The following is a 576,716-nucleotide window of genomic DNA, read 5'->3' on the forward strand; positions in this document are numbered from 1 at the left end:
CGCAGGAAACATGACCATCCACAGTGTTTCTCCATCTGATGAAGGACTCTACAAATGTAACTGTGTTTCTGGAGCTGGAGGATCAGCAGACAGCTGGCTGACTGTCAGAGGTGAGGGGGGTTTCACTCAAGTTACATTTGTCTTCAGCTCTTCATACAAAAAACCAGCAATGCAATGTGACGAAAAAACGAAGAAGAAGAAATCCTGACGTTTCAAATTTAAAGTCCAGAGGAGAAAATGTGTGTGGTTGTTTTTTAAGTTGAGTCTAGTTTACTTTACAACTTTTATCTTTGAATGAGGAATATTTAAGTCTGTCATCAGTATTTTAGAAAAGTTTTACTGGTAACTGTGAAATAAAGTAACACTTTGACATACAGTCGTGAAAAAATTAGGACACCCTATGAAAGCCTGTGTGTTTTTGGACATATGGATATTTAATATCAATTCTAACAATACTGGGAGATTCAGGTAATATAACTAAACAATTAAAACTTAAGAAAAGATTTTTATAACTTTCTGTAAAATGTAATTTTAAAAAAATGCAATTTCTGGTGAGGAATAAATTAGGATACCCCCACATTTATTCCCACTTAAAATGGCTAAAATCACACACAGGTGTATCACATCAGGTGCACATGATTAGAACATCATTACTCAGCATTTTGAAGGAGGCTTGCCCTTTTAAACCTCAGACATTTAGTTTGGTGTGCTCCAGACTGCTGAAGTGACAGTGAACACCATGGTGAGATCAAAAGAGCTGTCTGAGGCCTCCAGAAAGAAGATTGTAGCAGCTTATGAGTCTGGTAAGGGATTCAAAAAGATCTCAAAAGAATATGAAATCAGCCATTCCACCGTCCGGAAAATAGTATACAAGTGGAGGACATTCAAAACAACTGCCACCATGCCCAGGTCTGGCCGTCCAAGCAAGTTCATCCCGAGAGCAGACCGCAAGATGCTAAAAGAAGTCTCCAAAAACCCTAAAGTATCATCACGGGACCTACAGCAGGCTCTTGCTACTGTTGATGTGAAAGTGCATGCCTCTACAATCAGAAAGAGACTGCACAGGTTTAACTTTCATGGGAGGTGTGCACGGAGGAAACCTTTGCTCTCTAAGAGAAACATGAAGGCCAGACTGAAGTTTGCCAGAGTGAACATAGACAAAGACCAGGACTTCTGGAATAATGTTCTTTGGACAGATGAGTCTAAAATTGAATTAGTTGGACATCAGAAGAGAGGACATGTTTGGAGATGGAGAGTCCTGGAATGGCCGAGTCAAAGCCCAGATCTTAATCCCATTGAGATGCTGTGGGGTGACTTGAAACGGGCTGTACATGTAAGAAACCCCTCAAACATCTCACAGCTGAAAGAATTCTGCATTGAGGAGTGGGGCAAACTCTCCTCAGACCGATGTCGGAGACTGGTAGACGGCTACAAGAAGCGTCTCACTGAAGTTATTTCAGCCAAAGGGGGTAACACTAGCTATTAGGGGGTAGGGTGTCCTAACTTTTTCCTCAGTTAGAATATGCATTTTTATTGATATCTTGTGTTTAATGAGTAAAACAAGGTTAACTTTTGTTGTTTACCTGCAATTAAATCACTTTCTTTCCCAGAGATAAAGAAAAACAAGATCAGACATCGATATGTGAACATTTGTTATTAAAGAACTGAATATTTAATGGGGTGTCCTATTTTTTTCACGACTGTAGATGTCTCATAAATAATACTGTACAGTGTAGTATTTCTACTTTTACTCAAGTCAAAGAATCTGAGTACTTCTTTCACCACTGCAGAAAATTTGAGAATGTTTCATAAAATGTAACTCTGTTTTTTAAGTCATGAATATTTACTGTTATAGAGAAATGTCCAAGTTTTCAGGGGATTTAAAGTCGAGTCCAAAAAGCTCCGACTGCTGACGAGCACCAGGAAGTCTCTCGGATTCAGTTTCTCTCTGCAGCGCCTCCTGCAGGCCGTGATCCTCCACCTCCTCTGCTGTCTGTCTCCGCTCTGCTGCGCCACCTGGTGGCTGGAGCTCCTTACCTGCTGTCCACCATCTTAATGGGACTCATTTACAGAGACAGAGCGAGAGGTGAGAACAGCTGCAACTACAACACAGATTGTTGAATTTACAACACATATATATGCATAATACAATATTTATGTACAGATTCATATTAATTTGGCAATTAGCGCCACCTCCTGACAATATTAGGAAACATTATCTAACGTCAGCCCTCCTGAATATTATTAAATATCATTAACAGTTTAGTTAGTTATTGATAAGCAAATACATGTAGCCGCTAACAGCAGGTAGCATTTAGCTATCTTGGACCAAACAGTGTCATGATCCTGGGGTTAGTTTCTATTCTGTTATCTCAGCCTGATCTCACAGAAATACATGAAATGACCATGACCTCTTAACACCGCATTCCGATTTCCATAACCTAATCCAAACGCCACTAATACATAAATAAATAAATAAATAATAAGAAAAAAAGTTGACTGTAGTATTAATGTGTGTGTCAGCTCATCAATCGTGTACATAGGATGTAAATTAATATGTTGTATACAGAGAGGTTTGTCGCAGTGTTGTTTATCAATCCGTGTTTAGACAAAACATTTAACATCCCTCCTGTATTTCTGTCACGCTGACATTTCGCTGAGTCCGATTTGAAATGTCCAAAATGTCGACTTTTCAGGAACAAAGTTTTGTTTTTGAGTTTTGAGGTCAGAGTGGATTTGATGTGTTTTTTTACAGAGGTGATAAACGGGAGTTTATTTTGTTAAAAAAAAAGAACCATGTTACTGAAATGTCACTTTGCTTAATCATATCACATAAAATGCTAAGCATTTTTAGCCGTTTGAGTGAAACTTACTGATGTTGAAAATGGCCAATATTACTGCCCTGAATAAATACTAAAGATAAATGAATCATATGGAACCGATAAGAGAAAAAGAAAAAGCATTTCTGTTACACACAATTCATATTAAAGGGACAGTTTGGATCTTTTGAAGTGAGGTGGAGGCCTTGTTGTATTTATTATCAAGTTTCCTATTTGTGTGTTGATGCTTATTCTTGATGTAAACAACCCCTATAGGTTCATTTTTTAATGTACCTTCCAGATTTGGATATGTATGTTTTTAGAGAATGCAAGTTAACCCTATGGGCCCTAGGCGTTTTTGGGGTATTTTTACTGCCTTTACTTTTGAGCTCATATCACAGTCATTATAAAGGCTACATACCCATACTATATCTTGTTTTGTTTTGTTTTTCCAGGACAAACTGGGCTAACCAGATATGCCATTATTTCATGTCCTTCTATGTGCCTGTATTTTATATTAATTTTTATATCATATGATATCATATATCATTTCATATTATATGAATTTGATATGTAAACATTCAGTGTTGCACAATGGATAACTCAGTTCTGTTTTCACATTTGCTCTGCAGTATGCACCTACACCACCACTGGACTGTTGTTTTAATTGAGAAAACACATTGTTACTATTATCATAACTGCTGCATCTTGGTCTATGATACAATACAACCCCAGGGATTTGTAGTGGACCAGTGGGGTCATCTGCATGCGACCATGTTTCTGTAAGACAGATACAATTTGTATCAATTAATCGATCATCAGCAATCAGATCTTTAATGTGCGCTTTCACACTTTGGATGTTGTGTAGAACCATTTTAAAAGACTGTTGTATTGGTGCAGAATCATGTTTCACTTCAATGAACTGTGGCATTTTGCGCCTTGAATTTTTTCAACACAATAAATTGCAGATTCTTTGAAATCTTGAATAATTAATCCTTCAATGGCCCGTACTCTGCTTAAAGCAACATAAGCTTGTCCAGGTGCAAATATCTTCTTTAGAGAAACAACTGCATTGTCCACTGTTAAACCTTGCATTTTATGCACAGTACAATTGTAGGCCAAACGAAGGGGAAATTGTCTTCTTTTGCTCCCATGGTTATTGACTTGATCTTCCTCTGGCATTATAGGTGTTGCGTTTTGTGGGATACAGGACATGCAAATTACTTTTGACCTTTGCTTTTGTCCAATTTTTGGGTTATCAAAAATAATATAAATCACTTCAGGAAAGCATTCATCAAGATGACAGTCAATGTAATCAACAGTTCCAAAGGCTCCATTTGTCAAACCATCTGACACGCAGATATTCTTAACCAATATGACACGAGCATCTATGCCCAAAGAAAGAGATTTCTTCAAACAGGTGTTCAATACATTTGAGTGGTGGTCTATTTTCTCTCCCAATCTTGCGGTTTTAGCATTTCTTTCAAAAACTTGAGCTTGAATCTCCATTATGTCATTACAGGTTTTACTAAGCATTTCTGCATTGAATCTGTCAACTTCTATTTGTTGCAAAAATATGGAGGGCATTTTTTTCTTCTCCTGTTTCACATCGTTTCAACATTTGGACATCAGTTTTCAGCAATGGTTCACCCTTTTTTTGCCTCCGTATTCTGTTCAGCAATTCAGCAAATGATGCATCTTTTTATCGGACAATTTCTTGAAGTTCAATCATCGTAAAATTATCTGCCCACAAGTCAACCAGATATGATGGAACATAAAGTGGACGGTTTCTGCAAGGAGGGAGGTGATAGAAATCACCTACAGCAATGATAGATACCTTTCCAAATGGTGAATATTCTCATGTTTGTTTTATTTGTCTGAGACGTCCATGAATGTAAGACAGAAGTGTATGGTCAACCATTGAAATTTCATCAATGATCAGTATTTTTACATTACGTAGTTTTGTTCTCAGTGTGTTGATTTGCTCTTCACCAAGTGGTTGATAAGGTAGCTTACTATGAGCATTGATACGAAATGTGTTGTGAATTGTTGTAGCTCCAATGTTATACGCTGCTACACCTGTTGGGGCTGTTAGAAGAACAGTAACATCATCTGGATTCTCTGTTGTCTGTTGCAAAATCCTTGAGCATTCATATTATATTGTTTTTACCAAATGACTTTTTCCAGTTCCTGCAGACCCTGTTATGAAAACATAGAATGGATCAGGATCATCACCATTCTCTTTAGCCACACACCACTGTCTTATTTGGTAGAAAGCTTTCTGTTGCAAGTCATTCAATGAGATTTAGTGCACCTTCTCTTGGCATCTCACATCTGCTCTTTTCAGTAACAACTGCCACATTAGAATTTGTCATTAGATCAGGAATCATCTCCAAATTTCTCTCTTCATCCAAGTCTTGTTTTTGGTTTTGTAGGATCTCTTGGCATTCCAAACGGTTGAGTTCAGATTCAGGACATATCTGTGCCCAGACATCTTCCAACTCCCCACATTTTTCAATCATCTCTTTAAGCTCATCAATTTTATCACATTCTTTTTCAAAGAGACATCTATTTTCATCAACTATAGACTGGACTGAATGATCATTCCCATTATGTTGTGTTCTTCCAAGTTTAAAGTAGTCTTCATATGACTCAAAAGGCAGTGGTTTCAGATCAGAATCACTTGGATGCGGTAAGAAAAGCTGTAATATACTTTGATAATACATTTCAGAGTCTTTCGTCTGAGACAGTCTCACGTATCTGACAACAGCAGGTTGAGTTGCAGTTCTTCTTCTAACATAGCCAAAGTCCCCCTTCAGTTCCACAATGTTTTCATCATTTTTCATCTGGCTCTGATTTACTTCAGACTTTGACAACACCCTGTATTCTGAGGCAAAGCTTGCAAGACACAGGTTTTCAAAGTTTAGAGTGTTTGGTCTATTTCGATATCTGTCTGACAAGCTGACCATCCACCGTTCTTTTTCATCAGTGGTTCCCTCTTGGGTCTGTTGTTGCAAAAGGTGGAGGGGTTTACTCATTTTCACAGGATTTTCTCCAGTTGGAATGAACCATACCTTCCGTGAGCATATTTTAAGCGGCATGCCAGTCAATCTACAGCTTCTTGAGCACACACTTCTCTGTTGTGGAGATAGACTGTACCGAGTTCTTTCAAGGCTTGTCTTGCATCATGGTTTTCTTGATTTCTTGCCTCCTTTTGGGTACGCTCCAGTAGCAATCCCATTTCTCTCTTAGCCTTTGAAATGTATGATATGATATATATGACACAAGAATAAGCATCTATCACATACTGAATATCCATGTTTGCATTCCAGGCCCGTAAGAGATTTTCGTTGTATTGATTTATCCACAGAGCATTCATCTCTCTTTTGAGAACAATACTGGTTTTATTGCTTAGTCTGGCATGAGCTTTTTCCAACTGTCCTTTAGATATTCCAATTTTTCAAAAAAAATCTTCTGTCATTAAAGGCTTCAATGTCATCTTCAAGCAATGAGAGTTTTAGCTTAGTCAATATAGCAATGGCTGCTTCTATTGACATTTCAGCTTTAGTCATATTTGAAGCATCCTTGGACTCCTTTTCATTGTCATTTGCTTTAGCATTTCTGCAGATAAATGTTCTGCAAGAGGGCTCATGTGGGGAAATTGAATCGACATGTTGTACCCTTTTTTCTGCATTTTTTTGAATGCCTTTTGCTGTGTTTTTGAACACTTGTGACTTTCTCTTCCAAGTCTGCACCATTTGATGGTCTTTTGCAAGTGATATATTGATCTACAAACTGAACAACATCCCTGTCTTCATCTTTGTCAATCTGTGGAGCATTTTGTAACCAAAACAGGCAATGAGCTCTGTGTTGAAACTCAATACGATAAAAGTAGTCTTTTATTTTACCAATTGGGTGAGCATCCGAAAGGATAAGTTTGTTTAAAAATGTTTGAAAACGATGATCAAACATTCTTGCTGCAGTTACTGGATTTCGTTTCAATAAATCATTCTTTTCCAACCAGTCCATTTCATTAATACTTTTGTTTATGCCTTCTTGTGTCATAATTGTCTCCAAGATTTCTGTCCATCTCATTTCAGCACATGAGAAAGAAGTGAACCAGGTTGGTAAACCTAGTTGTCTGAGCATCGCAAATATATTTTTTTGTGCAGATTGCCAGAAAGGGGGAGTACCACGGATAGGCTTTAAGAATTTGTAAACCTGATCAAATTTTAATATCTCTTGAAGAGATTTTCGATTTGTCAACATGCTTGCAGTGACATTCCTAATGCAGTTAGATGACCCTTTCCTCAAAGCAATTGAAACATTTGATAGAATTTGTTCAAGTTCAGAAATGCATTGAACATAGAATATATAATCTATATTTTGAGCGAACCTTCCATCAGCATTTAAGATTGTGTAATTCTTAGTGGTCTTTTGTCAGGGAAAGTTGGACCTCCTGTTGGATATAAAGATGGAAAACATTTAGCTTCATTGGACACGTCTTTTAACAAATGGACAGGATTCCTTCCTTCAGCTGGAGCAAGGCAAAACACGTCATCAAAATGATGATCCAAAATTTCTTGGCCAATATCAACAGGTTGTAAACATGTATCCAGAAAGATCCCTTGTTATTGCTCAGTGTAAGTCAAAGTCTCCTCAACTTCATCCACTCCACTGTCATTGTTTTGTATTCTTGAGTCTTCATTTTCATCCATATCAGTGTTTTATAATCCACCTTCAGTTGGCATGTCTTCCATTTCATCACATTCATCTTCCACTGATTCATTTTCCTCCAGAGGGTTCACCCATTGGTCATTCACATTTATAACTGCATACCATATGTTGTTTTTAATCAAATACTCCAAAGCCATTTTTACATGTTTTGTTCTAACAAACTGATATTGGTAATGTCCTTTGTATGATAATTTTCTTTGAGCTTGACTTTAATAATCAAATTGCTTTGTTCTTCTCTTGGTAGAATACTTGTGACATCATTGATGTTAGAAGACACACAAACGACAGGACCAAGAACCCCATTTTGTCCTGATTTAGGCAAAGGAACAAGTTTCATAAATGGGATATTCAACGCTACCAAGTGATCTTCAAGAGAATTCAAGCATTTTAACTCCACTGGAATCGGTTCTAGATGAAGACCATTTACAGCACTTCCTTCAGGCATTTTACCATTCTGTAGCTTTCCATGGCACGTACAACAAATCCACAATTTGCCTCTCTCCCAGCTGCAGAGGTTGCATTCGGCACTACATTCTTCATTTTGTTTATGCAAGTATGTAGTTGTGATACATTTGGTGGCTAATGCAGCAGTTTCACTGTTATTTCTATATGAACCCACTTTACACTGAACGACTTGGTTTCTGAACAACAATCTGTGACAAACACAATATATGTAACCAAGATTTTTAGCAACTGTATTATAGAAGTTTTTAATTGCATTAACAATATTCTTATCATTTTCAGCTTGTTTTAAATATTGTGATTTATGACTTGCAATCTTATATTCCTTGTGTTCAGGATTTGTGTTGTAAATTTCTCTATTTTTTTTTTTTTTTTTTTTTCAATTTTTTGTTTCCGGTAGTCAGGATCAGCATAACTTTCTCTACTTTTTTCAAGTTTCTGCTCCTGATGGCCAGGATTAGTTCTGTACTTTCTTCTCATTTTCTCAAGTTTCTCCCCATTATCAGGGTCCATTTCAGGTTTCCTTTTGAGTCTCTGGGATCTGGTGACTTGCCACAATCGTGTTTTGTGCTGAAAACCATCATTTTCTTCTTTGCAAATTCTGGCACAAATTACTGAATCATTTTTATGCTTTACACAAGTAACAACTTCATAATGATTTCTATTGCAGTGCTTCAAATATATTGCACCACAGTTGGAAGGCACATGACTAACATGCCGTTCACATGTGTACAAGTTCCACCAGTCCGCATTGTAAATCTAAATGTTGATACTGAATAAGTCAGCTGTGGCTAGTATCTCCAGTTCCGTAGCCCATGAGCCAACATTCTTCATGTGAGAAGATGCCAGATAATTATCCATTGAAGAATACTCATTTCGTAAATAAGGAGTAAATGTCAAGTGATTTTGCTTCAGATGACTCACAACTGCTTTTCTGATTTTATCATATTGATTTTCCTCTCCACAAATTGAGAAAGAGATGGCTCTTAAAAAGCAGTTTCCATCACCATTTATGGACTTGGTATCACATGGTTCACCCATGTAACTGAATGAGTTTCTGTCTTCAGAGACTATTAGATCTTTCATCTTCACTTTTGCATAGCTTTCTTCTCGCTGCTGTCTAGAGATAGGAAGGAATTGCAATTGAATGAGAGAATGGCTGTTTCCCAGTGTGCAAGGCTATCGTCCAAAAAACAAATGTGACATACCAATAGGAAAAGATGGGAGAGGTAAGGAAAACAGCAGTGAATCTGAATATAAAAAAGACAATATAAAAAGTGATGAAGTGTCTTTTTTTTTTTTCTTTTTTAAAAATTATTCAGATTCAGTGTTGGCACTGGAGGACCGGGATTGGGAAACACTGCATTAATACAACACAAATGTGTAAACCTGAATCCTCTCAGTTGAACTCTCAGCTGGGTCAGATTAAGAAGTGATTTCAGTTCTTCTTCTTCTTCTTCTTCAGTTTTATGGAGGGTGGCAATTAGTATTAAAGTACATTACTGCCACCTATGTTTGGACAAGCATTACACTGCCACAAAACAAAAAAAAATATATTTTTCTGTAGTAAATCGTTTTAATTGGCTCAGTTTCTTTCAAAAAATGGAAAAGACTTACTAACCCAATAGCACATAAATGTTTCAAATCCACTTGAAGCTTCCTGATTTCCCTCTTTAATTGTAATTCTCAAAAATATTTATTTAAAAAATAGTGGAAAAAAAATATGCTTCAATGAGTCTTCTATTTCACAGTATTCACATAATCCTGATGAATGTTTGCTTTTTAAAAAGCACAATAAAATTTGCAAATTCTAAGAATTTTGTCTTTATAACTGAATTTTTGGCAGCATTTTAAAGTTTGGCTTTCCATACATGGACAGCTGAAATCCTGCACCTGGCTGACTGGTGACTATATTCTCACTTTCTGATTAAGTCAGTGAGGTACTGGATGGTCCTTGGTGTCGGAGTGTGAGTTCAAGTCTCAGCTGATACAAAATGCACATTGTAATGTCAGCTTTCTTGTTGTCTTCCTATTCTTCCGCTTGCTGCACAAAACTGCCTGGCCCAAACCATGGCTGTAAAGCAGCTATGATGTTCCGTTTGATTTGATTGATTTGAAAAAAAAAAAAAAAACATGCATTGAATTTCAATTCTTCTTAAAATTCACTGTGAGTCAAAGATTGCTTTTGCACTTGGAACCCACACATTGCAAGTTGCATTTCATCAAGGTAAAGGTACTTTACTTGTCACACATACAGTTGTACAGTGAAATTAATCTCTGCATTTAACCCATCTATGAGGAGCAGTAGGCAGCACTGAGCAGAGCCACAGTACTGCCACCATGCTGCATTTCCATTTGTATATTAAACTCAAAATAGTAAAACATAAAATCAATTAAGTTTTACTGAATCATTCATTTAAAAGTCCCTTGTGTTGTATAACCTGAACAACCATTGCAGGACAGCTCACATTACATTGAACTCAAGAGGTCAATCCCAGTTCATGGAATCACATGGGCAATGCTGATGTCACACACTGGCTGTGTGGTGATCTGTCAGTCACCTAATTGCTGATAGTTTACACCTGGTTCAGACAGAGAAGTATTTAAAAGAGGTCTGGAGTTTTCCCCACTTATAAATCATGGAAGAGAACCCAAGAAAGAAGCCTAAAGCAGATCAAAGTGATGTTGCCACTGTAGAGGGATATATCAGTAAAGTGAGTGCAGCTAAGATATCCAAAAATGGAACGCATTACTTTAATGCAGTAACTCAGATTTCAAGTGAAAGATTTCACGACGTTGTTTCCTACAAGATGCAGGTCCATTCGCATTTTTTGAAGTTTACAGAAACAAGACAAGCCGTCAAACTCTTCAACATAAGAAAAGCATGCAGTAAGTATTTATAAAACAACTCAACTTTTTGCTTAATCATCTTTATCATAAAATACAGTTCTCCTATAATGATCAGCTGACAAATTGCTTTACTTTGGATATTTTCATGAACAGGTTACTGACAATACTCAGAGTATGATGTGATCTGCAAATTCAACACCACAATGGAACCTACCCATGTCACCTTTCATCCACGACAACAGAAGACTGAAGAAAGCAGCCTGGCACAAGCAAATCTGCTACCCTCTCATCATAAGGTAAATGTGTTTACTCACGAGCTCCTCTTTCTCCACTGTTTAATCTTTAACATTAATAACTTAAAAGTTTAAACATTAATATTATCTTATTTCATCAGATTGACTCAATCAGATGCAAGATCACATCAGTTGCTACCCAGAAATACACCGTCTCTGTCCATGGCAGTAATCAGGAGGTCACTACAGTGGTGGGGAATGACGGAACAGCTGCTATGAAAATCCAGGTGTGGAATGAACAGGCATGTGCATACAGGCACAGAAGTCATACATTATTACAAGCTTGTCAACAAGGCATTTTGCTGGAAAATGTCTACCTACAACAACTCCACACTCAACTTTTACAGAGTGCAAAGATATTACACTGCCTATCAACCATGAAGACATTGATGTGGATCAAAACATTAAAACACTTCTGAGGCAAGCTGTTGCTGTGGACATTAAATCTAAATTACATTGCATCATTTGTAAAAAGCACCAGAAAGGGAATTCCAATCCCATGGACAAATATCGCAGGGGTGCCGCCAGGGATTTTGGGCCCCATGAAAAGAATTTTTACTGGGCCCTATACACAGCCGGCCAGGATGCTATTTTACATAAAACTATGCATTTTGATGGTATTTTTGACTATCATTCCCATATTTGTGAAAAAAGAATAATCTCTTCCTCCACTTCCTCATTCCTCCCTGACAAACTTGAAGAGTATCCTGGACCTGGCTCTGTAGGGTGTATGTTATAGGGCTGACCCAAAAAATTCGAAGCTTTGAAGTTCGTTCGATGGCACAGGATTAGATTGTGAAAAAAAAAATTGAATATTCTGCCTTTTTTTTTCTACCGTTTTTTGGGGGGCCTTGAACGCAACACCATCTCCGAAAAGGAAATAGAAAGCCCAACGTGCAATGAATGGAGACCTATTATCCTGGTTGAACATGGACAACTAAATTCTTTCAACAATGTGACTCAAAATAATGATAAAATAGATTTTATTGATGTAAAATTATATGCTAATGGTGACATTTTCCATCAGTCCGCTGCGCTCTGAGTCTGGTGTCAATGCTGCTCTGAGTCGCGCATCTGTCTGCTTGTGCTGCAGTGCACGCCGAGGGTTTTAATTTTTAGTGTTAAATCAAAAGTTAAACACTACTTATTAGCAACCAGAAGTGTTTTTTCATTTGTGAATATTTTTATCTTAATTCTAGGGTTGCAAGAAACTACCTTTTCGCCATAATTTTTAAGTTATTAACTTTTTTGGACTTTTTTTCAGGTTAAGTGTTGTTTGCTTACACATCCCTAACTAACATGATCATCTTCTTCTGAATATTAACTTTGTCCCTGGTCTATAAGCTGCTTATAGACCAGGGACAAAGTTAATATTCCATAACTTTCCACCACATGAACCACTAACAAACCCACCTTGCTTTTTGAAATACTGGGTGACATACTGTCGACCCTTTGCTTCTTTCTCCTCTCTTAGCTTCCTTTCTTTCCGTTTGTGGCTACCTGATTTTTGAGGCATATTGCCATCTCCGCCTCCTTACCCGCTGTGACAAATTACCGGTGCACTGCAGCTGATCCAGTCAGACTGAACCTTTTTACTTAAATAGAGAGGGGGCATTAATGTTTCCAAAACAAATAAAGTTATTGTTACCAGTACATTGTAAATAAAATATATTTGTGATTATAAGTTAGTTAATAACTTAGTGTCATATTATTTTTTGTCAGTATTATAATTTTATTAGGGGCCTCTCTGGGCCCCTCTTAATCATGGGCCCCTTAAAATCCTTCTCCTTTTTCCCCCCTTTTCGGCGCCCCAGAGTGTTAAAGAAATGCTTTGAATGAACAGACATTGTCATCGTGGCGGGATTTGTGTCCAAGATGCTGATGAATACAGGCACGGAATTATTTTCAAGTGTCGAATGCCAGAATTGACAGAAATCTAAACTATGACCCAACCTTCTCTTTTCAGCAGGAAATACTTTCTTAGCTTGAAGATGCGGAAAAGAGAGGCTGGATTTCTGAATCAGAATTTACTTTTCTTTAAGCATCCAATACAGCCTGTAATATACACTTTACCCACGGTACATAAATCACTCACCAACCCTTCAGGCCATCCTATTGTGGCACAAACAAACTGGAGCTCTGCAGACAAGTTCTCCTCACTTATTCCATAATGACGGGCCATGGGCAGTATGCGTGTTCTGTCCAGAGAGATGTGTGTTTGGGACACAGGGCTGGCACACCTCTCAGTACATCATTTGTATCTGTTGAAAAGCGCCATTTCATCTCCATTAACAACCTGTCTATAACAGGATAGAAAGAGTGCGTTTTCAGGTCGTCCATGCCATCTACACATGCTCTTTCTAACGGGGCCTCTACAATAAAATCCTCCAGATGTGGAGCTGTTTGGGACGGTCTTCTCTCACGTGGTGGCGTCTGTGTTGCAATTCCTGTCTTTCCACACAGGCCTTCTGCTTGCTTTCGGATTTCTTTCCATGTGTCCTCTGCGCACTTTTCTGAGAGTGCAGTGATTACAGACTGGGCCAGATCATCTGCTGCTATGAGATCAAAATTGGGGGACTGCAGCTGATTCGACATGAATTTGGTTGTTGTGAAAACATCCTGGAACAGAATGAGATGCAAAACAAACTTCTCATCAGTGACTGCACTGATAGCTCTTGCCTTCATCCTCCGGTGCGGGTTTGGCTGACTGATGATGTCACACAGGGTAGCCCGGATTGCTGGGAGAGTTTTCTTAACTGCCCAGATTGCATGACACTGGCATGACATTTGACCTTTTGGAGATATATAAAAATCATCATTTTATCCTGTCGGACATTTGTGTGAAATTTTGTCATAATTATCTTGTGAATTTTTTTAGTTATGGCCAAAAATATGTTTTGTAAGGTCACAGTGACCTTTGACCTTTGACCAACTAATTCTAATTCATTAATTATTGAGTCCAAGTGGACGTTTGTGCCAAATTTGAGGGCATTCCCTTCAGGCATTCTTGAGATGTTACATTCACAAGGATGGGACTGACGGACACACGCTGGTACAGACAGACGTATGGAAGGACAAGCCAAAAACATAATGCCTCTGGCCGCGGCTATCGCCCATGAGGAGGCATCAAAACTGTAAAACAAGAAGAATATTTTAGCAGGGCTGAAGCCTTGTATATGCATTCAAGATAGGGATGCATGATATTGGATTTTTTTTGTCGATATCGGATGTGCCGATATGTAACAACTCATTTGACCGATAACCGATAGCGATCCACTCTTCAGCAGCTAATTTTAGTGATCATCAAGTCTTTTCTGTGGTGGAATTAACATCATATTATACATGCATGCTCTTATAGTGACGGCCCACCAGCAGATGGAGACATGAAATACAGTACTCTTCAACGTATGTGATATTCATTCATCGTGCAAAATAAAAAAGCATGTTGGCCGATTCAAATAGTTCATTTTAAAGCCAATATGGAGCAGTACTGATGATGTGCCCATATTATCATGCATCCCATCTGCACCATCCACCACTCTCTGTCCTGTGAACTTTCTCTTGTCTCTGTTACTTACGTTCCACACATGCTAAGACGTGGACCTTATTGGAGTGTATTAGGCTAATTCAACAATAATTACTTGGATCACATGATGGTGACGCTTCATTATTGCCAGCACACTAAACCAAAGAAGATAGAAAAACTGAAGAGTTTTGGACAAATACATACATGTACCATTAGACCTCCAACCAAAATGATGTTAAAAATGCAATTAGAAAATGCAAAACATGTAAAAACAGCTCCGAAAACTGTGCACACAGATGGTTCTAGTATCAATCTCTTTAGTAATCTCTGATGAACTGACTGTTATTGCTGAATACATGTAATATATAATGTATTCTTTACTTTTATTTAATGATGTCACATGACTTGTGCCGGCATCATGGGTATTTAAGATGGCGACTTCCTGTTCTTCGTCAGAATGTGGACATTGTGACAAGACATGAGACAAATAATAAAAGACATTTATGATAATTATAAGTATTGTTTGTTGAGGGTTTTTTTTAAACGGCCATTACTGGAAACGTGTCTATGGCAACAGTAAAACCTACGGACTACAAACAGCACACAGCAAACAGCTTGTCCGACTTCTCACAGGGAAACACATGGGATCAAAAACTGCTGCTTACAGTGAATAAACCTCACTGACGTTTTCTCCTCGTTACCCTATGAATCCAAAATATATTATCTAGATGTTCCAGGTCATAGTCAGTGTCATACGCAGCAGAGAATGGTGGCACAGTCCCTGTCAGTTTTTACTTCCTGTTTCAATGCTCCACCCCTCTCTCTCCAAATGATATCAAACATTTTTGTTTCTTCACAGACTGATGAGGAACAGCAGGCTGGATGGTGTCACTTATATCTGTTATTCAGTAGTCACATAGTTATAAAGATCCCTGTTGATGTAGTTCAGTTTATCAACCTGTTGAAAAACTCCATCTGAGATCCTGCTGCAGTTTAATGGCTCTGTGGCGCCATCTAGTGGAGCTAAATGCTAATAACAAGTCCTGTCCCTCCTACTTCCTGTAGCTACTGTAGCCTCCATGTTCAAAGGCCATCAGAGGCAGCGCACCAAATAATTAAACTGCATATGTTTGAATTGTAACTCTCATACTGAATTAATTTACCAAGGTTGTAGATAAAGGTGAGTTTGAGGCAACGTTAAAAATGCAGTTGCCTAAAAATGAATGATGATAGTTCCTAAACTTGACTTGTATGAATGCATTACTGAATATTTGAATGTTTGTTACAGGCTTACTGGCGCCAGAAAGCAGACTCCCCACACCTGAGAGTGCATGTGCTTCATAACTCCCCACCAGACCAGGACCAGGTGAGCAGTCAGGTGAGCAGTCAGGTGACCTGGCCTCTTAGGTATTTTAAGGTGTGTGTATTCTTTGTCTCAAGAGTTTGACACTTGAAACGTCACTTGATGTTATGAAATAGACCTATATGTTAATGGGAGCAGTGTGCAGACTCTTCACATGTTCTGCTTTTGTGCTTTTTTGGACATTGTGAGCACACATAGAAAAAAGGAACAAAGGATTTGCTCATGTTAAAGTAAAAACACCGTCCTCCAGACAGCTGCTGCCACGTGTGGCTACAAGTTTAGTGGTGTTCTTATCATAGTGAGGAATAATGTTCACTGACTACATTCATTTACTCTTTGATGATCAATTTGAGTTTGTCAGGCTCAGTTTGTTTGCTCATTCTATTACTTCAGTTCCATTCACATTGTGTTTTATTTTCTTACACAGCGTCCTGTGACACAGCCAGACCACAACAGACTTGAGTTTTAATCTTAAAGGTTCAGTGTTAAAGACTTAAATGCGTCTATAGCGGTGATGATTGCAGATTGCAACCAGCTGAAACTTTTCTCAGTTAGAATTCCTTCAGTGTTCATTGTTGATGAGGTTTTTACCGTGAGCCATATTATCCACAGAGGTCTCTTCCTCTCCAAAACAAACGGACCAGGTGATTTAAACCGGTAAAAACACTGAAACAAGACAAAAGCAAATACTGTAAACATCAGCATAGTGAGTCAGAACTACAGGGATCTTATGACAAACTACATCATGCTGTACAAATACATTCACACATATCTACATAGCTATATACACACCGGCCACTTGCCTTCAGAGCTGCCTTAATTCTTGGTGTCATAGACTCAACAAGGAGCTGGAAACATTCCCATGATGAGTCAAAGGGGGGGAGGTGCCAACAGAGAGGAACAACGAAAGTGAAAGTATAAAGTCAGTGGTGTGTTCAGACTCCATTTTAAACTGCACAGAGCAGTGAGAGGAAGACAGGTCGTGTGAGACACGGTGAGTGTTGATGTTTATTCATTGTTTAGTGTGTTCTAGGGGAGAGTAGGGTCGGTTGGGTCAGTGCCACATCTTCACAGCTTCATCATCACACTTGCTTTTACCACCACCATCATCTGACGCTGTTTTTACAACCAGGCTTTTCCTGTTAAACACGCAGCTACGGATCTGCGCGCTCCGGTGCTTCGGGCGCGCGCTTGTGTCAACTCTTTGAATGTGCGTCACAGTGAAAAGCTCTAGTTTATAGACACAGAGAGAAAAGGGGGACTCTGCCGAGGGGTTGTGGCGCAGTATTGTTGCAGAGTAAGATGTTGAGTGTACAGTCAGCTCTCCCTGCTCTTTGTTAGAGTGAGTTTTGGTTTCCGCCCTCAGATCAGATCAGTGCACGGACACTCCCTTTAGGCTCGTTGGAGATAAACTGCGCCTCGTCTGGAGAGTAGACGAGATCAGAGCTGCAGCAGGAGGCGGTGACAAAAAGCTGCGGTCAAGTCTGACAGTTTTCTGACAGTTTCCAGCAGCCTTCAGTCTGTACAGGAAGTCACAGAAACACTCACATCCTGTCAGATATGATGGTGATTTATTAAAATATAATCAGACTCATATATCAGTTTGTTCTCAGTCTCCAGTTGTTTTAATTCTGATAGATTGATTTATTAAAATGCTTTACAGGCGATCTGTAGTTTATGTTCATGGTTCAACCTCCATTTATATGAATTCTCCTGTAAATCAGCATCATATCAGTTTGACCTGTCCCCTCAACTACACAGGCTGAATAAACTGTGTCTGACTATAAGCTTCATATTTGATACAAGACAACAGCTTTCATTAAAGATCAGTCAGATATAGTCAGGGCTTCACATCTGTACACATGTTAGTTTAAGAATGACCACCAGTCTGTGTGATGTTAAATACTTCAATAATTCAAACACACTGTGTATGTGTGTTACAGTTCTCTCAGATTTGGGAAGATGGCTGATTTGGAGGCAGACGGGGACAGATCAGAGTCTCCAGTGTCCAGCTGTCAGCTGTCTTTGAAGAGTGACCGGTCCATGCGTAGTCCTCTACACTTCAGTAATGAACCTGGACCCTCAGACACAAAGTAAGAGACTGTTTCTACTGTAAACTGACCTGAAGACAAAACTGCTTTTCTTTTTTTTTATTTTCATTTTTCAAAGAACTCTAATTTTTGGGCAGGACTTTTGTTTCATAATTCCATTTATATATAAATATATAATATATATAATATATATATTTTATATTTTGTAATATATATAATATATATATTTTATATCCATTTCTGATATTCAAATGAATGGGGCGTGGTCAACTCAGAGTCAGACCAAAGACCAGACCAATTTGGTGATATACTGTTCAGACCACTGATGAAACAAGAATGAGCTAAGTAGAGCACCCTGTGGTCCCTCTGTCTCACTCCACACTGCTAAGAGACTAAGTTAACTGGGAGGAGAGCAGACGTCAGATCCAGAGACGGATCTTCAGTCAGCAGCCATAGCAACTCAAATTCAGACAAAATCTGAGAGGTTTTGAGACAACCACACCCCCATTGATTTGAATATAGAGTGAGAGATATAGAGTTTTAACATTCCTGGTTCCCTCATCTTGAAGTCAGTGGTGTTTTAATGGCGGTTTGTTTAGATGTCTGAAATAAGGTCTGTGGTTAACACAAGTTAAAGAGACATGGGTGACACTAAGGCCCAATCCCATTTCTACCCCTCAAATCTTCCACTTGGTATGGAGTGATCTCATTTGCGAGATAACCCTTGATGAGGGAAGAGAGAAATATTAAGGTAGAAATCTTTCCTGAAGAAATGAGACAACTTCATGCAAATTGGCGTGGCTGACGTGCAGGCACACGTCACGTGTAGTAGCGACGCAAGATACCGGTAGTTATTCAGGTTTGAAAATGCCGGCTCCAGCGCTTGTGTTGTGGCGTGTGCTATGTTTATTCTTCTCCATCTGATGAATCAACGGAGAAGAATTGCTGAAAACAGGAGGTGCCTACGACGTCTTCTAGTTCTGATTGATTTTGTTCGGATAAGTTGATTTGTTTAAATATTTTGATGCTGTGTTCAACCGATGAGTTTATGCTAGTCCAACCATCTGTTGTTTGTATAGCGTACATTCCAATTGTAAAGTAACAAATTGTAGTTTGCAAGGTGTTCTGGGAAATTTCATCTTCCACTTTGTTGAAAGTGTGGGTCGGGCTCCCTTGGAATCTAGCGCGGGTTTTAAGTGTTGGAAACCACTTCCACTACCTCAGTTCTGTTTTGGGACACCACTAGCGTGAATATATTCACCTAAACGTGAATATACACAACCAAGTGCAAGTGAGTATTTCTAGGGGAAGTGTGGGTATTGGAACAGGCCCTAACTTCCGTGTCCCCCATACAGATAAACGTCAACCCTTTGCCTTAAGGCTCAGCTCCCTCTTCATCACAACTGTCTGGCGCTGCACCTGCATCACTGCACACAGCACCAAAGTGCCTGTCCATCTCACGCTCCATTTTACCCTCATTGGTGAACAAGACTCAGAAACACTTGAACTCCTTCACTTTGGGCAGTAACTCTCTCGTATGGGCTGGAGGACTTGTTGTAATGTTTCCTCTGGTCTTTACAAGGACTAATAATATGTGTAAAACATTTGTTGTTTCCACAGACAGAGAGCAGAGTCTCCAGTAAACAGCTGTCTGTCTATGAAGAGTGACTGGTCCATGGTTAGTCCTCCATACTTCAGTAATGAACCTGGACCCTCAGACACAAAGTAAGAGCCTGTTGAAAAACATGAGGGAGCGTTTTGCCTTTTGAAAGTCGTCTCACAGTGGAGCACAACATTACTCAGGAGGTTTTCATGAAGCTCCACCATGAGATATTTGAACTGCCTGTGACTGAGTGTGTGAATAAAGCAAATAATCTTCAGCACAGTTTGCAGGACGAGATCTAAATAATGTTCATCTCCACAGAGGGAAGAAGAGGAGTCATGTTTCTGTGGAGGAGCAGCCGTCCTGCTGTAGTTTGTGTCAGGACGTCCTGAAGGATCCAGTCTCTACCAGCTGTGGACACTGGTTCTGCAGACAGTGCATCAGCTCATACTGGGACCAGTCTGCTTCATCAGGAGACTCCTCCTGTCCCCAGTGTGGAAAAAGATCCAGAACAAGAGCTGGACTGCAGACAGCCAGTCAGACCAGCACTGTACAAAGTAAGACTGTACATCTGTGTGCTGATGTCATCATGTCTGAAAACAGGATTCTTCTTGGTTTATTTGTGTTGTAAAGTGTAGACATGAAAGATTTTATAAAACTAATGTATAAAACCTTCATTTGTTTGTGTTGCTTGTTTTAATGTCGATCAACAATATAATCTTAAGATTTTATATTTATTTCTTTAGTCTCTCATGTTTCCTTCTCTTTCAGCAGACAGTGGTCTGCAGGAGGTTTTAGATGAACATAAGATCAGTGTGAGGAGGAGATGTGAACATGTGACTGAAGGAAGTGATGAAACAGGAAGTGAAACCCTCCTCAACAGGATCTACACTGAGCTCTACATCACAGAGAGACAGAGTGAAGAGGTTAATACCCAACATGAGGTGAAGCAGCTTGAGAGAGCTTCTAAGATGAAGACCCTCCATGAAACTCCAATCAAGTGTCACCACATCTTTAAAGCCTTACCTGAGCAACAGAAGCACATCAGAGTGGTTCTGACCAACGGCGTCGCTGGTGTTGGAAAAACCTTCACAGTGCAGAAGTTCACTCTGGACTGGGCCGAGGGTTTGGAAAACCAAGATGTCAGTGTGGTGATTCTGCTTTCGTTCAGGGAGCTGAACTTGATCAGAGATGAGAAGTTCAGTCTTCTCACTCTGCTCCGTGTTTTCCATCCAACATTACAGAAGGTCACAGCAGAGGAGCTCGCTGTCTGTAAAGTTCTGTTCATCTTTGACGGCCTGGATGAAAGCAGACTGTCTCTGGATTTCCACAACAATGAGGTTGTGACTGATGTCACACAGAAGTCATCAGTCAACGTGCTGTTGACAAACCTCATGGAGGGGAAGCTGCTTCCCTCGGCTCTGGTCTGGATAACTTCCCGACCTGCAGCAGCCAATCAGATCCCTCCTGCATGTGTTGACAGGGTAACAGAAGTACGAGGCTTCACTGACGCCCAGAAGGAGGAGTACTTCAGGAGGAGAGTCAGTGATGAAGAGCGGTCCAGCAGAATCATCTCACACATGAAGACATCCAGGAGCCTCCACATCATGTGTCTAATCCCAGTCTTCTGCTGGATCACTGCTACAGTTCTGGATCACATGTTGACTACAGAGCAGAGAGGAGAGCTGCCCAAGACCCTGACTGACCTGTACTCACACTTCCTGCTGGTTCAGACAAAGAGGAAGAAGAACAAGTATGATGAGGGACATGAGACCAGTCCACAGGAGCTGACGGAGGCTGACAGGGACGTTCTTCTGAAGCTGGGGAGGCTGGCGTTTGAACATCTGGAGAAAGGAAACATCATGTTCTACCAAGAAGACCTGGAGCGCTGTGGTCTTGATGTCACAGAGGCCTCGGTGTACTCAGGAGTTTGTACAGAGATCTTCAAAAGAGAGTCTGTGATCTTCCAGAAAACAGTCTACTGCTTCGTTCATCTGAGCGTTCAGGAGTTTCTGGCTGCAGTCTACCTGTTCCACTGTTTCACCAACAGGAACACAAAGGTACTGGAGGACTTCCTGGGGACAGACGAGGATAATTACAGATCCCTGGATGTCTTCTTACAGAGAGCCATGGAGGAATCCCTCCAAAGTAAAAATGGTCACTTGGATCTGTTTGTCCGCTTCCTTCATGGCCTCTCTCTGGAGTCCAACCAGAGACTGTTAGGAGGCCTTTTGGGTCGGATAGACAACAGTCCAGAAATCATCCAGAGAGCCATCAACAACCTGAAGAAGATGAACACGTACGATATCTCTCCTGATAGAAGCATCAACATCTTCCACTGTCTGCTGGAGATGAACGACCTCTCAGTACATCAGGAGATCCAAGAGTTCCTGAAGTCAGAGAACAGATCAAAGAAGAAACTCCCAGAGATCCACTGCTCAGCTCTGGCCTACATGCTGCAGATGTCAGAGGAGGTTCTGGATGAGTTGGACCTGAAGAAATACAAGACAACAGACGAGGGACGACTGAGACTGATTCCAGCTGTGAGGAACTGCAGAAAGGCTCGGTAAGTCCAGATGTGATTAACATCATAAATCATTGTAGATTAGTAGTTTAATTCTTCAAATATACACACTGTGAAATTCTTATTTTTCATAAAATGTTCAAATGATGTGTCTGTTGTATTTTGTCACAGATGTTCTTGAGCTGTTTCAAATGCTGTGAGTACAAAACATGTAAATGTTTCAGTTGGTTGTGTTTATAGCTGTTGAGTTCATCAACACAGTTCTTCTATTTATTTATAATCATTTAATATTTGACTGTTTTTCACCTTTGTGTGATGGAGGTGAACCTGATAAAACAAATGATGGACTTCAGAGGTTGTTGTTGAGGTTTAATCACAGCAGCATTTCATCACAGTATGGCAGTATTTGATGGTTCTGAGTGAAAGCAGTAAAGTTATTACTCCATAAGAAGGTTCTGTAAGGTGTTTTATAGAATCAGACATGCAGATAATACCTGAGTTTATTCACCACCATGCTTAAAAATTTAAAATTAGATCTGTATCATTTGCCAAAGGAGATTTCTGAAGTCCTAAAAACTGCTTTTATCCAGTTGTTGCAATCTCTTTTTTCATGCTTCGGCGCCGGCGACAGTCGTGGCCAGAGGCATCATGTTTTTGGGTTGTCAGTCTGTCCACGACATCTCAAGAACACCTTGAGAGAAATTCTTTACATTTGGCACAAACGTCCAGTTGGACTTAAAAATGAACTGATTAGATTTTGGTGGTCAAAGGTCAAGATCACTGTGACCTCACAGAATATGTTTTTGGCCATAACTCAAGAATTCATTCACTAATTATGACAAAACTTCACACTAATGTCTAACTAGGGATGTCACGATTATAGATTTTCTTGGTACAATTATTGTCAGAGAAATAATTACGGTTTTACGATAATCACGATTTTTATGCATTAATTAATTTCACACTATAAATGTGTAAAATCACATGAACACTCCTTATAGATCTTTAAGTTTCATTTATTTCCATGCCAAGGTAACAAAAATAATATAGCAACAAAGAAAAGTAACCAAAAAGTAGTGTGTGGACTCTACTTTCACTACATGCCTCTTTGTGGTCCAGCAGTCTAAGATTTTTCTAGGATGTGCGTGTCTTTTTGTTTTCTTTAAATTACAATTACACAAGTAAATTGAGAGCATATCTCATGCAGTGTTAATAATAAATGAAACGGACATAGTGCTGGAAGGACAGGTCCAACATTTACTCAACACAGATGGGAGGAAGCAAAAGGAGGTAATACTAATGCTAAATGTTCACTGACTGAGGACCTTGAGAAGACATTACGTATATCTTCCACATTGCACACTGACACTGAAACAGTCTGACGACTAAAAAAAGGATTTGAACTTGTAACAGTCGAATATATGAAATGTGCATTTAACATGGTGTATACTGTGTTGCCTAGCAGCAACGTCATCAAGCAGCGTCTGTTATGATTTGAGTCTGTTGAGCGCACCCAACGCTGGTCGGACGTATACTTATGTGCTCTTGCTTTTTCTTTTATCTCTCAACACAACAGTGATGGTTTTAAATACATGTGGTGACTATTTTGTTCATGTATGAAAATGTAGTAGCCGTACAACCGGGCTTGGTAAGCTTGGAGTGTTTTTAAGTTGATGTAAAAATAAACGACGAGCAGTTGTGAAATCCCGCACTCGTGTGGACGTGAGTTTCTGCCTGTCGTCTCACTCCAAAGAGCTACACGGACCCAAAACCATTACAACCTCATGCTGTGTGTGCACACAAACTGCAAAACTATCCATCAAGTTTTTGAGACATGCCTTAGCTTGTCACGTTGCATTGTAAGCCCAACTTGTATCATACCACTACGCCATTAATTGCAAATGACACGCTAACATATAATTTTTAATTCAATGTTACATTAGATAAATTGAGATTGGCGTATTTTAAGTTTCAGTTATTGTGCAGTTACCTTTACTTGCGCATGTAAAGCCGGGTGGTTGTCCCACAGGTGTTGTATCATGTTGCTCGTGTTTGATCCTTTGGCCGCGACTTTTTTGCGGCATGTTTTACAAACTGGAAAGCCGTCGTCAACAATGACCCCTTGGTCATTTTGCGATAGCCAAAATGATACCACACGGCTGACTTTATCCGTTTTTTTGGGGGGGAAAAGTCTTTTTCATCCATACTTCATCACTCGGAGACGCCGCTTGTGTAACTTTATTTTCGTTCCATACGAGTTGCGCTGACCTATTGTATATGGTTCCGCATCCCGGCATAATCTTTGGAGAGTGACGGTGTTGAGGAATCTTTACGAATAATTAACCGTGCCGTTTAAAATCGCTCTTAATAGTGAAATCAAGTAATCGTGACATCCCTATGTCTAACAGGATAAAATAATGAAGTGCTGATGTCACCTTCACTGTGACATCATCATGTTTTGTGGAAACATGTTTCTGGTCATTATTTAACGTCATATCTCAGGAACAGAAGGGGAGACATTTGGTCAGAGACTGAGTTGGTGACGGGTTGAAGATGTGTGTGAAGCGTCTGTGTTTTAGAATAAGTAGCTTCTTTGCAGCAACATCCATATTTGAATCATTGTCTGCTGTCATGGACACATGTGAGTCTGGACAGACATGGATGTAAACTGTAAGTGTAACTTGACTGGTGAAACATACGACCACGAGGCAGTAATTCTGGTCATGAATCAGCTTTTAATTAGTTTGAATTCTTTGTGTTCTTTTTTTATTCTTAACTATTTTCAGTCCATCAAAACAGGATATTTCAAACTGTTTTATCATCAGATCCATAAAGTAAATATAAAGTGGCTCTTTGACAGTAACAGATTTTGTAATATATGTGTCATGTCAGATTTTTAAAGTGTTATCTCTCAGAGACTGACTGTGAAGTCGTAGCCTCAGCTCTGAAGTCCAACCCCTCCCATCTGAGAGAGCTGGACCTGAGTCACAACTACCTGCAGAATTCAGCAGTGAAGCAGCTGTGTGCTGGACTGGAGAGTCCAAACTGTAGACTGGAGACTCTGAGGTCAGTTCACTTGCTTATGTAGGTGTTTGTTTGTTTGTTTTTGGATATATATAATATAAGTCCTTGACTGAGGTTATAAAGCTTTCAGTGTTTTCAGAAATGTTGTGTCTTTCCAAATGGCTGAACATGGTTCTGGTTATGAAAGGCAGAGAAATGATGATTTAGAACATTTAGACACCATCAAGTTTGAGATTTATCCAAACAGAATTTAAGATTCCTGAGGTTCTGAGGTTCAACTGGTGTCTGTGCAGCAGCCCAGAGTTTTCAAAGTGTCTGTGTGTTCACAAGTTTTGTATCTTTTAACTGAATCTCTGTGGTTTGAAGTTTAGTTTCTCTCCTGCGTTGCTGTTTGTACTTTCAGATATCTGCCTTATTTTACCGTTTCATGTTCACTGTCAGATGGATGAGATTTGTATAAAGTCACTGCAGATGCAAACCCAATATTTTCTGGGAACTGCCCATTGGTCCGACATCCCATTGTTCCGACCATATTAAACCCATTGTTCCGAAGTCCTGTTGTTTCAAAATCATCATGATGCCCTGTGGTTAAGGTCTGGTTAGGTTGAGGCACAAAAACCACTTGGTTAGGGTTAGGAAAAGATCATGGTGTGGGTTAAAATGAAAAAGAAAGTGGCAAACACATAAGCCGTGAGCCTGCTTTGCCTCAAGCCTTTCCCAACTGACCCAGAGCCGGTCGCGGCACACCATCAAGGCAGAAATACGCCCGTCGGGAGCCATTCAGCACCGCGGAGAGCTCCCCACACAACCCGGACCCCAGAGTTAATAACAGGAGGTTATGGTGTTTCATTCTCTCCTCTCTATGACACTTTTATCTCGACCAGTAGCCTACTTTTGTTGCGTTTGCTGATCCTCTATGGTACATAAATACAGTATAGCCTAGTATAATCACATATCGGAACAACGGGATGTCGGACCAATGACATGGACCCTACTTTCTGCTGTAGCTGCTTCACAATAAAAGCTAAACAAAGCTAAAATAAGAAAACAACGTGGGACTTTTATTGTGAAGACACATATTTTGTGTGACACTGAGTATGGACAGGAGGAATATTTACTGCCACCAATAACTCTTTTAATGTGCATGTGGCTGTTGAACAAACTTGAACAAATGTGTCCCTCTCCTTTTTATTCCATATACAAATACAGTATGAAGGTCATGTAAGAAATGAATAAATGAACAGTGTTTCAGTCCAACGTGTCTGATTTGATATTGATCCTCTAAATACAGACTTGACTGAGATCAGCAGCATGTTGTTAATCTGTGTTGATATGAATAGGTGAATGAATGTTGTGGCGACATTTGGATGATGTCTGTAGAAGGCTGACATCATGATGATCCACAATAACACAATGACAAAGTCACTCTACTCAGTTTAGGGCAAAGCTCATTGATCAGGACATAGTAATGTTGAGCTACACATTTAACACCTGAACACATCTGATTGTTTTATTAATGATTTTTATCTACATTTATTCTTCATTCAGGCTGTGGGACTGCAGTTTGTCAGAGATCAGCTGTGTTTCACTGGCCTCAGCTCTGAAGTCCAACCCCTCCCATCTGAGAGAGCTGGACCTGAGCTACAACAAGCTGCAGGATTCAGATGTGAAGCAGCTGTGTGATTTTCTGGAGAGTCCACACTGTAAACTGGAGACTCTGAGGTCAGACACCATTTTTTACTTCTGTGCTGAGATTATTATGATGTGAAAGTTGTGTTGGCACTAAACTGCAGACATCAGGCTGATATTATACTGATCCACAATGAAGTCTATTTGTCTTGTTCAGTGGTTTAATCCATTGACTGTGGCAGAGCAATGTGGAGCTAAAACCTTAAAAATAAACTCTGCAGGATCTTCCTTCAAAACAGTGTATAGACTCATACAGAAATAATCACTCTCAATCATCACTTATGAGCCACTCTCAGTGTGTGGTGGTGTATTTATCTGCAGAGACTCTGCCCTCTGCCTGTGTTTTCTTACTTTCTTCTTTTTTTCTGTGTTTGGGAAGTTCCTGGGCGTGTACTCTCACAGCGCTCAGGTGAGGTCAGGGCTTTATAAAAAGGTGGTGACCAGGTTCCAGACTGTTAGCAGAAGGAATCAAAGCGATACTATGGTGGAAAATGCCAATATAGTGAGACGAAATGCAAACAAGAATGAACCTGGGGTTGGCTTTTATTTTCACTTTCACTGGCAAGTATATTTACAAACTGTAACCAACAATCCTGCATAGCATACCTTTAATTTAAGTAGGAAACATGGCTTGAAAATTCACTCCAAACCTTTAAACCAGGCTTACTCACTTGGCAGCCTGCAGGATATATCTGGCCCAGAAGCAACCCTAGGAGTGGCCCAGGTAGGGATTGATACTGAGACCCAGTATTAAACAGCCTGGGGCAAAATTAATCAAGACCGTTGGATCAATAAGCTACTTCATTATCAGCTCTTTCATATTTTCCTTTTTTTCATTTCTTTTCATTAGATTTTTCAAATAAAGCACACACCTATATGAACAAACAAAACCAACCAACATAAACAACACCAAGACATAAACACAGACAAGACAGAAAAGTATAGAGGAGAAAATCCATGCAAAAACAAGAACATCCCAAAAGAACAAATGCTGCAGGTTATTACAACTAAGAATGAACAAGCTAATAAGTTTTGAAGAAAGAGATTGTACAGAAATGTGACATTGACATCAACAGATGGAGCAATCAGTTACTACCCTCTGGGAATAAGCAGGTCATAGTTTCTGGAGGAAAAATTTTATTGGTTCCCAAATCGCCAGAAAATGCCTGAATTATCAGAGTCAGAATCAGAATCAGCTTTATTGGCCAAGTACGTGTGTACATACAGGTAATTTGACTCCGGTAGACTTGCTCTCAAAGTACCAGAATTGACAAAAGTCCACAATTCTAGGGAAGATTATTCAGTTTCTCCAGAGGAAACACAGCTGATATCTGCAATAACCACATGCCAACCGTGGGGACCTGTGGAGCAGACCATCACAGCCAGATGCACTTTTTAGCAGAGTTTAAAAGAATTGTTAACAGATATTTAACATCCTTATCAAAGAAATTGTCTGAAATATGGTGCAACAAGTAGAATGAAGGAGTCACTGACAACCGTTTGACCGTAACCTCCTGAACTACAGAATGAACCCTTTCCAAAAAATTTAGAGACACTGACACGACCAGACCACGTGAAAAAATATACCTTTGTGTGTTGTACCTTTTAAAACAAAGGTTTGAGCTTTTGGCGAACATTTGGTAACAATTTACAATAAGGTACACAAAATGAGAGTAGTTACTGAGGAACGAATGAGGAACGAATGATGAACTATTTATTAGTTAATGGTCAGTTCTTCAGTAACTCATGATCAAATTTCAGAGGAGTAGTTACTGAGGAACTAATGAGGAATTAACTATTAGTAATGAGAGACTACTGATTATGTCACTTTACTTTAGGACAAAGGTTAACTAATGGACAGGTTATTGAGTAATGATTCTGTACTGATGAAGTAACTAGTTCACTAATTATTAAGTCGTGATTAACTCTATGAAATTTGATCAGGGGTTACTGAAGAACTGACCATTAACTAATACTTAGTTCATCATTAGTTCCTCAGTAATGAAGAGGCAAAAATCGGTGCCTGGAATTGGGCCTGGAGGCTCCCGACCTTGTCCTCAGCGTTGCTTCTCAGTTGTCCTCTGATGTCAATCTAGTACCTTGGGTTCATCTAATTAACACTCAAAGAAACACTGGAGACAGGCAGAGTCCGATGCAATCGAGTTTAATGTGTTCACAAGCCTCAACACATACAACTCATGAGTCAAGCCCCGGAGCTGGACTGAAAACTCGCTCTTAGTGCGCTCGCTTTTATGCTGGTGGAGACTGGGTAGAGTCTCCACCTCTTTTCATTAATCCTTCCCACTCAGATCCAAATCTATTGGTGGCAACCTTTTTTCCTTTTGTCCAATCATGAACAGGCCCGTTTTTAATGGTGTAATCACTTTCACTTTGGGCCTGGAATTTCCCAAATCTCCCACCCTTAGATCTGGATTTGCTTTCACTTTATTTTTAAAACACATGTGAATTTTAGGGACTTTCTTTATGCAGTCCCTAGTGCTCTTATGCAATGTGAACCTTTAAATGTGCATCAGGTAATACAAACATTTGAATGTGTGTGTGTTATCATTAAACAGAACATGATAGGTTATATGTGTGTTCTTCAGTGTGTGAATACAATGTGAGCTCATAACTTTGTATCATGAACACTTTGACATGTATAACAATGCTTTAACACATATAGATGCACCTCAATCCGTTTTATAGGAACTTATACATAAGACATGGTTATATGATGGTTATATGATTTTAGTCTCTTAATCAACTTATGCAGTATAACACTTTTACTTGATTAGGGATTAACTTTTACACTACAGTAACTACTCTAATTTTATGTACCTTAGTTCCTCAGTAACTACTCATTAGTTCATCATTCATTCCTCATTAGTTCCTCAGTAACTACTCTAATTTTGTGTAGCTTAGTTCCTCAGTAACTACTCATTTGTTTCTCATTAGTTCCTCAGTAACTACTCTAATTTTGTGTACCTTATTGTAAAGTGTTACGGAACATTTCCTGGAGGCGGACAGGTGTATAATAAATCCCATAAAACAAATTAAAATTTGTTCATGTATAGAAAAAGAAGTGCATTTCAGAAAGATCCTCTTTCAGATTTTAGTCCAATCAGCAGAGCTAAATGTTACCCCCAGGTCACGCTCACACAACAGCTTCAGGGAATCATACACAGATGAGTCAGAGTGAAACAACAGAGTATAAAACTTTGAAATTACACCCTTGGGAGACCTGGCTGAAACCAATATATCTTCTAACTCAGACAGTTTGAAACGAATCATATTTTTCCTTGAAAGAGACTCTGTAGAATAATGAATTTGGAGATACAATTTCAATGAATCAATTTTATTTAAAAAGCCCAATATCACAAATTACAATTTGCCTCAGAGGGCTTTACAGCATACGACATCCCTCTGTCCTTAGGACCCTCACAGCGGTTAAGGAAAAACTCCCCAAAAATGGTAGAAACCTCAGGAAGAGCAACTAAGGAGGGATCCCTCTTCCAGGACGGACAGACGTGCAATAGATGTCGTACAGAACAGATCAACATGATAAATAAACAGTAATCCGTATGACACATCATGAACATGATAAAGTCTTTGTGGGGAATATTAAAATCTTCTAATTTGCTCAATTTTATACAATTTAAGAGAATCCTAGATCAGCAGGCCCACAAAATTGAGTCAGCCATTGGACGACCACCCCGTCAAACCAATACTCCTGATCTGCACCAGGACATCAGGGTTAAACGTTTGGGGAGACTCAACAGAAATGACAGACGGGATAGCTAAGTGTTTTCTCACATCCTTCCACACCAGTAATGTGTTGTAAATGATTATGTTGTGATCAAGGGAATTTATTTGGTCTATATTATTGATAAAAGGTAGGGATTTAAGTCTTCTGGGATAACATGCTAGAGACTCAAGACTAAGCCATAAAGCTTCTTGCCTATACGTAAACCAGTCTGACATCATTTTGAGCTGAGCCGACCAATAGTATAATTGTAAGTTAGGTAGCGCTTAAATTTACCCTCATGATTCTTTAAATAAGTGATTTGTGTTTGGCTGCACAACATGAGTTGAAGTATTGAAGTAGCAGCACGTTGTCAATGATATTTATGAGAGCTGTTTTTCACTTTTTGTATTTTCCAGTCTTTAACCTGCATCCTGTTGGGATCAGCACAATAACACAATGACAAAGTGACTCTACTCAGTTTAGGGCAAAGCTCATTGATCAGGACATAGTAATGTTGAGCTACACATTTAACACCTGAACACATCTGATTGTATTATTAATGATTTTTATCTACATCATTTATTCTTCATTCAGACTGTGGAGCTGCAGTTTGTCAGAGATCAGCTGTGTTTCACTGGCCTCAGCTCTGAAGTCCAACCCCTCCCATCTGAGAGAGCTGGACCTGAGCTACAACAAGCTGCAGGATTCAGATGTGAAGCTGCTGTGTGATCTGAAGGAGAGTCCACACTGTAAACTGGAGACTCTGAGGTCAGTAGAGGGTTGGAGTGGGTCCATGCTGGTTTCAGCAGTATTATATTAAACACAGTTAGTATCAGAGCAAAGATCCAGTACTTCCTGTAAACCTCAGACCTTCTCAGTGGCTCAAAGAGGGGAATGGTGACAGTCTTCAGGAGAGGACAGAGAGACAGACAGAGAGAACAGTCAGCCAATCAGATCAGAGGGAAGCTTGTTGAGATCATGTGTTTAAGTTGATGTGAAGACGACTGTTGTTGTGTTCATGTCTACAGGAAGTGAAGATGGATTACAGCTGACAGCATCACAACATGTATAGAGACAGCTGTCCTCCTTCATCAAACTGTCACACCATCAAATCTGACCTTGATAACAGGGGACCTGTTATGCTTTCCTGTTTGTGTGTGTGTGTGTGTGTGCGTGTGTGTGTGTGTGTGTGTGTGTGTGTGAGTCTGTATGCTTGTGTGTGTCTGTGTATATACTCTATAATAGTGAGGTGATTCAAATAAATACACATTTTCCAGGCCTGGAAAAGTCATAGAATTAGCAAATCATTGAAAGTTTTGGAAAAGACAATAGTCCAAAACAATAACAATAATAAAACATTCCCACCACAGTCACAATCTTGACTCCTCCCCCTTTCAAACCCCATCTGTAAACACACCTTTTCAAGCTGCCATATTGGCTCTAATTTAATGGAGACACACATATGACGCATTTCTCAATACTCAAGTTCAGCAGTTCGGACTTGGCAAGTCCACGCGAGAGTCTGGACTTCCCAAGAACATGAGGACATGAGGACAAGAGTACAGTCATTTCTGCTTTTGGAACAGCAGCGAACTTGATGATGTCACCACCTCCGCTCGCCTTGGCTGTTGTACTGTGTTGTATACATGCATTTAGAATAAAACAATATAAACACAGCCCAGCCCTGCGTCTTTTCATTGTCATTGTAAGAAATTAATATGTATATGTTTTTAAGGTTTCAACATATATAACTGACACACAAAAACATATAAATAGCCAAGATATTTTCATAAAATGTCTCATAAAACCTTTTCCCTGCAGCTGGCTTCTGATCATGTGTAATCAAAAGCCAGCTGCAGGGGGAAAAGTTTGTGGAGTGTTGGTGGTTATTGTGATCGTGAGCATTGGCGAGTTGGAAATCAAAAATCAATAACTGACATGGATCGGAGAAGGCGTCTTGGTGCAGTTATTGCAGTAGGATTTCTGTACCTGCAGGCTGAAGAGGAGGCTGCCCAGCTGAGGAGGCAGATCCCAGAAAGACAGCGGAGACTGAGGCGGAGGATGAGACGTGTGATGCTTGAATGTCTCTATTGTTTGATATATTTGTCCAGTTGTGGACAAAGTACCCAGGAAAAGTAGTAATATCACAACAAAGAACAAAAACTCAGTCACAAGTCAAAGTGCTGCAAATCTGACTTGAGTAAAAGTATCTGGGTATTGTCAGCAAAATGTAGGCCTGCTTCAAATGAAAAGTTCAAAGTACTCATGATGCAGAGTGACCCAATTTCAAGTTATAATCATCATATACATGAATATATATTGAGTATTAATTGATCCTTTTACACATAGGCTACATGTAAGCAGCATTTAAATGTTGTCATGGTAGAACTAATTTTAACACCTGTCACTGGTTTACTAGTCTAATCTATAACAACACACATCAACTTGTAAATATGAAACTTACAACATATAAAACAAACTATCTGAAAAGTAACTATAGCTATCAAATAAATGTAGCTTGAGTAGAATGTACAGTATTTCCCTCTAAGTATAAAGTAGCACAAAATGGAAATACCCAAAGTACAAGTACATCAAATTTGTACTTAAGTACAGTAGCTACTTGAGTAAATATACTTTGTTACTGTCCATCACTGCATTTGTCTCATCATTATGCTTTGTGTCTACATTTTTATGGAGACTTGGTTCACCTAGAAAAAACAAAAGCAGTTTAACCACTACAGAGATATCAGCGACGAATTTAAAAGGACTACCCAAGAGAGGTTGCTCTCGGTGGGGCAGCCTGAGCGCTCATACACATGTTAATTATCTATGAGCGCTGACACCGCTGTCATCTAGCGGGACCTCACATTCAAGTGGGCTCTATATTAATACATCGACCACGGGTTTGAAGTTAAAACTACGCATGAAAACACTACGTTCCGTGACAAAACAACAGTCACATATCGGTAATTATGACTTACAATTGTGCGCCTTTCCCTCACTCACCACTTCCAATGATTGTTGCGAAATGCATGCTGGGATACCTGGCTGTCTTATGTCCACACAAGTCTGCTCCGACGCATCCCCGGTAAAAGGGGCGTGGCGAGAACACATCCAGTACTTGGGCTGTGACTGATGACGTGTCACAAGAACACAAGTCCGCACAAGAGCGCATATTGAGAAACGGCTCAAGTCTTGTTTGCTCCACCCGAGTGTTCCCCACCACACCCTTGTTGTCAGCCAATCCCCATTCCCCTCCTTCTGCCTGTGTCCACCTACTCCAGCTGTGTCTCGCTCTTGTGATTAGTTTTCTGTGTATATGTACCTGTGTGTTTCACTTTGTTCCTCGTCAGTTCGTCTGTGTTCATCCCCGTGTTCATGGTGTCGTTCCCTGCACCGTTTCCTGCTTCTGGTCTCTTGTGTTCTGTTTTGGGTTTCTTTCCTGAGCTCATCCCTGTGTTCATCATGTTATCCTGGTTGGTTTTCACTTTAGTTTTTGGTTCCTCTTTCTTTTGGACTTTTAATCACCCTTTTGTTTCTAGTTTCCTGTTTAACCCTTCAACCTGCCTGCTGCTCTGCATTTGGGTCCTTCCTGAGCTGATATATGACAACCAGGGGCTTGAGACAGAGCCATGATCTGTTTGGAGACCAATAACAGGTTAAACAAACGCACACATTTAGATATAAAACATCAGTCAGGATCACGTGAGGTGTGCTTTTAATCTGGATTTTTCAGTCAAAGCTGAAAGAGCAAAGATGTGATGGATTATAGTGTGACTCCAATAGAACTGACACCAAAGTCTGGCTCATCGTACGCTGTCACTGACATCATGACCTTTCCTTCTTTTATATTTTCCTTGCTTGGTGCATGTCTACAAACTGTATGATAGTCCTGCCACTGTGAGGTGAACAGAGAATGTTCCTTGATAAACCGGCTGGACCACAAATCTTTATTTTGAAAGACAAGCTGTGAGCCATGACTGCTCCCTGGGCGTGTGTGTGTGTGTCTCGAGGTGCCAAAAGGAGGAAAACCCGAAAGTCTAAAGTCAGTGTGTTCAGACTCCATTTTTAGGTCAACAGAGCAGTCAGAGGAATACAGGTCATCCGAGATACGGTGAGTGTTAATACTATAAAAATACTGATTACTGTCATTATTGATTAATCAGCTGATTTTTATTCTGATTCATTGTTTAGTCTGTTATAATGGAGAGGGGGGTCGGACAGTGCCGCCTATTTAGCAAGGTAGAAAGAAACTGTGTCATCCACCATGAGCTGAGGTGTTTAAATTTAGACCGTTTTTTTTTTTTTTTTCAATGTACATTTTTTCAGCCGGTGTCCCACCTGTCCCGGGCAGTCAGAATTTTTGGAAAAAGCACTCCTTGCTTTCACGTTTAGGTTGGGCTCTAAAAGACCTGATTGTTAGCAGACGCCTGTATCTGTTCAGAGATCAAATTATTTTCATCACTATTATTTTTATTTTGTGGTTATTCAGTGTCAATACAAAAGTGTCCCAACTGACCCCGCTCTCCCCTACTGTATGTCATAGAAATACCCAGCCAATATGTAATCATGTCCTATAAATAAGAAGTTACTGACTTCATCACACTGTGTATGTGTGTTACAGTTCTCTCAGATTTGAGAAGATGGATGATTTGGAGGCAGACAGGGACAGATCAGAGTCTCCAGTGTCCAGCTGTCAGCTGTCTTTGAAGAGTGACTGCAGTAAAGAGCTTCCTCTACTCTTCAGTATTGAACCTGGACCCTCAGACACAAAGTAAGAGCCTGTTGAAAAACATGAGGGAGCTTTATGCCTTTTGAAAGTCGTCTCACAGTGGAGCACAACATTACTCAGGAGGTTTTCATGAAGCTCCACCATGAGATATTTGAACTGCCTGTGACTGAGTGTGTGAATAAAGCAAATCATTTTCAGCACAGTTTGCAGGACGAGATCTAAATAATGTGTTCATCTCCACAGAGAGAAGAAGAGGAGTCATGTTTCTGTGGAGGAGCAGCCGTCCTGCTGTAGTTTGTGTCAGGACGTCCTGAAGGATCCAGTCTCTACCAGCTGTGGACACTGGTTCTGCAGACAGTGCATCAGCTCATACTGGGACCAGTCTGCTTCATCAGGAGACTCCTCCTATCCCCAGTGTGGAGACAGATCCAGAACAAGAGCTGGACTGCAGACAGCCAGTCAGACCAGCACTGTACAAAGTAAGACTGTACATCTGTCTGCTGATGTCATCATGTCTGAAAACAGGATTCTTCTTGGTTTATTTGTGTTGTAAAGTGTAGACATGAAAGATTTTATAAAACTAATGTATAAAACCTTCATTTTTTCATGTTACTTGTTTTAATGTCGATCAACAATATAATCTTAAGATTTTATATTTATTTCTTTAGTCTCTCATGTTTCCTTCTCTTTCAGCAGACAGTGGTCTGCAGGAGGTTTTAGATGAACATAAGGTCAGTGTGAGGAGGAGATGTGAACGTGTGACTGAAGGAAGTGATGAAACAGGAAGTGAAACCCTCCTCAACAGGATCTACACTGAGCTCTACATCACAGAGGGACAGAGTGAAGAGGTTAATACCCAACATGAGGTGAAGCAGCTTGAGAGAGCTTCTAAGATGAAGACCCTCCATGAAACTCCAATCAAGTGTCAGCACATCTTTAAAGCCTTACCTGACCAACAGAAACACATCAGAGTGGTTCTGACCAACGGCGTCGCTGGCGTTGGAAAAACCTTCACAGTGCAGAAGTTCACTCTGGACTGGGCCGAGGGTTTGGAAAACCAAGATGTCAGTGTGGTGATTCTGCTTTCGTTCAGGGAGCTGAACTTGATCAGAGATGAGAAGTTCAGTCTTCTCACTCTGCTCCGTGTTTTCCATCCAACATTACAGAAGGTCACAGCAGAGGAGCTCGCTGTCTGTAAAGTTCTGTTCATCTTTGACGGCCTGGATGAAAGCAGACTGGCTCTGGATTTCCACAACAATGAGGTTGTGACTGATGTCACACAGAAGTCATCAGTCAACGTGCTGTTGACAAACCTCATGGAGGGGAAGCTGCTTCCCTCGGCTCTGGTCTGGATAACTTCCCGACCTGCAGCAGCCAATCAGATCCCTCCTGCATGTGTTGACAGGGTAACAGAAGTACGAGGCTTCACTGACGCCCAGAAGGAGGAGTACTTCAGGAGGAGAGTCAGTGATGAAGAGCGGTCCAGCAGAATCATCTCACACATGAAGACATCCAGGAGCCTCCACATCATGTGTCTAATCCCAGTCTTCTGCTGGATCACTGCTACAGTTCTGGATCACATGTTGACTACAGAGCAGAGAGGAGAGCTGCCCAAGACCCTGACTGACCTGTACTCACACTTCCTGCTGGTTCAGACAAAGAGGAAGAAGAACAAGTATGATGAGGGACATGAGACCAGTCCACAGGAGCTGACAGAGGCTGACAGGGACGTTCTTCTGAAGCTGGGGAGGCTGGCGTTTGAACATCTGGAGAAAGGAAACATCATGTTCTACCAAGAAGACCTGGAGCAGTGTGGTCTTGATGTCACAGAGGCCTTGGTGTACTCAGGAGTTTGTACAGAGATCTTCAAAAGAGAGTCTGTGATCTTCCAGAAAACAGTCTACTGCTTCGTTCATCTGAGCGTTCAGGAGTTTCTGGCTGCAGTCTACCTGTTCCACTGTTTCACCAACAGGAACACAAAGGTACTGGAGGACTTCCTGGGGACAGACCAGGATAATTACAGATCCCTGGATGTCTTCTTACAGAAAGCCATGGAGAAATCCCTCCAAAGTGGTCAAAAAAATGGTCACCTGGATCTGTTTGTCCGCTTCCTTCATGGCCTCTCTCTGGAGTCCAACCAGAGACTGTTAGGAAGCCTTTTGGGTCGGACAGACAACAGTCCAGAAATCATCCAGAGAGCCATCAACAACCTGAAGGAGATGAACATGTATAATGTTTCTCCTGACAGAAGCATCAACATCTTCCACTGTCTGCTGGAGATGAACGACCTCTCAGTACATCAGGAGATCCAAGAGTTCCTGAAGTCAGAGAACAGATCAGAGAAGAAACTCTCAGAGATCCACTGCTCAGCTCTGGCCTACATGCTGCAGATGTCAGAGGAGGTTCTGGATGAGTTGGACGTGGACGAATACAACACAACAAGGGAGGGACGACGGAGACTGATTCCAGCTGTGAGGAACTGCAGAAAGGCTCGGTAAGTCCAGATGTGATTAACATATTAATAATTATAATAATAATAATAATACATTTTATTTATACAGCGCTTTTACAGCTCTCAAAGACGCTTTACATTTAAAACCAAAGAAAAGAAGTCCATACATGTAAGTGCAAAGACATAAACAGAAGACAAGGACAATATAAAACAACAAGGTGCAAAAGCATAGTGCAAAACAAAGAAAAGGAGGGCACATGAGGAACCGAGAACGAAAAGCTAATGTTAAAGGTTAAAGGCGGATTTGAAAAGGTGGGTTTTGAGGAGTGATTTGAAGGTGGATGGATTTGGACAGTCACGGATGTGTATAGGGAGGGTGTTCCAGAGGGAGGGGGCGGCTATGGAGAAGGCTCTGTCGCCCCAGGTTCTGTGCTTGGTCCTGTGTGGGAGTGAGAGGAGGTTTTTGTCAGATGATCGAAGGTTGCGGGAGGGAGTGTGGTGGTGGAGCATGTCCGTGAGGTAGGAGGGGGCCTGGCTGTGGAGGGCTTTGTGGGTGAAGAGGAGGATCTTGAAATTGATTCTGTACGGGACAGGGAGCCAGTGAAGGTTTTTGCAGGACAGGGGTTATATGTTCATGGGAGCTGGTGTGGGTGAGGAGGCGGGCAGCAGAGTTTTGGATGTAATGAAGTTTGTTGAGGACATTGGATGATGAGCTGTAGAGGATGCTGTTGCAGTAGTCCAGTCTTGAGGTGATGAAAGCATGGATGAGAGTTTCAGTGGCAGAGAAGGAGAGCAATGGGCAGAGACGGGCAATATTTCTAAGGTGAAAGAAGGCAGTTTGGGCGAGGCGGCTAATGTGATGTTCAAATGAGAGGTTATTGTCGAAGATGATACCAAGGTTGCGGATGAATGGGGAGGGAGAGAGGGTGGTGTTGTCAACATCATAAATCATTGTAGATTAGTGTAAAGACTGACGTACGCAGGGACTCAAAAGCAGACTCGTGCACAGTGGAATACACAAACTTGTCCTTTAATCTTGCCAAAGTCGGTACACAGGAGGTCAAACAGTGGAGGCAAAGGTACAGAGACGGCAGGCAAAAAGCAGGGTCAAAAAAGGGTAGCAACTGGTCAAAAAACACTGAAGACTCACAAGGAAAAAACGCTGGAACGCTGTCACAAAGGAACAAGACGAACTGGCACAGAGGGGAGAAAACAAGCAGACTAAATACTCTACAGGGAGGGGAGACAATGAGACACAGGTGCAACACATTAGGGGCGGGGCAGGTAATCACACAGGTGGGAAAACACGAGGGCAGGAAGTGAAGGACCTGAAATGAGACAACAGGTGAGTTTCAACATAAAACAACAAAGATAAATGTGAGAAACAAAAACTAACTTAACTAACAAGGCGAGGTGTGACAATTAGTAGTTTAATTCTTCAAATATACACACTGTGAAATTCTTATTATTCATAAAATGTTCAAATGATGTGTCTGTTGTATTTTGTCACAGATGTTCTTGAGCTGTTTCAAATGCTGTGAGTGCAAAACATGTAGATGTTTCAGTTGGTTGTGTTTATAACTGCTGAGTTCATCAACACAGTTCTTCTATTTATTTATGATCATTTAATATTTTACTGTTTTTCACCTGTGTGATGGAGGTGAACCTGATAAAACAAATGATGGACTTCAGAGGTTGTTGTTGAGGTTTAATCACAGCAGCATTTCATCACAGTATGGCAGTATTTGATGGTTCTGAGTGAAAGCAGTAAAGTTATTACTCCATAAGAAGGTTCTGTAAGGTGTTTTATAGAATCAGACATGCAGATGATACCTGAGTTTATTCACCACTATGCTTAAAAAATTAAAATAAGATCTGTATCATTTGCCAAAGGAGATTTCTGAAGTCCTAAAGTCTTTTCATGCCTTGGCACCGGCAACAGTCGTGATCAGACATGGATGTAAACTGTAAGTGTAACTTGACTGGTGAAGCATACGACCACGAGGCAGTAATTCTGGTCAAATCAGCTTTTAATTAGTTTGAATTCTTTGTGTTCTTTTTTTATTCTTAACTATTTTCAGTCCATCAAAACAGGATATTTCAAACTGTTTTATCATCAAATCCATAAAGTAAATATAAAGTGTCTCTTTGACAATAACAGATTTTGTAATATATGTGTCATGTCAGATTTACTTGGTGTAGACTCTCAGAGACTCACTGTGAAGTCGTGGCCTCAGCTCTGAAGTCCAACCCCTCCCATCTGAGAGAGCTGGACCTGAGTGGAAACAGGGACCTGCGGGATTCAGGAATGAAGCAGCTGTGTGCTGGACTGGAGAGTCCAAACTGTAGACTGGAGACTCTGAGGTCAGTTCACTTGCTTATGTAGGTGTTTGTTTGTTTGTTTTTGGATATATATAATATAAATCCTTGACTGAGGTTATAAAGCTTTCAGTGTTTTCAGAAATGTTGTGTCTTTCCAAATGGCTGAACAGTTGGTTATGAAAGGCAGAGAAATGAGGATTTAGAACATTTAGACACCATCAAGTTTGAGATTTATCCAAACAGAATTTAAGATTCCTGAGGTTCTGAGGTTTCTTTGTTTTCATGTTAATGTCACATAATCATTTGCAGTCACAGACCTTTAGACTGCAACAATAAGCAAATAAATAGTCTGCACTGGAAACATCTTGGACTTTAAGGACAGGTTGATATTCTTTCACACTCACACGCCCATTAGGACTGCACCATTAATGATCTGGATTCATACGTCTATGTGATCTCATTTCTAAATGACAAGCATTCACTGGCTCCTGTTTCCCTATGCATCCATGTGTTGACTGATGTGCTGTGGAACAATCCCAGTTGCTATCAAGTGTTTCCTCTATCAGTGGGATCCCCCACCCCCCTGAAAGAAAGCAAATATTTTATTGATGTTATTTACCTTGTTATGTGCACTGCTTTGATTTGAGCTCAGTGTGAGAGTCTTTACTGTGTTTTCCTGTCGCTGGGCTGCGTTTCTCTCCCTCCTCCTCGACCCACACAGGTGACGTTACTTGAGTTAACAGCCTCTGGTTACATCACTGTAAGTGGAATAAAATCTTCCAAACATGTCATTTATTATTGTAATCCATCTAAAAGCAAAGACAGACACATGTGGACTCCAAACTAGTGGAGCTGAAGCTGACAGGCTCCGCCCCCTCCAACAAGCGTGTGTTGAGGCTCAACTGGTGTGTGTGCAGCAGCCCAGAGTTTTCAAAGTGTCTGTGTGTTCACAAGTTTAGTATCTTTTAACTGAATCTCTGTGGTTTGAAGTGTAATTTCTCTCCTGCGTTGCTGTTTGTACTTTCAGATATCTGCCTTATTTTCTGATCTGTTGTTAATCTGTGTTGATATGAATAGGTGAATGAATGTTGTGGTGACATTTGGATGATGTCTGTAGAAGGCTGACATCATGATGATCCACAATAACACAAGTCACTCTACTCAGTTCAGGGCAAAGCTCATTGATCAGGACATAGTAATGTTGAGCTACACATTTAACACCTGAACATATCTGATTGTATTATTAATGATTTTTATCTACATCATTTATTATTCATTCAGACTGAGGAGCTGCAGTTTGTCAGAGATCAGCTGTGTTTCACTGGCCTCAGCTCTGAAGTCCAACCCCTCCCATCTGAGAGAGCTGGAGCTGAGTGACAACAAGCTGCAGGATTCAGGAGTGAAGCAGCTGTGTGATTTTCTGGAGAGTCCACACTGTAAACTGGAGACTCTGAGGTCAGACACCATTTTATACTCCTGTGCTGAGATTATTATGATGTGAAAGTTGTGTTGACACTAAACTGCAGACATCAGGCTGATATCATACTGATCCACAATGAAGTCTGTTTGTCTTGTTCAGTGGTTTAATCCATTGACTGTGGCAGAGCAATGTGGAGCTAAAACCTTAAAGATAAACTCTGCAGGATCTTCCTTCAAAACAGTGTATAGACTCATACAGAAATAATCCCTCTCAATCAATCAATCAATTTTATTTATGAAGCCCAATACCACAAATAACAATTTCCCTCAGAGGGCTTTACAGCATACAACATCCCTCTGTCCTTTGGACCCTCACAACAGATAATGAGAAACTCCCCCAAAAAATGGTAGAAACCTCAGGAAGAGCAACTGAGGAGGGATCCCTCTTCCAGGACAGACAGACGTGCAATAGATGTCGTACAGAACAGATCAAAATGATAAATGAACAGTAATCCGTATGACACAATGAGACATAAAGAGAGACAGAGACAGAGAGAGATGCAGGTCAGACAGTAATGATAATAGCTTACAACAACATTCATTTAAGTAATAATATTACAATAATAATTACAGCTATTGTGGTACAATATGTTGTAGGTATATATTAATATATAATAATATATGTATGTGACAGTAATCATATGTGTATAATGACAGTAAAAGTATGACTAATAATAACAGCAGCAGCAGGAGGCATCAGGCAGGACCACGACAGCAGCACAACCACACACGTAACACCATCCAGGCACCGCTGCGATACGAGGTAACCTGCAAGACAGTGGAGCACAAAGGCTCCGGAGGAGAAGCCGAGTTAGTGAGATGCGTAACAGGACATGAGTGTTAGCAAAGGAGGGACAGAGAGAGAGAGAGAGAGAGAGAGAGAGAGAGAGAGAGAGAGAGAGAGAGAGAAAGTGCTCGGTGATCAGCAGGCCCACAAAATTGAGTCAGCCATTGGACGACCACCCCGTCAAACCAATACTCCTGATCTGCACCAGGACATCAGGGTTAAACGTTAGGGGAGACTCAACAGAAATGACAGACGGATATCTAAGTGTTTTCTCACATCCTTCCACACCAATAATGTGTTGTAAATGATTATGTTGTGATCAAGAGAATTTATTTGGTCTATATTATTGATAAAAGGTAGGGATTTAAGTCTTCTGGGATAACATGCTAGAGACTCAAGACTAAGCCATAAAGCTTCTTGCCTATACGTAAACCAGTCTGACATCATTTTGAGCTGAGCTGACCAATAGTATAATTGTAAGTTAGGGAGAGAAAACCTCATAATTCCTTCGGTTTAGTAAGTTTGGGGAACTCAAAAGGATAGTGCACCCAAAAATGAAAATTCAGCCATTATCTACTCACCCATATGCTGAGGGAGGCTCAGGTGAAGTTTTACAGTCCTCACGTCCCTTGCGGAGATGGGGCTAGCAGCAAAACTCCACCTAATGGAGGCTGGGCGCCCCAGATTAAAACGTCCAAAAAACACATAATTGAAACCACAAAATATCTCCACATTGCTCGTGCGTAGTGATCCAAGTGTCCTGAAGCCCCGACATAAAAAGTTGTTTGGAAAAACGTCATTTAAACTCTGTTTTTAGCCTCATTGTAGCCTGTAGCTCTAACTGCTTCTGTGTACACCAAGCTCACGTGTGCACGCGAGACCAGCAAAAGCACGTGAACACACATGAAGGTGGTGTCCATGTCTTACGGTCTCGCGCAAGCGCACACACATGAGCGCGGTCTACAGAGAGGCAGTTAGAGCTACAGGCTACAATGAGGCTAAAAACAGAGTTCAAATGACGGTTTTCCAAACAACTTTTTATGTCGGGGCTTCAGGACACTTGGATCACTACGGACGAGCAGTGTGGAGATATTTTGTGGTTTCAATTACGTGTTTTTGGATGTTTGATTCTGGGGCGCCGTAAGCCTCCATTAGGTGAATTTTTTTTGCTAGCCCCATCTCCGCAAGACATGTGAGGACTCTAAGGCCCAATCCCAATTCCCATCTTAAACCTCAATCTTAATTTTCAAGCTCAACCCTCAATCTCACTAGCCTTTAAAAACCAAGTGTTAGGGCTATCTTGAGACTTAGAAATGGGACACCCCTTAAAGGCAGATACGTCTTCAGACTGTGGGGGGCAGCAATATGCCAAAGCTCCGTCCAGTCTGTCAATTCAAAAGAAGAAGAAGAAGAAGAAGAAGGTACATCAGTAGTCATAGAAGAAGAAGGTTACAGACGAACAATACGAATCATGCCGTCTGCAGCTGAGAAAAATGATATTTCGTAACGTTAACTGAACGACAGCTAACGTTATGGCTTGTGTGCACCGCGACGGCTAACGTTACTGACTTTCGATCGTTAGAAAAAAAATGTGTTTGTGTTTACGCTACATAGAGGTCTAAAATCCATAAAATGACATCGAACAAAGCTATTACAATGCTTATCATAATTTTTAAACTCGTATTTGCAAGGAAAATACTCACAGTTATAACTTCTTTTTACAGCTTTCCGCTGCCATCTTGCTTTGAATGAATCGTACAGACTCGGCTGATTTCGGCTGGGCTCGGCCGATGATGCGCAAGGGATTGATGGATAGCACTCACCGCCAAGTGTGGTGCTGGAAAATCTCAAAAGTAAGGGACATACAGCCCTTAATCTTCACCCTTAACTCAACACACTGAGAATCGGGACAGCACTAGCACTTTGCGGGAGCACGGATTTTTGAGATTGAGGGTTAAAATAGGAATTGGGATTGGGATTGGGCCTAAAACTTCACCAGAGCCTCCCTCGGCATATGGGTGAGTAGATAATGGCTGAATTTTCATTTTTGGGTGCACTGTCCCTTTAAACCTTTGGTGTTTGTTGTTCCAAACATAATGAGAAATATCAGAATTCAGTGACTTGAAAAACGCCGGCGTCAGATAACATGGAAGATTTTGGAATCAGTAGTTTAATCAGGGAAGGATGTTCATTTTCCTGACATTGATCCTTCAGAGGAACGATGAGGAACTAAAATGAAAGCTGACTGTATGTAGTCTGTTTAACTTAGTTTGTCACTTATCTTAAAATGTACCTGAGACAGCCTACCTGTGGACAGTGAGTGTCCTCAGTAGAGGTGGGACAGAGAGCAGGATGAATGACTGATACTGATGTCTGTTCTTCATGCTTATATAACATAACTCAGTGTTGTGATGTCAGGAGTAATATTTATTTTATTGACATGTTAGGTTTGTTTCCAGTGAGATATTATTGAGTTTATATAGTGACTTTGTTGTTGTAAACATGACTGTTGCTGCCATAGACTGTATAAAACTATATCCTGTGTATTTTCATAAACACTTGACCTTAAAGGTAAACGTCAGGAAGTGTGTGTGTGTGTGTGTGTGTGTGTGTGAGACTCTGTGTGTCTGTGTGTGTGTGTTATTAGTTACTGTTAATGTCACTTGTTATGCTTCTGTGCATTGACAGCTCTTCTTTATTCTGTTACTGCATTTTGTAATGCTCCTCTGTCAGATATATATACTGATGTACTATTTTTTTTTTTTTTAATTTCAAATGTGACACTAAAAACGTTGCTTCTTTTACTTAAGTAATTTGCACCTGTTTAAACATGTGTCATCACCAATAGCTAAAACAAAAAAGTTTCCAATAGGTTGCCTGCTGCTGAAAATGTCTGGCCCATCAACATTTTCTGGTTTAAAATCCGGCCCAGTTGAATTTGTAATTGAACAGCCCTGCTTTAAACACTTGATTTCAACTTAAATTGACCCTCATGATTCTTTAAATAAGTGATTTGTGTTTGGCTGCACAACATGAGTTAGTGATGATGGAGCCACTGGTGGAGCTGGCAGAGTTTAAGAGGTGAAGTCACTACATCTTTATTGAAGTAGCAGCACGTTGTCAATGATATTTATGAGAGCTGTTTTTCACTTTTTGTATTTTCCAGTCTTTAACCTGCATCCTGTTGGGATCAGCACAATAACACAATGACAAAGTCACTCTGCTCAGTTTAGGGCAAAGCTCATTGATCAGGACATAGTAATGTTGAGCTACACATTTAACACCTGAACACATCTGATTGTTTTATTAATGATTTTTATCTACATCATTTATTCTTCATTCAGAGTGGAGAAATGCAGTTTGTCAGAGATCAGCTGTGTTTCACTGGCCTCAGCTCTGAAGTCCAACCCCTCCCATCTGAGAGAGCTGGACCTGAGCTTCAACAACCTGCAGGATTCAGGAGTGAAGCAGCTGTGTGATTTTCTGGAGAGTCCACACTGTAAACTGGAGACTCTGAGGTCAGACACCATTTTTTACTCCTGTGCTGAGATTATTATGATATGAAAGTTGTGTTGACACTAAACTGCAGACATCAGGATGATATTATACTGATCCACAATGAAGTCTATTTGTCTTGTTCAGTGGTTTAATCCATTGACTGTGGCAGAGCAATGTGGAGCTAAAACCTTAAAGATAAACGCTGCAGGATCTTCCTTCAAAACAGTGTATAGACTCATACAGAAATAATCACTCTCAATCATCACTTGTGAGCTACTCTCAGTGTGTGGTATTATTCCGCAGAGACTCTGCCCTCTGTCTGTGTTTTCTTACTTTCTTCTTTTTTTCTGTGTTTGGGAAGTTTCTGGGTGTGTACCCCCACAGCGCTCAGGTGAGGTCAGGGCTTTATAAAAAGGTGGTGACCAGGTTCCAGACTGTAAGCAGCAGGAATCAAAGCGATACTACAGTGGAAAATGCCAATATAGTGAGACGAAATGCCAAACAAGAATGAATCTGGGGTTAGCTTTTACTTTCACTTTCACTGGCAAGTGTGTTTACAAACTGTAACCAACAATCATGCATAGTATAACTTTAATTTAAGTAGGAAACATGACTTGAAAATTCACTCCAAACCTTTAAACCAGGCTTACTCACTTGGCGGCCTGCAGGATATATCTGGCCCAGAAGCAACCCTAGGAGTGGCCCAGGTAGGGATTGATACTGAGACCCAGTATTAAACAGCCTGGGGCAAAATTAATCAAGACCGTAGGATCAATAAGCTCCTTCATTAACAGCTCTTTCATATTTTCCTTTTTTTCATTTCTTTTCATTAGATTTTTCAAATAAAGCACACACCTTTATGAACAAACAAAGCCAACCAACATAAACAACACCGAGACAAAAACACAGACAAGACAGAAAAGTATAGAGAAGAATATCCATGCAAAAAAAACACAGCAAAAGAACAAATTCTGCAGGTTATTACAACTAAGAATGAACAAGCTAATAAGTTTTGAAGAAAGAGATTGTACAGAAATGTGACAATGACATTAACAGATGGAGCAATCAGTTACTTCCCTCTGGGAATAAGCAGGTCATAGTTTCCGGAGGAAAAATTTTATTGGTTCCCAAATTGCCAGAACTTGTCCGAATTATCAGAATCAGAATCAGCTTTATTGGCCAAGTACGTGTGTACATACAGGTAATTTGACTCCGGTAGACTTGCTCTCGATTTGTGTTTGGCTGCACAACATGAGTTAGTGATGATGGAGCCACTGGTGGAGCTGGCAGAGTTTAAGAGGTGAAGTCACTACATCTTTATTGAAGTAGCAGCACGTTGTCAATGATATTTATGAGAGCTGTATTTCACTTTTTGTATTTTCCAGTCTTTAACCTGCATCCTGTTGGGATCAGCACAATAACACAATGACAAAGTCACTCTACTCAGTTTAGGGCAAAGCTCATTGATCAGGACATAGTAATGTTGAGCTACACATTTAACACCTGAACACATCTAATTGTATTATTAATGATTTTTATCTACATCATTTATTCTTCATTCAGACTGAAGAGCTGCAGTTTGTCAGAGATCAGCTGTGTTTCACTGGCCTCAGCTCTGAAGTCCAACCCCTCCCATCTGAGAGAGTTGGACCTGAGCTACAACAAGCTGCAGGATTCAGATGTGAAGCTGCTGTGTGATCTGAAGGAGAGTCCACACTGTAAACTGGAGACTCTGAGGTCAGTAGAGGGTTGGAGTGGGTCCATGCTGGTTTCAGCAGTATTATATTAAACACAGTTAGTATCAGAGCTAAGATCCAGTACTTCCTGTAAACCTCAGACCTTCTCAGTGGCTCAAAGAGGGGAATGGTGACAGTCTTCAGGAGAGGACAGAGAGACAGACAGACAGAACAGTCAGCCAATCAGATCAGAGAGAAGCTTGTTGAGATCATGTGTTTAAGTTGATGTGAAGACGACTGTTGTGTTCATGTCTACAGGAAGTGAAGCTGGATTACAGCTGACAGCATCACAACATGTATAGAGACAGCTGATGAAGGATGTTGGTATTTGTTCTTCATTCAGTCATTTGTTCTAACAGACTCAGTAAATCCATCATTAAAGTGAATCCCTCTGTTTGTGCAGCCATGATGCGTTCAGGACTCTCAGCAGTTTATTTACACTGTGTACTTGAGTGAAATCTGCAGAGTAAACAGACTTGATGCCCAAAGTCTCTGCAGGTCTGTGAGCTTCCAGCTCAGTGTGTTCACTCCAACACGTTAACATGAGAGCTGGAAGGAAGCCGACTACGCTACACAGCCGCTCCACTCTGCTCTGAACAGGAAGTCCCTACTGGTCTTTATACTGGATGTGCTGCATCACTGACTGACAGCTGGTTTATAACTTCTCTTGTCTTCTTCTCTCATCAGATGGAGGCTATGAGAGGATCAGCGGTGTCCTGATGATCCAGAGACGTTGAAGCAGCAGCATCAGTTTGTGTGTCTTTGTCTGTGTGTGTGTGTGTCTGTGTGTGTGTGTGTGTGTGTGTGTGTAGACTTTGTTATTGTGTGTTTTAAACACTGCTGTTGTAGTTACTTTCAGTCACCAGTAGATGGAGATAATTCTATGCCCCTTAAACATTAACTGACGTTTCAGTCCAAAAGGAGGAACTTCATATTGTTTGGCTTCATTCCACAAACACATTTTCCAGGCCTGGAAAAGTCATAAATTTCCACAAACACTTCTTCCAGGCATGGAATATCTTTGGAATTCCAAAACATATTTTCCAGGCCTGGAATAGCTTTTGAATTCCACAAACACATTTTCCAGTCCTGGAAAGGTCATGAACTTCCACAAATACATTTTTCCAGGCCTGGGAAAGTCATAAATATCCACAAACACATTTTCCAGTCCCAAAACTCATGGAATTCCACAAACACATGTTCCAGGCTGGAATACCTTTGGAATTCCACAAACACTCTTTCCAGTCCTGGAAAGGTCATGGAATTCCACAAACACTTTTTCCAGTCCTTGGAAAGTCATGGAATTCCATAAACACAATTTCCAAGCCTGGAATATATTTGGAATTCCTCAAACACTTTTTCCAGTACTGGAAAGGTCATGGAATTCCACAAACACATTTTCCAGACCTGGAATACCTTTGGAATTCCACAAACACAATTTCCAGGCCTGGAATACCTTTGGAATTCCACAAACACTTTTTCCCGCCCTGGAAAAGTCATGGAATTCCACAGACACAATTTCCAGGCCTGGAATAGCTTTTGAATTCCACAAACACATTTTCCAGTCCTGGAAAGGTCATGAACTTCCACAAATACATTTTTCCAGGCCTGGGAAAGTCATAAATATCCACAAACACATTTTCCAGGCCCAAAACTCATGGAATTCCACAAACACATTTTCCAGGCCTGAAAAGTCATGGTGTTAGTAAAAATCATTAAAAGTTTTGGAAAAGACATGGAATTTTTGTTTGTGTGTAATAAAATTGTTACCTTAATCTTCCATCTAATGTAATGTAATGACAGATTTATTTTAATACTAATAATAACAATAATAAAACATTCCCACCACAGTCACAATCTTGACTCCTCCCACTTTCAAACCCCGTCTGTAAACACACCTTTTCAAGCTGCCATATTGGCTCTAATTTAATGGAGACACACATATGGTGACCTGCACTGATGATGACTTCATGATGAAGAGTTTATAGCTCATTTTCATAATTACCATTTTTGTCTGGTCATTTTATTAACTTCTATTGTGTATTACAGAATTGTTTGATTTGATGATCTATGGACACATTGCTGCTTCTTGTTGTTTTTAACTGTGTCTTGTAAGGTGTCCTTGAGCTCTCTGAAAGGCGCCTATAAATAGAATGCATTAAAACTACCATCAAACTCCCTCACAGTTGATGGTAGTTACATCGAGCTAAGTGTGTCCAGTGTTGGTTGATTATTCGGCGGAGCAGGTTTAGCGTTAGCTTGGCCGTCAGCGGCTAACGCTATCTCTGGATGGTGGAGTGTGAGGTGAGCCCTCATGTTTGTAGTATTCCCACAGTATTTTATTCTCATATGACTCTGCTCGTAAATCACGTGTGTCATATCCAAGTTCTCCTGTCCTTCTGTGTTAAAAAATCCAAAATATGTCCAGACGTTTGATTTAAACACAGACGCCACGCTCCTTATTTCTGATGAACTTCCTGCCAAATGCTGCTGACTGAGACCACTGCTGATCTCACCGGGAAAACATCACCATCTAGTGGAGCGAACAAGCAACTGACTTTATTATTTTAGCACCAAAAGTTGTATTAAAATGTGTATTTGCAGAAATGAATGACGCATATAATAAAAGATGGATACTATGCTGTATCAGTTTTTCCCTACCCCTAATATAAAGTCTGGAGCTGCTTCACAGACCATGAATTTGGAAAGATGTTATAGATGAGAGTGAGAGCACCCAGAGGAATGTTCTGAGCACAGACCCAATCACAGTGTTTGTTTACAATAACTTCCAGGTAGAAAATGATGATGTCACAACAACAATCACTCCCGAGTAAATAACTGGAAATAGTTTACAACTGCAGAGATCTGTTTGCACGATGTCATGGTGATTCGGCCTGTGTGGGTACATTTTCTGTTCCAGATCTGAGAACACTACAACAGAATAAAGATCATTTGGGTCTAAAACAAAGGAAACAAATCAAATCAGGCTCCCAGTCATTGTCTATGGAGCAGCTCCAGACTTTATACTTGATGACATCACAAGTTTGAGATGTACTCCTCTGGTTTCAGGCTTTGAGAGAGAGTAGCTCATGTTCACAAACACTGACTGAACTTTCCAAGGCCATGGAAATGACATATTGGAATTCTTAATTTAGTCTGTGTTCCCCTTTAAGCTTAGGTTGGGGTTAAAACGCAGCGCTCTGAGTCCTGATAGGGGTTGGAAGAGCCCCATGAACATGACAATGATTTAAAGTATTGGATCAGATCTGAGGGTACTGAGCCACTGCACATGTGGGGCAACGGGAACTTTACATATTAACAGTGCTCCGTCCCCCAGGGTCTCTGGAGAAATAACCTGGTGACTGCCGCTGAGATTTATGAGATAAATACATCAATAAATAAATAAATGGATCATTAAGTTGGTTTAATTATAAATGGTCTTAACTGCGGTAAAACATCTTATAAGACTTGAATTGCAGAAACTGATATAATGATGCATGTGTGGGGTTAAAATAGGTTAAAAAACAAAGGGCAAGTGTTTAAGAATATAAACACAACAGGAGCACACAAAGGTAAGAGCTTGTTAAAAAGAGTAAGTGCTTAAAAGGTGTAAAAACTTAATTTAAAATGATCCAAAACACATGAGAGATGTTGGAGTTCAACATATGGGACACAAATTCCTATTACTGCACCTGCAGAAAACAAAGGGGACTATGTGAATAGAAAATCCTTTCACAGCATCAATGTCCAGGTATATGACCTACCATCTTAAAAAATATGTACATGAAAATGTATACATTACAATACAACTAACTCATGTCATTCTCTGCACTGTGAAGATCATATGTGATGCAGCCTTCATTATTACAAATGTAGAAGCCAAGTGGCCTGGCTCTGTACATGATTCCCGGATCTACCGGGAGTGTAGTCTGAGCAACAGATTTGCACGTGGTAAGGAAGCTAAAGCTTTGTACAAATGTTCTTTGCCTCCCTTTTCAATGCACTCAAATGTGTCCTCTATAATTACAGTTTGATGGCTACCTACTGGGGGATCGAGGCTATCTATGCCAGTCCTCTCTGTTGACCCCTTACCCTGACCCTGAGCCGGGGCCCCAACAACGTTTTAATGTGGCCCACTGCAGGACTACAGCCCGGGTTGAGATGACCATTGGCATACTCAAATCCTGGTTCCAGTGCCTGCGTAAGCTCAGGGTCACCCCAGAGAGGGCATGTGACATCATCGTGGCATGTGTTGTTCTCCATAACATTGCAACTATTAGAGGAGAGCAACACCCTGCCGTACAAATTAATGACCCTGAGGATGACCATCCCATCCACCCTGCAGATGTCCAGGATGGAAGGGCTGTAAGGGACCTAATTAGCAGAAATTACTTTTGATTAAAACAGTCAAATAAAGAGAAATTCACATGTGATTTGGTTCTTCTTTATTCCCTAAAAGTACAAAAGCAACAGTTAGGATTTGTAATATAGTTCCAACCATAAACATATTTCACATATTCACCTATTTCACCATGACAATGCACCCACCTCAACTGGCATTCCAGTAATAGAATTTCAAGGTCTGTTTTTCGAATCTGGCGATTCAGGTAGACCATTTCCTTTTCAGTTTTTGCTATAGTCCTCATGAGGTGCACTCTATACAACTCCTTTACTGGTAAATGGGAAACATATGGACGATATTTCTACATACAGATTTAACATGGTATTGACCGAAAATCTCAGTGTGTCAAGCTGTGCTGTGGAAGTTGATGGACCCTCCTCCTGGTGATGCCCAGCCATGTTCTGTTGAAGGACAAGAATGTGCTAGTTGTTTGTCCATTATCTATGCTCATCACTTCAGTGTACATGTCAAACCCCAAATTCCACTCAAGAATGTAAAGGAATGTGAATGGGTAGAGCACTGCCAGTAGCTATACATAATATTAAGACACACTTCAGTAGGCCTCTCTGGATCTCTCCCTGTGGCAGCAGACAGCGTTTCATCATCACCTTCATCCTCCTCCTCCTGTGATGCAGGAAAAGATACTGTTTCAGAATACTTTGAACTACCATCTGAGGCAAGATCTGAGTATGGAATACTTAGAGCTGCAGGGTGTTCAATTGTTTGAGTAGTCGGAGGCTGAACTAGGCAGATGACACCATCCACAACTGTTGGGTAGGTGGATATATATATATATATATATATATATATATATATATATATATATATATATTAAAAAGTAGACTATATATATTTATTTATTAGTTTTATTTTTTTAAAAGACACAAGTGTATGCTTGCATCTGATATAGGCACTTGTGTCCTGGGGGTGACAGGCTCAGATGAGCTTCCCCTGGGGATGCCTTCAGCCACCGGTCGACCACAGTTTTGGCTGAGGGCCATCTCCTCAGCCTCTGTCAGAGGTGGTGGAGGTGCCCTCCACCCGTTTTTTTGGGCCTCTGCCTTCTTTCTGTTGGCAGAGCAGAACTCAAATGTTAATTTTTTTTTTAAATTAGTATTTTATTGAGTGTTCGTGTACACATTGTCACATTTTAAATGACTTCAGTACGTATAAAATAAAAATGTGTAAACATTGTATCAAGTGTTAATCTACTAAGTGGGGTATTAAGTGAGAGGACGTGTTAAAACAACATTTTGTTAGGGGTTTAAATTACTATTTGAAGTAGCCACTGAATTAATATTTACTTTGTTTAATAGCCTAAGTCAATTAAAAAAAAAAAAAAATCAAAATCAAAGTGAGGTGCAATCATAGCCTACCAAAATATGTCTTACCTTTTTGAATGATGTTTTTATATTTAATTTTTAGCTGCTTCCAAGTCTGTTTTTCCCCTGTTGGATTGCACCTAAATGAAAATCAGATTTTATTCCTATTTATATTCATAACTATGCTATCTTACGGTTAAATTTTAAGTCAATGGAATGGTACATTCAAACTTATGCGTTGACTCGGGTAGCAATTTTCTACCATGCTGTTTCTCTGTCCTTCGCTGCTGCAGCGGTGTTACATTTACAGCGAAATATGTGGTCATATTCTCCATAGGCCTGCATTAGGACCTCCAACTCCATCGGGGTAAAATAACTAGATCTTTTTTTTCAGTTGTCATGGTTACTCGTGATATCGGGGCTCCATTAATGATGGCTTTTTATAGTGGTTGTGTGCGCGCGTAACTCGAGGTGAACATACTCAGAGTTGATTGAACTAACTCAGATCGGCTGTTCTGGAACCGGATACTCAGAGCTTCCCATCTCAGAGTAAGCCAACTTAGAGTTCAGGGATAGACTCAGAGTTTGTTGAACCTCCTTTCTGGAATACCGCTCAGGAGCGGCTGTTTATATACCACAATTCAAGATAGCAATAAAGGAAAGAACTTCAGATCATTTGTCAGTATATGCAGTGGAACTTATTACAATTCTGATAGCCCTGGAGTGGCTAGTAACAGCGAAGGAGAGGCATTGATTGCATGTGACAGTTGGGCAGCACTCACAAGCATCAAATCCTTGAAATCTTGCAGACAAGATATCATCTTCAGAATACATCATATAATATACAAACTGTGCAGTAAGGGTGTGACTGTATGCTTTATTTGGGTTCCTGCTCATGTAGGCGTTGAGGGAAATGAGGATGTTGACATGCTGGCCAAGCAAGCGATCAAATTTCAAACAATAAGCATGAATATGTCATTAAGTAAGGAGGAGGGGAAAGCAATCATTAAGAAACAAGCACAAAAGACATGCCAAGAATACTGGGACATAAATGAAACTGGAATTCACCTTTATAATATTCATAAACAGGTTGGAGTAGGAAGAAGGTTGGGCAGGAACCAAAAAGAAGAGGCAGTCATCACCCGTCTCAGGATAGGACACAGCACACTTCACAAAATAGGAAAACACGCAACTGGCACATGTAGCTACACACTGGAATGGTATAGAGTTTGTCCGACATGTACTGGTTGATTGCAGGGCCTACAAGGAAGAGAGGAACAAACTGAAAACAGCGCTACAGAAAGCAAAGCTAAGTTTCACTGTAGAGAACCTTCTGGGTGAAACACGAAAGATAACACACAACCATCTGATTAAGTACCTGAAGGAAACAGGGTTAATGGACAGGATTTAGGTTTTTTTGTTTGTTTGTTCATTTATTTATTTGGTTTTGTTTTACTAATCTACTGATCCACACTCCAGTCCGGTGGGGGGCGGTATTGCACCTTTAAGTTGGTTGCCAGCCGCAAATCAAATCAAAAGAAGAAGAAGAAGCAGAAGAGGAAGACAGGTTATCTGAGACACGATGAGTGTTGATGTTTATTGTTGTTCTAGGGGAGAGTAGGGTCGGTTGGGTCAGTGCCACATCTTCACAGCTTCATCATCACACTTGCTTTTACCACCACCATCATCTGACGCTGTTTTTACAACCAGGCTTTTCCTGTTAAACACGCAGCTACGGATCTGCGCGCTCCGGTGCTTCGGGCGCGCGCTTGTGTCAACTCTTTGAATGTGCGTCACAGTGAAAAGCTCTAGTTTATAGACACACAGAGAGAAAAGGGGGACTCTGCCGAGGGGTTGTGGCGCAGTTTTGTTGTAGAGTAAGATATTGAGTGTACAGTCAGCTCTCCCTGCTCTTTGTTAGAGTGAGTTTTGGTTTCCGCCCTCAGATCAGATCAGTGCACGGACACTCCCTAAACTTTAGGCTCGTTGGAGATGACCTGCGCCTCGCCTGGAGAGTTTCCAGCAGCCTTCAGTCTGGACAGGAAGTCACAGGAACACTCACATCCTGTCAGATATGATGGTGATTTATTAAAATATAATCAGACTCATATATCAGTTTGTTCTCAGTCTCCAGTTGTTTTAATTCTGATAGATTGATTTATTAAAATGCTTTACAGGCGATCTGTAGTTTATGTTCATGGTTCAACCTCCATTTATATGAATTCTCCTGTAAATCAGCATCATATCAGTTTGACCTGTCCCCTCAACTACACAGGCTGAATAAACTGTGTCTGAATATAAGCTTCATGTTTGATACAAGACAACAGCTTTCATTAAAGATCAGTCAGGTATAGTCAGGGCTTCACATCTGTACACATGTTAGTTTAAGAATCACCACATCCCACTGACCACACGTCTCTGTGTTGTTAAATACTTGACATTTAACTAAACTGTGCCTTTCACGTTTGGGTTGGGCTCTAAAAAACCTGATTGTTAGCAGACGCCTGTATCTGTTCAGAGATCAAATTATTTTCATCACTATTATTTTTATTTTGTGGTTATTCAGTGTCAATACAAAAGTGTCCCAACTGACCCCGCTCTCCCCTACTGTATGTCACAGAAATACCCAGCCAATATGTAATCATGTCCTATAAATAAGAAGTTACTGACTTCATCACACTGTGTATGTGTGTTACAGTTCTGTCAGATTTGGGAAGATGGATGATTTGGAGGCAGACGAGGACAGATCAGAGTCTCCAGTGTCCAGCTGTCAGCTGTCTTTGAAGAGTGACTGCAGTAAAGATTTTCCTGTAAACTTCAGTAATGAACCTGGACCCTCAGACACAAAGTAAGAGACTACACACACACAGTCTGGCACTGCACGCTGCACCAAACTGCCGATCCATCTCACGCTCAGTAACTCTCTCGTATGGGCTGGAGGACTTGTTGTAATGTTTCCTCTGGTCTTTACAAGGACTAATTATATGTGTCAAACATTTGTTGTTTCCACAGACAGAGAGCAGAGTCTCCAGTATCCAGCTGTCTGTCTATGAAGAGTGACTGGTCCATGGTTAGTCCTCCATACTTCAGTAATGAACCTGGACCCTCAGACACAAAGTAAGAGACTGTTGAAAAGCATGAGGGAGCGTTTTGCCTTTTGAAAGTCGTCTCACAGTGGAGCACAACATTACTCAGGAGGTTTTCATGAAGCTCCACCATGAGATATTTGAAGTGCCTGTGACTGAGTGTGTGAATAAAGCAAATAATTTTCAGCACAGTTTGCAGGACGAGATCTAAATAATGTTCATCTCCACAGAGGGAAGAAGAGGAGTCATGTTTCTGTGGAGGAGCAGCCGTCCTGCTGTAGTTTGTGTCAGGACGTCCTGAAGGATCCAGTCTCTACCAGCTGTGGACACTGGTTCTGCAGACAGTGCATCAGCTCATACTGGGACCAGTCTGCTTCATCAGGAGACTCCTCCTGTCCCCAGTGTGGAGACAGATCCAGAACAAGAGCTGGACTGCAGACAGCCAGTCAGACCAGCACTGTACAAAGTAAGACTGTACATCTGTCTGCTGATGTCATCATGTCTGAAAACAGGATTCGTCTTGGTTTATTTGTGTTGTAAAGTGTAGACATGAAAGATTTTATAAAACTAATGTATAAAACCTTCATTTGTTTGTGTTGCTTGTTTTAATGTCGATCAACAATATAATCTTAAGATTTTATATTTATTTCTTTAGACTCTCATGTTTCCTTCTCTTTCAGCAGACAGTGGTCTGCAGGAGGTTTTAGATGAACATAAGATCAGTGTGAGGAGGAGATGTGAACGTGTGACTGAAGGAAGTGATGAAACAGGAAGTGGAACCCTCCTCAACAGGATCTACACTGAGCTCTACATCACAGAGGGACAGAGTGAAAAGGTTAATACCCAACATGAGGTGAAGCAGCTTGAGAGAGCTTCTAAGATGAAGACCCTCCATGAAACTCCAATCAAGTGTCAGCACATCTTTAAAGCCTTACCTGACCAACAGAAACACATCAGAGTGGTTCTGACGAATGGCGTTGCTGGCGTTGGAAAAACCTTCACAGTGCAGAAGTTCACTCTGGACTGGGCCGAGGGTTTGGAAAACCAAGATGTCAGTGTGGTGATTCTGCTTTGGTTCAGGGAGCTGAACTTGATCAGAGATGAGAAGTTGAGTCTTCTCACTCTGCTCCGTGTTTTCCATCCAACATTACAGAAGGTCACAGCAGAGGAGCTCGCTGTCTGTAAAGTTCTGTTCATCTTTGACGGCCTGGATGAAAGCAGACTGGCTCTGGATTTCAAGACGAAGAAGGTTGTGACTGATGTCACGCAGAAGTCATCAGTCAACGTGCTGTTGACAAACCTCATGGAGGGGAAGCTGCTTCCCTCGGCTCTGGTCTGGATAACTTCTCGACCTGCAACAGCCAATCAGATCCCTCCTGCATGTGTTGACAGGGTAACAGAAGTACGAGGCTTCACTGACGCCCAGAAGGAGGAGTACTTCAGGAGGAGAGTCAGTGATGAAGAGCGGTCCAGCAGAATCATCTCACACATGAAGACATCCAGGAGCCTCCACATCATGTGTCTAATCCCAGTCTTCTGCTGGATCACTGCTACAGTTCTGGATCACATGTTGACTACAGAGCAGAGAGGAGAGCTGCCCAAGACCCTGACTGACCTGTACTCACACTTCCTGCTGGTTCAGACAAAGAGGAAGAAGAACAAGTATGATGAGGGACATGAGACCAGTCCACAGGAGCTGATGGAGGCTGACAGGGACGTTCTTCTGAAGCTGGGGAGGCTGGCGTTTGAACATCTGGAGAAAGGAAACATCATGTTCTACCAAGAAGACCTGGAGCGCTGTGGTCTTGATGTCACAGAGGCCTCGGTGTACTCAGGAGTTTGTACAGAGATCTTCAAAAGAGAGTCTGTGATCTTCCAGAAAACAGTCTACTGCTTCGTTCATCTGAGCGTTCAGGAGTTTCTGGCTGCAGTCTACCTGTTCCACTGTTTCACCAACAGGAACACAAAGGTACTGGAGGACTTCCTGGGGACAGACGAGGATAATTACAGATCCCTGGATGTCTTCTTACAGAGAGCCATGGAGGAATCCCTCCAAAGTAAAAATGGTCACTTGGATCTGTTTGTCCGCTTCCTTCATGGCCTCTCTCTGGAGTCCAACCAGAGACTGTTAGGAGGCCTTTTGGGTCGGATAGACAACAGTCCAGAAATCATCCAGAGAGCCATCAACAACCTGAAGAAGATGAACACGTACGATATCTCTCCTGATAGAAGCATCAACATCTTCCACTGTCTGCTGGAGATGAACGACCTCTCAGTACATCAGGAGATCCAAGAGTTCCTGAAGTCAGAGAACAGATCAAAGAAGAAACTCCCAGAGATCCACTGCTCAGCTCTGGCCTACATGCTGCAGATGTCAGAGGAGGTTCTGGATGAGTTGGACCTGAAGAAATACAAGACAACAGACGAGGGACGACTGAGACTGATTCCAGCTGTGAGGAACTGCAGAAAGGCTCGGTAAGTCCAGATGTGATTAACATCATAAATCATTGTAGATTAGTAGTTTAATTCTTCAAATATACACACTGTGAAATTCTTATTTTTCATAAAATGTTCAAATGATGTGTCTGTTGTATTTTGTCACAGATGTTCTTGAGCTGTTTCAAATGCTGTGAGTGCAAAACATGTAGATGTTTCAGTTGGTTGTGTTTATAGCTGTTGAGTTCATCAACACAGTTCTTCTATTTATTTATAATCATTTAATATTTGACTGTTTTTCACCTTTGTGTGATGGAGGTGAACCTGATAAAACAAATGATGGACTTCAGAGGTTGTTGTTGAGGTTTAATCACAGCAGCATTTCATCACAGTATGGCAGTATTTGATGGTTCTGAGTGAAAGCAGTAAAGTTATTACTCCATAAGAAGGTTCTGTAAGGTGTTTTATAGAATCAGACATGCAGATAATACCTGAGTTTATTCACCACCATGCTTAAAAATTTAAAATTAGATCTGTATCATTTGCCAAAGGAGATTTCTGAAGTCCTAAAAACTGCTTTTATCCAGTTGTTGCAATCTCTTTTTTCATGCCTCGGCGCCGGCGACAGTCGTGGCCAGAGGCATCATGTTTTTGGGTTGTCAGTCTGTCCACGACATCTCAAGAACACCTTGAGAGAAATTCTTTACATTTGGCACAAACGTCCAGTTGGACTTAAAAATGAACTGATTAGATTTTGGTGGTCAAAGGTCAAGATCACTGTGACCTCACAGAATATGTTTTTGGCCATAACTCAAGAATTCATTCACTAATTATGACAAAACTTCACACTAATGTCTAACTAGGGATGTCACGATTATAGATTTTCTTGGTACAATTATTGTCAGAGAAATAATTATGGTTTTACGATAATCACGATTTTTATGCATTAATTAATTTCACACTATAAATGTGTAAAATCACATGAACACTCCTTATAGATCTTTAAGTTTCATTTATTTCCATGCCAAGGTAACAAAAATAATATAGCAACAAAGAAAAGTAACCAAAAAGTAGTGTGTGGACTCTACTTTCACTACATGCCTCTTTGTGGTCCAGCAGTCTAAGATTTTTCTAGGATGTGCGTGTCTTTTTGTTTTCTTTAAATTACAATTACACAAGTAAATTGAGAGCATATCTCATGCAGTGTTAATAATAAATGAAACGGACATAGTGCTGGAAGGACAGGTCCAACATTTACTCAACACAGATGGGAGGAAGCAAAAGGAGGTAATACTAATGCTAAATGTTCACTGACTGAGGACCTTGAGAAGACATTACGTATATCTTCCACATTGCACACTGACACTGAAACAGTCTGACGACTAAAAAAAGGATTTGAACTTGTAACAGTCGAATATATGAAATGTGCATTTAACATGGTGTATACTGTGTTGCCTAGCAGCAACGTCATCAAGCAGCGTCTGTTATGATTTGAGTCTGTTGAGCGCACCCAACGCTGGTCGGACGTATACTTATGTGCTCTTGCTTTTTCTTTTATCTCTCAACACAACAGTGATGGTTTTAAATACATGTGGTGACTATTTTGTTCATGTATGAAAATGTAGTAGCCGTACAACCGGGCTTGGTAAGCTTGGAGTGTTTTTAAGTTGATGTAAAAATAAACGACGAGCAGTTGTGAAATCCCGCACTCGTGTGGACGTGAGTTTCTGCCTGTCGTCTCACTCCAAAGAGCTACACGGACCCAAAACCATTACAACCTCATGCTGTGTGTGCACACAAACTGCAAAACTATCCATCAAGTTTTTGAGACATGCCTTAGCTTGTCACGTTGCACTGTAAGCCCAACTTGTATCATACCACTACGCCATTAATTGCAAATGACACGCTAACATATAATTTTTAATTCAATGTTACATTAGATAAATTGAGATTGGCGTATTTTAAGTTTCAGTTATTGTGCAGTTACCTTTACTTGCGCATGTAAAGCCGGGTGGTTGTCCCACAGGTGTTGTATCATGTTGCTCGTGTTTGATCCTTTGGCCGCGACTTTTTTGCGGCATGTTTTACAAACTGGAAAGCCGTCGTCAACAATGACCCCTTGGTCATTTTGCGATAGCCAAAATGATACCACACGGCTGACTTTATCCGTTTTTTTGGGGGGGGAAAGTCTTTTTCATCCATACTTCATCACTCGGAGACGCCGCTTGTGTAACTTTATTTTCGTTCCATACGAGTTGCGCTGACCTATTGTATATGGTTCCGCATCCCGGCATAATCTTTGGAGAGTGACGGTGTTGAGGAATCTTTACGAATAATTAACCGTGCCGTTTAAAATCGCTCTTAATAGTGAAATCAAGTAATCGTGACATCCCTATGTCTAACAGGATAAAATAATGAAGTGCTGATGTCACCTTCACTGTGACATCATCATGTTTTGTGGAAACATGTTTCTGGTCATTATTTAACGTCATATCTCAGGAACAGAAGGGGAGACATTTGGTCAGAGACTGAGTTGGTGACACTGATCTTGAAACTGTGCTGATTGTATAGATCTTCTGTGCTGTCGGGTTGAAGATGTGTGTGAAGCGTCTGTGTTTTAGAATAAGTAGCTTCTTTGCAGCAACATCCATATTTGAATCATTGTCTGCTGTCATGGACACATGTGAGTCTGGACAGACATGGATGTAAACTGTAAGTGTAACTTGACTGGTGAAACATACGACCACGAGGCAGTAATTCTGGTCATGAATCAGCTTTTAATTAGTTTGAATTCTTTGTGTTCTTTTTTTATTCTTAACTATTTTCAGTCCATCAAAACAGGATATTTCAAACTGTTTTATCATCAGATCCATAAAGTAAATATAAAGTGGCTCTTTGACAGTAACAGATTTTGTAATATATGTGTCATGTCAGATTTTTAAAGTGTTATCTCTCAGAGACTGACTGTGAAGTCGTAGCCTCAGCTCTGAAGTCCAACCCCTCCCATCTGAGAGAGCTGGACCTGAGTCACAACTACCTGCAGAATTCAGCAGTGAAGCAGCTGTGTGCTGGACTGGAGAGTCCAAACTGTAGACTGGAGACTCTGAGGTCAGTTCACTTGCTTATGTAGGTGTTTGTTTGTTTGTTTTTGGATATATATAATATAAGTCCTTGACTGAGGTTATAAAGCTTTCAGTGTTTTCAGAAATGTTGTGTCTTTCCAAATGGCTGAACATGGTTCTGGTTATGAAAGGCAGAGAAATGATGATTTAGAACATTTAGACACCATCAAGTTTGAGATTTATCCAAACAGAATTTAAGATTCCTGAGGTTCTGAGGTTCAACTGGTGTCTGTGCAGCAGCCCAGAGTTTTCAAAGTGTCTGTGTGTTCACAAGTTTTGTATCTTTTAACTGAATCTCTGTGGTTTGAAGTTTAGTTTCTCTCCTGCGTTGCTGTTTGTACTTTCAGATATCTGCCTTATTTTACCGTTTCATGTTCACTGTCAGATGGATGAGATTTGTATAAAGTCACTGCAGATGCAAACCCAATATTTTCTGGGAACTGCCCATTGGTCCGACATCCCATTGTTCCGACCATATTAAACCCATTGTTCCGAAGTCCTGTTGTTTCAAAATCATCATGATGCCCTGTGGTTAAGGTCTGGTTAGGTTGAGGCACAAAAACCACTTGGTTAGGGTTAGGAAAAGATCATGGTGTGGGTTAAAATGAAAAAGAAAGTGGCAAACACATAAGCCGTGAGCCTGCTTTGCCTCAAGCCTTTCCCAACTGACCCAGAGCCGGTCGCGGCACACCATCAAGGCAGAAATACGCCCGTCGGGAGCCATTCAGCACCGCGGAGAGCTCCCCACACAACCCGGACCCCAGAGTTAATAACAGGAGGTTATGGTGTTTCATTCTCTCCTCTCTATGACACTTTTATCTCGACCAGTAGCCTACTTTTGTTGCGTTTGCTGATCCTCTATGGTACATAAATACAGTATAGCCTAGTATAATCACATATCGGAACAACGGGATGTCGGACCAATGACATGGACCCTACTTTCTGCTGTAGCTGCTTCACAATAAAAGCTAAACAAAGCTAAAATAAGAAAACAACGTGGGACTTTTATTGTGAAGACACATATTTTGTGTGACACTGAGTATGGACAGGAGGAATATTTACTGCCACCAATAACTCTTTTAATGTGCATGTGGCTGTTGAACAAACTTGAACAAATGTGTCCCTCTCCTTTTTATTCCATATACAAATACAGTATGAAGGTCATGTAAGAAATGAATAAATGAACAGTGTTTCAGTCCAACGTGTCTGATTTGATATTGATCCTCTAAATACAGACTTGACTGAGATCAGCAGCATGTTGTTAATCTGTGTTGATATGAATAGGTGAATGAATGTTGTGGCGACATTTGGATGATGTCTGTAGAAGGCTGACATCATGATGATCCACAATAACACAATGACAAAGTCACTCTACTCAGTTTAGGGCAAAGCTCATTGATCAGGACATAGTAATGTTGAGCTACACATTTAACACCTGAACACATCTGATTGTTTTATTAATGATTTTTATCTACATTTATTCTTCATTCAGGCTGTGGGACTGCAGTTTGTCAGAGATCAGCTGTGTTTCACTGGCCTCAGCTCTGAAGTCCAACCCCTCCCATCTGAGAGAGCTGGACCTGAGCTACAACAAGCTGCAGGATTCAGATGTGAAGCAGCTGTGTGATTTTCTGGAGAGTCCACACTGTAAACTGGAGACTCTGAGGTCAGACACCATTTTTTACTCCTGTGCTGAGATTATTATGATGTGAAAGTTGTGTTGACACTAAACTGCAGACATCAGGCTGATATTATACTGATCCACAATGAAGTCTATTTGTCTTGTTCAGTGGTTTAATCCATTGACTGTGGCAGAGCAATGTGGAGCTAAAACCTTAAAAATAAACTCTGCAGGATCTTCCTTCAAAACAGTGTATAGACTCATACAGAAATAATCACTCTCAATCATCACTTATGAGCCACTCTCAGTGTGTGGTGGTGTATTTATCTGCAGAGACTCTGCCCTCTGCCTGTGTTTTCTTACTTTCTTCTTTTTTTCTGTGTTTGGGAAGTTCCTGGGCGTGTACTCTCACAGCGCTCAGGTGAGGTCAGGGCTTTATAAAAAGGTGGTGACCAGGTTCCAGACTGTTAGCAGAAGGAATCAAAGCGATACTATGGTGGAAAATGCCAATATAGTGAGACGAAATGCAAACAAGAATGAACCTGGGGTTGGCTTTTATTTTCACTTTCACTGGCAAGTATATTTACAAACTGTAACCAACAATCCTGCATAGCATACCTTTAATTTAAGTAGGAAACATGGCTTGAAAATTCACTCCAAACCTTTAAACCAGGCTTACTCACTTGGCAGCCTGCAGGATATATCTGGCCCAGAAGCAACCCTAGGAGTGGCCCAGGTAGGGATTGATACTGAGACCCAGTATTAAACAGCCTGGGGCAAAATTAATCAAGACCGTTGGATCAATAAGCTACTTCATTATCAGCTCTTTCATATTTTCCTTTTTTTCATTTCTTTTCATTAGATTTTTCAAATAAAGCACACACCTATATGAACAAACAAAACCAACCAACATAAACAACACCAAGACATAAACACAGACAAGACAGAAAAGTATAGAGGAGAAAATCCATGCAAAAACAAGAACATCCCAAAAGAACAAATGCTGCAGGTTATTACAACTAAGAATGAACAAGCTAATAAGTTTTGAAGAAAGAGATTGTACAGAAATGTGACATTGACATCAACAGATGGAGCAATCAGTTACTACCCTCTGGGAATAAGCAGGTCATAGTTTCTGGAGGAAAAATTTTATTGGTTCCCAAATCGCCAGAAAATGCCTGAATTATCAGAGTCAGAATCAGAATCAGCTTTATTGGCCAAGTACGTATGTACATACAGGTAATTTGACTCCGGTAGACTTGCTCTCAAAGTACCAGAATTGACAAAAGTCCACAATTCTAGGGAAGATTATTCAGTTTCTCCAGAGGAAACACAGCTGATATCTGCAATAACCACATGCCAACCGTGGGGACCTGTGGAGCAGACCATCACAGCCAGATGCACTTTTTAGCAGAGTTTAAAAGAATTGTTAACAGATATTTAACATCCTTATCAAAGAAATTGTCTGAAATATGGTGCAACAAGTAGAATGAAGGAGTCACTGACAACCGTTTGACCGTAACCTCCTGAACTACAGAATGAACCCTTTCCAAAAAATTTAGAGACACTGACACGACCAGACCACGTGAAAAAATATACCTTTGTGTGTTGTACCTTTTAAAACAAAGGTTTGAGCTTTTGGCGAACATTTGGTAACACTTTACAATAAGGTACACAAAATGAGAGTAGTTACTGAGGAACGAATGAGGAACGAATGATGAACTATTTATTAGTTAATGGTCAGTTCTTCAGTAACTCATGATCAAATTTCAGAGGAGTAGTTACTGAGGAACTAATGAGGAATTAACTATTAGTAATGAGAGACTACTGATTATGTCACTTTACTTTAGGACAAAGGTTAACTAATGGACAGGTTATTGAGTAATGATTCTGTACTGATGAAGTAACTAGTTCACTAATTATTAAGTCGTGATTAACTCCTCTATGAAATTTGATCAGGGGTTACTGAAGAACTGACCATTAACTAATACTTAGTTCATCATTAGTTCCTCAGTAATGAAGAGGCAAAAATCGGTGCCTGGAATTGGGCCTGGAGGCTCCCGACCTTGTCCTCAGCGTTGCTTCTCAGTTGTCCTCTGATGTCAATCTAGTACCTTGGGTTCATCTAATTAACACTCAAAGAAACACTGGAGACAGGCAGAGTCCGATGCAGTCGAGTTTAATGTGTTCACAAGCCTCAACACATACAACTCATGAGTCAAGCCCCGGAGCTGGACTGAAAACTCGCTCTTAGTGCGCTCGCTTTTATGCTGGTGGAGACTGGGTAGAGTCTCCACCTCTTTTCATTAATCCTTCCCACTCAGATCCAAATCTATTGGTGGCAACCTTTTTTCCTTTTGTCCAATCATGAACAGGCCCGTTTTTAATGGTGTAATCACTTTCACTTTGGGCCTGGAATTTCCCAAATCTCCCACCCTTAGATCTGGATTTGCTTTCACTTTATTTTTAAAACACATGTGAATTTTAGGGACTTTCTTTATGCAGTCCCTAGTGCTCTTATGCAATGTGAACCTTTAAATGTGCATCAGGTAATACAAACATTTGAATGTGTGTGTGTTATCATTAAACAGAACATGATAGGTTATATGTGTGTTCTTCAGTGTGTGAATACAATGTGAGCTCATAACTTTGTATCATGAACACTTTGACATGTATAACAATGCTTTAACACATATAGATGCACCTCAATCCGTTTTATAGGAACTTATACATAAGACATGGTTATATGATGGTTATATGATTTTAGTCTCTTAATCAACTTATGCAGTATAACACTTTTACTTGATTAGGGATTAACTTTTACACTACAGTAACTACTCTAATTTTATGTACCTTAGTTCCTCAGTAACTACTCATTAGTTCATCATTCATTCCTCATTAGTTTCTCAGTAACTCCTCTTATTTTATGTACCTTAGTTCCTCAGTAACTACTCATTAGTTCATCATTCATTCCTCATTAGTTCCTCAGTAACTACTCTAATTTTGTGTAGCTTAGTTCCTCAGTAACTACTCATTTGTTTCTCATTAGTTCCTCAGTAACTACTCTAATTTTGTGTACCTTATTGTAAAGTGTTACGGAACATTTCCTGGAGGCGGACAGGTGTATAATAAATCCCATAAAACAAATTAAAATTTGTTCATGTATAGAAAAAGAAGTGCATTTCAGAAAGATCCTCTTTCAGATTTTAGTCCAATCAGCAGAGCTAAATGTTACCCCCAGGTCACGCTCACACAACAGCTTCAGGGAATCATACACAGATGAGTCAGAGTGAAACAACAGAGTATAAAACTTTGAAATTACACCCTTGGGAGACCTGGCTGAAACCAATATATCTTCTAACTCAGACAGTTTGAAACGAATCATATTTTTCCTTGAAAGAGACTCTGTAGAATAATGAATTTGGAGATACAATTTCAATGAATCAATTTTATTTAAAAAGCCCAATATCACAAATTACAATTTGCCTCAGAGGGCTTTACAGCATACGACATCCCTCTGTCCTTAGGACCCTCACAGCGGTTAAGGAAAAACTCCCCAAAAATGGTAGAAACCTCAGGAAGAGCAACTAAGGAGGGATCCCTCTTCCAGGACGGACAGACGTGCAATAGATGTCGTACAGAACAGATCAACATGATAAATAAACAGTAATCCGTATGACACATCATGAACATGATAAAGTCTTTGTGGGGAATATTAAAATCTTCTAATTTGCTCAATTTTATACAATTTAAGAGAATCCTAGATCAGCAGGCCCACAAAATTGAGTCAGCCATTGGACGACCACCCCGTCAAACCAATACTCCTGATCTGCACCAGGACATCAGGGTTAAACGTTTGGGGAGACTCAACAGAAATGACAGACGGGATAGCTAAGTGTTTTCTCACATCCTTCCACACCAGTAATGTGTTGTAAATGATTATGTTGTGATCAAGGGAATTTATTTGGTCTATATTATTGATAAAAGGTAGGGATTTAAGTCTTCTGGGATAACATGCTAGAGACTCAAGACTAAGCCATAAAGCTTCTTGCCTATACGTAAACCAGTCTGACATCATTTTGAGCTGAGCCGACCAATAGTATAATTGTAAGTTAGGTAGCGCTTAAATTTACCCTCATGATTCTTTAAATAAGTGATTTGTGTTTGGCTGCACAACATGAGTTGAAGTATTGAAGTAGCAGCACGTTGTCAATGATATTTATGAGAGCTGTTTTTCACTTTTTGTATTTTCCAGTCTTTAACCTGCATCCTGTTGGGATCAGCACAATAACACAATGACAAAGTGACTCTACTCAGTTTAGGGCAAAGCTCATTGATCAGGACATAGTAATGTTGAGCTACACATTTAACACCTGAACACATCTGATTGTATTATTAATGATTTTTATCTACATCATTTATTCTTCATTCAGACTGTGGAGCTGCAGTTTGTCAGAGATCAGCTGTGTTTCACTGGCCTCAGCTCTGAAGTCCAACCCCTCCCATCTGAGAGAGCTGGACCTGAGCTACAACAAGCTGCAGGATTCAGATGTGAAGCTGCTGTGTGATCTGAAGGAGAGTCCACACTGTAAACTGGAGACTCTGAGGTCAGTAGAGGGTTGGAGTGGGTCCATGCTGGTTTCAGCAGTATTATATTAAACACAGTTAGTATCAGAGCAAAGATCCAGTACTTCCTGTAAACCTCAGACCTTCTCAGTGGCTCAAAGAGGGGAATGGTGACAGTCTTCAGGAGAGGACAGAGAGACAGACAGAGAGAACAGTCAGCCAATCAGATCAGAGGGAAGCTTGTTGAGATCATGTGTTTAAGTTGATGTGAAGACGACTGTTGTTGTGTTCATGTCTACAGGAAGTGAAGATGGATTACAGCTGACAGCATCACAACATGTATAGAGACAGCTGTCCTCCTTCATCAAACTGTCACACCATCAAATCTGACCTTGATAACAGGGGACCTGTTATGCTTTCCTGTTTGTGTGTGTGTGTGTGTGTGCGTGTGTGTGTGTGTGTGTGTGTGTGTGTGAGTCTGTATGCTTGTGTGTGTCTGTGTATATACTCTATAATAGTGAGGTGATTCAAATAAATACACATTTTCCAGGCCTGGAAAAGTCATAGAATTAGCAAATCATTGAAAGTTTTGGAAAAGACAATAGTCCAAAACAATAACAATAATAAAACATTCCCACCACAGTCACAATCTTGACTCCTCCCCCTTTCAAACCCCATCTGTAAACACACCTTTTCAAGCTGCCATATTGGCTCTAATTTAATGGAGACACACATATGACGCATTTCTCAATACTCAAGTTCAGCAGTTCGGACTTGGCAAGTCCACGCGAGAGTCTGGACTTCCCAAGAACATGAGGACATGAGGACAAGAGTACAGTCATTTCTGCTTTTGGAACAGCAGCGAACTTGATGATGTCACCACCTCCGCTCGCCTTGGCTGTTGTACTGTGTTGTATACATGCATTTAGAATAAAACAATATAAACACAGCCCAGCCCTGCGTCTTTTCATTGTCATTGTAAGAAATTAATATGTATATGTTTTTAAGGTTTCAACATATATAACTGACACACAAAAACATATAAATAGCCAAGATATTTTCATAAAATGTCTCATAAAACCTTTTCCCTGCAGCTGGCTTCTGATCATGTGTAATCAAAAGCCAGCTGCAGGGGGAAAAGTTTGTGGAGTGTTGGTGGTTATTGTGATCGTGAGCATTGGCGAGTTGGAAATCAAAAATCAATAACTGACATGGATCGGAGAAGGCGTCTTGGTGCAGTTATTGCAGTAGGATTTCTGTACCTGCAGGCTGAAGAGGAGGCTGCCCAGCTGAGGAGGCAGATCCCAGAAAGACAGCGGAGACTGAGGCGGAGGATGAGACGTGTGATGCTTGAATGTCTCTATTGTTTGATATGTTTGTCCAGTTGTGGACAAAGTACCCAGGAAAAGTAGTAATATCACAACAAAGAACAAAAACTCAGTCACAAGTCAAAGTGCTGCAAATCTGACTTGAGTAAAAGTATCTGGGTATTGTCAGCAAAATGTAGGCCTGCTTCAAATGAAAAGTTCAAAGTACTCATGATGCAGAGTGACCCAATTTCAAGTGTTATAATCATCATATACATGAATATATATTGAGTATTAATTGATCCTTTTACACATAGGCTACATGTAAGCAGCATTTAAATGTTGTCATGGTAGAACTAATTTTAACACCTGTCACTGGTTTACTAGTCTAATCTATAACAACACACATCAACTTGTAAATATGAAACTTACAACATATAAAACAAACTATCTGAAAAGTAACTATAGCTATCAAATAAATGTAGCTTGAGTAGAATGTACAGTATTTCCCTCTAAGTATAAAGTAGCACAAAATGGAAATACCCAAAGTACAAGTACATCAAATTTGTACTTAAGTACAGTAGCTACTTGAGTAAATATACTTTGTTACTGTCCATCACTGCATTTGTCTCATCATTATGCTTTGTGTCTACATTTTTATGGAGACTTGGTTCACCTAGAAAAAACAAAAGCAGTTTAACCACTACAGAGATATCAGCGACGAATTTAAAAGGACTACCCAAGAGAGGTTGCTCTCGGTGGGGCAGCCTGAGCGCTCATACACATGTTAATTATCTATGAGCGCTGACACCGCTGTCATCTAGCGGGACCTCACATTCAAGTGGGCTCTATATTAATACATCGACCACGGGTTTGAAGTTTAAACTACGCATGAAAACACTACGTTCCGTGACAAAACAACAGTCACATATCGGTAATTATGACTTACAATTGTGCGCCTTTCCCTCACTCGCCACTTCCAATGATTGTTGCGAAATGCATGCTGGGATACCTGGCTGTCTTATGTCCACACAAGTCTGCTCCGACGCATCCCCGGTAAAAGGGGCGTGGCGAGAACACATCCAGTACTTGGGCTGTGACTGATGACGTGTCACAAGAACACAAGTCCGCACAAGAGCGCATATTGAGAAACGGCTCAAGTCTTGTTTGCTCCACCCGAGTGTTCCCCACCACACCCTTGTTGTCAGCCAATCCCCATTCCCCTCCTTCTGCCTGTGTCCACCTACTCCAGCTGTGTCTCGCTCTTGTGATTAGTTTTCTGTGTATATGTACCTGTGTGTTTCACTTTGTTCCTCGTCAGTTCGTCTGTGTTCATCCCCGTGTTCATGGTGTCGTTCCCTGCACCGTTTCCTGCTTCTGGTCTCTTGTGTTCTGTTTTGGGTTTCTTTCCTGAGTTCGTCCCTGTGTTCATCATGTTATCCTGGTTGGTTTTCACTTTAGTTTTTGGTTCCTCTTTCTTTTGGACTTTTAATCACCCTTTTGTTTCTAGTTTCCTGTTTAACCCTTCAACCTGCCTGCTGCTCTGCATTTGGGTCCTTCCTGAGCTGATATATGACAACCAGGGGCTTGAGACAGAGCCATGATCTGTTTGGAGACCAATAACAGGTTAAACAAACGCACACATTTAGATATAAAACATCAGTCAGGATCACGTGAGGTGTGCTTTTAATCTGGATTTTTCAGTCAAAGCTGAAAGAGCAAAGATGTGATGGATTATAGTGTGACTCCAATAGAACTGACACCAAAGTCTGGCTCATCGTACGCTGTCACTGACATCATGACCTTTCCTTCTTTTATATTTTCCTTGCTTGGTGCATGTCTACAAACTGTATGATAGTCCTGCCACTGTGAGGTGAACAGAGAATGTTCCTTGATAAACCGGCTGGACCACAAATCTTTATTTTGAAAGACAAGCTGTGAGCCATGACTGCTCCCTGGGCGTGTGTGTGTGTGTCTCGAGGTGCCAAAAGGAGGAAAACCCGAAAGTCTAAAGTCAGTGTGTTCAGACTCCATTTTTAGGTCAACAGAGCAGTCAGAGGAATACAGGTCATCCGAGATACGGTGAGTGTTAATACTATAAAAATACTGATTACTGTCATTATTGATTAATCAGCTGATTTTTATTCTGATTCATTGTTTAGTCTGTTATAATGGAGAGGGGGGTCGGACAGTGCCGCCTATTTAGCAAGGTAGAAAGAAACTGTGTCATCCACCATGAGCTGAGGTGTTTAAATTTAGACCTTTTTTTTTTTTTTTTCAATGTACATTTTTTCAGCCGGTGTCCCACCTGTCCCGGGCAGTCAGAATTTTTGGAAAAAGCACTCCTTGCTTTCACGTTTAGGTTGGGCTCTAAAAGACCTGATTGTTAGCAGACGCCTGTATCTGTTCAGAGATCAAATTATTTTCATCACTATTATTTTTATTTTGTGGTTATTCAGTGTCAATACAAAAGTGTCCCAACTGACCCCGCTCTCCCCTACTGTATGTCATAGAAATACCCAGCCAATATGTAATCATGTCCTATAAATAAGAAGTTACTGACTTCATCACACTGTGTATGTGTGTTACAGTTCTCTCAGATTTGAGAAGATGGATGATTTGGAGGCAGACGAGGACAGATCAGAGTCTCCAGTGTCCAGCTGTCAGCTGTCTTTGAAGAGTGACTGCAGTAAAGAGCTTCCTCTACTCTTCAGTATTGAACCTGGACCCTCAGACACAAAGTAAGAGCCTGTTGAAAAACATGAGGGAGCTTTATGCCTTTTGAAAGTCGTCTCACAGTGGAGCACAACATTACTCAGGAGGTTTTCATGAAGCTCCACCATGAGATATTTGAACTGCCTGTGACTGAGTGTGTGAATAAAGCAAATAATTTTCAGCACAGTTTGCAGGACGAGATCTAAATAATGTGTTCATCTCCACAGAGAGAAGAAGAGGAGTCATGTTTCTGTGGAGGAGCAGCCGTCCTGCTGTAGTTTGTGTCAGGACGTCCTGAAGGATCCAGTCTCTACCAGCTGTGGACACTGGTTCTGCAGACAGTGCATCAGCTCATACTGGGATCAGTCTGCTTCATCAGGAGACTCCTCCTGTCCCCAGTGTGGAGACAGATCCAGAACAAGAGCTGGACTGCAGACAGCCAGTCAGACCAGCACTGTACAAAGTAAGACTGTACATCTGTCTGCTGATGTCATCATGTCTGAAAACAGGATTCTTCTTGGTTTATTTGTGTTGTAAAGTGTAGATATGAAAGATTTTATAAAACTAATGTATAAAACCTTCATTTTTTCATGTTACTTGTTTTAATGTCGATCAACAATATAATCTTAAGATTTTATATTTATTTCTTTAGTCTCTCATGTTTCCTTCTCTTTCAGCAGACAGTGGTCTGCAGGAGGTTTTAGATGAACATAAGATCAGTGTGAGGAGGAGATGTGAACGTGTGACTGAAGGAAGTGATGAAACAGGAAGTGAAACCCTCCTCAACAGGATCTACACTGAGCTCTACATCACAGAGAGACAGAGTGAAGAGGTTAATACCCAACATGAGGTGAAGCAGCTTGAGAGAGCTTCTAAGATGAAGACCCTCCATGAAACTCCAATCAAGTGTCAGCACATCTTTAAAGCCTTACCTGACCAACAGAAACACATCAGAGTGGTTCTGACCAACGGCGTCGCTGGCGTTGGAAAAACCTTCACAGTGCAGAAGTTCACTCTGGACTGGGCCGAGGGTTTGGAAAACCAAGATGTCAGTGTGGTGATTCTGCTTTGGTTCAGGGAGCTGAACTTGATCAGAGATGAGAAGTTCAGTCTTCTCACTCTGCTCCGTGTTTTCCATCCAACATTACAGAAGGTCACAGCAGAGGAGCTCGCTGTCTGTAAAGTTCTGTTCATCTTTGACGGCCTGGATGAAAGCAGACTGGCTCTGGATTTCCACAACAATGAGGTTGTGACTGATGTCACACAGAAGTCATCAGTCAACGTGCTGTTGACAAACCTCATGGAGGGGAAGCTGCTTCCCTCGGCTCTGGTCTGGATAACTTCCCGACCTGCAGCAGCCAATCAGATCCCTCCTGCATGTGTTGACAGGGTAACAGAAGTACGAGGCTTCACTGACGCCCAGAAGGAGGAGTACTTCAGGAGGAGAGTCAGTGATGAAGAGCGGTCCAGCAGAATCATCTCACACATGAAGACATCCAGGAGCCTCCACATCATGTGTCTAATCCCAGTCTTCTGCTGGATCACTGCTACAGTTCTGGATCACATGTTGACTACAGAGCAGAGAGGAGAGCTGCCCAAGACCCTGACTGACCTGTACTCACACTTCCTGCTGGTTCAGACAAAGAGGAAGAAGAACAAGTATGATGAGGGACATGAGACCAGTCCACAGGAGCTGACGGAGGCTGACAGGGACGTTCTTCTGAAGCTGGGGAGGCTGGCGTTTGAACACCTGGAGAAAGGAGACATCATGTTCTACCAAGAAGACCTGGAGCGCTGTGGTCTTGATGTCACAGAGGCCTTGGTGTACTCAGGAGTTTGTACAGAGATCTTCAAAAGAGAGTCTGTGATCTTCCAGAAAACAGTCTACTGCTTCGTTCATCTGAGCGTTCAGGAGTTTCTGGCTGCAGTCTACCTGTTCCACTGTTTCACCAACAGGAACACAAAGGTACTGGAGGACTTCCTGGGGACAGACCAGGATAATTACAGATCCCTGGATGTCTTCTTACAGAGAGCCATGAAGAAATCCCTCCAAAGTAAAAATGGTTACCTGGATCTGTTTGTCCGCTTCCTTCATGGCCTCTCTCTGGAGTCCAACCAGAGACTGTTAGGAGGCCTTTTGGGTCGGACAGACAACAGTCCAGAAATCATCCAGAGAGCCATCAACAACCTCAAGGAGGTGAACATGTACTATATCTCTCCTGACAGAAGCATCAACATCTTCCACTGTCTGCTGGAGATGAACGACCTCTCAGTACATCAGGAGATCCAAGAGTTCCTGAAGTCAGAGAACAGATCAGAGAAGAAACTCTCAGAGATCCACTGCTCAGCTCTGGCCTACATGCTGCAGATGTCAGAGGAGGTTCTGGATGAGTTGGACGTGGACAAATACAACACAACACTGTGGGGACGACGGAGACTGATTCCAGCTGTGAGGAACTGCAGAAAGGCTCGGTAAGTCCAGATGTGATTAACATAATAAATCATTGTAGATTAGTAGCTTAATTCTTCAAATATACACACTGTGAAATTCTTGTTATTCATAAAATGTTCAAATGATGTGTCTGTTGTATTTTGCCACAGATGTTCTTGAGCTGTTACAAATTCTGTGAGTGCAAAACATGTAGATGTTTCAGTTGGTTGTGTTTATAGCTGTTGAGTTCATCAACACAGTTCTCTTTATTTATAATCATTTAATATTTTACTGTTTGTCACCTTTGTGTGATGGAGGTGAACCTGATAAAACAAATGATGGACTTCAGAGGTTGTTGTTGAGGTTTAATCACAGCAGCATTTCATCACAGTATGGCAGTATTTGATGGTTCTGAGTGAAAGCAGTAAAGTTATTACTCCATAAGAAGGTTCTGTAAGGTGTTTTATAGAATCAGACATGCAGATAATACCTGAGTTTATTCACCACTATGCTTAAAAATTTAAAATAAGATCTGTATCATTTGCCAAAGGAGATTTCCAACATCCAGTTGGACTTAAGAATGAACTGATAAGATTTTGGTGGTCAAAGGTCAAGATCACTGTGACCTCACAGAATATGTTTTTGGCCATAACTCAAGAATTCATTCACTAATTATGACAAAACTTCACACTAATGTCTAACAGGATAAAATAATGAAGTGATGAGATTTTATATCCAAAAGGTCAAAGGTCAACTTCACTGTGACATCATCATGTTTTGTGGAAACATGTTTCTGGTCATTATTTAATGTCATATCTCAGGAACAGAAGGGGAGACATTTGGTCAGAGACTGAGTTGGTGACACTGATCTTGAAACTGTGCTGATTGTATAGATCTTCTGTGCTGTCGGGTTGAAGATGTGTGTGAAGCGTCTGTGTTTTAGAATAAGTAGCTTCTTTGCAGCAACATCCATATTTGAATCATTGTCTACTGTCATGGACACATATGAGTCTGGACAGACATGGATGTAAACTGTAAGTGTAACTTGACTGGTGAAGCATACGACCACGAGGCAGTAATTCTGGTCATGAATCAGCTTTTAATTAGTTTGAATTCTTTGTGTTCTTTTTTTATTCTTAACTATTTTCAGTCCATCAAAACAGGATATTTCAAACTGTTTTATCATCAAATCCATAAAGTAAATATAAAGTGTCTCTTTGACAATAACAGATTTTGTAATATATGTGTCATGTCAGATTTACTTGGTGTGGACTCTCAGAGACTCACTGTGAAGTCGTGGCCTCAGCTCTGAAGTCCAACCCCTCCCATCTGAGAGAGCTGGACCTGAGCTACAACACCCTGCAGGATTCAGAAGTGAAGCAGCTGTGTGCTGGACTGGAGAGTCCAAACTGTAGACTGGAGACTCTGAGGTCAGTTCACTTGCTTATGTAGGTGTTTGTTTTTGGATATATATAATATAAATCCTTGACTGAGGTTATAAAGCTTTCAGTGTTTTCAGTCATCAATTTAAGATTCCTGAGGTTCTGAGGTTTCTTTGTTTTCATGTTAACGTCACATAATCATTTGAAGTCACAGACCTTTAGACTGCAACAATAAGCAAATAAATAGTCTGCACTGGAAACATCTTGGACTTTAAGGACAGGTTGATATTCTTTCACACTCACACGCCCATTAGGACTGCACCATTAATGATCTGGATTCATACGTCTATGTGATGTCATTTCTAAATGACAAGCATTGACTGGCTCCTGTTTCCCTATGCATCCATGTGTTGACTGATGTGCTGTGGAACAATCCCAGTTGCTATCAAGTGTTTCCTCTATCAGTGGGATCCCCCACCCCCCTGAAAGAAAGCAAATATTTTATTGATGTTATTGACCTTGTTTATGTGCACTGCTTTGATTTGAGCTCAGTGTGAGAGTCTTTACTGTGTTTTCCTGTCGCTGGGCTGCGTTTCTCTCCCTCCTCCTCGACCCACACAGGTGACGTTACTTGAGTTAACAGCCTCTGGTTACATCACTGTAAGTGGAATAAAATCTTCCAAACGTGTCATTTATTATTGTAATCCACCTAAAAGCAAAGACAGACACATGTGGACTCCAAACTAGTGGAGCTGAAGCTGACAGGCTCCGCCCCCTCCAACAAGCATGTGTTGAGGCTCAACTGGTGTGTGTGCAGCAGCCCAGAGTTTTCAAAGTGTCTGTGTGTTCACAAGTTTTTTATCTTTGAACTGAATCTCTGTGGTTTGAAGTTTAGTTTCTCTCCTGCGTTGCTGTTTGTACTTTCAGATATCTGCCTTATTTTACCGTTTCATGTTCGCTGTCAGACGGATAAGATTCGTATGAAGTCACTGCAGATGAAAACCCAATATTTTCTGCTTTGGCTGCTTCACAATAAAAGCTAAACAAAGCTAAAATAACAAAACAACATGGGACTTTTATTGTGAAGACACATATTTTGTGTGACATTTATGACTGTATGCTCAATGATCTCTCGTGGTCGATAGGAAACTGTGGTCTCATTTTGAAACGGAGCATCTACAGATTAATTCCATACAGGATATCTGATGATCCACTGAAGTTGGTCACAATACGAGATGATTTAGTCCTGTGTTGTTGTTGTTTTTTATCTCAGCCGCCATCTTGCCTGTAAGGAAGTCAGGAGGGACAACTCCAGCGGTCGCAGCTGAGCAGCATGTGTTGTTGTCTAGAGTCACAGCTGTAATGCAGTCGCCTGGCAGAGGTCTGCACTCTACTGAGTGCACTTTGTAGTTGATGTCTGTAATCATTCCTTCTGTCCATAATGTCTGTGAAGCAGTCCCTTTATAAGCTGACTCCAGTGTTACCAGATGGAGGACAAAATCCAGTCTTGTTCTGTGTCAAAGTTCAGTTTAAACTAATATGAGGCTTCAGACGTCTGAGTTACAGTCAGTATTTAGTGTTTGACAGTGTTTTTCTTGTTGAGCTGCAGAGGAGGAACAGTAACTCAAAGAGGGAGTTTGGTGCTAAACAGTCTGTAACTTTGGTCCACAGCCTCTTGATTTAGATAACTCAGACTGCTGAAGCTTCATATTAGTTTCATCTGAACTTATGAAGACATTTCTTACAGTGTAGCTGAGTTAAGAAGAGACCACTTCACACTCAGTATGGACAGGAGGAATATTTACTGCCACCAATAACTCTTTTAATGTGCATGTGGCTGTTGAACAAACTTGAACAAATGTGTCCCTCTCCTTTTTATTCCATATACAAATACAGCATGAAGGTCATGTAAGAAATGAATGAATGAACAGTGTTTTAGTCCAACGTGTCTGATTTGATATTGATCCTCTAAATACAGACTTGACTGAGATCAGCAGCATGTTGTTACTCTGTGTTGATATGAATAGGTGAATGAATGTTGTGGTGACATTTGGGTGATGTCTGTAGAAGGCTGACATCATGATGATCCACAATAACACAATGACAAAGTCACTCTACTCAGTTTAGGGCAAAGCTCATTGATCAGGACATAGTAATGCTGAGCTACACATTTAACACCTGAACACATCTGATTGTTTTATTAATGATTTTTATCTACATCATTTATTCTTTATTCAGACTGAGTCGCTGCAGGTTGTCAGAGATCAGCTGTGATTCACTGGCCTCAGCTCTGAAGTCCAACCCCTCCCATCTGAGAAAGCTGGACCTGATTGACAACAAGCTGCAGGATTCAGGAGTGAAGCAGCTGTGTGATTTTCTGAAGAGTCCACACTGTAAACTGGAGACTCTGAGGTCAGACACCATTTTTTACTCCTGTGCTGAGATTATTATGATGTGAAAGTTGTGTTGACACTAAACTGCAGACATCAGGCTGATATTATACTGATCCACAATGAAGTCTATTTGTCTTGTTCAGTGGTTTAATCCATTGACTGTGGCAGAGCAATGTGGAGCTAAAACCTTAAAGATAAACTCTGCAGGATCTTCCTTCAAAACAGTGTATAGACTCATACAGAAATAATCCCTCTCAATCAATCAATCAATCAATTTTGTTTATGAAGCCCAATATCCCAAATCACAATTTGCCTCCGAGGGCTTTACAGCATACGACATCCCTCTGTCCTTAGGACCCTCACAGCAGATAAGGAAAAACTCCCCCAAAAAATGATAGAAAGAGAAAGAATGATAGAGAGAGAGAGAGAGAGAGAGAGAGAGAGAAGCAGGCCCTCAAAGTCGAGTCAGCCATTGGACGACCACCCTGTCAAACCAATACTCCTGATCTGCATCAGGGTTAAACGTTAGGGGAGACTCAACAGAAATGACAGACGGGATATCTAAGTGTTTTCTCACATCCTTCCACACCAGTAATGTGTTGTAAATGATTATGTTGTGATCAAGGTTTAAGTCTTCTGGGGTAACATGCTAGAGACTCAAGACTAAGCCATAAAGCTTCTTACCTATACGTAAAGCAGTCTGACATCATTTTGAGCTGAGCCGACCAATAGTATAATTGTAAGTTAGGGAGAGATAAACTTCCTAATTCCTTCAGTTTAGTATGTTTGGAGAACCTAACCCTTATGTCAGCAAGGAGGTCCATGTCTTCAAATCCATCTTAATTTTTTGAGTTAATGGAGAGTAATTTGTCTCAAATAAGTTATTCAAATCAAGAGTGATGAAAACACCCAGATATCTGAGACCCTCATCCGTTATTTGACATTGTTGTCATCCGTTAGTTGACAACAAGTACGCTTGTTACTATAAATAAGTGCAATAAAACCTTCAGCAGTAAAAAGCCAGTGCTTTATCAATACACGTGTTCAGCATGTAGAAAGACATATTTCAATCTGCTCTGTCCCTCATTCACCGCCGCTATGGTTTACAATCATGGTTTACACAAGCACATCACACTAGTGGGACCAATAGCAAATAGTTAAACCAAACTAAAATGAAAGCTGTGTGTATGTAGTCTGTTTAACTTAGTTTGTCACTTATCTTAAAATGTACCTGAGACAGCCTACCTGTGGACTGAAAATGTCTGGCCCATCAACATTTTCTGGTTTAAAATCCGGCCCAGTTGAATTTGTAATTGAACAGCCCTGCTTTAAACACTTGATTTCAACTTAAATTTACCCTGATGATTCTTTAAATAAGTGATTTGTGTTTGGCTGCACAACATGAGTTAGTGATGATGGGGCCACTGGTGGAGCTGGCAGAGTTTAAGAGGTGAAGTCACTACATCTTTATTGAAGTAGCAGCACGTTGTCAATGATATTTATGAGAGCTGTTTTTCACTTTTTGTATTTTCCAGTCTTTAACCTGCATCCTGTTGGGATCAGCACAATAACACAATGACAAAGTCACTCTACTCAGTTTAGGGTAAAGCTCATTGATCAGGACATAGTAATGTTGAGCTACACATTTAACACCTGAACACATCTGATTGTATTCTTAATGATTTTTATCTACATCATTTATTCTTCATTCAGACTGTGGAGCTGCAGTTTGTCAGAGATCAGCTGTGTTTCACTGGCCTCAGCTCTGAAGTCCAACCTCTCCCACCTGAGAGAGCTGGACCTGAGCTACAACAAGCTGCAGGATTCAGATGTGAAGCTGCTGTGTGATCTGAAGGAGAGTCCACACTGTAAACTGGAGACTCTGAGGTCAGTAGAGGGTTGGAGTGGGTCCATGCTGGTTTCAGCAGCATTATATTAAACACAGTTAGTATCAGAGCAAAGATCCAGTACTTCCTGTAAACCTCAGACCTTCTCAGTGGCTCAAAGAGGGGAATGGTGACAGTCTTCAGGAGAGGACAGAGACACAGACAGAGAGAACAGTCAGCCAATCAGATCAGAGAGGAGCTTGTTGAGATCATGTGTTTAAGTTGACGTGAAGACGACTGTTGTTGTGTTCATGTCTACAGGAAGTGAAGCTGGATTACAGCTGACAGCATCACAACATGTATAGAGACAGCTGTCCTCCTTCATCAAACTCACACCATCAAATCTGACCTTGATAACAGGGGACCTGTTATGCTTTCCTGTTTCTGTGTGTGTGTGTGTGTGTGTGTGTGTGTGTGTGTGTGTGTGTGTGTGTTATATAGCCTATAGTGTTACAGTAAAGGATGTTGGTATTTGTTCTTCATTCTGTCATTTGTTCTAACAGACTCAGTAAATCCATCATTAAAGTGAATCCCTCTGTTTGTGCAGCCATGATGCGTTCAGGACTCTCAGCAGTTTATTTACACTGTGTACTTGAGTGAAATCTGCAGAGTAAACAGACTTGATGCCCAAAGTCTCTGCAGGTCTGTGAGCTTCCAGCTCAGTGTGTTCACTCCAACACGTTAACATGAGAGCTGGAAGCAAGCCGACTACGCTACACAGCCGCTCCACTCTGCTCTGAACAGGAAGTCCCTACTGGTCTTTATACTGGATGTGCTGCATCACTGACTGACAGCTGGTTTATAACTTCTCTTGTCTTCTTCTCTCATCAGCTGGAGGCTATGAGAGGATCAGCTGTGTCCTGATGATCCAGAGACATTGCTGCCTAATGCATGTATGTCTATTGAGGCAGGAGACTATTTATGATTAAAATCATCATTACTCGCTGAATTCTCAACCAATTTTCATGCGGTTTGGTTTGTTACAATCGTCAGACATGTAGTTATGATACTTGGTTAAATAAAAAATGCAGCTTTTTATACCAAAATATTTGATCTTATGTAGATAAAAGAACAGTAATAGTTCTACAACACATTTAAACTAAACTTTCCACATGTAATAAATATTCTCTTTTCTTACTAGATGTACAATGCCCACCATGATGTCATTTAATTATTCATTTTGACTATAAATGTTTAGTCACATTTAAGTCACACAATGTGCAAAAAATAGTCAGCAGGGTTGTGCCGAGCTGCAGTGTAGATTCTGATTAACAAATGTTGGTTTTGTTCAAGTGAAAATAAATGACTTAGAGCTGCATGTTTACACAAAATTTTGCTTTAATCTCATATGTATAACACCACAGTGCTCACAGGAGCCTGGACACAGAACTGTTAACATTATTAGGTCATATTTACAAAAATATAATACAGAGGGAGTCACTCCATCCCTTAAACGGACAGTCTGCCCAGTCCTGTCGAAGTCCTCAGGTCTGAAGTGACAGCTGCACATGACTGAGGAGTCACTTGGGACAAAGTCCTTTCTCCTCACTGCTGCTACCCATGCCCGTCTGCTATCTGTGTTTTTTGGGAAACTACACACAAAATAAGTGTGTCAGAAAAACACAGTTCCACATAATTTGTAGTTACAATTCAGGCCACAAGTTAACTACTAACGTTATACTGTGTTATGTCACGTTGGTGCCATTAGTTGACAATTTGGAATAACACATACACCGACATAGCTGTTTGACAAAGCATCATAATTTTATAAGTAATATTATATAAATGTTAACCTTTTTTCTTTAAGTTGTGTGACATAGCGTTAGCTTAATTTGGCATTAGGACCAGATCAGGACAGTTACTTTACTTGATTAGCTTAAAAGAAGGATCACTTTTTGAGATATATATCTCATTAAACATGTTCGTAACAGTAAAATATTGTAAAACAACTTCTTACCTGTGGAATGTTATTCCCTTCTGCTTGGTTTTAACACTTCTTTCGTTCGTACACCCAAATGCAGAGCAAATATGTGACATTTTTGCAGAGTCTGACACGGGTCTGAACGGTCAGAGCACCTAGGCAAGATGGCAGCGGTATTGACGCATCCCACAAGCCAGGGTGCGGCATCTATGTGTATATATCTATGAGCAGGACGATAGCGGAAACACAGAGGTTTTTGGAGTGATAAAACTTGTTAAAAATACTTGATATTGTGGTATACTGTTAAAAGGAGGAACTGTGCAAGCAGATAAAAGTCCGGTGAACCACTGAAGCGATGCTGGGAACATCTTGTGCTCGGTCCATTATTTTACTTTCTCGGTGAATTCTGTGACGCATTAGCAAATAGCTCCATGAATTAGCCTAGCCTCGTGGTGTTTCAACCACCGAGCGGGAGCATGAAGTCAATGTCCTGGTATTTTTCCAATGATAGAAGAGAAAAAACTGGAATATGTGTGTAAAATGAGTATGTGTGCATGTTATTTACATTGTATGTACAGAAAAAGACATAATTTAGCTGAGTTTCATGGGTTATGAAGCTACTGATTCTGTATATTACTGTGGTGTGGTGTGCATAGGTACGAGGTATCAGTACTGTGACAAGAAATTTATGTTGCATTTATGTTACATTATCTTACTTACCATAATCCAATCTAAGTGAGTATTTAATGATGAACTGTGAGTGGTTTTTATAATCATTTGCATATGAGTTCCTGACTGTTTATTACATCATTTTATGATTTTGTTTCACTATAAAACAGTGGAGTTACATTTCATATGTTAACATTGCAATGCAGCAGTTATCTTTTAATAAGTTAGCAGTGAAAAGTTGCATTATACATTGATATTGATAAAATTAAACTGTACAGTTAAAAGAAAACAGATTTAAATAAGCCCTGTCATGTTATACAGGCTGGGTTTTTTGGATACCCTGAGATTCTGGACCCTGGATGTGGAGTGATTCTCTCCCTGACGAGGGGGATGGCGAGCTACCCGTGTGAGCATCTGGATTGAGGAGGGCCTTCCCATGCTTCATCTTCTGTCCTGTCAGCGTGGTAGGGCTGTGGGCAAGGACTTTCAAGGACGATCAAAGTGAACTATTTTCTTATTTTTTGGGGGAAGAAATATTTTATTTTATTTAGGGTGCATCCAGTTAAAAGACATTTCAAAAGAGAACAAAACTGACTGCCGGCAGTATTTGTGAATTATTTATTGTTTTTTATGTGTATTCAATACAATGTTTTTGCTTAAATTTACCTGTGTGTTCCAGTTACTCCTTGTGGTGTCCAATCCCTTATTATTACTTCGCCCTGTGAACCTAAAAAATACTAGCCAGTGTGCACTTAACTGTCAGGTCGGTTACACATAGATGTAAGCTAGCTAGCAATAACGATAGCTTGCTACTGTTAGCTAACTAGTAGCTAAGTTACTTGTGTGACTGACGGAAGTAATTACAAAATAAGCCTACTCAGACTTATAATAACGTTAGCTTATAACTTAGGGCAGCATATAACAGACTTATAATAGCTTTTGAGAAATTTGAGCTTAACTCTTGGGTGAACATTGTCAAGCAGCGATCTCTGATACCCACGGTCAATTTGGCAACAGTGACACCACTGACGCTAGGTGGCGCCAAGCTAAATAAAACGAATCCTATCTGTTGCCTCTTTAAGTGGTTGTTAAAACTCATCTGACCTTTATGCATCATGTGCAAGATTGAATTCTAAGCTTCATTTGTAGAACTTTAAAAACAATTTAACAGGCTCCCAGTGTGAAGTCACCCTTCACAAGGTGCTACATGTTGCATTAGAAATGACAAAATGTCATCAAATTCAATCATGTAAATGAGACCAATGGAGGTGACTGACTTCATTAAGCAACTCTGTACTGCTATGAAGGCCACATTCTCCATCAGTCTCATTGCTTCCTACAGAAACCAGAGATGTGAATCACAAGCCAAGTTTCTATTAAAAAAATTACAAATTTTTAAGCACATTTCCAAAAAATCATCAAAAGAAAATGTGATTGAATGTTGAGTGAAACTAAACAATATGAAGTTCTTCCTTTTGGACTGAAACGTTAGTTAATGTTGAAAGAAAAACTACTTCAGGAGGTTGTTCCACATTATTAAGCAAGTCACAGGTTTCAAGCAATGTGGGGATAAAGAAAGATCTCTCTGCGGATGAAAAGCGTGAAATAGTGCAACGTCTTGCTAAAGGTATGAAAACATTGGATATTTCACAAAAAATGAAGAGAGATCATCGTTCTGTGAAAAGATTTGTGCGTGATTCAGAGTGCAGGCTGGTTCATTCAGATGAAGGCGTATCGAGGAAAGTTTCTGTCAGGCAAATGCGTCGAATTCGGAGAGCAGCCGTGAAAAAGCCACTGATGAGTAGCAAACAGGTTTTTGAAGCTGCTCGTGTCTCTGGAGTCTCAAGAACCTCACGATGCAGGATCCTCCAGAGGCTTGTGCACAGAGCTGTATTTCGGCCACCCTTAACCAGTGCCCACAAGGAGAAACGATTGCAGTGGGCTCAGAAATACATGAAGACTGACTTCAAAACAGTTTTATTCACTGATGAATGACGTGCTACGCGGGATGGTCCAGATGGATGGAGCTCTGCATGGTCGGTGCATGGCCGTCATGTCCCAACAAGGCTGTTTCGTCAGCAAGGAGGTGGTGGAGTGATGTTTTGGGCTGGAATAATGGGGAGTTGGTAGGTCCCTTTAGGGTGCCTGAAGGTGTCATATGTGGAGTTCCAAACTGACTATTTCCTGCCATGGTATAAAAAGAAGAGGGAGAGAAGGGAGAGAACATCATCATGTGGCCACCATCATCCCCTGACCTCAACCCTATTGAGAACCAGTGTAGCATCTTTAAGTGGAAGATCTATGACAGTGGGCGGCAGTTTACGTCAAAGCAGCACCTCTGGGAGGCAATTCTGGCATCCTCAAAGGAAATACAGGCACAAACTATACATATATACACTTACAAGTTCAATGGATGAGAGAGTTGTTAAGGTGATATCAAGGAAGGGCTCCAATGATAATATGCGACTTGATCTGTGAAGATGTTTTTGATTGAAATAACATTTGATTGAGAAAAACTATATCTGAATGCAAAAAAGATACAACAGATTTCCATGTTTAAGTCTTTGCAACTGCTGAGTGTTTTGAAACTGTTGTGAATAATTATTTGGATGTAGTTTATCAGGCCTTTCTTATTCCAATGACAGAAGATGGTGAGATAAAGGTGAAGGAAAGACTTTGCTGATACAAGCTTCTTTGGACCAAGAGAACTTTATTTAGCAAGCCAGTAACAGATCAAGCTTCTGCACTAGCCTGAGAGAGATTCAGCCGATAATAGAAACTCTGCCATTGTCCAGGCAAACTCCACGTTTTAAAGCCTGCAAGACATCCTCATTCATATTCATAATATTAGCTCATTTCTGACAGCATAATGAGATACAAAGCCATCCTCCGAACCAAAAGTGGTCATTCCTTTCTCCAGTTTCAGGAGGTTCTTTGTCCGTGCAAAACAGACTGATGTATATATTCCTTTAGTTTCTCCACGTAGCTTTCTGGACGTAAATTCTAAATGCATAAACACAAGACTGACAGTGGCGCCTTTCCAGTTGGGCTACTTCTTCTCAGCAAACCACCCGTGAATCTACACATCATGAAGCAGGAACCCCTCGAGATGTGGATGTGGATGACCCCTTGTATCTTGACAGACTCATGGATTCCTGTTTACATCTTAAAGCTGTAGACTCTACAGCACAGTCAGAATGATGGATTCATTCTTACATTCAAACAGCAGAGTCTGGGTGGACAGCAGCCACTAACATATTAAAAATAATCAGCATTAATGCACATCTGATGAGCAGTGTATTTTGAGTTATTTGACAGAAAAAAAATACTGTTGTTGTCATTGTTTAATAAAATCCAGATAAAATTGTGAATGTAATTGTTGAGGAATAAAAAAATTCTATTGACTGTCTATTGTGTTTTGAAAAAAAAGAAAGAATAAAAACATATGCATAATACTTTGGAACACAGTGTATTTCCATTATTGATAAATCTAAAAAAGAAATCTCAGCTGTTTAATAAAAAGAGCACTGAGCACAGTTTCTGAGAACTCAAGGTTAACTCATAGCCGCTGAAAAATAATTTTCTGTTCGATCAGCCAATCAGTAAAGAACTAACTGATCATTTCAGATATACTCAGCATAATTCTTAATGTATAATGAAGCTCAATTCTTAGATACAAACTGTGTTTGTTTAAATATGAGCTTGATCAGAATTAGAAATACTTAATTGATCCAGGGGGGACATTGTGGTTGATTACAGTTACTCTAGTGTAATGCTTAGAGAATTACACAAGTAGAAATTAGATGTAAAACTATAAAAATAGAAAATATATGCTATATGCTGCAATGCTAGCATGTAAAATGTTTTTTTTTAATGTATAATGACCTGAGTTAATTACAGAAGCGTATTGCATTCACTTGACAAATAAAAAAGCCCCGTTTTTCTGAGTGATTTTTTCTGTTTTTCGGAGTAATTTATTTATTTTTCTGTTTTTTGGAGTATTTTTTTCCCTGTTTTTCGTGGTAATTTCTTTCTGTTTTGGGGGGTATTTTTTTCTGTTTTTTTTTTTTTTTGTGGTAATTTTTTTCTGTTTTTTCATGGTATTTTTTTTTCCTGAACGAGGAGACGATATACTTCAAAATCTCGCGAGGAGCTCCCACCTGGCACCTGCAAGTGACTCCTGCTCATGGATGTATTTTGCATCTGTGCTCCTGCTCCTAGACCAGGGGTAGGCAACCTGCGGCTCTGGAGCCATATGCGGCTCTTTAGACCCTCTCCATTGGCTCCCTGTGGCTTTGACATAAGATTATATGGAAATTAATTCAGATTTTCATCCGTCATTATTTTAGGTCTTAAGTGATTATTGCTTTCTACAATTGTGAAAATGTGTAGCCTATACGTGAAATTTGAAGTTTCAGTGTTTTGTCAGCTAAAATGTGCATCATGTGCTACAGCCTGGTGCCTTTTCCTCTAAATTTTGCTGAACTTCAGTAGCTGTGGCTAGCCTGGAGTCTCTCAAGGCTAGCTATAGATTCCAAATCCAAAAAAGGAAAAGTCTTGGAGGAAAACAGAGGATGTAATAGTTTGTGGACAGATTAATTTGCTTTCACCACCAATGCTGCAGAGTTAAAGTACTAAATAATTATAACTAGTCGACTGCAGAGTAGCCACCTTGTAGTGAATCATATAAATGAATGCTCATTTAGACCTGTTTTTAATATTGATGGGCTAATTTAGATTTATTAGGCTGTTACCTGTATTCAAATATGTTTTGTGGATCCAGACAGATTTTTTTTTCTTTTTTGGCCAATAATGGCTCTTTTAATAGTAAAGGTTACTGACCCCTGTCCTAGACAATTCAAACTATGGGGTCAATAAGGGTAAGGCACGTAATTAGTTACACACAGGGTATGATAATCTAGCTATGTTTTCAATTGCATCCTTCTAGTGTAGGCCTATCGCTCAATGTAACAGGTTAGGTTGACAAACGTGTATGGGCATGATTTTACAACCTGTTACTAACCTAACCTGTTACATTGAGCATAATTAACTTATTAGGTGCCTTACCCTTATTGATCCCGTAGTTTGAATTGTCTAGGAGCAGGAGCACGGATGCAAAATACATCCATGAGCAGGAGTCAACATGGATGCAGGGGTCACTTGCAGGTGCCAGGTGGGAGCTTCTCGCGAGATTTTGAAGTATATCGTCTCTTCCTTCAGGAAAAAAAAAAATTACTGAGAAAAACAGAAAAAAAATTACTGAGAAAAACAGAAAATAAATAAATTACTCTGAAAAACAGAAAAAATTACTCAGAAAAACAGGGCTTTTTTATTTGTCAAGTGAATGCAATACGCTTCCGTAGTTTATCAAGTGTGTAAAAATGTAAAAATATGTGCCTTATGCTACAATACAATGTATAGACTACTGAGTAACGTTTGAAATATATGAATTTGTGCAACCGATTTGTTATTGTAGTACATTGATTTCCGGAATTGTAACTGGATGTAAAAAGCAATAAGTGCCCCGCGACCCAAAAACTAAGCACACGATTAGTTGAGTATTAATTCAAAAGTTTTATCGCTGAATCTGACGATGACAGATTGTAACCTCAAATTGTCTTCAACGGTCGGGCTTTTATTCTGAAGGCTCGGCACCAAAACCGGAAGTCCTAACGCTTTCAAGTAGAACTTCATCGGGGACTTCCTGCCTGCCAACAACCTGAGGACGAGTTTGAACGCATCAAAGATACGAGAAATACTCAACTAACGGAAGGTATGCAACAAAAAACGTCGCTATGAAATCACGTAGCGAAACACCGCGTGCGCACAGTCGCTGCTGTCGGTGTTTGTTCACCGGAAAACCGTGTTCGGTGTTTGTTTGTAACCGGGCCGGGCTGGAGGCTACCGTTGGTGCTAACGGTTGCTAGCAGCAGCAGCAGCACGCCAAACTGTTTTAGCCTCATGTAAGATCGTTAAACGAATGGTCACAGAGAGATAAATATATTTCCCTTTATATAAGCTCTGTTGTCTCCTGTAGGAATATTTGGGCTTCTGTATGCTGCTTTGAATCAGACCAACAAGGAAATAGTGCTGCTAACTTGACGCTGCCTTGCTACGTATGTGCTTGAACCATTCTTCTACTCACTTCTGGTCACGTGGTCAAGTTATGATTGGCGTGTTGGAGTTCCTTGGGTCCTGACACTTTTAGCTAACCACTGTAAATCACATTTCTTAAATGAGGGGACGTCCTTATTATCATTAAATGAATGCCAGTTATTTCTTTTACTCCTACTTTATATTACTATTACTGAAGTCTGCTGCTAAATTCAGCTTCATGTGTCACTCAGAACAGTTTTTAATAAATCAGAAGTTAAAAAAACATGTAAACAAGCGACAGATTCGCTGGGAAATGTCACATTTATTCACTTTACCTTAAGCTAGCTCAGGCTATGTTAAAGTTAACAATAGTTTAGTAGAGCAAGGCGAGCTAAGTGCTGGCGTGCTCGGTTGAAAAGAAAAAAAACAAACAATGCTTTGAGATCTCTGCCAGAGATGGCAGAGGTATGATCACATAATCCTGTTTGAGCTATAACAGGTGTGTCCCACATTTAATTTCTCAATTGCTCTTGGAAAGAAGAATACTGTCAACAAACTGTTAACATCGGAAATCGCCGGTTTTGGTTCAACGTCGAAAGTGTCACCCATAATTCACGCAAGGTATCATGGGGGCAAGGAATATCATGGATCAGTAAACATTTTCTGTTTTGTTTTTCTTGTGTGTGTTCATTTGGTTCATTCTGTGTCCCCTCTCCAAATTTGGAGGTTTTACAAGTCTCAAGGCAATGCAGGTGTAATTATTAATTAGTTAATTTTTGGTTCATTTATGGAGTTTGAGACTTGGGGTGGACAGTTGTTCAGTCAGTCCATTCACAGCTAATTAGGGCTGCAACAATTAGTCGACTAATCCATGACTAATCGACGATTAAAATCATCGGTGACTATTTTATTAGTCGACTATTCGATTTGAGTCATCTTTCATAGAAAAGTACTATAAAAGTACCCCAAAATACTCTTATTGCAGCTTCTTACGTTCAGATATTGGCAGCTTTACACAATCTACCATGATGGTGAACTAAAACCCTTTGGCGTGAGTACAAAACAAGACATTAGATGACATAATTTTGGGGTTTGGGAAAGACAGGCCGACATTTTTCAACATTTAAACACATTTTTCGATAAAATGATTAGTCGACTATTCGAAGAAATAATCGACAGATTAGTCGACAGTGAAAATCGTTAGTTGCAGCCCTACAGCTGATCAGATCAATGGATGAGAGGAGCAGCTGCTGCAGAAGCTACTGAAAGCAAACTTTTAGACCCAGCGCAATGAACGGTTAAGTTTCACTTTCACTGCACTTGGCGTCCTGCTTCTCTGTCCTAACCTAGCTTTCTCTGCGCTCCAAGAATGCAATGAATAACTAAATGGTATATATGTTCCAGTTGCATTGCTGATGAACCGTCCAGTTCCAAAAATAGAAAATGAATCTGTGGTGGCAGATGTTGTTATCAATGTGGGCCACTACAAATAAATGAATGTGTTGTAAATTGCAGATGTGTGATGTTACCTTTTACAATGTGCTTTGTCTGTTTGGTGGTGCCAATCTGAATTGTTTCCACCAGAGATTAGCATGGAAAGAAAATAAATGGGTTTGTCCCTGTTCTGTATGTTTCCTCATAACAGCCGTGACCTTGTTTTCTCTCTTTGCTTTGTTACCTTTACCCCTTCTGTTATTTCTTGCTAGTGAAGACCTGGAAGACGAAATGAATGTGTGCCTGCCAGCACCAAAGTGGCCAACTCAAGACGAGACCTTCCAGATGATGGATTTTACCCCTCTAAGAAGCTGAAGCCCAGTCCCATTCAGTAACCCCCTCTCTTTGTTTTTTTTAATTTTTCAGCTTTGCATTGCTATCGGAGCGTTGTGCCTCTTCTCCTACTCCAGGGCCCCTAACGAGCCCCCTACATGGAGGGCTCTCAGGGGGCTTGCTCCTGATTGGCCTGCAGGCTCCCACCTTGCAGCCAGCCCAACTGGAAGCCCAGCCAGTACTGACACACATAAACAACACTCGCTGTTGGCAACCAGGCCAACTTCACAGCCAAGGCCAACACACCTGCTCCCAACATACCCACAACACTCTCCATCCCAATTGCTTAAGCAATCAATCTCTTTAACTTTCAGAAGATCGCAAACACCATGTCCCATCCCCTGTATAACCCCTATGCCTCTGGGAATCAAAGTTCCACCCAGGGACAGTATGGACTCTCCACTACACAGGTAGAGAGGGACCCACTGAGGGCGTCTTCTAACCTTGGACCTGAGTCCAGCATCAGCTCTTCTGGAGCTTCTGCGACTCCCGCCAACTCTAGGGGGATGTTCCCATTGCTGCTGCCTCAGTCAATGAACTACAGGCCTGAACAAAGAAGAGCCACAATAGACGAGAACCTAGAGAGGTCTGTAGACATGCATATTAGCAGAGCCAGAGAGGAGGTGAGGCTTCTTGGCAAACCGATGCATCAGCCCATAGACCTGGGAGCTCGCTTTACCAGCAATGAAAGGAATGAGTTCCCCTCCTCAGGCACAGGGATGACCTCCTACCCAATGTCCTCAACCTCTTCCTCTCTAGGACGTAGACAGTCAGGCTTTGAAAGTGGCCGTAGCTCTTCGGAGTGGTCATCAAACTACAAAAAGCCCACTGCTGATGACCCCTCTGAATTTTATTCATCGTCTGCTTCATCTAACTATGCTGGTGGTGGTGATGGTAGGTTGAATGTCTTCAGTGAAAGGAAACATGATATGCAGTCCATTCCAGGGTTAGGTGATTTTGACTGTCCAGTGCCAGACAAACCTGCTGCGCCCACAGAGTCAAGTCGACCCAAGTACACCTCTGAATCAGCTTCGAACATCCTTCTGCACTTTGGACTTGGAAAAGAGGACTTGGAACATCTCATCTCCTTTCCTGAAGACCAGATCACTCCTGCTAACCTGCCGTTCATCTTGCGGCAAATCCGCATGGAGAAGGCAAAAAGAGCTACAACTGCAGTTCAGTCAAAACCTGAACCCCAACCCACCAGAAGTGTGAGTGGAACCGAAAGTCACAGTTTGAGTAGCTCTGGAGGGGCAGAGATGCATCACAAGGTAATGTTGTCAGCTTTTCCCCAACCAAGTAAAGTGATTGACTATGGACATACTGCCATGTATACAGTCGGGGCTGAGGATGAGATTGGAAGGACCAGTAGCAGCAGAGCTAACAGTGGTGGGAGTGGAAGTATGTTGCTGATGGACACTAACGATAGTAGCAGACACACTCGGGAAGCACTGCAAAAACATACATCAGAGGTCAAAAGCAGTGCCTTAGGTTCTTCGCGTGACCAGGCGAGTTCTGTTTCCAGTCTCAGCTCTTTATACAGTTCATTACTGAGCTCTGTGGCTCCACCAAGCAATGATCAGACCAAACAATTGCAGAGCCAACCAAACCAGACTTCCCAAACAATCCTCAGCTCTTTCTCCCTGCCAAAGAAAGACAAAGACATCAGAGTTCTCAAGTCTGAAGTCCCCAAACCCGCTCCCTTAAAAGAACCAGAGGCTGATCGTCAGTCAACATCGAAAACCCAACTATCCTCTATTCCGTTTCTTGTTGGGCATCCCAGCCAACCTGGCCTTGTGCTCTTTGACAGTAATAACAGCAAACGTACTAAGGATCAGAGTAAAACTCGAGGACAAGGGTCAGCAGTTGCTGAGCAGATCAAAAAGCAGCAGCCTCAGCAGCAGCCAGTGCAGCAGAAGGCAGTGCAGCAGATTCAGCAATCAAAGATACAGACACCGAAGCAGCCACTATCGCATACGGGGCAAGCTGTGTGGCCTCCAGTTATTTCTGCTGCAAAATCTGTTCCCCCTGCCTCTCACACCCCAAACATCACAAATGCCGTGCAACAACCGGTGTTTATTCCTGGTGGTCTTCATCCCATAGTCATTCCTCCAGCTCTGTCTCAGCCATTCATGAGCCTGATGAACCGTATTCCTCCAACGCAGCCACCTTCCAACAGGCAGCATCTGGCACAGGTGGTAGCCTCCAAGGTTCTGCCAACAGCGGCCATGATGCATGACTATGCAGCGACCACGCCGAGAATCTTTCCACATACCTGTTCTTTGTGTAACAGAGAATGTACTCATATGAAGGTGAGTGGAAGTCTGCACTCTGTCCTCTCTCCCTTGGGAAACTGTGGGTTGTTGTTTTTGAGTGTAAAATACCAGTTTTAAATTGTTACATTTTTACTTAGAGGGTAAGTACGGAAGAGAATGATTTTGAAAGAAGTGTAATGGTGATACATTAAAGCATATTTGAGAGGATTCATGTTAGATATTTCATGAATTTGAATAAGTAGGTAATTACTGTGAAATCCTAGTAAGAAACAGGGTTGGACTATAAACTTTGGGAGAGATTTTTCTAATGTTAACTGATTTGGATGTACTACAAAGTAAAAAGTTAAATGTAAAATTAACTCTAGAGCACCTCGCTAAGAGGCAACGCAACAAAATAGCTTACAGAATCATTGCATCAATTTGTCATCATCTCCACATAGCAATAAACATGGCTAATGCTAGTTGACATGAGACAACATTTACAACTTGCCCAACCGAAACAAATTCCTGAAGATCTCTCTCCATAATTCTCTAGTAGAGGGGTTAGATGGCCAAGGTGACTTAGGGGCCATACACATGTCGCGTCTTTTAACTGCCTGGAAAACGCGAGGTCGGGCACTGGTCGCTACTTTTGTGCCTTTTTTGAGCCAGCTTTTATGAGCGTGGCGGCAGGTAGGGCTAAACGATTTATCGTTTTCTGATCGAAACCGCGATTTCAGACAATGCGATTGTTATCGCAAAAGCTGCATTTTTTTTGCAGCGCTCCTGACTGACCCAGGATCTGTTGTGTCAACTGTTTTACACATACATGCCGTCCCCCTACCATCCTGTCGTCATGCCCTGTCACGCTAACCAATCAGTATTTGCCTGCTCCTCGTGCACGCCACACTCACCAATCAGCAGCAGCCATTGTCCAGGCGACGGCATACACACTCAGTAACTACAAACCAAAAGCAGAGTTAGGGGATTTAATTCCAAAGAAAAGCAGCACGTCGGTCTTATGGGAGTATTTCGGGTTTGAGACTGCACACATGCACCAGAAACAGGTACTGTGCAAAGCCTGTCAAGCAAAAGTTGCAAAATCCAGCGGCAACACAACCAACTTATACCAGCACTTGAAAAATCACCAGAGGCATTTACATGACCAAAAAGTCCGGTGAAAAGTCGAGTGAAAGTGATGCTCAAGCCCATTGAAGCAAACAGACTACAATTACAGCGTTGTTTGCTAGTGTAACTCTGTAAGAAAAGAACAGCCGAAGACACCGGAAGATAACGACTGTCATAACACACTACATTGCCAAAGACATGGTGTCTGTTAACACGGTCACCAGAGACGGATTTCAAAACCTCCTCCGCACACTAGACCGCTCCACTCCGCAATTCATCCTTGCATTAGAGTAAATACCAGTTAATGTTTCGATGGTATGATGTGATTTTCTGTCATGTATTAAATCTGTTACTATACATGGTGAATATTGCACTGAAGCTTGATTTGAAGAAATATCGCGAATCAAATCGAAATCGCAATATCTGCCAGAAAAATTGCAAATAGATCTTTTCCTAAAATTGTTAAGCCCTAGCGGCAGGTTGGGTCTAAGGTTGCAAAGCAACCTTAGGAGTCCTGGTATCATAGTCTATTTACCTCAAATCCTGAGTGCAGAGCTGATCATCTTCCAGGCACTGCTTATGTGTGTGGGCATATCGTCCATGAAAAGCTCTGACAGCCCCTGCACCAAAATGATCAACCTTTTCATGTGTACCACACACTGATATTTATGGAGGAAGGGAAAGATATCTGTCGGCTGTGATTGGTTGTTCCTTGTCCCGACATGCAGTGCATGCTGCTGCATTCTAAAAGTTTAAATCGGTTTATCTTGGGTTGCAGCCGTTGCGAAAAACAGGCACTCAGGAACACATCCATGCCACGACAGCACCGCTCTGGCGTTTGAGGGTGCTGGTCACATGGCTACACTGAAAACAATGAATTTGAGGGCGCCAAAACATGGCATGTATACAGCCTCATAGTTTGTTTCAACCTTGACTGACTCTGTTTACTGGCAGATCACAAACATGGATATAAGGTAGCCTGTACCAGCAACTTTTGCTGAAACTAATTTGACATTTCAGTGTCAACATGACTATTGTGTCGTTTAGACGCATGAAAATCAAAGTCATTGGTATGTAATGGTCATTGCTAGATTTACAGCAGAATTTGATACAAAACGATGAGATGCAGTTTGTAATTTGTATCTTATTCTTACTATTAGAGCTGTGAATAATGCATTTTGGTACTTTATGGCATTTCACATGTACTGTTAGGTATTCGTTTTATGACTATCATTATGGAACCAAGCTCCCTCTTTTAAAAAAGTGTTTTTGCGGCCCCAAAGGAACTCTGGTTACCACTATAAATATCATAAATCCAAAGTCACCACCATCATACTTCACCTACCACATAATCAGCAAGACTTTTCTTCATTGTTTTTCTTTGGGACACCACATTTCATATTTTGTCTCATTTAAAAAAAAAAAAAAAAATGGCATGCCAGCCTCCTCCTATCCCCAGTTTCCACACCTTCCTGCCTACTCCAGATGTCGCAGATGGCGTGTTTTTGTCCTGATCCATACCTGATGGTGACCTCTGCCAAGATGACCCTCAACAAACTATGGAAGCTTTCTGATACCACAGATGACTGAAGAACCAGAGACATCACATCAAGACCCCACAAAGAAATCTTTATTTTGGTTGTTTGTAACTGGCACTCCTGTATTTGTTATATTTCATGATTAAAAATTGTTGCCCTAAAACTTAAGTTGACAAAAGTCAGCTCTAAGTATAAAGGCAAGAGTGGCCAAATTTAGTAGCATTTTATTTTCATTTATCCGCTCATTATCTGTAACCACTTATCCTGTTAAGGGTTGCGGGGGGCTGGAACCTATCCCAGCTGACATAGGGAGAGAGGCGGGGTATGCCCTGGACAAGTCACCAGAGTATCACTAGACATATTATTACATTGCTCCTACAGGCAATTAAGAATCACCAATTAACTTAATTTACATATCTTTGGACTGGGAGGAAGATGAAGAACCCGGAGAAAACCCATGCTGATACGGGGAGAACATGCAGACATCCCAGAAAAGAGCCCCGGTCGGCAGGCGGGTTCAAATCTGGAACCCTCTTGCTGTGAGACTACAGTGCTAACTACTGCACCACTGTACCGCATGTTTAATGTCCTGAATAATTTTTGCCCATAAATGTTTTCACATTTATTAGGGACCTCGGCAAAAGGCAGAGACTTTATTGTTTCTTTTTACTACTTTTTGGCTTATATGGATTCCACGATTTAAACATTTCTCGTTGTTGGCAAGTGTGTCTGTCACTTGGGCTCAAGGCTAGATCTAAGGAACTGTTTCTTTAACGGTGCTATACTGTTGAATAAAAAATATCTGTTGTCAGATAATCACAGAAATGACAGTTGAGATATTGAAGCTGATAACAGTTGTAATGATAATGAGGCCTGTCTAAATGCTGTGTTTGTTGTTCTGACTACTAGCATTGGATCTCGCACCAGAACAGCAGCCCTCACCTTGAGAATTGCAAACTCCTCCGCACACGGTCAGTCTTTTTTCCTTTTCCCTTCTTCCCATAAAGACCTTGTTTATTTGAGTTATTTATTATTAATTGCTGCCTTTTGTCTGAACATTGTTGGGGAATACCCACCAGGGAAGTGGCAAAATACTGTGTAGGAAACACCGGACAGCAAAGGAGTTTGAAAACTTATTATAACCTCTTCCTCAGGATTGTTTGTCCCTCATGAACTTGTACTTCTGGTGTTACCTCGGCAGCATGGTGGCACTGCCTGTATAGCTTATTGCTAAAGGCCACTAAATGTACTACCTTAATGTCCTGCAGTAGTTAAAACATGTATCTTGAGGCCATATTTTTGGGGGGCTAATGGAACTTCTATCAGAGTTCATTATAGGTTTGTCAAGGTACCTCCTTTAACAGGTATATAAATACAGTCAGCTCTTACAAATCCTCTATACCCTTTGACGTTAGAGACATTATCCAAATACAGTTGCTGTAAGACTACCAGAAACCTTTGACTTTTGTACTCAAAAGATGCCTTTTTTTACTGATTAAATTGGTGTGTTTGAATCTGTTTTTGTTTTCTTTTGTTGTCACAGATACCCAGAGTGGGATGGTGAGATAACACACAAGCCCAGGTAAATTTCATTAACTGGGCAGACACTGCAAGATTTTATTGATGTCTTACGTTATGTCAACTCACACTACACGTTTTAACTGGTCATGCTGCATGACCACATCATGGAATGGCAAAGAACTACCAGGTTATGGACAGACAAGTCTAATGAAGATGGTTGTGTCCTCAATTTTGACAAAAGAAAGCGTGTTACTGAATGTTAAAATGTAAAAGCTGTCAAAATCTGCCAGTGTTCAAACTTATTGCCATCACACTCGTGCGTCTTTTCCACCAACATGGAACCGGTTCTAGAGCCTAATTTTGAACTGTTCAACGCATTTCGACCAAAAATAAGTTGGTTCAGAACCTAAAAAGTCGGTTCTCAGCTGGAACCAAAAATAGGTTTTTCTTTACCTGAAGTGCAAACTGTGAGGACATCACTGGGGGTGTCATATTCTACAGGTTGGAAAGACAGGATGGAGAAGACAGCAATGGAGAAGTAAAGTGAGAAATTGTCTGGAAGAAAAGTTAGCACTAGTGTCAAAAAATAGTTGGTCCGTCCATGCATGTTTTATAGTAAAAACCAATATCTGTAATGATAGAACAAACGTTTGCAGATAATCAGTGTAATACATGACATTGCCACTCTTGACCTCTGTTGTACATTGTGCAACACCCTCCATTGATGACATCCTTGATTACAATGGTTGCGCTCAAAACTGGTGGAATCGTGAGCTGGTTTGCTAGATAGCACCAAGGTTCCTGGAATCCTTAAGGGAACCAGTTCAAGAACCAGAGCAAATTTGGTGCAAAAGGAGTATCCGTTGTGAACCAGTACCTTGCTGATTTGGGTAAAATTACCTTTCCTCACATTAATTATACTTTTCTCATCCACTGCTTTCTTTAGTGCTGCAGTTAAAGATGACCAGAAAGCCAGACGTGGAAGTCGGTCCCGTTCCCGCTCAGCCAGCCCTCGTCGCCGTCATGGCTCAAAGGGTAGAAGGGAGAGAAGCAGTAGCCGATCATGTTCGCCACACAGCTCCAGATACACTCGCAGGTCTGTGACAAAAATAATGATAGGAACAATAACACAGATGAGATTCTCAACACTATTGTTTGAAATTACCAAATGTGTTCCTGCAGACATTTAAAACATCAGCATTTAAACATCAAAATTTGTCAGTCATCCCTAAAGAAATTGAGATTTGATGTGAAATGTTTAACTTTTTTTTAGATTATCATTAGATTTCACCTGTACTTTCACCAGGTCTCGATCTCGATCTCGTTCCAAGTGGTATGACCACCCTACTTCCTCCCGCTATCGGTCACATTCAAAGAGCCCCGAGAGGCGATCATCACCGAGGAGGAGAGACAGTAGACGATCACCACCAAGGCGAAGTGATCACAGAAGATCCCCAAGAAGGAGAAGGAGCGACGAGAGACGCTCCCCAAGAAGGAGTGATGAGAAACGATCTGCATCAAGGAGTAGTGATGAAAGACAATCTTCATCAAGTAGAAGTGCTCAGAGACGATCCTCCCGAAGGAAGAGTAACGAGAGACAATCGCCAGCAAGGAGCAGTGATGGGAAGCGATCGCCATCAAAGAGTAGTGATGAGAGACGATCCCCTCAGCAAAAGAAGTCGAGCAGTGCAGAGAGCCTGGCTAAGAAACTACTGGAAACACCAGGTTTGAGAAATTGCAAACATATCAAGGATTTAAACGAACCTGTGTCTATTAAAGTATCATGTACAAGTGAATGCCAACAATGCATTATTACTTGTGGTTTTATACATATAATATTTATTTTAGAAAGATTTTCATTTTTTAAAATATAAAACATTGATCTGAGAAGTACCTAACTATGGCTGTGAAGTAAGTGTAATGGAGTAAAACGTACAAATAGTAGTAATATTTTGATGCCTCCGCACCGCCAATAGCCATGGCTCGACATATTATGTTTTTGGGTTGTCCATCCATAGGTTTCTACATCCCATTCTTGCAAACGTGATATATCAAGAACGTCTTTAGGGAATTTTTTCAGATTTGGCACAAACGTCTACTTAGACTCAACAATGAACTGATTAGATTTTGGTGGTCAAAGGTCAAGGTCACTTTGACCTTGCATCTGTCTCATTCTCATGAACATGATGTCTCACAAACACTGAGAGAGAATTTCTTCAAATTTGGCACAAACGTCCACCTGGACTCAACAATGAAATGATTAGAAATTGGTGGTCAGAGGTCACTGTGACCTCACAAAACACCTTTTTGACCATAACTGAAGTAATTATGACAAAATTTCACAGAAATATCTAAAGGGATAAAATGATGAAGTGATGACTTTTTATATCCAAAAAGTCAACCATCAACTTCAGTGTGATATCATGCTGTTTTGCAAAAACATGTCTGGCCGTTATTCAACATAATATCTCAGGAACAGAAGGTGAGACATTTGGTCAGATACTGAATTGGTGACGCTCATCTTGGGTGTCCACCTTGAAACTGTGCTGATTGTATAGATCTTCTGTGCTCTGGTGGGGAAGATGTGTGTGAAGCATCCATGTTTTTACAAACAGGTATGTAAACTGTAAGTGCAATTTGAGTGGCTCATGGGAGGCATATAACCGGGAGGCAGTAATTCTACTCTTCTTTAAAATGTACTACAAGTCTTAATAGTACAGTGATGTGCGTTTGTGGGTTGCAAAACTGGTCCCTCAGAAAATTGTCCAGGGTCGGCAGGTCTGCAACTTTGTCTGACACTCTTTTTGTCTCTGTCCTTCTAGCTGTTCAGTCTCTGTCAGACCAGTCTGACCTGGAGTCTGTGGTTAAAACTCTGGCACCCGCCCTGCTGGCTGAGCTCGCCAAGATGAAATCTTCCTCATCCTCCTCCTCTACATCAAAGAAGGAGGTGACTACAAAGCCATCCAAAGCAAAGTCCAGCCTGCAGAGGAGTGAGGCAAGTTCTTCTACAAAGAATAAGGTCGGTGTGTTTGTGTAATATAACAGGTAAAATTGGCAGTAATCTGTCATCTGATAAACAGTTTCTTTCTACTGTGTCTTTGTCTCATTCTTTTGATCGAAACCTTATCCACACAACACTTTGATCAAAGACATTGACAGACAGTTATATTTTATCGCTACATACAAAGCAAAAAATGATGTCTGAAATGACAGATGACTAGATTGGACACTTAAATAACAGATGTTTTTCACTCTTTCTCACTATTTTAAAAGATGTTCATGATGACTAACACTCTTTTTGTTCTAAATGTGTCTTTTTTTCCTCTCTTTGCTCAGTCTGGTAAATCTTCACCCCCAACCATGGTCAAACTACAAGGAATTTATAGTTATATCTCTCATGGTGATGTGGTCGCTGCTGTGGAGCACTTTGGAAAAACCAAGTCAGTTGTACTGTTTCGGTCTAAACTGGAGGTATGTATAGAGGCAATGAATAAGTTTTCTCACGTTTCCTAACTTTAGCTGTGCACAAAAACTAATGTTCTTCTCTGTAAGTAAAGAAAACAAACTCCAGTCTTGGAAAGACCTCAGAGAGATGGTCCTTGTGCATGTAGTAATGCAGAGATGTGCTGTTGTGTGTGTGTGTGCACACATGTAGGCAATCGTGTGTTTCGAGAAAGAGGAAGACGCAAAGAAACTGAAGAGTTTAAAGAGCATTGAAGTGAAAGGAATGCCAATCAGTGTGGTCAGAGAACAGGTATAATACTTTTTGCCTTACTTTTTTTTTTGTCCCTGGCACATGAACATATTAACAGTTGTCTGCTTTAGTTTGATCACACTGTCAATTATTAAATTGATCTGACATAGCAAATCTTAATTTGTTTTACAGGAGACTGTTTCTAAGGAGCAAAAGAAGCCTCCTCAGAAGTAAGATATGTTTCGCACACTTTTTTTTAACAGTGGTGATGTTGTTTTTGTCAACATATTATGACAAATGTGTGGCTGCTGCCTAAATTTGTGTCTCAGTGGGCAAAATTGTGACTTTCTGAGAATTTACCTGATGGAAAATAATCTGCATATGTTAATGTGTGCACGGGATGGAATAAAAGCCACCCCAGATATTCAACCTGTGAAGGACAGCGCTATCTTTTCGTGAAAGCAAATAAAAACATTCAAACTGACCTTGATTTCCCATTTCTCCATTTTCTCCTGCTTGACCTGTTACTGTTTTTTTTTTTTCAGAGAACCTGCCTCATCCAGTGTCTCCATACCTCAAACCACTACAACGACAGAGAGTATGTTAAAATATGGCCTGTGGTGTTTCTTGAAAATGTTTAAAGGATAAGGCTGGCAGTATTCTATATGTTTGTTATTTCCAACAAATCCCATGAAAAGACCAAAACCAACTATGTGTTAGTCTGTTCCGCCATACTTTGACTACCTGAGCCTGTTTGATTAGTCTGGGCCCCAAGAACATTAGTTACAATGGCTACAAAAGCCAATGAATATACTCAGATTTGAATTCATGTAACACTGTGTTTGTATACGGTTATATTCAGCTCATCCATCTTGTCTGCAAGCTTATTATTAAAAAAACAACACGTTCAATCTCACAGAACCTTATTTTCAAGTAAAGAAATACCTCTATTAATCTTACACCTTACCTCTATAGTTTGCCTTGCCTGTTAGTTTTAGTTGAAAAGATATATCAAAAATTGTTTCAGGTTTCATTTGGGTCATGTAATAAAAGTTTACTTATTGGTGTCAATCTAGATCCAACAGATATATGTAAAGGAGGAAGGAGAAATGAAGGTCTTTCAAAATACTGATATTCTTCTAAATCAAATTTGATCTTTTGAAGATCCTGTGACGACAGTGAAGACACAAACGAATGCAGCATCAGCCACAGATGCCTCCAAACAAAATGTCATTACCCATCAGACTGTCGGGGAGATGTTAGAAATGCACTTGCAGCAATCCAATATACGTAAGAAATCCAAATACAATGTTTGCATGTGATCTTTGTTTTATCATCTTTATTTTATTTTTTGTAATTTTTCTTGGTTTCTCTTTCACAGAGTGCTTAAAGTGGAAAACCTGCTTCTCACCAAAGGTGGGTTTCCTCAAATCAAGTATGAAATACTGCAGTATTTTACACATGTATTTCTTCTCAATATATAAATCAAATTCGGAGATGGTTCTTGTTCTTTAAAGGTTCATATGTTTCGGTTTGGTTATGATCTAGTTATCCATTGGCAATGGCCTTCGAGGACAAAGTCTATACGAAATAGAACATTAGTTACGTACCGTAACTTTAGATTCTGTGAGTGTTGGTACAGCCCTCCAAGCTGGTTTCCTTTAACCAGGTAATGAAAATATGGATAGGACCCAAATATCCGGTTTGAGCCCAGTTTATACACATGGTAAAGGTGGGTCCTATGTTGAATGTGCTGGAGGTCTTCACAGGTCAAGTCGAACCATAGGACCCAAGACCCAACCTGGGGTCCATACGGGTTTGGATCCACTGTTTTTTATTTTGTCAATGTTATGTTACCACGGGTCCTCGGTCTGTTGATTATGTGTAATATCCAAGTCGATCCGAGAAGACCCACCATGATCAGACTGCGCTGATCATCATGGAAGTGCTGTGTGTGTGTATGTGTAGTGCAACAGCAACTGCAAGCAGATTGCAAAGCGCATCTGTGCCAACAAGCAGATGTTACTATTCAAAAGGGAAAACAATTGAAGTTATCCTTATTACACTAAATACAACAAAACTGCAAAGCTGATTCTAAATTAGACGCATTTGTCTTCCGTCAAGAGGACATAAAGTGGACTTTAAAGATTCACAGCCAGGCATGGTCAGTTGTTCTGACAACTTTGAGTGCTTTCAGAACTAGAGTTGTCTTGCTTTGGTCTGAATCGGGGACTAAATTTGTTACAAAGTTGAATAATTGCCTAGAGTTGGTTCGTGTTCTCACGGCAGCATTTACAAGCGGACCAGATAAAATGCCTTGCACGAGAAAGCTGCTCTTGATTGGTCAGAATGTCATTGTTCATTTTAGTCAAACCATACAGTTTGAAAACGAGGCGCGGCTCCAACTAGAAAACAATGTTTTGATGCATTGGATGTGCTGAATGTGCATATTAAGGCAGTACAGGAGGAGGTGCACATTAATAATCCTCCAGGACTGTAACATGCTCATGTTTAACCCAAACAATGTGTCATGTGACTGCAGTTGGTTCAGATCAAGGTCGAAACACGTTGTCACCACAAACGAGCCGCACCAGAGTTCGTTTGTAACCCGGCCGAGACCACCTCTTCAAGAAGGTCTTGGTCAGGTTGCGTTGGTGTGCACCTGAGTGTGATTGCTGTGTTCACACCTGCCCAAACGAACCGCACTTAGGGGGCAAACGAACTTGAGGTCAATTGAACTGAAGCAAACAGGGCAGGTGTGAAAGCACCCTTAAACTTAACATTAAACCATGAAATTGGTGCAGAACAAGTCAGTGTCTCCCGTGTCTGGCCAGGTTTGTCCTCAGTCTCTCTTTGGTCTGGGTCCCAGTTTTCAAATAATAGACAGGTCCAGTTTGCTTCTGGGGTAATACATCACCAGGTTTTTACAAGTTCAGGCACATATTTTTGGATCCTTGAAGACCTCTATTGAATAGGTTGGATTAAGTCTAATAAAAAAAAATATATATATATATATATATATATATATATATATATATATACACATATATTAACAAGATCCCATTGAACTCTGTGACAAAATACTACACTCCTCTGGATTAAATGCTGTTGTGCATTTCTCTTAATCTGTAATTGCAAACTACCCTTAACCAAAACTGCCCCTCAATATTCTCTTCTCTCTCCTTCTTACAGTTTATGTCACTTTCGCAGAAGGAGCATCGTCAGAAGCAGTTGCTCATAACCAACCTGCCGAGTTATAACAATGGCTGCTACACAGAGGAGGACATCGCCAAACTGCTCATGCCTTTGGGGTTTCAGTATACAGATAGCAACATCCATGTTGTTCCTCAGACGCGCATGGTAGGCAGCAGGCTATAAATCTGCATCAGCCTGGTTTATTGATTTGAGTTCAGCAACTTTTACATATTAACGCCTCAGCACCAGCGATAGCCGTAGCCGGAGGCATTGTGTTTTTGGCTAGTCCTTTCATTCCTCCCATTCCTGTAAACACGGTATCTCAAGAACACCTCAAGGGAAATTCTTTAAATTTGGCACAAAGATTCGGTTGGACTCAAGGATGAACTGATTAGATTTTGATGGTCAAGTTTCAAAGGTCAATGTCACTGTGACCTTGCATCCATCTAATTTTTCTGAACGCTGAAAAGTTTGGCACAAACATCGACTTAGGTTAAGTGATAAACGGATTAGCTTTTGGTGGTCATAGGTTAAAGGTCAAGGTCACTGTGACCTTGTCTGTCTCATTCTTGTTAACACCATATCTCAAGAATACCTTGAGGGAATTTCTTCAAATTTGATGCAAATGTTCATTTGGACTCAAACATGAACTAATAAGAATCTAGTGGACCAGCCATAACTCAAGAATTCATACATAATTATGACAACATTTCACACAAATGTCTAATAAAATAAAAGGATGAAGTGATGACCTTACATATTCAAAAGGTCAACAGTCAACTTCACTGTGACATCATAATATTTGGCATTAAACACTTCTCTGGCCATTATCAAATGTCATATCTCAGGAACAGAAGAGGAGACATTTGGTCAGATACTAATTTGGTGACACTGATCTTGGGTGTCCATCTTGAAGCCGTGCTGACTGTGTAGATCTTCTGTGCTGTTGGGGGGGAAGATGTGTAAAGCGTCCATGTTTTTACAAACATAGATGTAAACTGTAAGAGAAATATGACTTGCGCAGAGGCATACAAATGCGGAGCAGTAATTCTAGTTACTCGTTAGTTAGTGAAATCACACTTGCATTTTAACATCCTTCAGATCAGAGTTTGAGTTTTTTGCATACTTACTGCTATACATACACTATTAGTGCCCGTATGATGTGACGTTTTGTTGAAAAAGTGCTTGGAACAAGTAAATAAAAGAAGAAATACATGTTTGTCTCTGATTGTCATCTCAGGCCTTTGTCTTGATGCCGAACGTGGAGGATGTGCCCTATGTAATGAAAGCCTTCAGCAGGAACGGCATGAATTTTCAAAAGTCTAAACTCCAGTGCCACGCAGTAGCCAGCGGCATCACAATGATACCGGTAAGCTTGTACATAATACTGTTTTTATTGACTGATTGTTGGGAATGCACTGATTGGCTGAGGATTGGTATTGGCCGATATTCACCTTAAATTAATGAGCAGGTACAAGAAGAATACAATGACTGTTTGGCAGATGGGCTTTGTGATCTCTAAGGCCCCCAACAGTCAACCAAAAGCTAGTTGACCAGAAAGGTCATTAGTCTGGTGGATTTCATTGGTCGCTTAGTCAAGCGTGAAACAGTATTGGGAGCTGCATCTTGTCAAATAAATCAAAACCTATATGACCGGACCATGTGGGAGTTTAATTTGAAAGGGTAGACACAGGAAGTGTCCACGCTCAGCAGTCAGACAGGAGTCATGTTAATTTCCAGGGCTGGTACCTGCGGTTATTCCACAGGCTAGTTAATAACATGTCGGGCAGGAAATCCAAAGTGTGGGATCATTTTGAGAAGGTGAAGGACAAACCCAAGGTGATATGTAAACTCATCTTCATTGGTTGACTACAAACATGACGTATCATCTGAAACATGGAAGTAGCTACATGCCCATTAGCCCACAGCGTCATTAACAGGCGGCTCGCTCAGTGTGTGACGTGCACTTGTAGATAAAATATAGGCCTATATTAATGAAGATTCATTAGTACGGTTTTGTATTGCTCTGTAATGTAGCACAGTGTTAACAGTGTTACTGATACTATTCTTTCTCACACCTTCAACTCAAACCACCAAAATATATCATTTAATCATTACATTAATATCGTAAACATGTGGGTGACTAGTTGACTAATGGCCCTAAATGACGACTACTGGTGTCTCGTCGTGTGGGGACTATAAAAAAGGCATGGGACGGACAGAGATCTTCTCCACGATGCCTATGGGATGAAAGGACGTCATAAACACAGTGGTGTTGTATCAAAGGACGCGCCTTATTGTTTCTGTGATATTGCTACACTGTGAACAACAAATCTGTGTTAAAATCGTTAGAAGTTAGCGTTGGCTCTTAGCAGCTGGTGGCCAGAACTAACAGCTCACTGAGGTTGTATTGAATTACATTATGATGCGTTCAAGGTCTATTCAGTAAAATTAGCATTTGGCGAAGGTGAATTATAATGTTTTCATGATGTGTCCAGTGTAATCTTGTAAAATGTATTTTTTGACGTTCAAATGATATTTTCACAGCAATATAGAAAATAGATATTAGAGAAGGAAATGTGATGTTTTTGATGTATTTTGTATGTAGTACAAAGACTTTTGAAGCAGTTATTTAAAAAAAGATGAAGGTTTTTCGTGTGAAAATTTTACAGTGATATGTTTACAAAGACACTCTAAGGGTGCTTTCAAACCTGCCCTGTTTGGTTCAGTTCAATCAAACTCAAGTTTGTTTGCTCCCTAAGTGCGGTTCGTTTGAGCAGGTGTGAAACAGCAATCGCATTTGGGTGTACACCAAAACAACCGGACTGAGACCTTCTTGAAGAGGTCTGAAAGCACCCTTAGTATCAGGTATATTGGCTCTAGGTGAGTATGGTGTACTGTGGAGAAGTAAATTTGGTATTAACACTGCCTACTTTGATGTTTCTTTTTTAGCTTGGGTTTTACAAGTCACTGATGAAGCTGATGCATTTTGTAAGTAAAACACAAACACACACAGACACTGAATTCCTCTTGATTCATAAACTGCTTTTAAATCAATGACTGAATACTTCTCTCTCTACTTCCTCAAAATGTGGTGGTACTGGTTAGGACATTTAAAACCAGAGTCGGAGCAATAGCGATCTCCACGGCGTCAAGTCTCTGCCAATACATGTCCAACCAGTCATGAGCAGCATTTATCACAAGCACATCGACTGACACACACAGCTGCCAATCATAATGTTACACTCACTTTTTATACCATCAAATAACTAATTAAAACCAAACTAATAAGAAAAATCAAAACTTGAACAAGCATTAGTGTGATAATAACTACATAAAATGACAGAAGTAGTCATGGGGAAAAATTAATCTGATGTGTAATTTGAGTTTTTAGTTTGGCCAGTGTCCCATCTGCCAACACGAAGGGGGTGGGCTTTATGACCTATACTGCAGCCAGCCACTAGGGGGCAGTCAAGATGTTTTGGCTTCACGGACACTGAAGAGATTGAGACAGACTCTAAGAATTCAACAGAAGCAAAGTGCAGTTCAATTCACAGGAGATTTATTTGCACACAGCAGCACTGAAATAGACAGAGAAACTGTCTGTCTTTCCTTTAGCCTACCTTCTTATACGCTGCATTTACAGTCCCGGCAGTGATCTATCCCGTTACCTCATTACAGACAGACATATCTGATGTTCTCCTCACTAAAAGATGTACAGACAGTGATGTGCTCACATTCCTTATTAAGTTTAATGATCGGGTCAGTGTGACCTGACCGCACATTACTCATGACAGTATCCCATACTCCTCTTTTCCTTTAAAAGCTTTCCTCTGGACAGCTGCAGCTAACCACGATGCGCTCCTACGCCTACATTGGCTAGCTAACTGGGCAAAAGAGTATATCGTATATTTGGGACATGCTTATGTGAGGTACTGCAACAAAGTAATAAAGGTACATTTGTTCCCTGTGCAAAGTGTATATCCCGTCCCACTAGCTGGAAAACATTGATATGGTGATATTAATCTTCCTATGCAGTGCATGGGCTCTCTATGCATTTCACCACTACTTCAATTACAGTTCGCCTCAGTTCAGACTTCCACACAGTCAACCTTCAACAGTCTCCTTCCCACAGTAACACTTTAATATAGTCGTCACGTGACATGAACGACTGCAACTCCTCAAGCAAAGCAGATAGTCTGCTGCTGCATCTTTGATACACAGAGTGCCGTCCTTGCTGATAAGCTTCAAGACAACCTTGTTTACTTGATCTCCACACAGCTGCTTAATGAGAACACTGTGGCTATATACTAGAATATCAGGTCACTCAAGGTTAAGGCTGTATAACGCTGTATTTTCCAGTATAGCCTGCTTTTGTCTCAGTTCATCTTTATTTCGGCATGTGTCTAACCGAAATATATATTTAACGTGACAAAGGCTTAAAACTATCAACAGTGAGGATGTAGAGGAAACTCGATTTAAGATATTGTTTCGTCCTTTTATTGTCATGTATTGTAACAATGCAGAGCAGTTCTGTGTGTTCTCCTGTTAAAGTTTTTGTTTGGATGTTCACTTCCTGTTCTCGATGCAGCCTGTGCGTGATGATGGAACAAAAATAGTCTTCATCAAGAACATCTCCTGGAGTGAGACCAAGGGGCTCAGAGAAACTTTGACACAAATCATTTGTCAGCCTGTCAAGAACTACATGCCTCTCCTCAACAAGGTACAAACACACACATACAAACACTTTAGTAAACAACTTAAAAAAGACTTCTTGATTGTCTTACCTGTCATGTATGTGTGTGTTTGTGTGTCCCAGGTATTCATAGAATTTGAGTCAATTCGTGATGCTGATCGGTTTGGAGTCTGGTACAGTCTCCTGAAGGAAGCCCCTGGCCATGAAGTCCACAGGCTGAATACACTGAAGGAACTGAAAGACTGTGCATCACTACGTAAGTCTCTGTTCTAGGTTTTGTTTTTCAGTTTGATTGAATAATTTAATATTAAAAAAAGTAATTTGAGTTATTATCCCACCAACAGAAACTGGCGTTCCGCAGGGCAGCATTGGACCATTTTGGGTCACGATGAAAACTCAACCCTACCTGTTCCCTACTGGGTTTTCTTGGTTCATCATCCCAGGTAAGAGACACTTTCTTACATTATTTCTTTGAAGTGAATTATAGGGATGTCCCGATCTGATTCAGATCTCAAAGTTCAGGATCAGAGCCGATCAAGGCTTTTCTTTAACTGACTGGGATCGGCTTTAATGAGCTATATAGAGGTCGATCCGAACCTTTTGTTTTTTTTCGTCAGCTGTCACACAGCTGTTTTATTCACAAAGCTGTCATGCACAGCAACTTTCCACTGTTTTTTCTCCTCCACTCTGCTGAGCTGCCGTGTCTAAGAGCTGGGGCTGGGCGACGCCCACCGCGAAACACCACAGGTCATAAAAGAAAAGTCAGTATGAGACTGTTAAGTTGCGTTATTTACCGAAGTTTTGTATACTCATTTTAGCTCAGTGTGTATCTCTTGGCTTTGCTTCCAGCTATGAAGCAGAGTTTTACCGCCCTGCTCAGAGGAGCGGTGCAGAACAACAACCACACTTAACCGCGCGGCAGCAAGTGCAACAAAAGCCCCTCGAGCAAAAAGCTAGTAAGACTAATATATTAATGTACGGTAGCCTAAACTGCGCAAAGATGTTCGGTTGATGAAAATAAGAACTCAGCTGATCACTGTTCATTCAGGTGGCTCAGACAAAGGCTAACACTGCTCTCCTAAAGAAAAAAAACATTCCCTTGAGATGGCAATGTAGCTGATGTAGCTGTATTATCTTGGCCGGGGGTGTCCAAATGTTTTTGAATGGGGGCCAGATTAGATGAAGTGATAATACCTGGGGGCCAGCTGCTTCTTGCATCATATGGGTTATTAAGAAAAACACTTAAAATGAGACAAACTTAAGTGTTTCATCTTTAAGTGAAAAAGTATTGAGCTTTCCACCACTGCTGAAAATGGTGGCCCTTGCTCTTCACTTTACATTTCTTGTGTAGCCATGTCTGCTACCTAGCAGGAAATATCAGGTGTTAGGTAACTGTTGATTAGCTTGTTTGCTGTCAATGAAAACACATTAGTTCCACTTGCATAGTTCCTATTCAGTCCTGTCTAGAAACTGTATGCTAGTCCTGCCATCATGAGGTGAACCAGTAAAATGCAAAGTTGAGTTGGAGGTAGTTCATAGTAATCCCAGGGGCCAAAAACAATCACCTCAATGTTTTTAGTGATTTTAAGCCTGTGGCCCTGACTTCCCTTGTCATAAAGTAATTTGGAAAACTGATACAAAGAGAACTTGTAATCAAAATTGAGCATCTACTAGACCCACTATCGAATTTAGGCATAATCCCTCAACCTCTCTTAAAACCATCATCAAAGTTCAGGCGGTTGACCCTGTGGAAAATTACAATAATCGTTTATAACAAACTGAATTTTAATTGCCACACTGAGGTGTTGTGCAAAAAAGACCAGCAAAGTCTTTCTTGTCTCACAAAACTGTCTAAGTTTCACATTGACAAGTCTCTTATGATCCAATGTTACAGATTTTATATTGTGTCTGTCTTGACCTGCTCTTATCTGCTGGTTTGGGAATCTCAACATCAGGTCCAAAAATGCACCAAGTAGCATAGTGAAAACGAGTAACAAGTTCTTGGGGGTTCAACAGAGTACGTTATCTGTCCTGTTTCATAAATCGATAGGAAGGAAGACTAAAGCCATCCTGTCTGACAGCTCCCACCCCTTATTCTCCAAGTTTTAGTTTTTGCTTTCTGGCTCTGGGCTCAGGATGCCCAGTTAGGAGTAACAGATACAAGTGAGTTATGGTGACGACGACGGTGTTGTCGATATTGATATTGATGGTTGTTGTTGATGACCAGTATTGTTTCAGATCACTGTATTCATATTTTTATGTGTTGTCCGTTGTCTTTTTAAGTGTGTGTTTACTTGCTGTGCAACTAATTGCCCTCTGTGGACAAATAAAGATGAGGTTGAAAGTGATCAAGTCTGTTGAAACAATATCGTATTATTATAGAGTATATTCTGAAAGACAATCCGAAGGCCGTTCCAAATTGGAACTGGACTTTGGACATGATTTAGGCAAAAAGAAGTATCGGAGCGGCACTCGGTATCAGCAGATACTCAATATGAACTGACTCTGGTTGGGATCTGGGGCAAATAAACTTGACTGGGACATCCCTAGATTTACATTAAATTCAGTAGTTTATTACTGCCATGTTGATTTATTTTCAGTGCAGTAACCGTTTGCCTATGTTCATTTTTAACTCAAAGATTATCTGACAGTCAAAGGAGAGGGCGACATTGAGGTAAGCTTTTCTCACTTAAACTTTCCTATCATATATATTTTGTCAATAATTAAAGCTTATCAACTGTATAGTTTTAAAAACCTGGACCTTTATGGTTTGGATCCAGTAGCTCCTGAAAAATGAGTTGTGCCACATTGAGAAGACTTCACATTTTAGTATGTCAGATACATAATTAATCAACATTTAGGTAAATTAAGTATCGGATCAGACTTGTTATTGGCAGATTACCAATCTTAAGGAAAAAAAATGTTTAACATGGCTTTGCTAATTATAAGTAACTTAAGTTAGACTGAACTCCTTTTTGTTTTACTCAGAAATCATATTTTTATGCACATCTTCAACCTAGTTGACATTCATTCTTACAACATGTTCCGATAATGTGATGTTCTGTGTTTTTGCTCATCGGAATTCAGTGTGATCCAACTTCAAAATGTACGACCATGTTGAATCAGTGTCAACACATAAAGTAAAATTTAGAATTTATATGTGTCTTGTAGAGGGCCAGTGGTTGCTGCTCCATGTTCCCCACAATCATGTTGACTGGTTTGCCAGGATTTAACCGCTACAATCATAATGACGTGGCCAAGCTCGTCTGGCGGTATTTCCCCAAACAGAACCTACGTTCCTTGTTCTACAACGTGGTGGTCTTACCGCTGCAGAGGAGGGTAAGGAGTAGACACTGCAGACTGATAAAGGGACAAACATAATTGTAATTGCCATTTAATTAGTTCAACGGAGCTGTGTAGTTTGAATTAATTTGTTTTCCTTTCCTGTCTTTCCTCTCTTTACCTCCAGGCCTTTGTGTTTTTCGCTGATTGGACAACATGCTGTGATTTTGTCCGAGATCACATCACAAATCCAGTTTCTGTCGAAGGCTTCAAGCTCAGTGTTCATTTTGTCCTGGAACACATGAAACCCGAATCCAGTGAGGTACGGGAGCTGGGAAAAACACTGAAGTGCGCACTCTGTGCAGTAACACTGTCAGGATCAGGATTGGGTAGAAAAGTCAACTCTCAGAAGAAGAAAGGAATCAAGAGGAATTTTCCTTTGTTATATTATCAGTCTATTAATCTTTTATATTGTAAGTAATTATTTTGTTCTGAAGAAATTTCAGAAAGAAATAATAGCAGATGTACTAATGTTGTGAGTGGAGATCTCCACAGACAAGCCCGGAAATACAATCATGTAAGCAATAGAGGCCACATGGAGAAAATATGTTTTAAAATGTGTTTTGATGACATCTGTGACTTATAATCTTTTTGCAGGTGATGATGTACCAAACTCTGATGAAGCTGAGCAATGCTGTAAGTCATTAATCGCTTACGTAAATCTGTTGTCAAGAAAAAAGTAGCTCTTCATCTTTGGATCTCTGGTCCTTAAAACCAACTATTTCTTGCTGTTTAGGGAGCTCAAGAGCCAGAGTCTCTGGAGGAGCGGTTGCTGTGTGTGGAGATTTCTGAGACATCTCTGGACATCATCAAGATGGTCATTGAAGTTGTGGCCTCCATCGCAACCTTTGTCAGCTTTCTGCCACTCGCCAACAGGGTACAAGAACACAGACATTTCATGTTTTTATTACGCATCTGTAAGACAACACATTGAAGGGTTGAGAGGACCGCCATGTCAGGGTATCTACAGGACTTAAAAAAATCTATAAGTACTGAATTTAGTTTCACTTCTTTTTATATGCAGTTGCAGACTGTCATATTTATTTCCATCCATCCATTTTCCTCACCTTTGAGGGGACTGAGTTGCAGGGGCATCAGGTTAGCAAAGTATTCCAGACTCCCCCCCAGGTTTCTCCATCATGAATGCTGAAGTGCCCCAACACAACCAGAGTCCCAAGTCAGTGTCCTTTCCAGGACTACCCAGAAACTCCAAAAAGGCCCATTACTCCGAGCTTTTTAGTGCATAAGCACAACCAACTGTCAGAGACCTCCTCTTAGGGACTTGCGGTCACATACAGGACACCCTCTTGTTCCTCGTGGAGAACTCCAACAGAACTCATGACTATCTCCATTCCTGCCCAGTCCCTCTTACCCTGGGCAACTCCAGAAAAAGCGAGAGTCCAGGAGTTTGGTTCCAGAACCAGTGCAATGCATGGAGATGAACCCAGTTATATCTCGATGATACCACTCCACCTCCTGCACCAGTTCTGGTTCCCTCCCTGCCACAGAGTTGACGTTCCAGGAGCTATTGCCCCTAAGAAACCCAGCTCCCAGGGTCACAAGGACATGCATTCCACCATGTTAAAGTGGCGATTCTTGGAGAGGATCCCTCTTAGTCTTCCCATTCCCTGAGACCACTTTGCCTTGAGACCCAACTAGGAGCTATTGCCCCCAACAACCCAGCTCCCAAGGCCATGAGAGTATGCAAACCACTTCACCAATTCTTGACTCTGGGAGACCCTACCATTGCCCCCTACAACACAGCTCATAGGGTCACAGGGACATAAAAGCCCTCCACCATGTTAAGGTAGCAATTCTTCTTCCTCTCTATGTACAGTACAGGCCAAAAGTTTGGACACACCTTCTCATTCAATGCGTTTTCTTTATTTTCATGACTATTTACATTGTAGATTCTCACTGAAGGCATCAAAACTATGAATGAACACATGTGGAGTTATGTACTTAACAAAAAAAGGTGAAATAACTGAAAACATGTTTTATATTCTAGTTTCTTCAAAATAGCCACCCTTTGCTCTGATTACTGCTTTGCACACTCTTGGCATTCTCTCCATGAGCTTCAAGAGGTAGTCACCTGAAATGGTTTTCCAACAGTCTTGAAGGAGTTCCCAGAGGTGTTTAGCACTTGTTGGCCCCTTTGCCTTCACTCTGCGGTCCAGCTCACCCCAAACCATCTCGATTGGGTTCAGGTCCGGTGACTGTGGAGGCCAGGTCATCTGCCGCAGCACTCCATCACTCTCCTTCTTGGTCAAATAGCCCTTACACAGCCTGGAGGTGTGTTTGGGGTCATTGTCCTGTTGAAAAATAAATGATCGTCCAACTAAATGCAAACCGGATGGGATGGCATGTCGCTGCAGGATGCTGTGGTAGCCATGCTGGTTCAGTGTGCCTTCAATTTTGAATAAATCCCCAACAGTGTCACCAGCAAAACACCCCCACACCATCACACCTCCTCCTCCATGCTTCACAGTGGGAACCAGGCATGTGGAATCCATCCGTTCACCTTTTCTGCGTCTCACAAAGACACGGCGGTTGGAACCAAAGATCTCAAATTTGGACTCATCAGACCAAAGCACAGATTTCCACTGGTCTAATGTCCATTCCTTGTGTTTCTTGGCCCAAACAAATCTCTTCTGCTTGTTGCCTCTCCTTAGCAGTGGTTTCCTAGCAGCTATTTGACCATGAAGGCCTGATTGGCGCAGTCTCCTCTTAACAGTTGTTCTAGAGATGGGTCTGCTGCTAGAACTCTGTGTGGCATTCATCTGGTCTCTGATCTGAGCTGCTGTTAACTTGCCATTTCTGAGGCTGGTGACTCGGATGAACTTATCCTCAGAAGCAGAGGTGACTCTTGGTCTTCCTTTCCTGGGTTGGTCCTCATGTGTGCCAGTTTGGTTGTAGCGCTTGATGGTTTTTGCGACTCCACTTGGGGACACATTTAAAGTTTTTGCAATTTTCCGGACTGACTGACCTTCATTTCTTAAAGTAATGATGGCCACTCGTTTTTCTTTAGTTAGCTGATTGGTTCTTGCCATAATATGAATTTTAACAGTTGTCCAATAGGGCTGTCGGCTGTGTATTAACCTGACTTCTGCACAACACAACTGATGGTCCCAACCCCATTGATAAAGCAAGAAATTCCACTAATTAACCCTGATAAGGCACACCTGTGAAGTGGAAACCATTTCAGGTGACTACCTCTTGAAGCTCATGGAGAGAATGCCAAGAGTGTGCAAAGCAGTAATCAGAGCAAAGGGTGGCTATTTTGAAGAAACTAGAATATAAAACATGTTTTCAGTTATTTCACCTTTTTTTGTTAAGTACATAACTCCACATGTGTTCATTCATAGTTTTGATGCCTTCAGAGAGAATCTGCAATGTAAATAGTCATGAAAATAAAGAAAACGCATTGAATGAGAAGGTGTGTCCAAACTTTTGGCCTGTACTGTATAAACTAAAATTGAGACTTTTTGTGGAGTTTCAGCCAGCACCATCAGACTTGTAGCAAAACATTTTACCACTGCCATCCACGGTGGACAGGAAGCTCTTTGACTCATCAGCTGTGCCTGGATTTTCTGTCAGTTAGGGTTTGTTTGACCTTTGAGTACAACCATTTTGCTTGAATTTGTTGTAATTTCACATATAATTGATTCTTTTGGCTTGTCGCTGTTCTCTCTTTGTTGCTTTTGTCTTATCACCTCCTTTTTTTTGTTTTTCTCCTCTCTGTCTTTTCACACTTTGTCCACAACTGTCGTTCTGTTTCAGATATGCATTGAGATGGCAGACTCCAGCGGTGTCACTAAAGTGTTGGAGAAGTACAACACTTTCTCTGCAAAATCTTTTAAGAAGGGCGCAGCTTGGTATGATAATGTTCTTTCAAACATTTTAGGAGTATGAAATGGGTTCAGATTAGTTTATACTCATGACTGTGTTTCCCAACAGTCTTTATGTCTGTATGCCTTAATGTATTTTCATATTTCTGTCCACCATCCTCACACCTAAACTGACCAACTCCTTTCACTCTCCACAGGAGCAAAGTTCAACGTTTTGAGACGTGAGTATATCACTTTGTAATACATTCTTGTCAGGTTAAAAGAGAGACAAAACATGATGTAGTTGCCCAAAGCATGACAATGACCAATGTGATGACTATTATGATCCACTCGCCCCAACAGTGTGCAACGTTTTAAGTAATTGTACACTGAATAATTTGGGTTTTCGGACTGTTGGTTGGATAAAAAAGACAAATTTGACAATGTAAACAAGGACTCTGGGGAAATGTGATAGGCATTTTTCACTATTTTGTAACATTTTTACATCCAAACAATTACTAGATTTATTTTATTTATTATTTCTTTAGCAAAGTGCTATATCCTGCCATTTTGTGATAACAACCCTGCTTTTGTTTGAGACTGACAATCCTTTCATTTGTAATTTAAGTTTGAAGGGACTAGAACAACGCCTACAAGATGCTAGTGAGATCACAATAAACCATGACCCTATCAATGTCAAAGCCGAGCCCCCAGCTATGGAATGTGAAACCCAGCCTCCTACTTCTGAAAAATCGGATAATGGGTCACAACCTGCTCTGCAAACCAGTGGCCCTGCTGGATCCATCGTATCTGAGCCCATAATAACAGGACCAAGTGCTACCTCAGCAAGTGACGTAGCAATGAAGGAGGACAGTGAGAAACCAGTAACTGAGATCTCCGTGGACTCCACTGTTGGTCCTGAGGCAAATGAAGATGTAGAAAAAGTGGAAGTAAAGGTGGAAGAGGAGTCACCAACAACTTCAGTCTCTACTGCTGATGTGACCCCTACCCTTGCAGTCAGCAGTGGGGACGCAGTCTCAGCTGCTTCCAGTTCTACCCCATCAGCCACAGCAGTCATCTCTGAAGGAAACTTTGCACAACTTCCTGAAAATAAGATGGAAATTTTCCAGGTCCAGGACCACAGACTCACCCAGGAGAGCAGGTCCCAGAGTAAGGAGGAGGAGGTGAGGCCTGGCTTTAAATCTTTAAACTCAACATTTACATTTGATTTAAGCATATTTTGTCAGTGCCAAAATGTAGAGTCAAGCTTTGAGTTGCTATTTAAATATTTGTTAATTTGTAGAATAAATTACATAAAAAGAGACCAAACAGGAAAACACAACATTTCCCTGGGTCTATAAAGACTCTGTTGACTTTTCAGAGATTAACATTAGAAAAACAATGATTCTAAAGACTTTGATATGAGAGATTTTGAAATTGGCTGTAAACTTTTGAAAAGATGGTTGTGATTGTGCATGTCCATGCCATCACTCCATCCTGCTTTATAAATGTCGTCCCATTTCTTTAACATTTCTTTAGGGCCCCAGCAAAGGCAACAGAAGCCCTAGGACTGCAACAGCTGGAGAGACACCACAAAGAATGGTAAACAGCTGTTTTTTAATCCCACAAACCTCTGTGTCTTGTTTTGTGCCCTGTGTTAACCTTTTAGCCCTGATATGATTTTCTCAAAATGTATCTACCAAGTTCTACCAAGTCCTTTTCACCAGTCCTTGTTAATTAAACAGCCTTATTAAAAAATGAATGGGTCAACTAGGCATGTGCCGGTTACCGGTGTCACGGTTTACCACGGTAAAAGAATGTCACAGTGTCACTAACCGCCCATTTTCCGTTCTGATGGTAAAGGCTGATGGTGTAACCTATGTTTCATAAATGGGAACTTCAGGAACTCAAAACTCAGCAATAATTCTGTGCCATCATACCGTCAAAATCTTAAACCTGCACATGCCTAGGGTCAACTAGTCTCGCCACCAGACAATCAGAGATCTCCGCCTTCTGATAGTCTGGGGACACTCCTTTCTAAAGTGTGTTTAACACACCTGCGAAAACGGCCGGCAACAAAGCAACGCCTCTTGCATTTTTGAAAAGGACACGCCTTCTCGGAAATGTGTGTTCCTCCTTTTCTCGTCCGCAAGGAAACAAACACACAGAAAGCTTGAAAATGGATGCCGAGAGATTTAACTCCGTTTTATCAAACGTGTGCTCATCCGTGAAGAAAATATTTTTTCCAGCAGATGTCTTAGTTACAACATGATTGAGCTAACTGGAGTAGTTTCATGTCGTATCCGACAACGGGAAGCTTTTAACAGATGACATCCTGATGTTAGCTTTGCTGCTGCTGTTAGCTGTCCCTGTCAGCTGCAGCCACTGATGCTTTCTAGACATCGTGATTTCCCAAAACTGAATAAATACCACACAAAGCAACACAAAACTGCTTTGCTAGCTCAATCATGTTGTAACTAAGATATCCGCTGGAAAAGACTTTCCAAACATCGGATTAGTCTAAACGGTGATACAGTGATGTGAAAAAATGTTATATATATATATATATATATATATATATATATATATATATATATATAGGAAGAGGGAGGGAAGAGGGAGTCCAAACTCTGGCTCATCGACCACTGGCAAACAGATTTCAACAATATATATATATATATATATATATATATATATATATATATATATATATAGCTAAAAGCTCTGCTGGTTTTCTACCCGGAAGTATTTGTAAACAACAAGGCGATTCCCTCTAACGTTATAGTCCGGTCGGACGGATGAGTCATGGCCTTGTAAAAGATTGTTTGTTTCTTTTAGTTGGCGAGAATGTGTCGCCGCAAACGCGACAAACATCCACTGAACTTTGACGGCGTTTTCTGCGAGCACGGCTGAGCCATTTTGTACCGCTACACGTGTTTCTAGTGGGACTATGTTTACAAGCACAAGAGTTCAGCGAGCCACCGAAGAACCACCCTGCAGATTTACTATTGGTTCTGCAACGTAGGGAGTTTTTTTAAACTCTGAAATTGTATCCGCCCATCTAAACACAAAATCAGGGAGAGTCATCAGTCTTTAGTTAAGCAAAGCGTCAAAAGACTGACTTGTGAATCTAAGGGTGAACCATACATCTAAATGATTAATAAGCTAACTGATTCATAGTTTCAATCACTGATTCTTTTTTGTTCTCCGTCCAGGTTCAGGATGATGTTAAAGATGACATTGTTTCTTCAGACGCCTGTCCTTTCGCTGAGCAAAATTTCAACATGGATGACTTTGTCACTGTTGATAAAGTTGGCGATGACGAGGGAGACACAAGCCCTGAGCCTCATAGCTCCTCCTCATCCAAGGAGTCCTCCAGAACGGGAAGAGGGAGTCCAAACTCTGGCTCATCGACCACTGGCAAACAGATTTCAACAAGGTCTTCAAAAGACTGTAAGAGCTCAGCCTCCTCTTCATCCATTTCAACAAAAGGCTCAAGCTCTTCAAGCCCTGTGCCACCAATAAAGTCCAAAGACTCATCTGTGTCCACTAAATCCCCTACCAAACCCTTGGCCTCTACCAGTGTCAGTAAGGCCTCTTCTTCAGTGTCTACTGAAACCCCTTCTTCCCCTCCTCAGAAAATACAACTAAGCAAAACAAAACCTCCAGCCGAAGCATCTAATACTGCATCTTCCAGTTATCGTACCTGCTCATCCTCAGCTGCATGTGATACGGAAAAGATAACATCAGCAGCAAGTGCCAAGGCATCAGTGAAGACGCATCCTGAGCTGCTTGAAGAAAAAGTAAAAGACACAGAGAGTGTAGTAACAAAGTCTGACCACAAAGTGTCAGCAGAGAGCCTTGATGCAAAAACTGTTGAGTCAGAGACAAAAACAGAAACATCATCAGAGATGCATCCACCTTTACAGGGACATGGGGTAGAGTTGAGCCAAGCTCAAAGTCTGGAGATTGATTCTAATGCCATCCCAGCGAAAGACCAGCAGAAAAGCAAAGAGGAAGGGAAAGAGGAGAATAATAACAAACATACAGAGGTGGAGGAGGATAACGGTGAGAAATATCAAATCCTTGATTCACTTGATGATCAAACAGATCAACAGATGGATGATGTAGACCAAGAGGTCAACTCTGAAGCCCAGCCAACTGGACCTGAGGGAGGCCAGACTTTGCACAAGGAAAGCTTTCAGGACTTGGACAGTGTTGATGATGAAGGCAAAACCCGCTCACAGGAGTCCAGTGAAATGGACAGATCTTTCCATGTGTTAGACAGCACCACCGAAGACCAAGCAGCTACAGGTCAAGAGGATAGTCATCTGGTCCAAGATGATGGCTCTACAGTAAAACAGCTGTCTGAGGTAGATGCGATTTCAGCAGGTAACAAATCTGATAAAGATTCAGTTGATAAAGATCAAGATAATTTCCAAGTGTTAGATACAGGTAGTAAACAAGCTCCAAGGTATAAGGGGGATGGAAAGGAAAGAAATGAAGAGGAGGTCAAAGGCAAAATGCTTTCAGCAGAGTCCTGCAAAGCCTCCAAAGGTGTGGAAAATCCTGATAGCCGAATCCTAAATGAAGACCAGCCTCTTCAAGACTCTGACAACAAAGATACTTTTATAGACCTTGACAATGATGTAACTGAACAAGAAACCTTTGAGATACTGGATTCAATTGATGGTGAAACCGCAACAGAAGGTGACAACCAAAACCTTGAAACTCCCAGTGACCAGACATCTAAAGAAGACATGAGGCCCATGGAGGAAGAGGAGGACCCATATCAGGTACTTGATTCTGTTGAAGATCAGCCAATGACTATAGAGACAGAGTCAGAGCACCCTGCTAAAAAAGATGATAGTCTAGATGGACAATCAAAGAGAAGCAGCCCCACAACCACAGCATCCAAAATTGAAGACAAAGAGAAATCACCAAAGAAACAGGACAGGACAGTCAAAAAATATGACACACGGACAAGAGTGGACACCTCTGCAGGAGTTTCTGAAAAAGACAAAGAAATCAATGAGGAGATGATGTACCAGATAGTAGATTCTGTTGAAGATGAACCAGTTCAAGATGCTGCCACCACAGAAAGGTCTGGTAGAAGGAGGAGTGCACGAGGAAAGAAAGAGGATAAAATTGTATTGGTTCTCACAGAAGCGCCTGAAAAACCAGAGGAAGCTACATACAAGATTTTAGACTCCGTGGAGGAAGAAACTCCCAGTGATGAACCCACCGTCAAGAGAAGATCTACCAGAGGAAAAAGGGAAACAACAGCTAAGAAAGATGCTTTAAATGCGAAAACAAAAGAGGACACTCCAACAGGAAGGAGGCACACCCCTGCCAGAGAGCGAAACAGGGAAACACCAAAAAAAGAGGAGAAAATCTCTCCAAAGGAGAGCACACCATCAAAGAAGAGTGACAGTGTTGCGAGTGAGGTAAGTGAGGAGGATGTTACCTCTGAAGTATGTGACCCTGTGGAGGAAGAGATTGTTAACAATGATCGGCCCGCTACAAGAAGAAAAGGGAAAAGGGGAAGACCAAAGAAAGACGTTAAATCAACAAAAGAAGTCAGCGCAACTTTAAAGAAGGGTGACAGAGACGCATCTGATAAAGTGGCTGATGAAGAAGAGGCGACATATCAGATTCTTGATTCTGTGGAGGACGAGAGTGTTGATGATCAGCACCTCACAGAACAGTCAAGAGAGAGAGATTCTAAAAATGATGAACAGCAAACAAAGAAAAGTATCTCCCCTGCAGGATCACCCAAAAATGAGGACGAGGAGGAAGAGCCTGTGTATGAGATCATAGATTCCCTTGAAGACGATCAAGTTCAAGAAGAGCTGACTGCCACAGAGGACAAGACAAAAGATGAAACTCCTACAAAAGCAGAGGCATCAACTCTAAAAGAAGAAAGAACAACTTGTGGTACCACAGGGGTGGAAGCGTCTCAAAAAGTAGTCGTCAAGGAGGAGACTCTTTATCATGTAGTTGATGATGTAGAGAAAGCAAATGATGGTCGATCTGCTGCAGAAGGGCCTGCAACAGAAAATAGGCAAAGAACACACAATACAGAAATTAAGAAAGAGAGCAAATCAGCAGCTAAATCCCAGAGTGACACTGCCATACTTGAAGGGGTGATGAAGCAAAAATCGTCCAAGAGAGATGACACAGCAAGCACTCCGGTGAACCTGGAGGAAGTGAGCAAGGAGGAGGAGGATAACCTTGACACGGCTGAGGAGGAACAACCGAGGAAGCGTCAGGCCACCGCAAAAAAGAAGCAGTTCTCCAAAGAGCAGGAAACGAGCAGGACCAAGGACAGGGAGAGAGAGAAGAGGGAGAAAAGGGGTCAAAGCAGCAGCAGAGGAGGAGGAGGCGGGAGAGTGACAAGGAGGGCAAAGGAGAGGGAAAAAAATGAGACGGTGGAGGTAGACACAGAGGACCTGGTGACTCTGGATGAGGTGGGAGCAGATGAGGTTGGAGAGGAAAGAGTATCTGAGAGCCAAGAGTGGGATGGGGAGATCACAGAGGGAGAGCTGCAGGCACTCGTCACTTTGGATGAGTTCACAGAAGAAGAGGAGGATGGGAATGCCGAGGAAACCATGCAGGATGCCTGTCCACCCAGCCAGGAGGACGAATCAGTGGATTTACTAAACCCAGAGGTAAAGGTCAAGACTAAGACGCATGCAAGTTTAATTTTCTTCAATGGGGAAATTATGGTGAAGCACTGGAAAACGCACATTTAGAAAACACAAACAATAGCTTTATCTTCTGTCTGTTTTTAGACTATGGTGACTTTAGATGAAGCTGGCGATGATGATGAAGAGAAGGCGGATGAAGAGCAAACTGAGAAAATCTCAACATCTGCCAAACACAAACCTGATGATGACACAGGTATGTTATTCTGTCAATGTATACTTCAATTCATCAGCATGTCCCATAGACTGTATAAATAATGGATGTAGGTACTGTGACATCACCCTATGGTTTTTTCAGACTACCGTTTCCTTGAGTTCAGCATTTCAGAAGTTGCCGATATTTGGATACGAGGTTGGAGCAAGTGATGCACCGATCCGACTTTTTCAGTACCGATACCGATGCTGGGGCCTTACGTATCGGTCGATACCCGATACCGATCCGATATCATTGTTGATTTAGGCTACAAACCTTAACAAGATGAACACACTAAAGGCATCGGGTGTGACTACACCTTTCTTTCCTGAGACGAAATATAACAAGATTAAACAACTTAATGCAGTGAACTATTAAACAAATTAATGCAATGAACCATTTATTTGTTACAGAAGTAAACAACTGTGCAACAGCAGCAATAAAATACAAATGTTGCAGCTGAAACTGAATTGGGTGAACATAGGAACAGTAATCATACACACAGTAACCAAATATTAAAACAAATAGTAGTACACTAGAAAGGCAGCAAAGGAGAGGAAATCTTCCTTCCTGTGTCTGTCAGTTGGTTTAGTGATTTATTTCTGAGGTTTATCTATTAAAGCTGGATTCTGTTTGATATTTGCAGTTTGATTTTTTTCTATAAAAAGAGAACAGTTAACAAAAAAGGATGAGCTGCATCAGACCATAGTGTTATTTTTCTCTTACATCCTTTCCTGCATTCTGAGCGAAAAACTCATCTATCCCACTGTCCATCTTTGTGTTTCTTCTTTAAGCCAGCAGAGGGCAGCACAGTCCGCTGATGTGCAGGTCCCCCTCTGTATGATTCAGTAGGCTGTTTCAGTCCATTACACTGCCAGAGGGGGGGTTTACACATGAACACAAGACATTGCAAACTGCCATCGAGCTAGCTAGCGTGCTAAGGGTGAAATACCTCCATATAGCAGACCCTTTCACTTGCTTGCGGCACGCAACTCGCGGCGTACACGCGGCATGAGGCACGGAATTCACACGGTCACACGTGCCGTATGACGTAGCCCGTGTCACAAAGATATAAAGAGGAAGGATCGGTCTTACGGATCAGCTGCTTTTACAGATACCTGATCTAGCTATAATGTTGATATCACGGCTGATATCCAATCCTAATATCGGATCGGTGCATCCCTAGTAGGAACTGTGGAGGAGTGTTTTGGAGCCAGCCTCAAGTGGCCATTTGATGAACTGCAGTTTTTGGTACTTCCACCATGGCTTAATTTTTCAGCCTCCGAGGTTGCCGCTTGGCATGTCCTTCTGTGTAGAAAAAGGGTGTACGCACATTGTGAACCCGCCTTTGTCTTTACTTGACTTTAGATCAGGTTTTTGGGATATGGGATATGAATTGTTGTATGTCTCAACTTCTAAAACTCTATGAAAAATATTAAGAAATACATACATAATAGTAGAATAAATGCCATAAAAGTGTGTTGACACAGATCAAGACACAGGTTAAAGTGCAGCCACAATTTGGTAATAAAGACATTTTTAAAGCTACAGTAATTTTTAAAGCTACAGTAATGTTTTTTAAACTCCGCTTCGTTTCCGTTTCATTTGCCTGTAGCGTGCGTATGCGTAATGACGTGAGGCATTACGTGGTATCAGATTGGTCATAGGCTGTACTTGCCGATATCGCATTTTACGCAGTATCGGAGTCATTTCCGATACTAGTATCGGTACAATTCTATTTAAAACTTCTAACGGGAGTTAATGCTCTTTTTTTTTTTGGTTCAGTTTTAGAGGAAAGTATGAACTTTGTGACAGTAGATGAGGTGGGAGAGGTGGAAGAAGAGGAGGAAAAGGAAGTGTTAAAAACCAGGACACGAGGACGAGCCAAGAAGAGAACCAGACAGACCCCTGGTAAGACAAAAACACAGTATTGATATCTTTTATACAGTTCTGTTGTTACATGAAATCTAATCTCTGGAAAATGTAAAATTATATATAAATGGCAATTTTTGGCTTCACATTTTTCCAATGATGGAGTTCTAAAACATGAAATTTAGTTTCAGAGTCTTATTAGAAGTTTCCCTTTCATTTGTTTGCCCAACCAATTCATTGTCTTTTACCACAGTGAGAAAATCTACCAGAGGGAAAACAGTGGCTGCAAAAGACGAGAGAGAAGAAAATGAACCAGCTGGCACTGATGTACTGCCTCCCACTTCACTCGATGGCTCCTCGTCACTGGACAAAGATCCGTCTATGTTGTCAAGTGACAGCCAGCCTAAGATCCAGAAGATGGAGGTGAAGGAGGCATCAGGGAGCCCAGCAGACATCACTGAACACCCTGAAAACCAGACACTGGAGGGATGTGTGGAGGAAGGAGAGGAGAAGGAAAAGTGGAGCAGGGCAGACACTAAAGGTACAGAGAGCTGAAAGAATGATGTCCAAGGCCATTTCCATACTAACAGAAAAATGTCATTCCTCAGTCTAAGTGTACCATCTATAAAGTCCGTCTTTGAACTGGAACTAGTGAATTATTGGCATTTTTGCCAAATAACTTTGAGATATCAACCAAAATAAAACATTACAAAGTAGTATTAAAAAGGGTCTCCAGTGAAACGATATCTACATTCAATCCTTTTGGCACGGGGGGTCTCTGAACCTGGACCAATATCGACATTCCGCCGGATCAGCATATTTTCTGATTCTCGCCGGTGTCCCTCGTGTGGAACTCACATTCTTGCAGCAGCAGCTACAACCTGTATAGTCTGTGATGTGGTGATGTGTATATGAAGGTGTTGGCAGTTCAGCGTGAGGAGATACCACCGAAACATCCCAAAGTATGACTATAGAGTCCACCAGGAATGAGTCCTAAAACCTGGAAATGAGTTAGCATTTTACCACTCCTGGTTCCCTCGTCTCAAAGTCAATGGTTTTTTGGTTAGATGCCTGAAATGCGGTCAGTGGTTAACACAAGCTTAAGACTTTAACGTGGTGTTCTACGATATAAAATACATCTGTAGATACTAGGGGTGTGCCATATCATCTTGTTCATGATAATACCGGTATATTTTTTAGTACATGAAAAATTCATATCACGATGCTTGTGATATTTTGGCTTGTTGACATATGATGTCACATTGTTACCCATGGCAACAACAAGCATGGCTGAAAGCGAAATTATTACAGGCTGCGGTGGTTCCAAAAAGAGGAGCAGCTTCAGTAGTGTGGAATAAACTGTGGCGTCCTGAATGTTTTATGAACAGCCCCGGACTTCTCAGATTCTTATAGTGGTACTTTATACTACGTACCACTCCATTCACAGTATGGGTATCAAATGAAGTCTGTTGGCACTGGTATTGTCCTTTGTAAACAATGCCTAGCCTCAGTAGCGATTATCAAAACTGTTGCAGATTAATAATCACATTTCTGACAATTGAGAAAGTGATTAATTGTTTTGGCTCTACCTACTTCACAGTGTGCATCAAGAAGACATGACATGTCTGAGTTGAAATAAATTAAAAATGGTCTCTCTCTGTCTCTTCTTTAGTTGTGGGTAAAGGAAGGAGGAGGAAGGAGCCTGGCGGACCTGAAGCAAAGCGATCTCGTTCTCAGTCTCCGTCTGTCGCTGCTAACGTCAAACTGCCGCCATTCAAACCCAGCAATCCTCTTGGTGAGACACACACACACACACACACACACACACTTTATTTAAAAACTTAAGCAGGAAGAAGTTTTGTCACACTTTCCATCTGTGTCACTGTCTCCCTCTTCAGGTCAAGAGTTTGTGGTTCCCAGATTAGGGTACTTCTGTAATCTCTGCTCTGCTTTCTACCTGAGTGAGAGCACCGCCAAGGACCTCCACTGCAGCAGCCAGGAGCATTACGACAACCTGCAGGTTAGAGGAGTACAGAGACGTCATTATCTGTATCTGTATTCTGGAAGTGGGCGTGGTTTGTACTGGACGTCATGTTGATTAGAACACCTCAAGGAAATCTCTTCAAATTTGGTACAAACGTAGTTTCAATGATGAACTGATTAGAATCTGGTGCTCATAGACGAAAGGTTAAGGTCATTGTGACCTTGTCCGTTTCATTCTTGTGAACGCAATATCTCAAGAACACCTTGAGAGAATTTCTTAAAATTTGGCACAAACATCCACTTTCTCCCAACAATGAACTGAGTAGAATTTGGTGGTCTTAGGTCAAAGGTCAAGGTCACTCTGACCTTGTCTGTCTCATTCTTGTGAACGTGATATTTCAAGAATTCATTGAGGGAATTTTCTTCAAAGTTGGCACAAAGGTCTTTTAGACTCAGTGATTAAGTGTTTAGAATTTGGTGGTCATAGGTCAGAGGTCAAGGTCACTGTGACCTCGTTCTTTTGAACACAATATCTCAAGAACACCTTGAGAAAGTTTCTTCAAATTTTGCACAAAAGTCTACTCCAACGATTAACTGATTAAAATTTGGTGGTCATAGGTCAACGTTTAAGGTCATTGTGACCTTGTCTGTTTCAATCTTGTGAGCATGATATTTCAAGAATTCCTTGAGGGAATTTTCCTCAAAGTTGGCACAAAGGTTTACTTAGACTCAATGATTTACTGTTTAGAATTAGGTGGTCGTAGGTCAAAGGTCAAGGTCACTGTGACCTCGTCCATCTCGTTCTTTTGAACCTAATATCTAAAGAACCCCTTGACGAAGTTACTCAATAACATCCCTAAAGCAGGTACATAAACATGAATATAAAAGTAAACATGTTGAACACACTTACATTGTGTCCTTCCTTTTCTGTTTTCAGAAACATTACCAGAATCTTCAACAGAAACCGTCAAGAAGTTCTACGCAAAGTTCTCAAGGCTCCATTTCTGATTGATCCCGACTTAGCTACTGATTTTTGTTGTTTTTTTGTGTGTGAAATGTGAAAAATGACTGCTGAAGGATTTAGTTCAGAAATCAGTGTAAATAATAAGCTGCATTGGTTGTAACTCATTTCTGTCTGGTGCATTTTTCATGTAAATGTGCGAATCATCTACCATAACACTTCATAAATATTTTTACCATATGTTGTCCCATCGGGATTCAAACTCCCTCCAGCTCCTCAGCATTGGTGCCTTGCTCTGCGAACAGTTGCACAGAATCATTTGTGTAAAACGAGGAAAAACCAGAATCATGAGTCGAGCGACATCATGAAGTCAGTAATGTTACATATTTGTAGGAGTGGAACTTTAAAAGATGCTACATGACCTAAAAATATACTTCAGTATTTATAGTACCAATTCATATTTTATTTTGGTGATTTTTGCTTAAAATGTGGATGTAAATTTGGCTTGTGATCTATAGTTAAAATTTTTCGAGGAAGCAATGGGACAGATGGAGGATATGGTCTTAATGACGGCACATAGTTGCTTCTGGCACACAGTGATAAAATAAATTATCTTCTCCTGGTCTCATTTTGGTGATAAAGGTATAATCTTAGAACACATTTAAATCTGATAACATTTTGTCATTTCTAATACAACATGTAGCACCGTTTGAAGGGTCATCTGTTACTTTAGGAGCCTAATAACTTGTTTTTAAAGTTGTATATATGAAGCCTAGAATTTGATCTTGCACATGACATATAAAGGTCAGATAAGTGTGAACAACGACTTTACAACAACTTTATTTGCCAGGGATGCAGAAATTCCCTTCACAGTTAGATCGGATGAGGAACTGAACTACAGTTTATGTAAGATGAACATTAGAGGAAAAAAATATTATTATGTCTCTTGATGACAGTGTGAAGTCAGAGTCTGATTCTTTATAGTTTTGGAGAAGAGTTTTCTTGTGAATATGTCATTGTTAATATAAATACAAATCTTGAGGATTATGTTTTGTGGTGTTTTTGTTTTCCTGTTTTGAAACTGAATCTCTTTAAATCCTGACAAATGTCTGACCTCAGAGTTCACAGTTTCGGGTGCCCTCTCTTTAAAGAGTACAAATGAGCCAAAGCTAGATGTAGTCATTGTTTGTTAGTGTGTAGTGATGGAAACATAAAGACTGATTTTATTTACGAATTTGACGTTGGTGAAAGTATTACCATGACTTGTGGACAAGAAAATGTAACAATAACGAGGTAACAGTTAAAACATGACTGTCAAGAACCATATATTCTCATAAAGACAAACCTGCTCTTCAAATTAACACACAGCAAAATAATTCTGGTCCGCCGCTTCAAAATAAAAGTGCTCACAATACTTAAGTCATTAAGGGCTGCAGATACTGATTATATCCATTATTGATAAATCTGAGTCAAATCTCAGTTGTTCAAGAAAAAGTGCTGACCAGTGTCCGAGAACTCAAGGAATTATTAGCGCCCACTGGCACGAGACTCTGTGGCTCGTTTTTAGCGTTAGAAATTAAATGCAGCCGTTTGGCAACTTCTGAAAAGTTTTGCGCGTGATTTATTGTCGAAATGAGGTCTTGCTAGATTTAACGTTAAAAAGTGTTAAATCGACACACGTTCAGTGGCGTCTCTTCCTCAGCCTCACCTGGTGTCACCTCCTCTAGTGCTCCTGCTGTCTAATATAAATGCATTTATTTTATTATGTTTGGGGTTTTTTAATATCTGACATGAAATGTGAGCCAGTTTGAATAATTCTCACTGCTAGACACTTTATACAAAAAAAAAAATATATATATATATATATATATATATATATATATATTTTTATTTTTTTATTTTTTTTTTCAAAAATGAAAATTCAGCCATTACAGGCCCATTTCCACCGCAGGAACTTCGGGGTAATTTTATGGCTCAGCTCCTCCCGTAAGGGATAATGTATAGTGAGCCGGTGACTGTTGAAAAATAACTCTCGACAGGGGAATGGAAACCCGACGTGCAGCGGAAGGGAGTTATTTTTCAACTATCACTGGCTCAATATAGAGGAAATCGCTTTGTTGTTTATAAATACTTATGAGTAGAAAACCAGCAGAGTTTAGATATCTCACATTTTTCACGTCACTATATCACCGTTTAGACTAATGTGATGTTTGTAAAGTCTATAAACACAATGATTGAACAAACATTACTATTTCTGTGTGCACGTTTTGTAATTAATAACATGGTTATCGTAGATTAACTGGGCTAACCGTTAGCTGTTAGTCCCGTTAGCGGTGTCTGTAATAACTCAGTAACTCAAACGGTCTGTGAAAAAAATATTTTTTCCAGTGGATATCTTAGTTACAACATGATTGAGCTAGCAAAGCAGTTTTGTGTTGCTATGTGTGGTATTTATTCAGTTTTGGGAAATCACAATGTCTAGAAAGCATCAGTGGCTGCCGCTGACAGGGACAGTTAACAGCAGCATCAAAGCTAACATCAGGATGTCATCTGTTAAAAGCCTCCCGTTGTCGGATACGACATGAAACTACTCCAGTTAGCTCAATTATGTTGTAACTAAGACATCCGCTGGAAGAAATATTTTTTTCACGAACCGTGACCAGAGTTATTACAGACACCGCTAACGGCGTCCCTACACCCCCACGTCGCCCGGTCAAAATAGTCACATCCAGAGCCCAGTAACTTTACAGGAACCTTCCTCCTACTCCGCTCTCTCAGTGGAGACACGGCGGTTGAGAGGGCCGAGCGAGAGGACGTTGAACAACTGGTCTTGATACCTTATTTTGAGTTGGTGTATGCTTGGACATTGCTGGAGCTCCACATTCGAACTTAACGCCACATGTTGAAATACAAAGACTGTTCCTGGTTGTACGCACACTATGTGTTTTTGAAATTAAATAATCCCCTTAAATCATAATCCCCTTTTGGTCACTGAACATCCATCCAGTCATTTTCATCTGCTTCATCTGTTTATCCGGACGAAGGAGCAGCAGCTCTACTCCGAGCTCTCTCAGGATGTCCGAGCTCCTCACCCTATCTCTAAGGCTGAGCCCAGACACCCCACTGAGGAAACTCATTTCGGCCACTTGTATCCACGATGTCGTTCTTTCGGTCACTACCCAGAGCTCATGACCATAGGTGAGTTGGGACGTAGATGGACCAGTAAATCGAAAGCTTTGCCTTCCAGCTCAGCTCCCTCTTCATGAGGCACACCTGTGTAGCAATGATCCTGTTGAATCAGCATCTTGATATGCCACACCTGTCAGATGGATTATTTCAGTGTTCATATAACGTGTACCGTAGAGTGTGTGCCCCACCAGCTGGAATGGGCATGGCGCACATGTGACCTAATGTGATTATAGAAATCATAAAATGTTGCACTTTGGCAAATGTACAAATACAAATGTAGTACATTTAAAGACAGTGAAATGCTGCACCATTGCTCACTCAGAAATATGAACATATAATCCCCAATATTAGGCTATAGGAATTACGTTCCATCAGTGCGACCAGTGACATCAGTGATAGAGATCATTAGTCATTGATACTACGTGTCTAAAGCTTCATACCGATTTTTAAAATTTAAATAATTAGACCTACACATTATGTGCAATAAACCTTTGGGAGCTGCTCTAGCAGACGGACAGTCTGATCCTTGTGCACAGTGTTATAAAAAATAATAAATATAAAAAGGACAGAGGTTTGATTCTGAGCTGAGGGTGAATTCTCGCTGTGTAGTATTTGAATGTAAAGACAAAAACTGATGTCCAAAGAAATGATTGATGTGCATAAATTCAGTAACTTAAGACAGTCCTGAGTAACAAACTAATATCCAGCAGGATTTAGACTGTGACAGACGGTAAATCTCCGCTAATGAATGCGCTGCAATACAAGCTTTGACACGGACTGAATGAATGAGGAAATGAAACAGCATGTAAGAGGGAGGAGACAGAGAAAAACTTAGGGTTTATTGAAGAAAACCTGTCAGCGAGCAGGTTAGGTTCACAGAGTCTGTTACCATGGTGACTGACTCAGAGTTTCAGTTACCTCTCTTTCTGGAACGGATAACTCAGAGTTTCCCTCATCTCAGGGTTAACTTACTCTGAGTTTTCACATTTCTGGAATACCCCTCAGTTGTAGCAGGAAGTACCACAGAAGCAGTTTTGGGTATTTTGCCAGGTGCTTAAATGTCTGTTTGTCTGAAGATGGGAGTGGTTCAAGCAAGTGGGCCAGAAGTGGGGGGGTGGGGAGTTAGGAAGGGGCCATTGGACTCCTCACTTTTACCCCTGGCCCGGGCGTTTAGTTAGACAGTGCTGGCAGGGTGGGTGCACTTGGGCCCATCCATCCATCCATCCATCCAACCATCCAACCATCTACTGTCTGAACAGTTTATCCTGCTCAGGTATACAGATGACACGTTGTCATGCTTCGCTGTTTCACTGCCAAGAAAGATCCTGTTCAACAGGACTTTGACAAGAACTTCATGTCTCATTGTCTGCAGAGGGGGAGGTGGTGCCATTTGATCCACTGAACTGATAAACCTATAGAGATGGCTGTTGAGTGATAACACTGTAGACGGTCAGAGTGCTGCCCTGCTCTCGCCAACAAGGAAACAGGAAAAATCCCAGTTGAAAAATATTTTGACTCAACCAGTAACTGTGCCTCCCCACTGAGGAGTGTGACGGTGTTATTTTAAAATAACTTTGTGCTTCTAATGATTCTGTCGACATGTGGCTTTTTTATTTCGTTGTTTTGGATCTGTTCCCCAGTTCAGTCGAATTTCCAGGCGAGGAACTATGAATGTGTATCATAAGGATAACAGCCACAGCACTTATTCTTCATCCTGTATTTGCCCATGGTTCTCATTTGCAGCTGGCAGGAGCTTCACCTGGGCCACGGGGCTGAAAGGTCAAGTTCTGTCACTTACCTCCAGTGGTATGACGAACGTTTTAGTTATCAGGTTTTTAAGTATTTTGAAATTTATAGGAATGCAGATCAAACGAAAAAAAGGCAAATTCAAAGCTAACTCATCATCAGACAAAGCCAGTGGGTTGTGAGATTGCATTTCGGCCAATGCCTTCCACTTCTCCACGTGGACTGTTCACCTGCTGTTCTAACGTGATTGGTCGATACTACTTGGACTACAATCAGAAACCAGAACACGTCCAACACCCAAATCTTCACCTACCTACCCAACAGACTGCACGACATACGTTCATGGGGAAAGTAATGTTATTAAAAAGTGTTTTTCGGTGTTGGGCAGTAACATGTTACTGCGTAGTAACTGCCACACTAAAACAAATTTTTGAAAGGCCTTCTATCATGACCTGCCTGAGGCACACCTCCATCCATTCATTCTTAAGGCTCATTTATGCTCAACATTAAATACGGATCCGGATACGGACGGAGCCTTCTGTCTGTGCTCCGCGTTCATTTCGTCCGTATTTCTGCATGTTTCCATAAAGCTTACGGATACGGACCAAACGGAGCAGTACCACCGGGAACCGTGGGGGCAGTGTTGCTGTCACTACCCGATACGTAGCTCTAGTGAGACACGAAGAAGAAATAACAATTAAATTTCTTTCATCAGCAGTACTAGAGAAAAGAATTCTCCATCCTCCAGTCGCGATGTATTTAACGGCCTCACTGACCACCGCCTCCTACAACGCTGCCTCTGTTTTTGTCTTTTATGCAAGAGGTACATTATCAATATCTCCTCCACAGTCGCCATGTTTGTTTTTGAGTTTGTTGTTGTCATAAACTTTTGACGCTGGGCTGCCCCCTGGTGGATATATTGGTTAACACCCATGCCAACGTAAAGGGCGCATGGAAGTATGTGGGCAGAAACGGACGTATACATTTTCATACGTAAAGGGAGCATAAATGAGCCTTTAACCGCTTATCCGATGGCGGGTCGTAGGGGCAGTAGGGTGAGCAAAGCACCCCAGACGTCCCTCTGCCCAGTGATGTTTTCCAGCTCCTCCTGGGGGACCCCAAAGTGTTCCAGACGAGATATGTAATCCCTCCAGCGAGTCCTGGGTCTGCCCTGGGGCCTCCTCCCAGGAGGCGCCCAGGAGGATCCTGATCAGATGCCCGAACCACCTCAACTGACCCCTTTCGATGTGCAGCAGCAACGTCTTTACTCCGAGCTCCTTCCAAAAGTTCAAGCTCCTCCCCCTATCTCTAAGGCTGAGCCCAGACACCCTTCAGAGGAAACCCTTTCGGCCACTTGCCTCATTCTTTCAGTCACTACCCAGAGCTCATGACCATAGGTGACCATAGATTTTGAGATAAGGTCCATGGCATAGGTAGAAGAGTACAATTGGCTCATAATATAGACCCTTTTTGGGCCAATGTCACAATGACGTCAGTTTGTTAGCTGGAGGCAAAACACAACTCTCCACCACAGGGCTGTAGGCTACATAGGAGTCTTAAAATGCCGTTGTCTTGTGTTAATGGGAGCCAGAATAAAAGGATCAGGTATACAGTCCTCACATGAGCTCTCTCCAGAAGCATCACTCACATGCCTGTTTCCTTTTATTGAAGATCATTTTTACCCTCTGCATCATCTCAACCATGAAGATGCTGGCTGTGCCTCTGTTTGTCTGTGCCATGATGGCTCTGACCAGAGCTGCTGGTGAGTATTATAAAGAGATAATTTTGTGTATAAAAAACGAAGGGATTTTATTGACTTGTCTTGAGATTAACCAAGTCAGTATGTCATATATGACATGTCACACTTTTCAAATCTTACAGAAGTGAAGCCCAATCAGGATCCTGCAGGTCAGTGGGTCTTGTTTTTTTTAAGGCAAAAAAAAAGACTCCAAACTGTTTAAATGTCAAGTATCTATCTTACTAACTAGGCATTAAAGCAAATTAAGGTGTTTCCCAAAATGCCAAAGTAGGCTATACCCGTAAAGTAAACTCTAAACCTGTTAGTGTGAAGAGGCCAGAATAGAGATGATGTGGTAGTATGATATGATCTTTTCATTTTGAATTTTTTGAAAACCTTTGTATCAACTTGGTCTTGTTTTTGTTTTGTTTTTTGGCAACACCATAATCTAATCCTGTCAATCATGTTGTACACCATAATTCTCTTGGTTTGTTTTCAGCTGAGCGCCACGAGGTCAAGAGGTCGACATGTTGTCCCAGCGATTGGTCTGAGATCCATGGTCGTTGTTTCCGCTATGTTCCAACAGCCATGTCTTGGGCTAAAGCCGAGGTAATCTAAATGACTTTGATTCCATGTTAAGTTTGTTTTGTTTGTGCTGACGAGCACTCTTCATTTATTGGCATCTTCCTCTGACTTATCTCTACTGTAGAAAAACTGTCAGTCCATTGGTGGAAACCTTGCATCAGTACATAGCCTAAAGGAGTACCAGAAGATTCAGAGGCTGATAGTGGCCGCCGGTCATCACCATCAATTGTCATGGATTGGCGGCACTGATGCACCAGGGGTATTTTTATTCATTAGTACACAAGATCTGATTTGACATGCATTTGATTCAAACTGTTTTTACTGACGTCATATTGTCTCCAGGAGGGTGTTTGGCTGTGGAGTGATGGTTCAGAATTTACCTATCTGCACCGGTCTGATGGACAGCCCGACAATCTAGGCCGAAAACAGCACTGTATACAAATGAACTTTGGAGGTAAATCAAATCTAAAAAATATCTAGTGGGAGATTAAAGTTGTAATATTTAACTGGAGGTTACCATGGGGACAGCAGTAACATCCTATGAGGTCAGTAACAGGGCAGGCAATGTTTTACAAAAGCCAAAAGTATTTCTTCTTTCACGTCTTTCATGCAATGTCAATGTCAGGCAAGTTCTCCTCAGTGATGACACAGGATTCACATACTGTACTGTATTTATGCAAAATAACTGCTTTGGAAATTTAACAGCTGACTACTAGTAACCTATGTTCAGTATCAGAATGCAACGATATCCTTAATTACGGCCCAGCGACCAACTGTGATTGTGTCTTGAGTTTAGCTGGCAACAATAAAAACACACAGGTCAATTCAGTATGAAGCCAAATAAAGACGAACACTGACTCATCAATTTGTAGATCTAAGCTACTTTAGGGTGTTTTCACATATAGTAGTTTTTAAATAAACCAAACTCAGTCCTCTTAAAGTGCACCAAAAAATGGACCAACAGAGAAGGGACTCGGTTCTTTTTGTGTTCATATCATCAGTTCATTTGAAAGAGGACTCGGGTCTCTTTCTGGTCAACCTCAGCTCTGATGGGGTCTCGTCTCACCGCACTGTGGTTATGAAGCGCCTCACTTTCACATGAACTTTAAATTGGACAAAAACCTTAGTGTCTTTGTGCTGTAGACTGTTGCCGTTTGATGTATTCGACATTCCACACCTGCAAAGATGCAGTATCTTTCGTGGATCAAACTACTCCTCATCCTTCGTCCTTGCAAGCGTTACAGGCCGACGTGGTTTTGTCTTTTTTTTTTCAAGCGTCCCAGTGCAACGGCATGTGATCTAGAGGGCTAAATAGCAAAGCAAACATGGAGATCCTGTTCACAGTGCACAGGTGGTGTAAGTACAGTTCTGAGTTGATCCGCATTTGCAAATTTGATCGTGATTGATCTCAAGTTTCATCTTCAATAAATACAACAGTAAAAACACTGAATGACTGTTGCAGAAAAAAAATCCCAACCAATATAAGAATGAATGACGAATAAATTCAAAACTGTTTGTGGATATTTTAAAGATGATTATTTCATATATAAGTGGTGCAAATGATAAACTGAGACATAAATCCATATTTTTTTGGATCAATAGCATCATCCCCAGCAAGCATTTTTTGGTTTAAAAACGTCTAATAGCCGTCTACATGAAGACCTGACGTCTAGGCTAAATCACAGCTGAATTTGGGCTGTCAGTGAAAAGTTGGTAGACGTCTAACCATAGCCAAAGTGTAGACGTCATCAATTATATGGCTATGTATAGACCATGTCCAAAAAAAATATCATACCGCACGCCATCTGCAATGGCGAAAATTACATTTAATCATTTTCAAAATTAAATCGGCTAGATTTGGGTTACATGTAGCTAGACTAAATCGGCGCTAAATATAGCCAATACGTTTAAATCACGACTATTGCTTGCTGGGTCAAGTCAGTATTTCATTATTTGTATTATGAATGCTTAAAACAGTAACCATAATGCCGACAGTACAACAGACGGTGGCAGACACAGTGTGTGCTGAGGTTTGTGTACAGAACAAGAATAAACGCCCCTGTGCTTTTTGTATTTACAGCAAAAAAGCGCTGGGATGACCTCAACTGTTTGAATCGTCTCCCGTTTGTCTGTGCCAGGAAAATGTGATGATTCCTGGGCCCACACGGAGATATGAAGAGCCGGTAAAGAGGAGAAACACTCGCCTGTGTTTGTGGCATCAGTGTTATATAGAAACCTGAAGGCTTCATATCTCTATCTTCTGTTTTTCTATCGCTGTAATGCTACTTAAGGAATGAAGCGACAAGTGACATATAAAGGAGATGGATTGTCTCTGAGGCCTTGTGCCTTTAATAAGAGCAGACTGAATGTGATATGACATTGATGCTTTTAGCACCTTTTTTTTCTCCCGGAAAATTAACTGTTCTTTCTTGTCTGACGCAAAATTAAAAGGCTCAAGCCATGAAACCTGCTGGTCTGTGAGTCTGTGTTTAATCTACTCATTTGCCCAACACCCAGCGAGCTTTACCGGTCACAACAGCTGCCTGTCATTTTTTTCCCCAATGGTATCTTTATTGATTTTCAAACAGCAGAAAACAAAGACATGCACATACCCACATCCAGTACGTGTACATACTGTACGCACCTACAAACACGCAAAAGAAAAAGACACTAGGATAAAATCTCAGTACAACCGTAGAGTATTTAACCCACCCCCACCCCAAAAGTATGAATTTAAAAAAGATAAAATAAACAGATACAATAAAAATAAAGATAAATTATAAAAATAATATTTTCCCAAATTTCAGCACAGTAAGACAGACTCTCTTATAAAGAACAGCAGTAGATTTAGATAGTTTGCGTTTAATATGTTCCATATGTCACTTCCAACATAGTTTATGAGATATAATCACTCCCAAAAATTTTGTTTCATATGTTCCTTCAATTTCAAAACCATTTTAAGTTCAGTTTTATTTAGCCCTAACACAACGGAACACCATGATTTTTTTTTTCATTTAGTGATAACTTATTAACAGCAAACCATTTTTTCAATTTCAATCAGTCAATTCAATTTAAATTTTTTGATCAATTCCCTTGTCCTCTCCTGAACAAAAGAAAATTGTATCATCAGCAAATGTTACAAATTTCAACATATTAGATACCTTACAAATGTCATTTAAATAGTGTACAAATAACTTGGGTCCCAATACCGAACTTTGTGGAACACCACAGGTTACTCCTCTAAGATGTGATTCAGCATTATTGATTTTAGAAACTAATATCTGTTATTTAAATAACTTCTTAACCAAGGGTATGTGACACCTCTTACACCATAGCGTTCACACGTCTGAAGAAGGAGGGAATGATCAATTGTGTCAAAATGCTTTACGTAAAACAATAAATACACCTACAGTGTGCTGTTTTTTTATCTGCTGCTGTTGCTATATTTTCCACAAAGTCCATCACCGCAATGTAGATCGACTACTCCTAAACCCATATTGATGGTCATACAGTAACTCATATTGCTCAGCAAAGTTGTCCAGTCTGTTTACAAATCATTTTTTACAAGTATTTTAGAAAATTAGCGTAGCAGTGACAGAGGTCTGTAATTTGATACCATGTGCTGGTCACTGTTTATGTAGATTGGAACTACTTTGGCAATTTTCAATTGACAACAATTAACAAGAAAGAAAGAAAAAACTTTGATAGATTTGATCTTTGCATAGGTTCACTTCCAGCGAATCCCCGGTGCTTCCAACATGTGGGTTAGGTCTGTCCTCTCTAGATAACACATGAAGGGACCCCAGGTGTTGTGAAAGAGGGACTGATTACCCCTGATAGCATATGTGATTTTTTTTTCTTCCAAGGGCAGAGTTGTTTATAGTTCAGAAATCCATTTACCCACACTCGACGTACCGACTTTCTTCCACAAAAGAGCAATAACTCTTTTAGCCAGTAACAGGCCCAGCTGCCAGTAAATTTATCCTTTAAATATGTACATTTAAGTTAAGTAGAAATATTGATATTTATTTCAAATGTGAAAAAAAAGATATGATCATTCAAACAAGCAGACAGACAGAAAAAGTAATACTCACCAATAATGAAAATCATAATGTAAAAGCAAATACTATGATGTACACATCCGAAAAGGAGCAGGAGGAAATAAAGACCTAGACTGTCTCCATAAATCACTGAGTGAAATGAAACGGACAGCTTCCTTATACAGATAATTCCTTTGTCACACAGAAATAACCCATGTATATGTACGTATATGATATTAATAACCAATTATCCATGACTTACAAGTATAAACTATATATGTAGTTAGGTAGGTAGGTATATGTATATACGTAGACAGTAATCCCAACTGGTGAATGTCAAACCCCTTCTTCAACCTTCTGCCTCCTAAATATCATGTCTTTATCCTCCTGAGACCCTGTGTCCTCATATGATGACATCACATTGTGGGTTAACTTGACCTTATACTTCATTCTACTTAAAGGAGAGGTCTGGTATTTTGCACTCAGAGCCCCATTTCTGGGTTGCTTATGATGAAATAGAGTGGTTAAGACCAAAATTTGACGATTGCTCATTTTCGGAGAATTTGTCTTTCCCCTGCCTGGCTTAACACTGCTGCCTATGGCCATGTGTGAACCTGTCCTAAAACCACCCTAACGTTGGTTTTCAAAGCCATTAAACTCCCTGAGTAGTCAGTGGTGTTCGCTGATGTTCTGACATAAAAATCGTAGCAAACTGTGGGTCTATGGAGATGGTTTTGAAATCCTGTGAATAATCTTTTATACCAAATTTTTGTGAGTATTCAAGGGTGCAATGTAGGATCAATCAGACTCACAGACTGGCTTTTATTCGATGCTTGAGCCTTTTAATTGAGTATAAGACCAGAAAAACTCGACAGAATGAACTGTTAAAAGTGTACAATCTTTAAACAGTGTTATAGTGGTAGGAAGGAAGTATTGATTACTACATGCAAGAGGTTACAGATGATAAAAACACACAGATAAAAATCACATATCCATCCAGATCCTGTGGCTGTGATTGGCACTGCATGTTTCTATTTCATCCAAAGAGACATCATGGCTTCATGGCACAGACAAATGGCTTGGTGTAATGACAAGGCTGATCATCAAATTTCTTGAGATCTGTAAAAAGACAGAGGGAGTTATTTGGAGATAAACTTTCTACCTTCTCAGACAATCAGTGAACCATTTAAACGTGTTTCATGGGGCCAGGTACACATATCTATCTGAATTTTTAGAGAAAACAGCAACAACAACAGAACAGTGAATTTGTTGTAGAAATGTAATTCACTGAGTCAGTTTATGGACCACTTGGTTTTTAGAACTTGTCATTCTCGTTTATTGTACCTCATCATTGGGAAACCAAACTAAAAATCTTACCAGATCTGACCAACATCATCCCTTATATTGATGTTGATTAAAAATGTTAGACGTTGACATAGACATATTTGGAGTACACAGAATGTATCAACAGTAACTGAATAAACTTTATTAAGGTAAATTAGGTGAATTGTATGAGCTATACGGAAATTCTTTATTCTTCAGAGGTGTTTACTCGAGTCACAAATTTGATGACTTTAGACTCAAAATAAAAAAAAGAACTTGTATTTTAACACCAGTGACTTATGACTTCACTTGAGGCCCGTTTCCACCGCAGGAATTTAGGGGTAATTTTACGGGGCCGGGGCCGTTGGTGTGTGTCTCCACCACAGGAACCACCCCCGAAGGACAGAGTTCTGGAACTTTTACGGGGCTAAACAAGACTATTCAAGAGAAGGCTGAGACACGGGGTCAAACATGGGGGGATTGCACATGCGCAGTAAAATCTGGTCTGCATTTCCTGAAAGGCTCAGTAGATGACGTGAAACCGTGGAATAAGGGGGATGTGCATGCATGTCATTTTCACAGCTTATTACTGGACTGTCACTGGTGACCTGCGTTGTGGCTGAGAATGACAGAGATGCAATTCCAACAACTTCAGGCAGCCACTGTCCGAAAGTCCAAGCAGACCGCACTCCTTGATCGCCTGAGCGGATCCTGCGCTTTTTATCTAGCGCCCCTGCTGTCACCCTCCAGCATCGCAGCTTAAGTTACACTGCGCATGTGCAATCCCCCCATGTTTGACCCCGTGTCCCAGCCTTCTCTTGAATAGTCTTGGGGCTAAACAAGTCCCTGCCTCGGGGGAGGTACTCAGAATGGCCCCGAAAGACTCCTGGCTGGGGCTTGGGGATTACTTGGTGCTGGTTGGATATACTCAAGGCGGGATGTGATGACAACAGAAAGCAACTAAATAGCTGGCATTTTTTGGACGAGGGTTAGCTTGTTCATATAGCTTTCGCCGCCATGTTAAAAAAAACTCACTAAATGGCCCGTGGAAAAAAAAGTTTTTTCCAGCGAATATCTTAGTTACAACATGATTAAGCTAGCAAAGCAGTTTTGTGTTGCTATGTGTGGTATTTATTCAGTTTTGGCAAATCACGATGTCTAGAAAGCATCAGCTGACAGGGACAGCTAACAGCAGCATCAAAGCTAACATCAGGACGTCATCTGTTAAAAGCCTCCCGTTGTCGGATACGACATGAAACTACTCCAGTTAGCTCAATCATGTTGTAAGTAAGACATCCGCTGGAAAAAAAAAAAAATTCACGGGCCATTTAGTGAGTTATTACAGACACCACTAAGGGCTAACAGCTAACGGTGTCCCTACGTCGCCGCGGTAAATGGTCGCGCAACAATTACGTCACATCCAGAGCCCGTAACTTTACAGGAACCTTCCTCCTACTCCGCTCTCTCAATGGAGACACGGCGGTTGAGAGGGCTGAGCGAGAGGACGTTCCTGTAGTAGTTCCTGTCCCCCAAATAGTACCAGGAACTTCTTCAGTGGAAACGGGCCTTTGGACTTGAGCGCTCTGACTTGGTTCCCGTGAACCACTTTGTTTGAAACAATCCGATCCATCCAGTCAAATTGCAGGAGAGAACCATGACGGGCTTAAGTTACGTTACTGAGATCAGGTTGAAAAAATGATATCAAAGATAATTTCATTTAAAAAGTACATTGTGGTAAAAAAATAAAATAAAAAATGTATGTATGTAATATGTGTGCATCCAAAATTATAGACGGGGAGGCAACAACTTCCAACTTTGTGCGACATTTGAAGTTATACAAGGAACAATAAGCTGAAGCTAAAATTAGTGAGCTAATGCTAAGCTAATGTTAGCTTAACAGCAAAGTAACTTTTTTAAAAACCTGTTTAACAAATAAATACAAAAGCAATCATCAATATATTTTGACTCTGTTGTTAAGGTTGTATGACATTCCAACCTGGTTTCACTCCGGTGTCGTGAAAAACCAGCGCTTGGTCAGTGACTTCTGCCATCAGACAACGACGAAAAAAACATCCCTTCACGTCAGCATGATACGTGGTCGGTCGCTGTTATTATTTAACACTGTTCAGCGGCATCGGGGGAACTGTGGCAGGACAACAAGGAAAGTTAAGGCGGCGAAAGTTCAAGTAGGCTGGGTTACAACCACTGACATTCACCTGTGAGGCTGATGTTCGCTTCCGGTGTGATTGTAAAGCCACAGCCTGTTCTTTTTTCCAAAACTCAACCAAATGCATGTGTAGGCAAAACGTAACCACGTGCATTTGTTGTTGAAAGAAAAACATTCAATTCAATTCATGGTGTTATACTGATGTAGTGAGTTTATTTTGAAAGAGACTGTATGTAAACAGTATATTTCCTGTGAAAACTGAAGCGTACTTTGGAAACAGACAATGCATGTAACAGGTTGAAAATGACACGGCGCATGTCATATCTCGATATGGAAAGTCCACGACCAAACATTGATATGTTTACAGGTCAGAGTGAGAATGTGTTGACGTCGGTAAGGAGCGCATTTTGACTTGTTTAGGGTTCTAAACTCAAAGCTAAGGATTTTGGACTTGTCAGTCTTGACTTGGGATTTGAGTGCAAAGACTTGAGACTAACTTGTGACATGCAAAACAACGACTTCTACCTCTGCTTTTCATGTCAGTTTGATTTGATTTAAAGCAGCTGTGCGGAACTTTTTATCATTCATAAAACTGTCCCTAGTTCCTATCACCCCCCCTTGAAGATCTGCATATTTATTTGAACCCAACAGCGACAAAAAAGCCTTTCTCTATATGGATATTTAGCGTAGCCTCACTCGGGTCGGACACAGCGGAAGTCAGCAAACCAGAATACGGCCCCCAGAGGCGGAAGTAATTCTGCACGCCCACAGTGGCCCGCAGCCATTAAACCACAGAAGAAGAAGGAGCCGTGTTTTGAGAGAGTGTTCTTCGAGTGAGCGGTACGCAACGGGCATTGCTGAACACATAACAGTTTTACCAGATGTGTCTATAAGGACTTGGTTGTACTTTCGATGTCATGGCGGATAAAGAAGGAGCACCATCTAAAAGAAAAAGAACAGAAGGCGGCTAAACGGGACAGTGATGGGGCTCGAGCCAAAACGCGTGTAAACCTCGGTCAGGCATTCACCAAGTAGAGAGAGCTGAGAGAATTGAAAGGTTTTAAAACTGATCCAGAGTTGGCCCTTTTCCTAATTGACAGGTATGTAATTTTTGTTTTTATTTAGAGAATATAACACAACTTGTTAGACGTTGTTTCACTTCAATATATGACGACATGGAAGTTATAAGCAAGCTAAATGTAGCTGACGCTTTTGTCTAGTAACGTTACAACAAACGCCACAAAATTATCTGACTGTGACCATGAACACAAATATACAGCAGGCAGTTGTCCAGGGGCGTGTGCAGGGAGTGGCCTTAGGTGGCACGGGCCACCTCTGAAATCTGATTGGCCACCCCAGGTGCCACCCCAATATCTTAAAATTTGATGAGCTATATGCCCATTTAGAGGCAGGCCACCACGACGCTGATTGTGAACCGCACTTTTAAAGTTGCAGTCCCACCTTAAACCTGAGAGACAGTAATGCACTAAAGTAGTAACTTGCCTTCAAAAAAGAAAAACGGGACGGGAAGAAGAAGTTGTGATTGACAGGAGCAACCCGTGAAGCAACGCATGTCTCTGAAGCATCTCATCTCGGAGTTTACAGCGTTACCATGAACATTTGAGTAGCCTACATTTTTTGGTAACTACACTGTGTCTGTTGTTAAAAGCAGTAACAGCAATGAGCTAAAAAGTTCCTCCAGTCTTTTTTTTTTCTTTTATTGTAATTGGCACAAGTCTGTAATCATCTCATCTCATTAGCAAACACTGTTTGGGCTGTCAACGATGCGAAAGCTAACACTTAGCTATGTAAATCTGTACTGCGTAACATTGTTATGATAGACCTGAATAACGTCAATTACATTTCGTTTTCATTTGTGTATGCATAATTATCTATTGTACAATACATAGAGCGACATGCATTATGGGACTGTTACAGTATGAAAAGAAATCAGAAGAATATGCAGGATTTCTTCAAAAGAAAGAAACCAGGGCCAGAGCAGTCAGTCAGAGGATGAGAGCCAGCGTGTCATTAAAGATGTACAGCAGGAGCCTTCAGCTTCAGCTGTACAAATAGGTATGTAAAATCCTGATAGTTCCATATTTTTCTCATGTTTGAACTTATTATTTAATTTATGAACTCACTTGCCCTAATACCAGTGATATTGTGGTAATTTAGAAACTTGTCTATTATATGTGTTAAGGTGCAATAGTCTTAAATTCATTTAGGTTATCTGGATTGGCTAACATAACACTTAGTTTACTATTACATACTACTACATACTAAGGTATGTTACTTAGGAAAAGACTGAGTTTATTATCATTCTAATCACAGCGTATGTATTATAGAGTCGCATGTGGATGGTGAAGATGAAAGACCCTTAATGTGCATTATGTGCATTGATTTGGACTGGGATATTTCACTTACACTACAGTGGCTTATACCGTTGACAGTGTTATACAGTGACCATATGTGTGAATGTGCAATGTCTTCTTTTGTATGTATAGCGTATCTTGGAAGGTTGTCGGTTTTTTTTTTAGGTCTATGTTTTGTTGCAGTGTTAGTAATTGAAGTAGATATGGGTTGTGGAGACAAAAATGGTAAATTAATGCTATGCCAACACCTGTGTGTGTGGGTATGTGTTCGCGTTTGCACGTTCGTATGTGAGTGTATGTGTGTGCACAGGCGCTCCTGCTCACACTTCATGCCATTCCTGCAAAAGTCAGTGACCCACTGGGGCCATCCCTATCAAAAATGTCTGGACACGCCCCTGCAGTTGTCCTCAGTTTATAAGAAATTCAGAGCTACACCAGAACATTTATAAACAGGTCTTACTTTACTACTAACTTATGTGTAACTTTAGCTTGTTAGCATGTTTCCACTAATTACTTGGACTGACCTAACGTTAGTAGCGTTAGCTTTGCAAGCAAAGGCTACAGGTAACAGCTTTGCTGTGTTAGGATTAGATCAGAACAGAATCACAACAAAAACAGGAGAATTTACTGAGTAATTTTGCTGTTTCCACTAATTACTTGGACTGACCTGACGTCAGTAACATTAATCCTCTCGCTCTCCAAAACAAATACATGCGGTAATTGCTGGTTGCAGTTGAGATTTTACGAATGAAGCTGAATGCCGGCTGCAGTCGGAATTTTACAACACCAGGCTGTGGGTGTCATACCGCTTCGACCAAAGGGGCGCTATAATCAACGAAAACAAAAAGTTCCGCACAGCTGCTTTAATTAAATGGTACTTTTTTGATTTATGGTAGAATTACCTCACTCAACTGGATGGAATCTTTTTACATGTCATTAAAATACATAAACCTTAGTGCAGAAAAAAAAAAGCAATATATAAATTTACCTCCAGAGTTCATCACCAGACAGTGTGCGCTTGCATAGTTATCAGGCTGTCCTTTATCCCAGTAGTTGAACCTGAAAGGTTTACCATCACTCCAGAACCAGGTACCCTCCTAGAAGATGAGAGAACAATATAATACGACAGACAGTTTGGTTTAAACAGCCAGGAATGCACAGATTTTTAAACTGGTGAAACAAACACTCCACAAGTGCATGGCACAACACAGGAGAGCCAGCTCCTCAGGTCAAGACTCCATTTTTATATCGGCTTATTCGAGGCCAGGTTGTGGGGGCAACAGGCGAAGTAAACCACCCCAGACATCCCTCTTTCCAGCAATGCATTCCAACTCCTCCTGGGGGACCCCAAGGCATTCCCATTCTGTCCCGGGGCCTCCTACCAGTGGGACGTGCCCCTAACACCTCTAACAGGAGGTGTCCAGGAAGCATCCTGATCAGATGCCTGAACCACCTCAACTCACCCCTTTTGATTCAAAGGAGCAGCGGCTCTACTTCGAGCTCCCTCTGGATGTCCGAGCTCCTCACCCTATCTCTCTGGCTGAGCCCAGAGCAAACTTATTTCGACCACTTGTATCTGCGATCTCATTCTTTCAGTTACTACCTAGAGCTCACGACCATCAGTGAGGTTTGAGACATAGATGGACCAGTAAATATAAAGCTTCGCCTTCCAGCTCAGCTCCCTCTTCACCACAATTGTCCTGCCAGCGCTCGACAGTGCGAGCGTTTCACTCGCATTTACAACTAAAAATAGGTGCGAACTGTAAAAAATATTTAGGGGCACATGTGCGCATAAAAAAACAGCCTAAGCAGCCTATATTTTTGTCAACAAAAAAATATGATAATCTAACTGCAAATGTTGGAGGAACTCCAGCCGCCTTCCCTCTTCCCTGTGTGACACGGCTATGAGCGGTTTTCCAAGCCACTGTCGGCACAATGAATATAAGTCCCACTGTCAGCAGCGTGGAAATAAGTCAAAGTGTGGAGGAAGCGGCGGACCTCTGGGGAAGCCTGCTCCGTTCTCCCCACAGTTAGGGACCGTTCTCCACGGCCAGGCTGTCGGCTGGGTGGAAATAAGTCAAAGTGTAGAGATGAGGGACCGGGAAAAGCGGCGGACCTCCGGTGAAGCCTGCTCCGTTCTCCCGGCAGTTAGGGACCGTTCGCCACGGTACCGCTGCTGGGCAGGGTGGAAATAAAGCCCTTTCACACAGAGCGCGCAAAGCGCAGACCTCTGCCGAGCACCGACGAACCCATTCACTGTGTATGTGCTACCGCGGCGCAAGAGCGCACCGCTCTGCTGCCGAGCTGATGCCGCCACCAGCCTGCGCTCAAATTGAAAATTTTTTAATTTCACCGCATCGCGCTGTGGCGACACCTCGGCACGTCCAATAGCAGAGAAGAGCATGAAGTAGACCCGGAAGCGGTCACCATGGAGCTGTAGCTCCTGAACGAGCCTGTACTCCTCCAAATCCTGTCTTGCGCGCCTTGCTCTCCGCTTGCTCTGAGCCCTACCCCGCGGTGGGCGCCATGAAAATCGCGCTCTGTGTGAAAGAGGCTTAAGTCCTGCAGAGTTTCAGAGGACCTGGAGAATGTTTTAGGATAGTAATAACATTAAATAAGATAATCATATTGCAAAGATAATATATATAAGATAATAACATTAAAGACAAAATTAAATTGCAATACTTTTTCAAAACTTGATGATTTTACCTTTCTGTACATTTTGTATACAAATTCATTAAATAATTTTGCTTGTAAATGTCTATTTGCATCACGTTTATTACGGAAAACACATTATTTGATCAATTTACATTGTGCCCCTAAAGTTCTTTGCGCGCTCCTTACTTTTTCAACTTAAGAGCACATGTGCTCCTTGGGAAAAAAGTTGGCGTCAAGTCCTGCCTGCACTGTGCCTATGTCACTGCTGAAGCCGCACCAAACTGCTGGATTCAGCTGTCTATTTACATCTAAAGGAGAAGGGACAGTCCTTTGAGGACAGCAATGTTCATATCTTAAGCAGTTGGTTGGGATCGACGTTGGAACACGATTTCAACCCAAATGTACTGCACCGCCAGTGCTTAATTTGAGCCAGAATGTACTGGAACACATACCAGAATCTTTTCAGAAAAGGCCCTGGTGCGTTCCGGAACTAATTTCCATGGGTCCCATCTACAAATCACATACAGTATTGGCTGATGTCTGATTTTGGCTGTTGGCTGAGTTTTGCAGGGTATATTGGTGCGCCGGCCACCTGGCACTCAATATGCTGCTGGAGTGGTTTGTTTTCCAGACATGTGAGTATCTTTGAGCAGTGAAAGTTATTATTTATTTCTTTTTACTTGTCGGCAATGATTTGTTTTCCACAGAGCTCTACGTGCGAGCATTTTACTCGCATTTGCGACTAAAAATAGTTTTGTGTGAGCAAAATAAATCATTCAGGAGCACGCTGTGTGAGTACAGATTTCAACCAGCAGCAGAAACGAAAGGCGAATCCTGCCGGTTGTGGGTTGAACGGGGGTCACAGACAGGAATACGGCGGAGGCTCATAGTGCTCTGCAGCGCAAGATAACGGCTTACCGGTGACAGAGAAGTTCGACTCCAGGTCCAGTAATTTCCTCTTTCCTTGGCGTCATGACTGCCCAGTAGTACCTGGACAACCGAGCCGTGGCGGCACACAGGTATGTGACGTGTCAGAGGAGAAACGAGCCGCTCACATTTCTCTCTTTGTGTCAGGTAACGGTCCACAAACCTCACCGCACTGAAGGGACTGTTCTTTACTTGTCAGGGGAGGAGGGTGGCTGCTTGATTTTTATTTCATTTATTTATTTTATTTTGATCCCCCCTATGTTAATCACTTATTGATGCTGTTTTTGAAGTATGAATAAGTCAATAAGTAATTTATTCCATTGAAATATCATTGATGTATTATAGAAAAGTGATTTATCTTTTTATAAATGGCAAAAGGCACATCTGCCTCATTTTTGCTGTGGTATCATGATACTACTCAGAACCATGATACTTTCACTGGTATCATACTATGGGTCCCAATTTGGTACCGTGACAACACTAGATGTCACAACCATTCCATTCAGAGTTGCGCAGTGAAGTGGCTCGGGTGCCGCTTAAAAAAGTGTTCCCCCACTTTTGGAAGTAGGGGAACACTGCTCTCTCAGAGGCAAATTGTTCCCCTACTTCTAATTTTACAAATTAAGCACTGTGCACCGCTGAGTTTGTTTGTAACCAGGCCAAGACCACCTCTTCAAGAAGGTCTCAGCCCGGTTGTTTTGATGTGCATCTGAGTGTGATCGCTGTGTTCACACCTGCCCAAATGAACCGCATTTAGGGGGAAAATGAACCAAACAGGGCAGCACCCTTTGGATTACCATGACCTGGATGACTGAGAACCTTCACCAGAGCATCAGGGTTAAACACACATTTAGGTAATTACTTTAACATTCTGTATAAGACATAACATACCTGTGCTGCATCAGAGCCTCCAAGCCATGTTAGTGGATACGCATGAGCCTGCTGCAGTATCATACTCTGAATGGCGTGCTGCTCGTTGAAGCTGTGCACTGATGCAAGGTTTCCACCTAAGTTCTGACAATGTCTCTACACGAGGACAAAGAGAGTAGAATCACACAAATGAGACAGCACATATGAAATTATGCAAAGACACCAAATTAAAAGAATATGTAGATTACCAACATGTAAAGGCCAAAAACAGCAGAATTCAAACTCTACCTCAGCATTAGCCCAAGTCATGACAGTTGGAATGTAGCTGAAACAGCGACCATTGTAACCAGTCCAACCACTGGGACAAGATGTAGACCTCTTCATTATGGGGCTCTTCTCTGAGAACAAAAGTAGAGAAGAACTGAAAATGGGAAGGTTCACATATAACAGCTGAAAATTGTTTAAAAAAAAAAAAAAAAGAAGAAGCCACGATTCAACCAACCAGAATACTAAAATTTTAGCTTTAAAACTGAAACAATAAGTGACAGCCACTGAGGGTGCTTTCACACAGCAATCCCACTCAGGTGCGCACCAAAACAATCGGCTTCTTTGCCTCTTCCTGCACTGTGTTTTTTAGAGTATATTTTATTTTTATGTTGTATTTTATATTTTTCTGTGCAAAAATAAAAAACCTCAAACCTCAAAAAACCTCTAGGATACTTTGACATGCGGACTGGAGGAGCCAGGGACCGAACCACAGAATTTCTTATTTGTGGACAACCTGCTCCACCCTTACCTGCAAATCAAATTTATGGACTTTCAACTTTAATTCTTACTTTTTTCATTTCTTACTTGGCCATAAAAATTAAAATTGACTCCCGACTCGGTTCAGTGATAAAGAGAACAAGATGTATCGTTAACAATTCTTAACAGTCTTGCCACATATGTTAATACTCACCAGCAGCTCTGGTCAGAGCCATCATGGCACAGACAAACAGAGGCACAGCCGGCATCTTCATGGTTGAGATGATGCAGAGGGTAAAAATGATCTTCAATGAAAGGAAACAGACATGTGAGTGATGCTTCTGAAGAGAGCTCATGTGAGGACTGCATGAGTATAGAGTCCATTAGAAGATGCATAGATGATGATGAGAGACAACAGAGCAGAGGAAAAGAAGTGAAGAGATAAAGCAAACCTTGTGCAGGATTATCTTCTTTCTCCTCAGTGTCAGCCTGTAGCTTCAGTCTTCTGTGTGGAGCTGCTGAACAAGAGAAACAGCAGCTCTTATATACACTGAATTATCTGTTGTAAATAAACATCTAAACCTCCTCCACCCCGGTGCCAGGTGGGTTATAAAATTATAAAGTTATATCAACTATCAGTGACCATCTGTACAGACTTATTAGTTCAGTGGATCAAATGGCACCACTTCCCCCTCTGCAAGCAATGAGACGTGAAGTTCTTGTCAAAGTCCTGTTGAACAGGATCATTCTTGGCAGTGAAACAGCGAAGCATGACAACGTGTCACCTGCATACCTGAGCAGGATAAACTCTTCAGACAGTAGATGTATGGAAATGTATAAACACAGATATTAAATGATGATAACTAATGCCAAAGTGCAATGTTTTATGATTTCTATAATCACATTAGGTCACATGTGCGCCATGCCCATTCCAGCTGGTGGGGCACACACTCTACGGTACACGTTATATGAACACTAAAATAATCCATCTGACAGGTGTGGCAAATCAAGAGTGCTGATTAAACAGCATCATTGCTACACAGGTGTGCCTCATGAAGAGGGAGTTGGGCTGGAAGGCAAAGCTTTCGATTTACTGGTCCATCTACGTCCCAACTCACCTATGGTCATGAGCTCTGGGTAGTGACCAAAAGAATGAGATCGTGGATACAAGTGGCCAAAATCAGTTTCCTCCGTGAGCTCAGCCTCAGAGATAGGGTGAGGAGCTCAGACATCCGGAGGAAGCTCGGAGTAGAGCTGCTGCTCCTTTGCGTCGAAAGGGTTCAGTTGAGGTGGTTCAGCCATCTGATCTGGATGCCTCCTGGGCGCCTCCTGAAAGGAGTTCTGACCCTAGAAGAGGACACTCTGGGTGGATTATATATTTCATCTTGCCCTTGGAACGCCTTGGGGTCCTCCAGGAGGAGCTGGAAAGTGTTGCTGGGGAGAGGGACTGGACTGGTCTGGAATACTCTGCTCGGCCTGCTGCACCAATGACCTGGCTGTTGAAAAATGGATGGATGGAGGTGTGCCTCAGGCAGGTCACAATTAAAAGGCCATTCTTTTTTTTCTTTTTTTTTTTTTTCTTTACAAACCTGTCTGCATTGGTCTTCATAGCTTAGCGCCACAAAAGGGTGTAAGCTTTTTATGAAGATTGATGCACTGTTAATCTTGCAGTCAAGTATTTTATACCCATAATGCGTGGTTGTGACCGTCACCCACCCTCCCTGGAGACTAGCCTATCAGCCTTTATTGGAAAAACTTCCTAATATGAGTCAGAGAGGGCCGTGATACACCGTAGTGTGCCAAGGGGAAAGTAAGGGACAGACAGGCAGGCGGCGAGGCACCCCAAGGCCGCAGGAGCGCCCAGACCCCACGCTCAGGGAGCCGCAGAGGCTGCAGGACACCACGCAGGCCCTAGGACCCGGGCCGGCAATGGCCAGCACCCCCAGAGAGCCAGAGACACACCCCAGATGGGCGGGGCAGGAAGGCCCGCCGCCCAACGCAGACGACCCAAGACGCCCCTGGGGAGAGGACCAGCACCGCACCGGACGGGCCCGCACCAGGTGCCGGCCACCGGCGGGTGCCGGAGCGTACAGTAATGAGAGCCCACCCAGGCCCGGGCGGATGAAGCAGGCAAGGAGGCGGCAATCCGGGTCTGCTCCCTGGCCCTGCGATCCTCCACAGAGCCAGGGAGCAGACCCGGATTCAAGGGAGAGAGAGTGCACCTAACACATGCTTAAGGCCTTGAGTTCTGATGAACCGCTGTGGTGTATTGTGGTGAGAGAGATAGAGGGATTAGAGGTTACATCATTAACAGAAACACATTACATATTACACAACAGTCTTTCTTGAGTTGTAATATTTATATGTAGAGGTGGCATATGCTCACAGGCTGAGTGGCACTATACAGACACGTTTAGTGAGTGAGTAAATGGCGACCATTTTTCTGTAAAGTATGTTAATTGGTTTCTGTGGCCAGCAGATATTTTCTCCAAGGAAATATGTTCTGCAAGTAGATTCAGCCAATGGTTGATGTTGAGGGTCTGTTTATCTTTCCAGTTGACTACAAGAAGAGAGTTGCAGTGGCTGTTTGGGAGGTCAGTTGTCATCAGGTCACCAATTAAGCACAGGTTGGGAGATAATGGGATCCTGCAGTCCAAAATGGAGGAGAGTTTTTGAGTGACTGTTGACCAGAAGTGCTGGACGGGTGAACATAACCAGAGTGCATGAAAGTAGGTGTCTGCAGTGTTCTGAGTACACTGAGTGCATGTGTCAGATTGACTAAAGCCCATTCTATTCATCTTTTGTTGGGCGATGTGTGTCCTGTGGAGTACTTTAAATTGGATAAGTTGTATATTAGTGTGTCTTGTCATCTTAAATGTATTTTTGCATATCTGAGTCCAGAAGTCAGGGTCCGGTGGTACACCCAGCTCCTTTTCCCATTTTAAAATTGGTAAATGTATAGAACTGGTCACTGACAGTAATTAATAAATCTTAGAAAGGTTCTTTTTATTTCTCGGAGAAAGCTTTGTAATATGTTTGGCAAATTCTGGTGGCTGCAAAGTGCCCTGAGGCGCTGGGATTCTCTTCTTGATTGTTTTTATCAGTGGTAAATATTGTAGAAAATTTCCATTTCTTATTTCAAAAGTCTGAAATAAGTTTGTGTATATCATAAGTATATTATCTCAGAAAAGGTGATGGAGATGAGTTACTCCCTTCATCTCCCATGTGCTAAAATGGAGAGGTCTTTTGAGCAAGCAAGGTTCTGTTTGAGATTTTGTGATTTCTAGTGTTTTCCACCAGGCTGATAAGGTGGAAGCAATCATTGGGTTCTTAAAACAGTTATGACGTCTGAGTGTAGTGGTGATAAACGGGAGGTCAGAGAGTTTTATGTTGTTGCAGTCCGCCTGTTCTAGTTCGTGCCAGGAGTTGTAGTGTTCGTTAGGATATAACCATTTGGATAGGTATTGTAGCTGGTTAGCTAAATAGTAATGTGTGAAGTTAGGAGCGTCCAGTCCCCCTTCCAGTTTGTTTTTCTGAAGGGTGCTTAGGCTAATTTTTGCTGTTTTGTTCTTTGAGTAGAATTTTATAATTGCAGAATCTAATGACAGGAACCAGTTGGCTTTTCTTGAGAAGACCCGCCCTACTCTGCCTCTGATTGGCTACATTACACATCAGTCACGTGTCTCGCCCATAGACTGTATATATTTCATGGATTTGCTGTGGACAGTAGAGAAACAGACACAACAAGGACTGAGAGAAGAGATGAGAGACAGAGGACAGTATTAAGAGGGAAGAGAGGAGACAAGACGTGTTTATGTTCTAATGTCCCCAAAAAAAGAAAAGATTTCATTTCAGTCTGTTATTTTTATTGTTTATATGACTGTCTTTTATTTATTCTGGTTTTACTGAGTGAAAAAAATATATTTTGGAATTCTGCTTTTGAATTACTGACAGAGCCAGAGAGCTGACTGAAAGAGGCCGAGACAGAGAAATGCATCTGGCAATTAGCAATATCAAGTTCTCATAGCTTAGCTTGCGACATTTCTCTGGGGGTAACTTCACTGCTGGGGAGCGCGGGGCACAACCTAACGCGAGGTATTTTACGTGGTTGCACAGGGTCGATCTTTGTGCTTCTGTCCAGTCGATCACAATACCGCCAAAGAGTTAGCCGCAAATTCCCACAGAGATTGGATGTGTTTCGGCTGAGTTCAGTTCATCTCACAACCAATTGGCTATGTTAACTTTATATTAGCTTTTTTTAAAATTAATCTACATTCGTATAAATTCCAAAATACTTAAAAACCTGATAACTAAAACATTCGTCATACCACTGCAGGTAAGTGAGAGAACTTGACCTTTCAGCACCGAGGCCCAGGTGAAGCTGCTGCCAGGTGCAAATGAGAACCATGGGCAAATACAGGATGAAGAATAAGTGCCGTGGCTGTTATCCTTATGATACACATTCATAGTTCCTCGCCTGGAAATTCAACTGAACTGGGGAACAGATCCAAAACAATCAAATAAAAGAGCCACATGTCGACAGATATATACAGTCCCTGCATGGATCCTGAGAGGAACCAGTCGTCTGAGGAAGTTGGGAGAGTTCTCTTCCTCATGGTCATTACTCATGGCGTCCCCCAGGGGTCAGTGTTGGACCCAAATTAGTTTATCCTTTATATTATTGGCATATGAAAAGTATCCAGTGTTTTGAAACTGGTATTGTTTGCTGATGATACAAACAATTGAGAAACTAACACACACCCCTCAATATCAACTTTAATCAAATTTTAATGTGAACTAGGCTAAATATCAGTACTACCTCTTTGTATACAGCATGTGGTAGGACTGGCTGGGCCACGTTTAAAGGTCAGTCCACCTTAAGAGAGCCTGATTAGGTCTAAATGGGCTCCAGGTGTCGCTCATTCATGCTACTCTGTATACACACTGTGCACCTCCTCAGGCTGCACAGACACTCCTCCTTGTTCCTGTGGTGAGTTAAGTTGAAGTGTTCTTTCAAGCTGGTTTCTTTGCTTCTCTGATTTGTATGTTTTGGTGTCCTGCATGTGGTTTGTAAAATTTATGGATGTTTCAATGTTGTAGGCCAGAGTTTCACATGACGGCCAGCACACTCCCTGGGTTTGATGTCCCTCTTGAAAAGGTGAATGCCTGTTCCTGCCCTAAAGGAGAGCGGATTTAACCCTTTTCATGACTGTTAAGGTAAAACTCATGACACTGTCCTTTAACCTGTTTAATCCCAAATTTTTCCCAGACATAAAAGTGATAACCCTTTGAAATAATCAATCATTATCTTTTTAATTTCCACGGAAGAGTAGGTGAAAAAGTGTGTTTTATGGTCAGTGGGATAATGTGTTGTATCTGCATCATCAAAAGTCCCATATATCCCAGCTCACACTTCAATCTCTGTCACTGGCAGTTCCTAACATTGCCACCAGAGTGCTGAATCACATGCTAGAGTGACTACTTCACGTCAGAAACCCTTGTACATACTTATATCACCGCTTTGTCAGTGGCCTTTGACATTCACATGTGACGTGCATGTACAACCGGCAACCCGCCTCCACCCTAGCTCCTCCTTCTCATGCTGTGTCTGACTTATCAATGTCATTTCTGTTTGTCATTGATGCTGCTCTGTTCTGTTCTCGGGGGTTCTTTGCTGCTGCTCTCCCTGCTTTAGGCTTTCCATGTAGGCGCATGGAAGGGCAGGGAGGCCCCAAAACAGAGCCATACCATACAATAATAATAGGCTGTAGTTTGTGGTTCTGTGATTGATTGCAAGATAAATGACCAGAACATAAACACAGGAGTCACATCAAATAGAGACACACGGGGGAAAAACACTGTGAATTAAACAACACTGTTTTTCACAGCTGTAGGTTGGTCTCCTTGAGGCTTCTTCCATCAGCTCTGAAGTCATTTGAGAGGAAATTAAATTACACCGGCCTCTGTGGAGAGGAGCATTTATATCGATCGGTACTCTCTTATTGATATGACCGAAGATGTTGTTGTTCTGCAGGCAGTTTCATGTAGATCCAGCTTTTTCCATCCATTTGCTACAAACGCATCTAATGAAATGTTACGGTAATTGTTTATGAGGAGGGATAAAAATAAAGACGACTGAAATAGGAGCTTAAAGGTCCAGCGTGTAGGATTAGGGTTTTTTATTGACAAAAACAGAATATTATATTCATAACTTTGTTTTATATTATCTTATAATCACCTGGAACTAAGAATTATTGTGTCTTTGTTACCTTAGAATGAGCTGTTTATATCTACATACGGAGCGGGTCCTCTTCCACGGAGTCTGCCATGTTTCTACCGTAGCCTAGAATGGACAAACCAAACACTGGCTCTAGAATGGGCCAGTCACGTTTTTGCCTTTTCACCACCGCAGTTAGCAGCCCCTCCATGATGAGCCAAATAACATCGCAAAAACATACTACACCTACACACGTCACACAGGACAAGTTTCAGTTGGGTGTAATCCGCAACTTCACTGTTACACGCATCACCAGCCCATTCTCACACCAGGGTCACGAAATACTGGCGCTTTGTCAGTGATTGCAGCGTCAGACGCTGACAACAAAAGCCACCTGTCGCAGCAGTATGACAAGCCAAAGGATGGTGTCAGTTTGAGGTGCTGCCTGTAACAACATATGGAGCTGAAAGTCCCTATCCACCTTATTCCTGAGGGTGCTACTGTGGAAATGATTATGGGCGCAACTTCCGGTGAGATAGTGGAAGTAGCAGTAAGCTAGTTAGTCCCATAGACTGTCTGTGGTTAGTCCCAGTGGCTACTCTTGGTGGCTAACCACCAGCGCTGGTTCTTTTCCAAAGTAATTTTTCTTCAATTCAGCTTCATGTGTCACTCAGAACAGATTTTAATGAATCAGAAGTTAAAAAAAAACTGGCGGATTAGCTGGGAAACATCACATTTATTCTCTTTACATGGAGCTACAGTTAATACTGAATTATGTTAAACGTTTGCTGAATGTGTTAGTATCTCTTAATAAGTCATCAGAAATCAGAAGTCATCTTTAGAAGCAGCAGATGTTTACCTTAAGCTAGCTCGGGCCATGTTAAAGTTAACAGTATTTCAGTGGAGCAAGCTAACTGCTAGCGTGCTTGGTTGAAAAGAAAAAAACAATGCTTTGAGATGTCTGTCAGAGATGGCAGAGGTATGATTACATAATCCTGTTTGATCTATAACAGGTGGTGTGTGTTCCACATTGAGTACTGTCAACAAACTGTTACCATCCGAAATCACTGGGTTCAGTTCAGCGCTGGAAGTTGCACACATAATTCACGCAAGGTATCATGGGGGCTAGGAATAAGGTGGACGGATCCAACAAACCCCAGACTTTCACTTGGAAACCCGGTGTTCACTTCCGGTGTGAATGTAGAGCCAAACCGTGATGTTTTTTTCCAAACCTAACCATGTGCTTTTGTTGACGTCCCGGCGTTGGTTGCAGCTTCCTAAACCTCATCAACAGATGCAGGAGGATATCTAGCATCTAATATGTCCACGTGAAAGTCCACTGACAAAGCAACGATATGTGACGACTTGGGATGAGAACGTGTTATAATGGTCCCTCCGTAAATCTGCTTTACTCATGGTCCATTAAATGTAACATTTAAAAATTAAGATATGAATCAGGCACAAGAAGACACAATGAGGTCCACCTTTTTATTTTTATCTCCCCACCCACAGCGACTCCTGGAGTTAGCATACTTCCCGTCAGCACACACACACACACACACACACACACTCTCCCTAAATATGCAGATGACATAACTCCAGCCCAGTGGGTCAGACTATAAATAGTGGAGCGACAGAAACCCCCCATGTTTGTTCTTAGTCTGCCCCTGACACTGAACACGAACAACTCATCTGCACGTATCAGATGGTTTTATCATTGTCCTTTTTCGAATCAGTGTGAAAAAGTTCTGCAGTCAAGAAACTGGCTCAAACCTAAAAGTCAAATGAGTTTGACCTTTTAAATCCCTTTACTGCCTTTGCTCACTCTTGTTAAGGTTTCAGTGAGTCCAGTCAGTCCACAGAGTCAAACATTGAGTTGTAGATCGTTGTCGTTTGATTTTCTCTTACATCCAAACATAATTTCTCCAGAATTTAAATTCCTAACTGCTTGATAACCTTTTTATTCACACTATATTTAATGTGACCTGTCCATCATGTTAACATGATGATGATGTTATTCAAAGGGATAGTTCTGATTTTTTGAAGTGAGGTTGTACAGAGTACTTATCCATGGACAGGGCATTACCTACAGCTGATGACAGTTGGCACACCCCCAGTTTGGAGAAGCAGGCTGCAGTCCAACATGTTAGTTAAGCAATGTACTGCTGTGTTCATGGAGTCAGCAACAAACTCATTTTAGCCACTTAAAAAAAAGGTCCCACCTAAAATAATCAACATCCGTTAAAGTGTACGCTAAATTTAGAATATTCCTCCTGGGCTGAGGCATAGAATCCCTTAAAAGGTTTCCATAGTTAAGGAAAAATGTGAACTCATTTACCGCGTTAAAAGAGATTTTACGAACTTTGCTTATATATGTAATGATAATTGTTCTATCTGTGTGTGGGGTTCCTATGTATGTTTGTTTAATGTTTAAAATCAATAAACATATGTTTAAAAACAGAAAATTATTGTAGGAAGAAGCAATGAATATTAATTCAGTCAAATCTAAAGTGTAAAATCAAAAGCATATCCATCAGGTTGTTGCAGTCGCAGAACACTGCGGTGTGTTAGTTTTTTCATTTATCACCATAAATTCGGTCATGTTGCAGTTAAGATGGAGTCAGACGTACTTAAAGTGTTTTTTTGCCTTGCTTTGGTTGGCTAAGGTATTTTGTGCAACGGCCTAAAGATTCCTTAAGTATAAGACAAGGAGAAAATCATAAATACTTCAGGGAAGATTTTAAGGAATCTTTAAGGAGAGACTAAGGGGCCGTACACCTACTGTGTCTTTAACTGCCTGGAAAATGCAAGGTCAGGTGCTGGGCACTAATTTAGTGCCTTTTTTGTGCCAGCTTTCAAGAGCGCAGTGGCAGGATGCGTCTGAGGTTGCTAAGTAACCTTAACATGTACAGTATCATAACCTATTTACCTGAACTCCTGAGTGCAGAGCTGATCTTCCTCCAGGTGCTGTTTATAAGTGCGTAGGCCTATCGTCCATGGGACAGATGTAAAGATGACATCACTCTGGTGTTTGAGTGCGCCTGCCGCACATCCTCATTAAAAACAATGAATCTGAGGGTGCAAAGAACATGGCATGCATATGGCCCCTTAAGAGTATTAACTAGGACTTTAAGGATGTCTTAAGGTGTTTTGTGCATCCGGCACCTGGATCTTAAGTTATCAGAGACAAAAGGTGAGTGCAGATTAACAGGTGCTGAGCTAGCAGTCCTTGTCAGACATGCCAAACAGCATTGGAGAAACACTGATTTGTGTTCTCACTACTTGAAATCACGGGGTTTGTTTGTTTTGGAATAGAAGTGTTCTGAAGGAAGGATGTTGGCTGTAACAGCTGATTCTTAGGATGAACATTCGCCCTGGTACATTGGTCAGAACGTATTTAAAAGGACCTCAGTATTTGTTAACTGCACTTTTGTTTTCTTAAGATGAAGACACAGGGCGCTCATCCAAAAAAATAAGAAACTTTGACTAGATTTGTGAACCTGTGGTTCTGTAAACAGGAAATGAAAGCATAGTATGTAAGGGATATACTCCCAAGAAGTAAAACTCATTTTACAATAAACAAATAATACTTGGATTCACACCAATTAAAACTGTTTTACAAATTCAACAAAGGCTTAAGCTTTTACAAAGGTTGCCGTAATCAAACAGACGCACCAACGTGATATCTGAAATGTAATAGGCAGCAGTTCAGGCTGTGAGATAGCACCAAGGAATATTAAACAGTGAAGTAAATCAAATTCCCCTTGCTGCCATGTTATTCTGATTAAGCGCGCCCTCTAGTGGCGAAATCCACAGCACCTTGGCGCACATCTTTAGCGCCGCTACCGTACAAAACACACTCTAAATTGTCCCATTATCAATTAAACAGAGAAATGACAGGGAAACTAAAATACGCAGACACTTATATCACTTTAAGAAGATTGCAGGAGAAATTGGTTTGACAGTTAGCATTATCGACTGCTCCAAGACCACACAAATTAGCAAGAGCTAAAACTGAAACACAGCATACACATACTCCGATCAGCCAAAACATTAAACCAATGGTGAAGTGAATAACACTGATCATTTCATTACAATGCAATGTTCTGCTGGGAAACCTGCTGCTCAGTAATGGCGTGAGGAATGTGACAAAGGGCTCAAGGCATCGACCTTGACCCCAATCTGATCGAGCATCTGTGGGACAAACCGGTGCCCCAAAGGTCCTTTGTCTGGGCCTCGACAGGCCAGAGATAAGACCGATCTACAGTGGGGCTTCTGATCTGTTGAGGCATGGAGACAGGACCTCTGGAGGTGTCCTGCGTTGTCTGACACCAAGGTGTTGTCGATGGATCCTTTGAGTCCTGTGGAGTGTGAGGTAAGGTACCGGCATGCCCAATGGATGTTCAATCAGATTGGGATCTGGGGAATTTGGAGGCCAGGTTGATGCCTTGAGCTCTCAGTCACGTCCCCCAGGCCATTCCTGTGGATACTTCAGCTCCTCCTGAAACCTCCTGAACAATGAACACTGAAGGAATTCTAACCGGGAGTAGTTTCAGCTGGTTGCAATCTGCAGTCCTCACCACTAGATGCCACTAAATCCCCCTAAATCTTACACACTGTAAGTAAATGTACTCTGTTACACTCCACCGCTGGTTGCAGGGTCGTAGTGCCATGGCAACCAGGGTGTGGCCACGCCCTTATTTAGCTTGAAGAGCTGATGTATTTTCAAACATGTAACTTGTTCATTCATATTTCCCCTTTAAAACAACACTGTCCTCTTGTCTTGTATCACCGTCGTCTGTCTCGCCTGCTGCAGCAAATCTGCATCGACAAGCACATTTTCCCCAACACACTCTTGCCCTTTGTTAGTGTGTGTGTGTGTGTGTGTGTATTAGAGAGACAGAGCTCCCTACGTGTGTTGGTTTAAGTTGGCAGAGTTTGGATTGTTGATTGTGCGCAGGCATGTGTGACCCGAAAAATAAAGGCCACTGTGTGAAAACTGTGTGTGTGTGTGTGTGTGTGTGTGTGTGTGTGTGTGTGTGTGTTTTGCTGGCCCTTTAAACCAGTTGTGATTGAAGGGACAGTGTGTGTGTGTGTGTGTGTGTGTGTGTGTGTGTGTGTGTGTGTGCATGAGTCAGCTGGTGCACCATGCTTGCTCTGTGAGTGTGTGTGTGTGTGTGTGAGTGAGAGAGAGAGAGAGAGAGACAGAGAGAGACCAGGGGGGACAGCTGAGCGCTGCAGCTCTGCTCTCTGTCTCTATTCGTCCTATGTGTCTCTCGTCCACTCTTTCTCATTTTAAGGATATTTTTCGGATATACTGACGCCCATATATGGAGCTCGCTGTGTCTGGTGGTGGGATTTGACAGAGTTCTGCAGTGTGTGTGAGTGTGTGTGTGTGTGTGTGTGTGTGAGCCATGCTGCGTGTGTTCATTCTGTGTGCAGAGCGTCTGCAAACGCCGGACGACGACATCAGTGATGCCTACTGCACCGTCACCTATGAAGGTAGGGACAGTGTGTGTGTCTTTTTGTTTCTGTGTGTGTGTGTGTGTGTGTGTGTGTGTCTGTGAAAAGAAAGAGATTGTTTCAGAGGGGAGAAGAGATAAAGTCCATGTTCAAAGACTCGGATGGCACATTATTGATCTAAACCCTCAGCCCCACCTCCTCCGCTCTGTAACAGCTGAGGTTATTATTGGAAAGTCTCCACCGGCCGTCTGTCATGGCCTCCAGTCTGTTTTGGGGTGGGGCGGACAGACAGAAAGAGAAGGATAGAAGAAGAGGGAAGAGAGGTGGAGAGATGTGATGATGGAAACGAGTGGTGGAAGTACATTTACTCAATTACTGTTCTTAAGTACAAATTTGAGGTACTTAAGTATTTTCCTGTTGTTGTTTTTTTTTTGCACACAAAACCTACAACAATGTAAAACCAAACCCTGTCAACCAACAACTATTTCAATGTCAATAAAATATTTCATGGTTCCAGCTTCTCCAATGTAAATATTTGCTGCTTTTGATAATGTTAATAATTGTAATGTATCAGTAAAAGGTGTCACACGTTTCGCCCGTGTCTTCTTCAGGTTCGCTCAACAGAATCACATGACCACTCACAGGTGTGCTTTTGTGCGTTTTTTCACTTCCATTTCTAATGGCAGCCTCATATGCTCAGCAATTCTCAATTTGAGATGACGTTTTGAGGGAAATAATCATTGGTTGATAGTTCAAAATGAGCTCCACCTCAACCAACTAGACCAGTAAAATCCTGCCATCCATTGTCAGTTTCAGCAAACATCAGATATGGTGCAGTTGCATATTATTATGTAGTGAATACGCTGAGGTTTAGGCACCAAAATCACTTGGTTATGGTTTAGAAAAGAATATAAAGTTTTGGCTTGAAATACCCAGTTTTGGTAGCACAATCCCCGCTAGAAAAGCAGCCATGTCTTGGTTGAAAACAACCGCTTATTACGGCACAATCCTGGCAGGAAACAGCAATGTCTCCGTTAAAATCAGACCACTTTTCATGGCACAATTCTGGCAGAAAACACAGATGTGTTTGTAAAAAACCATCACTTTTTGTGGCACAATCCTGGCAGGAAACACAGCAATGAGTCACAAAAGCCCCGTTTCCACCTAGCAGTACGGTTCAGCTCAGTTTGGTACGCTTTTTTTCCATTTCCCCTTGAAAAGTTGTGGATGGTACCACTGGAACCGTTCCGTACCGTCCCCATGTTTGGTCCCCCTCTGTTGGGGTACCTAGCACACAGATGTGGTCCTAAAAGGTGGAGCTGTGAACACTGCAGTCTGATTGGTCAGTAGAGGACGGTCACTCTGCTCAGGGCTGAGTTGTGTCTGGTTTTGAGGCTCATGTAACCACTGTTCATACTGTGGAGAGTTTTATTAGTAAACTGTAACTATAAAATGAAAGGATGTTTTGCTGCCTCTCACAGCAGCTGGAGTCTGAGAACAAATAACTTCATTCACTGGGCCGACTGCCGGAGACTTTTAAGGTGGAACATTAACTTGTAATGTTACTCAATGCATGAGTTGATGACGTGAATCCATCAGCACACCTTAAATTTCACTGTGACAGCTTTGACCATCACTTTAGTTTGTATATGACACACACTTTTAGTAATGAGTGGATCTGCAAGAGTTTATATGTATTAATTTTGATCGTATTATGTGAACTGCATATATTCTAATCCTCACTCAGAGAAAAGAAAGCATCGTGGAGTGTTGTTCCTGTGGGCTACAGCAACACTAAACCCCTGAGCTTGCCTGAGAAGGACTAAATGCACAAAGCTGCTATTTTTAAATATCCCATGGAGAGAGACTCTCACTGCAGCCTGTTTTATTTTGTTCTCAAAATGTCGGTGTGCAGCCTCGTTCTGTGGACGATAAACGAGGTGCAGATTGAAGGAGGAAATACAGTGAGTGCTGGACGGAGCAGTGAGTGACAACAACCCCGCCCAAATTTAAGAGTACTGTTTGCAGTGGAAACGCTAGGGTCTAGGTACCATATCTTACTTTTGGTTACGAAGGTACCATACTGAAAGTGTTTGGTGAATACCGGACTAAACAAACAACCAGTTTAGTTGTTTGTTGGTCTTGAACAGTCATCTGCAGCTTTATAAACACTGATATGATATGTATAAAAAGTACAAATGTAACATATTCATGGTTTGTAGAAACGTACAGTGCCAACATCTTCCTCTGGCAACTGACCTAATAAATTTCAGCTTTTACATGAATGCATAAGCACTAATGCTCTAATGATATTACATATAATGGTACATAGGGACACTTTTATACTTTTAATACTTGAAGTATAGTTTCCTGATTTACACTTACATACTTTTACTGTAATACCGTTTACAACACAGAGCTTTTACTTGTAACAGAGTATCTTGACAGTGTAGTATTCGTGCTTTCACTTCAGTGAAGGATCTGAGTACTTTCTCCACCGCTGCCTAAAACAGGAGATGTCATGACAGAGAGGGCTGTTGTGTCAGTGTTATGAGGAGATGTGTGTGTCTCCAGTAAGGCATGGATGTGTTTATACTATAGTTACCGCTGTTCTTTCAGCACATGTTTATCCTCTGAGGCCTCTCTCTCATACTCCTGGTGTGTCAGTCGGGCCCTCACTGGTTCACTTGTGGCTTTGGTCCAGGTCTGACTGGACTTTAGCAGCTGGCGCAGCTGTTATATTACATTATGTATTAGTGTATTTAACTTTCTCGTTTTCTCTTGTTTTACTCTCTTTTGTAGTTTTTCAGTTAGACTACAAAAACAGACTGTGTTAGTAGTACAGTACAGTAGAGTACAACAGTAGAGTACAGCGTGTGTATGTGTGTGAGTGTGTGTGTGTGTGTGTGTGTGTGTGTGTAGACGAAACAGAGTTGAGTTTTCTAACCAACAGAAAGTGTGTCATGAACTCATGACACTTTGTTTTGCTGCACAAACGTTTCCCTGTGTAATGTGGGGCAGCGCCTGCAGTGTGTCTCCACACACACTTTTATGTGTTAGACCCGCATTAACACCAGGCATTTCCTCGCCCAGGGGCCGAAAACTTAGATTTTTTTTTTGTCAGATATGCAGTGTTGATTGTTGGGTAATATGTATGTTGATGTCTAATTTCAAGTCGCTATTTGTGTTGAGACAATACATGCACTGTGCACTGAGGCCCGTTGTAACTTTCTTACGCCACTGGGTCCGCCCAAAGCTGAAAATAAAATGTCCTCACTCTCAAAACTCAAATTGGTTCTCACAAAGATAGACGTATAAGTAAGTCCACTCAGAAATGAGTACTTTCTGTTGCCATGGTCTACTGTGGCATGATGTGCCTTTGCCAAGTAGGACATGCTCTTGGATCAACATCTCATATCGTATTCCTGGACCAACACAACCAATCACAGCCCTCTGACATCATCAATGTGCTGCTGTGCTTCCTTTTAAATTCCTTCTTCAGGGCTAAGATAGATTAATTGATGAGTAATCCTCACTGAACAAACACTGAACAAAGACCTTGTTAGCTACTGCAGGGTTAGCGAGTTAGCTTGCTAACAAGGTAGGTTAGGCTAACGAGTAAAGTTACTGATAGACTAGAATATTAGTGAGTTAGCTTGCTAACAAGGTAGGCTGTATGAACGAGTAAACTTGCTGATGGACTAGAATAGTAGCGAGTTAGCTTGCTAACAAGGTAGGCTATACTAATAAGTAAACTTGCTGATAGACTAGAATAGTAGTGAGTTAGCTTGCTAACAAGGTAGGCTGTATGAACGAGTAAACTTGCTGATAGACTAGAATAGTAGCGAGTTAGCTTGCTAACAAGGTAGGCTGTATGAACGAGTAAACTTGCTGATAGACTAGAATAGTAGCGAGTTAGCTTGCTAACAAGGTAGGCTGTATGAACGAGTAAACTTGCTGATAGACTAGAATAGTAGCGAGTTAGCTTGCTAACAAGGTTGGCTATGTTAATGAGTAAACTTGCTGATAGACTACAATAGTAGCGAGTTAGCTTGCTAACTAGGTAGGCTATACTAATGAGTAAACTTGCTGATAGACTACAATATTAACTCGCTAATATTGTAGGCTATACTAATGAGTAAACTTGCTGATAGACTACAATATTAGCGAGTTAGCTTGCTAACAAGGTAGGCTATACAAATGAATAAACTTGCTGATAGACTATATATTAGCAAGTTAGCTTGCTAACAAGGTAGGCTATGCTGACATGTAAACTTGCTGATTGACTAGAATATTAGCGAGTTAGCTTGCTAACAAGGTAGGCTATGCTGACAACTAAATTTGCTGATAGACTAGTAGCGAGTTAGCTTGCTAACAAGGTTGGCTATGTTAACGAGTAAACTTGCTGATAGACTAGAATAGTAGCGAGTTAGCTTGCTAACAAGGTTGGCTACATTAACGAGTAAACTTGCTGATAGACTAGAATAGTAGAAAGTTAGCTTGCTAACAAGGTTGGCTATGTTAACGAGTAAACTTGCTGATAGACTAGAATATTAGCGAGTTAGCTTGCTAACTAGGTAGGCTATACTAACGAATGAACTTGCTGATAGACTAGAATATTAGCAAGTTAGCTTGCTAACTAGGCAGGCTATGCTGACAAGTAAGCTTGCCATAGGCTACAATATTTTTTATTAGCATTAAGAGAAAAGGATAACGTCATTTTTCAGTTGCAAAGATCTATGAAGGACACATTTTCCCTCCTTTTTAATAAATTATTCAAAGCTATTTTTTTGCAAGGTTGCAGCACTCATGTTGCTCCATGTTGCTCCAGAACCATCATCATCATCTTTATCCTGCATAATTAGTTTGATCCAGGACCAACAACATCATGTTGAGCCTGGATAATTTGTTTATGTTTATGTTGATGGTGATCCTGAATAGAGTTGCTGATGTTGATCCAGGACCGTCACTGCTATGTTGATGTCGACATAATTATCCATAACTAGCGTGATGATGACGATGATGATGATGGATAAACCTAACCAAATCTATCCACAATCTACTTGGAAAAAAGGAGGGAAAATGTGTTAATAGCAGGAATTTGCAACTTTAAAAAATGCATTTATCCTTACTTTGTTAGTAAACAATATTTTAACCTATTGGAAAGCTTCCTTGTTATCATACTCTACCTAGTTATCAAAGCTAACTTGCTAATATTCTTGTCGATCGGCAAGTTTACTCATTAACATAGCCAAGCCAGTTAGCAAGCTAACTCGCTAACCCTGCAGTAGCTCACAAGGTTTTTGTTCAGTGTTACTGAGGAGTTTGTTTTAATTATATTGACGTTAATTTTTTGGGGCTCTGAAGAAGCACAAAGGAATTTTGAAAGAGGCACAGGAGCAGCACACTGATGATGTCAGAGGGCTGTGATTGGTTGATTGCAATAATGGTCCAGGAGAAAAGCCTCCATTGCTGCTGTTCAGTGGGACACGAATCTGTCTGTGATCCATCACATCACAGAGCAGCTGTATATTATCTGCAGGGTTGGTCAGCTTCTCCTCTCAGGCTGACATCTGATATTTAGTTTGTTTGAACCTGGCAGCTGAAAGCCAAATGCTTCCTCTGCTGCTCTGAAAACTGCTGCATCATTTCTTCCACTCAGAGTCTATAACATTTAAATGCTCGGAGGATCTGGAAGTATTAAAGATCTGTATCTCTCAAATCAGAAGAGCAAATATGGAGGACAGTATAACTGTTAACTCTTTCTTCGTTTTTTGTCTCTTAACATACAATAGATTGCTGCCTTCGCTCTGAGCCAAATACTGATCCTGAAATTGCTGCAGCATGTTAGTTGCAGTCGATTTTATTTCAATCAAAAGAGGCTCATTCTGAGAGAAAAGAATATTTACATGTGCACATACTGTAGGTATGAGAAATGTGAAAAGTCTTTGGTGATTAGACCTCATTGCGATGTCATCAGTTCCAGGAGGGTGGTGAAGCAACACATTCGTTTAGTCATGGACTTTCCACATCCAGGTACGACGTGCAAGGTACCCTGGGTGCATTGGTTGTTGACGTTCTGGAACGCCACGTTACATGCATTGTCTTCTTTCAAAATACACTTCTGTTTTCACCGGAAATTTACAGTTTATATACAGTCTCTTTTAAAATAAAAGCACTACATCAGTACAACACCACAAATTTTGTTTGTTTTCCTTCACTGACAAAAATACCTGGTTAGGTTTAGGAAAAAACAACAGGGTTTGGCTTTAGAATCTTACGGGGCATCGCTAAACTACAACTGCAACTGGCCGCATGTCATGCTGACATTAATGGACACCTTTTTTTCTTTGATTTCTGACACCACAGGTCACTGCCCAAGCGCTGGATTTCGACAACTTTGGCTCGGTAAAGTAGATAAGGGAACTCCCCCTATGGCGTCTAGACGCTGTAAACGGTGGTGATGAGATGAGATGGAGAGGGAGCTGAGGATGTGGATGTGAAGAAGAGTGGGCTTTTGATGAGCTGGTCCTGGGCTCTGGATGAGGTGACTGGAGGTGAATGGGGCAGGGTAGGGCGCGACGATTCTTCTTAAAATGACAGCTGACAGGAGCGGAGAGGAGACTTAAAATTGGCAGCAGCGACATGAATAGCTGAGGGAGATTGTGGCAAAGGTGCAAACCGGGAGAGACAGCTGATTGGTGGAAGCGGTGGGAGTGGGATAGAGAGGGAACTGTGAATGGATATAACATATAGAACAACTTCCTGATTGAACTTACACTGAGCTTCATTAAAAGTCCAGAGTTTTCACAATAGTAAACATTAGGGATGCCCGATAATATCAGCACGTCGTCGATATCAGCTGATATTGGCTTTAAAATGAACTATTAGAATCAGCCAATATACTGATAATATCGGTCCGGTATCGGCCAATATCTGCTTTATAATGAACTTTGAGAATCAGCCAACATACTCATAATATAGGTACGTTAACGGTATCAACCAATATTGGCTTTATAATGAGCTATTAGAATCAGCCAACATGCTGATAATATCGGCAACATATTCACAAAAAACCCACGATCATGCGTCAACACGTTCAACATGTTTTCATCAGGATCATGCAGTCAGTCTGGTTATCACTTCATGTGCTGCTGGCTGCATTATTACGTCACAGTGTCTGTACATACAGCAGAGATAATCAGTTATAACGCCTGAAGCTCAGACGAGACTGAGGATAAATCAATTATCTTCAAACACACACTGTCCAGACCTACTGAACTTTTATTTCAACTCCAGTCACCATCACAAGATTTCCAAAGATATGATCCTTACATGTCAGGCTGTATTATCACAGTGTATATGTGTGTGTGTGTATAATACGATGCGCGAGACGTCCTGAACTTTCCATTTGATGTAAGAGTACAACCATCAAAACAGACAGTGTTACATGTAAGGGACTTGAAAATAAACGCAACTTTTAAGCTATTTAAGGGGAAATTTAAGGGAGATAAGTGGAAAATGTGGGTTCAAATGATAGAAGAAGAGAAAAAGATGCAGATGCAAATCACATTGGTTAAAGCACATCAGGAAGAGCCAAAACTGCAGGATTTATTTTCTAAAGATAATGTTTATTGTTTGGAGGTTGGACTCACCGAGATTAGATCTTTTCCTCCCGTCTGTCTTTAGTTTCCTTTTGTTTTCCTTTGGATGTCTTGGTAAACCTGAGCATGTTGTGTGCAGTTTGCTGACGTTAAATTGACATTCACATTTTGCTAAATTAATCTTTTTCTTTCCCTTAACCTGACGCCTTCAACCCTTTGAATGCTTAGCATTTTTTTTTGTTTTGTTTTTTCAAAAACATGGGGCAAAGTTGCAATGAGCAAGAAATTTATAGATTTAGATTTTATTTTTTAAGATGGGGGGGGGGGGGGGGGCTATGGGAAAAACAATATAATTCTCATTATTATGATTTTCATTTATCATTTCTTTTTTCCTATTTCTTTAACCAATTTTCTTGTTTTGATCTCGACCAAAATCCATTTATTTACCACTTATTAATAGATTATAAACATTTATAACTGCCAAATTTTAACAATTTTCTTGTTTTTTTTATTTTCACTGATTTCTTTCTATTTTTCTTTCTATTTTTTGGGAGGGGGGCATCATTTCTTATTTTGTTGCTCATTGCCTTCTTTCCATGTCTCAGTCAGACTGTAAAATCAGCAAATTAGCTCTATAGAGACAGAGCGCAATGCTCCGAGTGTCAGGATCCCACAATTTCTTCCCTGTTGAAGCCTCACGTTTTTAAAAACCCAGAGCTTAGCTTGTGTTTTGTTTGTTTTTTTCCAAGACGAGCAAGGTAAGGTGAAGGGACACTGAGGTAGACCGGCAATATTAAGCTTATCAATATACCGTTGCCTCTCTGGTAGGCATAGCATGCTAAAATAATCCTTTGCCATCTTATTATTAGCTAATTATTAGCTAGCTATAGCTAATAATTTTAGCTAGCTAGCTAGCAATTCAGTTGTGGAGACTTGGAGGCGCGGCTGCGGAGGCAGAATGACAGCGAACGAGCGAAGAAGCCGAGGGGAAAGTGGGCCTTGTTTCCCTTTTAGGGGCGTGGCTTTCAGATTATGACATGTTGCGCTCGGTCTCTATAGTTAATTAGTTAATTTCTAAAAAGGCACCACTTTAAAAAGGGATCACAGGTTGTAACTAATAATCAAAATGCTTCATTGATCCATCATAAACCATTAATAACAATACATGATGCAAAGAATAGAGAATTATAAGATGTAAGAATAAGAGTATGAAATAGAAATATAGAAATAAAAATAGAATGTGCATCATGCTACAGTAGTTACCATTTATTAATAGATTATAAACATTTATAACTGCTTTACTATCATAAAGAGAGGATAAATACAGGCACAGGGGATTTTTCAAACCTGGCAACCCCAAATGTGTTTACATTAATGTCTTAGTTACAATTCATTAACCCTTTTTATAAAGCTGATGCTCTCACCGCACTGAATGGGACTGTGTGGTTGTGTGTGCCCTGATTTATGTCTGCAGGTGGCGCTCTCTCATTGTGCACATATCGTCAGTTAAGCATCTGTGGGCATTCTGACCTTTGCGTCCCCCCTACTGTCTGCTCATTTTGACTTTTTTATTTTGTATTTTTAATACTATGAAAATTAGAGTGTGTTCCCCAGAGACGATCAAAAATCCCTTAAACAGATTCAAATTTTTGAACATGCTTGGCCTTGAGGGTTTAATTTAGAGGAAGGAGAAGAAAATTCAGTTTCCTTGTACTAAAGAAAACTTTAGGATTTTCTTCTAGAATGACTAGGCAACCAGGCCTTTCACTGTGGCCAAGTCTTACCACAAATTAAGGCCTTTTCAAGCCCCTAATTTCCCCCACAGAAAACCCTGAGATTCCTTGAAAAGTCATTTTAATTTGATGTCCAAGTCTAGTGTGGGATGTTGCATCCCTGAGCCAACAAATCAGTTCACCCTTTAAATTTTGAAGCCAGTTGTAACACCATTTTAAAAACCACCATATTCATTTTTCCACAAGAATGGGGTTTTTCTTTTTGACGGGACTGGGTTTGACAGTTTACTGACCACACCGGATTAGAGTAAATCCAGTAAATGTCCAAACAGAGATGACGAGGATTAGAGGACAGAAAGAGGCGGAGGGCGGCAGGGAATGTACTGGCAAAGATGTGGGCAAGATAAGGAAACAAACCAGGAGACAAGAGAGGAAAAGAGAACAGGAAATGTTGAGATTTCCTCTGGATGTGAGGTGTGTGTGCTCGCTTGTTGCCCTCTTCTCCCTACGAGTGTGTTAGACAGAGTCAGAATGAGAAAGGAGCCGGCTTTGTGAAAACGCCTTGATACTTCAGGAAAACTTTTTTATTTAGTAGTTTGACAGATGCTGTGTGGCAAAGCATGAAAACAGTCTTTGGATAATACGTTTTTCACGTTGTTTTTGTGATGTTGGGACTTTCATTTCCCAAAAAACAAGGACTTAAGTTACTGATAATCTTTGGGATTTGATTTAACTTTGTTCATCTCAAGCAGTGGATATTTTTTAGGAGCGCAATCATTTTCTTTTTTCACACCTCTTCCTTTTTTTCCTCCATTTGCCACCAGTTGGTCTTTGGTTTGTTAGTTTTGTTGGTTATTATCATCATCAAAGCTCCCAGGGTCATGTAAGGAGCCGTTCCTCCGGCCCCGGATCCCTCTCATCACCTGTCGACAAGCCAAAGCAAATCCCTTCGTTAAGCCGCACAGGTTTCAGCCATGTTACGGTGCGTTCTTCAGCGAGCCAACAACCTGAGACACTCTGACCCTCTGGCTAGTGTCACATTCAGAGGTAAGAAGATCATTAGAGATTCAGGGGATCGGTAATGAATTGATAGCCTGCGCAGTCAACGCATTGTTGCAGAAAGAAATTAAACGTAGGACTCACTACAGCTGCTTGAGAATGTCTTCAGGGGCAAATCAAGTATTTCAAGGTTCTTAAAGGAACAGTGTGTAAGATTTAGGGGGATTTAGTGGAACCTGGTGATGAGGACTGCAGATTGCAACCTGCTGTTAGAATTCCTTCAGTGTTCACTGTTCAGGTTTTTACCAGGAGGCAAATTATCCGTCTCTTCCTCTCCAAAATAAACAAACCAGGTGTTTTAAACCACCAAAAACACTGAATAATGCAGTTCCACATTAAAATCTGTTTTTCTGATGCTGTTTGGCATGTCAGACATGGGCCGCTAACATAGCACCTGCCTATCTGTTGTCAACTTTTTTCTCTAATAACTTACGATCTAGATGTTCAGGAGGTTCAAACCAGCAGCTGAATTTTCCGCGGACGTCTCTTTGTCTCCAGAACAAACAGACAAGTTGATTCAAACCAGTAAACACACGGAATTAAGCAGTTTCATGTTAAAAATCTGTGTTTTTCTGATGCTGTTTGGCATGTCAGACATGGGCCGCTAACCTAGCACCTGCCAATCTGTAGTCAACTTTTTTCTCTGATAAGTTACGATCTAGATGTTCAGGAGGTTTAAACCAAGAGCAGAATTTTCCGCAGAGGTGTCTTAGTCTTCAAAACAAATGGACCAGGTGATTTAAACCAGTAAAAACACTGAATTAAGCAGTTCCACCTTTAAAAACAATCAGTGTTGCTGCTTATCATGGAGTGGTTTCTGAGTATGGTGGCTGACGCAAAAATGCAAATGGCCCTATCCAGAGCCAGTGTCTGGTTTGTTTGTTCTGGGCTACCGTAGAAACATGGTGGTGCATTTCTGTGACTTATATAAAAACTTGTGTGGTCCAGAGGATTACGTTGTATATATTTTGTCTGAAAAGAAAAGTGTGCTCAGCTAAGATCTGATGTTTTACCTTCGACTGTTGAAACTGGACAGTATATTAATCTAGAAGAAGAAAAGATCTCTCTGATGTGCCGTCCGAACGATACAGGAAATAAGTTCCACTTTCTGCTGTCCTTTTTATTACAAACTGTGCAATGTTTTGTTTGGTAAGATAAAAATGGATTTTGATGGTGTGACCATAGAAGATTGGATCTACCCAATTAGAAAGCCTGGGAGAAAAGAGAGACGGCTCTTTATCAAGATAATCTGTAAATATATTGGTAGTTTCTCGTGTGAGCAGTTCATTTGGGATGCTGTCTTTTTGTTTTGTTTATAAATTTGTGTTTCTTTTGTTTCATTTCATTTCCTTTTCTCCATGTTTTGTTTAGTTGTACATACAAGACCGGATGTTGGCTGTGGTATTACAGTGTCTTGTGATCCCATGTGGAACGGGCAAGAAAAGGAATGACACTAAAATAAAAATTCATTGTCTGAAGAAATGTAAAGTATCAGTGCAGTGCCCTTATGTACTGCACATTTTTCTAATTCTCAGTATCGTATAAAATTATTTTTAGACAGATTTGTGGAAACAGTATCCAAGTTTTGAGGCATCCAGGTGGGAGTTTCCCGTTGCAACAGCTGACTGAATATATGAGGGCTGGCACTTCTCGGAGACAAGCTGTAAACTTCTGATTGAAGCACACAACAACCATGATACAGAAACAGAAATACCTCATTGACTGCTGGATCGTGCTTCAACATCGCTGCCATATTGGGGAGCGCAAGACTTGCTTGTAAATAAATGCAAATAAACAGGGTAGCTAGATATAAAGGAGTATAACGTTTATATTTCTGAACTGTTTTCAGTTAGTCATTTTTATATTTATGGGTTTATGATCTACGTTCAGTATAAAAAATCGTAATAATTGATATTCATACTGGCCGTGTCATTGAGCCAGTTTGCTTTCTCTATCAAGTGGCCTTTTGCGATGCAAAAGACATGAATTACGTGGTGTGAATGAAGCGAAAAGTGCAATTTCGTGCCATACACTAATTCGCATGAGTGGAAAACGCTGAATTTCAATGACCAGTTCGCACTGTGATCGCCAATCAACATTGCAATCCTCCAGGGACGTATGATGCCGAGGACATACTGGTGGAATGGACCAGCGACCCACAAGTTGGGAAACACTGTGTAAGACTACATGAACTGAATGACTTGCAGCACGGAAAAATATTTAGCCTAGGCTCCTCATCTTACTATATAATGACGAAACGAGGGGCGCTATAGCAACCGATTGAAATGTCAAACTTTGAATGGGCATATCTCATGCCCCGTATGTCGTAGAGACATGAAACTTTGCACAGAGACGCCTCTCCTCATGAGGAACACATTTGCATCAAGAACCCATAACTTCCGGTTATATAGATTTTCCGCCATTTTGAATTTTTTGAAAAACACTTCAAATCGATCTCTTCCTAGGAAGTTTGAGCGATCTGCATGAAACTGGGTGAACATAATCTAGGGACCAATATCTAAAGTTCCCTCTTGGCAAAAGTTGGAAAAACTGAGCTTCTATAAGACTCCACAATCGCTTATTCTGACATAGTGACTGTGGGAACAGACAGAAATGTCGTCTTGTGTGAACTCAGCATAAAACACTCCTTTATTTAGCGCCCAGCAGTGATTAGCATAAATATCAACATTATAATTAACTAGACACCCCTTTTTTTTCTTTTTTTTTTTACATAAACTCTTGAACATTATAGTGCTTTTTATCCAGAAAAAACACAGCTCCCCAGATCACTTACATATGTTTACAGGCAAGTCTTCTCTCTCTCCAATATGGCAGCTATGTTAACGTATCACTGCAACACAGTCAATGCAGCGTCTACATACGTATATGTGTCTATAGCCACAACTCTATAGTTTTAAGATACATCTGTCCTTTATAACATTCAGCATTTGAGAAGGCCCATTATGTTGTTACATTTGTGTTTCACTTAGAAAAACCCAAGCTATGCTTACCAGCTAGTTAGCCTCCTTAAAAAGGCTTGAGCAGTTTAACAGGCGTGTCATTGCAGAAATAGAAGAATCTGGTTTAATGCGGCTGGGGATGCCAAATGACACAGGGTAAAGGTGACTTGGCTACCTGGACTGTTTTTCCATCAGGTTGTTGTTTGTACTTTCCATGAGTCAGTGTCTGCCTCCTCAATGAGGTGAGCTCTGCCGCTAACTTCCTGCCTTTGTCCCGACACTGTTTCCTGGTGCCATCACACACACATGCAGCGGAGCAAGATGTACTCAGGTCCTGAACTTAAGTAAAAGTAGAAATAACATGATCTAAAAATACTTTATTACAAGTACTAAATTCAAAGGCAAAGTGCAGAAACGGCACAAACAATAAAACTGGGATATGTCCCATTAAGTTTATAGGCTGTCCAGCCAAATACGTTGGAGGTAGATTAGTTGTAATAAATTCATGTATTAAATGTACATATATCTTATTTCTTTTTATGTATATATTGTGCTGTACACTGTAGCATAATACGCATATTTTTTTAAATAATATACTTAGCATAATGCAGATTTTTTTTTGTTTTTAAATATTTTATGTACCAGTATTAAACATTGTAGTATAATGCACATATTCATATATTTTTACATACTTTACATACTTAGCATATTGCAGTTTTTTTTTTAGATATTCTTAAATATTTTACATACCAGTCTTAGACACTGTAGTATAATGCACATATTTTTATATTTTTACACACTTTACATACTCAACATTACGTTGAGCAGATTTTTTTTAACATTATAAAATATTCTACATACCAATGTTAAACAATGTAATGTAATGTAATGTACATGTTTTTTTATATTTTTTCACTTTACATACTCAGCATAATGTATTTTTTTTAAACATTTTTAAATATTTTATGTACCAGCCTTAAACATCACTGTATAATGCACATATTTATATATCTTTACATACTCAACATACCTAGCATAATACAGAAATTTATTTTTAAAGATATTTTTAAATATTTGACAGACCCATCTTAAACCCTGTCGTATAATGCACACATTTTTTATATTTTTGCATATGTTTTATTCTTAGGATATTGCAGATTTTTTAAACATTTTTGAATATTTTACATACCAGTCTTAGACACTGTAGTATAATGCACATATTTTTATATCTTTACATACTTTGATACTGAACTTGTTTTGGGGCCACTGATACAAAATGACAGGAGACCAGGGGCCCGTTAAAAACCTCCTGAACAATGAACACTTAAGAAATTATTATCAGGAAAAGTTTTGGCTGGTTGCAATCGGCAATCCCCACCGCTAGATGCCACTAAATCCCACTTTATCCTTCACACAGTTCCTTTAACGCCCTTGTGGGGGTTTTCAGTTGGTAAAACCTGGCAACCCTGCTGTTAGCAGAGCAGCAGTAGCAGTGGCAGTTGTAGCGGCTAACTCGGGTTAGCTATCTTTTCCACCACAGCTGGAACAGGACAAACATTTATTGGATTATGATGAGGTTGTCAGAGTGGATTTTACCTTCAGAGGAGTAGGTAGGCTAAAATTGTCTGTTTTAATTCGTTAGCTGTTAGCTAACTAGCTAATTGCGGGCTAACTGTTCATCAAGCTGTCATTTACCCGTGACCGCATTTAGCCAGTATTTGGCTCGCTATCTTCCTTCTTGTTCTCTGGATATGTGCGTTTCAATACGAGTTCAGTCATAATTTTTATCAGGAAACTGTCGTGTTTATTCTTTTTGGTACTTTGTCGGTTGTGTGTGTGTGTGTGAGGGAGAGTGAAATGATCGGTGTACGTCACAGACTGGATCAGTCAAAGCAACAGGGGCGTAAATATAGACAGTGCAGGCAGTGCGGTTGCCCCTGGGGCCCCCATTATCTTTCAGAAAACATATTTCTGTAGCCGCCATATTTGTACCTCGAGATTATATTTCATGGTAATGGCTTGTCTGATAAAAAGAAGAATCTCTATAAGTAAAGTGTTGAATTAAAGCAGGCTGCAACATAAGTAGCTTTTGTCAAAGTACGTCATGTGACATACGTAGGTTAAAACAACTCGGCCTTGACTTTTGGTTGCCCATGTGACACAAACAAGCCATGTTTCCATCAGCCTGTTTAGATGTGCATCTAGAAGTATCGCATCAGAAGATTATGATGGAAACGCCAAAATTTGAATTAAAATCCCCTGATTCGCACAAACTAAAATACGCTCGCTTTAGCCGGGTTTTGGTTGATTTGAAAAAATGTTAATTCGCTGAACGGGGCATGAAACAATTATGTTCGAATTAAGTCTGACGTAGCGCACCTCTCTCCATTGTGATATCCACACTCCAGGTCGGGAAGGCGGTAATGCATTTAAAAGCTGGTTGCCAACCGCCAGAAAACGTAGAAGAAGAAGAAGAATGTGAGACTTGTTTTGTTTCCGGTTCTGCGGAAAACTTGCGTGAGTTCGTAGTTTTCACCAAAGTCTGTACATTTAATGGAAACACACAGGATTCGTATTTCTTTTAATGCGCATTTCCCAGTGATTCAAATCACTTTTGGATGGAAACATAGCTACAGTCTCCTGCGTTAAAGACCTGTGTTTGTTTGACCCATTGTCCCATGGATAAAGAGAACTGGATACAGTGTTTGAGGCGGAGTCCTGTTCATTTCTCACCACCTAACAATAATTGTGAAAATGAATGGTAATAAGCTGCTGTATATATGACCTATGGTGTCATGTTTTGGGAGGACAGTCTTAAATGTGAATAATTTAGTGCAACTATCTCCAAATTTTAATAGGTATAATACTTGAGTAAATGTACTTATAGTCCATAGTCTAATGGGACTCTCAAGTAGGGCTGCCCCTGACTGAGAATTTTCCTAGTTGACCAATAGTTGTCATTTAGGGCCATTAGTCGACTCGTCACTCGCATGTTTACGATATTAATGTAATGATTAAATGACATATTTTGGTGGTCTGAGTTGAAGGTGTGAGAAAGAATAGTATCAGTAACATTGTTAACACTGTGCTACATTACAGAGAAATACAAAACCGTACTAATGAACCTTCATTAATATAGGTCTATATTTTATCTACAAGTGCACGTCACACACTGAGCGAGCCGCCTGTTAATGACGCTGTGGGCTAATGGGCGTGTAGCTACTTCCATGTTTCAGATGATGCATCATGTTTGTAGTCGACCAATGAAGATGAGTTTACATCATTACACCTTGGGTTCGTCCTTCACCTTCTCAAAATGATCCCACACTTTGGATTTCCTGCCCGACATGTTATTAACTAGCCTGTGGAATAACCGCAGGTACCAGCCCTGGAAATTAGGGGACGTACACATGCTGCATCTATAATTGCCTGGAAACGTGAGGTCATGCTCCGGGCGCTAGCGTAGGCCTATTGTCTGTGAGACAGATGTACAACTCTGGGTAGCCCTGCGCTAACGTGATCGTCTTTTCTGTATTCATCAGATTGAATATTTACAGAAGAAGGGAACGATATCTGTCTGCTGTGACTGGTTTCTAACATGAATCCTGTCTGCTGCTAAGAGTGGTCGCTTCCTGTGTCTGTCCTTTCAAATTAAATTCCCACATGGTCCAGTCATATAGGTTTGATTTATTCTGACAAGGAGCAGCTCCTCCAGAGTTTCATGTTTTTTTTCCCCCCGCGACTAAGCGAGCAATGAAATCTTGCCGACTAATGACCTTTCTGGTCCACTAAAGTTTCGTCAGCCCTCACCACTGCACACATGCTAGAACTTTTATACTTGTGAGGACCAGGACGCACAAATTTAATTGACTTTAAACTGTCATGTAAATTGTATTTGAAATCAAACACCGCCTGCAGGGATTTAATGTTTAAGGTGGTCCAAAGATTACCATGAAATCTGGTTCATTTCTTATTGTTCCTGGCAGTATTGTTAGTCTAGTGGGAGGGTAATGAACTCTTAAGTGTTTCTGGGTAGCAACAACATAAGGAATTTGGAGCAGACAGAGAATGAGAGAGCGAGAGTGAGTTTCCTCCCCTCCAGAAAACAGATACCATGTCCATTTATAGAAACTACACATGGTTATAAAAAAAGGAAGCTTTGGGAGGAGAGAGGACAAAGGAGAAAGGCAGAGAGAGAAGGTGTGTGTTTGTGTTCCAGCTGAAATTTTGCGTAAATAAGTTTGTAAAATAATAAAGATTTTACTCAAGTTTCTATCAAAAGTCAAATACAGATCCTAAAGTTTCACTGGTAGTGAATCCTGGGTGAATTGAATACGCAGGGTGTGATTGACATTTGCTGCTGTTGAGTAAAATTTAGAATTTTTACTTGTATTTGGTACCAAAGTGCAAGGTTTTAGTACTTCTGTCATGGCTCCCGGTTCAAATCCGGGGTGGGGGATTTGAATCCTTCTATGTGGAGTTTGCATGTTCTCCCTGGGTTTTCTCCGGGTACTCTAGCTTCCTCCCACAGTCCACAGTTGGTGGCTCTAAATTGCCTGTAGGTGTGAATGTGAATGTGCCCTGCGATAGTCTGGCAACCTGTCCCGGGTGCACCTGCCTCATCGACAGCTGGCGTAGGCTCCAGCCCCCCCGCGACACCCAACGGGATAAACAGTTACGGAAAATGACTGAATGAAACTCCAGTTAACTTTAAAAGCACTTGTGTCTCATATTTTCAGCAGCAGATTCCTTCTTAGATGCAAAGCGCGATCTGGTTTTGCCTTATTGCAGTGGTTTATTTCAGGGAAGGGGCATCGGTTATATATAGATCGTTTGACATTGATGTCATGATTGTTATATTCTTACCTCACGTTTGTGGCCATGTGTCTGCAGGTGTAGGTCATGCAGCATGTGTGTATGTGATTAAATGTGAGAACATGTGCTTGTGTTTGTGTGCTGAGGGCAGGATTTCCGTCCAAAGTGTTGTTTTTGGAACAATAAGTGTTATTCTCTGTCAAAACCAGAAATAAAAACTGGCAACCCTGCTACTTCATCCCGGTCCTGTGCTAATTATAGCCTGAACACACATTCATACTCTGCAGTCTCCGATTAGTTCCTTACTAATGCGGTAAAAATAATGGTGAGCAGCCTGGCGCCAATGTAGACAAGCACGGCTTTCGTGGTCAGTGTAGCAGCTTCAGTTGATCATAATGGATGTACTCTCCTGTGGGCATGTAGCGGCAGATGTGTCGTGCTATGACCGTGTCCCAGTATTTTGGCAGTTAGAATGAGCCGTTTATATCTACACAGGGAGCGGGTCTCATCGATGGAGATCACCATGTTGCACCACCATGCTTCTACAGTAGCCCAGAATGGACAAACTAAACACTTGCTCTAGATGGGGCCATTCTGCAATAAATGCGTTGAAATAACACAAGTTGTTTTAACGTGAAACTGCTTTATTCAGTGTTTTTACTGGTTTAAATTACCAGGTTAATTTGTTTGGAGAGAAAAAGACCTCTGTGGATAAATACGAACAGTAGCCATGTTTCCATCAGCCTGTTTAGATGTGCATCTCGAAGTATCGCATCAGAAAATTATGATGGAAACGCCAAAATTCAAATTAAAATCCCCTGATTTGCACAAACTAAAATACGCTAGTTTTTGCCGGGTTTTGGTTGATTCGAAAAAATGTTGATTCGCAAAACAGGGGATGGAAACAGTTATGTTCGAATTAAGTCTAACGTAGCGCACCTCTCTCCATGGTGATATCGAGAAGGCGGTAATGCATCTACAAGCTGGTTGCCAACCGCCAGAAAACGAAGAATGCAAGACTTGTTTTGTTTCCAGTTCTGCGGAAAACTTGCGTGAGTTCGTAGTTTTCCCCAAAGTCTGTACATTTAATGGAAACACACAGGATTCGTATTTGTTTTAATGCGCATTTCCCAATGATTGGAATCACTTTTGGATGGAAACATAGCTAGTGAAAGAACTCTGGCCAAGAGAAGTTTCAGCTGATTACAATCTGCAATCCTCAAATATCCAGTCATGTTTGTAGAGACAAGAACATGTGGTTTTAACGATAGTTTGAGACATACAGCTGTGTTTGTAGTGACAAAAGTGTGTTTTTTAAATTGTGGTTTTGGATATTTCCAGCCGTGTTTGTAGTGACACAAGCAGATGTTTTTTAAGAAGTGTTCAAGACATTTTTAGCTGTGTATGTAGCAACAAAAGCGGTGTTTTTTAACTAGCATTCAGGACATTTCCAACCATGTTTGTTTGGGTAATTTCTGGCCATGTTTGTGGTGACAAAAGCAGGTGTTTTAACTAGCGTTTGGGATATTACCAGCTGTGTTTGCAGCAACAAAAGCAGGTGTTTTTTAACTAGCATTATGGACATTTCCTTCAGTGTTTATTTATTTGGGTATTTATCTGGCCATGTTTGTGGTGTTTTAAGAAGCGTTCCAGGCATTTCGAGGCTTGTTTATAGCGGCAAAAGCAGGTGTTTTTTCACGAGAGTTCAGGAAATTTCCAGCCTTGTTTATAGCGACAAGAAAAAGTGTTTTTTACTCAGCATTTGGGATATTATCAGCCATGTTTGCAGCATCAAAGCTGTGGTTTTTAACTAGCATTCTGGATCTTTCCAACTTTGTTTGTTTGGGTCATTTCTGATCATGTTTGTGGTGACAAAAGCAGGTGTTTTTAAGAAGCTTTCCAAACACTTCCAGCTGTGTTTACCAACAAAACGAGATGTTTTTTATGAGAGTTTGGGACAAAGCAAGTGTTCTTAACAAGCGTTGTCATGTTTGTGGGGACAAAAGAGTGTTTTTTACCGAGCATTTGGGACATAACCAACAAAAGACGGTGTTTTTTTCTAACTAACATTCTGGATCTTTCCAACTAATTGTTTGGGACATTTCTGGCGGACATTTGTCCTGTCTACTGGGTTGTATAAAAAGCCAAAAAAACTTTAAATATTTAAGGTTTTGACAACACACACACACACACACACACACACACACACACAGAGTCCATGTCTAAACTTAGCTTCCCAGTACGTATTTCACAGCACTGTGAGTCACAGCTTGGTCTATTATTGGCTCATGACAGAGACTGTGCCAAGCTGAACCAACCAGGAAGTTAATGCTGTGCCACTTCCTGTCTCTGAGATGGTGGCTCAGAGACACACACACACACACACACACACACACACACACGCACACAATTATAATGTACCCTCTTGACCCCTCAGTGGAAGGGTGGAGGTGTTCCTTAAGATATCTTCCAAGAACGGAGGTACACTTACGTAGGTGTTTGTGTGGGTGTATTTGTGTAAGAACATACTTGTAAATTGGTGTGCGTCTGTGTGTGTTGTCACATTGGGTGATGGCTGTGGGGAAAACAGGAAAGCAAACAACCATGGGTGTGTGTATGGAGAGAAAGAATTTGTGTGTGTGTGTGTGTGCACATTGAGAATAAGCATGGCCATCAACTGTGTTTCCAAATGTGGTGTTTTAGACAAAGTTTTCATTAATCAACACACGTATGGATCAGCGGAAGCAGTGCATCATTTTTGTGTACCGCTCATGGCTCACTAGATTCACATGGGTGTGTTTTTGTTTTTAAAGTAAATCTGAGTTAAGCTGATTCTTTCACTTGTGCAATGACAAAACCGCAATCACCCTCGGGGACGGTAAAAACACCCAGGGTCAATGGCTAAGACGCCACAGAGAAATGACAGAAAGTGTTGGTAAAAACACTCAAGAATGGTAGTCTAAGCACCATTTGGAAATGCCGCACTGTTGGCAAAAACACCTGGGATCGATGGCTCAAACGCCACAGAGAAACACCAGGAAGGGTCGGTTAAACCCTTGGAATGGCTGGCCCAAACACTGCTGGGAAACTGAAACTAACGGGCTGTTGAAGAAATGGGCTTTTGGTCCAATGGGACATTTTTCAAACTAATGGGGCTTTGGAAATTTGGGCGGTTTTGGGAGCTAATGACTGTTTCGTAATTCAGATACTAACACGCTCAGTTCAGATGGTAAAAATACTCAACTTTATACCTACTACACACCAGCGTGTTAGCGCCATGTGAGCATGTTGACAGTGGTAGAGTTGTTTATCTATTCCAGGCTTTATCCTGTGGTCATTCCCTGGAAATTAATGAGCAGCTTCTGACATCAGACAATAGTCATTGTCTCTGTGTCCTTTCATCTGGAAAGAACATCTCAATCTCTGTGTGTCTGCTCCTGTTCCTCTTTGTTGACAAAAACCAAATGGAAATGATGATAGTTGTCCCCAGTGTGGTTATTTACATCACATTCTTATTTGTGTGTGTGTGTGTGTGTGTGTGTGTGTGTGTGTGTGAGATAAGAGCTCTTAAGTAGCTAATGGTGAATCCTGATGGTTTATTACTCCGTCTTACATCTCATTTTCTGTCAGAGTGCCCAACAGACAGGAAATCAGAGCTCAGAACTCCATGTCACAGGAAACCATGGAAAGATAACAGACCCATACACACACACACACACACACACACACACACACACACACACACAAAAAACAGGTTAGCTCCCATATTAAGACACTTAGAGTTTGGTTGGATTAAATAAAATGCGTATGATCACCAGACAACTGTTAGCCTTAACTTAGTCTGAGTGGTCGGAAGTTCGCTGCATAGATCAGCCTCTCATTGGGCAGAACGAGCCACCCGCTGAAGTCCCGCCCTACCACCCCCGGTCGTTATAGTCGACAAACGTCCTTTACTAACTTTTGCGGTGTTTGATCTTGCAGGGATGTAGCCATTTTTCTGCCATGGTTCACGTACTGTAGGTGATATTTTTGTGGGCATGTTACACCAAGACATGTTTCCCCCCGGCAATATTTTTGCAAGCGCACCGTTGCTGTTGTACCACCAAGAACATCTGTGATTGGTTGAAAGAAATACAAGCAGCCGGGGCGTTTTTTTCTCCAATCTTAAAGTGAGAGTCGGCCCAGCCGGACCTTTCTTTTCTTGAGAAAGGTCTGGTGAGCGAGACTAGCCTTAACTGTGCTAGAACATCTCATTGGCATCTTAGCTAACAATGACATGTTCGGACTTGCTTGCAAACTTGCCAAAAAGATATGCAGCAAATAAAACGAGGCGTTAAGAGATAGTTACTGTAACTAACTCCCTGGCTCTTTAGCTGTCAAACAGTTTGCTGAGATTTAGTCAACTCAAAGTTTGACACTGGCTCAAGGCTAAACAATGTTTCTCCATTTTCTACAGGGTCTAAGAAGAAGACGAAGGTCATCAAGAACAACCCCAACCCTGTTTGGAACGAGGTACACCCTTTGCACAACCTCACATTCATTATGTGCTATTTGGACTAGTACAGCTAAGGTGTTGCCAGAACCCTCAGAGATCACTGAAGCCATGAAATATCCTCATCTTGTCAGCTTAAACTGTTGAATGGAAATTCTGGGAGCTAGAAATCTTTCCACAAACAGGAAGTGATGGATTTACAGCAGAATGCACACTAGAGAAGGCTGAGCTCACAAACAGTTAGGGGTGGGAATCTCCAGGCACCTCACGGTTCAATTTCGATACCGAGGGCAAATCTACATGATTTATTACTACTACTTGCTTAGTAGTCTTAAAGCACAGACAGACGATGATATGAGCAAATTAAAGTGGCCTTTGTCCAGGTCCTTTAGCCTTCAACCTTGCAGCCAAAATGCTTCCATATCTGAGCTTTTAAACCAGCCGGATAGTATGCATCTGCAGTTGCTAATCCATTGTGGGATATTTATGCCATAGTGTCCAGAAATTATGCAATTTTCATACTGTTGAATAATAACTAAGATGACTGCATTAATTGAAGCAACTTACAGTCTCCTGCCTGTATGAGAATAACAAAATGACGGGGAGGTGGAGTGCTCTGCCATGTTGCCAGCTTCTCCTCTGCACATTATCTCCGTGAGTGGGGTGTGTGCGGGGTTTTTGAGGTGGAACAGACTGAGCATGGACTCATTTTCTTCATCTGGTTTAAGCTGTTCAATACTGCAGTGTGTGTTGGTCAGCCGGCCTCGTTTACTGTTGCTCGCTGCTCTCCTCCGTTAACGTTAATCTCAGGATGATGGTGTAGAAAGTATTTACAATAAACTTCACATTTGCCTCGCGAATTTAATTATTCAGACATTAAATTGCTTAAAACCACTATGTTTTGCAAAGATGAATTACAAGTTAACAGTTGGATGCAAAACTTTTTTGAGTTAGCAAAATCACAGCTGCCATGTGTGGCCTTAAGACCCTTTCTGATGGCTTTGTCTCAGTTTGTTACCTGGAAAACACGTTTTATTTGTCACAGTGTCTCCTCATAAGATCCCATTTTTTTCATTTTTTTAATCGTCTTCTAACGTTGTCTCTCTGTCAGGGATTTGAATGGGACCTGAAGGGGATCCCTCTGGACTCTGGAGCAGAGCTGCACTGTGTCGTCAAAGACCATGAGAAGATGGGGCGAAACAGGTACTGACTGCTGTGTGTGTGTGTGTGTGTGTGTGTGTGTGTGTGTGTGAGTGTGTGCATCTGGCAAATCCCTCTCATAGCTGAGTGCAGGAATTTAGATAAGAACTGTATGATCGTGTGACTGTGATATGATGGTCAGATCGGACCAGGGCACAGACAGGGGTGTGGCTCACGGTCCAGACTTGTTTGTTTTATGAAAACACCCCGTCAGATGGTTATTTTTAGAGCGTTCCGCTTCATCAAGATGTCAAGCATGTTGGAGTTCCTTCGGGGGGTAGGGGGCAGGCATGAAAGAATCAGGTCATCCTCTCATTGTGGTCGTCGAGTATTTATTCACTCATATTTCCACCCATTCACCAGATGTTGTGTTGATTAATTTAGTGACCATTCATCCACTTCTCAGGGGACATTTGGACCACAGTGTGACCTCTTCGGTTTGGCTTGCTGTGCTAAAAGTTCAATTTTACTGCATGTTTGCAGCTCAAACATGAAATGTTGTACACATTGGTGCTATCTTGGTATTAACAGCCTCTTATGTCTCTACCAAAAATTCTTATGCACCCCATACAGAAATGTATGACATATATGTATACCAAGAGTGATGTTGTCATATTTGTTATCAATACGGCGATATATTATTATCACATACCTGCTTCCATTTGACATATGAAGATATAGGTTTATAACATATATGAAGTAAAATTTAAAAAAATTAGTAAGTTTACTTACATTAAAAATATCTATATGATGAGTTTTTAGGGACAACAGCAACATGTAACAAAGGTAACGTTACAAAATTTGGCTTCATTACAACTCACAAGGTTCACTGACAAAACAACTGTCATACTAAACACGTTTTCCAAACAAATACAACATGCTAACGTTATTAGCACAAGCCTATGGCATTTTACATTGTATGAATTAGCCTAGCAGCTAGCAGAGATTTCCTCTGCTCATATGAAGCCAGGATAAATCACACACAAGACTTAAAATGCTATTTTTGTGGAGGCTTTATTCACAATTTATTGTTTCATATCTGTGAAATTAAAGTAAATAAAAGCTTTGTTTCCACTGAGGGAAATGGTTTCAGCTTACAAAGCAGACAGGAGGTTTGTGTCGCTGTGACGTGTAATTACATGTCTGGGGAGGTGCGTGAGGCGACGTAGACGACGCAACAGTTGGCTTTCGTCGCCCCTAGTTCTTTGATGTCGGTTTGGTGTGTCCGCATCTTATGGGGTGAGGAGCTTGGACATCCGGAGGGAGCTCAGAGTAGAGCTGCTACTCCATCATGTTGAAAGGGGTCAGTTAACGTGGTTCGGGTATCTGATCAGGATGCCTCCTGGGCGCCTCCTGTTGGAGGTGTTCTAGGCAACTGGTAGCAGACCCAGAACACGCTGGAGGGATTACATATCTCATCTGGCCTTGGAACACCTTGGGGTCCCCAGGAGGAGCTGGAAAGCATTGTTGTGAAGAGGAACGTCTGGAGTACTTTGCTTGGCCTGCTGCCCCCGCAACCTCGCCCCAGATAAGCGGCTGAAAATGGATGGATGTATATATGCTATGCATGTTTTAATACAACTTTCCTAATGCATATGTTGCTCATTTGACCCAATAATTGTTGTAGAGAAATAAGTTTTTCTACGTCCATATGTCCAGACCCCAACATTAATAGTACTACTTAAATGTTGCTACATGGATACATTTTACTTAAGACAGAGTACTCAGGGTACTCACGTACCAAATATAATACTTTTGAAGACATTTTAAGTGTGTTTAAGTGTGCATGTGTGTGTGTTTAGGTTTCTTGGGGAAACCCGGCTGGCTCTCAGAGACGTGCTCAACTCTCCCAACTTGGCCGCCACCTTCACCGTCTCCCTGCTGGACACCAAAAGAAACAACACAGGGGTGAGCACATGCACACACACACACACACACACACACACACTCAGCACAGACAGATTAACTTATAGTCTCATTGTATCATGAAGGAATGACAAATTGTAAATCATTCGGAGTTTCCTGTCTGGATCTTAAAATAGAGCAAGACTTTCCTGAGTCGGAGCAGAATAACAACCAAACCCTTCTGCCTCTTTCTTTTTATCTTGGCTCTGATTAATATTGGAGATAGTTCTACTTCTATTGCAAAATAATTCATGCAGTCTCACTTGGAACTGTTTGGAGATTATCCAACCTGTTTCCACTGCAGTTTGTTTACCTTATTTTAGTATTTTGAGAAGAATAGAGATTCTTAATGAGTTGCCATGCAGATGTGAGTGATTCTGCATTGATCTAAATGCTTGTTAATAATGAGATGTTGACAGAATGAAAGAGACAGAACTCAACCACGAGAACAGTGAAGCACCCGGACAGCCTACAATGTGATATTGTTAGAATTAACGTGTAATTCATCTTCACAAAAGGCAGCAGTTATGAGCTTGTTTTAATTTAATGTCTAAATAGTTACAGTTGAGAGAATACTGTAAAGTATATTGTGTTTACTTTCTTCTGGTGTCACCCAGAGACAAACGTTAATGGAGCAGAGCAATGATCAGAAGTGACATAAGCAATGTGCCTAGTCCACTCAGCGCATTGGCTTTTCCTGGAGGCTGCTATCAACTGCTGGAGACATAACGTCATCAAACAGCAGTGCACTTTGCCTCCCCCTTATTTTCCTACTCCCGTACAGGCAGTACACATAAGCTGCTTTCAAATGAATTAATTAATAGAGCTAACTTTTTAAAATACAAAGGCTGCAGACATTTACTATTCAGTACCATGTAGGAATTTCAGACTATATTTAGTGAAATATTATAGTAATAGTACAGTATTAAAAGCTCGGGTTTGGAGGCATTTTGGTCATAATGTTGAAGAGAAAAGGGACCTGTACAAGAGCTGCACTGTAAGCAAGTAAACTCACCTGTTAATCTGATTATGGATCACTACAAATACAGTATGCTGTGTTTTAAAAGTAGCAAGTGGTCACACAGTAAGTAAGATAAATCATGTATAGAAATAAAAAATTGGGATGCATCAATAATCGAATTATCATTGAATCATTGCCCTCTGAATCGTAATTGAATAGAAACATGAGATGCCTGGAGATTCCCACCCCCAGCTAAGATTGTAACAAGAAAAAAAAACACTTGATTCTAGAAAAGTACTTGTTGGAGGCAGGTTAATTAATGCTGCTGCAATTCAAGAGAATGAAATTCTCAGGGCTGGAGCCTATCCCAGCTGACACTGGGCAAGAGGTGGGTCACACCCTGGACAGGTTGCCAGACTATCACAGGGCTGACACATAAGATTTTCTGCGAATGTTGGGCCATTTTGCCGGCAAGCTGCAAGCATTAAGACACACAGAGCCGGATTGGCGAGTTGATCCGAGGTTCCCAATTTTCCGCTTCGTAGGGTAAAAAAAACCGAGGCGGCCCCCCTGCCACGGGAGGGGCTGTTGAAGACTTCTTGGAGGAGCTATTGATGACGCCACACGTGCGACCCACTGGCGGTGGATAAACAGGAAACAGCTGATAGCAGGAATTAGCGAGCAGCTAGTAGCAAGAGGGAAACACAAACCTGACAGACTCTGTAAAGATGAGCAACTGGGGAGACAAGGAATTGCGCGCCCTCCTTGCCCTCGCAAACGAAGAGGCCAGTAACCATCAGATGATGGGGACGGTGAAGAACGGGCCGACTTATGAGAGAATCACCAAAGGACTGACCAGCCGCGGCTTCCCTCCCACGTCACTGTTCACGTCACACACTGAGCTACATGTTTTGTTACTTGCTCACGCCCCTCATTGCCCCGAGAAAGGTGCATTCTGTATAAACAAAAGTAGGTAGGCGGCATTTTGTTGCACTCCCCGATTTTGTTTTTATACTGCCAATGCTGAAAAAAGACTGATTGGGCTTTCCTGCAAATTTGCACAATTCCTGTTTAAAAAGGGCTATAGAGAGAGACAACCATTCACACTCACATTCACACCTACGGACAATTTAGAGACACCAATTAACCTGCATGTCTTTGGACTGTGGGAGGAAGCCAGCGCACCCGGAGAAAACCCACGCCGACATGGGGAGAACATGCAAACTCTGCACAGAAAGGCTCCCCCACCCAGTGTTTGAACCCCCAACTTGGATTCAAACCAGGAACCCTCTTGCTGAGGGGCAACAATGCTAACCACATATAAACCGCCCCTTCTGAAGATGTTAGAAAAAAAATTTTTCTCACATTCCAAAAATGTCCTCACACAAGCTAAAATTTGAACTGGTCCTCACATAGACAAAAGTACAGACACACATACACACACACCTGGGTGGGTCACACCTATAGTCATCTTCTGTTGTCTAGCAGCAGATGAAATAGCGTTTTGTTTCCCATCCTCGTTTCCTGAACCAAAAACAAAGTCTTCCTCTCAATGTCAGAGTGGATCTGATTGATGTCACACACACACACACACACACACACACATACACGGTCATGAAACAGCCTGTGTTTACCCTACAGATAGTACAATGTGTGCGTGGTGTACAGGGTGGTTTGTCATCCATAAAGTAAAGAAAAATCAAATATGAGCCAACATGAAAGAATCGATCGTAATCTTGCCTGAAAGAAATCGCGATAAGGTTTTGCCCTGTCGCTTAAATATAATGCCTTTTTAAAGTGTAATAAACAATTGAAAGATTGTAAAAAATGTATTTTTAAAAGGTAAAATCAACAGTTATGTACAGTGAGGAGTTAATGAAAGTGCGTATAACCTCGTTGAGCAGGATCAGATAACGTGATCGCTGCACACACAGACTGTAGTATCTTTGTTTATAGAAACATTACAGCTTGTCACTTAAGTTGCTTTTTCCTGTGAAAGGAAACTGCAGAAGACTACACCTTTTACTGATCCACACACTCTTACAGTACACTGCTGCTGCGGGAGAACTAATGCTGAGGATATCCACATTTGTTTTATACAATTTCAAGCCTTTCATCTCATTTCTTATCTTCCCCTTTAGTCATTTTCTTTTTCAATTAACATCTGATAGAAGTAAAAAAAATAATTTGACACAATGTGATGTAGTGAACGATTGAACACTCAGCACGTTTACATGCAGCTTGAGAAAATCGAATTATTGGCTCTTGAGTCCGACTGACTACCGGACTTTTAAAAGCATGCCATTGAAATTGGACTATCCATAGCTTGACTAACACACTTAAATAATTAAATTGAGAATAGAACTATTGCTGCATGTATGCACGTAGTCCGACTGGAGTCCGACTCAGCGTTCTGTGCATGCACTTTTTCTTTCGCGGGCTTTCACCCGGAAGAAGGAGATGACGTAGCAGCAGTGCAATAACTCCCGGAAAAACAAACACCATGGCGACCGAGAAGCAGAGGGCGCGCTTCTGGACGGACGAGGAAACTACATTCATGCTCCGACAGCTAAAGGAGCTAAACATTTTGACGTTTCTGGATGGTAGGGAAACGTGAAACACGGGTTTATTTAAAAAAGTTTCTGAACAAGAACCGGAACTAGTTCAGTACGCACTGTATTAAAAAGGACAAGGAGTCAGACGTACTTGGTCAGAAATTCGATTTTCTCTTCTTCATGTATACTCGGACAAGACGAGAAGTCCGATTTGACTGATTAGCCGAGCTATGAGTTTAGCTCGACTACTGCTTGCATGTAAACGTACTGAGTGACAGTTGACTGCAGTGATTAAGCTCTGCTAACAAACAAGGTAAAACAGCAGAATAACAAACAAAAACAAACCGTCATTTCCCAACTGAACAAAAAGTAATACGATGAGTTTTGCTTAGTTGACCGCTGCTGCTCCTAGAAGTACCTTTTAACATGAGATCCTCATCTTAGTTTCTTTCTCACATGCAGGACTTTTTGGAGACTGTGACTTTGTCTCAACCTCGTGTTTGTTCCCCTCTGCTCCTTGTGTCTCCACCAGGCCACACTGACCCTGCAGGTTTCCTACATCCCTCCTCCAGGAGCGGCTCCAGTGTTTCAGCCTCCTCCTCAGCCTGAGCCTGTGCCCCATAACAACCCCAGTGTGGAGCTGGACACTGTCACAAGTAATTCAATCTGTCACTAATATATTTAATATATCACACCCACCCTGTGTCTCACTTGCATTGGCTTGTTCTGTATGTGACCACTGGGACTACTTTCTGTCCATCTGCCGGCCCCTGCAGTGATTTCTCTGGACACTCTGGGCGAGGAGGACACAGAGAGTATGATGATGCTGGAGCCGACAGAGGACCAGGGTCCCGACGACGGACGCTCCATGGTCATCGTCGGTCCTCAGGGGCCCTCTGGCCACGAGTCCCCCGCCGCCCAGACACCTAAACGCTCGCCACCATCCTACAACACCCACGGAGGGCTGAGGAAGCGGAGGAGAGGAGCCAGCAGTCAGCCCAAACCGCTGCCCAATAAACCACAGGACTTACAGGTGTGTAGAGAGCCGGGCCATGGATGAGCCTGGATTTTAGAAATACAGAAAGAGTCCTACAAACTGTTTTATTTGAGGAAGAAGTGTTCTTTTGCTGGGTTTCATTAAAAAACTTTTTTTTTTTTATACATTTTTTAAAAACTTGACAAAAGGGTTGTTAAATCATCAGCTTTTGCTCACAGCGCCACTCTGTGGTGATTTTGGCAAATTACACAAGGAATAAAAGCCAGAACAAAACCATGGCAAGAACCAAGATGGTACACAGTGGTGGGGGAAGTATTCAAATCGTTTACTAAAGTAAAAACACTAATACCACACTGTAAAATACTAGTCCTGCATTGAAAATGATACTTAAATAAAAGTGTGTAAATATAATCAGGTAAGTGAGTGTATGTAAAGTATTAGACGTATAAAAAAATATCTCCTGTGACTGATACACTATATTTGACACCATTAGATGATTCTGACTCATGCATTAATGTAAAGCAGGATTTTACTGTTGTAGTTGATAAAGAGGTCGTCATCTTAATTTGTAGTAAAGTACAAGTACCTCAAATCGACAGCACTAACCCACACTAACAGCCACTTTATTAGGTACACCTGTTCAACTGCTTGTTAACACAAATAGCTAATTAGCCAATAACATGTAGACATGGTGAAAACGAGTTCAAACAGAGCATCAGAATGAGGAGGAAAGGTGATTTAAGTGACTTTGGACGTGACATGGTTGTTGGTGCCAGACGGCTGGTCTGAGTATTTACTGGGATTTTCACCACAGCCATCTCTAGAGTTTACAGAGGATGGTCCCAACAAGAGAAAATATCCAGTGAGCCAAAATGCCTTGTTGATGCCAGAGGTCAGAGGTCAGAGGAGAATGGCCAGACTGGTTCAAGATGGTAGAAAGGCAACAGGAAGTCAAATAACCACTGGTTACAACCAAGGTCTGCAGAAGACCATCTCTGAAGCAACAACACCTTGTCCAACCTTGAAGCAGATGGGCTACAGCAGCAGAAGACCACACCAGGTGCCACTCCTGTCAGCTAACAACAGGAAACTGAGGCTACAGTTCACACAGGCTCACCAAAACTGGACAATAGAAGATTGGAAAAACGTTGCCTGGTCTGATGAGTCTGGATTTCTGCTGCCACATTCAGATGGTAGGGTCAGAATTTGGCGTCATGGATCCATCCTGCCTTGTATCAACGGTTCAGGCTGCTGCTGGTGGTGTAATGGTGTGGGGGAGATTTTCTTAGTACCAACTGAGCATGGTTTAAACACCACAGCCTACCTGAGTATTGTTGCTGACCGTGTCCATCCCTTTATGACCACAGTGTACCCATCTTCTGATGGCTACTTCCAGCAGGATAACGCACCATGTCACAAAGTTCACATCATCTCAAACATGACAATGAGTTCACTGTACTCCAATGGCCTCCACAGTCACCAGATCTCAGTCCAATAGAGCACCTTTGGGATGTGTTGGAACGGAAGATTCTCATCATGGATGTGCAGCCGACAAATCTGCAGCAACTGTGTGATGTCATCATGTCAATATGGACCAAAGTCTCTGAGAAATGTTTCCAGCACCTTGTTGAATCTATGACACCAAGAATTAAAAGGGCGTCCAACCTGGTACTAGCAAGGTGTTCCTAATAAAGTGGTCAGTGAATGCACATTCCACCACTGACTATATATGTCATAGATTGGCCTTTGAACACCTTGTTCACTGGTCTGTTTATGATGATGTTGAACACACAAAAGGCTTCATATGCTGAATGTCAGTAAACAACTACCTCAACGCACATTACTGCTGATACGTCTTCCTGTCCAGGTTCGTGTGCGGGTCATCGAGGGCCGACAGTTGCCAGGCATCAACCTCAAGCCTGTTGTCAAGGTAACAGTAGCTGGGCAGACCAGGAGGACCCGCATCAGAAAGGGCAACAACCCATTCTTTGATGAGGTAAACAAGCACTACTAAAAGATTAAATTACTTAAGTGAATTATTACTATAATTGTCAGTGTGGAATTCAAATGTGAGATGTCTTATAGATGTTGAGCGTTTCTTTTTCAACAGACGTTCTTCCTGAACTTCTTCGAGACTCCTTCAGATTTGTTTGATGAACCCATCTTCATCACTGTGAGTCTGATTTTTTTAAACCATCATTTTGTTACCGGATCTTTGATTTTACTGTTTGATATTTTACTATTGTGCTTACTGAAAGAAATGTTAAACCCTCCCTATCTGCCTGACAGGTGTGTGACTCCCGCTCGCTCAGAACTGATGCTGTGATCGGAGAATTCAAGGTAAACGTCATCTTATCTGTTCGAGCTGACACAAAGAAATAAAGTACTTAATGCTGGATCTAGACAGGGGTGGAATAGGTATTTAAATCCTTTATTTAATTAAAAGTACACTACCACACTGTGACAACACTCCACTACATGTAAAAATCAAATCAGCAAATTGTACTTAAAGCATGTAAAGTAAAATTACTTATTGTGCAGTAAAATGTTCCGTGACAGTGATACGCTGTTACATATACTGCTCAAAAAAACTAAGGGAACACTTAATCATCACAGTATAACACCAAGTCAGTTAAACTTGAGGGATATCAATCTGTTCATTTAGGAAGCACGAGTGATTGTGAATCAGTTTCAGCTGCTTTGGTGCAAATCAAAGTGACAACAGGTGCAATGGAGAGACAAAAGCAAGACAACCTCCAAAAAGGGAATGGTTTTACATGTGGTGTCCACAGACAGTTGCTCTCTCCTTATCCTTCCTGACTGATTCTTCTCTAGTTTGGTCTTCTGCTGGTGTCCTTGTCACTACTGGTAGCATGAGGTTGTACCTGCAGCCCAATCAGGTTGCACAGGTCATCCAGCTCCTCCAGGATAGAATATCCATATGTGTGGTTGCAAGAAGTTTTGCTTGTAGGTAGATACCAGGAGACCAGCTGTTACATGAGGAAAGCTGGACATTGCCATAGAAGGGCATCAACCCAGCAGCAGGACCGGTATCTGCTCCTTTGTGTGAGGAGGAACAGGAGGAGCACTGCCAGAGCTCTACAAAATGATCTCCAGCAGGCTACTGGTGTGCATGTTTCTGACCACACTGTCAGAAACAGACTCCATGAGGGTGGCATGAGGGCCCCACGTCCTCTAGTGGGACCAGTGCTCACAGCCCAGCACCGTGCAGCTCCATCATTTGTCAGAGAACACCCGAATTGGCAGGTCCGACACTGGCGCCCCGTTCTCTTCACAGATCAGAGCAGGTTCACACTGAGCAAATGTGACAGGTGTGAAAGAGTCTGGAGATGCCGTGGTGAACGTTATGCTGCCTGTGACATCATCCAGCATGACCGGTTTGGAGGTGGGTCAGCGATGGTCCGGGGAGGCATATCTTTGGAGGGTCACACAGACCTCCATGTCAGAGCCAACAGTACCCTGAGTGCTGTTAGGTACTGGGATGAAATCCTCAGAGTGTTTGTCAAACCTTACGTTGATGCAGTGGGCCCTGGGTTCCTCCTGGTGCAGCAGGCCCTGGGTTCCTCCTGGTGCGGTGGGCCCTGGGTTCTTCCCGGTGCAGCAGGCCCTGGGTTCCTCCTGGTGCGGCAGGCCCTGGGTTCCTCCTGGTGCGGCAGGCCCTGGGTTCCTCCTGGTGCAGCGGGCCCTGGGTTTCTTCTGGTGCGGCAGGCCCTGGGTTCCTCTTGGTGCAGCAGGCCCTGGGTTCCTCCTGGTGCGGTGGGCCCTGGGTTCCTCCTGGTGCAGCGGGTCCTGGGTTTCTTCTGGTGCGGCAGGCCCTGGGTTCCTCCTGGTGCAGTGGGCCCTGGGTTCCTCCTGGTGCGGTGAGCCCTAGGTTCTTCCTGGTGCAGCGGGCCCTGGGTCTCTTCTGGTGTGGTGAGCCCTGGGTTCCTCCTGGTGCAGCGGGCCCTGGGTTCCTCCTGGTGCGGTGGGCCCTGGGTTCTTCCCGGTGCAGCGGGCCCTGGGTTCCTCCTGGTGCGGCAGGCCCTGGGTTCCTCCTGGTGCAGCAGGCCCTGGGTTCCTCCTGGTGCAGCGGGCCCTGGGTTCGTCCTGGTGCAGCGGGTCCTGGGTTTCTTCTGGTGCGGCAGGCCCTGGGTTCCTCCTGGTGCAGCGGGCCCTGGGTTCCTCCTGGTGCGGTGAGCCCTAGGTTCTTCCTGGTGCAGCGGGCCCTGGGTCTCTTCTGGTGCGGTGAGCCCTGGGTTCCTCCTGGTGCAGCGGGCCCTGGGTTTGTTTTGGTGCAGCAGGCCCTGGGTTCCTCCTGGTGCAGCGGGCCCTGGGTTCCTCCTGGTGCAGCGGGCCCTGGGTTCCTTCTGGTGCGGCAGGCCCTGGGTTCCTCTTGGTGCAGCAGGCCCTGGGTTCCTCCTGGTGCGGTGGGCCCTGGGTTCCTCCTGGTGCAGCGGGCCCTGGGTTTCTTCTGGTGCGGCAGGCCCTGGGTTCCTCCTGGTGGAGTGGGCCCTGGGTTTCTCCTGGTGCGGTGGGCCCTGGGTTCTTCCTGGTGCAACGGGCCCCGGGTCTCTTCTGGTGCAGCGGGCCCTGGGTTTGTCCTGGTGCGGCAGGCCCTGGGTTCCTCCTGGTGCAGCGGGTCCTGGGTTTCTTCTGGTGCGGCAGGACCTGGGTTCCTCCTGGTGCAGCAGGCCCTGGGTTCCTCCTGGTGCGGTGGGCCCTGGGTTCCTCCTGGTGCAGCGGGCCCTGGGTCTCTTCTGGTGCAGTGGGCCCTGGGTTCCTCCTGGTGCGGTGGGCCCTGGGTTCCTCCTGGTGCAGCGGGCCCTGGGTTTGTTCTGGTGCAGCAGGCCCTGGGTTCCTCCTAGTGCAGTGGGCCCTGGGTTCCTCCTGGTGCAGCAGGCCCTGGGTTCCTCCTGGTGCGGTGGGCCCTGGGTTCCTCCTGGTGCAGAACAATACCCAGCCTCACGTGATCAGAGTGTGTAGGCAGTTCCTGAATGAAGAAGGCATTGATGCCATTGACTGGCCCTCTCGTTCCCCTGACCTAAATCCATCCACTATCGGTGCATCTGATGCCGCCCAGTACCACCACAGACTTTCCAGGAGCTGACCGATTCCCCGATCCAGGACACCATCTGATTTGACAAAAATCTGACAAGATTTTCGACTTGAATAAGGATCTGATATGTGATTCAAGTGTTCCCTTAATTTTTTTGACCAGTGTAAGATGCTTTTGGATTAACATTACTGCGTCGTTGATGTGTATGTTAATATGTTTCACAGTTGGATGTGGGCACCGTCTACAATGAGCACAGTGAGTAAACATTTCTTCAGACTAGAAGGAAAGTGATTTTAAAATACAAATTATTCTGTGGTTTCTACAAGTTTTTTCTTTAGTTTTAACTTCTTAGTCTCAACTTCAGAAAGTCTTTCTAGTTCCTGGCGCTTCTTTTGAAGTTCTTGAATTTTAATGGTTAGTTTGAAGAGTTTAAGCCCGCCCATGTCCTTTCAGGACACTGCTTCTTGAGAAAATGGCTGCTGCTCTGTGACCCCGACGACCTCTCTGCTGGGGTCAAAGGTTACCTGAAGGTCAGCCTGATGGTTTTGGCAGCTGGAGACGAGCCACCGGTGAGTCCGGACAGGTCAAACAAGATAAGCGACACAGAATTGAGATGATATTTTGTTCTCATGTCCGTCCTGCACAAACCAAATTTATAACACAATAACAACAACAAAAATTACTTAAAGAATTCTTGTGAGGCCTTAGCTGTACTTATATTTATATCCATTTTGTCAACACCCACAATAACTCTGAGACTGCTCATAGTATTGATTGCCAAAAAACCAAAACACCCTGTTGTATCTATGTGTGTCCTCCAGGCTGATAAACGTGAGTGTGTGGAGGACAAAGAGGATATAGAAGGAAACCTGCTGAGACCGGCTGGTCTGTCCCTGAGAGGAGCCACTTTCTCCCTGAGGATCTTCAGAGCTGAAGACCTGCCACAAAGTGAGTCTGTGAACAGACAAATAGCAAATGTATCCAAGTGTGCATTTTCAGTTATTATTGTGGGTCTAAATACTCTCTGTCGAGTTGTCCCAAGACAGTGGAAGCCAACAAAGGGATGAGATGGTGGATATAACATCTCGTGAACGTATGCTCAGTAGAATAAATGGCATTTACGGGTATTAGGGGTAAGGAGTATCTCTTTGGGACTGGTTATGGACTCATATCAAAATGGAAGATATGTCTACATAATAATGAACTTGCTCTGTGATTCTGTGACCCTGTGGAGTGACGTACGAGGACATACTACCTGTGACATGTTTTTGTTTGTTTGTTAGTTTGTTCCCTTCTCTCTCCTTCCAGACTTTTGTTAATTTTTCCTTATGTACTGAGTCCACCTCCATATTATGATAAATATATGCCTTGTGTCTTTGTATGCTCTGAAAATAATACATGTATGCCACATACAGAGCCTTTCAAATCAATGAAGTTTGAATTTTTTAAAAATGCTGTTATATGTATTTCTGATTCTGATTCATGTATTTCCTGTCTGCAGTGGATGACGCCTTCATGGATGGGATGAGGCAGATTCTTGGGTTCGACAGCAACAGGAAGAACCTGGTGGATCCTCTGGTGGAAATCCACTTCGCTGGCAAAACTGTGCGTCATTTGATCCGAAGATTTATATCCCAAACCCAACGTTGAATACAGAAGCCAAGCATTACAAGTGTTCTTTCTTTTTCAGGTTTGCACTAAGATTCTGGAGAAGAACGCCAATCCACAGTGGAACCAGAGTCTGACCATGCCTGTCAGGGTAAGACACAAACAATGCTAACACAGGTTATGATGCAACTTTATTTTGCTGCCTGTAGAAGTATACTTGTCATTGTCATTATACAGAATATGCTTTCTTTTTCCCTTCACAGTTTCCCTCCATGTGTGAGAAGATGAGGATCAGAATTCTGGACTGGTGAATCCTCGCTGCTACATAATATTATTTTTACATTTTGTTTCATCAAACTCATTAGAATGTAAAGATTTTTGCATGAAACTGAAAAATGTGTGTTGTAAGTTTAGAGCAAGAGTTTCCAAAGTCTGACAATGTGGGTCCCTCCAGACAAGATCAAGACAACTGTGTTACACTGTGGGATACAACTTGAGTTTTTTAGCCTGCGTTTGTTTACCATAAGGCGATTAATTTGTTCCCACAAGATGATTAAACTGTTCCTACAGGATAATTATCTTGTTTACACAAGATAATTTACTAGTTCCCTCAAAGGAATTAACTTGTTTTCACAAGATAATTAACTTGTTCCCATAAGATAATTGTGCCCAAAGGATGATTAACATGTTCCCACATGATAATTAACTAGTTCCCATAAGGTAATTAATTTGTTCCCAGAAGACGATTTACTTGTTCCCACAGGATAATAAACTTGCTCACACAGGATAATTTATTTGTTCCCATAAGATTAACAACTTGTTCCCACAAGATAATTACCTTGTTCACACAGGATGATTATATGTTCCCACAAAATAATTATCTAGTTCCTACAGGATAATGAACCTGTTCCCACAAGATCATAAACTAGTTCCCACAGGATAAGGAACTTGTTTCCACTAGGTAGTTACCTTGTTCCCACAAAATTTGAACTTCTTCCCATAAGATCATTAACTTGTTCACACAGGGTAATTCATTTGTTCCCACAAGATTAACAACTTATTCTTACAAGATAATGAATTTGTTCCCACGGGATAATTAACTAGTTTACACAGGGTAGTTAACTTGCTCCCACAAAATAATTAACTTGTTCCCACAAGATCATAAACTAGTTCCCACAGGATAATGAACTTGTTTCCACTGGGTAGTTACCTTATTCCCACAAAATTTGAACTTCTTCCCACAAGATCATTAACTTTTTCACACAGGGTCATTCATTTGTTCCCACAAGATTAACAACTTATTCTTACAAGAAAATGAACGTCTTCCCGCAAAATAATGAATGTGTTCCCACAGGATAATTAACTAGTTTTCACAGGGTAGTTAACTTGCTCCCACAAAATAATGAGCTTGTTCCCACAAGATAATTAACTAGTTTCCACAGGATAATGAACTTGTTCCCGCAGGATAAGGAACTTGTTTCCACTGGGTAGTTGCCTTGTTCCCAAAAAATTATGAACTTGTTCCCACAAGATCATTAACTTGTTCCCACAAAATAATTTAAAAAATCACCATTTGGGACTTAAAGGCTTCCATACTGTACACCTCACTTAGTATCGTTTTGTCACATGCTGCTTCCTCCACACTTCCCCTACATCGTCCTCTGGTGAGGTGTGCAGTGCCCCACAGTTTGAAAACCTTTGGTTTCCACTAGTACATTTTTAGTTATGTCACTATTTTAGCTCCATAAACATGTTTCAGAGCATTTCGCTTTCTCTTTCACCTTTTAGGGACAGAGCCAGTCACAATGATGTCATCAGCACCACCCACCTCTGTATGTCTAAGATCTCTGCCCCCGGCGGAGAGATAGATGGTAAGTGACCAGTCAAAACTGGTCTGAACTGGACTGGGCATTACCACCTTGGTTTGGGCTGGTTCAGACTGGAACTGGCTGACATTTGTCTGCACCAGAGTGTTTGTGCCTAACTGGTCTTGTCTGGTTTGGTTCAGTCTTTTTCAGGTTCCATCCTGGTTTTACAGTTTGTACTGTTTGTACTCCCAAATGGCACATTGGTTCACTTCACAGCGTCTTAAAACAAACTGAGGTCACTTGGTTTAATCTGTAATTCACTGATCTGGGCCATATACTGAATTAATTAGATCCATTAGAACTTTTGTTTTTACATGTGTCGTAAAATGTGCTCAATGAGGTTCCTTTCAGTCAAAAAGTAACATGAATGACAGCTGACGACATTCCCTGTCTTGAGCCAGTCCTCCAACCTGTGGTGTGGATCGTTACACAGGACTGACTCTTTGGCTCTGGCTATCTCCTGCTGAATTTAACACAGACTGAAAAAAGACTTCGTACACTCTGTCTGTTTGTTGATGAGATGTTATTTCTTTTAATGAGTGGTGATGGGAGTTGATGGAACAGTGTGCAGATTCCACTTTGTTCTCTACCTGTTGGGTAGCTGACGCTCTATTCAGCTGTCTGCCGATACTAGCCTAATATCAGGAAGCACCAACAGCAGCAGATGAATTAATGTTTGGACCTCTCTAGGGATGGGGGGAAAAAAAGGACATCATATTGCGATATTGAATCGATACATAGATGCCAAGTATGTTCTATTATATACATCATTAATTTTTGCAAATAAACATTTTAATACAACTTTTGGTGCTAAAATGATAAAAAAAATTTTTTGGTCCACTAGATGGTGCTGATGTTTTTTTTTTCCTGGTGAGGTCAGCAGAATTCTCAGTCAGTGGCATTTGGTAGGAAGTTTATCAACCTTCATGTGCAAAGATCTGCATTCATACAGCGCTGTTGAAAACAAAGGCTTTTGTTACATGCTAAAAACACGTGAACCCAGGTATGTGACTCCACCCCAACGTTTGTTCACCGACACAGCCGTACCCAAGCTCTACAGAGAAGTGAAGCATAGAGCTGAGGAATCTTTGAGTGCAGCAGGAAGGGTGGCGTTAACTTGTGACGCCTGGACTTCAAGGTCAGTGGATTCATATGTGCCAATAATGGCACATTATCTGACAGAGGACAGGAGACTGCTGTCTCACTTTCTCCAAACTAGAGCAGGGACTATGTATAGGTGTTTTACATTATGCAGCAAAGATCAGAATCATGAGCTTTTATGTTTTAAGTCATTTGATGAGACCTGAAAGTTGGATTTGATTCCAGAAGTCTTAAGTCTTGAACTACCAGACGGATGTGTAGTTTGTGAACCTAACAAAGTATGGATATTGGGTTTTTTCAGTGACATGCATGCAAACTAACTTGGTAATGTTCGTGTGCTGAACACTGACATTGCTTGAGTTTCCAGTCCTTGGGGTGCTTCATTTGTCTCGCTCTTGTCCCAGATACAGACGACATGCATGAGTTCTTCTTTGTCTGTCTTTGAAAACATCACATTAAGTGTACTGATGAAAAGTGTTGCACCTTTCACAGACTTTTTTTTTTTTTTTTAAATTTCCCCCAATTTTAAGTAGTGGTGTAAGATTTCACTCACTTCACCTCAGGGTATCTTGTTTCAAGTTAATGACTTGAAACAAGTCAGTAAGTGTTTGTCATCATCACCTTGTTTCAGGTTAGGTACTTGAAACAAGCTGAATGACTTAGCTTTAGGTATTCAGAGTTTCTTTTGTACGTAGAGCTTCAGTGCATCTGTTTGGGTTTGAGTGGTGCTCAAAGACGTACGTTTCTTTTCTGTCTGACTCTGTGATTCTGAACCATCCTTCCTCTCTACGCACTCAGATGACTTGACTCCACGGAGCGCCCACTCTGGCAGTACGTCCACCATCCTCTCTACGCCACTTTTATTTTGCGTGAAACAGTCCAGCTGTCAATTCAACTGTTTCACTTCCTGTTTGTAATGTATATTTTCTTCCCCTTTCATCTCATAACTGTTTTCTATCTTGGCTTGAGTCTAATGAAACTTTTTCTTGAACACTCATAATTTTATCAATCGGTCTTGTCTGTCTGTTTGGGATAATAAAGTTTATCTTATCTTATTTTCATCGTTCCACATTCTGTCCTGTTTATATTGATCTAATTTATCTGTTGTTTTGTGTCTTTACAGTCGATGACAGTCTCGGTTTCCTGCCAACGTTTGGTCCTTGTTTTGTCAACCTGTACGGCAGCCCCAGAGAGTTCACCGCCTTCAACGATCCGCACGAAGCGCTCAACCTCGGAAAAGTAACATCAAATTTGTTTTTCACTTTTAAATACAATCAATTATAACCTTCAATTTTAGGTAGGAAATAATTAAATAAACAATCCAGAACCTGATTTTAGCCGGTAAGTATCATTGAGATAAACCTTTAACATTTCTCATCTTACTTTTTAACATGTTTATTCTGGCGCATGTCAGCTCTTACATGTACAGTTGAAGATTACTTTCATTATCGATTAATCTGCTAATTATTTCTTCAGTTAATTTCAGGGTAGGGGGGTTACAGGTTTAGAATATGAATAACTCTTTGCTGTTACAGTTTTAATTGGTGGTATTCTGAATACAGTTTCTGGGTCTCATTCTTAAAACAGCAGAACGAATTTGTGTGTAAACTGTTCACAGGAGGAAATTTACTTGTATTTTGGCTAGGCCTGCCCCCGACTAAGACTTTTCATAGACTTTATTAAATGATATATTTTGGTGGTTTAAGTTGAAGGTGTGAGAAAGAATAGTATCAGTAACATTGTTAACACTGTGCTACATTACAGAGAAATACAAAACCGTACTAATGAACCTTCATTAATATAGGCCTATATTTTATCTACAAGTGCACGTCACACACTGAGCGAGCCGCCTGTTAATGATGCTGTGGGCTAATGGGCATGTAGCTACTTCCATGTTTCACATGATACGTCATGTTTGTAGTCGACCAATGAAGATGAGTTTACATATCACCTTGGGTTTGTCCTTCACCTTCTCAAAATGATCCCACACTTTGGATTTCCTGCCCGACATGTTATTAACTAGCCTGTGGAATAACCGCAGGTACCAGCCCTGGAAATAAGGGGTCGTACACATGCTGCGTCTTTAACTGTGTGGAAAAGGTGAGGTCGGGTGCTAGGCGCTACTGTTGTGTATTTTTTGTGCCAGTTTTCAAGAGCACGGCAATAGGTTGATCAACTTTTCCGTATTTATCAGACTAAATATTTATAGAAGAAGGGAAAGATATCTGTCGGCTGTGACTGGTTTATAACCTGACTCCTGTCTGACTGCTGAGCGTGGCCTCTTCCTGTGCCTGTCCTTTCAAATTAAATTCCCACATGGTCCAGCCATATAGGTTTTGGTTTATTTTGACAAGGTGCAGCTCCTAATAGAGTTTGAAGGGGTTTTTTTCTCTACGACTAAGCGACCAATGAAATCTTGCTGTCTAATGACCTTTCTGGTCAACTAACATTTGGTCAACTAGTCGGGGGCAGCCCTAATTTTGGCATTCATCGTCATGTTAGTAGCTCCGATCTTTTCGTAGGTACTAACAAAATCTACACCTGCTTCTGACTCCCCGTAGTGCTTGTGTCAATAAGGATTGCACATAAATATTGCTTGTCATTAACAGAAATTATAATTAAAATTCATATTGTGGTCTGTTATGTTCACAATGCGCAGATGCCTTTTAAACGTGTTAAAGTTAAACATGACAAATGATTAGAAATATAACAAATTTAGCTACATTAGTTGGCGATCAGCAGATTTTAATTTCAGAGTAGATTTCTTAAAAATGTGGATTGGTTATTTAAATTGAGTTAATACATGTGTTTTCTACATTTCTGGTATCCCATTCACACTTGAGTCAATCAGGAGAGAGAGGAGAGGCGACCCTCACAACCCTGGTTAATTTTTTGATTGGAATCAGAAACAGGTTTACGTATGTTTTTTTTTTTTGTTGTTGTTTTTTTTTACATACTTTTTTTTGTACGTTAACACATGTACCTTGGTGTACAAAGTAAGAGCAGAAGTTGGAAAAAAAAACTCAAGCAATCATAAATTCAAAAAATAAAATGTAAGAAAAGATTTGTTTTGCATTGTAAAGGAAAAAAGAATATGTGCAACATGCAAAAATTATAATTCAAAGATTTGCTTAATGTGATTTATGAAATATCAGGATGTACTTGTTTTGTGTAACCAATCATTTACACAAAGACACAAAGTCAGGTATCAAATCCTAACAGCTGAGAAGCTTTAACAAAGCATTATTTAACTTCTTCCTCAGGACTCGTCTTTGTCTTCTGTATTAAAGTCGCTTTGACTTAACAGTTTACTTTTCATGTCTTGTGCTGTAAATCAGTCCAGATTTCCTTCCAAATCTGACCTAGCAGAGGAGCACAGGCTGTTGAAGGCTTCTCAGTAATTGTACTCTATGTTTGTTAAATAACATTAATGTATTTAACCGATCATAGCAATAGTGAAACTTAAAGACCTTCCTTCGTCTGTCAGGGGGAGGGCGTGGCGTACCGAGGTCGAGTCTTACTGGAATTAACCACAAAACTCGTGGACAAGCCGGAGCAGAGGACTGAAGACATACCATCAGATGACCTGCTGGTGGTGGAGGTGAGAGTGAAGACGGTTATAAACACTTAAACGACACAAAGAAACGTTTTAACCATCTGTTCCTCTTTCTTAATCTTTCTCTCCGTCTAACAGAAGTTCCTCAGGAAGAGGAAGTTTTCTCTCTTTGTAGCGTTTTACTCTGCCACGCTCCTCCAGGACGTGGACGATGCCATCCAGTTCGAGGTCAGCATCGGAAACTACGGCAACAGGTTCGACTACACCTGCCTCCCTCTGGCCTCCACCACCCAGTACAGCAGGGCGGTGTTTGACGGTAAGTCAGGTTGTGAATGGTGGAGTGTAGTCCAGGTGAGGTCAGTTATTTAAATTTGTAGTAGGCTACGACACCAAAATGTGATGTGTTATCTGTGTGTGTGTGTCCCAGGTTGCCACTACTACTACCTCCCCTGGGGAAACGTGAAGCCGGTGGTGGTCCTGTCTTCAGAGTGGGAAGATATCAAACCGAGGATCGAGGCTCTCAACATGCTGCTGGCCGTCATAGAGAGACTGGTGGGTGTTGTTGGATCTGTCTGTGTGTGTGCTCTTGTCCCTGGATCTTTGTAAGGACGAATGTGAGTTTTAATCCTTGAAAATCATGAAGTGTTTAGATGAATGTGTCGAGCTGAATGTGTGTCCATCCAGGAGGAGAACCTGCAGCGGGTGCAGCTGGAGGTGAAGGCGGGCAGTGATCTGGAGGAGGTGGAGCTCCGAGTGGTCGAGCTGTTGGATCAGATCATCACAGACTGCAGGTAAACACTCTGTGATGTCACTGACAAGTTTAATGCACTGGTGGTCACGTAGAAGTATAAAGCAGCAGATTACTTCTGTATGAGGAGCTCCTGATTCCCATTGTTTTCCTACTTTGCGCACATTTTCGGCCACTGTTCCTCTTCTTTGAGTTAGCCGCTAACAGCTACTTTTACAGCCACTTTTTAAGAACGCATTCACACTGGTGCTATTTGGTCCGCTTTAAAGGAACCGTGGTCCACTTCCACGGATAGTCCAGTATGCTTTGAGTGGTGTGAACGCTCCTTTGAACTCTGGTGCGGACCAAATGAGCCAACCCTGGTCCGCTTGAAAACTGGGGGGAACCCTGATGCGCTTCGCTCACAGTGGGAAATGCAAACGGATTATCCAGCGAACCAAAGAGAGGAAGTGACGTAGAGCGCAGTGGATTTTGGGCAGAAAAAAATCAAAGCCAACGGCGCGAACCAGGAGAAGCAGAGGTACAAAAAGAAAAAGTTGGAAAATGTCTCATGGGCATAAATGCATAAATTTGGTGTTGCTCCATTGTTTTTGTGGTGACCAAGCCGGCTGAAGGGGATGGATTTCCATTTTTGGTCCTGGCCAATCGATGAGCCCAGTTATCTTCTTCCTCTTACACTCACAGATAGCAAAAGCAGCAATGACCCATAGACCTTCTCAAGTCCCTGAGTAGAGTCCTGTGGGGATCCGCTGTGAAGTCCGACGGCCAGAGGTTGCTTGCTCCGCTGCCGTTCAGCGGCTAGAAAAAATCCTGATACCAACTATTTAACGGAGTTTACAGCCTGTCGCTCATGCGGCATTCGAAGATAATATTAGGAGAAGATATCACAAGCAAGGCTGTTCTCGGCTTTCAATGTCCGATAGACAAACATTTCTGTCACATCTCGTATCGTATCGGTAACGGTATCGGTAAGAGTAGTCCTTTCCTTAAAATCTTAATGATACCCATCCCTACAGTGTTGTTAAAAACTGTCTTTATCTCTTTTCATTATGGTAATCTTTACTGAAGTACCGTCCTCCCTCTCTAAGCCCATGACTTCAGCTTCCTGTTGACAGCTTATATTCTACACATTTCTTTCCGTATCTTTCTCACACTTCTGTTTCTCTAGTGAAGAGCTGCCCTCTCTGGATCAGTGGCAGTGCGCGACCCCTCTGGACCGCTCCCTGAGGCACATTCGCACTCTCCACCTACAGCAGATTGTCGCGGCGGCCGAGGCTCTGAAGCACGGACCTGCCACTGAGCTATCCACGGTGCTGGAGCAGGCTGAGGACTGGGCCAGCAGGCTGAGGACAATGGCTGAGGAGGTGAGCGTGTTATTACAGTATGTTCCCAAGCAACTGATAGAGGAAGTTTTCTGGTAATGAATTAAAGGTGAAGTAGAAGAAGTCATGAAACTGTGTGATGTTAACAATGTTATTAAAAGTTGAAGAGGAAGACGTAGTTTGGAAACAAACCAGATTAGCTGCAGGAAGAAAAGCTGGACCAAAAACATAACATCAGCAGACCTCAGTCAAACTTTTTTCTCTTTCTGTGTCTTTTTCACCCAGCCTCAGAACAGCCTCCCAGACATCGTGATATGGATGCTGCAGGGTGACCGCCGGGTGGCGTACCACCGCATCCCAGCACACACTGTCATCTTCTCCCAGCAGCACTGTGGGAAACACTGCGGACAGCTGCAGACTGTCTTTCTAAAGGTACACACACACACACACACACACATACACACACACATTTTGTCCTCTGATATAAAGTGTCACTGACCCGCCGTGTGTGCTGTGCAGAACCCACAGGGCAGCGGCGGAGAGGCCAAACTTCCCGGTCAGCTGAGGGTCAAAGTCTGGTTTGGATTGGCTACTGACGTCAAACACTTCAACCAATACGCTGAAGGGAAACTGTCGGTCTTTGCTGAGACGGTAAGATATGGAGGACTAAAGCTGCCGCTATAATAAATAAATAAACAAATAAACGACTCAATATTCAAATAAGTCGGGGGGCGGGGGCCGTCACACACTGTTTAAAAAAGGTAATAAGTTGTCTGCTTGCAATTTACACTTAAAAAGAAGCTTCACACGGGAGCTTTAATTGTCTGTCCCTCTGTCTTTCTGCAGTATGAGAACCAGACCCGACTGGCCCTGGTGGGCAGCTGGGGAACTACAGGTCTGACCTATCCAAAGTTCAGTGACGTCACTGGAAGAATCAAACTGCCCAAAGAGAGCTTCAGACCCTCGCCTGGCTGGACCTGGGCTGGAGACTGGTACATCAGTCCTGAGAAGACGTAAGTGTGTGTGGGTTTGTCTTTTACAGTTGTTTCTTCTTCTTCTTTTGGCTGCACAATACTCACATCTATTACTATCCAAACTGTACTTTTTGGTTGTTTACTGGTCAAAGTATTGTCTCTATATTCTCACCAAGACCACAGCGGAAAAAATCCCCCGGACACACCTAAACTCCAGCGGTCCACAGGGGACAGTGATCATATTTTAGCATTAGTTTTGTATCTGTCTGTTTGTGAATGAATAAGAGATGATCATGGATCATGGATTAAAGTATCCGTGTGTATGCACACTGTGTGATGATAAACCCTCAGACTGCTGTTTGACGTGGACGCTGGTCACATGACCTTCTCAGAGGAAGTGTTTGAGAACCAGATGAGGTTACCAGGCGGACAGTGGATTGGTATGCCGGAGGGTTACACTGACGTGGTACGTGTGTGTGTGTGTGTGTGTGTGTGTGTGTGTGTGTGAATACTGTAAATATGTGTGTGTCTCTGCACCTCTCAAATCTTTGGTCTGAACTGGGCATAATGGTTTCACTCATCTGTGTAGATCTAAAATTGTGTTTGTGTGTGTGTCAGAATGGAGAGAAGGCTGTGCCAAAGGACGAGGTGGAGTGTCCTCCAGGGTGGGCGTGGGAGGAGGTGGAGTGGAGCGAAGATCTCAACAGAGCTGTGGATGATCAAGGTACACGCACGCACACACTGGGGGCATCCTGATCAGATGCCCAAACCACCTCAACTGACCCCTTCCGATGCAAAGGAGCAGCAGCTCTACTCCGAGCTCCCTTCGGATGTCCAAGCTCCTCACCCTATCTCTAAGGCTCAGCCCAGCCACCCCACTGAGGAAACTCATTTCGGCCGCTTGTATCCACAATCTCATTCTTTCAGTCACTACCCAGAGCTCATGACCATCAGTGAGGGTTGGGACGTAGATGGACCAGTATATGGAAAGCTTCGCCATCCGGCTCAGCTCTGTCTTCACCATGACAGTACAGCGCAACACCCACACCACCGCAGATGCTGCTGATTATATAACATAATATAATATGATATAATCACAGGTGCCACTTGGCTTTCTTAACAAATACTTCTACTGTTGCCCATGATACTTTGGTTCTTTGATTTAAGCATGATATGCCGCAGCTGTCACGCAGATGGGTTATCTTGTAAAAGGAGAAGTGCTCACTAACGGAATTTAACAAATTTAATGAATGTATGTATTGAGTGCGTAAAAAACCTTCAACTTAAACCTGTGAAAAATGGGAGGAAAAGTAAAAGCTGCAGAGGAATGGCGTCGTCCCAGCGCTGTCTGTCGCAAATTCTAGCCGACCAGCGGAGAAGCAAAACCAGAATCAACATCAGTCTAGCTCTTGATCATTAGTGTCAGCTGAAGGCAGAAAAAGGCACGTGTGTGTGTGTGTGTGGCACGCAGAGGTTGCCGCTTTCCTTCTGGACAATGTTAGCTAACTTGGCTAGCTGTCTCCAGTGTCTGTCGTTTACGAACCTGGCAACCTGTAGAATTGAAGAGTGGAGCGAGAGCGGGCAAGTGTGAGTGCGACACCTACTGGCCGGGAAGTATGAATCCTACATCTATCCCCTTTAAGTACAGTTTAAAGGTACTTTGAGTATTTCCATTTCATGCTATGTGATACTTCTACGTCCCTACATTTAAGAGGGAAAAATTACAAATGGCAGTGTTACTTGTCGTGTGTCTATCTATGCCTCAATAAAATGTCCTGAAAAGTCAAAAAAATGTCAACAGTTATGGGTCGCAAAAACCGTAATCACCCCACAGCCTCTCAGATTTATCTTATGAACATTTGGAGGGGCCCGACCCCAAGCTGGGAACCACTGGATTAAAGCACACGACCGTATATGATACATGGTAGTGAAATCCTCCAGCAGCTGATGCATTTGCATTAACAACCTAATGATATCAGATCACATTATATCACTACATTTGGCTTTAAATACACACACTCTCTACTGCACATGTGGCAGTAGAGTGTTTTTAGATTGTCGTGTTATTGTCGTCACCTGTTAAGAGTCAGCATACTTCTTCCTCCACCAGGATGGGAGTATGGCATCACCATCCCTCCGGACCGCCGTCCCAAGTCGTGGGTGCCGGCAGAGAAGATGTACCACACCAACCGAAGGCGACGATGGATACGAATGAGACGGCGAGACCAGCAGAAGATGGACGCCCTCAGAAAGGTACAGAGAAAGAGACTGACAGTACTGTAAAACTGTTGGATATCGCCGGTTTTGGTTCAATGCCACAAGTGTCACCCATAAATCACACAAGGGATCATGGGGGCTAGGAATAAAGTGGATACTATTAATATATTACGTTAAATATAGGATTCTAAAACGAGCCATTTTGCATCATGTTTACTTTGGGTTTAAATATATATATGATGCTTGTAGTTATGTACTTTTACTTGTAACAGAGTATTTTTACACTGCGGTATCTTTTCTTGCCTGCTACAGCAGATAAGCACCGCCTTATTTCTTTTTCTTCTCTCATGTCCTCTCATCTAATGTGAGCAGTTGAAGTTTCCTCTTTTAGCCACTAGATGGAGTTCCAGTTGCACAAATGAGCAAGAGAGATACTGATGTTCATTACTTTGCTCACTTTTGGGCACATACTGATTTCCTGGAGATTTACCCTAACCCCTAACACCAACCCTTAACCCCTTACTTACCCTTACCTTGACCACTCACCCAAAAATCATCTTTTTTCCCAACTGGGGGACACTGCTTTTGTCTCCAGTTCATCATCTGTCTCCAGTTAATTTCTCTTTAGTCCGCAATGTGTCCCTGAAGGTCGCCTAAGTTACACCCAGAGTGCTCAGTGTGTGCGTGTGTGTGTGTTGACAGCAACGTCCGGACGAGACAGAGAGGGAGGGCTGGGAGTACGCATCGCTCTTCGGCTGGAGGTTCCACCTGAAGCCCAGGAAGACGGACAGCTTCAGGAGACGCAGGTGGAGGTGCCGCATGGAGCCGCTGGAGAAGACAGGACCCGCGGCCATCTTTGCTCTGGAGTGTTCTTTGGTGAGAGAGAGGCTGTAATAGACTTATCCCATTAAATCATTACACAGTGACACAATAAGATGTCTGATAAGATAAACTACATGGCCAAAAGTAAGTGGACACCTGAAAATCTCAATCATATGTGATTCCCATTCCAAAACTATAGGCTTTAATCTGCTGCGTAAACAGCTTCCACTCTTCTGGGAAGTCTTTCCGTCAGACTGTAGAACCTGGCTGTAGGGATTTTCTCCCAGTCAGCCTCGACAGCATCAACACTGATGTTTGGTGATCAGATCTGGCTCACACTTGGTGCTCCAGTTCACGCCAAAGCTGCTGGATGGGATTGAGGTCAGGACTCTCTCTGTAGGATATCACACATCGAATTGGAAAAACCCTGTCCTCCTGGACCTGGCTTTGCCCACGGGGACATTGTCATGATGAAACAGGAAAGAGAAAAACACAAACTGTCGCCACACAATTGCAAGCACTTTACTTTAAATAAATTATTGTCTGCAACATTACAAATTTTATTGGAGCTGAGGTGTCCAAACCACAAATATCTGCCCCAGATCAAAAGTATTTACACGTGTGCATGCGTGTCCACATACTTTCGGCCATGTTGTGCATGGTAAGGCTTTTCAGAGTCTTTAATTAAGACAGTCTTCTATTTTGAAGGCCCAGCTGTGTTTTATGACTGAGTTTCATGAATGCTTTATAGCAACTTCACTCACTCACTTTTAACCTTCCTGCCTGGGATGCGAACTTCAATCGTAGATCTAGGAATTAACGTTTAAGGATTGTGCCGATAGCAAGCGAAATAGTCGGCAACCCAGAAAAGCCCTTGACCCAACTTTTTACGGAGGATAGGGGCAGAAAGCAAGGAGGATCCTGGCAGATAGCGCCCATCCTCTCTCCAAGCAGTTTGAGCTCAGGGAGGCACTATAGAGCCCCTCTGGCAACTAAAACTGTATGTACAAAGTCCTTCATACCAGGTGCAATCAGTACTTTTAACACAACAATGTGACAGATGAGTTTTAAACCAAAAACGGATAGACATCAGCTGATTTTTAATGAACTTGATATGTTCGTTAACGGCTCATTTATACTCCCTTTATGTAAGAAAATAGATCCCTCAGTTTCAAACATTGTCCTTTATGTTGGTATGGACACATCTAATAGATGGTGCTATAAGGCAGAGTCAGAAATTTCACACATCAAACAAGGAGACGGAGGAGGAAGTTGAAATATTGTACCTTTGAACAGAGGCAGCGAGATCCGTGTGGCCTTTATACACATCCTGACATGTGGATGGGGAATTATTTTCTCTATTTTCACTATATACACCAATCAGGCATAACATTTTCACCACCTGCCTAATATTGTGTAGGTCCCCCTTTTGCTGCCAAAACAGCCCTGACCCATGGAGGGATAGATTCCACTAGACCTCTGAAGGTGTGCTGTTGTATCTGGCACCAAGACGTTAGCAGCAGGTCCTTCAAGTTCTGTAAGTTACGAGGTGGGGCCTCCATGGATCGGACTTGTTTGTCCAGCCCATCTCACAGATGCTCCATTGGATTGAGATCTGGGGTATTTGGAGGCCCAGACAACACCTCAAGCTCCTTGTGTTCCTCAAATCATTCCTGAACCATTTTTGTTGTGTGGCAAAAATGCTGCTGAATGAGGCTACTGCCATCAGGGAATACCGTTTCCATGAATGGGTGTACATGGTCTGCAACAATGCTTAGAAAGGTGGTACGTGTTAAAGTAACATCCACATGGACGGCAGGACTCAAGGTTTTCCCAGCAGAACATTGCCCAAAGCATCACACTGCCTCCGCCGGCTTGCCTTCTTCCCATTGTGCATCCTGGTGCCATGTGTTCCCCAGGTAAGCGACAGAGATGGGACCAAGTCACACATGTGCAAGTCTCAAGTCTTAACCTTCAAGTCTCAAGTAAGTCCCAAGTCATTTTTTCTTGGGCAAGTCAAGTCAAGTCACAGGTTATGTCAAGTCAAGTCAAGTCCTGTAATAGGTCAAGTCAAGTCCAAGTCAAGTCACCTTATTATTGTAATTTTACCTGCAGAATCTGATCTTAATAAAGTGAAAAGACAAGATATAAGTAACTGTCAATAAACACTGACTTCATCGCTGCAATGTTTACTTTGCAGGGATGACCCCCCATGCGTGCGTGCGCACACACACACACACACACTAACCAAGGCAGCGGCCAAAATCACCCATTTAGCTCATTTAACCCTGTGTTGTTCGTTCATAAAACATACATGATGAACATGATGAACCGGTCGGAATGTTCGCTCACGTTTTCTGGGGTTAATGTTAGTAAATAAATTAAAAAACAAGTTCCACCAAACCGACCCACCCCTGTATCGTATCAAGCTAACGTTAGCTAACTACCGACTAACCAGATAATATTAGCTAATTGACAAACACTTACTGGGCAGAATGGCTCTTCAGATGATGAACAAAGTTTGAAGTTGTCGTCTGGCTGTCCGATATGTTTATGCCGCATGTCTTGCACTGTGCTGTTCGTCTTTTGCCATAATAATGGTAATTCCAAAAGCCGAAGAAGATGACTCTCGGTACCCCTCCCGCTGACATGTTGATGCCTATCTGATATAAGAGGGCCTTTTTCTCCAATAAACGTGTAAGGTACGTAGAGAGGGCATGACTGATTGACAGGGTAGTGATCCAATCATGACAACGCCATTCTCAGCCTGCGCTCCTACCGGGTAATCAACATTATTTTTTAAATTAATTTATTAATTTTATATTCTAACCGAAAACATGATGTGAATAACACTCAAGTCATTCAAGTCATTGTGTCTCAAGTCAAGTCAAGTCCCGAGTCTTTAACTTCCAAGTCCGAGTCAAGTCTTTTATTTTTTGTCAAGTCAAGTCACAAGTCATCAAAACAGCGACTCGAGTCGACTCGAGTCCAAGTCACAATGACTCGAGTCCCCATCTCTGGTAAGCGACGCACATGCCATCAACCTGAGCTATAAAAAAATGTGATTCATCAGACCAGGCCACCTTATTCCACTGCTCCGTAATCCAGTTCTAACGCTCACATGCCCATTGTTGGCGCTTTCGGCAGTGGACAGGGCTCAGCATGGGCACCCTGACTGGTCTGCATCTATGCAGCCCTGTACGCAACAAACTGCGATGCACTGTGCATTCTGACACCTGTCTATCAGAACCAGCATTTACTTCTTCAGCAATTTGAGCTACAGTAGCTCGTCTGTTGGATCGGACCACACGGGCCAGCCTTCACTCCCCACATTCATCAATGAGCCTTGGCCGCCCATGGCCCTGTCGCCGGTTCACCACTGTTCCTTCCTTGGACCACTTTTGATAGACACTGACCACTGCAGACCGGGAACACCCCACAAGAACCGCAGTTTTGGAGATGCCCTGACCCAGTCATCTAGCCATCACAATTTGGCCCTTGTCAAACATGCTCAGATCCTTACGCTTGCCCATTTTTCCTGCTTCTAACACATCAATTTTGAGGACAGAACTGTCAGTGGTCACAATGTTATGTCTGATCAGTGTATTGCTATTTAGGCCCAATTTAACTGTCTTCGTGGTCTTGCTTTAACTGCGCTTCACTGCCTCCGTGATTCCGGTGGTACCCCTCTGTTTCTGTATCTGTAAGCTTTCAGGAAACGTGCACATATATGAACGAAATGAACCCTTGCTACTCATTCGCCTTAATGTTTTTGTTGTTTTTTGTTTGTTTGTTTGATGGGTCACAGACAAATTTCCCCTCTGGTGTACAATAAAGATATTTGTTATTCTGTTGTATTCGTCCTGTAGAGCAGTATAGAGGACAAGAATGACGACAAGTCCATCACCACCACGTTCGGAGTCAACAGACCGACCATTTCCTGTTTCTTTGACCGTAAGACACCGCACAACATATTTTTCATCTTCTTTGGCTCCCTTCATACTCCTCTTTCTTCATCTCATCAATACAATGATTTGTGTGTGTCTGTGTGTGTGTGTGTGTGTGTAGGCGGAACCCGCTACCACCTGCGCTGCTACCTGTACCAAGCCAGAGATCTGCTGGCCATGGACAAAGACAGCTTCTCAGGTACTGTGCTCGAAATCTTTGACATTTTTCTCATCATCTGCTGACTCTGTGCCGCCATCTGGTGGCTGGAACGAGGAAAGCAGTGAAGGGAGGTGACCACAGAAGCAGAATCCATTTATGTCTGATTAGGTTTTGCTTTTGTTTGAGTTAAGGTTTTTACTCTTTCGTTAAACTTCCTGCCTTCATGAAACTGCTTGTGTCAGATTCAAGCCTTCTTGTGTATTTTGCAGACTAACGTGGGTCATCTATCCTTGATTTCCATGTCAGACCAATTTTAGGTCAGAGACAAAAGAAACCTGCACTTTTTTCTTATAGCATCTAGTAGTGCCCCAGAAAGGCAAAATTTCTTCTCAGTTCCCTGTTGACACTGAATTCAGTGAGTGTGTAATGGGGCCTGGAAAACATAATTTCATAAAGGTTTAATCGTCACACAGTGCCGGCCCCTGGCACAGGCAGTATATGCGAATTCTAGGGGCGCCATCATCCACAGGGGGCGCCACAAATGGGGGAAGTCTTATGTGTACTAACACTATAACTACTTTTACCTCCTTACACTTTACCCGCTCTCTGGGGGAGATGGGCGGAGTTATCTGACGTTACATGAACCCTCAAACAAAAAGCTCCGTGGTGCCCACTCAACTACCACGACGCTACTGAGAGCAATGGATTTGGAGAGATGGGGCACCAAATGTGCTCGGACCGCCACTGTTGCCAAGAGTTGCAAAGCATGAACATTTAGAAATTTTGCTTTTATTCTCTCAGGCAGCTCAGAGTCTTGACAGTATCTTTAATATCAAATTGTGTTACTGTGTTTTATATACCCACACACAGATTTAATTTCAAAAATACCCAGATTACTAACAGAGGTTGTTGTTACTGCACTGTAGCACTGAGAGAAAGAGGAGAGAGTGAAGTTACAGAAAGGAGGAGTGACACACAAAGAGAGGGCAAAGAAAGAAAACAAGAAAATGTTTTTCTTTTATCTGAAGAAGGTCATGGAAACTCCGGCTACTGTGTGTGTTCGTTAATCAGAAACCCACCGCAGACTCAGATGTAAAAACAGAGACGAGGCTTTAAATAACAGAGGGATGAATAGACGGAGGAAGAGAGAAATGATAGATGATGGAGGGAGGCTGGTTAAAGAGAGGGTTAGACACACACACACACACACACACACAGTGTAACGGATGAGTAGAGTTGATGGATGGGCTTCAGTTGTGTGTTAATCTAGTGTTATACGGCGTCTGGGCGGCCGTGATTAAAGACTGAGTCGGAGATCTTTCTTTCTCTGTCTTTCTTTTATCGGTGTATCCGTCTGTCTTTATTTCTATGTGTCTGAACCTCTTTCCTCCTGTCGGTCTGTCTGTCTGTCTGTGTTTCAACGCTTGGGCTCTTGTCTCAGAACTGTCTGGAAACCATTCGTCCTTTGTGGAGCAGTTTTTACTCCAGCACAGGGTTAAATAAAAGTGGATGGTGCTAATAAGCTGTAGCCCTTTTTAGATAGGAATTGTGCAAATTTGCATGAAAGCCCAATCAGTCTTCTTTCAGCATTGGCAGTATAAAAACAAAATCGGAGAGTGCAGCAAATTGCAGCGATTCTCTCGTAAGTCGGCCCGTTCTTCACCGTTCCCGTCACCTGACAGTTAATGGCCTCTTTGTTTGCGAGGACAAGGAGGGCGCGCAATTCCTTGTCTCCCCAGTTGCTCATCTTTACAGTGTCTGTCAGGTTTGTGTTTCCCTCTTGCTACTAGCTGCTCGCTTATTCCTGCTATTAGCTGTTTCCTGTTTATCCAACACCAGTGGGTCGCACATGCGGCATCATGAACAGCTCCTCCCACAAGTCCTCAACAGCTCCTCCCGTTGCGGAAGGCCGCCTCTGTCTGTTTAAACTTAAGGATTCCGCCAATATGACTACCCTACAAGTCGAAAAATTGGGCACCTCGGATCAACTCGCCAATCTGGCTCTGTGTGTCTAAATGCTTGCATGGCTTATGATAGCTTCCTCTGTGTTGGACGCTCAGACTCTCCGTCCCTTCAGAAGTCAATGCTGTTGGTCAGTGACGCAAATTTGAGTTCTTTCTTTCTGACCTTTGCCAAGGAGTTCGTGTTTTTGGTCATAGTAAATGGCATCATAAGCCCTGTTTCCACAGTACACAGTACACTTTTTTCTGTTTCCACTGTGAAAAGTTGTGGATGGTACCACTGGAACCGTTCCGTATCGTCCCCATGTTTGGTCCCCCCTCTGTTGGGGTACCTAGCACACAGATGTGGTACTAAAAGGTGGAGCTGTGAACACTGCAGTCTGATTGGTCAGTAGAGGATGGTCACTCTGCTCAGGGCTGAGTTGTGTCTGGTTTTGAGGCTCATGTAACCACTGTTCATACTGTGGAGAGTTTTATTAGTGAACTGTAACTATAAAATGAAAGGATGTTTTGCTGCCTCTCACAGCAGCTGGAGTCTGAGAACAAATAACTTCATTCACTGGGCCGACTGCCGGAGACTTTTAAGGTGGAACATTAACTTGCAATGTTACTCAATGCATGAGTTGATGACGTGAATCCATCAGCACACCTTAAATTTCACTGTGACAACTTTGACCATCACTTTAGTTTTTATATGACAGACACTTTTAGTAATGAGTGGATCTTCAAGCGTTTATATGTATTAATTTTGACCGTATTATGTGAACGCCATATATTCTAATCCTCGCTTGATGAAAAAAAAGCATCGTGGAGTGTTGTTCCTGTGGGCTCCAGCAACACTAAACCCCTGAGCTTGCCTGAGAAGGACTAAATGCACAAAGCTGCTGTTTTTAAATATCCCATGGAGAGAGACTCTCACTGCAGCCTGTTTTATTTTGTTCAGCCTCACTCTGTGGATGATAAACGAGGTGCAGACTGATAAAGGAGGAAATACAGTGAGTGCTGGACGGAGCACTGAGTGACAACAACCCCGCCCACATTTAAGGGTAATGTTTGCAGTGGAAACACTCGGGTCTAGGTACCATGACTGAAGGGTTACTGTTGGTTCCAAAGGTACCATACCGAAAGTGTGATGGAAACGGGCTAAAATTACCAGAGAGATCCACCTGGTTGCTTGTCGATTACTATTTACATAATGGGGTGACCTCCATCGTACTTAAATACCATTAGTATCAACCTTTCCTCTAATGGCATCAAAACACCAGTAAATCTCACCTCTTGCTTGATTTGATTGACACTGTCAAACGGTGAGATTCTGCGCCTTGTGCTGAAAAGTTGAGAACTTTCATGTGCGTCTAAAAGCAGCCAGAAAACCGTGAGTTGCTGTGCAAGAGAGTAGCACACACCACACGCTGTGTACTATAGGAAAAATTTGGTTTGCTGACAAGTGGTGACGCATCTCTGTGTGATCATGGCCATAGAGGACTGGACAGTCAGACTTGATGGAGGTCTGCCCTCTCCAAGTGCCCATCTACATTCTTTCGTTCTTTCTTTCTTTACTTCCGTCTTTTTTAAATGTATTTTTGGTAATGAGCTAAGTTTCCACATTTAGATATCTTCTCATTATTTTTCCTCTTCCTCTCCTTTCCCATTCTATCTCTCTCGCTCCCTGTCCCTCATGATTCATGTCCTCCATCTCTCCGTCTTTCTCCTCCTCTACTAACTCTCTCTCTTCCCAGTCTTCGTTGTGTTTATGGACCCCTGTGTCTCCCAGGGCCCCGGCTGCTGCTGCTGCTTCCCCTCCACACACACACGAACAAACTTACATAACCCCCCTGGGCTGTTTGTATTGCTGTTTACATGAGCTAATGGGCTATTGGGAATGGACGGTAATTGAATGGGTCACCACGGGTGGTGTGTCTGTACAGTGTGTGTGTGTGTGTGTGTGTGTGTGTGTGTGTGTGTGTGTGTGTGTGTGTGTGCGTGCGTGCATGCGTGACTTCCAAGGTTAATTGAGGGCTGGTGGGAAAATGCAACTTAGCTTCTGTTTACTCTATTGCTAACGGCTCCGTAGAGACTCTTTACCCTGCCTGAAATAACAAACTACTCACTGTGTGTGTATGTGTGTGTGTGTGTGTGTGTGTAACTGTACATATATGTGTGCTGTTATGCATGTGCCCACATTGTAAGTTGTGTGCGTGTGTGTGTGTGTGTGTGTGTGTGTGTGTTAACGTGGAGGAGAGTTGTTGTGACCTGGAATAACAAACTTCTCCGAGCGGCGTTCCCAGCCTTCCGTCTCAAGCTCGGCATTCCCAAGCTGCTGATGTCACTATGTGGGACGCCGGGACAGTTTGGACACACACGCATGAGTTTGTCCTGCTATACTTGTGAGGACGCACGTTAAGAATGCGTTCCCTCGTTCCAGCTATAACCTCATCCTGTACTCTGCATCTGAGGACGGCAGCTTCAACTGAGGCGTTCAAGTGCCTGCTTCAAACTGACCCAGGATCTGTTCACTGCCAGTTTAGGCTTCAAATTATCAGGCAAATGGAGACTTTACCTACCCTCCTTTTGTTTTGACATGCATCTTTCACTTTACAGTGACTGTTGTTTCTACAGTCTACTGTAGTTTGTTTGACTATTAAGGAGCATGTGAAGTTTCAGGTAGATTGAACGAAGCTACACTTAAGTTAATGCCAATTGTTGTGTTTTGGCGTAACGTTGACCTTTGCCCCGCCCTCATGGCAACACTGTTTGACGAAAACTCACAGTTTCCACAATAAAGCATCATCAAGGTCTTAAGGCTGTATTGACCAAGTTTGAGGTGGATGTGGTCAACTTTGTAGGAGATATTCATCAAAGTATAAAACATGTAATTTCCTGTTACCAGTAGGGGGCGCTATAACTATCACTAATTACTGACATGTAGATGTGTTCAGGGCAGGACTATCATTAACCCTGTGAAGTTTGGGGAAGATTGGATCACGTATGCTGGAGTTATAAACCACTTCCTGTTTTGTGGCGGACAGACAGTTTGAAGTCGATGTGATAAAATCTCTAGCACTAGTTCATTAAAGTACAACCCCTGGAAATGGCCAAAAATGCACAAAAATTTCACAGTAAATTCAAAATGGCCGACTTCCTGTTTGGTTTAGAGAATGGCTCCAAGAGGCTTTTTTGTACATCTTGGGACGTTACATATGCCTACCAAGTTTCATACACGTCGGTCAAACCAGCTTTGGGGGCTGCATCATCAAAAGAGTGTAGGGTGCGCTACTGAGCCATTTATTTGCTCCTGAGCTCGAGACCCTTCAAATATGGTTATGTTTTGCCAGATGTGATATATGTGCAAAGAATTTTTGAGTATGATAAGCCTCCCAAAAAGGCAATTCATTTGGAGGAAGAATAATAATTCCATGCGAGGACCCTAACGAGAAAACACACCCTGAAAACTACTTGTGTTGTGTTTGTCCTCAGACCCGTACGCCATTGTGTCGTTCCTCCATCAGTCCCAGAAAACAGTGACGGTGCGTAACACTCTGAATCCCACCTGGGACCAGACGCTCATCTTCTATGAGGTGGAGATTTGTGGCAACCCCGAGGCCACGATGGCCAATCCGCCCAACGTGGTGGTGGAGCTTTACGATCAGGACACATACGTGAGTGTCGGAAGTCTGAGTATTTTATTTTTCTAGCTTCTAACTTCCATGTCAAGAGAAATGTTAAAACACGTGTGTTTTTAAATGTCCAGGGCGCAGATGAGTTCATGGGCCGCTGTGTGTGCCAGCCCACCCTCACCACCTCCCCCCAGCTGGCCTGGTTCCCGATTCGCCAAGGGGACAAGAACGCCGGCGAGCTGCTGGCCGCCTTCGAACTGATACGCAGAGAAAAGGTCGGAGGTCAACCTGCAATCCTTAGCAACATCACCACTTACTTCATCTTCTGCTTTATGGAGGACTAAGGCTGCCATTATGATAAAATAATGACTCAGTAAATGAACTTATAAAGAAATAAATGTGGAAATAAAAGCCTCAATTATCAATTAAGTGTGCAGGTTAATTTGAAAACAAAAAAATATCCACAGAAATAGAAAAATAATACATAATTTTTGTATTTATTCCATTTCCATTTGTTATATTTCTCGTTTTCCAAAAATACGAATTTTTCAAATTACTGTTTTTGCGTTCTTTTTTTTGATATTTATTTATTTCCAAATGTATATTATCTATTTCTGTTTTTATTCATGTCCCTGTTTATTAATTTTCTTATATATTTATTATTTATTTCTTCCTTTTTTTGGTTTCTGTATTTCTAAGGTGAAAACAAGAATAAGTAATTTTCATATCCAGTTATTTCCTAATTCATAACGTCATGTTTACATTTATTTCTGCCTTTATTTTTTCCCTGTTTATTTATTTGTTTTTTCATTTGTTCCTGTATAAATTACAAAAACAAACAATTTGTAAAATGTATTTTTGTTTTCTGCAAATTAGTTATTTTTGTTTTTATTTATTTTTTTCATTTATTTATTTCCCTATTTATTTATTTGTTTTTATTTATTTCTGTATTTCTTCACAAAATAAGTGAATACAAAAATAAGTTATGTATAAAATTTATTTGTTTTCGACAAATTACTTATTTTTGTATTTATTTTTATATTTAATTTTATTATTTAATTTTTTTTATGTTCTGTTCACATCTATTTCTTCTTTTATTTATGTCCCTATTTATTTATATGTGTTTTATTTGTTGCTGTATTTCTTCACTAAAACCATGATTAAAATAAGTAATTAAAAGAAAAAAATACATTTTATTAATTTATTTTTTGCATTTCTCTGCATATTTATATATATCAAAATAACCTGCACTCTTATGTCATAACTGAGGCTTTTATTTTAATATTTCTTTCTTTATAAATTTATTGAGCCATTTATTTATTATAACCGCATTTTCAGGCCTCCATTATCTTTCCTATATTGTCTTTATTGTCCTTTTTCTCCTGTTCATGTTCAAATCATGAAAACTGCATGCTGTGTTTAAGGAGTTTTGGAATATGAATATCTCGTGAAGTGTGATCTCAATCCACTAACTTTATTCACACTCATTTCAGTCATTTTATAACAATAATTTTTCCGTCCATTTTGTGTCTGCAGCCAGCGGTTCATCATATCCCAGGTCAAGAGGTCAGTTTATCATTTTCTTCCATTTTTTCTGCTCCCTCTCTTTGTCTCTGTAGCTTTTTATGAAATTTATCTGTCTTTATTTCACTGTTTTGTACATTTCCAGCCTTTAAAACCAAACTTGTCTGTTCCTGTCTCACATACAGGGAGACATCATGACCTCCACCCACGTTCTAGATGAGGTAAGACCACACAGACAACAACTTCTCCCCACAGATTCCAATATCCTATATTATCCAATCATTCAAATTAAAGGGATAGTGCACCGAAAAATGAAAATTCAGCCATTATCTACTCACCCATATGCCGAGGGAGGCTCAGGTGAAGTTTTAGAGTCCTCACATCACTTGGGGAGATCCAAGGGGAGAGGAGGTAGCAACACAACTCCACCTAATGGAGGCTTACGGCGCCCCAGATTAAAACATCCAAAAACACATAATTGAAACCACAAAACATCTCCATACTGCTCGTCCGTAGTGATCCAAGTGTCATTTGAACTGTTTTTAGCCTCATTGTAGCCTGCGCTCACACATGAACGCGGTGCACAGACAGGCAGTTAGAGCTATGAGGCTAAAAACAGAGTTCAGATGACGTTTTTCCAAACAACTTTTTATGTCGGGGCTTCAGGACACTTGGATCACTACGGACGAGCAGTATGGAGATGTTTTGTGGTTTCAATTATGTGTTTTTGGACGTTTTAATCTGGGGCACCGTAAGCTTCCATTAGGTGGAGTTGTGTAGCTACCCACTCTCCCCTTGGATCTCCGCAAGTGATGTGAGGACTCTAAAACTTCACCTGAGCCTTCCTCGGCATATGGGTGAGTAGATAATGGCTGAATTTTCATTTTTGGGTGCACTATCCCTTTAAGACTGTAATGAGAGTGACATGGTTTGAAAGTGACCTCTGATATGATTATTAGAAATCCAGATGGTGTTCTCTTGTCTATGTGCGCTCCTCACAAGTAACCAAACCTGGTGAGAGTTTTTATTTCATACAGAAACACGTCTGTGGTGAGAACAAGCAACTCTGTACAATTAAGAAGCGTTGAATAATAATAACACGAGAATCCTGTTTTAAAACGAATCAGAAACATCATGCATGTCTCTGGTGATTGTGCATTTCCTCTAAAATATGTGCGGAATATGAAATGTGAAATTGTTCATTTCTCCTCTGATGTTTTTTACCTTTTGCTGATGCAGTTCTTCTCTTTTATTTCACTGCTCTTCATCTTTTCTCCGTCTCTTTTTCTTCAATGTCGCTTCCTCAGTTGATGTTTCCAGGATTCCTCTCTGAAAACCTGCAGCAATGGGTACAATATATACACACACACAGAAGGAGATTGGAAAACCAGACCCATCCAACCTGTTTCATGTCTGCATGTCTGTACGACATCATCATACATGCCTGCTCCAGACCAGCCCTCATGTATCACCTTCTTACTCCTGAATTGTGCGCCTTTTTTTCCTCATTTCATACTTTAATATATAATCCAACATTCCACTAACATTTTATTTTCTGTTTCATATTTAGTTGGTTTGTGTGGAAGGCCAGAGAGGACATTTATAAAGATGATCATTTAAATTTTATCCATACAAGTAAAAATAAAGTTTATGATTCCGACCTACAGTAGCATTCATATAGTATCATTAAAATAACAAGTCATTTTCACGTAATCACGAAATGAGAATTTTATAATTACAAGAAAGATCAAGATTTTGTATTTGATATTCAACAATTAGGAGAACACATCATGTAACGTAACAAAAGACGACAAATAAAACATGTCCTCTTCAGCTGTTTTGTGCTCATGTCACCAGTAACCGACTTTGGTCTTCACTTGAATGTTTTTATTTGTGTGGTTTTAACGCTCAAAAACTCACTTGACATGATGATACTAAACATGTAGATATTTAACATGTATTTATGTTACTTGAAAGTGAACAGCATGGCTCGTTTTCATGAGTTTTGTTAAAGTATGGAGGACTAAAGCTAATGTAAATGTCAAAATAAAAGCCTTGATTATTAATTAAATGTGCAGGTTAGTTTTAAAAATGAACACATATGCACAGAAATAGAAAAACTACATTTATTTATTTGACCAAGTATTTGAGAAAAGTAGAAATAGAAGAAGTAGAAATTAGTATTTAGTTTTCAAATTATTTGCATATTTATTTAAAATTGAATTGAATACTCACATTTGTTTTGTTGTGCCTTTTTTATTTCTCAATTTTTTTCTTTTATAATTTCATTTATTTATTTATTTATTACAATGGCAGCTTTAGTCCTCCATGCTTTTATCTTGTGTCTCCTGTTGATGACCTGTCTCCGATTCACCACTGTCCTGTGTTCCTATTGGCAGCCGGAGGAGTCGGACCTCCCTCACCCGCCCCCTCAGAGAGAGCCCAACGTCTTTGTGGTTCCTCAGGGAATCAAACCTGTTCTGCAGAGAACCGCCATCGAGGTATCAATGTCAATATACATATACGTAGAAACTATTGCATGCAGAAAGAAGTGTGTATCTCCTGCTAGCTCACTTAGCACTACTATGCTAGTTGATGTTACAGCTCAGCCGAGGAGGACGCCATTAATGTTTTCATCTGGCGCCGTTATGATCCTGAGCCTCTTGTCCATGAGTAGATGCACTGTTTCTTCTGTGCAGTGATTCGGTTGTCGGGCGTAAATCAAGCAAATTGATCAAGTTGTGGGAAAAGTCACTTTCCTTCATTTTGTTTGGATCACACCCAACATGAGTTTCAATTTTGTGACGCTACCTGCCGCCTGCGGGTTCATCCAACCCTGTAATATGGTTGCTTTACTCTTAACCCAGTTTACACATTACCTGGATTTATCACTTCCTGTTCCTCCATCTGAATGAATAAAAAAATAATTTGTTGGTGAAGATGTTGTATCGTAGGCAAAAGGACTTGCTTGAGTTTCTTGAAGATGTTTCACCTCTTTCTCATCCAAGAGGCTTCTTCAGTTCTAACAGACTGGTGGGGAGTCGCAGGCTTTAAACTCTGTGTGGGAGTGGACCCTTACAGAGTCGCTAAGGTCACATGTGAGTGGAATGCACAGATTTGTACATTGGGGAAACAAAACAACCACTCTGCAGGCGCATGGCACAGCACAGGAGAGCCAGCTCCTCAGGTCAAGACTCAGCTGTCCACTAGAGCCCCGTGTCCACCAAACACTTTCAGTATGGTACCTTTGGAACCAACAGTAACCCTTCAGACATGGTACCTAGGCCCTAGTGTTTCCACTGCAAACAGTACTCTTAAATGTGTCACTCACTGCTCCGTCCAGCACTCACTGTATTTCCTCATCAGCGGTGACACAGATGGAAGTCTGCACCTTGTTTATCGTCCACAGAATGAGGCTGCACGCCGCCATGTTCCTAACAAAATAGAACAGGCTGCAGTGAGAGTCTCTCTCCATGGGATATTTAAAAACAGCAGCTTAGTCCTTCTCAGGCAAGCTCAGGGGTTTAGTGTTGCTGTAGCCCACAGGAACAACGCTCCACGACGCTTTCTTTTTCTCAGAGTGAGGATTAGAATATATGGCGTTCACATAATACGGTCGAAATTGAAGATCCACTCTTTACTTAAAGTGTCTGTCACATAAAAACTAAGTTGTCACAGTGAAATTTAAGGTGTGTTGATGGATTCACGTCATCAACTCATGCATTGAGTAACATTACAAGTTAACGTTCCACCTTAAAAGTCTCCGGCAGTCGGCCCAGTGAATGAAGTTATTTGTTCTCAGGCTCCAGCTGCTGTGAGAGGCAGCAAAACATCCTTTCATTTTATAGTTACAGTTTACTAATAAAACTCCAATCAGACTGCAGTGTTCACAGCTCCACCTTTTAGGACCACATCTGTGTGCTAGGTACCCCAACAGAGGGGGGACCAAACATGGGGACAGTACGGAACAGTTCCTTTGGGACCATCCACAACTTTTCACAGTGGAAACAGAAAAAAAGTGAACTGAACTGAACCGAACTGCTTGTGGAAACAGGGCTTTACATCTAAAGGAAAAGGGACACTCCTTTGAGGACAGCAATGTTCACATCTTGGCCATAGAAGACAGATGTTGTCATGGAAGGGATCCTAAGACTGCATTATGGGTGATATTTCTGACAATTTACCAATCGATTAATCTAGTAATCATTTCTGCTCTAAAAGGGGCCTTGAGGCATGACAATTAATTTACAAGATCATAAATAACCCAAAACATTTGCAGATTCAAGCCTCTAAAATGGCAGCATTTACTGCTTTTCTTGGGAGATCTTGTAATTTGTTTGGTGTTTGGGTGGTTCATCAAACAAAACAACCAGATCTAAGATCCAGGCTCGAGGAATATTGTAATAATTTCTGTCATAGATTAAAGGAGTAGCTGATGATCAAAATAAATGACCACCTGTACCTTCCTGTCCCCTCTGTCAGATCTTGGCGTGGGGCGTCCGCAACCTGAAGAGTTTCCAGTTGGCGAGCATCACCTCCCCGAGCCTGCAGGTGGAGTGCGGAGGCGTCATGGTCCAGAGCTGCGTCATCCGCAGCATGAAGAAGAAGCCCAACTTCGACATCAACATGCTCATCCTTGATGTGGTGAGAACACGCCGACGCACTCTACTGTACATATACACACACTACACGGATGTAATCAGTGCAGAGGCTTTCATGGCTAATGAGAGCTCTGCTGTGATTTGGTTGGCGTCAGTCGTTTGTCTTCATCAGTGAAGCCACAATATTGAACTCTGCTGTTTCTTCTCTTCTTCTAGAAAAGTAGAAATCCTCTGTTAGCAGAAAAGCACTAATTCTGAATGTGGACGCTGTAGAAGTCACACGTTTTCAGAAGCTTCCAGCTCAGTTGCAAATCTGATTTACGATCCAAAACACAACGTGTCTGCAGGGTGGAAGACTTCTCTCACTGATGTCAGTGTATACATTACTGACGCCGAGTAAACGCAGGGTGGAGATGTTTTATCACGGTTGTGACTGTGGCACCAATGCTGACTAGATGCTTTTAAACAGGATGTTACTGCAGAACAAGAACATAAATCAGACAGCATGCGTGTATCTTAAAGCATAGATACATGGCAGGTAGAACTGGTGACAAAGAGCCTCAACAAAAATACATTTCTCTAGATTTCAGGTCTCGTATGTAATTCAGCAGCGTAGAGATTCATCCACCTCTCACAATAATAACAGAACAACGGGCAGAGGGTTTTCTTAGGACTGACAGGCCAGACAGAACACGTGTCAAGAAACTTTCATAGTGGTCTCATTTGCACCAAAATTCACCACCAAAACTCCCTCTGTCTCTCATTCACTTCAATTAAAATCCACGTGACTACTTTGGTGTGATTTGTGGGACTTTTGCATGTCATAGCTAATATTTATTTCAGCTTTGGCCAGTTTTTTTCCATCGTCGACCTCTAGAAACTGTTTTGTCATAACGAATCAGAAAGTCATTAAAAATTCCGCATTACCAGTACAAATGGAACGCACCATCAGTAGCAAAATGAATCCATAAAATAGCATGTGTAAATGGTCTAAAATATTCTCTGTAGTTAACCGATGAATAGTTGTCCATTGACATCCCTGTCCTGGACGCCTTTTTTAGGATACATGTTAAAGCTTCAGCTCCAGATGAATCTAAAGCTGATTATAGACTTGTGTGGTCATGAAACAGCGTCTGTGTGCTGAACTACTAAAGTTCTTTTAATTCAGTCATTTTTTTAATCAACACAAAACCAGGATACTGACAGCAAGAGGGAGCCTCAAGACTCTTTACATATTCTACAGCCATAAAGGTGTCCTCCATGAATATATTTCCAGTGGGTTTACATCGATGCTACTACATTTAACCTAAGTGTTTTCTTGTAAAAACCTAAACTGAAATATGGAAATATTACGCAAGTTTTTCCAAGCGGCAGCTCCAGTACAGGCTCCGAGAGTTTAATGTTAACAATATTAAGGTCTGAAGTTGATCACCTCGGTGTTTTATTATGACAGCTTTAACTGGAGTATGGAAATATTCACATATTTTTCCCTCAAATACATATCCTTGCTTTGGCTCTGGCAGTTTAATGTTAACAAGATTAAGGCCCTGTGTTGACCACCGCAAGTGTCTGACAGCCTCAACCGGACTGTGGAAATATGCACATATTTTTCCCTTAAATTCAGCCGCTGAACCGAGTCCAAGCATTTAATGTTAACAATATTAAGGTCTTAAGTTGACTGCGTAAGTGTTTTCGTATGCCACGGGGGCATAAGAAAATGTCATGTGCATAGTTTCCTTAAATACAACTCTTTGAAGAGTCTAACCACCTCATGTTAGCTCCCTCAGTTTATTGTGTGAGTTTAGCATCATCAGCCCCACTTAAGCCTTTTTTAAAACCAGAGAGGTCAAATGGATTAGAGTCACAAACTCTCTTTATTCTCTCCGAGCTGGCTCTGTTAAATGAGGTGATGCTGAAGTGCACAGATTTCCCTCTTAAAGAAAACTTACCCGTTTTCTGGTTGACATGTGGCAATTGTATGGAGGACAAAATGTGCCGATATAATAACCAAATAAATGAAAAAATATATAAATGAATAAAAGCCTAATTTATCAAATACTGTTCATGTTAATTTGAAAATAAATATACACAAGTATAAAATAATAAATACATTTTATTTATATATTTTTTATTTCTTATATATCTACCTATTTTTCAAATATTAGTAATTTGTCAAATGAATAAAAATATTATTTTTTTGACAAATTATGTAATAAATCGTATTTATATATATTTTTTGACAAATTCCTTATTTTTGTATTTCTTTATTTTTCGTATTTAATTATTTTCCAACTTATTTTTTTCTGTTTACATTATTTTTTTCTATTTCCCAATTAAATCATTTCCCCATTTGTTTATTACTGTATTTCTTTACAGAATAAATAAGTACAAAAATAAATAATATGTCAAACAAACAAAAAATGTTTATTTTTTTACTTTTTACTTTTCCTCAAAAATTAATAACTTGTCAAATAAATAAATACATATAATTTTTCTTGGACAATTTATGCAACTTAAATAAATAAATTATTAAAATTAAATTTCTTTATTCTTTTTGTATTGATTTTCCTATTTATTATTTTCTGTTTACATTTCTTTGCTATTTATTTATTTTTTTTTTTTTTTTAAATGTATTCTTTATTTATTATTTATTTTTTATTTTATTTATAAGTAATTTGTCAAATAACTATTGATATTTGTTTTATTTCTGTTTTGTATGTCTTCTATTTCTACTTCTTTCTCAAAAATGATGAAAAAATTCAAATAAGGAAATACATTTTATTTATGTAAACATTTTTTGACAAATTACTGATTTTTATATCTATTTATTTTCATATTTAATTTTCCAATTATTCCAATTATTTCCAATTATTTTCTGCTTACATTTATTTCTGTTTCTCAGTTTCTTTTCCGATTTCTTTATTTCCATTTTATATAAATCTGTTTTTATTTCTTCACAAAACAAGTAGATACAAATTTAAGTAAATTGTTTGATAAATAAATCCATTTATTTATTTATTTTTTCTATTTATTTTTTTTCCATCTATTTATTGATTGAACCATGTATTTAATAACTTATTTGTTTATTATAATGGCAGCTTTATACCTCCTTACTTTACAGGGAATAATCAGATTATATGAAATTGTCAAATTAAGGTGACATTCGATGCCAGTCGGTTGGTTTCACAGTGCATTTTTGTTAAAATTAGCACAGCGTGGAGAAGAACAGAGTCAGCCATGTTGTCATTTAAGATAAATGTTTCTTTTCATGGTGTCACTTTACACGTAAACACGTTTATTTGAGACCCTGAACTGACGTCTTAAGTTAAAGTTTGTGTCCTGATTTTCCTCACAAAGATCAAATATCTAGCTAAACGGATTCAGTCATTTCTTCCTTGACGTGGGAGAGGTCAGCTAAGGTGTAACGATGCCCTGATTGGACTGTCACCAAGGCGTGTCCAATCAGCTTGAGACAGTTAGCAGTCACAGCCAATCACCATCAGGCAGGCAGGTGGCATATCCAATTAGAGTCTGGTGTAGATCAGAGGAAGTTGTTTTTATTCATGTTGTCTTTCTTTTTCATATCCTTTCCCTTTATTTATACCTCCATCATGATTTTCTCTTTTTAATCCCTTTTTCTTTATTCCCACAGAGACTTCCCTGCGAGGAGCTCTACATGCCGCCAATCGTCATCAAAGTCATCGACAACCGTCAGTTTGGGAGGAAGCCGGTAGTCGGTCAGTGCACCATCCGGTCACTGGAGGAGTACCGGTGCAGCCTGGAGGAGGAACAAGCAACAGAGGAGGAGGAAGAGGAGGAATGGAGACGTAAGACATGGATGGATATAAATTTATCTTGCAAAGAGCTAAAATAATTATCAGTGTTTAAGAATGTCTTCCTCTGTGTGTCTGCATGTGCAGGTGAGACACCCCAGTTAATTTCTGGGGATGTTTTCATTGACATTGATGACGAGGAGCCACTCGTGCCTGACCAGGTAAAACCATCCCGTCAGTTTGGCAGTTAAAGGTGTGAGCAATACCCCGTTATTTTTTAGCAATAAATGCTCAATGACCAAAGAGGAAAAGACCAAAACCATCAAAGACAAATAGCTTTCAGTGTTTGTGCTGAAGGAGCCAAGGAAGCCAGCCTCCACCCTCCATCCACCCAAACAGCACTGCAGACCAAGCACACCCCCCATGGCAACAGCAAATCCCTGATGGAAGTGGCCCTCCAGCAGGACAGTGCAGCATGCCACAAGGTGTCGAACTGGCTTCTAACTTCCCCAGATTCCAGTCTGGTCAAGCTTCCGTGGGACGTGCTGGTACCCCACCTCACGACCCACAGGACTTAAAGGACCTGCCGCCAATGCCCTGGAGTTAGACTCCAAAGGACTTCCCTTGAGGTCCTGTGTTGATGCCTTGACAAGTCAAAGCCAAGTCTGATCCGAGGAGGCCCCACTGTGGAACAGGGGTACCTCTCGGGTACCGGCACGTCCCACAAATGCTTGATAAGATTGGGATCTGGTGAATTTGGAGGCCAGGTCGACGCCTTGAGCTCTTTGTCACGTTCCTCGGACCATTCCTGAGCAGTTTTTATGGGGTGGCATGGTGCATTGTCAGGGTGACGGGGAGGGGCACTGCTATCAGGGAGTGCTGTTGCCAAATGGGCTACTTGATGTGTAATGTGTTTGGGTGGGTAGAGCGCGTCAAGTGGCATCCTCAGGAATGTTACAGTATCGCAGCAGAACATTGCATTGGAACAAGATGATCAATGTTATTCACTTCACCTGTCCGTGGTTTTAATGTTTTGGCTGATCGGCGTATGTTGGACAGAGGAACATGTTAGTTTATGAGCATCAAGCTTTTTTTCCCGATGAAGAGCTTGAAGACCCTCGAGATGTCATCTGGTTCATTAAAAAACATTCCTGGGATTAATAACCAGTGTGCGGACCTTGTCATTTTGTAATAAAATTTTAGTTACATTTGGTAAGTGCAATCCAGCAGGGACGCAGCCGGGAATCTCATCTTGAAGTCCTGGTTAATTTGATGACGCTTGCACTTACTGGCGTTTCCTGTGGTTGCTTCACAATAAAAGCAACTCTCTGGTCCCCTCGATGAGCGTTTTTAATTCGAAGCAGCAGCCAACCTGGTCAAATACTGACTCTAGGTCAGTGGCCCTCTGCGTCAGAGATGTACCCTTTAGTGGCGGTATGAGATGTACCGATGCTACTGCTTGGAGTCTGCTATTGGTGTCCCACAAGAAAACTGACGTTTGACGAGTATCTAGTTATAGTGTGACGGGTGTTGTTATCTGTGAATCCCTTCTGCTTGTGTTGATAATTTCAATTTAGTGCTTGAATGGCGGACCCTGCCACTAACAGAGAAAACTACTACAATACAAAGAGATTAATTACTGAATGTAGATACTTGCTGACCATAATTTGCATCAAAAATGTCTTTTGAACTAATCATCTTTATCTTTGGAAATATGAGCTGCCTGAAAGACAAAGCTCAGGGCACAAAAGCTTCTGTCAGCGTATAACAAATACCTTCAGAGTAATTACTAAAAACAGCCTCTGTAGTGGTCTTTGCCAAGATGCTGAACCACTGTTGATCAGTAATCAATAGATGCTGTTACAGGTCTCACGTTATTGAACGAATTAGATTCACGGAGAAGAAGGTCGCGTTCTTTTGGTGAAAGAAAAACTGCAGCTGAACTTTAGCTCTCCAGTTGCTCTTCATTACAGCTGAACCGACTGTAAGTGGTTTAATACCCAATGTTCCAGAGATTTTTCCTAATGCATGTATTAGAGAGGTGTGTGTGTGCGTGAGTGTGTGTGTGTGTGTGTGTGTGTGGGTGACATTTCTGTTGATGCTTATTTATCTGCGTGTGTGCATCTTTGTATGAGTTCGCAAATGTGTGCTTTTTTCAGACGTGGGGGTGTAAAGGGCAACTATGAAACACTCGTTTTTCCACAGGGAACATCTGTGTGTGTGTGTGTGTGTGTGTGTGTGTGTGTTGTGGCCTTTGCACAGTTGTAAAGACTGATCAAAAAGGGGTTTCTGAACGTGTGTGTGTCTGTATCGTCGTCTGAGTGTGTTTCTGTGTGTGTGCGTGTGTGCGTGTGTGTGTGTGTGTTTGTGTGTTCAGTGGTACCAGCAGCAGCATAAATAAACATGTTCTGACCTGACATGATGACATGGCAACCCTCTCTGTGGTCGGTGGTTACCGTGGCGACCACGAGACCCACGCTCGTCACCAATCATTAACATTCTCTCTCCCTCTCCCTCGCTCCCTTTTCTCCCAGTTTGAGACATTTAGTCCTTTCTCTCTTTCTTTCATTCTTTCTTTCTTTCTTTCTCTCTTTCTCTGGTAAATGAGGAACATGGAAACTATTTTCCAATCGACCTAATCCCTGTTTGAATTTCTTAAGTTTGACACACACCATTGACATTTTATCGTGCACACATACTATACACACACTCAAACCCACAGACACAACCACACACTCACCAGGACACATACATGAAGAGACAGGCAGTGTTCTTAAACTGAGAGAGGCAAACATGCTAATGTTAAAAATTTGAAGGACTTTCAACTAAATGTAATGTCAGAATATCTGAAACCCCATTGCCAGAAAAAATGTTGGAATTGAACGTTATTATGTAGCCGACACTTTGAAACCTTACGTATCAACAATGCTGTGGTTAACGTGGTTTGTCTCAGGCACAAAAAGCAATTGGTTATGGTTAGGAAAGATCATGTTTGGGCGCAAAATACCAGGTGTTGATGGCACTATCCCGACAGGAAATGCAGCCTTGTCTCAGTCAAAGACAATTGCTTGTCATGGTACTATCCCGGCAAAAAAAACGATTTTCTTGTTAATTGGTCTCAAACAGTGGTCTGCACCTTGGCAGGACACTCACCCAGGTGTCACGCCATTCCCCGTCTCCTCCACCTCCAGATGACAAAGTCAGCTCATTTTAGAAACGTTGATATGATACGTATAAAACATGCAAATGTAGTCCAGCGTATTTGTGGTTTGCAGAATCGTACAATGCCAACATTTTCTTTTTCCAGTCGGGCTGTATTTTCATCTGCATGCTACAGAAAGTCCATGAGAACTCTCGGTGCAAGCTTCGCCTCATAACTTTGGACAAAACGAAAAGCCCAACTTGACCCAAAGTGGTATTTGTAACGCTGTAACAACATGGCAGGTTGCAGATCAGTGTACACCGTGAACAGGCATCATCATCGTCAACATTATTAAAATGTACAAACAAATGTTAATGAAATGTCTAAAAAAAATGTTGATAATGTGTTGGAAAAAATGTGGATAAAACGTCTGACAAATGTTATTAAAATGTTGGAAAAAAATATTAGTAAAATGTCTGACAAAATGTTGATAAAAATCTCTGAAAAATTATTGATAAAATATCCGAAAAACATTATCAAAATACACAAACAAATGTTAATGAAATGTCCAAAAAAATGTTGATAAAATGTCAAAAAACACATACCAGATAACATACCATAAAAACATTATTAAAATGTACAAACAAACGTTAGTGACATGTCTGAAAAAAAATGTTGATAATATGTTGGAAATACTTTTGATAAAATGCCCGACAAATGTTACTAAAATGTCAGGAATGATAGTAATAAAATGTCCGGAAAAAAATGTCAATAAAATGTCCAGAAAATATTATTCAAATGTCGTAAAAAAAAATATTAATAAAATGTCCAAAACAGTCAAAGAATCATCTGAAAAAAATTAATAAAATTGTCGGAAAAATGTCGATGAAACCTTCAGAAAACTATCAATAAAATTTTTGAAAATCATAACAGAACAAATGTTAATGAAATGTCAGAAAAAATGTTAATAAAATTTCTGAAAAAATATTGAAAAAATTGTCAGAAAATTTGTTTTAAAATATCTGGGAAAAGGGGGTTAAAATGTCCAAAAAATATTATTAAAATGGCGGGAAAAGATATTAATAAAATATCTGAAAAAGTATTGATAAAATCTCTGAAAAAAATGTTGATAAAATATCCGAAAAAAACATTATTGAAATGTCCGAACAAATTTTAATGAAATGTCTGAAAAAATACTAATAAAATGTCTGAAAATGTTTAATAAAATGTCTAAAAAAATGTTTTTGAAATCTCCAGAAAAATATTGATAAAATATCCAAAAAACAAAATTAAAATGCACTAACAAATGTTAATGAAAAGTCTGAAAAAATCTTGGTAAAATTTCTGAAAAGGTATTGATAAAATTGTCCAAAAATTTGTTGTAAAATGTCAGGAAACAAGGGGGTTAAAATGTCCAGAAAATATTATTAGAATGTCAGAAAAAGTATTGATACAATCGCTGAAAAAAAGGTTTATAAAATATTAGAGAAACATTATTGAAACGTCCGAACAAATTTTAATAAAATGTCCGAAAAAATACTGGTAAAATTGTCTGAGAGACTGTTTTAAAATGTCTGAAAAAATATTGACTGTACTGGAAATACTTTTGATAGAATAACTGAAAAATGTTCCTAAAATATTTATTAAATGTCTGAAAAATACTTTTAAAATGTCTGAAAAATACTTTTAAAATGTCGGGAAAATTATTAATAAAATGTCTGAAATAATATGTATTATTACATATTTGAAAATAACCTTAAGTTTTGGGGGCACTATATACTGCAGTGTGTCTGTGTGGTTGCTCACCTGGCAGCTGCAACTCCACCGCTATTTCCTTTTATACTTTGTCCTTCTTTACGTGATCATCCGAGCTGGAATACACATCATGCAGGCAAGGTTTCTGCTGCCACAACTACACAAGGGTTTCCTCCATGGAGAGCTGCTATCTGTCTGTTTGTTTGGATTTAGTATTAGTCTGTTGGTTAGTTAGTAGACGTAGATCGTAACAGCTGTCACACGGTGAGATGGTCATTTGAAGTTTCTGACACTGTCAGAATTTTATCCCAGGCTGTCTTTGATCGCAACTGTGACAACAGCCATCTTTGAACCTCTCTCACTGTGCAACGTAGGACCACCGTTTTAAAGCCACGACTAAAGATATCGCCACGTTTCTTTCACGTTGGTCATCTTTCGTCTGTCACACAGTCACACAGTGTATGTAGGCCTTGAGAGGTGCTTGTGGGGCATATTTAGTTACCCTTGGATGGAGCCAAGCTCGCTGTACCCCTTGTTTCCACTCGTTTTGGTAAGCTAAGTTAGCAAGCTGCTAACTGTGGATGTCTGACATCCAACTCTGAGGTTACGGAGCATGATCTCAATTACTGTTAATGGAGAAAATGCAAAGTCAGTAAACACACTCAACAACCTCTTATCCCTTCACACACACACACACACACACACACACACACACACACACTGCTGTGGTCTATTAAATGGTTTCTTTGTGTATATTAGTGAACAGAGGATTGTATAGAATCAGGAGACAACATAATTTGGTCTTAATGGTTTGGCAGACCTCATGAGGCTTTCATACTCTCTGTTGAGGGGGCAAACATGAATAATGCACACACACGCACACACACACACACACACACACACACACACACACACACACACAAACCGCAGCTATCCTTGTGAAATCACATTTGTACCAATAAGGACTGAAGGGAGCTGGATAGAATCAGGGATGCACCGTCATCAAACTGCGGTCCCTGAAGTCCATAAAAAAGAACACAAAAATACCAGCTAATTATTGTGTTTATAATGCCGTTGCTGTATTTACTATAAATAGCAATAAGAGAAAAATTGAGGGAGAGCGATAACAACAGAAAGAGGAATGACAGTCCTCTTTTCCTCTCTATTTTAGCAAAGTAATGTTGTCATCGTAAAGGCATGCCATGAGTTCATATCCGGCCTGATTGGGTTATATCTGAAGCCAGTATTTTTGTATCAAAACAAGAGGCGTGGACACAGTTTTCCTGTCATGTGAGAGACTGAGCAAAACAAGAACACAAACAGTCGATGAATCGTCCTAATTTTTAAAGTAGTGCTTTTTAATACCAGCCGTTTATAAAAGGGATATTTAAATGTTGGCCTGAATCTGTTGAACAAATTTGAAGTTGTCCAAACTTCTTAAAGCCTGTTGGGTCGTTTCAGACACAGGTCGAGTTGTATGCTCAATACTTTAGAAATATATGCGCTCCACTAAAACGTTACTATTGAAAACACTACAGTCTCATGCACGGCTGAGTTGTGTGCCTGGGTAAGCATGTGCGTTCGAACTCTAATCTTGGGTGTCCATCTTGAAACTGTGACTGTATAGATCGTCCGTGCGGTCGGGGGGCGGATGTGTGTGGAGCATCCATGTTTTCACAGACATGGATGTAAACTGTAAGTGCAACTTGACGGGTTCACAGAGGCATAAAATCATGAGATGGTAATTCTAGTATAACGTTTTAGCAAATATACATTATGGGAAGTACTGAGCATAAACTAGAGACCTAGAGTTGTCTCCTTTGGTCTGAATCAGGGAGTAATTCTCTCACAAAGTTGTATAATTGCCTAGAGTTGGTTCGTGTTCTCACGGCAGCATTTACAAGCGGACCAGATCAAATGCCTTGTGTGAGAAAGCTGCTCTTGATTGGTCAGAAAAATCCAGGAAGTAAACAAAACGTTGAAGAAGAGTACACTTGCAAGATAAATGTGACACTTTCTAATGTCACAATGGAGGGACAACTACGCAGGTTGATTTTAGCACTGCTCATCGTGGACTATATTGCTGTCATTGTTCATTTTAGTCAAACCATACAGTTTGAAAACGAGGCGCGGCTCCAACTAGAAAACAATGTTTTGATGCATTAGATGTGCTGAATGTGCATATTAAGGCAGTACAGGAGGAGGTGCACATTAATAATCCTCCAGGACTGTAACATGCTCATGTTTAACCCAAACAATGTGTCATGTGACTGCAGTTGGTTCAGATCCAGGTCGGAACATGTTCTCACCACAAACAAACGGCATTAGAGTTCATTTGTAACCGGACCGAGACCACCTCTTCAATGATAATAATAATAATAACTTTATTTATATAGCGCCTTTCAAAACAGCTGTTACAAAGTGCTTCACAAATAAAACAGTTAAAAAAAGCAACAAATATCAAGTAGCATCACAATCAGGAGTCAACAAATTAAACAAAGACAAAGCGATAAAATAAGTTTTGAGAGCTGATTTAAATTTAATAAGTGAATTTTCATGTCTGAGTTCCTCAGGTAAGCTGTTCCAAAGGGTTGGAGCTCTCACAGCAAATGCCCTGTCACCCCTGGTCTTTAGCCTAGAGTGAGAGATAACTAACAGGGCCTTGTCAGAGGATCGCAAACTACGAACTGGTGAATAATGTACTAAAAGCTCAGCCAAGTAGCTTGGTGCCAAACCATGCAGGGCCTTAAAAGTCAAGAGTAAAATTTTGAAATCAATTCTAAAACATACAGGTAACCAATGAAGGGAAGCTAAAATAGGTGAAATGTGCTCATGTTTTCGTGCTCTAGTTAAAAGTCAGCATTTTGGACACCCTGAAGCCACTGAATTTTGTCCCAGGCAAGTAAACACAGCATTACAATAGTCCAGATGAGACATTATAAAAGCATGAATCACTTTTTGAAGATCATTAAAAGAAATAAAAAATCTGATTCTCAAGATGTTTCTCAGATGAAAAAAGCACAACTGCATCAGCTTTTTAACATGGGTACTCGAGAGTGAGGTTCTCATCCAAAATAACTCCAAGGCTCTTAACCGTGGTAACAACGCGTTGGGCCAAAGAGCAAAGAGCAGGCAGAATTTGGCTGTGAGAGTGCTCAGGGCCTATAATAAGGACCTCTGTTTTAGAGGCGTTCAGCTGGAGCTAATTCACTGCCATCTAGTCCTGAACCGCAGCTAGGCAGTCATGCAGGGCAGATAATTTAGCTGATTCTGATGGGTTGCAGGACAAGTACAACTGAGTGTCATCAGTGTAACAATGAAATGAAATGTATTGTCTAATAATGTGGCCCAAGGGAAGCAAATACAAAGAGAATAAAATTGGACCAAGAATGGATCCCTGTGGCACTCCAAACATAGTCTCGGTCCACACCTGAGTGTGATTGCTGTGTTCACACCTGCCCAAACAAACCGCATTTAGAGGGCAAGCGAACTTGAGTTCGATTGAACCGAACCAAACAGGCTCTGATCACACAGAAAGCGTTTTGCAGATTGCAAAAAGTTTTTTTTGCAAAGTGCCACTAGTGAAAAGAAACGCTTGCTGCGCCTTTTTATTGTTGCCAGGCAATCACGCACTCACCTTCTTATTCTAACCTTCCCGTCTAAATGTTTATTTATTTATTTATGTATTTTAGTTATTTCACTGTATCAAGTCCCTAAAATGCTGAGGCAGGGGGAACTGTCTGTAGCTCTGGTTGAGGGTGAGAGGCTGTCAGCAGATAAACAGAGATCTGTGTGGGTACATGAGACCCTAAAAAAGAGGGTGGGTCATGGGGAGTACCACCAGTTGGTCCAGGAGCTTCTCCTCCATGATGGATGTTTCCAGGCCTATTGTAGGATGACTCAGGGGCAGTTTGACAACCTGCTGTCTATCCTTGGCTCGTATAGCTCTGGGTATCCAGCAACCGCTACCACCATCTTCTTTTTGTCGTGACCACCACAGAAGGCCCGCCTCTCAAATCATCCAACTGGACAATGAGTAGAAAGCCTTTTTATCTGGATTTCAGAGCGCTCCGGCAAAAACGCCAGGCGTCTAGAGCGCAGAAACACAAGGCACGTAGCAACGCAAAAACAGCGAGCTTCATTCTCATTAAAAACAATAACAAAAAACCGCCTCAAGGTGCTAAAACAATTTTTGTGTGATCAGGGCCTCGTACTGCAGGAGTTGTGTGAGAGTTTGTGAACGGATGTTTGTCGTAGTTTTCAGGGGCATACTTCGGTAATACTAACTAGAAACATTCCGACACATAACTCCCCGTACAGGGAATCATTGTTACAGGCTTTTTGTGTTTGCATGTTTTGGTATTGATCGAACGCACCGAATCTGACAAGTTATTGACATTTGGTGGATTCTGTTACCTGTGGACGGAGCCAGCCTGTGTCTCTTGTTTCCTCTCTCCAGCCCGAACTGTAATTGTGTAAAAACCGATGGCCGCCGTTTAAGAAATCAGTGAGGACAGTCTGGTAGATGCTGGAAAATGTTCTGGTGTACTGTTTAAGTGAACGGGATTTGAAGTTAATGGGCTACAACGTGGAAAACCACCGGATTGGCTCCTCCGTCAGGACACTGAAGTAACATTCAGAGACAGTGAATCTGTGGAGAGGTTGTGATTTTTTGGGAAAGAATTCCAAGCTCGTGATTCCTGTCAGCCGGCTCTCCGTGGATCCAGTGATTCCAGACTTCTGTTCTGGATTCCTGCAGCTTCTCCTTGACGTCCTTCACGTCTTCTTCTTCTTCTCCTCACTTTTTCCTCTCTGCTGTCGTCTGCTGCCACTCTTCCGTTTTTCGTCACTCTACTTGCCCTTTCTAAAACATCAGTCAGCCTCTTACTCCTCCCTTCCTTGCTTTCCTTCTTCCTCATCCATCTCCTTGTCTCCTCTCTTACCCTTCTTCTTCTCCTCTCCTTGTTTGTTCCCCTCATTCCTTCACCCTCTTCATCTCATTTCCGTGTGTCCTCGCCTTCCCCTCCATCTCACCTTTCCTCTCCTCTACCTTTTGTTCTTTTCTCCTTGTCTCCTTTCCCTGTGTTCTCCTGTTTTTCTCTCCTTGCCTTCCCTCTCCTCATCTGATTCATCCCCCTTTCCTTCCCTCCTGTCCTTATCTCCTTTTTCCACTATTCTCCTCTTCTTTTCCCTCCTTCTCGCATCTCCTCTCTCCTCTTCCTCTTTTCCTTCCTTTCCTTTCTCCTCTTCATTTAGTATCATCTCTATGTTGCATCCCTAGCTTCTCTCCTTTCTCCTTGTTTCTTCGTCTCCTTTCCTCTTCTCCTCTCTTATACTCCTTCTTTTCTCTCCTTGTCCTCCTTCATCTCCTTGTTTCTCTTCTCTTGCCTCATTTTAGTTCGCCCTCTTCCCTCTCATCCTTCTCCTATTCCTCCTTTTTTTTGCACACTTATCTCACCTCCTGTGCTCCTCCATCTCCTTCTTTCCTCCCTTCCACCCTTCTTTTCTCTCCTCACATCTCCTTTCTTCCTCTTTTCCCTCCTCTCCTTTCTTCTCTTCGTTTAGCATCATCTCTTTGTTGTATCCCTAGCTTCCTCTCCTTATTTGTGTCCTTTCCTTTCTCCAGTCCTCGTTTCTTCGTCTCCTTTCCTCTTCTCCTCTCTCATACTCCTCCTTTTCTTTCCTTGCCCTCCTTCATCTCCTTGTTTCTCTTCTCGTCTCCTTATTTTCAGTTTGTCCTCTTCCCTCTCATCCTTCTCTTATTCCTCCTTTTTTGCATCCTCATCTCACCTCCTCTTCTCCCCCCTTTCCTCTGCTCCTCCATCCTTTTCTCCTCTCCTTGTATGCTCTCCCCACACCTTTGTTGTCTCCTTGCCTCCTCGCCTCCCCCTCCATCTCTCCTTGCATCTCTCTGTTTTTCTCTCCTCTACCTTTTATTCTTCTCTCCTTGTCTCCTTTCCCTGTCTTCACCTCTTTTTTTACGCTCCTTGCCTTCCTTCTCTTCACCTGATTTCTCCTATCTCCTTATCCCCCGTCCTTGTCTCCTTTTCCTCTTCCCTCCTTCTCACGTCTTCTCTCTCCTCTTCCTCTTTTACCTCCTCTCCTTTCTTCTCTTCATTTGATATCATCTCTCTGCTGCATTCCTATCTTCCTCTCCTTTTTCGTATCCTTTCCTTTTCCAGTCCTTGTTTCTTAGTCTCCTTTCCTCTTCTCCTCTCTTATACTCCTCCTTTTCTTTCCTTGTCCTCCTTCTTCTCCTCTCCTTGTATGCTCCCCTCATGCCTTCACCCTCTTTGTCTTCTTGTCCCTTCTCTCGTCTTATTTTTAGTTTGTCACCTTTCTTTTGTCTCCCTTTTTGCACCCTCATCTCACCTCCTCTTCTCCTTTCTTTCCTCAGCTTCTCCTTCTTTCCTCTCTTCCCCTCCTCTCCTCTCCCCAGCACCTCTCTCATTTCCTCGCCTCTCCTCTTCTCTACTTGTCTCCTTGTCCCTTCTCTTGCTCTATCTCCTCTTTCCTTTTCCTCCTTTACCTCCTCCTTTCTCTTCTTACTCCTCCTTTAATTTGTTCCACCCTCATGTCACCTCCCCTTCTTTCTCTTCTCCTCACTTCCTCCATCTTTCTCCTCACCTCTCCATCCTTCCTCTTTTCCTACTCTCCCCTCTCCTCTCACCCACTTACTCACACATCTCCTTCTATCTTCCACCCTCATCTCATCTCCTACTCCTTCTTCCCCGCATCCTGCTTCTCCACTTCCTCTCCTTTCACCTCCTCTCTTTTTCTTCTTCCTGCTGCTTACTTCTCTTTCTTACACACTCATCGTGGTCCTCCTCTCCTTCTTCTTCTTCCTCTCCTCTACGTCTTCTCCTCTTCTCCAACACCTTCCTTGCCCTCCTCATCTTCCTCTTCTTCCTTTTTCCTCTCCTTCTTTTGGCCTCCTCCCCTTTTCTTCTCCTCTTCCAATTATTTATCACCCCCTTAACCTTCTTGCTTCCCCCTCCTATGTTTCATTCACTCCTTCTGTCCTCCTCTCTTGCTGCCTTCTTCTTCTACTTCTTTTATTAACGCTCTCATCGTGGTCCTCCAGTCTCTCTCTAGCTTTATTCTTTCTCTCCCTCTCCTCCCGGTCCTCCTTCTCTTCTTCTTCAGCACCTTCTCTGCCCTCTCCTCTCCCCTTTTTCTCCTCCTCCTCCTCCTCCTCCTCTTCTCCTTCTCTTCTTTGTCTCAATGATGTCTTCCTCCTGGTGATCACTGAAGGGGAAAATCTGACCCTCAATGATATACAAGACAGACCCTGTGGTTTCTGTGTGTGTGTGTGTGTGTGTGTGTGTGTGTTACAGTGTGTATAAACAAACACAGGGAGTCTGTTCCTTGTTAGTTGTCTTCTGTCTCATTATCCCCACAGGACCGCACCACTGGAACTCTCCCTCCATCTTTTTTCGTCTACGCCATCCTTCCTTCCTCATCTGCCTTCCTTCTTCCCTCTTTCCTTACACCTCCTCTTCATCCTTTCTTTCCTCCACCTTTAAATCTGTCCTTCCTACTTTTAGTCATACCCCTCCAGTCACCTTATACAGTTTTTTCTGTCCTCCTTTTGCTTATTCCTTTGTTTTTTTGTTACCATCTATTTGTTCCTCTTTCCCTTTCCCACTCTTTCACTTCCTTCCTAATTTTTCTTTCACTTAATCCCACCTTTCCTCTGCCTCTCCTTTACTTCCTTCGTTGTTTTATTCCTTCCACGCCTTTCCTTGCACGGCTCTTCTCCAACAACCTTTTAATGTTTTCGGTTTGTCCGTCTGTCCGTCCCATTCTTGTGAACACGGTATCTCAAGAACGCCTTGAAGGATTTTTTTTTTTTTCAAATTTGCAAGTTCACTTGGACTCAACATTGGACTGATTAGTTTTAGATGGTCAAAGGTCAAGGTCACTGTGACCTTGTCTGTCTCATTTTTGTGAATACGATATTTCAAGAACTCCTTGAGGGAATTTCTCTAGACTTGGCACAAACATCCACTTGGACTCAGGAATGAACTGATTGAAATTTGTGGCCAAAGGTCAAGGTCACTGTGATCTTACATCTGTCTCATTCTTGTAAACACAGTATTCCAAGAATACCTTGAGGGAATTTCATGGACGTGATATCTCAAGAACACCTTGAGGGACTTTTATTTATTTTTTTCAAATTTGCACATTCACTTTGAACTGATTAGTTTTGGGTGGTCAAAGGTCAAGGTCACTGTGGCCTTCTTTGTGTCATTCTTGTGAACGTGATATCTTGAGAAAGTCTTTAGGGAATTTCTCCAAATTTGGCACAAACATCCACTTGGACTCAAGAATGAACTGATCGAAATTTGTGGCCAAAGGTCAAGGTCACTGTGATCTTACATCTGTCTCATTCTTGTAAACCCAGTATTCCAAGAATACCTTGAGGGAATTTCATGGACGCGATATCTCAAGAACACCTTGAGGGACTTTTATTTATTTTTTCAAATTTGCACATTAACTTGGACTCAACATTGAACTGATTAGTTTTTGGTGGTCAAAGGTCAAGGTCACTGTGACTTTGTTTGTCTCATATTCGTGAACGTGATATCTCAAAAGTGCCTTTGGGGAATTTCTTTCAAATTTGGCACAAACATCCACTTGGACTCAAGAATGAACTGATCAAAATTTGTGGTCCAAGGTCAAGGTTACTGTGACCTTGCATCTGTCTCATTCTCGCTAACACAGTATTCCAGTAAGAATACATGGAGGGAATTCCACGAACGCAAAATCTCAAGAACGCTTTGAGGGATTTTTTTTTTTTTCAAAAACTTGGACTCATCAGTGAACAGATTAGTTTTTGGAGGTCAAATGTCAAGGTCACAGTGACCTTGCGTCCATCTCATTCTTGTGAACGTGATATCTCAAGGATTCCTTGAGGGAATTTCTTCAAATTTGGCACCAAGGTTGTACTAATTAGACTGTGGTGGTCAAGGGTCAAAGGTCAAGGTCGCCATGACCTTGTATCCATCTCATTCTCGTGAACGCGATATCAAAACAGCTTGAGGGAATTTCTTTGGTACTTGGACTCAACAATGAACTGATTGGATTTGGATGGTCAAAGGTCAAGTTCACTTTGACCTTGTCTGTCACATTTTTGTGAGTGCTATATCTCAAGAACACCTTAAAGGAATTTCTCCAGAATTTGGCACAAACATTCACTTGGACTCAACAATGAACTGATCAGAATGTGTGTCCAAGGTCAAGGTCACTGCGACTTTCTTGTAAACACAATATACCAAGACGACCTGTAGGGAATTCCATGAACGCAATATCTCAAGAACACTTTGAGGGAATTTCTTCAAATTTGACACAAATATCCACACGGACTGAGGCTCCTCTTTAGTTAAGTTCTTCCTCCTTGCCTTCTTCTTTGCGTATTTCCTTCCTCATGCCATTTTCCCTTCACAATTCTCCCCTCTTCCTGCTTCCTGTCTTACCTCCATCATTTCTTACTTTCGTCTCACTTTCTTCCGTTTTATTCCTCCTTACTTCCTTACTTCCTACTCCTTACTCCCCTCACTTCTTCATCCTTCCTCCTTACACGCTGTTTCCCCATCTTTCCCTGATCCCTCCTTTAATCCATTCTCCTCTAACTCCTACCACCTCCACTCCTTGTTTCCTTTCCTACCCTGTTTTCTCCATCCTGTATTAGTACTCTCAGTGCATTTATCTTTATGCAGTTTTATGTTTCTTTCTTCTTATTTTTGCTCTTTTCTTTTCTTATCTTTTCTTTCTTCCTCTTTTTTAATCCTGGTTGTTTCCTTTCCCTAATCTCTCTTCTTCATCTTTTTCTATCCATCTTTCTTTCCCTCCTTCGCTCTTTTGTCCTACGTCTGTCCACACTACATTTCTTCTGCGTTCCTCTCTTTCTCGTCCTCCATCCCGCTCTCTAATCTCCGTTACCCCTCCAATTCATTTTCTCATTTCTTCTCTCTTTCTCTATCTATCTATCAAGCTGACAGTGGGTTTAATGTGGGAGCTCATTAAAGGCCATGTTGTCCTCCTCTTCTTCTTCATCCCTTTCTCCTCATTGTTGTGGTTCATATCAACCACTCATCTCCTCTGTGATCCTTCCATCATCTTTAGATTCTCTCTGCTCTTTAATTTATTTGTGTGTCCGTCTTTGTTATCCCTCAACCCACAGGCGCCATGACAGCTTCATACACACACACACACACACACACACACACATTTTGCTGCTGCGTTTGAACCAAAAACAATTTCATATCAATGAGGTCAAAGCTGTTTCTCTTTCTCCGTCCCACTGTTTAACATAAAGAGAGGCATCGTGGGACTGTCTCTAATATACTGCTGTTACCTCATACTTACAACACTGACCCCCTCCACTTCCCAAACCACACATACACACACACACACACAAACACACATACACACACACAGTTTTCCATTCTCTTGCACTGATGCAAAAACTCAATTGTCTTGTTGTGTTTTCGGGGGCTGGCATTAAATGTTTGGTGACATGGGAGGTCCAGAAATGTACAATATGAGCTAACCTAATGTTCATCAGCGTGTGTGTGTGTGTGTGTGTGTTGAAGTGGGGTGTTGAAATTAGTGCACACACCCTGTCATTAACGCCCCCATCCAATTAAAGGGGCTTTGACATCAAAACAACTCTGCGTGGATACAATAACAGTGATGCAACCGACGGGTACATTTGTGGTGAGTTCGGCACGCTCGTCAATCCCTAAACGTTTGCAGATTTTAACCACGGCCAGACAATTAATCATTTTGACATGGAGAAATTAATTTGAAGAAGTGTAGCAGTTGGTCAACAGCCTCAACACGCAGCTACAAACAGGGTCGTTTAATCAGCTTCTTTAGATGTAGGATCATTGAAGTTCAACTTTATGCTCGGTACACACTAGTCTTGAATGAAACTTACTGTTTTTGTCATATTTCTTCCGCTGCATTAATGTCAGTGAAGATAAAGTTTAACTGTTAAAGGTACATCTTAGTGTGACACAAAACAATTCATCCAGAGCCTCCAAAATGACCATAAAGTCACTTGAGCAGTATAACCTTCTTAAACGTCGTATTTATTGTATTATTGGGCTTATGATTTGCTCAAACTGTGCGGTTGGATCATTAAGCTACGAAATCATATATAGTGCTTAATAGAGACAGTTACACAAAACTCGCAGCATTCACAGACAAACACTTGTCTTTATCTGGACACATTTTCCCCACAAATACAACATGCTAATGTTATTAGCATAAGCCTATGGCATTTTACATTGTATAAATTAGCCTAGCAGCTAGCAGACTTTTCCTCCACTCATATGAAGCCAGGGACAACAGCAACATTTAACAAAGGTAACGTTACAAAATTTGGCTCCATTACAACTCACAAGGTTCACTGACAAAACAACTGTCTTATACTAAACACGTTTTCCAAACAAATACAACATGCTAACATTATTAGTGCAAGCCTATGGCATTTTACATTTTATAAATGAGCTTAGCAACTAGCGGAGATTTCCTCTTCTTCCTCTTGTGTCCACTGAGGGAAATAGTTTCAGCTTACAGGAGGTCAGACAGGAGGTCTGCGTCGCTGTGACGTGTAGTTACATTTCTGGGGAGGTGCATGTCAGGCTACGGCGCAGGCTCTACATCGATGCAGAGCCTGCGCCGTAGGTATGGCATCGATTCAACGCTTAGCGGGTCAATACGCTGTGTGCAGCTCTACAATGAAAAGACATTTAACCACTCTTGAATAGTCAAATTTGCTTGCAGTGAAGTTGCAGTGATTGGACGTACAGGGATTGGCCAATTGTACGTAAATTGTCTTATCATTAGACACTTTTTAATAATTTCCCCCTCAGTTTGTAACACAAGCTGTGGGTATAAATGTGTAGTTTCACAAGTTTTACGTCTGTGCTGTGTGAAAGCATTAATTGGACATGAAATAATTTGTGCCCAGATATGTTGCGTCCATCACATCCACGCTGATGTTGTACAGCATCCTTACCTCACCCTTCCTGTCTTCTTCTTCTGCTCCTCCATGTGCTCAGCTCCTCCGTGACCTCATATAAACACTTTGTCTTCCTAATCTGGGCCGCTGTCGAGCGTGATCAGCGTTAACCCGCCTCTGCTGTCTGCACCTCTGAGAGCGGGACCTCCCAGGGAAAGAAAATGTTCGATTTCAGTAAAGACACCACGCTCAGTTTTTCCCTCACAAAACAAGAGCTTTGATAAATAGTTGCAGTCTGAGAGAACTCATGACGGTGACGACGATGTTTCTGTGTATCTGTGTCACTAGCATGTCTGGTGATGTTCGTGTGTATTGTCTGATGTTGTCAGTGTTAAAGAATACAGTGTGTTTAATGTGTGTCTCTAACAGTACAATGTTTTTGTTAGATTTTATGAAATAATTCAAACTGTTTGTCTTTTTCTTCAGCGTACGACAGTGAGATTTGATGCTAATATTGTGGCTAACTCTAACCAGCTCACCTGGAAATGTGCATGTTTTTGTGTGTGTGCATGTGTCTTGTAGCTCGCAGATGGAGCCGATTCAGCTATCATTAACCTTTCCACCTCTAGTTCCAGCCTCCATGTAGGTAACAAACTCATCTTTTAACTCATTCATTCATGTTCAAACACCTAACAACAATGTCAAACATACTTTCCATTGACCTGTGCTCTGATACCATCATTGATACCATCCATCAAATTTGGTACTGTATCTTTGTATTCTCCTATTTTTTATTCAATAACTTCAATTTCACCTGGTGATGATGTTAGTGAAAGTTAAACGCTGTTACAGATCTGTTCACATTGGCAACATAAATACATAACCTCCACACTTGACTCATTTTACGTCGCATTTGACGGGTTTCTCTGCGTCTGTGATTTTATGTTGGTTATAATCCTCCAATCACGATGTAAAAGGACATTAGAAATTTTCAAAGAAGAGAAATTCCAGGGCTGCCCCGTAATAGTCGATCAAACGTTCGTCGCCACATAAAGGTCATTAGTTGGCAAGATTTCATTGGTCGCTTAGTCGCAGAAAAAAAAAAAACAAACGTGAAACTCTATTAGGAGCTGCGCCTTGTCAAAATAAATCAAACCCTATATGACTGGACCATGTGGGACTTTAATTTGAAAGGGCAGACACAGGAAGTGTCCACGCTCAGCAGTCAGACAGGAGTCACGTTAATTTCCAGGGCTGGTACCTGCGGTTATTCCACAGGCTAGTTAATAACATGTCGGGCAGGAAATCCAGTGTGGGATCATTTTGAGAAGGTGAAGGACGAACCCAAGGTGATATGTAAACTCATCTTCATTGGTCGACTACAAACATGACGTATCATCTGAAACATGGAAGTAGCTACATGCCCATTAGCCCACAGCGTCATTAACAGGCAGCTCAAACCATTGTGTCACAACATCAAGTTCACAGTTGGTAAACAATGAAGGAGAAACTGGTGGTAGCGGTTGCTGGATACCCAGAGCTATATGGCCCGATGATAGGGTGACGAGTCATCCTAAAATATACCTGGGAACATCCATCATGGAGGAGAAGCTCCTGGACCAACTGGTGGTACTCCCCATGACCCACCCTCTTTTTTAGGGTCTCATGTACCCACACAGATCTCTGTTTATCTGCTGACAGGAAGGTTAGGTAAACAATGTGATGGCATGGTTGCCTGGCAACAATAAAAGGCGTAGCAGGCTTTTTTTTGTTTTGTTTTGGGTGTCCACCTTGACGCTGTGCTGATGGTATGGATCTTTGGTCTATCATTCCTCAGGCCCATGTTCACTCAGCATGCTTTACATGTGGGGCAGCAGACAGTAGCAGAGATCTAATTTTAGAGTGAAAGCCCTTTATTGATGAAGTTTACTTAAAGTAAGACACTGATGGATAACTCTGGCTGCACAGAGCTGAGCGCAGATCTGGAAGGAATGAGATAAAGAAGAAGAAAATTGTGCTTTTAGCCCGAGATGAAACAAGACACTTTTTACATTTTGCTTTTTTGGTCGCGGCTCAGGAAAATACTCTCTACTGAAGAAGTCAGGGTTTTTTATAGAGCGACACACGCCGAGCTGTGCGGTTACACAAGAAATGTGATCCCAGGTTTGAACGGGAGACCACGCTCCTTGTTACATTCTTCCATTTTATTTATCTAAGCCAGGTCAATTTGAAGACTAAGCTTGACCCGGACCAGGCTGCGCACACAAACACACACATCCAGTAGTGCTCGCTCCCTCCCCTCTCGACAGTAATTGGTGGTGATTTCTTTCTCTCCAAACAAAGATATTTGTTTTATTAAGGGTCAGATATTGAAACCAGTCAAATTAAAGGCTCGGCTTTCTGTCTAGATGGGGCCAAAGTCAACAGAGCTGCTATAGATCCTCTATACCACAACTCTCTGTAAGCAGACAGTTACTAAAGGCCGAGGGAGGGATGGATAAACGAGGGAGAGGGTTAAGGAGGGAGAAAGTGACTTAAAGAGAAGCAGAGAGAAGGAAAAGAATCTGAAAAAATTAGGAAAAAGAGGGTGGACTAATATCTCATGGCACCAGAAAAAGAAAGCTTGCTCTCTCATGTGCTGTAAATCCTGGCTTCTTAATCTCTGGGTCGCGACCAAAAAACGGGTCATGGGCGTACGTCTGATGATTACCAGATTACTGCAGCAGAGTGTGCGCTCAGCGGAGCGGCTTCCAAGGCGGATCAGTCAGATTCGGTTTCAGAGTTGGAAAAGTTTAAGAGGATCGTCTGTCAGTAGCGTCATGGCTCCTCAAACCTCGGAGGCACCGACCCCCCTTCAAGATATTTGAGATCTAACGTCGCTCAGATGGAAAATGAACATTGTGTGTCACGTTTCATCTGCGGCGTCCAGGCTTGATGATAGTATTTGTCATGGATCAAACCGGCCTCGCTCTGTTCTTGTTATTTCACTCCTCCCTTTAAGGTAGTCGGTTTTTGTGTCTATGTTTTCCACTGGTGACATGTTTTATATGAATGTGTGCCCCTTCAAAAGTTGTGGTTGCTTGCGTCTCTCTTCTACCATTAATTCTCATCAAAACTATCCCAGTTCATCGCCAAAAACCAGTCAAGTTGGGTTATAATCCTACTCTGAAGACGGTGTAGTTCCATAAATCCTTCCTGGCTGCGTTCGAACCAGACAAACTAACTGAAATGGCTCCATGCCAGGTGACATTGTGGCATTTTTGGGGGTTTATGAAACACACATTTATGGGCCTATAATGACACTGCGACCAGAAACAAGATGTCAAAATAGCTCACTAAATCATTATTGTTTTTCTTGTTCTGCTAATTTCAGCCACAGACTGATGTAAGCTGCTGTTCACCTCCAGAGTCTGAATGCTGCACATATTTGCTGCCCAGAATGTCATCCAAATGTGTCCATGCACTTCTGGATGACATGGGTGTATTGCTTTTATGAGTCCTCCAGCCAGACTATAGCACATCGGATACTTCGGAATTAACAATCCCTAAATGTCACGCAAAAACAGACGTCTCTGGTTTGGTATTTGTTAAGTCAGTCAGTCTAGTAATCATTTGGCAATTTGCAAGTCAGAAGACTTAAATCAGGGCTAAATGTGGTTAAAAAGTTCAATCTTTTTAAAGCTGTAATCAGCAATATTTTATGCTTACTGTGGGTCAAATGACTGTGTGATTGTGCATACAAAGAAATTGTTGTCTGACTCTGCACCTCCCTGATGTTTTTACCGTACACCTCAAACTCCAACTGAACTATTGTTGAGTTGTCACTGTGGGTAATATGGGCACCAGGTTTTGATAAGAAAGAAGAATGGATATGTTCTGCTGCATTTTGAGGTGCAGTGCTTCTGCAACAACTTTATGTAACCTAGATACCTAAAAATGTTACTTGTCACCCAAGTTCAGACCAGTTTTTATCTGGAGGTGTTTAGAAGTCATTCATACGTAAATCACAGCCCAGTGGCCATAAGAAAATGTTGGCATTGTACATTTCTGCAAACCATGTTGTGTTTAAGTGAGTCATTGCAGTTTTCAGCAGATTTTTAGCCTCCAAACATGGGTATTTATAATGGTCCCATTGCTGTTTTCTTCGCTTCTTTTTAGCCTCCAAATGTTGGTCTCTTCTAGGGACTCATCGCTGTTTTTCAGCATCTTTTAGCCTTCAAACGTGGGTCTTTTTTAGAGACTTGTCACTTTTTCCAGCAACCTTTGAGCCTCCAAATGTGGGTCGTTTTTAGGGAGTCATTGCTGCTTTTTCAGCAGCTTTTTAGCCTCCAAACTTTGGTCTTTTTTAGGGACTCGTCACCGTTTTTCCAGCTGCTTTTCAGCTTCCAAACATGGGTCTTCATCATGGACCCATTGCTGTGTTGCCTGCTCCTTTTTAGCCCCTAGATGGGGGCCTTTTTGAGGGACCCATTGCAATTCGTTCAGTGGCTTTTTAACCTCCAAATGTGGGTCCTTCTTAGTGACCTTTTTGTTTTTAGTGACATTGCTGTGTTTCCAGCCATTTTGAGACAAAACATAATCTTTTTTTTATTTTTTTTTTAGCCATAATTAAGTACGTTTTTTCTGAAAACAAAAACAACAAACCTGGTTTTGATTTAGCAGGACATTACTGTTTCCAGCAGCTTTTTAGGCACAAAAAAGAATTGTTTTTTACCAAGACATCACTGCTTTTCCTGCTAGAATTGTGCCACAAAAACCAGGTATTTTAAGCCAAAACGTGATCTTTTTCTAACATTAAATGGGTTTTGTGCCTAAACTTAACCACGTGTTAACTACAGTGTTGTTGCATCTGCTCTGTAATTAAGTGTAAATGTAATGTATCTGTGGTTTAAAGAAACATACAATGCCAACGTTTATTCTGGCGATTGGGTCGTAAATCACCAAGTGCTCACGAGAGAGCTATCACTTGTGAGGAAACTGCAGGAAGCATCATTGATGGATATTTTCTCTGTCAAATTGATATGTAAAGTGCTTCTCAGTGGGTCTTGAAAGTGGTTATCCCTCCGTGATTCAGTGTTGGCTATCGTTGCTAATGCTACAACCCAGTTCTTCTTTAGCTTATTCCAAACTAGCCAGAAACCTGGTATGCATCATTTCCTGCTTGTCAGAAGAATTTCTAAAGAAACGAGCTGCCGGGTAGCGTGAGTGCAGAACAGTGAATGGAAAAGCTTTCAGGAACTGGATATAGATGGAGTCACTACTGTGTAATGTCAATCAGTGATAGCAAAGAAGACATTTATTTATGTGAAAATGCCACAGATTTTTTCTTGAGGTTTGGTGCTCTGCCTTGTAACCACAGCGAAGGGAATGACAAACACACACAAACAGCTCTGCTGAAACATCTATCCCAGTCTTTCCACATTCTTCACATTGACCAGTTTATTTTGGAGATATAGAATCGGGTCAAAGAAAATCAGAGCAGGTTCTGGGCAGAATGGCCCGGTGGTTTAGGAAATTCTTCTCAAAGCACCCAACCACTCCACCGAAGCAAAACACTGAAGCTGTGTCTCAGTTCAGGTGCTGGATCCTCTGAAGTTCCCGTTTCTAGACCGAATGCGTCAAAGCAGCTCAACAAGGTCTGCAAGTTCCCTTTAGTTGTGTCGGAGAAATTCAGCCTTTTGTATCTTTCACAGCCATCAGTATTCTGTAATTTAAGAGAGTCCAGTCATGTACCTAGGAGGGCCAACAGTCTGCAAGTTTTTACTTCAACCGATCACCTCAACAGGTGAGTTCCCCTCGACTTGAAGGAATCAGTGGGTGATGTCTTTGAATGGTAATTAAAATCTGCAGATTGTTGGGCCTTCATGGCACATGGTTGGCCATCACCCCTTTTGGGTGCCATGCCATTGATCCAACAGATCATAAATTTGAAGCTCCAGTAGTCCAAAAACTGCCCCTTCGGACTAAAAGCTCCTTTGTCCATCTGTCTGTTATCCCGAAAACAAACATGGACTTTCCTACTCTGCCTCTGATTGGCTTGCCCTGATTTTCTTGCTCTGACCTTAACCAATCTCATTCCTCATGCTGAAATCTAACCAAGCCAACCAACAAATTCAACGAATACTAGCCAATCAGAGGCTGATTAGGGTGGCTGCAAGCAAAACCATATATACAGTAATTTTTTTCTCGATATGAAGTTTAAATAGTACCATTCTCGGAACCCATCGGCTGTATTCGGCGTCTGACTTCCAGCAGACGGCGATACAGCCTCTGGGGGCAGACCCCTGATTTTTTGGCATTCCGGTTTGATTTGGGCGGAGGAGGTGAATTTCCGTTTCCGACTTCCATTTATATATAAGTAAATATGCTGAACCATTGCGATGGATTCAGAGTTTGCAGTGACGCCAATTATGTTCCGCCTCATTAGTTCACCGCACGGACCGTTTAACCTGGCAACAACTGCAGCCAGCTCAAACGTGATTGGTCAATATCACGCGGACTACAAACAGCCTACAACCGGAAACCAGGGCTCTTCCGCTCTTCTTCCGGAGGCAAGATCTCCGGGGTTTGCCTACAGACTCTACATTCACTGAATGTAGAGTCTGTATATAGAGACTAAAATAGTACTTGGTACAAAGTTATTTTGGTCAATACCTTACAGGGATCCAGTTTGGATACGCAGCCCTAATAATTGTAACAGTTTTGGAGGGTACAGAGAAACGATGTCATACTGCCGATATTAGCGTCCGATTGAAAAACTGTACACGTTGTTCTAAAGGGAATGGAAAAACAACCAAAAAACCAAATGAGGGAATGTCTTGAATCAGTGACAAGGAGCAGTGAAGCTGTTATTGAGGCTTGTGACGGCGACGCTTTACGTTGGTACCAAGTAGTATCAGAACTTCTCCAATCAAACGATACCTATATTTGATCGTATTTGTACCCAGAGCCAGCCTATCACCTCAAATGTTCTTTGATTTAATTCAGCGTGAGATTGTCCCACCACCGCAGCCAACACACTTTGGCTCCCAACTCATCAAATAGTGATGCTTGGTCACTGGCCCCACACATTGAGCTATCTGTTACACCTCCAGCATCAGTTTTGGACGTTCAAGGACAGCTCCTCATTTTATTCTTGTTACATGCATTATGTCTTTTCAAAATAAACTTCCATTTTCACAGGAAATGTACAGTTCCCATTCGTTGAATGTATACAGTCTTTTGCTAGAGCTCATATCTCGTGCTAACTGCTGACACTCTCTGGTGTGAGTGTTTTGCAGACTAGCTAAAATGGCTGTAGAAGATATAGGTATGGCCGTTCTCGCCTTCCTAGCTTAAAACATTTTTCTCCCAAGTTTCATAAAATAATGAATCATTCAGCTCTCCTCTCGTCTCATTTGAATGTCCAACAGTTACCACTAACGTTCTGTCCCGTCTCGTCAATGAAAATAAAACATACATTTCCTCATAGTTTTTATTATCAACATCTCTTTTTACAAGTGGATACAAGCAGCCAAAATTATTTTCTCCGTGGGGTGGCTGGGGTCAGCCTTAGAGATAGGGCAAGGAGCTCGGAGTAGAGCCGCTGCTCCTTCCTGTCGAATGGGGTCATTTGATGTGGTTCGGGCATCTGATCAGGATGCCTTCTGGGCGCCTCCCATTGGAGGTGTTCCGGCACATCGCTGGAGGGACTATGTGTCTCATCTGGCCTGGGAATGCCTTGTGGTCCCCCAGAAGGGACCTGGAAATTGTTGCTTGGGAGAGGGATGTCTGGCAGGCTTTGCTTGGCCTGCTGCACCTGCGACCCGGCCCTGGAAAAGCGGATGAAAATGGATGGATGTAACATCTCTTATTAGCTTGTCAACGTCTCATTTTCTTCATGGAGAAAAAAATGTCACTGACAGACACTATTAGTTTTCGTTAATAAAATTAACACTGGTGCTTCGGTTTCTGAAGCCAAGGGCAACTGACCAAGCTTTGGTACTTGATGAGTTGGGAGTGAGACCAGCAGCTACAGCCCATCTGTGATGTGGTGAAGTCAAGCGCAGTGTAATCGACAGGAGTTGGCAGTTCAGCGTGCCGAGACGCCACCAGAACATTCAAAAATATAACTTTACAACACGCCTGTAGCATTTTACACAACTTAATGCTTCCATTCACAGCATGGGTATCGGATAAAGACGACAAATAAGGTATCAGATGAAGTACTGTTGGTATCAGTGTCGCTTTAAGGCTACTAGTGTTGATACTAGTATGGTACTTTTTGAAAAGATATCAAGAACTTTGCACAGCGTTTAAACCTCTGAAAACGGACCTCCTGCAGGCGGTAATCCATCTAAGGTACAGCATTTATTCTTTTTCCAACATAAAGCTAAGACTTCCGCGCCATCACTTTGTCTGAGTACGAAAATGTTATTACATTATGCTACAGGCGGTCAAAGAAATGTGTGGTTGCACCAGAGGAGCAAAGTAGCAGGTCGTTAGGAATGTCTGTTGTATTCTTTTTTATTATTTATGACACAATTTCAATATTTTTTATCAATTATTATGGTTTGTTGACTGATATAAACTGTTAGTTTTTCGGTTGTACAGATTTTAGGGATGTGAAATGCCAAAAAATACCATTGTAGGCACTGGGGAAACAAACTAAAAATTGCACATAGTAAAAATAATTTATGGAGTGTTGAGAAGTATTTTTATCAAGATTCTACACGTAGAAATCTTTTGGATCAACACGCTGTTTTTTTTTCACGTCTGATTTTTGTATGTTTTTAGATTTATGACATAATTTCAATGCTTTTATCAATAAGTATGGCTTATTGACTTACACAACCTTTTAGAGAGGTTAGAGAGATTTTAGGGATATGAAGCATTTGAAAATACTCCAAGAAATGACGCCACAATGAACAGTGTGAGGTGAGGTGACGAGCAACAGCTCCTACTACACAGTAAACTTCGGCCTCCTGGAAGTTGCCTCAGATTATCACTGGTATTTACACGTTGTCGGCTGTTTGACAGCAACTTCCTGGTGATAAATTGTCAACAAAAAGCTCCCAAACACTCCATCAGTTTTGGTTTCTGTGAGTCTGGAGTGAATTTTTCCTTCAGCCTCCTCCAGCTTCAGGGGCTTGCTGCCTTGACCTCTGACCTCTTTCACTGCTGTGGAAGGGATTTCCCCACAAAAAAGCATTTTATGAAGCAGCTCGGAGCTCTTATGTAAATCCAGTCGCTCTGCTCGCAGAGTTCTTGGCAGTGCCAGTCTCGGTTTGGTTAGCCTGGCTTTCCCTGCAGGGCGTAATGATAGGCTGCAAACCACACTGACACCCTGAACAGACCACTGCATGTGTGTGTGTGTGTGTGTGTGTGTGTGTTCGATCTCTTGCACTAAATACCAGTCTGGAGCGCTCTCCCCCGACGACCTTAATCTGTCTGAATCAGGAGTCGTGAGTGAACACACCTTGACACACACAGTTTCTGGCGCCCCTGTCATCAATGCCTGGCACCGGCTGCACTCAGAGGGCACATTAACACACACCAGACACTTCACGCCTCAGACACAGTGAGTGTGTGTGTGTGTCATGTCCTAGTTAAACTCCACGTGCTGCCCTTTTCCATGCCATGCTGCCACTTTGGAAAAATGAGGAATTCCATAGTTTACCCCTCCTTCTGTGTGTGTGTCTGTGGGAAGTAGGAGAAAGGGGATTCCACACCAGCCCGGTGCCATAAGAGCACTTTTGTTCTACATTTATGCCACTAAAACACACACACAAAGGAAAAAGTGGTACATGCGTCATGAGTGTTTTAAGCTCGAGTGTTCCTCGGAGGGTTGAAGGTTGCAGGGCGGGGACGGGTCGCACTGAAGTGTGTGTTTTTGTGTATATGTGTGTGTGTGTGAAGGGGTAGGGGCTGGTAGTTTGATCTGTCCCCTCGGTATTCCCCATCTTTGTAGTCGTTGTTTCCTCGTTGCGTCAGGGCCAACGGGCTGCCGTCAACACAGACAGACAGACAGACAGGCCGAGTTTTTATTTCTGTGAGAAAACGCTCAAAAATTGATGTTTAAACGGACCGCTGGACGTTGCCAATGTGAACAGACTTTTAGTGAGTTTGATGGATGAGGCAGCTTCATACTTGATAAAAACACATAACAGGGTTTCATTCAAAGATGTTATATATTCCCCCCCAAAAATCACATCCTATAAATCAAAATGACTCGTATCCAAAACCGCAGAAAGCCATCAGTCAACATTTCAAAAACAAAGATATTTTATCCTCCAAAACAGAACGACATTGTGAGCGCTCGGGATGACTCATAGCTGTAATAGTAAGACTTTAGCGGCCTTTACTTTGGTGCCAGCAGTCATTTCGTAATAGAGGGATTTATTTCTTTTTTTTCCCCCAAATTTCATTTTGGAATGAAACCCCTTAATGTGTAATGAGAATAAGTATTATGAAATGTGTTGAAAAGCTCCTTAATGTGTGTTTTAATCCTGTTATTTTAGTGTGTGGTTGCATTTTGTCAGCGTTTATGTGTCAGTGTGTGGTGAAATTTGATGCCTGTCTGACCTGTCTCTTACTCTTAATGCCGACACTAGATGTTACAGTGGGTAAGTTTATTTCATCGTATATGAACGTGGTCATTTGCAGAATTCTGATTTCACTGAGAGGTGACATAATGCAGCGGTGCAAAGTGGGGTTTTTTTTCTATAAAAACTAATTTTTATTTGTGACATTTTTTGCAAGAATGATTAATAAGTTATCGAACGTTCCTCGTAGTCTCTGTTCCCCTCCTGCAATCTCTCATTTAGCGTTTTAGCGTCTTTCTGGAAAAAGTGTTTCCTGAGGTTTACTGTCCGTATTCCAGAGGTGAGACCAAGTCATTGTTTTGCAAGTCACAATTAAGTCTCAAGTCTTTGCACTCAAGTCCCAAGTCAGAACAGGCAAGTCTCAGGTCAAGTCCCAAGTGCTAAACTGTCTAAATTCCTCAAATGTAATACCATTTTAGGAAGAGTAATAATGTAATAAATTTACACAAGTTATGAATTTGTATTTATTTATTAAAGGTATTCCATGCAGGATTGGGGACTACTGTTCATAAAGTGAAAGTGAGTGGGTTTACATGCACAGTTTAATTCCCTTTTCATTCAGAATGAAAGTTCATTCCTATTAAAAGTGATCTTGTAAACACCTAATTCGGAATGAAAATGGCCAATGCGATTGAAAATTCAATCTGATGTAAGGGGCTGGAATATTCCGTTTCTAATTCTGAATGAAAGAATTTCTCGCATTTGTATACACTCGTTCATTCCGGTCTTTCTGCGCATGCTCATTTCCTTGCCCTTCTGGCGCAATGACGTATATAGCGCACATATATAGCGCATCGCCAAAGCCAAATCGGTTTTCTATCTCCCTTCTTCGACCTTCTACCTCCCTTCTCCTCCTCAACAGACGAAGCATTAGCAGAACAAGGTTGTTGTCGTACTGCTGCTTCAAGAATATAAGCAAAACGAGCCCGAAAAAGGCACTAAGAACGGCGTCGTCAAGCATCTTGTTATCCGGAGCGAGGACTACAGTGTTTTCTTACAGTAAACGTAAACACGTAACATCCGCCCAGCCCCCTATCCAATCAGAAACCTTCCTTGCAGCAAACCTTGTGAGGACCTGAATAAAGGCAATTAAACTGATCTCCCGTGTAAACCCTAATTCGGAATGAATATTTCCCATGTAAACTACCTGGAAAGACTTTAATTCCGCATGATTTCATTCAGATTTATTTCATTCCAAATGAGAAGCCATCATGTAACCGCACCCATTGAAAGCAAAAGCCAACCCCAGATTCATTCTGATTTGACGTTTCGCTTCGCTGTATTTGCATTTTTTTTTGTGTCTCTCTTGAATGCTTGCTGCTTACAGTCTGGCACCTGGTCGCCACCTTTTTATAAAGCCCTGAGCTCACCTGAGCGCTGTGGGGGTGCACGCCCAGAAACTTCCAAACACTGAAAATGAGACACATTGAGAGTGGCTCATAAGTGATGATTGAAACTTCACTTAGTGTTGTGATGTCAGGAATATTATTCATATAGTGACTTTGCGGTTGCAAAAAATACTGTTGCTGCTCCAGAGGCAACAATTACTTATATTCAAAATATTCAATAATCCTGTTCTGAATTTACTGATATCGAGTATCGATAAGAGCAGTAGTATCAATAAAATCTTAACGATACCCATCCCAAGTTCTAAGTAGGGTTGTAGCGATATACCAGTTTTAAGGTATACCATGATTTAAAAGTTGACGCTTATCATAGCGTGCACATCTGCTTGTCTACAATACTGAAAAAAAATCCAACTAGACAAAGCATCTCCCCTTTTATTTTTTCTCCCCATTATTTTCAAAGGAAAGATTTTTTTTTTACACTTCCAAACAGACAAAATGGTTTCAAGGTTCAATTAATGTAATAAAATATTTGTTCATTCAACTAAAAATAACCTTTCTTTTTTCAGTCGTTTGAGGGTCATTCTGTGATACCGTGAAACCGCATTATTTTCTGAGGCGGTTATCGTACATTGAAAATCTCGTACCGTTGCGCCCCTGGTCCCAAGGCTGGTTTTTTAGTTATTAGCATAGTTACAAACAGTGTTGGGCAGTAACGTGTTATTGTATAATATTACTTTTTTTCCAGTAACAAGTAATGTAACTGATTACTGATGAAATTTCAGTAATAATATCACAGTTACCCCACAACCAAACAACTCATTACAATCATCACAGACTAATTTTCGTAATTGCAGGCACGTCACAAAGCGGCAAGCTAGTTTGGAGGATAGAGAGACTTACCATAGCAGCAAAATATTCCAATTACTTTCCTTTTGATAAGAGCACGTGCTGCAGGTCGTGGTGCTAAAACTTATTCAACTGCCAAAAACACGTCATCAAACCTCCGGTCTGAATCATCTCGGCTAGTACAACCGACACCACAGCAACTTTAAGCTCCAGGAAATACACCACACCAAAGGTGAGACACAGGTCGACACATCTGAATTTTGGGGAGATTACTACTTTTCAAAGAGTGACAAGTAATGTATTACATTTTCAGAGTAACGCTCTGTAACAAAGTTGTAACTACAGAGGTGTGGGTGAGTCTGAAAGTTTTAAGTTAGAGAAAAACTTTATCACCAATGACATGTGATTTCACTTAGAAGAAGCCTAATGAAGAGAATTACATGATATGAATCATTGGACTTGGGACTTGTTTGTCTTGACTTGGCGCTCGACTCTGGCCATCCTGTCCAAAACTTGGGACTTATTGTGACCAAATTCCCAATCCTAAGGAGGGCAGACATCAAAGCCACGGTCCCCAGACAAGTTGAGGTCAGTGCGTTTAGTCAGCGGTGTTGACCATCGTGTTCTCAGAGAAAAAACAAGTGCAACAGTCTGACAAAACAGCTTCGTTTAAACACAGTCGACAGATTCAGATAAATTCAGTCCAGGCATGATCATCTGTCAAGGATGTTTTTATCCCATCTGCCCCAGTTTAGTAAGGATATAAGAAGTGGAAAAGACAATGTCTGTGTGCCTGCAGAATATTAACAGATGGAAAAGCTGCTGAGCGATTCCTTTCATTCATACATAAACATACATATTTTTGTTTTTCTGGCCGTAACATGCTTCCTCTGATGTCCGTGTTGGTTTTGTCCACTTTATGCCTGCTCTCATCCTGATGGTGCCCGTTTCCATTGCCTCAGAACACCCATATACCATGACCTTAATGCCACGGAGCCACCAGAGGCAGTTTTTACTTGTGTTGACGTGACTTGGCCAACGTAACGCTGCCATGCGATCATTGGAAAAATCATGAAAAGCGGGTTATTTTTCTGAGCCCGTCGGTGCGCTGCTCCACAGACAGCAAACAGACCTCGCTGCAGGGCGTACCATCGGTTTTACAGGACAGAGGTCATTACAGGAGTCAAGATGTTCAGCAAATTTAATGACGTAGGGTCAATTTCAGGAGCCACCGATGTTTTGGTGACAGAGAACATAAACTTTGAAGTAATTTTTTCTCAGTTTATATGAAAATAAATAAGATGTGGAGCTTTATCCACTGCAAAAATTAAAACAACAATGTGATAAAAATCAACAGTTTGGATCCATCTAATTAGATTATGTCACAGGTGATGTGCTGAATTTGAGAATTCACAGTGACTGGCTTCTAAAACAGCATTTCATTTTAGTTATTTTCATCACAAATATAAGAATAATATCTTCATTAACAAGCTCCAGTGAGATTCAGCACCTCTTGTACATTGATTATCTGCCGACCTCTAACCTCTGAACACTTGACCAACAGGAAGAGGAGTTCATGGACTGGTGGAGTAAGTTCTACGCCTCAACCGGAGAGAAAAACAAGTACGGGACGTACCTGGAGAGAGGCTACGACACGCTGAAGGTAAGAGAGTCGGAAAATAGAAGATTCACTTAACACGTTGCCACTGTGAGGGTTTTTATGCCTATGTGTCTTTGCTATAGACTGATCGATGACGCGTCACGTACCTCCACTGTACAGAAGTGAAGCTGCTCTGGTGACGTCATTCCGAGCCAGAGTTTGCGCATCCCCGCATAAAATCCCCACTTTATAGCATTAGATACGGCACTAGATTCATTTTTTAAAAGGCCATGAAAAACAGCTTTTTAACTATGGCCACAAAATTTTTAACTGTCAAACCTACTTGACACTTTTATACTCATGTTAGTGTCCTGTGCTGCAAACCTTTAAACCTCTGTAGCTCCAGTGCTGTGTGCAAAAAGTTAACGTACACCCCCGCTATTTCTTTCATATCATTCTTCATTTACACGTTGTGCAGCTGCATATTTTTGCTTTGCATTTTATTTTGATCACAGTCTGTTTTTTGTAAAAGTGCTGGTGACATCTCAAATGTGGCCCACCAGTGATAACGCTATACCCCAGACTACACAGCGTTACCACTTGCAGGTATAGTTGTGTAATCTGTGACCTGTGTGTCCCAGAATGTTGAATGGCAACACCGTTCAGGAGCCAACTATCCACTACCTCATTAAAATCCTAATAAATTATGCTCTCTGAGGTAACAGGGAGGTTTCCTTCTTGGGATGTGAAACATTTCTCACACATTACTTCTGTGTAATTAATGGCACAAAAACAACTGTTGAGTCATTCTGGTTTACATTTGTTATATTTATTACTTTCATGGTTATTTGTTGATTAATTGACATTGATCTGTTTTCTGTTGTCTTCATTGTTGTGCAACAGTTTTCTGACAAAGCACACTGTCATTATATTTTAGTTTGATTGATAATTGTTCAGGGAAAGAATAATGAGGAACAACAACAACAAACTTCCGTGTCATATCCATGTGTCTGTTTGGTGAGAAAACACCAGAGAAAAAGCAGAACAAACACTGACAGAAGATGAAGAGGGTAAAGATAAAGGCAGCATGAAGGAAAAGAAAGACAGATGAAGAGCGACTGAGGTGAACACGATGAAGATGGAGACAGTGCAGCCCTTTGTTCCATGTTCTTTAAATGCTTTGCTTCAAACTTCACCATTTAAATCACATTTTTGCCATCCTGCCAGCTCCCTCCATCAGTCCATCCCTCCATCCCTCCCCTCCTCCCCCTCTCTTCTCATGCCCTGTCCTCGCAGCGCGGCGCCGTGACATTCCGGCCATTTTCCGAACAAGTGCGATGACTCACCCGTGCTGAATTCTCTCAGGGAGCGCCGCAGTGGGACAGAATCGGGGGAAAAGGCCGCACTCCGATGCTGGCGAGCCCGAAAATGAGGGATCACGTCAGCTGTCGTCTGTCTTTGGTCTCCTTTTCTTTCTGAGTCTGCCACGGTTCACCCGCCGTCCCCGGAGCCTCTCTGCCATTGCCCACGCTCTGTTCAACCCTTATCCCGATTCTCTCGGCCCAAGCGCCGACCTTTCCTTCCACCGGGACTCAGAGCACACGTCAGTCTTCTTGTCTGATGCCCAAACAAATGACTAATCATGTCAGAATTTGGCCTTTTTTATTGCTGTTAAATGAGACCTCTAACCTCTCCCTTGAAAGCCATTTCACATCAGTGCAGCAGCTTTAACTCTGTCCTCTTGTATTTCTTTTATGTCCTTTCTCTTCACTTCATAGAGCTTTTGCAGCTGCAATATTAGTTTCCTACATGCATACATGTAATCCAAAGGCTGAACAAGAGCTTGAAAATAATATTTTGATGACTCAAAGGTCCAGTGTGTAAGATTTAGGAGGATATATTGATATAAATGGAATAAAATATAATAAGTTTGTGTTCTTTGTGCATAATATCCTGAAAATAAGGATCACGGGGTGCCCAGGAGCTCAGTGAGTAGAGCGGGTGTCCCATGTACAAAGGCATGTCCTTGCCACAGCGGCCCTTTCTCACTCCCCCTTTCACACTTTGTCTGTCCTGTCCAATAAAGGCCAAAAAGCCAAAAAAAAACTCATCCCAGGGTTAACGTTAGCCGCCATATGCCAGCTTTTTGCTGGTATCGTGTAGTTGTCTAGCAGATGAAAACATCCATCCATCCATTTTCATTCACTTACCCAGGGTCGCGGGCAGCAGGCCAAGCAATGCACCCCAGACGTCCCTCTCCCCAGCAACAATTTCCAGCTCCTCCTGGGGGACCTCAAGGCGTTCCCAGGCCAGATGAGATATATAATCCCTCCAGTGTGTTCTGGGTCTGCCGCGGGGCCTCCTACCAGTGGGAGGAGCCCAGAAGGATCCTGATCAGATGCCCGAACCACCTCAACCGACCCCTTTTGACGTGAAGGAGCAGCGGCTCTACTCCGAGCTCCCTCCAGATGTCCGAGCTCCTCACCCTATCTCTAAGGTTGAGCTCAGCCACCCCACAGACGAAACTCATTTCCGCCTCTTATATCAACATTTAAAAGTAGATGTTGATTATAAAAAATATGACGAAATTTATGTGTCATTTTCGACGACAAGACGGGACAGAAATGTTAGCTTGTATCCACGACCTCATTCTTTCAGTCACTTCCCAAAGCTCATGACCATAGGTGAGAGGTGGGACGTAGATGGACCGGTAAATCGAAAGCTTTGCCTTCCTGCTCAGCTCAACGCAGCACCCGCATCACTGCAGATGCCACACCAAACTGCCAATCCATCTCACGCTCCATTCAGATGACAACATCAACGGCCAATACCTGATGGGAAATGTCAAAAAAAAAAAAAAGTATTAATGGCATATTGAAGAGCCTAATGTTGTGTGACCTATAAGAGATTGCCAAGACAATGCATTGTGCAGAACAGATTTTAGTATTTTAATTATGAATGGGTCTATTAATCCATGCCCATCCACATCCATGACCGTCATGTGGCGCTTCTCAGAGTCCGGGAAGGATCCTTAAACGGCTGAATTTCAAGCAGGCTACTTCATCAAACGCCACCGAAGGACTGTTCCAATGTCAAGGATCATTTGAATTCTACCAAGGATGGAGTCCGTCCTTCAGAGAATTTTCAAGGATGCATGTGTGTATCATCAGTGAGCACGAAGTATCCATATTTTTTTATGCACCATTTCCTGGAATTGAAGGTGGTTCCTCCTTGGTGACGCCCACCTGGGTACTTGCTAGCCTGTTCCAGTGTGTGTTCACCCAATGCCCAAAGGAGTCTTGCCTAGCTTCTGTAGGGCCCAACTTGGAAGGACCTGTCCTACCAAGGAAGCATCCTTGACTTTGAGTAGCACTGACAGTCTTCCTCTGAGCATGCTTGGTGTAGTTAGGTGACAGCATCATATACCACCTTCTCCAGGAAGACGTTGAGCACGTCAACGAGCTCAACGTCTTCCAACGTCCACGTCGAGCAGTGCTGAAAAAATAGATTTATTTAAACGTGAAACTGCTTTATCAAGTGTTTTCATTGGTTTAAATCACTTGGTCTGATTGTTTTGGAGACGAAGAGACCTCTGTGAATAATTAGGCTCATGGTACAACGACTAGATCTTAAGTTGTCAGAGACAAAAAGTGAGCGCACATTAGCAGGTGCTGGGCTAACGGTCCTTCTCCGACATGCCAAACAGCATTAGAGAAACACTGATTTGTCATGGTAAATTGCTTTATTCAGGAGGAGACCTTAATATGGCTCATGATAAAAACCTCCTGAACAACAAACACTGAAGGAACCGGGAGTTCACTCTGGGCACATGGGAGAAGTTTCAACTGGTTGAAAATCCTACACACTGCTCCTTTAATTGCGCCATAAAAGCTTTTCTGATCAATTTTGGAATCATCAGTGGAAAAAAACCAACATATTGATCAATCTCATGCAAACATGTTGAAAAAATGACCTTCTAACCAGCAGAAATGTTCCAGAAAGGCCATGCCATACATGCTCTCATGTAGAAGCCCATTTCTTTGTCGTCTTCTTCAGATGAAAACATTAAAATAAGGCTGAAACTAAATGGCACAATGGAGAACAATAACAGCTTGCCCAACAGTCGTTGACCCTTGAAAGGCTCTTTCCATTTTTCAAGTGGGCGTATTTTTTCATTCAGGAAGCTTATTAAATGGTTTCACCCCTGCTGATGGAAACACATCTAAGTCGCCTTTGAGTTTTTTGCGACGTTTCAAAACTTTGCTCAAAATTCACTTGACAGTTGGATGGAAAGTAGCAAAATGACCAATGAGCCGCTGGTTCCATCGTCGCTTTGCCTCACTTTCACTTCTCCCCTCCTCCTACTCTGTGCCAGCACCTCCTTTTTTTTATTTACCCCCCCCCTTCCTCCTCTCTCTTCCCATCTCCTGTTCCTTTCTTTCCTTTGACAACCCCATTTAGTCAGATCTGCTACTGTCACAGGGAAATGAGCCACTGTTTCCAACCTTTCCAACCTCCTTTACCTTCCGCTCACCCCGGGCTGCCACCTCCTTTCTCTTCGCCCTCCTCTGTTCCCTCTGCCCCTTCCATGGTCTCTGGGTTGCTACTGTCAGCTGAGGCACAGTTTCCAGCCTCGCTTTGACCCGAGGTAAACTCTCTCTTTTCTTAAAATCCTCACCTTTCCTCTCGGCTCTGCCGCTGTCGCCTTCTTTTCTGTCACCTTTCTGTTTCTTTTTCCATCTCCTCCCCCGCTGCTGCAGAGGCTTTGCAGTTGCATCATCAATTTAGCATTTTCTTCTGGCGCCATCATGGAGGTCTGCAAGAAAATGAGCTATGGAAATGGCTAAATATATTATGACCAGTTTGGCAAATGAGAGATCCATGAAAAAGCCCAAGGGTCCCTCCAGCATAGATGATGATTAGGGTAACAATCTAAGTAAAAGCAAATTGAAAGATGAAGTAGACACTCTTTAAAACTGATCTTTAAGAATTATTTAATGCATTAAATCAACTTTCTGAGTGGATAAATTAAATACAAAGTCACATCATTATAGTATTGACTCTGGTCCAAGTGAATAGAGCTCATTTCAGCGTAAGTTCTTTGTCTTTTTGCTGAAGAAAAACAAGCAATTTTCTCTTGTGTACCGACATTTTTTCAATTCAGTTCAGTTTTAATTATACATCAATCAGCTAAAACATTAAAACCACTGACAGGTGACGTGAACAACAGTGATCATCTTGTGACAGTGCAATGTTCTGTTGGGAAACTTTGGGTTCTGACATTCATGTGGTTGCCACCAGACATGCTCCACCCACCTAAACACCAGTGCAGCCCTGATACCCCGCCTTATGGCAACGGCACTCCCCAGTAGCAGTGACACCCCCCCCCCCAAGCAGGACAGTCGGCCATGCCACACCACAAAAACTACTCAGGAATGGCCCAAGGAACGGGACAGAGACCTCAAGGCATTGACCTGGCCTCCAAATTCACCAAATCCTAGTGTGATCAAACATCTGTGGGACGTGCTGTTGCCCCATTTCACAACCCACAGGACCCAAAAGATCTGAAGCCAATGCGTTGGTGCCAGACACTACAGGACACCCTCCAGAGGTCCTGTGTTCATGCCTTGACAGGTGAAAGCTGAGTCCGGTCCAAGGAGGACCCACCGTGGATTGGGGTACCTCTGGGGTACCAGCATGTCCCTCAGGTTGGGATCTGGGGTATTTGAAGGCCAGGTTGATGCCTTGAGCTCTTTGTTCGTTCCTCGGGTCATACCTGAGCAGTTTTTGTGGTGTGGCGTGGTGTATTGTCCTGCTGGGGGGGGGCAACGCCATCGACAGGTGCCAATGCCAAAGGGGGCTTACTTGTTCTGCAACGCTGTTCGGGTGGGTGGAGCGCATGAATGTCAGAACCCAAGGTCTCCCAATGGAATATTGCACTGTAACAAGATGATCAATGTTTTTCACTTAACCCGCCAATGGTTTTAATATTTTTGGCTGATCAGTGTATAGCCCAATATCACAAATCACGATTTGCCATTGGGGGCTTTACAATGAGTACAACATAGAGACACCCTCTGTCCTTGGACCCTTACAGTGGACAAGGAAAAACTACCTTCAGAAAAAGACACTTTAACAGGGGGAAACTAGAAATACCACCCTGTGGCTGTACACCTCTACGCATCAGTCACATTCTTCCTACATACATGTGAAAACATGAATGCTTGACACACATCTTCCCTCTGGCAGCACAAGATCTTAATCAGCACAGTTTCAAGAGGGACACCCAAGATTAGTGTCACCAATTCCTCTTCTTTCCTGAGATATGATGTTTTCCAAAGATATCAATATAACATCATATCGGGATGAAACTGGTGATTTACACACCTATGAATTAGTGCGTCACAGCTGCTGCAACGGCTTTCAAAAATGATCTAAACATAAAATTGATTAAACCTTTTTTTAATATAATCAGATATGTCAGAAAACTACTTTTACAGAATTGAGTTCATGCACAAATATGGCTGCCAGAGGGTACATCAAACCACCTGAAACCCAATTTTCTTTTTCCTGTTCTCTTGCCTCAACCTGCTCAACTTCACCTCATCTCTTCCTCTGTCCTTTTCAATCTCCTGTCTCTGCCTTCAGTAAAGTCAGAAGCTCTCTGTCCTTGGCTCACCCCGCTCTCCTTCCACGCTCTCACCCCCCCCCTCCTCACCTCTCCTCTTCTTTCCTTCCTCCAGTCTCCTTCCTCTCTCTCCTTTCTTCCTTGACAGTAGAATTGGTTTGTTTTTCTTCTGTCACAAAGACGCCGCTGTTTCCATCCTTGTTATGACTTGGTTCACCTCTCTCTGTCCCTTTTCACCTCCTCCTCCCTCCTTCCCCTCTCTCCCTCCCTTAACTTACTCCCCTGGAACTGGGTTTGGTGCAGGAGGATGGGGATTTGTTGTACTCCAGTGAGCCAGTGTTTCCAGACTTGTCTTTCATTTGCATCATCCCATCTTTCTGTAAGGCTCTCACACCTCTAAGCCTCCTCAACCTCAGCTTCACCTTTACACAAATCATATATTCCAAAGTAATCACCTCTGTTGCTTTCTGTTGTATGATCGGTCTTTAAATGGGAATAGTGAGGGTGAGTAAGCTATTTTCTATGATTAACTTTCTTGAATCTTGAAGCAAAAGAAAAGACCTGATGAGCACAAAATAAGGTACCAGAGGTAACTAAAAATCATGGTTTCATCAGCTATGGCTTGACTGTTAGGTTTGATTATTTTGTGATACATCATTTTGGTACCACTATGTGTAACAACACCTACATCTATTATTTTTAATGTAATCCTGCAAACTGGGAGATATCTTGAAGTGCACTGTCCTGTTTCCTACATCACTACCCCAAGATCACTTCATCGGTTTATTGATACATTCAGATTCAGATACAGGTGCTACCGGATCAGTTGCAGCTCCACACTACTCATGCAAAAATCAAATATCAAGCAGGATAACATTATTTTTGTAAAATGTTCTTTCTTTTTCACCAATAGGTACATTTCAGTCGATTTTAAAGTTTCTGACTCACAGGAGGGAAGATGTATTATACAATAGAGATTGTGGGCACAAGCATGAAGTTCATTTCAGGAGTCAGTGCAGCTGATCCAAACTGAGAGAACTAATAACCCCCTTTAAAAATGCCAAGTTACCCTTTTCATACTCGAGTTTTTCTATGAATTTGTGTACAGTATGTGAGCTTTAAGCCTCATTCAGAATAAAGATTTGCAACTGGGCAAAAAAGTTTAAGACCGTTGCAGAGAAAAGTTGCAGTGGTGTGAACTGGCCTGTCTCATCTCAACTGCAGCCAGCTGATAGAGCAACAACAGACCAATGTAATTATTCATTCTTTTACTCATTTTCTGTAACCGCTTATCCTTCTGGGGGTCGCAGAGGGCTGGAGTCTACCAGACCTATCACAAGGCAAGAGGTGGGGTACACCCAGACTATCACAGGGCTGACACATAGAGACAGACAACCATTCACACTCACATTCACACCTCTGGCCAATTTAGAGTCACCAATTAACCTGCATGTCTTTGGACTGTGCGAGAAAGCTGGAGCACCTGGAGAAAACCCACGCTGACATGGGGAGAACATGCAAACTCCACACAGAAGGGCCTTCCCACCCTGGGAGGCTTCCATGTTCCACTTTTCTAGACTGTGGGAAAGTTCTACAGATTTAAACTCTTTAAGGATGAAAGTGATAATTGACCTTGTTTGCAGTTCCAGTTGTCCTGTCAACAGCTCTACACACATTAGCGTTATAATGGTAGTCTATGGAAAAAACAGCCTGATCTCTCAGAAATACATGAAATAACCACAACCTCTGAACACCACATTGCGTGGTTGGAGCACTTAATGTGTAATCATGTGCTGGAACGGTTGCGGTTTTAAACATGTGATTAACATTGTAAAACGGTCACAGTTTCTTAGGTTTATGTACCAAAACTACTTCAGGGGACAAAATACTCGAAGAAGATCGTGGTTTTGCTTAAATTGACTTTTGTCACACACAGGGTGTAAGTGTTTTGTAAGATGAATGTAATTTAATTACGTAAAGTTAAATTAAGTCAAGGTTGACTTTCAGTTTCACAAAGGACACAAACAGCAGTCTCCTGGGTGAAAGTCCCAAGTTTATTTGACCCAGCCACCACCCAACCTCCTCCCAACGCATACTTTCATGCTCTTTATCCACCTTATTCTCAGCCCCCATGATACCTTGCGTGAATTATGGGTGCAACTTTACTAGCTTTTTCCAGTGGTCACAGTGCGCTAATCGTCTTTTCTAGAGTGATTTGGAAATGAACATGAACACAGCACCTGTTACACCTCAGACAGGATGACGCGCTATTACCTCTGTCATCTCTGACTGCCGTCTCAATGTGCCGGTTTTCCTTTTTAACCAAGTGTGTTAGCAACTAGCTTGCCTTGCTACAGTAGCATATTGTTCAATTTCACAGAGCCCAGGCTAGCTTACAGTAAACATCTACATCTTTTAAAAGATACTTTATGATTTCTTACGACTCATAAACATATGTTAACATATTCAACAAACATTTAGCGTAATTCTGAATTAATTTTAGCTCCATCTAAAATAAATAAACATGATGTTTACCAGTTAATACTCTTTTCGTGTGCCTTAACAACATACTTTACATCCTAATGGCCGGGCTCCACTGGCTGCAAACATAAGTGTCACGTCAGTGTAGCGTCGCGGCGTATTCATTTGGGCTCCACTGACTGCGTATGGAAGCGACACGTAGAGAAGCCAGCTGGGTTGTTTACCGTTTGCCGAGCCGAGAGGCTGCATGTAGGCTGCATGAAATGTTAAAGCATTTTCCACCAAAGTTATTACATATATTTGAGTTATCTACAAGTTTACTGTACTGTTTGTCATCTACTCAATTTCAAATGTCTGCCACAGACATTTACACAATGTCACGGATAAACATGGGTAAATGCATGAAAAAAAAGTCATCACATATCACCTCTGATAATGGTTTATTCATTTAAAAACACATTGTGCTCGTTTAGCACACTATTTCATGTAGTTTTTATCTGCTGGAGGGTCGCGTAGGGGAGCGTAGTGTGACAAGACAGACAGGTCCCGCTCCCGTTGCCGGTGGAGCCGCTGTAATTGATTAACAGGGGGGCAAGCTGCTATGGGACTCACGCTGCAGACGTGTCGCGCCACTGACATGTGCGGTGGAGCCCGGCTGTAAGTGCTGTATATCGTAGGCAACTTGAGTCTCTTGAAGACGTTTCAACTCTCATCCAACTGAAGAAGTCTCTTCTTTTTTTTTTTTTTAAAGATATTTTTTTGGGCATTTTTAAGCTTCTAATTGATAGGACAGATAAGCATGAAGGGGGAGAGAGAGAGGGAGTGACATGCAGCAAAGGGCAACAGGCTGGAGTCGAGCCCGGGCCGCTGCGGCAACAGCCTTGTACATGGGGCGCCTGCTCTACCACTAAGCCACCGACGCCCCTGAAGAAGCCTCTTTAATGAGAGGTGAAATGTCTTTAGGAAACCCTCTGATATGGTACATAGGATTACCATGACCTGGATGACTGAGAATTTTTACCAACAATGCACTTTACACATTTTTATAATTGCTAATTTATTGAATTTCTACTGGGTAAAACACAATGCCAGATTTAGCAGCAGATCTCAGTGATATTAGTAATATAAAGTAGTAGTAAGATTAGCTACTGAGACTTACCATATCGGAAGTTTTACCCACAGTCATTTCTATAGGAATAAGGTGGATACTATCTATGGGGTCGTAACATTGACTATCGCCCATTGCATGATGTGTTTTAAACCAGGGAATTTGTGTGTCAATCACAGAAAATGATCCTAATTGACTTTCCATTGGCATTGTTTCTGTGGTACTGGCACCTAATTTTAACACATTACATGCCACCACCACGTTGTGTGGTGTTAAGAGGTTGTGGTCATTTCACATATTCTTTTGAGATCAGGTTGTGTTTTCCATAGACTTCCATTATAAAAACGATGTCTGTAAAACTGTTGACAAGACACCTGGGACTGCAAATAAGGCAGTTTCCCTCTTTTCTAATCCATAAATTGGACTGTGTTTTGTAGGATGGATGTATTTATACTGTAAGAAAGAGGATGTTAAGTCAGTTAATATCAACCCTACAACCCCTCGTGCTTTGTCTAAACCCTCTCCCCTCTCTTTCCGTCTCCCCTCTCCCCTGGTACTGGGTTTGGTGCTCAAGTAGTGAAATGAACCGCTGTTTCCAGACCTCTCTTTCGTTTACATCATCCCCCCTCATCACTCTCGCTGGTTCTCCCCCCTCCCCCTCCACCCTCACCCTGCTTTTCCAACTCTTTCACCCCATCTCCACCCAAATCATAGCCCATATACCCTTCGTTCCTCCCATCGTCCTCCTCCTCTCATTCCTAACTAACCTCTTTGTTGCCTTTGTTTAATTACAAAGACATTACAGTAGATGAGGGAGGAGAAGCCAGTATCCCTGGTATGTACATAACTTACAAAAACCACAAATTGTACATCAAATAAGAAATGACAGCTCTATTTTTTAACGGCACTGCAAAATTATGTTTTCAATTCAATTGAAAATACTTTATTCATCCCTCAAGGGGCAAGTCAAGGCAAGCGAGCCTGCAAACAGAAGTACACATACACTATTCATTTACAAACATAAAAAATGAATTAAAAATACAAATATGACAATGTAAGACAGAGTTTAAATACACAAAAATTTATACTGATGTTCAGTCCATAGCTGTCCAACATTGTTCAACACCACAAAGGCATATATTGTGTAAAACAAATGCGTTTCAAAAAAGGGCATTTCTCAGCCTATACATGAGGTACACTGACAATTTCATGTTCGGTGGCTGTTCACAAGTTTCTGGAATAAAACCAAACTTCCTTCTATTTCTTTACCTGAAGGTATAAAATGAACACTCATTTCTGACATTTCTGGAAATAATGACTCAGTAACTCAACAGAACAGAAACTTTCTCAAATAACGTGTTTCAAAGAAATGACCTAGTATTTTATTTTAAATTAGTTAGTTTGTTAGTATAATGACATTTCTTTAAAAAATGATTCAGTTTCTTAAAAATGTGAGAAAATCAAATAATGTTAAGATAACTCGAAATAATGAGTTAGTATTTAAAAATAATGAGATGTCTCAAAATAATGACTTAGTTAAGTAATGACATTTCTCGAAATAATTTAGTATATCAGAATATTAAAGGAGTATCAAAGAAGTGAGATTTCTCGAAACACTGACTCAGATTTTTAAAAATAATAAACTTTCAAAATCTCAAAATAATGAGATTTCTTGAAATAATGAGATTTCTCAAAGTGATGACCTAGTATCTCAAAAAAAAAAGACCTAGTGGCTTAATGACTCAAAATGAGATGACTAAGTTAATCAAAATAATGAATAAGTATCTCAAAATAATGAGATTTCTTTAAATAATAACCGTGTTTCTTCAAAATAATTATCAGAATAATAAATTAGTATCTCAAAAAAGTGAGATTTTTTTAATAGTTTTACATTTGAAATAATGAGATGATTTCTCAAGATAAGAAGTTTCTGTCTCAAAACAATTAGTTACCAACTCAAAATGATAAGATGTCTTGAAATACTGACTAAGTACCATAAAACTTCAAATAATAGCCTGGGCTATTATTTGCTTAAATAGCTGAAATCAACAGGCCTATATTTGGGACAGGCTTTTAATTCCTTTTACATAAAACTGTGGCTCAGCAAAGATCGGCAAATATAATCAAATTGTTTGTTTAAACCAGTGTGAACATTACTTGTATGAAAATTAGGATTTAGGTAATTATGAATCATTATTTTTAATCTAGCTCCGCTTCACGGAGGGAGTGATTTATGGCACCCAGCATACTGACACAAACTGTTAAAGCAATACTCACAACTTGAATTAATTTTTGTTAAAAAACCCTTTTGATTCTTTACATCTGACGACCCTTATGGACTAAAGTCCATTTAAAATCAACTGCTTGGCAACCAGACCAGGCCTCTAACTGAGACAGGTGCGTATTTGTCAAAATGTGTAGCTGCACCAGGCTAGTAAAAGGGACTGGGCGTTTAATCATGACTAAGCTTTTAATTGAAGTTTTACAGTATCTCAAAATGATGATTAACTTTGTCAAATTATGAGAAACTCTAAAAAAAAATGACTTAGTATCTCAAAACAATGAGATAATTTCTTAATATAATGATTTAGTATTTCAAATAATCAGATTTCTGTAAATAGTGAGTCCATTTCTAAAAATAATGACTTAGTATCTCCAAATAAGTTCAAGATTTATCGAAATGACGAGTTAGTATTTCAAAATAGTGAGATTTTCTGTATCTCAGTGACAAGCTTTCAAGAATAATGAGTTGGTACCATAAAAAAAAGACTTTATGTACCAAAATAATAAGATGTCTCAAAATAATTATTAAGTATCTCAAAATATTTAGATTTCTTGAAATATTTATTAAGTAAATTCAAATTATTGGCAACTCGCTCAAATAATGATACGATTACTATAAGTAATGAGAGTGACTTGACTGAAAAGTGAGATTTCTCGAAATAATGGCTTAGTTTCTTAGAGTTTTCTCAAATAATGAGAAGATGCTATGTTTGTGTCTTAAAAAATGATTTAGTATCTCAAAATAATAAGTTACCATCTCAAAATGATTAGATGTCTTGACATACAGTAATGACTAAGCATCTCAAAATGATGAGTAACTTTCTCAAATAATGAGAAATTCTATCAAAAAACAAGTTAGTATCTCAAAATAGAGATTTCCTGAAATGATGAGTTAGTATCTTAAAATATGGACTTAGTATTTTGAAAATATTGAGAATGATACAAGGTCATTATTTCAAGAACATTTTTTAGTTATCATGACTCACTGGGAAATGTCTTTTTCCATCACACTGGTGGAAATGGGCTTCCATACCAGTCCTACCCTTGACAGCGTTGTAGTTTTGTCACCTCCAGCACTTCTCGTGGTGTTGGTCCAGTGCTGAAGTGAACCACTGTTTCCAGCTCGTTGGTTCAGGGACTGGTCGTGGTTCTTCCGTGATAGGAAAAGAATGAGGGAATGTGCGCGTGTGGCTGATGTAGACAAACATCACTAATGAAAACAAATTAATCTTTTTGTGCTTCTGACACATAGACGTCCCTGCCCAGATACAGTATGTGCACATGCCAGCGCCCCTGCAGTGTGTGAGTGTAATATACTGTTGAGTACCTCTTGGCTCCAGTTTGAATCCAATACCAGTGGAATTACACTGGGCCAATACTCAACTATGATGCCATGTAGAATAATGTCTGTGTGTTCTGTTGGCAACCTGATAAAGACTGTTAAAAATAAAGATGGTTCTGACGCAAATACCACTGTTAGTGTGTGTGTGTTTCTGTTTAAAGATTCTGAATGCCATGTTGCTGTAAAAAGGTCATACATGTGTACACTCAATAAATCATGTTATGACTCTTTCCTTTTTCCTTTTTCTCATCTTCCTCCCTTTTACATCTTTTTCCTTTTCTCTATCTCTTCCCCCCTCTCTGTCTCTCTCCAGCCTTTCATTCTATCCTCTTTTGCAGTCTCATTTCATCCCCCTCTCCGTCTCTCTCTCCATCACAAATCTATCAACACGTCGAAACACAATCTAACACGATCTGATAAACCCTTCTCCTCTTCCTCAGGTGTATGACCAGGAGTTAGAGAAGGTGGAAGATTTCGATGGTCTCTCAGATTTCTGTCAGACTTTCAAGCTGTACAGAGGAAAGACTCAGGATGAAGGAGAAGATCCTTCAGTGGTGGGAGAGTTCAAGGTAAAAATTGTGTTATCTTCTGCTGCATGCAAACATTACAGTTTGCCTCGCTACATCGCATTGTCTTTCTTTACTTTGGTTCAGTTACATTCTGCTCAGATTAGCTCCAGCTTCGAGGGTTAGCTTCAAGTTTGCTCTTTTCTGTTATGTATGGGTCATTTTTAGTTTGTTTGATTCTGCATTTTTCTATTTTATTTTTTTTCAGTAAATAACATTACATCACAGTCTATTGTCAGCTGACCTGGCCGCTATCAGTGATGATAAATGTCTTAGGTATGGGTCAGTTGGGGCCTGCCACACCAGTTTTTAGGTTGAGAACATCATGATCAGGCCGTGGAATTAAACTTTCTGCCAGAAAAGACATTCATTAGACTTTCTCCCATCTGCAAGAAAGTCCGCAATATATGGTGAGTGGAAGAGGTGGCGGATGGGTCAAACAAAAGACTTTTACCTAGGAGACAGGACTTTCACCCAGGAGAGTGGACTTCCACCCAGTAGACAAGACTTTGACCAAGGAGACAGGACTTCCACTCGGGAGATAGGACTTTCACCATGGAGACAGGACTTTCATACAGGAGGCAGATCTTTTAGCCAGGAAACAAGACTGTCACCAAGGAGACAGGACTTTAACCCAGGAGATAGGACTTTCACCTGAGAGACAGGACCTTTACCCAGGAGACAAGAGTTTCACCCGAGAGACAGGACTTTCTGTATTAAGAGACTGAACTTTCACCCAGGAGACAAGACTTTCACCATGGAGACAGGACTTTCTCTATTAAGAGACCGAACTTTCACCCAGGAGACAGGACTTTCACCCAGGAGATAGGACTTTCACCATGGAGACAGGACTTTCTCTATTAAGAGACCAAACTTTCACCCAGGAGACCGAACTTTCACCCAGGAAATAGGACTTTCACAATGGAAACAGGACTTTCTCTATTAAGAGACTGAACTTTCACCCAGGAAACAGGACTTTCACCATGGAGACAGGACTTTCTCTATTAAGAGACCGTACTTTCACCCAGGAGACCGAACTTTCACCCAGGAGATAGGACTTTCACCATGGAGACAGGACTTTCACCATGGAGACAGGACTTTCTCTATTAAGAGACCAAACTTTCACCCAGGAGACAGGACTTTCACCATGGAGACAAGACTTTCTCTATTAAGAGACCGAACTTTCACCCAGGATACAGGACTTTCACCATGGAGACAGGACTTTCTCTATTAAGAGACTGAACTTTCACCCAGGAGATAGGATTTTCACCCAGGAGAAGGACTTTTACCCAGGAGACAGGACTTTCAGCATGGAGACAGGACTTTCTCCCATGAGATAAGACTTTTACCTAGGAGACAGGGCTTTTACCCAGGAGACAGGACTTTTATCCAGAAGACAACACTTTCATACACTAGTCAGAACTTTTAACCAGGAAACAAGACTTTTACACAAGAGACAGGACTTTAGGAGACAGGAGTTTTGCCTCGGAGACAGAACTTTTCCCAAGGAGATAGGACTTTCACCCAGAGGACATGTAACCAATATTTACGGCCAACCATGATCTTTTTCTAAACCTAGCCATGTCGTTTTGGCACCTAAACCAAAGTAAGTGAAATCTGACAAACTGGTAAAGGCCACTGAATGGGCTTCTGAATCCACTAGTAGGTGTAGCAGGCCCCTACTGACCCATTTCTATGAGGCTGATAACCACAGCTATTGGCCATTTAATGGGCTGATAACATCCTGGTTGGGTGCTTTCATGTTGCTTTCTGTTATTCGGCATTACTTAACGTCCTGCTCAATAGCTGTACATTCTAGTCTGTCCCCTTTATCACATTGAAGTCATATCATGCCACTTTTTGTCACATGAACACACCACAAATCTGCAACCAAAGGCAGATGGTATTTAATTTTTTTAGGCAAAGTTGTAAATAAATATAGCTGGTGAAGTTGTTTAAAAGTTAAATGACTCTGTTTCAATTATAATTCTACTGTATCTCAAACAAACCTCACATCACGTAACGTCACAAATCTGAGTGTTTTATTTGCCCTCTTAATGTTATTTAACTGTGTCTTTTCTACTTTGAATCCCCACAAACCCCCTTACCCTCATTAACCAGGGTATGTTCAAGATCTACCCCCTGCCGGAAGACCCCTCCGTCCCCCCTCCCCCCAGGCAATTCAGAAAACTTCCTCCAAACGGCATAGAGGAATGTCTGGTCCGAGTCTACATCATCCAGGCTCAAGGACTGCAGCCCAAAGACACCAATGGGAAGGTACGAAGGGAGAGGGAGACGGATTGAAGGTGAAATTTAATACCTTACAATCCTGAGGATGCTCAAATGAAAAGAAGTGGGTGGATGGGTATAGATAACTGAAAGAAATGAACTGAAAGACAGGAATGGGAGAACAAACCCCGTTAATAGAAAGTTTCTCTCCTGCTTTGTGATTTCAGTGTGACCCTTATGTAAAGATCACTTTGGGGAAGAAGACCATCAACGACCATGAAAACTACATCCCCTGTACACTGGACCCTGTCTTTGGAAAGTACGTAACGTTGCTCTGAGCTCTCTTTCTCTCACTCTCTGTCTCTTTGTGGCTGAAAACAAACATCCGGACTTCCCCATGTTCTGCTGGAAGTCTGCAAGCGCTGAGGGTTGTCCAAATCCACAGCTCATCAAGTCTGCAGACTTCCAGAGAGTCTAGTCCAGTAAAGTCTGCACCCGGACTTTACCACATCTCATTTGGAAGCTTACTCACAATTCCTGGAAATATGGATTTAACGATGTAAAAAAAAGGGATAATATATTTCTATTTATCCTTTCTTTGTCCTTTAACCTCTACAAACCTCTTTGAATTCATATTTATGGATACAATCTCGCATCTCAGCTCATACCCAGCGCCCGCGCAGACATGATGTGATAACTCTGAACATGTCAGGTAACAAAGTCAGTGTGCTGCAAAGGTAAAAGGTAAAGTGCACTGGCTAACATTATCTTTTTCAAAACACCCACTGGAGATCTCATCACCGTTGATTCCCCTTCAATATAAGGACGACAGAGTTCACACAAACATACGAGTGATGCTCTAGACATGCGAAAGCTTTTCTTTCCTTATCAACGGCAATCCCACTGTCAGAACTGCCCCCCTATTCTGTCCTTCTGTATGTTTGATAGACAGATACCTAAACAATAAGTCCAAGAGGCTTGAATGATAACTCAGGGGGGTAAAAGTAAAGTTGACCTCTCTTAACTTTCATGTCTTGAGACATCATGTTTTTCTCAGTACAGACTGTTCTTGTGAAACTGTAATGACAGTGAAATATACACAAAGCATTACAAAGTAATCATCCACATATAGATAATCACATAATTACATCAGTAATGTCACGTGATATAAATGAATAGTTCACTTACAAACGATGCTTTACACGAACTGATGGAGGTAGATTCTAAAGGCCATTCTCCACAGAGGCTCCCCAGCATGCATTCAAAACAAAGATGGCCGAAATGAACCGTGACCCAGGTCACATGTTTGTTTTCACCAATTAAAACAAGGAAGAGGCAGTTTCCTAAGTGCCTTTACTCTAAAGTCATACCAGAAATTGTCAGTAGGGGGTGCTAAACCTAAAACAAACAAATGTTACATGACACCCACCGCTTCTGGTTTAAGCGGTCCTGATCCAAAACTTTAATATCTGGTGGGCTTTAAACAGTGCCATGCAATTGTTCACATGGCCCAAAGCCCCATTAGTCTGCAAAATGGCCCATTAGGCCGACAGCCCATTTCTCCGAAAGCCTGTTATCCCAAAAACAAACGGCCATTGCTCTGAAGTCAAGTTTCTCTGAATATAAACACTCCCTGCAGTTACTTTGAGTTCCCCAGCGGCGTTTGAGCCACCAATCCTTGGGTTTTATCAACCTGTCCTGGCTTTTCTGCCACCAAATGTTGGTGTTTTAAACCAAAACCCAACCTTTCCTAACCGTAACCAAAAGGTTTTTGAGCTTAAATCTAACCACATGTTAACCACCGCGTTGCTGACAAATATAATATCAACATTTTTTGAGTTGTCAAAGTCCAGGGAGTGTGTACGCCAGAGCAATTGGCATGGCTTTTTGGGATAATAGGCTGTCGGACAAATGGGTCTTTGGTCCAGTGGGGCATTTTTCAGACTAACAAAGCTTCGGAATTTTGAGTGGTCATTACAGTGGGCGGTCCCCCTTTAAACCATGGACACTGAGGTGGATCAAACAACTAAACAAATAACATTGGACTCAACAGATGCTTCCGTTTATCTGTGAAGAAGTGTAGCAATACTAAGTTTAAGTGTCATTAGTAGTCATTAAACATAAACAAAAGGGCTGCCTCTGGCACATGCTCATTACATAAAGCAACAGTGGACATGCATGAATTAAGTGGGTGATGTCATTGTTTCCCAAATGCTCCGCTTGACACGTCCACAGTGATACACAGTAACTGGTGTTTTGAAAAATCTTTTATCGTGACCTGAAACTGTGTTCAAGTGGTGGCGAGGAGCCAGGACGTTTTCAAAAATATCTGTGTACGTGTATCTGAGAAACTGAGAAAGTCGTTTTTAACCTCCACGTCATCACAAACCTTCACAGAATACAACAGAGACACATTTATTCAGGAATACACATCATGCACGTACATGTAGAAGCTACGCCCAGGTGCTAAATTGTTACTTGAAGGCCCTCATCGTTTCAGTCAATGGTCTGCTTCAGCGGTGCGGCCCCTCCAGGCGCTGAAGGTCTCAGGCCTCAAAGAAAACCACCTGTTACCTTCCAGCTTTTTGGCCTCTCACTCCGCTGAGGTCTTTATTATTTTTTTTAAACTGTGTCACATATAATTGTGGTTTCACTCTGAGGCTTTGAAAGCAGAAAATGGGGCTGCAGAAAACTCAAGGCTATCCTCATTTAACATGTTAAATGATGGGTGGATTTGCTCTTTCCAGCCCAAACACATTACTCAGATTGAAACACAGGCAATCTTTTCCATGAAAACATCACGTACCGTGATGAACAGTGTAAGAGCGTGATTGACTGCATGCTTGGATTCAACAGGCTGATGGATTTATCTAGATTAGTCACTATCTGATCACTTTTCCCTCTCAGTCTCTTCTTTGTGTCTCTCTCTGCCTCTGGGCCTTTGCTGTTTTCTCACCAGTAGGGGTCGCTACACACACACCAATCCCAGTGTCAGCACAGAGGGCAGAGCCCTGACTGCACGCCGTCAACTGCTCTCAGTGATCAGTGCTGCTCTTGGTAGAAAACTTTAGACATTAAATGACATTTTTTTTATATCTTTATGAAAACTAGAGTTGGAACACTGAGCATGAACACGTCGATAAATTCAAACTTTTTTCACCTGGACACAAAAATGAGGACTCTGTTCTTCATTATACACTGTAATTCAATATACTGTAATTGTTTACAGAGGAAAAGAGAAAACGTCTTTTTATTGTCCTTCCCCAGGAGAAGTTACCTCACTTTGTATACTTTTATCTCCCTTTTCGTATCATACTGAAAACAGCACGTGATCTCATTTTGCTCTTTAGAAACACTCCCATCATGCCCCGTCGCAAAACTCGTCACGTCACATCATATCAAAAAATGTCCCACAGGGTCTCATCCTGTCATGTCACGTCACAACAAAATACCATCACCTTTTCTCGTTTCTTAGCTTGTACATCCTCAGTTCCTTTCCTTGCCACCTCCTCATGTTTTAGTCCCTCTCACCAGGAGCTGAGGAAGCGACCCCAGGAGAGAGGAGTTGAGGCAACATTTAAACTCAATATATAAGGTATGGCATAGCTGCATCATCAGCTGTGCTTCATGACTCTTTTACGCCTCTTTTAGGCACCATTCACGCAGAAAGCGCTTTGCAGGTTGCAAAACGTGGGGCACGCTACACCGCCTTTTTTAAAAATTAAATAGCATTAGTAGAAAAAAAACGCTTCTTCTAACCCTCCTGTGTAATCTATCTACAGTTTAATTATCTTTTTTAGTCATTTCACAGTAATCAGTATCGAGTTCCTAAAATGTTGAGGAAAAGAGTACTTGTTGTAGCTGTGGTTGAGGGTGAGAGGCTGTCAGCAGATAAACAGAGATCTGTGTGGGTACATGAGACCCTAAAAAAGAGGGTGGGTCAAGGGGAGTACCACCAGTTGGCCCAGGAGCTTCTCCTCCATGATGGATGTTCCCAGACATATTTTAGGATGAGTCAGGGCCAGTCATCATTGGGCCATATAACTCTGGGTATCCAGCAACTGCTACCACCAGTTTCTCCTCCATTGTTTACCAACTATAAACTTGTTGTCCTGACCACCACAGAAGGCCCGCCTCTCAAAACATCCTATAGGACAATGGGAAAAATAATGACGAAAAAAGAGATAACGTGGGGCGTTTATACACTCTGAGTAAAGCTTTTTCAACTTGAGGAATCCAGAGCACTCCAGCAAAAACGCCAGGCACCTAGAGCACAGAAACACGAGGCACGTAGCAATGCAAAAAACGTGAGCACAAGACTTAATTCTCATTAAAGCAACAACAAAAAGCACCTCTAGCTACTAAAACGCTTTCTGTGTGATCACGTCACTGGTGCCAAAAAGACTTCTGCAAAGGATACACCTGTGCATCCTTTTTCATAGCACCTCCCACGACTGACATTGGCGTCAGACGATGAGGCACCAAGTCACCCTTTAGCAGCGGTATGAGACGCACCGTACTGCGGTATGTATGTATAAAGAGAAAGAAAGTCCAGATAGGGCGGGTGGCACATGAGGTGGCTGTTTCAAAGTGCGGTCTTTCACCTGGGAGACTGCTGTCAGTGTCCCGTGTGAAACCAAATGTCAGTCATGTTGTTTTAAAACGACGTATGTCACGTGACATTACATTACATTAGTGACAAACGTACTTATTTTAAGCCAATCCATAATGTTTTTTTTTAAACCTGACTATATACTTTTGTTGCCAAACTTAAAGGGATAGTGCACCCAAAAATGAAAATTCAGCCAGGCTCTGGTGAAGTTTTAGAGTCCTCACATCCCTTGTGGAGATCCAAGGGGAGAGTGGGTAGCAGCACAACTCCACCTAATGGCTGACGGCAACCCAGATTCAAACGTCCAAGAACACAGAATTGAAACCATAAAATATCTCCATACTGCTCGTCCGTAATGATCCAAGTGTCCACAGAGGGGCAGTCAGAGCTACAGGCTACAGTGAGGCTAAAAACAGAGTTCAGATGACGTTTATCCAAACAACTTTTCATGTCGGGGCATCAGGACACTTGGATCACTACGGACGAGCAGTATGGAGCAGCATCTTGTTTCCCCTTGTGTGTCGTGATTGAGACCATACACTCGTTAGAAAAATGCTTACTGAGGTAATGCGTCAAGTCAGAAGTAGGGAAATTTTCTCATTGACTTCTATACAATCTGATTTCTTTTTGCAATCAGTGGAGTCGCCCCCTGCTGGCCATTAGAAAGAATGCAGATTTAAGGCACCTTTGCATTGGTTTCACTTTTCAGACGCGGAGATAACCCCTTTAGCATCATGTTATATTATGTTACATCACATTCTGTCAAGTCCCGTCAAGCAATCACAAATATCCTGCTACAAGCCATGGACATCATAAGTCTCTGTTTAAGAGTATTTCAGTGTGATTTATCTCCAGTATGATGTCCAGCTGTGGTCACTGGGAGGTCTGGGACGCCACTACAAAACCTAAATCCAAGCTCAGGCTGTTTTCCTTCTGTTGTTGCCTCTTGTCGCTCCAGGATGTTCGAGCTCACCTGTTCGCTCCCTCTGGAGAAGGACCTCCGCGTGATGCTGTACGACCACGACATGCTCACCAAAGACGAGAAGATCGGAGAGACGGTGATCGACCTGGAGAACCGCTTCCTGTCCAAATATGGAGCCATGTGTGGCCTGCCGCAGTCCTACTGCGTGTGAGTGGACACCGACGCCTCTTGTTATTTTTTTGTTTTTGTATTCCTACGATCAAATTGTTTAAAAAAAAAAAAAAGGAATATGTCGCATTATTTTACGTCCGTTTCCATGTAGTATTTCCTGGTGTTTTTTCGATGTTCCTCCTCCATTAGGTCAGGGGTAAACCAGTGGCGAGACCAGCTGACACCCAGGCAGCTGCTGCACAAAGTGTGTGAGCGACGAAACCTGCGAAAGCCCGTCTACCAAGACGACGTGGTCCACTTCAGAGGGGACCAGTACACCGCTGCAGACCTTGGTGAGAGACAAACACTTGGCACTAAAGCAAATCAAGCCAATTTGCTCAGGTGTGAAAGAGCTAATAGGGATTTACTTTCATCCAGCTCTGTGTCTCCTATGCTGCCTCTTTACTTCCTCTCCTACACCCTATCACCAGCTCCTATTTTCTCCTCTATCTGCCGTCTCCTTTTTTGTCTCCTTCCCTTCCACACATTTTCGACCTCTCCTCTTTTCTAATATCTCCTCTATCCTTCCCTCAGTCTCCTCCTCTTTCTCCTTGGCTTCCCTTTCATTGTTTCTCCTTCGTCCTGTCACCAATCGCTCATTCTCTTTACTGTCCTCCTTCCCTCCTTTTCCTTTCTGAACCTACTTCTATCCTTCACCTCCCTTCCCTTCTTTCTTCCTACATGTCTCCTCCCTGTTTCCTCCTCCATCCGCTTTCTAACATTTGTCTCCTTTTCATTTGTCCCTCCTTTCCTTCCATATTTCCTCTACCTCTCCTTCAATATCTCCTCTATCCTTTCTTTCTTCCCTCTGTCTCCTTTTTCTCCCTTCCATGTCTCCTTTCCTTTCCTTCTTTCCTCCTACATGTCTCCTCCCTGTTTTCTCCTCTATCCTTTTTCTAACCTTGGTCTAGTTTCCTTTTTTCTCTCCTTTCCTTACTATTTTCCTCCATTCCTCCCCTACTTGTCGTCTCCTTTCTTATCTCCTCTATCCTTTCTTTCTTCCTTCTGTCTCCTTCTTTGTCTCCCGTCCATGTCTCCTTTCCTTCTTTCTTCCTACATGTCTCCTCCCTGTTTTCTCCTCTATCATCAAACCTTGGTCTAGTTTCCTTTTTTCTCTCCTTTCCTTACTCTTTTCCTCCATTCCTCCCCTACTTGTCATCTGCTTTCTTATCTCCTCTATCCTTTCTTTCTTTCTTCCCTATGTCTCCTTCTTCTTCTCCCTTCCATGTCTCCTTTTCTCCCTCTCCTTTGTTCTTCCTACATGTCTCCTCCCTGTTTTCTCCTCTATCATCTAACCTTGGTCTAGTTTCCTTTTTTCTCTCCTTTCCTTACTCTTTTCCTCCATTCCTCCCCTACTTGTCGTCTCCTTTCTTATCTCCTCCATCCTTTCTTTCTTCCCTCTGTCTCCTTCTTTGTCTCCCGTCCATGTCTCCTTTCCTTCTTTCTTCCTACATGTCTCCTCCCTGTTTTCTCCTCTATCCTTTTTCTAACCTTGGTCTAGTTTCTCTTTTTCTCTCCTTTCCTTTCTTTCTTTTTCCTTTTTTTGTCTCCTTTTCCTAGTCCCCTCTGTTCCTCCCTTCTTTCCTTACCTCTCCTTCGTTTTCCTCTCTATCCTCTCTCCAACCTTTGTCTCCTTCTCTTTTTCGCACCTATCCTCCTAGCCCTCCTGTTATGTCCTCTATCCTTTCTTTCTTTCCACTATCTCCTTCTTCTCCCCTTCTGTGTCTCCTTTGCTTCCCCCTAATTTTCTTTCCTTCATCATTCCTTTTATCGGTCTCTCGTTTTATTCTCTTCCCGTTCTTAGTCTTTCCTCTCTCCTTTCTCTTCTCTTTTCTTCTTTCTTCCTTCCTTTCTCCTGTGTTTCCTTGCTCCTCCTTTCCCATCTACGCTTCCTTACCCCTCGTCTCTCTGCTTCTTTACCATTTTTTACTCCCATCTTTTCCCCATCACTCCTCTCCTCCGTCTCTTATCTACCTTCCTCCATCCCTCCTCTCCTCCGTGTCCTCCTTTTGCTACTGAGCCTGCAGAACTTTAGATGAGGGGGAGAGGATAGGGAGGAGGAAAGGAGTAAGGCGGGAAGGGAGGGAGTTAAACCACAGGACCACCTGAAAGCCGAGCGATGAGATAAATATTCAAGATTAATTTTCACCCCGACACACACACACACACACACACACACACACACATATGTTCCATGGCTGGTGCGATGCAAGGTCATGGTTGTCGTTTTGGTGATTTATGGTACAACTGTGTGTGTGTGTGTGTGTGTGTGTGTGTGTGTGTGTGTGTGCGCACAAGCCAACGTCAACATCGTGGTCGTCTCTCGGTTAGCGAGGAGCGCCGCCGCCGTTCTCTTTCCACAGTTGCCGCGGTTACCGTGCGTCAGCCCGCTGTCCGTCAAAAGCGGTTGCTAATTGGCCAAGAGGCCACGCTCCTCTTCCTCTCCTACCTCTGACTTTTTTTTCTCTTTACTTTCCTCCTCGTTCCCTTCTTTCTGTTTTTGTTTCAGTTTTTACTCCTTCAGGTTTCCTCCTGTTTTTTCTTTCTGACTTTCGTCTCCTTCGGCCGTCTTCTTTTCCTTTCCTTTACATCCTTTCCCTCTCCTATCCCTTTCTCTTTCTTTGACAGTTTCTGTTCTCTCGCTCCCATTTCTCTCACCCTCCTCGTCTCCTCTTCCTCCTTCGTCTCTACTTTCACCTCTACTCTTTGGCCTCCTCCTCTCCTTTTCACTGCTTTAATATCATCCTCTGCATTCCCATCTTTCCTTCTCTCATCTCTTCTTCTCCCCCCCTTTTCATCCACCCTCTTCTATTTTCTCCATCTGCATTCTATCTGCTCCCCTTTCTCTCTCCCTTCTCCCCTATTTCTGCTTTCTCTCAACTTTCCATACCTCTGTTTCTCCTCATCTGTTATCTCATTCCTTTGCTCCTCTACGTTCCCTTCCTTCTCTCCTCTCTCCTTTTTGTGTTCTCTTGTCTCATCTCCTAGCTCTCCCTTTCCTTTTTTCTTTTCCCTGTTACCTTTAGTTTTAGTGTCTCCTCTCCTCTCCTCTCCTCTCCCCTCACCTCCTATCATTTCCCTTTCCTTTCCTCTGTTACTTTTGTTTCCTTTCATTTCATTTATTTGTTTGTCTACTCTCCATCTTTGTTTCCTCTTCACTCATCTCCTCTCTCTTCCTTTGTCTCCCCCTCCTTTCCTCTTCTCTCCTCTCCTTGTTTCCTTGTCTCCTCCTCTCCTCTCCTCTCCTCTCTGTCCCTTCTCTCCTCTGTGTCTTCTCTTATCTCATTTCCTATCCTCTTCCTTTCCTCTTTTCTTTTTCTTTTCTCTTTTTTCATTTTATTTTGTCTCCTCCTCCTCTCCTCTCCTCCTCCTTTCCCCCTCTCCCCCTCCTTTCCTCTTCTCTCCTCTCCTTGTTTCCTTGTCTCCTCCTCTCCTCTCCTCTCTGTCCCTTCTCTCCTCTGTGTCTTCTCTTATCTCATTTCCTATCCTCTTCCTTTCCTCTTTTCTTTTTCTTTTCTCTTTTTTCGTTTTATTTTGTCTCCTCCTCCTCTCCTCTCCTCCTCCTTTCCTCCTCTCTTCCTCCTCTCCTCTCCTCTCCTCCTCCTCTCCTCCTCCTCTCCTCTCCTCTCTGAGTTGAGGTGACTCTCAGTTTACTGTCATAAACTTTTGACGTGAGTTTGATATTTTAGTTTTGCTTGGAAGCAGCACAGATTTTCCTCATTCATTCATGATGCAGAGACCAATGAACAGCTTAGTGTGTGTGTGTGTGTGTGTGTGTGTGTGTGTGTGAATAATGAATAATTCCTATGTGAACCGTTCTCCTCCCAGTCCACCCAGTGTTCTGTGTTTCCATTCTCCACTCAGAGAGCTTTAACAGTCATTTAAAGAGTTCTGTGACCTAAACTTAGACCTCCATTTGCTGTGTGTGTGTGTGTGTGTGTGTGTGTGTGTGTGTGTGTGTGTTTTCAGAGGACAAAAACATGTCCAAACGTCATCTCGGTCCAATTAAAGAGCGACTGGCCCTCCTCATCTTGAGGAAGATGGGGTTTGTACCTGAACACGTGGAGACCAGAGCGCTGTACAGCCCACTGCAGCCCGACATCCAGCAGGTAACACACACACGTCTGCTGTCAGCTTTTTACCTTCTCTTCATTCCACGTCTGTCTTTTGATTGGTCGTTGGCTCTGTCCGTCAGGGCCGTCTGATGATGTGGGTGGACCTGTTCCCCAAGTCGCTGGGACTACCTGGACCCCCGTTCAACGTCACCCCACGCAAGGCCAAGAAGTAGGATCTCACACACACACACACACACACACACACGCACACACACACACACACACACAGGTTACGTGCACTGTCGCGATGCAGTCTTTGGTTTCAGATGGACTCAGACGTCTGTTCTCATGGCACACAGCATTCTATAAAATATTTGGTAGGATGGTCAGTCAGTAAATCAGGATGTAAATCAGTTTAAGAGTTAATCAGTCAGTGAGTCAGTTAATCACACATTTGACAATAAACCAGTCTATCAGTGTGTTCGTCAGTCAGTCAATCAATAGATCAATCAATCCAGAAAATAACCAGTTGGTTGGTCAGTCTTAAAATCCATTCATCAGTTCATCAGCCAATCATTCAGTCAGTCAGTAGTTAACCAGTAGCAATCAATACACCAATAAATACCAGAATAATAATCAACTAGTCCATACCCATTGGTAGCTTTGTCACCTTCTACCTATGCCAATCCTCAATGCCTATGTGCAGTTTCACATAGATTGACCACGTCAGTGAGTAGAAAAACGTGGGACAGACAGAATGACACACTGACAGTTTCTGTGATTATGTACAGCATACCATACCATGACTTAGTCATACCAAAAATTAGAAAACAACACCAACATTGGTCCACAGGGGGAGCCACAGTGATCGGTCGCATTTTAGCCATTTTGAAGCATTTTTCTGTTGTTATAGCGCCACCCAGTTGCCAATTAGAGTTAAATTTCTCCAGTCACCTTGAGGCGTCCTGTTCTACATATCTTATATATTTATTTAGTAATAATATATTTAGTAAAAATCCATATGGCGGTTAGGCCTAGATAAGAAATTAGCTCTCTAGCGCCCCCATTTTGTTTGATGGGGTCAATAATGGAGGGGTCCCCTCAGATTATGTGTGGTCATATGCCTACAAAGTTGCGTGGTGATGGGTGAAACCCTTGAGATGTTATACACCTTTATGTGATGAGCCACGCCCTCCGCAATATTCATTGCCTCATAGAAGCTCAGTTTTAGTAAGTTTTCCAACTTTTGCCAAGAGGGAACTTTAGATATTGGTCCCTAGATTATGATCACCCAGTTTCATGCAGATCGCTCAAACTTCCTAGGAAGAGATCCATTTGAAGTGTTTTTCAAAAAATTCAAAATAGTGGAAAACCTATATAACTTGAAGGTATGGGTTCTTGAGGCAAATGTGTTCCTCATGAGGAGAGGCATCTCTGTGCAAAGTTTCATGTCTCTACGACATACGGGGCATGAGATATGACCATTCAAAGTTTGCAATTTCAATCGGTTGCTATAGCGCCCCCTTTGGCCAACTGATGTAATGTTGCTTCATTCATATCCTCCCATGACCCTCTACCACTGTGCCAAATTTCACATGGATTGACCAAGTCAGTGAGGAGAAAAACGTGGAACAGACACACACACTGAGTTTTCGTCATTATATAGTAAGATACATCAATGGTTGTCGTTCAGGTTCTTCCTGCGTTGCATCATCTGGAACACCAGTGATGTCATCCTGGATGATGTCAGTCTCAGCGGGGAGAAAATGAGTGACATCTATGTTAAGAGGTAAATTAGGCATCGTTTTGTTCTCTTTAATAATGAACAATAATTATCTCACCATAAATAAGATAATAAAGACTGATAACACAAGTCGCGTGTTTCATTCTGAAACTCTCCCAGCTGGCTCGACGGACACGAACACAACAAGCAGAAGACTGACGTCCACTACCGCTCACTGGGCGGAGAGGGAAACTTCAACTACAGATTCCTGTTTCCTTTCCACTACTTACCTGCTGAGCAGCTCTGTGTCGTCGACAGGAAGGTGAGAGAAAGCTGTCATCTGTCTTACAGTATGTGCTGAAAAAATTCTGCAGCAGAAAATGGAAAAGGAAGGAGAGTTGATTAATACAAATATTAAGCACAGACGCTCAGTTATTTGATTCTCAGATACATCTTCTTCCTGTCTTCTTAATATTATTACCGGCCTCCGAAAATCAGTTTTTAGTAACGTTTTAGTAATTTTTATCCTTCATAGATTTAGTCTCGTTTTAGTCGACAAAAATTCTAAACGTTTTAGTCGTTATGTTTTTATATGTTTGTTTTTTTATCTTTAAATTAATCCAGTTAGGATAATTCATTGAGACAGTTTTGTCTGTGTTACTCTGCAAGGTTTGGAGGTTTAAGTACGTGTCCTCTCACAGAGTTCAAACTAAACTTTTATCTCTGTCAGAGAAAACTGATCTGAGTTCAGACTGTGCCTCCTACCTGCCTGTCAAACACAACACCATCAAACTATAAACCGTCTCACGCCCGCACTGAGTGGAGACCCACGGCAATCAGCTGTGAAGTCCAGCGGCTGGTGGCTGCTTGCTCTGCTGCCATTCAGCGGCTAACAAGCGGTGCTACCTGCTAACACTCATCGCTGCAACTAACTCCACAATTCCATTTAACACTTCCACCATCCACAGTCAGACACACACGGCTCATTATTTACTGCTGAATTACAGCTCACAACTCACGGACCCGCGGCCCGCTTTTGGACCGCAACCCACCAGTTGGGAACCACTGCTCTAAAGACCTTTGTTTCTCACATCTACACACCATCTATTAAAATGTTTCCAACAAGTTCTACTGGACCTGAAAAGTGCTGCTGACTATCTGACACAGACATTATTTCGTTATATAACAGCAGCTACACACTGTAACGAGTGCTGTTTTTTTACCTGTGTCATTTCTAATATGTCCAGCGTTTTATCCGTCTTGTTTTCTGTTTGTTTATTGAACCTGGTTGAAATTAATCAAAGTAAATAAATGGAAACAGAAGGTCTACAGATTTTCTGCCCCTGAATAATCTACAGTGGCCCGCAATTAACATTAATAATAATAATACTAAGTGACGTTTTTACACGAGAGAGGAGTGAATTACATGTTGTTCAATCTCTGAGCCTCAACAGAAACATCGAGTGAAGCGCTGAAATAACATCACACTGAAAAGTGGAATAACAGCACGGCTGTCATTTGCTTTGCTTGGCGTGGAAACGAGCCTCTTTAGCCGTCCGCAGCCGACATGTTTTACGACAGCGTTCGCTCGCTCGTAGCAGCATCCTCAATCAGCGAGCAGCAGAAAAAGAGGAGAGGGAGTTTTGAATAAAAAACTCTGCTGGGTGGAGAGCTCTCAGTCCAAACCAGAGCTGGAGCCAGAAGCGGAGTTCATGAAGCCAGAAACCTCAGCGGTTAGTGATATAATCACTGAGTCACAGGGACCGATCAGCAACGCCATCAACACTCACACTTGTCTTCTTCAGCTCTATTCATTCAGCTCAGAGAAACCCAGTGTGTGTTTTTCTCAGAATTCTGGTTTTCAGGGTGTATTCACACATAAATGTGTGAAATGTGAGGCACCTGAGGGGACACCTTAAAAAACCTCAACGTCCAACTGAATCTGATTCTCAGGGCGTCAGATATGGCAGCTTGGTGTCAGTGTCTGATACCAACACACAAGAAACCCTTTAGTGTCTGTATGAGACACATCAGACTTTCAACTCACGTCCAAGTTAACCCATCTGTGGCAGCATTAGATGCTTAGAGCAACTGAAGTAGGATAAAGATAGAGAAAGTCCAAGTAGGACGGAGATCAGAGTGGACGGATGAGTCAAACAAACACAGGACTGTCACCCAGGAGACCGCTGTGGCCAACCAGCAGTCAGTATTGAGTTTTTTTTAAAAGTGCAGCTAAGAGAACATACGTATTTATTTTAACTGAAACCATCAACCTAACTGAGTCATTTCATTACCTCAAAGTAGTTTTTGTGTTGAAACCTACATTTCCTGTGAACATGGAAGGTTTTTTTTTTGGAGAGCTGAAACCTACACATCCAAAACTGCTGCTAGAGGGGTGTGGAGAGCATCATATTTTGAGTCACAGGGTCACTGACCTAACTGCCATATTTGATGAGTTGAGAATGAAAATGTGTTGCAAAGTCACAATTTTCGGTGATTGGTTTCCAGTTATTTATACTGTAAAGTTTATTTGCATATTAACATGTTAAATTTGGAGGGGAGGCATGTGTACAACCACATCTCCGAGGTGCTGCAGCTGCTGTCGTGGACATAATACGGGCACAGTCCCCATAAAGTTGTGCAAACCATAAACACAGGCTAATGAGCTGATTCAGTAAATACACATCACCTCCACTGCCCTGCCACTGCTCTGCATATTTACACAAGCTCTCTCAGGAACACTTAAAGGGAAATTTCGGTTTATTTCAACCTGTCTCCTGTCGTCCTAAATTTGTTTCAAGTGACTAGTGACATAAAAATAATAGTTAGCATTTTAGCCGTTAGCCTAGATACAGCCGGGGCGCATAGTAGCGTCAGACCTGTTAAAACGTAAGTGAACGGGCAACCTTCAAGTGCAAAGTTAGTCCACTAAACAAGCTTTTTTTCCACAAAGACCGCCTCATATCGTTAGGATAAATGTCAGAGAACATATAGAAAATGACATGTAAACGTGTTGTCTTACCTTACCGGTGTGCTGCCATGTTTGTTTACCATTTAGCTCTGCTTTCCAAAGCGCGGCCGAAATATATCTCGCGAGCTCTAGATAAAGCCCAGCTGGATACTACTCCAGGTGGAGGTGTCTCGTCCTCGGTCACATCCAGATCTTGAAAATAAGGCTGCAACCGGTCCCATTCCTTGCAACAGAGGCATTCCTCTTCTGTGGACACTGGGGCACAGCATTCACAGGTACACCACCAATCTCCAGAGCTACGCAGCCTTGCAGCAGCCATTCCTCCTCTGTTGTCCTCTACCTGTTGTGCGTCTCTCTCTCCTCCTCCATTCTTCAATTTCACAAAGCTCTTCGTCAGTGTATTCTGGCTCAAATAAATAAGGGCGGCCATAAAACTCTGCAAAATCAAATTCCTCCTCCACAAAGTCGAAGTCTGGCAAAAAGTCAGCCATTATTCTATAAATCTTTCATAAAATAAATGAATGAACTTTTCAGGCTACTGTCCGGTTCTGCCTTCCAGCTGTTGCTGCTTGTTCTCGCGAGATTTCAGGCACGGTATGAGATCGCTGCTTGTTCTCGTGATATCTCGGCCGCGCTTTGGAAAGCAGAGCTAAATGGTAAACAAACATGGCAGCACACCGGTAAGGTAAGACAACACGTTTACATGTCGTTTTCTATATGTTCTCTGACATTTATCCTAATGATATGAGGCGGTCTTTGTGGAAAAAAGTTTGTTTAGTGGACTAACTTTGCACTTGAAGGTTGCCCGTTCACTTACGTTTTAACAGGTCTGACGCTACTATGCGCCCCGGCTGTATCTAGGCTAACGGCTAACATGCTAACTATTATTTTTATGTCACTAGTCACTTGAAACAAATTTAGGACGATAGGAGACAGGTTGAAATAAACCGAAATTTCCCTTTAAGTCAAAGAAAACTTTTTTTCCATTTGCAATATTATATTTGGTGGTAGGACTCTCTTCAGGGGCCTCTCTGCCCTTCCATGCGCCTACATGGAAAGCCTAAGGCAGGGAGAGCAGCAGCAAAGACCCCCTGGTAACAGAGCCTGAAATAACGCTATGCTCAATTCTTTAAATCTGCATTTACTCAAATTTTAGCAAATTTCATTTAAAAAGCAACTTTTTTTTTGAATGAGGCTAGTTTTTCTGAGCTTTTGCACCGTAAATAAAGATATCATATTCAAGCCTTTGGATCTAGCATTGAGGAAACTGTATAAAATCACTCATACTAGCTGAGACTTTACAACAACTTACCTCAGACAGACTGACAGATGCTGCTCTGGACACAGATAATAGGATCCCAGTAGCTGATGTAAATTCACATTACTGCATGGTTTCACATTCTATTCACTTATTTGCCACATCCCTGGTGTCTAAAGGCGTTACAGCTGCGGGCTGTAACATCAAAATAAAGCCCCGTTTCCACCAAACACTTTCAGTACAGTACCTTTGGAACCAACAGTAACCCTTCAGACATGGCACCTAGACCCGAGTGTTTCCACCGCAAACAGTACTCTTAAATGTGGCACTCACTGTATTTCCTCATTATCGGTGACACAGATGGAAGTCTGCACCTGGTTTATCGTCCACAGAACAGGCTGCAGTGCGAGTCTCTCTCCATGGGATGTTTAGAAATAGCAGCTTTGTGCATTTAGTCCTTCTCAGGAAAGCTCAGGGGTTTAGTGTTGCTGTAGCCCACAGGAACAACACTCCACGATGCTTTCTTTTTCTCCGAGTGAGGATTAGAATATATGCAGTTCACATAACCTGGCTGAAATTAATTTAAAGACTTGAAGATCCACTCATTACTAAAAGTGTCTGTCATATAAAATTTAAAATAATGGTCAAAGTTGTCACAGTGAAATTTAAGGTGTGCTGATGGATTCACGTCATCAACTCATGCATTGAGTAACATTACAAGTTAACGTTCCACCTTAAAAGTCACCAGCAGTCGGCCCAGTGAATGAAGTTATTTTTTTTAGGCAGCAAAACATCCTTTCATTTTATAGTTACAGTTTACTAATAAAACTCTCCACAGTATGAACAGTGGTTACATGAGCCTCAAAACCAGACACAACTCAGCCCTGAGCAGAGTGACCGTCCTCTACTGACCAATCAGACTGCAGTGTTCACAGCTCCACCTTTTAGTAGCACATCTGTGTGCTAGGTACCCCAACAGAGGGGGGACCAAACATGGGGACGGTACAGAGCGGCTCCAGTGGTACCATCCACAACTTTTCACAGTGGAAATGGAAAAAAAAAAGCGTACTGACCTGAATTGTACTGCGTGGTGGAAACGGAGGCTTAATGTGCTAAAAGATGCCAAAAATCTCCAGAGTTGAGTTGGCTTAAAATGACCTGTAGTTTCATCAATTTGAGCAACCGCTTTAACATTACACGTAGTGTTTGATCTACTGCTAATAAAATATATATTGATAATGGCAGCTTTAAAGTCCAATAAACAGGAAGTAAAAGTCCTTATTTATCCGAAGACAAAACAGAAAAGCAGCCCTTAAACAAACAAACAAGTAAATTATAAATAAAGAAGATGAAATCGCGCTCTCAATTTCAGTGCAAATAATTTCAGAAAATATTCTTACATTTTTAAACTTGTTTAAAGTCAGATTTGTTTTTTTCTGGCATACACTACATCTACATGTGTGATGGAACCGTCAAACAACATCTCCAGAGAACATTAATATGTCTGTAAGCCTGAGATATTATTAGTTTTATAGTGAAATGTGCATGTTTATTGGATCAGCAATATGTAATTTAACTTTGGCAGTAATTTAACTCAACATTAGCACCAGTAGAGCTTCTTTAATGAGACAGGGCGACAGAGAGACGGAGGAAATGAGGGAGAAGACTGAACAAGACTCTGTACTTAGCAGTCTGGCAACAAAGAGGAAGTTGATTGATGTTGCTAGATATTGCAGAGAGCAGTCACACACACACACACACACACACCCACACACACACACACACACACTCTCGTATACGGCGTCCCACCCTTACTTGTGACAGCTGTGGAGTGATAACTTAATGTACTTGGACAGAGTTGGTGGATAAAGTGAGCCACACATACACACACACACACACGCACGCACGCACGCACACACACACACACACACACACACACAGGGTGTAGTATGTTTACTCTCAGCGTTGGTGTGTGTTGTTATGAAGTGTGAGAGCATGATGTGGATTTAGACTCAGATTTAGAGAGTGAGTGTGAAGTCATCACACAGTCAGCAGAGACAAGTCATTTCAACACACACACACACACACACACACACAGAGTGCAGGTTTGTGTATAAATCAGACGTATTGTTAAGCGAAACACGACCCTGTGTCTGCCCTGCTAAAAGCCTTATTTGCCTCCTTATAATCGCCTCAATCGAGGGTAAAGTTACAGAAAATTTCTCAGTGAATCCAAAGCCAAGCATCGCTGACATTTTCAGTTTAATATTCGGAGGAAGATCAGGAAAATCTGAGTCCCATAGCTCAGAGGAAAAAGCCTGAATTGTGCGGTCAAATTTTCGGGTGTATCCAGAGGACAGCGCGGCGTATGAACTGTAACAGAAAGCATATCAGAAGTGTAGAGAGTGATGTCCTGCTCAGGAGTCTTTGTACTGATACACTTGATTTCTCACCTGAAACCTCAAATCTTTCTCAGCATAAACTTTATTAGGTACACCCGTTCAGCTGCTCGTTAATGCAAATAGCTAATCAGCCAATCACGTGGCAGCAACTCAGCGTACTTAGGCATGTAAACATGGTGAAGACGAGCTGCTGAAGTTCAAACTGAGCATCAGAATGAGGAAGAAAGGTGCTTTAAGTGCCAGGGTTTACAGAGGATGGTCCCAACAAGAGAAAATATCCAGTGAGCCAAAATGCCTTGTTGATGCCAGAGGTCAGAGGTCAGAGGAGAATGGCCAGACTGGTTCAAGATGATAGAAAGGAAACAGGAAGTCAAACAACCACTGGTTCCAACCAAGGTCTGCAGAAGACCATCTCTGAAGCAACAACACCTTGTCCAACCTTGAAGCAGATGGGCTACAGCAGCAGAAGACCACACCAGGTGCCACTTCTGTCAGCTAACAACAGGAAACTGAGGCTACAGTTCACACAGGCTCACCAAAACTGGACAATAGAAGATTGGAAAAACGTTGCCTGGTCTGATGAGTCTGGATTTCTGCTGCCACATTCAGATGGTAGGGTCAGAATTTGGTGTCATGGATCCATCCTGCCTTGCATCAACGGTTCAGGCTGCTGCTGGTGGTGTAATGGTGTGGGGGAGATTTTCTTAGCACCAACTGAGCATGGTTTAAACACCACAGCCTACCTGAGTATTGTTGCTGAGCGTGTCCATCCCTTTATGACCACAGTGTACCCATCTTCTGATGGCTACTTCCAGCAGGATAACGCACCATGTCACAAAGCTCACATCATCTCAAACATGACAATGAGTTCACTGTACTCCAATGGCCTCCACAGTCACCAGATCTCAGTCCAATAGAGCACCTTTGGGATGTGGTGGAACAGGAGATTCTCATCGTGGATGTGCAGCCGACAAATCTGCAGCAACTGTGTGATGTCATCATGTCAATATGGACCAAAATCTCTGAGGAATGTTTCCAGCACCTTGTTGAATCTGTGACACCAAGAATTAAAAAGGGCGTCCAACCTGGTACTAGCAAGGTGTTCCTAATAAAGTGGCCAATGGGTTTATTACATTACTGTAAACAACCATAACTCTACTGAAACAGAAGCTCAGTTTAGTTCATAGTCTTCAACGACCCCTATCCAGAGGAAAGATTCTCACTCCCTCTAATTGAGACACTGGATTCCCCTGTCGGACTTTTTAACGTTTTGCCAAAAGCCTCTCTCTCCTCACCTTCCTATAAATCGATCATCACCTGTCCTGGTTATTAGTAAAGTCTTTAAATTCAGAAAAGCTAATTCCACTGTGTGAAGTTGGCGAGTGCAGCTTTTAGTTTGGCGTAAAATCTCCTCACCAAGTACTTTTGGGAGCGTTGCAGTGACGTATTGACATTTGCTGCGGATCACAGGGGAGCGATTTTATTTCACGTGTGAAAAGCCTTTTTTTTTTTTGTCAACATAACAACAGCCAAGGTGTCACACACACACACACACACACACACACACAGATAAAAAGGACGACTGAGGGAATGGAAAGAGAAGGAGAGGAAACTGTGTGCACCAGCTGCAGAGTGAAGCCCATTAGCACTGAGGTGAGATGGGATCAGATACTGTCTGGCAGTTTAGTGTGGATTTACCAGAGGCGATAATAGGTAGAATACAAACGCACGCGCGCACGCGCGCACGCACACACACACACACACACACACACACACACACACACACACACACAGGTCCAGTGTGGAAGTGGTGATGTAGTGAGAGATGTGTCGATGGAGTGCTGCTCCAAACTGATAGCTGCCTCCCGTCTTATCGTCCAACACAATTTTATTTCAGGTTTTTCTAACGTGTATGAAGAGGAGAATTTATCATCGTAGCATCGACTGCATATAAACAGTAAAAGCAGAGATGAGCGGATGATTTATGAAGTTTAAGAGACTGGTTACTATGGAGTTTGAAGACACCAAAAAAAAGTACAGAAACTTAAGGAATAAAGATAAAATTAGTAAGTAATTAATAAAGAAGACTTTTAACCCTTTGAAACCCGAGCTAGTTGGCTCGATTTCTTTCAAAAACATTGAAAGAAGGCGATGAGCAACTTTAAGAAGAAATGACCCCCCAAAAGTAGCAATACATTTTAAAAAAAATAAGAAAGAATAAAGAAAACTACAAAAACAAACAAGGAACTTACCTAAAAAAGAGCTTAAAAATAATAGTAAATCTGTAACATAATTTTAAATATATACTTGTACACATTTTTCCCAGCTTTTTTAAAAAAAATAATTTTCTTGCAGTTATCTGAACATTGCTTGCCACGTTGCTCGTCGCCTTTTTTTCCCGTGTTTCCGAAAGATACCGAACCAGTTTCCTTAGAGACACACATCAAGTGGATATAGCTCATAGGAAGACAGACGTTGCTGTTAGGAAAAGTCAATCTTAACTTCTTCTTGTTTATTTTCCTCTGCCCTGTGTGTGTGTGTGTGTGTGTGTGTGTGTGTGTCTGCAGGAACATTTCTGGAGTCTGGATAAAGCTGAGACCAAACTGCCTCCTAAACTGACCATCCAGATCTGGGACAATGACAAGTTCTCCTTCGACGACTACCTCGGTAAAACACATCACTCTGAGTGTGTGTGTGTGTGTGTGTTTCCACTGGTTATTGGTGTGTTTAGTGTTGCCTTCGTACTTTATTTTAACCCTTATAAAGTTTTAGTCTGTCTTCATGTTGAGACCTCATGAACCATCACCACCACCTACCATCACATTAATCCCCCTTTTTCATTTTATCTTTGGCTAGCATTTCTGCTTTTCTAATAGGTTGTCAAAGGTTTTATTGGCTAGATAACCATGATACATAAACATGAACAAAATGCTTGGATAATAAATGTCTTTTTACACATTTAGTGACAGTGACAGTCAAAATAGTGCAAGTCTGGACTGATGGTCTAATGCATTTTATTTTGTTCTAAATTAACTCCATTGACCAAATTAAGAGCTAAAGAGACATTAAACAAAAAGAGGACAAAAAATGCAATAAGCCTGATTAATGGTCCTGCGTTAAATCAACGATGTACCTACGTCGTTGCTGTGATGCCGTTGTGAACCCTTCGAACTTCTCCGTCACTCCATTTCGTCGCGGTGCAATTCACCGCCAGAGCGGTAGGGGGCTGCGTTCCTTTCCTGAATGGTTATCATCGTCTCTAGTTGATTCTTTGTTTAGCTTCCGGCTTTTCCGGTCACAGTGAACAATGGCGACCGAGAGAGAGAGAATCTTGCTGGAGTTGTAGTTGTTGGATGTAGAAGAAAGTATGTTAGATGGCGGGGATGGCGCAATCTGGAAATACGGAACCGTTGATACCAAGCAAAACCAATCACAGCCCTCTCGGTCTGCGCTGGGTCGGCGTCACCTCGACGTGTAGTTACATTTTTTGGGAGGTGCACGTCAGGCTACGCAGGAGCCCCCGGCGTAGCCTGACGTGCACCTCCCAAAAAATGTAACTACACGTCGAGGCAACGCACATACCCTACGACATAGGTACGTCGTTGATTTAACGCAGGACCATAAATCAGGCATTAGACCTCACCTTGATAGCACCAGAAAATTAGCAAATACACAAAAAACACAGAATTATTAGACAGTTGGACCCAAATTAATGCAGTTAATTCCGTGTTTATTTTCCGTGCTGTTTATCTCCGTCTCAATGTTACTGCAGTGTCTGTAATCTCTTTAGCCCCTTTCACACTGCCAGATTTTCGGCGAATGTTGGGCCGTTTTGCCAGCAAGCTGTGAGCATTTAGACACACAGAGCTGGATTGGCGAGTTGATCCGAGGTGCCCAATTTTCCACCTCGTAGGGTAGACATATTGGCGGAACCTTTGTGGTTTAAAAAGAACGAGGCGCCCTTCCACCACGGGAGGAGCTGTTGATGACACTGCATGTGTGAGCCACTGGCGGTGGACTAACAGGAAACAGCTGATAGCAGGAATTAGCAAGCAGCTAGTAGCAAGAGGGAAACGCAAACCTGACAGACACTGTAAAGATGAGCAACTGGGGAGACAAGGAGTTGCGCGCTCCTTGTCCTCACAAACGAAGAGGCCATTAACCATCAAATGACGGGAACGGTGAAGAACGGGCCGACTTACGAGAGAATCGCCGAAGGACTGACCAGCCGCTGCTTCCCTCCCACGTCACTGTTTACGTCACACGCTGAGCTACACGTTTTGTTGCTTGCTCACGCCCCTCATTGCCCTGAAAAAGGCACATTCTGTATAAACAAAAGTAGGTAGGCGGCATTTTGTCGCACTCCCCGATTTTGTTTTTATACTGCCAATGCTGAAAGAAGACTGATTGGGCTTTCCTGCAAATTTGCCTGCTGTCTCTTCAAAATAAAAGCACTTTCATGTTCACGGGAAAAATCTAAATAAAGGCAAAATCAGTACATAACAAATGCAAATTTAACGCATCAACTACAGAACGTTGGGGTAACTTATACATACTGTATCTTTAAAGCAGGGTTTTGGCCATTTTTGGCTGGAATTTGGACTCGTCCGGTTCAATCTTAAATCAAAACACATGGAATTATTGCACTTCGCTTTTTTCCGTCATGAAATTCAGCACAGTTGCAGTTAAGGAGCAACAGAAGAGATTCAGGTGCACCACTCACTGTTAGATCTTAGCTATCATGTGTGTTTTTACTTCCACACTAAAAGCCTTCAATTCTAATTTGCTCTAAAATACTTAAAGGCTTACTCTAAACGGGTCCATATTTCTCAGATTAAAGTCGGTCAGAAACATACATACAAGCCTTTTGGTTGTAGAAATACACTTAAATCACATTGGCTCTGACTTTTAGACAGTTTTTCTCCAGTTTCTGTCCAAGCTTTAGGTGGTAAATCTATCCGGGGAACCACATGTGCAACGTGCGTACAGACAAACTACTGTGATAACATTTATCTTTGGAATTAACGCTCTTCCATTTCCACTGTGTTGGCACATTTCACAGAGAGGAAGGGCCCGTTTTATTTTCTCTTCTCAAGCTGTCAAAATTCTGCCTCTCCTTCACCCCTGACGCTGCCCCGGCCCCGTCGCTTGAAATAACTCACCGCTGCCGCACCTCTCCTCTTCCACTCCCACTCCTGCTTCATTTCATCTTTTCTCTCTTTGCCATGACGGTCTGTAGAGCGAGCGGAGCATCCGTCTGCGGTGCGAGAGGAGGAGGAAGATGAGGAATCCAGATCCGTTCCTGTCTGTCACCATCTTTCTCTCCCGCTCGACTTTATTCACCTCGTACGATCTGTGGGTGTGTGGCCACCTCAAAGCATTTCTTCCATTCCTCGCTGTCTTCGGCTCGTCAGCTCGGGCCGCCGACTGTTAATCTCCCTGCACGGTGTGAGGGTCAGACACGAGCCATTTTCCTACTGTCACACTCTCAGACTGCAGCCAGCTCTGGAAAAACACTTCCAGTGGACATCTAGTCTCTCTTCAGCCGTTCATCAACCCACAATCCCTCCATACTTAACGTCAACGATGATCAAAACTCTGCTAACTACCCTCCACCACAGGATTGTCCATTATTAGTCATTAAGGAGAGCTGGCTATGTGGAGAGCTGACACAGCTGGTTCATACAGATCTGGATTTCCCAAAAGATTCTCAAGGCTAATATAATAATATCCATCTTTCAGACTTCTTCAGCATCCAAAAAGCACAGTGATTTAACACTGAACCTGCAAACTGCACAGTTCATACAGGTTTTATTCAGAAATTAAGTGACGTCGGATGTCAAATGAGTCATAATGTTTCTTTTCATCTTGAACAATTGAACTTGAACTATTCAGTCATTCAATCTGTACTGCTTTCAGTTTGACAGAATTGTTCAAGTCCAACTACATTATCTGGAAAATATATGGTGGTCTGTTCATTAGTTACTAGGGTGTAGGTGTCATTTCGGTTTTGGTTGTTTTTGTTTGAGGCACGAAACCAACTTGATTACAGTTAAGAAGATCATGTTTTGTGTTAAAGCACCCTTTTTCCTGGCACTATCTCGACTGGAAACACAGCGATGTCTGTGTAAAATAAAAACTGCTTTTTGCACCTAAGCAGCCACAGGACACACACCAATGACTCGCTAAATCATGACCAGATGGTTGTTCTTGTTTGAGGCAAAAAACCAACTTGATTACAGTTAAGAAGATCGTTTCGTATTAAAGCACCCTTTTTCATGGCGCTATCTCGACTGGAAACACAGCGATGTCTCTGTAAAATAAAAACTGCTTTTTGTGCCTAAATAGCCACAGGACACACACCAATGACTCGCTAAATCATGACCAGCTGGTTGTTTTTGTTTGAGGCACAAGACCAACTTGATTAGAGTTAAGAAGATCATGTTTTGTATTAAAGTACCCTTTTTAATGGCACTATCTCGACTGGAAACACAGTGATGTCTCTGTCAAAAAACAACTGCTTTTTGTGCCTAAATCGCCACAGGACACACACCAATGACTCGCTAAATCATGACCAGCTGGTTGTTTTTGTTTGAGGCACAAGACCAACTTGATGAGAGTTAAGAAGATCGTTTCGTATTAAAGTAACCTTTTTCATGGTACTATCCCGACTGGAAACACGGTGATGTCTCTGTCAAAAACAACTGCATTTTGTGCCTAAGTAGCCACAGGACACACACCAATGACTCGCTAAATCATGACCAGTTTGGTTGTTTTTGTTTGAGGCACAAAACCAACTTGATTACAGTTAAGAAGATCATGTTTTGTATTAAAGTACCCTTTTTCATGGCACTATCTCGACTGGAAACACGGCGGTGTCTCTGATTCTTTTTCGTCATGCTCCAGCCCTGTGTGAGTGGACTGTAAATGTCTCCTCAGGTCACCTGGTGATGGACCTGAACCACATGCTGCGCCCCGCCAAGTCTGCAGAGAAATGTAACCTGCAGCTGCTGGAGCAGCCGGCAGACAAACTGGTGTCTCTGTTCGAGCAGAAGACCGTCAAAGGATGGTGGCCCTGCACCTGCGAGCAAAACGGAGAGAAGATCCTCGCTGTGAGAAAAACAAACACACAACCATTGCATGTTCCCAGTTAGGTAGCATGTTAGCTCACCAGCTACAAAGGTTCCCCAGCTAGCCCTGCGTGTAGTCACCGTACCAGTAAAGGCTTGTTGTGTGTTTTTCAGGGGAAGGTGGAGATGTCTCTGGAGATCGTGACGGAGCAGGAGCAGGAGGAGAGACCGGCTGGACTCGGGAGAGACGAACCCAACATGAACCCTCACCTGGAGGAGCCTCAGTGAGTCACACACACACACACACACACACACACACACACACACACACACACACATAGTCTCACACTTACAAATATGGTTTGTCATCCTCTTGTCTTGTCTCAGGCGCCCAGAGACCTCCTTCCTGTGGTTCTCCTCCCCCTATAAGACTCTCAAGTTCATCCTTTGGAGGCGGTTCAAGTGGTTCATCATCCTCTTCATCATTCTCTTTTTCATCTTGCTCTTCCTCGGTGTCTTCCTCTACTCCTTCCCGGTGAGTTTGAGTCTGTTCACTGATTATTTTTTTATTGGTTTGCGAACGCATTTTTAATGACCAACCAAAGCCACAAATTTTTGATCCATGTCGTTAACTGGACTTTTGTACGGTTTTAACTTTGTCTGTAGGCTACAGCAAAACAAAGCAGGAAATAATAACAATAATTTAAAAAAAAAAAAAAAAAAAACTCAAGGAAAAATGACCAAATTGACAAAATCAAAATCAAGTCTGTGAAATCGGGCAGGTGAAACACTCTTTCAGTGTGGTATAACCACTGACTGTATAAATAATGGATGTAGCTACCAGGATGTCACCTATTGGTTTCTAGACTGCTGTTTTAAAACCTAAAGTTCGGCATTTTGGCCGTCGCTATCTTGGTGTTTTGAAGCCAGAAGTGCCCATAGTTGGACGAGAGGTTGGAGCTGTGGATCTGACTGTCAATGCGTAACTTTAAACCTTAATAAAATGTAAAAGGGTGAGTTACAAAACAAAATCACCCCCGCACAGTTAACATGAATGTTGAAATTATCTGTAGAAACCAAAACCGTGTTTTGTACCAGGCTGTAAACATGTGCATTTCTGCTGTGAAGCTGAACATCTTAACATGGGGGGTCTATGGGGATTGACTCGGTCCTGGAGCCACCCTCAAGTGGCCATTAGAGGAACTGCAGTTTTTGGCACTTGGCATTGGCTTCATTTTTCAGCCTCGGAGGTTGCCAGTTTGGCATGACACCGCGCAGCGGATGGAACAAAACCTGGTGGTCGTACTGGAATTGTCCCTCCCTGCTCCCTCACAGTCAAGATGGCTCAGAAATTCAGACTAATTGATCTTGTATTGTTCCTGACTTCAGTGGATCATTACATATAGATGTCAGTCTCTGAGCCAAGACGAAGGACAAAATGTGTCCTGCAACAGATGGCAAGGCTCGTTGTTTGTAGCCAGGATGATTTTTGGAAAACTGGAGTGAGGGGTCAGCAGTCAGTGACAGTATAAAACAACTGTGAATAACCAGAACCACGAGAGGTCCTTGCACATTCCCCTAAAATTTATGTAAATGTGTCCTTTATATTTAATGCTTTATTGCTTCAGAGAATTCAAATAAACACAAGAAGTTTGTGCTCTAGAAAAGGCTCAGCACTCGGTGAATAACCTCCTAAGCCCTATGATAAGCTGTTATGGCAAGGCTTAACTATACAGACCAGTGAGCAGTGATAACTAACATGTCTTTGGGGTCATCAGGTGGGAACCTCCTTTCACCAGTGTTTCGTCTAGTTGGTCCCACGACACCTCCAGGAGGCTAGACAGTGATCTCTGGCATCCCAGAGACACTCCCTTAATGCCAGCTCTCACTGCTCCCCGCACCAACCCAATAACCTCCTTTACCTTACTTACACATGGCTTTCTCAGCCCAAACAGCACTGCCACCTTCAACCAAACCAGGCTCCGTACATACGAGCTCCAGGTAGAAACAGTGCCAATACTACCTTTCCGAGCACATTCACCATACTCTATCTCACACGCTACATAGCATAACTACAATATGAGCTAAAGAAAAAAACTAATGAAGTACTGAACTAATAATGAATGATGAACTAATAAAGAAATGACAGAAGAAATTAAAAGGAGAAAGGCAGAGAAAGGGACGATTGAAATCCATTTTTATTTGTCTTTTGTGTCTGCCCTGAGGGAAAAAAGAAGAAAGCAAACGAGAGTTGATTAAAGAGAAATTAACCTTGTGCATCCACTTTCACCCTACAGAACTACGCTGCCATGAAGATGGTGGGACCTTTCGGACCGGCCAAGGCAGCAGAGTGACGATAGAGGAGAGATGAGGAAAGTGGAGAGAATAAACAGAAGAAAGAAAACGAGCTGAAGAACAACGTTTATACAAGTGAAATGAGGCTGAATTTAACCAGTTTTCATGCCATTCTTCTTCCTTTCCCCGAGTCTTTAAAACATCTTGCTAAAGTTGGGAGCGAAAACTGCAGCGATGAACTCGTGAACTTTCGTCTGACTGTTCCAGATAAGTTTACACTCTCTTTTGTACAGATAGACCTGATTAGCAATAGTGCCTGAGGTTCACAAACACCTCTGACACGACAAGCGAGTGTGTTTTCCATTTGTGCCTTCACCGTCTCCCCTCTCATCACAAACGCCGCATTACTGTACCGAATGTTCTCATCAGATCTCAGCATGTGTCACCCGCGTCCTCATCGTCCCTCCGTCTCCTCCGCCCTCACGCTGAGAAGAAGGGGAATAAAAGCTTGTCGCCAAACGTTGCCATGTTCGGGAGAAAGAAAAAAAAAACAGAATCAAAGATTGTGATGTTGTTGCCTGATCTTTTCACCACCTGCTGTTTCCCCCCTGGCGGCGCTGAGGCACAGTCAGGTCAGGCAGCGGTGACTGAACGGCTTCAAACCGTCAAACTTTTATCGTCTAAAGATTCAGTGTTTATGAAGAAGAAGCTTAAAAACAATGGTGATCCTATTCTCTGTACAGTATGACATCATTTCTACATGTGCTGCCTTCAAGTGCAATCAGAAAAGTCGTTAAATGTACAACTCGATATCTTATGTTATCTGCTTTATTGTCTTATCTGCTTTGTCTCAGAAGTTACCAGTTTAAATATAGCGTTTAAAAATCCAAGCTGCGTTCACAATCACCTCCTCACATGTACATTTTTAACTTCCACGTTGTAAAGTTACTTCCTGCTTCTTCTCTTCTTCCCTTTCCTCTTCCTCCTCAGCCTCACCTTCTTTTTTCCTCCTACTTTGCTGCCCCTCCATGTCCTTTTCCTCCCTTCCTGTTCCCCTCCTTCCTTTTAAACTCCCTCCTCTTCTCCTCCTTTGCTACCCTTCGTCTGTCCTCCTTTATCTCATTGTGCTCTTCCTCCTCTTCTCTCCCCAGTCTCATTTTCTTCCTTCTCTCCTCCCCGTTTCATCCTCATTTCCTCCTCCTTTGCTTTCCCTCCACTTACTTTTCCTCCTGTTCCTCCTCCTTTTCTTCCCTTCTCTTCCTTTTTATCCTCCTCTCTCCTTTGCTCCTCCATCCTCCTTCATCTCATTATGTTCTTCCTCCTCTTCTCCCAAGTCTTGACTTCTTCCATGTCCTTTTCCTCCTTCCTTCCTTCCTGTTCCCTTACTTCCTTTTTAACCTCCTCCTCCTCTTCCCCTTTGCTTCCCTTCTTCTATCCTCCTTTTCCCAGCGTCTTCTTGCTTCTTCTTCCCTTTCCTCTTCCTCATCAGCCTTACTATTTCCTGTTCTTCCTCCTTTCTTGTATCTTCCTCCTCCTCATCTCTTTTACAGCTCTTCTTCTATCCTCCTTTATCCCATTGTGTTCTTCTTCTTCCCTTTCCTCTTCCTCATCAGCTTTACTATTTCCCTGTTTTCAGATTGTTTCCTCTCCTCTTCCTCCTCATTGCCTCCTCCTCCTCCTCCTTTCCTGACTCCTATCGTTCTTCCTCCTCTTCTCCCCATCTTCTCACTTCTCCACCTTTGCTTTCTTTTATCCTCATTTCCTCCTCCTTTGCTTTCCCGCCACTTAATTTTCCTCCTCTTCTTCCTCCTTTTCTCCCCCGCCTAGTCTTCTACGTCCTCCTGTTCCTCCTTCCTTCCTTTTTGTCCTCAACCCCCTCATTTTCTCCTCCTCTTCTCCCTTATGTCATTTCTTCTGCCATCTTCCTTATCGTTTTCTCCCTGTCATCTTCATCCTTCCATTCATTATCCTCCTCTTTGCGTCCTCCTGCATGTCACTGTGTTATTCCTCCCTTTTTTTCTCCTCCTCTTCATTTCCTCCTTTTCCTTTGCTTCTCCCTGGTCATTCTTTTCTTACTTCCCTTCTTCTCCTCTTGCTCAAACTCTGTCTGCCGTCCTCTTCTTCCCATTTTTCCTTTCTTCTTGTTTTTTCCTCCTCCTCCTCTTCTTCCTTCTCCTCTTTGTGACTGCATCCCACTGTGTTCCTTCTCCTCTTCTTCATCCTCCATCTCCTCCTTTCTTTTTCCTTTGAGTCTACCTAATTTCCTTGTCCTGGCTGAAGTTTTCTTCCTCCTTCTTTCCTTCCCTTTACTTTCTCTCTTGCTTCTCCTTATTCATTTCTGCCTCCTCTTTCCTCCCCTTCACCTCCACCCTCCTCGTCTTCCCTCTGCTCTTTGCGCCCAGTCTTTCAGCACTCTCAGGGTTCAGCATGTTAAGTCAGGGATTTGCTCTTGTTGATCTCGGCGGTGGTTTAAGCTTTGAAAGTTTGTTTTAGACAGATGGATGTGCGCAGATAAGGACGACACACACACGCACACACACACACTAAGACACACACACAAAGTCCGAACAGGAAAGGTTAGAGGAGAGGGACTAATCCGCCCAAGATCTTACAGGATTTCCTGAAGTACATTTATGAGCTCATAAGTGTGTTTTTTGAAACTGAACACAAACAAGAGAGATATTTAACTCCACTCTCTTCTTCTCTTGTTTAATTCTGCATCTTCTCAGTGGTTCCCTCTAAAGTCCAAAGGCTGGGTGCGATCACGTGTCCGTTTGTTAGTTTGCTTTGGTCCGCACTGGAGTGGAAAAGTTGACTTTGTCCCGTTTGGTTCGTTTGGGTTTCACACCAGCCAATTACGAGCCAACCGGGCCTTGTAAACAAAAGTCACAAGCTCATTTATTGGACAGCGAGTTGGTCGTCCCGGCCAGGTCAGAGAGGGTTTACCTCCAGCTCCGCTAACCTCAGCATATATCACAGTAATTAACCTTTGAAAATCACTTAACAGCACATCGAATCTGAGCACCGGTCCAGACTTTTACTCCAGAATCCTGTTCGTTCGGCCCAGCTTTCCAAACACGAGCAACTCGCTCGCTATCACATGTCAACATTTGTCTCCTTGTGCCCATAAAGTCAGGCATTGTGAGTTGTTTCCTGCTGAGCTGAGACCGCTGTGCTGCTCCTGAGAAACCACTGCGCAGTTTGCTTGGAGGTGGGCAGAGACCAGTCAGTGCCAGTGTAGTTCAAATGGGTTAGAAACAAACTAAATGCAAAGACTGAAAGAAAGGAAAGCTCATTGAGGTGCATTTTATTCATTGGCAGAACACTCCTGAGTTAAATCAGGAGCGCCTTGATTGTATTCTAGTGATTTAGTGACACTACATTGTTCTAGTTTGAATCATGTTCGTTTTCTATGCACCATTTGGCTTCCCTGTTTGAATGTAAGCATTTCTTACTGCCTACTGGATCCGGCTGTGATAATCTTCTACCATTCTGCAGAGCCTACGCACAGAGCCTACTCCATTGTGAGCATTTATACTTGTGCGGTGGTGTGTCTGTGTCACTCTGCAGTTACACCTCCAAAACACTAGTTGGCGGCAGAGGTTTCTGTGAAGTGCTGTGAAGGCCAAAACACACCGGCGCCGTACGACGCGCATCAAAACAGCCGCCCCCATTATTTTCTATTTACAAACCCACACCGCCGGCGGCTCGACGCACGTCGACATGCTGCGCCGCGGCACTTTACGCCATTGTCCTATTTTTCCAGTGTCGCCGCCCTTGAAAAAGCGCTCCCAGCTCCCGTAGTTAATTAATAACATAAAGACAACTACAATAAGCAACGTACTGTTGTTGTCTAGTTGTCGTGGTCGTCCTGCATTGTGTGTTTTCTTCTTGCGCCCCGTCTTCTTCCTTGTCTTTTGTTCTAATTGGCGGTTGGCAACCAGTACCAGGACCTAGCGGACTGGAGTGTGCAATAGAAATCCGGTTGACGCCCCCTAGCACGACGCTTTTTGAGTGTGTTGGGGGCGGCACTTGACTCGCGTCAATGACGCTGCTGTCATATGACGCTGCCGGTGTGTTTTGGCCTTAACTCGCAGCATTCACAGACAAACACTTGTCTTTATCTGGACACATTTTCCAAGCAAATACAACATGCTAACGTTATTAGCACAAGCCTATGGCATTTTACATTGTATAAATTAGCCTAGCAGCTAGCAGCAACATTTAACAAAGGTAACATTACAAATTTGGCTCCATTACAACTCACAAGGTTCACCGACAAAACAACTGTCTTATACTAAACACATTTTCCAAACAAATACAACATGCTAACATTATTAGCACAAGCCTATGACATTTTACATTGTATAAATTAGCCTTAATAAAGACTTAATAAAAGCTTTGTTTCCACTGAGGGAAAGGGTTTCAGCTTACAGAAAAAGACAGGAGGTCTGCGTCACCGCGACATGTAGTTACATTTCTGGGGAGGTGCACGTCAGGCTGTGGTGTAGGGGATGGTGTAGTCTCTACATCAGCGCAGAGCCTGCGTCTTAGGTACAGCGTTGATTCGATGCAGAAGTATAAATCCCGTATTACAAGGATGAAGATAGAGATCCAAGTTAAGAAAACATAAGACAACATAAGAAAAAGAAAGTCTCCGAAGCAAGACTTTGACATCCACACAATGAGTGATCAAAAACTAAAGTTAGAAGCAGAGCTTCACACTGCAACAACTACATCTGTTACCACATCTAACTGCGCTAAAAATGTGTAATTATGCTTGTAGAAACTATGCTAAATTTTAAATGCTTCTTTTCGCTCCTAAAGTGCTTCCATTGGACTCTGAAACAGCGACAGAGCTGAGTAGCACAACCAGAACATGACGCAGCCGGATCCTGTGGGCACTGGCAGTTAGACACAACAAAGCTGGTTGTGAGACACTAAAATCTGTTTTGAAATAAGTTGTTTGAAGCATTTGATAGCTTTTATTTTACTATCAGTGTTATTAGTGTTCATACTTTAGGGTATTTAGCTGTTGTTGGGTGAATGGTTGGGTTTTCCTGCTTGGCGTTCTTTGGTTCAGGCCACGTCTCTGCCAAAAATACGTGAGGACAGTCAGGACAACTTTAGCCAAAGAACACTTTATTTTCATTTGCAGTATTATATTTGGTGGTATAGCTTTGTTCTGAGGCCCCTCTGCCTTTCCTCAAGCCTACGCAGAAAGCCTAAGACGGAGAGAGCACTCCTTTCTGCCCTTCCATGCGCCTACACAGAAAGCTGCAGGTGGAGAGAGCACACCTGTCTGCCCTTCCACATGCAAATGAAGAAAACCTAAGGCAGAGAGAGCACACCTCTCTGCCCTTCCATGTGCATACATGGAAAACCTAAGGCAGGGAGCGCAGCAGCAAAGACCCCACGGGAACAGAGCACCATCAAAGACAAACAGAAATGACACTGATAAGTCAGACACAGCATGAAAAGGAGGAGCTGGGGTGGAGGTGGGTTGCAAAGCAGCTTGCAGAGGAAGCAGCAACAGTAGGCAGGCCAGAGCAGTTTAAATAAGGCTCCATGAATGAGATTCGCCAAGTGGTTGCATAGAAAGTAATCATGTGATCTATCAGCTGACTCCCCTCGTCAGTTGATTGGGCTGTTTGAGATCAGCTGATGTAGCTGGGATGTGAGCTGAGCATGACATCGTGTCCTGCCTGAACTGACGCTGTGCTCAGTTTGTGATTCTTCAAGCTGTTTACATGAAGAAATAACCTTGAAGTTTGAGTGAAGACTGAAATTTACCACTTGCTGAAAATGCGTCTTCAGATACAAGGCAGAAAAAATAAAATAGGTGTCTTCTTCTTCACTTTAGATGATACAAAGTGACACAAAATGGTTCAGCTCGGTCGAGAATTTGCACGCTGCGCTTGAATGAAAGCCAACGAGATACCTGTGAGGACGTGGACAAGAAAATTATATTTAGATTTATGTCTGGGTGTTTGCCTGAACAGATGACGAGTTTATTGACTTTTTTTGTAAGTGTATTACTTGTGTTAGTGTGTTGAAGTATCTGCAGTTATATATTTGAAAGAGCTTTAAACGTCCTGCTGATGTAAACCCACAAAGCCTCAAAATGGAGAAACCTTATTTGACAATCCTGTCATTATCAGTGAAAGTGCTCTTTATTATTTTATTCCAAGATGCCTTCGTACCGCAAAGTAAACATGAACTCAGCACTGTTTTGCCCCGATGTTATCCCTGTCAGTAAATGCAACGTGCCTTTAGCCTTTAGCTTTGCTGCCTTGACGTAACACTAACCTCAGCAGAGAGATCGCAAACAACCAAAATGCTGTTTTTTTAATAGCTACGACTTCCAGTTGCCTTCATGATGCTTGCTGCTGTCTAAATGAGCATTTCCCCGAAAATTTTAATTAAAATTAGTTATGTTTTTGGTGGCAATGCACTGAATTAAACTGCTTAACCGATCTCTGATGGGTTGAAACTTAGCTAACTCTCACCTCTGGCCACACCCCAATCTGTGACGTTGCTATATCATTTTTCCATTAGCTGTCGAGGTCAAAATACCTGCAATGACATCACTGATCGGGGCTTGACTAGCGTAAATGTGTGATTATTCTGTGCAAATTAGCAACACTTGATTTTCTTTTTCTTGAAGTTTGAATTCTTGAAACGACTCATTAAAGGCATAGTTTGACATTTTAGGAAATATGTTTACTTTATTTCATAGTATTACATATAAGATTGATACCACTTTAATGTCTTTACATTTCCTGTTAGCTTAGCTTAGCATAAAGACTTTAGAGCTGCTGGTAGGTGGATTTTGTTACGTCTGCACAGAATAGGCATATCTCAAAAAATGTCAAACTATTCTTCAGGGGATGAAAAAATAAAATCTCCAAAATGCAGTTTTTACATGTGCGAAAATGCACGTTTGCAAATCTTAAAGCCGTTTTTTTTTTTTTTTTTTTTTTTAAACCCTATAACTTGCACTGAACTATAAAAGCAGAAACAAAGACATAGGCCAGATTTTACTGTACTTCCTGTTGCTGCAACAAAAAGCTTTCCTCTCTGGATGTACACAACAACACAAGCATCCCTCTGCCGTAAAACTGCACTAAACAGTAACACGTACAGGAACTGGAAACAAAAACTGGTCTGAAGTTGAATGAGTGTTTTTACATGCACAGCACCGTGACAGTCTCTTAAGTTGTTGTTGTTGTTGTTGTGGTAAAAGGTGGCCGACAGTATTGATGATATTTTAATGTATTCTGGGAGAAACAGACTGAATGTATTCCAAAACATGACGTGTATTTGACTTCATATCTGCAAAAAAGCACTGCACTGCATTGTGTCAGTATTATCAATAAACTGCATTTCTGATCAGCGCACGATGTGTTTCTTTATGTCACAGAAAAAATGTGCATATTGTGTATTACCTTGCCTCTGTGTTGAGTTCAAACTTTGCAGTTTCTTCATGTTTATTCTGGTTATACCATGGCAACATACCAGCTATATAAGCATCGTTTATCTGTATTTGTAAGTGTTTTGTTTTGTTTTTTGTTTGTTTTTTTCTTCTATATTAAACATGTGGTTAGGTTTAGGCCAAAAACCACTTGGTTAAAGTTAGCAAAACATCATGTTTTGGCTAAAAATACCTGTTTTTATGCAACAAACACAGCTGGAAATGTCCTGATGTTTTATTAAAATATACCCAGTCATGTTGCAGCAAATGCGGCTGGAAATTTCTTGCCATCTCCTTAACAAAAGCCCAGTATTGTTGCCACAAATACAGCTTGAAATGACCCAGTGTGGTGTTGAAAAATACCCAGTTTTTTCACAACAGTCACAGCTAGAAATATCCCGAAATCCCATTAAAAAATGCCCAGTTTTGTTGCAACAAATGCAGCTGAAACTTTCCCGTCTTGTAAAAAATACCCAAAATACCCAAACTTGGCTGGATATATCCTTACATCTCATTTAACAATATCCAGTTTTGTATCTAAGAACATAAATTGAAATGTCCTCAACATCTCACTAAAAAAATACCTACTAGAAAGCCTGGCTGGAAATGTCAGTGGTTGGCAGCCATCTTGCTGAGGTGTCACGCCATCCACCATCCTCTCCACCTTCTGATGAGAAAGTCAGCTCAGATACATTTCATCTGAGCTACGTCACTTTAGAAATGTTGATATGATACATATGAATCATACAAAGAGAGCAGATCTTAAACATGTGTGGTTATCTGAAAATAAGGCACACTCTCCAGCCAATCAGAAACTTGCATTTCCAGTAAGAACTGTGAGTTAGGTTATATTATTATTTTAGAGGTCAATTACCTTCTCCAAGGTTACATCAAATTATTTAAGTTGGTGCTATGATCAGTCATTTTGGTTTTGATGGTCACGGTTTTTGGTCAAGACACACCTAAACTGATGCAGCCCATCTGTGTGTGTGTGTGTGTGTGTGTGTGTGTGTGTGTGTGTTACAGTAAGGATTAAAATGTTAGTACGTGCATGCGTGTGTTAGGCTCAGTGACCTTGGCGCGAACCTGCAGTGTCGACAGAAGTTTGACTGAAACCCCACTTTGACCGATTCGTCTCTCGAGGTCCCACAACTCTAAATTATAACTTTGCTTTCCCACCTCTCCCTCGTTTCCTCCCTCCATCTGCTCCTTCCCTCCTTCCACCCGTCCATCCCTCCTGATACCACATCGCTCCCATCCCGTAACCTCTGTCTCCCTTTTTCCTCTCCCTGTCCGTCTCACGTTCTCTCTCTCGCTCTCTTCCTCAGGGGTGTTGTTATGGTCAACGTGAACTGCAGGTGAACCTCTGACCACAGAGTGTGTGTGTCAGTGTGTGCGTGCAGTGTGGGTGGGCTGTGGCGGTGGTCTGTCTTTGCTCCTCCATCTCGCTCTCTCATTTTCTTTGACCTTCGCTGTCTTCCTGCTCCTCACCCTGCCCTGACCTCCCTCTCCTCCTCCCTGTGTTTTAACTCCTCCAGTAGTGTCGCTTCTTATCACTTCCTCTGTCATACAAATGACTCGTGTTGTATTCCTTGGCTGGGTTCACCCTGCAGCTGAGAGCTGTTTTTCTCTCTCTAGGATTGGATGGATTCTGATCTGAGAAGCTGTTTTGCAGCTGCCTTGTAAATCTAAATAAAACTTCCAGAGACATAAAAGTTACTTTAAGGACACTTCTGACTTTCTATGGAGTCATGGAGAGAAACATACACACACCACAGTTTGGCATAAGCCGACAAATACAGTGTGCAGGCTTATGTGAAGACAATGGTGTAGAGGTGCTGCTGGGTCTTTGTGGTGATCACAGTGACACTTCGTCAGTGATTTCAACTTCAGACACCTGACGGCAAAAGCCACCTTTCATGCCAGTATGATATGGGTGGTGTCAGTTTTTAACAAGGCTGGACAAAACCCTTTGCGGTGTTATGATACACCGCCGGTCGGCCAGACAGCACTTGTTGTGGTGGTATGATGACCACTGGACAGCATCAGGTTGAAACACTGCCAGTAACAACTTAAAGGGAAATTTCGGTTTATTTCAACCTGTCTCCTATTGTCCTAAATTTGTTTCAAGTGACTAGTGACATAAAAATAATAGTTAGCATGTTAGCCGTTAGCCTAGATACAGCCGGGGTGCATAGTAGCATCAGACCTGTTAAAACGTAAGTGAACGGGCAACCTTCAAGTGCAAAGTTAGTCCACTAAACAAGCTTTTTTTCCACAAAGACCACCTCATATCATTAGGATAAATGTCAGAGAACATATAGAAAACGACATGTAAACGTGTTGTCTTAACTTACCGGTGTGCTGCCATGTTTGTTTACCCCCTTAGCTCTGCTTTCCAAAGCGCGGCCGAAATATTGCGAGAACAAGCAGCGATCTCATACCGTGCCTGAAATCTCGCGAGAACAGGCAGCAACAGCTGGAAGGCAGAACCGAACAGTAGCCTGAAAAGTTCATTCATTTATTTTATGAAAGATTTATCGAATAATGGCTGAGTTTTTGCCAGACTTCCACTTTGTGGAGGAGGAATTTGATTTTGCAGAGTTTTATGGCCGCCCTTATTTATTTGAGCCAGAATACACTGACGAAGAGCTTCGTGAAATTGAAGAACGGAGGAGGAGAGAGAGACGCACAACAGGTAGAGGATGACAGAGGAGGAATGGCTGCTGCAAGGTTGTGTAGCTCTGGAGATTGGTGGTGTACCTGTGAATGCTGTGCCCCAGTGCCCACAGAAGAGGAATGTCTCTGTTGCAAGGAATGGGACCGGTTGCAGCCTTATTTTCAAGGTCTGGATGTGACCGAGGACGAGACCCCTCCACCTGGAGTAGTATCCAGCTGGGCTTTATCTAGAGCTCGCGAGATATATTTCAGCCTCGCTTTGGAAAGCAGAGCTAAATGGTAAACAAACATGGCAGCACACCGGTAAGGTAAGACAACACGTTTACATGTCATTTTCTATATGTTCTCTGACATTTATCCTAATGATACCTCAAACCACTCTGGTCTGAGTGGTTTGAGGTGCTGTGCACTTCCACAGCACCTCAAAGTTACGGAAAATATATATAAATCAGGCTGATGACGTACGGGGGCTTCTTATAATCTTGCTTAAGTTTCTTCAGCTTTTCGGGGCGTCGGTAGCGTAGTGGATAGTGCCGGCGCCCCATGTACAGAGGCGACGCCTCGCTGCAGCGGTCGCAGGTTCGACTCCGGCTTGTAACCCTTTGCTGCATGTCACCCCCCGCTCTCTCTCTCACCCCATTTCACTCTGTCCTGTACATTAAAGGCAAAAGCCCAAAAAATAATCTTTAAAAAAAAAAAAAAAAAGCAAGTTTCTTCAGCTTTTCACGAATTTGTGCCCTATATTTGGCTCCAGCCAGCTTGTCGGCTATTCTTCCATTGACTCGGTTGTTTCGAGTCACCGACTCAAATTACCATCCGTCCACTTCTCGTAGCTTCTCCTCTTTTGCTCCATTTTCCAAATGATCAAAACACAAATGAGGTTAAGCTTGTAGAAACTAAATAAAGTTTACAGACACTCTGGCACGGGAAGTGCGGAACACTACAAGTGTGTGTTCCACCAATCAGCATTCTTCAGCACACAACCCCGCCCCTCAAGAATTCCGGGGAATCTGATAAGTCCTACCCCCCTGACTTTTTTTCAGGACAAGGTTGGGGTTGAGGGAAAGTTTTTCCCCGGGTAATTTTGGAGGTTTTTCAAAATCCCGGGTAGATGAGAAAAGTTCCTGCGGTGGAAAAGGGGCTACAGATATGAGAGGCCATGTGGTGGCTTGAGACGAGAACGCGTCGGCTTATTCCAAATTCTTAGGACCTCGTTGCATGGGTGGAATATGATCTTAAGAAATATAAAATGCGAGTCATCAGGAACTGTGTCGTTTGCAATGTGTTGGTCATTTTAAGCCCAGGTGGTGTATCATCACTATGCAACAACTCACTGTACTTCAGCTCTGATTTGCAGCTTTTCAGACATATCTTGTGGCTGAATATAATTGTAGCTTCTTAAAATATGAATGAGGATAGTGATAGTGAGATACAGGCTACAGCTGCATTTGTAGTAGTGATGAAACTGCGACCAACAAGAACAAAATTAGCATCCGATGGACTATTCATAATCGATGTGCAGCAGCGACCCACCGTCCGACACCGGCACACCGTGATTTTCATAAAGTTCTTTGACCATTTATTAGCTTTTTGCTGTCGTTCAGTTGAACTCTGTCAAATACCCTTTTTCCACCAAAATTATCGTGGGTACGATTAATTTGGATCGATGTTTGAGGCAGACGGTATTTTGTCGTGGTGCGTCACTGCATCCCACTGGTTAAGGGGCTAAAATTAGTCCATTCACACGGGTGTAGTATTTCCATCAATGCCAATCAGCTTCCCAGTCTCATTTAAAAATCTTTTCAATCTGCTGCTTGGGTAGTGACTTTTGGTGTCAGACACTGGTTGCCGTTCAAGTTTATCGGCGCCAGCAGCATCAGGAGAAAACATGACGGGACAAGAACGAAGGTTAAGGTGGCAGAAGTCCAAGTAGGGTGGGTAGGAGGGGTGGTGGATGGGTTCAACAAACACCGACATTCACCCGGGAGAGCGGCGTTCACTTCCCGTAACATTCTAAAGCCAAACCCTGTTCTTTTTTCCTAAACTTAACCACATGCGTTTGTTGTTGAAGGAAAAATAACGTCAATTTGCAGTGTTGTACCAACGTAGTGCGTCTATTTTGAAAGAGACTGCACGTAAACGTTAAATTTCCTGTGAAAACAGAGGTGTATTTTGAAAGAAGACAATGCATGCAACAGGCTGAACTTGACACAGCGTCCCAGAACGTCAACAATCAACGCACTCAGGGTACCTTGCACGTCGTATGTGGACGTGGAAGGTCCATGCCATCCAATAGGGAACTTTTCTGTGACCTTTAAGAGCCTCGGGAGGTGAGTACTATATCCAGTTTATATTGTTTTTGGGGAACTTTTCCTGAGACCACATCAGTAGAATCAGCTTCACTCAATTTTTTTCTTCCTTCCTCTTCCACCCAATCCTTCAGTCACATCCACCTCTCCATCACCAGCCCTCCTCTCCCTCCTCCAGCTGTTGCTTCACCTCACTGCTATGTTAATCATAAATACTCAGCGATGAAACAAAAGCGGTTCCTCTGAAAAATATTTTGTTTATAGGTGCATTCTCCGACCGTGCGTGCGTGGGTTTAGGACAGCTTTGAACATGGAGGGGTCAAAGTGCAACCTCGTTCACCAGACATGATGGAAAATGACCGGAGGGGAGGCTGGCAAACAGGATTCAAGTTGTTTCATTATCACCTCAAACACACACACACATGTAGCGGCGAGGAGGGCTGTAACATCAAACGCTGGCAGTGAGTAAAACCACAGTAGCCCCATCTGTACCTGTGAGTCTATCCCTCACACTGCCAGAGTTCAGGCCGGTGATATCAGCTTACAAACTCTCTCTCACACATATGCAGACATATGATATCAGCATGCAAACACTCACATGTGTACAGATGTGTGTTAACAGCTCGCACTGACACCTCTGAGGCCGTCCACAGCACAAATCCCCTCTGACTGGACTGAGCCGTCTGTCAGTGAGCGCTGATCTTCACTGTTTGGCTTCTAACTCACGTTTACATATTTTTTTAATGATGAAATTAAGGAAAATAAACAGCTCTGTTGTGGGTAGATCCAGCCAGTGGAGGAGGAAGTATTCAAGTCTTTCATTTAAATAGCAATAACGCTGTGAAAATACTCCTGAAAGTTGCTTGCAACTGCTGAGAAAAGCAATGCTATTGTCTGTAGATCCTTAAGCCCAGTTCAAACCAAAGATTCACAACGAGGCGAAACTGTTTCAGAACATTGCAGAGAAAAGTTGCAGCAGTGTGAACTGGCCGTCTGAGCTCGACTCAAGCTGGCTGATGATGTCACCTGCAACTCAGCTGGTCAATTATTGTGGCGTATTGATTATGAATACAGTCCCTCTGACGCTAGTTTTGTTTCTGCTTTTACCCGTTCCATCACTACAGAAGTACAGAGAGTTGTTGCATAGAGATGATACACCATGTCATCCAGTTGCATTGGTGTGAACCAGCAGGTTTTTAGAACGTTGCAGAAGGGCAAGTTGCAAGTAGTTGCTCGCTTCAACTCTCATTGCAAATTTTTGGTCTGAACTGGGCTTTATTTGCTTTGTTTGACAGTTGAATTAATAACACAATGTGTAATATAGTTCTATATCTTAATATATAATGACGAAAACTCTGTCTGTGTGTCTGTTCCATGTTTTTCTCCTCACTGACTTGGTCAATCCATGTGAAATTTGGCACAGTGGTAGAGGGTCATGGGAGGATGCGAATGAAGCAATATTACATCAATTGGCCAAAGGGGGGCGCTATAGCAACCGATTGAAATTGCAAACTTTGAATGTGCATATCTCATGCCCCGTATGTCGTAGAGACATGAAACTTTGCACAGAGATGCCTCTCCTCATGAGGAACACATTTGCCTCAAGAACCCATAACTTCCACTTATATAGATTTTCCACCATTTTGAATTTTTTGAAAAACACTTCAAATGGATCTCTTCCTAGGAAGTTTGAGCGATCTGCATGAAACTGGGTGAACATAATCTAGGGACCAATATCTAAAGTTCCCTCTTGGCAAAAGTTGGAAAACTTACTAAAACTGAGCTTCTATGAGGCAATGAATATTGCGGAGGGCGTGGCTCATCACATAAAGGTGTATAACATCTCAAGGGTTTCACCCATCACCACGCAACTTTGTAGGCATATGACCACACATAATCTGAGGGGACCCCTCCATTATTGACCCCATCAAACAAAATGGGGGCGCTAGAGAGCTAATTTCTTATCTAGGCCTAACTGCCATATGGATTTTTACTAAACTTAGTAGATATGTAGAACAGGACGCCTCAAGGTGACTGGAGACATTTAACTCTAATTGGCAACTGGGTGGCGCTATAACAACAGAAAAATGCTTAAAAATGGCTAAAATGCGACCGATCACTGTGGCTCCCCCTGTGGACCAATGTTGGTGTTGTTTTCTAATTTTTGGTATGACTAAGTCATGGTATGGTATGCTGTACATAATCACAGAAACTGTCAGTCAGTCATTCTGTCAGTCAGTCATTCTGTCTGTCCCACGTTTTTCTACTCACTGACGTGGTCAATCTATGTGAAACTGCACATAGGCATTGAGGATTGGCATAGGTAGAAGGTGACAAAGCTACCAATGGGTATGGACTAGTCTTACTATATAATGACAAAACTCTGTCTGTGTGTCTGTTCCACATTTTTCTCCTCACTGACTTGGTCAATCCATGTGAAATTTGGCACAGTGATAGAGGGTCATGGGAGGATGCGAATGAAGCAATATTACATCAGTTGGCCAAAGGGGGGCGCTATAGCAACCGATTGAAATTGCAAACTTTGAATGTGCATATCTCATGCCCCGTATGTCGTAGAGACATGAAACTTTGCCTATATTTGACAGGACAGTGAAGCATGACAGGAGGGATGGGAGAGAGAGAGCAAGGAAGACATGCAGCAAAGAATGAAGGCCGGATTCCAACCCCAACCGCTACAACTAGGGCTAGCCGCACCTTTCCCATGTGAACTACCAGTGCGCCCCACTTTTAAGTCAATACAACATATAAACACTTTAACTATCTGCCTTTCAACGTGCTACCTCAGCTACTAATGTACAGTTTTAGCCCACTATCTATTCCACTATTGGCAATGGTACTACTGTACTTTCAATAAACCAATTGTACTATCAAATTCACAAAACCTCTGTCTGAATACATTGCTCTTCTTAATGGGTTCAGTTGACTATTTAATCTGCAGTTTCCTATGACCTGTATCCCAAACACACACCATGTGAAACTGTACGTGGGCAACTGTGCACTCAATGGGTATGGACTAGTCATCTATTAGTTGTGGTCACTGTACAGACAATGCATCCAGGGCAGGTAGATGATACAGAGCCTGTCTGTGCATCGATCTGTTAGTAATGCCTTGAGGCGCCGGTTGGAGGCTCGCGCTCCTCTCGTCAATCCGAACGAGTGACGGCGACGGTTACAGGTGTGTCGCTGCTTCTTCCCTCACCTGTTTAAGGTAACTCCCGCCCACAAAACACTGTGAACTTGTTTCTCCCACGTTGCCGATGTTTAGTTTGAGGAAAATGCACATGTTTTGTTTAGGTGTTTAAAAGTTTCGGGCTAATGTGTAGCATTAAGCTAGCTGCGGTCACGGTGGTTGTTGGTATTTAAACTAGCCGCTGTTACACTCGTGTTTATGCTGTGAGGCTGTGTTTGGGTGTCGCTAAGTACTCGAGTACTGTACTCAAGTACAAGTTCAAGTTACTTTCCATGTTATGCTACCACTCCACTACATCTCAGAGGTTAATATTGTTCATTTACTGCGCTGCAATCGTTGTAAACGTGCGCTACAAACGACATTTTCTAAAATAAATCATGGGTGTCTACAGGTGTGTGATAAACTGAGGGCTGACAACCAGGTCGCTATAAAAATATGTACTTACATGTGTACTTATTTGCAAACCTCAGATCTGTTACGTTTGCACATTATTAAGTAGCCGATATGTTGAAACTTAACATTGTAGAAAGGCTTTGTTAACGTGGGGTTTGATTTTGGGACAGAAACCACTTGGTTATGGTTAGGAAAAGATCATGTTTTGGCTTAAAATACCCCGCTTTGGGAGCGCAATCCCAGCAGGAAACACAGCGACATCTCAGTTAAATCAACAGCTTTTCATGGTATTATCCTGGCAGGAAACGCAGCGACATCTCAGTTAAATCAACTGCTTTTCATGGTATTATCCTGGCAGGAAACGCAGAGACATCTCAGTTTAATCAACTGCTTTTCATGGTATTATCCTGGCAGGAAACGCAGAGACATCTCAGTTAAATCAACTGCTTTTCATGGTATTATCCTGGCAGGAAACGCAGAGACATCTCAGTTAAATCAACTGCTTTTCATGGTATTATTCTGGCAGGAAACGCAGAGACATCTCAGTTAAATCAACTGCTTTTCATGGTATTATCCTGGCAGGAAACGCAGCGACATCTCAGTTTAATCAACTGCTTTTCATGGTATTATCCTGGCAGGAAACGCAGAGACATCTCAGTTAAATCAACTGCTTTTCATGGTATTATCCTGGCAGGAAACGCAGAGACATCTCAGTTAAATCAACTGCTTTTCATGGTATTATTCTGGCAGGAAACGCAGAGACATCTCAGTTAAATCAACTGCTTTTCATGGTATTATCCTGGCAGGAAACGCAGCGACATCTCAGTTAAATCAACTGCTTTTCATGGTATTATCCTGGCAGGAAACGCAGCGACATCTCAGTTTAATCAACTGCTTTTCATGGTATTATTCTGGCAGGAAACACAGCGACGTCTCGGTAAAAACAACTGCTTTTCATGGTATTATCCTGGCAGGAAACGCAGAGACATCTCAGTTTAATCAACTGCTTTTCATGGTATTATCCTGGCAGGAAACGCAGCGACATCTCAGTTTAATCAACTGCTTTTCATGGTATTATTCTGGCAGGAAACACAGCGACGTCTCGGTAAAAACAACTGCTTTTCATGGTATTATCCTGGCAGGAAACGCAGCGACATCTCAGTTTAATCAACTGCTTTTCATGGTATTATCCTGGCAGGAAACGCAGCGACGTCTCTGTAAAAACAACTGCTTTTCATGGTATTATTCTGGCAGGAAACGCAGCGACGTCTCGGTAAAAACAACTGCTTTTCATGGTATTATCCTGGCAGGAAACGCAGCGACGTCTCTGTAAAAACAACTGCTTTTCATGGTATTATCCTGGCAGGAAACGCAGAGACGTCTCGGTAAAAACAACTGCTTTTCATGGTATTATCCTGGCAGGAAACGCAGCGACATCTCAGTTTAATCAACTGCTTTTCATGGTATTATTCTGGCAGGAAACGCAGCGACGTCTCTGTAAAAACAACTGCTTTTCATGGTATTATCCTGGCAGGAAACGCAGCGACGTCTCAGTAAAAACAACTGCTTTTCATGGTATTATCCTGGCAGGAAACGCAGAGACGTCTCGGTAAAAACAACTGCTTTTCATGGTATTATCCTGGCAGGAAACGCAGCGACGTCTCTGTAAAAACAACTGCTTTTCATGGTATTATCCTGGCAGGAAACGCAGCGACATCTCAGTTTAATCAACTGCTTTTCATGGTATTATTCTGGCAGGAAACACAGCGACGTCTCGGTAAAAACAACTGCTTTTCATGGTATTATCCTGGCAGGAAACGCAGAGACATCTCAGTTTAATCAACTGCTTTTCATGGTATTATCCTGGCAGGAAACGCAGCGACATCTCAGTTTAATCAACTGCTTTTCATGGTATTATTCTGGCAGGAAACACAGCGACGTCTCGGTAAAAACAACTGCTTTTCATGGTATTATCCTGGCAGGAAACGCAGCGACATCTCAGTTTAATCAACTGCTTTTCATGGTATTATCCTGGCAGGAAACGCAGCGACGTCTCTGTAAAAACAACTGCTTTTCATGGTATTATTCTGGCAGGAAACGCAGCGACGTCTCGGTAAAAACAACTGCTTTTCATGGTATTATCCTGGCAGGAAACGCAGCGACGTCTCTGTAAAAACAACTGCTTTTCATGGTATTATCCTGGCAGGAAACGCAGCGACGTCTCAGTTAAATCAACAGCTTTTCATGGTATTATCCTGGCAGGAAACGCAGAGACATCTCAGTTAAATCAACAGCTTTTCATGGTATTATCCTGGCAGGAAACGCAGAGACGTCTCGGTAAAAACAACTGCTTTTCATGGTATTATCCTGGCAGGAAACACAGAGATGTCTGTAAAAACAAACACTTTTCATGGTATTATCCTGGCAGGAAATGCAGCGACGTCTCTGTAAAAACAACTGCTTTTCATGGTATTATCCTGGCAGGAAACGCAGAGATGTCTCAGTAAAAACAACTGCTTTTCATGGTATTATCCTGGCAGGAAACGCAGAGATGTCTCAGTAAAAACAACTGCTTTTCATGGTATTATTCTGGCAGGAAACGCAGAGACGTCTTGGTAAAAACAACTGCTTTTCATGGTATTATCCTGGCAGGAAACGCAGAGACGTCTCGGTAAAAACAACTGCTTTTCATGGTATTATCCTGGCAGGAAACGCAGAGACGTCTCAGTAAAAACAACTGCTTTTCATGGTATTATCCTGGCAGGAAACGCAGAGATGTCTCAGTAAAAACAACTGCTTTTCATGGTATTATTCTGGCAGGAAACGCAGAGACGTCTCAGTAAAAACAACTGCTTTTCATGGTATTATTCTGGCAGGAAACGCAGAGACGTCTTGGTAAAAACAACTGCTTTTCATGGTATTATCCTGGCAGGAAACGCAGAGACGTCTCGGTAAAAACAACTGCTTTTCATGGTATTATCCTGGCAGGAAACGCAGAGATGTCTCAGTAAAAACAAACACTTTTCATGGTATTATCCTGGCAGGAAACGCAGAGACGTCTCGGTAAAAACAACTGCTTTTCATGGTATTATCCTGGCAGGAAACGCAGAGACGTCTCGATAAAAACAACTGCTTTTCATGGTATTATCCTGGCAGGAAACGCAGAGACGTCTCGATAAAAACAACTGCTTTTCATGGTATTATCCTGGCAGGAAACGCAGAGATGTCTCAGTAAAAACAAACACTTTTCATGGTATTATCCTGGCAGGAAACGCCGCGACGTCTCAGTTAAATCAACAGCTTTTCATGGTATTATCCTGGCAGGAAACGCAGCGACGTCTCTGTAAAAACAACTGCTTTTCATGGTATTATCCTGGCAGGAAATGCAGCGATGTCTCAGTAAAAACAACCGCTTTTCATTATATTATATGGCAGGAAACGCAGCGATGTCAATTTTAAAAAAGGTGCCTTTTGCGTCAGTTTCCAAACAGGAAAAGCAGTGATGTTTTGGTGAAGACAACCACTTGCTATGGCCCTATCCCAGCACGAAACACAGCAATGTCTAAGTTAAGAAACAATCACTTTTAATGGCACTGTTGTGGCAGGACATGCAGCGATGTTTAGGTAAAAACAACAGCTTTTTATTGCACTATCCCAGCAGGAAACGCAGTGATGTGTATGTACAAAGCAAATGCCGTTTTGTGGCACCATACTGCATGATATGCAGCAATGTCTTGGTGAAAAACCCCACGGTTGGTGGCAGTTTCTCAGCAAGAATCTCTGCAATTTTTTGGTAAAAACAGCTACTTGGGTAAATAGCTATGTATCTATTGTACATTTACTGTAAGGGTTGTCAACAGTTATTCTCTTGAGTGCCTCGGTGTGACTGTCTGCATCGGTGCGTCTCTGCAGTTATTTGTTGTCTGTAGTCCATATACCACCAACACACGGCTGTAAACTCATTTTACACGCCATGCTCCTCTCATTAGTCGCTGTGTTAACTAGCAGTGAGGAATGCAGTTTGAACAGCTCAGTGGAAAAAGCAGTATAATTTAACAAGATGCTAATCACCAAATTGTTGAGGTGTTTAGTCACCCTGTGTGTAGCTGCGCTGTGACGTCTTCCAGAGCTCAGGTAGGAGAGACAGAGGGTGGTCTGCTCTTTACCCCATCCTTTGGTTCATCTCGGACTCCTCTGGTATGAGCAGCTGGCGCGGTGGTGTGATGGGTAGAGAATGTCTCATGACAAAAGATCAGATGGTTTGACACTGTCACAGTCCAGTGAATCATTAATTAGTTTAATTAAGGTTGAGACGTTCATTTGTTGGTCACTAATCATTGGAACAAGCCAAGTACAAATATAAGAATATGTATATCTGTTTTAGAGTCAGATACCAACTCACTGGCGGAGATGAGGCCTCACTGGTTCCTCGTCATGTGCCTTCAAACCAGGAAGTGGTTCTCCTGCCCAGTTTCAGAGCTGAAAACACCTTCCGCATCAAATGTAGGTGTCTCATGCACTTTCCACTCACGCACATTTGTAAATCAGTTGTGGAGAAACTGATCATCTATGTGTTTTTGTGTCGCTGTTGGTCACACTGTTTTTTATTTTACCTGAAGCACCTGTGCTTGTCCAGCCAGCTCAGTTCAGTTTCAAGCAGTTTCCTGTCGATTTATTTTGCAGTTATTGTCCTGGTCTTCAACCTGTAGGGCTCACAAGGTAATACAATAAGATATGTATATATTTTGGGCTCCAAAAGTATTCATTTAAGACAATCTGAGAAGATAAAATCAGTTTTTAGACAGTGTGATATGGAGTCATATGTAGCCATTACTCCACTTTAGGAGGTCATAAGATAGGAAATGTTTAAAAACCACTGACTTGGAGCAACCAGTTTAATTAATAAGTGAAGGTAGAGACTGTATGGAATCTGTTGGATATGGAGAAGGGGGTTAAACCTTCCATTACTACCATTTATTATGGACCCTCCATTGTGCACATTAATACGACCCTGACAGAGGCAAATTATGGTGCATAAAAACATCTATCCTGCATGGGAAGGTTGTAACAAAATACAAATTTAGGGCGAGCATAATATGAAAGACTAATTGTGTGTTCACATCAAATGCGGTGCGAATTTTCGCATGGTGCTAGGCCTCATTTACACCGCCAGTGATGCATTGGCGAAGTGGTCACGAAGCAGTCCACAAGCGTAGCGGCAGCACACCGCAACTGAACATACGTGTCGCGCGGTGGCCGCTGCTGTCCCGTCAAAATACAAACTAGGGATGTCCTGATCTGATCCTCCGATCACGTTATTTTTACAAAATCGGAATTGGTAATTAAAAATCGGAGGAATCAAAACAACAAAAATGACCAGGTTTTTCATCCATGTTGTTCATTGTTGCCTCCGCTTTCCAATGTATAAAGATATAGGCCTATTTTGTTTGTTGAAGATAAGAACAAGATGTTGAATTTGTTTACATTTTGTGCTGCTGAACCACCGATAAGCTTTTTGGATACTATTTAAATAAAAAACAAACCTTATGCAGGGCTCGACAGTGCGAGCGTTTCACTCACATTTGCGACTAAAAATATGTGTGTGCGAACTGTTAAAAATATTTAGGGGCACATGTGCGCAAAAAAAAAATCCGCCGAAGCAGCCTGTATTTTTGTCAGTAAAAAAATATGATAATCTAACCGCAAATGTTGGAGGAACTCCAGCCGCCTTCCCTCTTCCCTGTGTGACACGGTTATGGGCGGTTTTCCAAGCCACTGTCGGCACAATGAATATAAGTCCAGTGTTTCCGCTACATTCATTTAGCAGCGGCGTGTCGCCGCTGCTAAATTATTGCCGCCGCTGCTGTTCCTTCAAAACATTTTTGCAAATGCACCACCACTCTGAGACATCTGTGCACTTGCACAGCGCAGCGGCCAGTATAGTGAGGAGAGCAGCGGTGAGGGGAGTGGGGAGTGGGGGAAGGCTCCTATTTAGGGATACACCGAATATATTCGGCCGAATATTGCAAAAAAAAAAAAAAACCAAAAAAAAAAACCCCCACATTCGGTATTCGGTGGAATAAGTGAAAAGCAAGGCCGAATAAATAATAGCGGCGTGTTTTGATAACGCAATCAAACAGCGTGTGGTGACGGACAGAGTAAAATGTCGGCAGTGTGGCGATAAACAGTAACGGCGAATCCCGCCGGTTGTGGGTTGAACGGGGGTCACAGACAAAGACAGGAATACGTATTCCTGTCAAATACGGTGGCGCATTATAACGGCTAACCGGCGAAGAAGTCCGGCTCCAGGTGAATAACTTGACTTGAATAACTTGTCATGACTGCCCAAAAGTAGCTGAACAGCTGAGCCATGGGGGCACACAGTATGTGGCATCAGAGGAGAAACTTTTGGGGACTGTTCGTTACTTATGAAGGGTGGCTGGTTGATTTTTATTTCATTTATTTATTTTATTTTGATCCCCCCTATGTTCATCACTGATTGATGCTGTTTTTGAAGTATGAATAAGTCAATAAGTGATTTATTCCATTGAAATATCATTGATGTATTATAGAAAAGTGATTTATCTTTTTATAAATGACAAAAGGCACATCTGCCTCATTTTCGCTGTGGTAACCTGATACTACTCAGAACCATGATACTTTCACTGGTATTGTACCGTGGGTCCCAGTTGAGGGATGTCAGATCTCGTTTGGTCAAGGGAGAGATGTCTACAGTGGCTGAGAAAGGTCATAACACAGGCAAACTCGTGTTTTTTGTTGAATACAGCGACCATTTGCTTGCGACTCATGCCAAAAAAATCTGCATCTCTTCTAGTGTTGCCCGGTATACCGGTACTAAAATAGTACTGCAGTACTAGAGTATTCCAAACGGTACTATACTGCATTTGGAAAATACCGGTACTTTTTAAATTGATTCAATTCATTCATTTATTTAATTCATTTATGCACACAAACACCTTCCTTGTTCCTATTGGAGCACATATTGTGCAAGTGGTGTGTATGACAACATTCGCAGCTAGCGTACGTGAAAAAAGACAAGAGAAAGTCTGCCTCGCAAAGGGAGACAACACGAGACAACACCAACTTGGTGAAATATTTGAGCAACCGAACCATGACGTCCATACTGAGGTACTTACCGAACCATGATTTTTTGGTACCGTTACACCCCTACTATTTATTGTTCTAAAGGTTTGTAGCCAAAAGGACTTTTCCTTAGGAAAAGTACTGAAGAGTATCGAAAAGTATCGAAATTCATATTGGTATTGGTACCGAAACAAAGATTTTGGTATCGTGACAACACTAATCTCTTCTATTTTCAAGCTTGCTCGCGAAAGCAGCGCGTAGAATATACTATCATTCAGGCCTGGTTGGTGGTGTTTCCGCCCTTGCATTTAGTTACGGTGCTGCATAAATTGCACGTCGCGCTGTTAGAGTCTTTTTTGGTGAAGTGAAGCCACGCTTTCGTCCACTTCTGTCTCTCCGGTGCGCTGTTCACCAGCGACACCACTCTGCGCAGCTCTTTTTTTTTCTCTCTTCTTTTTTTTTTTTCCCTAACAGGACTTTTCGAGTTTTTAATTGAAAATTGTGTGCTTCTCCGTGTCCCGACCTGACCCGACCCGGCTGATGCTGGTGGATGGTGCCAACTTTCAACATGTCCCGAAACTGCATCTCAGACCGTAGACCTCAGTAGCATGTCTATCCTTCCTGTGGTGCAGGATTGTGGATAATCAACATTGTAAGGACATGACTCAGTAAAATATGAAATATAAAAATTACAAATAATTGAAGTGTGATACTGGTAGAAATTTTTATTTCTGGCCCAAGCTAAAGCCTTTTCCTGTCAATATGATTGTGCATTCCAACAACAGTGTTTCATTCATTGTCATTAAAATAACTCAAAATAAAAGTCACAGACTTTTTGCCTCAGTTGAGAACTGAATGTGGCTCTTTAGAGTTGATTGTAAATATATTTAAACGTTGTAAATTAATGTCCTCCGTTCCCTTGTATAGTGCACATTTTCATGTTTTGCCAAAAAATGTCCTCTATCCTTTGAAAACCCAGGAAAACTGTCAAAACACATTCCTGAATTTTCCCAAGATACCTTTTTCCTTAATTCCCTGTCCTTCTGTATCCTAAGATGTCCTGGCCTTCACGGGGAGTTCAAACAACCTACCAAAAAGTTACGAGGGCGGAGAGCCGAGCTTGAGGAGGAAGAGGAGCGTGAGAGTAAAAGAACGGACGTCCAGACTTATTCTGAAGGGACTTTTAAAGGAAACGACTTTGACAGTGTGAAGAACAGTAAGTGTGAAAAACACAGGCACCCTCACACGTCTTCAAGGTCTCTGACGGATGTCATTCACACACACACACACACACACACACACCCACACACACACACACTCCTACAGACGGTCCCTAAATCTCAAGGAGAGGCTCCTGACATCTAACACTCAAACTGTTGTCCATTTCCTGTGCGGGACAGGAAGTTAAACAGGTCAAGGAGACAAAAGAAACCAAAAACGCCCTGTTTTTCATGTTTTTCTGCACACATCATGCCCGGGCACCTCCATTACTGTATGTGTGTGTGTGTGTGTGTGTTTTGTGCAGTGTGGGAGCTGTAACTTTGTCCTGTCTCACAGTTCCCCCTCCTTAAAGTCCCAACAAAACAATGCCCGTCTTTGTTCAGCCTGGTATTGCTTGACTTCTATTGTGTGTGTGTGTGTGTGTGTGTGTTCAAGTGTGTGGCCTTTATCACACTTACACAGCGGCTCACGCAGGGTGAGATTTTACCCAAACAGTGGGACGTTATGATTACAAATTAGCATCAGTGCTAATAAGATTTCAGGCCGTTTAGGGGGGACTTTTATTTAGTCTCGTTAAGGAGGAAGAGGGGGGTATTTATTTTGCTCGCTCGTTAAAGGCAGCCCTTAACGACCTTTGAGGCTGACAGTAAAAACGGTGATGAAGTGAAATGAAGTGTGTGTTATTGCCGTCATGGCTGTTGGGGATGTTGTGGAGGTTCTTTTTGTCCTTAACTTAGTGCAAAACTACAGCCTTGAAAAATTGCTATTTTTGCTATATATTTTCAGCGACTGGAGTTTTCTGCCTATCCATCCGTCCATCCGTCCGTCTCATTCTCATGAATACAATAGCTCAAGAAAGCTTTCTGAGAATTTCTTCAAATTTGGCACAAACTTCTACTTGGACTCAACATTTAACTGATTAGATTTTGGTGGTCATGGCTCAAAGGTCAAGGTCACTGTAACCTTGCTTGTCTTGTTCTTGTGAATCCGATATCTCATGAGCTCCTTGAGGGAATTTCCTCAAATGTAGCACAAATATCGACTGAGATTTAACACTGAATTAATTAGATTTTGGTGGTCATAGGTCAGAGGTCACTGGGACCTTGCGTCTGTCCCATTTTCATGAACACCATACCTCAAGCGCAACTTGAAATAATTTCCTCAAAATTGGCACAAATGTCCACTTTGACTCAATGATTAACTCATTAGATTTTGGTGGTCATAGGCCACTGGTCACTGTGACCTTGCCTCTGTCCCATTTTTGTGAATGCCATAGCTCAAGAAAGCTTTCTGAGAATTTCTTCAAATTTGGCACAAACTTCTACTTGGACTCAACATTTAACTGATTAGATTTCGGTGGTCATGGCTCAAAGATCAAGGTCACTGTAACCTTGTGTGTCTCGTTCTTGTGAATCTGATATCTCTTGAGCCCCTTGAGGGAATTTCCTCAAATTTGGCATAAATATCGACTGAGATTTGAATGCCATGCCTCAAGAACACCTCAAGAGAATTTCTCTGATGAATGAACTGATTAGATTTAAGTGGTCAAAAGTCAATGTCACCGTTACCTTGCATCCATCTCACTCTCATGAATGTGATATCTCAAGAACACCTCGAGTGAATTTGTTCTAATTTGGCACAGATGTCGAATTGGACTCACCAGTGAACTGATTAGATTTTGGTGGTCAGAGGTCACTGCGACCTTTCGTGAACATCATAGCTCAAGAACACCTCGAGATAATTTCTCCAAATTTGGCACGGGCGTCCACTTGGACTCAATGATCAACTAATTAGATATTCACGGTCAAACGTCAGAGGTCACTGTAAACTTGTGTCTATGAACGCCATACCTCAAGAACACCCTTGAGATAATTTCTCCAAATTTGGCACGGATGTCCACTTGGGCTCAATAGTGAAATGATTAGATTCTGGTGGTCAAAGGTCACTGCGACCTTTCGTGAACATCATAGCTCAAGAACACCTCGAGAGAATTTCTCCAAGTTTGGCACGGGCATCCACTTGAGCTTCAAAATGAACTGATTAGATTTTAGTGGTCAAAGGCCAATGTCACCGTTACCTTGCATCCATCTCACTCTCATGAATGTGATATCTCAAGAACACCTTGAGTGAATGTGTTCTATTTTGGCACAGATGTCCAATTGGACTCAACGATAAAATGATTGGATTTTGGTGGTCAAAGGTCACTGAGACCTTTCGTGAATGCCCTATCTCAAGAACAACTCGAGAGAATTTTTTGAAATTCGGCACACGTCATCTTGGACTCGATTAAGTAATTAGAATTTGATGGTTAAAGGTCAAGGTCGGTTTGACCTTTTATCCGTCTCATTCCTGTGAACACGATATCTCAAGACCGCCGTGAGGGAATTTCCTCAAATTTGTCACAGATGTCCACTTTGAGATGAACTGATTAGAATTTGGTGGTGGAAGGTTAAAGGTCAAAGTCACTGTGACCTCACAAACCTAGTTTTGGCTATAACTCAGGAATGCATATGCCAATTATAACGAAATGTCATACAAATGTCTAACAGGATAAAATGATAGCATTTTATGGCGTGACGGCATTTTATATCCAAAAGGTCAAAGGTGAACTTTACTGTGACATCATAGTATTTGGCATAAAACAGTTTTCTGGCCATTATGTGACGTCATATCTCAGGAACAGAAGGGGAGAAATTCGGTCAGATACTGAATTGGTGACACTGATCTTGGGTGTCCATCTTGAAACTGTGCTGATTGTAAAGATCTTTTGTTTTACAGAATTAGAACATCAATATGTGAAGCACTGTTTGTTCCTGAGCCATACAACAGTGAGGCGATGATTCTAGTTTATACTGAGCATTTATGCATGCTTGAACATGACGGTGCTCGCATTGTTCTACATTTTTGCCTGCGTTTGCTTGTGTAGGCAGTGTTAATGCGCCTTCAGCCCACATGGCTTTTTGTATTTATTTCATAGGTTTGTTGTCAGTGTTTATGTGCCTTCTTGTGTGCCCGCTGCGTGTGTGTGTTTTTGTTTGTTTTACAGTGTGCTTTCTGGTGGTCACAGTTACACAATATCTCAGATAGTAAAGTTAGTTTCGTACTGTGATGATTGCTCTATAAATCTAAGTGCACACAGAGTGGTTTTGAGAGCAGCTCATTGTTCATTGTCTCGTACGAGAGCAGAAGCGGGTCGGTCCCTGAACTCTTTATCACTGCTGCGTCCTCGTCCGTCCTTTAAAAATCCATAACAAGCTCGGCTGTGGTGCTGTTGGCAGAGCCGAGTTTGTATTGGTGGCACTTCTGAGGAAACATTTGACTTGTCATAAATGGCTCGTAGCTGCAGTCCAGACCACCTTAGACCAGTTCAAGTAAAGTTCGGGTCAAAACTGGGTCCAGTGTGGGGTGAGACCAGGTCAAGAGAAATAATGTAATAAAAATAACAGGAATTTAAAAATGCACGTGTTTAAGGCGTTTCTAAAGCAACCAAAGCATGATTTCCACCTATAAAGAGGTCGTTCAACCTCAGTGGTGCTGTATAAGAGGCTCCAGGAAGTAGTTACAGTTGAGCCTTCTTACTTCGAGGCGACGTAAAGGTCTCAGGAGAGAGTCAAGCAGCACAGTTACACAAAACATGTCATAATTATTCTGATGTGGATGGTTAGAGCTGGTCAGGTGAGAGAGATTGAAGAGTGTTTCTGCATCAATTCACGTCTCACTGCGGGAGAGTGAACAAAGCTCGTGCATGCGCGCCCAGCTCCAAAATGACTGAGATATAAATGCACGTGAGGCTTTATAAAACCATAAGCTCCATAAGGGTAACATACGGGCGTAAGGGGACATTCAGATAACAGACAGTACATTTTATTTTTCTAATATGGGACAGTCCCGTATTATACGGGGCAAGTGGCAACTCTGTCGTCTACATGCCTCGGTGTGGCGCTAGCGTCAATCACATTACCTATCCTCAGTTTTATTATCCTTACTTTTATCCAGACCTCTGCAGAAAAGTTACCTTTAATGGATGCCACTGCGCTACTCCCTCAATTAGTTAACTTCACTACTGAGAAGCTATTTGACTCAGAAAGTAGTGAAGTCACCAGCACGCTACTAAGAATGCTGTTAAATTCGTAAGGTCGCTCTTTGTAGTGACGCTACTGCCCGACACGATTATTTTAGACTGCGTGAGAAATAGCAGCGTAGCGTGAGTGCGTGTGAAATCGGTCATTTGCGTGACTCAGCTCTGACTTTCAGAAAAAAGGAAATAAATTTGTTGCTCATTTGTCTCATTTCTTATCTTAATATATAATGACCAAAACTCTGTGTGTGTGTCTGTTCCACGTTTTTCTCCTCACTGACTTGGTCAATCCATGTGAAATTTGGCACAGTGGTAGAGGGTCATGGGAGGATGTGAATGAAGCAATATTACATCAATTGGCCAAAGGGGGGCGCTATAGCAACCGATTGAGATTGCAAACTTTGAATGTGCATATCTCATGCCCCGTATGTCGTAGAGACATGAAACTTTGCACAGAGATGCCTCTCCTCATGAGGAACACATTTGCCTCAAGAGCCCATAACTTCCGATTATATAGATTTTCCGCCATTTTGAATTTTTTGAAAAACACTTCAAATGGATCTCTTCCTAGGAAGTTTGAGCGATCTGCATGAAACTGGGTGAACATAATCTAGGGACCAATATCTAAAGTTCCCTCTTGGCAAAAGTTGGAAAACTTACTAAAACTGAGCTTCTATAAGGCAATGAATATTGCGGAGGGCGTGGCTCATCACATAAAGGTGTATAACATCTCAAGGGTTTCACCCATCACCACGCAACTTTGTAGGCATATGACCACACATAATCTGAGGGGACCCCTCCATTATTGACCCCATCAAACAAAATGGGGGCGCTAGAGTGCTAATTTCTTATCTAGACCTAACCACCATATTGATTTTTACTAAACTTGGTAGATATGTAGAACAGGATGCCTCAAGGTGACTGGGGAAATTTAACTCTAATTGGCAACTGAAAAATGCTTAAAAATGGCTAAAATGCGACCGATCGCTGTGGCTCCCCCTGTGGACCAATGTTGTTGTTTTTTTGTAACTGTCAGTGTGTCATTCTGTCAGTGTGTCATTCTGTCAGTCCCATGTTTTTCAAAAACTCTGTCTGAATACATTGCTCTTCTTAATGGATTCAGTTGACTATTTAATCTGCAATTTTCTATGACCTGTATCCCAAACACATGTGAAACTGTACGTGGGCAGCTGTGCACTCAATGGGTATGGACTAGTTACTGTTGTTCTTAAATAAAGCTAAAGTAATATAATGAAAACACACAGTATTTGTTATCCGATTGCTCGATTAATTGCCAGAATAATCGATACTCACTTACAGAGTTGAGCCTTTTCACAGCTTGGTGTTGGATGTGAGCCGCTGCTGCTAATTAGCTTGTGCTAATCTGGAGACGGTCTTTTAGCGCTTTGTCTAACCTGTTGGTCGTAGATCAGACCCTTGGTGTCCACACCACGACATGTTTTGTCTTCTAGATATCGTGCTGCAGTTGTTGTTCTTCTTCTCTGTGTTTATTGGTGGCTCACAAACCAAGTTTAAAGGTACATGTACCGCCACCCTCTGTGTTGATGTATAGATGCTGCCCTTGTTCAGTCAGTGAAAGCAGTCTGGCGTCATAGCATTGCCGCTTTTTATCAGCTTTAATTTTAATTATTGGAATAATGCGTAATTATAAAAATGTCCCATTATTGGCTGATAATTTCTCAGCTCGATATATACCATGCATCCCTAGTTTATACCAGTATGGATGTCAAATAGGTCCTAAACTGCATTCACATTGGTCTTTAAAAGCCCTTAATTTAAGTTGTTGAAACTCCCTGAAATCTGCTCGAAATAACTTGATAGATACGAAATGAAAACCAAAATCTCAAATGAAATAAAACAAACTCTTCCACAGAGATTTTTCGACCTAAGGCCATCTTTTTTGTATCATCATGAAATGTTAAACCCTTTCATTCACATCATCTCACACAAACTATTCCCTCATTCGAAGAGATTTCATGAGAGCGATGTGCCAGCGGTCCAGGGCGGTCTCTGCAAACAGCGGGCCACCCTGCCGTCGATATATTATACGATACATCTACCTTTTTATACCTTTCACCAGTAAAACCTCCCAGACTCCTCAATGTCACAACCTTTATTGATAGCGCTGGATGCCAGCAGCCCTGGACCACCATGTCTGTCTGCGTGTATCCGTATGAGTTAATGCCCTGACAGCATGCTCGCAGTGTTCTGTGTGAGATTGTGCTTTTGTTCGTCCTGATTCGTCTATAACTCTTTAATTGGTTTCTGTCTGGGGAGAGCTGGTTCCAACAAGGAGAGACAAGCCTCGGCTTGATATTTTCATCCGCTCACGATGTGGTTAGCCTCCCCTGCGTATGTGTGTGTGTCATCTCCCACCTTGTCCTGAAACATTAGAAGCCAGTGGAATGTCGATGGGCTTTGGAAAGAACGAAAAAACAAAGCTGGAAAAGCGTCTCCAGCCAAAAAGTATTCCAAACCCATTTACTTCAATCCTTTATTAACTCTCTTTGTTCGTATATATTTTTCTGCTTTTGTTCCCTCACTTCAACGACTCCAGTCTGCTTTTCTTTTTTTTTTTTTATTCTGCTTTACTGCCCCTTTCTAATTTTATTGGTCGTTCTTTCCTCTCTCCCTCTTTCCTTTCCTTCCCTCCATCCTTCCCTCCATCCTTCTCGTTGTATTTCTTTTAATTAAATGTTCACTTTATGTGTAATTCCTAAAGCCGGGGCTTATAGCGGCGCAGTAAAAGTTAAATCAGTGTCGACTACATGTTTGGTTCAGAATGATGAAAACGACCAATCAAATGACCGGGATGCCGGCCAGCTTCATGATGTAATATCCTGTTGGGTTAAATCCTTTTATTTGAATGTAGCTTTTCTTCCCTTCTTTCTTTCTTTGCATCCGTGAGTTAATGCTAAACACATACATGCACTCACACACACTTAGGCTCATATCCTTCCCCTCACCTCTGTAAATGCGAGCAGGAAAGAGGGGGTTTGGACGTCAGAGAGGAAACGGCCAAAACATTATTCCAATATGTTTTTATTGCTGCGATTATTAGATTTCATAAAATAAATCCATTTAAACCAAGTTTACCGCTTGTTTTCTCAGCCTGTTTCAGAATGAAGGGCGACGTTGTGTGTGTGTGTGTGTGTGTGTGTGTGTGTGTGTGTGTGTTTGTGTGCGACTGCACTCAATACTTTAACCTTTAATCACCAAATCTTTTTCACATATGCGTGTGTCTCTGTGTGTGTGTGTGTGTAAATTTCTAAAGCTTAATGACACTTGTGTGTGTGTGTGTGTGTGTGTGTGTGTGTGTGTGTGTGTGTGTGTGTGTTTGCATGTTCAAAGGCTACAATAGAGCTATACATCGGTGCTAATTCCGTTCCACAGCTCGGCTCAGTTTCCACTGGCGACCACTTAACATTAAAACTATTTCCCTTACTTCAGCGTAGGCCTAGTCTACTCTAATCTGCTGACCTACTCTGTGTATATATATGTGTGTGTGTGTGTGTGTGTGTGTGAGTGACAGGAGGGTATTAGCATGTATTTTCCACATGCAAGTGTGTTGGATTATGGTTTCCAACATGCTTTCATTTTAAATTATGTGTCCAAATAATGTTTTAGAGTCCGTGTGTCCGTGTGTGCTGCATTTTTTTGTATTTTTACAACCATATTTAGGGGCTTTCACTCTTCAATTTTCTTCAAGTTTCAATTTAAAACTGTGCATGTTTGCCCCACATGGGGGTAACATAAGGTGATGTGGTGCACCGCACAAGTCACGCCCCAACAGCTTTTTCTGTTAGTGGTCAATATCGGAGCCGATATTTTGAATTTTTAGGGTTATCGGTATCACTGATTTTTTTCCACTGATACGCCAATGTACAGTTTTGTTGTACTTAGTTGCACTGCCTGCACGTACCACTCTAGGCTCTTAAAAGCAAACTCAAGACCTACCCTTTTAGCCTGGCTTTTAGTTGAGCTCTCCTTTATTTTATTTTTATTTTATTATTATTTTTTAAATTTTGTATTTATGATTGTTGTGTATTTATTTATTTATTTTTATCAGTTTTTATTTAGCTGTAATATTCTTCAACTTCGTCACTTATTTATTTATTTTTAGCTTATTTATTTTCCTATTTATTGAAAGATCTAAAATTTCGTTCTTTTTTCTGAGTTTTTGTCCTGCCTCTGGTGTTTCTTTGTCAGTGTTCATTTTTTAAATTCTGTGTCAACTATGATTTTTACAGCAGACTAGGCTTGTCATGATACCAGAATTTCAGTAGTCGATACCAAAACCATTCCATTGAATTTCCACGATTCTCGATACTCATTCGATACCATGATAAAAATCAAAAAACAGAACTCACGTATTTTTAAATTCACTACTTTATTAAAACTGTTTTGCACTGCTTCATATGAATTCGAGTCATATTTTCTGTGCCTTTCAAAAACATGCGTGATTTTTGGCTGTGTTGTTGTCGGACTCTCCTGCCTCTCCTAGTCAACATCATCCCCAGACTGATACTGTAAAAGAAAAATAAAGTTTCAGTTCAAATAACATAAGCTCAGAGACTGTAAGAAAGCAGCTGATAACATTATGCATATAAATCTACAGAGTAGTTTGAATTTACTGATATGGTGACAGACAATTTGTCCAATAATGATTGCTTGAAACACAACGTTAAGTAACGTTAAAGACGGTATCGTTAACGTCACACAACGTTAGCCATCTGTTACAGGATAAATTATAACGTAAGGTAGTGAGTACTACTAGCCGCACCTATAAATGTAGTAAGCTGGCTCTCAAACCCAAATAATGTAACGTATATTTCAGGATAAGTATAGTATAGTTGGCATCGACTTGGTACCAAAGTATTGGTTCTCATGACCTCATGACCCTACAGCAGACATATATCGGTTGTAAATATCGGCTATTGGTATCTCTGTTTCATAATAATCGGTATCGGCATCAGCTCTGAAAAAACTATATCGGTCGATCCCTATTTTCTATGCACCTTTCTCTGCTGATTTTGACAAAAAAATCATTCAAAATTCTAAGAATATTTAGCCCTCTGTGAGTGCTATGTTCAAAAAATGTGTTTTATAATTTATGTGTTGAATGAGTTGAATTTTCTCAGTATGGCTGGAAAAATAAACTTCCTCTGTTGTATTTCCATCAGATTAAAGGCTTCACAGTTCTGTCTGGAGCCGCAAAACGTATTTGAGCCCTATGATGATGGAAACAATCAATCAATCAAACTTTATTTATCTTTATCAGTCACTAAACAATGGAAGTGTAGCTAAAATAAAGACACAAATTCCATTGTATAGGATTAATAAAGAAAACAGGTGAATAAAGAAAGTGAAGCAAATGTTTGAACCGAAAACACACACAGTGGATGTTACTAAGTTTTACCAAACTCTACATTCAAAGCACCACAGGGCACGTTTAAGCATAAGTGTGTGTGTTTGTGTGTTAGCATGTGTATTCATGCTCACGTTTTGCCTTCGCCATTGTGCCAGTGTGTGATTCTATTGTGTGTGTAATTATGAAGGTGTGTCGAACATTTCATGTACGCAGCGCGGCAGCAGTTACATTACAAGGACCACTGTGGCTTTGAAACCTCCTACTGTGAGTGTTATGACTCTAACACATGTGGCCGACACACACACACACACACACACACACACACAGACACACACAGACACACACACACAGACAGGATGTTTCACATACTTTATTAATTTTAGGTTTTATGGTAAATGTAGGCTGTAATAATGCAGCCATAGGTACAGGAATTGTGTGTGTGTGTTATAACTGTTTGTGCTCTTGACTAAGGTGACCACACATGCACACACACACATACACACACACACAATGCTCTCCTGCTGTTTTAGGAGCCATGGTTTCGATCGAGCAGACGAAGGCCTCTCACTGGTTGTTGGCAGGTGTCCAGCAGCCAATCACAGGCCTCTGCCAATTAGAGAGCCAGAGCCATTTTACATGGCTTTTACAGGCTTGTGTGTGTGTGTGTGTGTGTGTGTGTGTGTGGCTTAACATCATACATATAATTTGTACCGTGTCTGTTGTCATGTAACTCCAGTTTTTAACGTGCAGACACACACAGATTTACATTTTTGTACGTGCGAGTGTGTGTGTGTGTGTGTGTGTGTGTGTGTGTGTGTGTGTGTGTGTGGGGCTTTCACTGACTCAACTGCACATTCACCCATTACGATAACAGCACTGAAGCACTGCCAAGTAGGACTTTGGGGCTATTAGAGGAGTGTGTGTGTGCGTGTGTGTGTGTTTTGTACTTGCGGCCTTCATCACAGTCCCACCAGTTGATTTAGTGTTACCCCCCCGGTGCTGTGTGTTTTTAAAGCAGCTCTACCGTAGAAGCACAGAGATTATCTGACTAATAAGGGGTTTCTGGTGCGTGTTGTGTGTGTGTGTGTGTGTGTGTGTGTGTATGTGGGCAGGCAGTCTACACAGCAGACCTCTACCTCAGCATATTGGGAGTAATCAGTAAAACCTTATATTCATGCTCCAGTTCCTACTGGTATAACTTGTATCTTGTTTAATCTCTGTTGTTGTTGGTGTTGCTTATTTATTCTTCAGCAGTGTTTTCATTGGCTCCTTACGCACAGTCGCCACACCAATTAAATACTTAATCGTATTTGGCATTTACCTGTCATCACAGAAAGACCTAGACCAGGTCTGCACGCATCATGGCTATCAAAGACAGTCGCCTTTTAACCATTTTACCAGTGCAGTGTACTATAAACCGTAAGGTACTTTTAGACAGTAAACAGTTACCATAGGGCTGTAGTCTCCTGGTCGACTAGTCGATTATTTGGTCACTATGCTCTCGTCCGACCAAATTCTCATTAGTCGAATAATCGCCGTGTTACTTTCATAAGGAGAAAAGTGCTACATCAACAGCTTTCCAGGATTAATCCATTATTTCCTGTGGCGGGGGGACAGGCTAAGTTACCTGTGAAAATGGGGGTGTTTTCAGAACACCTCTGTTGTTCATAGAAAGTTGAACTCGCCCACCCTCGCGCTCAGCGTTGCGGTGATGCAGACCTGCTGTCAGTTTCTGTAAGCTGAAACCATTTCCCTCAGTGGAAACAAAGCTTGTATTTACTTTAATTTCGCAGATAAGAAACAATAAATTGTGAAGACAATAAAGCCTCCACAAAATAGCATTTTAAGTCGTGTGTGTGATTTATCCTGGCTTCATATGAGCAGAGGAAATCTCCGCTCGTCGCTAGGCTAATGTATACAATGTAAAATGCCATAGGCTTGTGCTAATAACATTAGCATGTTGTATTTGCTTGGAAAACATGTTTAGTATAAGACAGTTGTTTTGTCAGTGGACCTTGTGAGTTGTAATGGAGCCGAATTTTGTAACGTTACCTTTGTTAAATGTTGCTGTTGTCCCTGGTTTAATATGAGAAGAGGAAAAGATCGCTAGACACTACGCTAATTTATACAATGTAAAATGCCATAGACTTGTGCTAATAACGTTAGCATGTTGTATTGGTGGGGAAAATGTGTCCAGATAAAGACAAGTGTTTGTCTGTCAGTTCTGCGATTTATAGTGAAGCTGATTTGCACTTGTGTTTGAAATTGTCTCTATTAAGCCATGTTTAATGTGTGTTTAATGTGAGTTTTGAATCAACTATATAAATAAAGTTTGATTTGAACTAAACTTTACAGCATGACAGAAGGCTACCTGCCACACTGGTGGTTACGTTTTTGTACCAAAATAGACATAATATAAAGAATTAAGCCACGTGTGTACAGCATTTTGGTGTCATTTTGGGGCACTGCTAACACACTATGAATGTGTTTTTACGCACTTTTTAATGGTGCTACTCGTTGATTGTCTCTAGCGCTCCTAGTTTTGTGGCACTGTTTACTGTACAGGCGTTAGCTAATCTGCGAAAAAGCCGCCGGTCTGCTGCTAGCTACCCCATACTTACGACAATAACATACTATTAATATGGAGGCTCTGTAGTCTGAATTAAAACAGCACACTCTTTATTGCCTCCCCATTACAGAGCTTCTGAAAGGGATATGATCTCGGGGTGGGAATCACCAGAGGACCCAGGATACAATTTACCACGCTACTAACATCACAATATCAGCGGCTAATGCTATCTCTGGATGGTGGAGTGTGAGGTGAGCCCTCATGTTCATAGTATTACCACAGTATTTTATTCTCATATGACTCTGCTCGTAAATCACGTGTGTCATATCCAAGTCCTCCTTTCCTTCTGTGTTAAAAAGAAATCCAAAATAAGTCCAGACGTTTGATTTAAACACAGACGCCACGCTCCTTATTCCTTTCTCCGTTGCCTCCATCTTTGTTTTGATGAACTTCATCAAGGTCAGTCACAACGTTCCAGTAAAATTCAGTGCAATCAAACAGATGCTGTTGCTGACGCTCATTCACATCATGTTCAGTCAGAACACAGAAAGCTGAATGAATTCTTTGTGTAAACACAGATGATATCTGACAGGAATTTCTCCCGTTTGTCAGAGACATTTAAAATCACGTTAGCTCCTCTGCAAGCCTCTGCAGACTACGGCTACCTTTAACACACGTCTCTGCACAGGAAGAAGGTGCGTGAACCTTGAACCTGGGCGAGCAGCTAGCTTTCTAAAGGCACCTTCCACTAATTTAAACTTGTGGACACTGTGGTTGGTTCAAATGGCTATTTAATGGAGATAAATCTGCTTTAGCTCTCTTACATTTTCTTTGTTCTACAAGTATCTGTCCCTTGAAGTTGATGATGAATGATGTTTCAGAAATTCCACACACATGAAAAAGATATAATAAATGACATTTTAACAATATTTAAAATCGATTGGAAATTATGGCAAGAAAATAGACACAAATCTGACAGACACACACACACACACACACACGCACACACACTACACTCCCACTGACTGCTAAAGACCATTTGTATAAAAAGGGAGGAAAGAATAAATAAATGTTTTCAGTAGCTGGAAAGTTATCAACTCCTTAGTTGGAGGGCTACACACACACACACACACACAAACACACACACCAGTCTTGACCTTCAGATACACACATATACACACACACACACTCACACACAGCGAGTCTTGCTCCAGCACCAACAAAAATAACGGTAGAAAAAAAATCATTTTAGTAAAAATGTAGCGTAGACCGCCAAGGCCACGGTCCTCCCTTTTATCACAATAAATCAGAGCAAAAAGCTCTGAATGGAATGGTGTGTGTATGTGTCTGTGTGTGTCTGTGTGTGTGTGTGTGTGTGTGTGTGTGTGTGTGTGTGTTTGCGGGCAGCTGTCTTAAGTGCTGCCTTTGTTTTCCATCCCACTTAAAAAGGTCAGAGCCCTCGGGAGTCATTATATCACCCCTGATATTAATGCCTATGAGCTGAGAATATTACTCTGTGTGTGTGTGTGTGTGTGTGTGTCTGTGTGTCCCCTAACCATGTGTTTTTACTAATATAATTTGTCTGAAAAGTACAGTTCATTACTTCAGTGAATGTTGGTGTGTGTGTTTTTGTATTTTTCTGCAGTTCATTTTGTTTGTGATTACACAGGCTGAACTCTCCGCAGCGGTAAATGTGTATGTATTCATTATGGATTAGTGAGCTGAGTTATGCGGGGGCACGTTTGATACTCTCAAATTAATAAATCTCCCTGTGCGTGCAGGTTTATATGCGCGTGGATCCGCCGTGAATCCAAACCATAACTAAGAGCAGGTCTGCTGTCCTGAGTTCATGTCTGATTCTGGGCTTTTGTCTTTTCTGTACAACTTTTGTTATGAAGCCTTTTTTGATGCCAACTAAAATTCGAGTCAGATTTAACAGATTTGTCATACATAAATAAGAACATATTCAGTGCAAAAGAGAAACACAAAAGGAACAAGAAGATATAAAAAGAGAGTGAAGGGCCATATGTGGCCTGTCTCCAAACGCTTTTACACCTGAGTAAACACTTTATCTTGCAGCCTTACAGTTGAATCTCAAGCTGCTCTAACCAATACATTTATATCATCAGCAGACTGTAAGATGATATCTAATGTCATAGGTACCTGAATCAATAGAATTCAAATGTGAAGGTGGAAAGATGTTGCTGTTTTTACTTTGGTAGTTTACATGTGATAGTAACTTTACTTGCACCGATTACTCGACAGTGCTCGGAATCGGGTCGGTTTTTATGTGATCGGCCATGACCTGCGACCGGCCAGTCAGTCTAAAATATGCTGATTTAAAACGCCGGTCAAATTTCTGCCGCGCCCCGTGGTTGACATCGTGTAACATCAGCAGTGCACACGCACATGTGCAACTCACGGCTTGGGCGATGTGAGGAAGTGAAACATGGGCGGCTTCTCACCTTAATCATTCATGCACACACGTCAAGACAGAGAAGGAGAAAGTTGTTAATTGTCCGTGTTAAACTGAACTGTGGAGCTCTCACTGCTGCACTGTGCTGCTTGAAACTGATGAGGCATGTGTCCGCGTGCTGAAGATGCGTGTGTCCGCGCTCTTACCAGCGGGCGTGTCCTGAAGACCTGTGTGAATTTTCCACAGGAGATATTTTTACTTTTTTGTCTATTCATGAAATTACCCACAAATGCTACACCAAGAATTATTATTTTATTTATCCATGTTTTTATTTATGTATGCCTTTTTTACTAATTTATTTTAATACTGTACCTGAAGTTATATTTGAGCAAAAAGGAAAATGTTTCTTAAGCTGTGTCACTGTTTTTGTTTGTTTGTTTGAGATGATTATTGAAAAGCTGGTTGTATCTTGGTTAAAATGTTCTATTAAAGCAAAGATAGAAAACATTGCAATATCTTGTGTGCTGTAAAGTGGTTTGAAAAAAATGAAATCGGAATCGGCCATCCAAACACTCTGCAAATTGGAAATCGTTATCGGCCCAAAAAATTGTAATTGGTGCAAGTCTAATAGTAACATGATGTCATATCCGTTTCAAGAAAAACAAAGCTGAAGGGAGAAAGCAGAAACTCGAAAAGCTTTTGATTTACTGGCCCATCTACGTCCCAACCCTCACCTATGGTCATGGGTAGTGACTGAAAGAATGAGACCGTGGATACAAGCGGCGGAAATGAGTTTCCTCCGTGGGGTGGCTGGGCTCTAGCCTGGTGAAACCATCCTGATCTCGAGAGCTCATATTCTATTTCTCTCTGCAGATCAGTCTGGCCATGGAATCATAAATGCGAATTCTGGTATCGGTTTTGACTTAGGGGGCCAATCACAACTGTTTATTACTTTGGGGCGGGCTATTTGAAATCACGTCACCAGAAAAGGAGGGACAAGGACAATTTTGAAACTGCGATGGTAAATGTGTTGAACGAACTGGAATGTATATTTTCTTTAAAAGCAGAACAAACCGCTGCACTGAATGCTTTTCTTGAAAAAAAGGACGTTTGCCGTCCTTCCTACGGGGTTTGGTAAAAGTTTAATACACCAACTGGCTCAGTTGATCGGGAAAAAGATGGGACTCAGTGAAAACCCAGTGGTTGTTGTTGTTTCCTCCGCTAGTTGCTCTCATGGAGGAGCAGGTCAGGGAATCAACCAAGCTGGGAATCACAGCCATGCAACTCGGAATCCACAGTGAGGAGGATAGCCGCAAAGACGGCAACACTCTTTCCCAGACATCATCACAGCTCATCTCCGCTGCACGCTGCTCTTGCTTGCTGGTCTGTTTACAGTGGCATTGTGCTAGCCTACGTCACACATTTCGTTTACTCTGATTGGTTTTCCGTCTTTCCAATTGCGTGAAGGGGCAATTTGAGTGACAGCCGTTGATACCGCCCCTTGGCAATAGAGGAAATGTACACTCCGTGTCCAGACCCATTCGCGTTTTGCGAATTGGGTTTGGCAACGCCAGGCTAGCTGGGCTCAGCCTTAGAGATAGGGTGAGGAGCTTGGACAGCTCGGAGTAGAGCCGCTGCTCCTTCACCTCGAAAGGGGTCAGTTGAGGTGGTTCGGGCATCTGACTAGGATGCGTCCCGGGCAGGTCCCACCGGTAGGAGGCCCTGGGGTAGACCTAGAACATGCTGGAGGGACTACATATCTCATTTGGCCTGGGAATGCCTTGGGGTCCCCCAGGAGGAGCTGGAAAGTGTTGCTGGTTAGAGGGACGTCTGGGGTGCTTTGCTCGGCCTGCTGCCCCCACAACCCGGCCCTGGATAAGCGGATGAAAATGGATGGATGGATGATGCTACTAAAATAAAAGTGAGAGAGTCTGACTGGTATGTGATGTGCACGGTTGCTGGAAATATGTCTCCTGACATACAGTCTTCAATATAATTTAACTTTTCTTCATGATCAAGTGTCAAAAAGTAAACAAAAATTGCAATACATGGTACCCGAATCGCAATAATTGTACAATCGCAATAAAAACAGGAAATATGTATCAAATCAACACCCAGGTATCGTGATAGCATTGAATCGGGAGATAAGCATATCACCCAAAATCTATTGATCTATGCAGTGTACATTAGAGCGCTACATACTACTGCTTTTTGTTGATACTTGAATTTCTTTTTCCTCATAAAAACTTGCCCCTATTTGGAATCCCATGTAACTGGTATTAACTTATTGTGTATCCTTTTCAAAACACTGAAAAACTCCACAACAGAAAAAAAAACTCAACACAAATAAAAAGATTTGAGCCCACGTTGGTGGTTTAATACAGCTGATATCTATCTGAGTTAGACGTTAGTCCATGCTCAGCTGTCACCAGGCTCAAACCCACAAGCTTTCAGGTACAAGACATCGTCTCTAACAGCCAGGTGGACCGACCCCTCCAGGCGGTGTAAATGGAAGACCAGGGTTTTCATTATATTTTAAGAGTCGCCCCTGTTATGTTTTTACAGCCCGGTTTTGCTACAATATAGTCTTTCTCCACAGCCAGTGAATGGGAGCCATATGGAAAACACAGCACTGTACCTGAGCTGCTATTTTAGTCACACACAGACAGGGTATTGTACTGTAAGGATGGAGGGAAAGAAAGAGGAGGTGAAAAGAAAAGGAGGAGAGAAATAAGGTGGATGAAAAGGGGAAGAAAGAGAATGTAAGTAGGGGGAGGAAAATGAAAGGATGGGGGAGAGGCAGAGAGAAAGGTGTGTAGAGAAGGAACTGAATGGAAAAGGAAAACGGGGTAAAGGGAGAGAAAAGATGGAGGGACAGAGGTAAGAGGGACAACAAAGTGAGGACAAGAAGAAAAAAGAGAGGCCAAGAGATGTACTGAGTGTTGATAAGGGACATAAAAGGCATGCTTGAGGGAGGAGGGGAAATAGGGAAAGGATGGAGGGAGGGAGTAGGAGAGGAAAAGGATGCTGCAAAGAACGACAAGGATTGCAAAGGATTGCAGTGATGGTCATTGGTTTTCAATGTAGTGAGTCTCCAGGACCTACAGGTGGTCATTTGAGTTGGTCCCCAAGAAAATCTGTTTTTTGACAAGTTGAAGTGTTAAACTGTCGTATGATTGGTTGGATGATTGGTTCAGTTCAATCAAACTCAAGTTCATTTGCCCCCTAAGTGTGGTTCGTTTGGGCAGGTGTTAACACAGCAATTGCACTTAGCCTTAGCCAGGCGAGGGCAACAGAGAACTGGGGATGATGGCAGGCAGGCTGGCTGGCAGGTGTCAGATCTGTGACACTACTATTGAAGTTTAAAAATGACATCCAGAACACGAGTTTCAGTCTCAGTGGTTTCTGTGACATGAGAAATACTCTCGAAATATGTGACGCTACGCCAGTCTTTCTGTGATTTCAACACAGATTTGTTGATCGCAATATAGCATTGTCAGGGACAATAACAGAGTGTTAACCCTTAAAAATCAGCATCCTATCCTGTTAATGGTGCTCTACACATACATAACTACGTATGTCTAATATGATAAAAGATGCTGCCTCAAGCTTGAGGAAATACAGCACAGACTGAGACAGCTGAGGTATTACAAGGTGAACAGGTGATGGAAATTTTTGGCACTGTTGGCCCAGTGAATCTCGCTGGAATACAGCTCGAAGGATCGTCTGCACGTGTTCTTTAAACAAAAGCAGAAAGTAGAGGAAGAAAAAAGTTGTTCTGACTTCTCACCTCTCTCTCATCTCCCTCTTCTGTCGTCTTCTCTGAGGCCGTGAACCTGACAGGTGTGACATTATACCTCTTTCCCCTCCTCCTCCTCCCTTCATCATGCTCTCCTGACCTCGACACACACATCTGGTGGATTGTTAGTGATAGTATGAGAGGGTGAATACATGTGGGACGGGGAACTAAACTGATAGTTGTTGGGCTAATATTGGTCCTACAATACTCTATTATGATGAAGTGTGAGAAGTTCATGTCAACGTGAAAAAATACCCAAAATGGCAGAAGCAGAGACGAGGTGACCAAAATGTTTGATGACATTTAAGTTCCACCTACATTAAACTTTATTATAAAACTGTTATACAAGACATACATTATCAAACACCCCACATAAAATTGTATTTTAATCCCCAAGCTTTAACATTTATAAACGTAAATACTAACTGATACACATCGTACTTTAACTCGTTGTAATTCTTTTTGCGCGTTACTTTTCTGTTTCAAAAGATTTGTTTGTAAGTTATGTTTTTGGGTTGTCCGTCCTATACTTGTGAATGTGGTATCTCTCGAGGGAATTTCTTTAAATTTTGCACAACTATCCACTTGGACTCAACAATGAACTGATTGTTTTTTTGTTAGTCAAAGGTCTAGTCCACTGTGAGCTTGCATCTGTCACCTTTCGGGATGTTCTTCATATTTGGCACAGAGGTTCACTTGGACTCAACAATAAAGTGATTGGAATTTGGTGGTATAATGTCAAAAGCTTAGGTCACTGTTACCTTGTCCATTTCATTCTCTTGAATGTGATATCTCAAGAGCACCTCAAGGGAATTTCTTAAATTTGGCACAAACGTCAAACTACACAATGTCAACGTCTGAGACAGACACAGGCAGAGCAGAGCAGTCTTGGTCAGAAGAGCAAATGAGCCCAATTAGCTAATTGATTGTATTTGCTGCCCAGATGTTACTTTTTTTTATTTTTTTTAAGATTAATTTTTTGGGCAGTTTTTGCCTTTAATGGTAGTATAGCTGAAGAGAGACAGGAAGTGTGGGAGAGAGAGTGGGGATGACCCGCAGCAAAGGGCCATAGATCGTAAATGACACCAAAACAGAGGAGTATGTTTTTTTGGTGTTCATTCGGCTTAGTTGTGAAAAGAACATTTGTAATGGAAGGGAAAACCCAGATTTGTATAAATTGCATCTGCATTTTGGGGAATTTCAAGCTGTTTTCCTTTTATTGTCGACGTCTGCGAGCCTGTCTGTGTTTTCTGCATTGCAAAAACCATATGGCCCAAAGTGTAGACCCGTTTACAGTATGACGTTTTTTGGTGGGCGGGGCCTAGCTGGAGGCAAAACAATTCCCCACAGACGTTAGCCAGCACTAGCTAGCAAGTTCTGTTGGCTTGTTTTAGACGATGGAGGAAGATGGTGCAAATACTCATTCTGAGTGTTTGAGCGCACTCTGGCACAAACTGGACCGTTCGTAAATACAGAGCGCTGTCTGAATGAACCTTTGGTTATCCAGAGCGGCAGGGCGTACTCTGGGCACTCCGTCTGTGGAGACAGAGCAGCAGAGCACAGAGCGGAGTGAATGTGTTATTAACTTAACCGTTTGATAATTCATATAGAAATATAACGCTCCGTTTCTTCGACCAACAGGGCTCTCATTTTAGCGTAGAGCGTCTGACTGAATTTATGAACGCACCATGTCAGGTCACTCTCTCTCCGGGACCGCGAGTGTTACTTGAAAAAGTAAACACCGACCAACAGGACCAGACTGTGGCCAACCCGTATGCTCTCACTCAGTGGATGGATGAGGTCACAGGAAGCCAAGCTTACAGTAGTCTCGCCACCAGACAATCAGAGATGTCCGCCTTCTGATAGTCTGGGGACACTCCTTTCTAAAGTGTGTTTAACACACCGGAGAAAACAGCCAGAAACAAAGCAACGCCTCTTGCATTTTTTAAAAGGACACGCCCTCCCGGAAATGCACGCTCCCCCTTTTCTCGTCCGCAAGGAAACAAACACACAGAGAGCTTGAAAATGGATGCCGAGAGATTTAACTCCGTTTTATCAAACATGTGCTCAGTCCACAAGATTGTGGAAATGAAGGACTTACAGCAACTTTGTTTAAAACTTTTAACGCGCTTGGACTATGTTTACGAGCACAAGAGTTCAGCGAGCCACCGAAGGACCGCCTTGCAGATTTACTATTGGTTCTGCAACGTCGAGAGTTTTTTAAACTCTGAGATTGTATCCGCCCATCTAAACACAAAATCAGGGAGAAAGACATCAGTCTTTAGTTAAGCAAAGCATCTAAAGACTGACTTGTGAGTCTAAGCTTACAAAGGAGGACGACACTTGAACGGTTTCCTCCAGTTTGTTTTGCTATCAAAGCTAACGTTAGCTAATGTGCTAAAAAGTTAGCGTTCCAGAGAAATCTAATAGTCCTCTTAATCCCTCCCCAGTTTCTGATGAGGTGGACATGATAACCCTTAATACACATAACGTTATTCATCCCTACAACAGGAAATACTTTTTTCCTAACCTGATATGAAGTGTGCGCTGCACATGTGAGCATTTTTGATGATGGCCTCCGTCCAGTCCTTTGTTCTTATCACATTTAACCATAGTTGTCTTTATATTCATTAACGGGCAGTGGCAGCCGGTTTTGACCCATGACTCCTTCTATTCCCAATAACAAACTGCTAACAAACTGATGTCATTGTGATGTTGGCTCTGAAAGGGTCTGTGGGAGTACAAGTTGGTTTCTGGGTCTCTTTGCAAAATACGATGGAGCTGCCATCTCTAACATGCTGTATACACTGTGCCTGATGGTAATGTGGAGATAACAAGCATCCTCTAGCAACAGTTTCCTCCCTAACCACTGTCCAGCATGTCTTATGGTTAATTTTTAATTCAGAGATGAAGATATTCTCTGCTTTCCCACTGGTATTGCAGCTCTGTAGTTTCACCGCAGCCGTAGTAGATTCGTTTTGCCACTCCGTTGTGTTCAGGGAGCAAATTCACTGTGAAAAAGACGTTGATGCAAACACTCTGTAAGCATTAATAAATCATATGTGATCACACGTCAGGTGAAGGAGGTTTTCTATGTTAGAGATTGAAAAGGAGAACGTGTACAGTTTTACTTTCCTCTGCTGTGCTGCGGTCCAGTTCTGTCTGGACGACAAACTCAACTCACTTTTTTCCCTCCTCGTTCCCCTTTTGATTGACAGTTAATGACCACTGAGTGGAGGCCGGCAGTCTGCTAATATTACTGGATAAAGATCATAAATACATGAGCTTACAGACGGCATGTGTGCATCCAAACCTCCGTTAACACTCATTCACAACTGCCAACATGTTTCAACAAGTACCAGTCAATAGTGTGTGTGTGTGTGTGTGTGCATTAGGAAATATTTATGCATGCATGCGTCATTGCATGTGATTATGTGTATATGTGATCTGTGTGTGTCACTGTGTGCGTCACTGCATAAAGCGCGCATGTGTGTGTTCCCATTATTGTCTTCCTGTTTTTGTGGAAGTGGTGTGGGAGTTTTATAGAGGTGTTTTAGGTCCGTGTGTGTCTCCCCGTCCAATCATGCGTCAGCCTCCATTTGGCAATCGCTCTAATCGATGCGGAGGCAGAGTTCCTCGCCGTTCTTACGTCTTTCCTCTGAATACATGCCGCCGCAGAGCTCGACCCCGGCTCTTTCTACTTCTCTGTGTTGTAATTCATGCATGGTCTTCCATGTGTCGCGCAGCTGCACCACAACTTCACCAAATCCTTGGCCTCGCCTTGAATCTACAGGCATGGATGTGGACAGACTGCTGCGCCCATGTTGAGGCTTTGATCCTGCGTTCAGCCGAGTCATTGTCTTACATGAGGACGGAGACTTAGGATGCAAATCACGTGCACGGAAACAGAGACATGAGACATGACAGGTAACAGGCAGCGGCGCAGGTCAGGGAGGAGGTCTTTTTCCTTGAACTTGGACAGCGCAGGTGCGATTCCCAACTCATGATGTAGTTTTTCCGATTTCTCTTATTCAGTTAAAGTCATAGCTGCTCTTTCCTTTTTTTTAATTCCCTTCCCTCTTGTTCCATCTTCCTCACCACTGGTTTTGTGGGTCTCCTCTGCTTTCTTTTTTCCTCTTCCTACTTTTCTTATTTCATCTTCACTATCATGTTCTCTCCTTTTATATCCTTACCTATTGTTTTCTGTTTTTTTTGTTGTGTCACAGCCTCGGTGTAGGGGTGTGGGATATGTCAATTCTGCTTAATGTACAGCAGCTTGTTCCGTTTGGGATGAATAAAATGACCATACTGTGAATATTGAGTATAAAATCAGCATCAGCCTTGCTTTGGCGTTTCAGTTGTCTTGCTCTCTCCCTCTAACAGACATAAAAAGAAAAATGACAGGCGAGGCGTGTGTTTTTCCATCTGTAGGGCTCTAAACAGCGACCATTTAGTCACATTTTTTGACCATGGAGCACCAGTGTGACGTGCCAATATTAATATGTATGAACAGGAGTTTGTTTGCTGGTTTATTTCCAGCTTACGGTGAATAAGTCCTTACATTTAACGGTATTGTGGTGACAGTTTAACCTTCTGCTAACAGCTAACAGCTAACATCTAACAGTTGACTGGAAGCTTTAAGGTCACAGCAGTAATATCTACACTTTCAGCCTGAGACGAGCCAGTTGATTCAAAATGAAGGCACCAGTCGTTCCACTTTGATTTATTTCATTATAACAATACTTTTATTGTGACGGTACCTTATTTAACTTATATTGCATTTTTACAAAGCTTTTTAATCATATTTATTTAAAGGGCCTCTCCGGTCTTTGTAGATGCATCAGCTCCGCACAGCTTTACCGCATGTCGCTGAATGTTCCCTCTCCTCTCGTTCCAATATTGATTAGCTCAGCTGTCATTTACCTATATCATAACAATACTTTAATTTGATTATAATACAACTTTATTTAAATATATGAGATATCAGGAGCTACTTTAACTTAGTTGTAACTGTAGTTTATTTAGTAGTTAAGATGGGATTTATATACATATATACATTGTGTATCTTAAGAAATATTGTGATATTATTTATAGACCATATCGCCCATGTATTAACAATATTTGCAAGTCGCAGTGGTGCTCCATGGTTGCAAAATGCAACAAAATAGTTATGGTCTGGAGCCCTGCAGATACAAAAACACACTGCTTGCTTGCACACACACAGTATCACTCAGGAGAAAGTAGTTGGGATTGGCAGGGGAGTGCATGTCACGAATCATGTTCGTGAGTCTTCATTTACTTTTTGTGTAGGTGATAGAGATGCGCGAATGGCGTTTGAGCGCACCCGAATCCTCGTGCACTCATCAGTCATCCACCCGCTACCCACCCGATGTAATTGTCTTCTAAAATTTAGAGACCCGCACCCAACCCGCGTCAAACATTAAGTTATTGTATTTACATTTAAATTATGTCCAGCTGTTCGTAGACATACACGGTTCTGCAGCTGTTGCAAATGGCAAACCCGGCCTCAGTTTCTTCATTGGAGTTGCTAACAATGACACTGAAGCGCTTTTTTTTTTGCTGTTTTGGCATCAGTGGCAAGGAGGTTTGGAGCTGGTTTGATTCAGGACCCCTCACATGGGGCGTTGCCATAGAGGTATTATACAGGGCATTGCCGATGGTCTGACATCTACAGTAGTTGGTCATTTTGCACCTGACGGAAAATAAATACAAATACTTTTTTTTTTTTTTTTTGAAAAGTGCTATAAATAAAGGTTATTAAATACGAATACAACTGACAAATCCACCTGCAATCCACCCGAAATTAATTACAGTGTTCATTTTTATTGGCCCACCCACCCGTGGATTGCGGATATCCATGGATGTTGTGGATATATCTGCAAGATTTGCATCTCTAGTAGGTCAGAGTGAGAAAAACAAAACGCTGATGACAGAGGCATGACATGACAATTTATGCTTGATGTTCGTGATATAGTCATTCATACATACCATGTGAAACAAGCCACAATACATCGAGTGTAATTGATATATTGCCCACCCATGATGGTCCACTAGAAGGGGAACGACTTTGCCTCTCTATGCATCAAATAACTACGTCATGTGAAAGGTGCCACTCTTAGTGACAAACCCACAAAGCAACTGTGAATTATCACCCAACTCTGTAGTGCCACTTAACTTCCCAAAGCATTTTAGTGTCTTTCAGTTCATTGTTTTGATTCACCACTCTTTTCAGTCTCATTTCCAGCTGCAACAGGCAGCTGTCTTCAGCTAAAAGCCCCTGATAAACCCACTGCACGCTACTTGCACAGCACCAAAAACCAGACAATAAAAGGAAGAAACTAGTTGGTGAACATGGCGGAGCATAGATTTTTTTCAGTCAGGAGTTAGTGGAGACCAAAACAGTGCAAAGGGGAGCGAGTCGTGAATATACATTTGTCGGGTGGACAAAACGTGGCCCCAAATAAATCCAATTGTTTTCCAGCATTTAAATACATGTCTTAATAGATAACTGTTTGCTAATGTTTGCCACAGCAACAGTACGAGGTGAGAGAATGTTAGTGCTGTGTTAACGGTTCGTTGTGCTTTCCCCAAGTGGCAGGCCGCTTTACAACTTTAACTCATATGGCTGCAGGATGGTCAGTACCACAAAGCTAAAATAAAACATCTGAATCTGAGGCTTATTGGGAATGTAGCTTATCTTTTAAGTTGTAAAAGTTCCTTTAGCTCTCTGCTCCAGTTATAATATAAAAAAGCAAAGAATTCCTCAATTTATCCAGTCCTGAAGAACACATTTTATTACTGCAGCTTTATCGTAAATACAGCTTTCATTTTGTTTAAATAAAAAGAAAGAATCTATAAACACAGCTCAGAAGGATTATTGGAACTAAAGGTGAACCTCCTTCAAATAAGGAACAAGATTGTTTTATTAAAACATTGGCACGCAAGATAACGATATAGTTTTCAAAGCATGACAGGCTTTGAAAATTATACTGCTATCGTGTGTACAAACGCTCCGGCGAAATACACTATTGAATAATATAAGATGCTAATCAGAAAAAGATTTTAATATAATGAGAAAAAGATATCAATAAGAGATTTTTCTGTTCTGTGATGAAAGCAGTGTGTTTCTGTGTTGAGCCTTGCCCCGCTGTTGAACTGTGCGTCTGTGCGTGATTATGAGAAGAGAGAAGAATGTGGTTCACTAACAACACGAGCCCCGAGGATGGTGCCTTCCCAGGCTGTAAAACACATTCTGGTGCTGTTCACACACACACATACAACACACACATGTACACACACCATCGCTGAGACGGACGCCCTGCTGGTTTCAAACTCAACAGCTGTCGGAGTGTGAAACCTGATAAAAGCCGGAGAGACGAAAGCGCCGGCCCAGCGGAGCGTTCGTCCAACTTTTGATAATAAGGTGATACTTTCCTGATCCAGCAGAGGTCAAAGGTCAGAGTTAAGCCATGGAGCAGCGCCCCTGGAGCTGGAAGAGATTTAGTAACTTGCTCACTAGTGCATCACTTATCAATATTTTCTTTTATATGGACACTAAATCAAAACACTTATGAGTGATGTGAAAGTGTGAAATCTACACCCTTTACTAGACAGCTATTTTCAGCACTTAAGCTCTGACAAACCAACTGTACATTACCTGCTCAGTGCCAAAGTGCAGACAAAGTTGAGCAAGAGAAGAAAGTGGAACATTTAGCATCTAATTAGCCCGATATTTGTCTTTGAAGTTGGTGGAGACCAAATCAGAGCTAAAAGCAGAGCTAAAACATGAGTTACATTGATCCGGTGGACCACTGGTGTAGGGAGCATTGACAATGTGGGTGGGACAGTGTGACAGCGGAGCATGGGGGTCCACCTTTGGGAATATTTTTAAGACAGTAGATGTCATTTCCTGTATTCTGGTGCCTTTTAGCAGGTGGTTTGATACTTTTATCGAGCTATACTAGCATGAAAAAAATTATGGGTACATTTTGTAAATTCATCTCGAGAGAGTGGTTGGCCTCAGATAAAATACAGTGCAACTTGAATCACCAGCCTAGTCTCAAATTAATGCTCAGTCCCTTTTACTAGCCCGGTGTGGCTACACATTTTGACAAATAAAGGCCTGTCTCAGTTGCACGCCCTGGTCAGGTTGCCAAGGAGTTAATTTTTATAGAAGTTCGACGAGAAAATGGCAAAAGTTAGTTGATACTTGCAAGGCTACTTTCATTTTTTTTTACTTTATGTCAAATCAGCATTATCTCAGTGATCAGAAGAAATGTCAGCCAAACAAATAGGCAGGCAGAAAATGTTCTCTTGAACTGTTTATTATAAAATAACAGACTTAAATTAAAACTTTATTCTTTTATTTATTCATTGATTTTGAAGACGTTGTCACATTTTAACATGACCTCCAATAACATGACATCATCAGTTGGCCTATTGCTAATTGCCTGATGTATTTCTCTGTCTCGGCCTCTTTCAGTTGGCTCTCTGGCTCGAATTCAAAAACAGAATTCCAAAATATATTTTTCACTCAATGAAAAGTCTGTTGCATCTCAGAGCTTTTCCCTGGAAGAAGAGCCTCTAACTTTTGTGGACGCTACTACACCACTTGGTCAATTAATTAACTTTGCAACTGAAAAGCTGACTCAGAAAGAAGTGACGTCACCACCATGCTACTGAGAAATGTTGTTAAGTCAGTAACGTCGCTACTTACAGTGACACCACTGCCCAACGCTTTTTGTCTTGATAAATTCAGTATATTGTCTGTTTCCATGGTGCTAATTTCACCAGTAAAGCAGGAATCTCTTTAGCATTCCACTTTGCATTTTTTTTAGCTAAATGATGTAAAGCTACACGAATGAAAAACTCAACACTATCTCCTGTTTTTTACATTAGAAGTCCTGTTATGGAAAGGCTTTAAATTTGGAAAAAAAAGGTGTTGAGTTTTGTCGACAGTAACATGGATCACATGTACGGCAAAGAAAAAATTGCTGGAACTGATTAGAAAGTATCCACCTTATTCTGAGCCCCCATGATCCCTTGCGTGAATTATGGGTGACACTTTCGGCGTTGAACCGAATCCCGCGATTTCCGGTTGTAACAGTTTGTTTACAGTACTCTATTCTTCTTTCCAAGATCAACTGGGAAATAAAATGTGGAACACACCACCTGTTACAGCTCAAACGGGATTATGTGATCATGAGAATGAAGTCAGATGGGGAGAGATGGGGATATCGTGTACGTTGAGTGACGGACCTGGCGGTCTACTTGTCGTACTCTTCTGCCAATTCTGATTTAATACTGTTTCGCTATGTCTGGTGAAACTCTTGTGGTTTTATTTCTCATATCAATGGTAACCCTGGCAACAGGAACAATCCCTTTTTGTTCTGGTTACATGTTCAAAACACAGTTGCTGAGGACAAAAATGTAGCTTAGACTGGGTGTGAGTCGTTACAGACACAGACAGTGCAACAGAGACATTTTAGAAAATGCTAAGTTAACATTAGTTAAATATTTGTTAAAAAATAAATCTGTATTTGCTAAACTGAAGGCAAATTACTTTGGAAAAGAACCAGCGTTGGCGGTTAGCCACCAAGAGTAGCAACTGGGACTAACCACAAACTAGCTTACTGCTACTTCCGCTATCTCACCGGAAGTCCAATTCAATTCAATTCAGTTCAATTCAAAGAACTTTATTTTTCCATTAGGAACTTCGTCTGTGAAGAGCGACAGTGCATATTAAACAAAATAAATACAAATAGATAAATACAAATGTTAAAAAGTTAAAAATACAAATGTTAAAATTAGAGAAGAACAAACACACACGCCCACAAGCGTACATATCAGATCAAATCAGCTGTTATTCAGTAGTCTGATGGATGAGGGTACAAAGCTGGACATGGCTCTCTTTGTTTTAAAAGCAAGAGATCTGTACCTTAGACCTGAGGGTAGGGGTTTGTAATGGCTGTGCAGTGTGTGTGTGTGTGTGTGTGTGGTGTCTGAAGCTATCTGAGAACCCTTTTGTTTAGTCCTTCTATTGTAGATGCTGAGAAGTGGTTCCTGTTCCAGTCCGATTATTTTACTGCTCCTTGTTATGATTTTGTTTAGTGGATTGCGGTGGATGTTGGACAGTGAACCAAACCAGGCTGGTATGTTGAAAGTTCTAACTGATTCAATGAAACATACTGCTAAAACTGATTGGTGAACCTGGAGTCTGTGAAGTTTCCTGAGAAAAACAGAGGCGCTGCTGACATTTGGAGAAGATGGCTTCACTGTTTGTGTGAAAGGTGAGTTTATGGTCGATTATGGTCCCGAGATATCTGTATGAATTAACCCTTTCAGTTGGCTGATTGTTGACTGACAGGAGGGATGATGGACGGGGCTTTACGGAAGTCAATCACCGGTTATTTTGTTTTGGAGGAGTTGCGGTCAAGACAGTTCTGCCTACACCACCCTGCAGAAGTGTCCAGCTCAGTCTGTAATTGTCCCGATGAGTGAGTGGTGTCCATGATCACAGTGTCGTCAGAGTATTTGATGTAAGTTACGTCCGGGTTAGTGCTCCTACAGTCATTGGTGTAAAGTGTGTACAAGATTGGAGAGACTGCAGAGCCTTGTGGAGCTTCTGTGGAAAGTGACCTGGATGTACTGAGGTGACCATTGACTCGGACCCTCTGCCGTCTGTCTGAGAGGAATGAGAGCATCCAGATGATTAGGTGTGGGTTGACATCCATTTGGAGCAGTTTCTGTCCCATCGGGTGAGGCTGCACAGTGTTGAATGCACTTGAAAAGTCCACAAAGACCAGTCTGACGAGTGACTTGGGCTTCTCCAGGTGTGCGTGGGTGGCGTGCAACAGGGTCAAAACAGCATCATCCATACCTCTATGCTGTTTGTATGCAAACTGAAGAGGGTCAGCGTGCATACTGACTTCCTCCTGGAGCTGGGAAAGAATGAGCCTTTCAAACCCCTTCATGACCAGGGATGTTAATGCCACAGGCCGATAGTCATTGTTGCAGGTGGGATTGCTCTTTTTGGGTACTGGGCAGATGATTGAGGATTTCCAGAGTGATGGGATGGAGTGTTTTGACAGGGAGCGATTGAACAGATGACAGAGAACACCTGCCAGTTGACTGCAGCAGGACTTCAGCAGCTGACCGGAGATCTGATCAGGTCCCGGAGCTTTGTTGGGTTTTGTTCTTTTCAGCATGAGTTCAACCTCTGCGCCCATGATCATTTCTACAGTCGTGCCCTCAGGAATAAGGTGGATAAACATTACTTTGGAAAAATTGGAATAATTATTTAAAAAAAAATGAGAACACGCAAAGAAGATGTTTTGCCTTGTTCTTGTGTAAAAATGTAAAAAACACTGATAGTCTTTTTCATGTTGATGCTCCATTAAAGGCCATAAACTCTGGTCCTTATGAACACACCTGCCACTTTAGGAACCCTTAAAGTCTTAAGAGCAGAACATAACATCATAGTCATTAAGCCTAATGATCTATAAATATGACTGACTTTTATTACTACGCCAATATCTGAATATTTTTTATTGCATTATCAGATATAATACCCCATAAACAAGTATTATAAAAGCCTGTCTCCTAAGATGTGTTTTAAGATCTGTCGCAGTTTATATCTGGTGACGCCATGCGCCAAGGGTCAAAGAGAGCGTATGTCACCTCAGGCGCCGCAGAGCAGTAATGACCTGAAGGGAGTGAATTTATCAACAGGGACGGTATAAAGGCTGAGTGGTGGGTCGGGTCAGCTCCTCAGTCTGAGAGTCTGCTTTTATTATTCAGTATTTGATTTTTATGAGTTGGATTGATCGCACTGTCGTTGAGGCAGAGGGGGCAGGGGAGCTGGTTGGTGTAATTTACAGCTCATCAGAGGTCACAGGGGCCACCGGGACATGATGATGTCATACAAACAACAATCTGTAGCGTGGACAGTGACTACGGCCCCTTCAGACACACTGAAGAACACCTTCAGTACATAGACAGCCTTGTTTTAATGCTGGGATCGTAAACTGAATCCTGCATGTTGTTGAAGTCATCATAAACATCTGTGTGCAATATAATTGGATTCATATGACACTGGAAAACAACCTACCTCCGCCATATGTATAACATAATACAATGCAGTACATTATGTGCACAGAAAGCAGTGAATCAATGTATGACTTTGTGCTTTAAAGGAGTGCTGGGTGGTTAAACCAAAATATTCTGGTGCTTTCACCGTATATCATGGTATTTTTTTTGCTTTTTGTTGCATAACTGGGCCTTTATACTGGTTTATAGTGGCTTATTCTACTCTCAGGAGTATCTAAAATCTAAGAACATTTAAGACCTGATATTATTTCTCATTGTGTTTTATGTGGACGTTTCCAGTTGCCTCTCTGCTAAATTTATGCTAAATGTACGCTCTTATCTCTGTCTTGCAAGTGTCGGCGGTGCTTTATGTGGTTGCCGTTGGACGGTGGTGGCGTGTGGCTGCAAATCACTCATCAGGTTGAGGAAATAAACTCACCAGTCTGTAATCTCTCCTCCTGCCGACTTCTAGCTGGCTAGCCAGGTCGAGGTTTTCAAACGTAAACATCACAGAACACCAAGGAAAGATGGAGAAGAATGAGCACCAGCTGAACTAGCATCCTGCCAGCCATTGTACAGGCGTTGGAAACTGCTGCGGCACAGAGGTCATCCGGTTTGTTTTCTAACAGTTTACTTTGATTCACCAGAACTTTGCTAAAACCTGGACAGCGCCATTCAACCAGGAGGCTCTTTTTCTGCATGCTGATCTGACAGAGCAGAGGACTCTGGCGAGAGAAGTAGGGGAGGCGTGTGCTTTACGGTGACTGTTGTGACCGTGGGAATGTGAGGTGCTGTTGCAGGAGAGGCAGTCATTCAGCCATCTTGTTAAGGTCAGAAAGTGTGGACAGTCAAATCAATCCATAACCAGAAACAACGGATTACCAGAACCATCCAGAAACTTGGACAATTGACCTTTCGTTAAGCCCCGCCGCCGCACATGGTGTTTTTACGCTTCTGCGCTGGCGAAAGACGTGTCCGGAGGCGTTTTCTTTTCAGGTTGTCCATCCAGCTGTCACATCCTTGCGAACACGAAATCTCAGAAACGCCTCAAGAGAGTTTCTTCAGATTTGGTACAAAGGTTGCCTTGGACTTGATTAACTGATTAGACTTTGGTTGTCAGGGGTCAAAGGTCAAGGCCGCTGTGACCTTGCGTCCTCTCATTCTAGGGAATGAAACATCTTAAGAACAGTTTGAGGGAATTTCCTCAGCTTTGGCACAAACTTTCACTTGGACTCAACAATGAAGTGACTAGATTTTGCTGCTCAACAGTCTGTCTCATTTTTGTGAATTGAATGTCCACTGAAGAATAAACTGATTAGAATTTTGTGGTCGAAAGTCAAGGTCAGTGTGACCTCACAAATTATGTTTTTGGGCATAACTCAAGAATTGATGACAAAAGTATGACAAAAATTCACACAAAGGTCTAATAGGATATAATAGTGACATGGCACTTGACACTTCACTGTGACATCATAATAATCTGCGTAAAACAATTTTTTAACCATTATTCAACGTCATCTCTCAGGAACACAAGAGGAGACATTTGGTCAGATACTGAATTGGTAACTCTAATCTTGGGCGTCCATCTTGAAACTGTGCTGATTGTATAGATCTTCTGTGCTGTCGAAGGGAAGATGTGTGTGAAGCACAGACATGGATGGAAACTCTAAGAAAACTTGGCTGGTGCGTGGAGGCATATAGCAGCAGGGCAGTAGTTCTAGTTTCCTGTTAAAGAGAGTCAGTGTAGATTATTGATTTTAGTATTTTAAAGTTACAACTGTAGACTGTAGCGCCGTCTAATAACTGTTGAAGGGTCGCAGCAAATGTTTCAGCTATGCAACGCTGTGTCGGGTTATAGAAATTTGTATATAGTTCCCTCCAAAAGAAACATTCAGAGCAAAGCTAGCTGAGCTCATAGTCTGGCTTGTGTTAATTTAGGGTTAATTAAACTAATGAGTGAGATGACTGTAAAAGCATCATCAGTGTTCTAACTTCAGAAGCACCTTTAAATACAGTTATTTCATTAAATGATTTTAGATGTTAGGCAGTTGGCTGTTTATTCCCAGGCACAGATCACAAAAAGTGAGACTTTATACAAAAAGATCCAGACATTTAATAAATGAATGAATGAATAAATAAAAATTGATTAATGGACTTAAAGGGAGAGACCACGTCGATCTCGATCAAACCAGAACAAGCAGAGCGAGAAAAAGAGAATCACAAGACGAGTGTGCGGACAGAAAAATGGATAGAGCTGTCAGCTTTTCCAAACAGACAGATCCCCTCCTCCAGTTCATCATTAGAGAACAACACCAGCGCCTACACACACACACACACACACACACACACTGCAGGGGTCTTGATATACGAGGTTGCGGTCATGTGCTCGGCTTGCGGTTGCCGCCGGTGACGATTGAATCACAGACCACGATGAGGTCATATCTGTCTGGCTTGATAGTGTGTGCCTGTGTGTGTGTGTGTGTGTCTGTGTGTGTTTGTTTGAAAGTTATAAAAACCGACTGACCTCAGCTTTACAGTAAATCTCCCCCATTTTCTTTTCGTTGTCTCAATTTTTCACCCTAAAGATGAGACCTGATGCCACATGTGCAATTACTGGCGGTGAACTCAGCCTGCAGGGCTGATATATGGGGAATTACCCAGGATTACCTCGGCCGCCATTACTGAGGGCATGAGAAGAGACGCCGTCATATTTAATAATGGAAATCATGATGTGCAGTCATGACTTTTAAATAAGGGTTTTAGGGAAAATTAATGGGAAGACCAACATTTATTACCTTCCTTTTAATAAATTGGCGGGGATGTTCAGTATACTGTGGTCATGTGATGGTTGGTAAGTCAGATTAAGTTGTTTTTAACCCGCCAAATTGGATGAATGATGGCGGGAAGTTTTTGATCCAGGATTTACAGAATTGTGACGTAAATTACATTGATTTTTTTCAGAGTTAAAGTTCATGTTTTCAGTGAAAATTTGGAAAATTAAATGGCTTTTAAATTGACTTTTTTTTTTGCACGCAACAGTCAGCAAACATACCTTTTTAATTCACCAGTGACCGCAGTGTTAGAAATGAAGGAAACATGCAGGGGTAGATTGAAAACACCACTTGAATTACAAACACGCTCATGACATGGCAATGTTGGTCTGTTGGTTGGTCGGTCAGCCACTTTCATCCAGACTCATGAAAATTGGTACAGATATTTATGAGTCCTTGTGAGGTTGATGTTTTGATCGTGAAATATCTTAACTATAGAGCTTCGGTAGCTGACGTCACGCAATACCGGCATGCAACAGTAGAAATCAAAACAAAGCCATATAGGACATAGCATAGGACAGCTAACAGCTAACTCGTCTCTTCTCCGGGCTGTATTCATATGAAAGTGAACACGGTGGACAGCTGTTGTACCCCGGGTGTCAGAACAGTCGACACGCAAAGGGGAAAGCGTTTTATCGAGTCCTAAGAGATCTGAAAGACGGCGGAGGTGGATTACTGCCATAAAACATGCCCGAAGTGAGCGAAGAAAACGGAGCGGTGGGAGCCCGCAGACATCGGATTCCGCTTGAGTCGTGATCACCTTATGTCAGGTACAGATTCTAATGCTTACTAACTTTAAATTTAATTACTTACATTACACTGTTTGTAGCTTACGCCAACGTAATGCTACGTTATGGTAATGTACGATTAAGTGACACTTACCCTTCCAGTGATGACAGCGCTATCTTTAGCTGGTAGACTCCAAAACTGAATATTTGACACAAAGCTAAATTGTGTCATTTGTACCCCTCCAGGCTCTTGTAGGCTTTCAGGGAATATCCGGAGTAGGACGAGGGAAAGTTGATCAAGTAATTGTAGCTGTCGGGATACTGCAGTATTGGAATATTGTCTGCTCTGGCTGTCTCAATACTCCTGAAAAGCACCCTGTTTAACTGGTCAAGTTTTGTAATATATCACTGAATTTCCAGGGCTTTAAAGTGCGAAGTGAACTCTGATGACCTGAAATCAGCACTGGCACCATTGATTTTTGTTCAAGACTTTCCTGCCAACATGGTGGTGTAAACAAATCAAGTCACGTGACGTCCGGAGCTCTATTGGCTGGATGCACATGACATTTGGTACACATGTTCATGTTCCCTGATGGATCATTTTTAATAACCAAAAGTCAACCAATAGTCATCATTTAGGTCCATTAGTCGACTAGTCGCCTGCATGTTTACGATATTAATGTAATTATTAAATGATATATTTTGGTGGTTTGAGTTGAAGGTGTGAGAAAGAATAGTATCAGTAACATTGTTAACACTGTGCTACATTACAGAGAAATACCAAACCGTACTAATGAACCTTCATTAATATAGGCCTATGTTTTATCTACAAGTTCACGTCACACACTGAGTGAGCCGCCTGTTAATGACGCTATGGGCTAATGGGCATGTAGCTACTTCCATGTTTCAGATGATAGGTCATGTTTGTAGTCGACCAGTGAAGATGAGTTTACATATCACCTTGGGTTCGTCCTTCACCTTCTCAAAATGATCCCACACTTTGGATTTCCTGCCCGACATGTTGTTAACTAGCCTGTGGAATAACCGCAGGTACCAGCCCTGGAAATTAACCTGACTCCATGGCCACTTCCTGTGTCTGCCCTTTCAAATTAAATTACCTTGGTGGTCCTCTTACTCTTCAAGCCCCATCAGCTGGTCTGAATTCCAGTTTTCACTTTTGGTCATGACCAAATACCATAGAGAATGTGATAGGAGGGGTGGGGGAAAAATTGACTCTTAGGGAGGGATCACACCGAGATGAAACGCAAGAAACGGGACGCCAGTAAAACCATTGTTTTCCTATGATACGGCGAGTCTGACTGGCTTTCAAGCGTCTTTTGAACGGGCGTTTTTACGGCGTCTTTTTAGACGTGCGTTTTTGTAGACGCTTCTTTTTAGAGACGCGTTTCTAGATGCTGAAAAGTTGAGCATCAGACGCCAGTAGCTAGCATGCATTGAATAAGTGCTTCCAGCGTTTCAAGTGTCTTTGAAGTGTCCGCGCCTCTAGCGTCTCATTTCTGTGTGATCGCCCCCTTAGATGCATCGTGATGCTCATCGTGATTTTGACTTGACCAGCGGACTTCACTACAAGCTGATTGGCTGAAGAAACAGGTGACGAGTATATGTTCTGAAACCAGCCACTGGCAATTTGACCAGCTGAGTTGCAGGTGGCCCCATCAGCTTGAGTTGAACTCAGACCGGCCTGTTCACACTGCTGCAATGTAAACGGTTTCGTCTCATAACGAATCATTGGTCTGAACAGCAACATTCAGTAATGCTCGCTGATAGATCCAGGCCAATCAGAGTGTCTAACTTAGGAGCAAGAGCCAAAGCTGTAGTGTGGTTCCTGAAGTCAAAATACAGGCAAAGTTCCTGAATAACTGAATTGAGAAAAACTGAAACCAAAAACCGAATTTTTGTGTACCATATGTGCCTTCTTGCATTTTTATTTAATCATATTTTACTCCAGATATACTTCACTGTCTGTCCATCTTTCAGCCCTCTGTTTGCCCTCGTCGGTCCGTCCTTAAATATCTTCCTGCAGGTGGTCTGCCTGTTCGTGTCTTCCCCAGGTGTCTAAATAGGAAGATGCTGAAAGACGTGACAGATTCCTCAAAGGGATGAAGGCTGTTATAGATATTTAAAGACAGATGCACACACTGATAGATGTCACAGAGGCTATTTGCAGGTATTAGGGTCAGGTGCAGCGGACAGATGCGTCATTATCATCACAATCCTCCACCTTTAATCAGAGCATCACTCATCCCTGGCACTCGTCCTTTCCTTTCTCTCATCCCTCTCTCATTTCTCACCTTGTTAGAGAAGGATGAATCCGCACATGACTGTCAGGTGATAAAACACCCCGAGGATGATGTAGTGACAACAATGAAAACTTGGAATGGTGGAAACTTGTTTCAAAGTTTAATCTAATGTGTGGAGACGTCTTTTCCTCTCTCTGTCTTCATTTACTCAGCCATGACTCACTCTTGCCTTTTCTTTCCACCCCTCTCTTTCATTGTGGTGTCATCCATCTGTCTGCACCTTTGTTTTAACATTTTTTCATGGATTGTCCTGACAGAAAAGTAATTTGTTCTCTTATGATCTCTTTGCTTTATTACTCAGCACACAGTGGCGACACACAGACGTGGCAGAGGCAGTTAATTGCCCTCCTTGTCAGAGCAGTTGAACTTTTACAGAAATGTCTCGCAGCGACTTAAACTTTCACCTGCTTGTTGGCTCAGGTGTCAAACTGTTGTTCCTGGTTTCTCAGTACAATGACGACCTTTCTCTACCACAATTATCCCTCCTCTTCTCGATCTCAGCCCATCTAGTGTTGCCTCTTGTCGTGTATCTATGTGTGAAAAACCCACAGATTAATCAGTTTTCATCTGTGTATAAGGTTGACATGAGTGGGGGGGGTCTGTGGAGCGAAGCCACAGAAAAAGATAGGGACGTAGGTGTCAATCTTTTGTTTTGATGCTTGAAGGAGGAAATAAGAACGGCCTCCTCCAATACGAAAGAGGCTGTCGTTTTTCTTGAAATCTGATTGGCTCAGCCGCAGTCATCAGTCATTACTCATGGCACACAAGGCTAGTTTGACCGTTAGACAGAAAACATGGATAAAGCCGATTAAAAAAAAAGGGCGTGGAAAAAACCTCAAATAAAAAAACATAAATCTTCACAAGAAGAGGCAGCAAAGTGCTCCAAAATAACTGACCTGTTTGGCCGCGGCGTTGGTTAACGGGCTGAGGCTGCTGGTGTTGCTAACGACGGAGATGGAGCTGGAGGCGACAGTGCCATTATAGCAGGCGTATTAACGTTAGCTAACGTTCGTGAGTGTGTAATGTGCAAGTTTGGCTTTGGCAAATTGCGTATTTCTTCTGGGTGTCCGTTTCAAGAGGCCAACTAGCCTACTAGGTATTGCATAAGGTCATTCTAATTTAACCCTTTGAAACCTGGGCAAATTGTCTTGATTTCTCTAAAAATATGGGAAGAAGACAATGAGCAATGAAAAAAGAAATTACTCCAAAAACTAGCAACACATTAGCAAAAGGAGAAAATTGAAATCAAGAAATTAGTTGAAAAAGAAAAAAGAAAGTTAAAAACAATAAACAAGGAAATTACCTGGAAAAAGTGCTTAAAAATGATAATAGTTCTGTAACATAATTTAAAAATGAAATAAAAATTATTATAAATATAGTTTTCCCAAGCTTTTTTCATTTTCCACTAGTTTTTAAAAAATAATTTTCTAAATTTTTGTTTTTTTTGTTTGTTTGTTGTGGGGAATTTCTTACCAAATTTCCCATTGCCTTTTATACCATGTTTTATTTAAATAAATCACACCAATCTGCTTAGGGTTCATAGGTTTAAATATTCGCGAAAGGCGTCTGAAAGGAGCACAAGAAAAGTGATGTTGCTCCAGGTTTCAAAGGGTTAAACCTGTACTAAAAGAAAATACGTGCTTGCGTTTTCCTGTGGATGCACGCAATTAACGTTAGGTGGTGCTCCCAGTCCCAAGGACAATGAAGATGAGGGACAGACTAACCCCAGTCGTGATGAGGAGGAGGATGAGACCAGAAATATGACAAGTGCAATGTGAAGGCATCGCCTACTATGCATTACATTTTAGCCAGAGGAAAACCTTTTTAGTAGTACTAAGTGAGATTTTTTTGTAATAGTAATAAGTTGACTAAAGGGGCAGACAGTTATATTGTGAATACAGTTAGATGGATTAGGATAGAGTCATATGCTCATATGCTCAGGGTGTCCGCGGGGTCTTAAAAAGTATTAAAAGTTAATAAATCAAATGTCGGAAAATTAAGGCCCTTAAAAAGTATTAAAAATTCTTAATCACGATTTTATGAAGTATTAAATTTTCTTGGCATTCAAGCTTTGACAAAAAGTATCCATGAATGTATAATTTATTTTCCTCCTCGCAACTATTACAAACAACGATGTGTAGATAGGCACACTCGGACTGCCACACGGGGCCGTGCGCATACCTGTGTGACATCACGCAACGGCGCACGTCCAGGCGCCAAACAGAGGAGCAAAAGACAATAAAAAAAAATCCATCTTACCTTATTTGAGTTCTGTTGTATGTTTGTGCTCCATAGATTTGATTTCAAACTACAACTTTTTAGTAAGTTAAAGATGCGTTGCTACTAACAACAGCTTGAAGTGGCGATGAGGTCTTAAGGTTTTTTGGAAGGTCTTAAAAAAGTCTTAAAAAGGTATTGAAATTAACCTCAGGATTCCTGCATATACCCTGTTTAAGTTAAATAATAAGCAAATAGCCATTTGTGGCCAATTCTTTATTGCGTTTATTTTGTAGTCTGGAATTAAACAGTAACTGCTGATTTTCTTATGCAGTTGATTCTGAGGACAGCGTTTGTGTAGTGTGTACAAGCATATAGAGGATTATAGGTAGAAATGTGTGGGCCGGTGTGTGGGCCGGTGTGTGGGCCGGTGCGCCTGAATGTCCCGCGCTGAATTTGTGTCCCAGTTCGCCCCTGGTCTCGTCTCTTATACAACATATGTGAACATGTAAAGATACTTTATTTGCACTTAGTTATACATTCATACTTTTGTTTTTGGGTTAAAGGGTTAATTCCAATAGATGATAAGACTAATGCTGCAGTGAAAAATTGATTAGTATTGACTGATTAATTATTAAATAAATTGCCAACTTATTTCATAATTGATTAATTGGTTTGAATATTTTTTTATTTACAAAAAACACCCCTCAGATTCCAGTCTCTTAAATAAAAATCTAATCTTGTTTCTTGTTTCTATGGACAAATAAAACATCTGAGGACGTCATCTTGGGCTTTGAGGATCACTGATCACCATTTTCTGACATTTTAGAAATCAAACAACTAATCAGTTAATCAAGAAAATAATCAAAGGATTAATCGACAATGAAAGTCATCAGGAAAAAAGCATCATGATTACAGCAACAGCAGTCGTTCCTATTGAAATTTAAAGCAGCAGACAGATCATACTGGTGAATGTTTACCTTGATCAGCCACTGGAGGTCGTGTAGTCACCTTCTAAGCTACCACTGCTTGCATCCTTTCCTCCCTCCTTGCCACCCTGTATCCATCCATCCCTGACGATCAGACGCCTGTTGTATTTTTGTCGTCTCTTTTTTTTTCTTTTTTCTTCGGCCCCTTGCTGCCTCTCCGCCCCTCTTTTCCATTCCATTCTTTCTCTCTCACTCTCTCAGCAGAAAATGCTTTATTGTGGTTTTTGGTGTTTCGGTGGAATAATTCCTCCTTACCCCCCGAGCTTTGGCAAATGACGGAATAAGCCCATGGTAATTCCTCAGCGCTAACCACAAACATGCTCCCCCCCCTGCTCCAAGTGTGTGTTCGTACATGTGTGATTGTGGGTACTGTGTTTGCTCTCTGACGTCTATGGAAAAGAGTTCCCTCTCTCTCTCGGCCTCGCCCCCTGAAGCTACAGGGTCATATGTGTGTGACAGAGAGTGCGAGGAGAGAGAGTGTGAACTTACAGAAAAAACAGCTTTGCATTAACAGCATGTAGCGCCACGAGACTTGAGCCAGTACGACTTTATAATGACAACTGCATGACTGATTTTATTTTTTCCACTCATCTCCTCACTTGCTACAGTACATGTAATTATAGCTTTGACAAACAACCAGGACTTATCCACAGTTGAGCATTCTTGGTGCACGTCCCAGAAATCACCTGTCAATCAAACAGCATGACTGTGACTTTGTCCTCTTCGGAGGTTTTGCTGATGCAGTCTCTGTTTTTGTTGATTGTTTTCAGAAAATGTAACACACGCCACTGAAGCAGGTAAAAGCAACTTGTGCAGATCGTTCAGAACAGTGATCAGAAAAGCCTTCATAAACTGAATGCCTGTGTCCTAGAGGCTCTACGGGTGTGCCATATCATACCGGTATAATTTTTAATATCATATGAAAAATTCATATCGTGATACTTGCAGTATTGTTGACATATTGACGTCATACTGTTACCCACGGCAACAACAAGCATGGCTGAAAGTGAAATCATCACGGACTCCGCGGTGGATTCAAAAAGAGGAACAGCTTCAGTAGTGTGGAATAAACTGTGGCGTCCTGAATGTTTTGTGAACAGCTCCAGACTTCTCAGACTCTTTTAGCGACTTACCGCTCAGAGGGAACTCATTCAGCAGCTCCTCTGGCAGCAGCACAGCGTCTCTCCCTCTCCTCTCTCGCCGTGTGTGCACAGGAGTCGGTGTCATCAAGTGATTTCGTGATTATGTAAACCTACGTCACACTCGCTGCCTGTCACAGGTTACAGCGTGATGATTAGAGGAGAAATGGCAGAGCATAAAGGTCCATGTTGAAAACAAAAAAACAGCTCAATCATTTAGGATATTACTAAAAGAAGGAAATCACCTATAGATCTCAGGGGACAGTTTTGTATTTTGGAGCTGTTTAAATGTGTAATTTGTGGTTGATTTTATTTAGTTGAACTATTAATATTGTAACAGAATCTGAATCTCACTCTGAGTTACTGTTGTTGTTCACAAACTAAAGAAATAAGAGATCATTTTTGTTTAATCCTTACTGAATATTTCTAGGGCTGTAGTCAACCAAAGAAAATCTTGGTCGACTAAAGTCGCACATAATCTTCAACTAATTGATTAGTTGTGGGGGAAAAAAAAAACTGCATGTTATTTTTACTTCTGCGGTGGTGTGTCTGTGTCACTCTGCAGTTACACCTCCAAAACACTAGTCGGCGGTGGAGGACTGTGTTAAGTGCTGTAAAGTTTAGTTCAAATCAAACTTTATTTATATAATTGATTCAAAACACATTCAACACACATTCAACACACATTAAACACACATTAAACACACATTAAACACACATTAAACATGGCTTAATAGAGACAGTTTCAAACACAAGTACACAAACTGGCTTCACTATAAATCGCAGAACTGACAGACAAACACTTGTCTTTATCTGGACACATTTCCCCAACCAATACAACATGCTAACATTATTAGCACAAGTCTATGGCGTTTTACATTGTATAAATTAGCTTAGCATCTAGCGATCTTTTCCTCTTCTCATATAAAACCAGGGACAACAGCAACATTTAACAAAGGTAATGTTACATAGTTTGGCTCCATTACAACTCACCGACAAAACAACTGTCTTGTATTAAACACGTTTTCCAAGCAAATACAACATGCTAACGTTATTAGCACCAGTCTATGGCATTTTACATGGTATACATTAGCCTAGCGACGAGCGGAGATTTCCTCTGCTCATAGGAAGCCAGGATAGTATAAATCCCTTAAGGATAAATCACACACACAACTTAAAATGCTGTTTTAGTGGAGGCTTTATTGTCTTCATAATTTATTGTTTGTTATCTGTGAGTAAGTAAATACAAGCTTTGTTTCCACCAAGGGAAATGGTTTCAGTATACCGAAAAAGACAGGAGGTCTGCGTCACTGTGACGCTGAGCGTGATCGTGGGAGAGTCCAACTTTCTGTCAACAGCAGGTAACTTAGCCTGTCCCCCCGCCGCAGGAAATAATGGATTAATTCTTGAATGCTGTTGATGTAGCAATTTTCTCCATATGGCGATTATACGACTAATGAGAATTTGGTCGGACGAGAGCATAGCGACCAAATAATTGACTAGTCGACCAGGAGACTACAGCCCTAAATATTTGAAGGCAAACTGTAAAACTATATCATTTTTTTTGCAGCTCTATGTTCTTGAATTAATAATAAGATCGTCAAGAATATTGTTATCGCAAAAACCCTGAAATATTATGAGGATATTTTAGGGCCATATTGCTCACCCTTAGGTAGAGCTTTGTGCGCATTCCCATAACCAGTAGAAGTCCCCAACTGTCCATAAACATTCAGCGCGGGAAGTATGTCTGAGTCCCGCACACACTCATGCTGGCTAGATGTTTTCTCTGCAGGTTAAATGGGAGAGATGCTCTTTGGTGTGAAGCCTTGACATGTGTTTGTGAATGTTAATTTGTGTGCACACTCATGCATAAAAGAGTGCATGTTCTTAAATTAAGTTGAGTCATTTTAACATTTAATGCACAGTAAATAAATGTATGTTAGCTTCTATTTTGGGAGTTGTTGTCGCACTCACACTCGCCTGCTCTCGCTCCACTCTTCAATTCTACAGGTTGCTAGGTTCGTAAACGACAGACACTGGCGACAGCGATGTCAAGTGAGTCTTTTGTGGTATAGTAATTAAAAAATTACAATAATGATAAATCATGAATCCTCTATTGTGCGCCCTGTAACACACTGTAACAGTCTCCGTGAAGCATTTTTAGCTCTACTCGTCACTAATGCTAACATAAATAGTCAGTTCGGATCCTTTGCCGTGGTGGACACACGGATTCCCTGATTCAACAATGTTGTGTATACACACAAAAACACGAAAAGTGTTCTTGATATTAAAACGGCAAGTATATTCCTCTGTTATAATTTCCCACCAATGATTATAATAACATGACAGTTCGGCTGTACTAGATATTTGATAGAGTCAGTAGATTTACTTTTTTACGACACTATTTGACAACTCTACAACCGGAATCCCAAAAACGATGTTTCTAGAGAACTTGCAAAAATATCTGAAATTAACCATCATCCTTACTTTTTCTTAACATATTTCATCTAGGTTCAGTGTTATTACTAGTTTGGCTTTACTAGACATTTGATATATTCAGTAGATATATCTTTTTACGACTCTATTTTACAACAAGCCACAAAAAAACTAACGTTACCGTCCCAACAACGCTGTTTCTAGAGTATTACGTCAAATATCTGAAATTAGCTGACATTTTAACTTTTTCTTAACATAGTTCATCTCGGTGCAGTAGTTCGGCTTTACTAGATATTTTATATATTCAGTAGATTTACTTTTTTACGACACTATTTGACAACTGGAACAATCACAGTCCCAAAAACGCTGTTTCTAGAGAACTTGCTAAAATATCTGAAATTAACCATCATCCTTACTTTTTCTTAACATAGTTCATCTAGGTGCAGTGTCATTACTAGTTTGGCTTTACTAGATACTAGATATATTCAGCAGATACATCTTTATACAACCCTGCTGCGTTAGTTAGCAAACATTAGCTTACCTGTCCCGAAGGAAAGGGGCAACCTCTGCGTGGCTTTTTAGCCCTTTTTCTGCCTTCAGCTGACACCAGCGATCAAAAGCTGAACTGATGTTGAGTCTGGTTTTGCTTCTCTGTTGGTCGGCTAGAATTTGCGATGGATAGCTCTGGGACGACGCTATACCTCTGCAGCTATCACAATCTGGCAACCCAGAGCTCCCCACGTAACCAACATAACCAAATCAAAATATTTACATATTTTGGGCCTGTCAAAATTTTTTATTTTTTTTCAGGAAAATATAGACTTTAATTCTACACCTTTATAGACGTTCTATGGATGTATTATTTAAAAAAAAAAACAAATTCGTTTTGATAAAATAGCTATACACATGACATTTAACATAGGCTTTACTTATTAAAAAATGGGATTGATTTAAAAACCACTTTAATATGCACGGTTTTCAGACAGTGTTTCACCTTATAGATTAAATTGTGCTCAATTTTGACTGTTTACTAGTCTAAGTTTAAACATAAGAGATATTAGTCATTCAGAACATCCCCAGTGAAAGATAAGGAGCTTCAAGATCATTGAGTGTCAGGTTTGTAGTGCTGCACAGTAACAACTGCTTTCACCTCTCTGCTGTTGTTCCAGTCTATTCTAGACCACGCAGTTACTCACTCATGAACTGGAAATATAATAAATACAACATAGGAGTCAGTGGTAATGGGAGTCATGGGAATGTATTTGAGGGCACACACACAAACAAAACTTTGAGATGCTTCTGTCTCAAATATGTTTATTGTGAAGCTGAATTCCTCTTCAGGCCTGCAGAAATGGATTACATGCTTCCATTTTTCTGTTTTCTCACACAATAGACATTAAAAAGCAAAACATGAGACCTGATGGAAAAACAGAGAGAAACAATAAATGCTTGTCGGAGTTTGTTTCTGATAAATCTTACATAATTGTCTCCGACTGGATGTGAAAAGTTATTATGCGGGACAAACTGTGGCCAATTTAATGAGGAAATACACACGCATACAAACACACACACACACATGTTGAGCCAGTCCTGAGGGTAACCTTGTGCCCTTTACATGTACATGTCACAGGAATGCCTTGTAGCAGAGGTGCTGAGAGCTCATTTGTGACTTTGTATGTATGTGTGTGTGTGTGTGTGTTGTAAAGGTGTCGAAAGATCAGTCACAGGGTCCGACTGCACCCTCTCGTACTAAACAGTCCCAGCTGAGGTACCAGGGTCACATCACATCCACACATACACAACATTCCCTAACCACCACCACCACCACATTTTTTAACGTACATAAAATACACTCGTGGTATGCATGTGTGCACACAGACAAAGACAGTCCTGAAAGTAATGAAAAATGTGTGTTTCATGATGCACAAATTAAACAAGATTATATGAGCAACATATATGAGAATTTGTACATTAATTACGACTCAAACATGATCACAAACTCATGTTCTGTACACAGTAGACAAGCTAGGTAAAAACATACCGCCATTTTGTCCAACATTGTTGCACTTTTAAATATAAATATGACCTCACACTGTGTCGATCACGTTCACACACGGACTTCGAAGCTTTTCGAAGAGGCCTTTAGAGATTTATCTGACGAAGAAGCAGTGAAGAAAATGTGGCGGGACTCATATATGTTCAAGAAGAGAGAGGATCAGGGCGCACTGTATCATTTCGTAACTCAGACAGGCCACCTTCAACAGCGCAGATAGTAATACTGGAGCGGCTGTGGCTCAGAAGGAAGAGCAGGTCGTCCTCCTGTCCTCTGTCCTGCTCCCCCTCTGCTGATGTGATTCACTGTGTGCAGATAACATTAGTGCTGGGAGAGAGAGGAGCGGCTGTTTGTGTCAGCCAGCAGCAGCTTAGTTCAAAAGAATTTTCCCGATTTTAAGATAAGTGGCGAACTAGGTAAAAAGCTTAGACTACATACAGACAGCTGTCATTGTAGGTTATCTGTAACAATTCGCTGTTAAGGCTCATTTATGCTCCTTTTATGTATGAAAATGTATACGTCCGTTTCAAACTATGTTAGCGTCACTGCCCACATACTTCCATGCGCCCTTTACGTTGGCATGGATGTTCACCAATATATCCACCAGGGGGCAGCCCAGAGTCAAAAGTTTATGACAACAACAAACTCAAAAACAAACGGCGACTGTGGAGGAGATATTGATAATGTAACTCTTGCATAAAAGACAAAGTCTCTAGTACTGCCGATGAGAGAAATTGACGACGAGCATCATTTCCAGTACTTTAGGATGTCCGCCGGGGCATTTGATAACCGCCATTGTTATTTCTTCTTCGTGTCTCACAAGAGCTACGTATCGGGTAGTGACAGCAACACTGCTCCCACAGTTTCCGGTGGTACTGCTCCGTTTGGCCTGTATCCGTAAGCTTTATGGAAACGTGCAAAAATACGGACGAAATGAACGCGGAGCACGGACAGAAGGCTCCGTCCGTATCCAGATCCGTATTTAACGTCAAGCATAAATATTTATGTTTATGTTTATTTTATTTAATAAGGGACAGTGCACATTAATTAACATGATCACTTAAGTCACGTAAATGTGCCAGATTTAGCCATACAGGCTAATTTTCATCTGCAGTCCCTGGCAGGTTGATGGTATATACGTACGTATATATATATATATATATATATATATATATATATATATATGTGTGTGTGTGTGTGTGTGTATACATATATATATACAGTACAGGCCAAAAGTTTGGACACACCTTCTCATTCAATGCGTTTTCTTTATTTTCATGACTATTTACATTGTAGATTCTCACTGAAGGCATCAAAACTATAAATGAACACATGTGGAGTTATGTACTTAACAAAAAAAGGTGAAATAACTGAAAACATGTTTTATATTCTAGTTTCTTTAAAATAGCCACCCTTTGCTCTGATTACTGCTTTGCACACTCTTGGCATTCTCTCGATGAGCTTCAAGAGGTAGTCACCTGAAATGGTTTCCACTTCACAGGTGTGCCTTATCAGGGTTAATTAGTGGAATTTCTTGCTTTATCAATGGGGTTGGGACCATCAGTTGTGCTGTGCAGAAGTCAGGTTAATACACAGCCGACAGCCCTATTGGACAACTGTTAAAATTCATATTATGGCAAGAACCAATCAGCTAACTAAAGAAAAACGAGTGGCCATCATTACTTTAAGAAATGAAGGTCAGTCAGTCCGGAAAATTGCAAAAACTTTAAATGTGTCCCCAAGTGGAGTCGCAAAAACCATCAAGCGCTACAACGAAACTGGCACACATGAGGACCGACCCAGGAAAGGAAGACCAAGAGTCGCCTCTGCTTCTGAGGATAAGTTCATCCGAGTCACCAGCCTCAGAAATCGCAAGTTAACAGCAGCTCAGATCAGAGACCAGATGAATGCCACACAGAGTTCTAGCAGCAGACCCATCTCTAGAACAACTGTTAAGAGGAGACTACGCGAATCAGGCCTTCATGGTCAAATAGCTGCTAGGAAACATAAAACATGTTTTCAGTTATTTCACCTTTTTTTGTTAAGTACATAACTCCACATGTGTTCATTCATAGTTTTGATGCCTTCAGTGAGAATCTACAATGTAAATAGTCATGAAAATAACTGAAACTGAAAACATGTTTTATATTCTAGTTTCTTCAAAATAGCCACCCTTTGCTCTGATTACTGCTTTGCACACTCTTGGCATTCTCTCGATGAGCTTCAAGAGGTAGTCACCTGAAATGGTTTTCCAACAGTCTTGAAGGAGTTCCCAGAGGTGTTTAGCACTTGTTGGCCCCTTTGCCTTCACTCTGCGGTCCAGCTCACCCCAAACCATCTGGATTGGGTTCAGGTCCGGTGACTGTGGAGGCCAGGTCATCTGCCGCAGCACGCCATCACTCTCCTTCTTGGTCAAATAGCCCTTACACAGCCTGGAGGTGTGTTTGGGGTCATTGTCCTGTTGAAAAATAAATGATCGTCCAACTAAACGCAAACCGGATGGGATGGCATGTCGCTGCAGGATGCTGTGGTAGCCATGCTGGTTCAGTGTGCCTTCAATTTTGAATAAATCCCCAACAGTGTCACCAGCAAAACACCCCCACACCATCACACCTCCTCCTCCATGCTTCACAGTGGGAACCAGGCATGTGGAATCCATCCGTTCACCTTTTCTGCGTCTCACAAAGACACGGCGGTTGGAACCAAAGATCTCAAATTTGGACTCATCAGACCAAAGCACAGATTTCCACTGGTCTAATGTCCATTCCTTGTGTTTCTTGGCCCAAACAAATCTCTTCTGCTTGTTGCCTCTCCTTAGCAGTGGTTTCCTAGCAGCTATTTGACCATGAAGGCCTGATTCGCGTAGTCTCCTCTTAACAGTTGTTCTAGAGATGGGTCTGCTGCTAGAACTCTGTGTGGCATTCATCTGGTCTCTGATCTGAGCTGCTGTTAACTTGCGATTTCTGAGGCTGGTGACTCGGATGAACTTATCCTCAGAAGCAGAGGCGACTCTTGGTCTTCCTTTCCTGGGTCGGTCCTCATGTGTGCCAGTTTCGTTGTAGCGCTTGATGGTTTTTGCGACTCCACTTGGGGACACATTTAAAGTTTTTGCAATTTTCCGGACTGACTGACCTTCATTTCTTAAAGTAATGATGGCCACTGGTTTTTCTTTAGTTAGCTGATTGGTTCTTGCCATAATATGAATTTTAACAGTTGTCCAATAGGGCTGTCGGCTGTGTATTAACCTGACTTCTGCACAACACAACTGATGGTCCCAACCCCATTGATAAAGCAAGAAATTCCACTAATTAACCCTGATAAGGCACACCTGTGAAGTGGAAACCATTTCAGGTGACTACCTCTTGAAGCTCATCGAGAGAATGCCAAGAGTGTGCAAAGCAGTAATCAGAGCAAAGGGTGGCTATTTTAAAGAAACTAGAATATAAAACATGTTTTCAGTTATTTCACCTTTTTTTGTTAAGTACATAACTCCACATGTGTTCATTCATAGTTTTGATGCCTTCAGTGAGAATCTACAATGTAAATAGTCATGAAAATAAAGAAAACGCATTGAATGAGAAGGTGTGTCCAAACTTTTGGCCTGTACTGTATATATATATATATATATATATGAATGGGCCTTTAGCCGAACTAGCGTGCTGTCTCTGTGTAAAACATAATGCTAGTGTCGGTGGATGAGAGACTGTGGACGGAGCAGAATGAAATATCGCTGTCTTTATGTGTTGATACTGATTTTCAAGTTCACTTTGTTTCCACTGCGGCCTCTCTACTGTTCAAGATGAGACTTTTCTCTGCAGCTTTACAACACTGTTTGGCTTCATGAGGGTAAAACACTGACGAAACAATTAAGATTGATCATTTTAAAGAGCTGAAATAAATCTCCAGTTGTGTCAGAAGTAGGGCTGCAACTAACGATTATTTTCATTGTCGACTAATCTGTCGATTATTTCTTCGATTAGTCGACTAATCATTTTATCGAATAATGTGTTGAAATGTTGAAAAATGTCGGTCTGTCACTCCCAAACCTCAAAATTATGTTGTCTAATGTCTTGTTTCGTACTCACGCCGTCATGGGAGAGTGTGTAAAGCTGCCAATATTTGAACGTAAGAAGCTGCAATAAGAATATTTTGGGGTACTTTATAGTACTTTTCTATGAAAAATGACTCAAACTGATTAGTCAACTACTAAAATAGTCACCAATTATTTCAATAGTTGATTAGTCATCGATTAGTCGATGAATTGTTGCAGCCCTAGTCAGTAGGCAGATGGGCCAAACCAAACCATGAACCTATCTTATTATTCATTCTGTGAAAAATAACTCAACCTGAATGTCAGTTGACTTTCACAGAACCTCCACTGTCAAACATATGAAAGCGCATTATTCTAAGCACAGTCGGACACATTTCCCATTTCCTGAAATGACTTTCCCACCTGTGAACAATCTTGTTACATGTGAAATTAAGTTCTCACATGTCAAACAAACGCTCAGATGTAGGGGGTCAAACAGATCTGAAGTTGTCTTACTGTTCCCGAGAAGCCGAAAGGGCCTGGTGGAGTGTTTAAGTGTTTTACAGTATGACAAAGAAGGTACGTGTTGGTTTATAAATATTCCTGAATTCAACTAGGAGTGGTGTTTAGGCTCCACAAGAGTAAAAAAAAAAAACAGGACAAGTGGTCAGTTGGAGGGCTGTGTGTTTTAATGGAGTGGTCAGGGGTGGAGTTACAGTCAGGTTCAGGTCAGGGTGAGGTTAAAGTTCAGCCATGCAGTGGTGAGTTTAAGACAGGGTAGAGGTTAAGGTAGGTCATGTAGTGTTAAGGGGAACAAAGTGTGTGTGTGGGTGTATGATATGACATAATCTGTTTGTTCAAATTTGTCCGCAGGCTTACTGTGTGTGTGTGTGTGTGTGTGTGTGTGTGTGTGTGTGTGTGTGTGGGAGCGCCACCAACCTCGCTCAGCCAGTAAATCTGACAGAACATTTGTTTGGCCTCTGAACCATGATGGCCCCTCAGAGTCCTCTTTCTCTTTGTGTGTGTGGAGACGTTTCATGAGGCCTGCTGAAGCCATCAGCGAGGAGGAGATGAAATACGAAGAGGGAAAGGGAGGAGATGCAATACAAAAAAATAAAATAAAGCCGCTTAAAACCTGAACCAAAAACGTAATAGAAGAGGATGAAAACCAAATTATAAAATGAGAGGAAAGTCGACGTATTGGTGAAAAGGCACCTTGTAAAAGTTGGTTTGACCCAAAATTACACAACTCCTTTATTTGGCATACAGTGATTCAGGGTTCCCACACGTCCGGGAAAACCTGGAGAACAGTTGACCAATTTTCCAGTCATGGGAAAGACATGGAAAATGAGAGAAAAAGTAAAATGTCATGGAAAATCTTGTGATGTCCTGGGAAAATATTTCAACACTCTCGTATTTTCCTTTAGCTGAGAATTAACTTTGTGGCAGATCTCCCCAAAATGGATAAGATTGCAATCTGAAAGGGCTACGTGATGTTCAGGATCATATTTACTGGGGCTGGGACGATACGCTCATCTCCAGATTCAATACCATCACAGTACTTGGGTGTTTGATAATGTGTTTGATATGTATTACAATTTTAAAGTACTGTGATTCTGTGAGTATTGCAATTCGATTACTTTTTTAACACTAGACCATGGGAAAAAGTTAAACCCTACACTTTTGGGGACTGTGTATCATGACACATATTTCCAAAACAGTGCACATCACACGTCAAGCTGTCTTTCTGCCTAACAGCATCATCATAAACTGCATAGAAAAGTGGTACATGGACTAATAACTGTTTTTTTGTTTTTTGTAGCGGCTGCTATTACATGAAATTTGAAATATAAATATATACAATTTTTAATGCCTCCGTGCTGGAGGTAGCCATATTTGGAGGCGTTATGTTTTGAGGTTGTACATCGGTCAGTCACATTCTTGTAAACGTCATATCTCAAGAACACCTTGAGGAACGTTCTTCAGGTGGCACAAACGCCCCCTTGGACTCAAGGATGAACTGATTTGAGTTTGGTGGTCATAGGTCAAAGGTCACTGTGACCTTGCAGCCTTCTCATTCTTGTAAACACGGTATCTCAAGAATGCCTCAAAGAAATTCTTTCAAGTTTGGGGGAAAAAAAAAAAGGTTTGATGAACTGATAAGATTTTGGTGGTCTAAGGTCAAGGTCAGTGTGACCCTGCATCCTTCTCATTATTGGAAATGCAAAGTCTCAAGAACGTTGTGAGGGAATTCTTTTAATTTTGGCACAAATGTTCACTTGGACATGTTTAGATTTTGGTGCTGAAAGGTCAAGGTCACTGTGACCTTGCATCTGTCTCATTCTCGTGAAAGTGATATCTTAAAAACACCTTAAGGGAATTTTGTCAGATTTGACGCAAATGTCCACTTGAACTGAAGAGTAAACCAATCAGATTTTGGTAGTTAAAAGTCAAAGGTCAAGGTCAGTGTGACATCACAAAACATGTTTTCTGCCATAACTCAAGAATTCTTACATGAAATATGACAAAATTTCACACAAATGTCTAACAGGATGAAATAATGAAGTGATGACTTTTTATATCCAAATGGTCAAAGGTCAACTTCACTGTGACATCATCATGTTCTGCATAGAACACTTTTCTAGCCATTACTCAATGTCAGATACTAAATTGGTGACTCTAATCTTGGGTGTCCATCTTGAAAAAGGGCTGATTGTATAGATCTTCTGTGCTGCTGGGGGATGTGATGGATTTAAATTATACAATCGTGGAGTGGTATCCCAGTTTTGTATTTAAAATTGGTAAAGTCTTGCCTTGCTTTCTCTCTTTGTTTATCAGACCACAAATATACAAGAATTAGTTTACTAACCACCCTTTAGTCCTTCCGCCTCTCCCTGCTGCTGGGAGACATTCCCCAGGAGGAGAGGGGCGGAGGCTTTGAGATGGACCTTCAGTAGCGGCTGTAGCAACTCAAATTCATCCGGCGCAAACCCAAAAGCTGGGGTCCACTACAAGCTGGGTGTAATCTGTGAAACGCCAGCAAGAGAAAGTGTGCTGATCTGGCGGGGAGTTGACGCTCGGCTGAATTTGAGTCGCTATTCTTGCAGCTGATGGTCCGTGTAGGACCGTCCACCATTTTGCTGTCTTGACCTCACTTCACTCGTAGACCACAGTAAAAGCAGGAATGTCTTCCCACTTTGAAATCAGTAAGTGAAAACGTGATTAAAAAATCCTAAGAAGAAAAGTTGCGATACTAAAATCCCTAATATTATTTTTTAATCATAGTTTAGGGACGAGAGTATTTTCAATAAGCTGCCTGTGGCTAAGTTGTGGAAACGCTGTGAGACACCCCCAAGTCACGTCACATGGTAGCACATGAGGTTGGATGACGTCAACAACTTAAGTGGCCAAAACTCCGAATAATGTAAGTTACATGATCCTTGAGGTGGTAATATTCACTATTCAATAGTCACTGCTGGCTCGTAACTGTGGTAGTTCTTATTAGGTTTATCAGATAAAGTTGGGTTCTCCTCAACTTGTTCAAAATGGTTGACAAATGTAAATTTGGTTAGTATATTTTCGGTCTTGCAAGCCTGTTTCGTCATGGACTAAATGTCTTTGAAATCAGACTTCCACAGAGAAGAACATATTAGTGTATGATGAGACCTCTGTCTGTAATACCAGCTACATCATCACTAAAAACGTCCCTGAGAACGACTTTGAGAAGAGAGTGGGAACCCTGTGATTGCATTTCCTGATGTCCACCATGACCCTACAGGGACTGATGATGATTAATTAATACAGATTAGGTTCATTTACCTTCTTTTGCACTCATGTTGGCTCCTTTGGTTTCACTGGGTTGATGACAGCTGCAGCTTTGGTGACATTCACACACTCACAAACACTCTGGCTGACAGCTGATAGACATACAGTATAAAACTGAAGCATCCAATCTTCCCGCAAGCTCCTTCTCCGCCTCCTTCCCTCCGGTGATCGTCCACAGCTCAGTAATGACCATGACTCCTGTAGCAGAAAACACTCTCCTCTGCACTCTTCACCCCTGGGTTTTTAGGGGAAGGAAAAAAAAAAGGAACGAAGAGAAATTGCGAAGCGGGCTGTGATGGGAGGAAAGTATGTGGAAGGAAATGAGAAAAGGAAAGTGCAAGACAAAAAGAACGTCAGTGGCATTTTCCCCATGCACTCTTCACCTCCAGGACGGGAGAGGTGAAAAGGGCAGCGAGAGAGGGATGCGAGTTTGAAGGAGGGACTGGAAGATAGAGCAAGATGGAGCAATACAGGGGAGATGAAAAAAGAAAAAATGAAGATACGGAGGGAGAGACAAGAAAGACAAAAGGGGGAGAAGGGGAGGAAAGTGTTTGAAAAAAGGATGAGCGGTTATGGGGGGATTTTAACGAGCATGTCGGGTCTCGATAGAAACAGGGGGCCCTCTTTAGAGAGAGACCGTATATTTGTGGGTGTGTTAAACACATTGACCCCGAGTTTCCCATCAGGAGGAGAGGGCGATGAGGAGAAGAGAAGAGAAGAGAAATGCTGGGAATAAGAGATGACAAGAAGAAATAAATGTGGAAGAAATTGAGTGAATGAATCAGAAAATAATGAGCTTAAATGCATTTTTTATCCGTGGATGGCCACTGGTTAGCCAAAGTACACCAAAACAGGCTGCTGACTGGAAGTGGGAGAACGACAAGATGGAAGAAAAAAACAACAAACTTTCCCTATCAGGTCAACAAGAGGCTACAAGTTGGAGGCCGCCATCAGCTCCTCGCAGAGTTCTTGACCTTCCTGTGCCTGTAACAGCAGCCTTATGAACCCTCATCACTACATTACGAAGCCTCTCCACCACGCTATGAACTCCCCGCGAGCCCATCAAGGACGCTCTTACGAGCCCCCGAGCACCATTTAAACTACGATTTCCCAGGCAGGCCCTTAACGCTGCACAAAGGCCCTCCTGTCACCCAAACTGACACCAAAACCTCTCCAATCGCACTGCTACACACGGAGGAGTGGCCTTGTGGTTTGGAAGCTGTGCTGCAAGGTCACAGGTTCAATCTCTGCAGTGGTCAGTGAATGAGACACTACCCTCCGTTTGACCCTTTGGAGGCCTTTTAACGTAATCATTTCCCATAGCAAATTCCAATAATGTAATAAAACAAGTGCAATGAAGCCTGTAATGTAATAAGCAAAGACAATATCAAAATAACAATACAGTGGAACAGCTGCCAGGATCGTTAAACTAATTTCTTCATGATTAAACCTATTCTCAAGCCAATTTTCGGTTTAACAGAACATGAATATTTAAGGAAGCTCAACAGGCTCAACAAAGATCAATAAAAATCAGAGGAGCATAACAAAGAAAGACATGTTCCTCATAGGTAACTTTAAAGTTCCTAAGCTTTGACAGCCTCTTCTGAAATGTCAAAAATGCAGCGGCAATCGATGAGAAAATAAGCCAGGTTTTTCTCATTTCCTCAAAAATTGCCTCTTCAGAGTCATATAAGGTTTTTGCAAGATGCTAATGATTTGTTTTAGCAGTGGGGGGGCTCTATGGTAGCATGTTATAAATACCTTACGGGCCCCTCAGCAGCATCTTACGAGGGCCTTGTGAACTGCTCGTGAACCCTGGGTCTTTTCCCAGGCACCTTAAAGTAAACAACACAGAGGCTCCTTAACCCACAAGATGGTCGACTTACTTAACACGACAGACACTTTAGTGCTGAACACTGCCTAAAAATCCAGCAACACTTACCTGGTTTTTAAGACTTTTTTTCTTTATTTCTGGGGGGAAAAAAATCACACCGCATGCACATTCTTATTGATCTGTTGCTTCAGTTTTTTGAGTAAGAACAGCAGCGTTTTTTAGGGCAACTGATTAAATTTGTTTAAACCATAGACCAGGGGTGTCAAACTCATTTTAGTTCGTGGGCCACATAGAGCCCCATTTGATCTCAGAATGGCCGGACAGATGAACTGATTGCACAATAACCTATAAGTACCATCAGCTCCAATGTTTTCCGTTTTTTTGTGTAAAGAATTACAAGTACATTCTGTAGACGTAAATCATTTTACAAAACAGATGAACAGCCTTAAGTCCTTTTTAAATAGGAATTGTGCGAATTTGCAGGAAAGCCCAATCAGTCTTCTTTCAGCATTGGCAGTATAAAAACAAAATCGGGGAGTGCAGCAAAATGCGGCCTACCTACTTTTGTTTATACAGAATGTGTCTTTTTCGGGGCAATAGGGGGCGTGAGCAAGTAACAAAACGTGTAGCTCAGCGTGTGACGTAAACAGTGATGTGAGAGGGAAGCCGTGGCTGGTCAGTCCTTGGGCGATTTTCTCGTAAGTTGGCCCGTTCTTCACCGCCCCCGTCATTTGACGGTTAATGGCCTCTTCGTTTGCGAGAGCAAGGAGGGCGCGCAATTCTTTGTCTCCCCAGTTGCTCATCTTTACAGTGTCTGTGAGGTTTGCGTTTCCCTCTTGCAACCAGTACTAGCTGCTCATTCCTGCTATCAGCTGTTTCCTGTTTATCACCACCAGTGGGTCGCACGTGTAGCGTCATCAACAGCTCCTCCCACAAGTCATCAACAGCTCCTCCCGTTGCGGAAGGGCACTTCGTTCTTTTTAAACCAAAGAAAGGTTCTGCCAATATTTTTACCCTACGAGGTAGAAAATCGGGCACCTCAGATCAACTCGCCAATCCAGCTCTGTTTGTCTAAACGCTCGCAGCTTGTCGGCAAAACAGCCCAACATTCGCCAAAAATCTGGCAGTGTAAAAGAGACTTTAGATGTCTAAAGAAAAACAAGAGCAATTTCAATAGTATGTCTCAGTTTTTCCATGTTCAGGCGTTTATCCAGACATTTCCTGACACAGATTCCTTTTGAACTGAAGCTGCTGGTTTACAGTATTTTGCACAATGTTCAATATCTTTAAACATGGTCACAGCAAGTGTCCATGATGACATCAGAGAACTGGATTCTGTTCAGAGTGGAAAAGCCCCTGAAGCACAATTTTACATGAAGTAGGCAATGCACTGTTGAACTTGCTCCTGTAACCTGGCACCTCTTCGTCTAGTCATCTAGTGGGCCGGATTGGACCCATTGGGAGGCCAGTTCTGGCCCAGGGGCTGTATGTTTGACACCCCTGCAAATAGACTAAAAATATTGGACATAGCCACTGTTACATCACGCACTGGTTTGTCTCCTGATTCCTGTTGTTTGGCATTGAGTTTGGCATTTTGTCCGTCGCCATCTTGGTTTTTGGAGCCAGAAGTGAGAGGTATTAATTATCGGGTCTTCATCTGAATATTAATAACTATCGCTGAAATGATGGTACCAGCCCTGGATATTAACCTGAGTCCAGTCTGACTGCTGAGCATGGACACTTCCTGTGTCTGTCCTTTCAAATTGAATTCCCACATGGTCCAGTCATATAGGTTTGGATTTATTTTTACAAGGCGCAGCTCCTTAGAGGAGTTGCACTTTTTTTTCTGTGACTAAGCGACCAATGAACTCTTGCCAACTAATGACCTTTCTGGTCGACTAAAGTTTGGTCGACATATTTTAAAATACAATTTGCTTCATGTTTGGGCCCCTATTCTCAATCTTTTGATAGCTTATCAGGGTGTCCCATTTCACATCTTCATTATTTCTTTTGAATTGAACTTGTCTTTTTAATCTATTTTTGTGAATAAATTTGTGAATTGAAAATTGGACGTTTTCTTCATGAATTCATTGATACACAAATGATCATATGGGGGGTGAAATATTCCTTCAACCTTTAGCTGCAGCCCTTGATTTAACCGTTATCCTCATACAACCAGTTGTTCCACTGACCCTCCATGACGGCGCCAGATGTCCTTCCTGCTGCAAAGAGCCTTATTGGTGTCTCCGCAGCAAAGGTTCTCCATGTTACGGGCTAATTAGTTTGTCACAGCAGCCATGGCCGTGTCCTCTGGCTCCCATTCCCGTTTAATACGCCCTGAGAGCCTTTTACATGCATGTTCTCTTTACAGACACATGAAGAGGGTGTGAAAGTCAGAAAAGAGGATGTGAAGTCCATGTTAACAGTGTGGGAGACACGGCTTTTCCCACTCGTATAGTGACAGACTGTCAGGCGAGGGTCAGCGACTTACTGTAACATGTCTGTGTGTGTGCGTGTGTGTGTGTGTGTGTGTGTGTGAGTCTTGGTGTGAGTCACCCAGCTATAGGCCGATCCCTGTGCCAGCTCTCTGTTCTGTGTCACTATTAGAGAACCGCTCAGAGTGAACACATCATTAAACCTCAATAAAAAGCCTTTATTCACCCCCAAATTATTACAGCAACATGTGTGAAGCAAGTGTGTGTGTGTTGGGAGTTATGAATAAGTGTGTGGCAGTACAGTGCACGAGGAAGACAGACGGAGAGGGTTCACAAAGAGTGCTGTATTCCTCTTATAAAAGCCTTTGTATTTAGTAATATTCTTGGAAGACGTGTGTGTGCGAGCAGCGGTTGGTCCAGTCATGTCAATGTAATGGAGCATGATGACTTTTTGCTGTGGGTGCCAGAGAGGAAGAGGGAACAGGATGGGGAGGGAAGCCGGGAGAGAAAGAGAGAGTAAAGGCCCAGTAAAACCAGAAGGTGGTACAGCAAAATTCATCCATGTGTGAAATACTTTTGTTTTTAGTGACTACTCACAGGGCTGGTCGTGAACTACTGTAGCTGGCTTACAGCGGCATTGGCATGTGTGTTCTTGTACTGTCTATGTGTTAACCTTGTGTGCCACCATTTGGCCAAAAGTATGTGGACAACCCTGCCCGAACCATTTCAATGTTTTCCTGTTCAGCATGACAATAATTCTCTGAGCACAAAGCCAGATCCTTAAAGAAATGGTTTTGGTTGAACTTGACTGGCCTGCACAGAGCTCTGACCTTAACCCCTTCCAACACTTTTGGGATACGCTGGAACACAGATTGCTCTTTTCCATGCGCATGCTGGCTTGGCTCGACTCGGTTTGACTCGGTCAGTCAGCCCAGAGTGGCAGGGATTTGCATTTCCATTACAACAGGGCTACCTGCTTGAAGCTTTGTCTTGAACTGATGAGGTTTAAAAGAAGTGCCCTCTGCGGCGAGGTTTACACTGCACTGTGCTCTGACCTTCTCTTTCTTGTTGTGCTAGCCAAGTCGTTCTCAAGGGGTCTCTCTCCAAACTGCAAACATGGCTTGTGTTTCAGCCGCAGACCAAGCGTTTGCTATTCACTTTGCCAAGCGCTTAATCATCCCTGAATGATGACAATCATCTTACGTCAACACAACCCGCTTAGAGGCAGTCCGGCATGCTTCAACCCAACTCTGGAGGTGGTACATCTCAGGCGCAACTTTGCACTGGGGTTGAGTGGTACCTAACAGCACTCAGGGTACTGTTAGCTATGACATGGAGGTCTCTGTGACCCTCCAAGGATATGCCTCCCCAGACCATCACTGGCCCACCACCAAACCGGTCATGCTGGATGATGTCACAGGCAGCGTAACGTTCACCACGGCATCTCCAGACTCCTTCATGCTGCTCAGTGTGAACCTGCTCTCATCTGTGAAGAGAATGAGGCACCAATGTCGGACCTGCCAATTCTGGTGTTCTCTGGCAAATGATGGAGCTGCACGGTGCTGGGCTGTGAGCACAGGTCCCACTAGAGGACGTTGGGCCCTCATGCCACCCTCATAGAGTCTGTTTCTGACAGTGTGGTCAGAAACATGCACACCAGTAGCCTGCTCCGGCAGTGCTCCTCCTGTTCCTGCTCACACAAAGGAGCAGTTACTGCTCCTGCTGCTGGGTTGACGCCCTTCTATGGCCGTGTCCTGGTATCTCCTCCATGCTCTTGAGACTGTGCTGGGAGACACGTATGGATGTGCCATCCTGGAGGAGCTGGACGACCTGTGCAACCTGATTGAGCTGAGGTACCGCCTCATGCTACCAGTAGTGACAAGGACAGTAGCAGAAGACAGCACTAGAGAAGAATCAGTCAGGAAGGAAAAGGAGAGAGCAGCCTCCCTATTTAGGGGTTGTCTTGCATTTGCCTCAACTACAACGGTAGTTTTTGCTCAGTCAGTGTAGCCGCCGCGGATCTCTGTGGTCGGCTTCCCAGCGTTCTCTAATACTCTTGTGGCTGAGCGAATCCCTGCAGCAAGGTTCCCAAAATCTGGTAAAACACCTGAAACAAGAAGAGTAGAGCAACACACACGTGGGCGTAATGGTCATGTGTCCACATACTTTTGGCCAAGAAGTGTAGTAGTTCGTTAAAGGTGTGTGTCTACATAAATATAACTTGCTCATGTTTACATTTGCATGTATAATACCCCAGTATGTGTGTGTGCACGCTGGCATGCACCTACTGGTGTGTTTTTTAAAAACATGGAGCCGTGTCCACCCAGCTCGATGTGATGAATGAAGTTCAAGTTAAAAATCTCAACACCACCACATTGAGATCAGCCACACACACACACACACACACACAGGGTGGTGTTCTGTGTCACAGCCTGTACTGTAAGATGGACTGGGATTTCACCGCAGCCTACGCAAAATGGCTGGCTGGGTCCACACGCACATGCTTGCCCAGCAGGGTCCGGGAAGGCCTGGTCCTGACCCGGGGGTTTGTGTTTTGGCTTTGGTGCGGCTATCACTCTTCAGCTCTGCCCGCTGACCGAAAGTTCACCTTCAACTTGCTGCTTCAGGACGTTTCCACTCGCTTTACGTTTCACTGGTGTGTAGCAGTTATTATATTGACTCAGGACTTGGACTTGGACTTGCCCCCAGAGATACGCACCTTACTTAAGTCAGTTGAGACATGCACAAGTCAAATCTTGAGTCAACAAGACATCAGTCGAGAATAATCAGGTCTATAAACTACATAACTCCCAGCACGTGTCTCAAAATGTCTCAAAAGTCTCGTTTCAATCAGGTTTGAGAGCGGACATTATTATTTATTCATCACATATCAATTTATGTGTTCAAACAAGCTTATTTGTGTTCTTTTGAGGCCATTTCGTGGCCCTTGGAGGCCATTTATGCCTGTTTGAGGTCCTTTTGTCTCTTTTTGAGGTGAATTTGTGTCTCTTTTAGGTCAGTTTGTGTTCTTTGGAGGTCATTTTGTACCTCTTGGAGGCCATTTCTGCCTTTTTGACATCCTTTTTGTCTCTTTTTGAGGTGACGTTATGTCTCTTTTTAGGTCATATTGTGTCTCTGAGGACTTTTTGTGTACCTTTGGGGTCATTTTGTGTCTCTCAGATATCAATTCTTGTTCTTTTGAGGCCATTTGTGCCTTTTTGAGGTCCTTTTGTCTCTTTTTTTAGGTGAATTCATGTCTCTTTTAGGTCATTTTGTGCCGCTATGAGGTCGTTTTGTGCCTCTTTGGGGTCAATTTGTGTTCTTTGGAGGTCTTTTTGTACCTCTTGGAGGTCATTTGTGCCTTTTTGAGGTCCTTTTGTCTCTTTTTGAGATGAAGTCATGTCTCTTTTAGGTCATTTTGTGTCTCTGAGGACTTTTTATGTACCTTTGGGGTCATTTTGTGTCTCTTAGATATCAATCTATGTTCTTTTGAGGCTATTTCATGCCCCTTGGAGGCCATTTGTGCCTTTTTGAGGTCCTCTTGTCTCTTTTTGAGGTGATTTTATGTCTCTATTAGGTCATTTTTTTGTCGCCATGAGGCCTGATTGTGTCTCTGATGACTTTTTGTGTTCTTTTTAGGTAATTTTGTGCCTCTTTGGGGTCAATATGTGTTCTTTTGAGGCCATTTTGTGCCCCTTGGAGGCCATTGTGCCTTTTTGAGGTCCCTTTGTCTCTTTTTGAGGTGAGTTCATGTCTCTTTTAGGTCATTTTGTGTTCCCATGAGTTCATATTGTGTCTCTGAAGACTTGTTCTTTTGGGGTCATTTTGTGTCTTTTTTGTCACTTTGTGTATCTTTGAGATTTATTTGTATTTTTGATTGTTTTGTATCTCTCCGTGGTTGCTTTGCCCCATGTAGTTATTTTTAGGGATGTGCGCAATTAGACGTTTTCTGAGTCTTTTTCCTTTCTTAGACAAGTCATCTAGTCTTAATTAAAATCTTTATTCAGTTGACAGGGTAATTAGCCGCCAGGAACATTCCTAGTTATTTTTATGTCTCTTTGCAGTTGTTTTGCATCACTTTGATTCTGGACTGTCCCGTTTCCCCGCTGGATCAGCAGACCTTTGGTTACAACCATCTTTAGAGCTGCCATCCTTCCAGTTAGTTCAGTGTCTGCCGGGTAAGCATGAGCATCACAGCTGCAGCAGCACCTAACATCCAACACCAACACAACTCACACTGACACCAAAAGGTCTCGACTTTGATGTTAAACCCGTGGATGTGTGTGTGTCCAGCCTGCTGGATTCTCACAGCTTCCCCCATGCCAAGCTCACACTCAGCAGCAGCAGCTTCAGGTTCTTTGACCACCGGACATCACAAACCGAATTCAACTAAACATCAATGTCTGACAATGTTGGTGCCCAACTGGGTTGTTTTAAGAGGATAAAGGGAGGTGTTGTGTTGGTGCTGTAATCTTCAGGTGCTATTAAACATGCGTCGTAATGCTCTCTGTTTATGGTATTGTATCTTTTTTAAAGAGTACCCAACCCTAGTTGTAATATACTGGTCTCTAGTGCAGAGAAAGAGCTCAAGCATGAATCACCTCATCCAGGAGGCCCATCTCATCCAGAGGGTCCAGTGCTGCTCGTCCACAGGGCTCACCTCCACCAAGAGGAGTGTGTGTTACTGCTACTGACCCAATCGCATGGAGCGCTGCTGGCAGAGCACACACACACACACACACACACACAGAAACACACACATACACTAATGCATGCATGCAAACTGGCAAACAGCGTCTCTCTCTGACCCCGAGGCAGTCCCAGTCATGTGGTTGTGGGAATGTCGCTGGGATTTGTGTTTCAGTGACTGCAATAACAGGGATCAAATGGGAACATGTGGATAGAATTGCAAACCCGGGGCAGAACACAGCGGTGCTTGTTTAGGCCCATTTTGATGTCGCTGCTTTCCATGAGGATTAGTTTTATGGCGTTTTTGTTTATCATTAGAGAGAGCACAGTGAGGACAGCGCAGGGCCAAAGACGTGCGACAAAGCTCGTAAAAGAAAGATCTTAGGCCCAAAACACACCATGTCCTCTCTGCTAACCAAAGTGATTTCCAGAATATCCATGAAAACACACAACTCCAAATGACTTCAGTCATCATTCATGTTGGGTTTTTCTTTTCATGCTGGTAACCAACATCTCACTTTTCACACGTCATTTGCTCTCGTTTTTACAAAAGCTATGACCTCTGTTTACCCCGTCATGCCTCTTACTCTGAGATACCTACCTACCTACTTACGTCCCAGTCTTGCGAACCTAATATCTCAAGGACGTCTTAAGGTTTGTTTTTCCCCCCTCAAAATTGGCACAAACGTCAAATTAGACTCAACAATGAACTGATTAGATTTTGGTGGTCAAAGGTCAAGGTCACTGTGACCTCACAAAACACTGTTTTTGGTATTTTGTGAGTTGATTTTTTTGTCTTTTTGGTTGTCTTGTGTGTCTTTGAGGTCATTTTGTCTCTGAGTTCATTTTGTACCTTTTTGGGGTTATTTTGTGTCTTTGGGGTCATTCTGTGATCATTTTGTGCCTCTTTGGGGTTATTCTGTGTCCTTTTGATGTGAGTTGTGTCTCTTAGGTTATTTTGTGTACCTTTGGGGTCATTTTTTTGCCTCTTTGGGGTTATATTGTGCATCTTTGAATCCATTTTGTGTATCTTTGAGGTGACTTTGTGTCTCTTTGAGGTCATTTTGAGCCTCTTTGGAGTCATAGTGTATCTGAGGTCATTTTGTGTTCTTTTGAGGCAATTCTGTGCCTCTTTGGGGTTATTTTGTGGCTTTTTGAGGTCATTTGTGCTTCTCTGAGGTTGTTTTGCCTCTCTTTGAGGGAAATGTATGCCTCTTTTAAGTAAAGTTATGTCTCTGTGAGGTCATTTTGTGTCTCTTTGGGGTCATTTTGTGCTTCTTTGTGGTTTTAATGTCTCTTTAAGGTGATTTTGTGCCTCTTTGAGGTGATTTGTGTCTCATTTAGGTAGGGCTACACGGTATATGCGGTAGACGGTAGAAATGATATAAATTTGGCCCACGGTAGAGATTTGCGCTCTACCGTCCTATCGTCGATGACATCATCGCACCTGCCTCAGTGTGAAAATGGCTGCGAGCACAGAGACAGCGGAGCAAGAGGAGCTGGTTCACGTCCGTGATTTAGCGTAGCACGTGCAACATGTGTTGCTGGAGAACTTGTGAGTGAGTGAGTTAATGTCTTATGAACAGCCCCGGACTTCTCAGACTCTTTTAACGACTTACCGCTCAGAGGGAACTCATTCAGTGTCTCCTCTGGCAGCAGCACAGCATCTCTCCCTCTCCTCTCTCGCCGTGCGCACACAGGAGTTGGTTTTCGGCAAGAGAGTTTGTCATAAACATTTGGTAATGTAAACCTATGTGACGCTAAGGGCTCCACAAAAAACTCCATATGTGAATGTGTGATAGTTGTGGTATCATAACAGCCTGTCACAGGTTACAGCGTGATGATTAGAGGAGAAATGGCAGAGCATAAAGGTCCAGGTGGAAAAAACACAACTCAGTCATTTAGGATTTTGCTAAAAGAAGGAAATTACCTTTTGATATAGATCCCAGGGGACATTTTGCACCATAGAGTACTGGGTTTTAATTTTGAGTTTTGAGATCTGCATTCTGCACAATAAATGCTCTAAAAAATACATTATATCTTTGCTTTTGTTGTTGTTGTTGTTGTTTTTTTTTTTTATCAATTTAGCTTTGCTAAGGGACTACAAAGCCCATTCAGAAACACTACTATTATAACTTTTACACTTAAATTTATACCGCGATATATACCGTTACCGTGAAGGGATTCGATTCATACCGTGATATAAATTTTAGGTCATACCGCCCAGCCCTACATTTAGGTTATTTTGTGTCCCTTTGCCGTCATTTTGCGCCTCTTTGAGGTCATTTTGTGTTCCATTTAGGTGATTCTGAGCCCAGTTGAGGTGATTTTGTGCTCCTTTGGGGTTATTTTTTGCCTATTTTCAGTCATTTTGTTTCCCTTTATGCCCATTTTGTGCCTCTTTGTGGTCATACTATGTCTCTTTGAGGTAATTTTGTGTTCCTTTGAGGTGATTTTATGTCTCTTCCAAGTCATTTTGTGTCTCTGTGAGAATATTTTCAGTCTCTTTGAGGGTATCTTTCTATTTTGTGTCGTTCGGGGTCATTTTGTGCCTTTTTGAATGCATTTTGTGTATGTTTGAGATTTTTTTTGTGGTTGTTTTCCCCCTTGTAGTTATTTTTTATGTCTCTTTGCAATTGTGTTGCATCACTGTGTGGTCATCTTGAGCGTCTTCCTGCTTGGTACATGCTAATGTGAGTGACATTTTGCAGGTAAAGGTCATTTTGTTTCCCTTTCCATTCACACTTCTTAAGTACTTCGTACCATCTAACTTCAAAACCTCCGAACTTACCCTTTAAGTAAAGAATCTAAATACGTTTCCCACCACTGCTCTGATTTTGCTGCGTATTAACTGTATCAGCCGTTTACAGTTTTGTCCACATGAGTTTCACATTTTGAAGATGCAGGATATGTCTGCTTTGCTTTATATTAACTGCATCAAGCTGATGCTAAATGCTCTGTTTTCTACTTTCTCATAGGGTCTCACATATTTGTTAACATCGCACAAAAGAAAATGTCCCATCTAACACTGTACCACAACAATAATGCCATTTTTTTGTTTGCCATTAAAAAATATGTCCTCGCTTTGACTCCCTCTCTACATAGAGGTCAAAGGTCAGTTTGGACTACAAATAGGAGCCTGGAGCATCCCACTAAAGTGCGCTACCACACGCTACTGCATTATTCATAGTTAAAACTCTAACAACAGATGGCAGATCTTCTTAATTCCTCACATAATTTGGAGGATTATTTAATAGCCTTAGCTGACAGTGGTAATGTGTTTTCACTTTTCCCTTTTATTTCTCAGTTTTGAGGTTTGTTCCTGTCACACGGCTGTCGTTATGGTTCTGTTGCTTTTGTGTGACGGGGGTTCAGAAAGCTGTGGTTTTGTTCTGTGGCTTGTTTTTTTTACGTGCTACGAGCTTGTTGCCTCCGTTGGAGGTGTGTGTGCGTGTTTACTAGTTGTCATGCATAGGGAAACTCACAACACGGTCATGGCCATGAAATCTTTTATGCATGAACAGCACTTGTAGGAGAAAGCTGGTATTTCCTGTATTTGTACACACACGGTCCCCGCTGTCCTTTTGCCCTCATCTTTTTTAAATTTCCTGCATTTAGTGTCTGCGATGGCTGGATGCTTGTTTGGTTTGGTGGGGAGGACGGGGGATACGGGGCGCTTTTCATAAAGGACAATACTTACAGAATCCTTCAGGCCAAGACACGGTGCTCAACCTTTCTTATAAATCTGTTTTTTTTGTTTTTACATATGACCTCTGTCTACCCTGCTATCAGATAATTCACTTTATTAGAATTCTTGTTGCACAAATTGATGTACACCTGTCGCTAACATACTGCAAGCAAGAGACGTGCAAGTTTTTTTGGATCTATGACACGTGGTGAGTTGACAGGCTTTTGTTTCTCCACTTGAAATCAATTAAAGGTAACTTAAAGGCTTTATTTCTGTCCACAAAGACAAATCTGCTGCTGTCTCAGCCTCAAGGTTTGGCCTTCATTTCCATGAACAGGTATCTTCACGTGTATGTAGAATCTGTACGGAACAGGACAAGACTTTGGTATCTTACGCGTTTTGGTTTGTGCTTGTAGTCCATTGGTAGTTTGAGTAGGGTTGGCCAATCGTGTTTGAGTTGGCTGAAGTTGCATGCAGGTATACAGTCCATGTGGAGATCAGAAGAGGTGAAAAATGCATCTGCTATTGTCTGATTACCTGCATTCATATGTAGATGTGCCTTGAGCAAATTCAATGAAAAAGATGAATATCAAACAATATGTTCTCATGATGAATCACTAAAAGCTAAGGCAAAGAGATGGGTTTTTAGCTGGGCTTTGAATATATTTAAAGAGGGTGAGGATCTAACTGTTTGTGGCAGGCTGTTCCACAGTTTCGAACCAACAACTGAAAAAGCTCTGTCACCTCTGGTTTTTAACTTTGTAAGTGGGATAGACAGCAATGATTTGTCAGTGGATCTGAGGGGATGAGAGGTGGAATAGGGAGTGAGTTCTGAAATATAATCTGGTGCTGGTCCATGCAGTGCTTTAAAAACAAATAAGAGTCTTAAAATTAATCCTATACTTCACAGGTAACTAAGGCTGCCGCGATAACCGCAAAAATGAATCACCGCGGTACTAAGAGACCCACCGCGGTGCATGTTGGGCCACCGCCACCACCGCACGTGACCAACGTGACCCGACCTCGCCACATTACGCAGTGAGAGCGGGAGAGATGGCAGCTGCACTTGTACTGAAGCCAAATGTTACTTCTCCCCTTTGGGAGCATTTCGGCTTTCAGCCAAATGAAAAGGGGGAACCAGCTAATTTAGATGAGGCAGTTTGTAAAATCTGCCTCAAAAAGATCCAAGTAAAACGAGGAAACACTTTGAATTTAAAGTCTCACCTAGCAAGCTACCATCCCGCTATAGAGGCGAGGCTGCCGCCACCCGCACGACCCACACAGAGTTGCGCAGCAGCCGGTGCCAGCCGACAACTACCTGGTTGAGGAGATGGTGCCGTTTAACACAGTGGAGAAACCGGCATTCAAGTCGCTGCTTCAGAAATTTGACAAGCAATACGAGTTGCCAGGGAAAACCTACTTCTCAGAGACTGCTGTCCCGAAAATGTACAATACAGCCAGAGCCTTGGTTCAGAGTGAGCTCAAAAATGTGGACTATTTTTCTGCCACCACTGACATGTGGTCAAGCGTAAATATGACACCTTACATGAGTCTTACTGTACATTACCTGACCACAGACTGGACTCTAAAATCACGCTGCCTTGAAATGGTGTTTATGCCGCAGAATCACACATCCGACAACATCGCAGAGGCTCTCCGCAGCGCATTTGATGAGTGGTCACTGGATGAGAGGAAGCTGGCGTGCATAACCACGGACAACGGGGCAAACATCGTCGCAGCAGTGAAAAAAATGAGCTGGACGTGGCTGAACTGCTTTGGACATAATTTACACCTAGCAGTGACAAACGCAATTGCAAGCGTTAAGGATCGCACAGCCCGAGCAATGGGCCTCTGTCACTCCTTAGTGGGTGCGTTCTCCCAGAGCTGGCTGAAGAGAAGAGATCTGGCGAAAGCGCAAGCGGAGCTCCAAACCTCGCAGCGCGGGCTCATAATGGTAAAGTAGCCTTCAGAAGTTATATATTATATTATATATTATAACACTGTAACCGCCAGGCTGACAGACTGTTTGGGTTTTTATTATGCAAATAATTTTAAATAAAATCATTGATGCAGTTGAGTTAAAAAGTTGCTGGCTTTCTGAGATGGTTATTTTTCGTTTAGGAAAAAATACACTGAAACGAAAAATAATTAAAAATGTAGCCTAGGCTATTCATTAAAAAAAAAAACAAAAAAAAACTAAGCAGGTGTAACCAGTAATTTAACGTTCATCACTCGTCCATGCAGGATTGTCCAACAAGATGGGGCGCCAAACAGAGAATGGTGGACTGGGTCTTGGAGCAAACCACGGCCATAAAAAGAGTTCTGGTGGATGATCGGCGGCATCAGCATCTCATTCCCAGCTGGCAGGACATTGCTGTTTTGGAGTCAGTGAATGCAGCATTAAAGCCAGCCACTGAATTTACGGATCTGCTCTCTGGTGAGACGTATGTCACCATCTCATCAATTAAACCCGTCCTGAAACTCCTCACTGAAGATGTTTTAAAACCATCGGATGAGGACACCACTCTGACCTCGGACATCAAGCGCAAGATGTGCAGTGGTCTGGAGGAGAAGTACAGACCAGCTGCCTTACAGAAACTTTTGGCAAAGGCCTGCTTGTTGGACCCTAGATACCGGGGCAAAAATTTTGATGATGACACGGAGGAGATAAAGTGCACGCTGATTGAGGAGATATTAGATGTGGAAGACGGAGGAAGCGGTGCCAGTGTGTCAGCTGCCCTCGGCGCAAACAGCGATGCCACCAGTGGCTAAAAGAAAAACCCTTGGAGACCTGCTGAAGCCACAGACAACCACCTTTGCAACCATACCCAAGAGAGTTCAAGCCGACACCGAACTCACACGCTATCTCCAGGAGGATCCCATCGACTCCAATGCAGACCCGCTCGCATGGTGGCGCGACAGCCAAGGTAGATTTCCTCTCCTCTCCAATGTCGCCCGCAAATACATGTGCATCTGCGCAACAAGCGCACCATCGGAGAGAGTTTTCAGTGCCACTGACTCACCGCAGGAGAAATTCCCGAACCGTGACAGCCCTACAGGTAACCAGTGAAGCGAGGCCAGTACAGGGGAAATGAAGGATCTGATGGTTTCAAAGGGAGATACAACTGGGAATCATCTGCTTAACAATGATAAGATATATTGTATTTCCTTAGTATAGAGCCTAAAGGAAGCATGTATAGTGAAAATGACATTGGGCCTAAAATGGAACCTTGGAGAACACCATAGGAGATGGGAGCAGAGGAGGAGTACACATTTCCAAGCAGCTGAGAGAAAGACAGTGGCATCTATTAGCAGAAATTGAATATGATATTCAGAACTATATTTTCATCACTTGACAATAAGAATCATTGCACCTTTGTTACCCTAAAATGAGGCATTTACTGTGTATCTACACAGAGAGGAGGTCCTCTTCCATGGAGATTGTCATGTTGCAAAGCTATGTTTTCGTCATTAGCCCAGAATGGACAAACCAAACACTGGCTCCAGATAAGACGATTTGTATTTTCGTGTTAGTTGTCACTAGGGGTGTAAATCACTGATTTCATCATGATACAATATCATATTGATTCTTTGGACAACGATATGATTTTTGCCAATATTACAAATTCTGCCACGATTCGATTGCGATTCGATGCGATTTAGGGGTCTGCAATTGATATGAAACGATATTATCTGTCCATTTAACAGTTGATTACAGCCAACATAGTTGAAACGGAGCAGCTAATGTCGCTGTAGTGAGAAGTTAGCAGAATTAGATAACTTTTCGTCGTATTTAATTTTGTAACGGCATTGTTTAGGTACGTTGTGTGCTCTGTCTGTTGACCCCCTTTTTGCTCTGAAATCGAAAATATTTCCGCAGTGCTGATTTATTCCTGAGTAAACATTTTCCAGTAAAAAAAAAAAAAAGATGAAAAAACATACGGGAGTAATGTACTCCAGTGTACCGTCATGTAATGCAACAGAATCTAAAGTTCAGAATCCGATTTACAAACTGTTTCCCAGCTGTCCCTGACCTCGCTCAGGAAAACCAGAATAATCTGCTTCTCCTTCACTCCTCCTCTTCATCTCCTCTCCCTATCTCGTGTTTTTCATTTACTACTCCTCCATCGCTGCTCCGTCTCTCTCTGCTCTCTGTTGTTCTTTTCTGTGCAATTACGGCAGAAAATAAACACCACTTGCACAAGCGACATCAGTCAGGATTGATACACAGGAAGAGACGTACGCACGTGCGGATTTACACATAGAATCACACAAACACACGTGCACAACGTCATTTTGAACGACACACAAAAACACATATCCAGCAGTGTGTTTTGGGCCAGTAACGCCAGCGAGGAGACGGAGTCTCTCTGAGAGAGAAATCATATAAAAAGTGTTTATTTTTCCCTCTCTGGCCTTTGATGGCCAACTGGATCCATATGGGCCTCAGCGGCTCTGTTTAGCTGCTGGGATTCAAACCCGTAAACTGTTTTCCACATGCTCAGACACACAAGGTCACCTGTTCAAGTCCCGATTTACACTCGTTTACGAGTGGCTGCTCCGCATGTTAAATCCTCCGTCTCTTCCCACATCTTCAGATCCCGACGGGTCAAAGGTTCAAATCAGGATCTTCAGTTGTTACTTACTTAGTTTATATGACAGACAGCAGCTTCTCATGTGGCTCTTTGTCTAATGTTTATTTTAATTTGACTCCCCAGATTTTTACCAAATGTTTGGAGCGCAAACTTCCAGCAGGTCACAAGTTAAAATCCTTATTCAACATGTTGGCCAGTGATGACTTAAAATGAAATCTCTGCTAAGTACCAAACTTCTGGTTTTTATTTTCAATCCAGTGTTTTATCTAACAATTAAATACAATCACAGTGTAATTATAAAGTGCAGAGTATGCTTACAGACACAATGTAACCCCAAAGCCACAGTTGTGTCTTCCCTCCATCTTTATAGCCTCAGTAAGACGTCACAACTCTTGTTTTGAAAGCCGCAAAAAAAAGTCATTTGATTTGGTTTTTGGTGTTTTTTTCTCATGATCTTTTTTTTCGGTCTTTCACCCACGCAGACAGATGTAAAGACTGCAGGACCTCCGTCTCTCTCTCCGTCAGCCACATCCATCCATCCTACTCAAGTTGTTGTTCCGCTGTGTTGAGCAAAAACAACAAACCAGAGGAAACTGACGGAGAGAGAAAGATGAAGGCATAAGTCTGAACTGACTGATGTCAAAGTTAGATCTGAACAGAGAGAAATTAAACGCACGTTGACCTCTACAGAGCACTGTAATAAATGTATCACTTAATTATCATCTCTTGTGCACAAGAACCTTTTTATAAACCAGAAATCACACAAATGAGACAAATTTAAGACTTAAATGAGAGCTGCAGCGTCAAGGAAAAAGTTTGACATTTTAGCAAATACACTTAACCACTTTGCTGCCAAGAGTTCAATGAGAAGGTCTCAGGTCTGTCTGTAAAGCCACAGCCAGGAAACAGTTAGCTTAGCATGAAGACCAGAAAGTGGGGGAATAACGAGCTTGGCTCCGTCCAAAGGTAAGAAAAATCCTTCTATTTGCACGAGGACTACCCCTTGAAATTGAGAGATTTGGATCATCAGCAGGAGACTCCTCAGTCGATTGATATTGCTTAAAGTCGAGCAGTCCCTAATCAGCACAGTTAGCTTCTTTGCTGTATCACATGAATGCTGCTATCACACTGAACATGCCAAAATAAAATAGATAAATAAATATTCAAGTTAAACAGCTGAATCTGATTCGACTGATGTAATTATGAGTTGGGGACAGCTCTAATTTGCACCTCCTCCTATTTTCTCCTTGTTCAGTTGTCTCACAACTGAAACAGAGACATAAGTAAATGGGGAACAACTATATTTTGAATCAGGCTGCATTAAACAAAACCAGTTTGAGATGATTTGAGCTTTGTGACATGGTGCGTTATTCTGCTGGAAGTAGCCATCAGAAGATGGGTACACTGTGGTCATAAAGGGATGGACACGGTCAGCAACAATACTCAGGTAGGCTGTGGTGTTTAAACCATGCTCAGTTGGTACTAAGAAAATCTCCCCCACACCATTACACCACCAGCAGCAGCCTGAACCGTTGATACAAGGCAGGATGGATCCATGACACCAAATTCTGACCCTACCATCTGAATGTGGCAGCAGAAATCCAGACTCATCAGACCAGGCAACGGTTTTCCAATCTTCTATTGTCCAGTTTTGGTGAGCCTGTGTGAATTGTAGCCTCAGTTTCCTGTTGTTAGCTGACAGGAGTGGCACCTGGTGTGGTCTTCTGCTGCTGTAGCCCATCTGCTTCAAGGTTGGACAAGGTGTTGTTGCTTCAGAGATGGTCCTCTGCAGACCTTGGTTGTAACCAGTGGTTATTTGACTTCCTGTTGCCTTTCTATCATCTTGAACCAGTCTGGTCATTCTCCTCTGACCTCTGACCTCTGGCATCAACAAGGCATTTTGGCTCACTGGATATTTTCTCTTTTTGGGACCATTGTGTGTGAAAATCCCAGTAAATACTCAGACCAGCCCGTCTGGCACCAACAACCATGCCACTTTCAAAGTCACTTAAATCACCTTTCTTCCTCATTCTGATGCTCAGTTTGAACTTCAGCAGCGCGTCTTCACCATGTCTACATGCCTGAATGCATTGAGTTGCAACTCCGTCTCCGTCTCCCGATGTCACATTTTTTTCTTCTGTCGTGTTCCCACTTTACCTTTTCTTGCTCGTGGTTTCTGGTTTCTGAAGATGAGACAAACGCCGTCCCTCTGGTAGCCAAGACAGACACGGTCGGCTGGAAGAACACAATCACTCTCATTAACTCATCTCCCTCTCTCCATCTTAATTTTTCCCCCTCTCTGTCTCTCTCTCCTCTCTCTTCAATGATGTGATAAACATACACAGATGTGGATGGCACACACACACACACACACACACACACACAAGACAAGTAGCAGCCTGTTAGTGTGTTGTGAAGCTTCATAATTGGTCCATTTATCTTCATGTTAATATAATGTGGTGGAGTCCATCTAACCTTTACTGGGAGACGATTGGTTTCATATGTGAGCCTGGAGCATCCTCACACACACACACACACACACACACACACACACACACATCTGACATTACACGTGCACACACAGAAACACACGTTTTGAAAGGACCCCTGTGTTTTTTCTCACACAGACTCACATTAAACATATGCCTCTCACACACACAGACACACACACACCTTGGCATGCAGCTCAGTGTTTCTGCTGGGACGGTCCGATGGTTGCAAAGCATTTCATCACTCTCTCCTCACCCTCTTCTTCCATCTCTGGTTGTCTGCTTGTCCTTTGGATGATCTCTCCATCTTTGACTCCATGTCTCTGCGTTGTGCTCTCTTTACATACAGTGCACCAAATACTGCTTCAGTTCGTTTCAAATTAAATCATCATGGCACGACTTTCCCAAATGGTAGAAGAGATATACAGTCCAATAGCTGTCACAGCAGTAGCTTTGATTTTAAGTTGAAATATCTCTCTCAACTTCTGGGTCATCCAAAGATGATTTTTATATGAACAACAGCTATTGTGTGTGAGGTTTATTCGGGCAGAAAAATCTTTGTTATTGATCATTTGATTCCCTGAAAACAAAACAAGTTTTGTGACTGCACTTCAACAGAACCTGTCATGGCAAATGATACATATTTTTGTGTGATTCGAAGGACTTGGACTGCAACAAAAAGCCAAAATACATAGTGCACGGATGCGGCACGACACGACTCCAGCAGCAGCAGCAGCAGCAGCAGCAGAGCGTCAATTATAATCAACAGAAGTTTGAACATTGACCACAGCACTGCACTGCTGTACGCGATTTTTACGCAACAATGGCACACCGCGGGCATCAGCTGCAGGTATCCCCCCATAAAATTTCTCTCCATTTGTATTTCAGTAGCCTGTAACGTTACATCAGGCAGGGGGCAGCTGCTTTTGACAGCTAATCCAAGAATTGTTTGGAAACGTTATTTCAGTCTATTATTTCTGCCCTTTAAGGATACTAATAGGTGTTGTATTATATATCGTTGGAAAGCCTGATTAGTCACCTTTACAACGAGGTATAGCTTGTAAGGATCGTGTTTCTGTGGAATGAACAACACAGCTAAACGTGTGGGTAGTGCCCCAAAACAAATTGCCAAAATCTCCTGCAATAGTCTCCTCTTGACTCTTGTTTTGAGTTGCTTGGTGGGTTGGATGATTGCACTCTCCCATAGGCTTCCTGTCAGCCTTATAAGTAAGACGACTGGCCATGTGCAGTCTGTTCCTCACCGTCTGATCAGAGATCTGTCTGTGGTACCTTCGTGCAAATCTTGCCTGTAAATCTCTGGAAGAAAGCCTGCAATTCCTCAGTGAAGCAAGGGTGAGGAACCGGTCTTCTTGAGGTGTTGTCCTCCCAGGACGCCCACTTCGCGGTTCGTCTTTGACTTCATCCGTCTCATGGAACTTGGTCCTAAGTTTGGCATTGGTACCAGGGCTGACACCAAATAATGCTGCTGCTCTGCGTACCGGAACACCAGCTTCCAGTTGCCCTATTGCACGGGCCTTGTCCTGAAGGGAACAACATGGCATGTTGATGCTTGGCGCACACACAAACTCAACAAAGTTGCAGGATCCATGCACACAAGTGCTGTCAGTTGGGTGCCAGTCAGGTGCCAGTCATACACCTGTGACTGGCACACACCTGGCAGCACTTGAGGCTCAAAACAAGAGTGAATACCAACAGGAGAATAGTGCAGGGGATGTTGGCACATTTTTTTGGTTGCTACCCACATGTTTAGCTGTGTTGTTCATTCCAGGAATGCACGATCCTTACAACTTGTACCTCGTTGTAAAGGTGACTTATCAGGCTTTCCAATGACATAAAATACCAGTTGGTATTATTAAAGGGGAGAAATAATCGACTGCTGGTTGAGCGGGTTGTCCACCAATCGGATGATCAGGGGTTCGATCCCCTCTGCATGTCGGAGTATCCTTGAGCAAGATACTGAACCCCAAATTGCTCAAGGAAAAAGCGTTTTGAGTGGTTGGATGTAGTTGCTGAGTCCTCATTTGATGCCCCAATATTGCAACAAGGACAGAATTGGTGCAGCCAGGCCATTACAACAATAGGTGTACTTAAAAAGAAGGCAGATGCTTTCTCTGTGTTTGGACTTTTATTTTGGAGGGCACTAAAAACCAGTCTGTTTCGTTATTTGATTGATATTCAGCATCACGTGACAAGAAAAATGAACTGGGTCTATCTCAACCACTGACCTTTGAGACAAAGGTTTCTCTTTACTCCATCCGTCCAACCTGTCGTCTCTCATCCATCCCTTTGATAGACTTTCACCCTTTGATATAAGAGCCTGCTTGTCTTTAATGCTGTGATGTAAAGACTCCCCCTTTAAACCCAGTCATGTATCCAGTCCTTCATCTGTCCATCACGCTGGGTCAAACAGACATTTTCTCATGTATATTTTTCCAGCCTCTGTCTCACCCTGTTATTTTCCAATTCATCCTCGCTCTGCTTTTTCTGCTGTGTCTTCCTGCCTCGGTGTGGATGGTAAAAGATAAATACACCCTGACTGTGAACCACGGCAACCACATGAGATGATGAGATGAGACAGTGCTCTTCTGTCCTGATCTCTCACTGTGTGTGTGTTACTGTTACTAACATAGAATACATAAGTCAGGACACAAACGCAGTCATTTGTCATTTCCTGAAGCATGCAGCCATATTTGAGCTGTTGTAATATTGTGATTAGTTCTTTAAATTTGCAGATGAAATCCGATTTATTGCCAAGTAGGTTTTCACATATATGGAATTTGCCTTGTTTAACAGTCACAGAATATTAAACATTCCCTGGCTAATTTCAGAGATACACATTCCCTCTGTAAAGTTCCATAATGGATCACTTTTTAGGATTGGACGAACTCTGCCCTGGAAGCACACTGCAATTCTGACCAAGACGTAGTTGGGATGGATGTATGACTTTGTCAGCTTTACTGTGTTCTTGCAAGAGAGTGTTGATGTCTTGTCACACATGTAGGTGGTGTTACAACTATGCCACCAGCTGCTGTCTCTTGGTTCTGTTGTTCTGGTTGATGTGATCGTGTAGCGACAGTGTCCTCTCCTCTTGCCCTTTGCCCTTTTCCTCCTCGGTGTACTCTGGCTCAGACTGATTTACAACAGTCACTCAGTGATCATGTAAGGACTCACTCAGACTGCAAATTCAAATCGTTTTTTGGGGATATCAAAACTGTATCCAGAGTAGGGCTGTCAAAATTGCTAAAAAATGACGTTTGAATATTCCTACTTAAAATAACTAATAGGTTCGAACCATTCAATTTTTTTTTTTTTTGCATTATGTCCACAAGAGGTCAAACTAATACAAGGAAACATACTTGTATATGTATTAATACAGGGAAACATAACTACTTGTAGGTATTTTTATTTCAACCTAAACGTCTTTGAAAACATTTACATACCTAGAAGTTAAAACACATAAAACAATTATCTGTAACATTACGTTTTAAACGACCGCGGACCTCTCGCTCGCCCCCCCCTCTCTGACTCATGGCCACACCGCCCGTGGAAGCGCTGCGAATAGCCTTGAAGCGCTGGCCCTGGCAGTGCGTTCAGTGCAGCGGTCCAGGCCAACGCCCACTCGCAAAGAAGACAGCTGCAGTGGTGTTTTTTTTTTTCTCCACAATCGAATATCATTTTTCACATTTGAAGGTTCATTTTTTTTTTTCAAATTCGAATTTAAATTCGAATTTAGAATATCCAGACTGATTTTAGAAGGCACACGAAGCCCATCAAAGGTCTGTGATCAGCTGCTGCCGTCACCAGAAACAGACTTTGCTTGACGTGACACTGCAGCGGAAAAGACGTCTTAACTTCTCTGAGGCTCCGATCACTCAGAAAGTGTTATGCAGGTTGCAAGACATGAGGCACACCTCTTAAACAGAGATCTGTGTGGGTACATGAGCCCCTAAAAAAGAGGGTGGGTCAAGGGGAGTACCACCAGTTGGTCCAGGAGCTTCTCCTCCATGATGGATGTTTCCAGGCATATTTTAGGATGACTCATGGGTAGTTTGACAACCTGCTGTCTATCATCAGGTGGTATAGCTCTGGGTATCCAGCAGCTGCTACCACTAGTTTCTCCTCCATTGTGTACCAACTGTAAACTTGTTATGACCACCACAAAAGGCCCCGGGAAAAAAAATGACGAACAACGAGATGAGGTGGGGCGCTTTTCCGCGTTGAGTTGACGGTTTTTCAACTTGAGGAGTTCAGAGCGCTCTGGCAAAAACGCCAGGTGCCTAGAGCGCAGAAACGTGAGCAAAGAGCTTCATTCTCATTTAAAACAATTAGAAAACGGCGCCTCCAGCTGCTAGAACGCTTTCTGTGTGATCAGGGCCTAAAGACGTATTTTCTTGTTTCCTCTTTACTTGCATCTCTGGGTCTTATGAGGGCAGAGCTGAGATGCAAGTCTTACTGCACCACACCCACTTGCTCTGAGACACACTTGGCAGAGATCTGCGTGCCATCATTTCTAGTTTTGTCAGAGTAAAGATGTTGAGATTTCTCTGACGTCACAAAGCTGGGGTTTGCCATGTGTTGGTGGCAGAGCAGCGTCTCCGTATTCGGCCTGCAAACTACACGTTGGTCTGTGTAAAATACAAAGTACAGCTCAAATAATGAGGCTCCGCTACTGTTGAACTATTTCATCATGCACGCGCACACACACACGCACAAACATACAGTCTTTGCCTCTTTCAGTGTTTCACTTGGGCAATGTCCAACTGGCAGTCTCCATCCCCACCCAAGGCAATGGGAACCAGGTTCACTGGGAGAGACCGTGTGTGTGTGTGTGTGTGTGTGTGTGTGTGCATTGACCCAGCTGTCTGACAACTGCTTCCATTCTGTGAACAGCATAAAGGGGCTTCTGTGTGTGGACATCACTACGCTCACACACACTTACACACTTACTCCTATCATGCTGCGTGGGCTGAGCCGTCGGTCAACTATGGCACACGCCAGGGTCTTGACCTCCCTGGTTGCCAGGAGAAGGATGAGGGCGGGGTTAACTGGGTGAGCGTCGTTGAGGAAACGCCAAGGATGGATGTGTGTTTGTGTGCACTTTGTCTGGTCACTTTGACCTGCGACGCTCGTGTCATTCCTTCTGCTGGACAGATATTTGTTCATAAACACAGACCCAAAACTACCAACTAATAACTTCATCTACTACTAACTAACTTCATCAAACTAAACAACCAGATATTGCTGAAATTCTAAGTTATTAATCAATATATTTGATGGTGCATTAATCCTTCAAGTAAGTAAGCAAAAGAGGAAACATCCTCTGGCTTCAGCTCCTGAAGTGTCTCTGTTTTATGTCACTGTAAAGTGAATATCTTTGGGTTTTGGACCATTTTGTTGGACAAAAAAACAAAAAAAAAGCAGTGGTGTCTATTTGGTTGGAAATCAGAAAAATAAGTTATTGGACTTATGCAGTAAAATGTGTCTGGCTCTTTCAGGTTTTGTGGCAGACATATTGGTTGTAGAATTCTGCTCCGTGGGCGATGCTGAAAACATTTTCTGTTTTATCTCTCGTCTATATGATAAATCTCAGAGGGGACGGCTGAAATGAAATATAAATGTAGGGTAAAAAAAATCATAAACCTCAGACTAGCCTCCATTCAGCAAAAACAACATGATAATTACCCCTTTTTCTTCCTCCTCTCAGTTCAGATCCCTAAATGAACCACAATTAAAAAACTGTTTTCTAAACCTTTACAGACTACACCAAAAAGAAATACTGAACAGCTGAATTAATATTAAACCCAAAGCATTAGGGGCAGTTCACGACCAGTTCCTATACTTTGATACAGTTTTGTTATACTAGGGATGTCACGATTATAGATTTTCTTGGGATGATTATTGTCAGAGAAATAATCACGGTTTTACGATTATCACGATTATTATGCATTCACTAATTTCACACTATAAATGTGTAAAATCACATGAACACATAGATCTTTAAGTTTCATTTATTTTCATGCCAACATAACAAAAATAATATAGCAACAAAGGTTTATTTTTTGTTTAAATTACAATTTCATGTCTGATGAATGGCCTGGGCCCGAAAAGTTACATGTGGTGATATTCACATTAAATCTTTGGAGCAGTATCATGTGCGGACTCACTTTACTACATGCGTCTTTGTGGTCCTGGTCCGGCACCTAGTCTAAGTTTTTTCTAGGATGTGCGTGTCTTTTTGTTCTATTTAAATTACAATTACACAAATAAATTGAGAGCACATGCATAGTCGCAACTGCGTCATTGCACTGGTGGTCGTGCAGTGTTAATAATAAATGAAACAGACATCGTGCTGGAAGGACAAGTCCAAAATTTACTCAACACAGATGGGAGGAAGCAAAAGGAGGTAATACTAATGCTAAATGTTCACTGACTGAGGACCTTGAGAAGACATTATGTATATCTTCCACATTGCACACTGACACTGAAACAGTCTGACAACTAAAAAAATGATTTGACCTCACGCTGTGTGCACACAAACTGCAAAACTATCCATCAAAAAAGTTTTTGAGACGTGCCTTAGCTTGTCACGTTGCACTGTAAGCCCAACTCGTATCATACCACTACGCCATTAATTGCAAATGACATGCTAACATGTAATTTTTAATTCAGTGTTACATTAGATAAATTGAGATTGACTTATTTTAACCCAGTTATTGTGCAGTTACCTTTAATTGCGCATGTAATGCTGGGTGGTTGTCCCGCAGGTGTATCATGTTGCTCGTGTTTGATCCTTTGGCCGCGACTTTTTTGCAGCATGTTTTACAAACTGGAAAGCCGTCGTCAACAATGACCCCTTGGTCATTTTTGTGATAGCCAGAATGATCCCACACGGTTGACTTTATCCGTTTTTTGGGGGGGAATAAGTCTTCATCTATACTTCATCACTCGGAGACGCCTATTCAGCTGTACCGCTTGTGTAACTTTGTTTTCGTTCCGTGCGTCTGTGAGTTGCGCTGATCTGCCTACTGTATATGGTTCTGCGTCCTGGCATAATTTTTGGAGAGTGACAGTGTTGAGGAATCTTTACGAATAATTAACCGTGGCGTTTAAAATCACGGTTAATAGTGAAATCAAGTAATCGTGACATCCCTATGTTATACTAGATGATACTTGTTTAAATGATTTTTGTTTTGATGTCCTTGAAATCTGTATTGCTGTTTCTTATGTTAGAATGCAGAATTTCCTGCCTGCATAGCAGATTTACCCCTGGGTGCTAATAATGACACCTTGAACCTCAAATCTTGAAGTCAAATATACAGGGTGTATACAGGTCCTAAAAGCCTTCATCATACAGAAAGCGTTTTAGCAGCTGGAGGCGGCTTTTGTAGTTGTTTATTGATGAGAATTAGGCTTTTTGCTTGTGATTTTTGCTTCCCAGCTCGTGTTTCTGCGCTCTAGATGCCTGGTATTTCTGCCGGTCAACTCAGAGCGGAAAAGCACCCCATGTCATCTCCTTTTCCATCTTTTTTTCCCCATTGTCCAATCAGATGATTTGAGAGGCGACAACAAGTTTACAGTTAGTAAACAATGGAGAAACTGGTGGTAGTGGTTGCTGGATACCCAGAGTTATACGGCCTGATGATAGACAGCGGGTTGTCAAACTGCCCCTGAGTCATCCTAAAATATGCCTGGAAACGTCCATCATGGAGGAGAAGCTCCTGGACCAACTGGTGGTACTCCTCATGACCCACCCTCTTTTTTAGGGTCTCTTGTGCCCACACAGATCTTTTTATTGATCTATTTTTAAAACTAGAAATGTGAAATCAGCAGCTGTTGTATGTGAAACATGCTTTTAAATACGAGCACACATTTGATTTTAAATAAAGCATGTGATGTAAAGATAATAAGACAATACAAGGCAATGACGCAGTTGTGACTATGCATGTGTTATTCACCACAAGTTTGAAACTATGAAAATCAGAAGGGGTTTGCCTTGGTAAGAGGAAATAAAATTGACAGCAAAGTACTACAACGGTCAAGAGTGCGTATCACATTACAAAATAAGGAGAAAAAGTGTAAGAGTTTCTGCTGTTATGTTAGGCATTATTTCGGGATTATGGGTTCTGTATTGTATGGTTGATGGAGTATGCATAGATTTTCATATATATAAATATTAGGGATGGGAATCTCTAGGCACCTCATGATTCGATTCCGAGGGCAACAATTTCGATTCTAAAATGATTCTCGATTCTAAAACGAGCCAATGAGAAAATTTCCCCTAGATATTGAAAAACATTATTGTAATAAAGCTGGGAATACATATCCAGTGCATACAAACTATATTACTTACTGTGGTTGAGATGACACATCTCAACGGGACTCTCCTGTCCCTCGTCGACCTCCTCGACATTTCTCCTCCAATATTTACAAAACTATAACTGACTATAACTATCTATGAACTGTAAAAACACGAACTATTGCAAAAAAAACAAACGATGGCAAAACTACGAACTTTGGTGAAAACACGGCAAAAAACACTCAAAAACACAGCAAAAAAAGGTCAAAAGCTCTCAAAAAACGACAAATACTATTATTTACAACACTGAATATTATTTTCAAAGAAAACTCCACTAAAACGCCGCTAAAACACTCCCAACTTGCACTCTCCTCGTCAGCTGTCACTCTCCTCCTGCTGTGCTCACTTCCCTCCCCTCTTCCACAGGTAATGACGTCACTACCGTAATGTACCGTATATCACAGCTTTCAGAATCCGTTGGAATTACGTCAATAGCGTGAATGGTCGAGAAGTTACGGTAATTTGAAACATAAATACAAAAATAAAATTAAAATCGATTATGAGTTTTCCGCATCGATGCTTGCATCGTTCAAGACAGAATCTCGATGCATCTAAAAATCGATTTTTTTCCCTCACCCCTAATAAATATGCAGTTCTAATTCGAATAATGCCAAATTGTTTATTATTTAAAAATAAAACACAGGAACAGGACGGGACAGAAGTCATTCTTTTGTCACCCTTTACTACAGTTACCTGATGTGCAGATTAACCGAACTGACAGTACTAACCATACTCCTACATAGAACCAACGTATTTACCTGCAATCTTTGAACAAGAAAACAGTGATTTGTCCAAAACGTCTGTCTTAGGTTTGGCTTAAATATATCTTTAAAAGGTCTTAAAAAGCATTACATTTAGGAGTCTTGGGACCTGTAGTGACCCTGTTCAAATGCACAAGGATGTTATAGAAACAGGGACATCAGGTCACCCAGAGAATACATCAAATCAAAAGAGAACTCTTCAATGCAGCAAAATTGCAGCTTGCCAGCTAAAATCATTTTGGAGCATTCACACACAAACCTGAATAAGAGCGTTTATTGCCCAGAGGAAATTACACAGCACCGTTTCCAAACCTTTAATCTGCACTCAAGTTTCATCTGGTTTTGACATTTGGGGCCCATTGTGTCTATGAATCTCACTGATTACTGTAAAGCCCCGCCCCCTTCGTCTGCGACCGTGTTGTGATTGGCTCGCGCCCTCGCACAGCAGCGTCAGTGCAGATTAAAAAGGAGACGACAAACAAAACAAGGCGGTTTCCTTTAATGGTAAACAGTGGCTCTGTGCAGGACGGCCGCTGCCATGTTTCCTCCCTCTGAGGGCGAAGAGACGTCCGGTCGCAACACGGCTTCGCACGATGATGTATAAACACGCCGAGCCTGTCCTCAACTGTCAAAACAAAATGAAACTCGAGCCCTGATAAAAGGCTTGGAGAGCCGGGGGACTAATTGTTTGGGGAAATGAATTTAAAGTTATAGTTTTTGAGAAGGTTTCTTCTTTCCGCTGGACATTTGCTCGCACGGCTCATCCTCCTGCCTGTGCACACAATCTCTCTTTTTCCTCTTGGAGTTTGGCATGGAAGAGCCACCGTACTTAAACAGACCTGTGAGAGCCAACGCATCTCCACAGCCGTCTACAACCTCCTTCTCTCCTCGGTACTGGTACCTCTGATTTATCCGTCAATATTTCATAAAACACACACCGTTCCATCCGACAATCATCAGGTTTTTGCGAGCCGAGATGACTCACAACCTTCATAATATCCCACAGTGTGCTTCTCCTCACGCCAGCAGTCGTTTTGTGAGAGTAGGTGTGAATTTTTTTTTTTTTCTCCCACAGTTGGACATCTTTCTTATTTTGGAGCGAAGCCTCTTCATGTCCTCGCGCAAATAAAAATGATTAAAGGCAGCGTTTGGTTTATTTTTACAACTTTGGACCGAGACAGAGAGAGAAGGATCGAAAGATGCTGACGTCTGCCCCTCTCTAACCCTTTTTCACTTTTATAGAAACTTTATCAGGAGACACAAGACTGAGACACCAGACTTATGCCTGTCGCCTGTTTGTTGACCCTTGTTGGCATAGCAACTGATCTTGGGGATGTATCGCAAACACTGTAGGAGTATCAATCACACACACACACACACAGAAGGGTGCCCCACGCTCACCAGAGAACAAGGTTGGCAAAGCCTCAACGCAGCCGCCTTAAAGTGTGTGTTTTGGTGAGTGAGTTTGAGTTTTATGGTCCCAACTTGAAACAAGCCAACACTGTGTTCCTTATGTGTATGTTTGTGTGTGTGTGTGTGTGTGTGTGTGTGTGTGTGTGTGTGATGGAAACAACTTTATTAGCAGGTATGAAAGCCACCCGCCGGTGTCTGGCCAGGACGACTGGGATGTGAGAAGGGAAGCAGATTGCTGTCAAACTCCTTTTTTCCCCCTTTTCACTTTCATTTGTTTTCTTTTCACTTTTTTCATCTGTCAAATGGAGTTTTTCTTTTTGTCAGAGGCAGAGAGGAGGAAAAGACAGATGATAAAGAGAAGGAGGGAGAAGATGAGGATACTAGAGGAGTGACCAGAGAGGGAAAGATGAGAGGGAAATGGTGAGAAGGATCATCAGGAGAGGAAAGAATAAGACGGAGAGAGTCAATGGAGAGAAACAACGGGAAGAAAATAGAGCCAAAGGAGATAAAAAGAAAGAGAAGTTAAGGAAGAAACAAGTATGGGATGGAGAGAAACAAAAAGAGCAGGAGAGAAAAGCAAAGAATGAGAGACATATCCCGTGATGGAGGAAGCAAGGAAGTATGAGGAGGGACGAAAACAGATGCCAAGAGGATATTTAAGGCTGTAGGACTGGTGTGACGGTTCTGTTCAGACCTGAGACCAATTTCTGATAAATTAATAGGAATAAATAATATTCTTCAGGGAGTGTTGTCTTTTCCAACGGCCGCTGGCACAGCTAATCCGGTCGAGACAATCAAATCAATAGTCGATTGTGCATAGACAGTGACCATGATGCTGTCTGGACACAGACTGTGTCTCAGACTGTTTTCCCTGCTTTAATGATTCAGTGTGTACGATATATTGGCAGAAGGATGTTATTTTTAAGTGTATAATCACCTGAAAATAAGAATTGTCGTGTTTTCGTTGCCTTAGAATGAGATCTTCGTATCTTCATATTGTCCTCATCTGTGGAGACGGCCATGTAGCACTGCCATGTTTTACAGTAGCCTTGAGCAGACAAACCAAACACTGGCTCTAGATAGGGACGTTTTGGAGTTTTCGTGTCCACCACCGTAGTTAGCAGCCCCTCCATGGCGAGCAGCGTCAGAAAAACACAGATTTTCAAACATGAAACTGCTTCTTTCAGCGTTTTACTGGTTTAAATCACCTGGTTTGTTTGTTTTGGAGAGGACGAGACGTCTGCAGATATTTCAGCTCCCGCTAAAAAAAAAACCCCTGAACATCTGGATTTAAAGATATCAGGTGAAAAAGATGAGCACACCTTAGCAGGTGCTAGGCTACTCCTCACCTTTTAGGCCAACCACACCTAGCTCCTTTGTCTCCAAACTAGGGATGTGCGCGATTAGATGTCTAAATGGCTAAACATCCGCCCCCTCGCTAGTCGGCACCAGAAATATTAGTTGGTTAAACCAGTTAGTGTTTATTCATGTACAAGGTTGCTTAACTGCAGGGTCCGACGTTAAGGTTTTTTACTACTTGCCCTGCCGGGCAAGTACTTCTCAAATCTACTTGCCCCATCTAAATTCTTACTTGCCCTGCCTAAGAGGTTCTTTTCCTGGCTGTGTGGTGCATATTTTCGCTCATGACTTATATCTTACGTCAGCAGAGACGCTCAGCCAATGGAGGCAGCAGCACATAAAAAAGCAGCACACTGCAGCTGGCCCCTCCAAGGACAGAAACAGGAGAGGAAATACACGATTAGGCCTGGAATTAAGTCATTTTTAGGGCAAGGCCACTTTGGCCTTTGATAAATACAAATTTATTGGGGCATCACGGCTAAAATGTGGGGCACCAAGACCAAAACCAATGGCGCAATAACAATATGTGCTAACTACATTGAATGAAGACAAAACAATATATGTGTTGAAAAACTACTGAGTTTATTAAAACTGGGTGTGCATGACTGGGGATATGTCTCGTTTCATGTTGTTTTGATTCATGTCCTTTATTTTTTAAGTCTTTGAAATCTCTTTATTCTTTTGTTATCTCCTAGTTATGAAGAAATTATTATTAGAAGAAGATTCTTTATTGTTCTTTCTCAGCACATTACATACATTGAAATGAAATCTGACCTCTGCATTTGACCCATCCTACTGTATACACTGGGAGCAGTGGGCAGCCGCAGTGCAGCGTCCAGGGACCAACTCCATTTCTTTTGCCAATGCCAGTGGTCAGGGTCACTGACAGGAGTATTCACCTAACATAGCCTACACATCTTTAATTATATAATTATTTATATGTCTCTATGTATATTTTTATGTAAATCCCCAATATTTTATTTGACTTTTAAAAAAATCCTCTTCCTTCATTTAATGTGACAGTGTTTATTGTATTGCATTATATGTATTAATTCCCTTCAGGATCTTGTATGTTCTTTAATGTGTGTTCAGTTTATTAAAAGAAAAAAAAAACAAAAACGTTTTGGTGAACCCTGCAGCAAAGTGAACCCTCTTCCTCAGAGAGGATCTTTGCCTCACATTTTGTTCTTGGCAGTAGAGCAGAGTGAACCATCTTCCTTCTCAGAGGATCTTTGTCCCATGAGAGCAGGCAGCTGTTCTCCGTGTCCGCATTTAAAACATCTTTCGCTGGTGATTTGACAGTCACTAGAAGCACATTATGACCCTTTGTAAAAGTTTCTGTGTGGTACCTGTGTTATACATGAGCTAACGTTAGCGGGTAAGGACTGAGAGGCTGTCCAGTATGTGTGTGTGTCCGAGTCGGTGCTGTTTGCCCGATCGGGCATGTCTGCACAGGGTCTGCTGGCCCGCCGGCTATTTTTACTTGCCCCGGGCATTCAGGCAACCGTTAATGTCGGACCCTGTAACTGTCATGCAAAAAATGTATTATTAAAATGTATTATTATTATTGTTAGGCTAGCGGCTTCTCTCTGACATGCCAAACAGCGTCTGACGAACACTGATTTGTAACCTGACACTGCTTTATTCTGTGTTTTTACAGGTTTGAATCACCTGGTCCATTTGTTTCGGAGAGGAAGGGACCTCTGTGGATGATTTGGCTCCCGGTAAAAACCTCCTGAACGCCTGGATTAAAAACAAGGTGAGCACACATTTAGTTATCAGAGGAAAAAGGTAAGCACATGTAGCAGGCGCCCATCTGCGACACGCCAAACAGCGTAGGAAAAACACTGATTTTTAACATGAAGCTGCTGCACCGCCAGTGTCCGTCCACTAAAAGTGTTTGTTTTTGCCATTAACGGGCACCGAATGTTATTCCAAGTGTCTGACAGCATTAATGAAAGGATCCCAACAGAGATAGATCTTTTTGTTAGAGAGTAAGATCCTTTTTGTTTAACCAGAAACAGCTTATGCTCAATATTTACAGAGAGAAATGAACATTACAGACACTCAAAATGTCTAAAGTCTGTCAACATAATGTGATAGTAGAAACCTACATGTGTAACCCCTTCACAAAGGAACACTATCCATATGTGGCATGACATCTTTAGGTCTCTCTGCTGGCAACAGCCGTGGCCAAAGTAATTATATTTTTGTCCGTCCGTTCCATTCTCGTTCATGTGATATCCCAAGAAAGCCTTGAGGGAATTTCTTCAACTTTGGCACAAACCTCCAACTGTTTAGATTCTGATAGTCAAAGGTCATTGTGACCTCGTGTCCGTCTCATTCTCGTGAACGTGATATCTCAAGAACACCTTGAAGGAATTTCTTTAAATTTGGCACAAACGTCCACTTGGACTCAACGACGAACTCATTAAAATTTAGTTCTCAAAGGTCAAGATCACTATGACCTGCCAAAACATGTTTTTGGCCATAATTCAAGAATTCATACACTAATTCTGACAAAATCTCACACACATGTCTAACAGGATAAAATGATGAAGTGATGACGTTTTATATCCAAAAGGTCAAAGATCAACGTCATATCTCGGGAACAGAAGTGGAGACATTTGGCACAAACTGTGCTGGTTGTATTGGTTTGTTGATGTATGAAGCATCCATGTTTTAGAATTTGTAGCTTCTTTGCAGCAACATCCGTACTATTTGAAGCACTGTCAAATGTCATGGCTACCTGTGAGTCCTTACAGACGTGGATATAAACTGTAACTGCATCTTAGTGGTTTGTGGAGGCATACAACAGGCGGTAATTCCAATTACTAATATTCAATGGCAGAAAACTGTGGGCTGTGCATGCATTTTTTCTCTGATTCTGGTCTCATTATTTTGTTGATTTAATACATAAAGGCACTCTTTTCCTCTATTTTTAACACCCAGAAAACAGATTAAAAAATGATGAAAAAAATGTGTCGTTTTGAGCTTCTAAACAAAAAGTCAAGCATCCTGACGGCACAAGAACTTGCAGGTCAGAGTGAAAGCTTTTCCGCTTTGTTGAGCAAAGATCTAATCTGTTGCTACACGATCCAGCTGTTGTGTCCAAGAGTGAATGAATGAAAGGTTGGAGGAACATGTTGTGATGTTACACCGAGGGTGACTCATCAAAACATGATGATAAAATCTCTCTTACTGCGTTCGAGAAATCGCAAAAACAGTAAATCACGCCAAAGTCACAAAATCAAGAAGAGATGTCTGTCTGTCTCCTTTGTTCCCTCTGTTTCCTCCTCTCTTCCTCCTTTTTTCCATTTCTGCATATGCACCCTGTTCACTCTGTTACACAACTACCCCATGTGTGTGTGTGTGTTTGTTAGTGTGTGTTCAGGTCAAATGCACTTGGCTGGTCACTGTGGTCTTGGATGGGAGATAGAAAATGCTGTTTTAACAAACCCGCCAATTCGCTGCTGGAGAAAATCACAATCTGGTCTGCATCACACACACACACACAAACACACAAACACACACACACACAAACTTATGACTCTAACTGTTAACATACCAACAGACAAAGAAATGGACACACACGTATGAATGTATATGAAAGAATGCACAAACACATGGGAGTGCAAAGACGTGCACAGTTTGAGTTTACACATCTCAGAGAAGCACACACACACACACACACACACACACACACACACACACACACACACACACACATCTGAGTGGGCCTAAACGTGGTCAAAGCCAAACGTTTTGATGTCGAATCCCGCAGATTATTGCTAACATATCTGTTTGTTTACGCATGGAGACTTTGCAGCGTTCCACATGCGCTCATCCACATCAGAGCTGGAACTGAAGCCTCGCTCTGCATCCATGCAAGCCATTTCATTGGACACTGTCATGCCCCGCGGCTATCTGCTTTACAAGACACATCCACGCATCCGATTCTACTCTGCTTGTGACAAACATAATCCCAAACATACTGGATTTCAAAGGGCAAAGCATGGAGAACACAACGTTGGTCTCGGTCCAAAAGATGTTTTAAAGAATGAGGCGAGCTCAGGTATCATAAAAGCGTCTCTCTGGTTCCATAAGTTATGATATCGTTGTGTATAACATAATGTTACGCACACTCTGGACTCGGCGCGTTCTTTTTCCCAGGCTCCACAGATGGTAGAGTTTAGTGTTAAGTCTGTCTTCCTGGTCTGTCTCTGTCCAAGCCAAATGAACAGAACCAACAGAAATCTGTAATGTTGTGCTTCTCAGATCAAAGACGTTAAATGTATTATAGAGACATTTAAAGGACTATTAGTTAGAATTTTATTTATGTAAATCCACTTCTAAGCATTTTCCAAAGCAAACCAAAGATTTATCATCATAATTTCTCTATTTACTTGAAAATTCAGCTCGTAAAGACATAAAACCAGCTAAAAACTAGTGATTTATCATAGTGGAAAATTGGAAGTTTCAGATTTTTTATTTATTTTTTTAAATTTCAGTTTGTCCTCTGTGTTTGATTGTTTGTAAGAACACTTAATGAATGCAAAATGTTGCTTAGGCAACTCTTAAACCCTCTGATGTCACAGTGTCTTAAGGCAGTTTTGTACTCGTGCGTCAGCTCTTTGCAGACCCTGTAGTCTATGCAGGTGCCCTACCCTGTTGTGAGCATTTATACTTGTGTGGTGGTGTCTGTGTCACTCTGCAGTTACACCTCCAAAACACTAGTTGGTGGCAGGGTTTCTGTGAAGTGATGTAAAGTTTAGCTGATTCAAAACACACATTAAACACACATTAACCATTAAACATTTTCCCCTACAAATACAACATGCTAACATTATTAGCACAAGCCTATGGCAATTTAAATTGTAAAAATCAGCTTAGCGGCTAGCAGACTTTTCCTCTACTCATATAAAGCCAGGAACAACAGCAACATTTAAGAAAGGTAATGTTGCAAAATTCGGCTCCATTACAACTCACAAGGTTCACCGACAAAACATGCTAACAATATTAGCACAAGCCTATGGCATTTTACATTGTATAAATCAGCTTAGCGTCTAGCCGACTTTTCCTCTACTCATATAATGGCAGGGAAAACGGCAACATTTAACAAAGGTAATGTTGCAAAATTTGGCTCCATTACAGCTCACTAGGTTCACTGACAAAACAACTGTCTTACACTAAACACGTTTTCCAAACAAATATAACATGCTAACTAGGATGGGTTACGATTTTCGAATTTCAAATAGTCGTTTTATTTTTGAAAAATCAATTTTTTAATGCGACTATTACTATTCGCCGTCTTATTTTCCCCCCTTTATTTGACATGCAGTTCAGCTCCTAACCGCACGAGGGCGGTATAGGATTGCTACAGCGGTGTGAAATGGGCTACCAGCTAGTTTGATGCTCTTCTACAAACAGGACAAACATGCAGAGACTACTACTCCGCGAGGAATGTCCGTAGTCATTCGGGCTTTCATAGTCGAGCGCACTTCCGCGTTGTATTTTCCTGTAAAAATGTCCGTGAAAAATCCCCGCGATGTGAAAAATACATGCCAAGCAGTCACTGGTGCACGTAGCTTTGCGCGCACAGGGCTTGCGGACGTCCACTTTGAGTCCGCGCGGACCTCCGTGGAGTTATTTGAAAAATTGTCGAATAGTTGCCACGATTTTCGAATAGTGTTTTTGCTTGTGCTGCCCATCCCTAATGCTAACGTTATTAGCACAAGTCTATGGCATTTTACATTGTATAAATTAGCCTGGTGACAAACAGAGATTTCCTCTGCTCATATGAAGCCAGGATAAATCACACACAAGACTTAAAATGCTATTTTTGTGGAGGCTTTATTGTCTTCACAATTTATTGTTTCTTATCTGTGAAATTAAAGTAAATAAAAGCTTTGTTTCCACTGAGGGAAATGGTTTCAGCTTACAGAAACAGACAGGAGGTCTGCGTCGCCTTAACGTGTGGTTACATTTCTGGGGTGGTGCTGGACAAACTGAAATTTTGACCACATGATGCCACTAAATTAAAAGTTAAGGGTTCACCAAAGTTATTACAGTTCATCCTGAAGGCAACATGAATGTCTGAATCAAGATTTATTGCAATATGTTCAGTAGCTGTTGAGAAACTTTACTAAGTGCCAAAAAGTTCTTGGAATCACAAATGCCAGTCCATCCAGTTATTGTTTAGATATTTCAGTCTGGACCAACTGACAAATCATCATTCATCTCCAGAGCCACGTCGAGCCATGAGTATCTGCTAAACATTAAAAAAACTCTGTATTAACCTTTTAAGCATGCTGCTCTCTAACGTAGAGACCTGTACCTAGGTGAGACTCAATGCATTTCATTGGTCGGGAGGAAATTAAGCAGAGAGATCTGATCAGCTGACGACTGCAACTAATGTTCACACTGCCAACGTCGATGAGCTCGTTCGGCGTCCACATATGGGCTGAATTTCCCCGCTCGCTCGGCTCTGAACACACTTATGCTGACTTGTCAATCATGTTTCTTGCTCTGCGAACAGGGTCGCATTTCCTCGCCAACACCACCTCAGACTCTGTTTCTCATAAAGCACCAGCGCCCCACCAAACACACAGTCTGCCCTCCCTCCAGAGGACATCACCAGAAGCTCCTCTTCGAGCCACGGTAGCCAAAATAATGGACGACTTGGCTCGCGTGGCATTTCTTGAAATCATCCAAAGCACGAAACATTACAAGCCACATCTAGTCTGCAAACTGCTGCTTTTAATAATCTCATGTGCCATGTTTTGGTGGAAGATCGCATTCGATTTGTCGGTAACTTCTGCAGCAGCTCCATCTGTGTTTCTGCCTGCATTTGGTAAACAGTGCAGCGCTGCAGGACCTCTGTGACAGCCTGGAGGTGTGGAGCACAGAGGCAGGGCTGCAGCGCTGCACCCGGCTGGCAGAGAGGCCTCTCGTCTGGGCCTCAGCTCCACGCCAGACCCCCTCTACCCCTGCAGCTCAAACATGCACCTTCACATAAATGCACACACACATTAGGGATACGCACATACCAGGCTCTTACCCTCGAGCTATGGGCCCCTAAACGTATAGGTAACTGTGGGCATATAGTGGGTACCAGCTGGTTTCAATGTGTGAGGAGCACCAGGGTCGGTCTTAACGAGTTTGTTCATGTCTTCTTCCATCTTTCATTAACACACCTCCTTTCCTCCTTTCTTTAATCACATGGTTGTATTGTATATGCGCAGAGATTTAATGGTTTGCTGTAACCTGCTGAGACTCCAGATGGGCAGAGTTTGCTGTAGAGGATTTTACAAACAACTGCCATCATGTATAAATGTCTGAATCTGGGATATTTTGATGATGTAAACAAATTTAATTGGTGTTGTGTATTACTCATAACTCATTACTCTTTTCAAAAGTAATAGCATTACTTTACTTATTACTCCCTGCCAGCGGTAATTCGTTGCACAGCTCGTCACATTACTTTTCCGTGACACCCCATGAAACTTGTAGTTGCTTCGCTGCCCAAAATTCAGATGTGTGTCTCTAAGTGAATGTCAGGGGGTAAATAAAAACTTTACCTGGAGGTCTTCAGTTACCTGTGACCAGTATTTTCCCGAAGCTCTGTCTCAAAGACGTAGTCACTCGTGGAGCAGCATTTCATCCACCACATATCCACCCACAAGCTTCATCACTTCTTTGTACTTCAGCCTGCAGATGTCCACGAGTAAAATCCAGTTTTGGTTGTTTAGCCAGTGTAGAGCTACAGTCGACGTCTGCAGCCAAAGAGGGCTCACCTTTGGTGGGGTGTATTTCCTGGAGCTTAACGTTGTTACACTGTCCATCATAGTAGGTGTTTCAAATAGGAGGTTTCAGGACATGTTTGGTGCAGTGGAAAGAGTTTCCGTACGTCTACCCGCGGCCATGATGTTCTTATCATCTTTTGTCCCGACAAAATCAAAGTAATGGGAATATTTCCAGCCACCAAGGCAGTGGTTCCCAACGGTTGGGTCGCTGCCCAAAAGTGGGTCGTGGGGCCATTCTGAATGGACCACAAGTAACTCTGAAACATATCAAGTTTATAAAAATAAAAACGGATAATTTTTTAATTTCTGGCACAGAGCTTTTGTTTTGAAGTGTTGTTTCCGGGGCTTTCACACCTGAAAGTCCGGTCCAAGGTCCGTGTTTTTGTTACGTTGTATACATTTGGTGCCTTGGTTTTGCATTCACATTGCATTTCTGTGAGCGGACTAAGCAGTTTTACATGACATAGTTATGTTCATCTATGTGGGTTGTGTCACCCTATATTTGACATCGATTGGTTTATAAATGGGCCGGGGTCTGACGTCAGCATGTTGTCAAGTAGGCGGGTAGAAATCCCCTCAATGTTTACAAACATTACCTCACGAAAATGGACGAACCGATTCTAATAATCGCTACGCTACTCATACCATTATGGCATTGCTATCAGCTGCAGCACCAACGTAGAGCACAATACTCGCGGCTCATACAAAAACGAAATATAAATCTACACCTTGTGTGAAGATGTCATCGTCGCCGGCAGGAAAGGAGGAGGAGGAGACAGCTAGCAATGTTAGCAATGCTGAGAGCCCTGCCAACTTGGGAGTGACCAGTGTCGAGGTGAGTGACCTTAGACGGCTCATTTTTGATGGTGGACTTGACTTCTCTCCTGGTGGAAATGAACTACCGGCACACCAGAATTTCCTGTCAATGATCCGAAAGTCCGTACCATCCAAAAAAATGCTTTCACACTAGTAACGGACTGGACCATGGTTCCATTTGGTCCGGACCCAGACCACCTCTTTTGGCAGGACCAAATTTCGGCCATTTGGTCCGCACCGTGATCTGGGGGTAGTTTTCACACCTGCGGACCAAACTGGAAAGTCCAAAAGTCCGAACCAAATGACCTAGGTGTGAAAAGGCCCTCAGTGTATTATACTGTGTGGACCTTGAACTAATGACTGAGGAGAAATCTGGACCCTGTGGCTGAACCAGTTGGGAACCATTGCGCTGAGGTGAGCGTTTCCATTTTCAAAACTAGCTTTCTGCTTTGTAACTTGCCTGCGCAATTACAAAAATGAGCCCGCTGCGATTGTTGTATCTTAAGTCAGTAGTGAGATGATAACAAAAGTAACGTTGTAATAAGTTGTTTGGTTTAGAGGTAACTGTAAAACTATTACTGAAATTTTATTAGTAATCAGTTACACTACTTGGTACTGGAAAAGTTAATATTATTACTGTGACGTGTTACTAGTAAGTAATGGCGCTGACGTAACATGTTACTGCCCAAGAGAATTATCCCCCTATGCTGCAGTGCCTCAGCTTGATGGAGCGTTTTAGTGTCTTTCAGCTCATTACTTTAGTTTTTCAGCCCAGAGCTTTATTGTTTTAACTCACTGCTGAGACAATCAGAAGGATGGCCGAGTGATTTGATGTCACGTCAGTGCATGTATGTTAGTGTAAGAGAGTATACCTAGTAGATTTTAAAGTCGGCTGGAGAGCAACACTGAAATAACCAAGGAGTCTAGGTCAAGATAAAAAATAGTTTAGTCCACAGTCCGTGGAAGTCCACACGTTCACAGGCAACCTGTTACAAAAGACAGGCCAGCAGTCACTCGTCCACAGCACCATTACCTGCTACACCCAAGTCGAGGTGGGGGGTACTCATTTACATACCATTTTGTCTCAGACTTGACCTGTAAATGATGGTTTCTGATTGAAGTGCAGAACTCCAGGTTGAACCTTTATGCTGCCCGAGCTAGAAACCTGTCTTTTGTCATTTTGTTGCTTTTTATTCCTTTTAATTTTTTGTTGCACCGGTTTCATGCAGGTCTGCCCCCCGAAAGTCGAAAGACTCAGATCCTCAGTTGGAGATCCCTCCGTCGATTGTCAGTGTGTAGTGTACTTCTGGGGCCATTTCAGTCCCCATATCTAGCCAGAGAAGGAGCACTTTTCGCTTTCATGCTGCTGTCTGTACAGGCAGCTGCAGACCCAGACCCAGGGTGAATCTGATACCTCTTTTCAACCACCAAGGAACCGATTCTGATTCCCGTACCTAATTTTGAACTGTTCAGAGCATTCCGACCCAAATTAAAGTGGTTCAGAACCCTAAAAGTTGGGTCCTAGCTGGAACCAAAATATAGCAGGTGTTCTTTGTCCTGAAGCGCGAACTGTGACATCAGCAGGCGCGTCACGGTCTGCAGGTTGGAAAGAGAGGATGGAGAAGACAGCAGTGAAGCCAAGACGGAAATCATTGGACAACAAAGAGTTTTTTGGGTAAAAACAAATATCTGTAATAGCAGAAGAAAATCTCACTATTAATCAATGTAATCTGCGACTTCACTTCTACAGTTTACTTGGTTTCGCATTGCTTTTGTGGTTTAGTGAAATATTTGTAGATCATGGTACATATTTGTTGATTGTCCTCCGTGGATTACAGTTAATAAAGTCCAATAAAAACGTCTGTAGAAGAGCCAAATCCGACTCAACCAATGAAATTCTGACAAGGTTTTGCACTACTTTCATGTACGAACTAATTTCTTTCTACCAAACCACAGAAGACAGAGTAGTTGTGCGCACATCCAATCCTGCTTTAGGTCAGGTGCTGGATAATAGGGGTCCATGCAGAAAGAAGAAGAAAAACCGCACACTGAATTAGAGCTCCCAGTTTAGTTTTTAATGACTAAAAAAGCAACATTTTGACCCAAATGGTCTTCCTCAGGCAACTTCAAAAGAATGAAATGGCAGGTGGCAGGTATACATATAGGCTAAGAGCCAGGTGACATCCCACCCACATCATCTGTCAATCAAACAATCAGACAGTCGTACAAGTAAGCCATATATAGGCATATGATGGCTACTTAGTATGCACAAAGGATTTGCATATCAATAAGTGCAAAGAATACAGATATACAAAATAAACAAATTGTTATTGGGGAAACACACAGTACAAAAGAGACAACTTTACTATTAGACAAGAAACTTTTTAGAATTTTTTAGTAAATATTTTAAGATTTTTTATAATTTTGTAGAAACAAACAAAACAAACAAACATAGGAATACAGTTTTAAAAAAAGAGTACCGTTTTAAACAGGAACACTGCTTGGAGAATAACAAAACCAAATACCAGTTCACAAAAAGGGCCTAATGTCAATCAAAATCCTCATTAAGGCCATTAGGTGACATGGTATTGAGAAAGAAGATCCAGTAGGTCTCCCTTTGAAGGAGTCTTCTTTCAATGTCACCACCCCTACGCTGTTTTTTTAACCCTCTCCACTCCTAGATAGCGCAGAGCACTGACATTGTGGCCTGCTTTTTTAAAATGGGCCGCAACAGGGCTGTGCTCGTCGCCTAATCTGATCTTGCTCCTGTGTTCACTGATTCTGGTACGTAATTCCCTGGATGTTTTCCCAATATACGCAAGGCCACATGGGCAATGGTAAATCACGTGTGGTACTGCATGTGATGGCCCCACGAATAGAAATGTTGCGACCTGTGTGTGGATGGGTAAAAGTCTTGCACCTCTGCATGTAGATGCATTGGGAGCAGCCCCCACATTTGTAGTTACCATCTGGTAGACTGATTTGGTGTGTTTTGGGGGCTAATGTCAGATCTGACCAGGCTATCCCTGAGGTTGTTAGGACGTTTAAACACTAGTTTGGGTGGTTCAGTGAACACATGCTTGAGTTTAGGGTCTGAGTTTACAATGTGCCAGTGTTTTTGGATTGTCTCCCTAAACTTAGCACCAAGGGGGGAGTATCTGACACAGCACATAGCAGAGTTACGGGTGGGCGCCTTTTTTCTAGGTTGGAGGCACTCTTCTTGTGTCATCTGGTCATAGCGCCCCCTGGCTGCAGCAACCCACTCCTGTCTTCTTTCTTCTTTCTACCAAACCACACCCGCCAACTGTATCACCGTGCAGAAAAGATAATGAGTGCTTATACTTTTGGTACTTTAAGTACATTTTGTTGCCAATACTTTTGTACTTTTATGTAGAATTTCAAATGCAGGACTTTTACTTGTAACAGAGTATTTCTGTACTGTGGTATTTCTACTTTTACCAGAGAATGAGATGTGAGTACTTCTTCAGTTCCTGAATCACTGCAGTGTGTTTGACTGAAGCCTGTGAAACACATGAACACTGTGAGTGCAGAGCACAATGCTGGTCTGCTTCAAGATAGGACTATAAAACATTTAAAGACACACACACACCTAGTGATGAATCAGACTGTTAAACACCACTCTGTTGCGCATTTGTTTTATAAGACTGGAAGCCTGTGCTCACTCTCCATACAGTAGCTGGTTTGTCTCTGTAATGTTTACAGCTCTGTTCTAATCACTGAGAATTATCTTAATAATATACAATTAGGCTCAAACACAAACATTACACACGCACGCACACACGCACACACTCACTGCTCGCTCTTTCTCCCACAGACATGAACGCTCATTATTTTTAACCACTCTGTTGTTGCAGACAGTGAAAGAAATGTGCTGGAGAATCCAAACATACTTCAGCTGTATGAGACCTTGAAGAGAAGCCTGAGTCTTTGTGACCTATTATCTACACATAGTGTTCTTTCAGACGCAGTGACATGATCAGAAAGTGAGCTCAGCACCTGTCGGATCAGCTCACCTTTGTTCCCAGTTTGTCCACTAGAGGGAGCTGGAGGCCAGACACCACTCAGACATGGAGAGGTGGCCTGAGGAAACACTGCGGTCCAGTTTAGAGGGAAAACATGGAGTGAACTGTGATGTCAGCACAATATTTATCCATGTAAAAGATGTATATACCTGATAAAATGAACATAGTTGAAGAAATTACTTTATATTTTGTTACTGTGGTGGTTCCCTGTGTCCTCAAAAGATGAAAATAAGGAGATGACATGGAGAAAAAATGCTGTAGTTTTGACATGGTGCAATATAGGGTGGCACGTTGGTGTAGCACTGTTGCCTCTCAGCAAAATGCCCCAGTTTGGTGCTATAAAATTATCTTTGATAAACCCTGATCTCATGGTGTCACTATTGAATTTCTTTTCTTTTTTCCTGCTAAAAGTTTTTTTGGGGGGGAGTTTTTCCTTATCAGCTGTGAGGGTCCAAGGCGGAGGCATGTCATATGCTGTAAAGCCTCTTAAGCACTATTTGGATGGGATTAGTTTTACATGGGCACGTGGGGTAATGTCACTTTACCACAGGACGTTGGAAATATTAATGGCCAATTCGCACAGGATAATAAATATCAGTAAAACTACCACAAGTGGGAGGGGGAATATCCATTCACGCACCGCCATCCCCTCCTGTCGTCATGTGCGTATGACGTTGCTTCCTGTGCATACCACACTTGAACACACTTGAATCGTGTTCGTCGTAGGCCCACAGTACCTGAGGTTTCACACGGACTTGTCCAACTGTGAAGTGCAAAACTGAGTGCTTCTTCAAGAGCCTCCATGCTTGAAAATCTGCGAAAAAACACTTGTAAACAGGATATGACGAAATATCTACACACATTAGGGCTGTCAAAAGCACCATGAAGTTGAGTTTGAATATTTTCGAATTAATTTAGTAGAGTTCAAATAATATTCAAATGTTTTATTATTATTATTTATTTTCCAAAAAAACCCACAAAAAATAAGATGCTTATTGCTGACGCAATATGAACGTGACACTCGGATGAAAACACCCATTCTGACCTCACTGAAGTGCCAGGTATGATCAACTTGTGCCTCGCTATCTGACCAATGTTTGGATACTTCAGTGCGTATCTTTCCACCACAAGAGTGGATCCTGGTCGGCTCGTAGTGGTGTCTCATTCTGGTAATGTTTCATCTCTTCTTCAAAAAGGGTAGGCAGGGAGGCAGCAGGTGCAACACTCTCCCTGTATGTCTCCCCGAACAGGTCACACATCGCGGACAGCGCAGTGGGTGGTATTGGTGCAGTGGGCTCCTTCGTCGGCGCCTCTCCCTCCGTCGCTGCGTCCCTCTCTGGCCCGGCTTGTGCGTGAGCCATCTCCGCCCGAACGGGATTCGCCGTGATATACAACATTATTGATAGTATTAATTAATTATTAATGATATTCAAATTATCAAATTTAGGTTCGAACTTTTAAAAAAATAAATATATTCAAATATATTTCTAACTTCGATTTTTTTTTGACAGCCCTAAGTCACACATATTTACTGCTGGTTTATTCGCACGGGATTCGTATTACCTGAGGTAATCGTCCGGGACCCTTTTACAGAAGGCAAAAGTCGCGCTAATCTTTACTGACATCGTGCGGTAATGATTACTGACATGGCACATTCGGACGGGACTAAAATCCCTGGTAATTATTACTTTACGTCACGTACCTATGTAAAACTAATCCTGTCCGAATAGGGCTGGAGACTGATTGTGATTTGTAACTTTGGGCTTTATACATCAAATTGATACTGAAATTGTAATTTGTGTAGCCCTTAGAGGCATGCAGTGTGATTGGGTTACAGTGCACTTTGACAAGACTAATCTGTACAGTACCTTGGGCTGCCTGTGGATATGAAATGTGCTATATTAATAAATTTGCCTTTGTCTAAAAGTCAAATGTGCTGTCAGTCTATGGATAAGCTGATAAAGTACTAAAATGTTCGTCCTGGCCCTCCAATTCAAGAAGTCATGTGTTCAATATTTAGGCCCTGATCACACAGAAAGTGTTCGAGCACCTGGAGGCGACTTTTTGTAATTGTTTTTAATGAGAATGAAGCTTTATGCTTGCGATGTTTGCATTGTGACGTACCTTGAGTTTCTGAGCTCTAGATGCCATGTTGTTTTTGCTGGAGCGCTCTGAACTCCTTCAGCTGAAAAAACGTCAACTCAGAGAGGAAAAGCACCCCCCGTCATCTATTTTTTTTGGTCATCTTTTTTCTCATTGTCCAATTGGATGATTTGAGAGGCGGCAACAAGTTTACAGTTGGTAAACAACGGAGGAGAAACTGGTGGTAGTGGTTGCTGGATACCTAGAGCTATATGGCAAGACGATGGACAGCAGGTTTCTCAAACTACCCCCGAGTCATCCTCAGTATGTCTGGAAACGGCCATCATGGAGGCGAAGCTCCTGGACCAACTGGTGGTACTCCCCATGATCCACCCTCTTTTTTAGGGTCTCATGTGCCCACACAGATCTCTGTTTCCCTGTGCCCAGCAAACTATTTGCTGAGAGCCTCTCACCCTCAACCAGAGCAACAGCAAGTTCCCTCTGCCTCAACATTTTAGGAGCTAGGCACTAATTACTGTGAAGAAAACTTTCAACCTGCAAAACAGCTTTCTGTGTGACTGGGGCCTTAGAGAGGAGAAAGTTAAGATTCATAGGTTAAAACACTATGAAAGGACATGAGAGGGGTGCTGTATGACTATGCCTTAAATGTTCAGAGAGCTGCTGATGGTTAGTAAATGTTCTGTCCAGTCCTTTGACCTCCTCTATTTGTTGCTGTGACACTGAGGGTTATCCAACAGTCAGGCATTACTGAAAGTCACACTGGATAAGAGTGTTAAACTCTTGAATAATCCCCGCCTGTTTAGAAAGTCAGAGACACTGAGAGAGAAAGAAATGGAGAGAGGTCTGAGCTGTAGTGGAGCCAGTGTTACAGGGTTACAGCCTGATAAGGCCTACAGAGAGTCAGAATGTAATGACGGGGCATTACAGACTGCTGATAGCATTGACAAGTGCTGCTGTAATAGAGAGGAGGAGAAAGGATGCGGAGGAGTGATTGAAGGATAAGAGTTGGACTGACTGAAATGGAGAAAGTCTGGATGTGTAAACGCCAGTGCTAGCTAGGTGGCTCTAGGGCAGTGGGTCCCAATTGGTTGGTCACGGTCCAAAAATGGGTTGTGGGTCATTTCTAAATGGATTGCAACTGATTCACAACTGTGTCTTTATTTTGAAATACAGTGAATTTCCAACACGGAGCTTTTATTTTGAAGTGATAATAACAGCAGCTGCCTAAAAGAGACCGCAAACTAGCTTGACAACATGGCCAAACGCAAGTATGACGCTGAATATATTAAACTGTGTGGACCTTGAACTAATGACTGAGGAGAAATCTGAACCCCGTGGCTGGACCAGTTGGGAACCATTGCTCTAGGGAGTGTAGGTCTTTGTGTTGATAGGTCATGTGTTAGCATCCTAACACATTTAGGAAGTATGTTTACCATCTCCATCTTTGTTTAGCGTGATGCTGATGGGAATGTCATTTGTTATGCAGGTATTTGGCCATAAAGCAAAGTGTCGTACCAATAAAACTGACCTGATGATGGTGCTACATGTAAAGTTGAGGGATCACCAAAGTCATTCAAATTCCTCCTGAGGGAAACATGAATGCCTGAACCAAATTTCATGGAAGTCTATCACTATAAAAACAGCGATTCTAGCATGGCTAAAAATTTACCTCCTACTGGATAGTTGGTGATTGGGCCAACAGGCAGAGGAACTTTAAGTAAATCAATTTTTCATGGTGTCAGCCATGGACTCTATAAAATAACGGATGCAGCCACCATGATGTCACTCATGGTTTTTGGACTGTGGTTTTGAAGCCTCGACATTTTTGGTGCCAGAAATGACCATATTTAAACAAGAGGGTGGGCTTTACACCTTTGGTAGCTGCTAGCTTGGTCAGCATGGTGCATTTACAGTAAGGGTCAGCTCAGTAGAGTTGCAGCAATATACCACTTTCAAGGTATACCGTGATATAAAAACTGATGGTGATCATACCGTGTGCATTGACATATCTCCGATAAAAATATAAATAAAAATACATCTGGACAGAGAATGACATCTTAATTTTAGTTATATTCAAAAGTGTAGACTTTTCAGATTTCAGTTATAGTTATAAAGCATTTGTTCAACCATAAATAACGCTCCTTTTTCTTTCCTTAAAGGATTATTCTAACTGATAATAATGATTCTGTAATACCGTGAAACCGTGATATTTTCTGAGACAGTTATCGTATCGTGACAATCGCATACTGTTGCAACCTTACAACTGATATAATGCTAAGAACAGTAGGCTCAAAACCATTAAAACAAAATGGAAAATCTGCATATCTGACTCCTTTGAGGGTCCTCTGGTTCAACCAAACGCTGAACGAAACCTTCTGAGGCGACCAATTTTTGCGTTCAGCTTTCAGCCCCCTGAAATTCATGAAAGTAGCTTCGAGGGCTAAATCGGTCTATCGACAGAAGATTAATTTGTACAAATTTTGTCAAACAACTGCCAGTTGCAGTTTCTCAAATGTGAATATTTACATTTTTTCTTTTATTAGCCTGGAAATCCAGACTCAAACTTAGAAAGATTTTGAGTCTGCCCCTCACCGATACACCCTTCCTACCCAAGGGGCGTGACTAACTGAGGCATCTCAAATGTCGCCGCACGCAATTGGATAGCACGATGGCCAATCAGAGCAAAAAACAAGGTGATGTATTCATTGCACTAAGCCCCATTTGTTTGCCGAACAGTAGGGCTAACTGATATATTATGCTCTTGCCGTATCCCGTCAGCAAAACGGCAAAAACGTTCTTCCTGGAAGCGAAGGCTTCTAGGGTAGTCTTCTGTTCCTCTCTCAAGGAAAAAGATAAGTGTAGTTGGCTTAGTGTTTCTTCCAAAGCTAAACTGAATGGACGTGGTCCTACGGCAGCTGCCGTCTTGGCTGTTTATTTTTCGACTCCTATGGCGCAGCGCTGTCGCCATCATGTTATGCCTGCCCAGAGCCCGCCTCTGTCAGATAGACTGATCTGATTGGTCCGATTTGCAATTCAACATGCTCTGCTCGTTGGGGCCAGATTCCCGTGCAGTGCAAATTCAAATTTGCTAGGGGCGGGGCATCTGGATTTCCAGGTTACTTTTTTATGTAATTGGAAATTGAATATCTTTAGGTTATCTTTAGGATATTAGACTGTTGGTTGGACAAAACGAGGAGTTTTAAGATACAATCATGCACTACTGACCTTTTTATACACTAAACAATAACAATAATAATAATGATAATTTTTATTTTGTATATCGCACCTTTCAAAACCCAGTCACAAAGTTCTTTACAATAAAACTGAACACATTCAAAACACAGAGTCGAAACACATAATAAGACACAGAGAGTAAAATCAAGAGAAAAATGTGAATGATAAAACAAATACAAAACAAGAAAGGCAACAGTTTAATAATAAATAATAAATTAAAAACCAGTGAGAGACCAATGAAGATAATGAATACAGTCATTAGTTGCAGCCCTAGCTGTGAGAAATACTTTATCGCTGTTATTACTTCGTCTCTCTTCTCTGCTCACCTCACTTTTCTAACATCCATCTATCTTTCTCCATGTCTGTCTTTGTTTTCTTTTTCACACCCGCAAAATAAGCCAGACAACTCCTCATTTAGGAATCCAAGACCACCGCGTAATCAGTCCAACACACACTTAGTATATGTGTATATTCACCCCCACACACACACCATGTGGAACAGGTGTCGGCACACACAAGCGGTGAACTTTACCAGAATGTTTGCACTAAAAGGTTGGCAATCTATCAAGCAGGGCGTGACTGACACTCAGGGTGACGCACACACATATACACACACACACACACACGCGTATATACACAGACAGAATTTTTACAGGGTTAATTTGAGGAAATGGCAGAAGGTTGTAGACCGGCTAATGAGAGAAGTGAGTCAGTTTCACCTGATTGTGAGGCCACACACACACAAACAACTGCTTTAATCAAGTTATCCAGTGTAGAATAACAGTCCTGTACAGCTCACATCAAGTCTTTCTTTCTTTCTGCTCATATATTTCATGTTTTTTTTCTCATGTGGTACGACAGAAATATATGATTATCCGTTCATGTCAATTCTGAAAATGTGGCAGTTCTCGTTTATCTCAAGTACTGTAGTTTTTTTTACAATGGGAGCAGTAGCATATTTACTAGGGCTGTACCTGGTTTAGAATTATGTCAGTCAAAACAGATTTGGTTGATCAATACAAATATTCAAATACGATTCATCCCTTTTTTCATGTGGAGCAGTTTTAACAGGGTTCGTCAGGACGTTCAGGGTGACTGTGACATTCAGGTAATGTAGTTGTCACAGTCTGCTCTGCTGCTCTTCTGCTGCCATTGGAGTTTCCGATCACCCTGCCTCTGTCTGTCTCACCACCTGGCCACACCTTCTCATCAGCAGTATCATTCACACCTGTTGCTCCCACCTGGATCTCATCACCTAGTTCACGCTCTCATTGCGTTATGACTGACTCTCCAGCACTCGTCTGTGGATTGACTTCTTGGTTTCGGCTCGGCTTGCTTCCAACCACTTTTCCTCGTCTCTGCCCTGGCAAACGCAACAGCCTTCTGTTCCTGAGTGTTCGAGTTTTGCCTGGTTCTCGTCTGCCCGTGGCTGTGTGGCGTTTCACCACGTCAGCTTCCTCGAGAGAGATCGCCTGTCCACCTGCCGCCATTAAAGCTTCCTGCCGAGTGAAGCATCTCTCCGGTGTGAGTGCCTTTGGCTTCACTTGTCCTGCTGGTTTATCGACCCTCCCGCCCGTCCCAACAACTCTTCAGCCTGCTTCCCCTGGGTTTATTTGCTCCGCTGCCTGCCTGTTACTGACCACAAGCCCCTCCTGTTCCTCAAGGGTGCCGTCACCACTTCTAAAGCCCAAAACACAATGGCGGCGTCATTGACGTGAGTCAAGTGCTGCCCCCAACACACACGGAAAGCGTCGCGTTGCGGGACGTCAACCGGAATTCTGTTGCACACTCCACTCCACTAGGTGGCGGTAATGTGACTAGCTGGTTACCAACCACCAATTGGAACAAAAGACGAGAAAGAAGACGCACGAAGAGAAAGAAAACACACAACGCAGGGCGACCACAACAACCAGACAATGACGGTACCAATGTGAGTTGCTTATTATCATATGACGATAGATGGCGCCAAAGTTCTTCTCTGCTCTTCAACGGAGCTGCTACTACGGGAGCTGGGAAGTACAAAATAGGCGTTTTTCTGAAAAAGAAGCACTGTTGAAGTGAAAAGTGCCACGGTGCGTCACGTCGACACGCTGCCGGTGTGAATTGGTGCTCTTTGCTCTTTTTGTCTGGCTGCTGAGAGTTCACAAATGTTCAACCTTAGGTAAAACGTTGCATCCATCACTGTGACTTATACCCAGCTGTCTAATCACAGTGGAGGAGGGGCGTGACAAATATCCGACCACAAAGACCAACTTTCATTCAAGGGTTCATTTATGCTCGGTGTTCGATATACAGACATGTAGTCTTCTGTCCGTACACTGTGTTCAATTTGTCCGTACTTGTGCATGTTTTTTGAAAGCTAAAGGATACAAACAAAACGATGTAGCATCACTGGAAATCAAAGGGGCGGTGTAACGTAGTTCAAGACTTTCCAACACGATGAAGCCATTTTAAAAACGTAACAGAACAAATCACATCAGCAACATCGTGAAAAGAATTCTCAGTCCACATGTCGCGATGTGTTTAATGTCTTCAGACCATTGCTGTCTACAACACTGCTTCCATTTACTGGTACAATAATTACATTATTATTACATTTATATCGACTTATACATTTCTGGTATCGTGACATGTCTATTACATAATGCACCAACTTTTCCATCCATTAAAATCGTCTTTCCTTTCCTTCCATGTCACCCTCTTTCTCTCTCCCCTCTCACGTTTGTCTTCCACCCCCCTGAGGTAAACAAAACCTTCTCACTTGTGTCCTATCAGTGAAAGTCCATCCCTCCATCCTCCCCGGAGATGAACACTCTGAATGAACTGAGGACAAAAAAGGGATGAGAGGGGAACGGTGACAGACAAGAGAACCTGTGTCATTCCTCCTCATCAGTCTGTCTGCTTCAACACTGAGACTGTTTGTTGTGTGACTCTATGTGTGTGTGTGTGTGTGCCTGCTTAGGTGTGTGCAGGTATGTTTTTTAACTGTGTATGTGTGTGTGTTCATTTACACTCCACACATTCCTCCTCACTAACCAGATCCCCCGGTCCAGACTGCCAGAGAGGCCCACCTTGCTGCCTGGTGTGTCCCAGGAGAGGTGCTCTGACCGGGGCAAGGGGAGAGGGGAACACTTTGGCGGGGGCGGGGGGGTCTGGGTCAGCCTGGAGCTTCCCACTCAGCAGAAAGAATACTGTCGGAGAGGAAGGTGAAGAGGAGGACAGGGTGGTGAAGGAGACCCGAACCTGATGCAGAGCCTTATCCTCTTGAGGGTTGCGGGACTGACATTGGGCGAGAGGCACGGTATACCCCGGACAGTTCGCCAGACTGCTGCAGGGCTAACACATAGAGACAGACAATTTAGAGTCACCAATTAACCTATCCGCAACCTGCATGTCTTTGGACTGTGGGAGGAAGCCGGAGTACCCAGAGAAAATCCACGCTCACACGGACAGATCCCGCACCTGGGATCGAACCAAGAACCCTCTTGCTGTGAGGCGTCAGTGCTAACCACCACACCACTGTGCCGCTCATAGCAGACATGAAACAGTAAAATAAAGCAGTGCTCTCTGCTCTCTGGTCTCCTGCAGACAGAGGTGAGGAGAGTCTCACAGCACATACGGCTTGTTTGAGGGGAGAAACAGGCCGGTTGGGTGTTCACTGTGGTCGGCAAGATGGCTACCCCCTTGAGTGCGGGTGGATCTTTTGGATCTCCTTTGGAGGAGTAGGTGCGCAGCTCGATGTGGCACTGCGCATCTAAACTGATAACAGAAACACAAATCGGTGCAGCATGGCTTGACTGGACGCAGCTAAGAGTTACAGAGGAAAAGGCCCACAACACTGTACAAGTGCTACTGCGGTTCATCTCACAGACTGATTTAGTGTAGCTCATGCAACATACAGACCGATAGACAGATTAAACAGAGGAGCAGCTCTGTATCTCTGAGAGAAACTGAGTGAGTGAGGCGAAGCTGTGCAGAGAGTGTGAGAGAGGAGAGATGAACATTGGTATGCAGGGCTGGGTACCGAAAGTCTGTGCTTATATGGAACCGGTACCTATACAACTGATACCTACCAGACCGAAACAAAACGCACATTACGGTGCCTCCTTTTGGTGCTTTTTTTTAATGCTATGTCTCCCTCTATTGGACGTTACACGTAACAGAATCATTCATTCATTCATTCGTTCATTTGTTGAGCGTTTATTATTATTTAAAGGCACGCTAAGCACCGTTGGGTGTCGCTTCTGTTTACGTTCAACAATATTATCAAACACAACGGAGCTAGCTCGCCCCTCCCCTCCGCGTCCTCCGTGACTCTGTCATGAACGAGCAATAGCTGCTAGTTACCCTGGATTTACACACCTGTTAAAGGGATAGTGCACCCAAACCCAACATGAAAATTCAGCCATTATCTACTCACCCATATGCCGATGGAGGATCAGGTGACATTTTAGAGTCCTCACAACACTTGCGGAGATCCGAGGGGAGAGGAGATAGCAACAAAACTTATGGCGCCCCAGATTCAGATGTCCAAAAACACATAATTGAAACCACAGAATATCTCCATACTGCTCATCCGTAGTGATCCAAGTGTCCTGAAGCCCCGACATAAAAAGTTGTTTGGAAAAATGGGCACCTCTCTGGGCACCGCATTCACGCGTGCACGCTTGCGCAAGACCGTGAGACATGGGCACCGCGTTCATGTGTGTGTGCTTGCTTTCGCTGGTTGGTACAGCCTGGACCCAAATGTTTTTGTTGCCACTTGCGGAGCCTGGGCTGCCTACAGAGACTGGACTTTCATAGAGTTAATATTATTGTAATGTTAATTTGTTAAGTGTTTTTTATTATATTTTAAAACTGTTAATAGAGTTCATATACCTATTTATTTCTAGGTATTTCTAATTTGCCTCAGCAGTAAATAAATAAAAACATTGTTTATTATAATTTAAAACTGTTATACAAAATACTCACACACTTCTGAAAGGTGGCCCATTTGTGCCACTTTCCAACCTCCATAAAAAAGCCATATTTTGAGGTATGGGTTCAGGTACCATTTAAGCACCGGTACAGTTTTAAAAGTATCGGTTCGGCACCAGTATCGGAAAAAACCCAAACGATACCCAACCCTACTGGTATGCGTTATGTGGCGCAACTTGACCCTATATTGATATAAGCGGCGTTGTCTAAATCTATATCTTGCTTGAAAATATATCAATATATTGTGAAAAAAATCAATATATCGCCCAGCCCTACTCCTGACAGACTGGCTGCAGGTTCCTAGATTCCACCAGCCAATGGCACAAAAGGGCAGAGGAGGAGCTTGGGGTGAGGCCCAGAAAGCCTGAGGAGCAGCACAGTACAAGCAGCACACATCCTTACAAACATCCGTCATAGTGAGTTAACTGCGTCCTCTGAGATCGTACCTAGCAACATCACTCATTTCAAATCACTGAGTTACACATCACATCAAACTTGGACATAAGCTGACGATCCAAAGAAATCTCGGTCTCAGCTAATGTCGTCATTTTTGATCCCTGTGTGGGAATGAAGTCATTAGAGCAGTACGATCTCATTCTATGTAAGTGATATATGTAATATTAATAAAGCATGTACAAAAAACTGAGCATAACATCAGCATTAAAGCTCTCCAAAACAAAAAAAGAGAAATGACGTGAACGAATGGGACTGTAATGACGCTTAATGATAAATGATACATTTGTTTAATTGTATGAGAGAAAGATGAGAAGTGAGAATTAATGATGACAAACTGGTAGGAAGGGATGCGAGTGATTAATACATGTATCAGATGTAAAGGCTACAAACCACAAAGAATAAAAACATCAAGACAACAAATGAAGGGAGAGCAGGGTCTGGAAATGAATGAAGTGAAAGAAGCCGAGACAAAGCCAGAAAACAGTTTGGAAAACCAGCGGCAGAGTAAATGAAAAATGGAAATCGGGGGGGAAATGGGAGAGGAAAGTTCACACATCTTCAGATTCTCCCGTGTACGCTCGCTCGGGGATGAGCACGGCTCGGGTAATTTCAACATTTCTTTTTTTTTTTCTTCCAGTTTTCTCCACGTCTTCCTCTTTCTTTTTTTTCTGCTTCTCTCACTCTTGTCCATGTTGCATCAGGCGGGCCAACCTTCCACTGAACCCTGAGCGGTCTGTTTCCCATACACACAGCGCTACCTGAGGGACGACCTCCTGTGTGTGAGAGAGTGTGTGTGTGTGTGTGTGTGTGGGTAGACGCCATGCCAAAATAGCCTGACTGACCTCGTCTTGTGAAACTGTGAATGAATGGACGGGCGGAAAACAGAGCAGAAGAGGGGATGATAGGCGTCAGGGGTCTGAGAAACTCGTCTTTGTCCGACACACACACACACACACACACACACACACATACACACACACACACTTGGTCTCCAGCCTTAATTGAGCATCCACAGATAAACCTGCTCTTTCCCTTATCTGGAAAAAAAAGAGGAGCAAAAAGAAGAAGGGATTCTCTTACAGCGAGGAGACAGTTTTTATCTCCTAACCACCCCTCTTTAAGCCCCCCCTCTCTGTCCTATGTCTTCTCCTATCCCTCTCCATCTCCCCCTCTTTCTCCCAGCGTTGTTCTTGGCCTCTCTGGTTACTGTTAAAAGGGCGAAAGAAAGGACAGAGAGAAAAGGAGGGAAGGGGACCATGAAGGAGGACAAAGAGACCACTTAAATTGCCCAAAAGGAGGCTCTGTGTAAGCGTGTTTAACCTCCCCCTTTCTTCCTTGTGTCTTTGTTTCCTCCCATCATGCACTTCTGTCTCTCACAACACTCATCCTCAGTCCATCTTCCTCTTCTCAGTGCCTCTCTTGTCGCCTCCTGTCTTTGTGCTCGTTGATTTCCACCTGGAATCTTCCAAACAAGTCAAGTAACAACAGGTCGTCTTATTCAAAGGCAAAATTGGACGTTTTCTCATCTGTGTTTTGTTATCTTCCAGCACCGTCTTGTTGGGTACGCTCATTTTGTTACCTTGCTGGTGCCAAAAGACAAGTGTTCCCCGGCTGGTCTGTGTATTTTTCACCCCAGCAGTACAGCATGTGCTCCCAGTTTAGGTCAGTGGGCCTTGTCACATATCACTGCGGCCACTGTACTGCACCTCTGAAGACCTTTTTCTCAAGAGCAGGCTCAGTGACAGTCATTATGTAATGTGATGCATTTTGCTTGATATTTAGAGTAGAAAAACAATACTGATATCATTAGAACCAGTGTTGGGTAAGGGTTACTTTAAAAGTAATCAAAGTATGTTACTGCGTTACTTTTTAAAAAAGTAACCAGTTACTTTACTGCGTTACTCCCTGAGTAAAGTAACTCAGTTACTTTAAAAGTACTTCCAACATTACTCCCTAAGAAAAGTAACTCAAGCACTTTTAAAGTACTTTTGAGTATTCTACATTTCCTATTGGGCAATGGACCACAGGGCGCTAAGCCTACATTTTTTTGTCTCCAAAATTAAAGTTATGGACCACTTGCCCTTCACTGAGATCCAATTCTCCCATCACAGCCGTCGCTTTGACCAGTAGAAACACACAACGATCTGCTGCCGTAGACAACTGTATGACAACAACACCCCAGCATTTTTAATATTTCCTCTAGGGATGTTACCACACAGAGTAAAAGGGGGAAATGATGGTGTGAAACAGCAGAGGCACTTTGTCAACCCGCTGAGTTAACGTTACTGTCATTAGCATCAAGCTAGCAAACAATGGTACATCCTCACGGTCGGACATAAAGTAATAACATTAACAAATAGCGGCGGGGCTTTTACTCACCACAACTGCAGAGGCTCCCAGCTTCATTTGAAACAGACTACATTATAGACGGTCCGTTATTTATTAATCCCTCTGTGTGTTTATATATTTACTTTTTATCCGCTCCGTTGTCTTTGTAAAGTTAACATATCGCACCGTCATTTCAAACTCAACACTTGTTTCAAATTAAAAGCCCCTTATAACCTCGGCTAGAGAATCCCTCCATTTTCTAAATAGGCTTTTATTCTGATTTGTCAGAACTTCCTGTGGAAGATACAGTAGCTTGACAGTTTACATATGGCGCTTCAGATGTAGCTCCTGCCATCTGCTGACGCTTTTAGGTGACTACAACAACATGTCGGCTGGCACATGAACAGACACACAGTGACTCAAATAATAGTGAAAGTGATAAAAATAGGACAAGAATAACCCGATGACATCACACACACCGTGAAAGACGACCGGGGATAATTGGTGAGTACCAGCGTGTACCAGGCATAATGCAAGTCCTGAGTCTGAAATATGTCTGTCAGCGAATCCTACTCCACCTATTTAGACAACGGCAGCATTTCTCCGACCACATAGCGAGCCACAAGCTCTGTGGCTTCTTTCGGACTGATAGGTTTAACGTTATCTCTGTTATTAGAACCAAACGACAGCTGTTGCTGTTTCGGAGCTGAAGGACCAGCGTTCTAAAAGTAACAGAAGTAACTGATGTCTTGTTTGAAAATGTACTTAAGTATTTGATTACTCAAACAGCAAACTAACGAGTTAGGTTACTCGTTACTGCAAAAAGTAATCAAAGTATTCTAATGCGTTACTTTGTAACGCGTTATACCCAACTCTGATTAGAATGCTAAGAATCTCTTCTTTCCAACAATGTATATAACTCAATATGTGCTTCAGGTTCAGTGTGATTGAAACGTATATATTTCTAGACTTTCAGATTGTCGACATGGTTACGTCTTACCTGAATATCTACAAAACTTTTACTTTTCAGCCAAATTAAGCCCTTTAACAGTGCTTATTGGAAATTCTGATTCAATTTTCTAAGAGTTAAAGTTAGAAGCTGTGTAGGCTTGACGTTGTCTTGAGTGGTATTACATGCTGAATATCGTAAGTGTTTTGGCCGATACTTTTTGCCAGGTATTAAAAATGGCGTCCTTTGTAAAACAAGACCCATTAAATCTTCAAAGACGGGTAACTAGCTCTGTGCTTACCACAGAAAGTACAGACGATAGCTTGCCAAACTTTAAGGGAAATTTTTGACCAATCACGTGGCCCGCCGTATAAATCTGAGCAATCACGGTTGTAGCATGTTTATGGCTTCTTGGCTATACGTGGTGGAACGCTCAGGCTGCCATGCTGCAGTCTCCACGTCTGTCTGTGTATACGTTTATGTATCAGGCATTTTAGTGAACATGTTCATGTGGACTGAGAGAAGCAAATGTGTGTTTGTGAGTGTGTTTAAGTCCATTCATGTGCGTGTTTTGTAGTGTGTGTGTGTGTGTGCGCGCGCGAAAGGTCCCCTACCATGTACAGTAAAGGCAGCTCCCAGAGCCCACTAATGATCCCCTCAAGGCTTAATGGTGCCAGTTAACACGAACACATGTCTGAGGTCACACACACACACACACACACACACACACACACACACACACTGCACGCCCTCAGGGGGACCGGAACACCAAATCCTGCTAATACACATTCCAACATACAGCAACATTCAAAACAGGTCAAAGGTCACAGCCGTTGGCACCTTGTATAGGGTTTTACAGCCACACACACACACACACACACACACACACACACACACACACACACACACACACATTCTTAATCTCTCTTTTCTTTATATTTCCACCTCTCAGCTCTTTCATTCCCTTCATTTTCCTCAACCATTCTGTCTCTCTCAGTGTGGACACACACACACACACACACACACACACACGCTCAAATACACACACACGCTCACACGCATACCTGTAAGGTCTGTTTTAATAGCAGTGTGTGTTGTCAGTAGTGTGTCCAGGCCAGTGTTTTACAGTTCTGTTCCCATGGCTTTACCGTCACAGAGCAGGCCTGCGGGCCAAATCCAGTGGCTGCCGCCGCGCCGCCGTGCGATGCCATGGAAAATCACTCTGTCCCTTCCTCTGAGGTCCGGAAAACAAGGAGCTGGTCGCAGCAGCAGCAGCAGCAGCTTGGGGACGAGGTTAAAGAATCATACCTGTGTTTTTCACTTCCCCACTCCTCTCCTCTCCCCCTGCTGCTTTATGTGCACTAGTTAGTGTGTTTTGCAGTATAAGAGGCTGTTTGTTAGTGTTTACGCTCTGAACTTTCACAAAGAGGAAGAAACTTAGAGTTATGTCATGGTTATCAGCTTCAAAAGTTGTCAGGGACAGGTGAATTTGAAAAGCCACTCTCAGGACAAGAGATAAGAAAAAGTCCCGTAGTTCGTCCAAGATTCAGAATGTTTAATACGGATCTTTGTAAGCTTCTCACTTCACCATTAGTGGTTAATTCATTAGCTGTTTGGCTACTACCAAACTAGATCGGGGCGGCTATGGCTTAGAGGTAGAGTGGGTCGTCCACTAATCGGAAGATCAGCGGTTTGATCCCTTGCTCCTCCAGTCTGCTTGTTGAAGTGTCCTTGAGCAAGATACTGAACCCCACTGTGCTCCGGAAGGCTGCTCCATCAGTGTGTGAGTGTGTTATAAACTGAGTGGCAGGTGGCACCATGTATGGTAGCCTCGGCCACCAGTGACTCGTAGTGTAAGAAGTGCTTTGAGTGGTCGGAAGACTAGAAAGGTTCTATACGAATGCAGGTCCATTACTAATAGTCATCAGCCCCTTCAGGATGTTGTGACGTTGGGTTTGCAACAATTAACGCAGGTTCAGCCAATCAGACCGAACTCTCCATGACCTTGCAATTTTGTCAACAACTTGACCGCAAATTTGACGATTTAAATGAGTAAAATCTCATTTTATTGTAGAGCTGCGTGCAGCGTATTGATTCGCTCAGCCCCTCTTCATCTCACTGTGTTTATTATGAGATTACTGTTGAGGGACCAGAGCTATGTGCCTTGGACAGAGTCTTACACACACACAGTGACAGGGCTAACTGTTAGCATCACAAAGCTAAGGTTACCCAACAGTTATCAACAGGTTTAACAACAGAGTTGAGCTGTTTTGGTGTTGGTTTGAGATTAACGGCTCAGTGTCAGTTGTTTACCGCTGCTGTGTCTCCTCTGCTCAAGCTGCAAATTGGACGAGCAGATCATGCTGTGCTGTGGTAGCTTGTGCTAACTGGACAGAGAGAGCGCAAGGAGAGCGGCTCACAGGGACAGTCCTTCATTGCTGCGTCGAACAGCATATACAACTGATTGTTTGTGATCAGCTGTTGATGCCCCCAACCCCTCAACCCCCACTGCCATCACAAATAGATTCTAATTCTGTGAACACCAAATCCTTACAAAAATATGCTTCAAATCTGAGACAGCATCACAACTATTTTCATTTGCGCAGCTTTTACTTTTTAAACATTGAAACATGCATCCCAATTTCTCAGAAAAGCTGCAGTGAAAACATTTCAGGCCGCAACCTTACCAAAAATAGCCGGCAAAATTCTGGAGGGACTAATACATGCATTTTTTATACTTTGCATCTAGTGTTCTAGTGATTTGCAAATCATGAATCAGCTGTTTGATACCAACCAACTCTCTTTCATGACTCAGGAGTGACAAGTTCCTATCTCCACTTACTCCTTTACTGACTCGCCACTTCGACCTGCTACTATTATTGTGAACTGTGAAGATGTTGTGGAATAAAGAGACTCCAAAAACATAGCACTGGACTTTTGAGGGTTTACTCACGAGAAAGCCAAAGAATTGGTACATCGTTACAATTTAGAGGCTGACAAACAAGCAGTATCAGTTGACACACCTACAAGCTTTCCTATACACACATTAGAAAGTACTTCCTGTCACTTAAGCTGCTGTTTCTTATTATTTAGATGACCAGTTCAAGGAACTGCTTCTCCTGACCTTCCCAAATTTGGTCAGAGTCATGTCAAGGTCATCTACACTATAAAGACAAGGCAAGACCACGTATCACTCACACCATTGTTCAACTTTCATATCAACTGTAAAATGTATCAAGCTAATTATTGTATTAGCCTAGCCCTGTGAGGAAAGCAGCTACCTTGGCGCTTGTTTTTTAACCTGCTCTCCCAGCCTGGAGACTCTCTCCACCCTCCTGCCCTGCGCTGAAGGTCTCACACGGGCTGCATGAATCTGCTGCGAATGCGAGCGAGTTACTGGATCACTCGATACTTAACTGTTAACTTGAGTAGAGCACCTCCTAGACAGGTTGAGAGATTCTGAGCAAGCCCACTGGAACAGTGTCTGACGTAGTGTTGTGTAGCGTAATTACAACTTCCTGGTCCCACATGGGTCCAAAAAGCATTTTTCTTGCCGACAATCATGGGAAAAGGAGTGGCTGTAAATTGGCGGATGCATTTTTTTTTTTTTTGCATCACCCCGCAAAAATTGCTATCAGAATTTGATTCATTCATTGTGACCGTCCAGAAGAGCTGCATGATTTAATTACTATTTTATCCCCACACAAGTTATTGGAGGGCTAAACTGGAGGTTTGTGAGTCGAATTCCTATCTCTATAATGTTCTAGAATGTGTTCGTTAAGGGGGGAATTATTTCTCCCATCAGAACCCTTGTTGTTGCTCAGATTCTTTAAAGGCTCTTCGAACATCGGGGCCGTGAAGTTCTTGTTCCTTGGTATAAAGGACATTGTGTGAAGCCTACCTCAGATCATATACCAGCACAATCACTCTGACTTTATTGGATGGAGCTTACAAGTAACTGTGGAGGTAGATATGACTGTTTTGTCAAAATGAGAAGCAAATAGTACAGTTTTATTACCTGTCCATTACTTAAAAATATTCAACCCACAACTTCTCACAACATACAGGTATGGGTGTATCGAGACAAATTGTAAAACCCTTTCTATTCACAGTAAAATTAAGTCACATGCAAAGTTAAGTACATAAAGGAGAGAAATAAAGTCTGGAGTAGTGAAACTGAAAGAAACTCAAAGTTGCAGGAACAGTGCTGCTTGTATCGGATTACAAAGGAGGCACTGCACTGGATTATCAAAGCCCTGGAAGATGTCGTAACATCCCCAGTGTGTTCAATAAAACGATTCATAATGCTGCTCATGGAGCCATTTTTATGATTCATTCATTTTTTTTCCCTTGGAATTTCTGCTTTATTAGTCTGTTTCTTATGGGAAGTGACGGGAACTGTACACGCACACATATACACACAAAAATGCACAAACACAAACACAGATATGTGGTTGCAGTGCTGTAGACAATTAAGATCACTTGGCTTTTTTTGTTCATTTTATTAGCAGCCATGTTGCTTTCATCAAATATAATAACAACAAAGTAACGCTGGATGTAAAGTCAGGTGGTTTTTGGACACATAGTTTCTCTTGTACTTGTAAATTGTGTGTGAATGTGAAATTAAGTATTCAAATTCTTAAAAAAAAATCTTAATATAAACAGGTGAAAAAAATTGGGTACGTATATTTCGCATTACGTTCACACTGTTGGTACTGGCATTTGAATAAAAAGGTCAAAAAGTGGTTGACATGAGAAAACCAGTTGCCCAAAAATCTGGTTATATTTTTAACATTTTTGTGCTTGAGGTACATTACGAGAGGCTGTCAAATAATTCGTCTTCATGTCATTATTAATATAATTATAATACATGTCAAAATCAGCATTTAATCATTATTGATTTTAATTTCTTTGGCCAAACAAAATGTCTGCATTTGCTATAAATGCAATAATAGCTGTTCGTGGACACGGTGGTGCTTTGAGCTAACGTAAGCGTGCTATAATGCTCACAATGACAGTGTTACCATGCTGAGGTGTAGCAGGTAAAGTCGACCAACTTATTGGTTTGGCCGATTAGTCGCCGCCAAGAGGATGTTTTACAAACTATCGTTATCGTAGGAAATTCACTGCAGTTAGTGGCTGATGGTTGTGCAGCCTTCACCATTCATGCAGGGATGTAGATCACCAACCGGAGCAGAATAGGAGAGGGTTGTGTTAAATTATCAGTGGGTACAGCTCGAGAGAAAGCAGGTCCCCTCTGCTGTGTGACTGTGTCTAAGCTTACTGTTCTTTATTTTAACATGTATTTACATGAATTTTTATTATGAGCGCCTTAGTAAAAGTACGTCAGTCCATGACTGAGTGAATGCCTCCACTTCCTGTTTCAAATAAAAGTCCTCTGGTGTTTCATACACAATCCAGCCATATCTAGGTATTGGCCAAATCTTGTTTTTTATTTTTTGTGAATCAGGGACAAAGTATTTGTATCTTGTTGTCTGTGCTCAATACCGCTAAGTCATCGACCAAAAAAAACCTGGTACCAGGTCGTATCAAAAAGTCTCCAGTTAAACGATGCCTGTATTGAATCCTTTCTGGGCTTGGGATTTGGTGAAGTTGAGCATGGGGTAGCCTTTTTGACGGAGGTAGGAGCTTAGCGTGCCATCAAAACGTTAGAAATTATGGCTACTGTTAAACTCCAATTAAAAGCTGAGCCTTCTTAATAAATGCAAGTCACAATTAGACACCAGGTCCGGTTGCCATTGACACTGTGTCCAAAGTGTTCAACAGTTATCCAGTTTCTAAAAACGTTAAATATTGTTCATATCTGACACTGTTGATTTTTTTCCGCGAAGTGGGGTTTGATAACGGCCTATCAATTGGCTCCATAATACTCACCATTGTTAACAGTCGTAGTGCAGCGCGCTAGCAACTAATTACCACCAAACACAAAACTACAGCTGGTACTGATAGTGTAATTAGTTTTGCTGGCTGGTATTGGACAAATTATGAACTGATAATGCTGGCAAGGCTGAATGTGAAAGTACCTGGTGCACTCCCTTGAGATTAATCGTATCATAAATATCAAAGCGTTTAGATCATGTAATGTAATGTCAAATTGATAGTCAGTGTGAGATATCACTACAGTATTATCATTACACTTGTATTCATAACATTGTATTTTCAACCCACCATAAGGCATTTTATTGCACTTTTCAGTAGCCGTGACATCACCAGCTGCTACAGTTGATCTGCTATAAATCTGCTTTATTAACTAAATGAAACTTCTGTCTAACCTAGACGAGAATTACAACAGAGACAGTAACACATAAACTGCTGTGAAGCACTTAAATAAAAATGTTATTGTATCCCTCATAATTTTCCCCACAGCGGAGAGAGCCGAGGCTTGATTCCCGTGTCCTCTTCTATCATCCATGTGCCCGTGAGCAAGTTTCCGAACCCCTACAATGTCTTCTCACTCGCTGTGAGTGTCTCTGGATGCTTGCAGCAGAAATGGAAAACAATCTGTTGAATCTCTATGTCTCGAACAGATGTGGTGGCTCTGGTTTCTTCGTATTTTATATCAAAACGCTGGAAGCTGCCACAAACGACGTCTCGGACCTCGCGTGAGATATAAAACTCTTAACGACAATGTCACTGGCTCCATTTGAATACTTATCGCTCTTTTGCTTTGAGCCCAAGCAGCAGCGTATCTGTAACATCATTTTAATATATTTTTTAAATTTTCTTACAGATACCTCAGATATTAACCCTATTAATTTCACAGATGTCGGGCTGTTCCAGTTTCAAGGCGGAAAATCTTTAATATCAAACCCTTGGAACTTGGATCAAGCGGTGCAGGTCTATCGCTAAGCCCTGGCGTGCGCTGTTAAACGATCAATAAAAATATTATTAGGATCATTTCAGTCCACCTTTCCAACACTATGATCTCTTTTTCATGGAGAAAATGAAAAATATCAAAGGCTGCAGTCTAGAATGGAAAGGTGCTTCTAAGACTGCTCCACAATCACATGGGAATTTATTTTCCTGTTGCATTAAATCTCCAAATCTGCTCTTTTCCAGCCAGACCGGACCAGTTTTGATGATCCATGACCCTCATATTACTGTTTATTAATATCTGGAACACAACTGATGATCCCTGCACATAATCCTTAATCGTTTTTCCCTGTTTCTACTTGACCATATATTTGTAAAATTTCGACATTTTTACCAAGAGCACTTCTTATTATAGAATCGTGAGCCTTGGCATTTAGATAAAGATCCTAGTAAGTGGTAATTAGCGAGAATCAGCATTTTTTTTCCCAGCACTAATTTGTGATACCATGTTTTGTAATTATCCTGATACTACTGTATTTTCAGTCGACAGATGAGTTGTGTTCAGTCTCATAAATCTCATGTGTCAGGTTGTCTTTTGCACAAGTAACATGACTTATACAGGCTTTTCTTGATATGCATTCCATATATAGTTGAAAGTGAGGTGACAAACCTCATCTGTTAGTGTTCTTTCACTGGTTTCTCTGTTCTGTAATTTCTCTGTTGTCCTTGTTGATGTGTTTCAGGTGATACACTGTCCGCATAAGTGAGTTCTTGAATTTCACTTGGTAATATCTCTGTTTTTTTAGGATGGGCCGTGACTGGCTAGTTTTGGTTCTAAGTGGATGACGGTTATAAGGCAAAGCTGCATGCTGAGCATGTCATTTTAAAACTACAGTAATCAGTATGTGTTCATGTAAGATAATGGTTTACATTTTTCGATTCCCAATCATAAAAACATTTGAATGAGCTTTTAATTTTGATCACTGGAATCAAAAGAATCAGTGATTCTCTCTTGTGGCCATAGTAATTATCACAGATGCAGAGGTGGTAATGATGTGACGCGGTATATTATTAAAAGCGACAAAGTCCATGAAATGTTGTATAAAGGTGAAGGAAGTCCCTACAGGGTGGGCAGGAGGAGGAGTGGTTGTTGGGTAAAACAAACACAGGACTTTCACCCAAGAGACCAAACAAACACATGACTTTTACTCAGGACATCAAACAAACACAGGACTTTCCCTCACTAGACCAAACAAACACAGGACTTTCACCCAGGAGACTAAACAAACACAGGATTTTTACCCAGGAGACCAAACAAACACAAGACTTTCACCTAAGAGACCATCAAACACAGGACTTTTACTCAGGAGACCAAACAAACACAGGACTCTTACTCTGGAGATGAAACAAACACAAGACTTTCACCCAAGAAACCAAACAAACACAGGACTTTCACCTAAGAGACCAAACAAACACAGGACATTTACCCAGGAGACCACACAAACACAGGACTTTTACTCAGGAGACGAAACAAACACAGGACTTTAACCTAAGAGACCAAACAAACACAGGACTTTCACCCAAGAGACCAAACAAACACAGGACTTTTACTCACTAGACCAAACAAACACAGGACTTTCACCCAGGAGACTAAACAGACACAGGATTTTTACCCAGGAGACCAAACAAACACAAGACTTTTACGCTGGGGAAGAAACAAACAGGACTTTCACCCAGGAGACCAAACAAACACAGGACTTTTACCCAGGAGACCACACAAACACAGGACTTTTACTCAAGAGACGAAACAAACACAGGACTTTAACCTAAGAGACCAAACAAACAAGACTTTTACTCAGGAGACCAAGCAAACACAGGAATTTCACCTAAGAGACCAAACAAACACAGGGCTTTTACTCAGGAGACCAAACAAACACAGTACTTTCACCTAAGAGACCAAACAAACACAGGACTTTTACTCTGGAGACCAAACAAACACAGGACTTTCACCCAGGATGCCTTTTCTCAGGAGACCAAACAAACACAGGACTTTCACCTAAGAGACCAAACAAACACAGGACTTTCACTCAGGAGACCAGTGTCCATGGCCCAAAGTCAACACTGACATCTTTTAATAACAATGTAGCATTGTACGCTAGTATGTGTAGCATACAATGCAAGTGAAACATGTGAATTCTGCCATGTGACATACCTGATGTTATGCTAGCAACTAAAATACTTATTTAATGGCAATACATGATGTTTTTCTAAACCTAACCACAAAGTTTATAGTGCAACGGTGACCATTTCATAACATTAGGATGTTTAAAACTGCTAGTGTTTTGGGGACGATCATACCATGTCGCTTTTGAAGTTAGTACTAGTAGAAAAGATTTCTGCACGCTTACATCTATGCAGAGTTCCACTTTTTGGCAGTCAGTGGAAATCGAGCTGTTGTGTTGTTTGGGTATGAGAGAGCATTGTTCCAAACAAAAATGGTGGTTATATCACACTTGATACCATGTAGCCTATCTTTTTAAAGAAGAGTTAGAAAATGTAAATGGCAGTTGTGGGGTTTGAAACAAATGTTATTTATCTTTGAGTTGGAGAAACAGGAAGCACCTATTAAAAATGGCTCAATGACTATGATATGTATAGTCATAGAATTTTTGTGTCTTTCAGCTCATTGTTTTCGATACTTAACTGTATTAGTTCACTCTCACAGCTCTCATTAGCATCATTTTCAGCATTTAATGGTCCAGCTACACACTACCATGCCCACTACCAAACCTCAGACAAAGTTAGCAATCACCTGGTGAACATTGTGGAACATCCACTGCTCCAAGTTGACAAAAAAATTCAAGTGATGCTTATTTAAGATCAAATAGGAGTCACTGATGGTTGATGCTTTGTATGGTGGTCTGCAATATGTAGACTACATACACTGGATCTGTTGAGCCACAAAGCTGCTGTGCAAACACAAGACTTCAGACAGACGTTACAGTCCAACTCACAATCATGTATTTAAGCTCATAAGTGGAAAAATAATAAAGTTGAAGCCTATAAAGACACTCTGGGTCACGGTTGTGTAAAACGTAAGTGAAGCATGAGCCGATATGCCCGGCAGTTGTCAGCAGTTGAGTTGGTTAAAATGAAATCATATCTCTGCGGTGAGACAATCGCCTGAATCACTAGAACTGGTCCAATGTAGACAAGGTGTGAGCAGTGACAAATAAATAACTAAATAAAAATGCTGGGACACAATCAGAGCTGAGTTTTCATACACGGAATCTGAATCACATTTTATGTGGTTTAAATCTGATCTGAGAGGATTGAATTCTGGGTGTTTTCGTGCAGACTTAATAAAAAAAGTTCCTCCTTGTTTTGGCAAAATAAAAAACCAAGAGTAGAGCTGCCTGTCTGAACATTGCGTATATGTCCTTGAGCAAGAAACTGAAACCCAAAGTGACTCTAAATCCCTTCTGCCTCCACAAACATTTCTTTCCATGCTTTAGAATACCTGCATGTTTCAACCATGATTGGAAAGCCACACCCGCAATCAAATTTAGTTTTTTACTTTCTCAAAGAAGAGAGTTGGTGGTCCACTCTTCATTGGTGATTTATATGCATCTTAAAAGCCAGAGTGAAAACAACCAGAATAATATGGATTTCATGCTAACGGAGAAATATGAGGCTAAATAAGTCGACTCTTGGCGTCTCGAGCAGCGTCCCAAACACGATAAACACCAATCGTGCGTTGCTGTCTCACTGACTGATTTTTACAGCATTTTGGCGCTTTGGATTGCCCCTGAAATAACCCAGAAAATCAAATGTAGTCTGGTGCGGTGTCACGGGTGAAATTTAAGTCCAGTTTTAGTAGTGGAGGTATTTCTTCTCTTAACGGGGCTGTCAGAGGGAATTACTTTTTCCCCTCCGAATAACCCTGATATGGAATGGTTTTACCATCAACACTGCAACACTGGGTGTGTATTTATGTGTGTGTGTGTGTGTGTGTGTGTATAAGTATAAGATAGAGAAAGAGGGGAAAAGGAAGAAGGAGCTGATAGAGAGTGAGAGATACATGGGTGAATGAGAGACCTAGAGAGAGCCAAAGGGTGTGTGTGGTTTTGTCATCAGTGTTGAAGGGTTATTACGGGTTCCCAGACTGACTGGCCACTACAGTAACAATGTGCTAATACATGTCTGTCTTTCATTTCTTTCTCTTTTAATGTTCCTCTCTAATTCAGTCTTTCCATAATTATGTGTAAGTATGTTAGAAATACTTTAGAAATATGCAGTTAGTTTCTTTATTCGTTGATGGAAAAGGTGTTCAAACCGTAAACACCGAACAAACACTCCATTCCAAGTACATGTGCTGCATTTGATATTGTTGCTAAGTACAGAAGTAATAGCGTTAAAGTGTAACTGAGTGATACATCTAGCAATGTTTTACATTTTCAATAAATCCCATGGAAATACCAAAAACTAACAATGAATCAATCAACAAATACCAGTGCTCTTTAAGTGATACCAATACCGATAGAGTTCTTTACCTGGAATGGAAGCATTCAGTTGAGTAAAATGCCAACAGATACTGGGCATGTAGCACAGCTATACTCTGTGAAATGCACTGCCCTCGACTTCACACCACAGACTGTATAACCCCGTTTCCACCAAACACTTTCAGTATGATACCTTTGGAACCAAAAGCAACCCTTCAGATATGGTGCCTACATGTAGACCGTAGTGTTTCCACTGCAAACAGCACTCTTAAATGTGGGCGGGGTTGTTGTCACTCACTGCTCCGTCCAGCACTCACTGTATTTCCTCACCACCGGTGAAACAGATGGAAGCCTGCACCTTGTTTATCGTCGACAGAATGAGGCTGCACGCTGATATTTTCTTTAGGAACCGGCTGTTTAGGGAAATTACTGAGCCCTTGTTTAAAATTAAACTGTATGTTTGTGACCTGTTTTTTTAATGTCCTCAGTGGGCTTGGAGCTATAAACTGAATAGGAACATTGGAAATTATAGCCAGCCATAAAAAGTAAAAGTACTCATTATGTAGGACGGCCAACTTCACAGTGGTATGTGACTCTATTCTGTATATTATAGAGCCTGACAGTTACTGGATTTTTTTTAGGCCCATACAGATTTTAATATTTTAGAGTAAAACAATCTGATAAGATCGACCATATTCATTTTCTTACCAAAGTGTAACCTGAATTTTTTTTTTAGTATAGGGATCCTTTGAATGTGGTTATTAGATAATAGTGTCCAAAATACAGTATGTCCTGTTCCGTAGTTAGTACTGCATTTGACTTTTGAATCACTTCACTCCGCTGCTACATTTATCTCTGCCAGTCGTTAGTGTGGAGGTGTCTGCATATTTGTGTGTATTAGTCTGTCTGCAGCTAATCTGGCAAACTACTGGACAATCAGCCTAATATTTTGTGTATACATTTATGACTGTATACTCAAGGACCTCTTAGTGAATCACAATTGTTGAAAACCTGTTTTATTGACTATTTCATACGTCAGTGACTGCTGATTTTTCATTCCTTTTAACTAGTCAGTAGGGGCCTTAAGTTTTCCAGAAATATTCTCAACTCAAAACAACAAGCCTTACCTTCTGTTGCAGGACACAAAAACTGACATCCATAGAAAAGTTTGACCTCGAACTGGAGCATCTGCATATTAATGCTCTACCTGATACGTTAGGATCCACTCAAGGCATTATTATAAATAATAACAATAAATTCATCCTCATAGTTATATATTTCACATAGTGCATGTTAGCAGGAGAAGTCAGTTTGCTCTGGACAATGCGCGGCATGTCTCTGGGGATTAATACATGGGCACACACTTGCAGTGGGTCATAAGTGATAGTTGAGAGGGATTACTTCTGTATTTTTAAGGAAAATCCTGCATAGCATAATTTTAGATCTAAAATGATGTCACATTTCATGAACTGATCATACGTATGTAGTATTTGTAAAATCTTACTCTGTAAATAAGTACAACTTTAAGAAAATGTATTGGACTAAAGTAGTACCACATGGAAAGAACTCAAGTAAACTACAAGAAATTGTGTTTTATTTTGTACTTTGTTAGTTTCTGTCATTGTCTAAAATAGAGCCACATCCTGTTTTCACACTCCAACTTCCCTCATCTGTTCCTCTCAATATCTGCTTAGTATCTTTCAGTTATTTTCTCTTAGACTTTTAAGTCTCCCTCTCTCAGCCCGTCTCGGAGGCTCTCTATCGTCTCTGTGAAACAGATTGTGAAAGGCCACTGGCTTGCTGTTAAAGGGAATCGCCGGCTGGAAAGGAACGTTGGGAGATCAAGAGAAGAACGATGGGAGTATTAAAGGAGAGTCACATGGACAAGTCGATGACAGACTGGCCTGAATTATGAAAGAGAGGATGAAATGGGGGGATAAAGAGTCTGAAAGAGGAGAAGAGAATGAGGAAATGAGGAAGGAGACGAGGGAAGGAGGGGAAAGGGTTACAAGAGGTGAATGGAAAGCTGAAAAGAAAGGGAGAAGAAAAAAAGAGGGTAAGAAAGGTGAAAACCCCTTTGAACAGGAGAGGTTTTCTTGAAGAGCGCTGCAGAGATTCCCATCAGCCAGTAGTTCACGCTGATGTGAATTTTATACACATTTCTGAGGCTAGTTCATTGGCCGAGAAAAATGTCGATTTGGGCCAATCCAGGGCTTTATATAATGGCAGAGAACAGAATATGTGTGTTTTAGGGGAAAGGGGAGGTGGGGGTCAGGGAGAGGTTCATACACTCGTAAGCTGCCCTTTTTCCTCGGCGTCGGCATATCCCAGAAACCAGAGAGGGGTACTTACAGAGTTCGAGCTGCTGTTTGGTGAAACCACCTTCTAATGGAAGGACAAGAGTTTGATCCCCTAAAGAACTGATGTTTGACAATAGACAGCCGCACATGAGCTGCAAAATACACCCAGAATCTAGTGGGAGAGGTTGAATGTTCATGCTGCCATCAAAGAAGCTGATGGTTCATCATTTTGGTGGATTTTAGATGGTGTTTGTGGGTTTTCTTGCTGCAGTAGTTTCGATTTGGATAATTAAAGGTAAAGATGAAAGTTTGGCTCCTGCATTGACCCTGTTTAACTGTTATATGCACTGGAAACGTATGGCACAGCTTTTAGTACTTAGAGGGAAACTTCGCCGATTTTCAACTAGCTTTGTCGTAACAATGTGAGTAGCATGCATACATGAACTGTTGTAAACTTCTCTCCATCTAATTAGTGTCCAGATCTTCCTGTTTCCCTCCCAGTTAAAATCCACTGGATGACCGCATTTTGCATGTAATCTGGCAGACTTTTGCTGGCTCTAGAGCTGTTGCTTGAACTACAGGCTGTACTGTACAGCATTTTTGTATGCCTGCCATCATGGACACAAAGGGTATAGAAGTGAATCAAGAGACAGACCGGCCCCTCTCTCTCAAACTTAGTCTGAATCCAAGTCAAACGGTAAAACTAGGCAGTGCTGATCGAATATAATCCAGGATTCTGTTACTGTATGGCAGGGATATTCAATTATAAATTCAACTGGGCCGGATTTCAAAACCAGAAAATGTCAATGGGCCACATTTCCAGCATGTATGTATATATTTATGTCCTAATATATATATGTCCTAATATATTACAGTTTAACTTTATTAAGAGACTTTGTTATTAGCTGGCCGCTATTGTATCAAATGTATACGTTTGCATTGCATTACCCACCAGTGTTATCATTTATTGGTCCGGTGCGAACAGTGCAATTTGGTCGTTGGAGGTTTGCTACCTCCTGAACAAAAGCGAATGCCTTAGTTCTTGTTCTCTGTTTCCTCCGGTCATATAGCACCAATCTCAATAGTATTTGTGTCCTTCTACTTTATAGACAGCCTAGTTTTATGAAAAGACCACCTTTCCAGGGATGAAGTACTTCTTCAATATGTTGTTTTAGAATATGTGTGTATCATGTTAAGATCTAGGAGTATGTGGACACTGGAGGAAAGGCGACAGAGGGGCCCTTGGCCGGCTGACAGCTGTGGCTCAGAGTGACTCAGAGGTAGAGCAGGTCGTCTAATAATCCTTAGATTGGCAGTTCGATCCCTGGCTCCTCCAATCTGCATGTCGAAGTGTCCTTGGGCAAGATACTGAACCCATATTGCTCCTGATGGCTGTTCCATCGGTGCATGTGAATGCTTACTGAGTAGAAGCTGGCACACTAGAAAGGCACTGTACAAATGCAGTCCATTTACCATTTACCGTGAGCGTGGACCCCACCGACTTCCTGCCCTCCTTCTGATTCTCTCCAGACAGTCATAATTTGCACTGCTACTAAATCTATCGGTCATTTTAACGTAAACACATTTAATTCTCGGGCATTTGGGCATGCTCAAACAGCACAGGGCAGAGGAATAGAGTAAAAACACTTTGCCTTCCCTGAATGATTCCTGTGCCCTGGAGGTGCCCTTAAGCGAGGTGTTTAATATTTCCAGTGTTGGTATATCAAACAGCAGAGAGCTGTAGTTTGTTCTGGGCCGCTCGCAGGTGTGAAATATGTCTATGAATCAGAGTGATGAAACAGTCAGCTCTCCCTAGATAAATACATTTGCAAAATACTTTTTTTTTATAGGGATGTGAGATGTTTTGTTAAACCACTGGGTCAATCTTATTTTTACCCTAGAAGCTATTAAAGCGGAATATTAAGGGAAAGGGAAGTTCAGCCAGATCTAAAGTTTAAAGGTTAAGGGTTTTGAGGAGTATTTTTTCCTGATGGCTAACCAAGATTCCTTACAGGATGTCCAAAAAGGTTCTCTATGAGAATTTGGCAGCGGCCCGGTGTTAACATTTGTTAGCAATGCTAGTCGGAGCCAACGGGGAACAAAACCAATTCTCTCAAAATTACATGCAAGCCGTTCCACTCAGCTCCATAAGCTGTAGTAAGATTTTAAGAGTAAGAATAAGTAACAGAGCAGTTTGGACGGATTCGTGTTTCATTTTAACAGAAATGGTATGTCCCCTTGATAGTTCTCAGACGGCTGCTGCCAGGTTCTCAGAGACTACGACACAGGAATGAAAAACCCGTTTTGGATAGGTTTGTGTCCTCGACGGGTTAGACAACGCTTCCTCAAGTTCTGACCTCTACCTTTACAAGAGTGAGCAGCGTGAGAATGTGCTCTCAGAGACACAGAGAAGTCGCAGTTTAGGTTCAAAATGTGATCTTCATGGTGATAAAATTTAATTTGAAGATCATGAGGAAAAGACGCTCATAAGCACGCCTCACGTCCGAGCCTCTTCCAGGATTTATATCTGAAACATCTTGAGATTGAGCTGATCAGGCATGGCTGCTGATTACAGTCTTACAACTCATGCGTGCATTGAAACTTTATGTTGAGTTGCTTTTATCAACACGAGGACCTAATGAGTTAGATGCATTTGTATAAAGCACATTTTACTTCATGTCTCCCTTCCAGCTGTCTCAAAGACCTACAAAGGTGACCAGGAGACATTTCCAGTATTCCAACACCTTACTTGCCTTTTCACCTTGAAGTGCACTTCTTCTCTTCTTTTTCTTATCTGGTCCTTATATGCACACACCTGATTGTGCACCTGTCTGAAGAGGAAACAATCAGGAATCCTTGTCCCGCGAATCAGCACTTACAATGCACAATTTCACAAACAAGCTTTATTCATGAAGCTTCAGGTGCCCAGACTTTGATTGGAAATATCATACCTGGAGTTGTTTTGACAACATAGTCAATGAATAAAAGATTTATGAAGCAAAAATGCCAAACATTCTCTGGTTCTGGCATCTCAGATGGAGGTTTTGCTGTTTTTTTTCTCTATTTCATCATTTGAAATTTGGTCTTTGGACTTTTGGTCACATAAAATAAGACATTTGAAGATGCCACCTCAGGTTCTGTGAAACTGCGGGAAACTAGGCTCTTTTTTTGTTTTACCGTTTTACAACTTTTTATAGATTCATGAATCAAAATTAATCAAATACAACTGGGTTTCATAATGAAATGTGTTTTTTTAATTACCAGAAAGTCCACAATATTTTTGGCATTCCCTTTTCAGCGTTCACAAAGTTGACACTGATGCTTAATCTATGCTTACTGAGAGAGAGTTTGAGCATAGTGTATATTTGCCTTTATCTACCTCTAATGATACCTCTTCACTACTCATCTCTGAAAACATTTCTCAAACAAACATCTTCTCATCATCGTCGTCTGTTTTTTTTTTTGGTGTGTTTGATGGAATCTGAATTTGTCTAGGTGGCACACATTTCTTAGTTTTTTAGGTTCGTTGTTGAACAAGATCTATCAGTTCTAGTGTTTTAAAACTACCTAAATATGTACTTTAAATGCATCACTTCTTTTTTGTCAGACCAGGGCTTGGCAACCTTAACCATTAAAAGAGCTATTACTAGCCAAAAAAATCTGGAGTCACGAAACATATTTTATTAAAGATAACAGCCTTTTAAGTCTACATTAGCCCAACAACATTATGAATTGATCTTAAGAAGCATTCATTAATATGATTTACTACAAGGTGGCGACTTTGCAGTTGGGTATTTAGAATTCTTTAACACTTAAACTTTGCTGCGTTTGTGGTGAAAGCAAATAAATCTGACCACACACTATTAATCCTCTTTTTGCCTCCAAGACTTTTTCCTTTTTGGATTTAGAATCCATAGCTTGCCTTGCTAGAGAGATTCCAGGCTAACCACCCTGGAGGGGATCATTCTTTTGGTCGTGTGTGTGTGTGTGAGTGTGTATATCTGTCTGTCTGCAGCTAATCTTGCAAACTACTGGACCAATCAGCCTAACATTTTGTGTGCACATTTATGACTGCATGCTCAAGGATGTCTTGTGGTTGTGTTGATTCATAGTTGTTGAATTTTTTTTTATTTTAAGTTTTATACCTTAAGTGGCTGCTGACTCCTCTAAACTGTCCTGTAGGAGCCGCAAGTGATTTCAGGCAGTTGTTGGCTCTGCTAAAAGCAAGTCTTACTGTTTGTTGGAGACCATATTTTGGCCTTTGCTGTGGCTCAAAATCTGACATCCATGGAGAAGTTTGGTTTTACTTTGAACTGGAGCATCTGCAGATTATTTCTATACCTGGTATGTCATGATTCACCTTCGGTTAGGCACGATATGAGATGAATGAGTCAGTTGTTTTTGTTGTCTTTGCCACAATCTTGACTGTAAGGGAACCAGGACGGAGCGTCCTGCCTGCCCGATTTTGTAGACTAAGATTTTGTTGGTCATGTTCTTGATATTTGTACTTCTGCCATGAGTAAGTCAGCAGGCTATGTAGTTAGGTGGTTTCTTTTTTGTCTGTTTTAATTCTGTTTATTGTTGTTATTTCCTACTTTGTTGAGCTGTAGTTGACAGACAAGTTAATACCATTGAATGTTGAGTTATGAACGACATGGTTTGTGACCAGAGTTGCTGCAATCAGCTCGGTCAGCAGCTTGGCTGCCTGGCGGAGGTCTGCACTCTACTGAGTGCACTTTACTAGTAACTAATGTGTTAGAAGCCACCAGAGGAAAAGTGTTTAATAGGATTTATTTTAATAAAATAAGCAAATATTATGATTAAAAACGGATACAGCTGTTTAAAACTCATTGCAGTCCAGTCACTTAAATGTCAGAGATGTTAAAGGATTTAATAAAATAGGAGAGCAGACACAGATGGAGGCTGTGACACCAATGAATCAAGCCAAAGTGTATTTCAATTCCTCAACATGTCCTTCCCCAAAACTTCCTGTCTGGCTTCAAATGAACAGTATCAAGTCCCAAACCACCTACTGGGAGCACCACAGCCGCCCGGATCATGTTCTGAGCTTGTTTAGCTTCAGTTAACCATGCAGGCACGTGGTTGGACAAAACGTCTCCAGCGACAGATCGGTTGTTTAGTATCCCACAAACAGCCAAATAAACAACGTGGCAGAGGGAAATAAACCGCTGTCTGTCCTCCTGCTCGTTTGGTTAAAGAGACAAAAGGGAAACGGTGTCAGCATCTGGTTGTTGTGTCTCTCTTGTTTGACCAAACATAAGATGTCTGCTTTGGTTTTGTTTTTACTCTTTGAATGGGTTTTGAGGGCTGGAACTCGCCCTACCTGTCAAGAACCATGTAAACCTTCAGATGAAATGAGGTTTTACTGCGACAGCAGCAGCAGAAATGTTGCATTTGTGTTGGGTATACATTCACAGAGGCAGAGGGATGCAACTTCAGTCATGACTGTCGCAAGATACAGAGTAAAAATGCATCATATATTTGAGCAGCCTGCAAATTGGATATAAAGTAAAGACATTCTGATGACATGTCAGTAGAACATACGATAAGACTGGAGAAATGATAATTGAAATGAATGAAGGTGCAACATATTTTATTGGAAAATATACCCAAGCTATAAAATGTATAGAAAAAGATTGTGTTCGTGCTCTGCCTTTGGTACAGTTCCTTGAAAAATGTTGATATCAGATACCATTTTTGATACCATGGGGATAAATATGACAGGGCTACAACATGACGACAACTTACCTTTTTGGGATAGTAGCAGAAAATAGCAGATTGACTGTAGTAAACATTAGCAACAAGTACCAATGTGTTGCTATTGCAAAAAATAAGTACTGAAATTGTTTCAAATATTCAAAATCGATATGTATCAATAAATCGATATTTTTGGCAACACTAGTACAGAATTTAAAGCAAGAGGAAAAGTGTGACTGAAGGTAAAAACATGCAGCATTTAGGAAACAGTAAGGCTGGGCTGCATCAGTAAGGATTTACTTTTAAACCTGATTAAATCGTACCTAAAATCGTGTCGCACCAACCTTTAAAACTAGCTTAAAAAGACTAGTGTGTAGAATTAAGTGACATCTAGCTGTGTGGTAGGAGAACTGAAACTGAAACTCAGGCAAAGCTGTTCACATTCTGAAGTTGTCAAATACCGCCGCATGGTCAGCCGTCCTGTTACGGCAGCATGACATTTCAGGCTGAATGGCCAATGGAAAACAACTTAACTTAGGGAGCTGGAAAGTCCCTGTGGGGCAGGTGGATGGGTCCAACAACACCGGACTTTAAAGGTGGATTTATACTTGTGCGTCAGCTCTGTGCAGAGTCTATAAGTCTAGATGAGTCTAGATGCTAAGATGCACAAGCCTATGGCATTTTACATTTTATAAATTAGCTTAGGGGCTAGCAGACTTTTCCTCTACTCATATGAAGCCTGGGACAACAGCAACATTTAACAAAGGTAACGTTACAAAATTTGGCTCCATTACAACTCACAACGTTCACTGACAAAACAACTGTCTTATACTAAACACGTTTTCCAAGTAAATATAACATGCTAACGTTATTAGCACAAGCCTAAAATCCCAGTCAATCAGCAGTTTCTGAAATACTCAGACTAGCCCGTCTGACGCCAACAACCATGCCATGACTTTTAAATTACATGTAAACATGTTAGTCGGACTGAAATCATACTGAATCGAATTGCTCAGAGTCAGACTCACATACCCAGATGATGCGATTGGGAGTTGAATCACTCCTGCATGTATATAGTCAATCGTACCCAAACTAGCCGAGGCGCTCTGCACATGCTCCACAGTGTCTGCCCCAGGCTTTGACCCAGTAACATAAGAAGAAGCAGGTAACAGCATGGCAAACTCTACATCCAGGGCCGAACGAAATGTTCAGAGTTGTAAAGTTGTCCACCATGGTACCAGTTTGCACCTAGCTAACCATAGCTAACTTGTTTGTCGATTGTTTGGTCTGTGACGTAATAGGTCACCCGGAAAAAGGTCCAGTACTAGCATGCTGACAGGGGGCGTATCGCCACCTATCGTAATGGAGTCGGACATCAGTCAATAAATTGATTCCCCTCCCGTGCTTGTATACTGGGACAAGGACAGTAGTCACACATCATCAGCTGTGTGTGTTTTATTCAGGCAGCAGTGTAATTACAGTCTATTTCCTGACTCTCCTCTGTTCAGGTAGGTAACAGCAGGTAGGAAGAGAGGCTGACATCACTAATTTCCATCTAGAAGTCTTCCTTTGTGTGTGTGCGTAGGGTCTGAGCAGAACTTACAAATTAGCCAGACATGTAGACAGTAAGCATCACACATCTTTCTCACTACTGGGGGTGTATGGTTGTGTCTAAGTGTCTTTTTCCTGAGTCATGCTGAGGTTTTCCTCAATCTGGCTCCAGTTTCCCTCTTCCTGAAGTTACTCTTGGTCTGTCTCTTCCGCCTCCATAACATCCTTGTCTCTCCTTTGATCCAGTGGAAAACACCCAAAAAACTCTGGCATGATGTTTAAAAGCAGCATTTAACTCTCAAAAGTCGAGAATAACCTAAAAAATTTTGCAATTTGAAGATGTTAAAGCTAGAGATGTCAATAGTAAACTGTTTATTGGTTTACTACTGAGAGCATTTTTGACTGGTTACGAATGTCGATCTATAGGTTAACTTTGCTACTCTTCAGTTCACAGCACTGCACAACACCTTGGTCGGGTAGGTGGGAGCTAGCTAGCAATGGCTCTCATTGGGCAATTACTGCAAGGAAAAACAACCTACCTGGGACTTTCATGCCCCTTTCCTCCAGACAGGTGGACTTGTCCATGCGGACCATCCATTTTGGCATGACTGCTAGTTAAAGTATCAGATGGCAGTGTTATTAATCAGCATTTTGAAATGGAAAGAGACCACTTTTCAAGTACCTAGCTTACAAAGTTGGAAGTACAACCATTTGAGGAGCACGTGAATGCAGCATTTGTCTTGGCTGGAAGTCTTGACTTGAGTCCCATTCAGTCACTCAGTCCCCATTGTAGGCATCATGAGTAATACCCTACGATAACAGCAAGTGGGCAGGTTGGAAAAGTCGGGGATTCATGAACGCTTGGACATTTAACAGGCTGACCTGGTACATATCAAACACTGAAAAGAGTTGACGGTTTGTTCGTTCATTTTTGTCCATCACTAACGTAAATGCAGCATTGGTCTTGGCTGGCGGAGGTCTTGACCCAAGTCCATTTAATCGCTTCCCCTTCAGTCATTGTAGCGAGCAGTGTGCGCAATACCCTACGATAGTAGCAATTGGGAAAAGTCGGGGATTTGTGAACGCTTGGATGTTCAAGGGACAAACCTGACACCAGTGCATTTAAATTTTCTGTCAGTCCTCCTCAATACCACCTTAATTTCTTCATTGTTTTCCCCTCCATTGCTCTCCTTTGTACCACTTCAATCTTCTTTTGCCCTCAGTGCATCCACTTTCTTCTTCAGTCCACCTTAAAGCCAACAGGTTTGTTACCAGTAACTGATAGTGTTGACAGTAAGACAGTAATTTCCCATTGTAATCCCACACACAGTGACAGGCAGTGGCTGGTTTCTGCGATATACAACTGAAACACACTCACACAAAGTCATCAGGGTCAAACATGCTATTATGATAAAATGCTATCAAACTGAAAATAAGATGTACGTGTGGGTGTTTCTTCCAGATAAATTTCCCATGAATGTCACAAGTAAATTTGAACACCACAACATGTGTTAAACGGATATGAAGTCACTGCACTTGATTGGACACATTGGAGTATCGTTGCCTCTTCATGGCGAAATACTACACACACACACACACACACACACACACACACACACACACAGTGGAGAGATTTCCCCCAGTTTCAACATAAGTATTGGGAAAGAGGGGAAAAGAGAGAGAGACATCTGCCTGGCAGATTTCTATTGTTTCTTTTGTGAACCCGTCTTTCATCCTTTTTCCCCTCGTCCTCTGCTCTGTTCTTCTGAGCAACATCAAGAGCTGGTTCATGGAAATGTCACGGAGAGATCCCAGCATTAAGAAACAGAACTACTGATGGCTGCGCCGCTGATTTACTCACATGATTTATTTAATATTAAACACACAGCGGCCACCATTTAGCTGCAAGCGTAAAGTAAAGTAAAACCATCAGTTTTATCCTTGTTAGGATGAAGAGGCTGTTTTATTGATTTATTTAACATTCCCATAACATTCCCATGAACCACTGTTGCTCCCGTCAGTCGTGGAGGGAAGAAGTGAAAGTCACTTTTCGGACTGTCGCCTCGATACACTGCGTTATGTTTGTTTTTCCCTACGTATTGTGACGCATTTACATCATGTTTATGTTTTCTGGTGGCCACATTTTCACAGTTTAGTATTCCAGCGTGTCCCCGTTGTCTTTGCACTATGGACCAATTGTGTGATTTTGAAAATGTCGCATGTTGCATTTAGTGTTTGTGTGAATGAACTTGTAGCTACTAGACAGTATAACTGGACACCTTTGATGTAGTTATAAATCAGTGCTCCAGTGTTTAACTGTTGATTGACCCAAAACCTGCGGGTTCCCGGGTTGACCCGCTGGTTTTGTTGGGTTCGGATAAGCTTACTAGGAAATATTGATGGTTTCAGGCAGGTGGGTCAATAAGTAACAAAGCAGCATTGCGAGTAAGTTATTAATAACTTACAGAAACGTGTGCAATAGTCCACCTTCCACCTTCCCTTCCACTCTCTGTGTCCAGAAGAAAAGGTTGGCGTTGTACCTTTCTGCGAACCATTCTTATTGTTATTTGCACTTTTTGTATGCATCATATCAGTGTTTCCAAGTGACGTAGTATATGAGCTGAAGGTGGAGGAGATGGTGGATGGCGTGACACCTAGGGGAGATGCCTGCTAAGCTGCAAACCACTGTTTAAGACCAACGAACAAACAAAATCAGTTGCTGTGTTTCCAGCTGCTTTTTAAGCTCCAAATGTGGGTGTTTTTTTGGAATCTGTGGCTGTGCTCCCACCAAGAATAGTGCCATGAAAAGTGGTTGTTTTTTACCGAGACATCACAGGATTGTGCCTCTCAAACTGGGTATTTTAAGCCAAGACAAGATCTTTTCTTAACTGTAACCAAATGGTTTTTGTGCCTAAACCTAAACACACGTTAACCACAGTGTTGTTGAAATGTAAATTCCAGGGTATCTGCTACATACAGTAATAATGTGCAAATTCTACAATGCCAACATTTTTTCTGGGGTTACTCTATCTCTGTCTCTCTGTGTCTCAAACACACACACACACACACACACACACACACACACACGCTGCTATGCTCCATCTTTGTCTCTGTCTCATTCCTCAGTCCGCTTCTATAATCCATAAAGTTGGTAGTTTGTGGGTCGGAGGGAGCGGATTGGCTCTCATAATGGGTCGGATGTTAATAAACCCTGACTCATGCATCATTAGTAATTTTAACAAATAGTGAAAATATATTTTTTATTGATATATGACAAATAATAGTGATAACTGTACCACTAAACCAATGGAAGACTAATGCTTGTAGTAAAAGTAAAACATGTACAACAAAGAAACGCAAAAATAAATATAATAGAAGTGGGATTAGAAAATAAAGTAGATAAAGGGCCTGTCCCAGTAATCACACTTCCCCTAGAAATACCCAAAACAGAATTGAGGTAGTGGAAGTGGTTTCCAACATTTAAAACCTGCCCTAGATTCCAAGGGAGCCCCGACCCACACTTTCAACGAAGTGGAGGATGAAATTTCCCAGAACACCAGTTTGTACGATCGGAATATAGGCTATACAAACAACAGATGGTTGCACTAGCGTAAACTCATCAGCAACTCGGTTGAACACAGCGTCAAAAGATTTAAACAAATCGACTTACCCGAACAAAATGAATCAGAACTAGAAGACGTCGTAGGCGCCTCCTTTTTTCAGCATTTCTTCTCCGTTGATTCATGAAGGTTGCGTGACGATTTGCGTGAAGTGGCGTCTCATTTCTTAGGGAAAGATCTCTACCCTAATATTTCTCACTTCCCTCATCAAGGGTTATCTCGCAAACGAGGGCACTCAATACCAAGTGGAAGATTTGAGGGGTAGAAATGGGATTGGGCAAAAGACTACAAGTATTTATTTTTACAGTGACTCAATAATGTGATGTTAATGTCTTTTCATTTTGTGTATGTCGTTTACATTTGAGTATTCCTATGAGTTATGTTGATATTTGACAAATTTGCATCTAAAGATTTATGTCCATTGGCAAAATGTAGTGGCAATTCAGTGCCATAAATTGACCCTAATTTATGTGCTGTATCCATAATCCGTCCTCACACTTAACTATACACGTGCACATATTGCACAAAGCAAGAATTTATAAATGTTGAAAATCAGGTCAACATTCATAAGGCACTTTGTTTCCTTATCTTAATATTTAATGCTGCACTCACATTGTGTTGGCCTTACATTTACATCACATGTATCCGCTGGTTTGAATCCCATCTCTCCTGTTTGTCGCTCTCTATCTTAACTGTCATTTCCCCAAAATCCAACCACTGGGCCTGAGCAGTGTCCAGAGACACAAACATCCTCCGCAGCAGGTAACTAAACTGGAGTCTGGCTGCAGTTTGCGGTCGTATTTTGGTTTGTTTCAGTCCAGCTTTTGTTTGTCTATGTGCACATAGCGAGAAAAACCACAAGTTCATACTTATTGATGAATGTGATCCAGCTGCTGTGCTTCCCCTCTGATGCTCTTTCAAAATAAAAGCACCCCACGGAGCACTTAGGGATGGTGATGACTACAGAATGCAGAGTTGGACAGCGTTTACCTGTTTAGATTAACAGAGGAAAGTGTTTTTTCAACACAAGACAGAAGGTTTAGAAATATCTCATCCTTGTTTGTCCTCTTTTGTTATTTTCTTTGCATCTTTTTTTATCCTGTGACAGTTGGGGAGGAAATGAATTTGTTTAATTCTTTCAGCAGCACTGACAGGGCCTCATGTCAGATGAACCCTAATAACCTCGTAATATTCCTCACAAACGCTTTGCTAATACTGAACAACTTTAGCTTCCAATCAGGAACTGAGATCCAGTCGTCTCCCGTCAAACCTCATTACTAATAATCACACATACACGCATGCATGCAAATACACAAAAGAATCCCACACACACTTCAGCAGTCCAAAAATGATGTTCACATCTAAATGTGTATCCGCTCGCCAGCCCATGCACAAGCGCAGCCTCTCTGGGGGTGAAATCAGAACATTTGGCTGAACAATAGACAGAATTCCAGCTCTGTTGTCTTGTTACGTTGATGTTTTACTGGTTTACTGGTAGGGCTAGACACACATAATACACACACACGCAATTATTTTGATGATTTACTGGTAATGCTCGGGGTCGGTGTTGTTGGAGAGGCATTTGACAGCAAATAAACACGTGTTTCATCTACAAAGAATGGCCTGCAGCGGCCTGTGTGTTACCACTGGGAAGGATTGTCTTTGTTCTTGTGTTGCGGAAACATTGTGGCTGCACTTAAGACATTATCCTCATTAAGTTTCCACAATGTGTCTCCCAGAAGCAGTCAGATAGAGACAATTATCTCATATTATCTGTGAGCACTTATGTGGTGTTAAATTATATAATGTTGTGCTATAGATTTAGAACATTCCAACACTATATAAAAGAGCTAAAATAGCTCCATGTCAACAACAGCGGTTGTAGAGCAGCTGCCTCCCTGGAACTGCAGTTCCCATAATGCTGTGTGAGATGCAAACAGGAAGTATGAAGTTTTACAGGGAGTCATTTAGTTAGCCACATCATTTTTAGCCTATATTTGTTTGTATAGAAATGTGCCGAATTAGCTATTAGCAATTAATGTTAGCAGTGTGCCCATAAATGTGTTGATCACTGTCACTGGATTATTTTGATACTGAAGAAAACTAAAACAACGTAATGCTGTTTTGGTACCTAGACCCTAGCGTTTCCACTGCAAACAGTACTCTTAAATGTGGGTGGGGTTGTTGTTACTCACTGCTCCGTCCAGCACTCACTGTATTTCCTCATAGATAGAAGTCTGCACCTTGTTTATTGTCCACAGAGCGAGGCTGAACAAAATAAAACAGGCTGCAGTGAGAGTCTCTCTCCATGGGATATTTAAAAATAGCAGCTTTGTGCATTTAGTCCTTCTCAGGCAAGCTCAGGGGTTTAGCGTTGCCGTAGCCCACAGGAACAACGCTCCACGACACTTTCTTTTTCCCCCTCCAAGTGAGGATTAGAATATATACAGTTCACATTATCCAGTCGAAATTAATATACTGTATATTTCCAAATAGCCGCCAGGCACCTAATAGCCGCCAGGGGTTTGACCCCTTTTTGTGTATTAAACGCCGGTCCAATTAAAAGCCCGGGCGATTGTTTTCTCATTCATTGCCTCATTGTATTTGAGGGACTGTTTGCGCTTTTACGCACCAGTCGGTGGTGAAGTGGTGCACATGACTAGTGCTACGGACGGACGGATGGACACGGCCGGACAGACAGCCATGTATCTAAAACAGGTAATACATCTGGCTACATCTTTCCCACATCAAATATCCGTGATCGCCTAGACCCGCGTGCGTAAAAGCGCACACAATTCCGTGTCCTCTCACCGCGGATGCTGTGATTTGATGGCCCAGTACTCATTGTAGCCCACTCTTATGAGACCCAACAATAATAATAATAATAAGTTACTGTGGACCTATATGCCATGCCTTTTAATAAAATTACCAGAGGAGTTCACTGAAAAACAGGTAAAGTCAGCCTGATTTACTCGCGTGCGTCCCCGGTGAAAATCACTGACATGCATGGGAAATACGGCTTCTACATAGCTCACTGTCAGGACTCAGGGACCAGAATTCGGGATGGCGGACTGTCGGAATGGCGATAATTCGGTGTGGCGGCCTGTAACTGTTGGTTAAATGGCCCGTTCGGTTGGTATTCAGATAACTGGGGCTTTACTGGTATAATGCAATAGCACCACCCAGCGGTGAAACCTGTGTACACATTTACACGAAAAAAATGACCCACTCTAAATGTTTAGAGATTTTTCTACACGAACTCACCCCTACATTATACAGTATTTTTGCACTAAAAAACATACTGGACAGGAACTGTAACCACATAACGCCCCGGTGCAGGTCGGTGCAAAAAAAAAAAAAAAGCCTTGCGCAAATAGCTGCCTGGTTCTTTTAAACGCCTGGGGTCAAAATCGATTTTGTGAAATAAACGCCCGGGCTACTATTTGGAAAAATACGGAATATTTTTAAACACTTCAAGATCCACTCATTACTAAAAGTGTACAAATTAAACTTAAGTAACAGTCAAAGTTGTCACAGTGAAATTTAAGGTGTGTTGATGGATTCACGTCATCAACTCATGCATTGAGTAACATTACAAGTTAACGTTCCACCTTAAAAGTCACCGGCAGTCGGCCCAGTGAATTATTTTTCATAGACTCCAGCTGCTGTGAGAGGCAGCAAAACATCCTTTCATTTTATAGTTACAGTTTACTAATAAAACTCTCCACAGTATGAACAGTGGTTACATGAGCCTCAAAACCAGACACAACTCAGCCCTGAGTAGAGTGACCGTCCTCTACTGACCAATCAGACTGCAGTGTTCACAGCTCCACCTTTTAGTAGCACATCTGTGTGCTAGCTACCCCAACAGAGGGGGGACCAAACATGGGGGCAAGTCTGGACATTTTAGTCCTGTCTTAGTCAATGAAGACTATTCTAGTATAGATTTGGCCAATGGTAACTGTTGACCATTTTATTCTCTTTTTAGCCATCGGATCATTTTGAACATTTAAGTCGGTTTAGTCAAGCCAAAACTTCTGATTTTGCAATTTTAGTCAAAGTTATTTCACATGAGATTATCTGAGGAAAAACACAGATTGAATGATTAAAGATCTGGCTTTGCAGAAAGTGTCTGGTGTCCACTGGTGTGATGGTACCAATTAAAGAAATACATCCAGTATGGGCCCAGATATCAGCTTGTTTCTTTTTCCAAAGCCCTGTTTTTAACTTCAGCTAACTTTAAGTTTAGGTAGGCGTGTATTTCTAAGTAGAGTGGAGAGATGCTTCTTGGATGTTCTGTGGTGCATCTAGTGGGATCACAAGCGCCGTGTACAGCGGCTGTTGGCATCTAGGCAGACTGCTTGTTGTGAGCTGCCGGGGAAGTTCCGATATGGCGAAAGCAGCACAGGAAACACAACTGCTGCACTCAAAACAAACAGTCTTAAATTTAATCTCCTCTATTTAGTCAGTAGAAATACAAAGAGGTTTTAGAACAATTTTTATCTTTTAAAAAACATTGTAGTCTTGTCTTTTCTTTGTCAACATTGCGTGTTGATATAGTCACAGGTAGCGTTTAATGACATCGGTGCTGTCCTTTTGTCATCCTGTCTTAGTCATGGAACGAAAGGTCGTTGACGAATATATTTAGTCATAGTCTTTTAGCAGGAAATTACCACCGTACCTCTGCTATGGAACAAACATCATTTTAAGCTGTTTAAACAAATGAGTAATGTTGTTGTCCTTCTGGTAATAAATCTTACCATACTCACACACATGGCATTAATCATTTTTCTGTGCCCAAATCATTAAGGGATGCTTACCATATTAAATAGGGATGCACCAACTATTAAATTCTGGGCTGATAGCAATACCAAAGTTTTTTGTTTTCCCCTTTTGTACCAGGGAAAATCTTCATCAAAGAAAAATTAACTGAACTGCTCAAAGTCAGTAAGCCCTTTATTATACTACCTTCAAATGAACACCAATTCAGCCATGCTCTCTGGTGTCTGTTTTATATTGCTGTGAAGACACATTTCTCTTTCAAACAGCTGCATGTATTCATGATTCTCACCAAAAATTACATTTACAAGATCACATCATGATAATGTTATAATCGACCTCGCCCAGTGCTCATTTTTACTGAAAAGTTTGAACGCATCTTAAGGTAACTCAGTGCAACCTCACTGAGCTGTTAGTTCATTTCACCGGCTAAAAGCTAAAAGCCAACAGCTAACGTTAACTAGCTCTTCTCTTGCTAATCTCAACACGGATTTGTTGTTCACAATTATCAGGGGAGCAATATGCGTCGATGTTTACCCCCTTTTACACCTTGCGTGAAAGCGTTTTTTTGTCATCAGATTGTAATCAGATTGCTCTTGACCACATGAAAGTACAGGTGTAAATACACTCGGGACGCATTGACCACTTCTGAAGGTGCTCAGGGACGCATTGTGACCACATTGAACACAAGTGTAAATGCAAATGCGTCTCCAATCCACATGCAACGACTCAGACACAGGAAGAAGGAAGAAGACAACAACAGCAACCCTCACTGGGTAGCGACTGCCAAGAAAAAGAAAACACGAATGATAGCCAAGGATGGAGTCACGGTGAGACGAAGCGTCTGCTCTCCATTTGGTCCTACAAAAGTGTCCATATAATAACGCCACTTCACAGGTGGCTAACATATTGTTGTTCTTGTTATTGCGGCGTACAGGATATGACATTGTAGTGTACTGCAGGAAATGTTTGCAGAAGAAGAGGAGGATGTGACATTAGAGGAATGGAGCGTGATCGGATAGCAAACGGATCTGGATGTGGACACCAAAACGCATATTAATACCAGGTATACACGTATGTGGTCAAGTGCTATCCGATTGCGATCCGATCGCAAAAACCGCACGTTGATGCCAGGTGTAAAGAGGGCCACTGAGTTTACTGCATCCCCTCGTCCTGAGGGCACCCCGGGAAAGATCTCTGTTCGCCCTAGTCTGAGTGGGTGGAAGTTCGCTGCATGGATCAGCCTCTCATTGGGCGGAACGAGCCACCCACTGAAGTCCCGCCCTACCACCTCCGGTTGCAGTTTTCAACACGTCCTTTACTAACTTTTGCGGTGTTTGATCTTGCCATTTTTCTGCCATGGTTCGCGTCCTGTAGGTGATATTTTTGTGGGCGTGTTACACCAAAACCTGTTTCCCCCCGGCAATATTTTTGCAAGCGCACCATTGCTGTGGCACCGCCCAGAATGATTGTGATTGGTTGAAAGAAATACAAGCAGCCGGGGCGTTTTTTTCTCCAATCTTAAAGTGAGAGTCGGCCCAGCCAGACCTTTCTTTTCTTGAGAAAGGTCTGGTGAGCGAGACTATGTTCACCCCAAACATGTTCTCTGTTGTCCCTGGAAGGACAAGAAGCTGTCAGGGGCGGTACACATGCACCCTCAAATTCATTGTTTTCAATGTAGATGTGCGTCAGGCGCATTCAAACGCCAGAGTGATGCCGTCATGGTGCACACACGTTCCCAAATATGTATTCTGCTTTTTAGCCTGCACAAAATTTGTGGAAAACATCAGCCACAGCCAGCGGTGAATGTAATCTATTTTGCTGATAGCGCGACGGCAGTCAACAGGGCAAATATCGGTGCAGTCGATAAATCGGTGCATCACTTCTAGAGAAAGTAGACAGAAAAAAAGATGCGAGGAGAGTGCATAAAGAGCGCACTTTTCTGTCTCTTCTTCTAGCGTAAGGATACTTGTACTACCCTGTACTTGTTTTACAGCCTGTGTTTTACTTTGTTAAAAAGGATCAGATAAAAGTAAGATTAACAGGAGAATCATTTCTCGTAAAAGTTTGACTTGTGTTCAGACTCCAGGACCGGCCTGTAACACATCTCAGGATGCAGTTTCCCAGAGTTAATCACTGTACAAGGTGGCGGGGAGGCGGAGCTGCAAAACAAGGAGGGAGGGAAGAAGGGTGAAGAAGGATGGAGGCTGTTTGAGTGGGAACAGGGTCAATTAGTGAACTTGAACTCCAGAGGTCACAGAGGAAGAGTTCACGACCTGTGAGAAAGGTCACGACCTCGCCGTTTACTCGGCCAGGAAACACACACACACACACCCAAACCCAAAGTCACACACCCATGCCACAGCATATATGTCAAAGGTCATGGGTTAACTAAGGGAACTAACAGCAACTGGAGGCAGAGACGAGAGAGAGGAGGTTTCTAACCTGCATCTGGCCTCCAGATGGTTTGTGAGTCATCTCTGGGTTAGACACACACACACACACAACACACCTTCTCACACATACACACACACATAGAGGAGCAGTTTTGGCTTCCCCCGCTGAGACTAGATCATTCCCAGGTTGGGTCGATTGGGGGGTAAACTCGACACCTGACTCTCTCTCGCTCTGACACACACACACACACACACACTCTCCCCTTGCAAACAAACAGGACTGTATTGTCACACACACTCCAGATACATGTTTCTTTTGCACAAATCATACCCACACATATATGGAAAAACACCTGAGTCATTCCGCTGCCAGCGGAGAGTTCACACTGAGGGTGAGTTGTGTAAGAATGAAACTCGAGGTGTCAGAGTGAAGATGAAAAAACAGCGAGTGATATATGTGCAGAACATATGAAAAGATGGGATATATATGGGATTAATAAGAAAAATAAAGGAGGGATAAAACAGATAAGATGTCGGCAGGGCTGTGTTTTCTCTGACAGTTTTCTGCCAAAAGAAAAATAACCTAAAGATGTTATTTTGGGCTACAAGGTGAATCGGTGTTATCTGAACAAGCAGAGACACACTGAGACTGATAAGATGTTCGCTTTCTCCAGTTCATGAACTCCTGCCAGTGAAGGTCAGATTGTTTAGATTGCTCTTAACAACGTCGGCCATCTTATCTGAGCCGCTGCCACGACTGAGACCAAATCTCAGTGAGGAATGGAAAGATTTTAACCCTATGGGCCTGAACGACGCATAGTGCGTCCAAATTCACACCCGTTCTTCTCTGTGGATTTTCTCCGCAACCGTGCATCCTAGCGAGAAGCCACACTTGTCGGTAATCCAATGTTTTCACAGCGAAAAAAAATGATAAATTTACACTAAAATGATGTATAACAGAGCTTTCATACAGCTTTGCACACACATTACTCTTGGATAGATTACTCGCGAACGCAGGCTCGCACAGAAATGCCACGCATATCACATGAAAGCGCAGGAGCAGAGCTTTCCACTGATACCACACACATCACTGTGCTGCCATCCCACCACGCTATAAATACAGATTGATTGTCTACAAAATAAAAATCTGACGAAATTCTTTACAACCCATTATACAGATCAGTCACTTCATATAGTGAGGAATATCGTATCTTACCACGTCTTAGGCTTGCGTGTGTTTCTCCCTGTCTATCCACATTTGTAGTCCGGCTTTCAAGATGCAAATATTTCCATATTGTCCAGTTGACACTCCATCAAACTTTGTATGACAAAACCAGGCACTTCACCTTTGCGCACCCAGACAACTGCAGCCTAATGCATGCTGACAGGGCCGTAGTCACCATATACATTGAGCGGGGACACGTGCCCCCCCTCATGCCCAAAATGTCTCCCCAGTATATAACTGAAACTGAAAAACAAATATTATCTTGGAGGACATCGTTGCACTTGGTTGAGTATTTTTCTATGATCTTAGATGTAAATATTGCATGTTTCTTTCAGATAAAACACATTTTTGACTTGTGAATGAGTCAATGGAATTTCTTGCAATAAAGAAAAAATACTGGCAATCATGTCCGCCTGGCACAAACCACATGTTCTGGACAGCTGTGAAGTGACAGAATGTCCCAGCATCATGGTTCTTATATTGCCAGATTCCAGAGAGTCTCCCCTCTTCATATATGGTAGAATATGTCTTTTTCCAACTTGCTATGCTGAGATAAATGTAAAAATGTAAGAATTTAGTCACACGGATTTGTTTTTTTCATTGGTATAAAAATTAATATAAAATACAGGCACATAGAAGGACATGGAATGATGGCAAATCTGGATAGCCCAGATTGTCCTGAAAAAAAACAAGATATAGCATGTGTATGTAGCCTTTATAATGACTGTGATATGAGCTTAAAACTAAAGGCAGTAAAAATACCCCAAAAACGCCTAGGGCCCAAAGGGTTAAACAGTATTCTTTGTGTTAAAAAGAAGTATGTTTGTGGATTTTAAAGAATTTTTTCAGGAGAGACTCACCAGGTAAAAACATTGAGATTTGGGGCTGTTTGGCCTCCATAACCTGTCTATAGAGTACCACAGCTGTGGAAAAAGTCATCATATTTTCCAGGACTGGAAAAGTCACAGAGTTTGTAAAGTTTGGGAAAATTCATGACATTTTGTTGGAATGAAATCTTCTGTGGATAATCAGCATCGCGGTGACGCAGACCTCCTGTGAGTTTCTGTAAGCTGAAACCATTTCCCTCAGTGGAAACGAAGCTTATATTTACTTGTATTTCACAGAGAAGAAACAATAAACTGTGGTCTTGTGTGTGATTTATCCTGGCTTCATATGAGCAGGGGAAATCTCCGCTCGTCGCTAGGCTAATGTATACCATGTAAAATGCCATAGGCTGGTGCGAATAACGTTAGCATGCTATATTTGTTTGGAAAACGTGTTTAGTATAAGACACTTGTTTGTTGGTGAACCTTGTGAATTGTAATGGAGCCACATTGAGGGCCGTTACCTTTGTTAAATGTTGCTGTTGTCCCTGGTTTTATATGAGAAAAGGAAAAGATCGCTAGACACTAAGCTAATTTATACAATGTACAATGCCATAGACTTGTGCTAATAACATTAGCATGTTGTATTGGTGGCGCAGATAAAGACAAGTGTTTGTCTGTCAATTCTGCGATTTATAGTGAAGCTGATTTGTGTACTTGTGTTTGAGACTGTCTATTAAGCCATGTTTAATGTGTTTTGAATCAACTAAACTTTACAGCACTTAACACAGTCCTCCACCGCCGACTAGTGTTTGGAGGTGTAACTGCAGAGTGACACAGACACACCACCGCAGAAGTAAAAATAACGTGCCGATTTTTTTCCCCCCCATGACTAATCGATAAGTTAAAGATTATGTACAACTTTAGTCGACCAAAATTTTCTTTGGTTGACTAAAGCCCTACTTTGCACAGTAGTAATTTTGTGTCCCTTTGTACATTAGTAATTATCTGTCATTTTGAGGTCACTGTCTCTCCTTATGGTTGTTTTGTGTCTCTTTTACGTCATTTTGTGTCTCCTTGTGCTTGTTTTGTGTCTCTTTTACATAATTTTGTGTCTCCTTGTGCTTGTTTTGTGTCTCTCCGTGCTTGTTTTGTTTCCCTGTGCTTGTTTTGTCTCTTTTACGTCATTTTGTGTCTCCTTTGCTTGTTTTGTGTCTCTTTTACATAATTTTGTGTCTCCTTGTGCTTGTTTTGTGTCTCTCCGTGCTTGTTTTGTTTCCCTTTGCTTGTTTTGTCTCTTTTACATAATTTTGTGTCTCCTTGTGCTTGTTTTGTGTCTCTTTTACGTCATTTTGTGTCTCCTTGTGCTTGTTTTGTGTCTCTTTTACGTCATTTTGTGTCTCTTCGTGCTTGTTTTGTGTTTCCCTGTGCTTGTTTTGTGTCTCTTTTACGTCATTTTGTGTCTCCTTATGGTTATTTTGTGTCTCTTTTACGTCATTTTGTGTCTCCTTATGGTTGTTTTGTGTCTCTTTTACGTCATTTTGTGTCTCCTTGTGCTTGTTTTGTGTCTCTTTTACGTCATTTTGTGTCTCCTTGTGCTTGTTTTGTGTCTCTTTGTAGTTGTTTTGTGTCTCTTTTACGTCATTTGGTATCTCCTTGTGCTTGTTTTGTGTCTCTTTGTAGTTGTTTTGTGTCTCTTTTACGTCATTTTGTGTCTCCTTGTGCTTGTTTTGTGTCTCTTTTACGTCATTTTGTGTCTCCTTGTAGTTGTTTTGTGTCCCTTTTACGTCATTTTGTGTCTCCTTGTGCTTGTTTTGTGTCTCCTTGTGCTTGTTTTGTGTTTCCCTGTGCTTGTTTTGTGTCTCTTTTACGTCATTTTGTGTCTCCTTGTGCTTGTTTTGTGTCTCTTTTATGTCATTTTGTGTCTCCTTGTGCTTGTTTTGTGCCTCCTTGTAGTTGTTTTGTGTCTCTTTTAGGTCATTTTTTGTCTACCTGTGTTTGTTTTGTGTCTCTTTGTGGTTGTTTTGTGTCTTTCTGTAATCATTTTGTGTCTCCTCGTGGTTGTTTTGTGTCTCTTAGAGGTCAATTTTTGTTTACTTGATTTTGTTTTGTGTGTCTTTGTAGTCATTATGTGTCTCCTTGTGGTGGTTTTGTGTCTCTTTGTTCAGTAGTAATTTTTTTTTTTTCTTTCTGAGGTGTCTTTTTGTAATCATTCTGTTTCCTTGTGCTTGTTTTGTGTCTCTTTGGGGTCAATTTATGTCTCCTTGTACTCGTTTTATGTCTCCTTGTACTCGTTTTGTGTCTCCGTTTCCATTTTGTGTCTCCTTGTGGTTGTTTAATGTCTCTTTGTTTTCATGTTTTCTCTCCTTGTGCTTGTCTTGTGTCTCTTTCAGGTCAATTTGTGTCTCTTTGTGGATGTTTTCTCCGTATTTGTTGTTATTTTGTGTCTCTTTGCAGTTCCTCTGTGCCTCCTTTGCGGTCATTTTGAGTCTCTTCCAGATCTGTATGTGTTCATTTGAGGTATATTTTGCAGGTGAAGGCCACTGGGACCCCCTGACATTTTGGGTCCCTGGGGTTATGCCAGGTAGGCCTGTTCTTTAACCCATCTAGGCTTGGACCAAATGGGAAGGTGGTCTGGGCCGCATATGGCCACAGTCTTTCAGCAGCGTGTACGCACATGTGTCCTGGGGCGCATTGGGGGACTGCCTACTTAGATGACGTCCTCTGCGTAGGTGGAAGAACGTATTCATTCCAACAGCAACAGCGTCATTTTAAAGTTAGAAACAACAACAAGCCTTAAACAAGCCAAGAAAGAGACCCCGTCTGTATTGTTTTCCCCCACGCTCCAAGGGCTTTGCAAATCCCTTCTTCACAGGAAGTGCTCTTCTTCTTCTTTTAATTTCCAGGAGACTAGGCATGAAAAGTGCATTGCTCCTCCCGTGGGTTAAAAACAGCAATGCATTTGGTCTTTGCAAACAGAAATGATGTATGAATTTATCTGCGTATCGAGCAAGGAAATGAGATCTAATCAAAGCTGGTCACTCAAGACGCACTCAAACGCTCTAATAGTAAGAGACAGACTTAGAGACTCCACTTGTGATCGCCGAAGACGCACATTAATCCCAGGTTTAAACACTGCCAGTATCAACTGCTGACATGTTATGATGCTGCAACAGGATTTTGCTTCAGAAACATCTTTTCTCAGTGCAGACAGAACAGAAGGCAAGGCAGCGCGATTGCACACGTCAAAGGGAAGACAATGATTAAATGCAAATTTGCCTGGGGTTGTGCACACTGACACGAAGGCACATCTGTGCGGGTTCAAATTGTTTCAACTTTGGATAAATATTTGGATGAATCTACCCCGTGACCTTTTGAATCTGCTTCATAACGGAGGCGAAAGAAAAAAAGGAGAGAATTCAGAGTTCTGATCAGTCAAAGGCTGATCAGTGCGTCCATTTCTAGCTAGCGTACAGCTAACAGCTAGTACGACATCGTCAGATTCATGCAACTGACACGTGGCAAAAATTTGTTCGGCTTTCTTTTCCAAAACACCAACATTCCAATAAACTAGATCCACAACTTATTTTAATCTGTAACTATTTATTTACTTGTTTCTGCTTCTTGTTTTTATTGTCTTTTAGAGACAGTCTCATGTTTAATAGATTTCTGCGCCCCTCTAAAGCACTTTGAATTGCCTTATGTCTGAATGGTGCTGTGTAAAAAAACTTGCCTTACCTCATTTCTCGCTATGCAAGCTGTGAAATTCAGAGTGTGCTCACAGACACAAGTAAAAACACATAAATTAAAGTCATCTACAAGGAACGCCATAGCGATCTGATCCACATCAGAAAACACACGCACACACACACACACACACACACAACCCTAAAATAAACTTCCAGCCCTGATGAAGCCTCACATTCACAAAGCATCTCTCAAACACAAGCTGGTAGACTAAATAAAAAAAGATGTTTATTGCGTATAAAACATATTGTGCCCACTTGTATCAGTCAGAGAAATCTTGCAGCAAACAAGGCAGATGGGATCAGGGAGGAAGACAAAGACGTGCTGAAATCCGAACAGGCATTTTGTTTTCTCAGTGGATCTGCAGACATGATGACTGGAACCCTGCTGCAATAACAACTGGTGAATGAGCCCAGGTCACGGACTTCAATATGTGCTTTGTGCTTTGATGACCTGAAAGCGACCTCATGACTGATCAAATCAACCTTGCTACAGTAAAACATCATTTGATTCTGAATGTGGGCCTGGATCAGATACATAAAGGCTGATTGTTGTTTGAATTTGTTAAAAGAATTTTCGACATTTCGGGTAATACAGCCATTCTCTTCTTTGCCAAGATTTAGATTAGCCAATTGATACCAGTCTTGTATCCATACTCTCATGATGATTAGCTTAGCTTGGCATAGCATAAAGACTGGAAACAGGTGCCTACCAGCACCTCTGGAGTAGGGGTCTTCAAAGCTCTAGTCAAGACTGACTTGGAAACTGTACAAGTTTGGCTCCATGTTGTATTATGGTCTGTTGGGTTGGGCCCCATTCTGTTCCCACAAGTCCCAGGTCTCTTTATCCTTATGTATAATACCTGATTAGTTCTTAGACCTGTGATCAGTGCTGATTTTGCAGCTCCATTACTGCAAGCATGATTTGTGTAACTTGCATGATAATTGGGTTGACTTGAGCGGGATTTATACTTCTGCGCTGAATCGATGTCGTACCGATGTCAATGCGATGCAGAGTAGAGGGTGACGCGGGAGTGGATTTTCAGTCCTGGCCCATCCCACTCCCACAAAAATAATCCCATCCCATCCCAATCCCATGAAAAAGAAAAGAAAAAAGCGTGATATATTCTTCTGCATGAATCAACAACGCAGAGCCTACGCCGTAACCTATGCCATAGCCCGACGTGCACCTCCCCAGATGTGAAACTACATGTTGCAGCGATAGTTTATGTGTCTGGTTTACTTTCCCTTTCCCTGTGAGCTGCTGATAATCTTACTATGTAATGACGAAAACTCTGTCTGTGTGTCTGTTCCACGTTCGTTTCCTCACTGACTTGGTCAATCCATGTGAAATTTGGCACAGTGGTAGAGGGTCATGGGAGGATGTGAATGAAGCAATATTACATCAATTGGCCAAAGGGGGGCGCTATAGCAACTGATTGAAATTGCAAACTTTGAATGGTCATATCTCATGCCCCGTTTGTCGTAGAGACCTGAAACTTTGCACAGAGATGCCTCTCCTCATGAGGAACACATTTGCCTCAAGAACCCATAACTTCCGCTTATATAGATTTTCCGCCATTTTAAATTTTTTTTGAAAAACACTTCAAATGGATCTCTTCCTAGGAAGTTTGAGCGATCTGCATGAAACTGGGTGAACATAATCTAGGGACCAATATCTAAAGTTCCCTCTTGGCAAAAGTTGGAAAACTTACTAAAACTGAGCTTCTATAAGGCAATGAATATTGCGGAGGGCGTGGCTCATCACATAAAGGTGTATAACATCTCAAGGGTTTCACCCATCACCACGCAACTTTGTAGGCATATGACCACACATAATCTGAGGGGACCCCTCCATTATTGACCCCATCAAACAAAATGGGGGCACTAGAGAGCTAATTTCTTATCTAGGCCTAACCGCCATATGGATTTTTACTTAACTTGGTAGATATGTAGAACAGGACGCCTCAAGGTGACTGGAGAAATTTAACTCTAATTGGCAACTGGGTGGCGCTATAACAACAGAAAAATGCTTAAAAATGACTAAAATGCGACCAATCGCTGTGGCTCCCCCTGTGGACCAATGTTGTTGTTTTTTTTACTAATTTTTAGTATGACTAAGTCATGGTATGGTATGCTGTACATAATCACGGAAACTGTCAGTGTGTCATTCTGTCCGTCCCACGTTTTTCTACTCACTGACGTGGTCAATCTATGTGAAACTGCACATAGGCATTGAGGATTGGCATAGGTAGAAGGTGACAAAGCTACCAATGGGTATGGACTAGTCTTACTATATAATGACGAAACTCTGTCTGAATACATTGCTTTTCTTAATGGGTTCAGTTGACTATTTAATCTGCAATTTCCTATAACCTGTATCCCAAACACATGTGAAACTGTACATAGGCAACTGTGCACTCAATGGGTATGGACTTGTCCATTATTAATGATATATATTTGATGCATCCCATGCTTTACCACATTTATCAGAAATGTGCTTCTGGTGTGATCGGCCAGGTGACTGCTAACGAGCAGCCGCGTGACAATTGACACATCGAGGCACTTCCAATGTGAACATGACGTCACTCTACGTATTGAGTTCTCTTTGCTACTTTGGATTGAAGGAAAAGTTTGTAGTGAGTGAGGTGCCCTGAGAGAGTTCACAGGAATCTCATCTCTGTTTTTGCTTTTTAATATGTCTTTTCTATGATGTTTTGCATCTCAGGGCCACCGTAGTTGAGACTACGCTGTTTGTGTCATTTGCCAAGATGCAGGATCATTCTGTCACTTTTCAAGTTTTGAGCCTGAGCTAAAAGATAGTCTGATTTTAAAAAAAGTATCACATTCACGTTTAATCTTATTCCTCATCACCATCTTCTTTTTTTTTCTCTGTGCCTGAATCAGTGCCACAGTTGTCTGGGTGAAGTGAAGGCCAAAAGGTTGAGCGTGTTGTCTGGCAGGTGGATCTGCAGCCGTTTACAATAAAACCAGAGTGATAAAAGATCAGAGATCCTATCTGGTGACTCCACACACACACGGCGGAGATAGAGGGAGGCGATGGAGGTCACAACCTTTGATGTCTTCCTGAAACTGTTATGAAACCTGCATGTTTTGGTTTTGGCACTGATGGTGTTTTTGGTGCTGATGCTCCCGGGAGACACACAGCGTCACATATACAAGCAGAAACACGCATGTTTTTCTGTACTTACGAACTTGCGCACAGTTCGTAAACGTGTATGAAGTCACTCAGGAGAGCTGTGAGAGGTCACACACACACACACAGATGTTTGTGCTGTTTCTGGTGATTCTATTTTGACATCCTCCATGTTTCATCTGCCAGGAAATGTGTGTGTTTGAGTTGCATCATGGGCGGCATTCAGACAAAGAGAGGACGCGCTGTGCTGCATTTTATGTGTGTGAGAGCACAGTTGTATACAAACAAGTGAGAATAAAACACTGTAAAATATGAATATACTGTAGATCAAATAGTGATCTCGGTGTGTGTGTTTTTCTGTGTGTGTGTGTCCCTTGGCCTCTGCAAGCCCTCTGTCTCCTGCTTAATTTCATTTCCATATGCTTGTCTCTGATGGTGTGTGTGTTCATGTGATGGTCTGGGTCAGAAATAAAACACTCATTAGAAAAGTATTCCACTCGAGCAGAGCGAAAGAAAACATGCTGTAGATTTATACACACTGCACACACACACACACACACACACACACACTGCAAGCAGTATAATGTGGAATATAAGATTTACCGTCATTGTGGGGAATCAAGAAGAAGAAACTTTTCAGATTTGGAAAGAAAACCTCAGTTTTACCTCGATCCCTAAATCTCCACTCTGTCCTCTTTGTCCTTAATCTCCGTTTTCTTCCTCTGCTCCTGTAAATCGTGCTGTTTTCTCTTTCCTTACCGTCTGTTTTATAGACTTCAACTTGCCTTTAACCTCCTAGATTCCTTCTTTCTGTCTCACTTTTCTCTCTACAGTATGTACAGTTTTGTTGTTGCAGTCCCAGTTTACGTTGCTCCATTCAAAGTATATCTTTTTTTATTTGTGCCAACGTGGTTATCTCATGGCTGCCGTTTCCAGAGCTGCCAGAGGTCTCTGCACTCTATCCTTTGTAGTTCCTCATCTTACGCTTTGTTTCAGGTCTTTAAATCTTTAACTGCTGCTCTTTTTTGCCTGGTATGAAAACCATCTTTCAAAATGTCTGAGTATGCCACTCCACCTCGGTTAACATGCGGCTTTATTACTTTATAAAGAAGGTTATTTTAGGTTGGCCAAAAATGGGATTCTAACAGAGAAAATCTCCTCTCATTGTTGCCTCACGTTATTTTCACATCTGTTAGTGTGGCAGTGGTGTTTCACTTTACTGATACAACCTAAGCGGGATTTATAATTCTGTATCAAATCGACCCTGCCGTAACCTACTTTGCATCTCCCTAGAAATGTAACCACACATCACAGCGACCTTCTGTCTGTTTCTGTAAGCTGAAACCATTTCCCTCAGTTGAGACAAAGCTTTTATTTTCTAGGGCTGTAGTCAACCAAAGAAAATCTTGGTCGACTGAAGTCGCACATAATCTTCAACTAATCGATTAGTTGTGGGGGGAAAAAAAAAAAAAAAATCTGCACGTTATATTTACGTCTGTGGTGGTGTGTCTGTCACTCTGCAGTTACACCTCCAAAACACTAGTCAGTAGTGCTGTAAAGTTTAGTTCAAATCAAACTTTATTTATATATTTGATTCAAAACACACATTAAATATGGTTTAATAGAGACAATTTCAAACACAAGTACACAAACTGGCTTCACTATAAATCGCAGAACTGACAGACAAACACTTGTCTTTATCTGGACACATTGCCACCACAAATACAACATGCTAACGTTATTAGCACAAGTCTATGGCGTTTTACATTGTATAAATTAGCCTAGCGTCTAGCGATCTTTTCCTCTTCTCATATAAAACCAGGGACAACAGCAACATTTAACAAAGGTAACGGCACATAGTTTGAAGTGTCATGTACTAAACACATTTTCCAAACAAATACAACATGCTAACATTATCAGCACAAGCCTATGGCATTTTACATTGTATACATTAGCTTTGCGACGAGCAGAGATTTCCCCTGCTCATATGAAGCCAGGATAAATCACACACATGACTTAAAATGCTATTTTTGTGGAGGCTTTATTGTCTTCACAATTTATTGTTTCTTATCTGTGAAATTAAAGTAAATACAAGCTTCCTTTCCACTGAGGAAAATGGTGTCAGCTTACAGAAACAGACAGGAGGTCTGCGTCACTGCAACGCTGAGCGCGAGGGTGCGTGAATTCAACTTTCTGTGTTTTGAAAACACCCCCATTCTCACAGGTAACTTAGCCTGTCCCCCACCGCAGGAAATAATAGATTAATCCTGGAAAGCTGTTGATGTAGCACTTTTCTCCTTATGAAAGTAACACGGCGATTATTCGACTAACGAGAATTTGGTCGGACGACCAAATAATCGACTAGTCGACCAGGAGACTACAGCCCTATTATTTGCTTATCCTGGCTTCATATGAGCAGAGGAAATCTCTGCTAGCTGCTAGGCTAATTTATACAATGTAAAATGCCATAGGCCTGTGCTAATAATGTTAGCATGTAGTTGTTTGGAGAACTTGTTTAGTATAAGACAGTTGTTTTGTCGGTGAACCTTGTGAGCTGTAATGGAGCTTAATTTTGTAACGGTACTTTAAAAAAAAAAAAAAAAAAAAAAAAAATGTTGCCGTTGTCCCTGGTTTTATATGAGTACAGGAAAGGTCTGCTAGCTGCTAGGCTAATTTATACAATGTAAAATGCCATAGGCTTGTGCTAATAACGTTAGCATGTTGTATTTGTTTGGAAAACGTGTTTAGTATAAGACAGTTGTTTTGTCAGTGAACCTTGTGAGTTGTAATGGAACCAAATTTTGTAACACTAACTTTGTTAAATGTTGCTGTATGTGACTGTGCAGTGTGAAAGCGGTCTCTCGTAGTGACATACCCACAGATCACCCAACTACGCAGCAGAGTCCTGCATTTGGTCACATACGTGATGAGTGACCTGCATCAAAGGTGATTCACAGTGGTATTTTGTCTTAAGTCTTTTTTCTGGGTTCTGGATAAGTCAAAGAAAAAAACAACATAAACATATTGAAATAAAATAAAATGATAAAAATTGAATTTAATATATTAAAGTTTTAATCCTCTTGATCCCCTGGTCTAGCATCATCGCTCTCATCAGCTGTCTTTCAGCAGCTGGCAGCTGCCGTACCTGCTCAGCACTAAATGTAGATGTACAAAGTTCACATAGTAGAGCATTTAGCAGCTAAAGAGACAAATATTTTAATCAGAAGTTGATGGAGACCAAAACTTTTAGTAAGGAGTCCTAGCTTAGGAGTGATTTAGGAAAGTTCTCTGAGCAAGGAAGGGACAGAAACCTTTATCTTAGGGAGAAGGTGTGGTCGAACCCTTTGCTAGGTAGGATGCATTCTTTTAATAGATGTGATTGGTTGTCAGAGACACACCCTTTTGTGAGCCTGCAAGGTGTGGACACCCAGTGGAAATTAAATGAACTGCTGACTGTGAAAGTGTTGTTCCTGTTAGTGTGATCACTCTGCTGATGGAAGGTTGAGACTCATCCAGTTTTTGGAGAATATTTCTCTGACCTCTGTGTTTCCACCATTTTCTCCTCTGATTAAGAAACTCTGAATCCTCCTCCCTGCTCCGAACTGTTTCTCACCTTAGGAGCTCTAAGGGCGTTTTCATGACATAGTTCATCTACGTGGGTTGCGTCACCTTATATTTGACATCGATTGGTTTATAAATGGGCGGGGGTCTGACGTCAGCGGGTTGATCAGTGTTTACAAACATTACCTCACGAAAATGGACAAACCGATTCTAATAATCGCCACACTACTCGTACCATTATGGCATTGCTATCAGCTGCAGCACCAACGTAGAGCACAATACTCGCAGCGCGTACAAAAACGTCGCCATGTCATCGTCGCCGGCAGGAAAGGAGGAGGAGGAGACAGCTAGCAATGTTAGCAATGCTGAGAGCCCTGCCAACTCGGGAGCGACCAGTGCCAAGGTGAGTGACCATAGATATAACGTCAATGTCCACTATTTATTACTTATGTGATCTCAATAGCTTATCAGTGCAATGTTACACCTAGAGACTTGACTTCTCTCCTGGCGGAAATGAACAACCGGAGCACCAGAATTTCCTGGCAATGGTCCGAAAGTCCGAACCACCCAAAAAAATGCTTTCACACTAGTAACGGACCTAACCATGGTTCCGTTTGGTCCGGACCGAGACCACCTCTTTTGGCCGGACCAAATTTTGGCCGTTTACACACCTGCGGACCAAACTGGAAAGTCCAAAAGTCCAAGGACCAAACGACCTAGGTGTGAAAAGGCCCTAAGATGCTCTGTGAATAACTTTTATCTTGACAAGGTGCTAGTCGTAACTTTAAGGGGAAATTCCAAGAAAACATCACAAAGATTTTTCCAAGAATTTGGTCACTAGGAGCAGCTTTTAGCACTAGGAAGGATTGTGGATATTGTTCGTGGAGGAGAGGTGTAATATTTGGAGAAGCGAACTTGGATAGTCTCTGAGATTATAAAGCCATACATCTGCTGTAATTTTCTTTCGGAAAAATAGGGTTTGTTTTGTTTAGAAACCGCATCGCCTCACTTGCAAGGTTTTGCTCAATCCTTCCAATCCAATTTTTTCTCTCTCTCTATTGCCCCAACACTTGGCTCCATATTTACAACCGTCCTTACATGTTGTCGCACACAACAGAGCTAAAAGAAGAATAAATGGAACTTCTGTGTGTCGGGTTACCAGGAAAAATGACTCCAGATCAGTCCTAATGTTGCTGTTGTATGAGACAATGCTAACCGTTTGCTAACACGTACACCGTAACAACTTTTTAAGGCCATGTTATGTCGAACCTGTGTGACGATAAGCTTGTATGCTTCTTTACTTTCTGTTATTGGCTCAATAGAAATGGTACATGGTGGTCTATCTGACTATGTATGATTGTTTACTATATGTAAAATCCCTTTGCGTCTCTCCTTCCCTCGTTTCCTCACCTTGCGTGTGAAGAGGCTCGTTTCTTGACGCCTCACTGTTTTGATGAACCTCATTAAAGAGTGAAAGCACATTCCTGTATGGCTTTATAGCGCTGTTGCACACACACAAACACATGAACACGCTCACGTTCCTGCTGGTGTTTATAGTGCAATTCCTTTTTTTATTTACCTATTTGGTGATCGTGCCCATGTGCTTGTAAAAACAGTTGTGTTGATAAAATGAGTCTACATATTAACACATCACACACACACATATATAGACACACACAGCTGCCAGTCTGTATCTGTAGTGGGCTCAGTTAAGAGCTTTCATGTCACGGTTTCAAAAGCCGCTTCACCTCGCCAAGACATCACTACTTAAGGAAACACAGGTGGGCGAAATTTCTCGAATGCCTTCTCTGAAAATGTGAGCGGTGAGTTTTGCCAGTTGAGGAACAATAACAGTTGTTACTGCGAGGTAAGAGAACGGTCAGTGCAGGGCTTTTTAGTTTCAGCTGGATGCCACATTGACCAGTTGGACTTAACAGAGCATAGAGCTGGTAATGGCAGCAGAGAGGCTTGACTCATTCCTTCTTCAAAAGCACGATTACTTCATTCAAGTATTATGCAATTAATGCTTTTGATCTACTAACAAGTTGAAGTTCATATAAAATTCACTTGTGTGACTTTGTTTAAAACTATTATTGGTTTAATATCTAGGTAAAATATGTAATTATAAATAAGTGAAATATCTAAAAGAAATTTTATATTTCTGGGGGGGGGGGGGTAAAACAATAGAAAAAAAAATCTGAAAATTATCCGACAATTATTGGAGGAAAATCTGGAAAAATTACTTTAAAAAACCCCATATAAATATTCAAATATTATTTGTAAATTATTGGGAAAATCAATGAAATATAACCTAAAATTATTAGAAAAATGTACAATAATATTAAGCTTTAAAATATATTATAAATTAATAAAATATTCAAATATTTTTAGTGAAAAATATCTGAGAAAAAAACAACCTAAAATCTGAATATATATACAGATAGATAGATAGATAGATAGAAAACAAATTAAAATCAGTTAAAAATCCAAAAATTACTAGTTAAATGTAAAAATGAAATGAATTAGTAAATTATTGGGAAAATCAGCAAAATATAATCAGCAAAACTTGTAATCTAGAATTACAAGTTAAATACACAGTTATAATAAGCTTTAAAGTTAATTTTAAATTAAAATATTTAAACATTATTAGTGAAAAATATCTGGAAAAAAACTAAATTATTAGTAAATTATTGGGAAAAGAAAAGGAAGACTAATATCTCTAAAAATCTAACAAAAAATAAATAAATATAAAGAAAATTACAAGTAAAATATCAGAAAAAAATACTTACATATTAAAGGAAAAAAATACTTGTGAAATATCCAAAAATTATAAGTAAATTATTGAAAAAAACCCAAACAAAAATATCTGTAAAAATCAGCAAAATATAAAGCAATTATCAGTAAAATATCAGAAAAAAATAAATATTTAGGAAAAAAAAACAAAAACAGCAAATTGTCCAAAAATTATTAGTACATGTCCGAAAAAAAACTAAAATAAAAAAAAAATCCGTAAATTATGCAGTTAAAATTTCCAAAAATTACATGCCTATAAAATATCTGTCTTTAAGATGTAACCAATTACATATGTCATTAAAAGACATGTGTAGTGTTGCTGTTTTTAACCTCATCCTCCAGCCTGAAAATGCTTATAAAAGTAAAATTGCTTGTATGTAAGAATTCCATCTGATGGCTTTGAATCCAAGTTCACCCAGCAGGAAGTTACTGTTGGCTATAAATCCTCATTATACTACTGTAGATTATGCCAAGCAAGAAAAGGCAAACTGCTCTGTGGAGGTAAACTGACCTGATTTGACACTCATGAAGTCATGTTTGATGAGATTAGAGTGTGCCGACTTCTGAGCTTTACTGCACCTTCAGTAACAGTAAACTCTTCATCCTATTTCAATAGTTTGAATGCTATAAATTATTGCACATTCTTTAGGTGAAGAATAAAACTGCCTTTAACAAACACCACTCCAGCAGTGGTTACGATGACAACAAGATTATAGGGGTAGTCTGGGAGTGGAAGTCCGACTGCTAGAATCCATACAAACTGCCAGGAAAAATATAGATTAGCAAAATAAAGGCCTTCCCCGTTCATCGTCTCCCTGCAGCCCCCAAACTGCTCCAGTTGAGCTGCTGATGGGCCAGCAGAAAAACTCAATTTACTGGGTGAACTCTGTATGAAAAACGAAAATAGCACAATATGCTGACAAAAAACATTCTGAATCAAACAGCTTTACCTGCATGATACAAGAAGGTCAGATGAAGCTTCAAGTAGAACAGGGTGCATGATCACACAGCACAGGCCACCCAATCACCAGAAAAAATGTTGGCACGGTACATTTCTGCAAAACCACAGATACGTTCCATTTGTGTAGCTGATACGTTAAACCTATTTTTCCCATGTCTTCTTTATGTTTCAACAGTGTTCTGGTTAACATGTGGTTAGGCTTAGGCACAAAAAATGTGCCATTATATCGGCAGGAAATGCAGCAATGTCGTGGCACAAAAACAACTGCTTGCTTTGGCCCGATAGCGGTGGGAACTGCAGTGATATCTTGGTAAAAAGAAACTGCTTTCCGTGGCAAAATCTCAGCTGGAAATGGAATGATATCTCAGCAAGAAACAGCTGCTTTTAATGGTACTGTCCTGGCTGGAAAAGCAGTGACGTCTTAGTTAAAAACAACCGCTTTTCATGGCACTATCCTGGCAGCGAAATCTCCGCTGGAAATGCAGCACTTGCTCAGTGTAAGACACATGCTTTGAGTCAAAATCAGTCAAAAAACGCAGCAACATCTTAACAGCTTAAAAAAAAAAAAAAAAAAAAACCCTGCTTTTTCGTGGCATCATCCCAGCAGGAAACACAGCCATGTTTCAGTAAAAAGCAGCTGTTTTTCATGGCATATTCTTAGCTTGAAATGCAGTGACATCTCAATGAAATCGACTGCTTTTTTGTTGCATCATCCCAACAGGAAATGTAGCAACATCTCTATAAAAAACAACCACTTTTCCTGGCACAATCTCAGCTGGAAATGCAGCAGTGGCTAGGGTTGGGTCGGTTCTCAGTAATACTAATTCGGTTCGGTACTCCGTCTTGGACCGTTTTTTTTTTTTTTTTGAGACCGATTGGACTGCATACTCGGGTGGAATGTACGCGGAGTGGACACCGCGGAGGTCTGCTTGGTAAAAGTGGACGTCCGCAAGCCCTGTGCGCGCAAAGCACGACCGCACGGACTCCGCTCCATGAAACAGTGTCACACAAGACTGTTCGGCATGTATTTTTCACATCGCCGGGATTTTTCACGGACATTTTTACACCGGAGTCCGCTCCGCTTATAGTATGCCCGAGTCTGTGGGCACCTGTGTCTGCCTCTTCACCAAGTGCACAGCGAGCAGGAGAGAGAGGGGGGTGGGGGTGGGGCGGTGTCTGAGCTAGGGGGTGTGAGTGCGCAGGCGCCGAGGCCTCTACTGTAGCCTAGAGTTTGTTTAATAGTTGATAATGGCGGACAATTTAGTCTCAAAGAAATCAAAGAATGCGCCACTATGGCAACACTTTGGCTTTGAGCCAGACGAAGGAGGCAACTCTTGTTTGCACTGATTGAGTAAGCTGCAAAATTTATTTGTAAGGAATAAAAGAAACAACTTGTTACTGTCACTCTGTTGTCCTATGGTCGTTTTTTATTTTAAATAGGTCAATTGCGCCCCCAAGGGGCGAAAATCCAGTATAACCGACTTGATGCGTTTTTGTTTTTTTTTTAAACAAAAAATGGACCTTTTTTTTTCCCCTCATACCGACCCAACCCTAGCAGTGGTTTGGTAAAAGACATTCTTGGAACCCATCGGCTGTATTCGGCTTCTGACTTCCAGCAGACGGCGATACAGCCTCTGGGGGCAGACCCCTGATTTTTTGGCATTCCGGTTTGATTTGGGCGGAGGAGGCAAATTTCCGTTTCCGACTTCCGTTTATATATAAGTAAATATGCTGAACCAATGCGATGGATTCAGAGTTTGCAGTGACGCCAATTATGTTCCGCCTCGTTAGTTCACCACACAGACCATTTAACCTGGCAACAACTGCAGCCGGCTCAAACGTGATTGGTCAATATCACACAGACTACAAATAGCCTACAACCGGAAACCAGGGCTCTTCCGCTCTTCTTCCGGAGGCAAGATCTCCGGGGTTTGCCTACATTGCCTCTACATTCACTGAATGTAGAGTCTGTATAGAGACTAGGTAAAAGACAGCTGCTTTTCGTGGCAGTCTTAGCTGGAAATGCAGCGATATCTCAGTAAAAAACAACCTCTTTTCATGGCACAATCTCAGCTGGAAATGCAGATATGGCTTGGTAAAAGTCAGCTGCTCTTGATGGCACTATCCTGGCTGAAAAAGCAGTGATATCTCGGTTAAAAGTAACCACTTTTTGTGGAAAAACCTTGTCTAGAAATTGCAATGATATCTCTGTAAAAAATGGAAGGGCTTTTTTCATGGCATCATCCCAACAGGCAACGCAGTGACATCTTGATTAAAAATAACTGCTTTTGTGGCACTATCCTGGCAGGAAATGCAAAAAAAAATCTTGGTTACAAAACTACCGTTTTTCCTGACACAGTATTGGCTGGGAAAGCAGTGATATTTTGGTAAAAATCAACCTGTTTTGTTGTTCGTTGGTTTCCAGTGGTCTGCAGCTTGGCAGGCATTTTTGCCTAGGCGTCATGCTATCCACCATCCCCTGCACCTCCTAATGCTGAAGACAGTACATACATTTCGTCACTTCTGAAATGCGAATGAAATGTACGAATGTAAATATTGTAGGTTTGCAAAACTGTACTACGCCAATATTTTCCTCTGGTGACCAGGCTGCACAGGCAACACACTGTATCTGTTGAGTAAGGGCTCATTTATGCTCAACGTTAAATACGGATCCAGATACGGACAGAGCCTTCTCTCCGCGTTCATTTTGTCCGTATTTCTGCACGTTTCCATAAAGCTTACGGATACGGACCAAACGGAGCAGTACCACCGGGAACCGTGAGGGCAGTGTTGCTGTCACTACCCGATACGTAGCTCTAGTGAGACACGAAGAAGAAATAACAATTCAATTTCTTTCATCGGCAGTACTAGAGAAAACAATTCTCCGTCCTCCAGTCACGATGTATTTAACAGCCTCATCGACCACCACCTCCTACAACACTGTCTCTGTTTTTGTCTTTTATGCAAGAGGTACGTTATCAATATCTCCTCCACAGTCACCATGTTTGTTTTTGAGTTTGTTGTTGTCATAAACTTTTGACTCTGGGCTGTCTCCTGGTGGATATATTGGTTAACATCCATGCCAACGTAAAGGGCGCATGGAAGTATGTGGGCAGTGATGGTAACATCATTTGAAACGGACGTATACATTTTTGTATGTAAAGGGAGCATAAATGAGCCTTAAGAGTTTTATCCAGACGTATATGGTCACTAAGGTTATTACAAGAGGCCTTTGGGATCTGTGGGATTTGGCAGCATGACTAAGGATGCGAAGGAAGACTAACCACTAAACCGACTCTTACCTCAATCAGTTTGTTCTTGAACTGGACGTTGAACCCTCTCCTAGCTGCCCCTTTGACCTTCTGATGAAATGCGTCGTGTACCAGACGGACTCTCACTTACATTAAAGTGCTCCGCATTCCAGAAAAATAAGTTCTGCCAAAATGAGACGAGTTTTAGGACTTAAATGTGCACCTCGTGTGCAAAGGATTGTCTGCTTTCTACCACCAGAAAGAGAAGATGACACGATTGGCCAATCTGTGGAGCATCCATGGTCAGAGTGTATTAGAGATGTTATAGAGATGTTACACACACACTGGCAGATATACGCACATAAGGGCGTAAGAGCAATGAAGGAGTCACCAGACCATTAGCATTCGCTGCATGCTTTTCAAGACATGCAGGAAAACTGGCATATGTGCAACGTTCATAGAGACGAAAGTGAAATACAACACACACACACACATGCAGCTGTGAAGGTAACAGTTGACAACGTTGGGATATCTGTGAAATCTCTGTGGTCAGACTGTCCGTTATTAAACTACAGCCGAAGCCAGCCGAGGACCAGGGTGGAGACAGTAACATTAACCACAGCACCAGAGGAGCCCCAGTCAAGGTTGAGCAGGAGATTTTTTACACTGTGAGAGAAGGTGAACGTCTCTTTTGCTGACACGGTGTTTTAGAGAACGTCGCCTTGCGTGCATTGGTCCGAGGTTTTAAAATTACAGAAGATTCTCTCCTCACAGATGTTAGTGTTTTGAGACATTTAACGCTGTAAGAATTATCATGTAATAGCTCAAACTCCCCCGCTCTTTATTTTGTGATAGCAGCCATGTTGTCTGCCACTGACAGCATGACAAGCATGAAACCACAAATGATGATGAAGCACATGCTGCAGAGAGGCAGCCATCATCACTGTCTTACTAGAGAAACAGTCGGACTGTAAGTGATCTGACTTAAATATGATGCAAATATTTCAAGTCCTGACTCATATGGTATGTGAAATACACACGTAATAAAATCAGTTGCTTTTTCTGTCCATTAGATGGTGCTAATGTTTTTATTCCTGGTGAGGTCAGCAGAGGTCTCAGTCAGTGACATTTGGCAGGAAGTTCATCAACACAAGACAGAAATCAGAAATGCGCCCTCTGTGTTTAAATCAAACGTCTGGACATATTTTGGATTTTTTAACACAGAAGGAAAGGAGGACTTGGATATGACACGTGATTTACGAGCAGAGTCACATGAGAATAAAATACTGTGGGAATACTACGAGCATGAGGGCTCACCTCACACTCGCAGCCACTGACGGCCAAGCTAACGCTAAACCTGCTCCGCCGAATAATCAACCAACACTGGACACACTTAGCTCGATGTAACTCCCATCAATTGTGAGAGCAAAGAAAACAGCACAGTCCATCACCGACTTCATGAGCAAAGATCTGCGTCCATACAGCGCTGCTGAAAACAAAGGCTTTTGTTACATGCTAAAAACACGTGAACCCAGGTATGTGACTCCGCCCCCACGTTTGTTCACCGACACAGCCGTACCCAAGCTCTACAGAGAGGTGGAGCTTAAAGCTGAGGAACCTTTGAGTGCAGCAGCAAGGGTGGCGTTAACTTGTGACGCTTGGACTTCAAGGTCAGTGGATTCATATGTGACGGCACATTATCTGAAAGAGGACAGGAGACCGCTGTCTCACGTCCTCCAAACTAGAGCAGGACATTATCTGACAGAGGACAGGAGACCACTGTCTCACGTTCTCCAAACTAGAGCGGGACAGCAAAGTCACAGCGGAGCAAACACTGCAGACCTCCTGCAAAATGCAGCTCAAGATTGTAGCAGACGACACTTCTGACATGGGTGTCGTCATTCAGTTAGCAGGATACCTGCATGTAAAGTGTTAATCTGTCCTCTCAGTGTGCGTTAAATCTTCCCACAGTTCAGTCTGTCAGGTGGACGCAGCATTTCTGACAGGTGTTATGATGGTGTTGGTCAGTCTGTCTGCTCTGTGTCACATTTAGCTGCAATAAAAATGATTTAAGTCGATGAACAGCCTGAATATATTATCTTATGAGGTAAAATTGACGCTGACAAAGTTTTCCTTTGAAGAATAATTTGCAGTTGTCAAAAAAGTAGTAAAATCGCATAATATCATATTGTGACCTAAGTATTGTGTTTATATTGTATTATGAGTCCTCTGGCGATTCACACCCCTATAACCTTCACTTGAACTAGGTGTATTACCTAACCTTATCAGGCTGTGTCTTGGTGTAAATGTATACCACAAAGTCATTTTGTATGGAACTTCTATACATACCACTTATTTTTGAATCTTAATATTTTGCGAACTTTATTTTGCTTTTCTATGCCTCGATAGCTGTCGCCAGAAGCATTATGTTTTCAGGTTGCCCTCCTGTCCCATTCTCATGAACGTGACATCTCAAGAACGCCTTGAGAGGATTTCCTCAAATTTGGCACAAACATCCATAACTCAAGAATTCATACACTAATTATGGCAAAATTTCACACAAATGTCTGATAGGAAACAATGATGATGTGATGCCATTTGATATCCTAAAGGTCAAAGGTCACCTTCACTGTGACATCATAATGTTCTGCAAAAACACATTTCTGGTCATTACTCAACGTCATATCTCAGGAACAGAAGGGGAGACAACTGTGCTGATCGTATAGATCTTCTGTGCTGTCGACCCATGTTTTCAGAGACATGATTGCAGCCGCATCTTTACTGGTTTGCTGAGGCATGACGTCGAAAGGCCGAGGTGGTAGTTCTTGTATGGACCCCTTGAAGAAAAGTGACCCCTTAGATGGAGGCTAATGGGGGTCCACAATAAGAATAACACCGTATGACTTGTGCTACCGTTATGCTATGTTGTACCATTATCCAATAATTTGCACGTGGCATGACCACTGTTTAGCAAAAGCTGCACACATTCACTTTAAATCTGTGAGAGATTTATTTACCCAAAAGTATCAGATTTACACAATTCTCACATCCAGTGTGGGGTCATGAAACTTTTGGTACCTGAAAATGACACAATTTAGAGGAGTCCCGGCGCACGCTGAAGTGCACGGGATGATCTACGAGGTGCACATGGATGATTGTGGTGTCTGTGTTCTCATAATGTAACAAGTAAAATGACTTATGCTTCAGTTTCCCCCCAAAACACCAGCGTGTCCCTTTGAAGCATAGAGTGAAAAACGCCACCATTACAGTGTTTTATACCGTGAACGAGAGTTTTTGTCAAGAGGTCAAGGTCAGGATTAGGTGAGAGGTAAAGGTAATCCTGATCCGATGTCCGTACATAAAAACACACACACACACACGCAATGATTGTAAAGAAAGTGTGTTCTGCGGGGAGTTCAGAGTTGGTGAGGTAAAGAGGTGAAAACGATTCTGCTTCACTCTGTTCTCACACACACACACACACACACACATACAGTACAGGCCAAAAGTTTGGACACACCTTCTCATTCAATGCGTTTTCTTTATTTTCATGACTATTTACATTGTAGATTCTCACTGAAGACATCAAAACTATGAATGAACACATGTGGAGTTATGTACTTAACAAAAAAAGGTGAAATAACTGAAAACATGTTTTATATTCTAGTTTCTTCAAAATAGCCACCCTTTGCTCTGATTACTGCTTTGCACACTCTTGGCATTCTCTCCATGAGCTTCAAGAGGTAGTCACCTGAAATGGTTTCCACTTCACAGGTGTGCCTTATCAGGGTTAATTAGTGGAATTTCTTGCTTTATCAATGGGGTTGGGACCATCAGTTGTGTTGTGCAGAAGTCAGGTTAATACACAGCCGACAGCCCTATTGGACAACTGTTAAAATTCATATTATGGCAAGAACCAATCAGCTAACTAAAGAAAAACGAGTGGCCATCATTACTTTAAGAAATGAAGGTCAGTCAGTCCGGAAAATTGCAAAAACTTTAAATGTGTCCCCAAGTGGAGTCGCAAAAACCATCAAGCGCTACAACGAAACTGGCACACATGAGGACCGACCCAGGAAAGGAAGACCAAGAGTCACCTCTGCTTCTGAGGATAAGTTCATCCGAGTCACCAGCCTCAGAAATCGCAAGTTAACAGCAGCTCAGATCAGAGACCAGATGAATGCCACACAGAGTTCTAGCAGCAGACCCATCTCTAGAACAACTGTTAAGAGGAGACTGCGCGAATCAGGCCTTCATGGTCAAATAGCTGCTAGGAAACCACTGCTAAGGAGAGGCAATAAGCAGAAGAGATTTGTTTGGGCCAAGAAACACAAGGAATGGACATTAGACCAGTGGAAATCTGTGCTTTGGTCTGATGAGTCCAAATTTGAGATCTTTGGTTCCAACCGCCGTGTCTTTGTGAGACACAGAAAAGGTGAACGGATGGATTCCACATGCCTGGTTCCCACTGTGAAGCATGGAGGAGGAGGTGTGATGGTGCGGGAGTGTTTTGCTGGTGACACTGTTGGGGATTTATTCAAAATTGAAGGCACACTGAACCAGCATGGCTACCACAGCATCCTGCAGCGACATGCCATCCCATCCGGTTTGCGTTTAGTTGGACGATCATTTATTTTTCAACAGGACAATGACCCCAAACACACCTCCAGGCTGTGTAAGGGCTATTTGACCAAGAAGGAGAGTGATGGAGTGCTGCGGCAGATGACCTGGCCTCCACAGTCACCGGACCTGAACCCAATCCAGATGGTTTGGGGTGAGCTGGACCGCAGAGTGAAGGCAAAGGGGCCAACAAGTGCTAAACACCTCTGGGAACTCCGTCAAGACTGTTGGAAAACCATTTCAGGTGACTACCTCTTGAAGCTCATGGAGAGAATGCCAAGAGTGTGCAAAGCAGTAATCAGAGCAAAGGGTGGCTATTTTGAAGAAACTAGAATATAAAACATGTTTTCAGTTATTTCACCTTTTTTTGTTAAGTACATAACTCCACATGTGTTCATTCATAGTTTTGATGCCTTCAGTGAGAATCTACAATGTAAATAGTCATGAAAATAAAGAAAACGCATTGAATGAGAAGGTGTGTCCAAACTTTTGGCCTGTACTGTACACAGAGGTCAGGGTGAGGTAATGATGACACTGTTGCCACAATGTTCACACTCACACACACACCGAGTTGAGGGTCATGTTGAGGTAAAAGTTAAAGAAGATTTGGTTTTCAGTGGGAACCCAGAGACTCATAAATACAGACCTGGAGCACACAGCAGGGGGAACAGGAGTACACACACACACACACACACACACACACACAGACAGGCAAACAAAATAGTATGTCCATATGTACGGCCTTTAATGTTATATAAACCAGAGCAAGGCAGCCGTATATATGTGCATGTACACAGCAATTAAGGAGGAGTATTCAGGGTAATCGTTACATGTAATGATTTATACGTTAGAGGTGAACAAAGCTTTTACAGACATTGACCGCTGTCCAACAACCCGACTGTAAATCACAACATGAAACCACATCAAAACTCCAAAGTAGAAGCTGAACACAAGATTTCGAAATGCAGGATTTAGTGGAAACTCAGTCCGGAGTTAATTATGAAAACATATTTGTTTTGCAGAGACACTGGGAACAAAGACTCGAGCCAAATCTGGAGGAAAGTATTTCTAACGATTTTACAAGTTAGTTTGTAATGTAAAGTGTTGAAATGGTCAGCCTTGAGCTGGTTAGTCCGTGATTTCTGACCATTTTGGTTTGTGAACCTTAAAAGCAAAGTGCTGCTCAGCTCAGGTTGACTTTTGTCAGATTGTTTCATATTTCTTGAGTCCTGAGGAGTAAAACTATCCAGAAAGTCACTGTTTAAAAGGGATAGCTTGTTGCGACAACCTCATACTTACCTTGTGTACCATGGGGGCTCCTGACCCCCAGTTTGGGAGCGACTCCACAGTGTTAGCATTTAAGCATACTTAAAGCATACAACCTGGATTTGTACATTTGAGGGTTTACTCGCGAGAAAGCCAAAGACTTGGTCCATCATGACAATTTATAGTGTCTGACAAACAAGCAGTTGACACACCTACAGCTTTCCAGTACATATTCAAAAGGTGTTTCCTGTCACTTAACCAACTGTTTTCCTGTTATTTAGACAATCAGCTCCGAGAACAATTGCTTCTCCTCACATAACAAAATTTGGCCAGAGTCATGCCAGATCTTTTGGCAGAAGTCACAGGATAACAACCATATATATCCAGTCATGTACACCATATATTACACACTAAGAGTTTCTGCCAGGTCATTTATACGACAGGCTGTGTGTCCACATTAGGGCTGTCAACGAATATTCTAAATTCGAATTTAAATTCGAATTTGAAAAAAAAAATGGACCTTCGAATGTGAAAATTGATATTCGATTGGGGAGAAAAAACAAAAACACCACCGCAGCTGTCCTCTTTGCGAGTAGGCGTTGGCCTGGGCCGCTGCACTGAACGCACTGCATGACGGGTCACAGACAGGTCAAGTCACACATCTGCTACCTGAACGGTGTGGTAAAATGGCAGACAATTCGGAAAATTCAGAGCTCAACTCGGCCGCAGAGCGAGTGATTTGGACTCCGAGCAATCTAAAGAGCCCCGTTTGGGAGTACTTCGGATTTTGGTCCGTTGACGGCAAAAATGCGGAGTGTCGAGATAAAGTTGTGTGCAAGCTATGTAAGCTAGAATTAGCTTACCACTCCACCACTAGCAATCTGCGGTCACACCTCAAAAAGGTGCATCCAACTGAGCACGGCCTGTCTGGAACGCCGACCAAACAGCCACATCTCGACTCATATTTTTCACCGCCCGCCACAAGCTCTTTATCTGCACCACGACAAGAGGCATGCACGAAGAAACTAGCTGCGTTCATATGTAAGGACATGAGACCGATAAACATCGTTGATGGGACGGGCTTCAGGGAGTTTTGTAAGGAAATGGAGCCGAGGTACCGTATCCCCAGCTGTGGAACAGTCACCAGCAGAATCGAAGATATGCACAAGAGCACCTCAGAAAACATAAAGGAAAAACTTAAAGACAAAGACGTGGCTCTTACCACGGACAGTAGTTATGTTTCCTTGTATTAGTTTGCCCTCTTGTGGACATAATGCGGAAAAAAAAAATTCAAATGGTTCGAACCTATGAGTTATTTTTAGAAGGAATATTCAAACGTAATTTTTGAGCAATTTTGACAGCCCTAGTCCACACAGTGTTTCTCTTTGGCAGAGAAGTGGTGGCAGGGCGCTGGGGAGCACTTCACGTGGGTTTTGTAGCTGGCTAATCTAATGCTACACTGACAGAGGGTTGACTACACAGGTAGCAACAAGGTTACAGCACGTACAGTGATAGAAACATAACACTCACCACAGATATTCAGCGTCTGGTCGATCTGTTCCCACAAACAGGCTTTTCTGTCTTTGTTGTGATAGTTTCTGACTGCCAATCATGCAGCTCGGGATAGACAGTGAAGGAGTGTCAGTGACATCCCCAGTGCCTTTCTGAGAAGTTCAGAGATTTTCAACTAGGAGCATTCTGAAAGGAGACGCTGGGTGGGGCGCTTTTTCTCTAGGTGGCTGCATACGGCCGCATATTGTCCATCCTTAGTGGGAACAATGGAAAAAAAACATCAGTGCTCAGAAAACATCATGTATACACAGGCCTTAACTTTATTATCTATCTTGTTTTTCCGGGTCATGGCCCATATTTATTACATTTCTAAGAATTACACTCTCGAAGATCCACCTTAGGGTACTCGTTGATTGGACAGTTTTGGCGTTTCTCATCCTGCATCATCAGGACCCGCATGGGGAAATCAAATTCCGGTGAACTTTAAGAACTTTAATGCTTCTGAAGTGTTTAATGTTGTTTGTTTCATAAAGAGCTTAAAGAGAAATAACTGATTGTAAGCATTATTAACAGGACATTATTAGACTGCAACTCAATCGCATGTTATGGGTAACGACTAACATAGGGACAGTATGAAAAGACGCCATCTTACTTATTACCATGGGATCACTGTCACACTTTTTAATGGACTTAATGAACAGACGAAGTACACTGAGTTGGAGAGATCACGGACAGATTTCACAATCAGCAGATGGATTTGTTTTTGTTTTAGCCGTTGAAATCCTGCTAAAATCACATATCTGCCATCATAAAATCCCGTGGTTAGTTTGCTTTCTTTCACACCACAAATTAACCGCACCAGAGTCCGTCTGGAAGCGAACCGACACCCACCTTTTTGAGTGGTCTCGGTTCGGTGGTTTGATCCCCACTGGGGTTTGATTGACAGCATTCACATCAGACCAAACACACCGTACTAACCGCACAAAGGGATCCTAGTTCGTTTTAACTGAACCGAACAGGTTTGGTGTGAAAGCACCCTAAAAGTGAAGAATAAGACACATTTAACAAACAACGGACGTACGTACAGGGAATTGTGAGAGTAGCATTTAAGTTAATGTGTGACTAGTTGTGACTCGTAACATCTACCTCAGGCCCTGTTTAGATGAAAACGGTTTCTCTAAAAACAGAAAAGTCTGTCCTTTGCGTTTTAGAAAACTTCTGTGTTTATATGACAACGTTATTGAAACGATCTCCGTTCACACGGAGCCGCAAAATCGAGTAAGGTAACGCTGCAGTACCGGAGGCTGCAGTTTCAGGACCGCAGTTTTATTTTCAGAGCGAAGGCTGCAACCTGAAGTTTATTTTTTTGCTATACCCAAATACTACTTTCTTATTAAATAGTTATAATCAGTGTTGAGCAGTAACGCGTAATTTGATTGATGAAGCCCAGGTAACTATACATTACCATTGCCGGTCCTCTCCGCTCCCCTCACCTACACTGGAGCACCCGTTCTGGGATACACAGTGTCGGCCCACTTTGCCTGACCTACGCGGTCCTCTCCGCTCCTCTCACCCACACTGTATCCCAGAACGGGTGCTCAAGTTTGGGTGAGAGGAGCGGGGAGGACCGCGACGAGGTGGAGTTGCCACAGTAGATCTACACTTTGCTGGAGAAGCGTTGATAAAATCAACAGGGTGAGCAGCACAAGCAGAGCTTGGCATTGTCGTTGTGACGGTCGACTTTCTTGCCAGACCTAGTGACTGGAACCATAATGCGCATGTGTGAAAAGTCTCCGTTTTCAGAGGAACTGCATACTGCAAGTTTACATGACAACGGAAACGGTGCCGTTTCCAAAAATTGCACTCTGGAACCTGTTTTCAAAACGTTGCTTTTCAGGCACCCAAAACGCCGCTGTTGTGTAAATGATCAGCCAAAACGCAACTAAAGTTTACCGTTTTCAGTTGTCGTATAAATGGAACCTCAGTCTTCATTCTTTAAAAAAATGAAGACTGATTTTTATGTACTTTTAATTTTATGTAACAGTAACAAACACATTAAATCATGGATACTCAACCTGCTTTGTGCGGTGGCTACTTTTGCAAGATAAAAAGGAGGCCAGGGGTCACTTAAAGGGCCAGGGTTTATTGTCAAATCTGAATCTGAATCTGAATATTCTACCCATTAATATGTTTATATAAGTCAATTCAATCAATCAATTTTATTTATAAAGCCCAATATCACAAATCACAATTTGCCTCACAGGGCTTTACAGCATACGACATCCCTCTGTCCTTATGACCCTCGCAGCAGATAAGGAAAAACTCCCCCCAAAAAACCTTTTAACGGGGGAAAAAAACAGTAGAAACCTCAAGAAGAGCAACTGAGGAGGGATCCCTCTTCCAGGACGGACAGACGTGCAATAGATGTCGTACAGAACAGATCAGCATAATAAATTAACAGTAATCCGCATGACACAATGAGACAGAGAGAGAGGCAGAGAGAGAGACAGAGAGAGAGAGAGAGAGAGAGAGAGAGAGAGAGAGAGAGAGAGAGATGCAGGTAATGACAGTAGGTTACAACAACATTATTGAAAGTAATAATATTATAGTTATAGTTCTGGCTACTGTGGTACAATATGTTGAAAGTATGTATTAATATCTGGCAGTATACATGTGTGACAATAGTCATATGTGTATAATAACAGTAGAAGTATGACTAATGACTAATGATGGCAGCAGCAACAGGAGGCATCTGGCAGGACCACGGCAGCAGCACAACCACACACGTCAAGTAAGTGTATGATCGCTATAAAATAAAATTCGTTTGGTTTTCGTAGCCTTATAATTATGTGTATATATATATATATATATATATATATATATAGCAAAGGCCTTGCTTTAGAGAGGTCGCCATCTTGCGCCGCCATGTATGTACGGCAGACCGAGCGGACAATCCAGCCAGCCAGAGAACGCGTTTCGCGTGTATAAATGAACCAACGAAGACAGCGGAAGGAAGGAAGAAGGAGGAGGAAACAGCAGAGAGTGTTAGTAGTTTGTTGATAGAGAGTAGTGAAAAGTTTTTTTTAGTTATAAAGTTTGCAAATGGACCACACTTACCACGCAACAGGAGAGAATGAACCCGAACCGTCATCTGCGAGGAAAAGAAGACGCAGCTTCACTCCTTGTGATGCACTCTCTGCAGTGCTTTTCCTCCTGATGATATATCTCCCCAGCGATGGTAGCACCGAATCCCATTCTGTGCAGCAAGATGGGAGCGGAGGATTCAGCCTCTCTTCTCGCCCACTCAGCATCAAACACATGGAGTTCCTCATCTGTATGCTCCGGCTCAAACAGGTATGGCTCTGGATCTGTGTCCGCTACAAGAAACTCTTCAAAATTGCGTTCAGAGTCGTCCATTGCAGCTACTATAGTCCGGAGATATTGCTAGGCTAAATAAACAGCTGAGCTCTGTTTACCAGTGTGTGGGCTGGTGATTGGCGGAGCAGAGAGGGGAGGGGGTGCCCACTCGGTATGGTAAACGAGTATGTGTGTATGGAGTGTGTGTGTTACGCCAGAAGAGTCAGAGTCTTTTACCCCCTGGAGTGTTACCGGAGTTTTTGGAGTGCTCAAATAAACTGCTACTGCTACTCATTACAGTATTGTAACATGGTTTAGATTTCTAAATAAACATTCATCTCGTCGTTAGATAGACCTACTCCTGAAAAACTTGTGTCTGCGCAAGGCTTTTTGTCCCTACGAGGCCACTGTCATTTACCCGATGGGAGGGGTGAGCGAGTGAGCCCTGCAGTCTAGAATTTGACCGCTGATGTCACTGTTTTCAACGGTTTTCAACCCATTTTACACAGTGGCCCTTTAATAAAGACATATTATTAATATATAGCAGATGAAATGAATGAATGTGGCAAATCCAGTCACAGCCCTGCACAGGTTAGGTCTACGCAGGGCTGTTTCTAGGATTTGAGGACTTCAGGGCTTAGCCTGGACTTCGGTCGGGGGGTCCAGGGGATCCATCCCTTGCACTTTTTGTTAAATTAACAAGCTACATTTTTATGCTTTTTTTGTTTCCATTCAGATCAGATTTTGCATTTGATTAATTTAAAGATTCATGGAACGACTGCACAAAACCAGTGCTGGCTCTGCTTTTGTCAGCTGTATCGCTGAAGAAAGTGAAAAAAAGGATATGTCCGATCAAATGTGCATTTGTAGCCACACAAGAAAGCTGAAACTCTTTCTCTCAAACTAAACTATTCAGAATTATACACATTACCTCCAATACTTTATTGTTATTGTGGCCAGTGTCAGATTTTACAGTTAGTAAATTAAAGATCAGACACCAGATACATTATACAAGGGTAATGGAAACAAGACACAAGTTAGAACATAAAATACCACATGCTACTTAAATGTCTGTCTAGCTGCTTTTTAAAAGAGTCCACAGAGCCCAAAGACCTCAAGCATATAAGGAGCATATTCAGAAGCTGCCAATTGAAAACATGTCCGAGGCACAGTTAGAAAACTGAGTCGGGGGGACAGAAGGTGACCAACCAACATGATTTGTAAAATTAACAGGAAGCCAGTGCCGAGAGATTAAAATAGGTGTGATATCTCACCGTCCATTGTCGGCAGCATTGTGGACCATTTGTGAACGGTATTAGGAAGATATATTAAGGCAGGTAAAAAAGAGAGGCTTACGGTAGTACAAACTTCATCAGTGAAAGAAACACGATTATTATCCCAAAGAAGTTAAAGTAAGAGATACTGTTCTCAAATTCACAATTTCACCTTCAGCAATTTGATGAAGTTGGACACAAGTGTCCTGCCATGCCAGTATTGGACAAGTAGAACATTTTAGCAGCTGTAATTACAGTAATTACAATTCATCCTCTGGCGACCATGAACGCCTGTTCAATCTTTCATGGCAATCCACGTGACAGTTGTTGGGATATTTCATAACCTGACTGGCATTGTCATCCCTTGAGCGACAGGAACAAAAACACAGTATGGCTTTCACAATAACTCTGGTCTGTAGTTACCGCTTCTGGGTAATTGTTTAGTTTGGAGATAATTGCTGGGAAAACAGAGGGCTGGTAGTCTAAATGTGTGTGTGTGTGTGTGTGTGTGGCGGGGTGGACGAGAGGGCAGCGCCGAGGGCCGAGCGAGGCGGTGGGGTCCTGCAGGATCTAGAGAGTCGTAAATGTAAAATACTGTGCTGTAGGACGAGTGTGTGTGTGTGTGTGTGTTGGTTCCGCACAGCGAGAGGTTATCCAAACAAACCACTAGAATGTCAAGTTACGTGCCGACGATTCCTCTGTGTTTTATTGGCTGACTTCACTGAGTTACTCCTAGGTCAGCGCACACTGGGGCCGTGTGTGTGTGTGTGTGTGTGTGTGTGTGTGTGTGTGTGTGTGTGTTTACGAGTGTGTGTGAGATAAAAGAGAGAAAGGGACAACCTGTTAAGGTGAGACGGGCTGCCTGGTTATCTCTTCTGGTGGGTCAGGAGAAAATTTGTGTTTTTCTACCTGTGTGTGCGTGCGATGTGAAAATAAGCATTAAGTTACGGGGTGAGAGCGCAGAAGAGAGAGGCAAGGGTCACTCAGAGAACAAGGGTTGGCCAGAGGCTCGCTGTGGTGTGTACGAGTGTGTGTGTGTGTGCATGACACTTCGCTATTCTCCGAATCCATAAGACCTCTTGCCCTCTTGACTAACATCTGAGAATGTGATAACTGCAGAGAATGTGAGAATATATTGGAGAGCGGATGGCTGTGAATTGGGAGAGAAACCCGACGGATGTTTCACGAGTGTATGACCTTCCAACGACCACAGAGGAAGAGGGGGAAAAAAGTCATAATGAAAGTGAGCTGATGTACGTCTACGGGCCAAAAAATGCATCAATTTTTTTTTGATATTCTTCTTTCTGAGAAAGTTGGAAGGAGGGAGGATTGAGAGGAAGAGAGAGGACAGATGATGAGATTGAAGGCATTTGTGCACCGAATCTCTTAATTATGTTTTAAACTGACCTCACTTTCTGTGATTTTTCAAATATTTTTGAAGTCAACTTTAGCTTTAGGATGGACATGAGCAATATTAAATATACTTACTTGAAGGAGTACATTGAATCACATCATTTTATGCCCATAGGACCCAGCAAATGTGCTGTAAATCATGGGTGATGTGATAAGATTTTTGCTTTCCTGGAGACAGTGGGAAAAAGTGGTGTATCTTGGTGTGGAGATGGCAGTGGTGTATGGGCTTACAAAGAAAGGCATGGAGGATTTGAATTAGGGTTGTCATGAGAACCGCCTTTCTCCTCAACACTGCAGCTGCACTTGCCGCCATCTTTATTGTGTTGTTGATTATGTTCTTCCATGCTGACTGGCGGTCTTCGTCCTTTGAGATTTAACAGCAGACTAGAACACTTGGAGGTGTATATGCTGCCCCATCAGGTCTGGAAGCATTGCTGGTATTGGTAACTACAGTATCGACGATACTAGAGAAGAACGAGTAGCTACCGTCACCTTTTCAGAATTGATCTATGGCTAACTCCCGCCCTCAAATGCGATGAGCCAATCACAGTGCATATAGCCATTCCCATACACTTGGACATTCTCTGCCTGGGCGTTCATTGAAATGCATTACAGAAAGTCAGTTTTGTTCGATTTTATGAGCTTTTTCTGAGATTTGAAGTTTAAAAATGGTCAAACGGTGTGCATGGGGTACATGCAGCTCCGACACAACCCAGCAAGCATTTTTTGGTTTAAAAAACATCTAATAGCCGTCTACATGAAGACTTGACGTCTAGGCTAAATCACGGCTGAATTTGGGCTGTCAGTGAAAATTTGGTAGACGTCTAACCACAGCCAAAGTGTAGATGTCATCAATTATACGGCTATGTAGAGACCTTGTCCAAAAAATGGAGATACACATAATTTAATTACTGTTGACTCTACATACATGATTGAATATCATACCGCACGCCATCTGCAATGGCACAAATTACATTTAATCAATTTCAAAATTAAATCGGCTAGATTTGGGTTACATGTAGCTAGACTAAATCAGAGCTAAATATAGCCAATACATTTAAATCACGACTATTGCTTGCTGGGAAGGTATCCTGAGAGGCTGGGTGACGAGGTGTATTTTTTATCCTTTCCTAAACCACATCTCAACCGAGAAAAGTGTCTCCTTTGGATAAAGTTGTGTGGTAACGTTAGACCACAACATCAACTCAACGTGAATAAGATTAACAATGTCTACATCTGTTCTAAGGTAAGTCAACATTGTGTTTGAGGCAACATATTGTCACTTTGCTGGAAAGAAATATAAAGTTATCTTTAACATCTCTAGCTAACGTTAGCTAAAGTTAGCCTAACGTTAGCTCCTAGCTGCGTTGTTCATCATGTCACCTTGTTTGCTGGGAGTTCATTAGCCTGTTTTGTTCTAGTTTTGTACTTTGGTGATCGTACATCATTGTTAGCTGTTGTCCAAAGGGCTCTAGTTAAGCTAACGTTAACTTCTGGAGCTTAGCTTCATTAACTTATCTGTAATGGCAGAGATAACAAAGGTTGGCAAACGTTATGCTGAATGATTCAGTGTAAATACTGTAGCACCAAACTAACGGAGAGACACTCTTGGTAAAGATGGTAAAAAGGCCGTTATCCTTTTCTCATATTCTGAGCCAAAAACCTTAACTTCAGTGGCACTTTAACTTGTTGTCTTTGATGGTGACGGCAACCAGATGCGGTTCACAAGCGTACGCTGTGACCTGTAAATTATGGCTTGTAATTTAAGCTTTTCATCGACCTTCTCAACAATAAAATGATGAATATATCCCTCCAATGTGTAGTTTAGGCCCTTTTGGTTACTTCTCAATGACATCTGATCGTTATGTCTCCAAAGATCATCAATTGCCTCCTGTGAAATGCCGTGTACTGTGACACCTGCCATAGCGCCGTTCACTGAATGTTGATAGTTTGTCCGAGTGAGTGGAGGGGGCGTGGCTTAGCCATAAGTCAATTTTGGCATTGACTTGGTACCAACTATCGTTTCTCATGACGTCCCTACAAACAAGTACTGTCGATGCATTCAAAGCCTGATATATTTATTTCTCTCCTAATATTGATCAATGAGCCACACTGTTGCCTCGGAGAACATGAACACACACACTGTAGTTCATTTTGACTCAATCCCGTGTACGCTGTCCCAGTGCGAGAGACAATAGAGCACCAAATTGTTCAAAAGAGTCCCCAACGAATGCACTGTTAACTTTTGTTTGATAGTGTTTGCCAAAAACTACAGAGCCAAGGAACGCCAGTTTTATGTTTTAGGGGGAGTATGTTGAAAAAAATCATAATAAAAAGAGTGATAGTTGGCCTTGGGGTGCATCTTATAAGGGCCGTCCATGGGGAAAATGATTTCATGGACAAGCAAGGAAGCAAGGCTTATTCAGCCACACCATTCTCCATGTCTCAGATATTTTTCTTTTCCTGTCATAAATAAAATAATTGATCATCACAGATTTATGAAGCAATTTTTAATGAGAAATCTTAGTATTATAGTTGTCTGTGCATATGTTATGGAAACAACTCATGCATGACTTACAGTGCGAAAGGATGGCCTGGATAGAGTGGGATGTCACTCTGTGGGTTCTCCAACTTGCTCACTGTTTTCCACAGATTTCCCTACATAGTGAAGCAGTGACTGATTTCAGACGCAGCCTTTGTCTGTAATCTTAGTAACATGTTGTGTAACAGCCCCTCTATGAGACGTTTTTATGAGACGGATCAATTTACTCACATACACATAAACTGGGGAGAACACAAGGAGAGCAGAAGACAAGATCGGAAGCATTTATGTGTCTTCATTTATGTGTGTGTGCATGTGTCCACATCTGTGTGTGTGTGTGTGTGTGTGTGTGTGTGTGTGTGTGTGTGCGTGCGAGAAAGGTGGTGTTCAGGGCACAGGTTCAGCCCCGTGTGAAGTTATGGGAGAGTTAAAATGGAGAGGAGGCAAGGTCAGGGCACTGGGCTGGCTCAGGGTGAGCTGAGGTGTGTGTGTGTGTGTCTGTGTGGAGCAAGAGGGGGGCGAACAATGTTTAAAAGTACGTTTAGGGTTACAGCTGGCGGTATGGGAGGGTGAGAATTTGGGGTTGGAGAGAGGGAAAGAGGTGAGTTCAATGTTAGGAGGGCAGGAGGAGGAGGTGAGGCTTGGTTTACGGGACAGGACAGAACAGGACTGAGGGTTAGGTGGGAGCAGGGTGAGAAGTTATTGGGCGAATGGAGCTAAAGAGTTGAGTTTCAGGTCAGAAGGTGCACATGGAAGCAAAGAGAAAGGTTAGCAGGATGGTGGAAAGCTAGTAACTGGACCACTAAAAAGGAACTGTGTTAGAAAAACACAAGTAGCTGCTAATGTAGATCAGGTTTGAGTAATAGATCCCTGAGTTTAAAGGCTTATCAGGCGCCAAAACGGCGCAGTTAGAAATAGGATTTTAGTGGAATATGATCAGAGTGGCAACAATTTTATCCTCCATTGCAAGCATCACAAAGAAAACAGAAATACACCCTTACAAAGTCCTTGTTGGACTATGTTGCATTCCAGTAAAACTCAGAACCTCCACAGTAGTCCCATTAAAACAAATGATGGGGTTGGGACCTAAGTAGGTTGTGGTGCACCTATGTTTTGTTTTATAGCCTGACTGTGGAGTCAGAGTGACCCGAGTTTGCGACTGATGACAATTTCAAGACAAACCAGTCTCTCCAAAAGGAAACTGTATGGAGTAACATTTTTAATCCTTCCATCCATGCATCCTTCCCTGCAGCATACCTGGGTCTGGGTCACTGTGGTGGCACCTTTGCAAAGTAGCCCATTTACCTTTCTCCCAAGCCAATTCCTTCAACACATGTTTGGGATCCAGGTTGTTTTCAGGCCAGATCGGATAAATAATACCTCTGTTGTGTTCTGGGTCCACCTCTAGGGTCTCTCACAGTTGGACGTGCCTGCAAGAACTCAGGGAGGTGTCCAGGGGGCGCCCTTCATCCGATGCTTGAACCATCTCAACTGTCTTCTTTTAATGCAAAGTAGCAGCAGTTTTACTTGGAGCTAGATCAAGCCTCGCCGGCCCAATCCAATTTTTTTATTTTTACCCCTACATCACTTTTAACTGGAAATGCAAAAGTCTCTCATTTCTGCTGTTGTCTGTGCGTGACCTACAACAGCAAATGAGGCCATCGGTGTGAAGATAAGCTATTTCTATATAGTGTATATCCATACCTTTAGGATACTGTGTCTGGGTCCGCCCCAGGTCGCTTCCAGGATGAAACGATTCACGGCACTCAGACGGCACACGTCATCTTACCTAGCTGCTTACATTTATAGTGACTCTTATAAATAGTCGCTATTCCTCCTCCTCGACCCGACGTCCGCGGGGAGTTAAAATAGCAGCAATCATCAGGTAAAAGTTCTGTGAAAGCACTGGACTCACCAACAGTCAGCCACGTCTCAGTCACATAGAGGGGAAGTCCGGAAATGCTTCAGGATAAACGTTTTGTTCGCTAGCGATCTAGCATTTACCAGCCCAATCCTGGCAGGAGCCAGCGGGTACACTGCGTTAGCTGTCCGGGGAGCCACACACACAGGCCGCAGGTTACGCAGATTCACCCCACGCCAGCTGGAACACCTCATCTGGGCTGACGACAGGTACCAGCCAGGCGTCGACAGGGTCCAGCGAGTGCCGAGAAATAAAGAGGCGAGGCACCACTCCATACTCAGTCCAAGAAGCTGTGGAAGTGCTCGCCAAACAGGCCTTCAGCCTTACCAGCCGACCGCTGCATTTACCCCAGCAGTGGTGGCGCTTACACCGGAGAGGTGGAGCTGGGGCGCGGCAGAGGTGAGCTGGGATCCCTGATAGGAGCAGGGGCAAAGTTTTCCTGTCTTGTTGTTTCATTCATCCCCAAAACAAACACATGTGCGAGCCAGGTAAGCGTCTTTACGACAATACGCGCTAGAGCTCATGGGAAATGTAGGCTTCATTCCGGCAAAACACTACCGCTTTTGTCCACAGGATCGCCAAAATCAACTCAAAATGAAAGTTCCTTGTATGGGCTTTAAAGTCCCCCCCTTACCCTTTCGGAACAGAGGTGCAATGGATAGTGGCACAAATCATTCATTCATTCATTCGTTTTCCGTAAATCTGAGGAGATCAGAGATGGAGCGAGTCGTCCACCAATCGGAAGTTCGGTGGCTCGATCCCTGGCTCCTCCGGTCTGCATGTTGAAGTATCCCTGAGCAAGATACTGAACCCCAAATTGCTCCCGATGGCTGTTCCATGTGTTTAAAACTGAGCAGCAGGTGACACCTTGTATGTTAGCCTCAGCCACCAGTGTGTGAATGTGACTCATATTGTAAAAAGCACTTTGAGTGGTCAGACGACTAGAAAGGCGCTATACAAGTGCAGATCCATCCATTTTTGGTTTACCATCCCTCAGCTCAAATCCATGGACTTGACAAATTGTAATTCCACATTTTCATACCACAACCATGGACATGAAGAGTTTAGAAGTGGGCCTTCGGTTTGAGTCCTGCAATGGCTCCACTTTCTTACAAAATGCTGCCTTTTACCAACAAGATACATTTGCAGGCTAGCAAGATTAGTCCTAGACTTGCTTTTCAGTCTTTAGTGATCACCATTCCGGAGAAGTTTCAGTTTCAAATGTTCTAGAATTGACACCAAAGCAGAAGGTGAATGTATAACAGTGGATATTCTGGTCCATTCATGCCATCTGAAGCTCTTGTATTCTTTTTTCCTCCACATTCTGCTTCACTGCAGTTCTCCGTTAGCTCTGGCCACCTTGCAGTCATTCTTTCTTCCTCTTTGTTTATCTATCGCTCCGTTTTCTTTTCTCTCGCTCTGCTGTTCCCCCTCACATCCATTCCAGGGGGTTAAGTAGACTGTTGACATTTTTGTGGCCGTCGTCGTATTATGTTGGGACTATCAGATTTATACTGACACGGTTCACCAACGTTACACTGACTACCCTTTTGTCTGCTTGTGTGTGTTTATGTGCATGTGTGTGTTTTATGGACTTGACCTCGCTAAGAGTGAATGATGTTTGGACGCAAACCGAGGAATTCCGGCCTCTGAAATTTCCATAATCCTGACTTTAGCTTTTTTTTTTTTTTTTGCGCTCCGACCTCGGAAACAGCAGGGTTGTTCATTTTGGATGCATGCTCTCACACGTACTCCCTTTCTCTTTACTCTCTGACACACATACAGGCATGGATAAACTGAAAGACAGTAACGCCTGCATTCACACGCAATCACAAACAAAGGCAGACAGATTTGGATGCACATATGCACACTTATGGAACACTGTGTTCGCCTTTATTCCAGCTTTCCCAAGTTTCTGATGACATTGTTATGATCATACGGGAACGATTTAAGCATTGTAACACTCACACACACAGGGTCACGTGGGAGTGATTGTACCTAGCATTGCCAGCCTGGGCTCTTTAGACTTTGATATAAAAAGCTCCCCTACTGTTTGACCTCCTCTGTGAAAATACACACATACACACACTTTTACTGCGAGTTATAAATTCGAGGCAAGGTGGCATAAAAACTAGCAAGAGTTTGTGAGATTGCAACTTTGAGTTTACCTTTTTTTCCTCTCATACATCTATTTTTTAATCATATAACTTCACTCACCCATTAAGGATGTGTCAAACTAATTTATAAGAGGCCCAGGTGTCAGGACCTATGGGGGGCAATTAAGTGTTATTTAACATTGACATATTAATGAACACCATTTTCTGAGTAACTTGAGTGTTATTAAAGTTTCTGACAGGGATTAACATATATAATGGTCAGTGAATGTTGTAAATGGCAACTTGATAACCACTTTTTTTTTTTTTTCGGATTTCATAATGGTACACATGTAGGGCTTTTCCATAGCAGGGTTTCTGTGGATCCTTAATTAAAAAGCCTCAAAGGGCACTGAATTTATTACTCTAAAAACAAGACCTTAATTGGTATCAAATCAATTCAGCATGGCCTGATGTTAATCAAGGCAGTGGAATCCCACATGCAGAGTGAGAAACAAAAATTACCAAGAAAACTTACCAACAACCGCCAGGTATTTCCCAAAAAGGTAACATGTTACGGTACAGTGATCAACTAATTGATGTTGATTCATGTTTTATTTTCTTCTTCAATTTTGGTTATTGTAAAATTGGTCTGAAATTTCATTCCAAATGGCCTTAAAACATCTTTCAAAAGTCTTAAATCAAACTTTCTTAAGCTGAAGGAACGCTGCCCAGACCCCAAGGAAATGCCCTGGGATTTGAAACCAGTTTTTGGAGTGGTCAATCAGTGGTACTGCAATTTGACGGGTCTGTCACATTATGCCTTGTGGCCCAAAAAAAGCTTTTTTTCCATAGACTTGCACAGCGAAAGAGATGTCTGTAGTGGGTATATTTTTTGAGCTTCACAACTCCAACAAAATGACTCGTTTCACTGTCGGGATTTGATCCATTCAGTCCGATAGCATTTGGTAAGTCTAGAAGAGCTGCAAGATTAAGTCTTTTAATCCCGATTCAAGTTAGCGGAGCGCAATACAGGAAGTTAGCTGCTTGGTCGCATTCAGCAGAGTTCATCCTCTGTAAGTCTCTGGCGCACTTGCTCTATGGGCAGCACAGTGCTGAGGTAGTGCCAATAATCCCCAGATCATTTGGGTAATTTTCTACATGGCAGCTGAACCATTTTGACTTCTTGCATCACTGAGCAACTCTCATAGGAATTAATGGGGCCCTACATTTAATGCTGTATCCAGTTTTCCTAACACATCCATGACCCCGCTGTAGGCACTTTTGGCCGCGCTGAGACAAACCGTACCACGTCATTTTGTGTTCCCATGACAAATTTAAAAGCACCAAGTTGTGCCACGCCCACCCAAGATGGACCATCTCGTAAGTTGGGTGAACAGCCTGTTCGACCACCTTCAAGTGGGTTGTGGTGGGCTTTGTCTCCATTATTCAGTGTCAACATTCAGTGACGATTCAGCAGCATCTCAGTCAGTTTATTTTCACATTAAATAATACAAGCTACAAACTCCAATAAAATGCAATCCCATCAGCTTCTCCAACATGATTTGATCTTTGATCACTTACATATGTATATGAATATCAAGTGTTGTTGCACACACTCATCAGTCCACTTTTAATTTTTCAAAAAGTCCTAAAAAATTTACATAACAAAAATACGTTGGTTGCCCCCAAAAAACACCCCCATGTCTTTTCCGATTTGATGCCCCCATGGCCAGGACTACATAATTTGTTAATGACTTCCAAAACCGTTACAAATCACTGCCTTAAAAATAAAAATATTTTCTGATCTTACACTGCCATGATTAAGGTTTGGTTAGGTTTCTGCACACACAAGAAAAAAATGGTAAAGGTTAGGGAAACATCGTGGTTTGGGTTAAAATTACTATTTTTTTAGGGTACTTTCGTCATCATGGTTTCAATAAAAACTACTTAGTTGAAGTCAGGGAACAATCATGGTTATGGTGAGACACTAACGTTCTCTGTCGGTAGGAAACAAGAAGAGAACGGCATGTAATAGTCCAAGCAATCCACTCCAACCTCCTCTCTCTGTGGACTCTGAGGCTTTATTACAGTGCCACCTAACTTCTGACAGACAGGAAATGTAAATCTTGAAGTCGGTGAAGGGCTTCGTCACTTAAACGTCAACAGATGTCATGTTTGGGGATTTGCTGAAATGACTCATGTTGTCAGGAGTCAGGACAGACTCAGATTTACATCTCTCTTTCCTTCTCCTCATTTTTGTCTCCACCATTCATCATTTATTCCTCACTCCTTTCTTCTGTCACCAATCCATCTGTAGAAGTAGTTACCTGCCTTGTGCATGTTCATAACGAAGATGATCAATATCATCTTTCACTTTTGTCCCTCTATCCCTGTTTCGCCATCTGTATCAGTCTGGACTCATGCCGCTCCAAACGCTTTCCAGAAATCAAGATCTAATAGTGGCCAATCAGGGATTCGCACCATTGTTGAACATCTAAACAGCCAATCAGGGACTGTATTGTAGTTTGTAACGTAGAATCCAGGCCATAGCTTGCAGAACGGTAATGGCGGCTTCCAAAGCAACAAGCGCAACCAAGTAAACACAGTTATATGTGAGGTTAATTGCAGAAATAGGTAACAATTAAACAAGAACAAGAGTATACCCTCGCAGAGTTTCTTTCAGGAAAACACATTTTCGCCATTCTTCAGACTGAAGCTGGATTTATCAACTGGCTCCGTAGGAGATGCTCCCCGATGTTTGGCTGAAAGAATCAAACCTGGTTGATTGCGATGAGGCCTTTTGCAGGCTCTACCAGGTGAGCTACAGGGCGCTCCAAAATATAAGACGTTAAGTAGTGTTAGTGTGCAGAACATTTTACAATCTTGGCACGATGCTTCCTAACACAAACTCAGAACCTCTTTCAAAAGCATTTAAAACTGCCAGTTTGATCATGTGTATTCATTGTATAACGTTTCTTATGAAAAGGATGAAAAGAAGAACTCCTTATTCTCCTGAGGTGCATCGCCTTCAGTCTGTTTTCTTTTTCATTTTCTTTTCATCCGTCTACACTTTGCCCTCTGGAACACCTCGCCCCGTCTGTCCTCCATCCTCAGCCATCCATTTCTCTCTCCTTAACTATTCCAGTAATGTGGAAGTATTTATATGCTCTTCTGTCTCCCAGTGTGTGTATGTCTGTCCTGTCCTACGATATTATTATAGTTGGCAGCAGTAGCTCTCAGCCTGGCATGGAGTGGAGAATGTGCGCACCAATAGACGGAGGGGTAAAAGGAGACAAAAAGCAAATGAATGAGGCAGAAATAGCCATAAAGATGGGTAGAAATGGAGAGAGGTGCCGGGAAGTGACGACAACCGAGGCCTTTTTGTTGGACTCTTTGTCCACTCTAATATTTCTTCATCGTCTCTGGCTTCCACTCTCCTCCATCTCTCTTATACGCCGCGATGATGAATGAAATCAACAAACTTGTAAAAACCTTTTGGCTCTGACAGCGAGCCCTTATGCAATGCTGGAAAAAAAGCAATCCTCTATTTCCTCTCTTCACTATCAAATGAAGAGCCGAGAAACAATGTCTCCATGAATGAGGCTCACTTTTTTTAATATTTATTTATTGCCAAACGCTTAAAAAGACATGTGTTTGGGATTATCTTGTGATCTCACTTTGTCAGAACATAAAAAAAATGCTGTAGTGGCTGCATGAATACCAAAACAAGACAGGCTGTAATGATTTAATGTGATGTATAATTACTGTAATTTGAGGGCCTTTTTCTTAAATGTATCTCTGTCTTTCTTAAGTGCTCTTTGCTGTGGTGTTTCCGCAATGCAATTCCCAGAAATCACTTGTCAATCAAACACTGTGGGACAGAGACGTCTTGTTCTTTGGGTTTAAAGTCTGACTGGGCCTTTTTTATGCTCATGTTGCAACTCACTCTGTTTGTCTTCTGTTTCATGCACTTGAACGGCAGATGATTTAGACACAGGTTGGATCACTCGGCTCAGTCGTCAGAAAATGCTGGCATTGTGCGTTCCTGCAAACCATTGATATATTTGTACGTGTCAAACCTATCATACCAACATTTATAGAGTTAAGCAACGTATTCTCATAGACAGTTCGTTTGATATCCTATTAATTAGCAACCCATAGATGATGTTACGTCCTTAATGTACAGTTACGTAATTATCGTAAAGTTAAGGAGATTAGGTTAAGGAGGTTAGGCTTAGGAAAAGAAACATGGTAAGGACTAATATTAAAATGTCTCAAAGTTTGCTTAAAGTTCACACAGTTCTGAACATGTGTCTCCTGGAAAAATGTTCTGGGGTAAAGTCCAGGTTTTTGTGACCCTTCCACCAAACACACAGCACAGTGAACAATCAATTGTATTTGCTCAAGCCGCATCAACTGAATTAGCCTCACTATTCACCGAGAAGATTATTATTTAATCTCATTAATTCATCTGGCCAGATCTGGACAGGGATTCACCATTTGGTGATGCCTGGTCTGAAGACGCAACTCAGTTGCATTTCAGGAATTGCAGTACCCAGCATTTTTGCAGCTTGACCCATACTAAGGACTTGAATTTGTGGCTATCTTTGCTTTAAAATCGGTTCCCTGTAAGTCCCCCAACTCCATGAAAGTGTGATATAACTTGTTAAAAACAGCTTAAGAAATCTTTTAAAGCAGTCTTGAAGTACGCACTTATTTCTGTTGAGACCTTTGACCAAATTTCTTGCGACATTTAGAAAAAAAAATTGTTTTTGATGCTCATTCTCTATAAAGTTTGGCCATGATAGAAATGGAAATATTAGATAGACAGCAGCACAGTGGACATTAATTTGTTTGAAAATATCCTACAGTATTATTAACAGTTTTATTTAGCGGTGACCAGCAGGTCTGTAGCTCAGTCTGCTCTCTTCTGCCCCCTTTTGTTAGACCACAGATGAGACAAGCATTAACTAGCTAATGTTAGCCAGGGGATTGGGCAGCTGCTCTGGAGACAGACCTTTGGTTGGCAGGTTTTAGTGGCTTAAATTCGGCCAGCACAAACCCCCCAGCTGATCAGGCTGGTGGCCAGCAGCAGTGCCGGAGACAACCTGTGGAATGGCAGCAACAGAAAGTTTGCTGATGCAGTGGGGCGTCAGGGCTGTCCACTACCCCAGAGTTGGGATTTGCCCTGGATTCGTGTTGCTGTGGCCACTGATGGTTGGTCTGTCTTCAGAGCTACTGCACACTTTCCTCCCGTTGAGGTGGTCTGTAGAGGCGGGGAGTGAAGTGGAGGGCATGCTGTGATTTGAGGCTCTGGCTAACGTTAGCTACATAATTGTGAACTTGGCCGCAGCTTTGCCAATATTGATACATTTTGTTTGTTTATTGTCAGACTCTCTTGTAGACTTTCTGTTCCATATGTCAGTCTTCTTTCTTGGGTTTCTTTGCAGTGTGTAAAGTTGTTGCCAGTGCTGGAATAGAACGTTCTCTGCAGGATTCTCTGCCATTGAATCAAACTTTTGCATTTGTGCAACAGCCAACACGAACGCCCTCTCGCTGAAATGACCTGTGATTGGACAAAGTCTACCATTACGGGCCAGATTTTCTACAACCTGCAAACAGATCCAAGAGGAGGTGAAGTCGAGTGTGCTCTCAGTTCTCTTGAGTTACACAATAGTCAAAGTTTATTATGACATTATTGCCCAATGATGCCAAAATAGAACTACCTGCTGCGTCCACCGCTTGTTCCTTAATAACTCACACTTCAAAACAGATGCAATTTGGAAGCTCCGGGGCCATGATTCTCCGTGTCTGTACATATTGAACCTGCAAGTTGAAAGGCTTAAATGCGCTAATAAATAGCACTCGGCGATGAAAACCCGCCAAGCTCGGAGTTCTGTCGGGAACGCTCAGCAGCATTTCCACAAAAAAATATGAAGGAGCGTGAAGCCAGGCCGTAAAGAGCCACTCAGCCTGCGTTCAGGCCGTACAGAAGATCTGTTTCTCTCTTTACCCGAGTCATTAGCAAAGACAGGCCTTTATGATCTGTTTATGACTGAAACACTGAGTCTGGATGTGTGTGTGCGCGTGTGTGTGTGAATCAGAGACGAAGAGAGAGAGAGAGGATGAGGAAGGTATGCGTGCATGTGTTCACCATCATGAATGAAATATGTTATTGGAGGGTCGTACACTAAGTGAGCGTGTGCAGGTCGAGAAATCTAAAATACTGGCATGCTCAAGCATTAAGGAACAATGAACTCGTAGGAAACCTGTGTGTATTAGTGTGTGTGTGTATTGTGTGTGTGAAGTGTTCCAGCACAGCGAGCCATGTCTTTAGTGCAGACAGATGCTGAATCCATTGACGGATAATTAAAGCAATAACTGGCTCTTTAGAGAAACGTTGGCCATATACACCGAATTCTGCTTCCTGCCAATTAATATCATTCAACAGACTGTGGGATAGAGAGACGAAGATGAAGAGAACGAGAGGACAGAGTGGATAATTACTTATCAAAGAATAAAAAATAATGAAAATCTGATTTTTTTTTTTTTCTTCACAAAAGCGGTTTGTCCCTCGTGAACCACTCAGGCACGTTTTGAAACTTTTGTCTGCTTTTTATTTGTGTGTGCAAAAGTTCTTCATGTTCAACTTGGTTTCATTTCCCATAATTCCCGCCCCCCTTGTCTCTCCTAAACCTCTGGCTCAAAGCTGATCACCCTGCCTCGGAACACACACACACACACACACACGGACTTAAGCAAGACATAACACACACACATGCACACAGAAATAGACATGCAAACACACATTAGTGCCATGATTCTGGTTCATGTTCGTTGGCCTCCGACGGGGTTCCAGGATGTCTTCAACACCTCGAGCTGGCAGTCCCGCTCTATAGGAGTAGAAATCACACACGAGTGAGAGACCCAGAAAATCAGAAAGAGATGAGGGGCCAAGACGGAGAGCTGGAGGAAAGTCGAGAGGAGAGAAAATTAGAGCGAAAACGATGAGAGACGTTTGGACGGGAGACTCGGTGAAGAGGTTGAGCGATGAAGACACAAGACAGAGATTTGGAGCGACGAGATGGAGAGAAAGAAAACAGACAAAGGTTCAGATTGGACCTGTTCGCTGTTCTGATACAAAGCACTCACACGAGAAAACAATGGAAATGAAGACACTTGCCCAATATGAAATATAGCATATGGCCAAAAGTATGTGGACACCCTGGGGAAAGGCCTATGTACAATTCAAATAGATTGATTATCAGACTAATTTTCACTTTATTTTTGCTTTTTTTTTTTTTGCCTCAGCCAGTCAGTAACAATTGACGTCTCTATCCCACTGACATAATTTTGTGTTGACATGGAAGTTGTAATTGCAGTTGCTTGGAGCTGTAATCATTTTTCTAATTCAGTTGAAGAAATATTCTACTTTTGAGTTTTTATTTCTGTAATTCAGCTGACAACAACCTGTGAAGCTGCGTCAGCCTCATCTGCGCCATTGCAATTTTTCTGAAACCAGAAGATGACATTGATGAGCACACAGCCCAATCGGCAGGAGAATTGTGGAGGGGATGGTGGATGGCGTGTCACCAAGACAAGACGCCTGCCAATCTGCAGACAGCAGCAGACCACTGTTGGAAACCTACAAACAACAGAAGCAGTTGTTTCGTAGCGAGTCATGGCCGTGTCTTCCAGCTGCTTTAAAGCCATCAAATGTGAATGTTTTTCAGCACTTTGTTTTCACTGAGAATAGTACCACCAAAAGTGATTGTTTTTCTACAAAGACATCGCTGCAGTGCCATGAAAAACAGTTGTTTTTGGCTGGGAGATCACTGCATTTCCTGCCAGGACAGTGTAATGAAAAGTGGTTGGAATTTAATGAGACATTGCAGCTTTTCCTGTAGGGATAGTGCCACAAAAAATGGTTGTTTTTAACCAAGACATCACTGTGTTTCCTGCTGGGATAGTGCCACAAAAAACCATTGTTACTTACTGAGACATTGCTGCATTTCCTGCATGACTGTGTTTCCTGTTGGGATAATGCCATGAAAAATGGTTGTTTCTTTTTCAAGACATTGCTGGGTGCCCTGCAGGAGTAGTGCCGCAAAAAGTGATTGTTTTCTACCATACATCGCTGCATTTCCAGTAGAGTTGTACCGATACTGATACCAGTATTGGAAAAGCTACTGATAGTGCCTAAAATGCAGTATCGGGTATCGGCGAGTACAGCCTATGACCAATCCGATACCACGTAATGCCTCACGTCATTACGCATAGACACGCTACAGGCAAACGAAACGGAAATGGAGCGGAGTCTAAAAAGCATTCTACTGTAGCCTTTAAAATGTCTTTTTGACCAAATTTTGTGGCTGCACTTTAACCTGTGTCTTCAACACTGGATAATAATAATAATAATAATAATAATGATAATAATAATAAAAAAAAAAAAAAGTTTTGTGGCATTGATTATACTATTATGTATTTATTTATTATTATTTTACATAGAGTTTTAGGAGTTGAGACATACAACAAGTCATATACCATCCATTTTTATTTTACGCGCTGGTACCAGATCGGTACTCGGTATCGGCAGATACCTAAGGTTCAGGGATCGGAATCGGTATCGGGAAGGAAAAAGTGGTATCGGTACATCTCTAATTTTCAGCCAGAATTGTGCCTCCAAAACTGGGTATTTTAAGCCAAAACATGATCTTTTTCTAACCATGAACAAGTGGGTTTTTTGCCCAGACCTAACCACATGTAAACCACAGTGTTGTTGATATGTAAAGCTTCAATGTAATTGTTCATAATAATGTACAAATGTAACAAGGTCGTGGTTGGTAGAAACAGTTACAGTGCCAACATTTGGTTTGGTGCAAAACCCCAGTCCAGTTGGAATCACTGAAAAAATCTGGAATGTGGGCAGAGATGCAGTGGCTACATTGCTAGGTCCATGAAGAAATATCTTTCCCAGTTTGGCTTGGAAGAACCTCAACCTCATCCAGCACCTTTGGTAGGAACTGGAACACAGACCTTATCGCCCAGCATCAGTGTTGGACCTCACTGATGCTCTTGTGGCTGAATGGGAGCAAATCCCTGCGCCCAGGTTCAACATCTGGTAGGAAGCGTGAAACCAGAAGAGTGGAGGCTGTTACAGCAGCAGATTAATAACCATGGTTTTGGAATGGTGTGGGTTTAATGTTCAGGTGTCCATATACTTTTGACAGATAGTGGCAGCGAGTTTTTGCTTCATGGCAGAGAAACTGTGGACCACTTTGACTTCTAAGTCAAATCACTGCACAGGATACACTTGATGAAGTGTTTGCAGTTACAAAGTTCTTTTTTGTTCTTTGAAACTTTTTCTCATTTTCTATGATTTTGCTTATACTTTTCCAAGCTGAGTCGGGGATGTCTGATGCACTCCTCCTCCACATCACTCTCTCTTCTTTCTTCCCCCTTGAGCCGAACTCCCATTGGCTGCTGCCAAGATCGCTGACAGATTCCCGCCTCGGTGAGTCTTGGCTCAGGTTCGGCTGCAGAGCCCTGCCAGACCGGACCGACCAAACCAAACACCTTTGGTAAAGATTTAAAAAAAAAAAAAAAAAAAAAAAAAAAAAATGTCCTGTTGGGCTCCATCGGGTCTGGAGCGGTGTGGAGGGTCGATGCCTCCAGTTTTAAACCCATTCAAACCGCAGGACGATTTGAGCTGCCGTCAGGCCAACTCCATGGTGGTCCAGCTGGATGGAGAACAGGCGTAGGAGTCATCTAATGTATCTTAACGGTGCTTTAAAGGCCTCATGGATCTGTGTCGTATTAAAAAGATCTTCACTCATGAAGGCGCTCTTTGAAAGTGTTATTTATTTTGTGTCGTCTGCATTTCAGTGAGACTCTAGAAACCAAAAATGGGGTAGAAAACAAAACTAATATTCTTGGAAAGAGATATCTTCCCTGAGTTTCAGGATTTTTAGAAACTCAGCGTTCGTCTCAACTTGTGAACTCAGAACTTTCAAAAAGATTCTACTCTCAAAGTTGTGAAGACCGCAGGAGCGAGTCATCCAAATGGAAACACAGTAAAGACGACCACACTCGAAGGGACCGTAATCTTTCTTGTGCACTGATTTAAAACGATGGTTAAACTCTTGACTGGAACTGGATGTTCAGGAACATGAGTACATGTGTAATATCGAACAGCTTTCAGTTGTTGAGACTGTCAAAGGGGTGGAGATTAAATGTTGGGGTAAAGAGATGTGCAGTGGCCTCGTGGTTAAGCTGCATATCATATATTTGCAATGTCGCCAGTGCGATTCCTGTCGGGGAACTTTGCCACAAGTCACACTCCTCTCTCTGCTCATGTTTCCAGTCTAAAGCCACACTATAAGCTCTTTAATGAGGAAAACTGCTCCAACAAATCTTTACATTTTGAGGTAATTGTTCCATTGCACAATTTTGCATTCAATACAACACTACAACAGGAACCTAAATAATACTAAATACTAAATAATATTCTCTTTTAGGGCTGCAACGATTAGTCGACTAATCGACTATTGACTATTTTAGTAGTTGACTAATCGGTTTGAATAATTTTTCAAAGAAAATACTATAAAAGTACCCCAAAATACTCTTATTGCAGCTTCTTACGTTCAAATATTGGCAGCTTTGCACACTCTCCCATGACGGTGAACTAAAACCGTTTGGTGTGAGTACGAAACAAGACATTAGATTACATAATTTTGGGGTTTGGGAGAGACAGACCGACATTTTTCAACATTTTAACACATTTTTCGATAAAATGATTAGTTGACTAATTGAAGAAATAGTTGACATTGGGTGCAGTTACATGACGGCTTCTCATTCAGAATGAAATAAATCTGAATGAAATCATTCGGAATTAAAGTCTTTCCAGGTAGTTTACATGAGAAATATTCATTCCGAATGAGGGTTTACACGGGAGATCAGTTTAATCGTAGCCTGGTTCCAGACCATAGACCCTGCCCACTCAACTGAGTAGGCTTGCATCTCTGGTCTGGCATCCTGCAGTGAATTTGCGATTTATCTCGTCCTAACGGTGGGTAACTGGTGAGGATAGCAACAATGGCGACCGCTACAGATCCTACAGACCACATTAACGATACTATCGAGGTATTTCGCCACTACTCACGTTAATGGAGGACCAAATTAAGGAAGCTGCTAAACTGGATTTAACGGCGATGCAGCTGGGTGTGCACGACGACGGAGACATTTTAAACGGGCAATGCTCGCTTGTTTTCGGCACCCCCGAGGCATGGATACTAATGACGTCAGATTCTGGGTGAGTCGTTGATCTCTACTTATTGGTTAGGGAAAAATCAAATTCCCTCCCCCTTGTAAATCGCCTTCAATGAAGGCCATGTCAGACTGAAGGTTCTGGGAGCTTCAGTCTGACACTCAGGCTAGTTTAATCACCTTTTAATCGCCTTTATTCGGGTCCACGCAAGGTTTGGGGCAGGGAAGGTTTCTGATTGGATAGGGGGCGGGGCGGATGTTACGCGTTTACGTTTACCGGAAGAAAACACTGTAGTCCTCGCTCCGGATGACAAGATGCTTGACCACGCCATTCTTAGTGCCTTTTTCGGGCTTGTTTTGCTTATACTCTTGAAGCAGCAGTAGGACAGCAACCTTGTTCTGCTAATGCTTCGTCTGTTGAGGAGGAGAAGGGAGGCAGAAGAACGTGCTGTGGCGAATGGAAACCAGTGAGTGCAACGAGTCCGACTGCTCTATCTCAGCCCGTTGCTATGCGTGCTATATACGTCATCGCGCCAGAAGGGCAAGGAAACGAGCATGCGCAGAAAGACCGGAATGAACTTAAAAAGGAATGAGTGTATACAAGTGCGAGAAATTCCGTCCGTGTGTCGCTGTCACCGTCATGGAGATCCTGTATCGTCCCACCAAAGTCCTTTGCTTCTTTGTCCAATTTGGATTCAGAATGTTGATCAAAACAGGAAGTGGAAGAGGAGGTAGGCAGACAGAGGTCTCACTGTCTGTCTGCTGGTTTGTTAATGGGATTCCAAACCTCCCTCACACCACCACTCCGTCCCCTTTGTTAGCGGAAAACAACTGGTGCTGACTCTTTCAACAGGCTGCGGTGCCAATAGTTTAGATTCCTCCTCCTCCTCCTCCCTCCTCCTCCATCCTTCTGTTCACCCTCTGTTTCCTGCTCCTTCCTCTCACATCCTTTGCTGTCCCCTACTTTGTCCTCCTTTTGTCTCACCCCCCTCCTCCGCACTGATCTCCTGCTTCTTCCCCTCATTCAACCCGCCTCCTCTCTTTCCTTCTCCTCCCCAATTTATTCTATCCCTCCCTCATCCTCTCTTTTCATTTTTCCACTGTTGTCTCATCTCCTTATCCACACCTCCATCTCTCCTTGCCTCTCCCCTCCTTGCCTCCTCTGGTGCAGTATTCCTCCTCTCTTCCCTCTCCTCCACCGCCCCCTTTCTTCTCCTTCAAATCTTCTCTCATCTTTTCCCTCTTCTCTCCTCTCCTTGCTCCTCACTCCATTCTTTTCTTTTGTCCCGTTTTCTGAATCTCACTTTCTCTCCTATCTTGCCCTCATCTCCTTGTCTCCTTTGTCTGCTCCTCTCTCCCCCTCCATCTCTCCTTGCCTCACCTTGTCTCTCTCCAGTCTCCCTTTTCCTCACTTCTTTGTCTCCTTTTCATCTCTCCTTCCCCTCCTGCTCTCCGCTGTTCCTCTTTTCTCTCCACGACATTCCCATCTTCCTCTCCTCCAGTCACCTTTCTTTTTCTTGTCCTCTCCTCTCCATTTTTCTCTCCTCTCATCATACACTTCTTACTTACTCTTTATGTTTCTCCTCTTCTCTCCCCTCTTCTCCATTCTTTTTTACTCTCTTCAACCTCCCCTTTCTTCGTTGCGTCCTCGCTCCACATCACATCTCTGTCCTCCTTTGCTCTTTTGTTTCCTTTCCTTTTTTTATCCTCTCCTTTTGTCTCCTGTCCTTTCTCCTCTCCTCTCCTCTCACTCCTTGTCTCCTTCCTCTTCTCTTCCCTCCTTGTCGGATCTCCTCTCCTCTGCTCCTCTTTTTTCCTTGTCTATCTTGTCTCCTGTCTTTCCTCCTCTCCTCCCACTCCTTGTCTCCTTCCTCTTCTCTTCCCTCCTTGTTGGATCTCCTCTCCTCTGCTCCTCTTTCCTCTCCTTGACCTGCCCTCTTTCCTTTTTGCATTCCTCTCTTCCTTTCCTCTTTTGTTTCCTTTTCTTTTCTTGCCCTCTCCTCTTTTCCTCACCTCTATCTTGTCTCCTCTCCTCTTCACACCACCCCCTTCTTCCATCCTCCCTCCTTTCTCTTCTCCTCCCTCCTTGTCAAATCTCCTCCCCTCTGCTCCTCCTTTCTCTCCTCAGCCTGCCCTATTTTCTTTCACTTTACTTCCCGCATCACAATCCCATATTTCTTTCCTCTGTTGTTTCCTTTCCCTTTCTTGTCCACTCCTCTCCTTTCCTCTCCCTGTCCCTCTCCTTTCCTCATCCACTTTTTCCTCTCATCTTGTTTCCTCCCTCCTTGTCAGATCTCCTCTCCTCTCCTCTCCTCCTCTCTTCTCTTTTACTCCTCTCTCCATATTGCATTCCTGTCTTCCTTTCCTCTTTTGTTTCCTTTCTTCTTCCTGTCCTCTCCCCTTTCCCCTTGCTTTTTTCTTGTCTCCTTATCTCCTTCCCCTTATCCCTTCTTCCTCTTCTTTTCCCTCCTTGTCACATCATCCTTTTACCCTTCTCTCCATCTTCCTCTCGTCTCTTGTTTCCTTTCCTTTTCTTGTCCTCTCCTCTTTTCCTCCTCCTCTTCTGTGTTGTCTCCTTTCTCCTCTCTTCTCCATTTGTTTCTTCCCTCCTTGTCAGATCTCCTCTCCTCTTCTCTTCTCTTCTCTTGTCTTGTCTTTTCTTTTACTCCTCTCCTCTCCTTCATTTCCTCTTTTGTTTCCTTTCTTCTTCCTGTCCTCGCCTCTTTTCCTCCTCCTCCTCTGTGTTGTCTCCTTTCTCTTCTCTTCTCCTCTTCTCTTCCCTCCTTGTCGGATCTCCTCTCCTCTGCTTCTCTTTTCTCCCTGTCTATCCTGTCTCCTATCTTTCCTCCTCTCCTCCCACTCCTTGTCTCCTTCTTCTCCTCCTCCCCTCCTTGTCAGATCTCCTCTCCTCTTTTCTTGTCTTGTCTTCTCTTTTACTCCTCTCTCCACATTGCATTCCTGTCTTCCTTTCCTCTTTTGTTTCCTTTCTTCTTCCTGTCCTCGCCTCTTTTCCTCCTCCTCCTCTGTGTTGTCTCCTTTCTCCTCTCTTCTCCTCTTCCCTTCCCTCCTTGTTGGATCTCCTCTCCTCTGCTTCTCTTTTCTCCCTGTCTATCTTGTCTCCTATCTTTCCTCCTCTCCTCCCACTCCTTGTCTCCTTCTTCTTCTCTTCCCTCCTTGTCAGATCTCCTCTCCTCTTTTCTTGTCTTGTCTTCTCTTTTACTCCTCTCTCCACATTGCATTCCTGTCTTCCTTTCCTCTTTTGTTTCCTTTCTTCTTCCTGTCCTGTCCTGTATCCCCCCTCCTTTTTTCTTGTCTCCCTATCTCCTTCCCCTTTTCTCTTCTTCCTCTTCTCTTCCCTCCTTGTCACATCATCCTTTTACCCTTCTCTCCATCTTCCTTTCCTCTCTTATTTCCTTTCCTTTTTTGTCCTCTCCTCTTTTCCTCCTCCTCTTCTGGGTTGTCTCCTTTCTCCTCTCTTCTTCTCTTCTCCTCCTCCCCTCCTTGTAGGATTTCCTCTCCTCCCACTCCTTGTCTCCTTCTTCTCCTCCTCCCCTCCTTGTCAGATCTCCTCTCCTCCTCTCTTGTCTTTTCTTTTACTCCTCTCTCCACATTGCATCCCTGTCTTCCTTTCCTCCCGTTTCCTTTCTTCTTCCTGTCCTCTCCTCCTTTCCCCTCCTTTTTTCTTGTCTCCTTATCTCCTTCCCCTAATCCTTTCTTCCTCTTCTCTTCCCTCCTTGTCTCCTGTCCTCTTCACACCACCCTTCTTCCTTCTTCCCTTCTTCCTCCTTTCTCCTCTCCTCTTCTCTACCCTTTTCTTTTACTCCTCTCTCCACATTGCATTCCCATCTTCCTCTCCTCTCTTTTTTTCTTTTCTTCCTGCCCTCTCCTCTTTTCTTTCTGGTGTCTTTCTCTCCTTCCCCTTATCCCTTCTTCCTCTTCTCTATCCTCCTCATCAGATCTCCTCTCCTCTGGTGCTATTTCTCGTCTCTTTTCTTTTACTCCTCTCTCCACATTGCATTCCCGTCTTCCTCTCCTCTTTTGCTTCCTTTTCTTGTCTCCTTATCTCCTTTCCCTTTTCGTCTTCCTTTTCTCTCTACTCCTCTTCCCTCCTTGTCGCATCATCATTTTACCTTTCTCTCCATCTTCCTTTCCTCTCTTGTTTCCTTTCCTTTCCTTGTCCTCTCCTCTTTTCCTCCTCCTCTTCTGCGTTGTTTCCTTCCTCCTCTCTTCTCCTCTTGTTTCTTCCCTCCTTGTCAGATCTCCTCTCCTCCTCTCTTCTCGTCTTTTCTTTTACTCCTCTCTCCACATTGCATTCCTGTCTTCCTTTCCCTGTCCTCTCCTCTTTTCCCCTCCTCTTTTCTTGTCCTTCCCCTTATCCCTTCTTCCTCATCTCTTCCCTCCTTGTCGCATCATCCCTTTACCCTTCTCTCCATCTTCCTCGTTGTCTCCTTCCTCCTCTCTTCTCCTCCTCTCTGCCCTCTGGTTGACTCGTCTCTTCATTGACTCTGTTTAGAGACCAGTAAACCAGCTTGCCTCTCGCAAACCTCCCAGTGCCCCCATTTAAACTGCGGACAAACAAACAGAGAGCATGGAGGGAACACACACACACACACACACACACACAAACAAGAACCCAGGCGGACATCACACCCACAAGCACACAGAGAAAAATGCACACGATGTTTGTCAGAAGTCGTTGCCCACGCACATTGAGCGCGATGATGTGTTTATAGTGTTTGTGACCTCGTGCGCTGCCATGTAACAGCCATATTAAAACACACACAAAAAAGGCAACGCTCAGCGTCTTTGAAAAACGGCCTTGTTTTGTGTGTACTTTCATTTTTCCGACTTTTCTTTTCCTCCTCTTTTATTGATGGCAGGATCGCGGGGTGCTGCGCGGAGGAGACGGCGAGTAAACACAAATAATGAGGGAGGGCCGTGCGTGTTTGTGCGCGCCGGTTCATGTGTGGACACTCTCAGTGCTTCCAGATGAGTATCGTGTTTGTTATCGATTATTGCGAGGACAGAGGGAGGAGGGGGAAGAGGAGATCAATAAGGAGAAAACAGGAAGTAATGGCAATAAAGCAATAAGATGCACAATTCCTTCATAATCACATTCAAATGTTTTAGTGTACAAGTTTAATTACTGATATTTCCTCTGTAATCATCAACAGATGGCTGAAAATATTAAACCTACACAACATCTGTGTACGTCTCAGTTGGCGGTCGTTAATCCGCCTCCTAGATATTCCACAACAACATTAATCCTCATCCAGGTTTTGTTTAACGTCAACATGTCCAAGTGAATGACTATTGAACATTTCTTGCAGTAAAATTCACCCTCCTCTTCCTCCTCTGCCTCCTCTGCCTCTCTCGTCATGGCAGAATGTTCTGAATGTGCACTGAATTCAAAGATACTGACTCCTGCAAGTTGGCAAGTGTTTGTGTCTGCTTCATGTTCAGTCTCTCAGTGTGTGTGTGTGTGTGTGTCCCCTCGGCGACCCAGTACTTGGCCTTGTCCCTCTCCAACGGCTCGACTTGCCAAACTGTCTTCAGATGCCACACACACACACTCATACACCAAAAATCCAAAAATGCAAAACGGTGAAGTGTAAAGAGATTTTTGTGTGGAGCTGAAGGCAGCTGACATTAAACAGACCCCCTTGTGTGTGTGTGTGTGTGTGTGTGTGTGTGTGTGTGTGCGTGTGTGTGTGTGAGAGAGTGAGAGTTAATTGAACTGGAGTCAGTCTACCCGTTCTGGATTCTGAGCCGTTTAATTCCATTATGTTCATTTAGTTGTTAGCGCCACACGCTATCTACTAGCTCATCCAAACCCCTCCCTCTAAATTGTTCTATCAGCTGCTTCTTCCATCCCTCTCCTCTTTCTCACATCTTTTCTCAGTCCTCCATTGTCCCCTCTTTTCAGTGTCTTTCCTGATCCCAATTATATTCTGTCTGCAGAGATTTTTCAAGTCAGAAAAACGGCAACATGGCGGTTTGGCGGGGATGGACTGGGACAACAAGTTGGCCCTGGCATTTAAGTCATGTATATATTAAATGATATTTGCCACAAAGGTGCATGTTTCTTTCAACATTTGAGGGATGTCATATTAAAAAGGGGTTCTGGGGTTGTTTTTTGACTGTCAAGCTATTATTTCTGCACCAATTTTTTTGCCTTTTACACTTTTAACCACATCTCAACCGAGAAAAGTGTCTCCTTTGGATAAAGTTGTGTGGTAACGTTAGACCACAACATCAACTCAACGTGAATAAGATTAACAACGATGTCTACATCTGTTCTAAGGTAAGTCAACATTGTGTTTGAGGCAACATATTGTCACTTTGCTGGAAAGAAATATAAAGTTATCTTTAACATCTCTAGCTAACGTTAGCTAAAGTTAGCCTAACGTTAGCTCCTAGCTGCGTTGTTCATCATTTCACCTTGTTCGCTGGGAGTTCATTAGCCTATTTTGTTCTAGTTTTGTACTTTGGTGATCGTACATCATTGTTAGCTGTTGTCCAAAGGGCTCTAGTTAAGCTAACGTTAACTTCTGGAGCTTAGCTTCATTAACTTATCTGTAATGGCAGAGATAACAAAGGTTGGCAAACGTTATGCTGAATGATTCAGTGTAAATACTGTAGCACCAAACTAACGGAGAGACACTCTTGGTAAAGATGGTAAAAAGGCCGTTATCCTTTTCTCATATTCTGAGCCAAAAACCTTAACTTCAGTGGCACTTTAACTTGTTGTCTTTGATGGCGACGGCAACGAGATGCGGTTCACAAGCGTACACTGTGACCTGTAAATTTTGGCTTGTAATTTAAGCTTTTCATCGAGCTTCTCAACAATAAAATGATGAATATATCCCTCCAATGCGTAGTTTAGGCCCTTTTGGTTACTTCTCAATGACATCTGATCGTTATGTCTCCAAAAATCATCAATTGCCTCCTGTGAAATGCCGTGTACTGTGACACCTGCCATAGCGCCGGTCACTGAATGTTGATAGTTTGTCCGAGTGAGTGGAGGGGGCGTGGCTTAGCCATAAGTCAATTGTACTCCACCTGTAGAGTAAGTTGACAACCAGCTGGTGAACATAGTGAAGCATTTACCAGCTGAAGACACAGACATGTTTCTCAGGAGTCGGTGGAAACCAAAACCAGAGCTAATAGGAGCGTGTATATTACACTTCATCAGTTGGACATACACCTGACTTCATAAGAATGCTAACGTTACTTTGTGTCTGCTTGGTGTGTTTGGTGTGCTTGTAGCACACGCAAGTGCCTGGTGTGTGGGTTTCGAGGCCAATTAAGGGCTGTTTTTTATAGTCGATGCACACAATGCACTTCCTTTCATAGTCAACACATTTAACGCAAGCGACGCGGGCGACACTTGAAATGCAATACATCGCTCGCGCAATAGCGGGTAGCAGAGTCACTGGTACATTCTGGCTAGCTAGTACTGCTTTTTTATCAGAGTGCAGGGCACTATATAAATGGGGGTGTGCCCGTACAAGGTCGCAAAGTTTTTCCTCCTCGCCCGCCATATTTCATACCTGCTTCTTCTGTGAATAACAAAAAGTGGTTAATTTTAAGAATGTTGCTTGCATTATCACCCCCGCTAAGTTGCTACAATAAAGCTACACTTTGCTGGAGAAGCGTTGATAAATTCAACAGGGTGAGCAGCACAAACAGAGCTCTGGAGTCTGCCATTGTTGTTGTTGTGGTGGTTGACCTGCTTGCACATGCCTAGTGACTGGAACCGTAATACACATGTGCGACAAGGAACTGCATATTGCAAGTTAACATTTCAATGGAGACGGTGCTGTTTCCAAAGAATTGCACCATGGAACCTGTTTTAAAAACTTTGCGTTTTCTGGCACCCAAAACACTGCTGTTGAACCATGATTTTGGGGCATGGTCACACCCCTACCAGCGACACATCAGTGTGTTCAGATGTTTCAAAACAGGATCTTTGCTGCAGATCGAGGCTGCAGTTGTTACAAAGTTTCTGTTATAACATCATCTTAACTCTGCTGTTCCCCGGTTTTCACGTTTCTGAATTTCTTCTTTGCCTCTTTTTCTTCTTTCCTTGTCTCTCCATCCCCCGTCTCTCCTCCTCACCTCACCCCCCTCTCCTCCTCCCCTCCACCCTGCCCACTTTCTCTCCCATCCCGAATCCCTCGTTCCGCCTCACTTAACAGCAGCATGGATTTTTCCGAAACACAGAGAGAGAAAGATGAGATGGCACAACATGGGGTTACAGTGGGAGATGATTATGGATGGAGCAAGTGTGTGTGTGTGTGTGTGTGTGTGTGTGTTTCATGTGTGTGTGTGTGTAAATCTCTGCTCTGTTTTCTGCGGTCAGACAGAAGGTTCTGGAAAAGTGGATCATATACAGTATTTGATGGCTCATTATCTCTTTATGTCTCCAACAACTCACGGACCATTGGGAAAGAAGGCTGTGTGTGTGTGTGTGTGTGTGTGTGTGTGTGTGTGTGCAGCATTAACACAAGTGCAGTGTGATCTCCAGATGATTGGTTCTGGGGTTGGTGTTTGGATCAATGCTGAAAAAGATTTTTTATTCAGTGCAGTTTAGTTAAACGTGGCAAACAATTTTAAACATATCTTAACATTGCTTTCATTATATATATATATATATAATACACACACACACACACACACACACACTATACGTCTTCCTTTTGATATACTTTATGCTATTCTAATTTAGAATATTTGATTATCTGTTTCTACATTTTCTGTGTGTAGCATGTCTTGAAGGGAACAACTGCATTTCATTGTGCTTCTTTGTGTTGTATAATAATAAAAATAAACTTTATTTATAGAGCACCTTTGATGGTAGAGCCAGGGTTCATTTCAGGACTGCAATGAGGCAAAAAATCAGTCCATTAAAATGGTACAAAAAATAAAGTACCAACAATAATAATAATAATAATAATAATAATAATAATAATAATAATAATAATGATAGTATAGATAAGACATTTTGGAAATAAAACCTTCAGCAATAATGACATGAAGTAAAATGTCAATATTGTCTCGCAGATAAAATGTAGTTTTTTATTAATATTTATTATTCTGTCTCCATCTGACCCAATTTGAATGTTACCACTCTATTAAATTAGGCTTTAGTAGTGGTTATCAACAGTATTGATATAGGAAGTATGTTCAATAAGCCTTCATCAACTTATTAAATCCCTGTTGACAAAACTTTATTATTCTCTACATTTCAGCAACACCATAGTTCATGTGTGGTTGTATTTAGGCACTAAAACCACTTTGGCCACTAGAAATGCAGCGATGGCTCACTAAAAAACATCCATGTTTGGCGACATGAACAGTGCTGGAGTGATGATTTGCTTAAATTAGAATAACACGCATGTTTGGAAGCAGACATGCCACTAGAAACGCAGTGACCATTAGCTAAAAAAAACAGACACATTTAGGGGCAGGCGAACAGCTAGAAACACAGTGACAACCTGCTAAACAAAACACCCATGTTAGGAGGCAGAAAAACTGATGGAAATGCAGCTGGAAACACAGGAATGATTCACTAAATAATACACTCATGTTTAGGGACAGAAAACACGGTGGAAATACAGTGACAACTTGCTCAAAAAACACTGTCATTTGTGGGGCAGTTATGCAGCTAGAAACACAGCAACAATTCATCTGGGAAACACCCACATTTAGGAGGCAGGCAGAAACACTCCCTAAAACAGCACCCATGTTTGGGGGCAGAAATGCAGCTGAGAATGCAGCAATGACTCGCTAAAAGAAAACTAGTGTTTGGGGGCAGACGCACCGCTGGAAATGCAACGACAGGTCCCAAAAACAAAACAAAAGTCATTTGGGGGCTGAAATGCTGCTGAAAACACAGCTGGAAGTGCAGCAATGACTCACTAACATAGCACACACATTTGGGGGCAGAAACGCCACTGGAAATACAGGGACAGGTCCCTAAAAACACACCCATGTTTGGAGGCAGAAATGCCTCTGAAAATGCACTCACCACCCGCTAAAAAACATCCACATTTGGGAGCAGAAAAACCACTGGAAATACAGTGACAACTTATTAAGAATACACCTTTGTTTGGGGGCAGAAACAGCTCTTGAATGCCGCTGGAAATACAGCTGGAAAGGCAGCAATGACTCACTAAAATAACACCCACTTTGGGGGCAGCAACACACCTGGAAATACAGCGATGATTCATCTGAAAAACACCTACATGTAGGCGGCAGGCAGAAACAGCTGGAAATACAGCAATGACCTGCTAAAAAAAAACATATTTGGGGGCAGAAGTTCCACTGGAAACACCTCAGTATCTTGCTAACACAGCAGGCATTGTTTGTTGTTAACGAACAGTGGTCTGCAGTTTGGCATTCGTCTTGCCTAGGTGTCACACCATCAACCATCCCCTCTAACAAAGTCAGCTCATACACATGTTTCTACATAACAACAAACACGGCCATTAAATTGCTGTCGGCGTTCTAAACATGTTAGTCAGTGTAGCAGAGGCCTTCTAACCTCTCTGTAACATTTATAATCACCACTGACACACATTTAAGAGTAAAAACAGTTGAACCTGTGTCCACATGGTGATGTTTCCTTTCATTCCTCAATAACACAACAATTAAAGCCAACTGCAGAAACAGCTTATGAATCGAAACGTCCATTGCCCTCAAAAATAAGCATGTAAAAGGACAGCAAAACATCTTAAGGTGACTTTTGTTTGAGGGCAAGGTGCCTCTGAAGGCAGCTAATCCAGGAAGCATAATGCACAGTGCAAAGTTACCATAACCCATAGTGAAAATGACCACAATTAATGATAATCAGATTACACAGTTTTCTCCAAGCAGATGTCTTCTGTGTACCATTGAGTGCTCGGGCAGCATTGTTGAACTTTTCATTATGCCAGTAAACCTTTTTGAAAATGTTCAGTTGGATCAGACTGAGGGAGAGAGGGAGAGAAAGCAGACTAGAGACAGAAAGAAAAGAAAAAGTAATAAAAGTGAAAGAGAGAAATTCTGGCCTGAAAGAAAAGCCCTGAGTTTTGAGGTCTTGTCATCACCTTCTGAGAGGTTTGAACCACTAAAACACACACTTGCACACATACACACACAAACGCAGCCTCTGGAATACTGCTTAGTAAGGACCAAAGCCTAGTGTAACTCAAGAGCAGCGAGCAAGAGGAGAGAGACGGAGGGAGGAAAAAAAGAAAGAACCGTGCAGGGAGAGGAGGTTAAAGAGATTCAGAAGGTTCAGATAGACATTAGTGACAGCCTCAATAAATATAAAATGAGAAAGAAAAGACAAAATGTACAAAATATCTCAAGCAAGTTGTAGTTGTTCAGTTTCAGTGCTGCTCTGGAGGTGGAAAATCTCTTTGGTCGAGTTAAAGTTCACGAGGAGGAGATCTCCTGCTGTTCAGTGTGCGAGCTGAAGTCAGAATATTTACACAGCCTAAAGATAGAAATGTATTCTTAGAGGACTTTACAGCCTACACTAGGGGTGGGCCGTATCATCTCGCTCACAATGATACTGGTATAATTTTTGATATCATATGAAAACGTCACATTGTGATACTCATGATATTTCAACTTGTTGACATTTTGACGTCATACTGTTACCCACGGCAACAACAAGCGTGATATTATTTTAGTGGTATATCGCCCACTCCTAATCTATACGACACATATCACAGTCTGTTTTTGGACCATTGATTTCGATAAGGGAAAATCCTTTATCAAGGATAAATGGAAGGACCTAAAGAAGTCCTAACACCACTTCCTGTCTGTTTCACTCGCTTCTGTAAATCAGTGAAGTCTCTCATAGAGTTTATTTAATCAATAATTGAAATCTTTGTGATCTTAAAGGGAAATTTTGGTTTATTTCAACCTGTCTCCTGTCGTCCTAAATTTGTTTCAAGTGACTAGTGACATAAAAATAATAGTTAGCATGTTAGCCGTTAACCTAGATACAGCCGGGGCGCATAGTAGTGTCAGACCTGTTAAAACGTAAGTGAACGGGCAACCTTCAAGTGCAAAGTTAGTCCACTAAACAAGCTTTTTTTCCACAAAGACCGCCTCATATCGTTAGGATAAATGAACATATAGAAAACGACATGTAAACGTGTTGTCTTACCTTACCGGTGTGCTGCCATGTTTGTTTACCATTTAGCTCTGCTTTCCAAAGCGTGGCCGAAATATCGCAAGAACAAGCAGCGATCTCATACCGTGCCTGAAATCTCGAGAGAACAAGCAGCAACAGCTGGAAGGCAGAACCGGACAGTAGCCTGAAAAGTTCATTCATTTATTTTAGGAAAGATTTATAGAATAATGGCTGACTTTTTGCCAGACTTCGACTTTGTGGAGGAGGAATTTGATTTTGCAGAGTTTGATGGCCGCCCTTATTTATTTGAGCCAGAATACACTGACGAAGAGCTTCGTGAAATTGAAGAACGGAGCAGGAGAGAGAGAGAGGTGCAACAGGTAGAGGGCGAGAGAGGAGGAATGGCTGCTGCAAGGCTGCGTAGCTCTGGAGATTGGTGGTGTACCTGTGAATGCTGTGCCCCAGTGTCCACAGAAGAGGATTGCCTCTGTTGCAAGGAATGGGACCGGTTGCAGCCTTATTTTCAAGGTCTGGATGTGACCGAGGACGAGACACCTCCACCTGGAGTAGTATCCAGCTGGGCTTTATCTAGAGCTCGCGATATTTCGGCCGCGCTTTGGAAAGCAGAGCTAAATGGTAAACAAACATGGCACCACACCGGTAAGGTAAGACAACACGTTTACATGTCATTTTCTATATGTTCTCTGACATTTATCCTAACGATATGAGGCGGTCTTTGTGGAAAAAAAGCTTGTTTAGTGGACTAACTTTGCACTTGAAGGTTGCTTGTTCACTTATGTTTTAACAGGTCTGACGCTACTATGCGCCCCGGCTGTATCTAGGCTAAGGGCTAACATGCTAACTATTATTTTTATGTCACTAGTCACTTGAAACAAATTTAGGACGATAGGAGACAGGTTGAAATAAACCGAAATTTCCCTTTAAAGATTAACCACGGATAAACGCAACATCATGCAACTTTTTTACCTTAAAATAACGGCTTCAAAGTCATTTCTTTTTTTCCAAATGCACTGAATTGTATAAGAGATGGTGCCTCTTTCATTTCCATGCCACACCCCAAACGCCTGTTCTTGCTCTTAAACGTAACGTAAATTTGCCTAGAAGGAAGTATGCACCTTGCTGCCAAGGCGAAGAACCATTCTTTTAAAAATCTTAACAATACATGTAATTATACTTTGTAATTGAGCAAACCATTGCAGGGATATAACTGTTTATACTGACCTGATGTAAGCTGTCTCATGGCTAATGGGAAAACAACAATACGACAGCAGAGTGTACATCCTTGAGTCCAGCCACTGTATCATCACTGACTACCACATCTTGATCTTTTTATTTTGTAACCATTTAAAATGGGTAATATCTTATTAATTATCAAGCTGCACACAGCTCACTGATTCACCAGCTCTTCATTGCCCTGCTCGCTTTGTTTATCGGACCACAAATTAGACAAGAATTAGCTAGGTGGCAACCTTTGTGGTTCGTCCGCCTCACTCTCTGCCACTAGGAGACTACTTCACCAGGAGGAGAACGAGCGGCTGCTTGGGTGACGGACCTCCAGTTAGCAGCTGTAGCAACCGGGCCCCAGCACCAGGGGGTCACAGTGAGCTTACTCTAACCTGTGTAACTGCAGCAACAGAAAGTTTCCTGTTATGGCAGGGAGTCGGCTGAAGTCAATTTGCTACAGCCACTAACTAAAGGTCCATTTTCATGACAGTGTTGTAGCGCTCCAAAATTGCAGTGGTGCCAAATTGCAAAAAAAAACTAATCTTGCAAAATGTTGCTGTAATTTTCTACCTTACAAAACAACCCCAGAGCTCCATTGAATATGGACTAACACACATTGTAAAGGTTGAAATATGGTTTTGAGGCTGCATGCAGTATAAAATGCATAGAGAGTGTTTAGTGACATTTGCATGATTGTTTTTGCATACTAGAATTGGAATTGGAAATGTATTTATTTAAAACAGGGACAATGCACAAATAAACATTAATGTTATAGAAACAAGAAAAGATGTCTTGAGCCAGGTTATAGCAGCTTTGCTAATTTCCAGCTGTAGTCCCTGGGCAGGTAAGGATAACAATATTAAAATCATTGCAATATACAGAATAGAAATGAATTGATGACCATGGTATTTAAAAATAGACAAAACAAACAACTAGTTGACTTTAAAGGAATATTTACGTGTTTTTACTTTTCATTTCCAATGTTTTCTCGCATGATGGTCGAGGACTTATCAGAAAAATTATATTAACAACAACATAGGATCATTTTTAACACCAAACTACACAACATACTTTTGAGCAAGGACATGTTTGGATCTGATTTTTTGGCTGAATTTTCAATTAATTTCTGTTTTTATACATGTAAATGTAAAAATGGTGGATTGCCCCCAATGGATTGGGAGCAAGTTACTTCCCCAAGTGAGTTCATGTATCGAGAGTTGTGAGTCCAAGAAGTTTAAGTATCTCTGGGTCTTGTTCACGAGAGTAAACTGGAGCCTGAGATGGACTGGTGGTCTGGTGTAGCAGCAGCAGTGATGCAGGATGTTGAACTGGTCCTTTGTGGTGAAGAGGGAGCTCTTGATTTACATGTCCATCTACGTCCTACATCCTTCACCTATGGTCATGGGTTTTGCATAGTGACCGAAAGAGCGCGATCATGGATATAAGTGGCCGAAATGAGTTTCCAATACAGAGTGGTTGGGCTTAGCTTTAGAGATAAGATGAGGAATTCAGACATCTAGAGGGAGGTTGGGGTGAAACTGCTGCTCCTTCACGCCAAAAAGACCAGTGGAGGTGGTTCAAGCATCTGATCAGGATTCCACCTGGGCACCTTGTGTTAGAGGTTAGACGTCCAACTGGTAGGAGGCCTCAGGGCAGACCCAGAACATGTTGGAGGGACTATATATATCTCATCTGGCCTGGAAACACATCGGGATCCCCCATAAGAAGGTGGAAAATATGGCTGAGGAGAGGGACATCTGGAGTACCATGCTCAGCCTGCTGCCCCATGCAAACCAGCTTCTGATAAGTGGTTGGATAAATTTGATTTTGAAAGAGATTTTCTCTCTTCTTCTTCACAAAACATAATATAGCATACAACAATAAATGCAGCATAGCAATGCTACAAATCACTGAGTACATAGAATGACATTATACAACCAAGAACTGCAAAGTAACAGAGCTTCAAGCAGGACTTCACTAAACCACAAATGATTGATGACAGTGTCTTAAAGAGAGTTAAGTCAGTGACTTTCCAGGAAAGTGTAAAGATTTAGGTAACGAACTGTGAGGGGAGCGTAGGAGACATTTTAAACATATGGCAGGGAGTTTAATTCATAAAAATCATGGACTTCAATGATTTCTTGCTCCAAAGCACCTCTGCTTCCAAGAAATACTTGAATGACTTAAACTGTGGCGAGGATACTTAGGAGATTATATGATACTGAATTATCCCCCTGGGTTTATTGGGTAAAAAAATAAGGTACTGCATGGGGGGAAAAAACAAAATATAAACAAATAGACAGTGGAGAGACAGAGAGGCTGAAACAAAGAGAGGAAAGAATGTCAAGAGTCATGGTTATTTGAAGAATGTAGATAGCGTTAAGAGAAAAAATAGGGCCAAATTGCTTCAGTTACGGGAATCCAACCGACAACCCCCCTGGATACGACCGACTGCTGACCAGCTAATTTGAGAATCCCAACCACAGCACAGAGGGAACGTGTGTGTGCGTGCGTGTGTGTGTGTGTGTGAGGACCAACTATGTTTGCATGACTGCGAGTATTTGGCAGCAACAGGAGGATAAATTTCTCCCCCATCTTCTTTTTGGACAGCGTGGCTGAACTCTCTATACGTGTGTGTGTGTGTGCGTGTGTGTGTGTCTGTGTGTGTGAGAAGGAGGGAGAAAAAGAGATGAAACTTAAAACAAAAGGAAAAATGTTCCTTGGATATGATCCCTTCTAAAAATAAGTGAACTGGTCAAAGATATTGAGGTGTTATCCAAATATGAGGGGTGGTGTCTCCTCAGACTCTGTGTCTGTGTGTGCATGTAGGAAGGTAAATCGTGGGACTAAGCCAATTCAGACACTGCACTTACTGGAATCGAGGCCACCTAAAAAGACAGAGGACACATACACACACACACACACACACACACACACGCACACACCACATACACACACTCAGCCCGTATTTGCCCTGAGCTCAAATTAAACACGGCTGTCTAGTAATCCTGTTATCATAGGCTGCGGTCGCTCTATCTGTATCACTTACACTGTATGACAGCACGCACACACACACACAGAAAAAAGACTAAAGGTATTACATAGAAAGACATAAAAAGGGGAAGCAGACCGAGAAAGAATGGATAAAGACAAAAAAGAGAACCAAAGACGAGGTGAAAGAGGGAAGGGAGGTGGTAGAAATATGTCTTGAGTATGCTGAATGGCTAACTTTTCTTTCCTAAAAATCAATGTCCGAGCCGGGAGTACATTCTAATATGTTCTGCAGTGCCTCAGTGTGCCTCCCAGTGTTTGTTGTCATTTTTCCACCCCGTCTATATTTGCACAGGGACAGAAAGTCAAAGCTGGTTACAGTCAGTTCAAAAATCAATGCCGATGATGCTTTCTCTTTTGCAGCTCAGGGGGATGAGTGGGTTTTATGCAGTCACGGTTCACCCACTGGACATCTGACAAGTCAACAAACTGGATTTCATAACTCTCAGTCATGAAATCAAAAAAATTCTGTCAATGGAATAGAAACGATTGAATCATCATTCAAAAAACTAGAGATAAAGAAGCTGATTTCTCACCGCAGCTTTTCAGCCCATAAAACCTCAAATTGTTATTTCTTACTTCACGGTAGATTAAACAAGCAAGATAGAACTTGTGAATTTGTGACCTTTAGTGCCTGTGTCCACACAGAGTTTTTCTCTGAGTGTTGGTGTCTTCTTTCTTTTCCCAGTGAGGGAGAAACCCCTCACTGTAATGTGCAATTTGGTGTATGCTCGACGTGGCCAGAGTCAAACGTTGAGTGCTCCCCTGCGTTAGCAATTGACCTTTCGCCTAGCCCCGCCCCTTTGTGATGGTCCGACAAGCTGTCAGAGTAAGCATGGAACCCACACTGTAACTAACTGCACTCCCTGAAGAAATGTTATATTTTCGGAAAAATGAAATAGTGATTCCAGAGTTTGTGTGTGTGTGTTTGAAGGATATATCCAGGATGTCAAACTGACTCAGCAGCAACAACAGGTTAAAAAGACAGATAGTTAGAAGCTAAAACCGAACTATAGGCTACAGATCACAGTGTAAAAGTGAACCACCACATCACTGCTGATCACCACACAAGACAATGAATATAAAGGGAAACTTTGCTGATATTGAACCAGCTGTGTGGCATCGCAGTGTGTGCAGATGAACGGCGTTTGGCTTCACCCCGTGTTGCTGCCAGCACCCGGACCTACGCCGCTGGACGGGCAGGGATCTCTGAGGGAAGTCAAACAACGTCCATCCGCGCACAAAGTGATGACACACAGCTGTTTGAATATCAGCAAAGTTTCCCTGCTTCCCTTCACTGGTTCCTGTACAGCAGGGTCGGTCTTTGGTTCACTCTTAAAATCATTAAAATGCTAAAGCAGCATGTGTATACATTCAGTAGGCTATATCTTCAGTAGCTAGCTAGCTAGCCCTACACTTTTAAGGGTTTGACTTTGGTTTTGGAACAGGGAAGAAACCCATATCTTTTTCCAACCTCTAACGAGTATCATTAATACACGACACATTTAGTTCGAAATCCACAAAACCAGCCTGAAAATGAAGGAAATCTGAAGCGATTGCATTAGAGTCAATAGAGCACAGCTGTGTTGTTGTTGGACCCGGGTCTTAGCCAGCCTGATGCTATCATTGGCCAGTCTGCGTCCAGGGGCAGGACTTAGTGAAGGGTCTATTCCAACTGTATTAGCTGCTTGTGAGCTAGTTGCTACTCTGCGCTTCCTCTCAGCCTCACCCTGGGCCTATGGGAACTTCTTTTGCCGTGTGAACAGCCAACTTGAATTCAGCTGGAGCTAACCAGCCAACCAAGCACTGGGGGGCCACAGCGGGCTGGTGGCCAGCAGCAGCTCTGGGTCTAACTTGTGTAATAACAGCAACAGAAGTTTGTGGATCTAGTGTGGGGTTGGGGTTTGCGCTGGCTGAATTCAAGTCTCTACAGCTGCTAACTGAAGGTCCGTCTCCAAAGCTGCTGTCTGCTCTTATCCAAGCTAAGCAGTCTCTTATGCGAGAGTGAGGTGGAGGGACATCAGGGTGCGGTATGGTCTATCTCTGCGGAATATGACTACAGTAGCTTGGAAAACAGCAATATGGAGCACCGAATTTGAAGAATTTACACATTATGATAGATCCCATTACTTTTCTCGCTAAGTCACACCCTACGAAATCCCCCCAAATACAGGCCAAAGCACAGCACCACATCTAGGGGTATGTGGACACTGGAGGAAAGCCGATAGAGGGTCGTGGGCACAAACCCCGCCAACCTCCCGCCCTCCCTCTGGTTCTCTGGCAGAGGAGCTGAGCACAGTCTGGGTCAGAGGGGCTTCCTGAAGGCGAGTGGAGAGCCAGGGCCCGCAGAACATGTTGGAGAACCAGAGGGAGTGCAGGAGTCCACGCACCCCTGGATGTGGAGCCTCCAACTCCACATTGGCTGTCCTCTCACCCGCTTTGACTGCCCCTCCAGCCAGGGTAAAAACTCCAGCATGCTCCGTGAGGCCTGGCTTGACTCAGAGCTGCCTGGCTCTATCCCACAGCCTCTAAGCAGCATCCAGCTGTACCACGCTGTGCTCTACTCTTCCGCCAGAGAACCAAGAGGTCAATTTGCAGTTGCGTCCTTAATTCGTTGAATGCAGCCAATGGTTTATTACAGATTATGATCATATTACAAATATACTGGTGTAATATGTTTTCGAGGCTGCAGTGTTCATAATGTAGTGGTTCATGAAGTATTGACATCAACTGTCAGGTGGTGCAGTTGAGTAAGTCAGACATGCTTAACATTGGCAGAGTTAAACGTTTGACTACATCCGCGTTGAGCATCGCCCCTAACGTTACATTGTAGTTAGCAGTATTTGCAATGAGGAGAGTGTATGAGGCCGCCTAGAGAAAAAGGGATGCACCCAGTTTCCTATTTCCTTACATTAGCTCTCTAGCTAACGTTAGTGTCAAGATATTGTTGTCATAGAAACATACCCACAGGTAGCATATCATTGAAAAAAGCACTGGGATGAAGTGCTCCCCGGTGCACTGTCACTGCTTTCTTGTTGAAGAAAACTGTTATGTGGCCCTTAGAGGTGCTGGCAGGCCGATTTTGTTATCCTTGAACTTGACAAGATGAACCTTTTTTTTTTTTTTTTTCTCCTCAGTGGATTGATCATCCTGTCTAATTCTGAACAAGACAGCAATTAAGTATATTTTCCAGCCTGTCTTACAATCCCTTAAAATATGGAGTTCATCAAGGAACCAACTGTGGTCCCCTGTGGTTTCATTCATAAATGTTCCTTGAAGTTCAGTTTAGGACAAGATGTTACAATCCCTTTATGCACTTATTTGAGACTATAAGTGGGAGTAATAGTAGCGTCTAGGGGTTTCAGAGTGGGAGCCAAAGGGTTAGGATTAGATGGATAGAAAAGAAGGAAAGCGCAAAGGTAGATCGAAAAGTGAGACGAAGCGCAGGGAAGGCAGGACCAAGGAGAGACGTTTATGCAGACTGAACTCCCATGCCCGCCAGACTGAGCCGGACAATTTACCTCCACCTCATTTTGATGAGGTAAGAGATAAGAAACTAACAGGAGAAAAACTTACCTAACTTTAATTGAGTTGGAGTTTAACTGGTCAGTTGTTGTTCCACATGCTTGCATTTGTGGGTTAGAGTTGGAGTCATGCTGGGAGAGGGTAAAAGCTTTATTGGGGTCATCAAGTGGGTACCTTTCGATGATAGGCCCACGACACCTCCAAAGGGCTCATCGGCAACATCTGGCGTCCAAGGTGCACCCCCCTCAGCTTTTACCCCCTTGAACCCTGTTGTTGTTTGTGGTATTTCAGGGCCCAAGTGGCGTCTCTCCTCTTAATCCATAGCCACCAGCTTGCCTGTTTGGCTGCGCCAGAGAGGGCTTTGATGGCCTGATGTTGGGCTTGGCCTCGAATTCCTGTTTCTTTAAGCAGCCTGGTAGTTGGCTTGCCTACTAAGCCTCTGCAGCCCACTTAAACTGGGCAAACTTTCATTTTCTAGCCGTGTTGCTCAGTGCCGGCTGCCATCTCGGCGTACTTAAGGGTCTTGTGCTTGTAGGCCTCCTCCACAGCATCCTCCCAGGGCTCAGTGAGCTAGACTTAACATGATTTGAAGACATGATTTGGGGAACTCAAGTAGGAGTGTAAGCATCTGATAATGCTTTTTAATTCCCATGGATAAAATTTCCTGAATTGTCTTGTAAAAGTAAAAAAAAAAATCATCCAGCGTAAAGACATGCAAATTGACATATAAACTATTATACAACAACGTTTTGTAACTCTGGTTGAGATTGGAAATGTGTCAAATTTCCTAAAACCTTATTTATTTCCTCAGCATGCTTTTACTTGTGCTGCACATCGGGTGCATGGCTCTGAGACGCTGGAATTGAATAAGCTGGCTCCTTTTAGGAGGTCTTTTGGGTCTAGTTCATTTAACGACCTGTGACAGGAAGTGCCTGTTGATCATCCTAAATCTCTAACAGGCTTTCAGGCTCATCTGCCTCCCTCCTCTCCTACCCGGGCCCAGGTTTTACGCAGAAACTCACCCTGAAAAACTGAATCAGATCCTGCGCTCTGGTGAAGAAACAAACAAAGAGTGCAGCAGCAGAGTTGGAGCTTTATATCCAAGTTAATGGCTTTGGGTTTGGAGATGTTTATGAAGAGGAGCCTCGCTGTAAGAAGTAAATTATGACCTTGTTTGAATTTAGGTTTACATGAGTTATATGTTGCCATAGAATGTGATATACAGTATGTATTTATTTTCTCTCATCCTCCACCCATCCATCCACATGTCCTTCTTCACTGTTCCAGTAAAATGTAACTATATATACGATTCTTCATCCTTTATGCGTGTGTGTGTGTGTGGGCTTGTGTTTCTGGAAAAGGTTAGCAGCACACAGAAGTCATCCCCAGTCATTATAGTTTAACGCCTATGATCATACGTTACAGGTTGACCTCTTATCCTCCATACATCCTAGAGAAGCTAATGAAACATTCACACATCTCATGTAGCTGCATGACACTAGACAAGTTTGTATTTTGCATGTAAAACAAGAAATTATGGTCACATTCTGGTCAGATGGTCAGTTGGTCAGTTGGTTGGTCAATATGCTCTTGCCCAACCAAATTCTCATTGATTGGACAGTGGCTGGTGTTAATTTAATGGGGCCGTGTGTCCACCAAAGCATTTCTTTTCCCAGCTGAAAACGGCAGTTGTTGTTCAGGACTTGTATTTGTCCTCTGTGACGATTGGTCTTTGGGATATTTGTCCCGTCCTTTCTCCACTGTGATTGGACAGCTGGTGTCAGTGAGGAGTGACGCATTTTACCCAAAGTTAAGCATTTGTTCAACTCTCATTTTCATTTTGAAAATGGAACAATAACCCCAGAAGACATTCAGTGTTGGATTTAATCACTATGGATGTATTTTGCAAAGTTTTCGAAGAGACAGTGTGGTTCAAGGCTGGATTACAAAGCTTCTAAAAGGATTAGGATCACACTGGAGCCCTTGCTGAAGTAGCAGGATAGCTAACGTTAGGTTCTGGGCTAGAGACAGATAAGTCTCTTTCTGACATGTGGCGTTACAAAGGTATCTAACGTTAATAATGTTTTGTTGTATATGACATCGTCAACCCCAGAGTTAACTTCTGTAGTGTCTAGTAAGGGTGCGCCCACCATAACGTCTCGTTCACAATAATACCAGTATAGTTTTAATTATCATATGAAAAATTCATATCATGATATTTGTGATATTCCTAGTTTTTGACATATTCATGTCATATTGTTACCTGTGGCAATAACAACAAGCATGGCTGAAAGTGAAATTATTACACGGTGGCTCCAAAAAGAGGAGCAGCTTCAGTAGTGTGGAATAAACTGTGGCGTCCTGAATGTTTTATGAACAGCCCCGGACTTCTCAGACTCTTTTAGTGACTTACCGCTCAGAGGGAACTCAGTCAGCGGCTCCTCTGACAGCAGCACAGCGTCTCTCCCTCTCCTCTCTTGCCATGCGCACACAGGAGTCTGTGTCGTCAGGTGATATTGTCATAATGTCAACCTACGTCACACTTGCGGCTCGACAAAAAACTCCATATATGTGAATGTGTGATAGTTGTGGTATCATAACAGCCTGTCACAGGATACAGCAACTCAATCATTTAGGATTTTGCAAAAAGAAGGAAATCACCTGTTGATTGTATAGATCCCAGGGGACATTTTTTGTATTTGGCAGCTGTTAAGTTTGTGAACGACAGTAAGTCAGAGTGAGATTCAGATTCTGTTACAATATTAATAGTTCAACTAAATGAAATCTTCCGCAAATTACACATTTAAAGAAATACATCATTTTTGTTTAGTTTGTACTGAATATTTGAAGGCCAACTGTAAAATTTGACTTATTTTGTTGCAATTCGATTTTCTTTCATCAATAACACACACACACACACACACACACACATATATATATATATATATATATATATATATATATATATATATATATATATATATATGTATGCATGGAGAAAAATAGTGGCTTTAATTGTGTAGATAGATGTATTTGCTTTCACCACCAACACTGCAAAGTTAAAGTAGAAAATAATTAATAATAACTTTTTTTTATTTTTTTTTTTTTGGGGGGGGGGGGGGCAAAAATGGCTGTTTTAATAATAAAGGTTGCCAATCCCTGGCCCAGAGCGAAGCATGCATCTACTGCTAGCTCACCTAGCACCACTGAGCTCACTTACATTACAGCTAGGGTCCTGAAATGAACATCCACTAAGTGAATGTGGGCAGATATCGACCTCACTAGCAGGTAAATGTTCGTACCAAAATAGTCATGTAATAAAAAACAATGCTGAGAGTCTGTACTGTGTTTTGGTGTAATTTAGGGGTGCATTGCTGTGGTTGGTATTAAATATAGCAATATAGCAGTGGATTTTTTCATCCACCAGCCCCATTTTCCGATGAGTCTAAAAGTAAATTTTGCCTGTCGTACATGAGTAGATGCACACATCCTTCCTTCCTGCATGAAAGTCCTCACAAAAAGGTCTGTGAATTATCTTGAGTAACCAGGTCATGATTTCAGGAAAAGAGACATTACTGTTGATTTTGTCAAATATATATTTTTTTGGCGCCTTGAGCACCACAAGCCAAGTGCCATCTAGTTCCATTGTATTTGGGTTACTGATACAAAAAATATATATCTATATCTATAGATAGCACTAAAGATAAGAGGAAAAATACATATTTTTAATTTTGGAGTGAACTGTCCCTTTCACTTAATGTTTTAATTAACCTGTATAGTGTAATCTGTTGTATACAGTTAGAGTGTAACTCCTCAACTCAGACATGTTTGTTCCTCTGTGGCAAGTTCTCACAAATAAAAGTCAAATGTGAGAGTGACATGTTGTGATCCAAGAGGTGTGAAGCAAATTCCATCTCAGTTACATTACAGTACACAGTGTTTGGATACCAAGTCTAAACAGGGCTACAGAGTTTGGTAAAGATGGGGCAAACTGAAAAACGACATAACCGAACCTCTAATCAGCACTCCGCTCTGATCGCCAGGACAAATCTGGTGTAAATCAGCTCAGTAATCCTCTTGTGTGTCCCCGGCATGACTGCTGTTCATCATCTTTATTCATCTCATCTGTTTGCCATTTCACTTTAACCATAAAACGGCAACTTGCCATGAAATACTCCGTTCTTAAGGCTACGTTGCAGCGTGGGCACGTACGGACACAAACAACCCCCGATTAAATCTGCGCTGTGACCTGATCGCTTCACTTCTGCTCTGATCCTTCCAGGCTCCAGCTTTGAGAATTGTCATTTATTCATTTGAGTGGAAAGCTCATAAACTGAATGCCTTCCATAAGCCAAGGGATCCACTTCCAAAAGATTATTGAAGCTTATTGTGTAATTTCTAGAATAGCCAGTCAGCATTCTCAGAGAGACCATTTGCTTAAAATCCAAGAAACGGCTAAAATTCTGATATTACTTTGCTAATAAGGATTCGCTGCCTCCTTCCTTTCCTCCCTCCATCACTTGGGTTATGTTCAGGGTGAGCAGGGTTGTATTGGCGTCGAGGGAATTCAGCTCGCCACTATGAAACTTAATTAGTAAAGCCCAAAACCCACAGGAGTCAGGTTTCCTACCATTAGCTAAGTCCTTTTCATTCTTTTTCTTCATTTTAATTCTGTCTCCTTCCTCTTTGAATCCTTCATTCTCTACCTCTTTTTTGAGTTCTGTGTTCATCCCAACATCTGAGGATAATAGAAAAATGGCTGAATAGTTTTTGGAAACAACTGAATATTGAAGGAAACCTGTTAATGAGCAGCACTCAGACACCTTTTCCTTATGTATGAGGTACACATTTGTATCTGAAGAGATTGAAGTGCCAATGTAGAAAATATGTCAGGTATTAGGTTTCTAGTTGTAAAGGTAAGTATAACGTCAAATACTGATATTTCCTTTTTTTCATTAGGATATCTGTAAAGATGGATAACACTGGTCAGTCTGATGTAATGTAAGCAGGAATCCTATGACATAAAGCTGCTGTTTGATGTTTCTTCCCAATGCAGGGACACTTTCTATGAAGCCCACATCTATAATGCGTCATGAGGGCATTCAAAGTGAATTATAATGCGTTTATAATGCTCTGTAACTGCACTCATAAACACACATAATGCTTCCTGATGCACTGTATCTATATATGTAAAACAATATACACCAATCAGCCAAAAAATTAGAACCACTGTTGGGTGAAGTGAGTAATATTGGTCATCTTGTTACAATGCAATGTTCTCCTGGGGAAATTTTGGTCCAGATATTCATGAGGATGCCACTTGATGCGCTCCACCCACCTGAACACCTCTACAGATCAAGGAGCTCTCCTCACAGTTGCAGAACTCTGCGATGTCAGTGGCCCCCCAGCAGGAAAGTGCACCATGCCACACTGCAGAAACTGCTTAGGAATGGCCCAAGGAATGTGACAAAAAGCAAAAGGCATCGACCTGGCCTCCAAGTAATAATAATAATAACCTTTATTTATATAGCACTTTTCAAAACATATGTTACAAAGTGCTTTACAGAACAATTAAAACATAAAATACACAATTGCAATGCATGAAAACAATAAATGACAAAACTCAGATAAAATCAAAAAAGGCTTTCCGGTAAAAATGTGTTTTTAGAAGAGATTTAAAAGAGATCACTGAACCAGCCGACCTTATTTCCTCGGGCAATTTGTTCCATAGTTTTGGGGCCCGGACTGAAAATGCTCTGCCCCCATTAGTTTTCAGTCTGGACTCTGGGACGCAAAAAAGGCCTTTGCCCGAGTAGGAGCATATGGTGTTAAAAGGTCTGTGATATATAGGGCTGAGACCGTTGAGACATTTGAAAGTGATCAATAAAATCTTAAAATCAATTCAAACCGTACTGGCAGCCAATGTAGAGATGCTAAAATAGGTGTGATGTGATCGTGTTTTTTAGTTCTGGTTAAAAGCCTCGCAGCAGAGTTCTGCACCATTTGTAGTCTGTCCAGGGATTTCTGACTTAGACAGGTAAAAAGGCTGTTACAAAAATCAAGCCGTGATGAAATAAAAGCATGCAAAATGGTCTCAGTGTCTTTAACAGTTAAAAAGGAATGGATCTTTGAAATATTTCTGAGCTGATAAAAACATGATTGCACTAATTTTGTGGTGTGATATTCGAAGGTAAGATTACTGTCAAACCAGATGCCGAGGTTCCTTGCAGTGGGCTTGACGTATTCCGCAAGGGACCCAATAGACGGCATCAGTTGATCCTGACTGTGCTGCAATCCTATAACCAAAACCTCAAATGCCCCAGATCCAAATCGGATCGAGCATTTGGGACGTGCTGGTACCTCAGAGGTACCCCTAACACACGGTGGGGCCTCCCTGAAGTGGACATGTCAAGGCATGGACACATGACCTCTGGAAGGTGTCCTGTGGTGTCTGGCACTGGGGTGCTGGCTTCGGATCATTTGAGACCTGTCAGTTGTGAGGTGGGGTACCAGCACTTCCCAAGATGCTCAATCAGATTGGGGTGTGGGAGATTTGGAGGCCACCTTGGGGTTTTTGTCATGTTCCTTTGGGCATTCCTGAGCAGTCTTTGTGGTGTGGCATGATGCATTTTTCTGCTGGGGGGGCACTGCCATCAGGGAGTACCGTTACCGTGAGGGGGATCACTTAGCCCACAGCGATGTATGGGTGGGTCAAGGGGGTCAGGTGGCATCCACATGAATGCCATGACCAAAAGTCTCCCAGCAGAACATTGCATTGTAACAGTATGATCAATGTTACTCACTTCACCCACCATTGGTTTTTCATGTTTTGGCTGATTGGTGTAGATGTGACTTATAATGAACTACAAGTATCAGGTGTTATATGGATGCTCTTGACTAGTTATAAACAAGAGGTTGATTTATAAAGCCTTATGACTACCTATACTCCAGATGTCTCCTTAGTCATTAGTTCGCTCCACACAGTTTGATACATTCAGCGTCATACTTGCATTTGGCCATGTTGTCGAGCTAGTTTGCTGTATCTGTCAAGTAGCTGTCTGTTAGTCACTCACTCTACAGCAGGAAACAGCACTTCAAAATAAAAGCTCTGTGCCGGAAATTCACTGTACTTAAAAATATAAAGTCTGTTTTTTACAAACTTGACACGTTCGCGAGTCACTTGCAGTCCATTCAGAAGGGACCCGCAACCCACTTTTGGACAATGACCCACCAGTTGGGAACCACCGATCTAAACCAACAAATGATGTGGTCCTGCCAATATGGGGGATCACATCAGAAAACACTTACCTACCTTATTCCTGAGGGTGCTACCGTAGAAATGATCATGGGTACAACTTCCTGTGAGATAGCGGAAGCAACATTAAGACAGTTAGTTGCATTGACTGTCTACGGTTAGTCCCTGTGGCTAACCTTGGTGGCTAAACGGTTCTTTTCAGAAGTAATTCGACTTTATTTAAGCAAATACTGCTTTGATTTTTAACAGCTTTTTAAATATCTCTAAAAATTTCAAGTGTTTTTGTTTGCTCCTAGGATTTCAATTACCGATTAGAATCGGTTATCTTTTTTCCAAATATTGTAAACAGTCTTGTTCATGAAAAAGAAAAAAGTTCAAATACTTGTAAAGATGAAACCACACCAAGTAATCTGTTCATTCATAGCGAAATATTAGATCCTGCGAATAATACCAAATGGATTTTAACAATAACTAATGTCAAGAAGATTTTCATGCTTCTCTGACGGTCATTTTCTTTCTAAAGGTGAACCAAAGTAAAATATTTCATTCGTCTAGCCAAAGCTGCAGGTCAGTGCGAGTTCAGCAGTTGAACCAAAGCCAGAGGAGATCCCAAAACCACAGGTATGAGTGTATTCACGTGTGTGTGTGTGTTCATATGCAGCCGCCACTTTCCTTGTGTAAGACATAGTCACTGAGATGCATTCAAGGTCCCGTAGGAATGCACGTCTCTGATCTGTTTGTCAGTGTGGGACATTTGTTAAAGTTCAGATGGTTAGGTTGACATCATGATTACAGACTGGAAAACACACAGACGACAGAGTAAACACACACACACACACACACACACACACTCATCTCATCTCTCTATTCCTGTTCTCCCCTCATTCAGTAAAATAATGCTTTCTTCAACACACAGCTTCTGTTTTCTTGCTGATGCACACGTATGCAGACACACACACACACACACACACACACACACACACACACACACGGTGCTGAGTGATAAATCTGTGGTCTTCTATGAATAGCCAGCTGAATAGCAGAGCTGACCAAAAGCCTGCAGCATCCTTGGCCCACAGCGAACATAAACCCTGTGTGTTTTCCTTGAGCTCAGTGATACAGATGTTGGCCAAAAGTCACCTCCAGTGAAACGGAGAAAGCCAGCCACGTGTGTGAGTGTGTGTGTGTGGGGTCAGAGCGTGAGGAGAAAGTGTGTATTTGCGTGTTTGAGTGTGGTCGAGATCCATTTTGTCTTTGTGTGTGTGTGTGTGTGTGTGTGTGTGTTACGGTAACGGTAGCCAGCCGCAGGTCCTGCAGAGTTCATGAACAAAGACCTCATCATCATTATAATCATGTTGTTTGTCAACGTTCCTCCATGGGTGTGTATGTACTTACGCTGTCATGGGATTGGCCGGTGCGAGTGTGTGTGTGTGTTTTCCTTGAAGTGATACAGATGTTGGCCAAAAAGTCACTGGTTTACCTCTGCTCCAGCCAGCTGTGTGTGTGTGTGTGTGTGTGTGTGTGTGTGTGTGGGTGTGGTTGCATGAATCTATTAGAGTCTATGTTGTATTAAAACATGTATTGCGTGCAGGTGTGTGTGTTTTAGAAAGATGGTGTGTACAAGACAATGAAAAATATGTGATTTTAAATGTGTTTAAGTGCTGGAAAGGTTAAGAGGCTGTGTGTGTGTGTGTGTGTGTGTGTGAGAGAGAGAGAGAGAGAGAGAGAGAGAGAGACAAAGAGAAGGATGTGGAAAAAGAAAGACAGAGTAACGGAAAATGAACCTTGAGAAAGTGTGTGTGAGAGATGAATCACAGTCGTGTACAGCACTGTAACTGATTGCATTTTATTTGCTCTGTGTGTGTGTGTGTGTGTGTGTGTGTGTGTGCATACTGTAAATATAATATTGTACTGTTTAAGGAAACACTTGTTTCTCATTGTTTAGCACCTCATTCATATTTCCAGTCAATTTAATCACCAATTTCAGTCAGTGTTCAAAGCTCGCCAGCAGTTTTCGGCTGCTCGATGCAGGCAGGCTGTTCTCATGCACTGTTTGTACTTTTTCTAAGAAAACTAATGCACTAGATTTCGTACATATTCCACGTAATGATGAGCCAGTAGTTCGTGTATAACCAACGTAATTTGGAAGGCTGTTACCATGTGACCACTGGGCTGATGATGAGTAAAGCGGGAAGCAGGAGGAAGGTTGAGGGGGTCAGTCTATCTGTTTGTCTGTCTGTCTGTCTGTCTGTCTATCCATCCATCCATCCATCCATCCAAAACCCCAAAACCTACCTACCTACCTAAGATCCATCCATCCATCCATCCAAAACCTACCTACCTAAGATCTATTCATCCATCCATCCATCCAAAACCTCAAAACCTACCTACCTACCTAAGATCTATCTATCTATCTACTTTGAATATGAACCTGCAAACCACAGAGGGGGGGCAATATGGGAAGCATCATTTAACCAGAAGGGAAACTCAACACGGAGCAGACTTTGACAAACACCAGGGCTTTTCTGGTACCTTTACGGCGACCACAATGGCAAAACAAATAGGTACTGGAGGGGTAGAGCAAAGGGAGACTGTCCACTAGTTACAGGGTTCCCGCGGATCCTTCAAAAGTCTTCAAAGGCATTGAGTTTATGAATCTTAAATTAAGGCCTTAGCTGTTATTGAAATGTCTGAAATCAATCTTTCAAAAGTCATAAAAATGCTAAGGCATGGGATTATTATGAATCTTTTTTACTGACCTTACATTGTAAAATCCCAAAATAATGGGTAATGTTTTTGTAAAAAAAAAAATAATAATAATAATTTACCAAATTACTCTCACATAAATATCACAATACTGTAAATATTTTGGCACAAATCTCCCTGACCTTAAGTAATTATTGTCAGATCATGTTTTGTTTTTCCCTCAGTTTGGGCTGTTATAAAATTCGTTTGTCAGAGTGGAATTTAAAAAGTCTTAAATCTAACTCGCCTTAAGCCGTAGGAGCCCTGTAATTAATCGAATGAAGATGGTGTTGTTCTCTCAGGCAGATGAAGAACATAACAATAAAAAAATGCTTGAATGGGTCGCCAGATAGACTTTGGAGACTGTTAATATACCTGGGCCGCCCGCCCAAGTAAAATCAATGTGTGGGGAACGCTGTGGTCCTTGAAGTCCATAAAACAAGCATCTTTTCATAAGATTGGAGGCTGTTCACTCTGGGACAGCATGATGATGATGATGATGTCCAACAGTCTTTATCCACGTCTGACATTTGATCTTTTAGTAGATGTGTGGTAAGATCTTATTAGCTTAGCACAAATCTGCTGTCAGGACTGGTGCAGTCAGTCCCTCAGTAAGTTGCTTAGCAGATTGGACTGTGCACGTTGAAGCTGCAGGGAGCTTTTGTGACAGAAATCCAAGCAGCTCCACCTGAAAACATTAATAAGTTACCCAGTCGTGCCACATTTGGAATTCCTGGCTACTGAGTCCCTTCAGTTTTAGCATGTTAGCTAGCATCGCTGTAGCATCTGGTAACCTTTGGCTGTCCTTTGTGAGTCAGTTGAAGAATCCAAGTCACTGAGAAGAGAAACAGAAAGAAACATCTTCATTTTCTATCTAATAGCTGTCTGTGAGCCTGCCAGCTCTGGCTCCATCTAAACATTGTCCAACTTCACGCTGTTTGTTCCTACTCTTGGCTGTTATTTCAACCCTAATGAATGCTAGCATGTGTTAAGCTTTCGGTTAAGTCACGCGGGAGTTATTTTAAGTGTGTGTGTATTCATCCCTGCTGTAGTCATTTGCACTGCGTGTAACCTCTGTCTGCCTGTATCTAGCTGTTATTTCAGCTTGTTTTGGCCTAACTTGAGCTAACCTTTGACTAATGTTGTGTCTTGACAAATGGGACCTGGTCAGCTTCTGACCTCCAAACTACAGGGACAATTTAAAGCTATGGTTACACTTGGCGTTTTGAGATCTGATTCTGCAGATTGGATTTTATGTGATCGCATTGCTGTGCGTCCAGACTTGGCCTGAGAGCAGCTGCTGTGGCTACACCGATATAAATCTTTGTCCACACCGGAGAGGAATCAGGCTCTGAGGTGCAACCGCAAATAACATGCACAGTCGCTAAAGTCCTCCATCAAAACTGATACTTTGGCTCAAAAGGCATTAATCAAACAATTTTAGAAGGTATCTCAGAGGTTTTGTATGAAGTCTTTTTTTTTCCCTTTCTTTTTTTTTTTTTTTACCACTCACTGCTGTGGTGTTTCTGACAGATCACCTGTCAGTCGTACACAACACTAAAGTTTAGCAACCAATCAAACTGACATGGGGCTTTTCCTGAACTCCAGTTGTTCAGAAGTAATCTGATCAATTTGGGTTATTGGATTGGATCAAATCTTTAAAATGGATTGTTCAAAAGAAAAGTAGACGACTCTGAAATCAGGTAAGATTACGTAATCCAGTTGCAACCCTTGGTGTGTGTTGTTCAGAACATTTTAGTAGGATAGGGATGCCTATGATACAAAAAAAAATCTGGATTGTTTTGACCCCAACAGGATGGATTCAGGGTGGATTTTAGGAACAAAATGCAATAAATCATTTCAACTGATCAAATATATAAACATTTGTTTATATTTTGCACTCAATTGGTTTAACTGTTACACAGATAAGTAGAGAAAGTAGGCATTAGACTACCTACGAAGCCTTTCAATACAGTAAAAAAGGAGGTTTGTCCTCATGAAATAATCTCCCAAATAGCTGTCAACATCAACACTTTCATTGCTGTGGACAGCTTCCCCAGGAGGAGAGCGGGCAGCAGCTCAGGAGACCAACTGTGGGTGTGACTGTGGGCTGGCCAGTGGCAGCACCAGCTCTAATCTGTGTAAGAGCAGCAACAGAAAGTTTCCTGGTCAGGCGGAGAGTCAGGGCTGTCCGATTTCCTGGTGCTGGGGTTTGTGCTGGATGTATTTGGGTTGCTGTTCGGGCGTCCAACTCCAGGGTTGCTGCCCACTCTCCTCCTGAAGAGGTGGTCTTCAGTGGTGGGGGAGTGAGGTGGAGGACACACAATGATTCGGGGCTCTAGCAAATGTTAGGGACACAAACATGAATTTGAAGCTGCAGCTGTGAGCCTTTGGCTCCGCTTAGCAGAAGATGAAACTATTAGCAACATTACCTCTCCAGCTATGAAACGCTTCACTGATAAAGACACATGTTTTGTTTGGTTCACTGTTACATTCGCTTTTAGACTCTGTTTTTGATCAGTTCGTCTTCCTTTTTGTGTTGCTTTGCAGTGTAGGCAGCTGTTGTCAATATTGGAATTGCAACTTTCTCTGCAGGATTCTCCTCCATTGAATAGGGCTTTCACTGAAGATATGTGCACGCACATCTGTATTTGTAGACCAGCCAAGAGGAACGCCCACTGTCTAAAATTACCTGTGATTGGCCAAAGTCTCACAGACTAGATTTTCTGAAGGCTAAAAACTCACAGACTCAAACTCATGCTCATTTTCTTTGCCCAATAATGGCAAAATGAAACTGCCTACTCCAGCTGATTATTTTACCCGTTGTTTTGTACATAGCTACATTGTGATATGTAGTTCCATTTAGAGCTCTGGCTACCCAGATTTGGTAATGTTTGTATCTGGCTCAGGGTGATCCATCTCAGTCTTGCTTTGACAAAACAGAAAATTAGGATGGATTAGCTGATCCTTGATAGCTATAAATTGGATTTCCAAATCCAGATCATTGTGATCCAAATCTATTTCTTTAAACAAATGGGCCTAACATTGTGATTTGTTTTTCCCTGGATATTCTGTTGGCAAAGTTTGACTCTCTGTAGCTGCTGTGAACATTTTAAAGCATGCTAATTGTACAGTATGTCACAATATATTTCTCAAGAAGGTCCCTCCCAACATTTAACCCAGAACAAGAGAGGTAAAATATGTATTGGATATACCATTACTCAGACTATAGACTTTTCAGTCTATAAAATTTAATAGAACATGGGTCTGCTGTAACTGAATGATGAAATAGCACTGTAAATTTGTAAAAATGTATAAAGTAGAAGGAGGCACAGTACAATAAAACGGAGCAGAGCAGAGCAAGCACGCACTGACCCTTGAATGTCCTCTTTAGGCAGATGGACAAATCATTAGAGAGAGTTTTTCATTGCTGCCTATTAGCCTGCCAATAGTTTCCTTTCAACTTTAGCCAACGGTTTAGACTTTCAAAGGTACCAAAATATTAGTATGTTAAATTTATATTTGTCAATAACAAGGATTATAACTCAAACCACAGTTAAACCCGGAGGTGACAAATCAAACTAAACACGTGAATATCAAGTGTAAGTATTTGGGTTTCTGTGGCATGTGTCACTCTAACCCTTCCCTGGCCTCTGGCTCAGATGGACGAGTCATCAGAGACATGGAGACATCCTCATATCTATATTTTATAGCCGTCTTCTGTCCTGCCAATAGTTTCATCTCAACTTAAGCCAGCGTCCTACTGTGTCTTCTGGATGCTCCCCAACAGCATGGTTTTCACCGCAGGGCCAAACCAGTCCTAACCAGGGCTTAGCTACTTACCATTTATCCCAAGCTGCTCCCCTCAAAACAACATTTCTGGGATTCTCTTCGCTTCTGTTTGCCAAGACGGGCGTGTTTGCCAGTTTGGCTGGAGCTTTAAAGGATTGATAGTAGAGAATATGCTACACGGTCTGCGTTCTGCCATTACAGCATGTCTCTGAATTGTCTGGCAATGATTAGACTGGATTTTATCAGATCATCAAATGGCTGCTCTAATTTTCTAATAATATCAGGCTAGTGTTGTTTTTCTTCTGTGTCTCTGTTTTGTTATTTTATGTGGGCAAAAAAAAATGAACTCAAGTACACAAAACAAGGAAATTAAGTAGTTTCCATAACTACACAACAGCCGGGAAACATCACAGATGTATGTAGATTTACATGTTAACAGTCCTCCTATTAAAGCCATAAATAGCTGTTGGTACCTACTTTGTAAAATGTCGTCAATGTCTACAGTTGGCAGGCGTATTTTGATAGAGAGAAAATGGTTCCTACATGAAACGGCTGAAAACAAGGTCTGTGAGTTATCCTGAAGAACCGGGTCTAGAGACATTGTATTTTTTTGCGCTTCGAGCACCACAAACTGAGTGCCATCTACTTCCATTATATTAGAAAGAAGGTCAACATCTCTGTGGTTGATATTTCCAACAGTCGGCAGCTCACACCAAAACAGTCTCGATTGATAAAAAGCACTGTTCCTTTAAAGAATGAGTCCATTTCCAAAGAAAATTCCTGCGAAGTGTAACAACAAAATGAAATGACCCCAGTCAAATATTGTAATGACACTAGTTACCTTAACAGGAAACTATCACAGCAATCCACAGCAATTTCAGTTCAGAAAAAATTGGCGTTTTGAAACTGGCAACAGGTGTAGGAGCTTAAAGGAAAAACATATGGTCACAGATCTGGAGTTTGGATCACAACAGGTGCAAGGGCTTACAGGTCTATAGCTGCCATGTTAAGGTCACTTCAGGTATTTCGGAGACTTTAGCAAGAACTGACTGTTCTGATTGTTTTGTCACACTGGAAAGTGGTATGTGCAATCAGGCCCCGATGCAGACCAGAGTCATGTTCAGCTCTGTCCGAATGTTTTCACGGAGCAGTAATTTAGCAGTTCCTCCTCATTAACACACATTAGGATGTGTCACTGACCTTTTTCTCTGCGTTGATGCAAATAAATTCCCCAGAAAAGCAGCAGTTTTATCACATATGCTCCCTGGATCAGGACATCATGGCTACTATACTTTGATGACTTCTTCTGTAATGGTTGCATGTTGTACCTGGTGTGTAGTTCAGGTTTCAGTTGACCAATATGTGTTCGGAGCAATACACTCTTAGAAATAAGGATTCTTAAAGGGGTCCTCCCTAAGGCTGAGGTAGCGCCCAGAACCATTTGCTTCTTATTTGATGGGAGGGTATTTCAAGGGTTATTTTTTGTGAGGCTAAGGGTTCCATTAAGAACCCTTTTCATCCAAAGAACCCTTTTTGTAAGAAACAGTTCATCAAGGATTGTTGAAACCATGGATGGTAATAGATCCTCACCCTCAAATATTAAAATATTTGCCCGTGTTTTAAATGGTATGTTTAAATGTTGTGTCTGGAATCCCCTAAATCACTTCATTTTACATATGTTGTGCCATAGCTGATATCTTTACCATCATTTCGTGCCATACGGCAGTTAAATGCTACCTGTATTAAAACCTCTTGCACTCCACCCCCATTTTGTAGCAGAAACGCCTAAAATGACATACTCAAATTAAAATGACTACAGCTTTTGAACCGCTCTGACTACATGCATGCATGAGGTCTTGCCAGAAAGAAAACTCCCTTTAGTTTCTTGTGAAAGTGTCAGAAACACTCTAGGTGATACAGAGACAGAGTAATGGGCCAGTAAAAAAATGAAGATTTTGCCTAAAATAAAATAAAAAATGTGTTTCAGGATGAATAACTGTCTGTGGCTTCATCTGAGCAGGTAAATGACACTGTGGGGCTGTAGGCACACTATCAGTGAACATTTGTTTAAAATTTGAAGAAGATTACTCGAAGTATGACCATTCTACAGTGTTTTTTCCATGAAAGGATCCAGGCGGAGCTCCAAAAGACAAGTCGGTCACTCGGCTTCAAAACAGTACTATCAGTGATCAAACAACACTCAGCCAGCTTGTACCTTATTGAAATCAGGTGTAATTATGATAGCTGATGTTGTTTATGACACAGAAACACCATAAAATATCACCAAATAAAGCCATGTGAAAGTTATGATCCCACTTTCTAGACGGTATATCTCAGCCAAAAAAAGTGGTAGGAGTGAGACTCTTACCTTTTATAAAAGATCTCAGTCCCCGCTAACAGCTCCGCATAAGATCGCGAGTAATCCTTTAACGAAAAACGGCATGACATGACTCGTCACCACTCATCGCGATTTTGGACTTGCCACTGAACATCTTGGTACAGTTGAGATCCACTGTGCCATTGAAATAGTAAAGGCTGGAGGCATGAAATCTCAGTTCAGGCTGTCTTTTTAAACTATAACCATGGTTAGTGGAATATAAAAAGGTTACTAGGTGGGTTCTTGTAAGCACTTAGAAGGTGGAAATGTTCTGGATGCAACCCCCAGAGAAAGTTTTGAGTGGAACTATTACACCATAGAAGGTTTCTTAACTTTTGCTCTGTTATTACAGATATTTGTTTTTAGCCATGAAGCATGAGCCAGCTGTTAATAAGACGACTGCACGCTCTTTTTTTCTGAAAACTGCTTACTTGACTTCTTCATTGTTGCTTTCTCCATCCTCTTTTTCATCCCACTAATGTTGTTATGGTTTGCACTTTGGATCAAGAAAGTGTTTCTGGTTCTGAATCAGTTTATTTTTGGTCGTGATGTTCTCCATAGTTGAAAATTAGGTGTGGGAACCAGAATGGAACTGGTTTCATACATGGTTCTTGGTATAACCCTTTATGTTGCTTTCTATGTAGAACCCTCTTAAAGGGTGCCAGAAGGAACCTTTATAAAAGGGACTGTAAGGAATCAAAGAGGGTTCTCATACTGGGACAAGCCAAACAACCCTATATGGTTCTAGTTAGCACCTACAGTATATTTGTTTGAGTGTATAAATATGGTGTATTGATGGAACACTTTAGTGCTTGTATGCAATACAGCAGTTCCCAACTGGTCCAGCTACAGGGTCCAGATTTCTCCTTTGTCATTAGTTCCAGGTCCACACAGTTTAATATGTTCAGCATCATACTTAAGTTTGGCCATGTCACCAAGCTAGTTTGCTGTTTCTGTCAAGTAGCTGTCCATTACCTAGTCACTCTACAAAATAAAAGCTCAGCTCAGCACTGGAAATTCATTGTACTTAAATACATACGGAATGGACCTGTGACCCACCAGTTGGGAGTGAATGGTTTAGCAAACTGGATGGTAAATAAGTAAAGTCCCCACAGTCAGTCCAAACCTCTGAGAGTTTATTGCAAGGAAAAGGAAAAGCAGATAACGCTAGAATTCTTTATTTGCTCTTGTTGTTGTTTTCCTAAGCATTGTTGATAATGTTGGACAGGAAAGACATATGACCCCAGGCCTGGACACAGAATTGTACATATCCGATATCAAGTGTAGATCAGCTACATTTAATCACAAAAGTTGCCCTGAAAAGACCCGTGTAACTCTGGATGCTGACATTAAAAAGTTAAATGGCCAACTGACTCTGACTGCCAATCAGTTTGGCTTTAGCTCAGTGATTGCCCCCTTCAGGCGCTCTTCCTCTGTGTCAGGAAATAATTGCTTCAAGTATACTAAACCATCTGTAAACAGTGGGACAGTACATGATGCTTTGACCTGAAATGTTGAGGCACCCTGGTCACTTCCCGGTTTGGAGTCTTCTCCCTGCCCGCTGGATGACACTGCTGTTGGACTGTGACACCATCACAACCAATCAGCCACTGGAATGGGATCAGAAAGCCAATCAATTACTGGAACGTATAGGCCCCCATTATCGGGCCCAGCCAATCACATATTTGGCACAACTGTGCCGTCTGTATCGCTGTCTTGTGTACTTCTCCCTCTCTCATTTCCTATCTATCTTCCTCGATGTTGGCCTCTTTCTCATCTTGTACTTTCATCAGTGTCCTCTGTTTATCTTTCATCTTCTGGAAGAAAGAGAGGACGAAATACCTGTGAGGAAAGAAAAGAGAGAGATAGATGAGAAGATATAAGGACAAGTGCTCCTCTAGCCTTTGGCTGACCTGCTCGGATTCCAGCCCAGGAGTTTAAAGACACCACGGGACTATTATAGCTGCCTCTTCCTCTGCACTGATGTCACTGGAAAGGAACAGTCTCCCTCCTCTTTAAACATTTCAGGGCGACACACAAACAGACTGATGTACACATGTGCTCTAAACACCCACTGCAGAGCCACATCACCTTTCCTGCTTCCTCTGTCTCTGTTAGTGTCTCTTTATCCGTCATGTCTCGAGATCGCCTGCAGGCCAAACAGAGGTCACTTGAGTCAGCAGCTTTTTTGAAATTCCCCTCAAGAAGTTTAGATATTCCCACTACATACTTTGAAGTTTGGGCAATATTTTACAACTGTCACGAAGACTATGCCTGTCCCTAAAATGATATTCTCTTCAGGTGGGTAATTATAAAACACTGCATAAAGTTTTTTTAATGAATATGGATAGAACTGTCTCCTGACTTTGGTTTTGTTGGAGGAGTTTCATGCCAATTATAGCAACAGTTTAAATTGTTGAAAGAGTGGCCTCAAATTAGTCGTGGGTGCGTTTGGATACATGACTGTGCTGCAGTGCATTCTTAGCTCAAGGGAAGGCCTTGTCAGTCTGTTGGGTGGTCCACCACTTTGGTGACCCACTGACTTTCCATCTAGTAAGATGGATAGAAGGTTTTCACTTACTCATATTTTTCAAAATGTTAAAGGTGTCACCACTGCAAACAAAATCAATGGAAAGATACGTGGGAGTGGGGTTAGATAAACAATTGCCTGGGGCAGCACAAACTGAAGTGAAAACGCATCTATACAAAGTTAGACATTTGTCAAGTTGAGCACAAAAATTGGTGCCTATCCCAGGACTTTTTGAATCTGCTACAGAGAGAGAAAGAGAGAGACTCATGGAAACATAAAGGGAAGAAATTCAGAGATCAGTCACAAAAACCCACACTCCCATACACATGATTGGTACGTCTGCTTGCTAACCTCTGTGCACCTTACCTGATTTGGATGTTATCAGCCCATTAAATGGCTGATAGTTCAGAGGCTGATATTTGACCTCCTGAATCCAAAGCTTTGTTTTCACCACCAGTGCGGTTCAGTTCAGTTCAGTTCAGTTTCTTACCCATTAGAGCTATTTACTTGCATGTCTATTGTCAGACATTGTGGATTTTACCAATAGAACCATTCAATACCATTCCAATTTTTAGCTACCCCTCTGTTGAGGTACCTAGCACATTCATCCAATACTAGAAGATGGAGCTACAAAGACTGCAGTCTGTTGGCTGGTTAAGAGAGAATCGTCAATCTTGCTCTGCTGGAACTCAATGCACAAACCCGCTGTCTTTAAATATCCCGTCAATTGCAACAGAGAGTCTGAACACTGCTATCTGTTCATGTTTGTTCTGAAAATGTCGGTGTGCAACCCAAATTCATGGACAATCAACAAGGTGTAGATTATCATCGCCTGTGAAGAGAATACAGTGAGAGCTGGACGTGGCTATTACCAGTAATAACTCTGCCTACATAAGAGTACTGCGGCAGAAACGCAAAACAGATCTAGGTTTTGGGTTCATGTCCGTACAGGTTGCGTATCGGTTCTAAGGGTACTAAGCTGAAAATGTTTTATGGAGACACAGCTTAATAGTAGATGTAGCAGGCCTCTTCTAAGTCAGATGTAGGACTCTTATTAGCACTGATAAAAGCCATTTAATGGCCTGATAACAGTAAATACAGTTGGCTGTTTGGGTTGAACTAACATGGACTGCAGAAACAGACCAGCGGGCAAATTTGTTTAATTGATGAGGTCTGAATTTGTGTCTGAATTTTCCTTTCTTGACTTTAAAACGTAGGGTTTAGGGGGAAACATTGGGAGAAATTGTATATAATATCATAACTATGTTTTCTTTAGTGCATGGTAAATGGACTTGGCAAGTGGACTTGCATTTGTATAATGCCTTTCTAGTCTTCTGACCACTCAAAGCACTTTTTACACCACGAGTCACATTCACACACTGGGGGCCGAGGCTATCGTACAAGGTGCAACCTCCTAAACACCTGCACACACTGATGGAACAGCCACCGAGAGCAATATGGGGTTTATTATCTTACTGAAGGGCGGTGGTTCCCAACTGGTGGATCGCAGTCCAGAAGTGGGTCATTGGTACATTCTGAATGGACCGCAAGTGACTCGCCAACTTGTCAAGTTTGTAAAGAAATTCTTTGAAGTACAGTGAATTTCTGGCACATCTGAAGTGCAGTTTCCTGCTGTAGAGTGAGTAACTAACGGACAGCTACTTGACAGAGACAGCAAACTACCTTGCAACATGGTCAAATGCAAGTATGGCACAGCATATATTTAACTGTTTGGACCTTGAACTAATAACTAAGGACAAATCTGGACCCTGTGGCTGGACAAGTTGGGAACCACTGTTCAAGGGTACATCAACATGCAGACTGGAGGAGCTGGGAATCAAACTGCTGATCATCCGATTAGTGGATGAATGGCTCTACCTCCTGAGCCACAGCCGCTGTATTGCTCTTTAAGACTCTAATCAATCATTAAAGCCCCTACAAGGAACTTTCATTTTGAGTTGATTTTGGCGACCCTGTGGACAAAAGCGGTAGTGTTTTGCCAGAATGAAGCCTACATTTCCCATGAGCTCTAGCGCGTATTGTCGTAAAGACGCTTACCTGGCTTGCGCATGTTTTTGTTTTGGGGATGAATGAAACAACAAGACGGGAAAACTTTGTCCCCGCTCCTATCGGGGATCCCAGCTCACCTCTGCCGCGCCCCAGCTCCACCTCTCCGGCGTAAGCGCCACCGCTGGACCCTGTCGACACCTGGCTGGTACCTGTCGTTGGCCCGGATGAGGTGTTCCAGCCCCGCGGCCCCTGCTCTCCTCGTCCCCGCTGGCGCGGGGTGAATCTGCGCAACCTGCGGCCTCTGTGTGTGGCTCCCCGGACAGCTTACGCCATGGACCCGCTGGCTCCTGCCAGGATTGGGCTGGTAGATGCTAGATCGCTAGCGAACAAAACGTTTATCCTGAAGGATTTCCTGACTTCCGGAGGATTGGATTTTCTGTGTGACTGAGACGTGGCTGACTGTTGGTGAGTCCAGTGCTTTCACAGAACTTTTACCTGATGATTGCTGCTATTTTAACTCCCCGCGGACGTCGGGTTGAGGAGGAGGAATAGCGACTATTTATAAGAGTCACTATAAATGTAAGCAGCTAGGTTAGATGACATGTGCCATCTGAGTGCCGTAAATCGCTTGTCCTGGAAGCGAGCTGGGGCGGACTCGGAGACAGTTTCCTAAAGGTATGGATATACACTATATAGAAATAGCTTATCTTCACACCGATGGTCTCATTTGCTGTTGTAGGTCACGCACAGACATCAGCAGAAAGGAGAGACTTTTGCATATCCAGTTAAAAGTTCCTTGTAGCGGCTTTAAGAACTGTTGTGTTTCCGTTACCTTAGAATGAGCCATTTATATCTACATAGGGTTGGATCCTCGTCCATGTTGCACCGCCATGTTTCTACAGTAGCCCTGAAAAGACAAACCAAACACTACCCATTGATTTGGCCTTTTGCGTTTTCACTTCAGCCTCTGCAGATAGTAGCCCCCTGCGAGAAGAGCTTCATAAAAACACAGATTTAGAACTTAAACTGCTATATTAAATATTTTTATAATATAATATAAATAATAATGTTGAGCACACATTAGCAGGTGATGGGCTAGTGGCCCGCTGCACTGAGCCAAACAGCGTTGGAGAAACACTGATTTGTATAGTGAAACTGCTTTATTTAGTATTTTTGCCAGTTTAAAATACCGGGTCCGATTGTTTTGGAGAGGAAGAGACCTTTGCGGATAATTCAGCTCTGGGTATAAACCTCCTGGACAGTGAACATTGAAGGAATCCTAACCAAGAGTTCGCACTTGGCACATAGAAGTTTCAGTAGGATGCTGTCTGCATTGTCACTGCTGGATGGCACTAAATCCTACACACTTTTCTTTTAATCGATTGTTTCTTATTTTTTTCTTAATTCACCCTGTAAAGCACCTTTGTATTTTCTATTCTTAAAAGCGTTATAGAAACCATGTCAGCAGACTTGCATACTTAACGCAGGTGAGACTCATGCTTATTCAGGTCATAGCTGTCTTCATGTTTTGGAATTAGCACAGGAGCCCTTAAGGTCTGGAGCCGCCTCCTTCTACCAAAGCAGGATGAATGACACTATTACACTGTAAAATGACTGAGCAGAAGGGCAGCCAAAAGTCAGATGTCTTTGTTTACCTCTGTGTTTATACAGTGACGATTCACCGCGCCTCGCAGCCAGCCCGTAGCAGACCTGTAATCTGCAGCGTGTCACACGCACATGCTGAAAAACACGTACGCTATGCAACAGTGAATGACTACCCACACACGTAAATGGTCAGTGTAGTCAAACGTGCACACAGTAGAACGTGTGGTTTAACCCCGGATTCACCCCGGATTCACCCCATTCCCATCCCATAATAAACATGACAGAGTAACAATTGTGCTGTCATGGTAACAAGGCAAACCTGAGGTCTGGTACCAGGATGTTTAGCTGTGGTTCAGATGACCACAGCATTGCTCACTACAGTGTGTGTGTGTGTGTGTGTGTGTGTGTGTGTGTGTTCACAGGCTCAAAATGAAATCAGGCGCAGTGGACTGAGTGACTAAACTGAAGTTTACATGTTCGTGTTTGTGTTTGACAGAGTCATGGCTTGTTCATTTCACCAGTAGAGTACACAGCAAGACAAGGAAATAATAAACACTTCCAGGGAGCACAGCCATGCGGACCGAGACGTGACTCCATTCTACATCTTTTCAACATCTCTCAGGAACCTTGTGTTAGTTAAAAAATACAAAAACAGAGAAGAAAAGGGCTGCTTTAATATTCAAGACTGTTTTTCTTTTTAATTTCAGCCATAACTCGGTCCTCATCAACAATCATATTCCCGTAACATGTTTGAGTGTCAGGATCAGCGAGCCTAGCACCACCAGAGTTTCGTTCCAAAAACTCAAAGAAGCCTGCGGGAGATGTAATGGATGGATTGGTGGCCAGCTGACTAACAAAATACAAAATGTAAGAGTGGGAAGGCAGATAATGTAGGGCTAAGTGAAGCAAGTGTAAAAACATTTAATTGTTTATTTGAATTATTAGAAATTGTGGATAGTTTGTCCTCTTGTAAGCCTGGAAATTTTGATGTGTAGCCATTACTCTTACAGTATTAGCCTATATTTAGAGTTCTCAAAACTTTCTTAAACCACCAATTCTTGGTGGCACAGATTCAACAAGGTGCTCCCGTTCCACCACATCCCAAAGGTGCTCTACTGGACTGAGATCTGGTGACTGTGGAGGCCATTGGAGTACAGTGAACTCATTGTCATGTTTGAGATGATGTGAGCTTTGTGACATGGTGCGTTATCCTGCTGGAAGTAGCCATCAGAAGATGGGTACACTGTGGTCATAAAGGGATGGACACGCTCAGCAACAATACTCAGGTAGGCTGTGGTGTTTAAACCATGCTCAGTTGGTACTAAGAAAATCTCCCCCACACCATTACACCACCAGCAGCAGCCTGAACCGTTGATACAAGGCAGGATGGATCCATGACGCCAAATTCTGACCCTACCATCTGAATGTGGCAGCAGAAATCCAGACTCATCAGACCAGGCAACGTTTTTCCAATCTTCTATTGTCCAGTTTTGGTGAGCCTGTGTGAACTGTAGCCTCAGTTTCCTGTTGTTAGCTGACAGGAGTGGCACCTGGTGTGGTCTTCTGCTGCTGTAGCCCATCTGCTTCAAGGTTGGACAAGGTGTTGTTGCTTCAGAGATGGTCTTCTGCAGACCTTGGTTGGAACCAGTGGTTATTTGACTTACTGTTGCCTTTCTATCATCTTGAACCAGTCTGGTCATTCTCCTCTGACCTCTGACCTCTGGCATCAACAAGGCATTTTGGCTCACTGGATATTTTCTCTTTTTGGGACCATCCTCTGTAAACCCTAGAGATGGTTGTGTGTGAATATCCCAGTAAATACTCAGACCAGCCCGTCTGGCACCAACAACCATGCCACCTTCAAAGTCACTTAAATCACCTTTCTTCCCCCTTCTGATGCTCAGTTTGAACTTCAGCATGTTGCCTTGACCATATCTACATGGCTTAACTCAAACCCAAGTGCAGAACACACATGCTGGCTGGCTGTAGTCTTTGCGGTGTGTTCATGTGCAACTTTTTGGCCAAGGTTTGGCGATGTAAGGCAACACCACAGTCGACTTTCATTGCTGCTACTTCTTAGAATCAGTTTGGTGAGTCTTAGCCTCAAGAACACCTTGAGGGAATTTCTTCAAATTTGGCACATGCGTCCACTTGGACTCAAGGATGAACTGATTAGATTTTGGTGGTCAGAGGTCATGGTCACTGTGACCATGCGTCTGTCTCATTCTTGTGAACGCGATATCTCAAGAACCACAAGGAAATTTTCTATAATTTAGCACAAGCATCCACCTGGACTCAAGGATGAACCGATCAGTGGTGCATTCAAGTAGTATAAGCACCAGCTCTCATGCCATTCAAGTTTTTTGTTGATGATTTCATACAGCTCAGCCTAAACATCATTTATTTTTTGAAAAACTGAAAACAAATTGTTTACTTTGTAGTTCTTGAAAATGCAAAAATAGCACTTGAAGACTTGCTTGAAAGTCCTTAAATTTCATTGTGTAACGTCTGTAAGAAACGTGCAACATTTCTTTGCTATCTGATTAAAGTAAATTTCTTACTTTTGTTCCTTAGCAGAGTAAAATGGAAACTCCTCAGCTCTGCAGACTGTGTGGTGATGTTCATTAGAGTTGTTGACATTTATTATTCGTTACTGAGTGCCCCTTTTCTAAGAGAGCAGTATCTTTTATTAGTCTGTATGGAACATTATTCATTTGTCAGGTTGTTAAAGTGCATAATCATATTGCTGGGCCACTGCAGTGCATGCGCTCGTTTAATAAGTGCAAGCTAGTTTGCTGGTTTTTATTGGTCTGTGTGGAGTACAACCAATTGTCAGGTTGGTAAAGAGGCAGAAAAACATATTCCAGTTTGCGGTTTCATATTATTAATAATGATAGAAGCAGTTGTTATGAACTACATAACAGCACTTCAGATGCCTTTAGGTTTTGGCCGAAGTCATGTGTCTGCGGCTGTGATTTGGACGTGGAGTTAGTGAACCCCACCTCCCTTCTCCAGTCCTCATGCTCCTTCATCTATCACTCCATCTTTTCCTCTCTTTTTTCTTCTCCGATTCACCCCATATTTTCTTCTTTTACATTTACTCTTTTGCTATTCACTTCCCTCCTCCATCCTTGGTCTGTATCCTTAATCTCTCCTTTGCACGTACATGTACGTCTTATCATCCCTCTTTTTCTCCCTTGCACCTTTGCTTTCTCTCCTTTGATTCATCCTATCTGTCCCTTCATTCCGTCCTTCACTCCTTTCCTTTTGATCTCATCCTATGTTTTCCTTGCTTCTGTTGTTCCGATTCCCTGTTTTTGTCCTCCTTTATTTTCCCGTTTATGTCCCCGTCCGTTCTTCGCTCCTTCACTTTCTTTCCATCCTCCCTCCTTGCTCTCTTTACCTCATTTCGTCTCCGTCCATCCCTCTTTCTTGTTCCTCGACCTCTGACCATCAGCCCATCAGCCCAGACAGACCACAGACATCATTAGCGACATTCATGGAAATCCGTCTTGGAAAAATAACACATGGCGCTTCCAACTGTCCTCAACAGACCCGCTAAATCACACACAATTCTTGAATTTTCTGGAATTCCCTCTGTCAACATGACGTGTTATTTCCTGACAGGGAACATGACGAAATTGACAGATTTTTCCAAAACAGGTTGGAGAGGAAGCCTTCTGCGGTTGCAGCGTTGGAGGACGTTGGCCCAGAGGGTCAGTGTGTCACGTAGTCAAGACAAAAACATTGATGTGGTTACTTTGTGGGTCTTTGAGTCAGCGAGGAATGTTGAGGAGTGGTCAAAAACAAATACATAAAACTTCTCTTTGCCAGTCAGTTGGCAGCTCAATGTACACCATGAATCAAATACTTATATGACTTGTGAGGACAATCTCAAAGCTTTCTTTTCATATCATTTAAACAAAGAGCTCGATTCATGTGTTCAAGTAAGGTTCATAAAAATGTATCACACAATGAAAATACACAGTGTATATACATTTTTAAAATCGAGTGACTGTTATTTGTTGCATCTGTTTGATGCGCCTGCATACTTTTTCATTTGTAGTGACGTCAAATGACCAGCTTAAAGTCCTGCCCCCTGTAGTTACTATTGCTAGGTAAGGCAAGCTTGACAAAAAGAAATATGGCGATGCTGGTTATGTTTAGCCGGGTGTTGCAGTGTGTATTAGTTAAGTTTCTGGGCGTCAGGCAATATAGCTTTCAGAAGCCGACAGTAAGGACTACAGTTTGTGATAGATAACGTCTTGTATATCCAAATGAATAACATCAGAAGTTACGTTGGGGTGACACATAGCCTCACAGTGATAATATAAACCCAGGAACATTAGCGTTGATATGTATTTATGTCATCTGAGAAACTAGGGCTGCAACGATTAGTTGACTAATCGATGACTAATCGACTATTAAAATAATCGGTGACTATTTTAGTAGTCCACTAATCGGTTTGAGTAATTCTTCATAGAAAAGTACTATAAAAGTACCCCAAAATACTCTTACTGCAGCTTCTTACGTTCAGATATTGGCAGCTTTACACACTCTCCCATGACGGTGAACTAAAACCCTTTGGCGTGAGTATGAAACAAGACATTAGATGGCATAATTTTGGGGTCTGGGAGAGACAGACCGACATTTTTCAATATTTTAACACATTTTTCGATAAAATGATTAGTCGACTAATCGAAGAAATAATCGACAGATTAGGCAACAATGAAAATAATCGTTAGTTGCAGCCCTATCTGAAACATATATCAGCAACCTATCTGTCCTTTCCCAAATCTCTTTGATGTTACCATAGAAATACAAAAGAGGTAAACCTAGCTGATGCTGCTGATCATACATTAGGTTATCCTCTCTTAATATAGCTGTGCATTACCTAACTAGTTAGCCAACGTTTGCTAACATCAGCTAATTTAAGATGTGCCTTTTTTACATTACACTTTAATGTGTCTATAAAGATCGTGAAAGTCGCCAGACACACTGTTTAACCATATGCAGAATTTGATAAGGGCAGCACATAACATATCTAACAGGAAAAGGGAAAGATGCCTGAGCTCCTGCCGCACCTAGCTCAACTGTTATTGAAGCACAGAGCAAAATGGGGCAGGGCTCATGATATCTTCTGTCATTTCCAGCTCTCTTGCCCTTCTATCATTTGAATTTGTACATCTCCTTTATTCTCATTCAGCTGTTTCTGTAGTTAGACATTTTCTCCGGGCATCTTCCATGAACTTGACAGGACAAAGGTGTAGCTTGTCTAGACCTAAACCTCCAATTAGCTCTTCAAAAGGTCAGAAACATTTTCTTCTTGTTATTCTTGTGAGTCTGATTTGCTGCCTCTAAAAGCTGAAACAGAAAAACAGGGTAAAGGTGGAAAGGCTTCTGCGTGGTTACAGAGGCAACCATCAGGCAGACTGGGCTTACACACTCACTGCACCACTGGTATGTGCTGGTAGCTGACACACACACATATAATAATAAGCATGGCCAAACCTTCTCTGATTCATCATCCACTCCCTTCCTGGTGTATTACCCGCTGTCACTCATCGTAAGACCGTCGGTACTGAAGGACATCCAGGATAAGCAAGCGTCGGCCCATTCTGCCGTCTCTTTGGTGTAGAGAGTAAATGCTCTCGTTCTGTTTTTTGTTGAGGTACGATCTTTGGCTCGATTCAGATTGTTGCTGCCTTTCGAGTTCCCCCACCTGCTAATGGAAGTGTAGTGCAGATATTGACGAGACATCATGGCCTGAAAACAAAAGAATATAACAAACGATTGATGGAGCTGCGACATGAGTTACGACCCCAGTGAATTATACCTTTTTATTGCTTTGGCACTGCATTTACAATGATATTCAACATTTTTATTTCCTTCAATATTTCTCTGGAATATTTTTTCCAGAGATACTATTGCCTACTAAAACTTATGTTTGGTATGTAACTGAGAGAATCCATAAAACATTAACTAGCACTATAAAACAACCACAAAACCAATCAATCCATTGACAGTATTGTTTCATATTCGCAATGTCTGTTCATTTTCCTCCTATCAGCTGATTTTTTACATTTTCATTATGAAATTTGTTGGTTAAATTGCCTTGACAGTTAGTGTTAAATTCCTAGATCACTAAATATTTGTGACCCTCTGCTCGTTACAAAATGATTATCCTAAGGGATTAATATTGACAGAGCAGTAGACAGATTGTTTTTAAATTCTTGATCCAGCATCTTCCTCCCCTTCCCACAGGAGTGGAGCGGATCAGATTCCCACGCGGAGCAGCCAGCTTCCTGTCATTACACATCATGATGTCATGCACTGACACATTACCACGACAGATCCGCATATATCGCACACAAACCAGAAATTCATACACAAGCATATACAGGATGGACACAGTCTAAACCACTGCATTCCTGATTCAGGGTCAGGGCTGCCTTTGGTCAGGACACACAATGACTATGGTCAGAGCTCATTTTGGACGTGTGTGTGTGAGTGTGTGTGGTGTGTCCAAACTGTATATTTGAGGGAGAAACCACTGCATAGCCAGAGAACTACATCATTTGTATGGCAGAGGCAGACCCACGCTGAAAAGTTAACTCAAGTTCAAGTGGTCACTTTGGTCTCAGACACCTACACCAAATGTTATCATCAGTGATCATCAGCCTCATTGATATGGGTTAGAGGGGGCCTGCTGCTCTTACTAGTAGGTTAAGGACGCCATAACCAGTGCAATAAATCACTGCTATCCAACCTAATTTCCAGGCAAAATGTTGGCATTGTGCATTTTTGCAAACCATGGATAACTTATATTTGTATGTTATTATGTAGCAGCTATGTTGAAACTTGATGTCTCAACAACGCTGTGGTTGACGTGTGGGTAGGTTTAGGCACCAAAACCGTTTGGTTAAGGTTAGAAAAAGATCCTGTTTTGGCCTAAAATACCTGGTTGTGGTGGCACAATTCCCTCTGGAAAAGCAGCAATGTCTCGGCGGAAAATTACCACTTTCGTGGCACTATCCCAGCAGAAAACCCAACGATGGCTCAGTTAAAAAACAACTGCTTTTTGTCACAATATCCTGGCAACAAACATACCAATGTCTCTGCAAAAATCAACTGCTCTTCGTGGCACTATCCCTCGTGTAAAAACAGGGATGGGTCACTAAAAAAGTACCCAGGTTCGGTGCCTAAAATGCCACTTGTAAAGCAGCAGCAGACTGCTAAAAATGATCCACATTTGGTGTCTGAAACATCTGGAAAAACAGCAACAGGTTCCTTAAAAAGCACAGAGGTTTGGTGCCTTGAAAACTGCTCATGGAACAGCAACAGGCTACTACAAATGACCCAGGTTTGGTGTCTGAAACATCTGGAAAAAGAGCAACAAGAAGCTAAAAAACACGCATGTTTAGTGCCTAAAAAGTTACTTCTTAACCACTGAAGAGTCACTAAAAACCCCTATGTTTGGAGCCTAAAAAGCCACTTGCAAAACAGCAACAGGTTGCCAAAAACACCCATGATTGGTGCCTAAAAAGTTGCTTGTAAACAGTCAAGGGTCACTAAAAAAACATCAGTGTTTGGAGCCTTAAAAGCTGCATGCAAAACAGCAAGAGATCTCTAAAAAACACCCATGTGTGCTGGAAAAGCAGCGCTCAGTTGCTAAAAAATACCCAAGTTTGGCACCTTAAAAACTGCTTATGAAACAGCAACAGGCCACTAAAAATTTCCCATGTTTGGTGTCTAAAACATCTGAAAAAACAACAACAAAAGTTTGCTAAAAACACCCAGGTTTAGTTCCTAAACACACTGCTTGTAAAACACTAAAGGGTCACTAAAAATCAGCAACAGGTTGCTAGAATCCATCCATGATCGGTGCCTATAAAGGTGCTAAAAAACACCAAAGTTTGGTGCCTTAAAAACTGCTTAAAAAACAGTCTCTAACAGTGGTCTGCAGCTTGGCAGGTGTCTCGCCTAGGTTAACACGCCATCTACCATCCTGTCCACCACCTCGGGCATGCAACATGCGAATGTAACATGTTTGTGGTTAGCAGAAACATACTATGCTAACATGTTTTCTAGCGACTGGGCTGCATTATCAACTGTCTTTGGGGGCACTTTTATGAGGTTTCACTTTGTTTCATTTGGTTTAGGCCCCAAAACTACGTGGTTTGGTTTAGAAAAGAGACAGTAATTTGGGTTACATAATGTGACGTAGTGTTAGGTAACATGACAAACTTGCCTACACCAGTTAAAATAAGTCTTTTGGTTATGCTCTGGACACAAACCCCTGTCTCCTGGGTGAAAGTCCTGTATTCGTTTGACACATCAACCACTCAGACCTCCTCCGTGTGGGGACTTTCCCACTCTTTTTACTAATGTTACGTCACCTGACTTCCTCCTTTTCTCCAATCATAATTACCATGCCCCGTAGAGGTAACTACTTAACAATAAACACACCATTTAATGGGCTGATAATGGTCTTCTGAACCTACTAGGTGTAGCAGCTCCCTCCTAACCCATATTTATGAGACTGATAATCAGACAACATCTATTACTATTTGAAACAGGTGCCTCAGTCACAAACACGGTACACTGGACAGTTAGATGGTTTCTTTCACACACAAACATGCCAGAACAAATACATAAAAGTACAATCTACATGCACACACTATATACACAAATAGTGTGTGTAAAGGCCTGGTCACAGCAGCATGTAAAACAATTTATTCCAATGTAATCACAGCAGTGCATTTCAACTTTGATGAATGGATGGAGTCATAGAGGGGAGGTTTTGGGTGGGTGAATCAGTAAGAGAAGAAGTGGGTTTGACACACACACTCTTTCCCCTCGCCCTGCAAATCTGATTGATGAGTGAAGTGAATTTTTGACTCACCCATCTCCCTCCCTCCCTGACTCTACCATTGTATGATTAAGATCTTTCACAAAGAAATAGTTGTTCTTTTAGTTTCCCTTCTATCCCCCCACCCCCATTTAATTTCATATAGCAAGAGCAGTGTCAGCACACCCACACACACACACACACACATTTCAGACAGCTGTATAAACGAGGTTGAGGTGTGTTGGAGTATGTGTGTATTTTGCGGCCGTCATGGCAGAGTGTGTCACAGAGGCGAAAGGTTAAGAAAACTACCCAGCTATGTAACTGACTGCACCCCAGCGGGTAGAGCAGAAAATAATAGAACAGGATGGTTTCATCTGTAAACGTGAGTGGATGTGAAGAAACTGCAGACAAAACTGTAACTGAATAATTAGATAATTAGTTTAAACTCTCAAACATGATGAACTCCAAAGGCTAAATAGTCATGGATGTGGTATAGTGGAATAGAATAGACTGCACTAGTATTGATTCCATATCTATAAATTAAATGAGAGTAATATCCAGATTTTCATGAGGTAGTTAGGAAGTAGTTTAAAGTATCTACTTAACCAACCATTAAACCAATATTTATGTGTACTGCTTTCTACAAGATGCAGAAGAGTTATATAAAGCTCTACAGAAATTCAACAGAAAGTCACTGTTTTATTTTTGTGCATTATGTTTATACATTAACAGACATTACTGAAAAAAATAATAAAACAGTTTCCTGGAGCCAGATGCATAAAACACCTTACGTTTCCTCCGTAAGTATGAAACTTAAGACTAAACTGAGGGACTCAGGGCGCAATCACACCAGGATAGTCCAGGGGACTCGGTTCGATTGGGCGGGGAATGCCGAAAAAATTCACACCTTCATTTGGTTTGGTTCACTTTCACACTTCACTTTTTAAAGTGGACCAAACTGCCTGGACAACGCCACAGAAGAAAAGCATGAGGAAGAAGAAAACCCGGAAATCCATCCACTTCCATTTCCTATCCAGCGTGTTGCTCTGTACATGAGACGAATGCAGCA

At 41.9% G+C, this 576,716-nt stretch overlaps 8 protein-coding genes and 2 pseudogenes across 38 annotated transcripts; 8 read left to right on the top strand and 2 right to left on the bottom strand.

Annotated features, from left to right (window-relative positions):
• Positions 1-10,668: 10,668 nt before the first annotated feature.
• Positions 10,669-16,519, top strand: LOC144459934 (uncharacterized). Its single transcript, XM_078164767.1, has 5 exons — positions 10,669-10,907; positions 11,022-11,164; positions 11,263-11,388; positions 15,976-16,053; positions 16,478-16,519. The coding sequence occupies exons 2-5, from the start codon at positions 11,072-11,074 to the stop codon at positions 16,517-16,519; spliced, it is 339 nt and encodes a 112-aa protein (XP_078020893.1). The 5' UTR covers positions 10,669-10,907; positions 11,022-11,071.
• A 394-nt stretch (positions 16,520-16,913) lies between these two features.
• On the top strand, positions 16,914-83,616 carry LOC117258882 (protein NLRC3-like). Of its 19 annotated transcripts, XM_078164601.1 has the most exons (14): positions 16,914-17,044; positions 17,994-18,143; positions 19,722-19,826; positions 20,026-20,261; positions 20,476-22,270; positions 25,121-25,294; positions 26,801-26,974; positions 31,281-31,454; positions 35,662-35,897; positions 36,115-37,912; positions 40,058-40,234; positions 45,803-45,976; positions 47,520-47,693; positions 48,380-50,331. In XM_078164601.1, exons 2-14 carry the CDS (start codon positions 18,013-18,015, stop codon positions 48,390-48,392), a joined length of 5,361 nt encoding a protein of 1,786 aa, XP_078020727.1. In that variant the 5' UTR covers positions 16,914-17,044; positions 17,994-18,012; the 3' UTR covers positions 48,393-50,331. The 19 variants fall into 19 exon arrangements, 18 of the variants coding, with proteins under 18 accessions (XP_078020727.1, XP_078020709.1, XP_078020712.1 ...); XR_013488638.1 differs by lacking the exons at positions 35,662-35,897; positions 36,115-37,912; positions 40,058-40,234 and adding exons at positions 41,474-41,647; positions 44,183-44,311; XM_078164583.1 differs by lacking the exons at positions 35,662-35,897; positions 36,115-37,912; positions 40,058-40,234 and adding an exon at positions 41,474-41,647.
• Positions 54,943-68,506, top strand: LOC144459843 (NLR family CARD domain-containing protein 3-like). 3 transcript variants are annotated; one of them, XM_078164603.1, is made up of 8 exons: positions 54,943-54,983; positions 56,115-56,264; positions 56,429-56,533; positions 56,733-56,968; positions 57,183-58,977; positions 61,873-62,046; positions 63,553-63,726; positions 68,115-68,506. In XM_078164603.1, the coding sequence occupies exons 2-8, from the start codon at positions 56,134-56,136 to the stop codon at positions 68,338-68,340; spliced, it is 2,841 nt and encodes a 946-aa protein (XP_078020729.1). In that variant the 5' UTR covers positions 54,943-54,983; positions 56,115-56,133; the 3' UTR covers positions 68,341-68,506. The 3 variants fall into 3 exon arrangements, with proteins under 3 accessions (XP_078020729.1, XP_078020730.1, XP_078020731.1); XM_078164604.1 differs by lacking the exons at positions 54,943-54,983; positions 56,429-56,533; XM_078164605.1 differs by lacking the exons at positions 54,943-54,983; positions 56,429-56,533 and having other exon boundaries at positions 57,186-58,977.
• Positions 72,145-74,670, top strand: LOC144459844 (protein NLRC3-like; annotated as a pseudogene). The gene is made up of 3 exons (XR_013488639.1): positions 72,145-72,295; positions 72,497-72,732; positions 72,947-74,670. The product of XR_013488639.1 is annotated as a protein NLRC3-like (transcript).
• A 4,995-nt stretch (positions 83,617-88,611) lies between the features above and the next one.
• Positions 88,612-128,830, top strand: LOC117245811 (uncharacterized). Of its 3 annotated transcripts, none has more exons than XM_033609349.2 (35): positions 88,612-88,724; positions 90,754-93,186; positions 96,705-96,766; positions 97,339-97,377; positions 98,263-98,412; positions 98,623-99,041; positions 100,139-100,335; positions 100,653-100,787; positions 100,972-101,070; positions 101,203-101,240; positions 101,556-101,608; positions 102,175-102,300; positions 102,392-102,426; positions 104,203-104,370; positions 105,446-105,574; positions 107,158-107,196; positions 108,797-108,928; positions 109,025-109,157; positions 109,246-109,344; positions 111,541-111,575; positions 112,073-112,240; positions 112,371-112,505; positions 112,841-112,879; positions 112,980-113,120; positions 116,024-116,118; positions 116,289-116,312; positions 116,699-117,254; positions 117,610-117,672; positions 119,286-122,741; positions 122,865-122,973; positions 124,756-124,881; positions 125,096-125,383; positions 126,515-126,637; positions 126,741-126,862; positions 127,763-128,830. In XM_033609349.2, the coding sequence occupies exons 2-35, from the start codon at positions 91,204-91,206 to the stop codon at positions 127,835-127,837; spliced, it is 9,591 nt and encodes a 3,196-aa protein (XP_033465240.2). In that variant the 5' UTR covers positions 88,612-88,724; positions 90,754-91,203; the 3' UTR covers positions 127,838-128,830. The 3 variants fall into 3 exon arrangements, with proteins under 3 accessions (XP_033465240.2, XP_033465244.2, XP_033465243.2); XM_033609353.2 differs by having other exon boundaries at positions 100,139-100,311; XM_033609352.2 differs by having other exon boundaries at positions 88,617-88,724; positions 90,908-93,186.
• A 5,592-nt stretch (positions 128,831-134,422) lies between these two features.
• LOC117246439 (ladderlectin-like) lies at positions 134,423-137,509 on the top strand. The gene is made up of 6 exons (XM_078164768.1): positions 134,423-134,483; positions 134,607-134,629; positions 134,964-135,068; positions 135,169-135,303; positions 135,387-135,498; positions 137,125-137,509. The coding sequence occupies exons 1-6, from the start codon at positions 134,423-134,425 to the stop codon at positions 137,190-137,192; spliced, it is 504 nt and encodes a 167-aa protein (XP_078020894.1). The 3' UTR covers positions 137,193-137,509.
• Positions 137,510-139,907: 2,398 nt separating this feature from the next.
• Positions 139,908-150,745, bottom strand: LOC117246482 (type-2 ice-structuring protein-like). Its single transcript, XM_033610412.2, has 6 exons — positions 150,601-150,745; positions 150,363-150,453; positions 149,693-149,802; positions 149,426-149,560; positions 145,938-146,046; positions 139,908-140,203 (listed from the first exon to the last, which is right to left on the bottom strand). Exons 2-6 carry the CDS (start codon positions 150,421-150,423, stop codon positions 140,136-140,138), a joined length of 483 nt encoding a protein of 160 aa, XP_033466303.2. The 5' UTR covers positions 150,424-150,453; positions 150,601-150,745; the 3' UTR covers positions 139,908-140,135.
• A 10,808-nt stretch (positions 150,746-161,553) lies between these two features.
• On the top strand, positions 161,554-313,763 carry dysf (dysferlin, limb girdle muscular dystrophy 2B (autosomal recessive)). Of its 8 annotated transcripts, none has more exons than XM_033609246.2 (57): positions 161,554-161,867; positions 184,456-184,511; positions 185,603-185,694; positions 187,494-187,599; positions 191,645-191,768; positions 191,889-192,145; positions 193,977-194,105; positions 194,220-194,282; positions 194,399-194,449; positions 197,390-197,420; positions 197,619-197,734; positions 197,987-198,113; positions 198,667-198,770; positions 198,856-198,924; positions 199,037-199,080; positions 200,562-200,644; positions 202,541-202,573; positions 202,866-202,981; positions 205,230-205,343; positions 205,437-205,614; positions 205,726-205,850; positions 205,983-206,089; positions 207,215-207,410; positions 207,654-207,800; positions 207,888-208,019; positions 208,215-208,381; positions 208,694-208,808; positions 208,961-209,066; positions 210,453-210,595; positions 211,262-211,435; positions 215,251-215,335; positions 215,450-215,527; positions 220,927-221,108; positions 221,201-221,341; positions 222,603-222,632; positions 222,776-222,811; positions 223,898-223,939; positions 224,990-225,091; positions 227,073-227,234; positions 230,844-231,018; positions 231,112-231,185; positions 248,418-248,477; positions 262,178-262,276; positions 276,496-276,624; positions 278,743-278,898; positions 279,078-279,169; positions 284,421-284,591; positions 284,745-284,887; positions 288,564-288,703; positions 288,790-288,878; positions 290,343-290,438; positions 290,553-290,694; positions 299,571-299,670; positions 303,943-304,115; positions 304,248-304,357; positions 304,461-304,608; positions 306,371-313,763. In XM_033609246.2, exons 1-57 carry the CDS (start codon positions 161,780-161,782, stop codon positions 306,425-306,427), a joined length of 6,405 nt encoding a protein of 2,134 aa, XP_033465137.2. In that variant the 5' UTR covers positions 161,554-161,779; the 3' UTR covers positions 306,428-313,763. The 8 variants fall into 8 exon arrangements, with proteins under 8 accessions (XP_033465137.2, XP_078020934.1, XP_078020933.1 ...); XM_078164805.1 differs by lacking the exon at positions 161,554-161,867 and adding an exon at positions 171,568-172,212; XM_078164808.1 differs by lacking the exon at positions 248,418-248,477.
• Positions 285,383-287,669, bottom strand: LOC144459897 (uncharacterized; annotated as a pseudogene).
• Positions 313,764-397,276: 83,513 nt separating the features above from the next.
• On the top strand, positions 397,277-399,108 carry LOC144459935 (E3 SUMO-protein ligase ZBED1-like). The gene is made up of 3 exons (XM_078164769.1): positions 397,277-397,348; positions 397,586-398,290; positions 398,581-399,108. The coding sequence occupies exons 1-3, from the start codon at positions 397,277-397,279 to the stop codon at positions 399,106-399,108; spliced, it is 1,305 nt and encodes a 434-aa protein (XP_078020895.1).
• The last annotated feature ends 177,608 nt before the right edge of the window (positions 399,109-576,716 follow it).

The sequence above is a fragment of the Epinephelus lanceolatus genome, chromosome 22, assembly GCF_041903045.1.
Source record: "Epinephelus lanceolatus isolate andai-2023 chromosome 22, ASM4190304v1, whole genome shotgun sequence".
In the NCBI taxonomy this organism is placed as follows: domain Eukaryota; kingdom Metazoa; phylum Chordata; class Actinopteri; order Perciformes; family Serranidae; genus Epinephelus; species Epinephelus lanceolatus.

What these genes read in the sequence shown, in the direction of transcription:
- LOC144459934 (XM_078164767.1), top strand. Translation starts at nt 11,072, where the DNA reads ATGGAACCTACCCATGTCACCTTTCATCCACGACAACAGAAGACTGAA. An exon ending in CAGCTGCTATGAAAATCCAG is followed by an intron (nt 11,389 to 15,975) that starts GTGTGGAATGAA and finishes TGTTTGTTACAG; the next exon opens with GCTTACTGGCGCCAGAAAGC. An exon ending in CCCCACCAGACCAGGACCAG is followed by an intron (nt 16,054 to 16,477) that starts GTGAGCAGTCAG and finishes TTTCTTACACAG; the next exon opens with CGTCCTGTGACACAGCCAGA.
- LOC117258882 (XM_078164601.1), top strand. Translation starts at nt 18,013, where the DNA reads ATGGCTGATTTGGAGGCAGACGGGGACAGATCAGAGTCTCCAGTGTCC. An exon ending in TGTAAACTGGAGACTCTGAG is followed by an intron (nt 26,975 to 31,280) that starts GTCAGACACCAT and finishes TTCTTCATTCAG; the next exon opens with ACTGTGGAGCTGCAGTTTGT. An exon ending in TGTAAACTGGAGACTCTGAG is followed by an intron (nt 31,455 to 35,661) that starts GTCAGTAGAGGG and finishes TCATCTCCACAG; the next exon opens with AGAGAAGAAGAGGAGTCATG.
- LOC144459843 (XM_078164603.1), top strand. Translation starts at nt 56,134, where the DNA reads ATGGATGATTTGGAGGCAGACGAGGACAGATCAGAGTCTCCAGTGTCC. An exon ending in CCTGGACCCTCAGACACAAA is followed by an intron (nt 56,265 to 56,428) that starts GTAAGAGACTAC and finishes TTGTTTCCACAG; the next exon opens with ACAGAGAGCAGAGTCTCCAG. An exon ending in TCAGACCAGCACTGTACAAA is followed by an intron (nt 56,969 to 57,182) that starts GTAAGACTGTAC and finishes CTTCTCTTTCAG; the next exon opens with CAGACAGTGGTCTGCAGGAG.
- LOC117245811 (XM_033609349.2), top strand. Translation starts at nt 91,204, where the DNA reads ATGTCCCATCCCCTGTATAACCCCTATGCCTCTGGGAATCAAAGTTCC. An exon ending in GCGGCATCACAATGATACCG is followed by an intron (nt 105,575 to 107,157) that starts GTAAGCTTGTAC and finishes TTTCTTTTTTAG; the next exon opens with CTTGGGTTTTACAAGTCACT. An exon ending in GAGCAGGGCAGACACTAAAG is followed by an intron (nt 125,384 to 126,514) that starts GTACAGAGAGCT and finishes TCTCTTCTTTAG; the next exon opens with TTGTGGGTAAAGGAAGGAGG.
- LOC117246439 (XM_078164768.1), top strand. Translation starts at nt 134,423, where the DNA reads ATGAAGATGCTGGCTGTGCCTCTGTTTGTCTGTGCCATGATGGCTCTG. An exon ending in TGTCTTGGGCTAAAGCCGAG is followed by an intron (nt 135,069 to 135,168) that starts GTAATCTAAATG and finishes TCTCTACTGTAG; the next exon opens with AAAAACTGTCAGTCCATTGG. An exon ending in TATACAAATGAACTTTGGAG is followed by an intron (nt 135,499 to 137,124) that starts GTAAATCAAATC and finishes TTGTATTTACAG; the next exon opens with CAAAAAAGCGCTGGGATGAC.
- LOC117246482 (XM_033610412.2), bottom strand. Translation starts at nt 150,423, where the DNA reads ATGAAGATGCCGGCTGTGCCTCTGTTTGTCTGTGCCATGATGGCTCTG. An exon ending in GGCTCTGACCAGAGCTGCTG is followed by an intron (nt 149,803 to 150,362) that starts GTGAGTATTAAC and finishes TTTTGTTCTCAG; the next exon opens with AGAAGAGCCCCATAATGAAG. An exon ending in TGACTTGGGCTAATGCTGAG is followed by an intron (nt 149,561 to 149,692) that starts GTAGAGTTTGAA and finishes GTCCTCGTGTAG; the next exon opens with AGACATTGTCAGAACTTAGG.
- dysf (XM_033609246.2), top strand. Translation starts at nt 161,780, where the DNA reads ATGCTGCGTGTGTTCATTCTGTGTGCAGAGCGTCTGCAAACGCCGGAC. An exon ending in CCAAAAGAAACAACACAGGG is followed by an intron (nt 187,600 to 191,644) that starts GTGAGCACATGC and finishes TGTCTCCACCAG; the next exon opens with GCCACACTGACCCTGCAGGT. An exon ending in CTGAAAACCTGCAGCAATGG is followed by an intron (nt 223,940 to 224,989) that starts GTACAATATATA and finishes TCCTATTGGCAG; the next exon opens with CCGGAGGAGTCGGACCTCCC.
- LOC144459935 (XM_078164769.1), top strand. Translation starts at nt 397,277, where the DNA reads ATGAATCACCGCGGTACTAAGAGACCCACCGCGGTGCATGTTGGGCCA. An exon ending in CACCACCGCACGTGACCAAC is followed by an intron (nt 397,349 to 397,585) that starts GTGACCCGACCT and finishes ATCCCGCTATAG; the next exon opens with AGGCGAGGCTGCCGCCACCC. An exon ending in CGCAGCGCGGGCTCATAATG is followed by an intron (nt 398,291 to 398,580) that starts GTAAAGTAGCCT and finishes TCGTCCATGCAG; the next exon opens with GATTGTCCAACAAGATGGGG.